This window comes from Bubalus kerabau, chromosome 3, assembly GCF_029407905.1.
Source record: "Bubalus kerabau isolate K-KA32 ecotype Philippines breed swamp buffalo chromosome 3, PCC_UOA_SB_1v2, whole genome shotgun sequence".
NCBI classification, from domain to species: Eukaryota; Metazoa; Chordata; class Mammalia; order Artiodactyla; family Bovidae; genus Bubalus; species Bubalus kerabau.
The window spans coordinates 42775291-43323318 of NC_073626.1; the positions used below are offsets into that span (position 1 = coordinate 42775291).

A 548028-nucleotide genomic window follows, 5' to 3' on the forward strand; every position below is an offset into this window, starting at 1 on the left:
TTCATTTTTATACTAAAAGTATGTGTGTGTGTATATATATATATTCACCTAAATCAGTTAGCTTCTGTTGCTTGAGTCCAAAACAGACCAATACAGCTTCCCCAGATCTTCATTTTGACTAGATTTGCGCACAGGCACAGCTCACAATGGGAAAATTTGGTTCCTGCCAAGCCTTTTCAGACCAGCCAGAGAGCTCAGCTACCAAAACTTGCTGTGATGCCCAATTACAGTGTAACGGAATGGTAACTTACGGTGTGGAATAAGGCTAGACCTGCTTTGAATTATTGGATCCGGTTGCCTCCACAGCCATTTCAAGATCCAGCCAGCAGATGGAGTCCTCCTTGGCCTCCTGAAATCGGCCTCCTCAGCCCTTCTCTGTCCTTCTCAGCTACAGCAGGGGCCAGAGAGGTATCACTGAGCTGGTGCCTCTTTGGCCCGGAGTGACACTGGGCTTGAGAAATAGGCACTTTACATATCCTGACAACAGTTTGCAAAAAGCCTGTTACATTCCAGCCCTTCCAGTCCATTGCCCGACCTCCCCAACCCTCAGAGTGGTGACCTGGGGCAGCAATGAGCACTTTGCACATGGCCCCGAGTTTATAGGTATCTTTGAAGGCATCAGAGATTGGATACACTCTCCTTTGTCCAGGATATTGGTAAGGTCAAGGGCATTCTTTTCTAACCCTGAAATCAAAAGACAGCAAAATATCTTCTCCTGCTCCTAAAAATGTCCCTCAGGACTGACAGCTTCTCATGCCAGTCCCAGTTCAGGTTGGTTTTCTTTTCCCTGCCTCGCCACAACCAGCAACACCTCCCGTGTCCCGTCATAGAATGGTCAAAAGCCGGGAATGGACTCCGTTTACAGGTGAGGAGACCAAAGTTTAGAGATTGTCCTGCCACCTCAAGTCTAAACACTACCTGGCTTCCAAGAATGTCTAATCAGTTCCCGTTCTATCTTTCTAGTCACAGTCCTTCATAGTTAGTAGTCTTCAAAATTTTTGCCCCTCTACCCCTAAAAGAATATATAAGAACTAATGCAGCTCCTTGCACATTCTTAAGGTGACATCTAATGTTTTTCATATTGGTTTCAAACAGTTGCAGAGGATGGATGTAATTTCTGCTGCTGCTGTTGCTAAGTCACTTCAGTCGTGTCCGACTCTGTGTGACCCTATGGACGGCAGCCCACCAGGCTCCCCCGTCCCTGGGATTCTCCAGGCAAGAATACTGGAGTGGGTTGCCATTTCCTTCTCCAATGCATGAAAGTGAAAAGTGAAAGTGAAGTCGCTCAGTCATGTCTGACTCTTAGCGACCCCATGGACTGCAGCCTACCAGGCATCTCCGTCCATGGGCTTTTCCAGGCAAGAGTACTGGAGTGGGGTGCCATTGCCTTCTCCGGATGTAATTTCTACTAGTTTATAAACATTAACATTTTATTATAAAACTACTATGGCGGGTGTATGTACTTAGTTGTGTCTGACTCTGTCGCCCCATGGACTGCAGTCTACCAGGTTCTTCTATCCATGGAATTTTCAAGAATATTGGAGTGGGTTTCCATTTGCTACTCCAGGGGATCTTCCCAACCCAAGGATCAAACAAGTGTCTCTTGTGTCTCCTGCATTGGCAGGCGGGTTCTTTACCACTGTGCCACCTGGTATGCCCATAAAACTACTATATTACCCTTTTAAATGTGTTGAATAAGACTCAAATCCCATAGTGAATAAACAGATAAACAACAAGGACCTACGGTACAACACAGGGAACTATATTTAATATCTTAACCTATAATGTAAAAGAATCTGAAAAAAAAATATATATATATATAATATATCTGAGCCACTTTGCTGTACACCTGAAATTAACACAACACTGTAAATTAACTGTACTTCAATTTCTTTAAATGGTCAAGACAGTAAAAAAAAAAAATACATGAACAAGCTCTTCTTTGGCAATCAAAAATTTTACATTGTCTCCTTTTCTCCTTATACTTGTATTTCCATTCCACTTCCCCATTAAAAATCTAACCTGAGGGAATTCCCTAGTGGTGCAGTGGTTAGGACTCTGCACGCTTACTGCCAAGGGCCCAGGTTCAATCCCAGGTGGAGGATACAAAGGCCTCAGCCATGGCAATAACCATGGGGTTAGAGATGGAGAGATAAATATGAAACCATGAAGGAGAGAGAATTGACTGGATTTGATGATGGATTTTTCATAAGGGGGTGTCAGGGAGGGAGCAAGTTATCCTAGATTCCCAGATCTCTGTCTTAGGTAGTAAGGTAGGTAATCAGGCAGTATGGGAAGGAAGCAAGTCTGAAAGGTTTTAGGCAAGTTACCTGACCTCTCTGAGCCTCAATTTCCCCATACGTAAAAAAGAGAATAATAATATCCATCTCTCAGGGTTGCCGTGACAAATAAGCTGAGAAATTTTCAGACACAGAATATATGTTCAATAAACACTTTGGGGCAATATCAATAGTGGTGCTTTCTCACGTGCCAAACACTTAATCCTCAGAACAACCCTATGAGGGAAGCCCTATTATTTTCCCCATTTTATCACCATGGGAACTGAAGCACAGGGAAGTGAAGAAACTTGACCAAAGTCGCCCAGTTGGTAAGTGGCAGAGTGGACTTTGCTAGCCACTGCATTATACCATATTCTTCCTGGGATCTATAACTGGACTTAAGAAGAGAGAGAATGGTAGGAGAGATAGACAACAAACCTGCTGCATAATTTATTCCAACAGCAGTTTTTATTCGGAAGTGTGCCTCCAAACTTGGTGGCAGTCTGGGGACAGGTGGTCCCTGGCTTGCTTGTTGACTCTCTTTCCCAGACCAGGGCATAAGGGCCCTTGGAGTTAAGGCACAGGGTCAAGTTCTCAAGGATCAACATCCCTGAGAGCCTCCGTGGTCCAAGGACTGGGGCTGGTACAAAAAAAAAAAAACCAGATTCCAATCCAGGCTGTTTCATGGTCCGAGGGTCTGGGCCCTGGGCACCAAGGCTGCAGCTTCTTCTTCTGCAGAGGCTGGTGTCACCCACAGGCCAGCTGTGGCCAGGTCCTGGTAGGCGTGAGATTGGGGGCAAGAGGCTGGCAGAGGTTAGTTTTCCGGTGCCAGGTCCAGTTTATCTTCCTGAGAAGCAGAAGCTGAGCTGGAAGCGTCTTCCCCACCATTGAGGGACTTCTGCTGGTCACTGCTGCTGGGTGAGGGGGTCTTGTTGTCGCGGGATCCCCAGCGAGTCAGGCGCTTTAAGGAGGAGTCGCGGCGGGCAAGTAGAGGGGCCTGAAAGCCTGTGAAGGAGCTGCTGGTGGTGGGACGTTTGTCTGGCAAAGAAAAGGCAGGTATGAGGAAGCAGCAAGGTGCGCGCAAAGCAGAGAAGTTGAGGGGCTTCACTTCAGCCCTCACGGGAGAGAGCCCTGCTGGCTCTGCAGATGTGGGGGTCTCCCCTCCTCCCTCCCTTGTCCCTCTCCATTCCATGGAAAGCTCCAGGGTCTAACCCTTCTCACCTCCAGGTTTAATTGGATGCATGAGCCGGTTCATCTGGACATTCCAGTGTTTCACATTGGTACTAGCCTGGCGCAACTTCTGCTGAGCAGCCTGTGGGGACAGGACCAGTGGAGAGTGGTCAGAGCCACCATCCAAGACAGCAAGTCTCAACCTTTTCAGGTTCACAGGCTCCTTAGGATCCAAAAAAGGCTATTGATCATCTTCCCAGAAAAACTCATGTATGTTCATAAAGAGCTATGTGTATGAACAAAGTTGGCATCCAATTTCAGGGGACTCAAAGACCTTCAAATAGTCAAAAATAATCATAAGTATAGTTTCCACTTATCAAGCAGCTGAAATGTACTAATATCTTACTTAACTTCCAGAGAAGAAGCTAAAAAACAAATTCAAAAGAGATTAAGTGACTTGCCCAGGGACAAACATGGAGCTCTGAACCACTGTGTCACACCACCTGTCCAGGACCTGATGCAGAAACCTCTGCTCCAGTGTTTAGCCATTAGCAGCGGCTGTGGGGTGGGGAATCATAGAGGAATTTTCTCTTTTTATGATACTTATTTCTGTGTTTGAATTTTTTTACAATGACCATGTATGCCAAAAAAGCAAAATAAAATAATGAATACTAATAAAACATCAAAAATTTGTCCTTTTAAAAAAATCTTCTATGGAGATTTGGGCTCCAAAGAGTGGAACCAAAGTGCAGGGTGGGAAAAGTAGGGGCTGGAAGAGTAGGAGGAAAAAATTTTTCCCAGATGAGTAACAATGATAAAAAGAGCAGTTAATGTTTCTTTAATGCTTACTGAATATTAAGTATCACGTGCTATCTTGTTTAACCTTTATAGCAATGCAATTACCAGTCCCTTTTCCCAGATGAGGGACCTGGAGCTCAGAGAGGTTAGGCCATTTGTCAGAGGCCACACAGTCAGGCGATGGTACAGCCTGAGGGACAGAGCACCAGGGAAGGTTCCAGAGCCTGTGCCATGGCTCACCCTGCCGCCTGCAATCTGTTCCATCCCAGGCCTCACCTCCACATCCTCGTCGGCCCTCTGCCGGTTCTGCCGCACCTCTTCCAGCTGCTGCTGGGCCTGCTGCAGGGAGCGGCTCTGCAGGGCCATCTCCTGCTGCAGCTCCTGCTTCTCCTGATGCGCCCGCTCGATGTAGCGCTCCTGTTCCTCCTTCAGCTCCAACAGCTGCTTCAGCTTCTCCTCCTCCTCCTCTAGCAGTCTGCGGGGTGTCCACTGTGTCACCTCCGAGGCCAAGGCACCTCACAGGTGCTTGACAGGTGGGAGGGTGGGGGCATCAGGGAGGGGAAGCAGAAGGGGCCGCCTGGTCCTACCTGGTCTGGGCGAGGCGCACGGCTTCCTCGTCCTGCCGAGCTTTCACCTCCAGCTGCAGGGCCTCCTGGAGCCTCTCCTGCATCTCCTCCAGCTCCTTGATGCGCTGCCGTTGCCGGGCAGCCTCCTCCTTCTTCAGCTCCATCTCAGCCTGCATGGAGGCCCGGGCCTGCATGGGGGACAGGGAGCCAGGTCAGCGGGGGCCCGGCGGAGGAAGGCTGCCGGTATGCTGCCCTTTCCCCAGGGCTTTGTGAGGCCAGCCCAGCTAGTTATCTCTGGATGAGGGTCTGGGGAGTTCCTTCATGTCAGGTTTTCCTGATCTGATCCCCTTCTGAAAACCTGACTAGGTCAGATAAGGATCAGTGAACCACATGGGGGAAAGGGGCTCAAGTCATCCCCTTTTTAGCACCAGCCTTAATAGTTATTATTATACATTGTAATATAATGTTTTATAATTATAATTAGGCTAGTGCTAGCAAGGGAATGACTATAATTATAATTGTTAGAGCAATTATAACTCGAAAGTATTTCCTTAGTTGATCCTCCTTTCCACACCTCTATAAACCAAGTTCTATTGGCATCAACATGTCACAGGTAACTGAGGCGCAGAAAAGCCAAGTAACTTACCTGAGATCACAGGGTTCCTAAGAGGCAGAGCTGGTATGGAACCCACAGTGTCTCGACTCCAGATCTAGATCTCTTAAATCTAATTGCCTCTACACCTCTAGTCCGTCTGCAGGTTCATCCTGTCTTCCTCCCATCCTACCTTCTCCAGACTGGCCTCATTATAAATTCAGATCAAGTCAGGTCCCACATAGTCCAGCCTCGGTCCAAATTCATCCCCAGACACAAGGTCTTTAGCAGCTCCTCTGTCAAGGTCCCGCCCCCCAGCCAGTCAAGGTCTCCCAGCCTGGCTTCACTTTACACCTATAACTCTACTCCATCCTTCCCAATTCGAAGGCTCGGGCCCCGCCCCACACCGTCTCTCCTCTCAAGCCACCTTCTGCCTGGTCCCTTACCCCATAGGCCCTGTCTCCATCCCATACCTGTCTCTGTTCCCCGCCAAAATCCCTCAAGACAAGCCCCACCTCCACGCTCATTCCTCAGTGCGTGGCTCCGCCCCCAGCCCGGCCCCCAGCGATCAGCACCTGGCGGGGCCCTCACCCCTCGGCCCACATCCTCCGCCCGGGTGCAGCCACACCTGCTCCGCCTCGCGCAGCTGGACCTCGAGCGCCTGCTGGAGCTCCCGGTGCTGGCTGCGGCGCCGCTCCTCCTCCTCCTGCATCAGGCGCTCCGCCTGCCGCTGCGCCTCCTGCAGCAGCTCCAGCTCCTGAAGCTTCCTCTCCTTCTCCTCCTGCAGCTGCTGCAGCCGCAGCATCTCCTCCTCCTTGGCAGCCCGGCGCCTCTCTCGCTGCTCCCGCTGCTCGCGCCGCTTCTGCTTCAGGTCCTTGTGCAGCGACGTCTTCCCCTCGGCCTGCAGCCGGATCGCCGTCTGGATGGCTGCGGAGGGAGCGGGAGGGGCTAGCCGGGGACAGGGGGGGCCTCCAGGGGGCCCACCGCCAGAAAGGAAGGGGCCCTTGGAGTGGCTCCTATCCAGCCTCCGGCCTCCTGCTGGGCAAAGGGCTCTCACTCCCTTTTCACCGATAAGGCGACTGGGGCCCAGCCGGGTCCAGGCCACCCCGCGAGCACTCACCAGCTGTCCACTCCTGGCGCTGGCGCGTGTCGGAGGCGCTCATCTCATAGGTGCGGGAGGCAGTCTTCACACAGAACATGCAGCGCTTCCCCTCTCGGTCGGGCAGCACCTGGGAGAAGGCCCAGACAGGCTGGCTTCACTGGGGTCAAGGGCCACACCCGCCCCAGGGGGGCTCCAGCTCCAGCCCCTACCCCTTTGGCTGACCATCATCTCCTCCTGGCACCCCTTCCACCCACTCTGCCAGGAGCCTGCGTGGCCTGGTTTGGAGGTTAGTGTCCCCACAACTCTTATAGCCTTTGCTCTTTGAAGATGGGACAGCTCTCCTATTACTATCTCTCTGTGGGGCCTACACACAGTGACCACTGAGTGTTTATCTAGATCAGGGCTCAACATCTCTCATGACAGGGTCCTCATTAATGAGACCATTCATTTCCACAGAAGCCCACCTGCTGAGAAAGTTCTCCATTCATTCATTCCACAGATATTCTGTAGTGTCTACAGGCTGCTCATTGCTCATATGGGATACTACTAAGATGTGCCTAACAGACCAAATCCCTGCCTTGCCTAAGCTTACATTCTAGTGGAAAATAATAGCTACCCACTGAGCTTCATGTGTTCTAGAGTCTGTACCAGGCATAGATTATTAGCTCCATCTTACACAGAAAGAAACTGAGGCTCTAAGAGGTCCAGGAACCTGCCTGATTCACACTGCATGTTAATGGTGGAGGTGGATTTCTGCCTAGATCTGTGCTCTTTGCACAATGATAGCTGTTTCCTTACATGACAAAGATGGACACAGCCTAGAATGGCTATAATAATGTTTTTCATGTAAAAAAAACTAGTGCTAGTGAGAAATTGGAGCTTTCATTTACTACTGGTGAGAATGTAAGATGGTGCAGCCACCATGGAAAAGAGTTTGGCTGCTCCTCAAAAATTAAACATAGAATTACTGTGTGATTCAGCAATTCTACTCCTAGGTATGTGCCTTGAGAAAAGAAAATATATATCCACCCAGAAACTTGTACATGGATATTCATAACAGCATTATGCATAATAGCAAAATGATGGAAACCACCCAATATCCACCAATGAATGAATAGATAAACAAAATATGGTCCATCCATGCAGTGAAATATTATTCAGCCATTAAAAGGAATGAAGTCCTGATTCATGCCAAAACATGCTTGAAAATGTTATACTAAGTGAAAGAAGCCAGGTACAAAAGGACAAATGGTGTATGATTCCACTTAAATGAGGCTCCTAGAATAGGCAAATTCCTAGAGATGGAAAGCAGAATAGAGGTTACCAGGGACTGGAGGGAGGGGAGAATGAGTTATTGTTTAATGGATACAGAGCTGCTATTGAGGATGATAAAAATAAAAAGCTTTGGAAATAGATAATTGGGATGGTTACATGTGAATGCACTTAATACTACTGAATTGTAACACTTAAAATGGTTAAAATAGCAAATTTCATGTTATATATATATTTTACTATAGTTTTTAAAATTGTTGCTTTAAGCCTCTAAAATAATGGACAGAGTCAAAGGAGGAAAAGGGATAGGAAAGGAGAAAGAATAGGGAAATATAGAGTGGCCAAAGTGAAAGCGTTAGTCACTCTGCCATGTCTGCCTCTTTGCAACCCATGGACTGTCGCCAACAGGGTCTTCTGTCCATGGGATTCTCTGGGAAAGAATATTGGAGTGGGTTGCCATTTCCTTCTCCAGGGGATCTTCCCAACCAGGGATCAAACTTGGGTCTCCTGCATTGCAGGCAGCTTCTTTACCATCTGAGCCACCAGGGAAGTCCTTATCTGGTCTGTTGCCAAAGGGAATGGAATTTGGGTGAAGGAAAAAGACCTTTAAAGAGAACTTTTAGAAAATTTTGCTGGATAGAGTGAGTCATAAGTTATCGCCTCTGAAATCTTTAGCAAAGTCCACATCATTCACCAATGACTTTAGTATTGGATTTGATTTGCAGTTTTGTTTTTTAAAAAAAGTGCTGACATAAGCAATCTAAAACAACAACAACAAATGAACAGACATAATGAAACCTAAACAGAGTTACAGTTTCAGAGAAAAAAAAACAGATTTGTTTGCCAGAGGGTAAGGGGTGTAGAAAGAGGGAAGAAAAAATTGAGGGAGATTAAGTGGTGTAAACTTCCAGTTGCAAAATGTGAGTCATGGGTATAAAATGAATAGTGTGGGGAATATAGTCAACAATTATGATTACATAGTTATCTTTGTATGGTGACCTACCACAAGTAGAACTATCATGGACATCAGTTTGAAATACACAGAAATATTGAATCATTATGCTGTGTAACAGGAATTAACATAGTGTTGCAGGTCAATTATACTTCAAAAACAAACAAAAATATCCATATAAGGAGAGATCAGATTTGTGGTTACCGAGAGGTGGGAAGGGGAGTTGTTGAGGGGATAGGGGAAGAGGAATTAGATGAAGGCAGTCAAAAGGTACAAACTTCCAGATATAAAATAAGAAAGTTTACTAGGGATGTAACATGCAACATGAAAAATATAATTAACACTGCATAGATTATATTAAAATATGAAGCTTCCCTGGTGGCTCAATGGTAAAGAATCTGCCTGCTAATGCAGGAGACTCAGGTTCTGTCCCTGGGTTGGGAAGATCCCCTGGAGAAGGAAGTGGCAACCCACTCCAGTATTCTTGCCTGGGAAATCCCATGGACAGAGGAGCGTGGTGGGCTACAGTCCGTGGGGCCACAAAAGAGTCAGACGAAACTTAGCAACTGCATGTATGCTAAGTCGCTTCAGTCCTGTCCCACTCTGTGCGACGCTATGGACTGTAGCCTGCCAGTCTCTTCTGTCCATGGGGATTCTCAAGGCAAGAATACTGGAGTGGGTTGCCATGCCCTCCTCCAGAGGATCTTCCCAACCCAGAGATTGAACCTGCATCTCCCGTGGCTCCTGCATTGGGGGGTGAATTCTTAATGGATAAGTCACCAGGGAAGCTTAAACAACAATAAATGTTATATATAAAAGTTGTTGAGAGAGTAAATCCTAAGATTACTCATCACAGAAAAAAAATTTGTTTTCTATTTAATTTTGTACCTATATGAGGTGACAGATGTTCACTAAACTTATTGTGCTAATCAGTTTATGATATGTATAAGTCAAATCACTATGCTGTACACCTTAAATGTACACAGTGCTCTATGTCAATAATATCTCAATGAAACTGGAAGTAAAAAATATAGTGTGTTACTTTTCTAAAAGAAAAAAAAAGTGCTGACATGGCTGAGAATGGCCCTGAGGCATTCAGGTATACAGTTGACCCTTGAACAGCTCAGGGTTTAGGGGTACCAAACCTCTGCCGGGTCGAAAATCCACTTATAACTTTAAAGTCAGCCTGGTGGCTCAGACTGTAAAGAATCTGCCTGCAATGCAAGAGACCTGGGGTTGGGAAGATTCCCTGGAGAAGGGAATGGTTACCCACTCCAGTATTCTTGCCTGGAGAATTCCAGGGACAGAGGAGCCTGATGGGCTACAGTCCACAGGGTCTCAAAGAGTCAGACAGAACTGAGTGACTTTCACTTTCAGTATCCCAGTTATATCATTTGCAGATTCAACCAACTGTGGATGGTGCAGTACTGTATGTATTTATTGAAAAAAAAATCCACGTATAAGTAGACCCACCAAGTTCCAACCCATGTTGTTCAGGGGTTAGTTGTATTTGGGTTGCACTCACCTAAGCAGGAATCTTAGGTGGGGAAGTCACTGGGCTTCCCACCTTGCCCTCCTCCTGACCCCTTGCCCTCAGGCTACACCAGAGCCCTTCTGGGCCTTGCTCCAGTAGGCGTTCCACCCCTTCACCTGCCGCCCTCACCTCCACACAGCACTGCGCATCCAGCGGGATCATACCCCTCTTCTCCTTGCAGTCTTCACTCCCGAAATAGCAGAGGCAGCTGGGCTGCAGCTGGAACCAGCGTTCTGCCCAGTTCCTCCGCAGGTGCCCTCGCTTCCACAGGTAGCCCTGCCAGAGCCAGAGCGAAGTCAGATGCATCCTCGGCCCCGCCCCCACCCTCCTCGGAGTCCGCCCCTGGTCCCCAGCCAGGCCTGACCTGCTTCAGGACGTCTTGGATGAGCTCCTGGTAGACCTCGTGGATGGCCATGCTGAGCGTGTCCCGCCCCACGCCTCGCAGACAGCGGCCTGAGTTGAAGAGCTCCAGGAACTGCCAGACGCTGAGCCCCCCACTGCTCTGGGCTGCCTGGGCCTCCTGAGCCAGCAGCTCCTCCAGCTCCCCCAAGCCCACCTCCAAGCTCATGCTGCTGAGCACCTTCTTCAGTAGGTATTCCACCTGGAGGGAAGGAGGGAAGGCTTGGTGGCCGCAGTAGGTGGTGTTTCTGGTGTCGACACCAGGGGTCGCTACCATCAGGCTCCCAGAGCTAGGGCAGAAGTGACCATGGACAGGAGATGGCAGGTTGTGGGGGTGGATGCGTGTCAGAGGACTAAATGACTAAATGCAGGTGGACTCCTGAGTAGAGATTTGGGAGGGGATCCTGGGGCCCCAGCTTCAATTCAGATATCCCCTCCCCAAGCTCCAGTCCTTCCTGCCTTGAATTAAGGGCACTGTGAGGTGGGAGCTGAGGACTGGGGGCCAGGCAGAGACAGCGAGTCATAGAAAACGTCAGCGGGGGACAAGGGCCCTCTCGTTCAATCTCCTCACTCTGCAGATGACAAAACTGACGTTCAAGGGAGGGGGAAGTGACTTGTTTTGAATCGCACAGCAAGTTGGTAGCAGCCAGAGCTCAATTCAGATCAACACCCCATGAGTCTTTATTCCACGCCCCCAGCCCCAGCCCTGGGGATCCTTCCCTTGTCAGAGGGCAAGGGGATGGGTGGGAGCGAGCAGGGCAGGGACAGGAAACCTGTTGCAGAGGAACAGGAAGTGGTGGTTGGGGTACATCCTGCTGCAGTTTGTTCACACTGCGTGTTGATCACAAAAGTGAGCAGATTTCTGGCCTCAGAGAGGCCACCTCGCCTTGCTGGCAGGGGTCTGACAAAGGTACCCGGCCAGGTGTCTGTGTCTGTGAAGACAGACACATGTCCTTCTGCTGTCCCAGCAGCTTCTTGGAAAACTCTCTGCAGGACTTTCACTCTGGGGACTACTGGGTCTTGCTGGGAGTGGGGTGGGGGCACCCCCACTCTTCCCACAGACAGAAGTGAGGGCACGAACCTGAGTGCAGTTAGACAGGCCAAGACCTCTCGTAAATACAGCAGACCGCCTCCCCCACCATTGTGCCCTACTTGAAAGATCTAGATTCGCCCTGGGATCTTTACCACCACCAGAGGGCAGAAAGGGTCAGGAGAAGGCTGAGTGGACAGGGGAGTGGGGGAGTGGAGGGAGGAGGCAGGCTGGCTGCCGAAGGGGTCACCTGCCCTGGCTTCACCCATGAACTGAGAAGGTTGAAGCTGGGTTCTAGGCTGATGTTCCCAGGATGCCCTCTCTCTGGGGTCTGAGCTGAGTCCGTCCTGGCTCCCCCCTGTATTGTAGGAGACAGGAAGAGAAAATCTGGAACCAGGGCCAGACTTGGTCGCCCGCTTGGGAGTGACTGGAGAGATGTCCCTGGAAGGTCTCTATTCCCCTAAAATAGCACCCTTCTCAGTTTGCCACAGTGCCTGAAATCCTGCCATTTGCTTTTAAATGTTTTCGTTTCAAAACGCTCAGTAATGTATCAGGCATTCACACCTCTGTGTAAACAGTTTGCAGAATCATTTTCCTACTGTGAGAGTGAGCAGAGCCTTGAAGGAAGTATAGTTTTGAACCTCCTGGGAGAAGGCATCATTGCTCTGACATGGGCAGTTCTAAGTGTCTGGAGATGAGTGGGTGTGACAGGTAGCCAGTGGAAAGATAAAAAAGACAGAGGATGTGGGGAAGTCGAGAGACAATTTGGCCTCCTTCATGGTTTTGTTGAGGCCTGTCCCTAAGTGATAAAGTTCCTGGGGCTCACCTCATCAGGAACCATGATCAGAGGGTACTTGTCCTCAGACAGGAAGTTGAAGAGGCACCAGAGTCGGAAGGCATCCTGATTGGAGAGCATGCTGTTCCCGTTGCTATCCACCTGGTAGTTCTTCTTCGCCGTCAGGGTCCAGCACAGCTCGTCAAAGTGCTCCTTAACAAAAGCCCCCTCTTCCACCTGCCCCCAGGCCTGCAAGTCAGCTGCGAAGGCTGCCTTGGCCCAGCTCCACCACCCAACTAGGCTCCAGCTGGCTTCTCAGGGTCATCTGTTTCCCTGCTCCCCACCCTGCCACGCTGGGACTCTCACCTGAGTAATCCCTGAGCTGATGATCAGGGAGCTGTCTGGCCAACCAGCCTGACCCCCAAACCCCCAGCCCTGCCACATGCATCACTTCCCCACATCCACATCCACCCAAGTTCCCGATCCATAGAGGAGCTCAGTCCTTCAGGCCAGGGAGAAAGAAGGGGAAGCCCAGGAGGAAATGAACAGTCAAGAAGAACTTGAGAAGACAGTGACAGCTAGGAGGAGTGGAGGGGACAGACTTAGCGGAGAGCTGGAAAGCGCTTGTAAAATGACAGCTGAAAGCTAGGCAGGGAGGGGTGAAGATTGTGGGGAAGGTGGAGGCGAGGATAGCGAGGAGGGAGCTGGAGTGAGTTTTAAGGGGGGCAAAGAAGGGGCAAGTGACGGGGATGTGAAGGGTGGAGATGGGGCCATGGGTGGACAGAGGGGACAGAGATGGGGTTCATGGAGGGAGGAGTTGGGGTGGCAAGGAATTAGGGTGCTGGCCAGGGTGGGAAGTGGAGAGAGGTGAAAGGGGCCCTCACCTTGTCCAGGATGTACTTGTTGAGGTAGGGCATGTAACCCTGGCTGGACACGGGACCATCGTCATCGTCTCGGAAGTGCTCCTCCAGGGCCACGGGGTCATGAGGGATGTGCAAGACGGTGTACAGGTTGTGAGACAGCACCTGAGACAGAGCGGGGCTTGCCTTCCTGAGCCCGGGCTGAGCTGGGCCACAGGGCTGCTCCCCTTCCCCTGTCATCCTCACCCCCATCCGGCTAAGCCTTCTACATGCATTATTTAGCTCAATCATAACTAAAACTTCTCTCTCCCTCTCTCTCTCTTTATATATATATATACACACACACACATACGCATATATACACATATACACATACAATAAATAAAAAGTCCGTCTAGTCAAGGCTATGGTTTTTCCAGTGGTCACATATGGATGTGAGAGTTGGACTATAAAGAAAGCTGAGCACCGGAGAATTGATGCCTTTGACCTGCAGTGCTGGAGAAGGCTCTTGAGAGTCCCTTGGACTGCAAGGAGATCCAACTAGTCCATCCTAAAGGAAATCAGTCCTGAATATTCATTGGAAGGACTGATGCTGAAGCTGAAACTCCAATACTTTGGCCACCTGATGTGAAGAACTGACTAATTGGAAAAGACCCAGATGCTGGGAAAGATTGAAGGCGGGTGGAGAAGGGGACAACAGAGGATGAGATGGTTGGATGGCATCACTGACTCAATGGACATGAGTTTGAGTAAACTCCAGGAGTTGGTGATGGACAGGGAAGCCTGGTGTGCTGCAGTCCATGGGGTCGCAAAGAGTCAGACACATAAGTGACTGAACTGAACTGAACACTTACAATGGAATGTAATTCAGTCATGAAAAACTGAATGAAATCTTGCCATTTGCAACAACATGGATGGACCTTGAGGGCATTATGCCAAGTGAAATAATCTGACAGAGAAAGACAAATACAGTATGATCTCATTTATATGTGGAATTTTATAAAAAGGGAAAAGTAGGGATCCACAGATACAGAGACCAGATTGGTGGTTGCAAGAGGTTATCAGTGGTGAGTGAAATGGGTGAAGGTGCTCAAAAGGTACAAACTTCCAGTTTTTAAATACGTCATGGGAACATAATATATGACATGGTAACCATAATGAGTAATACCGTATGCCATCTGAAAGTAGCTAAGAGAGTAGGTCTTAAAAATTTTCATTGCAAGAAAAACAATTTTTTTAAACCATGCATGGCAATGAATGTTAACTAGGCTTCTCGTGATCATTTCACAATATATGCAAATAAAGAATCATTACACTGTACACCTGAAATTAAAATGTCAATTATACCTCAATAAAAACCAAAAAAGTAAAAACACATGCACTTGCTATGCAACAACAACTGTGCTCAGTACTTTGCATATATTTCCCTTAACGCCCAGAACAACTGTTAACATCCTCATTTGACAGATGAAAAAGACCCCTAGACTCTGAGATGTTAAGTAATTCACCCAAAGGCACAGAGCTGGCAGGGCTCGGATTCAAGCCCAGGTAGCCATGCTCTTTGGCACTCATTAGGCAGGCATGTCCTCTTTCTGCAGACGGGGACACAGAGGTTCAAGGGACTCAGTTACTTGCATAAGGACTCAGTGAACAGAAGCCTAAGATTCCAGTTCAGCTCAGCAGATCCCAAGGTTCAGGGGCAGAAACCTAACATCTACCGTCAGAGACTCGGGGTCAGGCTGAATTGTGCCTGGAGTCCAGTGAGCCTGCTCCAGGAAAGGCGTGTTCAGTTCCAGCAACTGCCCTTCTAAAGATGGAAGGGAGCTGGAGAGGGTGCCAAGAAGGGGCACAAGAAATGGTCCATGGGGTGTGGATGACAAGGCTAAAAGGGAAGACGACGGGGGAAACGGGTAGGTTGACAAACCCATCACATTAGCACAAAGAGGTTGAAGCTTGAACAAGGAGATCAGGAAAAAATAAAACTGTCTTGGTGTAATTCTGTGATAGCACTTATCACAGAAAGTGTGAATGAGGGAAAACTGTCACCTATTCTGTGCCAGCCACTGTATGAGGTGCTTTCTATACCCCAGGTCTAATCTCAGCGACCGTGATATCCAGACATTAGTGTCCCTGTCTTCCAGATGAAGATACTCAGGCTTGGAGAAGTTAAGAATAAGTGGCAGAGGGACTTCCCTGGGGGTCCAGTGGCTAAGTCTAAGCCTCCACAGTTCCGGCACAGGGGGCCTGGGTTCGATCCCTGGTCAGGGAACTAGATCCCATATGCCACAACTAAGATCCAAGATCTCCCCAACCCCATGCCGCAACTGGGACTTGGCATGGCCAAATAAACAAATATTTTAAAAAAGTAAGTGGCAGAGCTGAGGTTGGAAACAGGTGTTCCTGACTCTGAAGGCAGCTTCCCTATTAAAATATTGACCTCACCTTCATCCCCCAATTATATAGTAAACTCTGGAGACAACACCATGTCTTCGTCTGCACACCCAAGGTAGTCAATAAATGCTGTATTCAAGGGCTGCTTCACCACCAGCAGTTCAGCTTGGAGGCAGCTCCTCGGAGGCAGGAGCTGGCAACGCCTCCCAGCTGGTGTGCCTACTGTCTTGATTTCCTTATTCTCTTTTGTGAGAGGAGAGGGACAAGGGTTTGAGACTTCTCCCCAATATTTTCCTGAGCCTCAGGTTCAACTCAGCAAAGTGGGAAGTTGGGGGGCCCAGTGAGGGGGTCAGTATTTCTCTTTTCCCTCACTTTCCCCGTCTGGGCAGTTATCTGTGGCCCCCACCCCAACCCTCATTCCCATCATCGTCAAATTATCTCATGTGCCGTCTATAGTTTTGCTTTTCTCTTATTCTAAAGGACATCTGGAGTTTCTTCCTGATGAACTCCACCTTCTTTTCTTATTTTGGTAACATAGCCTTGATTTTCCTTTGAGAAATACCTCTCCTCCATTTTCAGTATCTGTAGTATTAGCCGTTTGCACCCCTACCCTATTTGGCTGCAGGGATGGGCACTTTTGAGTCACGGTGTTTGGTCTGAGAACACACATGACCAATTCTAGACCACTGAGAAGCAGTCCTGGGATTTTTGCTTCCTCTAGTGGAGAAGAGGTATATTCTTTCCATGGGTAAACCTGGAAAGAGTTAAGGTGCTGGAAGACAGATGCAGCTAACATCTTTGTCCACCCTGAATATTCATTGGGAGGACTGACGCTGAAGCTGAAGCTCCAAAACTTTGGACATCTGATACGTAGAACCGACTCATTGGAAAACACCCTGATGCTGATAAAGATTGAAGGCATGAAGAGAAGGGGGCAGCAGAGGATGAGGTGGTTGGATGGCATCACTGACTCAATGGACATGAGTTTGAGCAAACTCCAGGAGATGGTGAAGGACAGGTAAGCCTGGCGTGCTGCAGTCCATGGGGTCACTAAGAATTGGACACCACTGAGCAACTGGACGACAACAACAAGGACAGAGAATACTATCAAGTTATCAGGTCAAGGAATAAAGAGAGTCGTCATCTGAGGACCTAGATCCATCCAAGCCTGAAGCCAATACTATGCTTGGAGTTTCATTTATGTGAGCCAAGATATAACATCTCCCTTAAGCTATTTTGAGTTTGGTTTCTACCACCTGTAATCAGAGAAGACATGATTAACACATCTATGGTCATAGGATACTAATCCACACTCCAAGAGGTGCCACTGCTAAATGCTTGCTCTTAAAATCCAGAGTGACCAACACAAGAGAAATACCCACTTCTGAAGACACAGGTGTTATTCTAAGTTTCACACACTTCTACCTGCTGTCTCCTGGCCTCTTTTCAAATTAACCATGTCCTTATGTTTCTTCGAGTTTCCCAGAGCACCTCTTTGAGGAAGCTTCCTGCATAGCCCAGCCAAATGCTACACTCCAGTGAAGGGGGAACATGGAAGGCCAGGGACCTTCACTTTCTAGTTGTGAGGCCTTGAAGAAACTTCTTCACTCCCTAAGCCTCAGTTTCATTGTCAGTAAAATGGGATAATACCCACCACGCAGAGGACCCGTGAGGGCAAAGTAAGATGATATATAGAGAGAGTGCCAGAGCAAATATAAGTTCCCTCCTTGTTTAGTAAGTGTGATTTTTTTTTTAACCTAGCAAATTAACAAAGATGCAAAAGACTGATCCTATCAAGTATTGAGGAGATTGTGGAGAAATGGGGATTCAAATGCCTTACTGCCAAGGTGTGAATCGGTAGTCTTTCTAGAGTGCAAGACTCTATCAGATGTAAAATTGGGCATGACCCCAGCATTTTTAATCATCCAACCTACAGATGCTCAAGGGAACAGAGCTAACTGTACAAGAATGCCCACTGAAACGCTGTTTAGAATACAAGGCATTGGGAAATGCCTGGCAGTTCAGTGACTGGGGCTCTGAGCTTCCAGTGAGTGGGGCGCAGGTTTGATTCCTCATCAAAGAACTAAGATCTTACATGCCCTGGCACAATCTGCCACCCCCCCCCAAAAAAAAAGAGAATAGATAAAGCACTGGAGACAGCCTGAGTCTCCTTCAAGAGGGGACAGGTATACCACATCATGGACCTGTGTGTGGTTGAAAAATTTTACTTCTGCTACATGTGTGCTTTCGGGCAAGTGATTTTTAACTTCCCCAAGGTTTTAGTCTCCTCTTTGAGGAAAATAAGGGGGCCTGCTCCACGGGCTGTTTTAGAACAAAGCGTAGCACCTCGCACACAGTGCAATAAAAGGTATTGCTTAATAAAGGTTGTGAGCTATTTTTATTATTATGTTTGTGTGAACAGACATGGAAAGATATGTATACTATACTGGCAGGTGGAAAAAAGTATGCTCTAGAATGAAATATCTCTAAAATAATATGTGTGCAAATATTAGGTTGAACCATTTTAAACTGCTATTTGAGTAGGCCAAAACAATCAAATGTCAGCAATTTCATATGGTTCAATCTAATGTGTTTATTTGTACATAGAAAAAATCTAGAAGACTCAGCAACTGTTAACAACTATCACCCTACCACCCTCCCCAGGGAAGGGAGGGACTTTCACCTTCTTTAACACTATTTTTGTCTTTGAATTTTTTTTTAACAAGTAAAATATATTTTACTTTTATAACAAATTTCAACTTCTTTAAAAAGCATAATTTTCTGTGCCGGGAGCATATATTGTTTTTATGACAAAAAATTTAAACTCTAGTGATAGAAAACAAAGGGTGCCATTAACCACTGTTATTAATATACCCTGCTATTAAGTTGCTTTGTAATAATGTTCTTTTGCTGTTTCTTGTTTGTGTGAGCATTTCTGGCTGTTCTACATTCCTTGAGGGCAGCAAGGACTCTCATCTTAACCTTGACTCCAGAGCTCAGCAGCGTGTCCCCTACATGCTCAAGGTTTTTTATAAAACTCCCCTTAAGTCTAACGAAAGTGCTGCAGTGGTTTTCCAAGGTTCTCAGGGTGAAATCTTGGAGTCCTTCCAGAGATTTCACTCTATACCTTCTCTGACCTCATCCCTCTTGCTCCCTTCTGTCCAGCCACTCTGACCCCTTAGGCGTTCCCCAGACATGCCAGGCATGCCCTTGTGTCAGGGCCCTGGCACTTTCTATTCCTTCAGCCTGAAACATTCTTCGTCCCGGCCACCGCACGGCTCACACCCTCTCCAACTTCTCAGGGGGTGGGGGTGGGGGGCTTCTCTGACCACCTTATTTAAATCTGTAATCCCATCCCTCTACTCCCCACACTCCCTATCCTCACTTCTGCTTTATTTTTCCTCCATGTCATGTATCATGAGTTCTGACTTATTGTGTTTATTCATCTGCGTTCTCTGACTAGAATGGTCAACCCAAGGGTGCGGGTTTTTTTGTCTGTTTTATTTTATTCACTGCTGTACCGCTGGGTCTGGCAAAATGGATACTCAATAAATATCTATTGAATGAACTTACCTGCTTCAAGAGAAGAAATGGGAGAAACACAAAAGTCAGATGGATGTGGATTGAATCTCTCTACACTAACCTCGCTGGGCTTTACTTTTCACACCTCTAAAAATGGAGTTCAAGGAGACTTTGCAGACCTCCTCTCCCCGCCAGGACAGGAGCTGCCACCCAGCAGCACACAGCTGTCTGAACCGTTCCTCTCCTGGGTTCGCTGGCCCACGCTGTCCTCTAAGACCTCTGTCACTTGTACCTTATGCCAGTGGAATTTGAGGAGCCCCGGCAGAGGCTCTGACCCCTGTGAGCTATCAGGACAAAGAGGAATCGAAGGCTCCAGACACTGAGGGTTCAGGGCCTCTCCCTGGAGAAATCAGCTGACCTCAGATTGCCAGGCTTCCTGTGCCTGGGCGCGGAGGGGCGGGGAGGGGAGGGAAGGGGCTGGGGGCGGGCAGAGGGCGTGACCAGAGGAGGGTCCTGCAGGAAAGGAACCGGCGGCGGGAGCGTGCGCAGCAGTCACCTGCCGATTTCAATCACTCCTTAGCCCCGGAGGCGGGGACGCTCCTTATCCTGCTTTTACAGAGGAGGAAACCAATGCTCAGAGACCTGAAGTGTCTTCTTTAGAGTCCAAGTCTGACCCTAAAGCCCTACACTAGATCTTCAAGCTACGTGGGCTCAGATTAAGCATCAGAATCACCTGGGGAGCTGGTTGAAACTGAAATCTGCCAGGGCCCGCCCAGACCTACTGACTCAGAGTTTCCAGGGGTGGGGTCCAGGTGTCTGCAGTTTTCACAAGTTGGCATTCGGGCTTCCCCAGGGAGGGCTCTGTCTCCCCCACCCACCCAGGCAGCTCCTGACCTCTGGGTTGGCAGCCATTGACCTTTGAGAGGCATCATTTATTCACTGTTTCCTCTGTAGGCGTGTGGGGGAGTGGTTCTCCCCTGGGGGCATGTGGTGTGTGTTTGTGTGTGTGTGGGGGGTGGTTCTCCCCTGGGGGCGTGTGTGTGTGTTGTGTGCAGCTCAGTCATGTCTGACTCTTTGTGACCCCATGGACTGTAGCCCACCAGGCTTCTCTGTCTATAGGATTTTCCAGGCAAGAATACTAGAGTGGGTTGCCATTTCCTTCAATCCCAACTCAGGGATCGAACTTGCGTCTCTTGAGTCTCCTGCATTGGCAGGCGGGTTCTTTACCACTGGCGCTACTTGGAAAGTTCCCTAAAAACTCAAGTGCAGCGATACAGTGGGTGCCAGGCCCATGATCCTGTAGTTCTTAGACTTCAGGAGTAGATGAAGATACAGAGCATTTGGGCATCCTTGAAAGTACCAATCACTAACTGCAAAGAGAATGACTAATTTCTCTCTTTTACATGGCCTGTAGTCTTTAAATGTATCCAGGTGCTAAGTGATTCTTTTAAAATTTATAGATTCTTTTTAAGAGTCACTGAATATATTTTCCTCAACCAGTGGGTACTAAAGCAAAACTACTATCATGAGGGAGGAGCACCAGGAATTTTAAAAGGGGAGAATCTCTGGATTGGCTGGTTGCCTGTTGAGAGCAAGAAAGGGCTGGAGGAATTGGGTGTAGGCATCACAGGAAAGATGGAGGCTCAGAGAAGGAAGCAGAGAGGAGAGGCTGTGTCAGGATCAGTTTCACCTACTTGATAAACTTTGTTAAAATTTACTTTCCTAGGCTAGCTGGAGAGCTTGGTGATCCCCAGTTCAGCCCTTGGGCTTTATAGCTCAGAGCTGGGCAGTGACTTGCCAAAGGTCACCCTGCTGGGGAGCAATATAGGTATTGGCCTGTATGGCTCTGAGTCAAGGGCTCTGTATCACTGAATCATCCTTCCCTCCTTCACACTCTAGACTGAGAAGATGACAGCAGGCAGATGTCAGGGCAAAGCTGAGGACCTGTCATCAGATTCCTGAACTGGAGTTGTTATTAACTTCCCTTCACCTAGAGGAGGGCTTCCCTGGTGGGCTCAGCAGTAGAGAATCTTGCCTGCGATGCAGGAGACCTGGGTTTGATCCCTGGGTCAGGAAGGTCCCCTGGAGAAGGCAATGGCAACCCACCCCAGTAATATTGCCTGGAGAATCCCGTGGACAGAGGAGCCTGGCAGGCTGCAGTTCATAGGGTTGCACCGAGTTGGACACGTCTAAAGCAGCAGCAGCACCTAGGGGAAGCCTGTTGTCCCTCTCCAGAGGAGGCAGAGCCCGAAACTCAGAGGCTCTCGGTGGGCACGACTCCCTCCCTGGGTCCCAGGACTGCCCTGAGTGCCAACTAGAGGCTCAGGATTCTGGGACCCCAGAGAGTCAAGCAGGAAAGGCCCCAGTTCACCCTCCCTGCCTTGCCTCTGCTCCTGCTGGTCAAGGGGAAGTGGTAGGCCTCCTAGGATCCTCATCGACACACACTGCTCTAACCATACACCCAGTCTCAGGCCCCTCAGAGAAGACAATCCTGACTCCTTGGGGGTACTTCTCAGAGGATTTGCTGTTCTTCCTCCTCCTTCTGGCCCCCTCTGGGCTCTGCCTAGGATGGCCGGTGGCAGCCTTTCTGCCAACATGTTGGAGAGAAGTGGGTGACTGTCCCAGCTTGCTCTGGGCTGGTGCAGGTCCCCCGGCCTCTTCCCAAGAGAGGGCGCCAAGGCCAGGGACAGTTTTGGTGAGGACAGGCTGACCCCAAGGTCTTTTCCCTTCTCACCCAGTCTTTCCGGGGAGGGAGTGTGCCCTGCTGGTCTCTATCTCTCATCTGCTTCTTCCTCTGCCTTCTGACCACTTCTCTATTGCTCTTTTGCCTTTCCGGCATCCCCACCCCCAGCACTATCACTACTTCCTCCCATCCCAGGCTCTAGTATCACAGGCTGGTGGGAGAACTGCCTTCCTCATCTTTCTCTCCTATGACATGGGCCCTGCAGTTTCTGGTCCACCTGCCGCCGGGCCTGAGACTCCCCCTGCTACTCGAGTTCCCAGAATAGACACGTTTTCTGTTGATGGATTGAAATCTACCACTAATCCTGTATGACCGCAGAAGCTGCTGGCAGTGGGCTCATTGTGAGCTGTGATGTAGTACAAAGACAGTGGATGGATGCTTCGATTATGCATCCTCCCCTTGCAATCTCCCTTGTAAATACTCAACGGGTGCGGGTTGGGGAACAGGCATCTGCCCAGTTAGAGGCCAAGACAGAAGCTCCAACTAAGAGGCTTACTGCCTGGTGGGCTCAGGAAATCTAAATGCAGTACCTTCCATTTATGAGGGAAATAGAGAGCCTGGAGGTGTCACAGGGGCCACAGCTAATGGAGTGGTGGAAAACAGAGACAACGAACTATGGAGGTTGGGATTGTTCCTGGAAGATATTAAAGGGGCGACATGGGAAGTGGATATAGGACATGGAGTTTCTGCAAGGATGGGTTTTGGATGACCTGCTTTTCCTCTGTCTGCCCTGCAGAGCTCACTAGACTACATAAGAATAAGAGGATTTAAGTAGAATGTGAGGAAGAACCTGCCTCTTGGGAGATTCTCTCAGATGATCAAAGGTGGTCATGGACTCTCCTTCCTGGGAGAGCCAAGAATCATTTACTAGATGCTCACAAGTCTGGCTAAGGGGTCGATTATGGGATAGGACCAGGTTGGGATATCCAAGTTCATCATGTCCAAGTTCAGCAAAGTAGAGGGAGGGGAAACAATGCCTATCCTGTCCCATTTGTCTCTCGGGTTTCCAGGCACCTGCTCAGTCATTTAGAATGGAGGTTTCCTTCAGACTATACTCCTCCTTTGTGGGGGGAGGGGAGGGCGACAGGAGAGAGACAGGAGTCTGTGGCCTAGCCTCATGCCAGGCGCATACCTGGTGCTCAATGTTTGTACAGTGAATGAATGAACCCCGAAGGCAGATCCCAGGGGGCTGAGGCCTCCCTCATCCTGTCCCCCTGTGCCCCCGGCTCCAGTGACCTAGGGCCTTGCTTCTTGCCCGTTAGTGAGCGTGAAGGCAGCACTAATCCAGGAGTGCAGGACAGAAACTTTTTGGTCTCCCAGGAATTATCTAGGACCAAGCAATGAACTTCAGGGCCATCACTGATGGGGCTCTTCCTGGACTCAGATTCTACCCCTTCCCTGCTAGAGGTCTCAAGGCCTAAGGTAAGTTTCCCAACCTAGTGGGCGTGAGGGGGTTTGTGAACAGCAGTATGATGGGGTCTTCAGTCCTTGCCCCTTCCCAGTTCTGTCCCACCTAGGCGGCAGGGTGCAGAGTACATGCTCTCCTGCCAAGGATGACTGAGCCTTGGGGCCGCGAGAGGCTCTTGAACCCTCTCTCTCAGCTCCGGGAGGAAGTGACTGACAAGTACTAGCTAACTGTCTCTCTTCAAAGCCAGGAGGAAGCACCAGGAAGGAGTAAGGTGCATGCCCAAGCTTGACTCTGGGGAGACGTGTGCTCATCACATGGAATCTGGGATGTAGCTTGGCTCATGGCCCTCAGAAACCTCAGAACCCAATGATGCCGCCTCTGCTCTCCTGAGAGTTTGGGTCTGGGCCCTGCACACACCTCACTGGGGCCTCTGGATGGTGGGCAGCAGCATCCACCAGGCCATGTCACCCCAGTTACCCAGCACCGGCCCCTCACCCTCCCGGGGCCCCTGGCTAGCTGGGGTGCCCCTGGAGGAGCCCAGGGTTCACGCCTAGCTCCCAGGAAGCAGGGGCTGCTGAGGCGCATCTGCCGGCCTCCCCTGTGCCCCGGGTGCCCCTCACCTTGAGCTGGGACTTGGAGACCTTGCCGCTCTTCTCCACGTCCAGTGCGGTGAACGCGTACCAGATGGACTTAAGCAGCTCCTTGCGCAGGGCCATGGCTGAGGCGCCCGCCCGGCCCAGGGGCGGCTCTGACACCAAGATCCGGTTTCAGGAAATGCAAACGGCAGCAGAGACCGCAGCAGGGCTGCGGCGCGGACCAAGAGCTCCACCTGCCTGCTCTCGCGGGCTCCCGCGCTGGCAGGACCCAGCCTGTTGCTCAGTGGCCCCACTCCCTGTTTGGGACTGGGGACCAAGCCCTGGGGAGCTATGGCCCCAGCTCTGTTCAACCTGGTTCCCTGGGCGTGAGGCCCTTTGGGAGCCTCCTGGGCCCCCAGAGGCAGCTTGCTGAAGGAATAGTGAGCCCGTCCTGACTTTGGAGTCAGACAGCAAGGGGCAGGTCCTGTACCAATCCCACACTTACCAGGTGGTGTACCAATCCCACACTTACCAGGTGGGAGGCTTTGGATGAACAAGTAACCTCTTCAAGCAGCTTCTCATTGGTAAAGCAGGAGAAATGCTCACCTCATAGATTGTAAAGAGGTCTGAGGATGGGTGTAAAGCTGGGTTAGGCTCTGGGTAAAGCATTTAAGGCCATCTAACACTACTGTGGTGGCGGGGCCCCTCCCACCACCACCAATATGAACTTGGAGGAGGAACTGGGCCAGAGCACCTCTCTAGGTCCGGAGGACTTGGCACGTGATTGGCTGCTTCCTTATCCCCTGGCCTTGGCTCTAACAAGGCACCCAGAGGACTGCCCCCTCTGGGGCCCAGTGGCTCTGACCCAGAGACTCTGAAGCTCATGGGGTGAGCCCCGTGGTGGGGCCCAGCTTCCAGGGCGCTGGGAGCAGGAGGGTGGGGACCCAACACCCTCCACTCAGTGCTTCTGTTTCTTTAGACTCAGTACGTGTGAGGGCTGGCGCATACTCCTGCCACTAACAGTCGCCTTGGATATTGAAGGTAACTGAAGCACCCCTACTTAGGGGCATGCCCCAGCACCTGTCCTTCCAAGGAGCAAGTGCAAAAGAGAGTTTGCTAGGCATCCTAGAAGAGGATGCCTGTGTTGGGGGAGAGGGGGCACATCTGTGACAGTGGACAAGAGAGGAAAAGAGACACCTCCACCTACGATGTCTGCAATGCTCCCAAGCAGGAGGGGTCAAAGCCACGAGTTCTCCCCACCACCTCCCTTTCCTGCATTCCGCCCTTCCCGCCAGGGCTGGTCTGGTCCTACCACATACTTTTCAGGAGACTCCAACTGTGTCTTCGACTTCCACAGCATAGTCCCAGACACCTAGGTGGGTACCCCCAGAGCTGGGTATCGAAGCTGGCACTTCAGCACCAGGGCAGCAGAGCCATCAGAGATTCTGGTGCCTTGGCAAGGGGACCCCCAGTCCCTGGGGCTTTGCTCACTTGGAGCAGTGGACTGTGCTGTGTGTAGAGAAGCGGTTGGGTCTGGAGGGGCTGTGATGATGTATCACAAGGCAAGGTAGAAGAAAACAGAGTTCCTCCAGTCTAGTCATCTTGAGGCTTGAGATCCAACCAGAGCCTGGAAGCAGTGGTCACACTGGCCTTGTTTGGCTGCCCGGAGCCCATCTGCTCAGCTGCGGGCAGGAAGCCACCGGCAACTCCTTGGGGCTTCTCACACTGGGGCTTCCTTACCCAGGACTCCTGGCAGGGCAGGCCCTCCAGTCCGACACTAAGGCTGAGTGAGGTCTGTGCCTGGGATACAGGACCAAGAGCCTGATTTGACCAGCCCTGGCACCAGGGCCCAAAGCTGAAAGGAGGGAGGAAAGACCCAGGTGGAAACTTGGAACTTTTATTAAATACTCATTCACCCATTTGCCACCACCATCCAGAGCAGGAAAAAAAATTATCAAAATGGAATTAAAAAAAATAAAACAAATTACACCCAATCTCCAGTATGTACAGGGTTGTTCCCCGCCTCTCTGCCACAGCTGTGGAGAGGCTGGGGAGCAGCTGGGGTGGGCGTGGGGCTGGGCACCTTTCTCCAGCCACAGGCCCCTGAGCGGCTCTGACTGTGGCGGCAGGAAGTCCCTGCTGCCAAGGGGCCAGACACCTCGACTGGCCTCTGCGGAGGTGTTTATTGCTGGGAGGGGCAGGGCTGGGCCCGCTCTGCCCCTACTGGGCGAAGAGCTGTCTGACTGCTCCCAGAGTGGGCAATGACCAGTTGGGAGTAGAGGACCAGTCCCAGAGCAGCCCCAATCGCCACCTGAGAAGGGGGATGGACCGAGGCCAGGACAGGTGTTTTCCAGAGAGAGAGGGTGCTCAGCTGATTCTGGGCGGAGGACACCCCAGTGCAGCCTGCTGATCAAGCTTGTCCTCCTTAGCTCCTGAGGATGACGCACTCCCCCGACTCCAGCTGCCTGGCCCTCCTTGGGGGCAGGGCTCCTGTGCCCTTCAGGCCCTTTTCCTGCTGCCTTCTTGCCCCAGAGACCTTTGTGGCCACCTGCACGTCAGCCACAGCCTGGGCCCTTGGAGGCAAGGATGCCTGTGCAGCCCGGCACATCCTCCAACGTGGTGTGGGACGCAGCCCTCGGGCTCAGCAGCCGCTCTCCGATTCTGCAGTCTCCAGGGTCGCCGCCCCCCGCTGCATGGCAGCAGTGGCCACGCTGATGGCCTCCTCTAAGGTCTGCTGTGCCTCCAGCTGTGGAGAAGGAAGGAGAGAGTGAGACCCTCCCTCCCAGGTCCCAGTGGTAGGGTATGTGGTCTACTTTTTTGAATGTCCTCCGCCCACCCAGTGTCACACACACCTGAGCACTCAGTGGGGACCCAGGAAACAGGAAGTTCACTGATAGAACCCTATTAGGCTAGGCATGGTGAGGAGCCATGGAATGGTTCAGGGTCAGACTGAGCAGCTTGCTCATGGAAGGGGAATGGCAGGCTGGAATAATCATCGGACCTAACAGAAGCAGAAGATATTAAGAAGAAGTGGCAAGAATACACAGAAGAACTGTACGAAAAAGATCTTCACGACCCAGATAATCACGATGGTGTGATCACTCACCTAGAGCCAGATATCCTGGAATGTGAAGTCAAATGGGCCTTAGAAAGCATCACTACGAACAAAGCTAGGGGAGGTGATGGAATTCCAGTTGAGCTATTTCAAATCCTGAAAGATGATGCTGTGAAAGTGCTGCACTCAATATGCCAGCAAATTTGGAACACTCAGCAGTGGCCACAGGACTGGAAAATGTCAGTTTTCATCCCAATTCCAAAGAAAGGCAATGCCAAAGAATGCTCAAACTACCGCACAATTGCACTCATCTCACACGCTAGTAAAATAATGCTCAAAATTCTCCAAGCCAGGCTCCAGCAATACGTGAACCATGAACTTCCAGATGTTCAAGCTGGATTTAGAAAAGGCAGAGGAACCAGAAACCAAATTGCCAACATCCGCTGGATCATTGAAAAAGCAAGAGAATTCCAGAAAAACATCTACCTCTGCTTTATTGACTATCCCAAAGCCTTTGACTGTGTGGATCACAATAAACTGTGGAAAATTCTGAAAGAGATGGGAATACCAGACCACCTGATCTGCCTCTTGAGAAATTTGTATGCAGGTCAGGAAGCAACAGTTAGAACTGGACATGGAACAACACACTGGTTCCAAATAGGAAAAGGAGTACGTCAAGGCTGTATATTGTCACTCTGCTTATTTAACTTGTATGCAGAGTACATCATGAAAAACGCTGGGCTGGAGGAAGCACAAGCTGGAATCAAGACTGCCGGGAGAAATATCAATAACCTCAGATATGCAGATGACACCACCCTTATGGCAGAAAGTGAAGAGGAACTAAAAAAGCCTCTTGATGAAAGTGAGAGAGGAGAGTGAAAAAGTTGGCTTAAAGCTCAACATTCAGAAAACAAAGATCATGGCATCCAGTCCCATCACTTCATGGGAAACAGATGGGGAAACAGTGTCAGACTTTATTTTTTTGGGCTCCAAAATCACTGCAGATGGTAATTGCAGCCATGAAATTAAAAGATGCTTACTCCTTGGAAGGAAAGTTAGGACCAACCTAGAGAGCATATTGAAAAGCAGAGACATTACTTTGCCAACAAAGGTCCGTCTAGTCAAGGCTATGGTTTTTCCAGTGGTCATGTATGGATGTGAGAGTTGGACTGTGAAGAAGGCTGAGCGCCGAAGAATTGATGCTTTTGAACTGTGGTGTTGGAGAAGACTCTTGAGAGTCCCTTGGACTGCAAGGAGATCCAATCAGTCCATTCTGAAGGAGATCAGCCCTGGGAATTCTTTGGAAGGAATGATGCTAAGGCTGAAACTCCAGTACTTTGGCCACCTCATGTGAAGAGTTGACTCATTGGAAAAGACTCTGATGCTGGGAGGGATTGGGGGCAGGAGGAGAAGGGGACGACAGAGGATGAGATGGCTGGATGGCATCACTGACTCGATGGACGTGAGTCTGAGTGAACTCTGGGAGTTGGTGATGGACAGGGAGGCCTGGCGTGCTGCGATTCATGGGGTCGCAAAGAGTCGGACACGACTGAGGGACTGAACTGAACTGACTCAGCCCTCTTATTTTCCAGATGAAGGAACAGGGACACGAAGAAATGAAGAGTTGAGACTGCAAGGCAGAATGCCATGAAAGTTACCGTGAAGGTCAGAAGGGGCTCCCCCACCCTGCCTCAGTGAAGGAAGAGCCTGGGCCTGAGACAGGTGTGTGGATGCAGGCAAAAAGGGATTTGTCCTCTGAAACGGGCACCTTCAGACCCGAATGCTGTCCTCTTCCCTCCGCCGAGTCCCCCGCCCTCCGTGCTTCTCTCCAGCCACCAGCCTCCTCACCTGCACCGCAATGTGGGTCCCGCTGGCCGTGGCCAGCAGTGCCACCTGTTGATGAGGAAGGGATGCTACATTTGAGTCCTCAGCCACCACAGTCCCAGAGGTGATGATTGTGACCTGAAATATATATTAAGAACAAGGTTTTCCAACCTACTTACGTTATTCTCCCAACCCCCAATCCAAAAAAATCCCTTCAAGCAAGGTGGCTGGGAACAACTCAGAAGGAAATGAATAAAATCATTATGAGTTAGATAAATGAGCTAGCTTGGGGCTCAGAGCTAAGTGGGGGTTGTGGCGGTGGTGGTTGAGTTGCTAAGTTGTGTCCGACTTGAGACCCCATGCACTATAACCCACCAGGCTCCTCCTTCCATGGAATTTTCCAGGCAAGAACATTGGAGTGGGTTGCTATTTCCTTCTCCAGGGGATCTTCCCAACCCAGGAATTGAACCTGGGTCTCCTGCATTGCAGGATTCTTTTACTGACTGAACTACCAGGGAAGCTCTAAGTGGGGGCTGTATGTTTCTTTAACTTACAGCCAACTTAATTTATGAATTTTGAGCCACAGAAGGATAGAGCTGTAAAAGGCCCCACAGGTAATTTAATACCCTCATTTGAAAATGGACTAAAGCTCATGGAAAAGTAACATGCAACATGCCTACGGCAGCAAGCAAACTGTCTCTTGACTCTCAGATCAATGCTTGTCAACAAAGGAGAGTTGCTGATGACCCAGAGTTGTAGGGAAGACACTTTATCTGTGGGAATCTTGGTCCTCCTAAGAAGGCTGGACTAATTTAGCCCGCACTTTTTAAGGCCTGTCGCACAGAAAGGAAGGACAAGAGAGGAAAAACCCCAAGCGGCCTGGTCGTACGGGCTGCGTCTGGGTGCCGTCGGCGCTGACCATGGCGACTGTGTGGGCACCAGAGGTGGCGAGGGCGTCGTCATGACTGGGGATGGCGAGGGTGGTGCTGCCGTGCTGGGTCACCATACTGATGGCGCTCCCCAGGGCCTGCAGGTCTTCTGGGGACAGGCTGACCTGCCAATGGGAAGGAGGAAGATGAGCCAGGAGTGGAGGGGAGGGTTGTCTGAAAGCCCCCAGGCAGATGAGCCTGCTCTCTCAGGTTTGCTTATCGGTAGACTAGAGGATCAGCTTCTTGTCACAGGGTGGAGGGATCAGGACAAGCAAGTGAAACAGGCCCTGGCTGCAAAGAGAGGCTACACTGGAAGAAATCTGCTGACCATGTCTATTCACCACCACTTTGCCTCAGGGCTCTGTTCCATGCAACTCAGGGTCTCTACCCAATTTCACCCTCGTCATCAACTCTGAAAGTTACAGGTGCGCTTGACACTGAGCGTGCAGACAGAGGCCAGGTTATGCTGCTAGCGCGAAAGCCCAGGCTTCCAAAGGCCACGCTGTGCTCTGGCCCGTACAACAACATGCCTCTCTGGAGGAGGACATCCAGGTGTTTCACTCAGGCAAGCAGGACCTGTCAGCCTTCAAGTAAAAAGGGAAACTACTAGCTATGCTCCAGAAGCCCCAGAGACTGAGCTGGACACACAAGCAGGCGGCCTGTGTTACAGGGAGTTGGGAGCCTCGGCCTCAGCTCTTGAGATCCACAAGGGTGAAAAAGAGAACCTGGGTGAAGATGGCGCTGTTAGAACCTGGCGCTCCCCAGAGAGAGCTCCCCAGAGAGAGAGGGAGGGGGTACCAGCCAGAGGGGCCCACCCCACCCCTCGCCCCTGGCCTGTACCTGCTGGGCACCATCCTGAGTGATCAGAGCCACCTGGGGGGCCCCGTCCTCCTCGGTCACCATAGCCACTTGGGTAGGGAGGTCATCGCCCTCCTCCTTCACCTCTGACACGTAAGCAATGTGGGGCCGCTTGGGTGGCGGGCTCTCCTCGGCTGCAGAGGCAGCTGGGAAAGGAGAGCCGAGGCTGACACCTGCCCCCAGGTGGTCATGGGGAGGCCTGGCTTGTCCCCACTCTCACCTCCTGCCCACGCCCCTCACCCTCGAGCTGCTGCTGCTCATAAAGGGCCTGCTCGCTCTCCTCTGTGGCCTCCAGCTCGCCGTGGGCGCTGCGCTTGTGCATGGCCAGGGTGGAGGTCTGCCGGTAGGTCTTGCCGCAGGTGCTGCAGGTGTAGGGCTTGCAGTGTGTGTGCACCACGTGGTGCTTATACAGGCTTGAGTACTCGGTGAAGCGCTTCCCGCAGCCTGGCACCGTGCAAACGTATGGCTTCTCCCCTGGGGACACTGGGCTGTGAGGGGGGTGGGACCTGGGGCTGGCAAGGGGGAAACTAAGGGAGCAGGAGTGAGGGACAGGGTTGGCGAAGAGAGAGACAGAGGGAGGAAGAGGGACTGGGATCTGGGACTCTGAAGGGACAGAGCTGGGGAAGGTGACCAGCGGCAGAGACAGGAAGTGAGTGTGGGACCACGGGGCCTGCAGACAAGGGGGAGAGAAGACAGGGGGGTGGGCAAGGCTGAGGCTAGTGAAGGGGCTGGTGAGGGGCACCAGGGCCTTGTGAACAGAAGCAGCAGGAGACAGAGAGGGATGACTGACGGGGACGTGCCAGGTATGATGGCAGAGGGAGGGGACGCATGTGTCCGAGAGATGACAGAAGCTAGACAGGGACGTAACACTGGGGGAGGGTGAGGATACACGGGAGTCACATGGACAGTGGACGACGTGAGGAGCTGAAGACATTCCACTCTGCTCTCTCCCCACTGTGCCTGACCCTGGCCTTTATCTGGGAGCTCCGCTGGAGGGGGCAGATTTCAGGTGGGTGCAGATGGGGCAGGGGGCTGACAAGGCCAGCAGTGCCCATCAGATCAGCCCCAACTGGTAATGGAGGAACTGCTCGCTCACTGCAAGTGAAAGAGCGGTTCTGGGGGCACAGCTGGAACCTCGGGACCCTGTGCCCCGCCCGTGGACCAGCCTGCAACGACCCTCTGTTGAGAAGGTGTCTCAGGTCAGAAGCCTTCGGTAGAGGGGCTGGGGCCTCAGAGGGGGAGGCCCGCGCATGCCAGCTGGCCCACCTGTGTGGATGCGCACGTGATTCTTGTAGTTGGTGGCGCTGGTGAAGCCACGGCCACAGTGGGGCTCGGGGCAGGTGTAGGGCCGCTCGCCTGTGTGGGTGCGCACATGTACCTTGCGGATGTTAGATGTAGTGAAGGAGCGGCCACAGCCCTCGAAGGGGCACCGGAAGGGGCGTTCACCTGTGGAGACCCACGTGTGAGGGCGGCTCAGCAAGGGGTCCCGCAGAACGGGGTGAGCCCCAGGCTTGGGGCCAGGCCCTAACTGGGCTGGGTGGGCAGGGCCCGGCCTACCAGTGTGGGTCCGGACGTGCTTCTGTAAGTCTCCTGAGGTCTTGAAGGCCTTGCTGCACAGCTCCTCTGGGCACTTGTATGGCTTCTCACCAGTGTGGGTGCGCATGTGGCTCTTCAGCCCATATCCTGTCCCGGGGCAGGGGGAGGGGTGAGACGAGCACTGGGAGGAGCCTCGTCTTCAGCTTCTGCCTTCCTAAGGCAGAGGCGCCGTCCCTTAAGGTGTGCCCCGTGAGGCTCCGGGCCTCCTCTGGCACAAAGCGCCCGTGTCTGCCTCCATCCCGCCGCTGTTTGGGCAGAGAAGTGGGGCTGGGGCAGCGGTCCGTGCTCCCTGCCCTGACCAGGGCCAGCTGGCGCCATTCCAGAACCCATGGAAGAGGAGACCCAGAGAACCTATGACCTCAGGGCCTCAACTGAGGGAAAATGAAGTCCAGAGGGAGGCAAGCCCTCCAACCACTGGCACCCCCGCTGGTCTGTGTCAGGGCTGCTTCTTGCCTCCATGACAGGTCTCCTGCAGTGACAGAGCCCTGCAGCTGGAGCGCTGAGACAGCAGTCTCTTCCGGAAGGCAGCCTGGTGCTTGGCTCCCTTGAAGGAACATTCAGAGCTAACCTAGGGCCCTTTACCCTCAACTGGAAGCAGTCCACCTTGGTCTCCATCCAGGTAGGTTACCTGTGGCAAAGGCCTTTCCGCAGCTGGGGAAATCACACCTGTATGGACGGTCACCGGTATGAGCTCTCTCGTGCACCTGTGAGGACAAGCAACCATGTCATTCGGAGGCGAGAGGGTATGACTAGGCTCTTCGGTTTCTTTAGGGCCCAGAATATTAGCATTGGCCACCTCCTTTATTTTGCTTCCTCTTCAGTGGTGATGCCCCCTCCAGGGAGCCTTCCCTGACTCTCTTCCCTCATGCCCTCTTCACGTGTGTCACAGACCCCCGTGCTGACATTCCTGCACACTCATCTCTTCCTTCCCGGAGGCAATGAGCAACCTGAGGTCAGGGACCAGTTCCAGTCAAAGCAGGAAGGCAGGATTGCAGCCTGCTGGGAAGACGGCAAGGCTGAGAGCTCTTTGCAGCCATCTTACCTTTAAGTGATGCGCGGTGGTATAGAGACGCCCACAGCCCTTGTAGCCGCAGCGGAATGCTCTGTCCCCAACCTGTTGTCCTTTGCCATTATGAGGAGCCTGGCTCTCATGCAGAACCTGGGGGGAAAAAATCTTGGGGTCCCTATATGTATTCTCCTCAAAGAAGGAAGGGAAGAGGTGGGACACAGGGCCCAGCTGGCAGCTTAAGACCCAATAAACAGGGTTAAACCTACCAAGGGGGAGATGCGCAACCTGGGTGATGGATCTAGACGGATGGAACAGACGCTGAGCCTGCTGCAGAAGCAACAGGGCTGGCCAGTGGAGTCACCACCAGCTCCGACGGACAGAGAGACGATTAAATGTCACTGGGGCTCTGACATCTTGGGGAGAAAGGGCGTCTCTTAGATGGGCAGGTAGGGCAGGGGCAGGAGTGGTCGCAACGGCCACACTCGAGCTGGGCTGAGGGCTAGCTGCCCCTCTTCTGACCGTGGAGGCTGTTGCTCTCTGGACACGTTTATCCTCTGACGGGAAGAGATTCCTTCCTCCCTGGGGAAACCCACATTTGGAAGGGGCACTGCCAAGGGGCTGGCTATGGGGACAAGCTCACCTCGGCTCACCAGAAGCGAGGTGGCCACAACCAACAAAGTGCACAGGTGCCCAGGGCAGGGGCCTGCGAGTCCCACCAGAAGCCCAGCTCTACCTGTAGCGCCTGGCTACTGACAAGCCCTTCCTTTCCCTCTCTCCTGCCAAAAACCATTCCACACCAGCCTCTGGCTTCAGGGAGCCTTAATGTTGTGCTTTCCTGGGCAGAGTCCTGCTGGAACTGTCCCTTAGCCTTTGTTTTTGGGACACTGTGGCCTTCCCAGGAGCTCTTGAAACTGAACTCTGGAAGGCGTGGTGAGCAGGAGTCAAAGGAGGGAGGCCAAATCCACAGCGGGTCTGTCTAGTCAGCTCCAGGTCAAGGGGTCAGGCAGCTGACAAAGTTTCCTGGACACTCGAGTAGCTGGTGGGTGGCAGGAGAGGGTCACAGGTGGCTGGGCCTGCTCGGCAGGCGAACCCAGTCAAGCGTTCAGATTTCACTCCCATGTCCCACTGGTTCTTGAGGGAATAAAAAAACTTCAGGGCTAGAAGTGACCCTCTGAGATCATCTGGCCCCAACTCATCATATGAGATGGGAACAAGTTGAGGCCTCGGAGGGGAGTGACTGAGGCAGCACACGGCAGAGGCAGAGCCTGCACAGATTTCAGGCCTTACAGTTCAAGCTTGGTTGTCTTTCCAACAGCAGTAAGCTTCTAAAATATACCTTACAGAATGGGGGTGGGAGTGGGCATAGCCCAGAGGGGCCTACTGCGAAGTTTTGTAGTGTCTTTTCAACTTCCTCTTCTCCTCTATGATACAGCCATACTAGTTTAATTATAAAAACAACTTCCCCAGTCCCCTGGGTAAAATGCGCGCTCCAGGAAGCCCTGCCACATCCACCCTGAGGTGCTGGAGTTCGGCCGGGCAGGGAGGACCCTGGTCTGGAAGGCTCTCAGATCTCTGGTTTCCCCTACAGGCAGGACCACGGCCCAGGCAGAGAGAGCCTAGACTGACTAATGTTTGGAAAGCCAAGATCCTTTTCCTTTGCAGCTGAGCTACTGTGCAAGCCCCGGGTTCCAAGAATCCCAGCTGCTCCGCTACATCTGCTCTCGTCACTGCCTACAGAGGTTATTTTCCCAAATGACTTAATGAGTCGCAGAAAAGAAATAAACACAAGAACATCTGACCTCAGAGAACTGGAAAACTAATAAAAGTCGCTGGCAAAGGTTTTCTCAGACACTGCAGCCAAAGTGAAGCTGGGCCTAAGTTCCCACCGTATGGGTATCACTGTTTCTTACAGCTGCCTTCCCTCTGAAGAGATGCATAAACAAGTGGGAGTGTACACAGCTGTTGGCGGGCCCCAGCCAGGCTGTGACTCTTGCCCAAGAAGATGACCCGTGAGAGATGAGTCAGGGGAGCCAGGCTGCGGGTCACAGGGAGTAGCCCTGGTCATGTGCAGGCACAGGACTAACCCTGTCATCGAGAGAGCTCACCTTGCTGGTGTACTGCTCCAGGGCCACTACTGTGTCCGCGCTGAAGCCCTCGTCATCCTCTGCGGCCAGGGCCTCCAGGCCCACCTCTGTCTGCACAGCCAGGATGGCGCCATCGGACGGCACGGCCACGGGGTGGTGAATGTAGGCGGTGGAGCCATCTTCCAGCTGGACGGCTTCCAGGGCACTGGGGTCATAGCCCTCTGCAGGGAACATGCGGTTAGCCCAGAAGCTGCACAAGGGCAAGAGATGCGGCTGGGACCTGGGCGTTGAGGTAAGGAGAGGTACATATACCGAGGAGGGTTTAGCCTCTGGTTTCTCCTGCTCCCTCACCTTGGTGGTCCGCTCTGGCTGGCCCTCCCTCTGGGGCCACCTGTCCTAAGGATGAGGTCTCCTATGGAGTACTGACTAGGAACACACAAGCTTGGTGAGGACCTGAAAGGACCATCATCTTGGCTGAGATGACCATGAGAACCTCCTGACTGGTGGCCCCTCACCCCGTCTAGTTCCCTCCAGGCAGCACAGCATCCAGAGGGAGCTTTGCAGGACACACGTGTGGTCTTGTTACCCGACAGCCTAAGCAGTTCAACCATGTCCATCGGCCTCAGGATAAAAACACAAACCCTTATTCTGCAGCCCCAGTGCTCTGGCCCCTGTCCTTTCTGTTTGGTTTCACCTCACCCACTCTGCCCTCCCCTCCAGGACTCAAGCTCCTGGCAGTTCCATGAATGTGCCCTTCTTTCTCCCTGCCCACCTCCACCCCCGTTTCCGGGTCACACATGCTGTGCCTTCCGTCTGGAGTACTGAACCCTTCTTGCCATTGCTCTTTCCCAGCTAGGCCCACTCCATCCTCCAGCTCCCAGCCCAAGTGTCACTTTCTCAGAAAAGCCCTCCCTGAGTCTGAACCCCATCTGTAGTGATCAGTTCATGATGGTTCATTTCAAGCCCTTTCCCCCACTAGATTCTAGGAGAGCAGGGACTATGTCTGACCCTGTTCTCTTTTGTATACTCCACACCTAGTGCCTGGTATGCCGTAATTGCTCAAAAAACTACTTGTAGAAGAAATAAACCATTATTCTTCAGTACCTTAAAAGCTTCATTCTTAAAAAGTGTGACTTAAGTGTGTGGTCCTGGTTTTGGATATCACTGGATCCCATTTAAAGCCTTAACAGTTTGTGGCTGTGCTGTAGCTAGAGCCACTAGGCCCAGGCCATGGCCTCCCATGCTCAGGCTCCTGGGGGCAGAAGCAGCTCCTGCGGTCCACGCCAGGAAAGGCAGGGGTGCCTGCTAATCCAGGTGAGCGTGGGGCCCACGGCTCCATGTCTCCACCCCAGCTCCCAGGGTGCACAATGCTATCCCCCAACCACGGCCAGTTCTGCCTCCCTTCCTTCTCACCAGTCATGAGGACTGTGACCCCACCTTTGGGTGTGCGGTGTATGTAGGCCATGCTGCCATCTTCCAGCTGCACGGGTTGTCCATCCTCAAAGGAAAGAGGCTCTGTAATGAGAGCAATGCCTGCCTTTCTCTGGAGCTTGGGGTCAGGGAGCGGGGCTCCTTCAGTGGAGGCTGCCTGGCCTTGCTCGTGTGGCAGGGGCGTCCTGGGATGCCCTCACCTTTCTGCACTGTCACTTGGTGAATGTATGCAGTGGTCCCATCCTCAAGCTGGATCACTTGCCCTTCAAGAAGCTTGTCTCCTGTGGGGGCAGAAATGGAGAGAAGTGGGCCAGGCCCAGAAGAGGGCTGAGGAACACTTGCCTGCTTTAGTACAAGCCTGTTGGAGGCATAGTCTGCATGTCTAAGCACAGCTTAGACATTCTCCATGTTACCTCACTCCCTGACTCCCAGGTCTGGGCCTCAGAGGTACCGAGGTAGAGACATTCTGTCATGAAGAATCCTAAGCTCCCAGAAGATTCCCCTTCAGTCACTCACAGGAGGAGCAACTTCATTTATTATTCTACCCATGCCATACAAAGCAGGGACTTCCAACCTGGCAGGAAGCTGCTGAGATTGAGCTACACGGCAAAGGATTCCCTGAAATCTGGAAAGGCCCCAAATGGATCCAAATTCAGATCTGACTCAAATTAACTAAATCAAAATATGTTCCCTTGTCTCCCACTGCGGCAGTATGCCAAGACCAAGACCCTCTGATAAGGCAGTATAACTTACAGGTTAAAAGCAATGGGCTCTGGGGCTTCCCTGGTGGCTCAATGGGAAAGAATCCCTCTGCCAATGCAGGAGAAACAGGTTTGATCCCTGGTCCAGGAAGATCCCACATGTCATGGAGCAACTAAGCTCATGTGTCACAACTAATGAGCCTGTGGTGTAGAGCAAGGAGCCACAAACGAGCCCACATGCAGCAACTACTGAAGCCTGAGTGCCTTAGAGCCCTGCAACAAGAGAAGCCACTGCAACTAGAGAGGAGTCCCCACTCGCTGCAACTAGAGAAAAGCCTGTGCGGCAACAAGTGCCAGGCACAGCACCCCTGCCCACACAAAAAAGCAAAGGGCTCTACAACCAGTCCAGACCTTCTGGGTTTGAATTTCAGCTCTACCTCTTACTAGCTGTGTGATCTTAGACAACTTAACTTCTCTGTGCCTCCGTTTCCTCTCCTAAGAGCAAAAGGCTCTTAGATTTAGAATTAGAATTATATAGGCCTCTCCTTATGTCCAGGGAGTTTGAGAGGGAGAAGGGATAAAAGAAGTGAGAAAGCGAAGAAGGGAGACTGAAGACTCAATGACAAGTGGTTTCTTTGTTCATTTACTTACACATTTCAAGACCAGACAGTTACTTCTGGCTCACCTCTGCTGATGTCTACCCCTGAGAAGAATTCTCAAACTTGTCCCCAAACTGAGTTTTCTTGGGTCTGTAACTAACAGTTCCACAACCCAGCCAGAGTAGGTAAGGCGGGGACAAAGGTAGGAAGTAGGAGAGAAACACAGCTGAGACGAGGGGAGAGCAACCCCTTCTTCCCTCCTGCCCAGCAAGCAGCAGGCTGCCCTGCCAAGGGCACTAGTACTTGGGGATCTGAAAGTATCAGCAGAGCTTCTGCTAGAAGAGTGGGTACTGCTGCAAGACAGGAAACAAGATGCTGAGAAGAGTTATTAAGGGAAAACTCTCAACCTAGAACTTCTTCTAACAAGCAGAGATGACAATGGGGAGAGGCGTGGGGTGCTGGTGGTGGGGAGAAGAGCTGTCAGGACCCTCATACCCCACTGCAGAGGTGACTGTAGGTTCCGTTTTGCCCAGAATGGTCCTGGTGCCTTTATTCAGAGCATGTTCTTCCACTCTCCAAAGTGTCAGCTTTGAATAACACATTTCATGCTTACCCTGTTTATAGGTAAGTCTCATAACATTTTAGGGCTTCCGGCTGGCTAAGCTGGGCCCAGACAGAGCTGCCTGCTGACAGAGATGAAAGTGCACTGGTTGAGAGCATCAAAGGAGCTCACCTGCAAGAGAGCTGCCTTTCAGGACAGTGAAGTGCTGGTTCTTCAAGGCCAGCTCTACTCTAAGCAGTATGAAATCTGCTGGGTGTGAGTGTGTGTGCATGCATGTAAGGACACACTACAGCACCATGGAGGAAGAAGAGAACAGAGCCAGGAAGAGTGACAAGAGAAAGATATAAATGGGGAGGTGGGGGACGTAAAGAGATCATCCAGACATAAGAAGGAAAGACATAAGAAAAGAGAGTGGCTTTCCAAGGCCAAGCACAGCCACTTGTTTGTTTTTTCATTCATTCAACTATTAATTCGCAACAGAAGACTGAGGCAAGGGGAACAGCCGGGTCCATAGAGTAAACGCAGCCCGACTGACAGGTCCTGAATTCTTCCATCCCGCTGAGACTGCTGTGAGAGGGCAAAGACCTCCAATGGGAAGGCTGCAGGCTTCACAAGTGTTCTAGAGAAGTCCATTCTCAAGAAAACAAAGCCAGCCAGCTCCACACGTCATCATATGGAAAAAGCCTATCGATGCTATTAAGGAGCCTCTTTGTTGTCATCAGGAAGCAGCCGATTTAAAATGAAATCAACAAACAATTTATAAGCTTGGGACTTGAAATACATTTTGACAATGTGTTGAAATGAAGGAGGGCACTGTTGCAATGACAGTGGAGAAATGAGGATGGCGGTGCTCACAGAGTGCAGAAAAGGCAAAATAAAGAGAAGGAACGAGGCAGTGTTTGGCCAGTGCAGTCCAAGAAAGACACACATGCCATCTGGCGTGCCTGTAAATGCTGGCGAAAAGAAGGAGCCTGTCAGGACACTGAGTGTCCTGGCCAGAAGGCCCTGCTCTTCAACAATGCTCTGTTCTGACTCCATGCCCCCTTGAATTTAAGTTTCTTGAGAATCTGAATTTCAGGTACATCTGAATTGCAGATAAACAGTGAAGGTTTGTTTTTTTTTTAGTACTTGGTATTACTATGTTATTGCTTTTAGTATTTAATCTTATGTTTATACATAGCTTTCTCATGCAGTATTTGGAACATACTTACACTACAAAATTATTCATTGTTTATCTGTAATTAAAATTTAACTATGTGCCCTGTATATTTTTTCTGGTCACCCTAGTGGGGCCCCCTACCCTGAACCTAAAGATATGTTGTACATGCTCAGAAAGATAGTTTGATTGCTTAAACTCGCTTAAATTAAAATGAACTGCTTCTAGAAAGAACTGAGAAAACTGGAAAGGGAATATTTGAAAAGCAGGAAGTCACAAGCAGCACTGTGTTCATCCGTGCCAGAAATATTTATGAACCTCTTACCACACATAAGGGAATCTTGGCTGCTGTAGCTAGGCTAATCTGATTTTCTAGCCTCCCTAGGTGGCATTATATTTTAGAGTTACTTTTTCATCAATCACCTTGAGATATTCTCATGCAGAGCAAGTTGTAGCAAGCAGGCAAGAGGGCAGGGTGGTCGTGAGACTCTTGGACCGGGACAGGGCAGGATTCTGCAGTCCACGGAAATACCTTTAACAGCTTGCTGGACATAGGCTGTCGTCCCATCACTGAGGGTCACCGTCTGCAGCCCCAAGCTCTCCATGGCAAACTCCTGCCCGTGCAGTCAGACATGAAGTTGGCTTCTTCCCAGCACCGGAGCCACAGCTGAGGTTAGAGATTTCCTTTTGCGTCACAGATCTGAGAAAATGGACAGTGTCATATTATGAGCTGCATGGCTTCCTCCTGCCACAAGGACACACAGGGACAGTGAATGAGGCCAGCCAAGAAGAAGAAGAAAAAGAAATGAATTCTTCAAAGTAGAGAACTATGTTGGCTTTTATTAAAAGAGTTCGAAATATACACATTTTAGAATTCTAAAGACTGAGAATTCAAGAGAAACATGCCAGTCAAACTGGTTGTAAAGTAAGATTTCATTAATCAAAACCCACTTTTAGGGACTTCCCTGCTAGGCCAGAGGCTAAGACTCTGTGCTCCCAAAGCACAGGGCAGGGGTTTGAACCCTGGTCAGGGAACTAGAAACCACATGCCACAACTGAAGATCCTGCATATCGCAACCAAGACCCAGTGCAGCCAAACAAATCAGTAAATAAACAAGTCAATTGTTTATAAAACCCACTTTTAAATTCACTCCCCTAGAAGGGAGACCCACTGAAGGCAGGAGGCCAACTCCGGGGTTGCTGGTTCTCTGTGACCATTCTGACATCTCTCCTGTGCTCAGATCCATCCATTCACCAAGAATCAGTGAGGTCATTCTTTTTTGGGGGGCCATGCAGCTTGCAGGATCTTAGTTGCTTGACCAGGGATTGATCCTAGCCCCTTTGCAGTAAAAGCACAGAGTCCTAACCACTGGACCACCAGGGGATTCCCAGTGGGGTCATTCTTGATTTGCCCTTTATCCTCAGAAGTCTAGGAATACCACCATCTTACACCATACACAAAATTAATTCAAATGGATTAAAGACTTGAATTTAAAACCTGAAACCATAAAGCCCCTAGAAGAAAACATAGGTGGTACGCTCTTTGACATCAGTCTTGCTAATGATTTCTTTTTGGAATTTGTCACCAAAAGCAGAGGAAACAAACAATTGGGACTAAAAAACCTAAAATGCTTCTGCACAGCAAACGAAACCATCAATAAAATGAAAAAGCAACCTATTAAATGGGAAAAATATTTGCAAATCCTGTATCTGATAAGGGGCTAATATGCAAAATACACAAAGAACTCAAATGACTCAGTAGCAAAAAGCCAAACACTCCAACTGAAAAAACAGGCAGATGATATGAATAGACAGCTTTCTATGGCCAGTAGGTATATGAAAAGATGCTCAACATCCCTAATCACCAGTGGAATGTAAATCAAAACCATAATGAGATATCACCTCATATCTATCAGAATGTTTTATTACCAAAAAGACAAGAAAAAATAAGTTTTGGCAAGGATGTGGAGAAAAGGGAACGCTGTGTGCTATTGGTGGGAATGTAAATTGGTGTAGCTACTATAGAAAACAGTATGGAGATTCCTCAAAAAATTTAAAGTAGAATTACCATTTGATCGAGCAATCCCACTTCTGTGCATTTATCCAAAGAAAACAAAAACCTTAACTTGAAAAGATATATGCATTTCCATATTCATTACAGCATTATCTACAATAGCCAAGACATGGAAACAATCTAAGTGTCCACTGATGGGTGAATGGATAAAGAAAGAGCTACACACACACACACACACAGAGACTGGAATATTATTCAGCCACAAAAAGAATGGAATCTTGCCATTTCAACAACATGGATGCACCTTGAGGACATTACGCTAAGTGAAATAAGTCAGGCGGAGAAAAAATAAGCACCGTATGATCTCATTTATATGTGGAATCCTTAAAAAAATTAGATTCACAGATACCGAGAGCCGATTGGTGACTGCCAAAGGCAGGGGTTGGGAGTAGGTAAAATGAGTAAAGGGAGTGAAAAGGCACAAACTTCCAGTTACAAAATAAGTCCCGGGGGATGTAAGGTACAGCATGATGACTACAGTTAATAAAACTGTATTGCATATTTGAAAGTTGCTAAGAGAATAAAATTTAAAAGTTTTATCACAAGAAAAAAATTCTGTAACTGCATATGGTGCTGGATGTTAACGGACTGACTGTGGTGATCCTTTCACAATATACAGATACTGCTGCATGTTGTACACCTGAAACAAGTATAATGTTGCATGTCAATTATACCTCAATTTAAATAATTAAAAGACAGACAAGAAAGTCAAGGTACCTAATTCCAGGTGAGTATCACCTCACCTGTTGACTAATGTAAGCACCTAATATGTGTCAATAAATTCTTGCCTGTTTCCCAAATTTTGTGTCAGAATGCCTTGTTTTTAAAGTACAAATCTCAACCTACTACTTCCTTGATTAAAACTCTTCAGTGGCTTCCTATCACTCTAAGAATTCATTCACCTTGCAGGCAAGGCTGGTCCCCTCAGAAGTCCCTGCAGCCCTGGCCACCACGTTTTCCTGGCACTCACAGTCCCAGGGTCACATGCCTATCTCTTCCTCTTTAACACACGTTGCCTACACAAGACTTCGGGCTCCAAACCCGGTTCCTGGCTCACTGCGGGCTCTCCACAAATCCTCGAGCTGTGATGTGCCGGTCCTTGTCCCAGCAGGGAAGCACTGACACATGCGTCTGCTGTGGGACAGAGTGTACTGGAGCCCTGCTCCAGGGCAAGGTTCTCTTTGCCGCCCAACCATAGGATTCTCCTGGACTCAAAGTCTGCACGGCCTACTGGACTCTTACTAGCTGCCGGCTCATCTTCTCAATCAGTGCTGCCCAACCTGTTATCACATCAGGGCACCCAGAGCAGAAATTTGTATGTCACACTTTGGGTGCTGGTGTTTGAAGTCATGAGCAACCAGCTAGAGCTTTGGCAGTTCCAAGGGCTGAGTGGGTAAGCACCCTGACATAACTACAGCCCATCTGTGACACACTGGTGGGGACGGTCTCTGCTAGACTCGGCATCTCCACCAGAATGATTCATACCTTCTGTCCATAACATTTACTGAATGGGCTAAGCTCTGCGGACAGCAATGCTACTACCACTGATAGTGAACGCGGCCAGGGAGCTAACCATGTACTAGGCATTTAAATTTGGTAACCTGTTTAATCCTCACAATGACCCTTTAATTAAATACTATTATTATCCTCCTTTTACAGTTGAGGGAGTTGAAGCTCTACTCAAGGTTGCACAGCTAGTAAATGAAAGAAAAGGATTTGAATCCAGCCCACCTGGCACCAGAGCAGTGCTCCTAAGCAGTCTACTCTGCTGCCTAATGCGGAGGTTTTTAGCTGGAGTTTACGAACCCCGAAGCCACCTGATAACACGTTTTTGGTGTGTGAGCTTGCACATTTTTCTGAAGAGGGGAGAGTCATGACTGTCACTGGAGTCTTACAGGGATTGAAGGAGGTAAGGAATCATTGGTCTAGGTGGGAATTCCGATACATGACTCATCTTTTCTGGTCTGCTCAGATCCTGGCAGTGACCTCAGTGTTGCCCAGAGTCCTGATGACCCCCAACATGGTCCCTACCTCATGAAATCCCTGGGCCTGGCCTCGACTGGACTGCTCCAGGACCTTCGACTTTCATTCTCTTAACCAGGGAGAGAAGTTCTTTTGGGGAACTGTTTTCATATTAACAGCACTGTATCAGAAATAATACACCTGAGAGACCCATGTCGGGATTACAAAACGGCCTCAGATCTTTATGGCTGGGCCCTGTGGCTGCTGAGGCAATGGTTGGTTTAACTTAGCTCATCTGTATTCTACTGAGATTTTCTGAGGAAAATCTGTGCCATGGTTAACAACACAGGCTCTGCTGTCAGTCTTGGTTCTAACTCAGACTTTGCCTCTTTCAAGCTGTGTGTCCTTGGAAAGTAACTGGACCTCTCTGAAATTTAGATGATACATCTTAAAAACAAAATGAGGATAACAGTGGCGTCTTTGTCATGTTACTGTCAGGATGAAATGAGGTCACATACGTCAGCATTTAGCGCAGTGAAGGCACACAGGGATTACCCGAGAAATGCTGGCTCTAGGGAAGCGGGTGAAAGGGGAACCTGAAGGCATATGCTTCTGAAGCGATGAGTATTCCTGTAACAGCGAGGAGTACTGACAACAGCCTGGGATCTGCAGAAAGGCTCGTAACCTCAATTTCACCTCCTGTTATTGCCTCTTCATCTGTAAAATGAACTGTTGGCCCAAATGACCCTAAAATCCTTGCCACCATTCATGTAATTACATTTATTAAATATACACCCCTTAATACATGTCAGCTGCTGTTTAAAGTACTCTATCTATACTATCTTTTTAATCTTAAGAACAATCCTATGAGGAAATAAGTACACTATCCCCATTTTACAGCTGAGGTGACTGAAGCTTAGAGGTGGAGTAATTTGCTCAAGGTCCTAGAACAAGTTAGTGCTGAAGCCAGGATCTAAGCCAGGCTGGCTGGCCCCAGAGTCCATACCTCTTAATATCTGGTTTATTTCCTCCTTTTGCTAATCCACTGTAACACAACATCAGCTCTTAGAACACTTGAATACTGGTTGTTTAACTTTCATCTCACCCACTGCAACTTAATCCTGGTTCTTCTCAACCTGACCACATAGAAGGAGGGAACAGCTAGCAGCCACATTTCCCAAAATAACGCTTTTTAGACTCAAAGAAAACAAATCCCTACTCTTTTACATGTTCTCATGTCCAGGCTCCTTAAGCCTCATAACATAAACCTTTAATAAAACAGTCCCCTCTTGCTCTCTAGCCCTTCCGGATCGCTGAATCCTCCTTCCAACAGTGCCTGACTGCAGATGGTGAGAAGTTGCTTCTTGGCTGCCAGGCACATACAAGTGTCTGATTGCCATTTTTCTCCCTTTCTTTTGTTAAATAATGGTCAACTCTGAAGCCTCCTGTGCCAGTACTACCGCAGGGACATTGGCAGAGCCAAAGAAGGCTTGTCACTGCCTGAGGATGGCTGGGTCTGAGCAGTTCCTGCCTGTACAGGACACTTCAGATTTGTAACTCCCCCGGCCCTCTGACAAAGGGCAGTGGGGAGCTGGGCGGGGGGAGCAAGAGTAGCCGCTACCTTTTCTTTTTGGAGGGTGTAATTTTTACCAGCTCCCTAATGACCTGAGCTGAATGGAGAGCTAGTCTAGGGGGAGGTGTGGTGAGGAATAAGAGCCAAGACAAAAGGTAGGGATGAAAAGGGAGACTGACACACCCAGAATTAACAGCAAGTCCAGTTCCTGTTTGTTGCATTTTTAAATGAACTTAACCTATTGTTGGTTCTGGTGCAGGAAACAGCTCCATGACTTCATAATATATAAATGTGTTTCCTCTTGTAAACATAAATTATAGTTACCAGAGAGAGAACATTTACAAAAACTTTTTAGATACATTGAATCTTTCCCTGTGAAAAAAGATGGGCTTAAATTGTCTCCTCAAAGCAGAAAAATAAGAGGTATGACAGATGGGAAATGAAAGAGTAGCCACGTGCTTCTTCTCCACTATGACATGGTTCAGATCTAATCTGACCCACACCTAAGCAGGGCTTCGCCTGGACTACAGGCACCTGTTTGCTAGTCTACAATTTTCTGCTAACCCGAATTCTGGGAACATTTGAAATAGGGTTTCTGGACTCTGTCAGCCCAGAAGGTACTGAGGAGCCAAAAAAAGAAAAAAAGAAAACGTTTGCTTGGAAACAGAGAAATGTTCAACTTTGGGGAAAAAATGACAATTTTCACTCAGATAATTACTAATGTAGAAATACAGAAAACTTCTCAGAAAGGACAAAGTGACATTAGGTTGGGAGGGACAAAGACTGAGGGAGTCAAGTGGCAAACAAATGAGAAGCAGATTTGGAAGGGCTGTAGTAAAATGATTCAGTGTTTGTTATTATAGAAAAAGACTTCAATGCACACACAAAACCCGTAGTGAAACAGGCTTGGTTCTGTGGGTTTCCAAAAACTAAAGAGAAAACAGGAAATTAATAACAGAAACACATTTAAAACACCAGCTAAACATCTCTTTCCAAAAGGCACACTGATGTTAAAAGCCCAAAGTGCTTTTTAGTATGGTTCCTATTTGGCTACTGCAATTTTACAGGTTTGAATTAGTCACAGAAAAGGGAGTAATTGGGCAAAATGGATTATTTTTAATTCCAAAAAAGTCAATGAAAATACAGTCTCCTTTACTGCAAAATGGCCTTCATTTAAACTAAAACAGATAACTTAAAAATCTAATTTTCAGACAAATGTTTAAGTGAATTTAGCACCTTAGTTTGTAAACACTCAACAGAGCAATCATGGCTTAGTTTCAAACTCACCTTTAGTCCATGAAAAGAAAAGTCCAGAAAAAAAGGCAATTTGGAAGGGTTATCCTAAGGATATCATGAACAAACAAACTAATATAGATATGAGGAGGTTACATTTGAATTATTACTGGAATTCAGCTTGGGGTCACTGCGTTCTTGAGACAGGCTATTTGACAGTTTCAGAAGGGACTGGATCATCACAGTTATTTAGAAACATCATGTTATTTAAAACATCACTCTGGGACAAAAAGGCTAAATTTATATTATCAGTTAATCAAAATGGAATAATATCCAGATCTCAAACAGGAAGACAAGGTAGTTTTGGCCCTCTGAAGCATAAGAAATCTAAGTCAGAAGAGTTGGCTTTAAAAAAACCCTCAGCATTAGGGGGAAATATTAAAGAAATAATTAAAGAAATATTCTATAATAACAAACACTGAATCATTTTACTACAGCCCTTCCAAATCTGCTTCTCATTTGTTTGCCACTTGACTCCCTCAGTCTTTGTCCCTCCCAACCTAATGTCACTTTGTCCTTTCTGAGAAGTTTTCTGTATTTCTACATTAGTAATTATCTGAGTGAAAAGAAATAAAATATAAGGCATGTTATTAAAAACACATGTAACTTATAAATAACTAATAAGGACCTACTGTATAGCACAGGGAACTAAATAATCTGTAATGACCTATGTGGGAAAACAATATAAAAAAGTGCAGATATATGCACATGTGTAACTGATTCACTTTGTTGTTCGGCAGAAACTAACACAACACTGTAAATCAACTACACTCCAAAAAAAAAAACCAAAAAACATGTAACTGAACTGTACACTTAAAAATGGTTAAGATGGTAAATTTTATGTTCTGTGTATTTTACCACAATAAAAAAAAAACCCAGGCAGAGAAAAAGCCACGTGCAGACACTTACAAACCTCCAAGAATAATACCAAATTTCCCCTGGACAATATGAATTCACACAAGCAAAAAAACACTAATATTAAGTAAACAACACACACACAAAAAGGTTCATTCTCATTAGTAATTAAAGAACAAGAAAGAATAATCATGATGATATTATACTTATTGAATTACCAAAAATCAAAGTGAAAATATTCACAGCCAATAAACAATGACATATCACCACACACCTACTACAGGAGCTGAAAATCCAGAACACTACAAACTCCAAACGCTGGTGGGAATGCAAAATGGCAGAGCAAAATGGCACTCTGGAAGACAGTTTGGCAGTTTCTTACAAAGCTAAACATATTCTTACAATAAGATCCAGAAATCCTATTCCTAGGTATTTACCCAAATGAGTTGAAAACTTATGTCTACAGAAAAACCTGCACATGGATGTTTATAGCAGCTTTATTCATAATTGCCCTAAACTGGAAGCAATCAAGACATCCTTCAATAAACAAACTGTGGTACATTCATACTATGGAACATTATTCAGCAATAAAAAGAAAAGTTATTAAGTCACGAAAAGACACAGAGGAACCTTAAAATGTACTTTGCTAAGTCAAAGAAGCCAATCTGAAAAGGTTACATACAGTATCATTCTAATGATATGATATTCTGGAAAAGAAAAAACTTAAGAGACAGTGAAGTGATCAGTGGTTGTCAAGGGTGCAGGGGAAGGAGGGGAGGGATGAATAGGCAGAGCATAACACATTTTTAGAGCAGTGAAACTATTCTGCACAAGTCTATAATGGTGGATACTTGACATTGTATACCTGTCAAAATCCAGAGTGTACAACACAAAGAGTGAGCCATAATATAAACTATAGACTTAGTTAATAATAATGCCTCCACATCAGGTCATCAATTGTAGCAGATATACCCCACCAGTGTAAGATGCTAACTGGGGGAAACTGGGAGGCTTAGGGTAGGGGGTGCGCAAAAAGGGAGTACACAGGGACTCTCTGTACTTTCTGTTTAGTTTTTCTGTAAACCTAAAACTGCTCTAAGAAATAGTCTATTAATTAAAAAAAAAAAAAAGAAATATCCAACCATCGATGTTGGCAAGGCCAGGAGAGGTGGGCGCAAGTGTGCATTGCTGATGGCACTATAGGGGCTCCAGGTTCTCCAGAGAACAATCTGTCAATGCTTAACCCCACCAGAAAAGGTTCAGGTGCTGAGGTCTAACATTCATCCCAGAAAGACAGGACAGAAAACAAGAGCTACTTGCACAAGATGCTGGTTACATACCCACTCTCATTTTGTGAGTGACCTGTTCATTGAAAGTTGAAAGTGTTAGTCGCTCAGTCGTGTCTGATTCTTTGGGACCCCATGGACTATAGCCCACCAAGCTCCTCTGTCCATGGGATTCTCCAGCAGAATACTGGAGTAAGTTGCCATTCCCTTCTCCAGGGATCCTGTTCATTAAGATGGGCTATATCTTGTATTTAAAAAAGTATTATTATTTGTTGCACCACAAGGCATACAGAATGCAGGATCTTAGTTCCCTGACCAGGAATTGAACCTGTGCCCCCTGGATTGGAAGCACAGAGTCCTAACCTGTCCTAACCACTGGACTGCCAAAGAAGTCCTTATATCTTATATTCTTGTTTAATTGGTCAGAGACTCTCCTTAAATAGAAACATAAACATCTAAATGGCACAGGATAAGATGTTTGTGCTTCCAGATGCAGTGAAGGGATTACTCTGCCAGTTATGTTATTTTTCCCTCAAACTTAACTCTTTTGGGATGAAAATAACACACTCCTACTTACTGTTAAACTGCTTATAATTCAAGTTCTTAGAGAGCAAGCATTTCGGCTTAATTAGCACCTTACAAAGAATGTGCCCACAGATACTAAATGAATAACACTACTAGGTCACTTAGCTAACTGAGCTCTTTAGCTCAAATTTGAATCCTAAATCAGCTCCACTTATTGTGAATCAGATCTGATTGAAACTTCTGAGATTGGCTTTGAAACCCTTCATTTACCGCAGAGACATAAGCTCCCTAGAAGAAGTTCCTGGCAGAAGAGGAAATGCTGAGTGAAGGAATGAAAGAGGGAAGGGACTGAATCCCACCATCCCAGCTCTTTCTCCAGCCCCAGATAGGATGCCCACTTTTTCCTCACTTGAATTACCACCTTGCCTCATCTATGACATCCACAAAGTTTTTTCCCAGAGCCAGTTCAAGAACAAGATTTCCCTGGCCAACACCACACCAGACCGTCAGACCCCAGCCATTTCTTCTGCACTCAGCAATGAAGTTACTACACCAGGCGGCTCGTCTGCAGTGTTCCATGAGGGCACGGATATATCTCCCTGTCATTGGATCCTCTGTGTCCAGAGCCCAGAACATGGCAGGCATTCACTGGGTATTGCTTTAGTGAAGGAAGGGAGAACTCAGCACCAATAACATTACCCTGTGTAGAGCTCAGCAGTTTCCGACATGCTCTCAGATATACAGATACATTATCTCACTTGCTCTAAGCTTGCTTCATCAGCTCTCACAGCGGGAGGGGCTGAGACGACAGCTCATTTCTAGTCTAAAGCAGTCATTCTGCAGATGAAGAGACAGAGGCCAGAGCTGCCAGAGGAGTCCCAAAGGATCACATGGCTACCTGGGGGCAGAGCCGAGTCCCATGCCAGAGCCGTCAGTGCTCTTCCACTCTGCTCCTTTGTCTCTGGCCCGATAACAGTGTTCTTTCAGTTCCCAGAAGGGCAGACGTTCACTAACAAGTCGGAGAGACTTGTATATGTAGCTGCCTACTCAATATTTCCATGTCCCCACACATCTCAAACTTGACATATTCAAAAGTGAATACCTTAGCTCCCTTCCTCACCGTGTGCCCTTCTTCCAGGCTCCCCCTTTTCAGTAAATGGGAACTCCATTGTTAAACTGCTCAGGCCAAAAGTGACGGAGCAATCCTCAACTTCTCTATTTCTTTTACATGCCACTTTCAATCCTTCAGCAAATCCTATTGGCTCCTTTTCCAAAACATATCCAGAATTCAAGCACTTCTCACTCTTTGGCTTTTTACTTCGGGTCCAAGCTACCCACTTTCCTTGCCTGGACCACAGTAGCAGTTCCCTAATCAGTTTCCTTCCTTCCCCTCTTGCCCACTACAACCTATTCTCAACATAGCAGCCAGGATGATCCTTTATGTCAGATCATGTCACTTATGTGCCTCGAACACTCCAATGGCTCCCATCTCACTCACAATTCACCAAAAATCCAGGGGCCTATAAGGCCTAATACGATTTACCACAAATCTACTCCCACCCACATCTCTTGCTTTCTCCTCTCTCACACTACTGCAGCCATAATGACTGGTGTCCTCACGTTTCTTGAACATATGAGGCATACTCTTGCCTCAGGGCCTTTGCACTTGCTCTCTGACAGCAGAGGGAATATACTTCCCTCAGATAAATAAATGCCTGGCTCACCCCTTAACTTCCTTTGGGTCTTTGCTTAGATGTTACCCTTTCAGTGAGAACTTCCTTGACCACCCTAATAAAATTTAATACCCTGACTTCTGGTACTCTTTATCTTCCTTCTCTGGTTAATTTTCTCCATATATATTTCAGTTGTTTATCATATGCTTCTGCTTCATCCCAACAGGTGAGCTACTTAAATCCTAGAGCTTTGTTTTATTTACTACTCTATCCCCAGGTACTAGAAAAGTACCTGGCTTCTAGCAGATATTCAGCAAACATAAGTGGAATGAATGAATGAGTAAATGAATGAATGAACGAACATCCTTACCTTTAGAATCTCCCAGTAATCTAAAGGGTTCAGGCCAGAAGGGAAAGACCCTGGTTGAGCTCTGACCTCTCCCTCACTCCCCACACAGCTTCTCCTTCTTCTTAGGCCCAGCCCAGTCCCTTACTACAAGAAACCAGGTCTGGGCTGGGAAGCAAGGCAGGACCAGGGCAACAGGTGCTTGTTGCCAGGATGGTACAATTCTGCATAGTGCTAATTTTTGGCTTTGGCATCCTGATACCTCATAAACAGAAGAGGTCAAAAACAGGTTGGGACTAGATAGTAGTACTGACTCAGTTTAACAGCAACTAATCTGCTTTGAGATATCTTTCAAGGAACAATGCTAAACTTGCACGTGTTCACCTAGCTGTCCTCTTCTTCTTTCTCAAACTCTTTATTATGGATTTCAAACATGCAGAATAGTAGACAGAATAGTATAATGAACTCCATGAACCCATTACCCAAATTCAACAATTACCAACATTATGTCAATTTGGTTTCTTCTATTCTCTGTCTCTGCAACCCCCACTGAATATTTCATGAAGCTGTTTCTGGAGAACTGATCTACATATGACACACTCTGGTCTTGTTAACACTGTATTCTAGCAACTATGTCAACCAATTTCTCTAGTTTTACTAGAAATACAGTTTAAAAAAAAGCACTTACACCCATTCTCTCACCAAAGCAATGACTAAAAAAGGAAGTATCTAAATTCCAGACTGTTTAAATCAACAAAACATGCCACTTATCATGTTTGGAGGGATTTGGGGAGAAGGGTTTTGTAGCTACAAAATAGATGTAGACATGAGCTGTTTTCACTTGTTTGTATCTGAGGCAGAATTTCTGAATGAACTTGTTCAATCCAGTAAGTATTTACTGACTACCTGCTACATATGAGGGACAGGATTAAGAAGACAGAAAATAAGAAAACCCAGCCTCTGTTCTTAAGGAAATCAGTGTGGGGTGGAGGATGGGTGTTGGGTGAGAAGAGGGTAGTGGGAATAGCTAACATCCAAGGCGGAATACATTCTAGCCTGAGAGATTAAACAAACCCAAGGCGAAAGTTCCTTTAAAAAAAATCAATCCACAGAATTTGCAGACCCCAAGATTTACCTCTTCCTTAACTCTAATTTTGCCCTCTGCTGAATTTATTGCTATACAGCCAATACGTATATTATATGGGGTCAGAGAATTCAGTGACCCACAGAATAGACTTTTGGAAGTGGATCTTTCATGTCACATGTTGCTACTTATCATCCAGTCTTCTGGTGGCAGAGAACTGGAAAGTCCTCCCAGGGTTTGGAAAACAATGGGGCTACCTCAGGGCCGACACTCAAAGTGTTCTACTCTTTGAGAGCATATACAGCAAGCAGCTTCATAAACAGACGAGACTGTGTCAAGGAGACATGGCTAGATGGATTCAGAAGGACTTCCAAGAACTCTCTCCTGGCTACCTAAAGGACTGTGACCTTAGTGGTCTATTACCAGAAGAGTGCAGCTCTTTGGACAAACCAATGAGGTTTGGTTGGCCAGGTTGTGTAGGAAGGAGAAAGTGCATGCTCATTCATATGCCCCTGGAATTAGGTGCACAGGAGAGTGGGAAGAAGGGCAGAATTAAGATGGAAGAAAGGTTTACATCATAATCAATGTTACCAAGATTGGTGAGGTGAGGATGCATGAGAGAGAAGGAGTAAGGTAGGAAAAAGGCACTGTGAGAATGGATGGGACACAGGAATAGGGATTAGTAAAGGGACGATTCTGGTTTGAAAAGGAGATCACTGATGGAAGTGAAAAAGATGCCATGTGACCCAAGACCTTGAGAGGCAGGATCTCACAAGATACTAACAGGATGTGAAAAGGAGGGACCTTTGAATGGGAGGGTGTACAGATTATGAAGGATGGGTTCCCACTGGAATGGAAGGGGGTCACTTCACTGAAGCTGGGTGAAGTGGTCACTAGATAAAGGTTTTGGGTAATAGGATGTAGCTATGGATGGCAGAAGGGAGGCAGCTGGAACACTCGTAAGAGATTGGAAATCTCTTATTTATATGAATTCCTGGGGGTAAGCAGACTTAGGATGAGAGGATTTAGGGTAAAGTGCCAGTGAGATGGGAGACACCTTAGGATAAGCGGGAGCTCCAAGGACTCATAGGGTGAGAGGATATTTGGACAAAGGATAAAGAGAGGTACTAAGGTGCAGGGGTCTCAGGACACTTGGGGTCAGAAGTTATGAATAATGGGTTGAGGAAGACACCAAGCCATGCGGGAAAAGTTAATATTAATAGAAACCTTGGAGGTCATGGCAAGTGTTGATGTTGGGCTTAGGAATTATTAGAAAATAAGGAACAAGGGGCTGAGGGTAATCTGGAAACCCAGGTAGGTTTAGGAGCAAGAGAAGCTATGGATCAAAAGAGTTTTGAAGATTGTGGGTTCAGATGCCAGCTCTGCCACTCATCTGTGTGAATCCAGGTTCGTCATTTGTTTAAAACTAAACCAAAACAAACAAAATATGGGAAACAGTGGTAGACATAGGAAGAATCATGTCTTGGGTTTGTGAAGGGAAAACTTAATTTACACATACAAAGCGTGGTACACAGTAGGTGCTTAGCTCTAAGTGCTAATCTTCATTAAGGAGATAACCAGAGTCAAGAGCCAAAGAAGTAAGGAGGCCATAGGAGACCTAAGAGGAGAGGGATTCCAAGAGCTCAGGGGTACAAAGATAATGCAAAGTGTGGGCCCTGCATTCATTATCTGCTGACTCCCTAGCACCCAGGATGGAGTTAAGACCCGTAAGAGCTTCTCAGCATATACTTAAGGGCTCCCTTAGGCTAGGCTTCGTGCCAAGTGTTTGAATACATTATTGACCCTGGGGTGAGGTTATAACAGTAAACTTCTAGCTAGGAATACAAAAACGATTGCAAACAAATATTATCTTGATTGAGAATTGTAGCACTTCACAGCTGGAAGGAAACTGAGGTCATTTAACCCAACCTTATCATAGATGAGAGACTGAGGTGCAGAGAGAAGAAAGGAGTCCTAGTGGCAGGGCTAGGACTTGAATCTGGGACCACATACTCAATCCAGATTCTCTGATGCCTCCAACTGCATCTACTTCATATTCATCTCTATAATTTCCTGGGCACCAGCTCCATGCTAGGGCACTTGTTAAGTCATGTGCTGGTTGACACTGGGGGGCTGAAGTGCAGACAGGGACGTCAGCGGAGGTGACTTCAGCATGGAGGGGGAACATGGAATGAGGTCATGAAATTACAAGGAAAAGAATGGATTATCAGACATTGAGGGTTACATAGAAGATGACTGGCTGAGAAACTATTTTAGACGGCTGAGTTTAGGAGTTACCAGAAAAGGTTTGAGGGGAGTCACCAAGTTTGTGTGTGTGGGGGAATACAGGGTAGAACTGGACGGGTTACCAGACTAGTGGAGTCAGTAAGGTTTGAAGGGATGTGGGGATGTCCGGTCGTCAGTCACTGTGTTGGTGGGCCCCTGGGCAGTGCTGGGGAAGTTCCTGGATTGGCAGAGTCAATGAGTAATAAGTGAGGATTACCTGGTGAGGTCTTAGGGTCAGTGGGTGGGGGGTCAGAGGTGGGGGCGGGCGCAGTCACACGGTGGGGTGTGGGAGTCACGGGGCAGGAGTCGCAGGGCAGAATTGGGAGGCAGGGATGGGAGCCGGGACCCGAGGTGCGGGAGGGCCAGGCCGCCGAGCAGCAGTCCGACCACCGAGCTACAGGGCCAGAGGAGGGTGGGCACGCCAGGCTCGGGACCTTCCCGGGACCCTGCGCCCGCCCGGCCTCCCACCTGGGCACGGTGGACCCACTCTTCCCGCAGCCACCAACCTGACAGCCCCCGAGGGCGACTCCGCCGACAGACCGCCATGCACCGGGCCCCGCCACCAGCGCCGGCCCCGCAACCCGCCTGCGCCATAGCCCGCCCGCCCGCGAGCCGCTTGCCTCGCGCGATATCCAGGTTCCAGGGCCGCCGCACTTTTCCTCTCCTCTCGGCGGGCCTCCACCGGACCCCGGAACCCGTATAGAAAATACAGGGCAGGCTCCACCCCGCACCCCGAGTGGCGGCGGCCGCCGTCTCACTTATCCCGGTTCCCGGGCCGCTGGAGCCCGGGCGGCCGGGGTCTCGAACGATGCCCCTCCGAGCCCCGCCCCGCCCCCCGACCCGGGTGACGCACCGCCCGCCAGGCTGGGCGCCCGGGGAGGGCGTGATGACGTCACGACGCCCCGGTCAGGGCCTGGGCGCGGCTCGCGAGCCGGGTCGTCTCTATAGCAATAAGGAGCCGCCACCTGTTCCTGAAGAGGGGACTCGGTCACCTGAGGCCTGAGGCGGGCGCGGGGAGGAGTCCGAGGCCCCGCGGGCTCTGCGCCGTCTCGTCGGCCGCCTGCGGGCGAGAAGGTGCGCTCCTGGTGCTGGGGAGGGCCGGAGGGGCTGATTGTGAGGGAAGCCGTGCCTCTCCTCAGGGCTCAGAGCCGCCAGGCGGCCTCCTGCGCCTTTAGGGTCCTGAGGCGCTTTGCTGTGCGCAGTCCGCACGCACGGCCTGCGATCTTCGACCCACCCCCTGAAGGAAGCAATGCAGGTATTACTAGCACCTTATTGAAAAGGACGACGTCGAGGAGCCGTGAGGGACTCGCCTGTTTAGGGAGTGCGCCCTGACGATCCTCTCGGGTTCTCTCAGGCTCATTCCCCCGTCAGTCCCACCCCCAGCCTCGAAACCAGCTACCACTGACCCTCGTAGGTTCGTTTCGGGTGAACAAAGCCAGGCCCTTTATGGTTTCCCCCTGTCACCAGGAGGGACTATGATTGGAGGATTTTCAAACAAAGTAAAAGAGAGTGAGCTTTTGGTAAAAATAAATAAAAGAGAGAAGTTAGATGAGGAACTGGTAAAGGTTGCCTCTTAGAAGAGGAATTGGGTGACTGGAGCAATGAGGTGAGAAGCTTTACCTTCTCTGTCCTTTTAGACTTTAACTCCTTTCTTTTGTCTCCTCTCTCCCCTCCCCCCCAAAAAAATTTAACTTAAAAAATTTTTTTTGAAGGGAGTGTTCCAATAAACTAGAAACGTTTACAAAGTACTGTGTTTGGGGTCTGTGGTAGCTAAAGATGCCATAGGAGGCATGGGTGATTGCTTTCCTCCCTTGTCTATACAAAGCTTAACCACAAAGCTTTAGACAGTCTCTGTTCCGCATCTTCCTAGTTTGGGCACCACAGTTCCAGAGGTGGAACTGGGGCTATAGTTCTCATCAAGCTCTCAGCTTAGGGAGGCAGTGAGTGACACTTGATGGCGTATTCTTGTGGTTAATAATTAATCATTTCTATGTGCTGTGTTTTAAGTTGCTTCACTCGTATCGGACTCTCTGCGACCCTTTGGGGGTCAGAGGAGCCAGCCAGGCTCCTCTGTCCATGGGATTCTCCAGGCAAGAGTACTGGATTTGGTGGCTGTACCCTCCTCCAGGGGATCTTCCCTTCCAGGGATCGAACACCCATCTCTTATCTCCTGCACTGGCATGCAGACTCTTTACCACTAGCACCACCTGGGAAGTCCAATCCTTTCTATACCTCCTGATACAGAAATAAGCAGCCTGACCTTTAAGGTGCCCCCTCCCTGTTCCTTTTTGGTGGAAGTTTAACAAATTATTTTATTAATACCTAGATAGAGAATATAGTAGCTTCTCCTGTAGCATAAACTTCTGGATAGACATAGAGCAGAGACTAATACTCAGGTGTCCTAATTTGTACCCCCACCACCTTTTTCCATAATAAAAAATACATCTATCCTTTCTCATATTCCTTGCAGATCCTAATCTGTTTGGTAATCACCTCTCCTCTTACACAACAAAAACTGTGGGAAACCAGTGTCAGAATTTGAAGTATTAGGATTCTGATGATGGGTAATTTCAGGTACTCAGGAGAACTGGGGAGGAATATAATTTGGAATGCAGGATCGAAGATCATTTCTAGCAGCTTCTGTTCTACCTTTGAACCCCATCTCCACAATATACCGTATAGGCTGGTGGTCTTCAGACATTTTTTGAAATGGACTCTATAAAAGAATTTTAAAGAACTATGTATCTCCTTGTTCATTCCTAAGTTGACACCTAAATTTTCTATCATATAAATTCTTGTAGAGGATATAATTTCTGACTTACTGCAAATTTTGATGTTTTAAACTATAACCATTATATCATTCTTAAATGTATCTGGTGCTGCTGCTAAGTCACTTCAGTCGTGTCCGACTCTGTGCAACCCCATAGACGGCAGCCCACTAGGCTCCCTGTCCCTGGGATTCTCCAGGCAAGAACACTGGAGTGGCTTGCCATTTCCTTCTCCAGTGCATGAAAGTGAAAAGTGAAAGTGAAGTCGCTCAGTCGTGTCCGACTCTTCGTGACCCTATTCGTGACCCTATGGACTGCAGCCCACCAGGCTCCTCCGTCCATGGGATTTTCCAGGCAAGAGTACTGGAGTGGGGTGCCATCGCCTTCTCCGATTTAATGTATCTGCTGCTGCTGCTAAGTCGCTTCAGTCGTGTCCGACTCTGTGCGACCCCATAGACGGCAGCCCACTAGGCTCCCCCGTCCCTGGGATTCTCCAGGCAAGAACACTGGAGTGGGTTGCCATTTCCTTCTCCAGTGCATGAAAGTGAAAAGTGAAAGTGAAGTCGCTCAGTCGTGTCTGACTCTTCACGACCCCATGGACTGCAGCCTACCTCTGTCCATGGGATTTTCTAGGCAAGAGTACTGGAGTGGGGTGCCATCGCCTTCTCCTAGTGGGCTCCAAATACCCTAAATATTTGATGCCCACCAGCATCCATTTCAGAGAAGGCAATCCATTTCAGAGAAGGCAATCCATTTCGGAGAAGCCCGCTAGGCTCCTCTGCCCATGGAATTTTCCAGGTGAGAATACTGTAGTAGATTGCCATTTTCTACTCCAGGGAATTATCCTGACCCAGAGATTGAACTCATATCTCTTGTGTCCCCTGCATTGGCAAGTGGATTCCTTAGTGCTGTGCCACCAGGGAAGCCCAACAATTCTCTACCTGTTTTTTATTTTTATAGACATAAATGTTGAGGAATGTTCACATTGGGAAAGGAAGAAACTGTTAAAATGATATCCCTAAAGCCTTTGAACTACTTCTAAATTACATGCCAACAATCACAATTCCTCATAAGTGTCACATTACCAAATAGACTCCTCCTTTAATTTTATTAAAAATTTTATTTAATTAAAAGAATTCGAAAACCACAGATCTTGCAAAAGGATTTGTTAGTCTTTTGAGTATCGATTTCAGTCTTATCAAAATAATTATGTCATCTTTTCACTCACAGGCAGCTAATCAGACTGGTTTTCATATTTCTTTGTCAATACAATTTTTTGGATAAAATTCCTTTTTTTAAAAGGTGTTCAAATAAGTCTCACGTTTTATTAAGATCCTCTATAAACATATTTATTCACTACTGAAAATTGAAATAGCACATCAAAAATTTTTATTACATTTCAACATGCTAACAATGCTCTGGCCAAGCCAACCAATGTTTTCTTTACTTTCCTTCCACAAGTTAATTTGTTTGAAATTCTTGATACTGAGTTTCATCTTACAGAACTTCAGGCTTATGAAACAGACATTACCTGAGACTTACTCAGTTCAGTTCAGTTGCTCAGCTGTGTCCGACTCTTTGCAACCCCATGAACCGCAGCACGCCAGGCCTCTCTGTCCATCACCAACTCCTGGAGTTCACCCACCCATGTCCATTGAGTCGGTGATGCCATCCAATCATCTCATCCTCTATCGTCCCCTTCTCCTCCTGCCCTCAGTATTTCCCAGCATAAGGGTCTTTTCAAAAGAGTCAGCTCTTCGCATCAGGTGGCCAAAGTATTGGAGTTTCAGCTTCAACATCAGTCCTTCCAATGAGCACCCAGGACTGATCTCCTTTAGGATGGACTGGTTGGATCTCCTTGCAGTCCAAGGGACTCTCAAGAGTCTTCTCCAACACCACAGTTCAAAAGCATAAATTCTTCGGTGCTCAGCTTTCTTTATAGTCCAACTCTCACATCCATATATGACTACTGGAAAAACCATAGCCTTGACTAGACGGACCTTTGTTGGCAAAGTAATGTCTCTGCTTTTTAATATGCTGTCTAGGTTGGTCATAACTTTTCTTCCAAGGAGTAAGCGTCTTTTAATTTCATGGCTGCAGTCACCATCTGCAGTGATTTTGGAGCCCAAAAAAATAAAGTCAGCCACTGTTTTCACGGTTTCTCTATCTATTTGCCATGAAGTGATGGGACTGTATGCCATGATCTTTGTTTTCTGAATGTTGAGCTTTAAGCCAGATTTTTCACTCTCCTCTTTCACTTTCATCAAGAGGCTCTTTATTTCTTCTTCACTTTCTGCCATAAGGGTGGTGTCATCTGCATATCTGAGGTTATTGATATTTCTCCCGGCAATCTTGATTCCAGCTTGTGCTTCCTTCAGCCCAGCATTTCTCATGATGTACTCTACATATAAGTTAAATAATCTGGGTGACAATATACAGCCTTGATGTACTCCCTTTCCTATTTGGAACCAGTCCGTTGTTCCACGTCCAGTTCTAACTGTTGCTTCCTGACCTGCATACAGGTTTCTCAAGAGGCAGGTCAGGTGGTCTGGTATTCCCATCTCTTGAAGAATTTTCCACAGTTTATTGTGATCCACACATTCAAAGGCTTTGGCAGAGTCAATAAAGCAGAAATAGATGTTTTCTGGAACTCTTGTGCTTTTTCGATGATCCATCGGATGTTGGTAATTTGATCTGTGGTTCCTTTGCCTTTTCTAAAACCAGCTTGAACATCTGGAAGTTCACGGTTCACGTATTGCTGAAGCCTGGCTTGGAGAATTTTGAGCATTACTTTACTAGCATGTGAGATGAGTGCAGTTGTGTGGTAGTTTGAGCATCCTTTGGCATTGCCTTTCAGAGGGATTGGAATGAAAACTAACCTTTTCTAGTCCTGTGGCCACTGCTCAGTTTTCCAAATTTGCTGGCATATTGAGTACAGCACTTTCACAGCATCATCTTTCAGGATTTGAAATAGCTCAACTGGAATTTCATCACCTCCACTTGCTTTGTTCATAGTGATGCTTCCTAAGGCCCACTTGACTTCACATTCCAGGATGTCTGGCTCTAGGTGAGTGATCACACCATTGTGATTATCTGGGTTGTGAAGATCATTCTTGTACAGTTCTTCTGTGTATTCTTGCCATCTCTTCTTAATATCTTCTGCTTCAGTTAGGTCCATACCATTTCTGTCCTTTATTGAGCCCATCTTTGCATGAAAAGTTCCCTTGATATCTCTAATTTTCTTGAAGAGATCTCTAGTCTTTCCCATTTTGTTATTTTCCTCTATTTCTTTGCATTGATCGCTGAGGCAAGCTTTCTTATCTCTCCTTGCTATTCTTTGAAAGTCTGCATTCAAATGGGTATATCTTTCCTTTCCTCCTTTGCTTTTCACTTCCCTTCTTTTCATAGCTATTTGTAAGGCCTCCTCAGACAGCCATTTTGCATTTTTGCATTTCTTTTTCTTAGGGATGGTCTTGATTCCTGTGTCCTGTACAATGTCACGAACCTCTGTCCATAGTTCATCAGGCATCTGTCTATCAGATCTAGTCCCTTAAATCTATCTCTCACTTCCACTGTATAATCACAAGGGATTTGATTTAAGTCATACCTGAATGGTCTAGTGGTTTTCTCCACTTTCTTCAATTTGAGTCTGAATTTGGCAGTAAGGAGTTCATGATCTGAGCCACAGTCAGCCCCTGGTCTTGTTTTTGCTGACTATGTAGAGCTTCTACATCTTTGGCTGCAAAGAATATAATCAATCTGATTTCGGTGTTGACCATCTGGTGACGTCCATGTGTAGAGTCTTCTCTTGTGTTGTTGAAAGAAGGTGTTTGCTATGACCAGTGCATTCTCTTGGCAGAAATCTATTAGCCTTTGCCCTGCTTCATTCTGTACTCCAAGGCCAAATTTGCCTGTTACTCCAGGTGTTTCTTGACTTCCTAGGTTTGCATTCCAGTCCCCTATAATGAAAAGGACATCTTTTTTGGGTGTTAGTTCTAAAAGGTCTTGTAGGTCTTCATAGAACCATTCAACTTCAGCTTCTTCAGTGTTACTGGTTGGGGCATAAACTTGGATTACTGTAATATTGAATGGTTTGCCTTGGAAACGAACAGAGATCATTCTGTCATTTTTGAGATTGCATCCAAGTACTGCATTTTGGACTCTTTTGTTGACCATGATGGCTACTGCATTTCTTCTAAGGGATTCCTGCCCGCAGTAGTAGATATGATGGTCATCTGAGTTAAATCCACCCACTCCAGTCCATCTTAGTTCGCTGATTCCGAGAATGTCAGTGTTCACTGTTGTCACCTCCTGTTTGACCACTTCCAGTTTGCCTTGATTCATGGACCTAGCATTCCAGGTTCCTGTGCAATATTGCTCTTTACAGCATCAAACCTTGCTTCTATCACCAGTCCCATTCACAACTGGGTATTGTTTTTGCTTTGGCTCCATCCCTTCATTCTTTCTGGAGTTAATGAGACTTATTAGTATTTCTTTTTGTCAAATCAAAGTGGAACTAAAGTATATTCAAATCATTTCAAGAACAAGCTACATAGATTCTTCATAACCAGATTAAGGTAGAAAAAAAAAATGCAAGAAAAAAAGACCAAGTTATAGGTTATCAAAATACTGGTACACAGTCTTTCCCAAGCTGCTTCATAATGATCCTAAAATTACCAGCAAGAAAAAATAATACAGGAATAAGGTTTATGACTCATTCAACTCCATGGCATAATTACTGTATGTTGTATTGTGATAATTCTCATAATTTTCCTCGGAAGGATCTCTGTTAAACCTGCAGTAACTACAGGTGCATTGAAATCTTCGCACTCTTGATCCAGTCTCAATGTCCTCCTCCTGCTGTAGTTCTCTTTTGGAGTCACACCGAGGAACTCCTTTGCCATATCGAAGTCTGAGAGATTCAGTCAACCTTTGGATCCTGTATCTCTGCTCACTCAAAAGTGTCCTCATGCCTCTCATTGGGTTTTTTTCTCACCAGGAAACTTCCCAATCAGCTGAGGTGGATCTTCTGATAGATCTGCCGGTTTGATACTAGGATTGAGAGTCAAGTTACTGAGGTTCTTTGTTAACATTTCAGAGTTAAGAGGCAACTGGCATTGCTTAGGAAGCTTCATCCATCAACATTTTAAGATACTCCAGGGTCCAGGTTGGGTTATCCTCAGATGAATCCATTGGGAGTCTAGTCACAGTTTGAAGATCCTCCTAGGTCTTTGGGTTCCAGAGGAAGGCGATGCTTTGGGCTCAGACTGCTACCAAGTAACCTAAAAGAGCTATCAGTTCAGTTCAGTTCAGTTGCTCAGTCGTCTCCGACTCTTTGCAACCCCATGGACCACAGCATGCCTGGCCTCCCTGTCCATCACCAACTCCCAGAGTTTACTCAAACTCATGTCCATTGAGTCGGTGATGCCATCCAGCCATCTCATCCTCTGTCGTCCCTTTCTCCTCCTGCCCTCAATCTTTCCCAGTATCAGGGTCTTTTCAAAAGAGTCAGCTCTTCGCATCAGGTGGCCAAAGTATTGGAGTTTCAGCTTCAACATCAGTCCTTCCAATGAACACCCAAGACTGATCTCCTTTAGGATGGACTGGTTGGATCTCCTTGCAGTCCAAGGGACTCTCAAGAGTCTTCTCCAACACCACAGTTCAAAAGCATAAATTCTTTGGTGCTCAGCTTTCTTTATAGTCCAACTCTCACATCCATACATGACTACTGGAAAAACCATAACCTTGACTAAACGGACCTTTGTTGGCAAAGTAATGTCTCTGCTTTTTAATATGCTGTCTAGGTTGGTCATAACTTTTCTTCCAAGGAGTAAGCGTCTTTTAATTTCATGGCTGCAGTCACCATCTGCAGTGATTTTGGAGCCCAAAAAAATAAAGTCACCCACTGTTTCTCCATCTATTTCCCGTGAAGTGATGGGATCGGATGCCATGATCTTTGTTTTCTGAATGTTGAGCTTTAAGCCAACTTTTTCACTCTCCTCTTTCACTTTCATCAAGAGGCTCTTTATTTCTTCTTCACTTTCTGCCATAAGGGTGATATCATCTGCATATCTGAGGTTATTGATATTTCTCCCAGCAATCTTGATTCCAGCTTGTGCTTCCTCCAGCCCAGCGTTTCTCATTATGTACTCTGCATATAAGTTAAATAAGCTGGGTGACAATATACAGCCTTGATGTACTCCCTTTCCTATTTGGAACCAGTCTGTTGTTCCATGTCCAGTTCTAACTGTTGCTTCCTGACCTGCATACAGGTTTCTCAAGAGGCAGGTCAGGTGGTCTGGTATTCCCATCTCTTGAAGAATTTTCCACAGTTTATTGTGATCCACACATTCAAAGGCTTTGGCAGAGTCAATAAAGCAGAAATAGATGTTTTCTGGAACTCTTGTGCTTTTTCGATGATCCATCGGATGTTGGCAATTTGATCTCTGGTTCCTCTTTCTAAAACCAGCTTGAACATCTGGAAGTTCACAGTTCACATATTGTTGAAGCCTGGCTTGGAGAATTTTGAGCATTACTTTGCTAGTGTGTGAGATGAGTGCAATTGTCCAGTAGCTTGAGCATTCTTTGGCATTGCCTTTCTTAGGGATTGGAATGACAACTGACCTTTTCCAGAAGAACTATAGAGCTGAGAAAGAGGAATAAAAATCCAGGCTGACACGCTGTGGTGAAAGAAGAATTCACCGGTAAAATTCTTGTATCGTTACATGCTTTCAGTATCATTTTATTAAAATATTGAAGTGCAGATTCATATCCATATGGAAAATACCTACCATTTGTAGAATCAGCAAAGCCAGTCTTCATTTCAAATCAGACTTACTTTCTGTTAGGGAAAGATCTGACTTTATTCTTCAATTTAAATAATTAACTAATACTCATTTTAAAGAATATTATAAAATCACTGGGAAATAAATTATTAACTGTAGCTTATAAAATAGGTTATTAAAAGTCAGTCATGATTAAAATTATATAGATCTAATATTAATATAAAAACTGTAAAACCAAGATGGTACTTTTTCTCATTGTATAATTTGTAATAATGCTATAAAATGTATAGCTAAATCTGTTAGTTAATTTATTAAATTAAAAGTAGGATAGAAGGTGTGTTATTTAGTTCCTTGGCAAATACAGGTATCTACTTGCATTGAACTCTCATGTTTGGCTTTTGGGAACAATTAAAGAATCATGTAACAGGAGAAAGAACGAACTCCAATAATTTTGTTATACTTCATGATCAAACTTAGGTATTTAATAAAAAAAAGCATTTTAGTAGGAAATAATGGTTTGAGCAGCTAACAATTTCATTTTTTTGTTAGCTGGTGGTAGAAAATAGGAAACATTTTCTAAGATGAAACAAGACTACTGATTATAATGGGAATATTTTGTTATGAAGGGAAAAAACAACTCCTTGCTTCTATTCCCCAGGTTTTTACACTCTGGGCCATGAGTCAAGATTCAGTGTAGGTGAGGGAAACACCTTTCTTTTGTAAAGTAAGACAAGGACTATGGTGAAAGAGGAGGTGGAATGGAGATAACATGAATATATATATGCTGGCTGGATCTCATACAGATTAGTTTTAGGGAAGATCTCTTACAGAAGTTGAGAAACTGGAATGTTTTTGCTTAAAACTCTCCTCAGATTGATTTCCTTGTCCAGGTATCCCTTGGAAAGTCTTCACATACTTTAGGAAGATTTCCTTGGAAAGTCTTCATGTGCTTCACTTTAAAGATTGCTTGATATAGACAGACCCATACTCCACTGATCCTGACTATACATTATTCTAGGACATAATTGCAAGTGTCCTAGCGAGGAGGAGTAGGCTTGGTGTGTTTGGAATAGAAGAGGGTTAGGAAAGAAGTCAGAGAAGATGACCCCAAGTTGGTGAAGTCATTCACTATGATCCTGGATATGGTCCTCAGCTTTGCAGTTCTAAAAATGTGATTTTGTCAGTTGACACAAAGGTGTGAATCAAACTTACAGGAAGTTAATGTATGAAATAGAATGCCATTGAATTAATTTATACTCATAATTACCAAGTAGACTGGATTCTCTCGCCTGGTGGCAGATCCATGTAGAAAGGTCAGTTGTAATCAGTCTTACATGAGGAATGCAGATCTTGAGCATGGCTATTATTATCAAGCTATGATAGCCTAATACTCAATGATGAGCTCAGTAACTGCAATAGAATGCACCCATGTGCTTTATAGATGTGTTTTTTTTTAGATGCATAGTTTTTGATCAGGTTGATTTTTCCTTGTTCCTCTTAAATGGCTATATCACAGAACTGTTAAATCCAATAAACTTTCATGTCATGGAATTATATTATTGCAACAATCATCTCTGAGCCTAGAAATTGAGACTGTTCATTTTTAAGAGATTAGAGATTACTTTCAGAGAAGGTGATGGCACCCCACTCCAGTACTCTTGCCTGGAAAATCCCATGGGCGGAGGAGCCTGGTAGGCTGTAGTCCATGGGGTCGCTCAGTCGGACAGGACTGAGCGACTTCACTTTCACTTTTCACTTTCATGCATTGGAGAAGGAAATGGCAAACCACTCCAGTGTTCTTGCCTGGAGAATCCCAGGAACAGGGGAGCCTGGTGGGCTGCCGTCTATGGGGTTGCACAGAGTCGGACATGACTGAAGCGACTTAGCAGCAGCAGAGATTACTTTCCCATGACCTATGTACTAATCATTGACCCTGAATGATCTGTACTTCAGAATATTGTTTGTAACCAAGCGTGTACTGCATAAAAAGAAAACCCTGGTGACTCTGTGTTGGTGCTTTGCTAGAAATGGGACATCTAAACTAGGAAGGTGAACCATGGTTAGATTTTTGTTGTTGTTTTTAATGTGGATCATTTTTAAAGTCTTTATTGAATTTGTTACAATATTGCTTTATTTTACATTTTGGGTTTTTGGCCCTTAGCTCCCTAACCAGGGATGGAACCTGCACCACCTGCATTGAAAGGTGAAGCCGTAAGCACTAGATAGCTAGGGAAGTCTTATGGTTAGATTTTGGGTCCTGTACTATGACGAGCAATGATACTCCAAATTTCTTGCACTCAGAATAATTCTCGATACTGCTTTTTAAAATAGACAAGCCTTTTCAGATTCTAAAATCATTATGAATAAGAAGGATAAATGAAAAATTGGGGTAAGTCCTGTCTGAAAGCCAGAAGACACATTTTTTTCTTCAAAGCTTTTTTCAGTTCTAGGGTAAACTATTGAGACAGGAAAAGATGCCAGGCTGAGGCGTTTCATTTAGTATTTTAATAATAATTATAAAAAGGACAATACAAAATCCAAACATTTCTTTTTACAAGTTCAGATACATTTTTTTTTCCCCAAGTGCAAAATACTCTATGAACTGCATCATTTATCGTTGTGTAGGAGATGCTTACTATATCGGCAGCAGTGGAAGTTAGATATAAATACAAATATTTTGAGATTTCTTCTGCATTAAAAAAAAAAGCCTCCCACATGGTAATGATTATTTTCTGAAACTTAAGTTCGGCTCACACAGAAGAATGTTTTCGGTTTGTCTAAACAGTTATAATTTGTGTTGTCTAGCTAAGCTGATAACAGAACTGGGGGTTATAGTCCCTGTTATCACACATTTTTGTAGAGGGTTCCTAGTCCAAATAATGGCCCAGGGACAGAGTATGCTACCTCTGAGACAAGTAAAATTTAAGGATATCCTTGTGTTGTTTGCTTCCACTTTTCTTTTACAATGCTTAAGAAAGAAGCCAAGCAGGTTAACATTATTTTCTGCTTATGGTCAGTTATACTTTGTCTCCCTTTCTCTAGTTTGAGCCTGTTATATTGAGGTTAAGCAGCAAATACAGAAGTTTCAGCACTCTATGTTTTCTGACATTTTTGAGATACGGCCCCGTAATCTCCAGTCACCTCAAACATGCGTATGGAGAGAACTTCTTAGATATGAAAACTTTCATTAGGGCTAAAGACCAGGGCTATACTACTGAACTTTCAACAATGAATTTGAACCTCCAGCACCTCGAACTAATCCAGTCCTGAGGGAGTCAGAGCAGTCACAGCTTGATGTCAGCCTCTGGGAATTTGCAGGCCTGGGAGGGCAGTTCAAGTCCAGGCTCTGGTCAGTTTTCCCCTGACTTTGTTCCTCTAGGTTTTGGGAATGGGCCTGGCCCAAGAATACAAAAAGATGGAGGAAGAGAAGTAAAAAGAGATTGCCATGTTGCTGAAGTCATAAGTGCCTTTCAGATATGCATCACTTGATGCTTGGAGCCCTTGCAGGAATGGCTTCCCATTCTGAGAATCAAATCAGGACAGGTTTTGTACTAAGATAAATGAGGCCTCAGTTACGTAGGGTCAATACTGTGACCCTACAAATACCTCTTGGCTTGTTCATGAAGGGTTCCCATTTACACCATCTTCCTACTTCCCTACACTGATTAAAAAAACCTCTTTTTCTGACCTGTAAAGGCCTAGAGAGTCTCTGAATGTGGACACCTACTAACTCTTAGTTTAATGCCCCTGGGCCTACAGAAGCAACTTTGCCTGGATTCTTAACTCCCAACTTGGACAACCTAAGTTAAAAATCAAATTTGGTGGACATTAGTAGGTCTTCATCTGGTCTCCAGGATCTGTCTTGACATTATTTAAGAAGCTTGGTGGTCTGCACTTTCCATACTGTGGAAATCATTTGTAAGCCCCAGAAACCATGGAATAAATGGTTAGAGGAAGTGTGTTTCTGTGTATGGGGTGACAGGAAAGGAAAGAAGAGCAAGAAGCCAGGCCCTGAAGGCATGCATTGAGAAGCACTCTGGCTTTGAGAGAGATGCAAAATGGTAGGGAGAGAGGAATCAGAAAGTTATCCTAGCTTCTAGTGGAGAATGAGGATGGTCAAAGTTGGTTAAAGCAATTTTCATGGCATTTCCTGCAAAGTGTGTATCTTTCTACTAAATGACCATTTACCTGCTTGGAAGCAACCACTTTGTATCTCTATAGCAGAGCCTTCTTTGGCCCAGAGAGACAAAGGCAGCCAGATACTCCACCCCCAGGCCATGGTGTTGGCTAATGGATGTCAGTGGATCTAGCTGTGACATTGGTTACCTACTGCCTAAGGTTGGTGAATGGTACTGACTTGGGGTGGAGTCGGGGTGGGGCAAAGGGGAGCACGTGCAGGTTCCTTTATTCACTGTTGAGCCTCTTTGAGGAACAATAGCTTGAGATAGTCATTAGAAGTGAGCCATAGGAGTCAACTGTTAGCTTTTGATTGAATAGGGGTACAGCTTTGGGGGAACTAGAAGGAGCAAATGGAAAATAATTTTACAGGCAGCACTGACTGAAGGTGGAGTGTGTGAAGGATCTGGACTTGGGCATGGACTTGATTCTTCTTCCTTTTGAAAAACAGTAGTTGAGGAAGCTAGGCTTGAAGTCAGCTCCAAGAGGAATTGGCAAACAGGGGTAGGCAGAATGGCCAAGGTCAGGCAAACAACTCCATGCCTGGATAACTGTCCTATTCTTGGCTCCCACAGCCTCCTCTCTGGCCTCAGGGCCCTGAGTCAGCCTGTCCCCAGGGGGTTTGTCCTGGTCCTCTTCTTCGTGCACATCAGGGGAAAACTGGATGAGAGCAGGGAAAAGATGGAGGCTTTCCCTACTCGGGGTGGAGGATCGCTAACCAATTCCATCGGCCTCTACAGTCTTGAGGTCCATGCTGAATCCATGGAGGCATAGGGATGGTGGGATTGGTTTAGCAAACACAGGTCCCTCTCCTTACTGCTCCACCAAGTCCCCATAGTTACTGTTCTACACATCAGGTGTCTGCTGGTGGAGCAGAGACAGATCAGATGCTCCAGCACTCAAGGCTCATGAGATTCAAAACCTTTTTTCTTCCACTCCAAACATACACTCTTCTCTCTTGGGCAGCTATAAATAGGGTTGTTCTAATAGAGGAGAAAGAAACAAAAACAAAAAACAAGACCAGAAAACAAAAACCCCTCCCTCTAGTCAACATAGAAAGACTCAAAATGATTGCACTTATTAGATGTGGACAAGGTGGGCAGAAGGCTCTCCAAGTGCACACATTCCTCTTGCTGCCCATGGCCTGGGGCCAGAGGTAGGTGGCTCTGGGCTGGCTACAGAGCGGGGTCCTCTTTGGTGGAGCCCACAAGCCATCCAGGACTGCAGGGGAAAGACAACTCTGGGGGCAAGGCCCAGACTGGCTTTTGGTCAGCAGTCATGTTTCTTTAAGGGCAACACTCAGCATGAGGAGTGGGGCTCCCCCAGGGAGCACTCAGGTGGGAGTAAGGGAATGGCTGGGCCAGGGAAGACAAGTAAGAAAAGGGATTAGTGTTTGAGGCTGGCTTCCAATTGGTCTGTAGTCTAGTCCTTTAAAGGACACATTTTCTTTTTGTTTTCTTTTTTGGGCGATGCTTGAAAACTTGGTTTCTGTCCTGCAGAGAGAGTCTTTGTCTGAGGAGCAACAGCCGCATATTCAACATGGTAATTCCTGCTGCTCTTCTTCATTCAGTTGGTGTCCACTAGCCAGTAGTGTGGGCCTTTTGTAAGCCCTCAGGGATTGGACCCCAGGCAGACACGGGCCAAGAAGGAGAGGAGCTGCACAGAGACAGGGAAGTTGGCTGTGTGGGCGGTCCAGGGCTCAAATCAGGCGTCCCAGAGGATGAGTGCTGACATTAAGCCTCTAAGTCAAAGGCTTCTTCGGCAGAGCCCTGGGCTGTTAGAATATCCCTGGGAGGGCACAGTCAGGGGACATTTTGGCTCCTGACTCGCAAGGCACAACCTCTAACAGCAGAAGCCCCTCCTCCCCTTCCCCCAGTAGACCCACTTCCTCTGTGGGCCTTGAGCACCCTTCCAAGCTGACAGGGCTGAGGATATGGGCTGGTGAACTGGGCAGTGTGGCTAGGGAGGGGAGTGGGATACCATCCCTCCACCCCTCGGGAGAACAGAGCCAGCACTGGATGGCTTTTCCAGGAGCATGTAGGAAGTGAGAAAGTACAGAGAAAGAGCGAGGCTAAAGGAGACAAGGAAAGGAAGCTAGAGGAACAGAAAGGGAGAGCGCTTAGTCTATATGGAGATTTTTTTTCCTCTCCAAAAAGAGAGATCAGAAGGAGTCCCTCATCTGAGGGAGGGGGCTGCTGGCTCTGAAGGCTAAAGAGTCTGGGGGCTTCAAAACCTGGGTCATGGGCCTAGGGGCACTATTTGTAGGGCCTCAGGAAGCTGGAAACTTTGGAGCGGAGCAGCTTGATGAAGGATTTTGGCAGCATCTCCTTGTGCTTTTCTGTGTACTTGAAGTAGTTCTGGGGGTGGGCCAACACCTCGAAGAAGGCCTTAATGAGCTTCTTGTCCTGCAGAGGATGGCAAGTGGCAATATCAGCATCAATGTCAGTGATGGGAAAGAGGACCACTGGCCTCCACCCAGCAGCAGTCCCTCTTGATGCCTAATAGGCACATCCAAAAGTGAACTATGGATCCCCTCCCACCATCTGTTGCTCCTTAGAATTCTACAACTCAAGTCAGTGGCAGCTCCATCTTTCCATTGCTTAGTCTCAGTCTTTGGAGCCATCCTTGACTCCTCTCTCTCACTCACAACCACAGCAAAACCTGTTGATTCTACCTTTAAAATATATATCCGGGGTCTGACCACTTCTCACTATCTCCACAGCTACCACCCTGTCCAGGACCATCATTTCATTTGGCAATAGCCTCCTAACTGGTCGCCATACTTCCACCTACTTTTGTCCTTCTACAGACTGTTCTCCCTCCCTATCCCCAGGAGCAGCAGAATGACTTTTGTTTTTTAATTAGATCATGCCCTTTTTCTATTCTAAAAACTTCTCTGGGTTCTTTATGACTCAGCAAAGCTGGCATGCCCCATCGATGGGATGTGATCTGTGCCCCGTTGTCTTTCCCGTATCCCCCCTTGATTCTTCCTTGCTTTGCTGAGCCACACTGGCCTCAAGGTTCTTGAACATGCTGTATGACTCCCATGCTCCTGAGTTTGGAATGATCCTCTCTTGATCTTCTAATAGGTAGCCTTTTACCTCATTCAGGTCCCTTCTCAGAGGCCTTTCCTGACCACCTGTCTGAAACAGCAGTATGATGTGTGGAGAGCCTACTGGGTGCCAAGCACTGTGCATTAGGACTCAGCTCTTCTGGCTTTTGGGCTAGTGTTCTTCACATTGCATCAGGAGATTTTTTAAAACAGGAGGTGGAGCTTCCAGCCTCTCATCTCCACTTTAATCAAAATGGTACCTCAACTTTATGCACTGGAGTTCACAGCACATTTGAAATAAGGATTCAGATGCTCTAAAAATTTTTGAGAAGCATTGCTGAGATATTCTTTGCAGTCAACCAGTTCTAGGAGATTTTTGTCATTGTGTCTTATTTTGATAATAATAAAAAATTATTTATCATAAAATAACATTTTTTGCATTGATAGTTTATGAAGGATAATACTGTGACTAGGACTATAGTTTCTTCAGTAAGACATTCTCAAACTGGGATCCATGGACCTGAGTATCCAGACCACCCTTCAATGTTGGAAACATTTCTTTTCCTTTAAAAGAGGTCTATACTGAATTAACCCTGAGAAACGCTGTACAGGAGCACTGTTTTTCTCTGGGAACTGAGGAGGGAGCTCCCTGCCAGGGAAATCCCAAAAGCATCTTTCTAAACCTTATTTTCCATATATTTCTTGGTGGAAGAGGCAGAGGACATTTCATCTCATCTTCCCGTTCTCTTCCCCCAGAGTGTAAGATAGTATGGCTGACGCTGCAGTCAGATGGGTCCGGGCTCAAATTCCAGCTTTACCCCTGGGGCGCGGTCTATAATTCTCTGTGCCTGAGCTTTCTCATTGGTAAAGATGAAAGGCTTTTTATTAGGAATGATGAAAGTACCTACTCCATAGAACTGTTGTGTATATCAAAGAGAATATTCAAGTAAGCACTTAGCATATTGCCTGCCCATTGTTACATACTCATTAAACACTGGCTGTCCTTATTGTTAATATTCACTTGCCTTTAAAATTTCCTGGTGGTTTTCAGATGCATAGAGCCGGCCATCTCGAACAATGTCTTCTACCAGCTGCTCGTAGTCCTCTGCAAAGTCCATGAAGGGGAAGGGCCCGTGCATGAGAACTCTTCCTCCTCCCTTTGAGACCCCGGAACCTCCCCTTCCTCACCCACCTCCCTGGCTCTCCTGCCTTTGCTCACCATCGTAGGTAACATAGGGGATCTGGAAGCCACGGGCACTGTTGGCTTCACTTGTCTTGAAGTTGATCCAGAGCTTCCTGGAGCGGGCTGTGAAGGCGATGGGGCGCTCGTAGGTCTGGCAGGTCTCATAGGTGGTAATGGAGGATGGGGAGGCTGGGAAGGTAAGCAGCAGGTCAGGAGAGAGCCAGGCAAGCTCCCCAAGTCCTCCTAGAGCGAGGACTCAGGCTGACAGAGGCCCTCCCTCATATGCGTAGCTCCCCCAGCCCCCTCCTTACACCCATACACATAGCCTTTCTCACTGCCTTCGGCCTGTTCTTTGACACCCAGGCACTCACACAGTGTGAAAAGTTTAACATTTAAATGAATGGAGCTGTAAAAATTCTAGAATAGGAAAGTAACACATGTAACACTATTGAAATTCTACTCCCAAAGCTGGCTTTCTTAACTCTGCCCTCCATTGGACATGTAGCATTCATTGCTATTTTCCTTTGCTCCCAAGGCCTTACTCATCATTGCCCCAATTCTTCCACCACCAATTTTCTCTCTCTCTCTCCCCCACTTCCCTGGCCCAGCTCTGCAGCCACCCACAGTTCTTTCTCATGACGAGGACGTCCCCACACTCATCCTCAGATGGCAGGAAGATCTCGGGTACCACGATAAGAATCTTGCGCTTGGGTGGGGGGTTGATGTTCCACACGCACTCCACACCAGCTGGGTAGTTGCCTGGGTAGTTGGGGGACTCGATATAGCCAGTGAACTCACCCAGCTCCCCACCACACTGGCGATCTGTAGCCAAGCCCAGTGGACAAAGCAAGAAAGAAAAGGGAAGTCAGTGGGTAAACAGGTTGGGGAAATTGAAGAGTTCTGAAGTGGAATTCAGACACATGGAGTTCATCATCTCCTCCAAGTTCTGGGTTCCCCTTTCCTTCCTGCCCTTTTAGTACCTTCTTGCCTCACTTTACCTGTCCGTACCTCCCTCCTACCTGTCTCCTTCCCCTGCAGGGAGAGGGCGCTTCAGGGCCCAGCCCAACAACAGGCCTTGAGTGTAGGTGGGCTGGGGAGAGAGGGAGGGTGGGACTTGCCTGCCTAGCCAACCCCCAGCCCTGCTCCCTGCAGTTCACTACCCTGCCCACCTCCCACCTCTTCCCATGCCCACTGCTCCCAGGCCTCTCCGCCTCATTTTCCACAGCCTGGCCTGCCACATACTCTTGCACTGGGTCACACTGGTGGAGCCATCAAAGTCAGTGCTTGTGTTTCCTGGACAGCGGGTACAGAAGTTCTGACGGAAGTCAGGCTGATAGGAGCCCATGGCACAGCGGATACAGCGGTGGATGCTGGTGTTGTAGTAGTGCCCAGGGGAGCACTGGACTGCAGGCAGGGGGGAGGAGCAGGGGTTAAGATGGCAGGCCAGCAGGAATTCTGGGGCAGGGACACGTTCATCATAAAGAATAAACAAAAGACACCCGAGTTCCTTCTGGAGTCCCAACCTTCCCTAGTCACGCCAGAATTTAGGCCCAGGAGGACACAAACTAGCCAGCGCGGTTGGTCAGTGTCAGCCTGTTCTCTCGGGCGCTGAGCACCTGCAGAGAAACTCATTTGCAGCTTTGAGGAGAGGTGGCGCCACTCCCAAAGCAGAGGACTAAGTGGAGCTGTTACTCTTTCCCCAGTTCCTAGGCTTAGGACTGCTGGAGGGCCAGGATGCGTCCTGTGAGTAGGATGGTGGGGTTGGTCATGCAGCTGGGCCTTTAGTGGTTTGGGGAAGATGGTAGGGCAGCATACTTGGGTCTACTCTGGGGACCTGGAGAGAGTGTGGGAGGTAGTTGGGGCTGGGGATCCTACCAGGGTGAGCAGCCCACTCACCTTTGGTGTCACAGTCTTGGAAGGAGATGGCTCCCTCATGCTTAGTGGTGAGGCCCCCACCGCATGGGAAGCACAGGGTCCGTCCTGCTTCAGGTTGGTAGGTGCCACGTGGGCACGGCTGGCAGGGCTTGAACCCATCTGCAGAGTGTTGGCCAGGTGAGCACTGACCTGCAATGAGCCAAGGGCCCAACTCTGATGGGGGTGGTCCTGGTTATCCCCACAGGGTCACCCAGTCTCAGGGGACAGAGGCACACACAAATAGGATGTTGACGAGGAGAGTGGCCTGGAGCCTGGGCCTGCCCTTGGGAAGTCCCATGCCCATGGGCGTCCCAGTGCCCACCCTACCCCACTCTGTATTGTTTGTTCCCCTGGCACCTGCACATGTGGTGACGTTGGTGGCTCCAAGAGGCCCGTGGGCATCACTCCCAGGGCAAAGGTCGCAGGAGAGCTGCCCTTCTCTCTCCTGGAAGGTGCCCGCTGGGCATGGCACACACTGCTCCGTCTGGCCGTGGTAATACGTTCCCTGCGGGCAGCTGACTGAGGGAGAGTCGGCCGCGCTAGCCACCCACCCCCACCTATTTCCCACCACCCGGGTCTGGGGCTCCCCTTCCCTCTCCCCCAGATTCAAGGAGAACCTCTTGGTCTGGGATCAGACAGAATCCTGCTGGGGAGGCTCAGGGGCCAAAGCCATGTGCAGGAGGGTTGGTAGCTCCATATGATGGCCCTCTAGATCTCAGTCTGGGACCAAGGAGGGGAAGATGATGGGCAGGAGGGTCTTGGCTGCCTCACACCTTGAGAGATGTAAAGTGTCCTGCTCTGAACCAGACCCAAGCTGAGCCTTCCCTACTTCCCTACTCCCCTGCTCCCCAGCAAGCTCCCTTACCACACTTGGCCCCAGAGCGGTGCTGCCCAGGCCTACAGGCCTCCACTGGTTCAACTCGCTCCCCAGCTGCTGGGCCTGGCTTGTGGGCCAACTCATAATCAAGGCCTGCCAGGCGCAGTAGGAAGCGGTCCTGGTTGATGGACTTTCTAAGCATCTTCAAGGATCCTTTTAGCCGCCGTTCCATCCGCTGTCGGAGGCAGGGCAGCCCACAGCCAGCTGGTGATGGATGGTGTTATGAGTTGGAGAAGAAAGAGAAAGAGAGTGGTTGTGAGCAGGAGGGCGAGGCAGCAAAGCGAGGAGCTAGGAGGGGCTTGGGGAGAGGGACCGGGTCCTCGACTTAGCTTTAGGCAGGCTCTGCCCTTTGACAGGCTCTGCCCTTTCCCTTTGCTGCCGAGACCTGCTGTTTGCCCACCTTTGCCCTCCCCTTTCCATTCTCCTCCCAACGGTGTCCCCAGTCCCACCTGTGGTCTCTTCGGCCCTGACTTCTGCCTCCAGTTCCAGAGTGAGCCGAGTGACTTCTTTGCCTGGAGGGGTCCGGGCGCGCCGGCCCTTGCCCTTCCGAGAGGAGTCACATTTGAGGTGGATGAAGGTGACCTGGCAGTCAGAGCAGGGGGCGCCACCTAGGGAAGAGGCCTAGTCAACCTCAGGGGTACCCCCTGGAGACAGTGTTCTCACTCCTGGCTTTCATTTTTCCATCCCAACCCAGACAGATCTGACCAGATCTTTGACTGTCCTTTTAGTCTAGGATAGTAATTAGTTTGTGGGGAACATCCTAGGACTTCCTTGGACCCTATGCGTGCAACCACTTCTTCCCCTGCTCTGTCCAGAATTCAGGGTGTCAGTGGGTTTTTGGAGCTCTCACTAAGCTGAGGAGTTGAGGGGTGGGAAGGGTTTGGTGGCCAGATAGCCCACTGGAGTAGGGTCCCCAGTCCAGACCTGGCCCCGTGATTCTGCTGGTCTCTTCCGTTTTGCCTTTGTTTCGCAGGTGCAAATGGCACTTGGCGTCTTTGATCTTGAAGGAAGCCCGCTGTTTAACCGTCAGCACTGCAGCCTCTAGAGGGATGGCAGAAGCTCAGCACAGCCTGGGGGCCCCGTGAGGGTGGGGGCGGCTATAGAGGGTATTGGGAAGCTGGGGCCGGGGTCTTGGCTGGAGGAGAGGGGTTACTAAAGCCAAGAGCATCAGATGTCAAGGGCAGAGGGAGCAAGGCAGCAGGGCTGGACAAATACAGAGTAAAGAAGGGGATCCAGGAAAAAGTAAGGCCAGGAGGATTAATAAGGAAGGGAAATTGGGGTTAATAAGCCAGAGAGTAGCTTGAGACAAGGCATCTGGGCTGGTGCTCACCATGGCAGTGGTTGGAGTTCGTGCTGTTCCCGGCATGGCTAGCTCGGGCTGGAGCAGCCCTGGGGCTGGGGATGCCACAGCTCACTGTGAAGCCATTCTCAGACTCTGAGAGAAGGGGGCTGTCACCACTCTGACCTGCCCCCTGCCCCTCACTGGCTGACGGAACCCAAGGGGAGCAGAGGAGCTGCCTAAACAGCCAGTCTTCCTCCCTGCCAGCCCTCCAGCAACCTCCTCTATGTACCTGGCAAAAACCGGGCCCGGGACGGGCAGGTCAGGGCACAGGTGTCCTTCTTCCCAGACCGGTTGCAGCTGAGCATGGCTTTTGAGGCACCAGGACTACTTTGACACTTCACTGGCTCTAAGAAGGGGAGAGAAGCCTGAGGAAGAGAGGCTCTTCCTCTCCTACCCGCTCTAGCCTGTCAGTCAGGTGTGTAATTGGAGGAAGAGAATGAGCTACATGCAGAATTGCAGTTATACATGGAAATGGACGAAGGAGTTATTTACCAGGAACTCCATGTCTCAAATGGCTACATTCTCCATCCCCTACTCCTTCATACCCTAACTCCACGATTTCCAGGACCCCAGCGACCCCCTACCCTGAAACTGCAGTGCAAGCTTCCGCCAGCAGAGGGCGCCGCCCACCTGTGCAGTCTTTCCCGTTCCAGTGCAGCCGGCCTTGGCCTGCGGGGCAGGTACACTGGTAGCTGCCAGGAGTGTTGATGCAGCCAAAGCGGCAGCCTCCCCGGTTGATGCTGCACTCATCCACATCTGGGGGAAGGAGGCGGGAGACACAGACAAACAATGGGGGAAGCAGGAGCCAGGACGTGGGCAGTGAGTGGGGGGCCTTTGGTTAGAGTTCCAGGTACCCTAAGATGATTCCCAGTCTGAGAAGAGTTCAAACCTAAGACCTTCTTCCCTGGTCTCTGTTCTCAGTCCAAAGAAGGATTAAGAAGGGGCCAAGCTACCAAAGTTTTTAAAGCTTTCCATGCCTACCTAGCAGAGGAGTTGTAATCTGGGGGCTGAGGATGGGAGTCAAGGGACAGTGATGGGGATGGGAGATAGAAATTTTGGAAACAGGATGCTGTTCCCTGATACCCCAGTGTCTCCACTGTCTTCACTTCTCCCATTTCCTCATGATGGATGTAGGCATGGCACATGCACCTGGGGACCACCCACAGACGCAAGCCACCTCGGGTGTGTTCAGCTGAAAGGCGAGGAGGTGAGGGGCTGAGGGTCAAAGGTGCCAGCTTACCCCCACAGTGGGTGACGCCATACAGGAGGTAGCCATGACGGCAGAGGCACTGGAAGCTCCCTGGCGTGTTCACACAGATGTGGTCACAGGTCCGATCAAAGGAACACTCATCTATATCTGGAAGAGCAAGGTTTCAAGCCACTGCATCTGTCTTGGGGCCACTTGACCCTGTGATTCCTATTCAGGTGAAGGGCCCCGGGGAGGGGCCTTGGCTCTCTTCCTCAAACTGAAGAGTTCCTACCTCTGGCCCAGCCCTAAGATCAGTGACTCAGCAATGCCTACCCACTCCCCTAGGCCCCTCCACTTGGAGTCAGGAACTTTGAGATCTGTGCCTGTGGATTAGGGCCACCATGTGTGGTTAGGCTGGTCAGATCCTGCCAAGGATGTGAACTGGGGTGAAATCCACTCTCCCTCCTTGTCGAGCCATGTGCCCCAGAAGGGCTGGTTTGCCAAGAGGAAGGAGCATGTTTGCTAGGTCACAGCATGACACTGCCTATGGAGACTCCCCTCAGACTCTGGCCCTCTGGCCTCTTTGAAGCTCTCCTATTCTAGAAACTCTCCAGAGGCTTCTCCCTTGGCCCAGGTCTGCTCACCCTGGCAGTTCCTCTCGTTGATGAGAAGCTTATAGCCCTTCTTGCAGCTGCATTCGAAGCTGCCCACTGTGTTGCGGCAAATGTGGTCACAGCCCCCGTTGTTCAAGCGGCACTCATCTATGTCTAGGGAAGCAGGACAAAACAGAACCAAAGGTAATACTGAAGACTAGGGACAAATGAGGAGACAAGACCCTCCCTCCCTCACAGAGATGGGAACATCAAGGAGAGCCCTGGGTCTGCCTCTGCTGACTCTCTTTTTTCTCTCCCATCTCTGTTTCTTCCCTCTTCAGGATATCTGTGGCCATTAGTTAACACCTTGTTTCTTGGGTCTGAGTCCTCTTAGAACAGGAGAGATGGGAACCAGTGTCAGACCCTCAGGGAGTGGCCTAGAAGTAGGTGGGCATCTGACCACAGGGCTAGTCTCTGCCCCTCATTCTGCCACTGATGGCCCCTCTCCAAAAACGCTGGTGGACAGGATTTATCCCTTTCCTGCCTGTCGTAAGAGACTTCGGGGGTGGGGGCGGCAAAGAAGTGGAGACCCAAAGGGGCAGCGCATCAGAGAGGAGGAGCTGGAAGAGAGGCCAGGCGGGAGGACCTCCAGGAAAGCCAGTGAGGCTGGGGAGCTGCTGGGGGAGGGTGGGGGCCAGGCAGGGGGCTGGACTGGGGAGGTCTGGAGAGACTCAGGCCCAAGGCAGCTTTCAGCACTGGGAAGGGAAGGGAAGGAGGGGGCGCGTGAGTGGCTTCCTTCCTGAGGTCAAGTTCCCCAAGCTGGTGGCAGACAGGACCCAGGCTACTCACCCTGACTTGGGGGAGGGGGCAGAGAGGGCAGTCTTGCACTTTACTCTCAGCATACCTGTCAGCAGTCCTTCCTAGCAGCAAACTTCTCAACTCTGGCTGTCTGACCTGCTGCCCCAGCCACATACACCCCCGCCCCAGCCCGGCCCCAGCCTCCTCCCTGGTCTGTTTGCCAGCTGCTGGGCCGAGAGGCACAAAGAGCACGCCCGGCCTTGCTCCAGTCCCTCCACCTTGCGACCGAGGGACACAGACCTGATGAATCGTATTTTCAGTAGGGCCATCCTCCCGTTTTCCTCCCCTGTTGTGCCTTTCCCCTAAAGCGGGCTCATCAAAAGGAAAGGGAAATAGAATGGACAGTGTGGGAAACTCTATCATAATAGTAGCTAACACACTGTTACCGTTTGCCAGGCACTCTCCTAAGACTTTACATATAGTTGATAGTTGATATGTAACTCGTTTAATCCTTGTAGCATTTCTGTGAGGCACTGAACCTTTACTGTGGTGAAACTGAGGCACAGAGATACTAAAGAGCTAGCCCAGGATCACAGAGCTAATAAGAGGCCGAGCTGGAATCTGGAGCCAGGGAGGCAGGCTCTAGTGTCAGTGCTCCTACCTGCTCCCCTAATCTCCCTCTGATCAGGAGAGCCTTTCCACGGGGAAGGTCTGGGGACTGTGGGCTAAGAAGGAACACACTTGTCACCTTGTGCATACATAATCAGGGCGCAAACACCCTTCTAGACTCAGGAACAAACGTGAACAGCATGTTCATTAACCAAGAGGGTTAGGGACCCGCAGGGAGAATAGGAACGAGAGGAAGGAAAACAAAGCGGGGCAGGGGCACTAAGGAACTGGCTGGACTTTGGTGCCCCTTGGACTGAGATGGGGAAGGCAGACAGGAGACAAGCCTTTGTCACAGCCTCAGTTCTTTAGAGTCAGGATAACTTGCGGGGGTTGAGGAGGTCCCGCAATGAGGTATCCTGTCTCTGGTCGCAGTCTTAGCTCCTTATCTTTACACTCCTGTCCTCTGAAAACCCTTACCTTTGCAGGTCTTCCTGTCTGGCTGCAGCATGAAGCCCACAGGGCAGCTGCAGTGGACGCCCGTCGCTGCATCATGGCACTTGCTGTCACAGCCCCCGTTGTTGACAGCACAGGTCTCTGTTTAGGAGGGAGGTGGGGGATGGTCACCTGGCTATCGGCATGGAGGAGTCCCAGAGGAGAGGGCAGAGGAGGGGCGCAGAGGCCCAAGAGGAGGCCCCGGCTGCCTCCCTGCGCTGCGGAAGGAGCATCAAGTGGAGGCTCCCAGCCCCCTTCCTCCCATCGCTCCCAGCCCCCAGCCCCTCACAAGTGCAGCCAAGCAGTCCACTTCCCTGCCCCCTACTTGATTGAAACAAGGTGGACAGCGGTGAGGCAGGTACAAGCCAGAGCTGTCAGGCAGGAATGTGCTGAGGGCGGAGGAGGCGGAGAGGGGAGGGTGCAGGGAGGGAAAGCTACGTAAGGGTGGTGCTCACTGCCAGGGAGCAAACAGGAAGGGGCTACAGGAGTTTCCTCCTCTTTCCCCCCACTGTCTTGTTGGCGGGTGGGGTCACGGTGGGACAGTCTTGAGGAGAGTGAGCCTGGTGATTCCTAAGACAGCTGAGAGATGACCATCAATTCATCTTCCCCTTCCTCTCTGCTCAGCTAGCTTAAGAAAGATCCCAGAGGAGACAGCTCCTACTCCATCATTCCCCAGCCCCTTCCTGGCTACCTCCAACTCCTCCCGAGTCCTCTTAGTTCCAGATAGAGATAAGCTGGCTGTTGTTATTTTACTTTCCTAATGGGGAGATACTGTCTAGGCAAGGGGAAGAGGCAAAAGGAGAAGAAGCCAGAGGGGAAGGAAGGACATAAGAAAGTAAGTGAGAGAGTTAGAGAACCTCAGAGCCTCTCTTCTGTTGCTCCCCTCTTGACTGAAGCTTTCCCTTTGCTGAGAGGTTGGAGTTGGGGGGAATATAGATGGGCCACACTTCCTATTTTCTGAATTCAGAGCAGGAGAAAAATAGGTTTAAACTGCAGCTCAGGAGAGTGAGATGAGCCCAGGAAAAAAAAAAAAAAACAAAACATCAGCTCAAAAAGTGCAAGGCCCTGACACAGGGGCTGTGAGGGAGGTGTGGGTCATCCTCGGGGGTGGGGGGGTGGTGGGGCACGGGCTTAGAATTCTCCCATTAGAGAGATAAGAGGCTTCTGCTGTGGAAGAGAGAAGAGAGGATCTCAGAATCAAGAGAACTGAGTGAGAAAAGCACTGGAGAGCGTTGTCATTTCTAATCTCTGACTCCTGAAACTCAGGCCCAACCCACGTCACTGAGGAGAAGAGCAAAGCAAGGGCTCAGAAAAAGCCCACCTCTATCTTGGGTGGTAGATGCCCTGGTCCCAATGGGATCTCCTGTGTGCCACTCCCACCTAAGTCTCCTTAGGTTTCCAAGACCATGGGAGGAACCTGAGAGGGAACCCTGACTTCAGGTTCCAAGCCCAGCCACCCCTACAAGAGTGTTCTTAGCATTAAAGCCCTCTAAGCCCTGGAGCAGGGAGAGGGGAACAGAGATCCTGCACCAAGTCTAGTCAATTCTGGGGGGTCCCCGGTGGGGAGCAGATCATCCCAGGCTGGACAGGAAGCTGGGCAAACCTGCACGCCACCCCAGGGTAGAGCTCTCCAGAGTGGCCTCTCTGGCTGCCTCAAACCTTTGCTCCTCAGGTCGTGCATTAAAATCATGGTTTAATCTGTGCTTGTTCTGTGTCAGGCACTTAGTAGACGCTCTAGTGCACTATCTCCATCATCGCAGGAACACTGAGAGAGGACTCTCATTCTCCCTCTTTTATAGATGAGTAAGCTGAGGACCAGAGAGGAAAGGAGCTTGCTTAAGGAGGCACACTTAGAAGGTGGCAGAGCCAGGACTCAAGCTCTGTCTGAACTCAAATGTCGTGTACTGAACCGTTATGGTGGGAGAGAAGGACGAGAGGTGCTGGGCCTGTGAGCTAACATGGGTAAGAACCCAAGAAAGAGACCCTAAGGAGGGGATGGGGCCTAATGCTATCCCACCCTGATCTCGGGTGGCACTGTGGGCATGCTGGCTACGTGGAGCTGGCGCAGTCTTCTTGTGTAGAAGGAGGGTGGGGGCAGAGAGTTGGGAAGTGGGGAGGTGTTAGAAGCTGGGTGAGGAAGAAGGTGGGACAAAGGAACGTGAGAGGAAGGAGAGGAGAGTGGCCGCATCACAGAAAGGAAACCAACACGAAGGCTTCTGGGCCAGCTCCTGGGGACCCAGGTTCCTGTCACTCGATGGGCCCAGCGCTCAGGCTGCCGGGGAGCCCAGTCAGGCTGGGCCCAGTGGGCATGCGGTTAGTGGGAGCCCCAGCGGGTTAGCCCTTCCCCTAGCAAGCCAGTGAGAGCAAGCGGAGAGAGCAGACATATTTACCATTAGAAACGGCCTGAGGGGGGACGTGCTGCTCTAGCCGCCTTTCCCCTGTTTGACATTGTAAAAAAGCTGTTTAGATGCTGGGCAGAGCTATTGTGGCCCTCTGCGCCCCAACCCCCTCCCACCCTCCTCCTCCGCCCTGCAGGCCCAAACCACTGGCCCCGAATGATGAGCTCTGAGATTCCTACACTTCATTCCCCAGCCTCGCCCTGCCTGGTACCCTCAAAGAAGCCAGGCTCCCACCAAGCAACTGGTGGGAAACGGAGTCTCGGGGAGGGGCAGTCATGGTCCCAGTACTACACAGCATGCCAGAGGCAGAGCTGGGATGCAACCTCAAGTCTTACAAGCTGCTGAATCCCAAATCCCAGAGGGCGCCCACCCTTACTGCTAAACTACTGCCCTCTCAGTCTCCCCACTAAATCTGAACGTCCCGATGGCCTCAAATGATGGCATTTCCTCCTACCAGGGCTGGGGAGAAAAATGAGATACAGGTCAAGGTAAAATAAGTTCTTCTGGAGAAGAGGGAGAGGAACTTGAAAAAGATATAGAACCTTAGAACAGCCTCATTTGCTCTCTTCTGCCTCACTTGGCCATGGCCCAGAGGGTGGATGGGTCTTGCATTATAGCAGAGCTCAAGCTTAATGGGAGTATGTTCAAAGCAGCCATGCCCGGGTCTCTCTAAACAGAGAGAACATCAGAGAGGGACCGGCCTCCCATCCACAGCCCCGTCGTGACACATGCAGCTTTTTTGGGGGGCTGCATGCAGTTTCTTCTGGGAGTCTCTAAGGGTATGTAAGTGCGTCCAGGGCATCGCAGGAGGTTTGAAAGCAGAAGAATTAGACTTAGGAGGGAAAAAATGAATGGAGCTGGAACAAACCAGCCTCAAGAAGGCAACATGAGGACCCGAAAATGTTCCAAGATTTAAGAGAGTTAGTTTAGAGGGAAACATGTAGTAAGAGAGAGTTTAAGGAACTTGGGAACTGTGTGTGCAAGTCTCTGGAGCAGGTACATGAGGGAGGCCTTGAAGAGCCCCACCTGCTCAGTCCTTGTGTCTGGGGGGAAAGGAGTGCTCTCTGCAGAGACAGAGGGGTTTCTAGAGTGAGCTGGAAGACAGTCTGGTTCTGAAACAGAATGTCTTGTCTCTGATAAACACACCAAATGACTGTGTTCACACCTTCCCATCCCTAGCATGTTGCAGCCCATGAGATGAATGGCCATTCATAAACACCCATGCCCACAGGACAAGCTTGCCTCTGCCCAGCCCAAGACACAGCCTTTCCCCTGCCCAGACTCTCTACTTTCATTTCCACTTTGCCAAGGGGACACCTTGTCCCATCATCTTTCTCAGCATTCTGTAAGCACATAGTAATTGGCCTTCACACACACACACACAAAAACCCCTGAAGATTTAGGGAATTAGGAATCAAAAAACTGAACTCATCTATGGACCTAAAGATATGTGAGGTAAGGCCTAGGAATTCAGGAAAAGGGGTCCAGGTATTAAGAAAACCAAGTCAGGGTGAGAGGGTGGGATTCTAGAGTTGGGGAAGAAATGGGAGGACCCCAAGCCGAGCTCCACTGGAATATGGAGGAGAGAGGAGAACATGGGGGCCTAGTGGGGAGGACTGGAAAGGAGATTTGTAGGAGGAGAGCAAGGAGAGACAGAAGAAAGAGGAAGACACTGGAGCCAGGCAACCCCACTCATCTTGTCCCAGGAAAGGGCACTCTGTCCCACCCTTGAGTGTGGACGGTGGGCTGTGACAGCTCGCATCTCACCACACAACGCAACCAGGGCCTCTGGTCAGGCTTAATTCACCGACTGCCCCACCTTTTCTCCCCCTTCTCGAGCACAGCCTGGGGTCAGCAAGCACCTCAGCTGATAGTTCCCAACCTGTCAACACTTCATCCTGCATTAAGAGGACGGCGAGGCTCCCGGGGGGTGGGGGTGGGGGGCGCAGTGCAGAACCAAGGGGTGGGGAGAGGAGGAAGGTTGGGTGAGCCCTTCACTCTCACTAGACCTGCCACTGTCTGGGGGCTTCAGCCCCCTCCCCAGTGCGCCTGTGCTCAGCAGCTGAGCCCCACCTCGGTGCTCCCCCCTCCCCTGGTTCCCCAGGGCCCTCACCCCCGCCCCCATTGCAAGTGGACTGAGTTCTCCACTGGCCTCACCCACCAATGCACGTCTTCCCGTCGGTGTGGAGCACAAACTTGACGTGGCAGCCGCACCGGGGCCCCTGCTCCGTGTCGTCGCACGTGTGCTGGCAGCCACCGTTGCCATAGTTGCAGGTCACTGCGCAGAGAGGGCAGGCCTGTCAGCTCGCCTCCCCCGGGCACTCCGGCTCTCCGTAATGCAGAAACTGGCCCTCGAAGCTAGCTGCCTCTCCTGCGCGCCGGTCCCACTGCTGCTGCCGAGGCCCCATGCCCCTCCTCCCCCACAGCCATCCCAGTCATCTCACATTTACAGTCCCGTTGGTTCTTGGTGAGCTCGAAGCCAGGGCGGCATTCACAGGCAATACCCCCTTTGGGTGTCTCCCGGCAGATGTGAGCACAGCCATGGTTCTTGTTCATGCAGTTCATTCCTTCTAAAAGGGAAGAGGAGGGCGGGGTGAATGTGCTGTGCTCCTGGGCACCTAGGGGAGGAGAGACTAGAAGGGAAGCCTTGAGCCTCAGGAACTGGGACAGCTTCACGGAGGCTGCAGCACAGAGACTGACTCTCCCCCTCACAGGTCCCCTGTCCTGGCCACAGAGCCGGTGCTAATGAGCAGAGCTCACAGCTATTCTGAATGATACATCCAGGCCCCCTAAACTCTACATGATCACCCTCTCCTTCAAGCAACTAAAAAATAGTGTCTAATAGTTGCAAAGCACTGTGCTTATACTGGGTAGATATAGGAGGGACCCAGAAATATATAAGACATGATCTCCTTTCTCAAAGAGTTTACAGTCAAACTAGGAAGAAGATAAATAACATTTATCATGTGAGTGAGGAGTAATTGGCAAGGGTCATTATTATATATTTTATTCAACAAATATTTATTAAGCTCCTACTACAAGCAGGGCAGTATATTAGGTTTTGGGGATACAAAGATGAATTAGGCTTAGTCTTTGCCCTTGGGGGTGGGCAGGGGTGTGAGGGTGAGGGTGGAGTCACAGAAACAGACAACACGTGCCCCCATGTTCCCGCCTGACGCTCCAGTCCAGCCCAAGACTTGAGGCACAGGCAAGGACAGGTGACCTCGGTTTAGGGTTCGGCCATCTGTCGGGCTTGGCAAAAAGTTCATTCGGGTCTTTCTGTACCATCTTATGGAAAAGCCCAAGTGAACTTTCTAGTCAGTGCTCTACAGTGAGGCGCAAACCCACCTTAGATCTGGACACAGAGGATGTCCCAGGGTAGCCTCTATCCCACCGTGACCCCCAGCCCCAGATGAATTCTCCCAGACTTCACTCTAACCCAGAGTATCTGTCCACAGAACCCTCAGGATATGACTGGGTTCAGGGACAAAAGGAGCAGCAGAGGGTAGACCTGGGGGGACTGAGGGAGGGCTCCTGAGCAGATGGAGAGAGAAGCACGGGCATTCGGGGCCGGGCCCCCTGCCCCGGCCAGAGGCTGACCTTCCGGCCGCTGGATGCAGGTGTGCTGGTTGTCGCTGAGGAAGAAGCCTTCCCGGCAGTGGCACTCGTAGCTGCCCATCATGTTGACACAGCTTTGCTGACAGCCGCCGTTGCCCTCGGCACACTCGTCCACATCTGCGCGGGACAGGCGGGTGGTGAGGCGGGCGCAGCCAGGCCTTCCATGAAACCCAGCACCCAGCCGGAAGCCAGGCGGTTCTCACATCCCACCGCCACCCTCAGGGGGCGGCGAGTGGGGAGGGGACATGCGAGAATGGCTCACTCAGGGGAAGACGTGCCTCTCTTTCCCTCACCTGTTGAAACTGGGTCTGAAGGCAGAGATCAGGAAAAGAGGCAGAGCGAGAGGAGCAGAGATGAAGACAAGGATGGAGGTTGGTCAGGGGCAAGACCTGTGAGCAGCGGTTGTGACAAGCAGCCAGGGACTCAGGGCTCTGTGTGCGGGGAGAGCTCTGGCAACAGTGCTGAGGTTGGAGGGGGCGGGTGGGGAAAGGTAGTGAGCCTCAACTCACTGTGGGGCAGGGGCCATTTCTGTGGAGGGACCATGGCCCTGTCCTTCCTCCCCTTCTCCCATGCCTGGGCTTGCTGCCACATTCCCTAGCCTTTCTCCTATTTTGGTTTAACAAAACAAAGTCTGGTAGCTTGGCGGAGAGGGATGGGGAAAGAGCTGCCAGGCCACACCCTAATTACCAACCCCAAATCACCATCCCCAGGCTCATCCCAGGGCTCCCGCTTCAGTGCCCTGACTCCATCTCATGCGCCTTACTACCCTCCCAAGTTCACAATCCTCCATTTTCCTTGGTGCAGGAGGCATCGGAGAGGGACCCAAATGGGCCATTCTAGCTCCAAAGAGATCCGACTCCTTAGGGCCTTCTCTTCCCCTCCTCTCTGCTGAGCCCTGAGACCCTGTCCTTCACTCTTTGGCCAAGGGCAGAGGGGCCCAGGCCTAGCAGGCTCCTGGCTGAGGAGTGCACCTGGAGGAAAAGCCAGGGAGGTGTCCTCGGTTTTGCCTTGTTCCCGTCCCATCTCCTATGCCCCTGACTTCTCCCCATCCCTGTCCTCCTACTCTTACCCTGTCCTACATTCCATCCTTCTGTTTGCTCCCTTCTAGTCCAACCTGGTCATTTTGTGACTCTAGCCAAGTTCTTTCCTACAATTTGTGGTGGAGAAACTGAGGCCCAGGGCATGGATGACTTATACAGGGTTCCCCTAAAAGATAAAGGCTAATAAGACTCGGAACCCTAACCCTAAGGTTAGGGAAGCATCATCATGGATGACATTCCTCCTGTTTTCTGAGCACTTACCAACGTCCTAAGGATGGTACAGGGCTCTTTACACACATTGTGTCATCACACTGCAGCCCTTTGGGTGGTTATTACCTTCCCTGTTGCCCAAGTCTGCACGGCGAGTAAGCAGCAGAGCCAGGATCTGCCTGGAGCCAAACCACCTTCCCACCATGCTCCACCCGCTGTGACTCAGCCACTATTGTCATCTGCTGGCCCTTCCCCTGAGAACACTTTCTAGCAGCATCTCTTTAATGTTTTTCATTCAGAAGGATTTTTTCATCCTCAGCATCTTGTCTCAAAGGGGAGGCTGACCTTGTTTTCTGTTTTGTGGGAATGCAGCTTTTCGTTTACTTTTCCTCTCCATGCCTGAGAATGGGAAATGCTGAAAACATCTCCTTCTCCACAAGACATCCCCTGCCCACATACCTTCACCCCTTGCTCACCCAGACAGTTGTGTCCGTCATGTGCCAGGTGGAATCCATCATAGCAGGTGCATCGGTAATTGCCAGGGATGTTGACACAGTCGTGCACACAACCTGCATTATCCTCCCGTTCGCACTCATCCACATCTGTGGGCAAATAGTTGAGGCAGCTGGACCCACCTGCATCCCCCTGACCGTCCATCCCTGGGCTCAGCTTTATGGTGGTTTTTTAAAAAATATAAAACCTCTGTGTATGTGTGTGTGCTTGTGTGTATCTCTGTTTCCATAGTTACTCTCATTGCCTACAAACCATTTTGCAGTTAGCTATTTTCATCTAAACTTCAGTCATAAACATTTTTACACTTCATCAGATCTTTCCAATTATCACTGTACATGGTTGCAAAATATTCCATTATGTTCCTACATCATAATTTATTAATCCCTTTTTTCTATTGTTAGATTCCTTCCATTTATTTTTCTCTCATAAATGCATCAAAAATATCTTCTCTCATGTATTGTTTCTTTGAATTTCCTTTAAATAAGTTCCTAAATATGAAATTCCTGAGTTGGAGGGTATAAATGACTTCAAGATTCCTGCTAGGTATGACAAAATCACTTTTCAATTTATAATGTCACCAGGAATTAATGAGTATACCTTGTCTATTGAAGTCTTAACCAACACAGAAGTTCATAAATTTAAAATAACATCTCAAGACTGCTTTAATTTGCATTGCTTTAATTATGAGGAGATGTGTTTGTTTATAGTATGAATTTGCCCTAGGGTAAATAGTCTGTTCTCATTCTTTTTGGGCATGGTGTAAGGGTCTAAAGACAGAAGTTCCAATAGCAGGGAACCTGAGGCCTTAGTCCCGTGATCCTGATCCCCTCACCCAGTCAGGTTGTATGGCTGTGAACTGTTCCCACCCGGGCCTGAGCGTGTATATATGGTGTCTTTGTGCAAATTAGAAAACGATACCCGAAAGAGCTGCTTTCCTCTAGCCCCGTCCCCACGCCAGCAGGGAGTGCAAGGCTTCGTGCACAGCGTGGCCAGCTGAGAGCGGGGGCACGGTCTCCCCCTCTGGCAGCTCTCCCTTCTCCAGGTGCCCTCCCAGCCTCACCTTTGCAGTGTTTACCATCCCCCGTGTAGCCAGACTTGCAGATGCACTTGTACGACCGTGGGGTGTTCTGGCAGATGGCGTCGATGTGGCAGTTGTCGGTCCCTTCCACACACTCGTCCACATCTGGCAGAGGCAGAAGGGACGTGTGAGACCCTCTCTTGGTGCCTCCCAAGGGGTGTCTTGAAGGTGGTTCCTCGGGGCGAAATCCCCTCTCCTCTACAACAGACAGCAATCCCTCCAGAAGCAGGTGGCCTCCCACACCTCTCTGATTTCAGAGTGGGCTGACCCTGTAATTTCAGGAATTCAGAAAGAACCCCCACTCCCCTCAAAAATACTTAATCCACAATGACAGCTGAAATTCCATCATTTGAAACACTCCTCTTTGATTTAAAAACAAACAAAAAACCCTTGGACTGGGTAGGTAGCACACTTAACTTGATTAGAAACTTTCAACCCAGGGTGAATTAGTTTACCTTTCTGAGGAGCAGGCTTAGAGGGAGGGGAAGAAAACGGCATGAGGACAGTGGCCTCTGGGCAAGTGGCAGTGTCCAGTGACTGCTGGTAATTAAAGGAGGAAGAAAGGGAGACGGGGCATCTGAGGAATCTTCCTCTGCCTCACAGTTCTGTTTGAGACCAGGCCTGCTCCCACTTGCCCACCATGGCGCCAAGAATCTTTAAAGGAAAGAAGCTCCATCCCGGAAGATTTGCCGAGGCCCCTGTGCTGTCAATAGCGGAGGGACTAGGAGCTGGCAGGGGCTGGCACCAGCCACCCAAAGCCTGATAAGTGCGGTCTTTGCAGCTCTCCAGCTGACTCATCCAGGCCCATCCATCCCGCCACCCTGAGTGCTTTCATCTAGCCCCAGGTGCACCTCGCTCTGACACAAGGTGCCACTCACAGAGCTACGCTGAAGAAGGGGCCACCCAAGACCTGGCAGAAAAAGATGATGTTCAGAAACGACACAGGAAAGAGAATAATTTATCACGTTTGGGCAAAAGACTGCAGCTTCTGGGGCAATGTTATGATGCCCATAAAGCTGAACTGAAATAGGGGGAAATGTTTGTTTCAGCTGAAATGCTTATAACTAAAGGCTGTGGCAGTTCAGAGATGACTCAGCCCAGCCAAGAGGAGAAACACATGAGTAACATGAAGCAGGATATGTTTGAGTGCCACGAAGGTGTTAGAATAAGGAAAGGGGGTCCTCAACCGTGGCTCATGTCAGAGTCAACCACCTAGGAGATGCCCAAGTGCCACCCCCAGAAATGCCGGTCAGCTGGTCTGGGCTGAAACGTGGTCATCAGTAGGCTTCTAAAGCTACCCAGGTGAGTCTAATATGCAGCCAGGCTTGAGAATCTCCACTACAGAGAAGATCAGAAGAGGAAGAGACCACTTCCAGCTGTGAACTGGGATAACCCAGGAAAGTGTAGCAACCTGCAAGAAAAAGAAATTGTTTTTTCTTTTACTTTCAGAAAATGATCATAACTTCCGAGTGTGATCTGTGGGCCACAGAATTGCTTAGCTTTTGTTAAAATGCAGATTCTCAGGCTTGATTGCTGACCTACTAAATCTAAATCCTTAAGGTACTTGATATATTTTTTACTGAATGAATGAATGGACCAGTAATTGCTCCAATGTATAGACACCCATGAGCCCTAGCTTGAAACAGTTATCTGTTCTTTTATTTCAAGTACTTCAGGGGCAGGACTGAGGCTTCCTAGGGCTAAGAAGAGAACTGAAATTTGAAAGAGTGCTCTCAAACACCTGCCTCAAGTCTTCTGTTCAGCTCTGCACTCTATCCTCCAACTCTCTTTGACCCCTCTGCACAGCCCACCATGCCCAGTGATTTAATTGTTGTAATTCACATTTATTTATTCTTCACCTCCCTCAGGCTCTGCAGTGATGGTGTCTGCCTGCTGGTCCACCCTAGGAAGTTACCCCAAAGTGAATGGATGGAGAGGAGGGCGGCACAGGATTCTAGTTCATGGGAGAGGGCAAGAGGGACCTCTGTAGACAGTAAGAGGCTGCATGGAGAATCAGTCTGTCCAACTGATGAAGACAAAGTGGTACTAAGAAACACCCTATCATAGAAAGAGCCTAAACTCTGGAATTAGTTCAGTCTCAAATTCAAATTCAGCTCTGCCACTTAATAGGGTTTTCCAGTTCTCTTTATTTCTTCATCTTTAATGTAGCCTTCTCATAATCTTTAATGTACATCTTTAATGTAGCCTTCTCATGAGAGGCTGTGAACAGTTGATGAGATAACTTGTATAAAGTACCTAATAAAGTATTTAGTAAATATTATGTTCCTAATGCATGGAAGCTTGAGATGATAAGTATAAAATCATTGGTTCAGACAATAGGTGCTCTAAGACTATGCTGTCTTAGATAGTAGTCACTAGGTACATGGGGGTATTTTAAATTTAAATTAATGTAAAGTTGGGCCCCAGGCCAAATGTTCAATAGCTATATGCGGCTAAAGGCTACCCTAGTGGACAGCACAGGTATGGAACGTTTCCAACAGCACAGGAGGTTCTACTGGAACCTTATTCAGCTCTAGGAGTTCTGAATGAGAAATACCCTGGGCCTAGTGAGTTTGAGTGAACTCTGGGAGTTGCTGATGGACAGGGAGGCCTGGTGTGCTGCAATTCATGGAGTCTCAAAGAGTCGGACATGACTGAGCGACTGAACTGAACTGAACTGAAGTAGGCCAAAAAAACTATTTGGAGTGGGACTCAAGTTTGAGTTTTGGAAGCTGGGTATGTGTTAGAAGGGGAAAGGAAATTTCAAGTGTAGTTAGATGCATGAAGAAAGACAAGGCACTCTGAGGTCCAAGTCCTTATTCTCTTTCCCCACATTTATTTGCACGCGCCCCCATGGTGGGGAAAATATCTTTTAACAACTAATTCCAATCTTGAAATGGAATCCAAAGTTTGAGATGTTCTTGTCAGGTCCTCTCTCTACTGTGGTAACTTGTGAGTCTCAGAGGCAGGTGCAGAGCACAGGGCAATCCCAGTGACTAATAACCATCCTGTTATCCTGCTTTGAGCCCTCTTCCCCTCGTGTGCTTCTTCACCACTTCCCCAGCAGCCAGCAGGGCACCTTGGAAACTCATTGGGAAGCTCCTCCTCTGGGGCCCTCTTAGAGGTACCCGCCTGTCTCTGAATCATCTGGGGCTTTACAACAGGTCCATATCAGCTCCTTGTTCTCTCCTCTGCTGCTGATCCAGTGCTCGCAAGTACTAGAGTGGCTCCCGATGCTGACTGCAGCAAACCTGGGCCTCCTGGAAGAGCCTTTAGACCCTTTGGGCAGTTGGGCTTTTCCTGCCGTCTCAACTACCCCCACCCATTCTCGGCTCACGATACTTGCCCTCTCCAACACCAAACCCTTCAATTCCTTTCCACACATTTGCACTTCTCATTTTTTGCATTTGTGATGCAGTCCTTTATTTTTTCTTGTAGATGCACTGTTCCCAACTTTCCAAACCTAGCTCAAAAATGGTCTTCCCAAAAGCTCTTCCTAGTAAGCCCTATTCCCAGTAAGTCCCAGGTCTGAGGAGACCTGGTTTGCCTCAGCTCACTCATCTCGTGTGGCATGTTCAGCTCTCCTCACTTGACGGGTTACTGACTGAAGAAGGGACCCTTCAACTGTTTGGATGGAATCTTTTGCAGCAGAACAATCCTAAAACAGAGTTCTGAAGTAGGGTCCCAAATCATATCCAGTGTCTTCCATTTGCCAGCCCATTCTTTCAAGGCTCCCTCCCCCGACATCTTGCCCACTCACAACCTGTCCTGCAGGGATCCCTTCAGCACCTGTGGGCACAGTCTCATCTTAGTTCATTCTCTCAGGGTGCAGGTGTTTATGAGCTGGCCTGACAAACCAGGGGATGCTGTCGGGTGGGGATTGGTTTAGACCAGTGGCTGCACCCTGGGGTTCCCCTTTTAAAAGTGTGGTCACTCTCTTGGACCAGCTGCATCGGGATCTCCAGGATGAGGCTGGACCGATGTCTGTCTTCCTTTCCCAACTCAGATAATGTGAAAGACTATTTGCCCAAGCCAGCAAGAGACCAGGGGCAACAGCACGACAGAGTATTTGAGAAAAGGGGTTCTGGAGTGAGGCTGTGTCTGTTCAGATGCCAGCTGCATGCATGTCTGTGTGGTCCTGGGCCAGCCTCTGAACTTAGCTGCTCCTTCCTCTGTAGATGGGAATAATGATATAGCATCTGGTTATGGGGCCACCAGGAACATCAAATGAGTTAATACCTGGCAAGTACTTAGTACTGCAGTGCAGGCATACAGTAAGTGCTCAGTAAAGGCTTGTTATTTTTATTCCTTCTCTCCAACCTTCCCCACAGTATCCTTTCTGAACCCCTGTCCTCTCCCCCAGTCCCCTTAAAGCCCCATTGGAGGCCTGGTGTGGGGAGATGCGGCCCCAGGAGAACATGTGATGGAACAGGGAATCTGGAGAGACATATCCTCGGGGGCATCTGCGTCACTGCCTGCTCTGCCTGTGCTGGTTCGGGAGCAGGGCGAAGCGGGTGAGAGGCCAGTTGGGAAGCACAAAGCTGCCCTCCACAGTCCTTTGTGAAGGCAATTCTTTTGTGCCCTTACCCCAACTTCAGGCACCGGGCTGGCTCACAAGCTGAATTAGGGGAGAGTGGTGGCTGCAGAGACACCATAGATGAGCCAAGACCTCCCTGTCTCACTCTTCCCGGCATGAATGCACAGGTCTGTAATGGCAGCAGCTTTTCCTAGCACCATCTGATGTCTCTTCTGGATTTGCTTCAGCACCTAGCAGAGGAGTCCATGCTGCTGCTGCTACTAAGTCGCTTCAGTCGTGTCCAACTCTGTGCGATCCCATAGATGGCAGCCCACCAGGCTCCCCCGTCCCCAGGATTCTCCAGGCAAGAACACTGGAGTGGGTTGCCATTCCCTTCTCCAATGCATGAAAGTGAAAAGTGAAAGTGAAGTCGCTCAGTCGTGTCCGACTCTTTGAGACCCCATGGACTGCAGCCTCCCAGTCTCCTCCATCCATGGGATTTTCCAGGCAAGAGTACTAGAGCACTCCATAAATTCTGATAAATGTAGGAAGGAGGGATGGGATGAGGCAGAGAATATGAGGGTTAGAGCAGACTAGAAAAGGTGAAGTAATATGACACGGGGAGCCCTAAGATTCCCTTCTGAGGATAGAGAAGTGTACCCTAAAAGACAAGCAGGAGGACCCCCAAGGAAACACTTTGTCTGCTTAAAAATTTTGCCCAGGTCCAGCTCTGGAATAACCACCACTGAAATGAGCAGGAATGCAGGCTGCAGGTAAGCAGATGCCTGTAGGTAGCGTCCACTCCACCTTTAGGTTACTACCATGGTCACCTTACTGTACTCAGAGGGGCTGGGGGTAGTTGTGGACAAACTTACTGGGCCCAGTGAGAAGGTCCAGAGCAGCTTGCTTGACGCCCTCACGTGCTCACATGGCTGTGGCATTCTTCCTGCCCAGCCAGGATAGCCCCAGATGTGTGTGGGGTCTGCCTCGTCTCTCTATTTTCCTCTCCGGAGATGCCTTCGAACCTCACCCATCACTGAGGACCCAGTGCAGGTGCCCCTGCTGGGAAGCCACCTTTGACTGTGGTAGCCTTCTCTAATTTATCCTTTCTCTTAACTCTGGAGATTTTACTGTCAGGTCCTTGCATCCTCTGACCAATTGCTGTCTTGTACAGATATGTCCTATATGCAGCTGCTGCTGCTGCTAAGTCACTTCAATCATGTCCGACTCTATGCGACCCCATAGACGGCAGCCCACCAGGCTCCCCCGTCCTTGGGATTCTCTAGGCAAGAGTACTCGAGTGCGTTGCCATTGCCTTCTCCGTCTTATGTGCTACCACTGCAAGGAGATCCAACCAGTCCATTCTGAAGGAGATCAGCCCTGGGATTTCTTTGGAAGGAATGATGCTAAAGCTGAAACTCCAGTACTTTGGCCACCTCATGCGAAGAGTTGACTCATTGGAAAAGACTCTGATGCTGGGAGGGATTGGGGGCAGGAGGAGAAGGGGACGACGGAGGATGAGATGGCTGGATGGCATCACTGACTCGATGGACGTGAGTCTGGGTGAACTCCAGGAGTTGGTGATGGACAGGGAGGCCTGACGTGCTGGGATTCATGGGGTTGCAAAGAGTCGGACACGACTGAGCGACTGAACTGAACTGATACCATTATTTAACTTTTGGTTTCTGTGTATTATCTTCCAAAGGAAGCTGTGAGCTCCCTGAGACCATGGCTTCTGAATCTCTGAAACCTGTACTGCAGCTAGAACAGAGCTGAGCATATTTATGCAACAATTCAACAAACAGCATTCGCAACATGCCAAGCACTGGTGCTAGGTGCTGGGGATTCAGCAGTGAGCAAGACAAACTAATATATTGAAAGCACTTAGTAAATATTTGCTCAACAGATGTGAAGATGGATGGATAGATGAACGGGTTGTGGGTGAGTGGATGAGGTCTATATTTTGGCATCTTTTCTATGTTTCTGTAGAGAAAAAATTCATTTCTTTTCTCCTCTGTAACCCTATAACTGTTCTGGGTAGAAGACAATCCCAAGGAATTTAGTCCTAAGTTAAGGGTAGGGAGACAGGAAACTCAGAGAAGGGAAGATACCCACTTAAAGGCATCTATTTGGTTGTGCTGAGGTAAGAAAAGATCGGGACCGACAAATTTAAGATAGGATTGCTAGGGAATCCTACAGAATTCACAGGGCCTCAGGGTTTTCAGATGTTACCTGGGGCTTCCCAAACATCTCTTCAGTGCACCCTTGTTAGATAGATGTTGCCTAGCCTCTGTGCTAACACCCGATGACAGGGCACCAGGGCCACGGTTCCACTGATACTCCTTGTCAGTTCTCTTACCCTCTCCTCCATGTTGCCTCCCACATCCAAGTAACATTCAAAGTAGAGCGAGCCCAGCTGTCGCCTGAGATACCTTGACCTGCGACATGTGCACATCTGCTCCACCTCTAGGTCAGCTAGAGGAACTGGGCGAACCTGGCTCCCCAGCTCTGGCTTATCAGGACGTATTCCCAATTTGGAACTGGGATGTGACCCCAGCCGGAGCCTGGGCCCATCCTCGGCCTGGACAAAGCCCAGGCAGGGGTGAGGAGGCCTGGAAAGAGCCCAGAAACCACACAGATGACCCCACGGGCAGAGAGGACAGAGCACTTTCTTGTTTTTAAAAAGTACACTTCCCTCTTATCCAAGCTTAGCCTGCTCAACTGAAGAGCCAGGAAAAGCAGTTGGTGCTTGGCAACTGGAGAGGTGCAGGGCTGAGCCTCATAGTGTCCTACCTGATCCCCAATCCAGATCCTTGCTTATTTTAATATGCCCCCAAATGGACAATAATTTTCTCCCTTTCAGTGTGGACTAAACCCACCACCCTGAGTCAGAGGTCTTTAGAGAATGGGTAGAGTAGAGGGAGTGGGAGTGGAGAGGAAAGGACAGAACACTGGAGAGGGAGTCAGGCAGCGTGCAGAGTCCCTGCTTCATGATGACCAGTCTTATCTCTTCACATTGATGTGGAAAATAACAAGATAAACGATGATGTCAGATGATGTTTAATTCCAGTAAAGGCCTTTCACTTAGGTCATTTCATGTGATCCTTAAACAGTCCTGTCTGCCACTGACTAGATGAGAAACAAGCCCAGAGATGATATCTTGGGGAAGAGAAAACAGCCAGTGTCAGAAAACCCAGGTTTTCTGGCCCCCAGTCTGGTGTTCTCTCACTGCACACTGCCTTTTATAAACACAGGAGGGAGAGACGCATGCCTTAGCTGTCACTGTGGCCTCCCCCACCGCGCGCTCCAGCTCAGCACTTGGTTCAGCATGAAGCAAGCATCCACTCCAGAACCATGGAATGGCCTGGAACTGTTTCTAGGATGCTCCTGGGGGGAGTCGGCAGTAGGTGTGCAGGTCCTTCCGGGCTTTGGGCACGGGGGCAGCCGGGAGGAGGGCAGGGCTGAGTGTGGGCAGGGAGGGCACTGGCTGCACCGTGGTGGGTGCAGACGGCGTTGCCGTGAGGAGGGGTGGGCGACGCGGCCGTGGGCAGGTGTCTCCTGCCCTCAGAGTCACTAGACTGGGCCAAGCAGCTGGTTAGAAACAAAAACAAACACCAGGGATACAGGTTCCTGCTGTTAACAGCTTCAGACCGCCAGAGGAAAACTCCAAATAAATATAATTAGAAACTTGTAAAAGCGTCCTCTCTGTAAACCTGCTCCCCAGGGTCTGCACTTTAAGCACCCCGCTCCTTCCCGCTCCCCCCCAAGCCCACATATCCTGACACCCCACCTTCTTCCAGGGACCCCTCAGATCTGTTTCCTTGTTTTGGATCTCCTCCCCAGCCCAGCGGCTCCTGCACAGGTCTGTCCCCAGATGCAGACAGCCCCTGGCCCGGGGCTCTGAAACCCCAACCCCACAGGTCTCCAGGGCCCTGGTTCCAGCCACAGGGAAAGCACAGGGAAGAGTGAGGGCCACAGTACCCTAGTTCAGGGGCGTCCGTCCACCTGTAGAGCCAAAGCGCAAACCCAATGGCAGCTACAGAGCAGTGCCGTGGCCTGAAGAGGGGAGACATCTAGGCTGGAGAAGCACAGAGAGGGCTAATCTTGGAACTGAGAATACAGGGTGGGGCCAAGGACTGGGGCCGTGGGGCCTTGCCCAGCTGGTCTTCAGTTCCCAGAAGAGAAACATTTCAGCTCTACTTCCCAACGCTATGGGAGACACACACATTTACACACATAGAAGCGCACACTTGTGCTGCAGGGACTGTTTCCAAGGGGAAATACCCCACTTAAGGACACAGTAAGAACTACCAGGCACATGGGGCCCCAGGAAACTGGGGTGGAGGACTTAGACTTGGCAGGGAACCGTGAAGCGGGAATCAGGGAGAAAACGGTATGAGATTCAGGAAAGGAGCCTGGGGAGGCCCGGCTGCAGGACAGAGGCTTGCTACAGTGTCTTCTACCATCAGCAGGAAGGATTTCTCCCCCCACACCCAGCAGGAAGCATTTTGAAGAGATGCATAATCTCAGAGATGAAAAGGACCCTACTGATACTCTCATCCACTTTATATGTGAGGAGGAGAATTTCAGTTATCTCCTCAAAGGGCCCAACTCCTGGGCTCTGCATTTACCTAAACTCACTGGTACCTGCCATAGTCCCCACCCCATGCCTTGTGGGGTTGGCAGTACATGGGCATGAAATGAATAGAATGGGCATTCTGGTGACAGAGGGGGCAAAGGGGGCAAGGGGAGGGTCCACGTTCCCTCCCGGCACAAGCACCCAGTTCCCCCACCCCTCAAACAGCTCTGGGTTGGCAGCTGTATCACTTCCCCTGACAAGGATCGGCAGTCCCTCTGTTTCCAGACTCCTGTCTAATAGCCAAGCCCGAAGAAGCTGTCCCCAGGTCTGGGCCTCTTGCGGGCACTGCCAGCCTCAGAGCAGCTCCGCAGTTTCCAGCCCTGACAGGGACTCTTTCTTATTAGCGGTCATGTGCTAGGGGTATGGGCCGTCAACGGAGGCCCACACCCGGACACGAGGGGACCGGCGCCGGGGGCAGGGCCTGGGGTGAGTTCAGGCAGCAGCTCTTCACCTCCATCTTCACAGGAGGGTCTGAAGCCATCTGCTCCCTTCCCCCACACCCAGTTCAAGGCACAGGACCAAGCCATTCCACTTCTTCACTTCTCCAATGAAAACAAAATGCACACTGCCTGCTTCCTTTTTCCTCTCACCGGAGCACTGCATGCGCGCGCGCACACACACACACACACCCTGAGTCATGCACACGCACACTCACATGCCCTAGTGAGTGCACACCACGCATTCTCAAACTCACACCCAGGGCTGGCTCCTTTTACAACAGGTCCCAGCCATTCACATCTCAAACCGGTTCTCATGCTCTCAGATTCCTGAAGGTTTCAGGAAACAATCTCACTGAGGGGTTGCTGATAACTTTCTTTATCCGCCTGTAGTGATTCTGGCTTCTGTGTCTTCTTGTCCCCTCTCTCTCCCTCCACCCAGCAGAGACTTGGGAGATGAGAGGTAGGAAGGGGAAAAGTTCTCCCTTGGCTGTGGGCTTTCCCCATCCCCCTAGGGGACATGTCACTGAGAGAAGAGAGGTCAAAGGGATTCCTGAGGAATTTCTAAGCAGTCCACCCCCCTTCTCCACCCTCTGGAAAAATGAGGGGTGGGGGTCAGGCTTAAAGGGACGATCAGGCTCCAAGGGTCGGGGCTGACTCTCCCTTTTTCTCTCCCGTGTGGCCTGGATGGGGCGCGGGCAACAGCCAGCGGCCCACGGGGCCACCCTCACCCGCTGACACGGTTATAGTTTTCATTTTGTATTTTGGAGGGAGGGGCTAGGAGGAACAGTCCCCTCACTGTGAGAGCCAGCCACAGGAGCCCAGGGAAGCAGGGAGGAGAGGAAACAGCCACATTAAAGAGGAAGAGAGGGGTGGGGGGAAGAAAGAGAGAGACACACTTACACCCAGACAGAGACTTGGAGAGACGCACCGAGACAGAGAGACACTGTTTGCTGCCAGATGAACGCTCCCAGTCCCAGGGACGGTGTTACTTGGAAACTCTAAATATATGACTTTATCAAAATTCTGTCCCTAATGAGGAGAGAAAACAACCAGGTAAACTAAATGTCCAGGCTGGCGCGCCCTGCCGCCCTGGGGACAAGTCTTCCCCAGGAGACCTTTTCATTCAGCTGTAACCTGAGCCCCATGCAAGGATTAGGTCTTTTTTAACTACTGCTGCACACCACCCCCCTTAAAAAAAAAAAAAAAAAGGCAAAGCAAATTAATGCTTTTAAGTTAACAATTATCCTGGTTATCCAGTCTGTCTACTTTAAAATACACAGACAGGCACTTGAAAAACACTCAAAACCATGTACCCTCATGCTCACTCATTCCTAGTCACAGAAGCTTACCCACCCACTCATCCATACCAGCTCTCAAAGACACTAAAACATCTGTATACATGCTTAACAACAAAGTCACAACAGACACATACACCCAACTATGTCACCTGTGGGTAATCGTGGTAAACCTCACACGCACGCACGCACGCACGCACACACGTTCACCTGTACACTCAGGGCTCCCTTCTGTGTCTCTCCCCTCCTTTCCAGTCCACACCACTTTGGCTCTCCCCCTGGTGAATCTCTCAAGAATAGGGACAGAGGCCCAGATATCCCCAGTGCTATACTAACTCTTGACAAGATACCCGCCAAGGTTATTTGTATTTTAAAGACCCACTAGAGCTTCGTTTGAAAGCATGTGGCATTCAAGGCACACCTTCTGGCACTGGTGAGATCCTGGAGGTAGGTTTGAGAGCCAGGGATGGCCACAGCTCTGCCTATGAGTAAGGCTGCCCTGCCCGCTCAGTAACTGTCCTTCCTGCAACACTGGTGTGCAGATCTGGGACCAAAGATGTCCCACTAAGCCAGCAAACCTGTCATTAGGCAACTCTAGCAGACCAGGTTGACAAATGTCCTGAATAGTAGGGTTAAAGGTGACTGGCTTGGAATCTATGCCCAGCTAGACTCTGGGGTCAGAAGGAAGGAAGATGCCAAGCTAACTGCAGTGCAGACAGAGCAAGCATGGCTGAACGTGAGCTCAGCACTGGGCAACACTAGAAGTCTGTAAGTCCCTTGAGGGCAGGGGTCTCCACTCTGGCTGCGTTTCTCACAGCAGCAGCAGCAGCAGGATAAAATGAAAGAGCCCTAAAGTACCTCGGAAAGATTCTGAGTCCCTCTGTCCCTGAAGGATAGTTGATCTCCCAGGCTTGAAAGCCTTGGCTTGAGGGCACCTGTCCCTTCTCAGACTCTCCATCTGCCCCAGGAACCCCCTTGAGGATACTGCCTGCTCCCTGTTTTGGTTCCAGTCTCACGAGGCCACTACAGACACTGGCTCCAACTTGAAAGAGGCCCTTATCTTGTCTCTAGATTACTGCATGAAATCTGTTCCTTCCTTCAGACTAAACTCCCTAGCTAATTCCATGTTATGAGTAAGTCAGCATGCACTACAAAAGCCAGCTTTGTTTATGAAAACACAAGCAAATCCACAGTGGAAGAAGGGCTGCTCCCAGGCTGGGGGTGGCAGTGGTGGTGGGCTGTCTGGAACCAGGACTAGGGAAGAGAGGTAGTTTGGGCTTGGAAGGGGTAGGGATGGGGTCTAGTATTTGACAGCAGAGGGTCTCTCGTGTTTTGTTTCTGTTAAAGAACAGGTTGGAGGAGGAAGAGGGTAGTTGAAGAGGCAGTGCCGGGGGGAAGAGGGTGCACTGATACAGCACCTTCCTTTTAACGGAGCAGGAGTCCATCCAGGACACAGAGCAGCCTAACAGCCAAGTGCTCAGGCCTCAGGATGCAGCAACCTGACTGCCAGAGACTCAGGCTTCCCCAACTCCCAAGTTCAACTTTCCCTTCTGGCCCAGCCACCTCCACACCCCAGCCCGGCTTCAAGGAGCCCCTAGGACAATAGGCAGAATCATATCCTCCTGGGTGAAGCTCTGCTAGGAGGAATTTTCTTTTTGTCCATATAAATCTCTTCCTGGGTGAGGACTCGAGGGGGGAAGGGTATAGCAGGAGGTCAAGGGGGAGGGGAGGCTGTCCCCAAGAGAACTGGAGCCCACCAGCCTGGTTTCTCCCAGCACAGCCTTGGGACTGACCAGGCAAGGAGCCTGGGGTCAGAGATGGGGGCGGGAGGGCCTCCCTCTCTCTCTCTCCCTAATTCCTAGAGTGATCTGTCAGAGCTTCCCAGCCTGGAATTTTACTTTGTTATTTTAATGCAATTCTGACCTGGATTTAAATGGAATTGGAAACCCGAGGCCCTAATAAATAAATATTATGATAAGAAATGAAAGCCATGCAAGACGAAAAAGATTTCCCCCAAAGAGGCAGAAATGTGACATTCTTGCTGGGAACCAGAATCACAGAAATTTTCACTTCTTCAGCCCTCTTCCATCCAGAGGGAGACAAGTTGATTTTTTTTTTTTTAAGTTTTCCATAAAAGATCCTATTTTTCCTTAATATTTTTTTTTTCTGATAAGACAACTATGAAATTTCTAACTTTGAGGAGAATTGGGGGCAAGCGGAAGAAATGTATGGCATGGCTAAAAAAGTTTTCATTCTTTCAGTCTCTCCAGGCCAAAACTTAAGTTTCTGGCAATGTTTGGGAGAAGAGAAGATTCTCTCATACTTTTGGAGGGCAGGAAGTCTTTGGAAGATGCTGGGGTGGCAGTGAAGTCGGGCAGCATTCGGAGGCGCGTGGTCACTTCTGCCCGGGGCTCCCCAAACTTCTCACTCATCCGTGCTGCCCCTGTCTCCTGTAGCCTTTCGCCCGGGGCGTAGTGCCCAGAGGTCAGGTCCCCCGCCGAGGAGGGTGGGTGTACGGTGCCCGGTCCTGACAGGAGCACGCTTCCCAGCACCTGCCCTGCCCCTCGGAAATCGCGCCCCCGCCCTAGGACCCTGAAGCCCCGGCGGCCGCGCGCCCCTCCTTCCTTACCTTGCACGGCTTTGCTGTGCTGGGCGGCGCGGGCGTGGACCAGCAGGACAAGCAGGCAGAGCCCGGGCACGCGCCCCGAGCCCATGGCTGGAGCTACGGGCGGCCGGGGCCGGTCTCGGAGCCTAGGGAGGGCGGAAGCGGGCCGGGCCCCCGCGAGCCGAAGGGGAGAGGGGCGACGGCGCCCGGCCGGAGCCGGGCCGGGGTCTGTGGGCGCGGGGCGCGGACAGCGGCGCCCTCGGCGGGAGGCTCCCAATGCTGCCGGCTTCTCCCGGCGCGACGCCCGGGAGAGCGAGGCGGAGGAGGGCGCGACGGGGCTGAGGGCGCCCGGCGCCGCTGACGGAGGGGAGCCCCCGCTCTCTCCAAGGCCGGCTCCGCTAGCGGCGGCGGCGGGGCTGCTCCGTACAATCCCACCCAATTCCCAGCTCCGCCGGGAGAGAGCTGCCGCGGAGAGCGCGCTGAGCCCGGGCGAGGGACCTGGGAAAGGGGAGGAGAAACGCAGCGCCAGAAACACGCCCTTTCTGCCTCTCTTTCTTCCTCTCTCGCTCTTTCTCCGTCTCTCGGGCTCCGTCTCTTTTTCTTCGCCTCTCTCCTCCTCCTCCTCCTCTTTCTCCTCCTCTCCTCGCTCCTTTTCGTTTTCTTCCTCCTCCCCCCACCCGCCTCCTCCTCCACCTCCTTTTCCGTGCCCTTTTTTCTTTCAAATGGGGCCTCGGCGCGGCGGCCGCTCCCCCTGCGCGCCCGGGCGCGGCGGCCCCCTCCCCAGGCTGCCGGGCCGCTGCCTGCAGGAATTTACAATCCGGCGCTGGGGGAGCGGGCCCGGTCTCCATGGAGACGGCTTCCCCGGGAGCAGGGAGGTCAGGCGCAGACCGCGCACAATCAATGGATCAATGCAAGCCCCGCTCGGCTCCAGACCAAACAGCACCGGGCTCCGGCTAGTCCTGTCTACCGGCGGAAAGCGCGGGGAAGCCAGGGTGCGCCCCCGCGTTCGCACGCGACAAGGGCTGTGCGACGCAGGTTTGCACGCACACCTACAGAGCAGACAAAGAGAGGGAAGGGTGTCGGGGAGGCCGGGGCAGACCGAATCGCACCGGCACTCCGGGACGCCCGCCGACACAACCCGATACACGGGGCACAGCCACATAGAACCTCGGAAAGCTGAGAGCGGCTCCGACAGCGGCCGAGTTAATGCCCTCCTAACTCACCTCCATCACACCCCCCACGCCCTTGGGACTCAGTTCCCATTCCTAGTGCCTAGTCCTCTTTAATCGAGGACCAAAAAGAAATTAGCCTTTCCCCAGCTGAAAGTGCTAGCTCTAGGGCAGACTGTCCTGCAGTTACTGTCTCGGAGGTAGCCCGCTCAGCCTTCTCCCCGTAGAGACCTGGGCTCATGTGTAAAAAACACTCGCGCTCAGCACAGAGCAAAAGCTAACCCGCAGAAACCTGACTATGTGTATAAACACAGAGACCCCCCAAAATATGCGCAACTCTCTCCTCCAAACCTGCCCTCCCACCTTCAAGATGTGGTCCTCACCAGAACATTCTTAAGCCCTCATCCTTCCAACTTGCAGGGGCAGAAAAGGGAAGATAAACGATATCTTAAAAAATAGGGGCAAAGTGTGTCAACGGAGCAGTGTCCCTGAAGCATGGACAACGCCACCTGATGCATGTCCCAGCTCTGCCTCTTCTCTCCTTCCATCCCAGGGGAAAGATGAAGGACTTCTTGATAGTGGTGAGAGCTTTTCTGGAGTATGGAGCTTTGTTCGGTCGGAATAAGACTGCCAGGCCCTAGGCAGTCACTTATGCATCAGAGCCAAACTTCTGGAGGAAAGAGACCTTTGGGACCCAGACTAACCTCAAAGGGTCTGTCTTCAGAGTACCCTGGATGAAGGGATAATGATCAGCATCCCCCTGAAAGTAACTCAGTTCTTAGACCCTTCACACTGGCAGCCCGTATCAGCTTGGGTGACAGTTATGCTTTGTCAGAGGTTTCCTTAACCCCCAGGGAGAAGAGTGAAGGGGTTCCTCCCCTAGGGACTGAGTGGAAAAGTGGGAGGATGCGGACTCAGGCATCTGGGTTTCCTGTCCTGGATCTATCCTGGGATGAAGATTACCTTTGGGCAAATCATACCTCAGTGTCGTCACTGAAAAGAAGAGGCTGGGTTAGCGCAGTGGTTGGAAGGAGACAGTGCCCTTAGGAAGCCTAGGGGAGGAGGCCTTGAGAACTCCCTGCATGGCATGAGAGATGGCAGTTGGGATGGGAGCGCACAGAACATGGGAATGGAGTGAAGGCCACAAACGTTTGGGTCAGATGACCTCCGAGGTCCCTTTCAGACCCGTCACTCTAGGGCTCTCTCCCTCCTTCATTCTGCTGGCAAACCCCTCCCCTTGAAACAGCTTTGCCTGCTGCCACCAATTATGTGTAGGACTAGAGGACAAGTGCAAACCTGCCATCCTCTCTGCCCTAAACAGGAGAGTGGTTTAAAAAAAAAAAGAATCAGAGGTTGCCAGAGGGTGCCTATCCATACTGGGGCACAGAGGGTTCATTAGCGCCCCCCAGGCAGGGAAGGGAGATTGCACTGTGCTCGCTTTGTCTCTGCCTTGATTTGGACACTGGTGTGTTCTTGCCTGGAGAATCCCAGGGACAGCGGAGCCTGGTGGGCTGCCGTCTGTGGGGTCGCACAGAGTCGGACACGACTGAAGTGACTTAGCAGCAGCAGCAGTAAGCTCCTCTGGGTCCCTAGGGAGGAGGGCTCCCACCTACCCTCTAAAGCACAGGTGAGATGGGCATGGAGGGTTCTGTATGAGCAGATTAATAGGTTAACTCAGACCTTCTCTCCAGGGCAGCATGATTTCCTGATCCTCTGAGTGTGGACATTGCCCTGGCTTCGCAGGGAAGGAACGGTGGGTGGCCCCACCTTAGCTGCTATATCTCTGCGAGGCTCAGTGTCTTTTACTCATTTCCTTTCCCCCCTCCTTACTTTCCTCTATTTGTTCCTCTGTTCCTCTAGGAAGGTGAGCTTTCTCCACCTCTGGGCAGAAGAGGCAGTTCCCTGCCCTGCTCCCCACCTTCCATTCTAGTCCGCGCCTACCCTCCGCCCTTCAGAGGAGTCTGTAGGAGCGGGGTGTGGCTCACATTGCCCTCTGTCCTGTCCACTTCCTCAGGGACTCATGACGGGAGAGTTATTCAGGACGGTGACAAGGAAGGAATAAGGCAAGTGCTTCTACACAGCAGCAGTGCATGCCACGCCCTCAAGGGGCAGCGGGCGGGGGGTGCGGGGTGCGGGTGGCATGGGGTGGGTAAAATGTCCCTGCATTCTCTGGGGCCTCCCACACTCACCTCAGGTGGCAGTTTGCTTTTGGGTGCCTCTCTCCTTCAGGGATACCTCTGACATTCACTTCATTCTAATTTCTCTTGCAGATGTCAAGGGAAAAGGGTGGGGCTGGGGGACCCACAGCTAATACCTCTCAGTTCTCATCCTGCTTCCAGGAATACTTCTGCCAGGTCTCTGCTGCCTCCAGGGGCTTCACCCCCGCTGCCAAGTCTCTTTCCACGAGCTTTTGCTTTTTCTCTCTCTGCTCCTGAGCTACCCCATCTGTTGTATGAATCCGGTGCCTCTATCTTAAAAGAAGATATAGTCTTAATGGAGAACATGCATGTACTGAAATAACGGTACCCCAAGGTCAATGTCAGGCCCTACCATTTCCCAGCCATCTACTTTGGGTAATTTATTTCATTTCACTGAGCCTCAGCTTCCTCATCTATAAAATGGATATGCACCTACAACCGCATAGCTGAGGCATATATTACACCGGCCCTAGAGTGAAATAAAACTGCAGTTCAGATCTCAGCTGTGTGACTCAGATAAGTTAATTTCAGCAAGCTTCAGTTTTATGACAAAGGGAATAGAAACCTCATCGGGTTTTATGATATGGTGTTAACTGAATGAGCTAATGAATGGGAAAACCCTGGCACACAGTAGGCATTCAATAGGTGGTGGCTATTGCTGTTATTTCGACTACTTCTCAGAAGGAACAAGGACCGCAAGTGTTTGATGGTAAAGGTATAGTAGTGCCTAGGAAGGAGCAGTCTTGGTGCAGCCAGACTCTGATGCAGCTGAGCATGAGTGCAGCCAACCGGGCTCAACCTCACCACCCTCCATAGATTCCTGTCTGTCACACATTCCTTCCGAGAAGGTTCCAAAAATGCCATGCATTCCAGCACACTGCCCTTGTCAGCAGCACTTCCAAATTGGAAGGTTGGAAGGAAACTTACCTACCAGGTAGAGTAGCTCTTTCCCCACCATCTTGTACCTTCTACCCAGTCTTCAGAAGGCACAGACACCTTAATGAGAGCTCATGGTTACATCAATTCAGAGCTTTCCTGTGTGCCAGGCGTTCCACCACAAACTCATCAGGCAAGAACTGCTAGCCTCATTCTGCTGGTGGGAAAACTGAAGCGAAGAAACGTCAGCCTGCCCAGATGACTGACTAAGAACGGAGGAAGCCAGGATCTGGGATGCAGGCTTGACTCTGAAATGGGTATGGCCTCCCCATTCTCTTTTCTGCCTCCTCTGAAAACACAGCGACTCAACATCTTCTTGCCACTGTTGCAATTTAATTATTCAGGGTAGATCAGCCCCTTTACACACAAGAGGTAGCAGGGCAGTACCCTTGTCCCGGAGGATCACACAGAGGTAGGATTTCAGAAGACTGAGAGGTCATATGACTGCCCTAGGTCACACGGCACATTAAAGAGGCAAAGCTAGAAGCATAAGCCATGTCTCCCCTGACGTCTTTTTTTTTTTTTTTAATTTATTTTTATTGTTTATTTGGCTGTGCCAGGTCTTAACTGTGGCATGGGGGATCTTTAGCTGGGGCACGTGAACTCTTAGTGGCACTTGGGATCTGGTTCCCTGACCAGGGATTGGACCAGGGCCCCCTGCTTTGGGAGCATGGAGTCTTAGTCACTGAGCCACCAAGGAAGTCCCTCCTCTGACTTCTGACTCCTGGATCAGTGCTCCTTAGTCTGTACCCTGAGAGCTGCCAATCTCCCCTCTTCCAGTTCTCAGTTTTCTTTTTCCTCATGATCTGATCGGTCACAAATCCTTCTGTCAAGTGGCATATGGTACTTATCGCAATAAGTACTGAGGGGCTTCCCAGTACACACTGTCCGAGGCCCTCTAGAATGTACCAAAGAAATAGAAAATGTGATCCCCAATCAAAGAGGTGTATCAGGGGAATCCCTGGTGATCTAGTGGATGAGATTCCACCTGCCAATGCAGGGGACACAGTTTCGATCCCTGGTCTGGGAAGATCCCATGTGCCACGGAGAAACTGAGCCCGAGCCCCAACTCCTGAAGCCCACATGCCCTAGAGCCTGCACACCCTGGGGAAGAGTAGACCCCCACTCGCTGCAACTAGAGAAAGCCCACACTGCAGCAGTGAAGACCCAGCACCACCGAAAATCAATTCATCACCAGGGTATGCTTTCAGACCCCTTTGCACCATAAAGCAAATCCCCCAAATGCCCTGAATCTCACCAGGAAGGCAAGGTTTGTATATGCAAAATAATATCTGAATGCAACGTCAAGCAGTCCAGACAGAGAGTGCCAGAGAAAGTCAGAGGAAACAGGAGTCGATCATCCAAGTAGGTTCCGTGGACATTAGGAGGGACTTGAGGTAAATCTTAATGACACTTAGAAAGAGAGGGACAAGAGAGGAATATAAACAAAAATCAGGGACAGAGATAAAGAACAGTCAGAACAACAATAACAGTAAAAGAAATAGACGAAAGGAGTGGGGCGCACGCTAGGTCAGTGACAGGTCGACCCTGGCCAGTCCTTGTTTCCCACCTGTCCAGGATGGCTGAGCAGCCGTTTGGGCAGATAAGTGAAAGACTGGAGGTAATGGTCTCTCAAAATGTGTCCTGGCCCTGGGATTCTAGGAGTAACTTGTTCCCCAAGGCCCCTGGTCTTGTCTCTGTGCAGAGGTCTGCTGGCAGTCCTGCCAGGACCTGCTAGGGGCGGGGAGCGCCTGGTCTGAGCTGCCCACACCTCCCCACTTGGGCAGCCTCCTTAGCCTCTCATGCCAGGGTGCCTCCCCCAGCCCTTCCTCCCTGCCCACCCCCACACCTGAGTCACTTTGCCACCTGCTTCCTCCCCACCTGCTCCCTGGCTGCTTTCATGAAGGAAGCAAAAATCTCCAACCTGCCAATTGGCATGAGCACTGATGTGTGGTTCCAGACTTCTCCACATCGCAAGGCAAGTCTCCAAACTGCCCCGAGCCTTCGCCCTGTCACCTCCGACACAGCTGCTCTTCCACACTTCGGATGCCCCTCCACCAGGCTCAGCCACCTTACTTCCCCAATCAGTGCTCTCAACTCCTGTTTCCTTGAGAAGCCATCTGGCATGTAGTTCCTATCTCCCTCTCCCACCACTGCTAGGAGAGGGGTTCCTCCTTTTGACCAAGGCCAGCCCCCATATGCATGCACAAGGATCCCACCCCCTCTTGCCTCGACAGGGAGCTGGTGCTGTCAGTTACCCCTTCCCTTTCCCGAATCCTTCTCCTGTGAACACAGTGTAACCTGCAGCATCCCACAGGAGCAACCGCAAGCTCCCCTCGACCTTGATGCCCCCGTCCTTCCAGTCTCCTGAACTTCTAGGAGGAGGACTCCTGCTCTCCATCTGCCCTGCTTCCTTCACCCCTTGCCCTTGTGCAATCTGGCCCAGGCCCTCTCTAACCCCTCTGCCAGGCCTCCACCGACCTCCCCACTTCCATATCTGAGGCTGCCTGCTGGTCCTTACCTATCCTGACCTCTCTGCATCATCGGAAGCCTCTGAATGGTTTCCTTTCCCTTCCTGGGTCCTTTCTTTCCCCCAATATCCTGCCAGTCACTCCCCCTTCACTGGCCTCTTAAGTGATTCTAACTTGGCTCTTTTCACTTCTCACCCTAAGTGACCTCCCTCAGGGACAGCAAGGGTGGAGGGAAGAATACCGGCTTTGAAGTCCGATGGTTCTAGGTTTCAATCCCAGTCCCAACAAAGGATGAGTTTGAGCAAGTTTCTTTACCTCTCGGAGCGTATACTTTCTCATCTAGAAAATGGGAGGATGAAATTCTGACCTTGCTGGTTGTTGGAGGGAACAGATAGATCGCATGGAAGGTCCAGCACAAAGGGGGGCACTGTGCCCCGCTGTGGGACATTATGGCGCCAACTATCACCAATGTGATGACTCCCAAATCTATATCTCTAGCCCCCACTTTTCTTGTAACTCTAATTCTGTGTGTCCAGTTTTCAGGCCTGTATGTCTAGCTCTCTTCTCTCTTTTCTAACTTGCCCTATATTTTTGCCTACTCAGAGATATTTCCATTGGTATTTTTCAAGATCTCAAGCTGAACCAACCCCAGCAGAACGTTGTCCCTCTCCCCACTCACCCCTGACCTGTCCTCTTCTTGACCTCCATGTAATGGCCCCATGACCACTCAGCGGCCCCAGCTGGCTTTCTCAGAGTCTGAAAAGACTCTCTCTTCCTCTCCCATCTGAGAGGTCACTGCATCCTGAGGGCGAAACGTCTGAAACCTCCCTCAATTCTACGCCTCCTCTCCACCTCCATTGCTGCTGCCTCAGCCTCCAGGCACTCAGCATGTCTCCCGTGGACACACACGGGCCTCTGTGCCAGTCCTGAGCCCTCTTCCCCAAAAACACTTCGTGTCTCTCCTCTGATCTCACCGTCGGTACACCCAGGCCACACCATGCCTGCCACATACCATGGCCTTGACAGCTGGGAAACCGCTATTGCCCTTCAAGATCCGGTTAGATGTACCTTGTTTATGAGGTCTTCTTACCGCCCCCACAGGCCTGGTGCTCAGTGGCCCTTGAAGCCTACCCTGATGGCCCTGGGTGTGCTGCGCTGTAGTGGTTTCTCTTCAGCAGTCTGTCAGACATTTGAGGGCAGGACCATCATATCCCCAGCCCCGAGCATATGCCTGGCACATAGTCGTGCTCAGTGAGTGTTTGCCGAGTGAATGAAGGAATGGCGAGCTCTTGGGAATCCCAAGGAGGTGGGCAGCGCACCCCTGACCTGTCTCCCTGCCTCCCAGCAGCCCCGAGTTGTGTTACCTAAAGGACTGGTGGCAGCAGAGGGTGTTAAAGGGAGGCACAGCTTGGAAGCCAGGGGTGGCGTGGAGAGGCCAGGCTGAGGACAGATCACAGAGGAGCAGGGGACCCTGGGAGGGGCTCTTCTGGCCAGAGACTCTGAGCTTCTGGAGGCACAGAATCTGAGCTGGAACCTTCCAAGCCAGAACTCAAGGTCTTCCCAGAGGTTTGGAGAACTGGATGATGGCAATCTGGGTAAAGCAGCTGGAGGCAAGAAACTGGGGCGAAAAGCAGTGATCCGAGGCCTAGGACCAAGATGGATGAGGTGGGTGTTGTCTACAGGCAGGTTCCCCAGCTGAACCCCAGGGAAGCAGACTCAGGAGGGAGAACCCTCATCGTCTCTACCCCTTCATCAGAGATCTTTCATACTGATGCCTCAAATGTCATCATTAGAAGATAACTCCTTTGAGCTAAAATTGTATTTATTGGGTCCCAAATACAAATAAAATGGCAACCCACTCCAGTGTTCTTGCCTGGAGAATCCCAGGGACGGGAGAGCCTGGTGGGCTGCCGTCTATGGGATCGCACAGAGTCGGACACGACTGAAGCGACTTAGCAGCAGCAGCAAATACAAATATCCCTGTGAGAGATTACTCCTTGTGAGTTAAAATGTTAGTTATTAGCTGAAGCTCTAACAATACCATGGCAAAGGATGGGCTACAGGGACACTGGCTGGACCTCTGGACTTGGCTGAGCACTGGCTCGGCTTTTGCTCTGCCTGCCCTGTTTCCTCACAGCGCTGCTCCCCCAGGTCTCCCCAGAGGAGAAGCTGGAGAGATGGAGGAGGACTTTCCACGGGCATCCTAGGTTAAAGCAGGGATGAGCGCAGGTGCAGGTATCGGGGCAAAGTTCATGGTAATCGCCAACCAACGTATAAAGTGAATTGCTGTAAAGCAAAACTCGGTTCCCCCAGTAACTTCTATTCTATTTTCCAAGAAGGGCCCTTATCAGACTGAGAATCCATTTAGAAGAAGCCGAAAACCCGGAGCGAGGAAGGGGTTAGCATCTCTGCCGCCTGTGTGCTCAAGCTGAATGTTGAGGCCCTCACAAAAGGCGCCTCCCTTGTCTGGTGACAGGTTCTCCTTTCTTCATGCCGCCACTTCTCCTCTGTCCTGGGGCATTTGGTGAGCTTGCTCGGCAAAGCTAATGGGCATCACAGCCAGGCTGGGATTCCTTGGTGTCTCACCCTGGTCCTGCAACAATCAGTGTGCAGGAGCCTGAAGAAGAAGTTGACCTTGACCTGGGCCTCAGGGCTCTTGAGGAGAGAGGGGAACTCCTTCTAGTAGTCTTCTGCCCTTATCCGCCCATCCCGGCCTGGGTGGGGTCCTGCTGGGATTGACCAAGGAACTCCCTTGCATCTCTTTGCAAGAACCAAGCTGCAATGTTACCCTTCACCAGTAGGTGCCGCCGTCTAACATACCATCCTCCAGTCTTGGGCGAAGCCAAACCTTGGGGAGCCCACCCAAGGCATCCAGCGCTTCAAACAATCTGCAAATGAAATTATTATAAATGAGATACTCCCACATCGATGAAGTTAAAATGTGGAATTAATTGTGTGTTTCTGAATAACCACAGATTTCAATTTTTAATCAGTTTGACATTGATTGTGCACTTGCTGTGTGCCAGGAACTTAAAGGATATGGGTGTTCAAAGATGGCATGGTTTCTCTTTTAAAGTTCATAATTAGGTAGGAGAGAGAAATTTGCATCTAAATAATTCGAATATAAGGTAGAACATGGGACTTCCCTGGTGGTCCATTGGTTAAGAATCTCCGTCAATGGAGGGGACGTGGGTTCCATCCCTGCTCTGGGAAGATTCCACTTGCTGGCAGCTGAGCCCACGAGCTGCAACTGCCAAGCTCATGTGCTCCAACCACTGAGCCTGCACCCTGGAGCCTGAGCTCTGCAACAGGAGAAGCCACCCCAGTGAGAAGCCCCGCACTGCAGCCGCAAAGTAGCCCCCACTCCCGGCAACTAGAGAAAGCCCTCACACAGCAACGAAGACAGGGCAGCCAACACGAAATAAATTTTTTTTAAAAAAGGCAGAACATGGTAAATACCCAAATATGGAGGTGCCAACATAAAATTCTAATGAAAGCATTAAAAGAGACAGATTAATTCCAGCTGGAAGCTTGGGGAGCGACTCAGAGGAGGAGAGGGTTTAAAGACGACCTCAAAGAATAGGTAGACTTCCTATACACGGAGTTGGGCGAAGACGGTGAGGGCTTTCCAGATGGCGGAAACAAGGTAAGTAAGGATTTGAGGGGGAATGTCTACCAGGAATTAATAATGTGGTTTGACAAGGGTTTAAGGGGCTGGAGAGGAAGATCTGAAAGGTGGGGTGGGGAAGAGCCTGTTCCCAGCAGGTGCTAAGGGGTCGATCCTGTTGCCGAAGGACTTTAAGCAAGGCGGTAGCAGGGCTGGCTCCTGTCATGAACTGCCTTTCTATACCCTGGATGTGATGTGCTCTGCGGGACTTCTTCAACATTTAGTGACTTTATTTCATCAAGGATGCGGGAAGAGAACAGAGAGCAGAAAGGCAGAAAGGCACAGAAAAAAGTGACAGGGAGGGAAATGATGGAGAAGGAAGAAAAGATGGAGAAGGACGGGAGGCCGCAGAGGAGGAGGAAGGCAGCGCCTGCGCTGGGAGTAGGCTCAGCCCGGTGCTGTGCTCAGGGAGCTGTCTGGGCGTTTCCAGGCCAGCGGCCTCTGGCTCCCAGCCCCCGCAACCACAGAGGACAATGTGAGGCGGGCTTGTTTGGTGATGTGTTTGCTGCTGGCCCTGTTTGTTTGTTTTCCATTATTATTATTATTATTATTTTTTCCTGGCAGTGGACACATCTGGGGTAGAGAAGGAGGAGATCAGCGCCATGGCTCACAGTGACAGCGGTCCCCAAGTCAGGCTCTGGGCCGCTGGGACTCTTCAAGTGGGGGCTTGTGGGCATTGGAGCTGGACTTTGGATGTGGCCTCTATGTGGGCACCCAGAGCCAGGTGGTGGCTGGCCCAGGCACAGAGATGGTTTGCATCCAGCTCTTTGTCCTTGTCTTTCTCTACCCCAACAGGAAAGAATTAAAAGTCCTTGAGGCCTGGGCTCCTTGCCTGTGTGGCCAGGATGTCGTGCTGGGCTGGGGAGCCTGTAGGGGTACAAACAGCAGCCACTTTCAGCTCAGCACTGGGGGCTGAAGGGGGAGTCCACGCGAGCCTGCCTGCTCTCAAGCCCTGATGATGAGTCTGGCCTTCTCCCTCCTGTCCCACAGCCCTTGGAAGCCAACCTAACGAGCACTATTAAAGTTAATGAAACACAAGGAGTCCTCCGTTTGCTCGGTTATGACTCTTTACGAGATTGCTCCCTCTTGCAGAGGAGATTCATTTGAGCTGCCAGGGCTTAGCCTTTGTCCCCCTAATTTTTATTGGCCCATTAACAAGATCAGATGCCCTGGGCTGACCAGGAATATCTGGTGTGGGTTCCCAACAAGCCCCATTGGGTCCAGTCTCAGGTGGCCTTTTGATTCCAAATTAGCCTAAGAATGGCCCCTGTTTCCCTTCTTCCCTCTGTTCCTTCTCCTCCTCCAAACCCAGTTTCCTATGTCGGTACAGCAGGGATTTGGGAAGAACTCAGAAGCTAGGAAATGCCTCCCATCTGCTTTAGAATGTGTCTCAACCCACCAATGGAGCAGCTCCCCTCGTAAGAAATCCAGTGTGGCTTAAGGGCTTTACTCCCCATTAAAATGGAAATATACTGAACCTTATTAGTCATTTGCATTTTGGTGTGAATCAGTTCGTAAGGTCATGGATTGGCTGCAAAGGGATCTGGGAATCTCCTGTACTGTACACGGGTTTTTATCCCCAGTGGTCATTTTTCCAGAGAGGGATTTTCTATAGCTTTCTTCAAAGTTTTCATAACACTCCCGCCCCCTCGCACAAGACAGAAAACCTCTCTGGAAGTGGGAGGAGTGGTTCATAACTGGGGCCCAGAAGACAAACTCTCCTACTGCTTGGCCAGTCCCACCCCTGAGGAGGAACTGCCCCCCCACCCGCCGCCCCGCTCTCTGGAGAGACTTCTTCCACAGACCTCCCACGGTCACCACTGCTCAGTCATGCCTCCCCGAAATCTTAAAATCAACCTCAAGCTGGGGGCAGGGGCAAGAGCAGAGCCCTTTAACTCTACTGATTTACATGGCAAGGCTGTAAATGATAGGTTCTCATGCCTGGTGTAAATACTCATAAACTTCACTGTAAGTGCCGGGCATCACATGTCTTGGGCGCCCAGATCCTCTGCAAACCCCATATAGGCCTGCCTGGCATTCAGGAGGTCAGGGAGGAGGGGAACACTGAGCTGGCTGCAGCTGTCATGATAAGGTCAAAGCTGTGATGACCGGGGAAGAGGGCATGGAAGCTAGTCTCTGAGACCCCGCGTCCTCCCAGACAGAGCAGATGGCCCCTGCACAGTGATGCCTCAGAGCGGCTCCTCTCCTGCTCAGCTAAGGCTGACTGTTCTCACAGGTTACGGCATTGCCCTCAGAAAGCCCCTGTTGAAATGCAAAGGGACTTCTTGGGAAGATGAGTAGGGCTGGTTGGCTGGCCGTCACCCAACAGAAAGCAGAGTCCCCAGACCCCAGAGGATAAGGTTTGGCATACATGGAGAGAAGTTTCCAGCAGATCAGTGCAACGGCTGTATGAAGTTAAGTGGCCTTTCAAGTAGTCTCTCTAATTCCACTCTTGGGGTCTGAGAGCCCGTTCTTCACATGGCAGCCAGAGTCATCTTAAAACCAGAGTTTCACAACCTCAGCACTCTTGAGATGTGGTGGGGGGGCCGTCCTGTGCATTGTTGGACGTTCAGCAGTATCCTGGCCTCAACCCGCTGGAGCACCCCCGCCCAAGCTGTGATGACCAAAAGCGTCTCCAGATACTGTCAAGTGTCCCTCAGGAAAGGGGGGCGAGATTGCCCCTCCCCACTTCCATCCCACTGAGGATTTCTGTCATTAAGTATAAATCAGATCATGTCACTCCCTGCATAATCCTGCAGTGCCTTCCCACTGCTCTGAGGATGAAATCCAGCTACTCAGCGTGGCCCTCAAGGCCTCCGTGAGCTTGTCTTGCCTCAGGCTTGCCTCTCTGTTCTTGTCCACCATCAGTCACCCTCCAGTCAAGGGAAGCTTTTTTAAAAGATTTACTTTTATTTATAACTTTTATTTAAATATATATACACACATATGTGTGTGTGTATAGTAGAGTGAAAGAAAAACCAATTATTCTTAATTTATAAGTTAAGTTGTAAAAAGAAACTCCAATTCAAATCGCATGAACCAATCTTAAGAATCATATCGTATTTATCATATATTTTAATTTTGTACTTTTTTGGTTTCCACTAAAATGCTATTATTGTGCAAAACTGAGACTGCTTTTATATTGTCTTTGACACATGGAATTTTCTGATGTACCTAGATAAACTGAGCTTTTTCTTGGACAAAACAGAAGATGGAGAGACACTGGCAAGTATTGGCTATGTTTTGCAAGCCTTTTCATACACCCTTACGACAATTCATAAATATCTGACATACAGAGTTCCTTACTTCTGTTTGTCCTGTCTCCCTCATGAGAGCAGGGACAGTGTGTGGCTTGTTCACCGTTGTATCTGCATTACCGCCCCTGGTGCCCACCACATAGCAGGCTCTGAATAATTATCTGTAGAGTGAATAAATGAGGATGGCAGGAGCTCAGAGAGGGAGACGGACCCCTATGGAAAATCAAAGGACGTCTTCGTGGGTAGGAAGACTAGAGTGCAGGAAGAGGGAAATGTCTTCTAGGACAGGGCTTAGAGGATGGCAGAAGCAAAAGCCCAAAGAAAGCATAGTGGGCAACAGGCGCTGCAACTGACCCAAAGAACACGCAGGCCGCAGACATTCCATGAGGGGCAGAAGAACAAATGCAGTGTGAATACAACGTCCGGTCTGAATGGATCCAGGGGTGAAGTGTTTGTGTCCCTTGATGGAGAAGTCAGGAGAAAAGTCGCAGAGTAGAAGCCTAGTGAAACTGGAGACGAACCAGGGAGGATTTTGATTGCTGAGCCTGGATTCTAGACTTGGCTGAGCCTATAAAAAGTAATGATTATTCCTCTTGTGGTATCTGATGTCCATGACTCCAATGGCTTTGATCCCCTTCGACTCTGGAACCAGATCTGTGGCCCCAAAGGAAGTCGTGGGAACTGACCAGACAAGGGAGCCTAGACCAGTACAGAGAACCCTGGGATCCCAATGCAAGCGGCCTGGGGCCTGCTTCCTTTTCCCTCCCTCTCTTGATGTGTGGCCTTACTCAAGGCGTTGGACTGCAATGGACCTCAGCGTCCTCCTTTAGGAAAACAGAGTTAACAATACCTGCCCCGTTCAGAGGAGAAATGAGGTCATGTTTGTGCAGCGTTATGAGCTCACTGGAGACAATGAGTGGATTCTTCTTAACAGTAACAATAATAATCATTACTGTAAATCTAACCAGTAAATATATCTCCTCAAAGCTGGAGTGGGGCTCTCAGTAGGATAGCAATTAAAGCTTTAAAAAAAAATCTCTAGATGGGGGAATTTTCTGGCCCATTTTGATTTTTGGGGTTTGCAGAGTTGATATCGTTGTGGGAGGGAGAGGGGCCTGCAGCCGTCCTTCATTTCAATTCCATTCAGTTGCACGCATTGGATCTCTCTTGTCCTTGAGTTATCCTCAGAGGGTTTTGTAACTTCTCACCCTCCTTCAGTTCAAGGAGGAAGAGGTTCCTTATGTTCCCCATCTCTGCACACACTCAGTGCCCCATTCACTTCCAGAAATAGTCATTTGACTATGAGAGATCCTGGCCATTTGGGCATTGGACACAAACTAGCCTGCAAAGTAGGTGACCTGTCTCCAGGATTTAAGCCTCATTTCCACCCATCCCACTAAGTAGGCTGAAGCTTCCTACAGTGAGCTATGCATTCAAACCCCCAAAGAGTGGGGCCCATTGATTCTCAGGCGATTCTAATGCAACCAGCACCTGTCTGAATTTGGGAACCCCAGATTTAGGGAAGTATTAGTTATGAAATGGGTCTACAAAGAGCAAAATCATGCTGATACAAAGGCATTGTTAAAGTTTGGGTCAACCTGGCAGAAGACCTTTTCTCCTGCCCCAATCCACAGAACAACAGGAAGCTACAAAAAAAACAAACAAATTATATTATAGTGTGAGAAAACGAAAAGAGAACCCTCAGCCTATCAGACGTGTTGGGTACCAGAAAGATAAAGAACAAATAGCATCAAAGCTATGAAAGAATAAAACTGGATAATACATATGAAGGAGAAGGCCCGGAGGAGGGAAAAGTGGTTTGGGAGACAGGGGTCAGAGGGGAGCTCTAAGCCTGAGACAACAGACTCAAAACAACCAGAGGAGGTCCCAGAAGTGTCCCTTGCTGCTTCCTGACGTGTGTTTAGTAGTTCGCAGTAGAGGATTTGCCCCAGGTTGCTGGGGTTAAAGAGGCAGAGCGACGTTCCAAGCAGCTACTGACACTCTGCAAGGGAAGTAGGGAGTCCTCATTCAGAAGAAAAGCTGCTGGCAGGCCACACCTCTCTCTCCCACCCTCAATAACCGATGACAAGGCTATAGTGAACACAAACCCGGTAAACAGATATTCTCAAACACAAAAATGAGCAAAACACCAGGAATCTCTAAGGGGAAAGGAAAAATAAAACCGTGGTACAGAGAAACTGCATTGCACAGCCAGTACTGTCCAACAGAACCTGCTGTGACCATGGAAGTGTCCTGCATGTGAGTGTTGTCCAACATGAAGCTGCACACCACCTGTGGCTCGTGACCACCTGAAATGTGGCTGCTTCCACTGAGGAACCGAATTCTTTATTAAATTGTATCCTAATTTAAATTTAAATAGAAAGCAGATACTGTATTGGATAGCAAAGCCCTGAACTTAACACGTAGAAGAATTAACACCCAAAGAAATAGAGATAACAGAACAAAAAACTGTTGGTTTTGTTTCTTTAACTGTCTTTGTTAAGATCACTTGAATTGAAGAATAATTATTTTCAAGAGATGAAAAATAATAATAAAGTCCATTTAAAAAAACCAACCAGGTATTTTTGGAAATTTTAAAACTGATCGGCAGAATTTGAATCTCAGTAGATGGTCTGAGATAAATTTAATGATCTGATTATTACAAAGGCTGAGCTGAAGAAGTCTCCTTAAACACAATGAAAACCGTAAAGAGATGGAAAGTCCGAGAGAAAAGTTAAGAGCCATTTGTCTAATAGGCGTTACAAAAGGATATAACTTAAGAGAATAGAAGAGAGAAAGTAATTGAAGAACTAATAAAAGAAAATTTTCCAGTTGTTGAAGAAAGGAATTAATTACTAGATTGAATGTTCCCAAGGGGGCAGGGTGGGTGGGGAAGACTCATACCTAGACACATTTTGGTGAAATTTCAGATCACCAAAGATAAAGGAAAAAAAACTGGAAGCTTCCAGAGAGGAAAAAGCAGGTCATTAACACAATAATATTATATTGGCATGAAACTGGATGTTAAAAGACAATGGAGCACTATCTCCACGTTTCAAAGGGAAATGAAGTATTCAAGTGGGAGGGAAGTTTAAGGCATTTTTTGTTTTTTAAGGAGAAGGTTTGCCACTCTCATTTTCTTTAAAGAATTCCTAGGGGAGATGCTTCAATTACGATAAGTGGACGTAAGAAAGAGGAAGACGTGGGATGCTGAAACTGTGATGAGCAAAGAAATTAGTAAAACTTTTAGTGAAGTCTGAATTATTGAGGCATACTGTAAACATTTCAAAAATAACAATTTGGATCCATAATATACCCAGAAGATCTAAACACGGTGGAGGAAAAAGAATGTTGACGTGTGTTAATGGAGAAAGAAGCTCCTAATTATCTCTAGACACTGATAGAAAATTGTGAGTTAAAGAACACAGGATTTGGGACTTCCCTGGTGGTCCAGTGGTTAAGAATCTACCTTCCAATGCAGAGGACCCAGGTTCAATCTCTGGCTGGGGAGCCCTCACGCGGCGATTACTGAGCCTGCACGCCTCAACTAAAAGGCCCCCGGGCCACAGCAAAGATGCCGTGCACCACAACTAACACCAAAAATAATTTTTTTTTTTTAAGAATATAGAATTCAAATTCAAGAACAGAAAATGGGATATTGGAAAATCAACTTCCAAATCACCAGAGTGAATGAAAGGGCAAAAAACTTAATCTAAGAAAAAGCATGAAGAAAAGATCTTTTAAAAAATAAAAAGAAAGCATGGTAAAGGGGAAGCATAGAAGGACAGGGTAAGTCTGCATTAATTTTACCTGAATTAATTTACCTGAATTAATTAATTAATTTACCTGAATATCATTAATATTACCTGAAAAAAGAGACAGTTCTTCTGCTGCTGCTGCTGCTAAGTCACTTCAGTCGGGTCCGACTCTGTGTGACCCCATAGACGGCAGCCCACCAGGCTCCCCCGTCCCTGGGATTCTCCAGGCAAGAACACTGGAGTGGGTTGCCATTTCCTTCTCCAATGCATGAAAGTGAAAAGTGAAAGTGAAGTCGCTCAGTCGTGTCTGACTCTTCGTGACCCCATGGACTGCAGCCTACCAGGTTCCTCCGTCCATGGGGTTCTTCTATTAAAGGGCAAAATCCGGCTATATATTGTTTACACAGATGTGTTTGAAACCAAGTGGCAGAACATTTTGAATATGAACAGATGGGGGAAATATACCAAGCAAAGGATAACAAAAGTAGAAAAAATAATATATTAACATTAGATAATTTGAAATTCAAGGCAAAAGTCTCCAAAAGAAACAAGATTCACTGAAAAAAAAGTCTTAACAAAAATTTTTAACATCTATGATTTTTAACAGTCAAGTTTAAAAATATATAAAGCAAATGTTAGTGGAAATCAAGGATAAATGAACAAATCTATTGCCATGGATGAAGTCCCCAAAAGCTGCAAGTGAAGTAGAAAAAAGTCATAATGAAAACAATAGAGGATTTGAGTGACAAAGTTAACAAGCTTTAACTAATATATGTTGTACCCTACAAACTGAGAACACTTTTTTTTCAAATACATGTTTAGAATTCACATACAATAAACTCCCCCCAAATTCTAAACCACCCTCCATTATACCAGCCATTTCCTCTGCACATCAGTTCAGTTCAGTTCAGTTCAGTCACTCAGTCGTGTCCAACTCTTTGCAACCCCATGAATCACAGCATGCCAGGCCCCCTGTCCATCACCAACTCCCGGAGTTTACCCAAACTCATGTCCATCGAGTCGGTGATGCCATCCAGCCATCTCATCCTCTGTTGTCCCCTTCTCCTCCTGCCCCCAATCCCTCCCAGCATCAGAGTCTTTTCCAATGAGTCAACTCTTCACATGAGGTGGCCAGAGTCTTGGAGTTTCAGCTTTAGCATCAGTCCTTCCAAAGAACACCCAGGGCTGATTTCCTTTAGGATGGACTGGTTGGATCTCCTTGCAGTCCAAGGGACTCTCAAGAGTCTTCTCCAACACCACAGTTCAAAAGCATCAATTCTTCGATGCTCAGCTTTCTTCACAGTCCAACTCTCACATCCATACATGACCACTGGAAAAACCATAGCCTTGACTAGACGGACCTTTGTTGGCAAAGTAATGTCTCTGCTTTTGAATATGCTCTCTAGATTGGTCATAACTTTCCTTCTAAGGAGTAAGCATCTTTTAATTTCATGGCTGCAATCACCATCTGCAGTGATTTTGGAGCCCAAAAAAGTAAAGTCTGACACTGTTTCCACTGTTTTCCCATCTATTTCCCATAAAGTGATGGGACCAGATGCTAAGATCTTAGTTTTCTGAATGTTGAGTGTTAAACCAACATTTTCACTCTCCTCTTTCACTTTCATCAAGAGGCTCTTTATTTCTTCTTCACTTTCTGCCATAAGGGTGGTGTCATCTGTATATCTGAGGTTATTGATATTTCTCCCGGCAATCTTGATTTCAGCTTGTGCTTCTTCCAGCCCAGTGTTTCTCATGATGTACTCTGCATAGAAGTTAAATAAGCAGGGTGACAATATGCAGCCTTGATGTACTCCTTTTCCTATTTGGAACCAGTCTGTTGTTCCATGTCCAGTTCTAACTGTTGCTTCCTGACCTGCATACAGATTTCTCAAGAGGCAGGTCAGGTGGTCTGGTATTCCCATCTCTTTCAGAATTTTCCACAGTTTATTGTGATCCACAGAGTCAAAGGCTTTGGCTAGTCAATAAATCAGAAATAGATGTTTTTCTGGAATTCTCTTGCTTTTTTGATGATCCAGCGGATGTTGGCAATTTGATCTCTGGTTCCTCTGCCTTTTTCTAAAACCAGCTTGAACATCTGGAAGTTCACGGTTCATGTATTGCTGAAGCCTGGCTTGGAGAATTTTGAGCATTACTTTACTAGCGAGTGAGATGAGTGCAATTGTGCGGTAGTTTGAGCATTCTTTGGCATTGCCTTTCTTTGGGATTGGAATGAAAACTGACCTTTTCCAGTCCTGTGGCCACTACTGAGTTTTCCAAATTTGCTGGCATATTGAGTGCAGCACTTTCACAGCATCATCTTTCAGGATTTGAAATAGCTCAACTGGAATTCCATCACCTCCACTAGCTTTGTTCGTAGTGATGCTTTCTTTCTAAGGCCCACTTGACTTCACATTCCAGGATGTCTTTAATACATGAAAATAAGCAATTAACATTAAAATGGTAGGGTGGGATGAGGTGGGACTTTATATCTACTTGGAAATATATACTCATTCACAGGGAATTCTTTGGAACTCAAAGTCTCCTTTATCTCTGTTACAGCCCATTCTGGTGAATACTTATAGATGTAAGTCTCACATATGAAAGTCACCTGTCATGCGATCCCAAAGCGGGGAATACTATTGTGAACCTCTGGTCCTGAGAGTAAAGTTTAAATAAAGTCAGATCAGGCTGGTATTCAAAGACTTCCAGAATCTAAACTTAGTCCACCTTTCCTCTCTCATCCTGCACTCTTCCCCAACATGCAAATGCCACAAACTCAGAATATTCACCACCTAATGAAAGCTCCCTAGTCCTCTACACTCATCCTGTTGCTCAAGTCCTGTGACTTAATTGTTCCACCTGTTTAAATCTTACTTCTTCAACCTGATTGTGCACTTTAGCGCACTGTAGCTCAGGCCATCATTTAGTAAATAGAGTTTTTTTGTTTTTTGGGGATCAGCAAGTAATTCGGACTCACTCTACCCAAGTGAAGGAAAGTGAAAGTGAAGTCGCTCAGTTGTGTCCCACTCTTTTCGACCCCATGGACTGTAGCCTACCAGGCTCCTCCGTCCATGGGATTTTCCAGGCAAGAGTACCGGAGAGGGCTACCATTTCCTTCTCCAGGGGATCTTCCGGACCCAGGGATCAAACCTGGGTCTCCCACGTTGCAGGCAGATGCTTTACCCTCTGAGCCACCAGAGAAGCCCCTAAGTGAAGGAGGGAGTGAAAATTATATTTGTCTTGTTTTTAAAAAATATTGTGATTATTTGGGTATGATGCGTCTTAGCGGTGGGATGCAGGATCTTTTAGTTACAGCTTGTGGGATCTAGTTCCCCAAGCAGGGATCAAACCCGGGCCCCCTACATTGGGAGTGTGGGGTCGTAGCCATAGGACCACCAGGGAAGTTCCTACATTTGTCTTTAAAATGCGGAAATAGGAGCAAAGGAAGATTAAAATGTTTGTCCAGTGTAGTACACTGGCAAAATCGGAATTAGTCAGCACTATCTCATGATGTATCTCCTAATTGTTGCTGTTTTTTCTTTCTCTTGGATGTCTCCTTTATTTAACAGAAGTTTATAATGTGCTTCCCACGAGTCAGGCAATCTTTCATAAACTTTTCACTCAGCTGAGTCTCAGCCCAGTCTTAGGAGTTAGATTCTGCTGTTGTTATCCAATTGTATAGGTGAGGGAACTGAGATACAGAGAGGTGAAGTAACTTGTCTGAGGACACATTCTTAGTATGTGGCTCTGGAGTCTCTACTTAACCACTGTCTTATACTGCCTTTCATCTTCAGATGTGACTTGCCTTTTTCCTCTAAGTCAAAAACCCATCAAATAATGCCTAATATGTGCACTCTGTGATCTACAGAGATTCTACTCTATTTAACATCAGATCAGTCACCAAGCAGGCTACAAATAGAGAATGTGAAGCATTCCCATTGAAACCATTTACCTCAGATCGGGACTCAAACCCAGCTAAAACCCAGTTTAGCACTCGAACCCACGTGGCAGGGACTCAAACCCAGCCCAAACGCTCCTTGGGACTTGAACCCACATGGCTGGGACTCAAACACATGTGGCTGGGACTTGAACCTGGCCAAAACCTATAGTACCTGGTTTCAGGACCTAATGAAGCTCAGGTTCTTGATGTCTCATCATAGAAAGAACTCAGTGAGAGACAAACTGATAGGTAAGAAGTGGATTTATTCAGATTCAGTGAGAAGCACACTCCACAGACAGTGTGTGGGCCATCGCAGAGGGCGAGTGGAGCCACAAAATGTGGCACAGTTAGTTTTTATAGGCTGGGTAATTTCATATGCTAATGAGTGGGAGGATTATTCCAACTATTTTGGGGAAGGGGTGGAAATTTCCAGGATTTGGGCCACTGCCCACTCCTTGGTCTTTTGACACTGCCTTGGAACTGTCATGGCACCTCTGGGTGAGTCATTCACTTGCTAACTGAGGATCAAGGTCTAGTCTTCTCTGCCATCTTGGTCCCATTTGATTCTAATCGGCTTGTGTCGTGTCCTTGGGCTATGTCATTCTTTCAAAAGTTGTGGCCTATCCCTTTCCCTCGTGTTACACCATCACCTGGAATAGTGTCTGATTCAAGAAAGTGCTCAACAAAAAAGAACAAATAAATGGTCAGATGAATAGACTGAATAGATGAATGGATGGATAAATGTATGGATTAGATATGTTTGTAAATGAAGTTTTATTGAAACACAGCAACACACATTTATTTACATGTTTGTGGCTCCCCAGAGGTCGAGTGATCTGCAAAACCTGAGGCATTCTCTATATGGCACTTCACAGAACAAATTTGCTGGACCCCCAAAGGTCCATCTAGTCAAGGCTATGGTTTTTCCAGTGGTCATGTATGGATGTGAGAGTTGGACTGTGAAGAAAGCTGAGTGCCAAAGAACTGATGCTTTTGAACTGTGGTGTTGGAGAAGACTCTTGAGAGTCCCTTGGACTGCAAGGAGATCCAACCACTCCATTCTGAAGGAGATCAGTCCTGGGATTTCTTTGGAAGGAATGATGCTAAAGCTGAAACTCCAATACTTTGGCCACCTCATGTGAAGAGTTGACTCATTGGAAAAGACTCTGATGCTGGGAGGGATTGGGGGCAGGAGGAGAAGGGGACGACAGAGGATGAGATGGCTGGATGGCATCACTGACTCGATGGACGTGAGTCTGAGTGAACTCCGGGAGTTGGTGATGGACAGGGAGGCCTGGTGTGCTGTGATTCATGGGGTCGCAAAGAGTCAGACACAACTGAGCAACTGAACTGAACTTAACTCAGAGTGTAAGGACGCTTTCTTCCTGGAAGTTGTCATCATCGAGGCAACTTCAAGTGCTGGAGAGGAAGCCCTATCACTACTTGTTGCATGGAAAATGGTCAAGAATGGTCTGTGCAGGAAATTGCCAGGATGCTCTTTGAGCCAAAAAAATGCCCTTATGGGGAAGAGGAAGCGGTGTTAGCAGATGACTGTTACCCTTGCAGAAGTGGTTGAAAGGCAGGCTTTGGAGCCTGGGTTGACGGGTTTGATTCCTAGCTCTGCCGCTTAATAGCTGTGTGACTTTAGACAGGTTCCATGTTCTCTCTAAACTTCAATTGGCTTCTCTGTAAACTGGATGATAAGATCTGCCTCTAGGGTAGGTCAAGGCTCAAACAAGATATTGCATAGAAACTATCTAGGATCTAGGAGCCCTGGCAAATGGTCATTCTGTTTCAATGTGGATACCAAATGTGATTCAGGGTTCAGTTCAGTTCAGTTGCTCAGTTGTGTCCGACTCTTTGCAACCCCATGGACTTTAGCACACCAGGCCTAACTGTCCATCACCAACTCCCGGAGCTTATTCAAACTCATGTCCATTGAGTCAGTGATGCCATCCAACCACCTCATCCTCTGTCTTCCCCTTCTCCTGCCGCCTTCAATCTTTCCCAGCATCAGGGTCTTTTCAAATGAGTCAGTTCTTTGCATCAGGTGGGCAAATTATTGGAGTTTCAGCTTCAGCATTAGACCTTCCAAATCAGGGTTGATTTCCTTAGGATGGACTGGTTGGATCCCCTTGCAGGCCAAGAGACTCTCAAGAGTCTTCTCCATCACGACAGTTCAAAAGCATCAATTCTTCAGCACTCAGCTTTCTTTATAGTCCAGCTCTCACATCCATACATGACTACTGGAAAAACCATAGCTTTGACTAGACAGACCTTTGTTGGCAAAGTAATGTCTCTGCTTTTTAATATGCTGTCTAGGCTGGTCATAACTTTTCTTCCAAGGAGCAAGCGTCTTTTAGTTTCATGGTTGCAGTCACTATCTGCAGTGATTTTGGAGCCCAAAAAAATAAAGTTTGTCACTGTTTCTATTGTTTCCCCGACTATTTGCCATGAAGTGATGGGACCAGATGCCATGATCTTAGTTTTCTGAATGTTGAGCTTTAAGCCAACTTTTTCACTCTCCTCTTTCACTCTCATCAAGAGGCTCTTTAGTTCCTCTTCACTTTCTGCCATAAGGGTGGTGTCATCTGCATATCTGAGGTTATTGATATTTCTCCCAGCAATCTTGATTTCAGCTTGTGCTTCTTCCAGCCCAGTGTTTCACATGATGTACTTTGCATATAAGTTAAATAAGCACGGTGACAATATACAGCCTTAACGTACTCCTTCTCCAATTTGGAACCAATCTGTTGCTCCATGTCCAGTTCTATCTGTTGCTTCCTGACCTGCTTACAGATTTCTTAGGAGGCAAGTCAGGTGGTCTGGTATTCCCATCTCTCGAAGAATTTTCCACAGTTTGTTGTGATCCACACAGTCATAAGGCATTGGCATAGTCAACAAAGCAGAAGTAGATGTTTCTCTGGAACTCTTTTGCTTTTTCGATGAGCCAGTGGATGTTGGCAATTTGATTCAGGGTTGGTCTCCAATTATTAATGGCCAATTTCAAATGAGGTTTTGTGCTCAGGTAGCCCTTTGTGGAGAAGACCACCACTGCCCCCACCCGCTTCTTCCTGCAGTTACCTTCTGTGGCCTTCCAAGTTCCACGCTGGCTCTCATCCTGTCCCAACCCTTGCCCCATCCCATCCCACCCTCTGCACTTACACTCTCCCTTCCTCTGTTTTTCAAGTCATTATTGTTCTCTGGGTGTTTCTTGTGAACCCAGACACCTGCCCAAATAGATCTGCCCCCACAAGGGGTCCAGTGAACCGCTGAGGGCCCGTTGGGTGATTTGACGACAGCTCTGGGTTTTGAGTGGGCACACACTGACCCGTGGGTGGCCCCTTCATTCCCAGCCATACTAGACAGCATCACATGCCTGGCATCACAGGGTTTGACATCCTGCCACCAGAGAGGCATTCCTTTGTGATTATTCTTACCCTCAGGACGTTCCTCTGTTAAAATGCAGGTAATTCCTGGGAGGAGATCACCTGTGTCCAGGTTCTTATCTTGAGTCACCGCCTCTAAGGTCTTAACTTACCAATGGTCAACTAATTCCTGAACTGTTACAGTCCCAAGTGGGATCCTGTATCTGAAAATGATTTCAACATTGTGAAGAGAAATATATAAGCAAAGGATCACTTTTAATGTTAAAAAGGGTTAGCAGCTAGCTATCCTCTCTATTTTACTGAAATGGGTGTTGCAATAAGCCCAGAGGAGTGAATCTCTAAGGGTGGAATTACAAACTACAAAATAAGTTTCAAAATATTTAAGGTGGGGACTTCCCTGGGGGTCCAGTGGCTAAGACTCCCAATGCAGAGGCCTGGGTTCGATTCCTAGTTGGGGAACTAGATCCTGGTTGCCACAGTTAAGAGTTCACCTGCCTCACACACCCTGCGACTAAAGATTTTGCATGCGCAACTAAAGATCCCGCCTGCCGCAGCTCAAATCAGAGATTCCGAGGGCTGCAACCAAGAGCTGGCGTGGCCAAATGAATAAATATTTTAAAAAACATAGTGAAGATGCCAGGGGAACGTCCTTTCCCTCCCTAAGCCCATTGCCCAGGTGAACATCAACTCAGCCAAGGGGCCAGCTCCCACCCTTGGAGTCTTGGAGTAGAGAAAGTACTGTTGGTGTGACTGAGCTGTTGATGCTGAAGCTGAGAACCAGGAAGAATCTTCGAAGCCACTTAACATTGCAGGTAAGGAAGTCGAGGCCCGGAGAGAGAGAAAGCTGCTCTCTCATCTAAATTGGGGAAGCCTAAGTAGAAGAGTTATGACCAACCTAGATAGCATGTTGAAAAGCAGAGACATTACTTTGCCAACAAAGGTCCATCTTGTCAAGGCTATGGTTTTTCCAGTGGTCATGTATGGATGTGAGAGTTGGACTGTGAAGAAAGCTGAGTGCCGAAGAATTGATGCTTTTGAACTGTGGTGTTGGAGAAGACTCTTGAGAGTTCCTTGGACTGCAAAGAGATCCAACCAGTCCATTCTGAAGGAGATCAGTCCTGGGATTTCTTTGGAAGGAATGATGCTAAAGCTGAAACTCCAGTACTTTGGCCACCTCATGTGAAGAGTTGACTCATTGGAAAAGACCCTGATGCTGGGAGGGATTGGGGGCAGGAGGAGAAGGGGACGAGAGAGGATGAGATGGCTGGATGGCATCACTGACTTGATGGACGTGAGTCTGAGTGAACTCCGAGAGTTGGTGATGGACAAGGAGGCCTGGTGTGCTGCGATTCATGGGGTCACAAAGAGTTGGACACAACTGAGCGACTGAACTGAACTGAACTGAAGTAGAAAAGTAAGCAAGGGCTAGTTTCTTGGGCGAGGAGAGGGGTGGCCAGGATGGGTCAAGAGGCGTAGGAAGCAAAGCTGTTTTGGGGACTCTGCCCTCCCGGCGGTGCTGACCCCTCCTGGCCTTCCCTGTGCCCACACAGCACAGAGAAACCAGTCCACTCAGCCCTGACTCCGGCCACCCCTCCTTGCCCGGGGCCAATCTGCGAAGGGGAGGCCTCCCATCCTTGCCTTGCCGGCAGAGAGAAAGTCCGAAACAATGCCACTAAACTGAAAACATCTCTGTCTTTCTCACAGAACAATAGCCATTAATAACCATGGAACTGGAGCAGAAATGGAACGTGAACCCCAGGGGCCTGGGAGCCTGGAGGGTTGCAGGGGTGCGGATGAGGGGACCGAAGGCTGGACCCAGCCTCTCCCCACCCCCTCCTCCTGCCACCCACCCGCACTCCAGTCCTTCTGAGGCACTCCTGGTGGCACCTGACTTTCCCACTTGGAACATTGATCGAACCCCCCACCCACCCCCCACGCTCTGGTGGGGCCAAGGGGTTGCCCAGACAATCCTCCTGCCTACTCCGGCAGTGCCCTGGGTGCTCACCACACACCAGGAAACTGGGAACCACACCCAGGGGATGGCTTAAATGCCCCCTCAAACACCCCAGACTGGGCATCCCCCTGTTCCCTGCGAAGCCCTGCAAGCCGGCTGGGGAGTGGGCAGGGCTGCATGGGTGACCTGGAGGCCAGTGACCACCCTGACCCCGGCTCCTCACTGTGGGCACCCCCAGCGTGGGCTCTTTTGGGGGTGGCTGAGGCAATGAGCCCCGCTGAGAGCAGGAGATGACGCATTTTTCTGAGGCCACAAGCCTCTTCTGACGGATCCACCCCATCGGGGAGCAACCGAAACCTCATCCCACCCAGCACGGCTTTTGTCTGCACCACATATTTGTCTTGTTTGGAAGATTTTTGTGGGTTTTCCTGTCTTTCTCCAGCACTCACTGCCCTGAAGGGGATGGAGGCCGTGGTGGGGCTGAGGGAAGGCGACCTGGGGGCTCTGTCTGGTGGTCTGCGGCACAGTTGGAGGTGGGGGAGCAGTGTGGTGCCCCCCCACAACATTCCCTGTGCCCCAAGTGGGCACTCTGGGCCCAGGCCACACGCCTCTTCCCTGTGGACATGTGCCTCTCCCGGTCTGTCCCCGGATGCGTCCTCTCTATCTTTTTTAGCCTCCTCAGTTCCAGCCCCAGCATCCCTTTTTATCCCATCACGCCCCCTTCCGCCAGCCAGCCTGACCCTCGCGATTTCCTGCCTTCTGGCAGCTGTACGTACCTTTCCTCCCCGTTTTTTCCTGCCTGTCTGAATTCTGAAGTTGCCATCTCTCCTTCTCCTTGGTGCCCACCTGGACTACCTTCCCCTTCAGCAGGTTCCCCTCCTTCTGAACTCCAGCAGGGTGTTTTCCATCCCTCTGGTGATGCAAACACCACCTCCCCACCCCGACCTCGATCCCATCTGCTCAGCCACAGGGAAGGCTGAGGCCATGTCTCTCATGCTTTGGTTTGTCCCCATCATGCCTTGTATCAAGTGATTGCTCAGTTAATATGTGTTTGTGGCTTCTCAAAGGTTGGCCATGGACTAAATTAGAGAATCTCAGTGATGGAAGAGACCGAATCCAATGACCCACTCAGAACTCGAATTCCTGCCAAAAGGTGTCTGGCTTTAGCTTACACGCCTGTAGTGACTATTTCCTGGGGTCACTCATTTCCTCTCCCGATAGCTCTGACCATAAGAAAGTTCTTTCTCATATTGAATTGATACCTGCCACCTCTGGCTTTCCCCACCCTATTCCGAGCTAGACTACAAAAACCATTCCACTCCCCTTGCCTCACAGTCACCCTTCAGACATTTGAAGCAGGAATCCCTCTGCAGTCTTTCCCATGGGGAAACACCTTTCGTCCTAACCCCTGGGGCCCCTACGCTTCGATGACCATGGACTTCAGCCTCAGGCTGAGCCTCTCCCCAAACCCTTGCTGAATTGTCATTCTCCTGACAGAATTTCCCCTCTTCCTAGATCAAAATGGATGTCCTAACCTTTCGGATGGGGCTTGACTCTATGTGGTAATTTGAGACGTCTGAAAGGAAGGAGTCCACTTTCTTACCAAGTTAGAACGGCGATTAGAGGACGCTGACCAGTCGCTTTGTCCATTTCCCCATTTGTCTTGGCACGGCCCTACCCACTCCTGAGGAGGTAACTGGAAAGCCTGACAACTGTTTCTTAGTGAAGGACTGGTTTTCCACACACCTCAAAGGCTGTCTCTTAGGTCATTTATATGCATTTTAATATAGGCATTTCAGAGGGAATACCAAATGTTCTAAACCAGACAGGTGACTCACTGTGGCATTTCAGGCCGTTGAGATATTTTGGGACAAGCGAGCCCTGTGGTGCCTGGCCTGCCTCTCCCTGATCCTCTGCGGGTGATGGAGAATCTCCAGGGCCCAAAGACATTTGCATCAGGACCAGGCACTTCCCAAGGGGTTGCCTGCTCCACCCTCCAGCTCCCTTACCTTGCATCAATTATTAGAACTTATGCTTTGCTGCCTGTATGGTTCACATCTTTCTTAAGTATCTGTGTCTGGTAGCAAATGAAGGACTCCTTGAGGAAAACAACAGGGATCTTAACATATTTTTATCAGTGTTCCGTATCTTGATTGTAGCGATGCACACACAAATGTATGCATTTATTGAAACTCACCAAACTGTATACTTAAAATGGTTGCATCTTGTTGTTTGTGAGTTATACTTGGACAAAGGTGGTTTTTATGTTTCTATTTTGGCAGCACTGGATCTCCATGGTGGGGCGTGGGCTTTCTCTAGTGGCGGTGTGTGGGCTTCTCTTGTGCACATGGACTCTCTAGTTGCGGCACTCAGGCTTAGTTGCCCCAAGGCATGGGGAATCTTAGTTCCCTGGCCAGGGATCGAACCCATGTCCTATTGGAATGTGGATTCTTAACAACTGCGCCACCAGGGAAGCCCCCAAAAGTGTTCATGTCCCTTACAGAGTCTAGAGTCACATCCTGTTCATACCTCTATTCATGTGCATTTGTGTAGTGATTCGCTAAGTTAAGCTGTACCTAGAGCCATAGCCGAGGGCCGTCTTAGCTTGCCTACCCAGCCACGAGCTTTATGTGTCTCCTCAAACATCGTGGCTGAAATAACACTCTGCATTCTCCGGCCTTGCTTCCAGCTGGTCCTTCTACCCAGTGACTCAGGCCCAAATTAAGGAGACACACCTGATTCCTCACCCAGCCTATCTTGCAGGATTGCTTCAATATGACTGTTACCATCACTGGTATGGCTATATTACAGGTCCCTTGTATGCCAGGTCCCTCACCAGTCTTGTCACTCACTCACTTTGAGAGTTTAAGGTTCCTCCCAGAACCCTTGAATGTGGGATCACAGTCACTCAAGGTCGATTCACCAGACCATGGCTGTTGCTCAGAGCCTCCCAGCCACCCTGTTCTGGAAGTCAGGTGGCAGTGGTCCTGCCTAATGGGTTATTGCACCTGGGCCAGGGTTCTAGTTATCTTGCCCGAGTCAGGGCTTAAGGTGTCCAGGCACCTTGGATGCTGGGCCCTGTTTCAACCAAGTGCCTGGTTTCTTTGTGTTGTCCGGAGCTCATGAGTGTTTCCTTAGAAAGGAAGATAGCAGTCACCTGTGGGGAGCAAGATGAGGTGATTTTTATTTGCCTCTTCATGTTTTCCAGTCTGTTCTAATGATTCCCAAGTGTGTCTGTCTTGCCTACCAGACTGCAAGCTCCATGAGGGCAGGGTCTGCGTCCCTCTTCGTTATCCTTCACTCTTAGCTGTGTGCCTGGAATATATCTGGTGTTCAAGAAATATTTATGGGCTGACTAATGACTTCAGTTTCATGAAAACTGTGGGGGAAGTGTTCTTCACTCATCAAACAGTATCCGGTGTTGGTTGATGAGGCTGCGGAGAGGCCAGGAGGCTTCTGTGGAGCGTGACCTGATCCAGCCTTTTTGGAAGGCTATTTGGCAATATCCCACCAAGTGGAAAAAGCCCTCCAAAGTCTTCACTCTGGAGATACTGTCTGTTGCTTGTGCCTAAGAATGTTCATGGCAGTGCTGTACAGAATCACAAAAAGCTAGAGGTGACCTATATGTTCATCCACAGTGGACAGTGTGGTAGTCACACAATGGACTATATACAGCATGGAATCAAACGCAGCTTCACACAACGTCGTGGGTTACTCTCAGAAACATCAAGTAGGTCAGAAAAGAAAATTGCAAATAGATGTGTACAGTATGATACCATTTATATGGCCTTTAAATAAATGTAAAACAACACTATATGTTGTTAATTATATACAGAAGGTCTCAGGAAAGGCTGAGTGCAGACTCAGGGCCCAGTTCACCCCTCTGCAATGGGTATATATAATATAAATATAGTAAGATACAGAGATATTTGATAAACATTGAATTCAGGAGACTGGTTACTGTGGTGGCAGGCAGCAGAGAGATGTACTTGTGTCCAGTACACAGAGGGTTTCACCAGTACCGGCAAAGTGATATTTTCCAGGTTGGCTGGTGGTGGGCATATGGTGTTTGTGATGTAATTCTGTCTTTTGTGGTCATATTGTTGTTGGCTCCTTCTCTTCTGAGCACACAGTAGCTCGCACTTTCTGGTGGTCTGTGGTTGAGAGTGACCCTGTGACCCGTTCTGGCCAAGGAGTGGTGAGCTAGACCATTAAATTGCCTTTTCAAGATCCTCCAGCTCTCTCTTTTGCTCCTGACAATGTCTGAGATGTTGGCTGTTCTATCCGCCTGAATTCCCGAGTGATTTCAGTGAGCAGAGCCCTCTGCTCACCCTTGAAGGATGTGGAGCAGAAGCAGGAAGCAGCAAGTAGCAGAAGCAGAAGTGTGTTAAGCCCGTGAGATATGGGGGTTGTTTGTTACTGTAACATACTCTGTACTATTCTGACTGATACATACCTTTTACGGTGCTTGCGTATTTCAATTAAAAAATGAAAGGAGGGCAAACATCCATGCCTTTTGGGCAAGCCCCAAAATTTGACAAGGAAAGGGAGCAGAGGAGAGAAGAAGGCCTGCAAGATTTCATTTCCATTTCTGTTTCCTTAAAAAAAAAAAGTCATTTCCTCATATCCTTTTGCCCCTTGAGTGGTAGCAATGGACAAGCTCAGCAATGCAGCAAGGAGGCTTCAGGCTGGAGTGCCCCTGGCATCTCATTACACCTTCCTTAGAAACCCATTTAGCTGCCACTGTGCTTTCCCTTGGCCAGGCCTCAGCGTCAGGAAACAAGCCCAGCCGTCGCTGGGCATCAGACACCTGCAGGGCAGACTTGGCTTGGCACGTTCTCCAGGCTTCTGAGCGCCCTCCCCTCCCCAAAGCTGCAGGAACATCAGCCAGAGCAGATACCTGAGATCAGAGCAGACAGGATGTGAGGAAGTTCTCACCTTAGGAGCCTGGCAAGAGTGGGAGCCTGGGTTCCCAGGCGCGTGGGGCCGACGGCTCCGTCACACAGTCTGGAGCCCACTGACACTTCAAACGGAGCCTCCCGTCTTCTGGCCTCCGCCTCCGGAGGAAGTGTTCCTGGATTACCTTCACTAGAGGGAGAGGAGGAGCTGCAGGTAATACCCGGATTTCTATGGTGCTTTTCTTCCCAAAGCTTCAAAAGACTTCCCCTTCTCTGATCTCCCGTGACCTCCCCCAGCAACAGGGCAAGAAGAGGAAGATTTCCCAGTTCAGGTGGGGAAATGGGGGCGTGGGGGGCATAGAGAGGAAGTAAACGGCCTGCAGTCACGCAGCAGGACAAGGATGTGATTCTGGTGGGCGAGGGTGTCGTCTTCAGACCTCAAAACCCCAACGCTGGTCCCAGGCCCGTCCTGCTGGGCGGCTGATCTCTCTGTGTGGGCGGTGGCCTCCATGCTCGCCAGCTGCCCTTGCAGAGGGGTGAGCTGGGCCCGGGGTCCCCACTCAGCCTGTCCTGTGGTCTGAGCACAGAGGAGGAGGATCCTGGACAGGCTCAGGTCAGCCCCCCGCCCACAGAGCAGTGACGACAGGTTGGCCCTGAGCCCTGTGGTCCCGCCGCTGGGAGGTCAGGCCAGGGAGGCTGCCAGAACACCAGGGCTGAAGAAAGTCCAGATAACGCAACTGGGGCAGCCTCTGTGGGTGGAAATGACATTTCTTGGCTTTAAATAGCTCCATCTCCGGAGCCCCGGAGCCTCAGCGGGGCTATTAATTCCTGGACTCCCAGGGCTGCCCGGCCCCGTCATTCTGTTTGCACAAGTTGTGTAAGATCTCAGGCATTTTTCCTGCCACCCGTCTCCCCCACCTCCCTTCAGTTCTCCTGCGCGAATTCAACAAGGGGTTAGTTTATTTCTAGTAGCAGGCCTGGGTTTCAAGCTGACCACATACATATTTTGTCCTTCTTACAAGTGATGCGGCTCAAGTCAACAGCAAACTCTTGAGGGTTTTCTTTGTAACCTGCTGTCTCCATCATGAAAGGTAATGTGTATATACGTGAAAGGTGAAAGCAGAATCTCTATCAACGCAGGTACGCATGTGTATGTCAAGTTAATTAATCAATCATTTAATCCTTCAACCAACATATTAATCCCCCAGCTATTTGTTTGAGTGCCTACTATGTGTCAGGCACTGGGCTAGTTCTGCATACACAGGGTAAACCCGAGTCCTCCCTGATAGAACGGCTGTTACCACCTCCACGCATGTTGCCAGGGGTGACTCCTGCCTGGTTAGGCATCCCAGTCATGAGTTCTACGTGTCCCTGAATTCTCTGAATCCTGCTCACATCAGCAAACTTCTAGCCTAGAATGCATGCTGAGAAAGCTGAAAAGGAAAAGACAGATAGAGACAGCAGGTACTTGGTGTAGAAAACTGACGGGTCATGGTGGCTGACTGGCTGCAGGTGTAGGAATTGATGGCAATTCCAAAGTATTCAGCCTAAGGACAGTGGAGACTTGGTAAAAGGCACGGACAGATGCTTGGCCTTGGGAAGGGCCATTGGCCTCAGTTAGGAATTGTATTTGCTGATTAAAGTCTGTTCACAGTGGCCTAAGCACATGGAGCTTCTTCTCTCAAGTAAAAGTCCACAGCTCTGGGGCTGGTGCGGCAGCTCCAGTCACTGGGATCCTTCTATCTTTCTGCTCTGTCATCCTCATGTTCTCCTCATGGCCCAAAACAAGCTACTGGAGTTCCACTCATTACCCCTGAATTCCAGAGAGAGAAGGAAGGAGGAAAGAAAGACAAACAAGGTGTAAGCCCTTCACCTTTTTAAGGAACCTACCTAGAAATCCTCTGTCACCCTCTGCTTGCCTCTCATTAGCCAAAACGCAGTCACTTGGCTACACCAAGCATCAAGGGAGATGGAGAAATGTAATGTTTTAGCAGGCCGTGTTGCTCAGGGCTCTGTTACCAGTGAAGGAGGGAAGGACTGACATTGGGAAGCACCCAGCAGTTTAAGCAATGGCACTCAACAAATATGTGTTGACTTGAAATTGAGTTGGGAGGAAAGATAAGGAATTGTATTTAGGGGCATGAAGAGTCTACAGTGAGGATGAAACATCCTATTCCAAACAGAGGACTGGAACATATATGAAGGGAGGACTGAATACATAGGTTCTCCAGTCAGCCACAGAGAGAAAAGAAAACTGCGGCTCAGGTGAAAGCCCGCAGCTGATCCTGGGTCAGGAATATAGCATGAGGGAAAGAGAAGAAAGAGCAGCTTGCAAAAGAAAAAAAATTACAGACCATCATTTGTCCATTCTCACCGCATGACGTCATCTAGGCTCCCCCAGCGTCCCAGTCAGTCTGGAGGGTCTTTGAGGGCACAGACTGCAGTTCTGACCTTGGGGCAGCTTCAGGTACCTGTTAAAACAAATACAGCCTGGTTCTGTCCTGCGCCCAGGTTGAGCATTTCATGGACACCCACAGGGAAGACAGCTCCATCTGCTCCTCTTTTCCCAGATGCACCCTGCTCAGACCTGGCTGACATTTAGACCCCATTTGGGGAATTCTGCAACTAAAGAGTTGGGGGCTGCCCTGTGGCGAGGGAGCAGGGGAACGGGAGGGGCCTCTCCTCATGCTATGTAAACCCTCAAGAAGTTTCTCCCAGAGGATTTAGATCCGTGGTTCTCAACCACATGGGCAATTTTCGCCCTGCAGGAGACATGTGACCAGGCCTGAGAACATTTTTGATTGTTATGACTAGGGGGGTAGGATGTGCTATTGACATTTAGTGGGTAGAGGCCACAGATACTGCGAAACATTCTGCAAAGCACAGGACAGCCCCCCACAACAAAGAATTATCCTATTCTTTGTGAATAGTGATGAGGCTGCAAAACCTTCGTTTATATGTGTCTGATTACTGGGCCCACAGGAAATTTAAATAATCCCAGTTTCACCCAGGCCCACGCAATGTTGATTGACATTGAAGCTAAACCCAGGCCTCTGAAAGTCCTACTTAACCACTGGAGGAAAAATTAAAGTTATGCTTATCATAATTGACTACCATTTACTGACCATCTACTATGCCCCAGGTTCTTTACATAAATTACTGTCAAGCTTTTCAACAATTATAAAAGAATCATCATTATCTCTGTTTCACAGATGAGCTAACTGAGGCTCAGGGGGGTTAGTTGTTCAATAGCACACAGCTAGCAAGTGACCCCAAAGCCCACTCACTTTCCTTTCCCCACATGCCTCTTATATTTGTTACAGTCCTATTACTACATATATCTGCTTATGGTCACATCTTATGAAAGCTCATAATTGGATGTGACAAACAAGGGAACTATCTACTAACTAGTGCATGCATGCTCAATCGCTCAGCTGTGTCTGACTCTTTGCTCGGTGGACTGTAGCCAACCAAGCTCCTCTGTCCATGGAATTTCTCAGGCAAGAACACCGGAGCAGGTTGCCACTGGGGATCATCCCCATCCAGCAATGGAACCCACATCTCTTGCATTGGCAGGCAGATTCTTTACCCCTGTGCCACCTGGGAAGCCCCTCTACTAACTAGACCATTCCATTAATCCTAGCACATCCTTCTCCAGCCTTTCCAGGCAAACGGGATTTTCTGTGCTTAAAGCATATCAAGATGTACCAAGCGGATGCAGTTCTTGGAAAAACAAAGCAAGTGGCCGCCAAGCAGCTGAAAATATGCTCATTTTCAGCTCACTAAGGAGCTCATTAAGGAGTCAGGCAAGTAGAAATGAAAGTAACAGGCAGATACTTCAGGATGGTCCCAGGCAACTGATGGAAAGCACCAAGAGCCATCCACCTATTAGTGCTGGGTGTGGGGAAAAGGGCATCCTCATTCACTGTTGATGGGGATGCTAGGTGTTAGGCATTTTGCAAAAGCAGCCTTCTGTATCTTCTAAAATTAAAACCAGGGGCACATCATCATAGCAATCCCACTTCTGGGCACATGCAGATATATAACATTAGTTTTAACACATCACCGCTCACAGCAGCAGAAAGCAGAAAACACAGGGGATGACTGTCAGAAGGGGGTGGTTTGATACATTAATAAAGTTGAGTTTTACTGTAGGTAAATAACAATAATAATTTTTTAAAAACTGCTACAACCACTACAGTTCCTGTGATATAGAAAAATATATTCAACAAGATGCTATTTACATGCATTTGTGTATACCTAAATATATATATATATATATAGAGAGAGATCTGCATAGGCTCTCTCGCTGAGGTCCAGTTGTGTCTACCACTTTGCAACCCCATGAATTGTAGCCTGCCAGGCTCCTCTGTCCATGGAATTTTCCAGGTAAGAATACTGGAGTGGGTTGCCCTCTCCTACTCCAGGGGATCTTCCCCAACCAAGGATGGAACCCAAGTCTGCTGCACTGGCAGGCAGATTCTTTACCACTGAGCCACCTGGAAAGCCCCATGCTTATATGAACAGGGAGAAGAATATAGAAAGGTCCGTTTTAGGTTCTTAATATGGGTTTCCTGGGGATGAAGATGCTTCTAGGGTGGGGACCAATGAAGAGTCAAGAAAAAAAGGAAAAGAAAAAAAGAGCAGACTTGAACATAATGTGTGATAAGACCAAACAGTATATGCAGTTAATTGCAACATTCATAAATGTAGAGGTACGCATATGTTTCAGTTCAGTTCAGTCGCTCAGTCGTGTCCGACTCTTTGCGACCCCATGAATCGCAGCACGCCAGGCCTCCTTGTCCATCACCAACTCCCGGAGTTCACTCAAACTCACATTCATCGAGTCGGTGATGCCATCCAGCCATCTCATCCTCTGTCATCCCCTTCTCCTCCTGCCCCCAATCCCTCCCAGCATCAGAGTCTTTTCCAATGAGTCAACTCTTGGCATGAGGTGGCCAAAGTATTGGAGTTTCAGCTTTAGCATCAGTCCTTCCAATGAACACCTAGGACTGATCTCCTTTAGAATGGACTGGTTGGATCTCCTTGCAGTCCAAGGGACTCTCAAAACTTAAAAATGTTCAATTCTCCAGCGGGCTGAGCCGCGGAGGAGGCAGTGGACTTCCCGCCGCGGAGCTCTTGGCTGGGCTCCCCGCGGGCTGGCAGCGGAGGCTGCGCGCGCCCGGGCGGCGAGCGGCTGGCGGCCCGGCGGGTCCCGGCGCCTGTGGGCGCGCTGCCCCGGCACCGCGTCGGGGACGCGGAATCCCTCACCTGGAGGGCGGCAGACACCGCCAGCCCCGGAGACCGCGCGGGGATTTTCCAGTGGGGGCGGAGGCTCCTGAAAGGCGCCTTGTCGGCCCACGAGGGGCAGAGACGGTGCGGACAGCGAGGCCCGGGGGAGGAGGACCCCGGCTGCTCCCCTCCAGGGCCGCACCTCGGACCTCTTGGCCGCTCATCAGCCCTGAAGTTGGCAGGAGGCCGGAAGCTGAGCGCAGGGGCTAGCGGTACCTGCAAGGGGGCTGGGAGCTCACGCCCAGCTCTCCGCAGAATTTGTGCACAGAATTGTGCGTTATTGTAGAGACCAAGAGTGGCTTGGACCCGCCCTGGGAGTTGTCCGTGTTCGTGGCGCCCCCTCCCTGGGGCCTAACACTGTGCCTGGCACTTTACATGGCGTATAAAAAAGCACCATTTGTATGGTGAACTACAGTGCCTTCAGCAGGCACTGTTAGGAAGCCCCCCCACCCCTCGCCTCCCGACTCCAACAGCCACGTACTTCCTCCAGAACCCTGGGGGCTTTCCTGTTCTGGCGGCATCCTATGTAATGGGCTTGATCCTTCTGCTTCTCTGAGCCTGTGTCCTGCTCGGCTCCCCCACCCAACCCCGGGGCTGCCCTGAGCACAGGGGTGTAAGGGACAAGTTTGACTACTTGCTGTCCAACGCATAGTAGGTTATCTATCACCGAAATTTACTACAGCAGGGCAGAGGAAGAGGACATTTGAGTGACATTTGGTTCTCTCCACATCCTTTGAATGGAAAATCCGATTAGGTCTTAGATATTCTGCTGTCCTTACCAAGAGAGGAGGAGAAATATAGCCTGAGCTCTGGGCCTGGGGGCAGGATGTGATGTGACAAAACTTATAGCTTAAAAAACAAAACTAGAGCACAAAGTTTAAAGGTAGAGTCAAGGGGGCCAAGAAGCCTCTCCCATTTCCTTGCCCTGGGCTGTTTGCCAGGAGAAAGGAAAATGCTTCCAGAAAGACCAACTTGGGGTTTAGCAGCTCCAAGAGAAAAATTTTCTACCTGGAACTACAGCAAGAACTAGGCTGCAACCCAAAGTCTTCTAACTTCCACTTTGACTAGAGAATTGCAAGAGAGAAGCAACAGGGAGGTGTGTGGGAGGGTGGGGTGGGGTGGGGGTAGGGATGGGAATAACACTGGACTTGGGGTCACGGTCTGGACTGAGCCCTGGTCTCAGCTACTTGGTGGCGCAGTGGTAAAGAATCCACCTGGCAATGCAGGGGATGCAAGAGACAGGTTGAATCCTTGGGTCTGGAAGATCTCCTGGAGGAGGAAATGGCAACCCACTCCAGTATTCTTGCCTGGAGAATTCTATGGACAGAGGAGCCTGGCAGACTGCAGTCCATGGGGTCACAAAGAGTTGGACACTACTGAGCAACTGAGCACACATGTACACACACACATTCAGCCACTTAGATTAGCCCCTTAGCCTTGGGAAAGGTCCTTGACTTCTCTGAACCTCAGTTTCCTCGTCTCTGGCCTAAAAATAATAGCCCATTTGAGTCATGTGACAATCTACTATGGGATGGATGAGTACGCATCTCAGTTCTCTGTATGCAGCAGATCCTCAGCTAAAGGCTTCAGGTCAAACAGATATTTGCATCGCAATGTTCATTGCAGCATTATTTACAGCAGTCAAAGGTGGAAACAACCCAAATGTCTATCAACAGATGAATATTCAAACAAAACGTGATATAGCCATACAATGGAATATTATTCCGTCATCAAAAGGAACAGAATTCTGATCCGTGCTACAACACGGATGAACCTTGAAAAGATTATGCCAAGTAAAAGAAGTCAGGCACAAAAGGATAAATTCCGTATGATTCCACTTGTACGAGGCACCAAGCAAATTCATAGAGACAAGAAGTATTACTAGAACAAAAGTTACCAGGGGCTGAGGGTAGGAGAAATGGAGAGTTCTGCTCATGTTCGGTTGTGTCTGACTCGCTATGGACTGTAGCCCTCCAGGCTCCTCTGTCCATGGAATTTTTGAGACAAGAATACTGGAGAGAGTTGCCATTTCCTCCTCCAGGGGATCTTCCCGACTCAGAGATCAAACCCATGTCTCTTGCGTCTCCTACATTGGCAGGTGGATTCTTTACCACTATCGCCACTTGGGAAAAGTGAAAGTGAAGGACACTCAATCGTGTCCAACTCTTTATGACCCCATGGACTATACAGTCCATGGAATTCTCCAGGCCAGAATACAAGAGTGGGTAGCTTTTCCCTTCCCCAGGGAATCTTCCTAACCCAGGGATCAAACCCAGGTCTCCTGCATTGTAGGCAGATTCTTTACCAGCTGAGCCACAAGGGAAGCCCAGTTATTGCTCTGGGTACAGATTTTCTGTTTGACATGATGAAAACCTTTGGGAAACAGTGGTGATGGTTGCACAGCAGTGTGATGATACTTCGTGCCAATGAGTTATGCACTTAAAAATAGTTTAAATGGCAAATATTATATGTCTTTTACCACAGTAAAGATCTTTTTTAAAAAGGTGGGGATGAGGGGAAGCTGTTGGTGAAAATTCTGTTTTTAGCAGCACTTTTGTGATAGTTCCCAACTGGACACAGCTCAGATGTCTGTCTACAGTAGAATGGGTGAAGTATTGTCTGTTCGCGTACGGGGATGCTAGGCCGTCTTGAGAGTAAATGACAAGTACACACAACAATCTGGGTGGATCTGACAGACGTGATGTTGAGTGAAAGAAGCCAGACATGAAAGAGAACGTCCTGTATGATTCCATTTATGCAAAGTTCAAAAACAGGCAAAACGGATCTGTGGTGCTAGCGGTCCGGATAGGGTTCCCCTTGGGGAGTGATGATTGGAGAGAGCACAAGAGGGTTTCTGGGGGCTGGCAGTGTACTTGGTAACTGATCTAGATGCTGTTACCTGGTTGTGGTCACTTTGGGAAAATTCTCCAGGCTATTTTACACTTATCATGTGTGTTCTTTTCTATATGTATGTTTACTTCAACAAAACATTAAAAAAAAAAAAAAATCCTTGTTCATGTCCTGAATGGTGAATGGGAATGGTGAACCAGAAAGTCAAGCCTGATTTATACGCTTAATCTGTGCCAAGCCAGGGAGACTATGAAGCCAGATTTGTAATTCTCTACACTGCTTGCAATTTGTACTGCTCCCACCTCCCCCTCCCCACCCCCAGGCCCCATGAGCTGTAACCAATTAGTTTTGAAATCTAAATAGCCGGCTTTCCACAGCTCACACTGCCGGGGACCTGGAGGGGAAGGAGGTACACCCCAGCAACAAGGAGAGGCCCTGATCCTCAAGCTCACAGCCTGTGGAGCTGAACCCACCAGCCCCGCCCCCTCCCGGACTTGCAGGTATACAGTAGGCACCCAGCAAACACCTGTGGATGGGCTGTGTGTCTTCAGAATTCTTCACGTGCACCCCTGAGATCTGACTGCCCCCAATATCAGGGAAGGGCTGTTGGCAGCCCCTTGACTTGGGGCCTGGGGGGTCTAGAGAAAATGTTGCCCCTTCCTCCGGCATCGGGAGCCCACAGCCCAGCTATCCTCCCGGACGCTGTGAGGAGAGCAGATACAAACGCCTGACTTGGCCCTGGCTGACCCGAGGTGACTCCCGACGCCAAACAACCTGGCAGTTGGGGTCTGGGGGAGGGGATAATTTATATTTATGCCTGGTGACAAATTGCTAAATAATAGATCTGGCTGGGGTTTCGGTTTCTCTCCCCAGCAGCTTAACCAATGTGTTGGCCTGTTGACTCAATCAGCAAGCTATTTTGGCCCTGTGGGGACCCAGAGCTTGGTTTCTGCTCCGGGAGGCCTTCCCCATTCTCCCGTGTATTTGGGCTTCCCCCAGGTTTGTGTTTGTTTGTGTTTGTTTGTCTGCCTGTCTGGGGCCCTGAGGGTTGAAGGCAGCCTGGGCTTCTGCCAGACTCCAGGTTTTTACATGGCCTGGGGCACGTGGCCCTGGGGAAGCAGACTCCTGCTTGCACATGTATATCTCATGTGTATATGGTGAACAAAGCAGCTGCATCTCTCTTTGTCCCAGTAAATGCTGTCCTCCCGGCCCTTCTGGCCCCATCTGCCTTTCTCCCCACAGAAAACAGTCAGCTGCTCTTGGTATTAACGACAGGGACGGGGGAGCCCGGTGGGCTGCTGTCTATGGGGTTGTGCAGAGTCGGACACGACTGAAGCGACTCAGCAGCAGCAGCAGCAGCAACATAAGTCCTCATGTGGGAATAGTGTTTATGGTTTATGAAACCCTTTCACAGCATCATATCATTTGACCCTCCCATAGTCCTCGGTTTGGGGCTGAGGCTCAGGGAGGTTTGGGGGTCTACCTAAGGTCATGTACTCATAAGAGTCCATGTGGCGCAACCGGTTAGCTTGTTCGGCTGTTAACCGAAAGATTGGTGGTTTGAGCCCACTGAGGGATGACTGCCCCTGTGATCTTTTGGGCTATCCTGATAGCTCAGTTGGTAAAGAATCTGCCTGCAATGCAGGAGACCCTGTTCGATTTCTGGGTCAGGAAGATCTGCTGGAAAAGGGATAGGTATCCACTCTAGTATTCTTGGGCTTCCCTTGTGGCTCAGCTGGTTAAGAATCCACTTGCAATGTGGGAGACCTGGGTTTGAGTTTGAGTCCTGGGTTGGGAATATCCCCTGGAGAAGGGAAAGGCTACGCACTCCAGTATCTTGGCCTGGAGAATTCCATGGACTGCCTAGCCCATGGGGTCGCAAACAGTCAGACACAACTGAGCAACTTTCATTCATATACTCATAAAGGTCAGAGCATATCTTTTGATTTCTGGTCCCATCTTCTCTTCCTTGATCCAAGTGGCCCCCTTGCCTTTGGAGACTGGGGCAGAGGCTGCTAGCTGCCACCATAAATCCATTTCCCCTTCTTCCTTAGCAACAGAACCTCCATTTTATTCAAGGTAACATCGTGCTCAGGCAAAAGAAACATTCCTAGCCTCACTTGCAGCTGTGGTTTGTAGGCAGGAACTTCAGGAAAGCTCCTTAAAAAGGGGGATAAGCCCTTTTTACCGTATCTCACTGCCTGGAATTCAGTGATAATGGCTGGAGCTCAGTGGCCATTCTGGACAGTGAGGTGACCTTGAGGGTAAAAGCTATGTACTATGACAGTAAAGCAGAAATAGATGGTCCTGGGTCTTAGATCACCAAAGAACTACTATGCCAACCCAGACTTCCTACCTTCAGATTTCTCTTACACGAGAGAAATTAGCTTCTCTTTTGTTTAAGCCACTGCTGTAGGTTTTCTGTTTGCAGCCAAGTTGAATCCCTCCAGATCCAGGGACCCCATTTCTGGTGATACACGGTCTCTCCTGACCCTTTCCTGCTTACTCACTTGGAATCTAGAGGCCTCTCTCCTCACGGTTCTCAGCTCTCATAGTTTGCATATGCTGGGCCTGGGTGATGAGAGCTACCCCAGGCAGGCACCTCTCTGGGTCCCTTGAACCCCCTGAGAATTCTAGAGAACAAACGCATTGCAGAGTTTCTTCTGTTAGTTCCTATGGCCAAGTGAAACCACTGAAGGAGGAGAACACATGAATATTTCAAGTGCCTGCAAATTGCCTGGACTGATTTCTTCTGAGGGCTGGTTGACAAACATGCTTCCAGCTCCCCTTCATCCCTTCAGGCTTCCAAAGGGTAGAACAGAGAGTTCATCATTTGGCTCCTACGCCTCATCTGCACCCCTGCTCCCCGAGAACTAGAGAGTGCATGCATTCATGGTCACGTGACTCTCTACCAGTAAAACCTTTTGAGCATCCACTCCTAGGAGATGCGTGTTTGTTGACTCGAGAATTACAGACTCACGCCTATTAGTCTGCACGTGCAGAGCTGCGTGTAACTGAAAGCCCAGGCAGTGATGGCTGACTCGAGCACCTTGTCTGACTGGGGAGGGTGGGCTCAGCGTGATGCATCAGATCACAGATGTCATTAAGGGCTGGGCTCTCTCTGGCTTCCTGAAGTTCCTCCATCCTTATCTTATCCTCCATCCTCCATCCTGCCTCTTCAATGTCATGTGTTAACATGGTGTCTGCCTTCTCAGTAGGACAAGAGGGGCAGGGGCAGTGCCAGCCTGCGACGCTCTGGCACCTTCCCCTCTCTAAGAAACAAAGTATCTTTTCCAGAAACCTCTGGTGAGGGTGTCCTTATGCCTCCTTGTCCAGCACTGGGTCGCATGGCTTCGTGGGTCACAGAGGAATCCGGGAAGTTATAAGGTAACAAGGGAAAAGAGAGGTGGGAATGGAATGGCTGTTGGGCGGTCACCCCATAGAGACTGCAATACATATATACTACTGGGCTAATGTATTAGGTATATAATAAGATCTACATTAAAAATAGGGATTTTAAAAGCATGAGATAGGGGCTTCCCTGGTTTTCCAGTGGTTAGGACTCTGCCTTCCACTGCAGGGTAAATGGGTTCAATCCCTGTTTGGGGAACTAAGATCCCACAAGCTATGAAGCTCAGCCAAAAACATTTAAAAAAAAAGAAGCATGAGATTTAAAAAATAGAAATTCTAACATTAATTCCCACACAATTCCTGGGGCACAAGCACCCATTTTGGAAACCATCTCTGCAACCAGAAAGACCTGAGTTAAATCCTGGCTCTGCTACTTATTAACTGCAACCTTGGCAAATTCCTTAATCTTGTCAAGCCTCACTTTACTCATTTGTAAAGTGGGGATAGTAATGGAACCCATCTGATAGGGTTTTGTAACAGTGCCGGGTACCTTTTAAGAAAACAATATTAGAATAATAAGATGTCTTCCTTCAACATCAGCTTCCCATTTATGGGCAAGGGATGGTGGTGGGGAGAGTTAAAAATTTGGAACTATTGAAAGCAACAGTGAGTCCTCAAAGAACATTTTGATTATGCCCATCATTTAAGTATCCAGGTGTTTTTCATTTCTAAAGCTTTTGAGCCACATTCTGAGGATTCCTACCTACCAGGACACAGAACCAGAGTCCTGCCAATATTTTCCTAGCACTGCCACTCCCTGCTGCAAGCCCCTGGTTTCATGATTCTGCTATCTTGGCCTCAGCTGCAGCCTGGGAAGATTGGGCTAGAAGGTGTCACGCCTGTCCCTTCTCCTTCAGTTTAGGGCATCCCCTTTGTCAGTTCTGGCTCCTGTGACGTCTCTCTGCCTGGTCTCTCCCCACTCCCACTCCAGTCCCGAAGCCCCGAGTCCTGCCTCTTGTGGCTTGCCCTCCCTTTCCCTGGCCTCTGGTAATTCTGCCCTTTTGAAAGTGCTCTCTATCCCAGCGTCCTGTAAGATTCCAAGTCCCTCTAGGGAGAAGGCAGCATGAAGGTCTGGTCTCTGCTAGAGATGAGACCCGGTTTCGAGTTATTTTCTGCCCTAGATTCAGAGCACTTTCGGTGTGCAAGGTCATGTCCTAAGGTCTTTTTATGTTTTAACATACATAATGCTCGGAGGTGGCTACTCTTATCACCATCATCATCATCAATCCCACTTTTAAAACGAGAAGAATGTGGCACAGAGAGGTTAAGCACCTTGCCCAAGCTCACACAGCTGGCAACAGGCACAGCTGCACGTTTTCCCAGGCACTCTGGGTCTAGAGCCAATGCTCTTAATCACTATGTTAGACAGTATCTGATTTCTTTGTCTCCTGTGATTTGGGGTTAGTTATTTAACCTTGTCATTTTTGTAAATATGGAGCCATTTGAGAGTATATTACAGACGTCATGTCACTTCACCCTAAATATTCAGTGTGTCTCTACCTGGCATTTTTCAGTATAACCTCAGCACCTCATCAATTTTGGAAATTTAATGCTGATACAAAGCTATCATCTAATGTAATGTTTATCTTCAAATGTCCCTGTCCCCAATAATGTCCTTTGTAGCTTTTCACTTTTTCAATATAGAGTCCAATCAAGACCACACACTGGGGGAATTCCCTGGCTGTCCAGGGGTTAGGACACTGTACTTTTACCGCCGAGAGCATGGGTTCAATCCCTGGCCGGGGAACTAAGATCTCACAAGTCACATGGCGCAGCCAAAACAAAACAAATCCAAAGACTACGTTGTATTTAGTTATAATTTTTTAAAAACTTTTTTTTAATTGAGATATAATTCATATGCCATACAACTCACCCTTTTTAAAAGTAATTTTATTTGTTTGGCTGTGCTGGGTCTTTGTTGCTGCACGGACCTTCTCTAGTTGTGGTGAGCAGGGGCTGTACTCTAGTTACAGGGGGCGGGTTTCTCACCGCAGTGGTTTCTCTTGCTCCAGAGCAGGGGCTCTGGGTGCACACGCTTCCATGGTTACAGTGTGTGGGCCCAGTAGGTGCAGCTCCTGGGCTCTAGGGCACAGGCTCAGTAGTCGTGGCTCACGGCTTAGTTGCTCCTTGGCATGTGGAATCTTCCTGGACCAGGGATTGAACCTGTGTCTCCTGCATTGGCAGGCGGATTCTTTACCACTGAGCCACCGGGTAAGCCCCAAAATTCACCCTTGTACAATTCAGAGGTTGTTTTTTTTTTAAAGTATATTCACAAAGTTGTGAAACTGCTACTATTTTCTAATTCCAAAAAAATTCATCATTCCCCAAAGAAACTCTGTACCCACTGGCAGTCACTCCGCATTCCCCCGTAGCAACCACTAATCTATTTTCTGTCTCTATGAATTTATCTCTTTTGGACATTTCATATGCATGGAATCATATAATCCGTAGCCTTTTGTGTCTTGTTTCTCAGCATGTTTTCAAGGTTCATTCATGTGATAGCGTGGATCAGAACTTCCTTTTAAAGGCTGAATAATATTCCCTTGTATGGATATACCATATTTTGTTTATCCATGTATTTGTTGATGGACACTTGTGTTGTTTCTTCTCATTGGCTGTTATGAATTTTTTTGGGGTCCAGGCTGTTATTGTTCAGAATGTTCCTCCATTTGGATTCTCTGATTAGTTTCAGATTCACTCTATCTGTTTTCATAACCTAACAAATGACTTTCTCTCTCTGCTGAGCTCAGCCGGGGCCTTCATCTCTGCCCAGCCATGTTGCTGGCAGGTGGAACAGCCTGTTAGAGGCAGAGTTCCTCGCTTCCCCAACAAAGCGGCGCTGTGCTCATGCCCACTGCCCACAGTCCCTGCCACTGCCCTCCCTGCCCTGTGGGCACAGAACCTCAGAGTTATTTCAGGCCCTTTCGTGGTAGACCTGGCCTGGGAAAATCTGAGGTCCTGGCGGCTGGACACAACTGCCTTCCTCAGAAGCGTGAAGGTCATTCCCTGGGCTTGGCTTCTTTGGTCTGGTGGTCCAGCCCCTTGCTTCTGGTTCCCACTGACCCCCAGCAGTCACCCCCTGGCAACCAGTGCGAGGGAGCAGAATACACATCACTGGGATGGGCTTCCTGTTGACAAATGCCGGCTTGTGGTGTCGGGTGTGGTTAAGGCTCAAAAGAGCATCTATCTAAAAATGGGCCCTTTCTGCTCAATGGACTCAGAGCACGTGTGTCTTTGAGTCATTGCTGTTTCCTTCACTTGGGCAAAAATGACCTTTCTTCCCCCACTGGTTTCCTCTGTGCAGCACCAGCAGTCCCACAGCTATGAAAATCTGGAGTCTCTTCCCTCCTGGACCTCTTCCCCAGATTAACAGCTCAGCGTTCCTGGCAAAATCCACAGGCTAGCTAGGACTGGTGCTCCATAGCTGTTTGTTTTTCTCTTTAAGAGCAGAATGAGGCAGGACTTCTGAATCACCTCCTGACTCGCTGTGTGGCTTTGAACAAGCTGCTTGGCCACTCTGTGCTCCAGTTTTCCCAGTTGGAAATGAGAGAATGGATGATGCCATTCTTTGCAGCATGTGAGCACAGACAGGTTTATTTATGGGTGAGACCATGGAGCAAGTGACCCGGATCGGGTGAACCTCCTTCCTTGGAGATGCAGATGTTTAACAACAGGTCAGATCCCCATTTGGCCATCCTGGTAGATAAAGAGGTGGTTGTAGAAAGACCATGAGCTTTAGGGACAGATATTCCCAAGGCCAAAACTCATCTCTCAGTATCCTACTAGCTGTGTGGCCTTGAGCGAGTTAATATCTGTGACCCTTTGTATCATAGGGATAATAGTAGCTTTTCCTGGAGTTGATGGAGATATTAAGGGTGGTGACATCTGAAAAGTGCTAAGGACAGTTTCTAGTATGTTGCAGAAGCCCAATAAACCATTGATATTGAGAAAGTACAGTCAAATCGGTAGCAGTGGGGTAGTTCCTTAGGATACATCCAAATCCTTAATCCTCTCTGTTGGCCAGTTTCTTATGCTGAGTTTTAAGGCAGCTAAGTTAGTGTTGTTGGACAAATACTGGGGTATCTTCCCTGGAAATTAAGGCCCCTTATCTCTCATCCTTTTTGTTTAGCCCAGTTTTTACCTGCTTGGAAAACAGAAGCAAACAGAAATGGGTGGCAGAAGGTCCCAAGTTATCACAAGGAAAACCTTCCGGAGGGGGAGATACTGCAGGGCGAGGCTGTGAACTGAATTCCACCTGTGGGGTCCTGGCTCCCTGGGAGGCTCATGGGTTCCAGCCTCCCTGGTGGCCTAGCTCTGGGTGGACCACCCAGGGGGTGAGATTTCAGGGCTGTCCAGACGCAAATCCTCCCTGTCTTGTGGGCTAATTCTTGATAGTCCTCTAAGCCCCATGGACTTAAAGCTTTGATCCCTGCTGGAGAGAGATCCACCTGGGAAAAGATATCATTTAATCCTCTTCAGTCATGTGATCCTCAATGTATGTGACTCCAGCAGAAATTGCAGGTTGTCCTCCTGTCTCATTGCCCTCCATCTTCATTTTGTAACAGAACCCCCATGTTCTGGCCGTCCGGTCACAGCAGGGCTTCTCAGCTGCGGTGATTTTCAATATTTTGGGCTGGATGATTCTTTCTTGTTGGGTGGGGGCGGGGTATTCTGTGCTTTGTAAGACATTTAACAGCATCCATGGCCTCTACCAATGACCCCCCCTCTAGACACTGACAAGTGTCCCCCTGGGAATGGGGACAAAATCTCCCCTGTTGAGAATGCCTGAGTCATAGACTACATTTCCCAGCCTCCCTTGCAGCTAGGTGTGGCTATGTGGCACCATTCTGGCCAATGACGCGTGACTTGACGTAAGCGCTGTAGCCATGTGAGCAACTGCCAGTTTTCCTTAAAGGGCAGCATGCTAGAGTGAGAACACAGTGTTAGAAGCTGGGAGATAAAAGCTGAAGGTCAAGGGGTGCAGAGCAGCTACAGAGAAGGAATCGGGATGCCCAGCCTGGGAGCTGCCATATCCACCCAGCTGCCAATGCTTAAACAGCCGTGTGTGAGACAGAAAAATAACCTTCTGTCTTATTGGCCATTGGAGCCACTGTGATTTTGACCTTTGTAACAGCTCCTGAAACTACATCCCAATTGACATAAGGGATTTGTCGCCTCCTTTCCTGACTGCAGAGGGTGAGAGAGGAAGTGAGAACATGAACACAGGAATAAAGGAGTGAATGACTAAACCTGCCTCTATGGAACCCGCTCTAAGTTCCAGGCGCTGTACTAGGGGTTTTTGTGAACGCTTCTCTTATTTAGTTAGTTCTCCACAGATTCTACAGGATAGGCACTGTTATCCCTGTATTTCTCACAGAGGAGGCCAAGGCTCAGAGAAGTTGAATGACTCGACCACATTACACAATCAGCCAGGGACAACAGGATTCAGCTCTGTGCCTGAAAGGCCCCCCCACGCCCACCCCAGCCACATGCTGCTCCTTTGATTGAGAAACTCTGCAGACAGGAGGCTCCAGTAAGGGTGCCTCTGCCTTCAGAATAACCTTGTCACACAAAGCCTTGTTCCTGTCTCCACCCCAATACTCTGTCTACTTGTCTCACACCCATGTTCAACGTTGTTCATCTCCAAGAAGTCTTCAGGCTTGCCTGCCCTTTTCTGCTTCTCTACCTGTACTCAGGCCAAGCTTACTTAGCCCCCTTGGTCTAGGATGCTGTTAACACCCTTTCAAATCCCTACCCCCAAAATCTGCTGACTCAGAGCCCTTTGGCAGGACTCGGCTCAGACATTGCCTCCTACAAGAAGCCTTCCTTGACTACACCCTTCTCAGTCAGACGAAGTCCCTCTCTTGTAAGCTCCCTTCACACTGTACCCCTATGATGGCACATACCACTGTGAGAGGTATAGACTTCTCCGGGGCCGAACTCTGTTTCCTCTGTCTCTTCACAGATTGACGTGATATTTGTGAAACTTAGTACTTGTTCAAGAATGGGGAGGAAGGGAGGCATGCTGGAACGGTGCAAAATGAGGAATCCAGCTCTCAATTTCATCCCTGTGTGTTCCACAGTAAAAACCAGTTGCTAGTTACTGTGAGGAGTTTCAGAGAGAGGACGTGTGTACTGAGAGCTCAGACTCTGAGAAGAAGCTGTGTGTATGTGTGCGCTCAGTCATGTCTGACTCTTCGTGGCCCCCTGGATGGTAGCCCACCAGCCTCTTCAGTTCATGGAATTTTCCAGGCATGAATACTGGAGCAGGTTGCCATTTCCTATTCTAGGGGAATCTTCCCAACACAGGGATTGAACCTGCGTTTCTTGCATCTCCTTCATTGGGAGGTAGATTCTCTACCACCGCGTTGAAGAAATCGGACAGAAAACATACAAAAAGGTAAACTATGGACACTGCACTTGTGTGTCATCGATGGGGCGGGTCCCTCGAGGTCCCCAGAAGGATCTTGGGCTCTCTCCACCCCATTGGTCTCTAGGAACGCCAGCTCCTTCTAACAGCAGTTAGACATCATGAGGAGGAACCATCTGCCGCCCGAGAGCTGCACACCGAGAGTCTGAGGCTGAGAAGAAAGACCGCGTCTCCCTGCCTCCTGTCCTGACTCACCCAGCTCGTGGGAATCATACCCTGTTGTCCTGTTCTGGGAGCGTGGCTGGCAGTGAGGGCTGGGGGAGCCCTTCTCCAGCCCTCGGCTCCTGAGAAGCCTCCCCAGAGACCAGGAAGTGGGGATGTGTAGGACCGGATCCCATCCTCAGATGTTCTGAAAGCTGGGGGATTGGAGGCAGCTGGAGAGCCGGAGGACAGGCCGGACCTCTCAGAGCATGTGGCCAGGCTTCTGCCATCGCGGGGGCCACTCACCCGCTCAGGGCTCCCATGGGACGCTCTAGTGGCCTCCAGTCAGTGGGTTTGGAAGCGTGGGCCAGAAGCCCAGCTACAAGTCCAGCCTTCGCCACAGAAGCCCTCCTTTTCTCTCAGGGTGAGGGAAGAGGGACCCGACCCCACTGGGAGAATCAGCCCTGAGGGTGGATGGGAGTGACAGACGTCCTGATGGTGGTGGTGAGCTCGGTGAGCGCGTACAGGCCGGGCGCTCTTCTAAGCACCCATTTCATCCTCATAACTGCCTCATGAGATCTGAGTCTCCTAGCTCTGCCCCTGTTCATCATCCAAGTGACCTTTAAAGCCCTTTTCCAGGGCAATATGTCCCCTCAGCAGTGCCTGCCCTGTGCGGCCTTGAGCAGGTCCCTTCCACCCGTCAGCAAGACGCCAACCCTGATGAGATGAGCGTATGAGACCAACAATGCAGCCGTGCTTTGAAGAGGCTGTGGGTGTTAACCAGGCTTAGCTGTGATTCCTTCCAATCTCGGCCCACCTGGCTGGCGTGCAGATGCCAGGGTCTGCCAGCCTTCTCCAGGGAGGGAGCCTGAGTGTTGTGTCCCTATTGTGTCGTCCTCTGCATTCTCTTTTTTGTCACTGACCACCCACCATTTTGTACAGCCCGAGGAAGGCCTGGCTGGTGTGGACAAGGGTCCCAGCACTGACCCTGCCCCTCACCAGCTGTATGACCTCAGGCAAGTCGCTTCTCCTCTCTAGGCCTCAGTTTCCCCATCTGGAAAACAAGGAGGTCAGAACTGAACTACTGCTTTGTCCGCAAGTATCTTAATGTCCTGTGATCAAAGGCCAGGGGACGGGCTGGCGGACCCAGACGAAAAGCTCAGCCGCAGCTCAGCTTCCCATGTTAATGGCTTTGCCAAAAGGAGGCCCCTGGCCATGGAAGCTGCTTTATCAAAACGTGTTCCAGCTCACTTAGATTACACTTCACTCCACTGAACTTCAAAAGGGGCACAAGGGCTGCTCTGCAGACAATTGCCGGCAGAACGTCAACACGGTCGGTCAGGCTTGAAGGGGTCACCTCGCTGGGCAGCTGGGCAGGCTTTTATGGACCCTTGATGGGAGAAAGAAAAACGGGGTGGGCTGGAGCCTCACGTGGTTGAGGCTTTGTGGTTTTCACATGGTTATCGTCTTCCCCAGTCTCCAAATCTCAGATCCAGAGAGTCCTGATGGCCAGAAAGATAGGCGGCCTCTAATAGGATGAAATATAATCTGAGGAGCCGCAAGCCTCATGCTTGGAGGCAGGGAACAAAGCAAATTTGTGAGTGACAGTTCATGGGCAAAACGTGTTAGCAGTTTTGTGTGTGAAAAGGACACACGTGTGTTAATTGATGATGAAGGTCGTGCGATGTAGCTTCCAAAGGAACTAAAGCCTTGCTGCTTGCGTTTAGAGAAATACAGTATGGAGTTGGAGAAAAACAAGAATATTGTTATCGTTTATAAGTGCTGGCTATGCTGGACACTGGCCCTCGTCAGTTACATGGATTATCTCATCTGATCCTCACAGCTCCCAAGGAAGTAAATACTACCATGATCTCTCTGTGTTTCCAGTGAGCAAACTGAAGTTCAGAGTGGTTAAGTGACTTGCCCGTGGTCAACAGCAGGTGAAAGGCAAGAGGTGGACTTCAGTGGTAGGTCTCTCCACCTATTTTGCCACCAAAACAACATCGTGAGAGTAAACATCCAAAGAGCAGCGGTTGTTGAGTCTTCAACTATTTTGAGAATGTGTGGGAGAAGGGGGCGTCAAACGTGGCCTGCAGTGGGTCGTTGGGAGGAACTAAGACTGAAGGGTGAAGAGAAACCATCTCCCACTCGGTGCAAAGAAGATGTTTTCAGCAGCCAGCTGTCTGGAGACAGCAGGCAATGTCAGGAGTGGTGATTTCTTTGATATTGGGGATGTTTATAACCACCGGGCAGGAAGGCAAGCAAGTGGATTCAGTAGGCGGTTGAATGAAGACCCTGCTACTAACCTTGAGTTTTGGCAGGTTCAGGGGTGGAGGGGCCCGTCAAGAGACACCTTGGTCTCTGGAGTCCAACAAGTCTCATCATGTGAAGGATTTATCCAGGTGTTACTGGAAGTACCTTGCAGCAGGCAGCCTCAGGCTAAACTGAGAAAGAATCTGGCTTGAAAGAACCCTGACCTCGGGGTGAGGAGACCTGGTCTTCTGACTTCAGTTTTTAGCTCTGTGCCTTCGGGCAAGTCACTTGACTTCTCTGGCCCTTGGTTTCCCCACTGGTACAAAGGAGCTTGGATTGGATCAGTTCTGAGGTCCTGAAACATAAACAGATATTACCTGTGAACCTGGGATGACACAAACCCTCTGTGTCTGAGAGGTAAGGGCTGGAGAAACAGCAGTGCGAGGCAGGCCAAGGACGGCCCCGTGGGCTGGGCTGGGCTAGGCAGTCCTCCCGTGGAGGTCAGGACGTGGGAGCTGGGCTGGTGGCCCAAACTTGAAGTCAGCCCTTGCATTTTTATCATGGAGGAGGCGGGAGAAACGCACTCAGCAGACAAAACAAACACAGCGAGGGGGGTTGTTGGTGAAAGTGTATGTTTTGTCTGCTGGGCACTTTCCTGCCCAGAGGCCCATCAGACAGGCTCGGGGAGGCCCTGAGTGAGCGAGAGGAGCGGGTGCAGGCAGGCAGCCCCAAAAGGCTGTCTGTACTCTGCAGTCGACGCCCCGACAGTCTTTGTTATTGTGAATTGCGGGGAGGGGGGGGGACTCACCCCCAGTGTCTGCTTTTTGAACTTAGAAAAACCTAGGTTCAAATCCCAACTCTGCCACTCACTAGCTGGGTGATTTGGAAGCAATTCATTTAACCTAGGGTGTCCATGTATGACTTGTTATCCAAATGGAGGCATCTTTGAGAATGGAGGGGAAAGCTATTATTAATTATGCTGGTTCAACTGCATAAACCGAGACTGTTTGGAGCAAAACCAGGACACCCTGCCTGATTTGCCCAGGTCCATTTCCACACTGAGAACACGGCCACTGTGCTACTCACGCACATGTGCTTCACGTGGCTGGACTGAAGCGGCAGTGGACAGGCACAGCATTTAGTGGGCACTCAGGAAGAGAAGGCTCCACGCTGCCCTTTCCCTCTTCTCGCATTCTGTGTGTCTAAAGAGGGCTCTGAAACGGGGCTCACTGGGGTCCCGGAGAAGCTGTGCCAGGGCCTCCTTCGAATCTGTGTGTGCTTTCCTGGAGGGCCTGTGCCCAACGCCAGCTAGAACGTGGGCCTCCCTTTGGGATCTGTTTGCCTTTTCATAAACACAGACACAGGGTTTTTCTTGGCCAGGCCCCTCTGCTCACAGCTCAGGGATTGTACCTTGAAGCGTTCGCTCCCAAGTGATTTGAATCAGGATCTACCAGGAAGTTTGTTTTCCAAGGCCTTAGTCAACATGTGGGTGTGGAAACACCAACCAATTGCAAAGTAGAGTCAACTCCTTTTTAAATAGGGACTTTCACATTAGTCAGACTTTTCAAAACAACATAATGTTTAAATAAAATTCCATTTCCATCTTTCCATCACCAGGAGCAGTTGCTGAAGATATTTCTTTTCCACCCAGAGGCTTCCCCAGCCCATGTCTTAGCTGCTTCTCTTACTATGTCAGGGCCCAAGCTATGATGTCACGTGCTGGGAGTGCGAAATCATTTCTTACTTGGGCCTCGGTTTTCTCTTCTGACTCTTCACGTGGACTCGGACTGCTTGGGCCAGAATCTTATTTTGCTTCCTTCTGATTCTTTGCTTTATTATTGCCTGGACTAGCTGCAATCCAGCCCACACCTTCCAAGGTACCTCCTCCTTAAGCACCGGCACAATCCCAGGGGTTCCCAACATTTTAGCATTCGAAGCTCATAGCTCAGGCTGCCTTTGACGTACCAGGATTTGGCATGAAATACTTTTGACAGAGTCTCATGGGTCCCAGATGTGATCACCTTGAGCAGGCTCAGACACACACCTTACCAAACCTGCAGGTTGACTGGGTGCACACATACCTAGCGTCTTCCCATAGCCCTCGGCCCCCATTAGGGTCATCTACTCTGATCCCCTCCTTCCCGGCTCCTACATTCCCAGGACCTGGCTGAGTCACAACCCCATGGAGCTCTCTGCTGGTTTGGCAAATTAGGCAGAGTCTGAGAGCTCCTCAACCTGTTGGTTGTGGACTTACCATGTGTCCAGCGCTCCGCTAAGGGTAACATGCAGTATTTCACTTCGTGATCAGTGCTTTAGCCCGTGTTTGGAACTTGTGCCCCAGTTTTGTCACCTTTAGAATGGGGATGATAACAGTAGCTCCTCCCTCATGGGTTGGTGTGCAAATTCAGTAAGCTCAAGAGTATAAAGTGCTCAGAGCCTGGCTGACATGTAGCCAGTGATCCATTGCTGCTGGCTATGTTTATGATAAATCTTCACCACCATCCTGTGAGAAGGGGGACTCTCATTATCCCCATGGGCAAACGAGGAACTGAGATTTGGAAAGGTTAAGTAACTGCCCAAGCCATGTGCTAGAAAGACAGGCAGTAAGCATGCTTTGCGAAGTCTGGGGCCCTGCTCTCTGTGACATGAGAATCTGGGTTAAATCCCAGTTCAGTTGCTTTTGCATATATTTATAGACACCAACGTGCCAGGCCCCGTGCCAGGAGCCAGGAAGCCAGCAGGGAGCTCCACCCTGTTTTCAGCCCAGCCTGAGCAGGCCAGCTCTGGACTAGGCACAGTTAATCTCCAGCCATCCCCTCTGGCTTCACCTGGCTCATTAAAACCAGACACGTTACGAGTTTACTTAGCATCTGCAGAGAGCGTCTTTCATCTTCAAAGGTTTCCTGAAGCACCAACCAATTAATCCTTACAACACCCTCATCTCATGGACAAATATTTATCCTCACTTCATACCCAGGAAAACGAAGGCCCGGAGAGGAGTACAGACTGGGCGGGAGGAGGAAGAATGAGTGGCAGAGCTAAGCAGAGAATTCCGGAGCCCCAGACCCTGCTGGCTGCCCCATCCTTCCGAAGGCTGCAGGGAATTCTTCCCGTAATGCCTTTTTTTTTTTTTTTTAAATGGAAGCAGAACCTTTTGCAAGTTCAGAAGAATTAGATTTCTTTAATAGTAACCTGCAGGAAATACATTAAAAACACATTCTATCAGTTACAAATCTTAATGTCACCAGCCAAGGATGAGGGAATTAATGCTGGGCCCAAAAATACATATAGTCAGCAACTCCAGGGCAAGGGCAGAGACGATTTATAGAGTGCGAGGTCTGGACGTCTGGAGCAGGCAGGCTGAACTCAGTGGTGAAATTGAAACAGGGCTGTTCTCAGATGGGGTGGAGTGGGGGGAGGCTGCTGAGGGCGGCTTTGATTCAATCATTGTTCACCGTTTCTTCTCAATGTAAAAAAAATTTTTTTTTAATGCTATAAAGGCCAGGTTCTGATCTGTCATGAGAAAACTGCTTTCATTAACATAGGCTCCTGTTAAGGGCACTTTAAAAGAATCGGCTGACCCCTGCAAGGTGCCCCCAACCAGAAAAATCCCAGCTCTGATCCTCTCGCCTGTCTACCTGGGTCAGACAAAGGGGGAATCCAAGCAGTGGTTTGGCTGGAGAATCTATGCAACAAAGATAAAACCTATGTATAATTAATGTGGTTTTACTCTGTTAGCAGAGAGTATTTTTCTTTACCTTTATATTGTAAAATAAAATACCATTATAGAAACCACAGCAAGAAAAGGTGTCGCTCAGTAAACCGGGGTAAGGGAAACAGCCCTGGTCTTTTAGATTGTTTTCGTTTTTGGACTCGGTGCTCCATTTCGCCAAACTTGAATCTTAACGCGACCTTGGAGAAAGTTTGAATCTCAGGGGTATAATGTGCTAAAGTGACCTAAAGAGCTATGTAGAGCTCTCAGCTGTTAGTTTAGGGCCACCACATTCCCAGCCACGTGCTTGCTGCTCAGAGAAAGGGTATTAAAGGTCTCCTAGTGAACATCAGGAGCTGAAAGCCACAGCAGAAGTGGACATGGGCCCCTGGCACATCCCCACCGCCTGCCTCTCTTGTTGAAAACCACACAGCATCCCCTGTGGGGCTGGGCTAGTTCATGGGCAGGTGTCTGTGTCCTTCTCTCCTGGAGGAAAAGGTGAGAAGGAGTTGCATCATGTCCCTTCCCTTTACAGGTGAGGAAACTGAGGCCATAGTTCTGATCTGAGGTCGATGGTAGCAGAGCCGGGTGGTAAGATCCCAGGGCGCTTCTGCCCCGCGTGGCTGTGCCTCATTTTCCATGATACGCCACGGTGGTGTTGTTGTTCAGTCGCCCAGTCGTGTCCAACTCTTTGCGACCCCATGGACTGCAGCATGGCAGGCCTCCCTGATGAGTCTATAGCCTGGTTAGCACGCCTTAGTGAATCAATTGTCAGGAACTGGTAACCAGCACTTTCTAACCAGCCTGAGTTCCCAGTCAGATGACTGACCATCCTGGTTTGCCCAGGGTTGGGCCCAAGAGTTCCAGTGCTGAACCCGGGACAGTCCCAGGCACACCGGGCCAGCTGGACACCCAGGCTGTGTCCATGTCACCGACGCCCAATCACCTTGACTAGCTAGTGGGCACTCAACCGTAAGGGCAAATCAAAACTTAGAGAGAAGGATGGGGTTTCTTACACTGAATGAGTTGACTTGGGGTACAATTATCCAAATTACTGAGATTTTTTTAAAGTTACTGAAGGAAATGTAGAGGTTTGTCCTGAATTATAGTAGCTAACACTTTGAGTATGCTTTATAACTTTAATGCACTTTCACATTCCAAATCTTAATTATTTGGGCCCTTCAGGCAAGGTTGTCTGATTAAAATCATTTTTATGAAGTAGGAGACTAAGCTGGCCCAGGAACCTAGGCCAGCGCACCTAGCTGTGAGTGATGGAACTCAAAAAGCCCCCGTTCTCTGACCCTTGGCCGATGTTCCTCACCGCCCCCTCTCTGGTCTGGAACCCTGGCTGGAGGCCAGATCTTGAGTTCTCTCTTTATTTAATTGTTGGGAAGCAGGAAGCCAGAAACTAGGGGTTTCTAAATTCAATTCCAAGGACCTTGGATTATCACCAAAGTAATTCCCTTACTGGAGACTTGCTATTAGAAAAGAACCTTAGTGGGGGCCAAAGAATGGTCTTGGTTTGATCAAGCAAGGCTATTTGTTTACCTTTATCTCCACTGAAAGCCGAGTGCCTTCTGAGACAGTATTAAGGCTCTCCCTTCCCAAATGCCAGTCACACGCCCCCAGCCCAGGACACTGCTTCCCACTCACGCTGGAGCGGTGGACTCTGGGCTTCTGAAATTAGAGCTGAAGGTGAAATGCTTTGCTGAGCTTTGCCTTTCAATGCTTTTCTTCTCTCTTGGGTTTTAACTGCTTTTTCTGACTTCAGGGAATCCCTTGGAAGTTAATAAAACTTACTACATCAAAGGGCTCTACAACCATTACCCTATTAAAACCTCACAGCCCTCCTGCAGCAGGTAAGCATTATTAACCCCATTTTACAGATGGGGAAACTGAGGTTAATTGGTTTGCCTCGGGCTACTGAGGAAATGAGGGTCTCAGCTGGCTTTAGAACTGGGTGGTTTGTTTGGATTACTCAGGGGGCGTTGCTTCTGCCAAAATCTGTTTTTCAAAGCACCTTGATTCTTAAAGATTTCTTTCTCTTTCATGAAACTGATTCCTCACTGGCTGGACTGATGATGAAGAATTTCTCCAAAGCTGGCTTGTCAGAAAGCAGCAGCCCCTGCCTTCCACCAGGAGAGGTGCCATAAAAATAGATGAAAGCTAGGAGTTCAGTGCAGCAATTTAGGAAACAATTTGGGCCTTTCAGAAATTAATGTTATTTAAAGATGCAGATTCATCCACCCCAGGGGCCTCCTGGGAGTGCTTGCTGAACCATCTGTTCAATCAGCTCATTTTCTTTCCCCCTAATCCTCCTGGCTCTCCTATGTGTATGTACAGCAAAGGTTCCTGGGGAACTCGCAGCATGAATAAAAAGCAAAGACCTTTCTCTTTCACCAGCCACCTCTCCTCTTTTCCAAACAGCATTAAATTCCTAATCCTGTTTATTCTTAGTGGGGGTATAAAATTCATGTTCCAACAGACAATGAGGAGATCTGTGGAGGCCTCCACCCCAGGGCTCATGTCCTCTCAGCTTGGGTCCAGCCAAGATGGTTGAGGTGTCTTTACCCCATTCTCTGAGAGGAACTACAAAACCTGTTAATATTTGGGAATACATTTGCCCAGGCCTGCTGAAGGAAGAAGCCAAAAAAAAAAAAAAATCTTGGGGAGGGAGTGGTGGTGGTGGTGACTGGCTAAAGCTATCCATGAACCACAGGGAAGATTTCAAAGGCTCAGGTAAGTGTTTTCAAAAGGAGGGTTTCAGCACCATCCCAACTGTGTAAGTCCCCGCTTCTTGCCGTTCAAGTCCAATTATAATCCACAAAGGCAGGATGCTGTGTTTACATAAATAATTACCAGATTTCGGATAGCCAGACGTGTTGCAGCACACAGAAGACAAGCCCATGAATTACATTTGGGGAATTAAGGGTCAGATTGATCTTCTCTCTCTAAATCCGGCCAAATTCCGGCAAGATACAGGCACATCCGGTTGACTGAACCTTGGGAGGCATAGGCCCCAGAATTCAGTGATCCTGAGGATGTCACTCCCCCCAACCTCGTCCCCCAAACCTCCCTTTTCTGCTTCTCCCTGCTCAACTTTGCTGACTGGCTCCGAGAGCTAGGGGGTGGCAGAAAGAACTGTCCCAACTTGCTCTTTTGCCCAACCTGCAAGGGAGGAAGGCAGGAGAGGGGTGTAGGCATCTCACTTCTCTCCTCTCTGTTTCCTCCTGGACCACACAGGATCTCATTCCTGAAGCAACAGCAGTGATGTAGGAGTAGCGATGGGAAATATTAAAGCGATAAGAGTAATGCAACAGGGCTCCTGCTGGAGATTTCCCTCCTGCGCAGGCAGACCTCTGTGTTCATTCATTCAGCACCTACTGCACCCCTAGGCCCACGCACTGTGCAGCGGTGAGGGGCTCTGGCTCGGAGTCACAATGCTAGATTTGAATCCTGGCTTTGCCAGCCACCCTGGGCAAGTGACCTAACCCTCCTGGCCTCAGCTTCTTTATCTAGAAAATGACATAATGATAGCACCACACCCTAAGAATCAGGTGAGGATTAACTAAGTCATTCATAAAGACGTCTTAGAACAAGGTCTGGCACATAGTCTGTTGGTTATTGCTAGTATTATTATTATTATGACTCTGCTAAGCACATATGGGCCTCTGTTCTGAAAGTGGTTACAAGCTGGTTGAGACAGAATTCCCACATAAACACAAAGGGTATGACAAGGCAGTATGGTTGATTAGGTACCAAGTGGATGGAAAAGACAATTAAGTTCTAGGGAGCAGGCTGAAGGATGAGATCGCTGTGACAGGAGAAGGCTTCATGGAAGAAGGAAGCCTAAAACTGGGCAAGATTTGGCCGAGCCACAGAAGTGCATGACAGATGTGGGGAGAGCTCAAAGCACAGTGGGGTGATGGAGCCCCAGGAATCCACAAGAATTAAACTAGTAGTCAGAGTGTTATGCAAGTTTGATGCTTCTAGGAGTTTAAGCCAAACCTATTCAATTAAGATTTCCAAATCCAAATTTGGAATCCAGATCCAAAGCCTCTCCTGTAGAGAAAGATATATTGATTTGTGTTAACTTCATCGGACAAAACAATGTTATGAAGTTGGGCAACAGAGTGTGTTGTGAAGAGACCAGAAGAGGCATGGGTAAATACAGCCTAAATTTTTTAAATGAGGGGATAGACGTATTGATAGAGTTGTTATTGAAGTAAAATAATATTGTTCGGTGAAGTAGAAAGTATTCTACACAAAACAATGTTCTATTCACTCAATCATTCTTTCAATATTGAGTGTTTACTATGTGCCACACATTCAGGGAAACTTTGGTAGTGAAAATAAATATGATTTCTGGGATCCATATGTATTGATCTCATATTTGTCATTTTCTATAAGTTATAGAATACTTTCAAATAAATAAGTAAAAGCAGGTACACAGAAAACAAGCATCTAAAAAACATTTCTATATAGTGTGTTTCTAAAAAATTTCTGATCTGCCTCCATGCAGTTACTTAAATGAATTTGGTCTTCATTTGAGTAAGAATTATAATAATTTATTATTGAAAATTTAAAAAATTAACCCAATCATTGACAGTTGAATTTCTGAAAAACTTTTGCTTGGATGTCACTACTTACAAAGATGAATTAATTTAAGAAGAATTTAGTGAATGAACCAACCATGTGCCTAACATCGTTCTACCTGCAACAAAGGATAAGAAAGGATTTGAAGGGAAAGAAGGATTTTCACTTCGAGCTAAGGAGCAATAGGAACTGGGTATACTTTCTTCCATGAAACAACCAAAATGACAGACAGACAGACAGACAAAATATATGAAACAGTGGTTTTCAAACCATTTCAGGCAATGAAAGACAGTTACTGAGAGAAAGGAAAACACGAACTCTTCCATTTCCCAAGCTTTCTGCCACACAAGGGTTTCCAGGCTGTAACACAGAAGAGAAAACCCAGGCAGAGCTCAGCCAATTCTCTGAGTGGAGAATTCTCTGCCTGAGGACAGAGTTAGAAATTTGGGGAGACCAAGGTGGCCAGAATTTGCAGGAGAGAGTACCAAAGAGGAGAGAGGCTACACACTGGATTTGGAGCTCTGCAGAAGGTCTCCCTCAAGTATGCAGCATAACTGACCCACGAGTGTGAGGAAACTAACCACGACCAGGGAAATAAACATCTGGAAAGATTAGAGGAGATAATAGGTGTTCACTCAGAGCTGGGAACAATGTCTACCACCACCAACCAGACTGGAAAACTTTGTAAGTCTTGGGGCTTTGGGTAGAATGCTCAAAAGGGTATTGTCTCAGTAATGGGGAATAATTAACCCTATATTAAACATGGTTCTGTTCCTACCTAACAATTCTTAACAGCAAGACCAAAAGGATTGAACTGTGTCCAAGTAATCTAGCTCCCATACAAATCTCAAGAATATTTGTAGAAATACCAATATATCCAGCACCCAGTGAGGTAAAATTCACAATGTCTGGCATGCAAACAAAGATTATCAGACATGTAAAATGTGACCCATAATGAGAAGGAAAATAAATCTATCAAAATTGACCCAGAACTAAAAGATACTGTAACTAGCAGCCAAGGATGTTAAACCAGCTATTATAACTGTATTTCATTTGTTCAAAAACATGTATGTTATAAAAAAGATTTAAACCAAACTCTTAGAGGTGAAAACCAAGTGAGTGAGATGAAAACCACCCTGGCTAAGATTAATAGCAAATTAGACATTACAGAAGAAAATTTTAGGAACAGGAAGACATAACAATAGAAACTATTCAAAGTTAAGCATAGAGAAAAAAAGTTTATAAACTGCAAAGAGTGTCCATGCCCTATTAGATAACATCAAGCAGCCTAGTATACACGATTGGGGTCCTTGAGAAAGAGGTAGGAGGACAGAAAATTTACTTGAAAAAGTGATGGCCAAAATTTTTCTAAATTTGATGAAAACTGTAAACTCACAGATCCAAGAAGCTCAATGAGCCCCACGTACAAGAAACCTGAAAGAGAACTACACCAATGCATGTACGACCCAAATGCTCAAAACCTGTGATAAAGAGGGCATCTTTGAAGCAGCTGGAGGGGAAAAAAAACACACATTATATAGAGAAAAAAAAAAATATAAGGATAGCTGCAGATTTCTCACTGGAAACACTACAAGTGAGAAGACAGTGGAGCAAAATAGTTTAAGTCCTGAAAGAAAACAAAACTGTCAATTTAAATCCTACACCCAGGGAAAATATCTTCAGAAATGAAGATACTATACAGATCTTTTCAGACATACAAAAACTGAAAGAAATTATCACCAACAGAAAAGAACTCAGAAATGTTAAAGGAAGTCCTTCAGGCCGAAGGAAATGATACCAGGTGGAAATACAGATCTACCCAAAGGAATGAAGAGCCCTGGAAAAGGTAAACACAGGGGTAAATACCAGTTTTTTTGGGGGGGTGAGAGGGTGGGGAGGTCACACAGCACTTGAAGCCCTTGGAGATGCCCAGCCTTTAAAAACAGTTTTTTAATTCAGTCACTATTTTTGGCTGCACTGGGTCTTGGTCGCTACCCGCGGGGTTTCTCCACTTGTGGCGAGTGGGGGTACTCTCTAGTTGCTGCGTGCAGGCTTCTCACTGCAGTGGCTCCTTTGGCTGAAGAACTCGGGCTCTAGGATGTGTGGGTTTTGGTACTTGTGGCACATGGTCTCAGTACTTGTGCTGCATGGGCTTAGTTGCCTCGGAGCACGGAGAATCTTCCTGGAAAAAGAGTTGAACCCGTGTCCCCAGTATTGACAAGGGGACTCTTTACCACTGGACCTCTAGGGAAGTCCTAAATACATGTTTGTTTGTTTTTTTAACCAAGTACATATCTTTCAAAGATAACTGCTTAAACAACAACAACAACCATTATGTATTGTGTGGTTTATTTCACATGTATAAGTAAAAAGTGAGACAGTAAAAGCCCAAAGGCCAAGAAGGGAGAAATGGACATATTCCATAGTAGGTTTCTTGTACTACATGTGAAGTGGTATAATATTAATTAAAGGCAGACTGTGTTAAGATATATAAACCATAAACCTCAAAGCAACCACTAAAATAAAACAAAAATGTACAGCTACTAAGCCAATAAAGGAAATAAAATGGAATCATAAAGAATACTTAATCCATTGGATTTCCCTGGTGGTCCAGTGGTTATGACTTCGCTTTCCAATATAAGGGGTGCTGGTTTGATCCCTGATCAGGGAGCTGAGATCCCGCATGTCTCAGAACCAACAGAAGCAATTTATTGTAACAAATTCAGTAAAAACTTTAAAAAATTTTTTCAAAAAAACAAAAAGAGAGAAAAGGAACAAAAAAGAAATGGAACAACTGTAAAATACATTAGCAAAATGGTGGACGCACACTTAACCCTATCAACAATCCCATTAAAAGTAAATGGCCTGTGCTGCATAATTTCATTTACATGAGGTAACTAGAATAGCCAAACTCATCGAAACAGAAAGTATAATGATTGTTACCAGGGACTGGGGAGGGGGACAAGGAGTTACTGTTTATAGGAATAGGGTTTCAGTTTTGCAAGATGAAAAAAATCCCAAAGACTGTTTGTACAACAATGTGAATATGCTTAGCACTACTAAACTGTATACTTAAAATGGTTAAGATGGTGATTTTTATGCTGTGTATATTTTATCACAATTAAAACCAAACCAAACAAAAATATTCACATATTTCTTTGAGGTTAAAAATGAAAAAAAGTAAACGGTCTAAATGCTCTAGTTAGAGGGCAGAGATTGTTAGGCTGGATAAAAAAGCAAGACCAAATTATATGGTGCTTATAAGAAATACACCAGTTATTTTTTTAGTTATACATATATACATTTTTTATTTTTTATATTCTTTTCTATTATGGTTTATCATAGGATATTGAATATAGTTCTCTGTGCTGTACAGTAGCACCTTGTTATCCACTCTATATATAAAAGCTTACATCTGCTAACCCCAGACTCCCACTCCCACTCAATACCCTACCACCAGTCTGTTCTCTGTATCCATGACTCTGTTTCTGTTGCATAGATAGGTTCATTTGCATCATATTTTGGATTCCACATATAAGTGAAAGCATATGGTATTTGTCTTTCTCTTTCTGACTTACTTCACTTAGTATTATCATCTCTAGTTGCATTCATGTTGCTGCAAATGGCACTGTTTCATTCTTTTTATGGCTGAATAGTATTCCATTGCATATATGTACTACATCTTCTTTATCCACTCATCTGTCAGTGGACATTTAGGTTGCTTTCATGTCTTGGCTATTATGAATAAATGCTGCTATGAACATAGAGGTACATGTATCTTTTTGAATAATAGTTTTGTCTGGATATACACCCAGGAGTGGGATTGCTTGATTGGATGGTAATTCAATTTTTAGTTTTTTGAGGAACCTCCATACTGTTTCCCACAGTGGCTGTACCAACTTACATTCTTACCAACAGTGTAGAAGTGTTCCCTATCCTCCACATCATAAGAAATGCACTTCAAATATAAAAACACAGATATGTCAAAATAAAAAAGTTCAAAAAGATATAGCATGTTAACACTAGTCAAAATAAAGATGAACCTAGGGATGTGATGTGCATAATCAATATTACTGCATTGTTTATTTGAAAGTTGATAAGAGAGTAGATCTTAAAAGTTATCATCACAAGAAAGAAAATTTATAACTATGTGTGGTAATGGATGTTAACTAGACTTATTGTGGTGATAATTTTGCCATAAATGCATGTGCATGCTAAGTCACTTCAGTCATGTCCAACTATTTGTGATGCTATAGACCATAGCCCACCAGGTTCCTCTGTCCATGGGATTTTCCAGGCAAGAATACTGAAGTGGATTGCCGTGCCCTCCTCCAGGGAATCTTCCCTACTCAGGGGTTGAACTGTCATCTCTTACATCTCCTACACTGGCAGGTACATTCTTTGCTACTACTGCCATATATTAAATTAAAATGTTGTATGCCTGAAACTAATATAATGTTATATGTCAATTACATCTTTAAAATGTCTATGTTTTGGAAAGATGTATATATTATTAGATTAAAAATAGTTATGAAACAAACAAACATGTAGTAGCTGTATTAATGTCAAAGTAAATTTCAGGGCAAAGAACGTTGTCAGGAATAAAGAAAATCATTTTATGATCATAAAGTGGCCAATTCATCAAGATGACTTAATTCTAAAAGGCTATTCACCTAGGGACTTCCCTGGTGGTCCAGTGACTCCACACTCCCAGTGCAGGGGGCCCATGTTCAATTCTTGGTCAGGGAACTAGATTCTGCATGCCACAACTAAGACCTGGAGCAGCCAAATACATAAATAAATGGAAGAATAAATAAATGAAGTCAAGTTTATGTACCTAATAACAGAGCTTCAAAATATATGACTCAAAAAACAATAGGACTGCAAGGAGAAATAGACAAGTCACAATTACAAAAGGAGACTTCAATGTTCTCTCATTAATTGATATACAAGTAAGTAGAAAATAATCAAGGGTACAGAAGACTAACACCATCAATCAACTTGATCTAATTGACATTTATAGAATATTTCATCCAACAACAGCAGACTGTTTACATTCTTTCCAAATGTACATGGAACATTTACCAAAATAGGCCATATTCTGGACTATGTAAGTCTCAATATATCTGAAAAGATTCAAGTCATAATAAAATATGTCCTCTCATCACAATGCAATTAGAAGTCAATAACAGAAAGACTCTTGGAAAATCTCCAGATATTTGGAAACTAGATAACACACTACTAAATCACCATGGGTCAAATAAAAAATACAAAAGAGAAACTAGAATGTATTTTGAATGGAATGAAAGAAACTCAACATATCAAAATTTGTTGGCTGCTACTAATCTAGTACTTGAAAAGTCTCAAATCAAAAGTCTCAGCTTCCACCTTGAGGACCTAGAAAAAGAAGAGCAATTGAAACTCATCATAAGCAGAAGAAAGGAAGTAATAAAGATCAGAGCAGAAATAAATGAAACAATATGGCAAAACAATGAAGAAAATCAATGAAGGCAAAAGGAAGATCAATAATCTTGATAGACCTTTAACCATGTCGATCTGGAAAAAAGAGAGGGGATACAAATTATTGATATCAGTAATGACGGTGGTGATCTCACTACAGATTTTTACTACAGGTAAAAAAAGATAATAAGAGAATATTATGAACAATTTTGCCAATGGCAACAATAAATAATAAATTAGACAACTTATATGTAACAGAAAGAAATCGTCAGACGAACTATCAAAACTCAGTAAGAATAGGTAACCTGAAAAACCCAGTATCTGTTAAATAAATTGGGTTTGTAGCTTAAAACCTCCCCCAAAAGAAATATCCAAGCCTAACTAGCTTCACTGGACAATTCTGCAAATATTTAAAGGAGAAAATAAATACCAATTATATACAAACTCAGAAAACTGAAGAGGAAAAAAATTTTACAACTCATTCTGAGGCCAGTATTATCCTGATACTAAAACCAGACAAAAATTTATAAGAAAATAAAACTACAGACTAATATTCGTTATGAATGTAGATGCAAAACTTCCAAACAAAATTTTAGTAAATAAAATCAACATGTAGAGAAAATGCATCATGACCAAGTGAGATTTACTCCAGAAATACAAGATTGACTTAACATTAGAAAATCAATATAATTCATATTAGTAAAGAAAGAAAGAAAAGCCATAGGATCATCTTAATGGATGCAGCGAACAATTTTGACAAAAATACAACATCCATTCCTCGTTAAAAACTCTAAGCAAACTAGTAGTAGAAAGGAGATTCCTCAACCAGGTAAAGAACATCTGTGAAAAACCTACAGCTAACATCATACTTAATGGTGAAACTGAATGCTTTCCCTCTCAGTTCAGTTGCTCAGTAGTGTCCGACTCTTTGCAACCCCATGGACCCCATGGACGGCCAGGCTTCCTTGTCCATCTCCCGGAGCTTGCTCAAACTCATGTCCATGGAGTCAGTGATGCCATCTAACCATCTTATCCTCTGTCGTCCCCTTCTCCTCCTGCTTTCAATCTTTCCCAGCATCAGAGTCTTTTCCAAAGAGTCAGTTCTTCCCATCAGGTGGCCAAAGTATTGGAACTTCAGCTTCAGCATCAGTCCTTCCAATGAATATGCAGGACCAATTTCCTTTAGGATTGACTGATTTGATCTCCTTGCAGTCCAAAGGACTCTCGAGAGTCTTCTCCAACACCACAGTTCAAAAGCATCAGTTCTTCAGCGCTCAGCTTTCTTTATAGTCCAACTCTCACATCCATACATAACTACTGGAAAAACCATAGCTCTGACAAGACAGACCTTTGTTGGCAAAGTAATGTCTCTGCTTTTGAATATGTTGTCTAAGTTGGTCCAAGCTTTTCTTCCAAGGAGCAAGTGTCTTTTAATTTCATGGCTGCAGTCACCATCTGCAGTGATTTGGGAGTCCAAGAAAATAAAGTCTGTCACTGTTTCCACTGTTTTCCATCTCTTTGCCATGAAGAGATGGACCAGATGCTGTGAAGAGATGGGACTGGATGCCATGATCTTCTTTTTCTGAATGTTGAATTTTAAGCCAACTTTTTCACTCTCCTCTTTTACTTGCATCAAGAGGCTCTTTAGTTCTTCTTTGCTTTCTGCCATAAGGATGGTGTCATCCGCATATCTGAGGTTATCGATATTTCTCCCAGCAATCTTGATTCCAGCTTGTGCTTCATCTAGCCTGGCATTTTGCATGATGTACTCTGCATATAAGTTAAATAAGCAGGGTGACAACATACAGCCTTGACGTACTTCTTTCCTAATTTGGAACCAGTCTGTTGTTCCATGTCGGGTTCTAACTGTTGCTTCTTGACCTGCATACAGATTTCTCAGGAGGCAGGTAAGGTGTTCTGGTATTTCCATCTCTTTAAGGATTTTCCACAGTTTGTTGTGATCCACACAGTCAAAGGCTTTGGTATAGTCAATAAAGCAGAAGTATTTCTGCATTCCCTCTTAGATGAGAAAAACCAGGGATACTTCTGCTCACCACTTCTAGTCAACACTGTACTAAAGGTTTTAGCCAATGCAATAAGGCAAGAAAAAAAAAAAGGCATCCATGTTGGAAAGGAAGAAGTAGGACTCTTTATTCAAGACAACATGAGAGGGACTTCTTTGGTGGTACAGTGGTTAAGAATCCTCCTGCCAATGCAGGGGATACAGGTTTGATCCTTGGTCTGGGAAGAGTCCACATTCTGTGGAGCAACTAAGCTTACGTGTCACAACCCCTGAGCCTGTCTGCCCAGAGCCTGTGCTCTGCAACAAGAGAAGCCCCTGCAATGAGAAGCTGGTGCACATCAGTGAAGAGCAGCCCCTGCTTGCTGCAACTAGAGAAAGCCTGTGTGCAACAACAAAGACCCAGTGCAACCAAAAAGAAAGAACGTATTGAAAAATGTAACATGATAGCAAAAGCATGACCCAGGAAGAAATAATCTGAGACTAGACTTGAGGAAAAGGAAAAATTTCCACTGTATGAAAGACACTATTAGGAGAATGAAAGTCACAGAGTGGGAGAAAAATATTTGCAAAGCATATAACTGATAAAGGGGTTGTATTCGGAGTATGTAAAGAACTCTTACAACTCAGCAGTAAGAAAACAACCCTGTTTTTAAAATTAGCAAGAGATTTGAATTGACACTTCACCAGAGGAGGCATCTGAATGACAAATAGCGCAAGAAAAGATGCTTAGTGTTATTAGTCATCAAGGAGATGCAAATTAAAACCACAGTGAGAAACCACTACACCGTTACTGGAATGGCTTAATAGAAAGAGGAAAAAGACTGACAATACCAAGTGTTGGTGAGTATGTGGAACAACTGAAACTTCATAAACTGTTGGTGAAAATGTAAAATCATTCAACCAACTTTAGAGAAATATTTGACAGCTTTTTATAAAATTAAACATACCATATTGTCCAGCAATTCACTCCTAGGTATTTACCCAAGAGAAATTAAAACATATGTCCACAAAAAGACATACTAGAATATGTACAGGAGTTTTGTTCATAAAGTCAAAAGCTAGAAATAACCCAAACATCCACCAACAGATACATGGATAAACAAACTGTAGTATATTCATAGAATGGACTAATACTCTGCAATAAAAAGGAAAAAAAACTACTGATAAATGCCACAGAAGTGGATGACTCACACTGGCATTGTGCTGAGTCATAGAAGTTAAATACAAAAGACCACTATTATAGACTGAATTGTGTCCCCAAATTCATGTGTTGAAGCCCTAACCAATGTGACTTTATTTGGAGACTGGGCCTTTAAAGAGGCAAGTCAGGTTAAATGAGGTCATAATGGTGGTGGGGCCCTAATCCAATAGGACTGGTGTCCTTGGAAAAAGAAGAGGAGACACAAGAGATGCATCCACAGAGAGAAAGGCCACGTCCAGACACAGAGAGAAGGAGGTTATCTGAATGTCAGAGAGGGTTTAGGAGAAACCAAGCCTGTCAACACCTTGATCTTGGTCTTCCAGCCTCTAGAACTATGAGAAAATAAATTTCTGTTGTTTTAATAGCCTCCCAGTATGCAGTATTTTATGGCAGCCTTGGACAACTAATACAACTGTATATTGTATAACTCCATTTATTTGAAGTGTTAGAACAAATAAAATTGAGCTATAGTGACAGAAAGCAGATCCATGGTTGCCTGGGGCCTGTCCTGGAATAAGGAGATGGGCATTGACTACAGAGTTGCACAAGTAAACTCTTGGATGTGAGGGAAATATTCTATTTAACTGTGGTGGTGGTTCCCTGGCATATATATCAAAGCTTATCAAAATGTATGCTTAAAATTGGTGAATTTCATTCACGGAGATAATACCTCAGTAAAGTTGATTTTAAAAGAAACAAAATATTATGTAAAAAGTATAGACAAGAATTCTGGAATGCAATGGAAGGGAGTTATGAAGTCCACTAATGCTTCATGGCTTTCATTTTGTTATTTTGGATTTTTAGAGTTGTCCCCCCAGCAAAGGAAGCTGTGGGTAGATTCAGCCCTACATACAAACAGGGATGCAGACAGAGTGCTCCATGTTGAAGTCCTGTAGAGTTACAACCAGACGTTTCCTTTAATTTATTCATGAAAAACAGCCAGCATTAAACATCAACCAACTATTACACTCAAAGGTATTTGTACTTGAAAAATTCTTAATATAAAAATTTGTGAGCTTTTGTTTTCATTTGTTTGGGGCTTTTTTGTTTTTATTTTTTCCCTACCAAGTCCCCATTTCTATCCTCAATGATGATGAAGTTTTGCTTAGCCTGGGGGGCTATCTCTTCCTGGTCTAGTTCTCCAAATTGGACTAAGCGAAACATCAAAGCCCCTCCAGTGTGCTTGCCTCACAGAGACTGAAGATCCTCGCTATGGGTGCTAGAGTGTGCCTGTTCTAACTAGAGGGACAACTGTTAACCTTTCTAACACAGCAACTCTTGCCTTCCTCACCATAGAGAAGAAAAAAGAGAAGACTTGGATTAGATGATTTTAGAAGTGCTTGCCAACTATATTATCCTCTGAGTCTTTATTAGGTCCATGTTTCTCTCACTCAACTATAATGAGTTCTCTCTCCGTGCTTAATTCTATATAGTCAGGGCTCGGGACACAGCAGAGCAGCAGACAGACATGAGTTGTGCCTTTATGCTGCTTGTATTCCAGTGGGAGTTCAGGGCTGCAAGCACTCCAAGTTGAACGGGCGTAAAGGGTAAGGAATGTATTGACCTGATGCTTGGGAATCAGGCAGCAGACTAGGTTACAGGGGTACCTCGAGACTGACTGTGCAGTGAGGCTGTCATTAAGATGGCCATCAGGGACAGTTCCCGCTCTCCTACCCTGGGAAGACAAAGTCAAAATCCAGGAGAGACATGCTCTCTTCCCAAAGGGAGTGTGATGAAACAGACTGATGGGAAACTCGGCAAGAAACCTCTAGCCAATGTCTCCTTGCGCCTTAATCTGATTCGTGTCACGTGCTCCCTCTGAACCAATCACTTTAATGGAGGTGGGATTTCCCATTAGACCAATCAGGCTTCTCCATGGAATTGGATGCGATAGGAATGAAAATGAAAGTGTTAGTCACACAGTCCTGTTTGACTCTTCGCGACCCCATCCACTGTAGCATACCAGGCTCCTCTGTCCATGAAATTCTCCAGGCAAGAATACTGGAGTGGATTGCCATTCCTGTCTCCAGGAGATCTTCCTTACCCAGGGATCTAACTGGGGCTTCCTGCATTGCAGGCAGATTCTTTACTGTCAGAGCCACCACGGAAGCCTAGGAATGAGCTGGGTGTGTTTCAGAGACCAGAAATGAGGCAATGCTTCATTCTAGTTGGGTTGTATTAACTAGAATATTCACTTAGTAAATCTCAACATTGGTTCAAGGCAGCTGATAGCCCTTTGGTGACTTCTGGAAGCACTGACTTCAAATACTGGTTTCAACTATAAACTGTTTCAAGGAAGTCACCTTATACAAAACATGTCAGAACTATTCAGAGGTTTCACTGCCTGACTGTTGAAGGGCAGTTGGGAAAGACTGCTTTGGGGAGGCAACTCTAGAGCCAGCTGCCTGCGCACACAGCTTGGCTTTGAGTTTCTGTCTCTGGTATTTACTAGCTGGGTAAGTCCCTTAAGCTCTTGGAGCCTCAGTTTCCATTCCTGTAGAATGGGCACCTTCTTTGTAGGATTTGTGTGAGGACTAAATGAGAATGTATGTGATGCCCGTTAGAAAAGTGCCTGGCACATAGTTTTTATTTATTATTAGTGTTATTATTTACATGTGCAGAGCCAGTCTAATCCACCAGGTCTTTGTTGCTGCATGTGGGATCTAGTTGCAGCCCGAGAACTCTTAGTCAAGGCATGCGGGTCTAGTTCCTTGACCAGGCATTGAACTGGGGCTCCCTGCATTGGGAGCAGAGTCTTAACCACTGGACCACTAGGGAAGTCCCACTTGGGTTGTTTTTGACCTACATCTTCTTGGGCTTCCCTGGTGGCTCAGAGGTTAACGCGTCTGCCTGGAATGTGGGTAGACCAGGGTTCGATCCCTGGGTTGGGAAGATCCCCTGGAGAAGGAAATGGCAACACACTCCAGTACTCTTGCCTGGAGAATCCCATGGAGGGAGGAGCCTGGTAGGCTACAATCCATGGGGTCGCAAAGAGTCGGACGCGACTGAGCGACTTCACTTTCTTTCTTTCATCTTCTCAGAATCTGATTTTAGGTCCCAGCTGAAGAATAGGAGTACCAGTTACAGGCATTTGTCCAGGTTCTATCCTCCATCTGCACTGCTTTTCTTTTGTGCTCCAATACCTCCACGTTTCTGGAGGTGTACAAAAAAGACTGATCAAAGGTTCTGAGGTCCGACTCCCTGGTTTCAAGTCCCTGCCTTACTATTCACTGTGTGACCCTGTGCAAGATACTTAAATTCTCATCTATTAAATGGGTGTAAAAGCAACATCTTTGTCCTGAGGCTGTTGTGAGAATGATGGTTGTGCATCTGTGTGACGGGCTCCCTGAGGGCCTGACGCATCGTAAGAACGTGATATGTGTTGCCTCATTGTTATTACTGTTTCATCTAGCAACTAGGAGTCCTGACACCATTATTTTTTAAAAAATAATTTTTTTACGGCTGTGCAGGATATTTGTTGCTGCATGAGCTTTTTTCTAGTTGCAGTGAGTGATGGCTACTCTCTCGTGGTGTATGGGCTCTTGTTGCAGAGCACAGGGTCTAGAGCCTGGGCTCAATAGTAGAGCCCCGAGGGCTTAGGTGTTCCTCGGCAGGTGGAATCTTCCCAGATCAGGGATTGAACCCTTGCCTCCTGCATTGGCAGGTGGATTCTCCACCACTGAGCCACCAGGGGAAGCCCTCTGACACCATTCTTGTTATCAGTTAGTCTCAATCTCTCTCCTTAGTTCTGCCTGCTTATTTCCACCTGCCTGCTGAATAGTTTCTCACCAAGATCCAACCAAAACTTCATTCTCAATCTGTCCCTAAATCTAAAATATACCATCAGCTTCCTCCTTTCCCCAGATTTCCTCCTCTGCCTCTCTGCAGCCCTTCTTTTCATTAATATCAGCACCTATGGGAAACAAAGTGTCTTATTTCCTGTTTCAAGAATCCAAGCTATCAGAAAGCCTTGCTTCTCCTCCACTTGCCGCAGATTCTCATAACTGTGGGGCACTTCCACCCAGCTTCCAAGAAATGAGGCCAGAGCTGTGAAGTGACCTGCCAGGGTCACAGGCATGTGGGCAGCAGAAGGCTGCCTGCTTTTGCGGGGATTCCCCTTCCACCTCCCGGCGGCTGACTGTTCTCTGTGGCCATGGAACCACTTCTCCCCAGTTGTCCCAAGGACCTCTGGCAGGCTCACAGTCCCAGGCTTGGTGAGGCAAGGCTCTGTGTAGTTCTTGAAACAATTAAAATCAGATTTCATAAACCAAGTCTCCTGTTATCCTGAGCTGTGCGCTGGGGAAGGGCGGGAGGTGGGGGGCCGAGCGCAGAAGTAAGGAGGCTCACTCCTTTGAGAGTTTCCAAGCCTCGTGAGCAAGGGAGCACCCAAATTGACGGATGTGAGTCATTCTGAGTGTGCCTCTGTCAGTCACAGATGGGTACAAGAGATGTAGGGTCTGCAAGGGTTATGAGTGGTTTAGCCAGTGTTTTTCAATTTGAGAAATTTCATGGCATAGAATTTGAGGGTGTCCGAGGAGCCCTCCGGGGTCCTCCTTGCACTTCCATCGCTCTGAGCCTGAGCTCTGAGGGGTCTCAGGTACTCACTCTGTAGCTGACAGGCACTGAACGTGGTCGCATGCAGGCTCCAAGCAGGCTTCAGACACCACAACAGCCGTCTACTTCCTCACACTATTGAAGTCAGAAAATTCTTGCCATTCCTGAGCTTGTAACAGAGACTCAGACCCAGTGACCTCTTTTTGTTCCCACAGGGGGCTGCAGCCCCTTTGCAAGTTTAAACCGTTCAGATGCGCTCCGGCTTCATCTAGTAGACACCGTCGGTGGAGGACCAGGGCGGGGGGAGGCGGTGCTGGGAAGAGTCCCCAGGGTGAGAAAGAGGATGGCCATGGTCGCCCCATCCTCCCCGCCGGCCATGCGAAGAACACACGTCCTGAAGTAAACTGAAGTTTAAAACTGTTCCCTGTTCCTAGAGACAAAAAGTAGGATACAGACTACCATGACCTGAGAGGAGAAGTGACTGTTTAGTGCGTAGTTTTTGTTGGGGATGATGAAAGTTTGGGGAGGTAATGGTGAAGGTTACACAACATTGTGGATCTAATTTATTTGATGCCACTGAATTGTACACATAACAAATGTTTAAAATAATAAATATTATGCTATGAATTCTACCACACACACACACACACACAAACCCCCACGACAATAACTTAAAAAAAAAAAAAAAAAGCAAAACCTTGTTTTCTACATTTCTTTTGAAACTGACTTCAAATAGACTGGCCTTCAAATCTGCAGCTGGATTCTTTGTCAGGAGATCATTATACTTTGCTTTAGGCTGGCGGTTCTAAAGAATTATGGATGACGGGAATGATTGAAACTGATTTATTTCTCAAGTGTTTGAGATTCCTTCATCCTGGTCCAATAACGTCTATTCAGGAAGAGCTTGTCTTTAGCAAAGTCAGAAAAATAAAAGAAAATGCACAGGCCACCATTTAAAGATGGCCTGGTTTAAGAAAATCTCTTATGTGAAATCGCAGATTTGGAGAACAAATTGGTGGCTGATGATTTGCTTTACAAAAGACTGATTCACTTAACAAAAGAGTTTTCCTCAAAGGTTCCTTTAAGGAGAGAGCCCCCTGGTGCATTTAATGATATTATTAGATTAAAAAAAAATCATCCCGACTGTTCAAGGCCATTGCACTGCAAACATGCGAATGCATTGTGTTGTGTTGTAAGAGTGGGAATAAAGAAGTCAGGACTCTTTGACAAATGGACCGTTTTTTGGCCCAAAGTAACACAAGGAGGAAGCAAGATGAGTGTTCTTGGCCTAAAATCCTGGCAGCTTTCTGGGAAGGCTTTGAGAGTTTGTGATTTATTTCAGACCAGCTAAGCCCGAGGCCCACGATGTGTCCATTTTGAGAACTTAGGGTCCACGTTCTAACTCTGCTCACGCTGACCCCCATCACCTGCCCTAATCACAAAGGCCCTCAGACGTGAGCTCAACTCTGTCCTGCGATGGCAGAAAAATATATCTGTTGCCAGAAAGTGGATTCTCTCCGGTGACGAAGAATGATCCTTATTTATGTCTGCATAGGTACATTCTGGGGCCCATAAAGGTTTAATTGTCCCTCTAACTAGTTTTTAAAAAAAACCCACAAAGAGGCTGCCAGCTTTCCCCAGAGTTTAAAACCCACTGAATGCGGTTCAGTGGAAACTGCTCTAAGTGTGTGACTCGCGCCGTGTCCCGGGCACAAGGCGCGATTGTTGGGGGAGTCGAGAGATGCAGCTCTTAGGAGGGCTTTCAAAGTCAGTGTTTGTGGCTTTGGGCTGCTGCTGACCCTGGCTTACTCTAGAGAGAGAGAGAAGCAGCCTGCCCCTGGAAGTTACTCCCAAGGTGCCACTGCCCCCTGCTGCCACCTCCCAGTTCGGGGGACACCCCCCTGCCGTCACAGGACCCTAAATGTCCTCCCTCTTCGCTCTGATGTTGCTTTTGCTGGTTTAAAAGATTCACAGGGCCCTAAAGACAGAGACACAGAAAAAGAGGAAACATGTCTGTGAGACAAAAAGAGAAAGATGGGCCCCGTTAACGAACCCACTGGGCCCAGAGAGACACTCTGCCTGATCCCCCAGCACCACTGCCTCCCCTGCTTGTGCCTGTGTGTTCATTTGACAATTATTGGCGGGATGCCGACTATGTGAGTGAAGTGCACACAGTTCCTGCTCTCAGAGAACTCAAAGTCTCCCGGTGGAGTTAGACAGTCCATCGGGGTTCATCATGCACAACTGGGTAAGGACAAACTGCAGTGACTGCTGTGCAGAAAAAGGAATAGGTGTTGACAGAAGCTAACAGAGTTTGACATATATACACGTCTGTCTGGAGACATGCTGCTGCTGCTGCTAAGTCGCTTCAGTCGTGTCCGATTCTGTGCAACGCCATAGACGGCAGCCCACCAGGCTCCCCCGTCCCTGGGATTCTCCAGGCAAGAACACTGGAGTGGGTTGCAATTGCCTTCTCCAATGTGTGAAAGTGAAGTCGCTCAGTCATGTCCGACTCTTCCTGACCCCATGGACTGCAGCCTACCAGCCTCCTCCGCCCATGGGATTCTCCAGGCAAGAGTACTGGAGTGGGATGCCATTGCCTTCTCCGGTTTGGAGACATATATACACATATATATTGACATATATACAAATGTCTCTTTGCAAGAGAATTATTAAGTTAACCTTAAAAATGCATTCCAGTATACAGTAGATGCAGACAAATGCTGTTTGATTCCACTTATACGAGATACTTAGAATAGTCAAATTCACAGAGGCAGAAGGTCCATACATAGAGGCCAGGGGTTAGGGGGTGGGGAGGCGGAATGGGGACTTAGTATTTAATGGTGACAGAGTTAGGAAGGTGAAAAATACGGGAGATGGATGATGGTGAGGACTGCACGACAGTGCGAATGTGCTTAGTACCTCTGTACTATACACATAAATATGGTTACATGTGTTTTCTATTATGTGACTTTAACCACATTAAAAAAAAAGAAGAAACTAATGGAGGGCCATGGGAGGTTCTCTGAGGGAGTTATGCCTCGTGAGCTAGACCTGAAGAATGAGAGGGAGTGGGCAGGGTGAACAGGGGTCAGAGGAAGGGGCGGTGTGTGCAAAGACCCTCGTGCAGGGAGGAGCAGGACTGGAGAAGGAGGTCCCCAGCATGGCTGCTTTGTTTTCTCTTGGAACCCCTTCCCTGAAAAGATCTGTGATGAGTTCCCATCCATCACACCTCCAGGTGAGCTTCGAAGGGCCTCATCCAGACTCGCCCCAGATCATCTCGACCCTTCTCACACTCCTCCTGGGTTCTGCGAAGAAAACACATTTGTCAAGAGACTAAAGCAAATAGTTTTGACGTGTGGTTCTGTACCATAAGGGAGGATATAATGAAGTCGATCCCAGTTTACATGACTCCAAATGGTTCCATTTAAACGTCCCACCCTGTATTTACGTGTCCTTACCACTTTAGTTGGCTGTTTATCTTCCACTGTACTTCACGCTACTTGCAGTCTGGGCCTCTAGTTAACATCATCCCTTACTATTTCCATTCCATGGCCTATCATTTACATTTTTCTTTAGGAAATGTAAATATTTATTTACCATATTAGCTTTTACTCTTACTTAGCTCTATATATTATGGAATAAACAGACTGTGATATGGGTTCTAGTCCTAAATTTTCTGTAAACTGGTGGTGACCTTAGACGAGTCATTTAACCTCACTGAACATTAGATGCTTCTTTGTAAAATGAGGTGTGTTTTGTTTTTGTTATTTTGTTTTAGCTAGCAGATCCAATACTCAGGATTCCTCTTAAATTCTGTGGTTCTCTTAAGGACATCCTTCTCTATATCACCCCTCTTTCAGAATGTCTTTGTGGTAGGATCAACTTTCTGTATAGTTTGCTCTTGTGGGAAAGTGTACCCAGGATCGTATATAATGAATGAGGATGGGTCATACTCTTGGGCTTGTGTTAAAGCACACATATGTGGGGAAGTGGTTGAGAAGTAGGAAGATTCTAGCTGCTGGCCTGAAATTCCCTTAGGCTACTTTTCAAACTGGGGTATCTGCACCCATAGGGGTACAAAGATGTGCCAGTAAGTATAGGAAGCCCTTCCTCTTTGAACAAGAATGCTACTCAAAGATGTGCCAAAAGCAAATAGAGCAAATAGTGTTAAAACAAACATATGACGTCTTAGTTTAAAACGGCCCCCCTGGGGTGGACAGCTCTGGGCACACTGCAGTGTGAGAGGAAACAGGGCTTCTGCTCTGTCCTTGGGCTGTGTGAGAAAAACTTGCCTTATGGGTCTTTTGAAATATGTGCACTTTAATAGGGTAAAGGTGCTGAGTTACTCGGGATGGGCACTCCCACCAAAGGACGGACATATATGGAAAATCCATTTTCACCCATTATGAGAGTTTAAAGAGGGGTCCTGAGGTTGAGGGGGAGCCAGGCTGAACAAGAAACCCATTTCTAAAGACTAAATTGGTTACACAATCTTGCTTAGGATTCTGCCTCACGGCTGGGTTTGAACTGATCCCAACATCTGGAAGGTCTCTCACCCTTTTTCTGACCTCCAGTAACAAATCTTCCATGTACTCCATTCTGGGACTTACCATACATACATGTTAGTTGTATTTTCTTGTTTATACAGCTCTTCAGTCAGGTGGCGTGAATTATTAAAAAATATATGATCAAGAGTCAAGACTTTGCGTGCCATGTGACTTTGGGAAACGCCCTGAAATCTCTCTGACCCGCAGTTTGCTCATCTATTAAATGGTCCAATATAACACCTGCCTTGCCTACTGAAAAGATAGAATTGTGTGCAGAGCGTATGGATTTGCAATGTAAAAGCATTTTGTAGATCATTAAACAAAAATCAGTTATTATTAACTAAGACCCCAAAGGGAAGGAGAGTTTATCTCTCACATCATCTTTCTGTTCTCCTCAACTTCTAACTTTTGCCAGTTGGTTCTGATAACTATTCAAGATAAGATCATGAAATGCTGTCCCCACGCTGACCCTGAGGAACTCCAATTCTGGCATTCTCTTCTGCCTCCCTCCTTCCCTTCTCTTCTGGCCGGTCTCCCCCTCCCCTCCCATCCATGTGCTATTTCCTCCTGCTGCCCCTTCCCCATAGCCTGGGTAAGAGGAGGATACCTAAAGGGGCTGTGTGATATATATAGATGAACTGCTCAAGTACAGTAATTTCAGGCATCACTAGGGAGAGTCACAGCAATACCATTGTTGTGGGAAAACGAACTGGTGTCATTCTGAAAACTTTCTCCCAGAAATAAAAATGCACAAACAGAATTCTGGGAAAAACATTTTTTTAAAGAGAAATCAACAACCTAACCTACATATCTCCCTGTAATAATGAAAAATATTTTCATTGAACTTGGCTGAAATCATGCAACTTCCTCCCACTTCTCCAGGCTTTGGGGAGTAGGCCAGCCTGCTTCACAGTTGACATCCCTGAGGGAAATACCAGGAAAAGGTGATGAGGAGGAAAGGGCAGGTTTAGTATGTACTGGTTTGAGATACTCTGGCTAAACAGTAACTTTGCCAGGCCATTCCCCTCCTTTCTACCTGGGCCTCAGAGCGAAGTGGATTTTCTTAAGCAGAAATGTTCTTGGATCTCTTCATAATTTTCCCCTTCAAAATGTAGGAGTTGTGCAAGAAAAATCCACATTCCACACTAACAAGGCAAGAGTTATAATGAGAACTTGGTTTCTTACGAGGCAATAGTTTCATCTTTTGTTTTATTTATTTTCAAAGTAAGCTTTTGTGGTAAGAAATCAAGTCAGAGTAATAAAGAACGATGGGAGCATGTGGAGTGGAAAATTTCCTTTTCGCCACCCCCCTCCCTCCCCACCAAAGTACACGGAACTGGAGAAGAAGGGGAGGGGTCACCTCAGGTCCTCACATCACTTTAGGGGCAGCAGGAACCCAGAAAGGCCGGCGATGTGCTCCCTGGAGCTCAGGGATCCGACCTCAACACCCACATGAGCCCCAGGACACCGCTCTCCCAGTCCCCACGCCTGCTCCGACCAGCACCCGGCAGGTTTCTCGGCTTCCACACCTGGAGAATGGGAGAAGGGCGCTCCTCCTGCAATGCGCCCAGGGCTAAGGAAACCACCTGCCTGGCTGTGGACCTGTGTTTCTCAAGCTTTCTGAACAAGCTGAAGAAACACAACAGTGCGCCTTCCCTTCCTCGCTCATTCCAGGTGATCTTTTTCGCGGAGGGCGGGAAATGCCCGGCAGGTTCGGGCCAGGTCACCGGAGGCCTCGAGCCCTCAGGTCACCGGAGGCCTCGAGCCCTCAGGTCACCGGAGGCCTCGAGCCCTCGAGGACAGAGGCCCTCGGCCCCGACTTCCACCCGCCGGCGGCGGCACGTGCCCCGCCCCGTTGCCCCAGAGACGGGCGGGGGGGTTTGTGCTCCAAGCCCGGCCTGTGCCACCCTGACGCGGGCGCGGGGGGTGAGCCCGGGCTTGGCCCTCCTGCCTGCACGCTGCCTCTCGGGCCCTGCAGGCCGCCGCCCCCCGCCGCCCCTCCGCGGTGGTACGGCCCGCGCTTAGCGGAGTGCCTCCGCCCCGCCGACGCACGAGTGGCTGTGGGCCTCGAGGGAGAGGTGAGGGCCGGGGAGCTGCAGGGGGCCCTGGGCCGGCGCTTCGGGCGGGGAAGGCCGCCCTGCTCTGGCTGCAGTGTCCCGCTTGTGGAGGCAGCGCTCACTTCTCGGGTTCCCCTTCCTCCGGGCCCTTCTGCCCGCTTCCCTCCCTGAAGCTGCCCGCCCAGCTCCCTTAGTGGGGTCCAGTCGGGCGCGATGGGCCGGGCCCCAGACCGTCCCCCGACCCCCGCGGTAGTTGAAGCGCCCTCTTCCCCGCCGCCCACAGCGCCCCCGTTTACTTCCCCCACCCAGATTCCATCAGCAGGATGACGGACGTGGAGGAAAACGTGCCCGGGAAGGACCCTGGCGACGCAGAGAGCAGACCCTGTAAGCCCGAAAGCTCAGGACCGACCCGGGAAGACAAGAGCAGCCTCAGGGACCACCCTTCCCGTAGGTCCAGCCCCCCGGCCTCGGCCCTCGGGGTGTGCTCAGTGAGGGTCGGGTGGGAAGCGCCACACTCCTCTCGCCTCCTCCTTCCTTACCTCCTCCAACCCCAGCCTCTTCCTTTCAGGCCAGAGGCACCCTATTCAACCGAAGATCAGCAGAGAGTTTGGGGTCCTGGAGAAAAGACGAGACCCAGGAGCGATTTCTTGAATGTGACAAGATTGAGGCTCAGTTCAGAGCCCTGTTTGTGTTCTGTTATTTTTAATTCGTAGGTGGAACATGGCAGACACCTGGGGTAGAGTTTAAAGACCTGAAATGATCCCAGAGGGGCCCTGTGTTCTCTCTGCTTGGTGGACTGCATTAGCAATGCTGCTTAGGCCTCACTCTTATAGAGGGCACGAGGAGATGAGGATGAGACGGTTGGATAGCATCACCGACTCAATGAACATGAGTCAGCAAACTCCAGGAGATAGTGAAGGACGGGGAAGCCTGGTGTCCTTGGGGTCGCAAAGAGTCTGACTCCACACTGAACAGCAACAATAGTACAGTGTTCTTTTTTGTTCCTGTTGGGACACAAAGTCTCTTCCACTCTTTAGGTCTGATCTTACTGGGATTCATCCAGCATTTCTTTTATAATAATCACCAGATAATTGAAGTAGTCCTCAATCGGAAGGCCTGCCCAACGAGCCTTAACCACCTGAGTTAAATTCTTCAAATTCAGTCCCATTTCTTTCTCTTGTAGCCACACGGGGTCGCTGCTGGTTAAGGAAAAGTAGCAAATTGGGTGCTTTGGAATCCTCCCTTGGCATAGGTACTTTTCAGTAGATGTCGAACATGATGTGGGGTGGCAAATCACTTTTTTGGTAGAAACAGTTTAAGTTCTTGAGGATGTTATTTAAATGAATCCATAGACAAGACAGCTCTAACCTGAATAACCAAATTCCTCTTTTTAAAAAATTTCAAAATTTTGTATAACAGGGTGACTTGGTTAAGTTATTTACAAGTTATTTTGAAAATGTCTTTGTCCTTGGATCTGGATTTTAAAAAATCTGTTTAGTTACTTTTTATGTCTGATTTCTCTTTGAGCCCTCCCCGTTCCTGAATTTTGCAGCTGTGGCAGTTGCATAGCGCTGTGGTACTTTGGACAACAGACCAGCGTTGCTGAAGCAGGTTCTGAGCTCTGATCTGTTGAAGTTCGGAAGTGCTTCTGTGTATGAATTCCTCAGTCCTTCAATAAACTGCTAGAAGCAGCTCAATCTCCCTCTGAAGATTTTCTTAGTTCTGATTTTGTGTTTGGTGAATTAGCGGCAAGTCTGTTTGCATATTTGACTGTATTTTGCCATCTTGCCTGAAACTAAAGACTTTAAAGAGGCTGATGAAATAGAGAGCTTCCTGTCACCCAAGGTTAAGTTCAACCTTTGTGTTTGCCTAAACAGAAATGCCATCTGTGGCTTTTTGATAAATTTTACAGTCACCTTTTATCCTTAACTTTTTATTTTGAAATATTTCAGTTCTGTTGAAAAAACAATGAATGCCCACATTGTTAATATTCTGCCTCATTGTTTTTTTTCTCTCATTATACATAGGCATTTTTTTCTTGAAGTTATAGGGTCATGACTTTAAATACTTCGTGTATCTTCTAAGAACAAAAGCATTCTCCTATGAAACCTTTTTTCTGAAGATTTTATTTTTCCTTTTTATATTTTTAAACCTTTTTAAGTATAGAAAACAAACATACACAGAAATACAGAGACTGGAATGATGAACCCCCATTTAGTCACCACCCAATTTCAACAATTATCAACTAATGTTAATCTTAGTGCTTTTATATCCCCTCCACATCTTGGAGCCAAATACTTTTTTGTGAACAAATTATGAAGCTTTATTGAAAGATCGTGAGAAGATGATTTACTGTATATGACTCTTAATACCAAGTAATCATAACTACCATGTATGCCTGTTATATGAGAATGCTATCAACTAGGTCTATACTAAGAACAGTGGTTCCCAAATGCTAGTGCTCAGTTCAGTTGAGTCGCTCAGTCGTGTCCGACTCTTTATGACCCCATGGACTTCAGCACACCAGGCCTCCCTGTCCATCACCAACTCCCAGAGTCTACCCAAACTCATGTCCATTGAGTCGGTGACGCCATCCAACCATCTCATCCTCTGTCATCCCCTTCTCCTCCTGCTTTCAATCTTTCCCAGCATCAGAATCTTGTCAAATGAGTCAGCCCTTTGCATCAGGTGGCCAAAGTATTGGAGTTTCAGCTTCAACATCAGTCCTTCCAATGAACACCCAGGACTGATTTCCTTTAGGATGGACTGGTTGGATCTCCTTGCAGTCCAAGGGACTCTTCAAGAGTCTTCTCCAACACCACAGTTCAAAAGCATCAATTCTTTAGCGCTCAGCTTTCTTTATAGTCCAACTCACATTCATACATGACTACTGGAAAAACCATAGCCTTGACTAGATGGACCTTTGTTGGCAAAATAATGTGCTGCCTTTTAATGTGCTGTCTAGCATTGGAGAAGGAAATGGCAACCCACTCCAGTGTTCTTGCCTGGAGAATCCCAGGGACAGCGGAGCCTGGTGGGCTGCCGTCTATGGGGTCGCAGAGTCAGACACGACTGAAGCGACTTAGCAGCAGCAGGTTGGTCATGACTTTTCTTCCAAGGAGTAAGCGTCTTTTAATTTCATGGCTACAGTCATCATCTGCAGTGATTTCAGAGCCCGCAAAAATAAAGTCAGTCACTGTTTCCGCTGTTTCCCCATCTATTTGCCATGAAGTGATGGGGCTGGATGCCATGATCTTAGTTTTCTGAATGTTGAGCTTTAAGCCAACTTTTTCACTCTCCTCTTACACTTTCATCAAGAGGCTCTTTATTTCTTGTTCACTTTCTACCATAAGGGTGGTGTCATCTGCATATCTGAGGCTATTGATATTTCTCCCAGCAGTCTTGATTCCAGCTTGTGCTTCCTCCAGCCCAGCGTTTCTCATCGTGTACTCTGCATATAAGTTAAATAAGCAGGGTGACAATATACAGCCTTGACATACTCCTTTTCCTATTTGGAACCAGTCTGTTGTTCCATGTCCAGTTCTAACTGTTGCTTCCTGACCTGCATACAGATTTCTCAAGAGGCAGGTCAGGTGATCTGGAATTTCCATCTCTTGAAGAATTTTCCACAGTTTATTGTGATCCACACGGTCAAAGGCTTTGGCATAGTCAATAAAGCAGAAATAGATGTTTTTCTGGAACTCTCTCGGTTTTTCGATGATCCAGCGGATGTTGGCAATTTGATCTCTGGTTCCTCTGCCTTTTCTAAAACCAGCTGGAACATCTGGAAGTTCACAGTTCACATATTGCTAAAGCCTGGCTTAGAGAATTTTGAGCATTACTTTGCTAGTGTGTGAGATGAGTGCAATTGTGTGGTAGTTTGAGCATTCTTTGGCATTGCCTTTCTTTGGGATTGGAATGAAAACTGACCTTTTCCAGTCCTCTGGCCACTGCTGAGTTTTCCAAATTTGCTGGCATATTGAGTGCAGCACTTTCACAGCATCATCTTTTAGGATTTGAAATAGCACAACTGGAATTCCATCACCTCCACTGGCTTTGTTTGTAGTAATGCTTCCTTTTGTGACAAAATTCCTAGCAAGATTTAGTGGAATGAATTAAAGATACTGCAATGAGTTTTTCCTAAACCTAAAGTTGATTCATTTTAAGGACTTATCTTTATTCTGAACCTTCCTGCTTTTTTGGAGGTTAAACTATTTTTCTTTTATGAAATGATGGTTTTGGTGGTGGTAGAGTGGTTTCTTTATTTGCTGTTTTCATACTGTCCATACTTGACAAAACAAAAAGTTGGCAAGTTATTGTCCCTTGCTCAAAATCATTTTGGAAATTTACTAGTTTGTGAAATCCTAAATTCTAGAAACTACTTTAGAAGACCAAGTGAAATTGACACCATTCAGTACCTTTGTTTGGAGAATTTAATGTCCATCAAAGACAGGAAGAGGAGAGTGTAGTCATAACACCCTTAGATAAATGTTTATTTTTGCAAATTACTTTTTTGCTGCTTTATTATTTTACTTTGTAAGAGTTTCTTTTTAATTTAATTTTTAAATTTTTTTAGCTATGCTGTGCAGAAGGCATCTTCATTGCCATGTGTGAGCTCTTAGTTGCAGCGTGTGGGATCTGTCCCTGACCAGGGATGGAACCTGGGCTGCCTACTTTGGCAGCATGAAGTCTTAGCCACTTGGACCACCAGGGAAATCCCAGGAGAAAGGTTTTTAATCAGTTTCATTTTCTGTTTTTTATTTTTATAATAAAATAGTTTCTTTGTCCTCCCTTATCCCCACACTGGGCTACTAAGAGGCTCTGTCATGCGGCCTTGAGTTCAGAAAACACAATTGGTTGGAATGGTTGGAGGAGTGTGTGTGAGGTCACTAGGACGAGCCTCAGTTTGGAGCCACTCACAGTGAGTCCCTGAAGAAAATCACAGTTCAGACTTGTGTGAGTTCACTGGTGTCCACCTTCTTTTTTTTCAGTTGAGATATAATTAACATAGAACATTAGTTTCGGGTGTACATCATACCTTCTTTCTGTCACAGGCCTGAGAAATACAGTTAATGACGTTTCCAAGCTGAGCAGCGAGATTGGGATGAATCGTGATTTCCGCATGGAAGAGAAGGTCTTGCCTCCTGGCAGGTACAGGTTTTTCTGATTTTCTCATTTTATTCATCCTGCTATGGGTATTTAGCGCAAATGCCTTCTGACTAGACTTGAAGTATTTTTGTTTAAGAATACAATCAGTGTTTGAATCTAAGCCATAAGAGGTCTCAACAACTTGAACAGAAGAGTAATAAATTATAATTATTAGTACCAGAGGGTCATGAAGCAAATGTTATTTAACCAGGAACTAAACCCAAGCAGTTATTGGGATGTTCACTTTGCGTGCATGCTAAGTCGAGCTTCAGTCATATCTGACTCCTTGTGACCCTGTGGACTGTACTCCACCAGCCTCCTCTGTCCATGGGATTCTCCAGGCAAGAATACTGGAGGGGACTTTTGAAGTTGCTTAGTTGTGTGTGACTCTTTGTAATCCTATGGACTGTAGCCTACCAGGCTCCTGCATCCGTGGAATTTTCCAACAAGAGTACTGGAAAATTCCTAGAGTGGGTTGTCATTTCCTTCTCCAGGGGATCTTCCCGACCCAGAGATCGAACTCAGATCTCCCACATTGCAGGCAGACACTTACCCTCTGTGCCACCAGGGGACTTTCAGTTCAGTTCAGTTCAGTCACTCAGTCATGTCCGACTCTTTGCGACCCCATGAATCAAAGCACGCCGGGCCTCCCTGTCCATCACCAACTCCCAGAGTTCACTCAAACTCAAGTCCATCGAGTCAGTGATGCTATCCAGCCATCTCATCCTCTGTCGTCCCCTTTTCCTCCTGCCCCCAATCCCTCCCAGCATCAGAGTCTTTTCCAATGAGTCAACTCTTCGCATGAGGTGGCCAAAGTACTGGAGTTTCAGCTTTAGCATTATTCCTTCCAAAGAACACTCAGGACTGATCTCCTTTTAGGACCTCAGTTAATACTAAGAGTTGAGGTGCATTTCAGATCTTTGACAGATGTGGAGGAATTAGCCTATAGTGCACAGAGTCAGACACGACTGAAGCGACTTAGCAGCAGCAGCAGCAGCTGTCTATTGCTGCATGATAAATTACCCCAAAACTTAGCAGCTAAAACAGTGTTCTCTCCCAGTTTCTGTGGGTGGGGATCTGGGCCTGGCTTCACTGACACAGCCTCTGTCAGGCTGTTGAGGTTGGCCTGAACCGCCCTCAGCTCCTTGCCTCCTGGGCTCCTCCATGGAGCAGCTCCCAACATGGCAGCTGCCTTCCCTCACCCAGCACAAGAAAGTGGGTAGGTAGGTGAGAGACGGCGCCCACGACAGAAACCAGTCTTTCTGCTACCTAATCTCAGCAGAGATGTCCATGGCCCCTGCTACATTTTGTTTGCTAAAAAGGAACCCTCAAATCCAGGCGACACTTGAGGGTACAGGGTCACACCAGAGTGTGAACACTGGGGATCTAGATCTTTGGAGTCTTTTTTGGATATTGGTTGCCACCACATGACTCCTACTACTCTTATGTGGTTGTAGATTTAAACAGGCAAAGATGAAAAGATTAATTTTTATAATGGTGGTGTTTTCAACTGTCCCCTCACCCCCACCCTGCTTTGTAAATCAGCTTAATTTGTGAATCAGGATCAGAATGCTGTTGATAAACAATGCTCCCGCATCCCCATCAAGCCTTATTTTTCATTCTCCTTAGTTATATTGACATTGCAATAAATAAATAAGAACCATTGTAAGTATTAATATGACTTGCTGGTTTATTGGCAGTTCAGTGGGTAAATTCAGTGTCAGATCTTTACATTTTAGAACAGTTCTGATTTCCCACCAGTGGACAGATACACAGTGGCAGCTTGTGATTCTGCAGTTTCCTTAAATGCGTTTGTTATTTGTCAGCTTCGGGAGATGTTCTGCACCCCAAGTTGCTGCCCTGGTTTTCATGCTCTGATCTGCTCTCACCAACAGATGGCCTCGCCAAGCACAGCTTCTCTGGGAAGAGGTTTTCACCAAAGCCCAGATCTTCTCGCATCTCTCTCACTGCTTAGATGTGTTTGTTGCTGTCAGGAGAGGAGGAAAAAATGAGTAGAGGAGATAAAAGAGGGAGAAACGAAGCAGGGAGATAGTACTGTTCAGAGCTGGGTTCTCAAGTAAGGCAGTACAGATTTACATCAGGAAAAAGGTTGAAATCAAGGGTTTTTTTTTTTTTTTTTTTTTTTTTTTTTTTCTACCATTTATTCTTGGTATCAAAACTAGTTCAACTCTTCTTACAAAACAAAAGCAAAATACTGGAGACATATATCACATTTTTCTTCCTGTGGCTTTAGCCCATCCCTACCCCACCAAAAGAGAGCAGAAAAAAAACCCCAGAGCTCAACAGCAAAACCAACTCTACCTGACCAGATTCACAAAAAATGACACGGGGATACACTGCAGAACAGAAAGAGGTCATCTGCTCTGTGTCCGAAGGTTTCTCCATTGTGCTAGGTGAGCACCCATCATTGAACATGCTGTGTGTCAAATGCAAACATACCGTCAGCATATGTCAGATCTCAGGAGAGACGGTGAACATAGCAGAAACTGAAACTCTCCCTGCGGTACTTATCTTTAAGCACTGTCAAAGCAGCAACTCTTAAATCACAAGTTCATTTCTTTTCAACCTAGTCAGTCCTTATTTTATTTGGGCTGTGTTCTTTCAAGCAACTGACTAGATTTCCCTTCAACAGAATGTGTTTGGCTCACTTTATCTCTCCAATAAAAATTTCAGGGAAGAAGTGTGCTTTACATGCCAAAGAGTATTCTAAACAAAATCTTCCTAGCTTCAAACCTACCCAAGTGCACAGGCTTCATACAAATGCATTTTTATTAGGCCTCTAGAAAGAGGTCTCCACAACGAAAGCACCCCAAAAAAACAAAAAGCATATTCAAAATAAAGGCTCTGGCAAACTATTAGAGGAAACACAAAATCACTTTGAAGTGGCCAGTGGCAAGAGATATAATGCATAAACCTGAATAAGTGAAGTTTGAAGTCACTCCTTATTGGCAGTTGACTTTACTTTGGTCTAATAGGATGATGTTGCCTCAGTTCAGTTCAGCCGCTCAGTCGTGTCGTACTCTTTAAGACCCCATGTACTGCAGCACGCCAGGTTTCCCTGTCTATCACCAACTCCTGGAGTATACTCAAACTCATGTCCATTGAGTCGGTGATGCCATCCAACCATCTCATCTCTGTCATCCCCTTCTCCTCCCATCTTCAATCTTTCCCAGCATCAGGGTTTTTTCTAATGAGTCAGTTCTTTGTATCAGGTGGCCATAGTATTGGAGTTTCAGCTTCAGCATCAGTCCTTCCAATGAATATTCAGGACTGATTTCCTTTAGGATGGAGATGGACTTGTTGGATCTTCTTCCGGTCCAAGGGACTCTCAAGAATCACCTCCAACACCACAGTTCAAAAGCATCAATTCTTTGGCACTCAGCTTTCTTTATAGTCCAATTCTCACATTCATACATGACTACTGGAAAAACCACAGCTTTGACTAGATGGACCTTTGTTGGCCAAGTAATGTCTCTGCTTTTTAATATTCTGTCTAGGTTGGTCATAACTTTTCTTCCAAGGAGCAAGCGTCTTTTAATTTCATGGCTACAGTCACCATCTGCAGTGATTTTGGAGCCCCCCAAAATAAAATCTGTCACTGTTTCCACTGTTTCCCCATCTATTTGCCATTAAGTGATGGGACCAGATGCCATGATCTTAGTTTTCTGAATATTGAGTTTTAAGCCAACTTTTTCACTCTCCTCTTTCACTCTCAAGAGGCTCTTTAGTTCCTCTTCACTTTCTGCCATAAGGGTGGTGTCATCTGCATATCTGAGGTTATTGATATTTCTTCCGGCAATCTTGATTCCAGCTTGTGCTTCATCCAGTGTAGCATTTCTCATGATGTACTCTGCATATAAGTTAAATGAGCAGGGTGACAATATACAGCCTCGATGTACTCATTTTCCTATTTGGAACCAGTCTGTTGTTCCATGTCCAGTTCTGAATGTTGCTTCTTGACCTGCACACAGATTTCTCAGGAAGCAGGTCAGGTGGTCTGGTATTCCCATCTCTAAGAATTTTCCACAGTTTGTTGTGATCCACACAGTCAAAGGCTTTGGCGTAGTCAATAAAGCAAAAGTAGAATGTTACCTACAGTTGTATTAATTGGGAAATCCCTTATTTGGGCCATTCATTCATCAGGCATTTGTTGAGTCCTTATTATGTGACAGGAAAAATTGCTGACTTCTGGAGATAGAGGTAACTATAGCTATGACAAATAAGGCACTGTCTTTGCTGTCAAGACACTTGTAGGAGAGACAGTTGAATTAGAAAGTGACTGCCAAGTTCACTAAGAGCTGTGTATAGAGTGTAATTAAAGTTCTCAGCCGCCTAAGAAACAGAAGGTTTGCCTGATAACTTGAGTCTTAGAGGTGGTCTGGGTGGGAAGGAATGCTCCTGGCAGAGGACATGGGTTGGAGGCACAGTGGTGTGAACTGAATAAGTGTCTTGGTGTGGTTGAGCATGAAGTGTTATGAAGTAGGAGGAGAGACGTTAGACAGGGAGGCAGAGCAGTATCAGGAGGGTCATATGAGCTGTTTATGCTGCTGATGCCAAGAAGCCCCTAATGGACTCTGAGCATGACCTCATAATCAGGATTGCATCTTAGAAAAGTCATTGAATTTAGAATGAATTTGTGGGGAACAGATTAAAAGGGGCAAGAGTGAGGGAGAGGGACCAGTTAATGGCCCTTTGTAGTAGTCTAGGTAAGAGATGATGGTAGGAGCAGATGATTTCAGAGACATTTCAAAAACAATTTGTGGAACTTGGAAGATGGATTGGATGAATGGGATGAGGAGAAAAGCTTTAAGACCAATTCTAGTGCACAATCAACTGTTATTTTATAGTTGGTTACTGTTGCTGATTGAGATTGCAGTGTTGGGAGAGGAATTTTGATTTTTGTTTTATTCATCTTTGTATTGTTTCTTTTTTGTTTTACAAGGAGCATGCGTAACTAAGAGGGGATGTTTGATTCCAGAAAACCAATCACTATTGGCAATGACTACGTGCAGCCTCAGAATTTTCAAATGGTTCTTTTTCTTCTTTTATTTATTTATTTAAATTTTATTTTATTTTTAAACTTTACATAACTGTATTAGTTTTGCCAAATATCAAAATGAATCCGCCACAGGTATACATGTGTTCCCCATCCTGAACCCTCCTCCCTCCATTGGTCAGAGAAGTCATTTAAATAAGCATTCAGAGGAAAGTGAATTCCTTTAAAAAAGTAATAGACAATTTTTTCAGTTCAGTTCAGTTCAGTCACTCAGTCGTATCCGACTCTTTGAGACCCTATGAATCGCAGCACACCAGGCCTCCCTGTCCATCACCAACTCCTGGAGTTCACTCAGACTCATGTCCATCGAGTCAGTGATGCCATCCAGCCATCTCATCCTCTGTCGTCCCATTCTCCTCCTGCCCCCAATCCCTCCCAGCATCAGAGTCTTTTCCAGTAAGTCAGCTCTTCGCATGAGGTGGCCAACGTACTGGAGTTTCAGCATCAGCATCATTCCTTCCAAAGAAATCCCAGGGCTGATCTCCTTCAGAATGGACTGGTTGGATCTCCTTGTAGTCCAAGGGACTTTCAAGAGTCTTTCTCCAACACCACAGTTCAAAAGCATCAATTCTTCGGTGCTCAGCCTTCACAGTCCAACTCTCACATCCATACATGACCACTGAAAAACCATAGCCTTGACTAGACGGACCTTTGTTGGCAAAGTAATGCCTCTGCTTTTCAATATGCTATCTAGGTTGGTCATAACTTTTCTTCCAAGGAGCAAGCGTCTTTTAATTTCATGGCTGCAGTCACCATCTGCAGTGATTTTGGAGCCCCCCAAAATAAAGTCTGACACTGTTTCCAGTGTTTCCCCATCTATTTCCCATGAAGTGATGGGACCAGATGCCATGATCTTCATTTTCTGAATGTTGAGTTTTAAGCCAACTTTTTCACTCTCCTCTTTCACCTTCACCAAGAAGCTTTTTAGTTCCTCTTCACTTTCTGCCATAAGGGTGGTGTCATCTGCATATCTGAGGCTATTGATATTTCTTCCGGCAATCTTGATTCCAGCTTGTGCTTCTTTCAGCCCAGTGTTTCTCATGATGTACTCTGCATAGAAGTTAAATAAGCAGGGTGACAATATACAGCCTTGATGTACTCCTTTTCCTATTTGGAACCAGTCTGTTGTTCCATGTCCAGTTCTAACTGTTGCTTCCTGACCTGCATATAGGTTTCTCAAGAGGCAGGTCAGGTGGTCTAGTATTCCTATCTCTTTCAGAATTTTAGCATAGTTTAATTTTATGGAAAATAGTTCTCACATTCCCTCCTTTCTCCTACATACAGTTTCCTCTACATCTTGTATTAGTGTGGTTTGTTACAATTTATGATCCAGTATTAATACATTATTATTAACTCAAGTTTACAGAGGTATTCACTTTTTGTGACATATATTCTATGGGTTTTGGAAAATGTATAATGACATTTATTCACCATTTCTGTATTCATCATTTCCATATCATACAGAGTAATTTCACTGCCCTAAAATTCCCTATGTTCTATCTATTCATCCTTCCCTCCCTCCCCCTGAAACTTTTGGCAACCACTGATCTTTGTACAATCTCTGTAGGTTTTCTGAATTTCTTACAGTTGGAATCATACAGTATGTAGCCTTTTCAGATTGTATTCTTTCAACTAACAATATACATTTAAGGGACTTCCCTGGTGGTCCAGTTGTTAAGGCTCTGTGCTTCCAGTGCAGGGGGCATGGGTTTGATCCTTGATTGGGGAACTAAGATCCTACACGGTATGGCAAAAAAAAAAAAAAAAAAAAAAAAAAATTTTAAGTTTCCTCCATGTCTTTTGAGGGCTTGATAGTGCATTTCTTTTTAGTGTTGAATAATATTCTATTGGCTTCCCTGGTGGCTCAGTGGAAAGAATCCTCCTGCCTATGCAGGAGATGCGGGTTTGATCCCTAGTTCGGGAAAATCCCTTGGAGAAGGAAATGGCAACCCACTCCAGTATTCTTGCCTGGGAAATCCCATAGACAGAGGAGCATGGCAGGCTACAGTCCATGGGTCCACAAGAGAGTCAGACTCTACTTAGCAATTAAATAAAAACAAATACTCCATTGTCTGGATATTACCATAGTTTATTTATCCATCAGGTACAGAATGACATCTTGGTTGCTTCCAAGCTTTGGCAAAAAAATAAAGCTACTATAAATGTCCATGTTTAGGTTTTTGTGTGGATATAAGCTTTCAACTCCTTTGAGTAGGTCCCAGGGAGCACAGTTGTTAGACTGTATGAAAGAGTATGTTTCGTTTTGTAAGAAACTGTGGAACCATCCTCCTGAGTGACGGTCTTCCACTCTGTACTCCTACGAGCAGTGAGTGAGGGTTCCTGTTGCTCCCTGCCCTGGTCAGCATTGGGTGTTGTCGGTGTTTTGGATTTTGGCCATTCTAATAGGTGTGCAGTGATATCTCATTGTTACTTTAATATACAATTCCCTAATGGTGCCTTCAGCCATGAAATTAGAAGATGATTACTTCTTGGCAGGAAAGCTATGACAAACCTAGACAGTGTATTAAAAAGCAAAGACATCATTTGCCTACAAAGGTTTGTATAGTCAAGGTTTTGGTCCTTCCAGTAGTCATGTATGGATGTGAGAGTTGGACCATAAAGAAGGCAGAGCATTGAAGAACTGACGCATTTGAAGTGAGGGACTGGAGAAGACTCTTGAGAGCCCCTTGGACAGTAAGGAGATCAAACCAGTCAATCCTAAAGGAAATCAGCCCTGAATACTCATTGGAAGGACTTGATGCTGAAGCTTCAATACTTTGGCCACATGATGTGAAGAGCCGACTCACTAGAAGAGACCCTGATGCTGGGAAAAACTGAAGGCAGAATGAGAAGAAGGTGACAGAAGATGAGATGATCGAATGGTATCACTGATTCAATGGACATGAACTTGGGCAAACTCTGAGAGATGGTGAGGGACAGGGAGGCCTGGCGTGCTGCAGTCCATGGGGTCTCAATCAGACACAACTTGGGGACTGAACAACAGCAGTGAGACATGAGGTTGAGCATGTGCTTGTTTGCCATCTCTATATATACTTTGGCGAGGTGTCTGTTCAGACCTTTTCCCGTTTTAAAATTGGGTTGTTCTGTAATGACCTACATGGGAAAAGAATTTTTAAAAAGAGTGGATATATGTAAATGTATAACAGACTCACTCTGCTGTATAAAAGAAACTAACACAATGTTATAAACCGACTATACTCCAGTGGGTTAATTTGAAAAAAATAAAATAGGGTTATTTTCTTATTCTTGAATTTTAAGAGTTCTTTGTATGTTTTGGATACTAGTTCTTTATCAGATATGTGCTTTGCAAAGATTGGAGCTTGTCTTTTCCTTCTCTTAACAGTGACTTTCACAGAGCAGTTTTTAATTTTAAAGAAGTCCAATTTACCAGTTTTTTTCTTCCATGGATCTTGTTTTTGGTGGTATATCTAAAAGGTCATTGCCAAACCCAAGGTCACATAGATTTCTTCTGTTCTAGAAGTTTTAGAGTTTGTTTTTTGCATTGAGGTCTATGCTCTTATTTGTGGAAGGTAGTGATTAAAAGTCTGTGTCTAGGTTCATTTTCTCCCATGTGGATGTCCAGTTGTTCTAGCACCGTTTGTTGAAAAGATTATCCTTTTTAACTGAATTGCCTTTGCTGCTGCTCTTTTCTGGAAGGGGGAAAAAGACCAATATTCTGGCTTCCATGACTGATTACATGGTAGTGCCATTGAGATTAGGAATACAGGAGGAACAGGTTTGTATGGGAAAGATAGTGAATTCAGTTTTAGATGTGCTGATTTGGAAGTATCTGTAGATAGTTCAGTTCAGTTCAGTTGCTCAGTCGTGTCCAACTCTTTGCGACCCCATGAACCGCAGCATGCCAGGCCTCCCTGTCCATCACCAACTCCCGGAGTTTACCCAAACTCATGTCTATCGAGTTGGTGATGCCATCCAGCCATCTCATCCTCTGTCGTTCCCTTCTCCTCCTGCCCCCAATCCCTCCCAGCATCAGAGTCTTTTCCAATGAGTCAACTCTTCGCATCAGGTGGCCAAAGTACTGGAGTTTCAGCTTTAGCATCATTCCTTGCAAAGAAATCCCAGGGCTGATCTCCTTCAGAACGGACTGGTTGGATCTCCCTGAAGTCCAAGGGACTCTCGAGTCTTCTCCAACACCACAGTTCAAAAGCATCAATTCTTCGGTGCTCAGCTTTCTTCACAGTCCAACTCTCACATCCATACATGACCACTGGAAAAACCATAGCCTTGACTAGACGGACCTTTGTTGGCAAAGTAATGTCTCTGCTTTTTAAAATGCTGTCTAGGTTGGTCATAACTTTCCTTCCAAAGAGTAAGCGTCTTTTAATTTCATGGCTGCAATCACAATCTGCAGTGATTTTGGAGCCCCCCAGAATAAAGTCTGACACTGTTTCCACTGTTTCCCCATCTATTTCCCATGAAGTGATGGGACCAGATGCCATGATCTTAGTTTTCTGAATGTTGAGCTTTAAGCCAACTTTTTCACTCTCCTCTTTTACTTTCATCAAGAGGCTTTTTAGTTCCTCTTCACTTTCTGCCATAAGGGTGGTGTCATCTGTATATCTGAGGTTATTGATATTTTTCCTGGCAATAGATAGATGTTGTCAAAGAAGGAAAATCCTTTTCTAGATTTAAGTCTATAAGAAAATGAAAGATCACTTAGTTCTTTGCTGTATGTGTACGTGAAGGGAAACTAAGTCACATCTTTTCTGCACTAAATGCAGAATCAGTGTTAACGTTCAGCCTGACCTCTGTTCAGGGTTCTTCCTACTGCAGGGAGTGGCTGCTCCAGACCATGAGGCGCCCTTCTGAGAGGCTGTGCCGGTGCCCTTGATATCCAAGTCTAAAACCCCAGATGGTTCAGCTCTGCTGCCCTCCATACTTACCTTCCTTGTCTGTATACTTTTTTTTAAATCAAATATCATTTGGGGCTTAGTAGATAATGACCTTATGGCAGTTTTTGAGTGGAGAAAATAATTTTCTTCATTTAACCCTCTTACAGTCTGGAAGGCAGGATCAGAGAGACCATGCACGATGCCTTTTGGGATCATCTGAAAGAGCAACTATCAGCTACTCCACCAGACTTCAGCTGTGCTCTTGAACTTCTAAAGGAAATTAAAGAGGTGAGTGACAAACCTTACCTTTGCAGATATAAAGTTTCTGGACAGCTCCCACTCACTGGAATGTCAGTGGCTAGCAAATCCCAACTGAACATGGTCCATGAATCAGTCAGAGTCTATGATCAATAGACAGAAATCACTCAGTAATTTCAACAAAGAAATTTTAATATAAAAATTATTATAACAGGGAATTGGAGAAATGAAGGCTTTGGGCTAGTAAGAAGCAGAGAAAACTCTGCTGGAATATAAGATAAAGGAGAGTCCTGTTTCAGCCCTAGGGTAGGGGGAACACCCAAGGACTCAGTTACTCATTTGAGGGCACGGCTGTGCCAGGGGAGCTCTCTGGCCTGTGTGTGCTGTTGACCACCATGCATGGCAGGAGCTGTTTGCCAGAGTGGTCGCCTGTGCCCCAGGAGCCTAGCCCTGGAGAAGCAGCCACTTGCTCTGCAGGAGTCCAGTACTCGAGAAACCTCTCAGCTGCGGGAGCCAGCTGCCTTTAGAGCCACATGGACTACAGGAGCCTGCTGTGAGAGCTTCCAGAACCAGGAAAACTAATTAATAGTACCTTCTGACACTTACCCCAGTGTTCACAGCAGCACTGTTTACAGGAGCCAAAACATGCAAACAACCTACATGTCCATCAGCAGAGGAATGGGTAAAGATGGGGAGTACATATACATAGTGGAATATTATTCAGCCATAAAAAGAATGAAATAATGCTATTTGTACAACATAAGGGGACCTAGAGGTTATCATACTAAGCGAAGTAAGTCAGAAAGACAAATACGATATCACGTATATGTGGAATCTAAAATACGCTACCAATGAATTTATTCAACAGACAAACTTACGATTACTAAAGGGGAAAGGGGAAGGGGATAAATTAGGAGTTTGGGATTAGCAGATACAAACCGCTCTGTATAAAACAGATAACAAGGTCCTACTGTATTGCACATGAACTATATTCAATATCCTGTTATAAATCATGTGTATGCTTGTGTGCTAAGTCACTTCAGTCGTGTCCAACTCTTTGCAACCCCATGGACTGTAGCCTGCCAGGCTCCTCTGTCCATGGGATTTCCCAGGCAAGAATCCTGGAGTGGGATGCCGTGCCTTCCTCCAGGGGATGTTCCTGACCCAGGGATCGAACCCATGTGTCTTACATCTCTTGCATTGGCAGGCAGGTTCTTTACCACTAGCACCATCTGGGAAGCCCAAATAATGGAGAAGAATATGAAAAAGAATTTTATTATATGTGTATCTGTAGTCTGAATCACTTTGCTGTACAATGAGAATTAACACAACATTGTAACACAACATTGTAAATCCAGAAAAAAAAAGTGCAATCTACAGATGAAACACAATTGTTCCATCTGGTAAAGGAAAAATATTTAAAGGACTTCATTTTCTCAGAGCAGAGAAGGGAAGGGTGGATTTGGAGAGGATTTGAGTGGCAATAAATTGATAAATGTCACATTCCATTCCTTTGGTTACTCAGCTTCCATATATACCCTTCTGCTAAGTCGCTTCAGTCATGTCCGACTCTGTGCGACCCCAGAGATGGCAGCCCACCAGGCTCCCCCGTCCCTGGGATTCTCCAGGCAAGAACACTGGAGTGGGTTGCCATTTCCTTCTCCAATGCATGAAAGTGAAAAGTGAAAATGAAGTCGCTCAGTCGTGTCTGACTCTCAGCGACCCCATGGACTGCAGCCTACCAGGCTCCTCCATCCATGGGATTTTCCAGGCAAGAGTGCTGGAGTGGGGTGCCATTGCCTTCTCCATACCCTTCTACTCACATTCAAATTCCTGAAAACAATTCTGTTTTTACCTAATAAGACATAGCTATCCAGGGAATTCCCTGGTGGTCCAGTGGTTAGGGCTTCTCATTTTCACTGCCAAGGGCCCAGGTTCAATTTCTGATTGGGTAACTTAAGATTCCACAAGTTGCAAGGCATGGCCAAAAAAAGAGACAAAAGACATAGCTGTGTCTCTTACAAGTTCTTATCTTTTTCCCCAAATGAAGAAACTCACAGGCCCAATGGTTGTTATATCTATTGCTGTAGATATCTTCAGTCACTGTCCCACTGAATATTCTGTTCAGTTCAGTCGCTCAGTCATGTCCAACTATTTGTGATCCCATGGACTGCAGTACGCCAGGCCTCCCTGTCCAACACCAACTCCTGGAGCTTGCTCAAACTCATGTCTTTCGAGTAGGTGATGCCATCCAACCATCTCATCCTCTGTTGTCCCCTTCTCCTCCTGCTTTCAATCTTTCCCAGCATCAGGGTCTTTTCAAATGAGTCAGTTCTTCACATCAGGTGGCCACAGTATTGGAGCTTCAGCATCAGTTCTTCCAATGAATGTTCAGGACTGATTTCCTTCAGAATGGACTGGTTGGATCACCTTGCTGTCCAAGGGACTCTCAAGAGTCTTCTCCAACTCCACAGTTCAAAAGCATCAATTCTTTAGCACTCAGCTTTCTTTATGGTCCAGCTCTCACATCCATACATGACTACTGGAAAAACCATAGCTTTGACTAGATGGACCTTTGTTGGCAGAGTAATGTCCCTGCTTATTTTTAATATGTCTAGGTTGGTCATAGTTTATCTTCCAAGGAGCAAGCACCTTTTAATTTCATGGCTGCAGTCACCATCTGCAGTGATTTTGGAGCTCAAGAACATAAAGTCTGTCACTGTTTCCATTGTTTCCCCATCTCTTTGCCATGAAGTGATGGGATAAAGTGACGGGACCGGATGCTGTGATCTTTGTTTTTTAAATGTTGAGTTTTAAGCCAGCTTTTCACTCTCCTCTTTCACTTGCATCAAGAGGCTCTTTAGTTCCTCTTTGCTTTCTGCCATAAGGGTGGTGTCATCTGCATATCTGAGGTTGATATTTCTCCCAGAAATCTTGATTCCAGCTTGTGCTTCATCCAGCCTGGCATTTCTCATAACGTACTCTGCATATACAGTGAAATAAGCAGGATGATGATATACAGCCTTGACGTATTCCTTTCCCAATTTGGAACCAGTCTGTTGTTCCATGTCTGGTTCTAACTGTTGCTTCTTGACCTGCATACAGATTTCTCAGGAGGCAGGTCAGGTGTCTGGTATTCCCATCTGTAAGAATTTTGTGCAGTTTATTGTGATCCACACAGTCAAAGGCTTTGGTATAGTCAATAAAGCAGAAGTAGATGTTTTTCTGGAACTCTCTTGCTTTTTTGATGATCCAGTGGATGTTGGCAGTTTGATCTCTGGTTCCTCTGCCTTTTCTAAATCCAGCTTAAACATCTGGAAGTTCTTGGTTCATGTTCTATTGAAGCCTCGCTTGGAGAATTTTGAGCATTAATTTGCTAGCGAGTGAGATGAGTGCAATTGTGCAGTAGTTTGCACATTCTTTGGCATTGCCTTTCTTTGGGATTGTAATGAAGGCTGACCTTTTCCAGTCCTGTGGCCACTGCTGAGTTTTCCAAATCTGCTGACATATTGAGTTATTTTGGCATATTGTTATGCTGGCATATTGAGAATATTCTGTTACCTATAGGCTAAACTGTAAAATTTAACTTCCAGCAACCTATGTATAAAATAATAATGAGGTCCCTTAAAAAACTAAAAACAGAGCTGCCGTATAATCCAGCAATCCCACTCCTGGGCATATGTCCAGAGAAAACTATAATTCAAAAGATACATGTGCCCCAGTATTCATTGCAGCACTACTTACTGAAGCTAAGACATGGAAGCACCCTAAATGTCCTTAGATGAATGGACAGAGAAGATATGGTACATATGCACAATGGGATATTACTCAGCCATAAAAAGAATGAAGTGATGCCATTTGCAGCAATATATACACACTACGGTGTGTATAATCTGGGCGTTCCCTGGTGGTCCAGAGGCTGACACCATGCTCCCAGTGCAGGAGACCTGGGTTCGATTCCTGATCAGGGAACTAGGTCCCACATACTGCATGCGGGTGGAGCGCCTCTGAGGAAGGAGGCTTGGCATACGCAAAGGCGGGATCGAGCCTCAGCATGCAACTAAGACCTGGCACAGAAAAATAAATAAATTAATAAATATGAAAAAGTAGATAATCAGTAAGGACTTACTGTAAAGCACAACAAGCTACTCGATATTCTGTAATAACCTGCATGGGAAAAGAATCTGAAAAAGATAACTGAAATCACTTTGCTGTACCCCTGAAACTAACATGACATTGTAAACCAATTATACTCCAATATGAAATAAAAATTAAAAATAGTAATGGGAGAGAGAAGAAAATGGTTAGCATACAAATAAACCCATGCTTATAAGAAGCAGAAAATGTATGGTCTTTGTTTCTGTAATGGTTACAGGGCTGTAGTTGGTATCTGTGGTTTCATTTTATGATTCATTCCACATTTCCCTTGTCTTCTGGTGTTGGGGTTCTTTTATCTGACAGAGTGACCCAAACCTTCATTGCCAAAGAGTCTGAGTGCTCAGGCATTTTTCTTTTGCTGTTTGTATGCTGTGGTTTCCCCTTGACCTTTATTATTAGGTATGGAAATACCAAGAAGTACCTCAGAAGCTTCTCGATTCCAGACACAGCCCTTCTTGTCCCCAGTGTGCAGCAGCAGCCCAGCTTCCTCTTGGTGCTCAGGGCCAGTTATTCTAGTCAAGAGAGGAAGTCCTTTTTTACCTTGTTGCTCAGTGATGTTCAGTTGCTAAGTTGTGTCCAACTCTTTGCGACCCCATGGACTGTAGCACACCAGACTCCTCTGTCCTTCACTATCTCCTGGAATTTGCTCAAATTTATGTCCACTGAGTTGGTGATGCTATCTAGCCATCTCATCCTCTGCCGACCTTTGTCCTTTTGTCTTCAGTCTTTGCCAGCATCAGAGTCTTTTCCAATGAGTCAGCTCTTTGCATCAGGTGGCCAAAGTATTGGAGCTTCCGCATCAGTCCTTCCAATGAATATTCAGGGTTGATTTCCTTTAGGATGGACTGGTTGGATCTCCTTGCAGTCCAAGGGACTCTCAAGAGTCTTCTCCAGCACCACAGTTGGAAAGCATCAGTTCTTCAGCGCTCAGCCTTCTTTATAGTCCAACTCTCAAATCCATACACAGCTACTGGAAAAACCATAGCTTTGACTGGATGGACCTTTGTCAGCAAAGTGATGTCTCCGCTTTCTAATACACTGTCTAGGGGGCTGTCTTACCTTCTAATTCTGTGGAACCAGTGCAAGCATTCCTCCCAAATCAGCAGGGCCCAAAGTTGGCAGGATGGGAAACAAAAGTTCTGCAAGTGGGTTTTTAGATACAATAGAGAGAGCAGCCAGCCCTACTTCCACCCCTGATTCTGGGACCAAGTCTTCTCATTTTAGGGAACAGCACTGCATAATAGTTTTGATTAAAAGCATATATTGCATCTTGCAAGACAGAACTTGTTCAGTTTAGGATATTATCTCTCAGCTAATGCTAAACTGAGTCTTCAATAAGCCATTCCACTTTTCAGTTAAGATCAGTCAACTTTCCGTGAGGGGCATGTGGGTATGAACCCATTGCTGTACTTTCTTGGCTGTAAAAGGAGTTCCTTGATCAGATGCAATGCTGTGGGGCATGCCAGAACCCCCTTATCCAGACAGTGGATAAGGCCTTCTGTGAGATTCTGTGAGTACATGGGTGTTGGTGCTTAACAGAGGTAGAGAAGACAGCTTTATATTCAGAATGTGTTTGTTCCATTGAAGGTGAGTCTTTGCCCCCTCAGTGAAGGAAGAGGTCCAGAAAGGTCCTAAACAAATCGTCTGCTACCAGGTGGTTGGCTCATCCTCCCTGGGGGAGCAGTGCCACATTACAGACTTAGTTGTTTGTGTTTTGGGAGATTTTCTTTTTATTATGGTAAACATAAACTTTTTGCCATTTAATAATGTTAAGGGTTACAATTCAGTGGCGTTTACAATGTTATGCACCCATCACCATTATCCATTTCCAAAATGTTTTCATCTTCGCAAACAAAATTAAACAGTAACTCCTCGTATACCTCTCCCCTCAGTGCCTGGTAGCTTCTGGTTTATCTTCGGTCTCTGTGAATTTGACTGCTGTAAGTGCCTCACGTAAGTGGAATCATACAACATTTGTCCTTATGCATATGGCAAATTTTACTTAGCATAATGTTTTCAAGGTTGGTCCTCATTGTAGCATGGATCAGAGCTTCATCTCTTTCTGTGGCTGAGAATACTCCATTGTATGGATAATACTACATTTTGTTTATCCATGCATCTGTTGTTGGGTGTTTGTGTTGTTTTCACATTTTTGCTGTTGTGAATAGTGCTGCTGGGGGAACATTTGTGTCCAAGTCTTTGTTTGAGCATCTCTTTTCCAGTCTTTGGAATATATACCCAGGAGTGGAATTGCAGCATCATGTGATAATGTTTAATTTACTGAGAAACCACTAGAGTGTTTTCCACGGTGTCTTACCATTTTACATTCCCACCAGAAATGTTCCTATTTCTCAACATTTTCATTTACTTTTCAGCATGTATTTTTCCTTTTTTAAAAACATTAGCCATCTTCCCCTGGTGCAGCCACGTCTGACGCGGAGTCTTGTTGTGGTTTTGACTTGCATTTCCCTTGTGGCCAGTGGTGATGAGCATCTCCCTGTGCTTGGCGCTGTCTTCTGCATTGTCTTTGGAGAAATGTTTACTCAAGTCCTTTGCCCATTTTAAAATTGAGTTGTCTTTTTGTTGTTGAGTTGTAAAAGTTCCTTAAACATTCTGCATCCTTGACCCTTGTCAGATAAATGATTTGCAGATATTTTCTTCCATTCTGTGGGTAGCTCCCCCCCTACTTTGCTTGATGTGTCCCTTGATGCACAAATGTTTTAAAGAAGCCCAATTCATCTAGTCTGTGGTAACTTCTGCTTTTGGTGTCATATCTTGTGAAATCCAAAATTGTGAAGATTTGCTCGTTTTCTTCTGAGAATTTCAGAACTTAAGCTCTTATGTTTAGGTCTTCTACCCAATTTGAGTTATATTTTATTTGGTGTAGGTACGGTTCAACTTAACTTTTCTGTATGTGGATATCCAGTTTTCCCCAATACCATTTGTTGAAAAGACTGTCCTTTCCCCATTGAATGGCCTCGGCATTGTTTTCAAAAACCATGTGACCATACGTCCAGGTTTTATTTCTGGGCTCTGTATTCCATCGTGCTTTGTGTGTCTCCTTACGCCAGTATATGCTTGCTCTCTTATGGGCCACTTTCATCTGACGATAGCTGGCTGTGTGCATGTCCAGTCTGGTGCCTAGGTCGGTCAGACAACGCCTGACGGGACGCTCAGGCCACATCTTACCCATTGTCCTGTGTTAAGGTGTTTGCTTTCTCCCAAGGGTCAAGAGCAAGCCAGAATGATTTCTCCAAAGGCAAATAGTTATCCCCAGAAGAGGGCATGGGTTTGCTCCCAAATCCTAGAAGTCTGTGCTGTGCTGCTCCTGTCGGTACTTGCCCAGAGGGTGTGTACAGCATCCACAACTCGCCAGGGACACTTCAGGTATCATCGAGTCTCCTGGCTCGGGCTGGGCTTGCTGCAGAGCCTAAGTTTTGCTTGGTTCCACTAGAAACTGCAGCCTTGTGAGTGACGCTAAGTGAATGACAGTAGCGGTCTCAAATGTGGTGTGTGTTACCTTGAAAATCCACAAAGATGGACAAGTGTTTTGCCTTTTTTCATGATGGGTTGTTTGATGTGCAGCAGCTTATCTGTCATCTTGGAGTGGATGGCTTGACAGGCTCAGATCACTGAAACTCTTAAGTCACTTCCCTGAGGTCATGGGCTGCCCATTCTTACAGGGATTATCTGCCAGGCTCTAGTTTGCATGTTTTTTTGAGACATTTTAAGTACTTGCTACTTTCTGCTCATCAGGTCCACTGGACGTGTGGCCATTTGACTTCAAACCTCACTCACTGTGCAGATTTTGTATCAGTCAGGGTCCAGTCAGGCAGAAGAAACCACAGGGTGATTTGAACAAGGAAACGCTGCTGTGCTGCGGGAACTTGCTGGGAAGAGCACCCCGGAGCCTGGAAAGAGAGCCTCTTCCTCTTGCCATGTCTCTCTAGCACCCTCTGCCGGCAGAACATAACACTGTGCCAGCCCGCAGAGGAAAACGAAAGGGCCCAGCGTGTTTTCCCAGAGTAGGCACTGATGGGCCGATTTGGAACTGAGGCTCCGGATGCATAACTGGCATAGTTTGTCATTTAAATGGACAGCGCGGAGCAGGTTTTACTTGTTCAAGATGAAGCTAAATAGTTGGGACCTTGCTGTGACGATACAGTATTCCATTCAATTATTAACTAACACTATTCCTCACCATCACCAATATCTGTATGTTATCGAGGCACAGATGTGAATAAGACAGTCTCTGTCCACAGGGAACTTATATATTTTTCTGTTAATAAGTTATTTTCAAGGGACTTTTAACAGTTCCTTTGCCTGTTTCATTCTTTGAACTAAAATTTAAACCTCAAAAATGCTTGCTTTGGTAAATTAAGCGTACCTCCTCAGATTTCCCTGGTGGCGCAGTGGCTAGGAGTCCGCCTGCCAGTGCAGGGGACACAGGTTCAATCCCTGGTCCAGAAAGATCCCACATGGTGCAGGGCAGCTAAGCCCGTGTGCAGCAACAGAGCCCATGCTCTGCAGCCCGTGTGCTGCAACTACTGGAGCCTGTGCGCCTGAGCCTGTGCTCTGCAGCAGAAGCCACCGCAGCGGGGAGTGGCTGCCGCTTCATGCAACCAGAGAAAGCCTATGCAAAAGCAACAAAGACTCGGTGCAGCCAAAAATAAGTAAATAAAATAAAAATTTAAAAAGATTTTTAAAGAGTACTTTAGCACCATGTGATGCTGTATGTTTTATATCTGTGTACCTTGCATTTCTTTTTTACCATACCCCTTGATTTTACTTATCTCTTTATCTCAATCTGTGTAGAAAATGATATACTTACTGCTGCTATCATTGATCCCCTAAACCCTTGAACTATCACTGGTCCCTAAACAAAGATAAATAATATTCTTTAGGAAATTGACAGGCCTCACTTCTTTTTTTAAAAAAAATTTTTTTGGATTATAGTTGATTTACAATATTGTGTTAATTTCTGCTGTACAACAAAATATTCAGTTATATATAACCATTCTTTTTTAGATTATTTTTCCATATAGGTCATAGAGTATTGAGAAGAGTTCCCTGTGCTATAAAGTAGGTCCTTATTAGTTACTATTTTATATATAATAGTGCATATTGTCTTTTCCAGCCTCCTAATTTATACCTTTCCTCTCCCCCACTGCTTTCCACCCTGGTAACCATGAGTTTGTTTTCTATGTCTGTGACTCTATTTCTGTTTTGTAAATAAATTCATTTGTACCATTGTTTTAGATTCCATATGTCAGTTCAGTTCAGTCACTCAGTCATGTCCGACTCTTTGTGACCCCATAGACTGCAGCATGCCAGGCCTCCCTGTCCATCACCAACTCCCAGAGTTTACTCAAACTTGTGTCCATGGAGTCAGTGATGCCATCCAACCATCTCATCCTCTGTCGTCCCCTTCTCCTGCCACCTTCAGTCTTTCCCAGCATCAGGATCTTTTTTAATGAGTCAGTTCTTTGCAACAGGTGGCCAAAATATTGGAGTTTAAGCTTCAGCATCAGTCCTTCCAGTGAATATTCAGGACTGATTTCCTTTAGGATGGACTGGTTGGATCTCCTTGCAGTCCAAGGGACCCTCAAGAGTCACCTCCAACACCACAGTTCAAAAGCATCATTCTTCGGCGCTCAGCTTTCTTTATAATCCAACTCTCACATCCATACATGACTACTGGAAAAACCATAGCCTTGACTAGATGGACCTTTGTTGGCAAAGTAATGTCTCTGCTTTTAAATATGCTGTCTAGGTTGGTCATAACTTTTCTTTCAAGGGGCAAGAGTCTTAATTCATGGCTTCAGTCACCATCTGCAGTGATTTTGGAGCCCAAAAAAATAAAGTCTGTCACTGTTTCCACTGTTTCCTCATCTATTTGCCATGAAGTGATGGGACCAGATGCCATGATCTTAGTTTTCTGAATGTTGAATTTTAAGCCAACTTTTTCACTCTTCTCTTTCACTTTCATCAAGAGGCTCTTTAGTTCCTCTTTGCTTCTGCCATAAGGGTGGTGTCATCTGCATATCTGAGGTTATTGATATTTCTCCTGGCAATCTTGATTCCAGCTTGTACTTCATCCAGCCCAGCATTTCTTATTAAGTACTCTGCATATAAGTTAAATAAGCAGGGTGACAATCTACAGCCTTGATGTACTTCTTTCCCAATTTGGAACCAGTCTGTTGTTCCACATCCAGTTCTAACTATTGCTTCTTGACCTGCATACAGATTTCTCAGGAGGCAGGTAAGGTGTCTGATATTCCCATCTCTTGAAGAATTTTCCACAGTTTGTTGTGATCCATATAGTCAAAGGCTTTAGCAGAAGTCAATAAAGCAGAAGTAGATTTTTTTTGGAACTCTCTTGCTTTTTCGATGATCCAGGGGATGTTGGCAATTTGATCTCTGGTTCCTCTGCCTTTTTCTAAATCCAGCTTGAACATCTGGAAGTTCATGGTTCACGTATTGCTGAAGCCTGGCTTGGAGAATTTTGAGCATTACTTTACTAGCTTGTGAGATGAATGCAAATGTGCAGTAGCTTGAACCTTCTTTGGCACTGCTTTTCTTTGGGATCAGAATGAAAACTGACCTTTTCCAGTCCTGTGGCCACTGGTGATTTTTCCAAATTTGCAGGCATATTGAGTGCAGCACTTTCACAGCATCATCTTTTAGGATTTGAAATAGTTCAACTGGAATTCCATCATCTCCACTAGCTTTGTTCGTAGTGATGCTTCCTAAGGCCCGCTTGACTTTGCATTCCAGGATGTCTGCCTCTAGGTGAGTGATCACACCATCATGGTTATCTGGGTCGTGAAGATCTTTTCTGTACAGTTCTTCTGTGTATTCTTGACACCTCTTCTTAATATCTTCTGCTTCTGTTAGGTCCATACCATTTCTGTCCTTTATTGTGCCCATCTTTGCATGAAAAGTTCCCTTGGTATCTCTAATTTTCTTGAAGAGATCTCTAGTCTTTCCCATTCTATTGTTTTCCTCTATTTATTTGCATTGATCGCTGAGGCAGGCTTTCTTATCTCTCCTTGCTATTCTTTGGAACTCTGCATTCCAAATGGGTATATCTTTCCTTTTCTCCTTTGCCTTTCACGTCTCTTCTTTTCATAGCTATTTGTAAGCCCTCCTCAGACAACCACTTTGCCTTTTTGCATTTCTTTTTCTTGAGGGTGGTTTTGATCACTGTACAATGTCACAGACCTCCGTCCATAGTTCTTCAGGCACTCTGATCAGATCTAATCCCTTGAATCTATACGTCACTTCCACTGTATAATTGTAAGGGATTTGCTTTAGGTCATACTTGAATGGTCTAGTAGTTTTCCCCACTTCCTTCAATTTAAGTCTGAACTTTGCAATAAGGAGTTCATGATCTGAGCCATAGTCAGCTCCCGGTCTGGTTTTTGCTGACTGTATAGAGCTTGTCCATCTTTGGCTGCAAAGAATATAATCAGTCTGATTTTGGTATTGACCATCTGGTGATGTCCATGTGTAGAGTCTTCTCTTGTGTTGTTGGAAGAAGGTGTTTGCTATGACCAGTGCATTCTCTTGGCAAAACTCTATTAGCCTTTGCCCTGCTTCATTCTGTACTCCAAGGCCAAATTTGCCTGTTACTCCAGGTGTTTCTTGACTTCCTAGTTTTGCATTCCAGTCCCCTATAATGAAAAGGACATCTTTTTTGGGTGTTAGTTCTAGAAGGCCTCGTAGGTCTTCATAAAACTGTTCAACTTCAGCTTCTTCAGCATTACTGGTCAGGGCATAGACTTAGATTACTGTGATGTTGAATGTTTTGCCTTGGAAATGAACAGAGATCATTCTATCATTTTTGAGATTGCATCCAAGTACTGCATTTCAAACTCTTGTTGACTATGATGGCTACTCCATTTCTTCTAAGGGATTCCTGCCCACAGTAGTGGATGTGATGGTCATCTGAGTTAAATTCACCCATTCCAGTCCATTTTAGTTGGCTGATTCCTAGAATGTCGACATTCACTCTTGCCATCTCCTGTTTGACCACTTCCAATTTGCCTTGATTCATGGACCTAACATTCCAGGTTCCTATGCAATATTTTCTTTACAGCATTGGACTTTACTTCCATCACCAGTCACATCCACAACTGGGTACTGGTTTTGCTTTGGCTCCATCCCTTCATTATTTCTGGAGTTTCCATATGTAAGTGATATCATATATTTGTCTTTCTCTGTCTGATTTCACTTAGTATGACAGTCTCTAGGTCCGTCTATGCAAATGGCATTCTGTCTTTCTTTTTTATGACTAATGTTCCATTGTATATATGTATGACGTCATCTTTATCCATCCCTGATGATGAACTTTAGGCTGTTTCCAATAGTCCTGGCTATTGTAAGTAGTGTTGCCATGAACATTGGAGTGCATGTATTATTTCAAATTATGGTATTCTCTAGATATATGCCCAGGAATGGGAGTGCAGGGACGTATTGTAGCCCTATTTTTAGTTTTTTAAGGAACTTCCACACTGTTCTCCACATTGAATGTACCAGTTTATATGCCCACCAACCATATATAGAGGGTTTCCTTTTCTCCACACCTTCTCCAGCTTTTATTGTTTATAGATGTTTGATGGCCATTCTGACCAGTGTGAGGTGATACCTCACTATAGTTCTGATTTGCATTTCTCTAATAATGAGTGATGTTGAGCATCTTTTCATGTGCTTTTTGTAAGGGACCTAACTTCTTGATCCTTAAAAGACATAGGTTGGGATGTCTCTGGCTGAAGGGGGATTGTCCATTAGAGAGAGTTGGGGGCTCTGAACAGAAAGCATCTCATCCTCTGACTTTCTTTCCTGGGCAGATCCTGCTGTCGCTGCTATTACCACGCCAGAACCGCCTAAGAAGTGAGATTGAAGAAGCCCTGGACATGGACCTCCTTACGCAGGAAGCAGAACACGGGGCCCTGAATGTGCCTCATCTCTCCAAGTACATTCTCAACACGACGGCTCTGCTGTGTGCGCCGGTTCGTGATGAGGCAGTGCAGAAACTGGAGAGCATCTCAGACCCTGCTTGGTTACTGAGGTGTGAGGCTTGGCCACTGGGCGGCGCAGCTGGGCGGGACGCTGGCTCACAGCCGCGGCCTCTTCCCCACTGAAGGCCTGACTGGGCTCCTCTTTTCCGTGGTCCATTCGCTTTTCTTTTCTGAAGATGGCCTTAGATTGATTTGGCTCCCTGTGTACCATCCTACCGTAGGTCACTGGAGTATGTAATCCTTTCTTCCAAGGAACTCAGACACCCCTATGCCGGGCTTTCTTATTGCAGTTCACACAGTGTGAAGATAGAGATTGGAGACTATCCCTTTTTCAGAGTTATAGAAACCAAGACCCAGAAAGTTAAAAAAAAGTAAATTGTCCAAAAATAGCATCAGAAATAACATCAGATGTAATCTTACTGTTCAGAGAGATTTGTTGTCATGCTGATGTATTTCCTTCTACTGACTCCTTTTTTTTTTTTTAAAGAGACATAGAATGGCTGGTGTGAAAAAGTCCAAAGGCTGCAACATCCAGAGGCTTACTTGCTCCTATGCTGCCAGTCATTCACTCTGGGCCTTGGGTCCTGGGCCACAGGGCCATCTTTTGTAAATTTCAGAGGCGAGACCTAAAGCCCCTCCCACCTCTAGAATACAGTAATTTAATGATACCTTGTGTAGGTTCCCCGCCCCGCCCCCACTGGAGAAAGTAAGGAAACATCCTTTCATAGTATAAATACTCCATTTTCTCCTGTGTCAGAGGGATCTTCCAGGTTCTGGGCCTGATGAAAATGGACATGGTGAACTACACTATCCAGAGCCTTCAGCCCCAGCTGCAGGAACATTCCATCCGGTACGAACGAGCGAAATTTCAGGACCTTCTCAACAAGCAGCCCAGTATGTATATAAACTTGAGGGAGAGCGGGGGTGGGGGTGGGGAGTATGACCTTGGGTTCTGGCTTTATGATGTGGGAGGGAACTCTGCCTCTGTTTAGGAACAGAGTTTCTCGCTCAGACTAGGGGCGGCAGAAGGCTGCTGCCCCGACCAAAGCGCTTCCCTGCTGAGGGGAGGAGACCTCACCCAGGGTCCCCAGGCCGCAGGGCGGTGCTGAGGGGGCCTCCGCTCTGCGCAGGCCTCCTGGATCACACCGCCCGCTGGCTGACCCGCGCGGCCGCACAGCTGTCCGCGCCACCGCCCAGCGGCCCCGACGCCGCCAACGCCGCCAGCTCGCCCTGCTCCTTCCCCGGCGAGGCGGCCAGCAGCCCGGAGCCCCTCAGCCCCACCATGGTGCTGTCCCAGGGCTTCCTGAACCTCCTCCTCTGGGACCCTGAAGACGACGAGTTCCCTGAGGTAGGAGGGGGCGCCTGGCCCTGTGGTGCGGGCGGCAGGGCCTGCCCGGGGCCGCCCCCTGACGACCCGCCCCGCCTGCCCCCCAGACCCTGCTGACGGACCGAGCGCGGCTGCAGGAGCTGGAGGCACAGCTGCGCCAGCTAACCATCCTGGCCTCCGTCTTGCTGGTTTCCAGCAGCTTCTCTGGCAGCGTCCTGTTTGGCTCACCTCAGTTTGTGGATAAGCTGAAACGCGTAACCAGAGCCCTGTTGGAGGAGTTCAAGTCCAGGTGAGCTGCAGAGGTCTGTTTTAGACCAAAGTGGGGTGAGGACACGGCGCTGAGGCAGGATGCCTCGCGTTCCCGCAAACCGCAGAAAGGCCCTGTGGACTCAGCCACAGAGATGCGGGGTGTCTTTCCTTAAGTGCTCTTGAGGCTGCTTTTTTAAAATTTTTATCGAGGTGTAATTGATTTACAGTGTCGTGTTAGTTTCATGTGCACAGCAACGTAAATCGGTCACACATTTATCTGCTCTTTTTAAGAATCTTTTCCCGCACGGGCGTTACAGAGTATTGAGTAGAGCTCCCTGTGTTACATAGCAGGTCCTTATTAGTGATCTGTTTTATATGTAGTAGTGAATATATGCAACAATCTCAATCTTCCAATTTATCTCCCTTCTCGAGACTTCTGACAAAGAAAAATAAAGCTTTCTTCCAACAGGGCAGTAAGGAGGATTGTTTACTATAAAATGATTCCATGTTGTTGCTGCAGAGGAGCCTTTCTCTAGTTGTGTGGGCTGGTCTTACCTAACTCCAGGAGCCAGTCGGCAGTGTTGGCTGAGCGCCTACTGCGTGCAGGGTGACACACCCTGGGAGAGGAAACAGTGGAATCCGAAGGCCAGGTTTGTTATTGTAATTGTGAGAGCAGGACAGATGACCGTGGAAAATGTCCAAGAAAGTCTTAAAAGTGCACATATATAAATTACATGGAGTTGGAACGTTCTGAGTGGATATGCAACCCCTGTCCAGAGTTGATTTTATAGTTTATCTCGTTTTCTAAGAAGAATGTGGTATCACACAGAGAATACTGTCTGGAGGGTAACGGTGGAAACACTGCCCTGCCCACCCGGCTCAAGCTCCCAGGGTCTGGGGTGAGGGCGGCAGGGTGGCCGGGCGTCTCCCTGGTGCGGGCCTGACTTACGGTGTGGAGCGTCGGGGCTCGTGGCCACCCCCGGGTCCCAGCTCGCTCTCCTCCATGGTCTAGGCCTGAGGAGGAGGCTATGCTGACTGTGAGCGAACAGGTGGCTCAGGAGATCCACCAGAGCCTCAAGAACATGGGCCTGGCTGCTCTGAGCAGCGACAACACGGCCTCTCTGATAGGGCAGCTCCAGGACGTCGCCAGGAAGGAGAACTGTGTGCGCAGCGTCATCGGTGAGTATGCCCATCGGGGCGAGAACGGTGACGGGGGAGGCCGGTCCCGACCCCGGGACATTGCTCACCGAGCCATTTAACAATAAAAAGTGTGATAACTGGACAGGTCGCTGGGTAGGCTTTAGTTTTTGCAAAATGCTGGGTTGAAAATACATGACTTTTAGTTTAAAGACTGCCTCTATGAGGTTTCCCTGGTGGTCCAGTGGTTAAGACCCCACGCTTCCACTGCAGGGGGCTCGGGTTTGATCCTTGATCGGGGAAGTTCTGCATGCTGTGAGGTGCAACCAAAAATTTTTTAAAAAGATAAAAAATAAAGACTGACTCTGTTGGTTCTAAGGGAGATTTGCACTAGCAATTCATGGCTTCTCAGTGTGGCATACTGTCCAACTTGGTTAAGTCATCCTTGGCTTTCTGGGTCATTTCTGATGGCTTCCCAGGTAGCTCAGTGGTAAAGAATCTGCCCACCAAAGCAAGAGCCACAGGAGCTGTGGGTTCGATCCCTGGGTCAGGAAAATCCCCTGGAGGAGGAATGGCAATCCACTCTAGTATTCTTGCCAGGATAATCCCATGGACAGAGGAGCCTGCCAGGCTACAATTCATGGGGTCACAAAGATTCGGCATACTGTCCAACTTGGCTAAGTCATCCTTGATTTTCTGGGTCATTTCTGGCTACAGTCCAAGACATGTGACACCCCCCCCCCTCCCCGCCAACAAGAAATTGATGCTGAAGTAGGTTGGGGGACATGTCCCCAAAGCAGGGATTTCCCCTCTCCCACGTTGAATTGGCAGCTGTGAACTTGACTTAGCTCTTAACCTCAGCCATCTGAAGGGTCAGTCGAAGATCCTCCTGTTGCATCAGACACTAGGATCTATCTGATGGATACTTCAAGAATCTTTTGAATAGAAATGTTTTGGATCTTTGCTCTGTCCTTAGGAGCTGGGTCCCTTTCCAAACAAAACAGATGTCCTTCTCTCTAGGTGAGTGGGTGGGTCAGTGCGTATCTCATTTAACTTTGAAGTTAGGAGTGTGGTGGGCAGTGTTTCCCCCTGAAGATTATTTGCCCTCTCACTATCTTTCCCTACTCACAGATCAGCGAATCCACTTGTTCCTCAAATGCTGTTTGGTTCTTGGTGTGCAGCGGTCTCTGCTGGACCTCCCTGGAGGCCTCACCCTCATCGAGGCAGAGCTGGCAGAACTGGGCCAGAAGTTCATCAGCCTCACACACCACAATCAGCAGGTGTTCGGCCCCTACTACACGGAGATCTTAAAGAGCCTCCTCCCCCCAGCTCAGGTGCTGGAGACAGAAGTGGCGTCTCTCTGATGGCGCTGGCTCCAGGCCGTGGCTCCTTGGACCCAGCAGCGAAGCCCACCATCCTCCTGGGGTGACGTCACCAAGCAGCACGCCCTCTCCCCGCCTGCAGCCAGCGCACCATGCGTAGTGACCTCGTGTGTGAGCTCCAGCTGGCCCAAATGCGTCCACCAATAAACTTCTGAACTGCAAGCAAGCCCCCGCTTCGTGTGCCGCAGCCGTGGCCAGGCCCTGCATGCTCAGCCGCCCACTAGCCGAGCAGCCAGCAGGCCCCGGTTTTTCCTCCAGGTGCCGCCTTCAGCACACGGAGCAGAGAAGCTAAGACACCCGGTACTAACACTGTTCTCTGAGGGTAAAGGTATTTCTCAAAGGGCTCTGAAAACTCTGGAATTACCTAAAGTGTGAGTGTATTTCTGGAATTTAGGAGTTTGTTTTGTCTAATTCAGTTCAGATTTGGGCATGATTGAAAAAAATTATTGGAAACCTCATTTCCAGGACCAAATTCCCCTAAAGGTTTCATTCTTTTTTCAAAAAAAAAGTTTTATTTGGCTACACTGGGTCTTAGCTCTGGGATCTTTAGTTGTGGCAGACTGACTCCCAGCTGTGGCATGTGGGATCTAGTTCCCTGACCAGAGATCAAACCTAGGCCCCCTGCTTTGGGAGCTGGGAGTCTTAGCCGCCAGACCACCAGGAACGTTCCCCTGCTGAAGGTTTCAAATGATGCAATAAGGGGTCCGGAGGAGTAAGCAGCTCAGCTCCCTCTGCTGGGGCAGGTCCTGAAGCAGAGTGCCAGCTCCTGAAGCAGGGTGCCAGCTGGGGCCAGGCGAGAGTGGGTGTTGACTGCTCGCGGCTTCCTGCTGAGCACACGTCTGATCATGGGATCTCCCTGCCCAGTGTCCAGAGTCCAGCTTGGCTAATTGGGGTGATGACTGGTTTGGTCAGGTTTATTCTTGGTCCTGTTCTCTAGCTGAGGGGCAGAGTGAGTCTCCTGTCCCCTCCTCTCTAAGCTTAGAAGCCCCCTGATCTTCCCTGCAGAGGCCACATGGGCATCCTGGGTGGATGAACCTCCTCCCTTCTCCCCACTTCCAGGCTGGGACTCTCCCTGGCAGCTCTGCTGTTGGCATCACAAGCGAGGGCTGTTCTAGGAAGGACTTGGGCTTGCTGAGATCCAGCCCCTCATTCCCGGGCTGACTGTGGCTGGTCAGCTCTGACCTAGGATGCTGAAATAGGAAGTGTTCCCTTCAGATCTGGCCCTTTTTTTGGCAGAGGACAAGAGAGAAACTGGGGATTCACCTATGTGCTCTCAAGGTACTGTGACGACAGCCAACATTCTCAGCGTTTCAGGAGACAGAGGGCGCTCAGTATAGCACACGTGGTCTTAGAAGAACATCCAAAGGGGGATTTGAGTTCCGTTAGCCCAGGGTTTCTCCTGATTGACTTCTTGAAAAAATTTACTTATTTGACTGAGCCGGGTCTTAGTTGTGGCACTCAGGATCTTTAGTTGTAGTGTGCGATCTCTTAGTTTGGGCATGGAGGATCTAATTTCCTGATCACGGCTCGAACTGGGACCCCTGTGTTGGGAAGGTTGGCCCCTGGCCCACCCAGAAGTCCCTGATTGCCGTTTTAGAGTAGAGCCTAGTTAGTGACAGAGCCAGGCCACCAGCGGACCTTTGCTGTGACCAGAAAAGCTGGAGGTCCTGGGTCGTTCAGTTTCCATCTTGTAGCTAGACAGCCTCAGGATGGGGACGCCCAGGCTCGGGGGTGTGTTTAAATAAACAGCCAGGCTTGCCTAGACAGCTTCTCTGATTTGCAACTGTCTGAATTTGTTAAAAATCCGTATTTTGGAAGCCTTATCATCTTAGAGGCTGCAGTGCTCCGAAGGCGCTTCTGAGAGGAGGACTGCCCGGTTGGTGGGTGCGGAGGCTGGGCTGACATGGAACTGCTTTGTGCTTCATCATTAAGGTCTAGAGTGAGCGATTTCTTAGAAATGTTGAGTTTATTTCCCTGTGTTTCCATGTGGAGGAGACAGGGATCCTGACCTCAAGGAAAGATAGCTCCATTCAGTCCTGCCCACAGTTTGAAGGACACAGACTTCAATTTCTCATTTCCCCTTCCCCAGTCCCTGGTGGCCACTAATCTGCTTTCTATTTCAGTGGCTTTTCTGACTCCAGATAAATGGAATCATAATATGAGGTCTTTTGTGACTGACTTCTTTCACTTGGTGTGTTTTTAAGATTCATCATATTGTGGTGCATTTCAGAACTTAATTCTTTTAATGGCTAAATAATATCCCATTATACAGATACAATGGGGGCTTCCCTGGTGGCTCAGATGGTATAGAATCTGCCTGCAATGCAGGAGAGCTGGGTTCAACCCCTGGGTTGGGTAGGTCCCCTGGAGAAGGAAATGAAACCCACTCCAGTACTCTTGCCTGGAGAATTCCATGGACAGAGGAGCCTGGTGGGCTACAGTCTGTGGGGTCGCAAAGAGTTGGACATGACTGAGCGACTAACACTGTATAGATATATCAAATGTTTACCTGTTTGATGGACATTTGGATTGTTTCACCTTCTGACTTTTGTGAGCAGTGCTGCCGTGAATGCTTGTATGCAAGTTTTTGTTTAGACACTTGTTTTCAGTGCTTCTGAGGATATACCCATATATCCAAGAGCAGCGTTGGTGGGTCACATGGTAATTTATAGGTAATTATTTAGAAACTACTAAACTGTCTCCCACAGTGGCTGTGCCACTTTATATTCCCATGAGCAATGTGTGAGGGTTCTGCTTTCTCCACATTTTCACCAACACTTGTTTTCTTTTTTCTTTCTTTTTTTAACTTACAGGTGTCTTAGTGGATGTGAAGTAGGACCTCACTGTGGCTTTGACTTGCATTTCCCTAACAGCAAGTGATGTCGAGCATTTTTTCATATGATAATTGGGGTTTGTATATCCTTGGAGAAATATCCATTTTAGTCATTTGCCCATGTTTGAATTGGGTTGTTTTGTTATTGTTGAGTTGTAAGAATTCTTTATATATTTTGGATACTAGACCCTTGTCAGATATGTAATTTGAAAATATTTTCTATGATTCTGCACATAGTCTTTTCTCTTCCTTCATCATGTCCTTTGCAGGTTTTAGGTGCAGCATGTGGGACCTCTGTCCCTGCCCAGGGATTGAACCTGGGCCCCCCGCATTGGGAGTGTAGAGTCTTAGCCACTGGACCACCAGTTTCAATTTGGATGAAGTCTGGTTTGCCAGGTTTTCTTTTTATGAATTGTGCTTTGGGTGTCAAGTCTAAGAACTGTTTATTCAGGCCTAGGTCCCAAAGATTTTCTCCTGTGTTTTTCTGCTAAAAGTGTTATAGTTTTATGTTTGAAGTTAATTTTTATGTTAGATGTGAGACTTAGGTTAAGATACTATTATTTTCTTTTAACTATGGATATCCAATTGCTCCAGCATCATTTGTTGACAAGGCAATCTTTTCCTACATTGAATTTCTTTTGTACCTTTGTTAAAAAAGAATTAGGCATTTTTGCATGGGTCTCTCTCCTCTTCCACTGATCTTTTTTATTTTTCTTTCTGCTATACCACACAATGTTGATTGCTATAGCTGTATAGTGAGTCTTGAAAATTGGGTAGCCTGATTCCTCAGACTTTATTCTTTTTCAAAGTTATTTTGGCTCTTCTAATTCCTTTGCCTTCTATAGACTAATCTTGCCTATGTCTATAAAAAAACCATGCTGGGATTTTGATAGGTATTATGTTAACCTATGTATCAGTTTCCAAAGAATTGACATCTTTACTCTGTTGAATATTCCAATCCATGAATAGTATCTCTCTCTCCAGTTACTTAAATCTTGAGTTCTTTCATTAGCATTGTGTAGTTTTCATCATACAAGTCCTGAACATGTGTTACTAGATTTATGCCTAATCATTTTATTTTGTTGAGTGATTATAAGTGGTATCTTATTTTTAACCGTGGTATCCCCATGTTCATTTCTAGTATACAGACATACAGCTGATTTTTTTGTTCGTTTTGGCTGCACCATCTATGGCTTGTGGGATCTTAGTTCCCTGACCAAGGACTGAATTTTGACCCCAGGCCCTCAGTGTGGAGTCCTGATCACTGGACTGCCAGGGTGTTCCCTTAACTCACTTATTCCCACGTTTTTTTGGGTAGGTTCCTTGGAATTTTCTTCATAGACAATCATGTGATCTGGAAATAGGCAGTTTTATTTCTTCCTTTCTGTTATGAATGCTTTTTATTTTCTTATTACCTTATTGCACTGGTTCAAACTCTTATTTTAAGGCTGGTAATAGTGGAGTCCTTTCCTTGTTCCCAGCCTTAGGGGGAAAACATTGTATTTCACTGTTAAACACAATGTTGTAGGTTTAAAAAACATTTATTTATTTGGCTCTGCTGGGTCTTGGTTGAGGCATGCAGGCTCTTTAGTTGTGGCATGTGGGATCTGGTTCCATGACCAGGGGTTGAACCCAGGTCCCCTGCATTGGACATATTGAGTCTTAGCCTCTGGAGCACGAGGGAAATCCCCAGTGTTGTAGATTTTTGTGGATGCTCTTTATCAGGTTGAAAAAGTTCTCCTCTGTATTAGTTTTCTGTTGCTACTGTAACAAAGTACTACAAGTTTAGTGTCTTGAGACAATGCACATCTATTATCCTACAGTTCTGACTGTGAGAGGTTCATAGTGGGTGTTATGGACTAAAATGAAGGTGTGGGCAGAGCTGCAGGAGGCTTAGGGATGTATTGATTTCCTATGGCTGCCACAGCAGATGACTACAAACGGAGTGGCTTAACAAAAGCAGAAAGAAAGACTCTTTCACAGTTCTAGAGGCCAGAAACCAGAGATCGGTCTGTCTTGCTGAAAGCAGCATGCTGGCTGGGCTACGTTCCCTTGGAGGCTCTGGGGGGGGTGTGCGTGCCTTGTCCCTTTCAGCCCCTAGTGGCTGCTAGATTCCTTAGCCTGTGGCTCCATGGTCACCTCAGGGTCACGTGGTCATCTTCTGTGTGTATCTAATCTCCCTCTGCCTCTCTCTTATAAGGGTATTTGTCACTAGATTTAGGGCCCACTAACATAATCCAGGATAATCTCCCATTTTAAGATCATTAACTTAATCACATAGGTAATTGTTATGGATTGTGTCTCCCCCACGCCACCCCCAAGTCCCTACGTTGAGTCCTAATCGCCCCCATACCTCATTTGTAAACAGGATCACTGTGGGTGTACTTATTTAATATGAGGTTAGACTGGAGTTGCGTGGACCTCTGATCCAATCTGTCTGGTGTCCTTATGAAAAGACATGTGTCACATGAAGAGACACATACAGAAGTATAGCAGTGTAAAGAATCAGGGAGAATGTCATCTGCTTCAGGCTACCAGAAGCTGGAAAAGAGGCCTGGGACAGATTCTCCTTCACAGCCCTTCAGTCAGTTCAGTTCAGTTCAGTCGCTCAGTCGTGTCCGACTCTTTGCGACCCCATGAATCGCAGCACGCCAGGCCTCCCTGTCCATCACCAACTCCCGGAGTTCACTGAGACTCACATCCATCGAGTCAGTGATGCCATCCAGCTATCTCATCCTCTGTCGTCCCCTTCTCCTCCTGCCCCCAGTCCCTCCCAGCATCAGAGTCTTTTCCAGTGAGTCAACTCTTTGCATGAGGTGGCCAAAGTACTGGAGTTTCAGCTTTCGCATCATTCCCTCCAAAGAAATCCCAGGGCTGATCTCCTTCAGAATGGACTGGTTGGATCTCCTTGCAGTCCAAGGGACTCTCAAGAGTCTTCTCCAACACCACAGTTCAAAAGCATCAATTCTTTGGCACTCAGCCTTCTTCACAGCCCAACTCTCACATCCATACATGACCACTGGAAAAACCACAGCCTTGACTAGACGGACCTTTGTTGGCAAAGTAATGTCTCTGCTTTTGAATATGCTATCTAGGTTGGTCATAACTTTCCTTCCAAGGAGTAAGTGTCTTTTAATTTCATGGCTGCAGTCACCATCTGCAGTGATTTTGGAGCCCCCCAAAATAAAGTCTGACACTGTTTCCACTGTTTCCCCATCTATTTCCCATGAAGTGATGGGACCGGTTGCCATGATCTTCATTTTCTGAATGTTGAGCTTTAAGCCAACTTTTTCATTCTCCACTTTCACTTTCATCAAGAGGCTTTTTAGTTCCTCTTCACTTTCTGCCATAAGGGTGGTGTCATCTGCATATCTAAGGTTATTGATATTTCTCCCAGCCCTTAGAGGAAACCAACTCGCCTGCCCCTTGATTCCAGACTTCGATCGGGTAAAACAAATGTCCTGTCTGTTTAGGCCCCAGTGTGTGCGGCTCTGTTCTGGCAGCCCTGGGAAACTGATACAGGAACAATGATAGGTTCCAGTATTAATAATCAGGACCTGCTATCTTTGGGTGGCCGTTATTTGGTCTCCCGCCAAGGAAGAACTTATTTCCTTTGGCTTTTTCCGGTTCTAGAGACAGTGCACATTCCTTGGCTGGTAGCCGCTTCCTCCAGCTTCTAAGCAGTTGCTAAACTGTCACTTCCATCATAATTCCTCTCTCACTTTGACCCTCCTCCCCTCTTTTTTAATAGTCCTGGTGATTACACTGGGCTGTTCTAGATAATCCAGGATAACCTCCCCATCTCAAGACCCTTGATCTTGATCACATTAGCGAAGTGTCTTCTGCCACATAAGGTAACATATTCACAAGTTCTGTTGATCAGTTAGGATGTGGGCATCTTTGTTGTTGTTGCTGAGCCACTCAGTATTATCCAACTCTCTTGTGACTCCATAGACTGTAGTCTACCAGGCTTCTCTGTCCATGGAATTTCCTAGATAAGAATACTGGAGTGAGTTGCCACTTCCTTCTCCAGGAGATATTCCTGACTGAGGGATTGAACCAGAGTCTCCTGCACTGGCAGGAGGATTCTTCCACTGAACAACCAGAGAAGCCTGGGGACATCTTTAGGGATCTCTTGTTCACCCTCTATTTCCATTTTTATAACCTTTTAAAATTCATGAATGGGTATTGAATTTTGTTAAGTATTTTTCTGCAACAATTGATGTGATTTTTCTTCTTTAGCTCATTAATATGCCTTATTACATTGCTTGATCTTCAAATATTGATCAGCCTTGCACCCCCGGAATGAACATCATTTGGTTATGATGTAAAATTCTTTTTATATGTATCTGAATTCTCTTGGCTAATAATTTGTTACCGATTTTTTATGCCTCTATTCGTGAGAGTGGTATTAGTGTATAGTTCTCTTTTTTTGTATCTCTCTTGTTGGTTTTGGCATTAGGATAATATTAGCTCATAGCATGAATGAATTAGAAGCCATTCCTCCTCTTCTGTTTTCTGAAACAAATTGTGTAGAATTGGTATTAATTCTTCTTTAAACATTTGGTAGAATTCTTCAGTGAAATCATCTGGGCTTAGGTTTTTTTTTAAATTATGGATTCAGTTTTTAATGATGGATTAAAATGATTTGTTTCACATGGTGAGTTGTGAATTTTTTGAGAAATTGGTCTGTAGTTCTGGGTGGTTAAATATATGTGTTTAGAGTTGTGATAGTATTCGGTTATTATTTCTTCTGATGTCTGCAGGGTCTGTAGCAACAGCCATTGTTTCATCCCTGATGTTGGTAGTCTTTTTTTTTTTTTTCCTTTTTCTCCTCTGTTAGTTTCTGCTACAAAACTACAGATTTGTCCATTTTATTGATCATTTCATAAAACAAATTCTTTGTTTCATTGATACTTCCCTATTTTCTGTTTTCATTTATTATTTCCTTCTTGGGTTTATATTGCTCTTTTTGTTTTTGTTTTTTTTGAGGTTCTTGAGGGTAGTAGCGTAGATTATCAATTTAAGCCTTTTCCTTTTTCCCAGTGTATGCATTTACTACTGTGAATGTCCTTTTCAGCACTTCATTACCCTTCCCCACAAATTTGGATGTGTTGTATGTTCATATTCATTCAATTTAATGTTTATTTTGATTTCCCTGGAGATTTCTCTTTGACTCTTAGATTACTTAAATAGTGTTATTTCCAAGTGTTTTAGAGAATTTTCTGTTATCTTTCTGTTACTGATTTTCTATTTTGATTCTGTTGTGTTTCAGGAACACACTCTATTATTTTAGTTTTTTTAAATATGTTGAGCTTTATTTTATGGCCCAGGATATGGTCTGTCTTGGAATATGTTTCAAGAGCACTTGAAAAAAGTCCATCCTGCTGTTACTGGTCCGGTAACAGCGTTGTCACTGAGACCCTGCTGGCTGATGGCGTTGTGCTCTGTGTCGTTGCTGGTTTTCTCTCTAGTTGTTCTACCAGTTGTTGACAGTTTCCAACTGAGCTGAATCTTCAGCTCTATATTTGTTGTATCAGTCTGCTCAAGCTGCTATAACAATGAACCATAGAAATTTATTTCTCACAGTTCTGAAGGCTACAAAGTCCCAGATCAAGGTCGGGCAGGGTCATTTTCTGGTGAGGACTCTTTTCCTGATTTGTAGACAGTCACCTTCTTGCTATGTTTTCACATGGCCTTTCTTTGGTGCCTGTGTGTATCGTCATGCTACGTTAGGGCTTACGTCTGCCAAATAATTTTTTATTTTCTAGTTATTCTCTTTTCATTTTTCTGTTTTTTCCTATCTCCCTGTGAGTTTCTTGAAAACATTTTAAAATTCCATCTCTGTTTCTCTTTCTTTCTCTTGTCTTCCTTTTCTTGTAAGGCCAGTAACCCTACTGAATTAAGATCCCACCTTTATGACCTAACTTAACTTTACCTCCTAAAAGCCCTATCTCCAAATACAGTAAACTGGGAGTTAAGGCTTCAACATACAAAGTTTGGAGGGACACAGTTCAGCCCAGAGCATTCATGAATTTGTTTCCCTTTTCAACTCAGTTTTTGCTTCACATGCTTTACTGCTGTGTTGTTTGGTACACATACATTTAGGATTGATATGTCTTCTTGGTGCACTGACCTTTTATGATTATATAGTACCCTCTTCTCTCTTATGATTGTCTTTGCTCTTGAAAGTTTGTTGCTGAGCTGTGAAAAATGCTGGGATCCTTGGCCTCCGGGGGAGAGGAATTCAATCCAGGGGACTTCCCTGGTGGCTCAGATGGTAAAGTGTCTGCCTACAATGTGGGAGACCCGGGTTCGATCCCTGCGTCAGGAAGATCCCCTGCAGAAGGAAATGGCACGCCACTCCAGTACTCTTGCTTGGAAAATCCCATGGACAGAGGAGCATGATAGGCTACAGTCCATGGGGTCACAAAGAGTCGGACAAAACTGAGCGACTTCACTTTTGCATAGTTCATTAACATAGCGTAAGAACAACATTTCCATAAGAAAAACCACATTGGTCAGCTCAAGGTTTGAGAAAAGTTAAGTTCAGGTGGAACCAGGTGTCGTCATGGCAACACAAGATTTTAAGAGAAACCTGCTTTTAACTTGGTATAGAGAAGGGAAAGGAGAATCTGACACCTGCAGCCTGTTTCCTCAGTTTGGAGACCCCTAGCTTTCCTGCCCGTTACCCTTTCAGTCTGAAGTCTACTTTATAAGATATCAATATAGCCACTGTTTTCTTTTGATTAATGTTTGTATTATATATCTTTTTCTATCCTTTTTTGTTAACCTGCCTATATTATTGTTATTTGAAGTGGGTTTCTTATGTAGTTGGTTCATTTTAAAAAATCTCCTCCAGTCTTTTAATTGATGTTTTTTAGACCATTTAAATTTAGTGTAATTATGATATGTTAGGGCTTAAGTCTGCCAATTAATTTTTAATTTTCTAGTTATTCTGTTTTCATTTTTGTTCTTTTTCCTATTTCCCTGTGAGTTTCTTGAAAACATTAAAAAAAAACTCCATTTCTGTTTCTCTTTGTGATTTTATCTCCTTGAATAACTTTTTTTAGTGTTTGCTCCAGCTATTATATATATATACACACATACATAACGTGAGTCTGAGTGAACTCTGGGAGTTGGTGATGGACAGGGAGGCCTGGTGTGCTGCGATTCATGGGGTCGCAAAGAGTCGGACACGACTGAGCGACTGATCTGATCTGATCTGATCTGAACTGTCCATAGTCTATTGGTGTCATTGTTTACCAGTTCAACTCAAGTGTAGAAATCTTCTTGTTTTATATCTCCTCACCCTCCTCATTTATAAAATTGTTTTAAACACTTCCTCTACTTGCATTTAGAACATTAAACAGTGCTAGGATTTTGCTTCAACCATCAAACATAATTCAGAAAACTCAGTGGGAGAGGGAAAGTCCATTGTATTTACCCATATTTTTGCTTAATGTTTATCCTTCCTGATGTTTCAAGGTTCATTTTTTTTCCTTTTTCATTTCCTTTCTATTTAGACGAGTGTCACCATTCTTTTAGGGAAGGTCTGCTGGTGAATAAGTTCCTCAGTTTTCCTTCATCTGACAATGTCTTGATTTTTTCTTCACTCCTGAAGGATATTTTTGCAGGGTATAGAAGTCTGGGTTCACAGTTTCTTTCAGCACTGGAAAAATATACCACTTCCTCCTGGGCTCCACGGTCCTGCTGACAAGTCAACTGTCTGTCATTCAAATTATTTTTCCCTGATAGGTAAGATGTCATTTTTCTCTTGCTGCTTTCAAGAATTTTTCTTTTGTCTTTTATATTCAGAAAATTGTGATGCATGGATTTCTTTTTATCTGGTTTGGGGTGTGCTCAGCTTCTTGATTCTGTAGGTTAATGAGAAGTCTTGAGCCATTATTGCATGGAGGTCTCTTTCAGCCCCACCTACTTTCTCTCCTGGGATTCTGCTGACATATGTGTTTGATCTTTTGTTAGGTCCCTGAGACTCCTTGTTTTTTTAAGTCTATTTTCTCTGTTCTTCTAACTGGGTAATTTCTATTGTTCTATTCTCTAGTTTGTGGATTCTTTTGTTTATTCTGCTCTTGAGCCCATCCACTGAGATCTTTATTTTGGTTCCTGTTGTTAAGAGCAGCCACCTAATTGCTGGGTGATTGCAAGTTCCCAGTTAGGCCTCCTCTAATGCCACCCCAGAGGGTGTTAGGGCACCTTGATATGTGGTGAGGAGGGACGTCTAGGCTTACCACTTGGCCTTTGCTGGCCTGTGGAAGGAGGGGCCAGTTTTTCTTCTGTGATGCTTGGATGAATTAGAGCAGTTCGTGTCTAAAAGCTGTCTTGCCAGGCTGCCTTCTTCCTTGTCCTCTGAGAACAGGCTTTTGTTTGGGCTTTGTACCCACTGGTGTGTCTGCCAGGGTTTTAATTATACTTGCAAGAAGAAAATAGGGGAAAGTCTGTCTGCTCGATCTTCCTGGAAGTGGAAGTTGATTTACTTTTGATAGCTGTTGTCAAGTTGTCCTTCATTACCTACATGTGGTGCAAAGACTGTTCTCAGTTGTTTTTATAATGATGCATTTTGCTTTGCAGAAATGTTTGGTTTTTATATAGTTGAATATATAAATCCTTAAGAAAGTGAACTCAGTTATGTAACATGTTTGGAAAGACCTTTCTCATATGAAAAACTCTCTTTCTTCTAGCTTTGTTGGGTTTTTTCTGGTTTTGTTTTTAACATTTAAACATGTGAACCATCTGGAATTAATTTTGGTATAAGTAGCAATACAAATCTCCCTGCACCGTTCCCACCACCCCCACGGCTACCCGCTTTTCCCAGCTCTATTTACTAAATAATAAATATTTTATGGTGTTGAGGAAATTCTTTAATTTGGTACATGCTTGTTTGTAACTGTTTGTAATAGCCAGTCCTGAGAAGAGCAGTCACAGAGCTTCTGGGGCTGTGCTGGGCAGTGGAGTTGAGACCCCGCGGCTGCTGGTTGTGATGGCCAATGCTGTGAGCTGAGAAGGCCCGCTGGCCCGCCCACTGGGTTTTGGGGGACCTGGACCCTCGCGAGGTTGGAGGCCAGAGGCACCGAGGCCAACAAGAGGGTGTCTAGACCAGCCCCCTGGTCACTGCGCCTTCCGTCCTGACAGCCCTGCAGCCTGGGTGACTGGTCCACGCCACATCTGTGAGGGGGACCAGTGAGAATGGGGAGCGGGGCATGTGGAGGCCTGGTCTTGGGTCCACAGTGCAAGCATGGGCATTGGAGGCAGTGTCCAATTCCTGGCCCCTGCTTCTGCTTCCAGGTCTTGAGGAGCCAGGGGGTAGAGATGGGAGCATGGACCGATGCATTGTGGGATGTGTCCCTCCACCCCCGCTATGAGGCCGCCCCACCACCCTCGTGCCTCTCCCTGCAGTCCAGCTCTGGCTCCTCCTCGGTCAAGTGCAGTGTGGTCTATGGCCTGGCAGGCCGGGGTGCCCAACACGAACTAGGACAGCTGGACATCACTGGACTAGAGGGTTTCTAGGTGGCTCTCTGGAGAAGACAATGGCACCCCACTCCAGTACTCTTGCCTGGAAAATCCCATGGACGGAGGAGCCTGGTAGGTTGCAGTCCATGGGGTCACTAAGTCTGGCAGGAATGAGCGACTTCACTTTCACTTTTCACTTTCAGGCATTGGAGAAGGAAATGGCAACCCACTCCAGTGTTCTTGCCTGGAGAATCACAGGGACGGGGGGAGCCTGGTGGGCTGTTGTCTATGGGGTCGCGCAGAGTTGGACACGACTGAAGTGATTTAGCAGCAGGAGCAGGCGCCTCTCTGGCTAGCCCTGGGTGGGCATTTTAACCTCTCTGAGCCTCAGTTTCTCCTCTGCAGAGAAGGCAATACCCAGGCAGGGGTGAGGGCTGAGAGGCGGTTGCTGGAGTCGTCAGTGTTGCCTCTTTCCAACGCTCTCTTGACCAGCAGCCCAGGTGCCAGCCGGCTTGGCGAGCACCGCGTCCCTCCCATCCCCACAGCTCAGGATGTCTGGAGAGCCTCGCTGTGTGGCCTTGGGCTGGTAGCTAGTTGTCTGTGTAAAACTTTGCCTCCACAATCGAATGCATTCCTGAAGGAGACTCTCCTTCCAGAGCTCTCGACTCCCATCGGCCTGATAACCCCAGCGTTCAGTCACATCTGTGGGTGACCAGCCCAGGCCCTGCTTGGTGTTCAGACCAGCCGAACCTGGGGAGGGGAAGGTGACTGCAGGGCCCTCACACCAGAGCAGGGTCAACGCTGACCAGCAGCCCTTCCTGTTGGAGAGTGCTGGGTGGAGCCAGTTCCCCAGACTGGTGCCAGCCAAGCAGAGTGGATCCTCATTAGCACCCAGAGCCAGCAGCTGGCCTGTGCCCGCGCTTCTGCTGGAAAACCGTCAGGAAATGTTCCAACTCAGACTCCACAACGTAAGGCTGGTTTCATGTCACTTCTCATTTATTAATTCAGCCTGTTCTAAGTTGTACAGTTACGAAAATAACAAAACCAAAGCCAAAAGCCCAGGAATATTTACACTCTCTCATGTAGTGAGGTCAGTCTATGCTGTCGCACAGGTCGGTTACGCTTGGTACCACAAGATGTTCGTAATTTAGACAAAATCGGACAGATTAACAATTATATGTACAGTAAAATAGAAGGGGAAGTCATTCAAGTATCAAAATACAGACAAAGATTAAATAACATTTTATTACAATTCAGTCCCATTGCCACACCGTTAGCAACAACACTTTGTGAACTGTGTCTGACAGTCGTCCTGCAGGCCTGGGCCCCCCCTACACAGGCTGAGGGCAGACCAGCCTGCTCAGCCCCAGGCTTCTCAAGGGACTCCCAGAGCTGCACTGGAGGCCCTGGAGGGGTGTGAGCATCGCAGAGGCAGAGCCTGTCTGGAAGGAAGCCCCGCTCACTAGGAGCAGCTGTGAGGAGGAGGGCGGACCAGAGAGCGCCCCCATCTCGAGTCCTGCCTGAAGGGCCTGCACACTTCAGAACGGGGCTGCGCTCGCGTGCAGAAGCGAGGCTTCTCCATGTGAAGCCTGTCCTCAATGTTATAATATTTCTTTCCAGGGAAGGGAGAGTACCTGTCCCAGAGGAGGAGTAAAAAAGATCTAGCCCCTCCCTTTTTGACTACTGAGAAATAAACCAATCTCAAAATCCAGAGCAGATTAGCCAAGGCTTTCAAATATGAAAACACCCTGAATAAATAAAAAAGATATAGCAGCTTCAAGAGGAGGAGACACCTACCTAGGACATAAAAACAAAAAACAGCTTGAGGAACTCATCGTAGTGTCTACAGTTTTCTTTATGGATCCACCACCCACCACGAGGGGCCTACTTAGAGGAGACTGGCCTTCCTCAGGAGGAAGAGGGCACAGCAGGTGTGCTGTGGCCAGACCAGCAGTCTCCCCAACCTAGCTTGGGCTCCTTGTCCATCCCTGGACGAAGGATGGGCTGAATACTGCACAGTAGAACCGTCAGGCCCTGGGAGCAGCAGGACATGAAGTCAGACTTGGGTGTTGAGGTCCTTGTTTAGTACCGAAAGGGCAGGACCACCTGTCTCCATCCCAGAGTAAGGGCGACCCCCTGGGCCTGTGGTGTGGACGGTGCAGGGGGCCGCCCCCGGAGCTCCCGGCCGGTGGGTGGGGTGCTGCCAAGGCCTTGGACCTACTGACCCCAGGACCGACTGCACCGCGCCAGCAAAGGGCCTGCTTGGGGAGGAAAGGCTCTGCTCTGGGAGCTGCTAGACACACAGCTGACCTGGTCCAGCCCTAGTGAACAAGATCCTCCCATTCTACCGCCTCCAGGAGGGGCGACGCAACCAAAGGCGCAAAGCAAAGCCAGCCAGCAGGCTGGCTGGGGCGGCGGCACTGCAGGCCCTGGAGGCCACGCTGGGGGAGCAAACTGCCTCCTCGCCCTGCCTTCTCCACCCTCAGAGCCTGGGGTGAGCCCAGAGCTGAAAGGACAACAGTCAGAAAAGTGAGTCCTAATCATACACACCTGATTAGATAAATCACACACCTGCAGGCAGCTGCCTCAACTGACCTACCAGTTAATGCCCAAGACCAACACAGCTGCTTCCTCTCCTTTCTGATCCGACTCGGCCGGCCTGAGGTCACTGGAGGGCCCGTGGCCTGCAGGCCAGGGCGGTGTTCGGACCACGGCGGCCCGAGACCTGCTCGTCCTGTGCCTGGCTCGACCTCCACGCTCGGCCCGCCGGGGATGGAGTGGAACCCGCCACAGCCGCGCTCGGCTCCGGGCGGGGACGAGAAACTGTGTGCGGCTCAGAAAGGAGCAGCGGCTGAAGGGGGCAGCTGTCGGGCCACTCGGTTCACCCAGCGCCTCCTCTTGGAGCTGCCCAAGCGCGTCCATGCCCCGGCCTGAGGACAGACCCTCGGACCGTATGGCCACTGGTCTAAAGATTGGCAGTTTAACCTAGAGGTTTGAGCCAAGTGTTAAAAGTTAATTTTATAAAAAAATTTTTTTCTATTAAAAAACGTTTTCTGGACAAGTCACTTCTAGGGCCTCTGGAGTCCCAGTCTCATCTGCTAGAGGCTGGAGGGCTGCTCGGCACCGGGGCAGGGCTCCCTCCATGAGGCCTGGCGGCGGGCCCGGGCCCACAGCCGGGAGGAGTCCTGCGGGCAGAGGTGGGCCTGGGTCTCCAATGCAGGTGAGGCGGCGGTGGCAGCGGCGGTGGCGGGAGCCTGCGCTCCGCACGGCTGTTTCTGCAGCACAGTCGGTTCCTCGGTGGCTCAGCTTGGCAGAAGCAAACACAACGGGGGGAGGAAAAGGTTAACCAAAGGGGCTGCACACAGTGGAGAAGACGGAGAGGAAACAGGGAGGCAGAGCAGAAGGTCCCTCGCGGCCTCCCCGAGCACCCTCTGTGGCTCAGGCATCTGCTCGGAAGGCACGAGGGCAGGAGGCAGGAGACCCACCTCGGCTTGTCCACTGGGTTTCGGCTCTAAAGGAACCGCCGCCGCTGAGCGGCGGTGCCCCCGAGTCGCGCTCCGTGCTGTGTTCCCCCCCACGGAACCACGGCTCCCCGCCCAAGGGCGCGCCGCCTTCCCCGCTGCTGAGCCCTGACCCCCACACCACGGAGTAGCGCCAGCAAGCACTGCCCGGCCCAGGTCCCCGCCCTCGGGCGGCGGCATCCCGAAGGGAGGAGGTCCAGGGCACTGACCCCCTCCTGCGGGTCCCACAGGGCGGCCTTCCTCTTCCGCCCGCCTGTCACTCCCTGGCCAGGGCGTGAGGAGCCATCCCATTCCTTGCAGCTCAAGACCCCCGAGACAAAGACTCCAGGCGCGTGGAGCCAGCCTGTGGGTGTCTAGGTGTTCAGAGCCGCAGGCTTTGGAGCCAGGCATGTGCCCCAGGGGCCTCACAGCGGGCTGACCGCGGCCCAGCTGAGGTCTCACGGCAGGAAGACAAGCCGCGGGCCAGCGTGAGCTGGGTGCAGGGGATCTGGCCCCAGGCGGTCACAGTGGTTGGTTGTGTCGGGAGAGGCGTGGCGAGCTCTCGGCAGCTCGGGACTCAAGCTGCGGGAGGAGCCGCAGGGAGCCCCGCCCCGTTGGGGGGGGCCGCTGCTTGGAGCCGGCCTCTCTCGGGGTCCAGCGAGCCTGCCCGCCGACGCCCTCCCGCTGCCCCACCTCAAAGGCAACTCGCCCCCCCCCCCCCCCCCCCCCCCCCCCCGCCAAGCCGTCCTCGACCAAGGTGGGATTCACAGTGTCCGGTGGCGGGGAGAGCTGGCGCGGGAGGAGAGGCCCGGGGCGAGGGTGGGCCTTGGCCTCAGCGGGCGGAAGGAGCGCTGAGAAGAGCAGAGAGGCGCTGGAAGGCACGAGAGACTAGCGGAGGCGGGGCTTAGAAGATAGTGGTCTCGTACTTGGTGCTGAGGCTCCGCTTAGAGTCTGGCTTGGGGTCCACGACCCAGGAGACGCTGGCGTGGGACTGGGCGTCGGGGTCCGTGTCAGGTGGTTCCAGCTGCCAAGGAGGAGGGGGCAGGGTCAGAGGGGCCGCACTGGCATCCGTGTCCCCGGGGGTGCCCTAGTGTCCGCCAGAGAGCCGGCTCCCGGGGTGAGGAGCAGGAGGGGCACCTCGCGGGAGCGTCCCGGGAGGCTGTCTCCCGGGCGCGTGGAACGGCTGGGGTCCCTGGGCGGTTCCATGGCGCAGGAAGCGGGGAAGGGGTTTGGAAAACCCAAACCGTGGGGCCAGGGAGCTCCCCCGGGGCAAGACCACGGCGGGCACCCTGACCTCTGGAGAGAGGAGGACACACAGCAGAGAGACAGGCCACAGCACGGGGGGACGGTGCGGGGGCAGCTCAGGGAAGACGGGCACGCGGGGTCGGGGGTGCCAGCGTCTCCAGGAGCTCACGGGCACGCGGGGAGACTGACACACAGCGGGTGCAGAGACCTTGGCTCCAGGACTAACAGACGGCAGCGGGAGGTAGGAAGGGCGGTGGGCGGGGCGGGTGTGACAGTGACAACAGCGACTATCGGGGGGCGGCGGCACCTGGGGCGCGGAGCAAAGCAGACAGACAGGCGGGGTCACGGCCGCACAAGACCCTCCACGCCGCTCCTCCCAGCCCTGGGCCCCGGGGCCCACCTACCGCTGACTTCCGCACGCCCACCCGGGGCTTCGGCACCGGCTTGGAAGATCTGGTCTCGATCACCTCAGCGGCAGAGGCCCCCACCGGCCTGGACTTCTGGGCCTGCAGGGCCAGCTGGTACGCCACCTCGAACGCCTGGCCCAGCGTCAGGATGATCTCATAGGTCAGGTTCTGGGAGGAGGCAGGGCACAGGGTGAGAGGAGGGAGCAGGGAGCACCGCCCTGGCACCCCCCACCCCTCAGGACCCCACACAGGCTGGGCAGCAGCAATGCAGGCAACGGCTGCCCTGAAAGCGAAGTGTGTCCCGAGGAACAGTCTGAACAAAGCGCACATTTTGTTTCCTTGTGGGTGATTCTACTGGAGAGACGAGCCCTGGGGGTCCCTGTGGCTTCAGGTCATAGTGCCCAGAAATGACAGAGAAGGTGAGCTGTAGGAACTGGGACGGGTACCTTCTGGGGGACTTCCTCTTTAGAACAAGCCTGAAATAGTTACACTCTGTCCCGCTGTGCAGGTGAGGAGCAGGGAGGGGAGTTCCTAGCTCACAAGCCAGCGCACGTCAAAGCCCAGAGGCATGGCTGGGCCCAGAGCACCGACGGAGGTCCCCGGTGGGGCCCTGAAGACCCGGGGGCAGCAGGCCTGGCACAGGCCCTGTCTCGGGGCCGCCACACGAACACCTCCCGTCAGCCCAGTGGCAGCAGGGTGCAGCCCAAGCTGGGCTCTGGGGGAAGGAGACTCCTTGTCCCCAACAGGGAGGTGGAGGGTTTTTCAGGAAGACGGCCCCACGGGAGGGTCAGCCACAGTCCGGGGAGGTGCAGCGCTGGCCCGGGAACACACACGTGGCCAGAAGCAGGGCAACTGCTGTCGCCAGAACCCTGGTCGAGCCACTGCTGCTCTGTGCGCCGGGGGTTCGCTCCTGACAGGCGCGGCTCGGCGCCTGCCAGGTGCCACACCCAGTGTGCGGGCCGCGTGGCCTCCACCTACCACATCCACCGTGCTGAAGACGTGGCAGTAATGGTGGCCCGTCTGCAGGTCCTTGGTGACGTAGGCAAAGGCGCACAGGTCCTCTGGGTCCTGGGCCGCGCAGGAAATATTCCGGATCTCATGCTCTGCGATGACGTTCTGCGGGAAAAGCGGCTCTGCAGTGCCCGTCACCAGCCCAGGGCGTCGGCCAAACGCCACTTCCTCATCTGCTCTCTGGCAGGGTGGGGGTCGAGGGTGGCGCCTAATCTCCTCTGATTTAGGTTTGGGGTCTCCACCCCTGACCACAGCAGCCAAGGGAGTAAATGTTCACATCCAGCCCCCTCTGCCCTCCAGGGCCCGAGCGTGGGGCCTGGGGGTGTCCTGGGCTCAGTAAGCGCATCACAGCGTTAAAGGCCTGTGAGCAGTGAAGTGGCCAGCGGAGCCCGCGCTGAGGAAGACAAGCTGTCCCCTGGGACTCAGGTAAGGGGGTGCACGAGAGACCGACACCGGGCCGGGGCGGAGGTGGGACCAGGCGGGGACTCTGAGGAAGGCGCCCCGCTGGCGGGGGTGAGGGCGGGGAGGGGACACACCTTGTTGGAGGCATCGATGAACTTGACCCCTTTGTACGTGATGGACAGGATGATGGTGGGGATCTTCCTCATGTGCTCTGTGGATTTCTACAGCAAACGGGAGGCCCGTCAACGCCGCTCCTCAGGGCAGGACCCCGCAGCTGCAGCTGGTGCCACCGTTTGCTGCCTGCCATCCTAGCCACGCCCAATACACCACCGCCCGTGACAGCCTACCCGCATCTTGGCACAGGCGTCTTGTGTGGATTCTGTCCCTCGCAGATCTTTGATCAACATGGAGCCCAGATACTGTGGGAGCGAGCAGTGGGCGCGTTCAGGTGTCCTGTGTCACCACGCGGGGACTGCCCAGCCGATCTGGACCCTCTCCCGTAACTCCCCTCCCCGCAATGCTGGGATGGCTGAAGAGCTGAGAATAGCATGGGGGCCCTGGGCTGGGGGCAGGGGTTACTCACGTTGGCTTCGTAACCGCAGGACTCGAAGATGAGTTTCTCTGGCTGGTGCTGCCAGCTCTGCACAGGGGCGTAGGGGGCGGCCAGGCTGGGGGGCCGGAGGGTCAGCTTGGTCTCTCGGTGCTCCTCCTGCAGAACATATGGGGCCCCAGGTCAGCCTGCTGCTCAAGGGGCTCCTGAGCGCCCCGCCTGGCTCTGGCCTGCCAGCCACCTCCAGGAGCTCCAGGGCAGAGGCAGATCAGCCCTTCAGATGGGCTGGGGCAGAGGTGAGGCCTGTCCAGGCTGAGAACAGGTAGGGAAGCCGGGACCTCAGCCGCCCATCTGTGAGCAGCTCCACGTGGAAGGCTCCGTGGTGTCGGAGATGATCTGATCCTGGGGTAGTGGAGGGGCGAGGACGTCTCCGTGGTCACGGATGTGCTTTATAGGGGTCCTCGTGACAGGAGTCGGGGTGTGGGGGCTGTGGGAGGCCACCGCGGGCCAGGTGACAGGGTCCTCAACTAGGGCATGGGTGGAAGTCATGGGGACGAAGGGAAATTCAGGACTCCCAGCAAGATGGAAAGTCTTGATACAGAGTCACTAAGACTGCCAAACATGCTTTTTGAATCTTGTAAAATTCACAGTTGTGCTGGTGCAAAAGTGCGGGGACTCCTCAGAGGCCAGAACTGAGATGAGTGAGTCATAAGAGAAGAAGCAGGTCAAAGACGTGGAGCGAAGGCTCGCCCTGTGGGGGACGCAGGCCAGGCCACAGCTGGGGGGCGGGATGAAGTCTGCGGCCTGTGCCAGGCAGGGGGAGCCCTGTCCTGCCGGGAGGGGTGCAGGGACCCCGTCTGGGCCCCCCGCCCACCTGGGTTCTGAAGCGCTCTGCCCGAGAGGGCGCCGCAGGCTCATGCAGGCTGTCGTGCGGCCGCCTGCCCGCGTCCCCAGGAGGCAGCAGCAGGTCAGCTGACCGCCCGGCACAGGAGTCGTTCTGGCTCAGCGGCGACGACGTCTGCGAGAACAGGTCCTGGCACTGTGGCGGGGAGAGCCATGAGTCTGGGGGCCGCCTGGTTGGGCCTCAGGCTGCCGGTATCAGGGCCCAGCCCCGGGTGGGGGGGATCGGTGAGAAACCGGTATCGAGACCCAGCTCCAGGGGAGAGTTGGTGAGAAAGGGCAGGAGCTGGGCATCAGGGGCCAGACTCCTCCAGCCAGAAAGCCCTGACAACTGGGCCCTGCAGGTGGGCAGCCCGGAGCATGCTGGGAGGAGGGGTGGTTGTAGGGCGGGGAAGCGCGCTCCACCTTCTCAAAGAGAAAACTGTCTGCCACAGCTGATCGCGGGCCCTGGGGATGCGTGACTCAATCTCAGGGTCCCTCCTGAGGAGACATTCTGCTCCCGATGGGCACCCTGTCTCCTCAGCTTCCATGTCTGAATGTCAGCAGAGTGTATGGTCTCAGAACCAGCCTGGGCCCTGGCTTCCTCACGTGTGAAAGGGTGAAACCGTGCCCACTTTGAGGCTGAGACTCTAGCCCAGGCCCACCCACTGCCCACCAGCAGCCTTGCAGGTCTGGGGAGAGTCATCCTGAACCACAGGCTCACAGTCTAACCTACTTTTCAGTCAGAAATGAGGAGCATTGAGCAACAAAACATCTGTGAGATTTTAAAAATCACAGGGATTTCCTTCAGAAGCTCAGGAAGGCCCAGCCCTGCCGTGTTCTAGGCTTTGTCTCCAGCTCATGTCAGACCGCCCGAGGGGACTCCAATCCCCAGACAGCTGAACGTGACATTCAGACACGGCCCTAGCCGTTTGGGATTCGGATATTTGTTTTCCTGACTTCCCCAACACTTGACCCCAACACTGGGAGGAGAGGGATTGGCTCAGCTGCTCCTTTCCTATAGAGGTGACACAGTCTCTGAGAAGCTCCTAAAGGATTCTTTTCAGTTCCTGACAGCACAAAGCACACGCGCCTCCCTCTCCGCCCGCCCCACTCACTCTCAGCTGGGAGAACCGTGGGGGCTTCTGGGGCGGCTCCTCGTAGGGTCTGTCCGCCAGGGAGGCGATGATGCGCTTGCGATGGCCGAGCAGGTGCACCTTCAGGACCTGGGGTGGGGTGGGGAGCAGTCAGGGGACAACTGGGCCCCCAGCCCCTCCACAGGGCAGCCAGGGACACTCATGGCTCAGGACTGACCAGCCGGGCCTGAGGAGAACTGTACTCACGTTGACAAGTTCCAGCTCCCAGAGGTTCTTCACAGCGTCAATGGAGCTGTAGCCACTCGACAGGAAGGAATGGACGTAGTCCTGAAGCCCCAGCGAGTCCAGCCAGGAGGGCACTGACGGGGGGCTGTTCCCGTCGTAGCCCAGCGCCTTCACCTGTGCAGCGAGGACAGGAGGCAGGGCTAACAAGGACCCCGGGGACGCGGGAGACCACACTGGAGGCTGGGGTAGGAGTGGGATGGTGCCTGAGGACCCACAGGGGCCTATGAGCTCAGCAGCCCAGTCCCTCGGCTCACACAGCCGTCTCTACCTCAGCTCTGGTCTCTGGCCTCACCTGGGACCACCCGGGCACCCCAGGTCTGCTGAATCAGGGCCCAGCTGAGGCGGGAAATCAGAGAGAAAGGCAGGTGCCCTGTCAGGTGAGGCTAGATGGGGAGGAGGGTCTGTGAGGCCCCTTCTATGCCCGAGATGGTCATGGACCTGGTGGGACAAGGAGATGGTGTGCGTCTGTGGGGCGGGCGCTGGCCTCCCTGCTGGGACTCGTCTGTGAGCTCTCAGACCTTGGCAGTAGAAGGGACCAGGGGACTCTGCGCCAGCAGAGCTGAAGAGAGGCTCAGGCCTACCGCCCACAGCCCCCCAAGCAAAGACCGCTTCCTGTGCTGCCCCACACCCCGGGCCTCGGGCCTCGGGCCTCAGGGAAGGCCTGGCCTCCAGGTGATGGGCCACGCCTGCGGGCACCAGGCTCCACGCCAGACAACGTGTTCCTGAGGCTGGACTACATGTGCACTGTGCCTGGGGCTCTGCTGCCCTTGGAACGTGGCAAAGAGGTGAACAGGACACTGTGCTCCCTGTGGGGCTCCCAGGGTGGGGCAGACCCCTCTTGGTGGCCCCCAAACCCCAAAGCCCGCCCTGCCCCTTGCTGAGGCTGAGGCGCTGCGGGTGGTACCTTGGGCAGGGACCGTGCGGCCTGGAGCAGCTTCCGCCTGTGCTGCGCATCGCTGATGCCGATTTCCCGCAGGTCCTGATCTTCCATCACGTTAGGCCCCTGAGAGCAGAAAGGAGAACGTGAGGGCCTCCTGCGTGAGGCCGTGAGGCCAGCCTGTTATGGCCCCTTGCCAAGTTCTTCGCCCACCAGCACCATGAGGGTGTGAGCCCCGGGGCGCCCTGCGAGGCCAGGATGGGCTACACAGGGCCTCGTATAGCAGGAAGACAAAGCTGCCCGGCTGCCCACCTGTCCTGAGCGGCTCCAGGGCACGGACCTGGGCCACAGCAGGCAGCACACAGGCCCTCGCCCACCTGAGCCCATGTGCATTTACCTGGGGGGCAGATCTGACAACTCCCCAAGGTGATCGTATCCGACTCTTTGCAACCCCATGGACCCAGGTCTCCCACACTGCAGGCAGATTCTTTACCAGCTGAGCCCCAAGGGAGGCCCTTCCCCCAAGGTGAAGAACAGGATTAATTTCCAGGTTCCTTACAGATACAATTTTGTGATTTTAGGTTAAAACAGCCACCCTGGGTGGGTGGCAGGGGCAGGCACCCAAGGAGGAGAGGAGTCTCAAGGAGGAGAGGAGTCTCAAAGCGGAGACCGGCCTAGGAGAGGAGGGAGGGGCAGTGGAGGGCGACACGGAGGGTGGCTGGCGTGGGCCGCGTCCCTGCTGCGTGACAGGGATGAGGAGCTTTCACGTGCACTCGCCCACTTCAGGCTCACAACCTTGTGTTAGGTTCTGTTTGCATCCTCATTTTACAGAGAAGGAAACTGGGCACACAGAGGTCAGAAACACATCCGAAGTCACACATCTCGTGGTGGAGCTAGGATCTGAGAGGGTCTGACTGCACTCACCCTCCTAACCCCTATTGTGCTGTCTTTAGTTACTCACAGTGGTGTCACAAGATAGGGTTTTTTTCAGATTATGATACACGAAAAGTCATGCGTTCTGCCTGTCTCTCAGCTACAGAGCCCCAGCCCCCAGGAGCAACGGTTCCCACTTTCCTGGATATCCCTCCAGACCCCAGCTGGGCACCTACACACATGCACACTTTATTCCTGCATAAACACGATTCTTGACACACTGTTCGTAACTACTTAGTATATATAGGAGATCACTTTGCATCAGTGTATGGAGACCTGTCCTTTCTTTTAAAGCTGCATAATCATCCAGGGTCATGGATGATTATAAATTTATGAAACTGTGAATATTATACATTTTTACACCAGTTCTGTGTTGAAGGATGACTGCTTCCAATTTCTGCTTTTACAGGTGGTGCTGCACAAACCCCCTCTATGTGCATCGTTCTGTGGTGGTTATCAAGAAGAGAGATTGCTGCCAAACCATTCTCGAGAAAGAAGAACAAAGCTGGAGGTATCACTCCGTCTTCAGACCATACGACAAAATTGCAGTAATCAAAACAATATGGCAATGGCACAAAAACAGACGCATAGATCAACGGGACAGAATACAGCACCCAGAAATAAAGCCACACGTACATGGTCACGTAATCTACGGCAAAGGAGGCAAGAATATACAGTGGGAAAAGACAGCCTCTTCAATAAATGGTCCAGAAAACTGGACAGCTACCTGCAAAATAATCAAAACTGTCGTTCCACTTTCTCACACCATATACAAAAATGAAACCTGAGTGGATTAAAGACTCAAATATAAGACCTGAAACCATAAAACTCCCAGAAGAAAACATAGGGAGTACACTCTGACATCAGACTTAGCTATATTTTTTAGATCTGTCTTCTCAAAGGAAACAAGCAAAAATAAACAAATTGGACTATATCAAACTGAAAAACTTTCAGACAGAAAGAAACTATCAACAAAATGAAAGGGCAATCTACTGAATGGGAGAAGATATTTGCAAACAATGTATCATATAAAGGTTGTTAATATCCAAAATATACAAAGAACTCATATAATCAATATTTAAAAAACCAAATAACCTGACTGGAAAATTTTCTATTCAGATCCTCTACTCATTTTTTAATGACATACAGATGACCGAGAGACACATGAAAAGATGCTCAACATCACTAATTGTTAGGAAAATGCAAATTAAAACCACAAGGAGATATATCACTTTACCCCCATCAGAATGGCTATTATCAAAAAGACAACAAAGAAGTACTGGCAAGGATGTGGAAAAAAGGGGACTCGCATGCACAGCTGGTGAGACTGTAAACAGGTGCACTGACAGATGAACAGTGTGGTCACACACACAGAGGAATACTACTCAGCCAAAAAAAAAGGAATGGGACTTCCCTGGTGGTTCAGCGGTTAAAAGAATTCGCCTGCAAATGCACACAGGGTTGATTCCTGGTCTGGGAAGACGCCACATGCCGCAGGGCAAGCAAGCCTGTGCGCCACAACTGGGGGCCTTGAACCGTGACTACTGCAGCCGGGTGCCCCACAGGCCGTACCCCACACGGAGAGAGTAGCCCCCTTTCCACAGCTGGAGAAGCCTGTGCACCACAACCACCAACCAGCACAGCCAAATACATGAAACCATGCTTTAAAAAAAGAATGACATCTTGGCATTTGTGACAGCGTGGACGGGTCCAGAGTGCATTATGCTGAAACAGACAAATACGGGTATGATCTCACTTATACATGGAATCTAAAAAATGAACAAGCAAACCAAAATGGAGAGAGACTCATAAAGCGGACGAACAGGTGGTTGCCAGAGGGGAATCAGGTGAGGTGGAGGGGAACGGGTAAAGGGGATTAAGAGGTACAGACTTCCAGTTACAGAATAAATAAGCCATGGGATATAACATACAGCCTAAGGAATATGGTCAGTAATACTGTAATAACTTCACGTGGTGATCATTTCAGAATGTACCAGGTGTCAAATCATTATGTAGTACACCTGAAACTAATATAATATCACATGTCAACTATGTTTCAGTTTTAAATTTTCAAAAAAGGGTATAAAAGAAGCTGCTTGGGCAAGGGTATGTGTGTTTAGAAGGCTGACAGACATCTGTACTCTCGTCAGTGCAGCTGTTTAGAAGTGGCTTCTCACTGCACGTCTTAACACAAGATCAGCCCGCTCGTAGGTGAGCTCAAGCATCCTTTCACGTTTTATCTGTCAAGTACATACACAGCACTTACTGCCCCCCTCCATGTGCGACATGCTTTGCACTTGCTGAACTACTGAGTAATGGGGACTACTGTTACCCCATTTTACAGCTCAGGGAGCTGAGGCCCAAAGAGCACCAGTGACCTGTGGGGCCGAGTTCAGCCCAACATTCGTGTCCGTGCAGCTCTGGGCTGGGTGCTGGGAGCAGCCACAGCTGCTGCTTCAGGAATCACTTTATCCTGCACTTGATCTGCAGGAACTCTTTACACAGTGAGGAAATTAACCCTTTACTATGAAGAGCTGGGCATGTGTCTTTCCTGTTTGTCACTGTCTCTGAACTGTTACGCTGGCTTTGTTCAGGCAGAACCTGTCTGCTTGCACTGGAACTTCCACTTTTCTCATGGAGCTTCTCTAAAGTTTTATCAGGCTTAGAAAATCCTTTCCAGGATTTTTAAAACAATTCTTCCACAGTTTTTCCCCTGTAACTTCACAGTTTCATTTTTTACAATCCAATCTTTAATCTACCTCAAATTTATTTTGACATAAGGTTTAAGGGTCCACTTAATATTTTTTTTCCAGGCAGCAGATGGTCTATTTCTTGAATGAGCTCTCTTTTCTCCACCAATCTGAAATGACTTCTGATGTGTCCTAAATTCCTGTTTCCAGGATTTTTTCTGGACTTTTTATTCTGTTGAGGTGGATATTATTTATGCCCGCTTTACAGAGAGAAGGTTAGTAAGTCGGGCCAGCTCATGCAGACCATTACCTGGTGGCTTCATCTGTGTGCCCAAGCTGCAGTGACTGCTGGTGAGGGAGCCTCCCGAGAGCCTGTGCCTGGTGACAGAAATCTGGCCTCACAGAGGACAGGCCGTAAGCAAGACAGCTCTGAAACCGGACTACTCTGCTCAGGCTGCAGGGTATACCCCTCTGCTGGGACCCTAGTGATCCCTGGGCCTGCAGAGTGTCCTCTGGGCCCTGGCACCACTCCAAGTCTGACCAGCTTCCAAGTCACCCCTGAATCCAAGAGTCGCCACGCCGAGTTCCTGTCGTTACTCTGGGCCCAAGTCTAGGGTATGCTGGTGGGGAAAAGCGGTGGGGGGAGAGGGGGCAGGCTTTCTGCGTGACGATGAGGACCCCTCAGCGAGGACCGGAGAGTGAGCCTCTGAGAGGGCAGCACCGCAGCGATGCTCTGAAAACCCACTGCAGCCCTGACGCTCCCTCAGAAGCCTTCACAAACATTTAGGGTGCCGCTAATACTGAACTGAGGCCTGACCACCAGGAAACTAGATCCAACTGGAGACAAGGCCGTCATGAACCAGACCTCCAGGCAAGAGAATGGGGGCGTATACAGCTTTGAGGAGAAAGAGGCAGATGTCCCAAACAAAGGACGTGATGGAAAATCGGAGCAAACAGCTGCCGGAGCACGCCCTGGGCACAGCGCAGGGTCCTGAGCTCCTAAACCTGCCATGTCTACATTCTGTGGGATTAGTTTGTGTGGTGGCTATCAGGCCCCCAAATCCTCAAAGACAGGAAACATTCTGGAAGTTACTCCACTCTCCTGGCTAAGGAAGAAACCTTTTCACAAGGAGGTTTATGGGGAATGGGGACCTCCTACTTTGTTCACCTCCTGCCACACTAATGCTGACCAAGAGCTGACTATATGCCAGTCCGCGTTCCAAGTTCCCAGTGAGTGAATAGTTAGGGAGCTAACCGAGCAGAACGGCTCACTGGCCTAGTAAGCATTTCAGTGAACAGAGATTTCCTGAGATTTTATTAGTTTCCAAGTCTAAGTGAAATCTGAAGCAGAACTGCAGACGCTTGGCTTGGTTAGGTTCCATCTCTAAGGGAGAGGGGACAGGCGGGAGCAGCATCCTGGCGCATCCTCCTGGAGAGGCATGTGCGTGCAGCGTGCCAGCCTGTGGAAAGGCAGGCTGGGAGATGGCACACCTGGGCTCTGTCCCCCTGCCCCACCAAGGCCAGTGTCAGCCCTGGCAGGACTTGACCTCTGCTCCAACAAAGGCCCGTGAGCTCTGAGGGAAGAGGGCCCGCTGGGCAGAGCTGCACGAGACTGGATTCCTCGGGAGGGGTTTTGTCCCTCAGCAGTGGTTCGAGACCCGCCACTTGGCCCGCCCCCTCCAGCCTAATTTCCATATTCTGTATGGCCTCTCTCTCTTCTCAATCATTCAGCCATTTCTCCTGCCAGGAGTCATTAAAAAAAAAAAAAAAAAAAGGCTGAAACCTCCTCTCTTGGGGGAGAAAGAATGAGACCAAGCTACTGTCCCCAGCCTGACTGGGCCTCCGGGGAAAAGCCTGGCAATGATGCTCCTCCCCCTCCCCGCCCCACCCCAGTCTTTCTTGGGCCTCGAGGAACAGGGACGGTGGGAAGAGCTGTTCCAGAAGGATAAGTGTGCTGGGGTGAGGGGTCGGGGGCTTGCTTTGATGCACACAGAATGCAGATGAAGACCTCAGGAGCAGATTTCTCAAATTAGGGGAGGGGAAGATGGGAGGATGAGGGAAGAGCCGGCTGAGTGTGCTGAGCGGCTGACAGTCACCACACCCCTGGCTGTACTGATCTGTGGGGCCTGCCTGAGCCGCTAAGAAGGCTCCTTAACACCTGAGCAGCTAGGTCAGTGACCACATCATCGGGGCCCCTGGCCTCCTCCAGAGCCACTGGGCATCAAGGGGGTAGCTAAGCGCTTCCTTGGGCCCTGGCTGGTTCAATGTGATACTTATGCTTTCTCTGCCTTCCAGGACTTTGCAGATTTCCACTGGGCCCTGCTTCAATCTCTCCCTCATATTAAAGGAGAAAAAATTTTTTTCTAAGTAGAAAAGTTGTAAGTTTATTTTTGAAAATTCTGAAAATAAAAAAGTATAAAGAAAAATGTAAAAGCCACTTATAAATCCATTGCCTCTGGTGGGGGTGGGGGACTAAGCTTACCATTCAGGAGAAGTCTTTTCAGTGACAATATTTTGGCAAAATTGGGACTGTGGTCTATATATTATTTACTTAACCTGCCTTTTCACATGTTGACACGCTTGCACACTGAACCGTCTGCCATGGACCCCCAACGACTGCGCGCTCTCCAGGGCGCATTCGTCCCGAAACGTCACCCACCACGTTACTGGCCACAGCAGCAGGGCTGTTGGGGGCACAGTCATCTGGGCGCAGGTCGCTGAGCACAGAACAGGACAGGTCCCTGGTCTGAGCCAGGACCACCTTCCTAGGCTGAGTGGCCACAGGCACGTGGTGGTGGGTGGGCTACGAGGGAGAGCGAGGAGAGCACACGTCTTCCCCAAACCACAGCCCCAGACCCAGGGAGCTCGGGGAGCAGGGGGCTGGCCCAGGGAGAGTGGGGAGGACCACTGGGAGAAGAGGAGGAAGCAAAGATGGACAGGGCTCTGCTGCTCACGTCTGTGGCCTACGAGTCTGAATAATGATGGAAAATAGAAGCCATGCTCCCTGAAGCATCATGTGTCCACTCATCCAGGGGTTGAGGGCTTCCTGTGCTCTACCCACTGGGCAAGGCAGCTGTGGTGTAAAAGAGTAAGACCTGGGTTCTGGGCTTCCCTGGTGGTCCAAGTAGTTGGGAATCCACCGTGCAGCGCGATCCCTGGTCCAGGAATGAAGATCTCACGTGCCGCAGACAAACTAAACCTGTGCGCCGCAACTCCTGAAGCCCACGCCCTAGAGGCCAAGCTCCACACGCGAAGCCACTGCAACGAGAGGCCCACACACCGAAACTCGAGAGGAGCCCCCTCTCACTGCTACTAGAAAAGCCCACACAGAGCAACAAGACCCAGTGCAGCCAAAGAAGAACGGGGTTCAAGTCCCTTACAAAGTCAGAACTCTATAAACAGGAACAAAGCCACCAGCCTGTGCAGGTTAAGTAATGAATTCCTGGCACTGAGCGCTGACCTGCTGGCAGGAACCAGCACTCCGCAGCTCTTCCTGTGTGCACCTGTTCGCCGCTGCCTGGCCTCACCGGCCCCTGCCTTCCTGGGGTGTGGTCACAAGACTTCCCAGACTGACACCGTCCCCAGCTCATGGGTGCCCTACAAAAAGCTCGCCATCCTCGGCAGCAGGAGCAGCTCAGCCTTGACCCCCATTCCACCCTGCCCAGCCCTGTCCTCAGCTGGAGACACAGAACACCAAGGGTGACCAGGAGCAACCAGTTCTAAGATGAGGACGAAGCGCAAAAGCTACCAGCTCCTAGATCCGGAGGCCAGAGGCCGTCTCCCCCGGTCAGTCTCGGGGGAGGGCTGTCAGGGATGGCTCTCCTCCCTGGTGGAGGGAAGCCACACCCCTGATGGCCCTGTTCTCCCAGGAAGGCCCCCGGGGCCCCCCTTCTCTCTGATCCAGGCGCAGTCTCCTCCTGCCCATCTGCTGCCCATCGCCCCTGAATGTCTGCCTTGCCAAGGCCTTATCTGATGTCAAGATGCCATAAGCACTTCAAGTCACCACTGCAGACCCAGGTCAGTGAGAGTCAAGGGGCCTGGATCCAAGACCACCCAAAGCAGGCTTCACCTCGTGTGTCTGAAGACAAAGCTGATCTCTGCTTCCGCCACCTTCCCACCTCATGTTCTCACACTCGGCCATTGAAAGTCTCAGTGGCTGCTCTGGGTGACCACAGCTAATGCTGTGCTGTCTTCAGAGCTTACGTGCAGAAAGAAGGAGGAAGCAGTCAAATGAGATTCTGTGGGACAGGGATGGGGCGGGGGTACAGAGTAACCTGCCTGAAATCATGCAAGGGACCTGGAGGAAACCCAGATCTCCTGACTCCCAGCTGCTTCTCAGGGCAGGTGATTAGGCCCCATGTTTTCTCCTAAGCTTTTCCCTGTCCAGTTTCCTCAACTATGGCCTCAGCCAGCTGCCCGAGGCCCTGGAGCTTCCCTGAGGGTGGAGGTCCCCAGGGCCTGAGCCCCACCAGCTCCTACCCCAGCCTCTTGTAGACTGGCTCTGACAGAGTGCGGACAGAATGGTCTGCGGCCCAGACGGCGCCTCACGCTGGCTGAGCCTGCTGGCTCCACCTGTGGTCCAGCCATGGCATCTGCCTGGGAGAGGGGGCTGCCGGGCACCAGAGTGCGAGGCGAGGGTATTGCTCTGGGCCCAGGAGACCTGGCTTCTGCTTGAGGAGCAGCCTTGAGCAAGCGACACTCCCGGGGTCCTGGGTGTGCTGTCCACGGAGCCTGGGAGTCGAGACGGGCCTCAGGGACACCTGAGTCATAGCTGATGTCTGCCAGGGACACACGGGCCCTACTGCTCTGCCCGCTGCACTCCTGCACATGCACCCTGGGGGTCGACTAGCCGAACACAGAGACGTGCTGAGATGCCAGACACAGCCCCCAGCAGCTGCTCACCCCGAGATCCCGGACCTGGAAGCTACAGGACAGGATGTGTTCACCACTCCAACTCCATCCTCAGGGCACTTGGTTAAATTAACAGACATGAAGACAGCTCTCAAATTCCACTATGAAGGGGACGGGAGAGGCCAGTGCCACACGGGGGCATGCAGAGCTGGATACTAAGTGACTCCAACTGCTGGCCCTCTGGGTAATTCTGGGGGAGCAAGAGAGCACAAGCGCTGGGAAGGGGCCCAAAGGGAACCTGGCTCTGGTCTCAAGGCTCAAGGGCTCCGCCAAGACAAGGAAGCAGCAGCCCCTGGGATACCGAGGAGCTAAGTTCTTAAGTGACCACAGAACTGAGTTAGCACAGGAGGCAGGATCCACACTTGTCTAAGAATATTCCTTCCAAAGGAGTAAGCTCCGGGAGTTGGTGATGGACAGGGAGGCCTGCCTGCTGCAGTCCATGGTGTCGCAGAGTCGGACAGGACTGAGCAACTGAACTGAACTGAACGGATTCCTTCCAAAGCCTTAGCTCCATACCCCTCCAATGACCCAGGTGAGGAAACTCTCCCTCTTGGGCCCTGCTACACACGGGGGCACAGAAACGTCCCCGCCCCAGAGCCATCAGCTCCCCAAGCGCTGGCTGGAGAGATGGCGAGGCGGGGAGGCAGCCTGACAGCAGGGCAGGGAGAGGCAAAGGCAGGGACGTCAGAGGGGATGAAGAGCCGTGGGGGGAGCCTGGGCGGGAACCCAAGGGCACAGCCTGGCTTCTGGGGTGAACAGTGAGGCTGATCCGGGGGTACAGCAAGAAGAGGGGCTCAAGGGTCTGGGAACCTGGCTGGGAAGCTTCACAGAAGCCAGTACAGAAGGAGCCCCTGGCCAAGTTCGTGCCTTGAGCACTCACAGGGGCTGGTCCTGCTCACCTGCCATCTCTCCCCTACATGTGGCACCATCTAGCACATCAGGAAAACACGGGCAGAGGGGAGAAATAAACCAACAGGAGGCGCACGAGGCCGCCCCAGCACTGCCCCAGAGAGGCACAGGCCTGCCTCTCAGCCTCCGTTTCCAGCCCAGCCTGAGCTGCTGCTGACTCCTTCCCGTTTTCTGCTTGTCCAAACTCCCAGCCTCGATCAGTTGCCACGTGCCCACTCCCCACTCCACCATGCTGTCCAGTGGGCATCTTGACTCCCCGGTGCCCTGCCTGGCAAAGGCATAACCACAGGATCCCGCCCCCTATACCCAGAACTCAGAGATCGTGGGGGCCCCCCAGAGAGTGGCTTTTGAGGCCCCTCAACATCAGGCCCAGCCCCCCTCACTGCCCTCTGGGTCCTGCCCGTTTCTGCCCTCAAGCTGGCCTCGAGCCCACCACAGACAGTGGGGGCCTCTCCCTAGAGCCTTTCCAGCTCTTGCAGCCTCTACAAAACCCCAGGACGGCATGGGGAATGTAGGGGTTCAAAGTCAGACAGCTCTGGGTGAGCATCCCGGCTCTGCCACTTCCTGGCAGTGCCTCCACCCTCTGGGCCCAGGGCCCTGTTTGTAACTTGATGGGCACCCGCCTCAGGGCTGGGCGCCAGCTTGGTGCCCGGCAGGCAGTGAACCCTGGGTGAGCGAGGCGTCTCCTCCGTGCCCAGCACTTAGTACTCGCCGCTGTTACCAGTGCTGTGTGTGCGTGTTCTCCCAGCTAGAATCAAATTCGTTAGGATGCCTACAGCAACAGCTTAGCTGATTTCAGAGCCGTTCCTTGTAGGAAACGCAGAAAATCTATTTCACTCTCAAAAAGGAAACAAAGCCATAATCCCCCTGAGATAACGAACAGTAGAATACATTTTTGGCTTACTCCCTGCACTTCGATATGCTTCCTATTTTGAAAATTAAGAACATGTTGCACACGGATTTTTGTGTCTCAGTTTCTTCACTCAGCACTCCAAGGTGAATGTTCCTGCACGTCAGACAGTCCTGAGAACCTTTCTAAACGTCCACCCGACCCCGCAGAAGGAGCGCCGCCACTGACTCCACGACACTCCAGTGAGGGGACGTCAGGCCGAGTTCCAGATATCGGACCTGCAGCAGCCCGCTTGAGTGCACACTCGCCAACCACCGATTACCTTCTTTCTGTGCTGATTAAATGCATTTCCTCCCTTCTCTGAAAAAGCCCATTTCCTGTGGACAAGATTTGTGGTTGAGACAAATGGAACTGGCTACGATGCACGAGCCAGCGTGGTGGGCGGGCCGGCAGACGTGTCAGCAGGACTTCCCGCCCTGGCTCCTGGGTCAGAGTCAGCCCTGTCACCCTGGGGGCGCCTGGCAGCGCTTGCCCCTGCCCCGTGCGGGCGAGGGAGTGTGAATCAAGTTCAAACTGCAGCACTCACTCATCCGGCTCAGGTCTCACATCACAGGAGGAAGAGCCAAGAGAAGCTTGGACAAGACAGGACCCAGGAGGCCGTGACGGAGGTCTTCCATTTGCTCACGGCCTAAGTGCGCTCTGCATGGCCCCCAAAAGTAAGCCTGGGCCCAGGGACAGAAGCCACAAGGAGACAGGTTTGGCTCAATATGAAGAAGGGTCTAAACCAGCCTGAGCGATGTAGAGCATGAAGGGGCTGTGCCTTTGCAAGGGGGAGGGCCCATCACTGGGAACAGGGCAGAGCTCATCTGGAAGGACCTCGGGCACAGAGGGGACGATGAGACCACGTGGTGTTAAGGTCCCCTCTACCCTGAGAGGGAGCTGGGTGACTCTCGCAAATGCCCTAGACTCCTCCCACAACTCAGAGGACCCCGTCACAGGGAGATTCCATAGCAGCCCTCGGTCTCAGACGTTTCTACTACATCTAGAGCCTGGCTGGCTTCCTGGAAGCCACTTGTGAATCTTGCAGAAGAGTCTCCAGGGCATTTCACAACGAAGGGAAACATTTACAACCTACTGAAAACCAAACCACACAGGGATAACGTCACCAGCTAACGCGGTGTAAGTTATACCATATGCAACAAGGGAATGTTTCTAAACAAAACACTCCCTTCTTACGTGTTCTCTTCCTCTCTTTTCTGTTATGAAAGCTTAATTAGCCTTGCAGCCCATCTGGCAACTTACATGCAATTACCCAGGATGCTGTGCACGGCCACTCAGGCCACTGGAGGCCTGAGAAGCGATGTGCTAGACTGAGGCGCAATCAGCCTTCCTGCCTTCCAGCCACCCCTCCGGAACTGAGAGGACAGAGGGGAATGGCTCGCACCCAGGGCAGCAGGAGGGGCCTGGAAGGCCCTGGAAGAACTGAGCTGTGGGCCTCCCTCAATGAACCCCTTCCCAAAGAGAACAGGTGCATTCTGACAGAGGCCCCGCATCGTGCGTGGATGCCTGGCCCAGGGCCAGACTTCTTCCCCAGGTGCCCACCCAGCTATTTTCTGGTCGGAGTACAAGAAGGGGCAGAGAAGCAGTTTTAAAGGAGTTTTTATACTCAAGGAATGGGAACCTTAGCCTTTCCAGACCAGTAGGAGGAGGGGTGAGAAGTCAGGAGCTCAGCCTCTCAGATCCCCCAGCGCAGGCAGGGGACACCCACGGCAACCCTTCCTCGCCCACCTGATAGCCAGTCTGAGGAAGGGCTGTGCTCAGAGGCGGAAGGCCCCTCACCGGCCGGCACCGAGGGCCCGGTGCCCTCACTCACTGGCTGAACACTCACCTCTGTTTTGGGTTTGCTGGCCTTCCCCAAGGAACCTGGTAAGTCAGGGATTAGGTTATAAGAACCACAAATATACTCAGTTCAAGTTTTAAAAAAAAAAAAAAGCTATTTAAAACCTAGTATTTTTAAAAGCTGAAAAATAACTGGCCTCAAGTTGGCTTGGGAAGGGTGGCTTGCAGCAGCCTTCGCTGTCTGCCCTGGGACGCAGACAACCTGGTGGGGTGAGCTGTCCCAGTCAGGGTGCCCCGCGGTGCCTTGGGCCAGCTCCCTGGGTGGCCCACTACTTGGGAGGTGCCCAATGCCACCCCGTCAGTGAGAGCCCCACAGAGACCCACTCTGGACAGTAAAGGGCAGGGGGAGCCCTGGGTCCACTGACCACCACCCTCAATCACAGCGACTGAGGGGGCTGCGTGGTCAGGGATCTGCTTCAGGGAGCGGAGGCACCTCAGTGTCCACTCGGGACTGCACCCTGGAAATCGTGAGAGGCAGAACAGGCCCACCAGGAAGGAAGGAACCTCAAACCAGCTCCCTACACAGCTCGGGCCAGAAGGCGACTTCAAGCATCTAAAAGGCACCACTCCCACTCCCCTCAGCCACCAGTGAGAAACAGGCCGTGTGCGTGGCAGCAAAGCAGGACCCTCGGACCCAGAGTGCCAGGCTTGTGTCCTACCCTCCCCAGTTCCCAGAGACGTGAGTGTGAGCAAGACACTCCACTGCTCTGGATCTGGAAAACGAAGACGGAGATGTGAGTGCACATCTCAGGGCTGCTGGGAGAGTCAGTGAGCACCTCCCCGCACCTAGAGTGCTAACAGGATGCGTCAGCTCTGTCCCCACCACTGCGCTCGACGCGGGGGAGGGCTTCCCGAGGAGATTCAGGCATGGGCACCCTGCCCACAGCTGCTTCTTGGACCTATACAGGGAGCCCTGGGTCTGGACCCAGGGTCTGGGTGGGTCCCTGCTCCACAGAGAGGACACTTGGGTTTTTCTTTCTTTCTGAACTGTTGTGCTTTGCAAGAAGAAGAGTGTGAAGTTACGCCTCAGTAAAGCAGCCGATCCTTCCCACCCCCACTCAGCCTCCCATCTGGACCACCCATGAGGCCACCAGCCCACTACCAGCCTTCCTGCCAGAGACCTTCTGACTTCAGTGACCACAGGCTTGACAGTAAAGTTTTGGGGAACAAAGGGAGCTTCTGGCATCTGGCTGGGATCTGAGACCCAGGATCTAAGAGGGAGACAGGAGCGGACCAAGGGATGTGTCAGGGACACTACTTCTCCGATGTGAACTTGCAAAGAGTTCTCCCGACAGGGTGTGCCCAGAGCAGTGCTGACAGTGCAGCGCCACAGCCGGCTCTCAGCCGCATGGCTCCTCTTCCTGGGACACAGGTCTACGTACAGTTTCCACCTCCAGCGGGGCCTGGGGTGCGGGAGCCGCCTCCCCCAGGGCTGGGCACTCACCAGGAAGCGGACATCGTCGAAGCCGTTGAGAAGCAGCCTGCTCTCATACTGCTGCAGCCCCACGGCCTCCAGCCACTCCCCGACGCTCTGTTCCAGCGGCCGCGCACCTGACGAGAGAGGAATCGGCAGACGCTTGAAAAGGGAGAAACCATTGAGGCGGTAGCAGCGGCACTCGGAGGAAGACAGATGGCACTGCCACACCATCGTCATTACCACGGAGCAGCCACACTTGGGACCGGAGGCAGGCGAGCGCCGGGCCCACGGCCCCTCCTCCGCGGGTGGCGCAAGGGCACCGGACGGCCGCCGCCCACTCCCACGCCCCCCCAGGGTCTGGCGGCCCGGGGGCCGGGGGAGCTGAGCCCCTAGGCTCTCCGGGTCGGCGCTCGTCCGCCTGCACGCAGGAATTTCACAAAGTCCGTCCCCACGGGCCCCAGAAGGGGCGGGGGACGAGGGACCAGTCCCACGACCTTGCAGCCCAGGCCAGTCAGGGGCGAGCGCGCCTCTTCATGCAGCGGAGGGACACAGGCACAGCGAGGGCTCCGCGCCCGGCCCCGGGCAGCCAGCGCATGCAGCCCAAGCAGCAGGACCCCGGCCCGCGGAGAAAGGAGACTTTTACTTGTCTTCCCCCAGCAGTCCCGGAACAAGCAAACCATGGCCACTAGGCTTTCGTGCGCAGAGGCTCAGGGCGGCACGGGCCGGGCGGGCGCATGGGCGAGGGCTGGGGGCCGGGACCCCACTACACTCCGGCCGCCGGGGAGCGGGGCGTCTCCCGGGGCAGGTCGCTGTCCGCGGGGCTGCCTTCCCGGGCGGGGCTGGGCGGCGGGGGTTGGGCGTTCATCTTCCTCTTCCGACGGTGGCTGTTCCCGTGACTAGCCTGCTCGGGTGGAAAGCAGGCGGGCAGATCCAGTTCTCAGCTAAAGAAGACAAAACCCAGCCCAACAGAACAGAGAAAGGCAGCGGTCCTCTATCATCTGAGTGGCGCGAGCCTATTTCCCGTTCGGCACTGCTCTGTCTCTGGCCGAGTGATAAAGGCGGCAGCTGTCTTCCCAGCGTCTCCGGGGCTTGCCCCTCTCCTCTGAGGATGAATATGAAAGGGAGGACCTCATTTGCTCTGATCCTCGGTAGGACCGGGAGCCTGCCAGTGCAGGGGGGAAAAAAGTTCAGCCCTTCCTGGAAGACCTTGGATGCTCTGAGCTGATCACCTTAACCCCATCTACTTCTCCGGTTCTCATGGGCAAGAAGAGATGAAAGAAGGAAAAAGGAGAACCAACTACAAAAACATCACCTCCGGAGAAGTCTTGACGCGGTGAAAGTCATTCTGGTGTTCCCAGCACTTTCTGCCCTGTGGGCAGGCCAAGTGGCTTGGTTTAGGTAGGAGACCCTGGTGACCCACTGTCCCAGGCTCCCCCTCCTCTGTCCTCTGCAGAACAGATGGCGGTCAGGGCCCTGGCGGCCGGCCTCCCGATGCACGGTAGCAGCTCTGCGAGATGCTGAGTCTGGGGGCGGCCTGGGCCCCCCTGCCCCGGAGCGGGGCCGTCTGCTCCAGGAACCTCGGCAGCAGGCTTCTGAGTGCCTGTGAAATCAAGTGTCCCCCGGCCGCTGATTCATTCCTGCTCGTAATCCCCTGGCCAGGCAGCCGTAGTCCCGCCTGCTGCTGGTGGCTGTGCGCGCGTCCAGAACCGCAGCAGAATGCTTTGTCTAAAGGCTCCAGGGCTCCACGCTGCCTGCTGTCAGCTCTACAGTCCTTGCTCACTCTCGTTACGTCTGGCCCTTCCCCTCCTCCCCTCCCCTCCCCCGCCCTTCCACGCTCAGGAAAATACATCAGGGATCGGACATCGCAGCAGAAGCTGCTGCTGCTGCCACCAAGGGAGGAGACAGCAGCAACCAGCACGGGAGCAAAAGGACGGATTCTCCAACAGATCCTCCAGTATCGGCTGTTGGCCAATGTGCACATGTACGAAAGCCAGAGACGGCCGAACTCTACCTCCAGCTCCAGGGGCTGCAGACAGCTGATCAGGGAGAACAGAGAAGGAACGTCCTACAGTTTTGGCCGATAGTTTCTAGGACAGCCAGACAGGGGACAGAGGAGTGACACTCTCCTGAGGGCACAGCCCTCGAGGTGAAGTCACCCCCCGACCCCATCATTTCAGGACTGACTGTGCCTCTCTGCCAAGAAGATAAGCCACGAGGTATCACAAAAACAGGTGACACAATAAGGACAGGACAACATTGTTCTCAGGTGAGTGCACCAATCAACGTAGGAAGTGACTTCTCTCCAGGCTGTGAGAACCCAGCAGGGAAGCGCCAGGCCCCCAGCAGGCTGGTCAAAATCAGGGGAGGAGGACAAGGCCGGGGACACCAAGGACAAGTGGAAACTGGGACCAAACCTCCAGTCCAGCCGCGGAGACCCAAACCCGGGGACCACACGCCACCCTCTAAAACGTGCTGGGAGACACCTGCCCCCCAGCAGGCTGGCCCGCTGCTCTCCCGGGACACAGGGCCCCTGGAGCAGCCCGCGTTCAACACCTACTCAACCACTGAAACAGCTGATGGCAGCAAAAGAAAGTCAAGCGTTTTCTTTCACTGGCTGGACAGCACAGGCCCTTGGTGAAAGCAGCCAGAGTGGGCTGGACCGGGGAAGGCCCGCCCTCCCTGGATTCCTGACAGCGGGACAAGCTGGCAAACAGGCCCGTCGGGATACAGGTCACCAGCTCCAGTGCCAGCCACTCAGGCCCACGGCCCAAAATAAGAGTGAGATTCAAGCACCATCTTGGGGTCTTGGCTTTCAGGACACGATCCCCTGCAAAACCAGTCACAGCGGGCAACGCCCTGCTTAGCTAAGGGCTGCCTGCCTGTGAGTCTGCTCTTCCTCCTGGGATGGCGACCCCTGAGCCCAGGTCTCCTCTCCTAGATCCAGAAACCAAGGATGGTTTGGAATCTGACAGTGATCATTCAAAATGAACAAGAAATCTACTTGGGGCTTAGCTGAAGGCTGGTGCTCCCTGAGGTCCTGGGGAAAGTCCCCTCTGACACATCAGACAGAGGTTACGGGCAGGCCAGAGCCCCACTCCACCCTTCACAGTCTGGCCACCCCACAGACACTGCAGGCTGGGACTCTGCAGTGCGGGTGGACGCACCCTCTGCTCAGGTGGCCACCTTTGTGTACTCACCCTCACCTTTCCTAAGCTGGGGTCTGGAGGATGCTACTCAGTGCTACTAAAAACACTGTGTGTTGGCAGCCAGAAACCTAGGTGGGTAGCTGGACCATCTCTCACCATTCACGTGGGTTCATGGGGCGTGAGATTTGGAGGGTGGGGCACACAGGGCAAGGAAAGGGCTCACTGTCACCAAGTCTAAGAAGAAGGACTCTTCCAAAAGAGTGTTTTCCAGAAGGGCTGTCACGTCTCCCAGTTAACCAAAGCCAAGAGGTAATGGCCTGCTTCTGCGCCAACGTCTCGAGCACACACAACTGATGTAAGCTCCTCAGACGCAGAGGGGCACAGGGAAGCGGAGACCGGCCTCAACTGAACTGACTGCAGCCAACCCATCCCCGCTGCCCCTAGAGAACAGCTTTGAAAATGGCCACAGTGTCTGTCTCGGTCCTAAACATTATCCCCAATAAACACTTGCTCCTGGCAAAGCCTGCAAACCACAATTAAGCTCCCCAGACTGTATCTATTAAAGTGCCATGAAACAGAGCCACAAACTCTTAGCCAGAAGAGCCACATGTGCAGACCTCTCGCATAATCCATGACTGGTAAAGATGGATCCAACCCAATCGGGCCTTCTCTGCTAGAGCCCAGGGAAACAGGGCTGCTGAACAGAGGGTGGCTCGAGGAACCCAGTGGATTTCCCAGTATGAGGAAGTAATTGTTTCATGGACAGAAACAAGCACCGTTTTACCTCAAGTATTTGTATGTATTACTTAACTTTAACAAATGAAAAGAGGTTAAGTATGATTATCCAAATGTCGTCGATAGGAAACTGTGGGCTCACAGGGAGTGAGCACCTCGCCCTGGACACACGTGCATGTAGAATCAGGCTTTGAGACAGGGCCGAGGCTGCCCACAAGGCCCGTGGCCTCAGCAGCAGCTTCCTCGCTGAGGTTCACGCTTGCCCCGTCGTCCACCGGACTTCCTGCCAGGGCCAGGGGCTCATGCGGGAACAGCCCATTCCACTCTGGGCTCACAGGGCAGTCTTGGAAACAGCCTCCCGACTGAACAAGGAAGCCGCCCCTTAAGTGCAGAGGGAGCCTTCCCTGATGACGGGAAGAGGCCAGCTCCTCAGCTGCTGTCCACCCAGGTGCCCTGGTGGCAAGAGGGCCTTCAGAGGCTTAAGGGGAGGGTGTGAGAGGTGCTCTGAGAGGCACCGTAAGAATGTCACCTCACCTGAGCAAGCTGCGTAACCATAATTCTATCACCAAGGAAAACAGCTCAGGTAGGGCCTCCACAGTGCCTTTGTTTCAAACAAAGGCAGGTAGAGCTCACCTGCAGGGCTTTGAAATGAAAAGAATACCCCAAGTAACAGTGCTCTGAAGTGAACATGATGCATAAATGGAAAAATGGAGAAACAGACACGAGGAGGGAACAGCAAATCCAGCCCTTCCAGGCGATCAGGTGAAGAGCCCACGCCAGGGCACTGCCACCGTCATGGGTCAGGAGGGCCCGAGCCACGTTCCCGGGGAGACGCAGAGCCGCCCGGGAGGCTGGGGCCAACTCAAGGAGCAGCCCCCGTGAGCCAACCAGAGAAAGCCCACGTTCAGGAAAATAACAGTGACAGTTGTTCCCTTTTTAAAACGGAGCTTCCTCACAGACAGCCTAAGATGCCTCTGTCCACCTTCCCCTCCTCTATGCAAAAGGAGTCATGGCTCCTAAAATCACAGCTGGGTGGGCGGTGTAGATGTGAGCGTGACGTGGTCTGGGCTGACCTCTCTCACCCCTAAATGTCTGTCCTCTGGGTCAGAGAAATGTCTGAGCCAGAAGGGAGCGAGAGGGCTGCGTCCCGCGGGGGAAATGGCTGCGTGGTACGGTACCTGAGATCCTCTGCTGTTCCTGAGAAAAGTCGATCCCTTCTCCAATAGAGCTCATGATCTTCTCAATCTGAGACGGAAGAGAAAGGAACAAGACAGGCTGTGAGGCTCAAGTCAGACACTGCCAGCTCACCAGCAGCGCGTGCAGGGGCAGGCCTCCAGGACTCTTCCAGATGATCACGGTCCAGCACTGACCTGCGAGGTTTCAGAGCTCACACTCAGGTCAAAAAAAAGCTCTTCTCTGGCCCCTGCCCCCGAGGGTCTAAAGACGTGCTCTGAAGGGAGTGAATGGGTAACAATCGGGGCTCAGCTGCTGGAAATGCCCAAAAGCCTCCCTTCCGAGGCAATTTATACATCACTTCCCCCACCCTCCAGCCTTTCCAGACCCAGTGGAGACTGCGTGGAGGGTGCGAGATCAGGCCAGGGCAGGCGCCCTCCACTGCTGCTGCTAGAATCTAAATTTCATGAGGACAGAGGCTGCGCCAGCTCTGTTCTGGGCTGTACCCACCGCACCTGGAGCAGGGCCTGGCAATTCGTAAGCACCTCATAGATAATTGCTACTGTGTGACCACCAGCTCTGAGGTGTGGGGACATTTTCTAGAGCTCAGACCAGCAGAGCCCTGGAATGGGCATGTAACCCTGAACGGAGGAGCTTTTGCTCCCTGGAGGTGGGCAGTCCTGCACACAGCTCCACACTGGGGGTAGAAGAGGGCAGACGTTTGTCCTTCCCCTGGACCACAGCACACAGAGCTGGTCTCTGAGTAGCCAGGTGTCTCCAGCATCGCCCCTCCCCGCCACGTGGACCACCTGTCCCAGCCATCTGGCTTTGGTCACCCGGAGCTAGATCCAAGCCCCCTGCTCCGGGAAACCTGGCCGGGGCAGGACCAGGCGGGGGCAGGAGGAGGAGCCCCCCCACCCCCACCCCCCGCCACTGCCGCCCCCAGCATAGTGTGATAATGAGCTCATTCACTGCTCTTTTTCTAAAGAAAGGAAAAAAAAGAACTTCTGTACCAGGACGTGGATGCTTTTTCCTCTAAGTGCAAGTAAGGAGCCTTAGGTCTGACAGTCAGAAAAATAACAACTTTCCAGCCAGCCTCCAGCTGGCACACAAAGGCAGTACATTTGAGCCTGGCTGAACAACACAGGATAAACACCTCCTCTACCCGGCAGCCACGGCACAGGAAGGTCTTCTCCTCCACCACAGAAACGCCTGCTGGCTCAGGCAGGCACGCCCTGACTGTTTGTTAATGCACACGTGAACTCCAGGCCCCAGCTCTGCAAAAGCAGAGGAAACACTTCTCACCGGGGCGGCAAACCTCATCGACTGGGCAGCCCAGAGGCTGGCATGGGAAGCAGGTCTGCTGCGCCCCTCCAAGAGAAGGCCCCTCCCACTCAGCCCTCCCCAGAGCACCCCTTTCTCTGGCCCTGCCCATTTCAAGTGCATTTGGCTTAAGACCCGGCTCTCGGTAGATGCTCAATAAAAAGTTAGCTTGCTCCCCACTCCCCTTCTGTTGTCCACAGCACTCTGATCTAGTAAAGTTTTAAAACATATTTTTACTTATTTTTGTACAAGTAATACTTTGCATGATTCAAAATTCAAAAGATGCAAAAGGTTATTCAGAGAAAGGCCTCTTTCTGACCGATGTCTCCGAGCTGCCTATAGTTCTTTTCCCTAGAGGCAACCAGCATAACCTGCTTCTCAAGCATCTCTTAGGTCTATTTGCAAGTAAGCAATTATGTGGATGTACTCCACACCACCCCCCAACTCTGACAGAGATGTTCCAAGTGTGCTGCTCTGGATCTCGGTTTTTCCACTTAATAATTCCACATTTTGGAATTCTTGCCACAGTTCACAAAGAACAATTTTTTTGTCTTTTAAACGGAGGCGATATAGTCAGCCAGTGTTCACCTGTCTTCGAAGAGGGGGCACGCGTGTGGCATTCCCGATCGTCTCTCTTTCTAAACAGTGCTACAATGAATACTGCTCCACATACACCTTTGAACCCAAGCACGTCTGTAAAGTAGTTCCTAGTTATTTCCTGAGACTTCTTCCAGACACAGAATCTGGAGTTAGCAGCAGGGAGCTCACAGGTCATACAGTCCCGGCTCCCACACCACTTTAGTCTAACGGGACTAAAGACCTCCCAGGGAGGGGGCCCTGGCTAACTCTCCCAGTCAGTTTGCCCCATTTGCAGAAAGCACCAAGTTATAGAACATTTGTCTTTCTACAGATTTAAACTTTTTTCCCTGATGTCACCTGCTCTTCCATAGAAAACACTTCGGGATATGTGGAGACAGCTCTTGCCTTCCAGATAAACCGCTCTCCAATTCCCAGGCCACAAGGCCCGACCTGGCGTTGAATGACACACTGGTCATTACAGTGCAGAACCTCACACCTGAGCAAAGAGCAGGCACTGAACAGAGATCTGCTGAGGTGCCTTCTGTTTCCTTTTCTGCATTTATAGGAGAAAAGTAGGCTGCTAAGGTGAGGAAACTTCCTTACAAGTAAGTGCATTTACTTGTTGGGTGTTGGGTCCTTATCTCTGGAATGGGCCTACCAGCCGGGATCCCTGAGGGGGTGAATGTGGGAGGACCACCACAGCAAACACCAGGAGGGATGGAATCCAGAGTGTTCTATCTGCCCTTCTACCCACCAGGCCCAGCTCATGGTGAGAGGGGCAACTGACTGATGAAAAAAGCCCAGTGTCCACTTAGTTAATGCCAACAATGAAAAGCCATTTTCCCAAGGCCACATGGTCAGGGTGGGAAAAGCTCAAGTGGAAGGTGACTCCAACGTGTCTTTTGAAATAAAGTCAAGTCACCTGCATTATATATTTCATGATTGTCATATAATCAATCACCTAACACCAAAGCCCCGACTGGCCTGTAGAGTCAGTGTCTCCTGGTTGCCCAGTTCATGACATTCTGCCAAAGTCCCTTTTGAAGTCAGGAAGAGCAGAGCTGGACACCTCTCTGCTCGGCTTCCTCCTGCAGGCCCCAGGGGTTGCCCTCAGGACAACTGTAAGTGGCCAGGAAGAATCTGGCCTTCCCAGCTGCTGGGCGCTTCGGTCCGCAGCAGGTGCACAGGGCGCTCTCAGGGCCGTGCCATCCAACCTAGAAAGTGCATTTTGTTTTCTGTGAACTGTGGCAGCTGAGGCCAGCTGCGAAGATTCTAGTTTACAGAGGATCTGAGAGTTCTCCCAACAACTTGCAGCCCAGGAACCCTTCCAGCCTTGGTGAGCGCGCAGGGCAAGGAGGGAAGTGGCCATGACGTCCATGCGGGCAGAGACTGGCACAGCCCTGCCCAGGCCCTCAGCCCGGGCTGTGGAGGCTGGAGGAGCCGGACTTCATCACCTCCCCCTGCCACAGCCCCGGGGCCCCGGGACCAGCAAAGGGGTAATGTGGTCATTTCTGGACAAAGAGGAGCAGCCACAGAAGACAGATACTGCTCTGATCCTCACACTTGGGGGTAGTTTAACTATTTAGGCTTGAGTTAAGAAACAATCTGATTAGGCTGTTTTCCCAGAAACATTCTGCACCTCGGGGGAATGTTGGGGGAAGAGGCTGGCAGAATAGAACGGAACAGTCCAACATTCTCTGGTTTTTTATTGCTTAGGATCCGTGACGTTTTTGGAGAGAGGTGGGAAATGGCCATGCTTTAATAGTGCACTTCATGTCAACTCTATAAAGAGCTTGTATTTGTGTTTAGTAAAGCCTGAAAGTTATCACCATAATGGACTCATCTATTCTATAAAATGCTTGCAAATATTCCATTTTCAGCAAGTATTCAGGCTTTCTTTTTTTCCTCCTACCTGGGCTGTATAAAAATATGTTCCCTGTATGGCTGAAAACAACCAAAACCACACAATAGGGACCCTGCTGCCAAGGCCCTCTCTCATCTGCTGGTTCAGAACACAGGACCCTGGTGCCCACAGGCTGGCAACAGGAAGAGACACTCTATATACAGACAGGTTCACTCTCCCGTCACCATCACCTGGCTGCCGGGAGCAACTCAGATCATGCCAGGCTTTTCCATGGACACTGGGAGTGAGGGGAGGGAGAAGACAGAGCCTCAGGGAAAAGTACTTCCTGGGTTTTGCTGGGTCTTCTATGCCTCAGAGGTGAGTTGGGTACAGGCAGTCCAAGGAGGACCACAGCCTCGGGATAGCGAGGCTCCCTCCTAGGAGGTGGCACAGGTGAGAAGCAAGGGCCATGTGCCTGGGCTCCAAGTGCAAAAACGTCGGGGGACCAGGAATCAGTCCGGTCATAAGATGAGCCTCGCCGAGAGCAGGAAGGCAAAGGGATCGCCTTTCTTCTACCTTTTGGGGCAAACAGGAATATAAAGGGAGGTGTTTGTGGAACCGAATTTGGCTCCTAATGTAGACACATCCCCCAACCCCCACCCCCATCTGTTGCCCACTGAGCTGTCAGCTCCCAAGGACCCTCTCACGAGTGACAGCTCCTCAGGGCCCTCCCCTGAGACGGAAAACACAGTCCCGCTGGGCCTGTACCACCAAGACTGGGGATGCCGTCTCTCTCTTTTGCTGCCCCGGAGACTGACTCCTTTATTGGCCTGGAGACACCCCACGCTTGCACTGTAACTTCCCCACTAGCTGTTTTATGGTGTGTCCCAGGGACACGAGAGGCCCAATAAAGGTGAGGACCCTGGCTCAAGCTGTTTCTTCTAGAGGCCACACGGCGCCTTGCCCAGAGCTGGTACATCAAGGTGACAAACGAGTTACCACTTGTTAAATGCCCAGGCCTGCCTCGTCGCCTCACTAACACAGTAAGAGGGGAAAGGCACGTGACATCTCTGGACCTCAGTCTGGATTCTCTAACTCCCCTCCGCATTTTTATCTTTTCCCCACCTCTCTGGGTTGCTGGCACAGGGACCTCACACCCCACGACTACCAGCTGGCCCCTTCCCTCAACAGTCCTGCCCAGCCTAGCTCACTGCCAAGAGGACTTGCCACCCCATTTCTCAGGTGAGAACACTGCAGCTCTGCCCGGTGCCCACCCCATCCCCCACTGATGGCACCACTCTGAGGGGCCGAGGCTGCTCTCTGTGTGAGGAACCAGGGCCAGACGCCCTCCTCAGGCCAGACGGTCCTGCTCAGACAGCGCCCCCCATTCCCAGGCGCACAGGCGGAGTCCTCGCCTCCCTGGAGGCCCAAGCCCCTGCCTGGTACCAAGTGACCAACAATGCCAGACTGGCTGCTCAGCGGTGCGAGGTTCCCTGATGCCACCGCCACCGCCTCCCAGCCCAGAGAGCACATAAGAATTCATCGCCATCTCTTTGTCTTCCGCCCTCAGCAGCAGACAGGGCTCCTCTGCCCGGAGCAGGCTTTGATTCCATACATTTGATAAAGGGTCACCGGCCAGGGTCTGAGTTATTTTTTCCCCTCTCCCCCCAGACTGAATCACACCAGGCCTTGGAAAGACAAAGATGGATTGAAGTAAATTATTCGTCCTGATTTTCTAACCTTGTCAACTGTGTTTAGCGGAGGGAGACAGGACTGGAGGGGGAGGGGAGCAGTGGCCAGCAGGGGATGAATGCGTATCTGCAGTGGTGGGTGGGTGGAGGGCTGTCCCTCCCTAGGCAGCTCCACGAACAATGAGTCACTTCTTCTCCACGGAGCACAGCTAGTCTCTGGCTCATGGTGGGGGGCTTTAGACCTTTGCCATATTTATAGTATTCCCATCTGAATCCCTTTTACATTGTCACCTTCCTTCTCAATCTCACTTTTCCTATGAGGCTGAGAGACCACAGAGCTGTTACATTTCTGAAGTCCCTGTCCTTTGGTCTGGGACGCAGGCTCAGATGAAAGCCTGTGTGCGTCTGCCCCAGGCTACACTTCCTGACCCCCATCTAAGTCTCCAACTTCCTTTCCCCTCCTCATTTTTATCCTTTACACACCTCTTGGGAGGCTGATACCCACCGTGCTCCCCAAAGTATCGTGCACCCCACAACTACCAGCTGGCCCTTTCCTTGACCAACGCCCATGCCTCAGACTGGCCACTTGGCGGAAAGTAAAGGAGACTTGCCAAGTGACCTTCTCGTGCTAGGACAGCCTCCTCTACAAGGACTCTTTTACCTAAAAGCCCCAAGAAACTGCTGAAAGAAGAAAAAAGGTGGGAGACCTAGATTCCAATTAACTTTATTATTGCTGCCACAGAACTCTGGGTTATGCGCCAAGTACGGGCTTTAATAAGTGGGACAAGACTCTAAAAGATTAATGAGGATTATGTATTTGGGTTCCTGTCCAATTTATGCAATCTACTTTCTATCCAGGAGTAGGCTGGTTTGGGGGAGGAGTGAGGAGGAGGAAGCCACTCAGAGAGGTGCAGTTCTCTCAAACACTGGGAAATCTGTCTCTTGGTCCTTCTTTGGTTTTTCTTTTACCACCAGCAACCTTCCCTTGTTGGTCCTGCTCTTCCATAGCTTGAATTCCACTGCAGTGAGCTGCACTGTGTGTCTGGCTACGGATTAAAGTGGCCCAAAGCAAACACCCTAGGCGCCCACTCAGGATTGATTTCCTCAGCACTGTGGCCAGGGAGAGAAAGGGGTTCTTCTATATCCATCGGCTCCTCAGACTCTGCAGGGGAACACTTGCCATGTAATATCAAAGGAGACGAATGTGGAATTTTGAGCACCAAATTATATACACTGAAGTAAAAAAAAGAAAAAATTACATATACTTAATACAAATACACTACCAACATCCATCTGATGCCCTGAGGCTTCCTACAGTCTGCCACTCCTAGTCATCTCTGTGAAATAGAAGTTGGATGAAGTTGATAGAGTCCCCCAAATTCATTTTAAATCACTAGGTAAAATCTTTCAGATAAGCCTTATACAAAAGAACACACATTGCACTGATTCCATTTATATAATGTTCCAGAAAAGGCAGACGAACATCCAACATTAGGAAGAATAGTTGCTGGTGGGGTAGAAAAGGGTAAAGATTGACTGGGCAGGGACATGAGGGAACTTCCTGGTGTGATGGTAATATCCCATATCTTGATAGAATTTGGGTCATACAAATATATGTATTTATCAAAACTCAGGGAAAGGTGGACTCATGGTTTAAGTCTTTCATTTGCATTAACCTCCCCTCAAATTGATAAACAAATACCAAACTCTAGATAATGACATACCTGTTAAAATGTTTAGCGATGACATGTGCTGATGTCTGCAAGTTATTTTGAAACGCATCACAATATAACATCTATTTTTCAGTGGTCTGAGGGCTTGACGGATATGAGATAAAGCAAGAACAGCAAATTCTAATTGCAATCTAGGCTGTAGGTGGTGAATATACAGGCATTCACTCACTGTTCAAAAGTCTCTTTCAAGTTTTTTGTATGTTAGAAGTTTTTCAGAATAAAATACTGGGATAAAGATCTCTTTCAGGATCAAATCTTTTAGAGAATAATAAATGGTAAGACCAACGCTGGTCTGAGTTTCCTCATTTGTAATGAGCTCTGCTCAACATGCTAATGAGCAGAAACATGCCCAACAGGCAAAGGAAACAAAGAGAAAGGAATGTGGGAACTCCGACTGACTTCACCATTATTCCGAGTCACAAAGCTTCAGGGTTAAGGGCTGTCAGCCCTGCTCCTCCGCAGTGTGGCGTTCTCTCTTCTGGAACTCAGGCTAACCCCAGACTTGCCGGACTGAAAACTCAATTATCAGTGTTCCCAGGGATGAACAGGCCCTGGGAAACTGGTTCTTATTAATCAGACTCAAAAGACACTGATCCCTCCTTTGGTGGGCTGCTTTAGCACGATAAGCAGCACGTTAGGATACTTGGCTAGTATCCTCTACTGCCTGAAATCAATCAAATGGGATCAAAGCCATCCTCAGAACACTGCACAGGCAAGAAGTGTGGACCATGCCAAGAGCTTGTTCAGTGACCCCCTTCCTACTTCAGGAGGTCATCCTGAAAATCAGGACAGGTGCTCACAGCAAGCAAGGTACCCTTCTTGGAAAGCACTTAGATCAATGCTGTTAACACTCCAGCTTTCCAGGGTGGACAGGTTCCAGGCTTAGGTTCCTGCAGGGGGGTGCTGTGCCCTCCGCGTTACCAGCTGGGGCGGGGGTATGGGCAGGGGGACTACAAGCCATCCCATTTAATGCTTTTAAATTATTTTAATATATGTGTGTTTTTGGCTGCACTTAGTCTTTGTCGCTGTCGACGGGCATCCTCTAGTTGCAGCACGTGGGGGCTACTCTCTAGCTGCAGCGCATGGGCTGTTCACTGCGGTGGCTTCTCTCGTTTCGGAGCACCAGCTTTAGGCATGTGGGCCTCAGTAGTTACAGCGCACAGGCTTAGTTGCCCTGTGGCATGCAGAATCTTCCTGGAGCAGGACAGGGATTGAACCAGCCTCCCCTGTCTTGTAAGGCACAGTCTTCACCACTGGCCCACCAGGGAAGTCCCCTCCCATTTTAATGATGAGGAAACCAAACATCAGAAAAGTTAAATAACTTTTAGCTTAAAGAACATGATCACAGAGCTAGAAATATGTGGCCAGTGCCTGATTATCTTTCTAATTCAACTTATTTAGGGCCTAACTTTTACTCTAAGAAAACTCAAGAGTACAATTTTAAATACATGGGACTGAGGACACTGGAACAAGAAACCTGAGTTCAAAATCCACTTAAGGGACTTCCCTGGTCCAGTGGTTAAGATTCTGTGCCCCCGCTGCAAACGGCATGGGTTCAATCCCTGGTCAGGGATCTAGGATCCCCTATGCTGCCCAGTGAAGCCCCCCAAAAATCCACTTATTTAGTTGTGGAATCTTGGATAAGTCATTTAACATTTCTTTCAATTTCTCTCTCTATAAAATGTGAACAAAAAAATTCGTCATTCAGGCAATCACCGTTACAGGCAAATTACTTGACTTCTCATCCTTACCCTTGTGGCTCAGCTGGCAAAGAATCCGCCTGTAAGGCGGGAGACCTGGGTTCAATCTCTGTGTTGGAAAGATCCCCTGGAGAAGGGAACGGCTACCCACTCCAGTATTCTGGCCTGGAGAATTCTGTGGACTGTTCAGTCCATGGGGCTGCAAAGAGTAAGACACGACTGAGAGACTTTCACTTTCACTTTCTTTCACTTTCTCATTCTTAAGCCTCAGTTTTCACAAAGGCAAAATGGAGACCTCAACATGAGGCTGCTATCAAGATCTGAGACAGCACATGAGGAGTCTTAGAGAAGTGTTTGGTTCCCAAACAGAGCTGCAATGCGGAGTTAACTTACTGAGACACGAGTCTGAGCAAGCTCTGCACCGCCTGAAAGACGTGGGCTTCCCTGGGTGACATCACCCTGGGAGGAAAGACAAGGTCCTCTCGGCTGCAAGCACAGAGGGAGAGACCTGCTCCTTCTCCAGAGGCAGTGTCTGTCTACCCTGGTTCCGGGGAGACTCGGGGCCTGCCATGTTCTGGGGCCCCGGCAGGAGGTACTAAAGTGCCTTCTTAAATTAAGTCCTTGGAAAAATAGGGTTGAGCCTAAGAGCCATTTAGTTTTCGCTCTGTAACCCACTTGAGCAGATGTCGGCCTCCCTCATGCAGAGAAACATCTGCAGTCCTTGTGAAACCACAGAGGCTGGTGGAGCGTCCACGCGGGCCCTTCCTCACCCGCTTCAGCTTACAGAGCTTAGATGGTGTGTGCACATGTGAGTCACAGTCATCTGGCTCCAGAGGAAAGAGAATTCCACCCAAAAACAAGTTAATCAAAACCCAGATTCCTTTGTTTAAAAAAAAACGACTGACCAGCGGGAAAGGGGTTCTTCCTTCTGGCAGAAACTGTTGGAACATGCTGCGTGAACAATAGCTCACATCCTGGACGCTCAGCTGGAGGCTGCTTCTCCATTCAGGACAAAATGTTTCATGTGAGGGAGGTGACGCCTTTCTACCAGGCAAGAGACGGAGGACCAGGGACAATACTCAGCAGAGGAGCGCGAGGAGAGGGAGAAGAGGGAGGAGGCCTAGAGGCACCAACCCCTCACCTCAGAGAAATCTGGGGAAACAGGTGGACGCGGGAAAATCACATGGTCACCTGTGATGAGGTGACACCTACCCTGCAAGTCTGTTAATGATTTTGCTTAACTATGGTTTTTCCAGTAGTCATGTATGGATATGAGAGCTGGATCATAAAGAAGACTGAGCGCTGAAGAATTCATACTTTCAAACTGTGGTGCTAGACAAGACTCTTGAGAGTCCCCTGGACTGCAAGGAGATCAAACCAGTCAATTCTAAAGGAAATCAACATTGAATACGAACTGGAAGGACTGATACTGAAGCTGAAGCTCCAATACTCTGGCCACCTGACACGAAGAGCCGACTCACTGGATAAGACCCTGATCCTGGGAAAGATTGAGAGCAGGAGGAGAAGGGGGCAACTGAGGATGAGAAGGTTGGATAACATCACCGACAAAACGGACATGAATTTGAGCAAACTCTGGGAGACAGTGGAGGACAGAGGAGCCTGGTTTGCTGCAGTCCATGGGGTCACCAAGACTCAGACACGACTTAGTGACTGAACACACACACAACTGAGCAACAAATCAGCCACTCGTTAATCGACCAATGCTGCCCACACCCACAGGGGCAGGAGCCTCTCGGGCACATCCGGAGTCTTCTGCTTCCACTGGCTGAGGGTTCTGCTCACTAAGAACCAGCTGGGATCATTTCCAAAAATGTTTAAAATGGTTATATGTGTGGACAGAAATAGGCAATTAAATTAAATGCTACAGAAATGAAACAAGTGCAAAAAGCTGTTTCAGTGATGACCAGGTAGATGTTTCCAAGAGACTAATTTTTTAAAATGTGTTCTTAAATTGTGTTGTTGGAGAAATAAACTGTAAAAATTTCTAAAAGGATTCTGTGTACTCAGAGGGCTTCCCAAGTGGCTAAACGCTTGCCTCACTTTTGAGAAACTCAGTCTAAAAGTCTGAATCAATCCTCTATTGTAGATGTGATCCATGTAATAAAGAGGACAGAGAATTCCAAATTAGCAGGTCCACACAGAAAGAAAAAGCCCCAGCTTCACAAAGACTAGCCTACATATCTATGCGTTGGGGTTAAATTACAACGTTTGTACTCTTTTTAAGATGACTTCCTCCTTTAACAGAGTTCTGTGATTAACCAAACAGGTGGAGCTGGCGGCACTGTCTGATAGACTCCAGCCTCTGCCATCAATACCCTGAGCTCTGCACGCAGGAGTTCTAAGACCGCTGTCATCAAGTAAGCCTGGACTCCCACACAGAACCTTCTCTGGCTGCTTCCTCCAAAAAGCGTCTCTGCAGAAGGCTAGGAAACAGTTCCAGGTGACTGGAGCATACTTCCAGCCCTTCCTTTTTCCGCACTGAGGTTCCTGTTTGAGCAGCGCCTTACCCACCGCCGTGGTCCAGGGCCAAGCAGCCTGGGCTGTATGACTGCTTCTGGTTACAGAGCAAAGTCCTGGCTTCTTACATACTACCAACTCAGAGGCCACCTCACACAAGTCAAACTTCCAGCTTCTACTCATGGCATCAGGCACGTGATGAATGGGAACAGCCCTAGGCCCACCCAGGTCTCCAGCTAGGAGCACAGGGACAGCAGGGCACTTTACCTGAGATGGGTCCCCCTATGTCCACCTGCTCCCCTTCCCTTCCCCTGGCAGACCACAGGACATGGGGGCAAAGCAACTAGAGTCCTCTAAGTCTCAGAGACGTGTTCTAAACTTCAAGGGCATCCAAGGTCATCCTAAGCCAAAAACCTGAGCTAGGAACTAGTCTGTACTCTGCCCCAACCCCAATCCCAAAAGGCAGTGCAAAAAAAATCAGGAAAATATCATCCTTATATCTCCTAAATATAATCAGGGACGATAAGACACATGGAAATCCTCCGTGGGAGTGACAGGTACATGGAGGATAACTCTCATGCGGGTGGGAAGCAGCGCTCAGCGGTGCAGACAACAGTGAGCCTGAGGTACCTGACCCTGGCTGGGGCTGACTTGGGGCCCACCTCTCAGCCCACTGTTCTCACCAACCTGCGTCCTGCTCAAGATCCCCATTGCGGGGCCTGGCCTCTGCCCCCGCTGCCGCCCCTGAATCTTCACCCTACTACTCCCTCCAGGTCCAGCTCGAGTCGCCTGGGCTCTTCCCGCTGTGCGGGCTAATAGAGCAAAGCATTCCGAATCAGAACAAGGCTTTATCCTTGGTCTGTGACTTTGGCAAAACACACGAACCTACCTGAGTCTTGTCTGTAAATGGAGAAACACCTGCTCTGAGGCTCGAGATGGGGACCGGATGCGATAACAGAGGGAGGGTGCCTGGCACACAGTGGGCATCTGAGAGCTTTGGTGCTCTGCCAGCACCCTTTGGGGACTGAACGCATCCGAGGTTTCTGTCTTCAGATCCTCGCGGCAGAGGTAGCCTGGCCATCCTAACGCAAATGTGTCCATGTAAATATGGTCCAAGGAGGTTCCTGGTCCTTTGACATAAGCCTACCACACCTCTTCCGCTTCTCTTATATTTCCCATGGGTGCGCCTAGCAAGTACTGAGCGCTGGCCGGGCTGAGTCAATACCCCGTGGAACTCACACAAGGAGTTTTAAAGTGGTTGTACCTTAACAGGTTCTTAGGAATTTGTTCAGGACATACATCTTTCTTCCATCTGAGACTTTTCCTGAAGAGGAAATGAGAGGGGGAAAGTGACGACTTTCCCCACAGCTATGCGGCATCTTGCCTCCTGATCCCTCCACTGCATCCTCACTGCATCACTGCAGGTTCCTGCCGACTTCCTCTTGCATCTCAGCCCCGTGCTGACCTCAACCACAAGGAAATGTGACTGATCCTCTTAAAAAAAACCCAAAAACTGAAATACTTCTTAAATTTCAGACAGTATATTTTTTAACACTGTAATTTCAACACTAATAATAAATGACCCATCCACAACCTCCCCACCTGGTTCAGGAAACAGAATACAGCCAATACAACACCGTCCTTCCCGGGTCCCGGCCGCCCTTCCCTGCCCCTGAGGCCACTAGCCTCCTGCAGTGAGTGCGGTCATCCTCCTGCTTTTCCTTTCTGTTGGCCGTCCATGTCTGTGCTCCTAAGGAACATGGGTTCCTGTTGCTCTTTCCTGACCACGTGGACAGGAGCACAACTTGATGTCCCCAAACGAACACTTCAGGTTCTGGGACCAGAGCTCAGGCACAGGGCTTCCTCTGGCTGGTGAGGAAATGGGGGGCCATGGAAAGGCCCAGCATGTGAAGACACACCAACACGCCCCTGCGTCTCATCAGGCTGGCAGGGTGAGGTCACGTACCTTCTGGGACTCCTGGGAAAACCCACTCCCTACATGGGCAGCAGCATGAAACGACTGTGGATTAAATGCCATGTTCAAGTACACAATCACACGGGCCAACCAGAAAGAACACAGCCTTTCCCAAGCAGTCTCAGTGGGGACCGCCCGCCCTGGGAAAGCCCTGGGGACCTGTACTCTTGGGCCTGTTGGCAAGGGAGTCTGGTGCTTTGCGATGACAGAGTACTGGACTTTCTCAGGAAGAACATGAAAGGCTGCACTTGGGAGAGGAAAGGCAGAAGAGACAGTCACGCTGCCTTCTCCACCCTGTGAGGCGCTGCAAGACCCTGGGCCCCCACCCTGCAGAGACCATCTCTCACCTTGGCTCGCACCAAGATTCCAGAGCGAACACAACCCACCAGTCCCAACTGTTTCGCAAGTATTTATCAAGGCCAAGACTGTTCCCCAGGGGCTGGGGTGTGCGTTTAGGAGGGAGGGCCTTTGGAAAAGCAGTGGGAGCTACAGCCTCAAGACAACACCACGAGGGAGAGGTTGTCAGAGGAGCCAAAGAAAGACCAAGTGTATTCCTGCTAGTGTGAGACCCAGGGCAGCCATTACTTAAAAATATTTCTCTACCATCTCTAGTGTTGGTTCTTTCTGCCAGTCTGTTTCCCATTCTCGTCTTGTTCGATAAGCAATAACAATTTAAAAGGGGGCTGTGTGCTTATTTCAGAGGCAGCAAAACTGGGGAGACAACTTCCAGCTTCGTCCCTTTGCAGAGTCTGGAATAAGAGGAAAGAGGGAGAAGACAGTGGGGAAGCATTCTGAGCAGGTGTGCTGGCCCCAGGGGTCCTCGGAGAGGAGAAAGGACGGAGGGAAGGCTCGCCGATGCCCCCAAGCGTCCCGGATCCAAGCTCAGGGGTCCCAAGATGGGCTTCCCGGCTCCACTGTTAATGAGTTACAGAACCTTGTCTAAGATTCTGCCTCTGACAGAATCCAGTGCTTGAGTGACAGAGGGACTCAGAAAGAGAGACAGTGCAGTTCAGACTGCAGGAGTTTAGTACTCACGGCAACCGAGATCAACAAGATTTGTTTTTCTCAAGTATCTTTGAGCTCAGGCCGTGTGTGTGTGTGTGGTTGTACACACACACACCAGAATCTCAAACATGCTCTTACTCTGCTGAAAATAAACAGGACAGCTTTAGTCAAAACTGTGAAGTACAAAACCTTTAACTTCCCTTTTTTCTTTTTATACTTTGCTTCCAGAAGTGAGAGTAAGTAAGTACAGCTGGGTTTACGGATTAACAAACTCAGCCCTCAGGCCCTCACCACTGTATGGAGGAAGGCTGGACCAAGTGAGGCGGGAAGCCACAGATTTGGCCAGCAGGGGCCTCAGAGAGGATCCAGATGAACCCACTTTGCAGGTAAGGAAACTGAGGCTCAGAGTCATCCACTGACTTCACCAAGGCCATGAGAGAGGCCACACAAGGCTGACCCTTGCTTTCTGCCTCTGTTGAGATGCCCCACTGACCTGGCAATTGAGCAGGTGACAGAATATGGAGTAACCCTTGGTGAATACACTTTAGCCTCCAGAAGGCTAAGTCCTGAAAGAAAAAGACCCGATGCAAAAATAAGCTTCTCTACACCCTGGGGCACTTGCCTCTTTGTAGAAAATGGCTTCTGTGCAGAGCACTGTGTTGTCTTGCTTCAACAGAGAGACACGGGGCAGTGGTCCTTCAACTCAGCAAATGTGTGGGCCATTTTCCCCTAAACTGGGATAATGGGACTATTACAAGGTTGCCTTTTCATCATGACACATAAGGACTTTAGAAATGAGCAGGATGGAAGTATGAAGGAGATCTTAGTGATGGCAGAACAATTCTGCATCTTGACTGTGGTGATGGCTATACAAACCCACCCATAAAAAACTGCATAGAATCACAACCCCCCATCCCAAACCGGTGAAATGAGAACGGGGTCTGTGGATTCTATCAAAGTCAATTTCCTGACTCTGACATTGTGCAAGAGTTATGTAATGCATTATACTATTGGCAGAAACTGGGTGACGAGTACCAAATAAAGGACCTCTCGGTACTATTTCTGCAACTCTCTGTGAATCTATAATTATTTCAAAACAAAAAATATGAATAAAGGAAAAAATCTTAACATGAAAATTTCCTTGTCTTATAAAAGGACACGTGAAGTACAAAGGATGAACATATTTAAAATAAAGGCAGTTGGCAAAAAAACTGCCATCAGCACCACCACGACACTCCTCACTGTCCCCAGTTTTCTCCTTTTATCATGGACCAGTCAAAATTGTGCTGAGGACTATCTTAGTAAGAATGCAAGATTCCAGTCCTCCATCCTCGCCAGTCCAGCAAGCAAACTCACTGTGCCAACAGACCCACTTGAAGGGAGGCCTGGCATTCCCAGCCCGTTCGGCTCCAGACTGTTCTCTGCAGCCGCGAGAGACAGGAACACAGAAGCGGGACAGGACGGGGCGCGGGCTGAGGCTGAGGGCAAAGGACACCAGGGGGCAGGGGGGGTTCTGGCAACAAACTGAAGCTTCTCTTCTGCCTTCTACTCTTCTGACCAACACCCAGAACCTTCTGCCTTCCCTCTTCTCCTCCACCAGAGCAGACTCACTGTCTGCCATTTACAATCCCGGTATTTCATCATTTGCGCCATCTGCCCCTCACTGGCTCAGACTCTGAGATCCAGGGTCCGTTCTCACAGCACACGCTCCTGTCCTCCTGCCGCCACCCTTGGCAGCTGCTCTCAGAGCCCTGAGGACTTGCCTGCCACATTCCCCAGACCCCAGGATCGGGTCTGTCCGAGCACCACGGTGGGGGTCCCCACAGACTTCCAGGCTGGGGGAGGGGTATAGCCAAGAGAGCTTGGGAAACCTTAGCCCTAGGCTACTGACAGGGTGGCATCAGCATTTATCACGTCTGTGCCCGACAAGCCTACAATTTCCAACTACAGACACCTGCAGCTCTCTGCGGGTTCTTTCCGGCTGCCAGGGCCCTTGGCCTGGACCCTGGCTGGACTGGAAGTGGGCTGGAAGTCAATGTCCTGCCCCTGCTCCCCCTCAGAGAGCAGCACGCACTCAGACTGTGGGGCTCCTTCCACCCAGCTTCCCTGGCGGGTCTGAGCCCAGGCCCAGGCAACAAGCCCCTTAGTAGTTCCCTATCTTTCTCACACTCTTGTTCCCCAAGGAGGGCTTCCTAGGATCCCCTCCCAGATAAATTATTTGCATCTAGATACTGCTTTGGGGGAAATACACCTAAGACAGATGATCACGGGAAGACCAACAGTGGAGAGAGGAGTGCCGAATTCCCGCCATGAATGAGCGTATCTCTGTGGGTGTCTGAAGGATGTAATTGGCGTAAGGAGGGAAACTGCCAACAGCGTGGCCACTATCAGATATGAGAAAGCTAATAAGGGGGGAAAAAACGATAAAAACTTTATTTGCCTCGGTATTACTCATTACAGCCATTTACATAAACTGCTTTTCATTTGCCTAATTACCACTAGCACGATAATTATCACGGATATATTAAATGTGCCCGATAAAACTGGCATTAAGTTTTACTTGCTTTCTGGTGTTATGCATCCCTACATTTAGTTCCTGTATGTTCATAACTGTGTGCTCCGTTCACTGTCTGTTCACCGGAGGAAGCACGCCCGAGACTTACCTCCTAAAACAGAGGCTGTCAGACTTCGGCCTGCATGGATCGCCTGGAGAGCAGGGCCTGTGACAACCTTGGTTGCTGGGCTTCCCGCAGAGCGGCTAATTCACCAGGTCTGGGGAGGAGCTAAGAATTTGCATTCTAGCAAGTTCCCAGGTGAAGCTGCTGCTGCTGCTCTGTAATCATACTTTGAGACTCACTGCCTTAAAGTGCAATAAGGGAACAGCGAACTGTAAGGTCAAACTTTTCAGTTGGCATCTGCAACACGGAAGACTGGTAGCCTCTTTCAAGAAAACAAATGGAATCAGTCACTCAATCAAAATCAGATTTGGTATGCTGGTACCGTTACCAAAAAGGGTAAAATTAACTCTGTTGCTCAAACAAGTCCCAGGAGATCTGGGTTTGCTCCTTTGTTCAACCAGTGGGAGTGCCCCCTCTGTGCCAAAGATGTTGCTAAGCAACAGAGGCTTGGGTACTGTCAAAGATCTCGTGAGACACTGGGTAGGTCACATTCTCTACGGGCCGAAGTCTACTAACCTGTAAAGAAGATAACTCATATTTACGGAACCTTCCAGCTCTGACATTTTACAATGAATCTAAGTAGTATTGTGGCTCAGAGCAAAAATATCCTGCCTGGCTGTGTGGGCAGCGTGATGAGAAACGTGGGTAAGATTCTAGCTGTTCCAACAGGGCGACTGTGAAAGAGCAGGTGATGCCCTGGCAGCAGTCCTGGCCCTGCTCAGTCCAATCTGAGTAAACGAAGGCCCCCAGTTAAAGGTGCTGCCAAGGTAGGTCAGTGCTACGCCCAATACCAATCAAAGAATGTAAACGCACCCAGCATGAAATGCATGTTCATAACTGGCACTCCCCTGGTATATTATGACATTTAATCACTCCAACTGCTCAAGAGAAAGCTGGAGCCACTCGCTAGAATTAAGGATGCTATGCTAACCTCCTCAACTGGGATTTTAAATGAGCCTCGTGCTAACAGCCTTCCTGCTCTGAATGCAAAGCAGGACACCGCACAGAGAGGCGGGGCGGCCACCTGTGAAGGGCAGCCGCTGGCGACACCGCTCTGTGCTTCTGAGAGGCCTGGCTTCCAGATCATCTCCTGCTGTGTCCCAGGCGAGGGACTGACCTTCCAGATTCCACAGGGAATCTGTAGGAAACATTCTTGTTTTATGCTCCTTTACAGATAGAGAAACTCATACCCAGAGATGACCACAATTTGCTAGAAATCACCAAGGAACCAACCGTGGAACTGAGGAGAGGAGTGAGGCTGTCCGATTTCTGCCCAACACAGGCTGGCAACATCCAATCAGCACGAGGCGAGGCACAAGGGTGAAAGGAACTCAGTTAAACACCAGCCCTAAGACCCATATGACAAAGTGGCGTTAAGGTGAAAGAAGTGGAAAAAGAATCTGGCCACGGCAGGATCAAGGAAGGGCACCACGGGCTGGGGCACACTTACTCCCGCCAAGCCAACCCAGGAAACACACAGTTCGTTTACAGACAAACAATTAATGTTTTCTTAGTCTCACGTAAGGTATAAACCAGAGCATATTTAGGAAGCTGTTTTTGTTGAACACATAAAACTTAAGTAAAAATACTAAAGTGCATCATTAAGACCAACCCCTAGCCCCTACTTTCAGCGAGACCACTGCCCTGAAACTCTCCTCACACAAAATCCAGGAGCCAGACTCCCTTCAGAAAAGCTCCCTAAGACAAGGAGCGAGGTCCTTTAGCTGTGTGCGCCCTGCACTCAGAGCTGGCACCGAGTAAGTACCTGCTGGTCCGGTGGATGGTGTCAGCTGCCCGGACAGCCACTGACAGTGGGCTGAGAGCAGGCTCCAGGGAGGCCAGCCAGCGCCTCTGCACCTGCTATTCATGCGAGATGGTTCCTGAGCCAATGTCTGCCACGGACTCACAGGACAAAGAGCCCCACGGGCGTACAATCACCGTGCGAACTGAGCTGCTTCCTTGATCTGTTCTAGTATACCACCTTTAAGTGTCTGTATCTTCGTTTCATCTCGTTACGCTGGGATTTCGGGGCAAGGCTGTGCTCAGCCTATTTAATCCTGCAGATTTCCCAGGTGTCAATCATATTCTTGGCTCCAGCTTCGTTTCTTTGGACACGGAACCCTCACCCTTGGAGAGCTGACTGCCTCTAACCAAGTTGGCTTTGGATTTATGATGCTGTATTTCCTTTTGTAGCTCAAAACTGAGAAAATATAGACATAATGACCACATTACATAGAATTGAGCAAACAATGCAATGATACAGGCCTGAATAATGCTAAGCATACGAAGGCTTGGAAATGCATTTTAATACCAATAGGAAGCATTTGTCTAAACTAAATCAAGGAAAGGGCACAGTGGCAAACTTGGTAGAGGTACACAAATGCTCCCCAAAGCAGCTCTTGAGTGGTACAACTACAGAAGATATTCAGGGACTCTCAAATGAAATTCCCTCTTCCCGTTGTTGGAAACGTTACGGGGCAGATGCACCTCATTTTCCACAAGCTAGGCTGAAACCCAGCAAATGCTGCTCTGTGGAATGACTTGGGTGTGACCACCAGTGATGATGTCACACAAAGTTCTCAGTGACACAGGATGGAGCTCTTGTCCAGGAACGGGGCCTGAAGAGGCTGCATCATCCAGCCTGCTCGGGTCCATCTGGGCAGCTGAAACCCTTCTGAGGCATGCCTGCATCTCTACGTGAGGACCAACAGACGAGCTCTTCACTGAGATCACTCTGGTGCCCTCCTCAAGGGTCCAGGAGATGCGGCACTGCAGTCCCTGCCAGCAGTGAAACAGATGCACCCATCACTGGGCTCTGGCCTTAGAAGCTGGCAGTTCTCAAGTGGCTGCCCAGGGTGAAAACAGGCCAAACCTAATTGAACCTTCAGAAGAAGTTCAGACTAGAGAAATAGCATTATCTGAGCTGCAGCGTGGCCAGACCTCTGTGTTAACTCAACAGGGGAAACTCATCAAGGACCTTCATTCTGGATCAGTGGCAATATTGTTGATTTTTTTAAAATGGGCTTTGGAAAATTCCCTTTTCTGACAAATCAATTCTACCTGCACCACAGATGTCAGAGATGCTAACGCTTCCACTCTATCAAGTAAGTACCTGTGAAGCCTTTAAACACATGGATGCAGCTGAGGATTTCTTTGGTTCTGCGTTCACTCCACTGCAAGTCCTTCTGGACACCTACAGGGATGGATGGAGCTACCTGGGCAGGAGCTGATATTTTAACTGAAATGGACCTGAAACATACCATATCTGGTTTGGTTCTTTTCTCCTCTCCATCTAATTGAAAAGATTAGGGGCCAAGAACTGGCCAAAGCTATTTCTAGTCTTTACTTCAATATATGATGTGCTCATTTGATTCAATCATGTCCGACTCTGTAACCCTATGGACGATAACCTGCCAGGCTCCTCTGTCCGTGGGATTCTCCAGGCAAGAATGCTGGAGTGGGCTCTACACCGCCTACTGTGACATCTGCAAGGGGGGACTTTTATTTTCAAATCCTTTATAACTGGTAACTCTTTTATGTATGGGGGGAGGGCAAGCAGTAAATGGAGTTAGCTTAAAACTGATATTGGCATTTAAATGTAAAATTTAATGCTCCCTCTCCAAATTAGAATGTTTTCATAAAGCATTTTTGGCTTTAAAAGAAAATGGAGGGAGGGGAGCTAATCTATCAAATTAAGTGAGAAATCCATAAAACACTGGCAATAAACCTCTTCTGAAATCCATAAATTTCTATGCTCCCATCTATGAAGCAAATTATTCTGCATATTCTCTAGAATCCTTTGTTGTGATATAAAAGAGCTATTGCTTATTACTAGAGAATGAGTAAGAAAATAAAATTCAAGATTGAAGGGTGAGCTGGAGAACGACTTAATTATTCTATCTCCCTCAGGAACAAAAAGAAAGCTCTTTCCACTCAAGCCCGGCAAGGTCCTCAGCCATCCAAACCTTGAGTCCTTAGACTCAGGACCTCTGACCTCCTTCCAAGGTCCTTAACCACTGACACATTTCGAAGTGTCCCTTTTGTAAAATGAACTGTGATTACTATCCTTGAAATGTCTCTCATCTGGTTAGGGAAACAGGCCATGCACAAAAAAGACAAGATCAGCAATGACCAGGGAGCCAAATTAGTGCCTGAGGAGAGAGTGTCCAGTGAGAGGCCTCTGCACTCCCAGGCTGCGAGGGGGCAGGTTCTGGAACCGACAGAGGCTTGCCCTCCTCTCCTTGACTGGGCTCCTTTCCTCACTGATCTAAACTGAGCCCCACTCCCCACCTTCCACCTCTCACAGTACTTTCTTCAAGAGCACTTATCTTTGTTTGTGACGATTTTTTGTTTGTACTTGTTTAATATAATCTCTTCCTTTTGACTGTAATCTCTCAAAAGCTGGGTGTATCTATTTTGTTTACTATTTCACTTCTCTACTATGCCCAGCGCCTAGAACAATGAGCACACAGCAGGTTCTCAATAACTGTGAATGAATGAGCAAGCTTTTGGCATTTCAACAGGAAGAAACGGAGAAAGGCATTCCAACAGGGACAAAGGTATAAACCAAAGTGTTGAGGAAAACAGTGGATAAAGGAATTGACGGGAACCAGAAAAATGGAGTGCAAGATGATACAGAAAGCCATGTGCAGAAGCTGGAATTGGGTTATCTTCTGCAGAACCATGAATCCAGGCCGAGAAATTTCAACTTTGTGCTATAGCAATAGGGCACCAGGGAGGTTCTCAGTCAGGGGAGATGATACAAAATATTTAGGACTATGTCAAGACAGTGACAAGTAACATGAACTAGAGGAGAAGCCCAGGGCAAAGCAGAACACCGAGGTGGCGGCTGTCGAGCCGACACCAGGAAGGCAGGTGGGGATGGAGAGGAAGGGGGAGATTCTGAGAGAAAACCCTGGTGACTGACACAGGGTGGGGAGGAGAGGAAGCACTCAGAGTCAACGGCACATGAGGGCTTGAGACATCCTTTACAGAGCCAGGCATGGGGTCATTTATACCACACAGGCTTCCCCAAATCTCATCCATCCTATTGCTTAAAAAAAAAAAAAAAACACTGCTACAAAATCATCTCTACCTCTAAATAAGGCCACAGTGAGACTCCTACAGATGCTACACACTGCCTGAGAAGGACTCAGGGGCCAGGCAGCCCCTTGGCCTGTCAGGAGGAGAGCAGGTACAGTCACACCTCCGTGCCAGAGGAAAGACCTACACTGATTTTGTCAAAAAGCACAACAGGAGAGAGGCTGAACCCTGCCTCAGGCGGGGAGCGCAGGCAGAAGCTTCATAAGGCAACCCGGAGCCGTCAGTCACTTCACAGAGCAGCAATATGTATGGCCTCCTAAGGCGGAAAAAGGGGCTCTCATACACGGCCCTGGATTTGGGTTCACTGACAATGGGTTCCTGTGATTTTTCAGGAGAGTAGGAGGTTCATCAAACTCCTTGATGAGGTGTTACCGGGTGGTGTGTGACAAGTAAAACTCCATCAGAATATATAATGCAATCTGTGGTGACGTCCTATGACTCTGAGAGGACCTGAAGACCTGAACGCAGCCAGAGAAGAGCTGGGGCAGAAGCAGTGAGAGAACCACCACCCGAGCTGAGGGAGGAGCTGGATTTCCTGGTAAGGAAATGAGAAGGTCTGAGGGTGGGAGGACAGAATCGAGGTGTCAAATGTCTGCAGAACTGCTAGGCAGGACAGTGTGCAGGGTCCAGGACTGATGGGGTGGAAGTCACAGACCCTAACCAGAAACGAAGGAGCATTCGCAATCTCACACAGGTAACAGCGGATGGTAGAGGGGGGCCACTTCAGGTTTCCAAGCAAAAGCTTGATCACCACCTCAGGAAACGTGGAAGTGACTTTGTTCAGATTCCTCTGATCTCTTGATTTAAAAATTTGCTTAAAAATCATCTTATCAGTCTGTGAGTCACAAAAGAAAACACCTAACAGTCTTCTGTTTGCGACATCAGTAGAGGGAGGAGACGCTTTGAACTTTAATAGTGAAAAGAAAAACTCATGCATTTTCCCAGGATTCCCTCTTTCAAATTACTCTCCTATATACCTAGAACAAAAAAAAAAAATTCTTTTTCTGGAGTTGGGGAGAAAAGTAAAATAGGGCTGCAATAAACTGGGGTTAAATAAGAACTGAAAAACTGCTAATTAATACCAAAATGAAAATTCAACTCACCTATATGCTATTAATAACTACAATCTCATTAAGACTTAGAAGCTCCAACTGGTCTCCCTCATTTAACAGCACCAACATCTTAGGCAAGTCATTTCAGCTTGCAAACTTTAGTTTCCTCATTTGGAAAACTGAATCAAATAGTGGACAAGATCAAATAGTTGCTCTAAAAATCACCAGGATGCTTGGTCTTGGCAGCCATTTTTTGGATTTGACACTAAAAGCAAAAGGCAACAGAAGCAAAAATAAACAAGTAGGACTGCATCAAACTAAAAAGCATCTGCACAAGCAGAGGGAATCAGTGACAAACGAAAAGGCGACCAACGGAATGGGGGAAAACACTGGTGAACCACGTATCCAAACAAGGAGTTAATATCCGAAACATACAAGGAATTCAACTCAGTAGTAAAAAAAAAAAATATATATATATATATATATATATATATAATAATTTTAAAATGGGCAAAGGACCTAAATAAACATTTTTCTAAATTAGACAATCAGGGCTTCCCTGGTGGTCCAGTGGTTTAGAATCCACCTCGCAATGCAGGGAACAACCAGTTCCATCCCTGGTCCAAGATTCCACATGCCATGGGGCAACTAAGCCCGAGCGCCACAACCACTGAACTAAGTGCCGCAACTACCGCAGCCTGCATGCCTAGAGGCTGGGCTGCACGACAAGAGAAGCTACTGCCCTGAGAAACCACACACTGCAACGAGAGAGTAGCCCCTGCTCACTGCAGCTAGAAAAAGCCCGTGTGCAGCAACAAAGACCCAGCAAGGGCAAAAATAAATAAAGATAAACAAGTGGCCAACAGGTACATGAAAAGATGCTCAACATCATTAAGCAACTTGGAAATGCAAATCAAAACCATAATGCGCTGTCACCTCACACCTGTCAGAATGGCTGGTCTGCTCCAGTCCTACAAGCCAGCACAGAGCTATTCGCCCAGCAGCAGACCCCAGGACGGCATGCCCAAATACACAGCAGATACAAGGCACCACCCTGGTTTTCTCTGGAGGGTCTGCTGAAAATAGCTCCAAAGCGGAAAGGAACTGGAACATTTATACAAACCACACCACTTCCACTGAGTTTACAATGGCTTCCTGGTTGTTTAAATCAGGGCAGGCAAGAACAGACTGTCAGACAAATTGTCATTTGTAGGCTCCTAGTGAGCTCCGGCAGTTTTCCACCTGTCCAGAGAGAGAAACAGGCCGCTCTGAGTTATGGACAGGGGGGCCCCATGGCGCGAAGACTGGCTCATTCGAGCTCCTGAGCAGGACAGAGCAGAATGCTGGGGTAGAGTCGTGGCCCTGCCCAGGATCTTCAGGCCACAAGCACTCCTGTTCCCCACTGGCTACTTCCCTGGGGGCATCCTGGGGAAGAAAGCAGGACAAAGGAAAGTAAAGGAGCCCCAGGCGGGTCGGGCAGTGTTCCATGAAAACACAGAGCAGAGACAGGATCACATCTCTGAGGGCGAGAGCACAACACTGGCATCCAGAAAAGAGCTCTGTGTCATTGCTGAGGGTCACAGATTTCAAAGGAGGTCCACGTGCAGTCCACACTGTTTTCCCAGCGTCTATATAAATAAAAAGCCTATACCACAAGTCATAAGATGTTCTGTAGAATATAAAAATATTTAACAAAAAATAGAAAACCACTGGCGGAGAAGGCTGAGAATGAAAGGCTATTAGCAAAGCCTCTCCTTGATTCTACCAGTAAAAATAAGAATGAAGAGGAAAAAAAAAAAGAGGAAGAAAGTAAAAAGACAGGAAAGAGCATAGATGAAAATGAGAGAAAGAGCAAAGGGGTGAAAAAAAAAAAAAGAGAGAGAGAGAGAAATAAAGAAGCGGAACTTCCCCGGTGGTCCAGTGGCTAAGAATCTACCTGCCAACGCAGGAGACACGGGTTTGATCCCTCGCTGGGAAACTAAGATCCCACGTGTTGCGGGGTAACTAAGCCCTTGAGCCACAACTCCTGAGCCCTCACACCAGAGTCCGTGCTCGGCAATGAGAAAGAGGAGCCACAAGAGTAAGAAGCCCATGCACTGCAGGTAGGGAGCAGCCTCTGCTCACCGTAACTTAAGAACGCCCTCTCACAGCAACGAAGACCCAGGGAAGCCAAAGTAAGTATGTAAATAAATAAAAGAAAATAAAGGGGCAGAATAAGTAAAAAGACAGGAAAAATAGCAATGAGGAAATCCGGAGATGCAGGCAGGGGTGGCCACACTGATCTTCTCATCACTGGCCTACTGCAGAGCCAGGACCAGCTCTGGCTTATTTACAATGCACCAGGCCATGGAGATGCCCATATTTACATATATATTTAATCTAGACTAAGAAAATCATGTGGATTTGTCAGATAAAAAGGCCAAAACTGTTCACATAGGACTCTATACCCTGTAGCTCAGATGGTAAAGAATCTGCCCGCAATGCAGGAGACCCAGGTTCGATCCCTGGGTCGGAAAGATCCTCTGGATGAGGGAATGGCAATCCACTCCAGTATTCTTGCCTGGAGAATCCCCACGGAAAAAGGAGCCTGGCGGGCCACAGTCCATGGGATCACAAAGAGTCAGACTGAGCGACTAACGCTAATACTACTACTCAATAAATGAGCTTATTTTAAAATAGGAAAACAAAAACATTCTCCATCCTACCAGACCACTTAAAACCAAAAGGGGATGTAGAGGTTCTAGGATAAAAGTTGTGACTCCTGAATAAACCTAGAAGCAACGTAAATAGTCACTCCAGGCTCCAATCTGTCCCAAGAGGTAGGAGGGCCACATTCTTCTTTTGAGTGGGAGGGCTGTGCTCAGCAGAAAGGACTTGTTTACATAATAAAGAACAATACACACTGCAGAACAGTGGTATGGGAAGTTCAGCCATAGTCAGTGGAAACTCAAGCCCAAATCTCTGGGTTTAAGATCTAAGGTATTTTCTTGCACACCTGACCCTCAAGGGTTAAAAGCAAGCACAGCCTCTGTGGAGTTGAACCAATCAGCATTTCTCTCGATGACATCATGCCTCCAACCGGACAGCCTGGACAGCCTGCTGGAAAAGCGTCTGGGACCTGGCCTGGGAGGGTGCTTTTGTTTTCCTGGCTGCTGCCCCTTCACTCCACGTGGAGGGACTCAAGGTCCCTGCAGCTACCATTTCAGTCAAAACCAGGACACTCCCCAAACCCCTGGCCAGAGATAACTGTTTGCACAAAATGTATGCAAAGCATGTCCCTGTTCTTCACCCATCTCTCACTAGTTTAATATTGATGAAAGCTGATTATAAAACACAGATTCATCACTTAAGCCTTTAGCTAAGTTCTAAATGACTCAAATGTTTATGCTAAGTATCGAAGTGGCCTTCTGTGGCTTTTCCTTTCCAGAGCTTCAATCCCATTCAAAGGCAGGTGTGAATGAGACCTATCTGATCCCTTAGGACTTGTTATATATTCAAACTATTACCTGACCAGACACCAACTGCTACTGCCGTGTGTGTATGTGCGTGTGTGTGCGCGCGTGCCCATGGGTGCAGTGTGCAGCGCAATGACACAGGATGCTGTCGGCACTGCCAACCGCGCGGAAGGAGAACAGGTTTCTTCCCTAGAGTTGGAAGCGGGACAGGCTTCCAGTTAAATGATGAATTTTTCCTGCTTTCCAGCACCCTGAATATCCACACCTTCTGGATCATCTGCAGATGAAGACTAATGTACAGTTCACATGCAAGAGCCATGCTGACTGCTCCGGCACACAGCCATCTACGGTTGCTTAGACTTGACAGGAACCGTGCTAGCAACGTTCGTATCACTGATGGTCCCTGCAGGAAAAAGAAGGCGCATTCGAACTGGGGAACTGAAGGAGCTAAATAAAGGGATTATTGGCACAGGTTTGTGTTGGGGACAGAGAGATGAACAAGGGTGGAGCCCCAGACCTAGAGGGTCTGGGGGAGGAATGTTACCAAAATGCACAGAGAACAGCTACTGAGCCAGGGTCTCTCATAGGGCTGGGGGCTTCAGTAGAGCAACCCAGCCAATCCAAGATTTCCTTGGCCGAGTGATGCAGTTCATGAGGGTGGGCCTCTGGGGGCACACAGGCAGGTAGGGAGGGTGGGGAACACACTGAAGGGCAGATGGAAGGTGCCATGCACCGCGTCTAACAACCAGAGAACAGCTAGAAGAACAAGCTAACTAACCCGATGATATAAGCAGAGACAGGATACTGTGCTTTTCAGAATGAGGACCTGAATCCAGATCTTACTGGCACGGCCACAGCAAGCCATCCCCAATATGCAGCAATTAGGTAAGAAAAGCAAATTATAAACTAGCAAATGTACTAAGATCTCAAATTGGGATATATATCAAACATTAACAGAGACTAACTATGTAGAGAGCTGAAGGTGATTTTCCCACTCCTTATCTATATATTTTACAGTTTTATTTATCTTCAGGCTCTCAGTTTACCTTCTATGATGCCGCAAGGGATCATTAAGACAAAGAAGGTGCTGATTTGACTGGAGAACACAGAAAGTGTCTATTGAAGCTGGGATTTAGAGCGCCTCTTAGCCTGAGCACTCTTCAAAGCCAACTCTCATTAGTTCTTTGTTACCAGAAACACAACAGAAAACAGGGAGAATACAAGCATCGCTACTGTCCACTGTCTCAGAGGTTGCCCTTAACCAGGCTAACTTCCAGAATCCTCGGTCCAGGGCGATCAGTAGGGCCCACAGAAACACTTGTGAGGAACAGGCTGCGTGTGAGAACAGGGACGGTCCACTGCACATGTGCCCAACATGCATCACCCCACACCCGGCCAATCAGGCGGGCCTACATCGGAACAATAAAGGGGAGAGGCTGCGGACTGCTCTCTAACCTCTTCCCTCCCAGGGAATCAGGCAGAAAAGCTCATTAATTTCTCGAAGAACAATGTGGGGCACCTGCCCTCCTCTCCCAGGCGGGGTGGGCTCTTCTGTCTTGGGTAGGGTAGAGTCAGGCAGGAGGCTGAAGCACTTGAACTTCCTAGTCTCCACCAAACCTTCCCCCAGAGCTCTGCCTTTCTCAAGTTCTGAAGATGCTCCAGGGCCCAGTTCTCTCCCTCCAAAGCTGCAGACACAATAATAGTATTTATATCTACCGTTCGCGCAACACTTTATGCCTACTGGAACTGTACTGAGTGCTGAAACGTATCTAATTGGTAAAAACACCTCTGAAACACAGATTTGACTGCGTGTTTCACAAATGAGGGTAACCACTCCGAGGCTTCCTGGAGCCTCCCACACGGAGGTGAAGTTGATGGAGCCAGGTCTACTGACTCCGGAGCGGGGCCCCTGGGCTGCCCTGCGCTGCCTTCCGGGATCAGCCCAGCCAACCCACGGGCAACCCCGTCTGCACTGGGGTCGCAGCCGCCCTGCCCCAGAGCCTCCCTCTTCCTCCTGGTCGCCCTGGTGAAGAGCTGAGCTGGGCCCAAGCTCCTTTAGGGCAGCCTTACCGACCCCTTAGAGCTAATGACGACAAAGAAAATCAAATTGTCAAGCACAGGATACAGGCAAAGTAGCCTTCAGGCAGGGGTCAGGGTGGGTGGCGAGCAGCCATTACTTAATGCCCTGCTCTAGGGAAGTCTGCCAAGTCCTGCGTTTAGGGCCAAACAGGGTGGGAAACACTCAAGTTTCTCTTTAGATAGAGCTATCCCCCCAAACCAAGTATAATACGGCTCAAAACAATACTGAAGGGTTAAACATAAAGCACTCTGTTAATGTTTATTATGCAAGCACAGCTTCATCTTCTGAATGCTTTCCAACAAGACCTCAATTGCCTTTAGTTTTTTCAAACTTAAAATGTAACAGTCTTTCTGGTGGTTAGCCTCACCACAGCCTGGCCCAGGAGTCCCTGGGTTCCCTGTATCCACCAGCAATCTCTACCCACCAAGACAGTATCAGCGTATGCACCTCCTTTCATTAGGATATAAGGAAACCCAACAGGCAACTTCAATTAAGCCTGGTGTGCCTCGGTGATTTTATGTTTCTTTTCCAAGAGGAAATGATGGAACCCATAACTCTGCCTGGCAGTGCTGCAACAGGGCCCGGACAGTCTGTGAAGAATCGTGCAGCACTGCTGACCGCCTGGGGTGGAGGATGTACTCAGGGTGAGACATAAAGAAGGGGTGATTCATCAGGCTGGTCCAGCAGCCCGTGTGAAGAGCTCTGAGCCACTGCCGTGATAGCAAAGCACCCCCTCACTTCTCACCTCACGGCCAAGTCCTCGCACTCTCTGCTCCCAGTCTCACCTTCCGCCCTTACTTCTTCCTCTCCCTGTACACTCTCTGCACTTGACAGGAGCCACGTGACCGAAGCTCCCCCAGACCCTCGCACTCGCTCACCTGCTATCTCCGCCTCGATGTCCTTTCGCCATCCCATGGCTCCAATCTGGTTCTAACCAGAACACCTGGCTCTTGAATTCCATGTCCAACTCCACTTCTCTGTGATCTTTCCTGAAGCCCCCTTTCTGCCCTCTCATATGCCTCATCTCTGCCCACCCCACTCCCACTGATGTTTTTCTCTGTTGATTTCTCCTGCCACTTCAGAGAATATTGCCTCTTACTCTTAAACTGCCTCATCCTATACTGGACTGTAAGTTAGAAAAACTCTGTTTTGAAAACAAAGGTAGAGCACACGTCCCTACAGACCCGTGCTCTCCCGTGTGCCATCTCTCGGGCACAGGCGCTCTCGAACACTAGCTACCTTTCCTTAAGTGGCCTGGCATCAGCCACAGGCTCACCACCAAATCCTGGTTTGCCAAACAGCGAAGATTTCCTCTGGCACAGGATCTTCCTGTCCCTGACTAAACAGAGTCCTAAACCTCATCTTATCTGGAGATGAGTGCTGGAGGAATTGGCCCCGCCCTGTTCCCATACTGGGAATGGGATTAGCTTTGGTTTACATAACTTTTACAGCTGCAACCCGGATGGGCTGGGTAGGGCATTTAGTCTACAGAATGTTCAAATGGACATGCCAGCTGCAGTGGTCCCCTCCTCTTTGAGAGCTAAATTCATCTTGTGAAAATGTTCCGGGGAGACAGATCCAGTCCGCTTCAAAGTCAGCTTCCTTTCAGCTAGAAGCCTGCGAGGTAGTACTTGAACATTCCCTGCATGTTTACCAAGCTTTGAGAAACACATTCTTCTGCCCAGGAAGACATGTCACAGGTCACTGCAAAATACTTGGGCACATATTTCTATTCTATAACAATGGCTCTGAAAGGAACCTGGGCCTCCGAGTCCAAATGTGTTCTCCTCACTAATCACTCTGTTTCCTGAACCACCTAGCCCTCTGCCCCACCAACCCAGGAATGTGGGATGGGCAGAAGCTTCTGCCGGGAGAGCATGTGGTCTTCCTGGGAAAGGAGAATCACACGCAGCGGGAAACAGAAAATCCCCCTCTGGTTCCCTTTCAGCAGCTTCTCCCAAAGCCCCATCCCCCAGCCCTGCATCTCCCCTCTTCCTCCTGAAGGCTCGCAGGAAGTCCTCTACTTCTTCCGCAGCATCTTCAGGGCGAGTCTGGCTCCCTCAGTTAGGCCGATGGGATCCAAATATTTCCAAACAGCATGTCACTTCTAGGAACTGCTTCTCCCTCAGTCCTGCTCTGCTGGGCCTCCGCCCTGCAGATTAACCGTAAGTGGACCTGTCCTCTGCCACGCAGGCACGAAGACCCCTGTCCTGGCTCCAGGGCACCTGCCCCCTCCCAGCTGTCGGAAACACTCTGGTGGAAGTGTGAAGGAAGCCGGCAGCCGAGGCCCCTATGCTGGTCCTGGGCATCGGCACCCGGGTGAGCGCGGGGGGCTCAGCCAGCCTGGCTCTCTTCCTCGAGACAACACGCAGCCTTACCTCATCCCACTCAGAGGCGAAGGAGGGCGACTTCTCCAGCCTCTTCTTCCCAATGCTGCAGTTGGAGAGGGACTCACTCCGGCTCCCCATCGTGGCGTCCTCCGTTGGGGAGCAGGTCAGGAGATCAGAGTCAGACTTGGACAAGCTGCGGCTGAGTTTGAGCTCAGCCTTGGGTCTGCTGGTGGGAGGGGCTCGGCTCCTGGCCCCGCTCGGGTCACCTTCCTCCTCGGCGCCCCCAGGGCGTGGAAAGGCCGTGCGCATTGAAGTTTTGGGGTGCGTCTGGCTGTGGGCGGGGGGCAGGCTTGCCGGGTGGCCCGCTCTCCTACTCTGGTCCAGCACGCGAGGCAGGGAGGCTCCGGACACACGCCTGCCTGTCTGCTCCAGCTGCATCTCCTCGGGGCAGGCACCCTGCGCAGGAGACCCTTCTCGATGGTTCTGGCCAGGGGCAGGGAGCAGCTGGAGAGGGTCCTGCCCCGCCTCACACACCGGGGAGGAGCCGTGGAGGAGACCTGAGAACTGCTCCGGGACCTGCCCGTCCTGCCCCTCCGCAGAGTCCTGGCTCCGGCCACCGCTGCTCTGCCTGTGGTCTTGGAGTGGACGGAGAGACAGAGAAATAACAAAATTAAACACGGCAAAAACCAACAAAGTTCCAATGCAGCGAGCGCACGTCCGAGCAGAGGAATTCAGAAGCAGGGGAAAAGGAAGAGAAGCTGGATGGCTGGGGAGCAGGCAGAGGGAGAGAAGAGGAGAGAGAAGTCAGCAAACACAGTTTCGTATTGTTCTTAATGTCCAATTTGTACCCAAAGTCAGAGCATTTATGAAATTCCAAACACTGGCCTGATTAATGCTATCTGGCAGCCTTCCTTGTTGTTAGATTTCTGTTAACATTAACGACCAGACCTTGCTATATAAGGCGACAGGAGGTGCTAACTATATCCTACAGAAAGGACACAAGTGAGGAGAGTGAATGTGGAGTAAAAGTGAGAGGGAGGGAGAGAGAGAGCGCGCCAACAAGCAAGCAGGAGCAAGCGAGACTCACTCCTGGAACATCTGATACATTTCCATAAAGGCCAAAGTGTTATTTAGAGCCACCCGCCCTCCCTTCCTCTGGCAAGCAGCAACAGTGGGGGGGTGGGGGGGAGGTGATGGAAGTCATGATCCACAACCTGCGACTTCTGGAATTCCTTAACTGAAAGTGCAAAACAAACCAGCAGAGAAATAAACCGCTTCCTTCCTCGGGTTTGGAGGGGGGGCGGGCAGCGATTCAGAGTTCCACCCCTCTTCCTTCCTTCCTCAGGGAACACAGGTTTTTTTTTTTTTTGAGAATGTGCACATCTCACTCTTTGCAAAGCTTCCCAGCTGCTCCTATTTGTTTAAGTTTAACCTTAGCTGGTCCGCTGAAATTAAAAGGGTCTGATCTGTCAGTGCTGAGACGCGTGCCGTGCTCCTGAGACGGCCCCAACACCCGGAAACCCGACACTGCCAGCTCGTGAGGCCAGCCACTACTGCATGCTTTCCCGAGGGACCAAATACCTCTGCCCTGAGGTAGCATAAATAATCGACCAAATCAGAGTCCAACATCAGTATCGTGCCGGGACACCGAACAGGCTCTCCCTGCACGAACTCAGACCTATAAGCGATTTTAACCCACATCGGCAGGGCAGATGACAACCCTGTGCTGAGCACTAGTTCACACTCCATGGCTAATGTCCAACCCGACTTTCTCTGTAAGTGGAAATGTACGGTACCGGCACCAAACGATTCTCTAGTCTGCACAAAGCTCTCCAAACTGTTCATGAGATCAGAGGATCTTGGAACCCAAAGGGTCAAGCTCAACTATTTTTACAGATGAGAAATCTAAGGCCCTCAGGCCTCCGGTGGTTGGTCTGGAGAGGTGGGGGAGACCCAGGCGTCGGCACACCTGGCTCTAGTCCTGCTATCTGCTCTCTCGCTGGGTGGCCTTGGCAGTGATCTCATCTTGCTGGGCTTCAAGATCTAAAATAAGCAGGTTGCCTGCGTGGTCCTTAAAAATCCCTTTTATGTTCTGATAGTGATGAGAAGGCACGTCTTCACCACACTGCGACAGCACACTTCCCCTCGGGGTTGGCAGAGCCCCACTGGGAGGCCTCTCCTGGGCCTGCCTGCACAGCACGCCACCCCCGTCAGCAGGCCCGCAGTCCCAAGGCTGTCAGGTGAGCAGGGCCGCACTTCACACACACAACCCTGCACCACCCAAGCCCGACGCCAGGGTCCCACAGTGCTAGGTCTGCGTTTCAGGAAGGACCCCGGTAACCAGCTCTCCAAACGTTGAGCCTGTCACCCTGAGGCCTGAGCAGGGATATGGCTCCATGCACCCCACCCCACCCGAAGGACAGTTTGGTCTCTACAGCTGGCTCGGCTTTTGGCAGGTCTGCAGAGGCTGTGGGGGGGTGGCCAAGGAGCTCCACTTCGCGGATCTGATGACTCACCCACAGGAGCCCAGAAGCATGAACTCTGGCCTCTCCTTCCTCTATTCTTGACTGCTTTGGGACTTTCACACCCCAAACCCCAAAGGTCAAGTCCAGAGCACTGAATAAGCCCTGAACAGCCTGGATCGTATCTCCAGGGAAAAAGTGCTGCGTACATGGAGTTCTGCATGGCTTCATTCAGGCCTCAGGAAGCCCTGACTTTTGGGGTATGAACACCACGTGAGTCAACTGCCAGTGTGCATGAAGCTGCCCATGAGGCTGACGTTGGGGCCACAGAAGCATCTAATGGTGATTCGGGCCAATGGGACTTCCTAGGGAAGTGGGAGTCAACCAGAGTGGAAAACTGGCCATCTCCAGGACCATACCCTAATGGCCAGCTTCCTCTAGGTTCTGGCCCAGGGGGCAGTGTCCCCCTGACCGCATCTGAATGTGAAAGAGGGTGCTGGTGCTGGTAACAGGCTTCTCTTCCTTGGCACCAGCTTCTACCTCCTTACTTAACAACTTTTTTGAGGAGATGGGAATCCAACAACAAAAGAAAAACACCAGTCCAGAACTGGGAGCCAGCCAGGCTCACACTGCCTGGGTGGACCTTGGAACCCAGGCCACAGAGCACGTTCTGACTGCTGCTGGCATCGCCAACAATGAAGGCCCTGTCCAACAGCCATGCACTCATGTCGGCTATCAATGCAGAAAGAGAGACACATGCCAAGAGCTCCCTAACAGACAGATGCTGGAGGAGGGAAGTGGGTGGAAAAAGGAATGGAACCTTATGGCAGGAGGAAATATGCAAAGAGTAAGAATTTCTGAGGGTTATAATCCCAGTAGAGAAACCACAGTCCACCAGAGTAGAGGAAATCATGGGAAGGGATTCTTATTTGACATGACTCACCCAGCAATTTCCAAGAAAAGACACCTTGGCATTTGAAAAGCTGGTCAAGATCTAAGAACCTGAGGATCTCAACAAGCTGGCACTCTTTCTCATAAAATACTATATCCAAGACTAAGCTAGATTTCCTGGCAAATCAATAAGTGGGAAAAGACCTACTCAATGGTCCTTTCCTTCAGTAAAGTCAGGATAATATTAGGTCTCTTAGGGACAAGGTGTTAACAATATAATACACCGATCAAAAGCCAGATCTCCCCCAAGCCCCAACACCAAAGCCAGCTCTTAAGCAAATTACTGAACTTCTTTGTGCCTGGCAATCTCATCTATAATTCTGGGATCTTAACAGTATTTATTTTATAGGATTGTTATGGGAATTTTATATGCGAAGCATTTAGACCATGCCTGGCACATGCCAGCTCCAAACAGATGTTAACACCTGTTCTTATTCATATTTTGTTCACAGATCTTCTACTACTTCTCTGTTCCTCACAGGTTGTCACAAGGATTGTCAACAACACTGCACATGCCAAGAACGAACATCATCCTTATAAGTCTCGACACAGGAGGAGGTGACCAAAGGTAAGACAGTGAGAAGGCTGAAGTGAGAAACTGAGCCCAGTGAGAAATAGGGCCCAGCACCATCACTGTGAGCCCTCCTTCCATCAATACTCGTGTGCGAAATATCCATCTTCAGGGAGCACCCGAAGATACAAAGACGAAGACACGGCCTCTGCTCCAGCAGCCTACCAGCTATTGGAAGAGACCAGCATATAAAGAAATAACTAGAATTCAAAGCAAAGATTAAAGAAAAGTATAAACCAAATGCACAGTACAGTGAGTAGCAATGAGCATGTGATAACTTTGAAACAAGAGGCTTCTCAGAGGAGGTAGATTTTGAGTTGGACACTGAAGGAGAAGAAAGGCCTTGACAGGCCTCAGAAAAAGTGGAAATACATTAGAAAAAGCAGAGACAGGACCCTTGTGCCCAGGGCTCATGGACTCCAGAAGAGAACCCTCGGCCCAAAGCCTTCCTTCGACTGATAATCACTGTGCTCCCGCCCTGGGAGCTCCATAGCTCCTCAAACGCTCGTCCTCCACTGCCCATGGCACTCCTCCCACCTGCCCTTCCAGGAGAGGAACGGGGGGGAACAGGACGCGGGGAGGGCTGTGTCCTCACTCTCCCCATACACCGAGGCCCGCTGCTCCACTGACCAGCAGGACACACCAGCATGCTAATTCCAAGTCCCTTCAACTTTCCATTTTTATTCATTCTGGGTGTGCACTTTCCTTTTGCCCTGTGAGCTGTTGAAGCAAGGGGTCTTCTCTGCTGCATTTTAATTACTATGATGATCCATGGGGATTCTCAAGGGTTTTTGAACAATAACATTTTAACATTTACACCTTTCCAGTCACCCCTGCCAGTTTCAATGAGGGCTGAAAAATGCAGAGTGTGAGAGGACTTGCTACGTTAAAACAATCCTCAGGCTCAGAGGAGAAGGCTGGGGTACTCCAGTTTCCTGGGCTGTTCTACTTTCTTTGTGCCCTTAGGATTAGAACCTTCCAAACGCTTAGTCACAGTGGTGAGTGCCAGAAACTGTGTGTGTCCAGGGAACTCCCAAGTACGGCGATGCTTTTGGAGGGTCACTGTGCTTCCCTCAGAAAGAAGGTACTGAGTAGGTTATCCAGACACTTGCTGGAGACCATGATCTGACAAGACAAATAGACAGAGTCCACACTGTTCCATGACAACCCGAGAAACAGAACAAGAGCTGGACTGGGATTCAGGAGGCCCAAGCTGGAGCTGCAGCCCCGTGACTTTCCCTCTCTGGGTCTCTCTCAAAAATTAATGGCTGGGATGCATTCTCCAAGGCTTTGAGATTTAGTATGGTTTGAATCTGTGATTAGATGACCTAAGTTCCCTTCCAGCTCTGTGACATTAAAACATGAATAGTAGCAGGGCTTCAGGGGAAATGATTTAACCTCATAGTTAAACAGGCTTTGGATATGGCCACGTTAGGGCTTAAGGGCCAGCTCTAACACCTAACTTTTTCTTCCTCATCTATTAAACAGGGATAAAAATAGCCTCTATTCGGAAGATTTGTCTGGAGATATGCAATGACCTAATCAGTGTAAATGAACCCAGCGCACGGCTGGCCCGTAAGAAGCCTTCAGTTAATGCAAGCTGCCATCATTAGCATTTTTCATTTACAACGGTTTCCAAACTGTTCTTCATGCTAACACGGCGCCGAGTCTGGTTTCCTTTCCCCTGGCTCAACAGAGAAGACTGGTTTCTTCTAAGTGGCCCTGTGAACCAGGCAGAATAAAATTCAAATGCCAGGGCAGGTCTAGCCGTCTTGCAAGTTTAGTGCAGAGCTGTATGTGACAGCACGGTGGAGAGCACTGAGGTCAGGAGCCACGTCCTCCCAAGACAGCGCCCACGGGCACAGCTCGGCTATGAGACTCAGGACCGTTCTACTAGGCTTGGTCCTGATTACCTGACACCTCCCTGTTTCCCTAAACTCTTCCCTAAGTGTTCACGGGCTGTTGTGGGACCTCTGGCCCCTCACACTTCCCTGTTCAGCATCACCAGCTCTGCCTGGATCAGCTTCCACTCGGCCATGATATTTAACCAGGCCTGATTTAATAGAACACTTGCCATCTCTGTTTCCCTTGATCTTCTGCCAGTTCCAATCCTGGTTATTCACAACCATTTGCTTTCTCTTCTCCAGTTGCTGGAATGTTGAGCCCTGCTGAATACTCAAGAAACAACTGACTGAGTCCTCTACCAATTTAACTCAGCTGTCTTCCAACAGCTACCAAGCGTTAGGTACTGGCTCCTCTGTGCCAGACATTGTGCTAAGCATGTTCTCTTTTAATATTCACAACAACCATGAGGGAAGAATCTGTATCCCTACTTTACCCGTAGAAACTGAGGCTTAAAGAGGTTACACGGCTTCCTCAAAGCTGCCGACCAAGAAGTGGGAGAGAAGGAATCCAAATGCAAGCCTCACTACCAGGCTCAGTCACGCTTTTATTCACCTCGTGAAAACTATGATTTCACCGTAAGATCAATTCCTCACCTCTTCCCTTGGTGTACTTTTGGGAAGATAATTGCACCAATTGACTTAGATGATTTAGATCAAACCTCCTTAACTATTTTCAACATCATGTCAAACTCTGGGGATAATTTCATCTCTTCCCACTTGAGAAGTATATCTTCTCACCTAGGATTTACCAAAGGCCGTCTCATTGCCCAGTGCTTTTTCTCGTCTTCATCCTTCTAGCTCTTACTGTATTGACACTGTTTGCTAGTCGTCCCCGTTCTCTCCTCCTTCCCTGGTCATGGGGCTTCGTTAGACTGGCTCACAGCCACCTAGAATAAAGCCTACATTTCTCGTCTTGGTGGCTAGGTGTAGCCACGTGGCCAAGCTCTGGCCCGTGGGCTATCAGTGAGAGTGGTTTGTACAACTTCTGAGAACTGTCTTCAAAGTGCTCTTCTTCTCTTCCTTCTGGCCTGTGCTGATAGCTTAAACTTCAACAGTTGTCTTGAACTGTAAGATGGCAGAAGGAAACCGGATCCTTGGACACCGTGAACTGCCATCCTCGCTCTAGACTTCTTACTTCTGGACTATCTGATTTAAGACAGACAGTTATTTGGGGGGTTTTGGAAGTTCAGCCTGGCTTCTAAGACACTGCATGATCCTGGCTATCTTTCCATGTTTTTCCTCTCTGCTGCTAAATTTAAGTTCTATTCTTGACATCTTCAATCTCTCTAATCTTTCCCTCAGCAATTGATTTTCTCTTACGTTATCCATCACTTCAAGGTGGATGATTCATGAATCTGTATTTTAATCATTACATCTTTATTGAACATCAGACCCACATTTCCAAGAGTTTATGGAATACTTCTAGCTGGATATTTTGGTAACTGAAACCCCTCAAACTTAACATAATCCAGAATTGGATTTATTTCCTCAAAAGTGCCCCTCCTTCAATCCCCTGTTTCTGTTAGTTGCACAATACTTCCCCAATTAACCAGGATCAAAACCTCAGACTCATCCTTAATGCCTTCTCCTCCTCATTCACCCATATTTGGATGAATGTAAGATCCTGTTAATGCTACCTATTTAAAACCTCTGCTATCCATGTTCTCCTTCCAGTCATTTCCTATCATCCCTCTAGTCTGAGCTCTAATTTCCTTTAAGAGATTCCTTGAGATCTCTCAACTTCAAGGTATTCCTAACTCCAGTCTCTCTCAACCGCAATCTAAGATTCTACAATTACACATACACTCAGCCCTCCATATCCATGGGTTCTGCATTGGTGGATTCAACCAGTCACAGATCTAAAATACTCAGAAAGAAAAAAAAAAAAATCCAAGAAAGTTCCAACAAGCAAAATTTCAATGTACTATGGGCCAGCAACTACTTATCAGTATTTACATTGTATCAGGAATCAGAAGTAATTCAGATGATTTAAAGTATCTGGGAAGCTACATGGAGCTTATATACCAAAACTATGCCATTTTATATAAGGGACTTGAGCGTCCAGGGATTTTGCTATGAGTCGGGGGAGGAGGGGGAGGGTGTCCAGGAACAAATCCTCTGAGGACACCGAGTGCTGACTGTTCTTAAAGTGTGGCTTCTATCCTGTCACCTCATTCAAAAAGCTTCAACAACACTCCACTGTCTGAGGAATACAGACCGCCATCTGAGATCCAATATTCTACGACCAGTCCTTTGTTCCAACCACACAGGATTATTTACCGGTCTCCAAATATGCTATCGTCTCCCACCATCTTACTGTTGCTAATGCCACATCCTCTGCTTGGAAAGGCCCTCTTCTTCCTCACTTCTTCTGCTCATCAAGTAGAATTCTCTATTTTGGGTTTCAGCTCAAATGCACTTCCTTCATAAAGCCATCTCTGATCTCTTACACTGACATAATTTATCCCTTTTTGAACTCTAAAACTACTTTTATACCACTTTAACATATTTTGACCTTTTATGATTATTTTAAATATGTCTCATGTATACATATGTATATAAATGGCTGTTGATACATTCGGTGGAAGAAAATAGCTTAGCTCTTGGATACATAGCTTACAAAGCTCGAACTTATTCCATAATGGAAAGAAAAGTAAACTGCTCCAACTCAGAAATACAAATTGAAAAGATACAATAGGGCTCCTCTGATATAAGGGGTGAGAGAAGAGGAAGCTTCTGAAGATGAGGCTGAACTATTACACTCTCTCATTTACAGTTTTTGCCTTTGGGAAAAGCACCCAAATTTACTCCTTGAAATCTACCAAGAAAAGCTGGCCTGGACTTCCATGTTAAGATGGCTGACTGAATACAGGTGCTTACTTAAATCTTCTCCCCACAGTCTCACTAAACTACAAGTGGGCCTTCTGCTAAAAGGTGTGCAATGAAAGCAGACCTGACAAAACTCGATCCCAAGCTGCCGAAAGGAAAAGCCAGACTTCACACTATGGAATTCCCCAAAGGCTCAGAAACTGGCAGCACTTTGGATGTGGGAGTAGAGAGAGAAGCTAAAATAACATTTTTCCTCCCCTTCAAAAAGATTAAGGTCTTCACGAACTTCACACAGACCAAAATGCACAGCTCTCAGGAGTGATGACTTAATTGCTTCTTAAGACCTCAGAGGTGTAGCATGTGCCAAGGACTCCCCATGTAGCGCTGTCTTCTGATAATCGTGCATCACTCTCCTAAGCTAAGCAACCCCTTGACCTGGCCCAAAACACTATTAGTGGATGCTGCAGAAAAGCGCCACAGAGAACAGTGACTTTCAGAGGTCCTGGCTACCTTCCCATTTGCTAACAAACTTGTCCACCGTTTCTCTGAGCAGGAGCATACCCCCAATGTTCAGGGGGCAAAGAGCTAAACCCTTGAGAGAAATAAGTGACTGTGCTACACGAAACAGCAAGCATTGTTCTGCTATTCCAGTCCAGTATAAAGATTTCAGAAGGCTTTTTCTACATTTGAAACAACTGAAATAACAGAGGAATATCTAGTTGGATAACACTGTCATAAAACCATCTGAGTCTAGTGCCTTTACTGGGGAAGGGAGGGTGGGCTTTCCACTTCATGGATCTATTAAAGTTTTCTCCAGTCGGTTTTTGTCTTTTCCACAGACACTACTGGCATTTCTGGATGTCTTCACTGTGAAGGTCTGTCCTGCATGCTTAGCATTCCTGGTCACTGGGCACCAAATGCCAGTATGATCCCCTCCTCAACTAGTCATCGTGATTAATTCAGTAACTCACCCAGACAACTCTTTCCAAGAGGACGGGAGCAACTCTAGCCAAATAAAATTTATTCTTATTAATTCTCTTTTTATTAATTTTTAAAATCTCTGAATTTGTGGTTACATATATTTCTTTTATTATTCCTAAATGCTGTGTTCCCCTTTTCTTGATCAGAAATGTTGAGATATTTTAAAAAACAGACAAGTTTTCATTCTAGTTATCAAACCTATTGCTTTTTGCTTTGTTTTTAAATTTTCATTTCTGCTTTCTTTTTTTCTTTCTGTGTTTAATTGAAGTGTAAATGCATACCATAAAGTAGGTGACCTGTTGTATCTGTCTTTATCTTTATTAATTGCTCTCTGAAACTTTCTCCTGCTTAAGTTTTAGTCTTTCTTGTTTTTAAAAAATGAATTTAAGAAGAAAAACTTTATGCTGAGCACCACTTTGGCCAAATATTATCAGTGCTTAAACAAAATATTTCTACTACCATTAATTTCTAAGTTGGAAAATGATAGAAAAGAAAAAAGACAGGCAACTCATAGACTAAATATATAATACTAATCAATAAGATAAGATGCTCAGTTTCACTGGATCAGGGAAATGCCAAATTCAAAAGTCACTTTCTTTGCTTACTATGGGGAAAAACATTAAAAAGTGATAATATTCTGTGTTGGTAAAGGTATAGGGCAAAGAACACACTCATTCCCCGTTAAGTGGGGCCCAGTGGCTCCACCAACAGATCTAGACATGCATCTACATTCTGACCTGCTAATTCTACCTTCTGTCAATGTCTTTTAGAGAAACACTCTTATAAGTGTAAGAATGTCTGTATGGAATGTTCACAGCAGCATAATTTATAACAGAGAAGTCATACTGAAGACAACTTAAACATCCATCAGTTAGTGAATAGAAAAATGAGTTATGGAAGGACTTCTCTGGTGGTCCAGTGTCTGGGCCTCTGTGCTCCTAACATGGGGGGCCCAGGCTGAGTTCCTGGTTGGCGAACTGGATCCCACACACTGCAATTAGTCCCATGTTGCAACTAAGACTCGGTACAGCCAAATATATACATATGATGAAGTTCTAAATAAAACAAAACATTTTTTAAAATGAGTTATGGGCTGTTTAACAACAATTTTAAAATAATAAGGTAGACTTCTAGAACTGTGACAAAATTTATTTATGATCTATGAACAACTTAAAAAAAGTTTACAAAATAGTTTGTAAAATATGATCCTATTTTAAGTTAAAAACAAACAAAACAATTTCATATGATCACTTTTATATAAAGATAGCACATGGCCCAAAGTAAAAAATAACATACTTTCAAACTATGGTCATCTCTGGTAACTGAGTAGCAGAGAGGTGAGAAAAATCTGAGCATTTTATTTGTATTCACTTTTGTATTGTTTGAAATTTTTCCTTTCAGTGAGCTAAAATGAATGTAATTTTAAAATGTAATTAAAAATAACTCCTACCCCACCCCTCACATTGTAGTTTCTAGTATTATAGAGGAGGAGCTGAAAGCTCTGGTAGTCTCATTAACACGGCCTTTTTGAAAACTGATGAATTAATTCATAAAAGCTGCCTAAGATAATGACATAAATGGAAAAGCAGGCAAAATTTAATATGTACTAACGCACGACATCATCTGCTGACTTGCCTCACTCTGACCAATCCTAGCAGGCGTTTCTTCCAGGCTACTGAGAAACTGGCAGAGCCTATTTTCATACTTAATGTCGCCACTCCTTTGTCTGAAAGCCCTTTGAGTGATCTAAGCAGCTTGCCTAGAGGCAGGCACACTTCTCATGCTGTGGTTCAATTAAATCTGCGTCCAGCACCACCCACTCTCAACAGTTAGCCCAATACTGCAGAGCTGGAAGAAACCAAAGCAAAGGATCATGAGACGTGAGGTCAGAAGTCCTCCTGGGCAGCTCTCCCCTGGACCTAGAGATTTCTTAACCTGAGGGCAGAAATTTCCTATCAAGGTCACTTGGCCCCATTTACGAAGTTCATCTGACTTTCCCCTTTCCTTCCTTTCAAAGGCTGAGTCAGCTGACCTTATAGTGGTTCCAGAGCAGATCTTTGAAAGAAAAAATTAGAATCTCATTCCTCCATGATGCTAAAGATTCTTTCCTCACTAAGAACTCCTTTCAAGGGACTTTTCTGATGGTCCCCAGTGGTTAAGATTTTCTGTTTCCAATGCAGAGGGTTCCGGTTTAATCCCTGATCAGGGAACTAAGATTCTACATGCCTTGCAGCCAAAAACTTAAAAAATAAATTTGAAAAATTAAAAAAAAAAAACACCCTTTTCAAACAGAGCATTAAACTCTTTAAGGGTTAAATTTCAGTATGATTTATTACTAAACGCCTAGAGCAGGTATTAGAGCTCCACCCACTCTGCAGCACTATTCACAATAGCCAAGACATGGAAATAACCTAAATGTCCATTGTCAGATGAATGGATAAAGAAGATGTGGTACGTATATACAATGGAATACTAGTCAGCCATAAAAAAGAAGAAAATAATATCTGCAGCAACATGGGTACAACTAAAGATGCTCATACTAAGTGAAATAAGTCAGAAAGAGAAAGACAAATACTATACATCACTTAGGTGGTTGTTGTTTAGTCACTAAGTCATGTCCAACTCTTTTGTGACCCCACGGGCTATAGCCTGCCAATCTCCCCTGTCCATGGGACTTTCTAGACAAGAATCCTGGAGTGGGTTGCCATTTCCTTCTCTAGGGAATCTTCCTGACCCGGGATTGAACCTGAGTCTCTGCACTGGCAGGAGGATTCTATCACTGAGCCATCAAGGGAAGCCCACATTACTTACACATGGAATCTAAAATATGGCACAAACGAACCTATGAAACAGAAAGAGACTCATGGACATACAGAACAGACTTGTAGTTGCCAAGAGGGAGCAGGGGAGGCAAGGGATCAACTGGGAGTTTGGGGTTCAGTTCGGTTCAGTCGCTCAGTTGTGTCTGACTCTTTGTGACCCCATGAATCGCAGCACGCCAGGCCTCCCTGTCCATCACCAACTCCCGGAGTTCACTCAGACTCACGTCCATCGAGTCGGTGATGTCATCCAGCCATCTCCTCCTCTGTCGTCCCCTTCTCCTCCTGCCCCCAATCCCTCCCAGCATCAGAGTTTTTTCCAATGTGTCAACTCTTTGTATGAGGTGGCCAAAGTACTGGAGTTTCAGCTTTAGCATCAGTCCTTCCAATGAACACCCAGGACTGATCTCCTTTAGAATGGACTGGTTGGATCTCCTTGCAGTCCAAGGGACTCTCAAGAGTCTTCTCCAACACCACAGTTCAAAAGCATCGATTCTTCGGCGCTCAGCTTTCTTCACAGTCCAACTCTCACATCCATACATGACCACTGGAAAAACCATAGCCTTGACTAGACGGACCTTTGTTGGCAAAGTAATGTCTCTGCTTAGATGCATGCAAACTATTACAAACTATTACATTTAGAATGGATAAGCAACAAGGTCCTAATGCACACCTCAGGGAACTATACTCAACATCCTGTGATAAATCATAGTAGTCTTACATTAAAAAAGAATGCATATATATGTATAACTGAGTCACACTGCTTACAGCAAAGATTGACACAACATTGTAAATCAACTATACTTCAGTCAAAAAATGTGAAGAAAAAAAATAAATCCTAGGTCTAAATGTATACAAAAGCTGTAACATTTCTAGAAGAAAATACAGGGAAAAAACATTACTGACCTTATCCATTAAAAAAAAAAAGGGTAAACTGAATTTTATCAAAATCAAGAAACTTTTGTTCTTCAAAAGACACTGTTAAGGGGATAAAAAGACAAATTACAGACTGGGAGAAAATAAGATATCTGATAAAGACCTTAAATCCAAAATATATTAAAAAATCCTTACAACTCAATAATAAGAAACAATCTAACTTTTTTTTAATGAGCAGAAGATCCAAACAGACCATTCATTAGATACAAGGATGCCAAAGAATCTGATTAATAGATGTTCAATACCATTAGTCATTAGGGAAATGTAAATTAAAACCAGAGTGAAATATCACTACATATGTATTTGAATGGCTAAAATTTAAAAAAACTGACAATATTAAATGCCAGAGAACATACATAGCAATTGTAACTGTGATGGGACGTAAAATGGTAGAACCATTCTGGAAAATGGTTTGGCATTTCCTTATAAACCTAAGCATATATTTATAAAGCACCCAGCAGTTTCATTCCTAGTGTTTACCTCAGAGAAATGAAAAGTATGTTCACAGAAGTGCCTGTATGCAAATGTTTACAGTAACTTTATTTGCAACTGCCAAAAACTGAAAATGGCCCAAATGGCCCTCAACTAGAGAATGGATAAATTGTGGTACATCCATTCAATGGAATACTATTCAGAAATGAAAAGGAACAGATTACTAATACATGGAACAAGGTTGAGTCCCAATGAATTATGGTAAGTGAAAGGGCCAGACTCAAAAAGGTACTGGAATATTGTGATTTATAGGAAATATATACTTGGTCATTCAGATGACAAAAATATATTTCTCAGCTATATTTGGCCTTTATTCATAGTTCCTGGCTCATAACTCCCAAAACAAAAGAAATTTTCTGATTAAGATATTAATGAAGGTGACTTCTGGATCCTACCCCAGGGTGGGGGATGGTTGCCAGGGGAACCAGTCATGTGATTAGAGTGTTGAATGTTTGGTCCCATCCCCTGATTTCCTGAGGAAGGGAGAAGGGGTCTGAGGTTCAATCAATGCCATTGGAGGATGATTCAGTTAATCATGACTGGGCAATGAAGCCTCCATTAAAACCAAAAAAGACAGCTTTTCAGTCGTTCCCACTTTTTCCAACAGCTTCCATGCTAGGGAAACCAGAACACTTCTGCATGCCAGTAGGCCAGGCCCCAAGCTCGAGGACAGAAGCTCTGTTCACCGGGACCTTGCCCTATGTATCCCTTCATGTTGCTGTTGCTTTGTATCCTTTAATATCCTTTTATGATAAATTGGTAATCTGGTGAGTATGTGGGTTTCCCTCAGTTCTGTGAGGCATGCAGCATTTAATCTTTGATTTATAGCCAGTCAGTCAGAAGTCCAGGTAACAACCTGGACTTGGAACTGGCATCCTGAGCTGGAGTGGGTCACTGGAGCCTCCAACGTGTAGCCGGTTGGTCAGATGCACAGACCTGGGCTTATGAGCGGCATCTGAAGTGGAGGGTGGTCTCATGGGACTGAGCCTCTTAGGTTGGAGTCTCAGAGACCCCAATGACATCAGAGAATTGCTTCTTGGTGTGGGGAAGCCTACACACCTACACACGCACACCTACACACACACAGGAACTGGGTCTGGGAACCTTTTGTAGGTATGTACTACAAGACTCCATTTATACAATGTTCTGGAAAAGGCAAAAATCATAGGAACAGACATTGGAGCCGAGACTGTAAGGGAGGGGCAGGACTGACAACAAAGGAATGCAGAAGAACCTTCTGGTGAGGAAACCATGCTTTATCTTAATTGTGGTGGCAGCAGGCAAACAACTGTATTTGCCAAAACTCACAAAACTCTCTACAAAAAGGCTGAATTTTACTGTTTCTGAATAACTTTTTTTTAAAAAAAAAAGCTCCAAATGGAAACCATAAAAACAAATCAAAACTACTATGAAAATAACTACAAACTTACGCACTTAAGGAGAAACCTTTTACACAGGACTGTTAAAAATAAGGTCTGCAGTATCAGACACATCCACACACGTTCTCTTAGCCACCGCTACCCTGACAGCCCTCATAGAGGGTACTGTCAAAGACGCACTGCATCCCCCGCTCTTACCTGCGCCCCGGGCTGTCAGAATGTGGAAGGAGGCGCTAACCGCCTGCGAAGGGCCCCAGGCCGGCGGGCTACAGGGAGCTGCGAGAGGCTGTGGGGGCTCCTTCACAGCAGTGGGAATCGCACCACCCTTCTTGTCCTTCCTTAGGAGACAGAGGCCGTCACAAACGCTCCAGTGGGGCCCACTCACCCTGGTGGGGACCGCAAGTGCACCGCCTGGCCGCTTCTCAGTCCTGCAGCCCTCACCCCTCACAGAGGAAGCTGGATTTCGCAGAGGCGATGAAAGTAGGCCAAGGCAACTGAGCACTCCAGTTACCGGGTGGCAGCCAATCACGGGCCCCTCCCCAGGAGTGGCTCGCTCCGAGGTCAGGCCTCAAAGCGGAGTCTGTGCCGGCAGCCTGAACCCAAGGGGAATGACTTGTTGGGCTTGTTTTTCCACCTCAGGAACTTGAGGATTTGTGATTTGAGACCCCAAATCAACCTCGGCCACAAGACTGCCAGCCTCCCCTCCCTCGGCACTCACCTAGTCTGACCTGACCTTTTCCTTGTTTCACATGCTCACAGGTGACAGGTCCACTCCAGCCCGGGGTATTGAAAACGAAAGGCCATAACACACCCACCACCCAGAATGCCCTGAAACCCAACTCGCCCAGCCCAAGGAACACCATCGTCTCCTTCAGCCCTTCTGGAGCTGTTTCTGCCAGGAGGGGGTGGGGGCTCTACCTTTTGTCTTCCCGTCCACAGACACCAGCTTCTTCGTCTCTGCTGTCAGCAGCAGCTCATAAGGGTGTTCATCCTCCTCCTTGGCTGGGCTCCCCTGAACCCAGGGTCTCATGGCCAAGACCTGAGAGAGAAAGCACGTACTTCTCAGGCAGGAGGCTAACACCCAGACAGGTTATGTCAAACAAATTTGAGATTATCAGCTCCTTTTTCTTCAGAGAGGAAGAGAGGAGGGGAAGAGAAGGTAAATAAGTGTCACAGGGAATTACAACCACTCTCCTGGCTACACATCTGGGCCTCAAATCTCAATGGCCTTTGATTAAAACACTTCCCTTTCCTTCCCTCATTTCAGCCTTCAAAATGCCATAAATAAAATCCAAGATCCTCCCCTCCCCTGCCTCGCCCCTCTCTGTGTGATCTCTTTTCTGTGGGTAACACCTCCCGAGTGGTTTTTAGTCACCAGGCATCATAAGACCTTCTCTCTCCATGTTTCTTTTCTAATATTTCATACATTCACAAAGTACCCCAAAGGCTGGAATCCCTCCCCTCTTCTCAAGAGGGGATCAGAATGATGTCTAACTAACCCTGACTGACATACACTTACTAGGAACAAAGCTTTCTGCAAATCCTCTATTTCTGTGAGCCCTTCTTCATAGGCCCCAGGGTTACAGATGCGGATTTTCCCAAAGCTGGCTTCCTACCACACTTAGGAGAACACAATCTTAAATCAATTCTACCAATCTCTGTTCTGAAGAGAGGCAAGGACGAATTTCAGTGGAGAAAAAGCAGCTCTGTCTCCTGAGAAACCCCTAATCCAGGCAGCCAAGTGTCTCTGATGAAATGACTGGCCGGAGCTGGCCCCGACATCTGCCAACCGGCTTGAGTCAGCTGGAGGCCTGTAGCCACAGTCAGTCACGGTACCGGAGGAGCCAAGTGTCTCAACACAAGCCAGAAACACAACGGTTCATGCTACAGTCACACTGAGAGAGGATGGAGATACTTGCTATAGAGGATAATTCTGGCTCATCGGTGCTAAGAATCCAATGTGTTTCACAGGCAAATTAAATATAATACTGGCTATTACGAAAGCAAACCAAAGCACAAAATCTCTGATTGAGGAGTTTGGCTGGAACAAGGGATATATTACGAAAGACAGGGTGAGAGGGATTCACGAGTCCATCTCACAAACAAGGGGACCCTACACGTCAGGCGTTCTGGTGCACCTAGAAACCTGCTCTTTTATTGACATGTCCCACGGCTCACTGGAAACAAATCAGGTTTGTGATTCATCAGGATTTGGCTTCTTGGAGGCATAGCTCACAGCGTTACAACCTAATGAGATAACAGATTCTAGCAGCCTCAGCTCCAACGAGAGACTGTAGCTCCTGTCTGCTAACAAGTCTGCCACTCCAAAGACAGTGACAGTCTCTCCAAAATTCTGCTGAGCGCAGCAGGCACCTCCACTTACTGAGGGCCACCTGACAGCTAAAAACTATTTCATCACAAGGAGCCATTTGCCTGTATTACTTTATTCCTTTTGCCTCGTCATAGGAACACAATTAAGGGAACAAAGAGGGGCCATGAAGCAGTTCAGACAGCATCAACTTAACACCACAGGCTTCACAGACAGGAATGTGTGTTCTGCAACTTTACACACCCAGGGCCATCACTTAGGCAGAGCCCTGGAAATCTGATTCTGTGAGTGTTCTACACGCAGTCAGAGCTCTCACATAGCCCCAGGCAGTCTTCTCTGCGAGGTATTTGACAGCCTGGGTGCCCAGCCTATAATATCCTTTCTTCCCAAGCAGGACAGGGCTGATGACTTCCATCTGGAAAATCAGGCCACTGGACCTGCATTCACTCCCTGCCTGGCTCCTGTGCACGACAACCGGAAGCAGAGAACCAGCGATGACAGCGCTGGAGGGGCCCGACCCATTACAGCCACAGCTAGGAGCACCTGGTCCCAGCTCATTCCTTCAGTGAATGACAAAACCCAGTTCCTAGAGACGTCCCAGGACTTGCTCAAGGTTACACAGAAAGCTTCCAGCAGAACCAGGGCCAAAAAATTCACCCCTCCTCCAGACTCTAGACTGAGTTGGCCTCTATTTTTTTCTGGGAAGTATGGTTTCTCCACTCAACTCGGAACCCTCTCCCCACTTCAGATGTCTAATGAGGGTCCCCTGCTCAGACCCACACAATTATAGGGTGATCTTTTCCTCTTGGTCCTGGCCTCTGCCAGCTATGGATTAAAACTTCATGAAAAAGCAATAAACTGCTTTTCTGCAAGTCTTCCCAGTTCCCACTCAAGAAGCCTTGTGTCACAGAGAATAAGGCAGTAACTGATTTTCAACAGAAAGGATTCTGCTTTTTACTAAATTACTCCTTATCTTTTTTTCCCCTTTCTTCCAGGGTTTGCAATAAATCAAAAACAACAACCAAAAAAACCCCACAAAAAACAAAAATGTATTCTCTGCTCTATGGAGAGTGACATTTTAGCTGCAGAGAAAAGCAACTACCAGTTGCCACCTAACTGTGACCATGGGATGGCCCACCCGGGTGTGGACAGCTTTCTGGGAAGAGATATCACAACAGCTGCAGCTTCCCATGAACATTCAGCACATCTAAGCAGAGAGAAAACACTCGTGAGTCCGATGCAGTTGGCAGCCCATTTGGTATGGTGAAAACATCTGAATAGCTGAATATATGTGTGTGTATGTTTGATTTTTTTTAAGGCAGTTTCATGATCTGGCCGTTGCGCTGATCAGCTTTCCTGGACCCGGGCACACTCAGTTTCTCTTAAAGGCTTCTGTGGATGATCTGATGCCTCAGGAATGGGAAACAAACACCAGGGCAGAGTGTGCGCCTCCTACGATATGAGGTTTGGGGTATTAAAGCTTTGAGTGTATAAGAAATGAAGATGGTGAAGGCTAGAGTCCAAACTTTTTTTTTTTTAAGTCCACTTTTGGAGAAGATCTATCCACTCAAACTACAGTGAACAGAATCTGTCTGGATCATTAAAAGGATAATGACCCAGACCACATCATCTCTGTATTCATGTACGTATAATCATTGCTTCGGAAGCAAAGCCAGGGTTCTCAGGGTCTTCCAAATGTTAACTATGGTGGTCCAACTGATCCAGAATTCCAGGCTATTGGAATATGTATCTCAGACAGTCTCCAATCCAGAAGAGTTGTAGGGAGATTTCTCCTCCTACTACTTCTTGATACAGTATTACTGCCAAACTGTATGCCCTAGAGAGTCCTGGGAGAAGAGAAAGTGCTGGTCATCCAGTATTTCTGTACGAGTCTTCCCCTTACCCCTGGACTTCAGCAATTTTACTCCAAGTCCTTGTTAAAGAGGCGGCATGAGGCATTTACAGAGACCCAGCCCTGACTGAAGATGCTCTGTTATTGCTAGGCTTCTCCTTGTAAAAAGGGAGTAATAAAATGAATCTCTACATAAAAACATGTAGGGATTTACTACATGCACGTGTATCTGCTGGCAATGTATTATTATCCTAGAGCCTGTAATTCTAGAGACACCTTAATCAAGACATAATAATAAGTATTTTGTAATTAAGGGATAGAAAAAAATAAGGACAGAATTTGTACCTAGCATGTAAATCAGCCCCTACCTTCAACACTGACTTCTACATTCTTAAAAGGATTTCCTTGTATTTATACACATTGTTAAACTGAAGTCATCCTTATGGCTGCAGCTGTTTATATTAAATAAAAGAACCTGTCTCACTGGATGGTCCACAGCAGTAAAAAAAAAAAAAGTTAACTCTGACTTCTGGCGACTAAGTAATGAGATTTAATTGATTAATGTGTGTTAGCTGATTTTTAAGTTAAAGAATAATAGGGCACTGAATGAGCTACAAAAGACTATTGAAATTATAAAATATTTTGAATAAACAATAAATGTATTCTCTGAATGGTGGGAAGTGTTAAAGGAGCATTAGGAAGATGCAAGATTAAGGAAAATATGATTTTCTTCATATACCTAAGTTAGAAGATTGAACTATTTGCCCATGACAACATTTCTTGGTTTAAAAAGTGAACTATTCTTTTCAAATAGCCTCCTTTGATGTCCCCTACCTGTTCCCTGACTCCTATTTCTCCTCTAGTTGAATTTTCATGACATTTTCCATGTTTGCCCTGGTGCAAGATTCTTCATGGGAAATGAAAAGGGAAAATGCAGAAATGGAAACAAGATCTTTGGGTCAGAAGCAAAGCTTGCTAATCTGGGCCTTCCTTGGTGGCTCAGTGGTAAAGAATCTGCCTGCCAATGCATGGGACATGGGTTCAATCCCTGGTCTGGGACGATCCCACATGCCACAGGGCAACTACGCCTGTGCTCTAGAGCCATGAGCCACTACTACTGAAGCCCAGGCACCTAGAGCCCATGCTCTGAAACAAGAGAATCGCTACAAAGAGAAGCATGCCCACTGCAACTAGAGAGCAGTCCCTGCTGCAACTGCAGAAGGCCCGGGCACAGCAATGAACACCCAGTGCAGTCATAAATAAATAATTTTTTTTTTTAAAAAGGTTGCTAATCTGATCCAGTGTAGAGAACAGTGATTGGGCGGGGGTGGGGGAGGGGGGGTATGCTACACTTTGTATGAAAAGACAACACAGTTACAAAAGCCAAAATGGAGCCAGGAGAAAATGTGGATGTTTGGCTTTCCATGTGGCAGGGTAGATCAATAAATGGCCTGCCTGCTAGACAGCCCTGGTAAAATTCCTTGCTTAGTACTTTTGGGTGAGTTTCAAAGGTCTTGTTCTGGATTACTGATACACACAACAGAAATTTACTAATCCAAAGAGGTGAAAAGAAAATGAGATAGCAAAGTCTTCTTTAAGCACACACAGGATGCACTTAGCAAAAAATCATATTTCAGTGATGGGAATAAATCCTCAACTCTCTACCTCAGAAGCTGTCAAGGGAAAATACTTCTTATCTATGTGGTCTTCTTCCTCTTCGTCAGGTGGTGGTTTTGCTGGAGGCGGAGGACGTTCCCTCTGTAGAAAAGAAAAATAAGTATTTTACTATCTCTTCTTTCGAGAACCTAACTTTTTTGGTTTACTCTTATCTTTGCCTTTGGGAATAAAAAAGAATAATGTACAGAATTCCCCTGACAGACTAAACTCAAGGTTTAGTATCTGAATAGATGGAGAACTCTATACACACACCCAATTCAAATACCGTTGCTTTGTTTTTTGATCTTTATAGCAGAGATTACAAACACGTCTGTCATATCCTTGGCCACGCTGAGAAATATCAGCACTAAAAACACAACTGCCTCATCAGAAAATGTCCTTCATGATAGCAATACACAAAGTCCAGTGTAGGAAAACCGGTGGCTCCACTTTCAATCTACCGGAGAAGAGGAAACAGTAAATCAAAAAAACCAACTTGTAAGAGCTCTAACAAACCAGAGTTATTAAGGAAATAATGAGGAGAGCAATCTAGGACAAAAACATCAATTCCTGCTCAAAGTGAAAGTGCTAGTCGTTCGGTTGTGTCTGACTCTCTGCAGCCACATGGACGGCAGCCCACCAGGCTCCTCTGTCCATGGAATTCTCCAGGCAAGAACACTGGAGAGGGTCGCCATTCCTTTCTCCAGCAGATCTTCCTACTCCAGGTTCAAACCCAGGTCTCCTGCATTATAGGCAGATTCTTCACCATCTGAGCCACCAAACTTGATGCTATTCTTAGTTATTAGCAGAGCTCAGAACTGGCCTCTTATCCTTGGTCACTGTCTTCAGTGAGCACTATTATGTACCATTAGCATATGAAAGTCCTATTTCATCAGCCCATTTCAAAAAAGGAAGAGTTGTCAGTTATCTGCCCTCACAGGGGTTGGCCAGCTTTTTCTTAAAGGGCTACACAGTAAATATTTTAGGCTTTTCGGTCAGCTCTGCCAGGGGGGACATCTAAGCAGCCATAGAGGATATGTAAATGAGTGGGTGTGGTTATGTTCCAAATACAACTTTATTCACAAAACAGGCAGCTGTTTGTGGGCCTCAGTTCACCACTCTCTACCCTTAAGCAAGAAACTCACTGAAGAAAGGATTATCAAGATCACAGTAGACAGTTTCAGGAACACACAGAACGATCTTTGCTGAAACAAAGTCGAAGAGAGTTCTGCCATTGTCCCTGCTGGACTCTCAGCGTCTTCATATCCCAAAGTCCTATTCATGCTTGAGAGCTCATGTTCCTACAGGGAAGGGAGTTGGCCTGCAGGCCCCTTCCTTGGCTTGTAGGTTAGCTCACTGTGTTGCTAGAACAAGAGTATTTCTAAATATCTGGGTGGAGGTGAATGTTGAATTAAGTGACAGCCTCCAAGAAACCTGTAAGGAAAGACACTTCTCCCATTTTAGGAGCCGCCGCGTTAGTTAGCACTCGACATCTGTGATCCCTCTGTTAAACACACTTTACTGGCTGGTATTGCCGCCGCGTTAGTTAGCACTCGACATCTGTGATCCCTCTGTTAAACACACTTTACTGGCTGGTATTATATCTTGATAATCTGGTCATTCCCATAGTCACTGCCACCAGATGGGTGCAACAACTCCAATGTGGTCAAGCCAAGTAAAGCTATTTAGGATGAATTTTCCACTAAGTCCACTTTCCCCACCCTCCTTGCTCCAGAAGCACAGGGACAAACATGGTCCCAGTGACACCTTATAAGGAGGCGAACGGCAAATGGAGCAGGCCCATAATCTCACTAGTTATCCAACCAAAGGACACAATAACTGAGGAAAACCAGAATGAAGCATAATAAAAATGACTCAGCCTAGATGCCCTTTCAAGATGAGAGACGCCTAGAAAGAACAGTATGAAAGGTTTCTATGGAAGTGGTGATCACCAGGGACCCTGGAAGGAAAGAAAAGCATGAGTCTCTCTTTTCTACCATGAAAACTTTGGCCGAGGGGCTACAAAGCTGACTCGTACATAACTATTCGCTGTGTTTACAAGATAGGGAACAGTCCCTTGGTCACAGTTAATTATCAAGGGCCAGGAAGGCGGCACAGCCACAACATCCTCAAGTAAAACTGGCAAAGAGGCATCCCAAGATGCATCAGTTTCTACTTAGCAGGACCACAGGAGGCTAGATTCCTAGAGTGGGATGAACAAAGAGCCCATGTAAGTCAGTGGCTAAGCCCACAGGAACTTGGTCATTCAAAGCTGACTTCAGCAACCCTGTGTTCTTCTTGCAAAGCCTCCAGCTCCCTCTAATGGGCATCACTGGTAAGCGCCGCAGACGGCAGTGTCTTCCTCCACAGGTTGGATTGGCCTATTTGTACCTAACAGTGAAAGAAGTGAGAAAACAGACAAAAACAAACTAGCTCTGTCTGCAGAAGCGCTTTGTAAGTGGTGCCTGGCACACAAGCTTGCTTTCACCACCGACAAGGAGTTCATCACACTCCCTGATAACACCCACTCTGGGGGTGCTGCCACAAGGTCAGCAGGCCTTTCCAAAATCCATGTGGAAATGCTGGGACAGGGCAGGGCCAGAAGTCTAACAAAAGAGAACACCAAAACCATCTGGCCATGCCCAGAGCACTAATGAAAAGTCCGAGGATCACCAGGCAGCCAAAGGATCATCAAAATGGTCATAAGCCAGATTCCCACCAAAGGGAAGGGCCAGCCTCTCCAACAGGAAGATGTAATATACACCTGAAAATATGCCCCAAGGTGGGACTATCACTGGAATCCCGTTAGAGCAGCACCTGTTTATGAGGAGCACAGTGCTCAAAGCCTCAAACTGCAGTGCTGCCAGAGCAGGGAGGAAGGGCCACGGGACCACTGACTCGGGGCTAGACTCACAGCAAAGCCCCAGAGGAGACAGTGGGGGTAAGGAGTCTGGAGAACAGTGTTCAAGGCTAGAAGAAGCAAGTACTATAGAAAGAACCAGTCAGATGGGAAGGTTGACCTTTTGAGGGAAAAATTCAGAGTTATCCTCCTTCCACCATTTCAAAGCCTGAACGGTTATGACTATGGGAAAAATGGGAAGGTATATGCTAACATATCCGCATCTGCTTAAGCCTTGCTACAACCCTGCTGAACACAGACTCTGTCCAAATCCAGGGAGTAACTTTTCAAGGGCAAATGGAAGATCAACACGTACTCAGGGCAGACAGGAAGTTATTTAGTGAGCTCTTCCATCAATGGACCTGCTCTCTGGAAAGAAACCAACAATACATAGCAAAGACACCAAACACAGAAGCAGTGCTGAGCCTAACCCAAATAAAATGCTTCAATTTGCTCTAAAGACAACCGAGTAACAGAAAGATGCCAACAGGTTATACTGAAACTGAGAAACTAAAATTATACCTCAACATGACCTGCATAGTTAGACCACACTAAGGAAGAGGGAGAAAGGCAGAGGGGGAGCCCCCAGGAGAGCAGGTGGAGGCAGCCTAGGCCTCCGAGACGCAGCTGGCACTGGGGGCCACACTTCCCCTCCCCCGTTCCCCAGCAGAGCAGAGGTGACAACGGAACCCCAGCCACATACAGGCCTCACTCCAGCAGCTTTCCCTCCGGCCGCCTCAGCCTCCCTGCTCACAGAGTCCCGGTCGGACGAGCGTCCACTAGCCGTGCTGTCCAGGGACTGGCAGGAGACAGCATTGTACAGCGCCTCATAGGGACCCTCCTCTTCTGTGCTGGTGTTAAAATCGATGATCAGTTCAGTCACTGCTTTCTCCAGGTCACCTAAAGAGGGATGGGAAGGCAAGAATCGGTGAGAGGAGGACACAGTCTCGGACTTCCCACCACGGCAACAAGCCAAAGCCCCTCCGGTCACCTGAACTTGACCAGCGTTAACCCAGAGCAGGAAAATAAATCACAGCTCTCTCCGTGGACAAGACTAAATACAGAGTTTCATCTGCACTATATACTCTGAGAACTGAACAAAATTTTCTCTAGTTCAAGATGGAACATTTGACATCAATGAAGGACATCTCCCAAGATTGTTATAAATTCCGAAATACCTCAATATCATGACAGCATGAACGTAAACCAGAAAATATAGCAAAGTACAACTGAAAACACTTCAGTAATTCTTTTAAGTTCTTAACAAGAACCTCCATATGCTCAAGCAAAACAGAGGATGGTGAAGCCTCTCTGAGATGGGGATGCTGTGTGGCTGTTGAGACTCACTTGCTAGGTAACTACAAACCTCAGGGTGCCTGGGATCCAAATGTGTGACTCTGTCTGCAAAGTAACCAGGGATCTGGTTATAGACTGGGGATCTCTGGGTCACTTGCAGAGTCAAAACTGTAACTGTAAAATCCTTGAAAGCTAAGAGCTTAGTGAACTACTAATCCCATTACCAGCAGATTATGAGGTCAAGAAAAGAAATGTGACTGGGGAGGGGAACAGGGACTCCACAGTAAAGACAGGCTGGGAAGCCCTGAACCCTTGTATCTCTGCAGTCCTCTGAAAAATCTCTTTCCTTTTTTAGTATGTGGCTGTGATCTGCATCTGGGGGAGGTGTCAGCCCGTATTCTGTCTTTCTCATCCATCGGACCTAGGATCCAAAAGGGCTGCTCAATCAACCTGAAGAGGTGGATCCTAGCTAATGACTGAGACGCTGGACTGCCCACGCTAGCACCCAGACGGCATTTGTTGGACAAATGATACATTACTAAAACCTGCCATATATATAGCTACCAACCAGATGACACTCATTAAATATTTACTGTGGGCCAGCTATATTCAAGGCACTACAGTGTATGTTGGGGGAAAAAAAATGTTTCACTGAGATTTGAGTTCATCCTGAGATCATCCTATCCGTCACACATCCCAGGACAGCTCTCACGGAGCCAACTCTAAAAGTAGAGAATAAAGTATAAAAGAAGACATCCACAGTTATGGCCTAAGCTTTGCCCAAGAAAGCTTCATACAGTAGCTGGGAAAAAATGAATTTGAATATGAACTTATTAAGTACTCCCAATCCTCCAAATTATAATTTAAATCAAAGATCAAAGTTTTTCCATTCTGCTAAAGAACATTCAATATTCAACCTTTTTCAAGCTGAGACCCCCCTGTAGGCAGAGAAGGGCTGACTCACCCTGAGACTTCTGGGATATAGAGTCCAGGTTGGAGATGAGAGGTGGCTGGGGTGTAAGGGTTTTGTCTACCTCTTTTGCACTTCTTTTTCCAGTCATGTGATCTACATGGAAAAACAAAAAGAAAAAAAAAAGCTGTTCCAAATACCAATGTCTTGCTTCACCCAGCTGGTCCTCTGGCCGGCCAGGCAGGGAGATGGATCCATACCTTCGATGAGTGCCGCTATCTGCTGGCTCTTCTGAGATGGCAGCTCCCGGACGGTGTCCAGTGCGGTCAGTCCCCGGTTGTCCTTTATGTTGACATCAATTCCTAGAAAGGCACACCAGGTGGACCCGGGGAGTGAGGATTTTCAAGCGAGGGTCAAACTCCAGGACACCTAATGCTCCCAAGAGGCACAACCAACATTTTCATCCAAAGCCATTTTATCCAGCTATTCAAGAACAATTCATACATTTGCAATCAACCAGTGGAGATATACATATTGGGTTCAAAGGCAGCCGGCAAAAATCCCCCTCTGGAGATCCTAGAGGGGAGCGATCCCCACCCTGGCATGCTGTGCAGACAAGAGCGCTGCCGACCTCTCACCTGCAGCCAGCAGGATTTGCACCACATCGGTCTTGCCAAACAAAGCAGCCTCATGCAAAGCACTGCCCTTCTCCGTCTGGAAAGCAAACGAGAGCGCAGAGCAGGATGTCATCAGACAGTGACTCAGGTTTGGCGTGGCTTCACATGACAAACGGGACACAGACGAGAAGGGACGGAAAACAAAATAAACCACACGAAGTTCTCTGTCATTATCTTTCCCACTTTTCGGGTCTGGATTCCAAAACCACAATCGTGGCCCACACTTGGTAGAGGGTGTTTGATGCGCCACCAGGAGGCCACACACCAATAACTGCACAGTCACCCTCGGAGCCACCCACAGGTGACACTCCCCAAAACCCCACCTTCCTGGGAGGAACGAATGATGAGAAGAAAAGGACAAGGGGGTGGAAGCGCCGTAACTTCCACTGTGTTCTGGTGGCTGCCAAGCCTAAGGAATGGCCGTCCTGAGGGAGAAAGCTACCAGCAAAGGGGAAGGCTGTGTCCTGCCGGCAACACCAAGATGCTGGGACTGTGGAGGTGCGAATGGTGGCAGCGGGAGCACAGGTAGAGGAAGATAATGAAAGCTTTCTAATTTCAAGAGGGCGTCCGTAAGCACATCTTTTCAGGGTATAACGCCATGTATTAGGGACGGGGGAGCCTGGTGGGCTGCCGTCTATGGGGTCGCACAGAGTCGGACACGACTGAAGTGACTTAGCAGTAGCATTACCCCTGAAAAGAAACGAAAAATAATAGACTCACTGGAGGAGTTTGTCTCTAAAGTTTCGTGTTACAATGAGTCAGCAGCTGGAAGCATCTGACAAGGTGATGTGAACCGTGCTAAACAGGAACACAGCCCAGCAGCACGGAGCTCGTGCCTTCTCCAACAGGACTAGGTCCCCGGGCCTGGGAGGGCCACCCGCCCTGCTACCTGGTAGCTGCTATCCATGCCGGCGTCCAGGAGGACCTGTACCACGGCTTTGTGGCCATTCCTCGCTGCCAGGTGCAGAGGGGTGTGCTTCTTAGTGTTGCAGCTCAGGAGGTTAGGGTGGGCGTTGAGGAGCATCTTCACCACCTCCAGCCTCCCGTAGAGTGCGGCCAGGTCCAGAGGCGTCTCGAACTTGTTGTTGCGCATGGTGGGGTCAGTCAGCTCCTCTAAGAGGACCTTCACCACCTCAGTGTGGCCGTACTGCGCTGCGCAGTGCAGGGCCGTCTCGTTGTCATTGTTCTAAAGAGTTAACAGGCGGATGACCATCAGAAAGGTGACCGGCAGGCAGGTGGGCACACACTGGGATAATCACATGTAAAACCATTGAAATTTAAATGAGAAAAATAGCAGCAATACTCGGGGACTAGTAGAACTATGTCAGAATCCAGACAGACTCTGCTGCCAGCAAGGCCAACTGCTCTGATCAGCCTCAGTTACCGCCAGAGGGGAGCAGCGGCTCCTTAGCCTTGGCAGTCTCCTCTATGCCATGTGAACATGTTTCCAGACAGCACAGAGAGCCACCTTGGGAACACGGCATGCCGTGGGGAGCAGCCCTGGCACAGATGAACGCCCGTGATATCACTGCCATTGACTCATTTTAAATTTCGACTGGTTTTACAATTTCTATTGCGCCAACCCCGTGGTTCTGATTTTGGATCTACTGACCATCCATTGCCTCGCACACAAGCTTTTTGGAATGAGCTTGTCATCTGCGTAGCTTCTTACATGCAAATCAATCGGCCAACAATGAAAGTAGCAGAGCAGAGCACCCAAATCACTTTCAACATATCAGCCAACAGCCACTGCCAAGGGTTGGAGGTGCCTGAGCGCAGTCTCAGAGAAATGTAGGACCCAAAGGCTGCCCTGAGCCTGCTCTGGAATTCTGCCCCAACCACTGCATGCAGGATCTGCAGCTGTGCAGGGAAGGATTTCTTAGGTAAGAAAGATACAATCAGACACTCGAATATTTTGTGTGAGAGGTGCAAAATATTCAAGATTGGAACACTGCCATTAATTCAAATTCACAGCCACATGCCAATTTTGTTTCAGACTAAAGGCAGAACCTGAGATAAAACAGGACAAGTTTGTGCTTTATCAATCACCAGAAGCAAAATGTTTATCATTGCTCTTTCTTTTACTACTATTGACAATGTATAACTAGAGTAGACAAAGAGAAATTTCCATGACCTCTCCTTTTTTAGAGGCATGAACGAAAATGATAATTCTCTCACAGGATTTTGCGATTCCTGAATTTATCCAGGAGACTTCTGCCATTTGGGGGAAACAAAGCTTCCAGGGGTGTGTGTCCTTCAGATCAATATTATGCACCTTTCAGTGGTCAAAAGGTAAAAATTAAATGTTTCCACAGAAGCTTTAAATCTATTAATATATTCAAAGTAATAAACTAGGAGTTACCCAAACATGCATGCAAATCCATCTGCTTTTGATCTGGCATTTGACTGCATCATTTTTTCCAGCTACTCCAAGTGTATCAGAAAGATCCAGAGCTACTAGGAGCAGGGCCCCCAAAGGCCAGAATGACAGCAAAGAATTTTTTAAAAATGAAACAAGGACAGAAAGGGTGGTAGCAGGAGCCACATGCAAAGATAAATGCACACAGATAAACACAGGGAGCAGCGCTGAGCTCCAACACAGCTCTAGGAGAGCGGCTGCTGAGAAGGTACAGACAAGACTTCTCTGGCCACAGAATACAGCCAGTTAGCAATGGTCTCCTGTGATACAATTGAGTCCAAGGGGCCAATTCCATGTCAACCCGGAAGTCTAGAGAGCAGGAGAAATGCTGGGCCAGAGGTAAATCCTTGGGGCTCCTGTGTCAAACACACCATTCAGGCCACCCAGGCGCCTATTTCCTATTAGGCTATGGCATGAATAAAACTTAGAGCTGTCACTTCACTTGCTAAGGAGAAGCAAGGACCACTACAGCAATGAAAACTCACCGGAGCTTCCTGTACAGGGACCCTGGGGCAGAGCTGCAACCCGAGGAAGTTTAAGACGACTCTCTGCGTTTTATATCTCAAGATTAGCATGACAGCAAGGGCCAAGAAACTCAGCTTATTCTTATTAAAACTCCAGTCCAGAAAAACTCGTTTACTCTAAAGTAGACACTGCTGTCTCTTTTATATCCAAGTTGTCTCTCAACAACCAGAATAATCTGTAAAAAGCATGTCATTAGGGCCTGAAGAACCATAAAACTCTGAACTATCTAGCAGAGGGGGAAAAAAGCCTTCTCTGGGTTTCTGCAGAACTAAAGCAGCTACCACAAAGCTGTCTCACTAAAGGCACAGTCTTGATCCCCACCAGGCAAACTGTCTTGCCTGTCTATGTTAAAAATGGCCTAACCACCACTCTGCAGTTTATTTTGAGTGTAGGAAGCATCTTGTTTATGTTTCAGTCTTGCCAGAAATGGTCTGGTAACAACAGTACTCTTGAGTTTATGTCTGTGGTGACCACATATCTTGACTATTGAACACAGGCCATACCGCTTCCCCTTGGAGCCTGACAATTTTCAGGGCAAGAAGTCACTAAGTTTTGGATTCATGGACCACAAAAAGGGGCGGGGGGGACTCCAAGGAGGGTACAGACTCCCAACCACCTGGAATCTTTCTTTTTCACACCTTTCAAGCCACACCTTGGGTGGACACCCCAGGAAATCTGGACTAAGCAAGGGGACTGAAATGAAATATCCAAATTCTCCTCAAAGACTTTGCACAAACTCTCCATTCCCGTTTATCTTGAGGTCCACTTTCATTTTTCCCTTGCTAGGTCATTACTTTAAAAAATCCCAGTACCCTTTACCCCTGGAGACCCCACTCAATGCATAAATCCATTACTTATGTGTTTCACACACACATACACACACACACACACAATACAACCAGCAGAAAACCATCTAGAAACATTTCCATGGCCTTTTCTCTCTGGGAACTATTCAAAACCATCACCTCTCAGCGCTTGGATCACAGTCCAACTGCACCCTTGTCCACTGACGACAGATCTAAGTTAGACACTGGGGCTACAGCTCCCAGGTCTCACGATGGTACAGGCCCTGGAAACACAGCCACGTGGTAACAAAAGGATGAAGTGAGTCTACAGAGGTTTAGAAGACAAGGTGAAAGTATGAGGACAAAGTCCACCATGTGGACCACATGGAAGAGGAGTCAGACTTATTCTGCAAAGCTCTTAAGGCACTACTCTGTCCAACAGATGGAAGGTTTAGGAAAACAGACATCAACAAGCACAAAAACCCCAAATCAATGGAATCCAAAAGGGGGATGCCAAGAGTGATTCTGTTTACTATGAAGAGAAACAAATAAGGCCCACTTTTTAGATGAGAAAAGAGAAATCCTGCTCTGGTGGAAAGTCAGCCTAGATTAGTGGTTCTTAAATAAGCTTTGTTTTAGAATTACATGAAAGCTTAAAGGGAACTAATACTGAGCCCCACCCCAGGACTGACAAGGTAGCACCTTGAGGGTGAAGCCCAGGAAAACTATTATTAAACAGGTTACCAACCTAGCAGACACCATATTAACCAGGCAATCATTGATCACGATCAAGAACAAAACAAACTGCCATTATGTGCCCTGTGATGCGATGCACTGAAATGGAAGGACAGAACGCCAGTCTTGTGGTGTTACTGCCAAGAATGTACACCCTGAACCCAAGCACAAGGAACTACAGCCAAACGCCAAGTGAGGGACAGTCTACTAAACTACTGGCCTATGCTCTTCAAAAAGGTCAATGTCATGAAGGACTAGAAAGGCTGAGGATAACCGTTCCAGATTATGTATGATCCTGGACTGTATCTTGGACCAGAAAAAGAAATCGCTCTAAAGGACATTATTGAGACACCTGGTGAAATCCAAGCATTGATTTCATATTAGATAATGGTATTGTATCAATGCTGAATTTTCTGAATTTGATATTTGTATTCTGGTTATACCAAGTGCTGCTGCTGCTACTGCTGCTAAATCGCTTCAGTCGTGTCCAACTCTGTGCGACCCCATAGACGGCAGCCCACCAGGCTACCCCGTCCCTGGGATTCTCCAGGCAAGAACACTTGTCCTTATTCTTAGAGGAGATATATGCTGAAGAATTTGGGATTAAAGGGTCATGAAATCTATGACTTAATCTCAAATGGAAGCTGGAAGTGAAGTCTCTCAGTCGTGTCCGACTCTTTGTGACCCCACAGATTGTAGCCTACCAGGCTCCTCCATCCATGGGATTTTCCAGGCAAGAATACTGGAGTGGGTTGCCATTTCCTTCTCCAGGAGATCTTCCCACTCCAGGGAATCTCAAATAATTCATCATCAACTACAACAGTCACATATATTACATACATACATATATATATATATATATATGTACACACACATACACATGAGAGCACAAGAGTGTGCACACGAGATGAAAGATGGTATAAGCACGCACAATGCCACAAAGTGTCAACAACTGGTGAATCTAGCAGAAGAGTGTAATGCAGTTCACTGCATTACGCTTGTGACTTTTTGTACACTAGAAATTTTTTCAAAATAAAAAAATGTTATAAAAGCTTGCTGGTGATTCTGATGCAGCCAGACAAGCTGATGAACTGCTGGAGACAATTGGTCTAGAGAACATCCAGATCTCTTCCAGCTCTAAAACTGTGGATTACTTTTAAGTGTCTGGAAAAAACCAGATCTTCCATAAAATTAATTTGACTACTGCTCATCTTATGCTATTTAGACTAAGTCAAAATTGTCTTAAAAGGGAGTAAGTAAACAATTTTAATAGTTTCACCTTCGCTAAGGATGACATACATTTGGACTGGTTTATGTTGACTTGCCAAAACAGGAAAGGCTCTGTAGAGTGAAGAGGAAGATAAAAGCTCATGAAAACTCCCTCTGCTCCCAGGAAGGGCATCTGCAACTTCTTGTGTCTGCAGGTGCCTGACAGGACTCAGCATACAAATGTACTTTAGCAAAAACAATTCTTAGACACACCAGGTCAATAAAAACCCACTGAGTCAGGAATAAAACCTAGGGAGGTTAGAATCTTATCAGCCCGAGAAGAGTCTGCATTCTAGCACAACCCAAACAGCTTTATCCTTTAATGGAGTTTACATCGTTTGGCCTTTGAGGGGTTGGTGGGTGGGGCAGAGGCAAAGGGTAACACAGTTGGCCCTCCCATCCATGAGTTCTTCATCGGAGGAGTCAACCAACCATGGGTCAAAAATATTCAGGGCAGGGAGGGAGTCCAGAAAGTTCCAAAAAGCAAAACTTTAATTTTCCACATAGCAACTAGTCTTTTTTCAGCCACACCCCACAGCACATGGGATCTTTGCTCCCCAACTAGGGATTGTCCCACACCCCTTACATTGGAAAGGCAGAGTCTTAGCCACTGGATTGCTAGCAAAGTCCCCCTGTGGCAACTATTTATACAGCATTATTATTGTATTACGTTGTACTGTTAGGTATTATAAGTAATCTAGAGAGGATTTAAGGTGTACAGGACAGAAGTAGGTTACATGCAAACACTACACCATTTTATTATAAGAACTTGAGTACAGTATCCTCACGGGTCCTAGAAGCAATATTCTCATGAATACTGAGGGAAGACTATTTCCAAAGAGAGAAGTTCTTATTCCATTTAGACTAAGTTTCTTTTATGTGTGTAAAATCAAGGGATAGGAAAATCTGCTTTTAAGAACCAAAGTCTTACCCTTTAATCAGAGCTTTATAAGCTAACTAACCAACCACCAAGTGGGAAACAATCACTTTAAGGTGCCTCCCCGCAAAACAAAACCTTGACCGGACCAATGGAGCAATGTTGCATTAAGTGCCCCCCACTAGTAACAAAGAACAAATTCCAAAATGGCCTTTCAGAAATGCCACACGATGTCTACCTCTTAAAATCAGAATCTCAAATACTACTACTGATCAGATATTTTTACTTTATGTACATGATCTTATTTGAACTCCAATAATACAGCCAATTAGATGGTAAACCCCATTTTACAGAAGAAGAAACTAAAGCTCAGAGAAATAAAGTAACTTGTTCAAGTCAACATCAGTAAGTGGCACCACAGAATTCAAACTTGGATCTGACTTGAAAGACCTTGATCAATGAGGGTTTTCCACTATGCCACACTACCTCCAATAAAAAGAAGACAGAGTACCCTCCCCTCTGGAAGATTAGAAACAGAATTGAAAGAGCGGGCAAGAACAAAAGCTACCATGTTTCACCACCCCAGATCAAACTGCTTCTCCACCATTAGGGCCCAAGAGCTGAGGGCAATCTCCCATAGAGCCCGCTGAGGTCCAGCCCATAGGAAGCTCATTTGCTAAATCAGTGTCTGTTAGTGAAAACCATGAAATATCTGCCTTGCATTTGGAAACACACAGAAGGACCTCACGCATCCCTTCCCAGCAGCTGCTGAACTCAGAGCAAGTGAAAGGGAGCTGATGTGAACAATGCAGTGACTCAACCAGACTCCAGATTGTTGCCAAAATGAAAAACCTCATCTGAACAAAAACTTGAGTCAAAAACAGCAGGTGAGAGCGCAGAGAAGAGGGGCTAACATCATCACCCAACCCACCAGCTCTGCCTCCAGAGGCAGTAGAGGCCGGCGGCTGGATGTTCATCACTACATCAGCCCGTTATCTGTCCCAGCCCAGGGAGGGAGACTCAAGGCCAGTGCCCTGCTTGGCCTTGCAACTTCATTTCCTACTTCTGAGCTGTTCTAAGAGCCAAGAGTGTCCAAGCAGAGAGAGAAGCTATGGCTAGGGAGAAGAGACTTAGGCTTTAAATAAAGATTCAGGCGCAAACTCAAAGAAAGAGAGGGAAACCACACCAGCAGCTTTTACGGGTAAAACAGAGTCACCCATGCCCCTCGGCCACACCTTCACCACGAGCTACGGAAAATCAGGTTCCATCTCAAAAGAAATATAAAAAGCAAACTTAAAAAAATTAATCTAGGAAGTACAATTAAATCATTTTCTGACATCTTTTAATTGCATTTTTCTTTTTTGAATTTAAATGATTTTAGAAATCATGGTAGTAAATTATGGCTATACATGGTCCCTTCTATTTCCCCATTTCTGCCACTTCGAAGCTTTTCAGACATTCCAGAAACAACACCCAACCTTTCCAGAACTGGTATGGGTTTTCAAAACAAAACCAAAATCCCTTGAAGCTGTGTTTTCCCATTCCCAGGCAAGCCAGAAGAAGCAGATGGGCAGAAGCAGACAAACGTCAGGATGATGAAGAAGAGTCTGAGCGGACAAGAGTGGAAGCTAGAGAGGACAGAACAGAAAGTGCAGCTTGGAGAAATGATGCAGAGAAATCCTGGCAGCAAAGTACACACCTTGGCATTGATATAAGGGTCAAAGGGGCCGTACTTTTTGAGTTCTTTGATCTCAAGAGCATTCTATAAAAAGGAGAGGAAAAGAAAATGTGATGATAAAATGGATGAAATATATCAATGCAATGCACAGCCCTGAGGGGTCCCAACACTACACCAACTCGGATCTGTCCTCTGGGCGCCTCAAAAGGAAGTTAACGAAAGAAGACAACCTCCAGGTCATCTGTCATCACCCCTCTTGACCAAGCTTCCAACTGGAGCAACATTAATGGTTTTTAATAAATCAGTGAAGTACTTGTAACCACTGCCTAGGTACATTAGTTTCTTCCAGCTCTTGCAGAGGTTGTGCCCAGCCCCTGCCCCACCCACCTGCCTGCCAGATATGCAAAGCACGGGGCCGGGGTGCCACCTATCAACAGACACTCCAGGCGGGAGGTGGCTGTGAGCAGGACAAGCTAGCACACTCCAGTGGCTCAAAAACCCAAGCAGCTGTGCTCCAAGGCAAAAGTGAGCAGAGACAGGATTAGGAATGGTGGCTGAAAATGTCTTCAATGAAGAGGACTTTAGTGTGTGATTTTTCAGCTTTGAGGGATATTGGTTAATAGCAAACCTCTTTAAAATATTTCCCCCACGTAAGAGCAATCACCATCATGTTAACTAGGAGTAAAACTGCATTAAGGTAAGAGGCAGACTTAAAGAGATGATTTTCCTTCCTAATGTTATAAAGCAAACATCCTCATCAACAATCTGGAATGTCTGTTGCTCACCTATCCAGAAAATACAGCCTGCAGGGGGAAGGGAAGCTGATGAACAGCACACACACTCTCTTTCTCCAAATGGAGAGGGCTGGGAGCACCGCAGCAGTCTTCTCGAACCTCTCCGTGACTCCAGAGCCCGCTCTGCTCTGAGCAGCTCACTGAGAATGCGCATGGTCCTGCTGCCGGAGGGACTTCAAGAACGGTTTCCTGGTTTTTTTGAGGACTAAGCCTGATCTAATCCCAGAGGCCACTGAACAACCTCCTCTCATCAATGTCATTAGGAAAAGAATCCTAAGTTTACTGGGAATGGGCAGCATCTCTCTCATTCAAGCACCTACTTCAGCTCAGAGCAGAGAGAGAAAGAGGAGAATGGCTCGTCATAGAGAGAGGGCCCATCTCCTTGCAAATTGACACCATCTCAGACCCAAACTGTAGGGAGTTACTTCATGAAAGGCTGGTCTAGAACTTCATAATTCAAATATAACTTTCCCAAAGGACTACATATAAAGAAGAGGAGGTACAGTCTAAGGGCACCTGAATCCATGGCCAGTGTATGGGGTTTCTGCTCAAAAGCTGCCTTTTTTATTTTTTAAGAATACTCTGCTTTATCAAAGAATGTGTTTTTTGTTGTTGTTGTTGTTGTTTTTTACTTAAAAACCCCCATGTATTTGGAAATTAAATGTCCACTTTTAAATGATGGGTGTATCTAAGATGCCGTAACAAGGAAAATTAGAAAAAATTTTTAACAGAATAAGAATGAAAAGAAAATCTACCAGCATTTGTTGCCGGCAGCTGAAGCTACTCCATGTAACGAAATACACTATGGATTCTTGAATAAGGTATGAAGACAAATAATGGACACTAGCATAAAACTTTGTGAAAATGAACAAAATCTGTACTTTGGTTAATAATACTGCATCACGTGTTAATTTAAGAATGGTCAGTCGTAAGTGAACATTAGAGGACACCACTGAAATGATCTTCACTCCGCTGTGTCACCTCTGGCCTCCACTTAAGTGTCTTCGTTTTTCAGCTAACAGCATGCATCCCTCCACTTCTGAGAGTTCTGATACACACAAAACAATATGGTCTCCACAGTCCTGACACGCGCTGGAGTGTTTTGTTTAGCAGCTCAAGCTGCACTGCCACGTTGATGGCAACGAGCCCTGGGCGAGTGTGCAGGATGTGCATTATTTCCAGCCCTGTGCTGTTACAGTACTATTCCAAATCTGCGTACGAAACACACCCTTCATGGTACAAGGTCTCTCTGATTCACTAAAAAGAGTGGCACTGGGAAGAGGGGAATTACTCTTAGGCCAGGGAAGAGCTGGTTCCCTTAGATCTGAGCTGTGGGCCTGAGGTGGCTGCCAAGGTCTGGCTGGAGCTGTGTGGAGAGAGCGTCCCTTCCTTCCAACCTGTTCATTGACTTTGGTGTGTGAGGGCCCTTGATGGATGAGCAATCGCACTATCTGGGCGTCTCCTTTCCAGGCTGCCAAGTGCAGTGGATAACAGCCTTTAGAGTCAGCCACGTTGGTCAGCGCGTCGTTCCTCAGAAGAACCTCGACCACATCCCTAAAAGGCAAAAATCGACTGTGAGTTGCAGAACCCACAAGTCTTTCCTACCAGCAGCTCTGCACGTCTGTGTAGCAGGAAGCCCGTTCACAGAGAGGAGCTCACCTGGCTCCCATCTCTACCTGAGCTTATCACCTGATTCTTCCTTTTAATTCCCTGACTACTTGAACAGCTGTTGACAAGCGGCTGAGTCATCTTGAACCACACCCCAACTGTCTCTTCACCTCCTGGTTTAGCTATATTCTAGATAATCCATTTATTTTCCATTATCTTGAACAAGTCTGGTTTCCTTGTTTGTGATGTTGAAATAGCATTCAGGGACAGAACTTACATAAAAGTAGTACACAAAACAAATATCATTATTCACCACATTATTCAAAGCATTTGGTGAAGTGGGAGCTGGAAATAAGACGGGCAGAGCGACTCAGAGTGGTTGCAAACGTAAACAGAAACTTCTGCAAGCAGAAGACACATATGGCATCACTTGATACATCCAGGAAGGAGGACTTGGCTTCCTTCTTGGTGACATCACTAATTAAGCAGATAAAAATGTATAATTATCCCCATGCACATGAGGTCCAAGAAAATCCCCACTGTAAACAAAAACAGAATATGGAGGTGAACTTGGCTACAGTCATTTAAGTCCAAGATCCACTTTAACTCTGGCTACCCCACTATTTGGCTTCCCTGGTGGCTCAGACAGTAAAGCATCTGTCTACAATGCAGGAGACCCGGGTTCGATTCCTGGGTTGGGAAGATCCCCTGGAGAAGGAAATGGCAATCCACTCCAGCACTCTTGCCCGGAAAATCCCATGGATGGAGGAGCCTGATAGGCTACAGTCCATGGGGTCGCAAAGACACCATGGACACGAGTGAGTGACTTCACTTTCACTTTCACCCCACTATTTAAGGGGGAGGAAGTCTCTACAGATTATTTGTTGGCTTTGTTTAAGATGGTTACAGAAAAGACCGCACTACAGAAAATGATCACATTCAACATATCTTACGGCCTTCCCTGATAGCTCAGCTGATAAAGAATCCACCTGCAATGCAGGAGACCCCGGTTTGATTCCTGGGTTGGGAAGATCCCCTGGAGAAGGGCATGGCTACCCACTCCAGTATTCTGACCTGAAGAATTTCATAGGCTGTATAGTCCATGGGGTCGCAAAGAGTTGGTTAGAACTGAGCGACTTTCACTTCACTTTAGAAAAGCATCCTGGAGTCATTTTGTTGTTGTCATTGTTTAGTCACTAAGTAATGTCTGACTCTTTTGTTACTCTATGGACTGTAGCCACTGAGGCTTCTCTGTCCAGGGGATTTTCCAGGCAAGAATAGTGGAGTGGGTTGCCATTTCCTCCTCTAGGGGATGTTTCCGATTCAGGGATCGAATCCAAGTCTCCTGCATTGGCAGGAGGAATCTTTACCACTGAGCCACCAGGGAAGCCCAGTGGAGTCACTTAGGCTGGGCCAAATACTGCGAAAGTGGTAGAGAGTACCACAAGGTGGCAGGGCCCGGCTCCCTGCTCAGAAAAGTCTAAACGGTCCCAATAAACTGTTTTTTCTAAAAACTAAACTACTACAGCTTATCTTCTCTTGTATTAGGCCTCAAACTCTCGCCGGCGCCCTCTCTTTTGCTACACTCTGGTTTTCGGTTTTCATCTTCCAGCAAATCTACCCACTGCGCCTGCACTCCCCCACGGGGCCTGCCCCTGCCCTGGGCCTGTCCCTTCCCCTTCACTGAAGGGCAGGGCCTGCCTCAGGCCGCCAGAGCACACCTCCAGAAAAGCTTCCACACAAATCCCACATAACAAATCCGAAGAACTTCTCTGTACTTAAGAGAATTAAATAGGCCATATTATTGGTGTATTTTCCCCTCAAGAATGGTTCTTGTTGTGTACAAGGCTACTTTTATGAGGAAAGAGTGGCAAGCAGAAAGATAAAGTAAACAGAAAGATTCTCCCGACCACTCGATCTCTTTTCAGCTTATTAAGAGGCTGGTTACCTGGTAGATTATCCAGCCCCATTACGATCTAGCGTCCCCGAATGTGAGTGTCATATTCAGATCACTGTATGGTGCTGATCCATTTCAGAGGGGAAAAGAAGCTTTTAACGTTATTTTGGAGCAAGGCTTAGGGAATGAGGTTTAAAGTATACACTAAATACAGACTCAAGAATTCTGGACAGACTAAATTTAGTTTTTCTCTGTTTTTCAGCATCCCTTCTTAGTACATCTTTAAAGGAAGGAAAAAAAGAAAAAAAGACAACCTGAGGCCTGAGTTCTGAAGAGTGGGGCAGGAACATAGCACATTAATACTTACTTATGGCCATTCAAAGCAGCATGGTGCAGAGGTGTGTACCCAGTGCTGTCAACACAGTTCACATTTGGCCCTCTCCAAATGCTACAAGGAAAAAGAAAGACTGAAGTCACAAACCAAATCTTTGGGAAAAATCCTGTGTGGTGTTTAACCCAACAGGTCACTTCCATATGACTCCTGATACAGGACGGCAGCCATGCCCATAGAAACACACAGCGTATGTCCCACTGCAGAAACACGCGGCGTGTGCCCCGCTGCGGGAGCGCGCGGCGCTGAGGGCACAGCAGCGGCTTCCTGTAAGGGGTCAAGTGCCAGGACAGCACTGTCATCATTTCAGAGCTTGTTTTCCTGTGTCCTTCTCCTCACTGGTAACTTCTTTATTCACTGAGTCTGGGACTTGTGCCTCTGAAAACTGTCAGGCTTGTAAGAAATGCTCTTTGAAAGGTCATCAAAAATATCACTGAATGAAACCACTTGTCAGTTATAGGTACAGGCACTCACCTCTAAGGCTGGTGACTGAAGGCTGGAGAGACCTCAGCATAGACCAGACAAATTATCAGGATCATTCAACCACAAGGACCAAAATCAAAGAACCCATGTTCATAAAAGCACCCAGATACATGTGTTAAGATGCAAGGGACAATTTTGCCTTTCCTTTGTGAATATGTCTTATTGGTAATAAAAAGAATAACAACAGAATCTACAATGAGCACCTTACTGCTACTGCTAAGTCGCTTCAGTCGTGTCCGACTCTGTGCGACCCCATAGACGGCAGCCCACCAGGCTCCCCCGTCCCTGGGATTCTCCAGGCAAGAACACTGGAGTGGGTTGCCATTGCCTTCTCCAATGCATGAAAGGGAAAACTGAAAGTGAAGTCGCTCAGTCGTGTCTGACTCTTTGCGACCCCATGGACTGCAGCCTACCAGGCTCCTCCATCCATGGGATTTTCCAGGCAAGAGTACTGGAATGAGCACCCTATTTGAATCAAAAATACCACACTAAGAAGGCTGAAATGTCACCTCATTTAATCCCTGAAGTCTTAATTATGACCCCTGTTTCATACCTTGCTACACTGGCCAGAACTTCTAACGTTAAGTAGCAGAGGGCAGCCTTGTTTTGTCCTTGCTTTTGATGAGAACGCCTCTAATGTTGTTGACAGCTGACCTGAGGTAGACACTCCATAACATGTAAAGGAAGTATCTTATTTTTTTTCGTCCTTTTAAAAATGTTTTAGAAATACTGTTTAAATGTTTTTACCTCTATGGATAAAATCATAGTTTTTCACAATGAACCAACTAAAATGTTATCAATAGCTTCCTTAATACTGAGTCATTCTTTCATTCCTGAAATAAACCTTATTTACCACTTATCCATTAAGGTCATGTCAATGAATTCTACTTGAAAGCATTTTACTCAGGATTAGGATTTTCACATCTGCATTCCTAAGTGAGGCTGGTCTAAAGTTTTTTATTTTTGTGCTCTCATTATTGGGTATATCAGTGTTAGATTTAAGTCACAGATCACCTGGGCAGCTATCTACCTATTTCTATATCCAGGAATCACTGACATAGAGCACTAAAATGATAAAGAATCACCAGTAAAACCATCTGGGCGCAGAGACTTGACATGCAGATGTTGGAAGCAGAATCATTTATAACAATAAAATATTAGAAACAGTCCAAAGGTCCATCAATAGAGAAATAATAATTAAGGTGTAGACATATAGAATTAAGTACCATTTATACTGCCATCTAGTAAGAACAGAGAATACAATATAATGCTAAGAAGAAAAGAAGAAACAACACTGTAAATACTATAGAGGAAAAATATATATGAGAGATTTATCAGGACAGTGGATTGGGTACACAAGCCCACTCCATCTCCTATCTAAAGTTGTGTGAAGTGAAACAATTTCTACCCTATACCACAGATAACCGATAGACATAAAATAGATAGATTCAACCCAAGAATATTAAAAAAAAAAAATGTTATCAAGTAACTGGCAACACTGAGGGATTCCTAAAAGGCAGAAATCAGAAAGCCTAGATATACAGAAACGCAATGTAGAAGAATGCAAACTAAAATAATCACATACTTCTTTTTGCCTATCAGCCTGACAAAAATAATGACATTATAAAACGCTTGTGAAGATCAGGGAAACAAACTCTTAAATTCAACTGGTATGAGTTTAAACTGGTGAATTCCTCTGGGAATACAATTTGGCAGCATCCACCAAAACCAAAAATAGGCATTCACTCTGGGCCCGCATCTCCACTTCCAGGCAGCTATCCAACAGAAACACTCGTACACGTGCACAGAGACACATCCTTGTACAGGATGCTTCACTGCAGAGTAAGAACTACACACTTAATGACCACCTATGGATGGGCAGTTAAACACCAAGTACACCCACAAAATAAATTATTACTTAACAGTTAACACAACAAAGGAAAGACAAGAAAGCAAGTTGGACTATGTGTCCTGACAAGGAAAGATTTTGTAAGATGCAGTGTGTTACTACTGTGAAGTGAAAATAAAAAAAGTCATTGTATAATATATAAAAGAGGAGGCCTCATTTTACACAGACACACACACCCCCCCACGGATGGCAATGCAGAGAGTGCTCACCAAGTCATTGTATAATATATAAAAGACGAGGCCTCATTTTACACAGACAGAGAGACACACACACACACACACACACACACACGGATGGCAATGCAGAGAGCGCTCGCCAAGCGCGGCCGTCCACCTCTGGGGGAGGAGGCAGGGTGGGGAGGCACTGTAGCGTGTGAGGAGGACTTCCAGGTTCTTCCCTACATTCTGCCACACTATTCAGAACACAGTGATGAGAAGGCATTCACGTAGTGGTCTTTTTATAATATTTTTAAATGATGGGAAGGAAGCCACGTACAGGGAAAAGAAGAGCAAAAAATCAAAATAGTAACAATAAATGGTTGTATATGTAAACGAGTCACTTTTATTTATAAGTATATAGGTATTTGGCTTAAAAGCTCAAGATAAATTTTAAGTGAGAAGAGAGGACATGTGTACTCTGATAGCTAAGTTATTTGTTCATTGTCAGTTAAGGAAACTCGTGATAAGGTCAGGAACTTGAGGGACTTCCTGGGGTCCTCATCCTCCATTAAGCTTGGATTCCTGTAGCATCTTCCAAACAAAGAGCTAAAAGCAATTATCTCTGTCACATTTACAACTCATTTCCTAAACCAAAAATTATAAACCGATGCCTGACAATGAATAGAACGTTGGAAAGTGAAACAGATCTAGAAAATTTAGGAGGTAGACTTTTCATATTTAGAGTCAATTTGCCCCACAAAACAAAACATCATCATTTTTCTATTACAAAATAGGTGACACTGAAATCCAGAAACAAATTATTTGCCCCAAATTATAAGCCAAATCAGTGGCTGATCCAAAACTCTCCTTTAAGGCACTCTTGGTCTTTGGCCAACAGGGACTTTTGTCGTGATCTAAGCGGACGGCAAGATGAAGTGAAGATGTAGTCACACAACGCTGCACACAACAGCAAGGTGACTGGAATAAATAAGACGAGTTGGGCAAGAGGGAATCCTCACACAGGTTAGAGCAGCTGGGACATCAGATCTGTTGGCGCCTAGTATCAGATTAGGAAGCTGCTACCTTTTCAACTTTCTCAATTCAGGTCCCAAAGTAACCTTAACACTAATGTTTAGGGACCTCCCTGGCGGTCCAATGGTTAAGAATCCGCGTTCCAACGCAGGGGATGTGGGTTCAATCCCTGGTCAGGGAACTAAGATTCCACATGCCACGGGGGCAACTAAGCCCATGCACCGTCCACACCCTGAAACAAAGACCCAGTGCAGCCAAAAAAACCCAAAAAAAACAAAACAAAAACCCCTGACATTTAAATGGCCCTTGCTTTTAATGACAAGGCAGAACTGAGCAATTCCTCTGTCATTTTCTAACTTTTCCCTCCACGTCTCTGGTTTAGAGGTCGTTAAGTCTGGATAGCCCATTCCAGCACTAAAACTATCTCAAAACAATGAGAAAAGACAAGGCAGAGAGATAAGGAATTTCCTGCAAGAAGCTGCAGCTTTCCCAACTTGGTAAGACCTTTCCCCCTCCTTTTTCTCTAAGCATTTCCTCTAAATGCCTATCGAGAAATTTGAAGGAGTGGGGAATATATTAAATAAAACCTAAATGAAAATGGAGAACTGTCAGCTCTCTGTTTGGAATCTTAGCTTCAGACAGGATGGTAGTAACATCCCCCTCCACCCAAGTTTCTTCCTTTTTGGAAGCCCAAGAAAAGAGCTATTTACAATCTAGGTCTTCCTCTCTACCGCAGCTGTTCTATGAGGTTTTTCTAAAGCAGTACCAAAGGGCCACTCACTACCAGACGAGAGCAGGACACAGTGCACTATGAGAACCAAGGGAAAAACAAGAACAAAAACCTAAAAACGGCGCAGGAGAGTCCTAAACATCCAGTGCACTCGCACCACAGCATTCATCAGACTTGACCTTAAACCACAGGGAAAACCCTTTATGCTGTGCTTCCATGCTACATATTTTAAGCCCTTTAAGGGAATCCTTCATGTTTCTAAGAGCACAGCAGTGTACAAGAACTGCCCAAGGGCCACCAGTCTGCAACTTCTAACATTTGGTTTTTCCTAACCTGCGACCCTTACGGCAGAAAGTGAAGAGGAACTAAAAAGCCTCTTGATGAAAGTGAAAGTGGAGAGTGAAAAAGTTGGCTTAAAGCTCAACATTCAGAAAACGAAGATCATGGCATCTGGTCCCATCACTTCATGGGAAACAGATGGGGAAACAGTGGAAACAGTGTCAGACTTTATTTTTTGGGGCTCCAAAATCACTGCAGATGGTGACTGCAGCCGTGAAATTAAGACGCTTACTCCTTGGAAGCAAAGTTATGACCAACCTAGATAGCATATTGAAGAGCAGAGACATTACTTCGCCAACAAAGGTCCGTCTAGTCAAGGCTATGAGTTTTCAGTGGTCATGTATGGATGTGAGAGTTGGACTGTGAAGAAGGCTGAGCACTGAAGAATTGATGCTTTTGAACTGTGGTGTTGGAGAAGACTCTTGAGAGTCCCTTAGACTGCAAGGAGATCCAACCAGTCCATTCTGAAGGAGATCAGCCCTGGGATTTCTTTGGAAGGAATGATGCTAAAGCTGCAACTCCAGTACTTTGGCCACCTCATGCGAAAAGTTGACTCATTGGAAAAGACTCTGATGCTGGGAGGGATTGGGGGCAGGAGGAGAAGGGGACGACAGAGGATGAGATGGCTGGATGGCATCACTGACTCGATGGACGTGAGTCTCAGTGAACTCCGGGAGTTTGTGATGGACAGGGAGGCCTGACGTGCTGCGATTCATGGGGTCAAAAAGAGTCAGACACGACTGAGCGACTGAACTGAACTGAACCTGCGACCCCAGTGTGACATGATCTCCATGCAACATGACAAACCTGCTGCCTCATATCCATTAAAAATGGCCACAATCTCTTGATGGGACATGTAAAATTACTGCATTTGAGATGTTTTTACATAAAACAGAGATAGAAAAACTATAAGTTGAAACCAAAGTGGCCAGACCACCTTCACCTGTGACTACTCTGTGGGATCAGGATCAAATGGTGCCCCGTTCAATGGCTCTTAAGCTGGCAGCAAGCCTGCTTCATGTGGTCCAGTCACCTAACTGCTTACTTTACAGAGACAAGTAATGGTATCTCAATGGGCTGGCAGTGTCCAATCCAGTTCAACTGCATATATGTTCAGGCCCCATCTGGCACAGGCCAGAGTGCTACATAGTCTCCACCCTAGAGGAGAGTGAGGAAGTCACATAAGTAAACAAATGACAACACAGTGCCTGACATTCTGGAAAGTATTCAAAGTGTAGCTGATGGGGAAATGGGAATAAGGGAGGCCCTGCAGAAAAGGAAGACATTTGAGCTGAGCCTTTAAAGCTTAGACAATCAGCCAGGCAGAAGAAGCAAAGAGGAAACAGCCATCAGGTACTCTACTCAATGCTCTGTGGTGATCTAAATGGAAAGGAAGTCCAAAAGAGGGGACACACACACACACACACACACACACACACATAACTGATTCACTTTGCTGTACAATAGAAACTAACACAGCATTTTAAAGCAACTATACTCAAAAAAAAAAAAAAAAAAGAGGAAACTCAAATTCAAGGTCTCCTTAGTAGTCCCAGCAAACTGGGGCAAATGCAATTACCAATTATTTTGAGTGGCTGGAGCATGATAGTGAATGCGTGGATGGACAGGTAGGCAGAGCCAAGCCATGAAGGCTCCTATGTGCCACTGCAAAGTTTCAAGCAGGGAATGATCAGATGTGTATTTCAGAAAAATCTTTCTATTGACAGCTGGGAAGTAACCTAGATGGGAACCTAATAAATCTGTTATTTACCATACTGTTGTGACGGTCTGAAATACGTCTCAATTGGGGGAAAATCATTATGCTAAGCATTTACAGAAATGATGGAGACCAGACTAACTTCCAAGTTAGTGATTTGGGCATGAAGTGAGGACCTGAACAAAGGGCGTGGCAGGGCAGATGGAGAAAAAAGAACAGATTCAATAGAAAAGACAGGATCTGGTGACTAAATGGGGAGAGGGCAGTAAACAATTCAGTGGCTAACGAGACAGTAAATTAAGGAGGAAAAGTAGCGTTGGTTTGTCTTGTGACTGTGACAGTGTGTGCTGGGGGCAGGCACAGGGAGTTTTGTTGTGGGTTTAGTTGAGGCTGAAATGAATTTGACTCCCACGTGTAGATGTCTAGTCAGTCAGTAGGTAGACATGATGGTCTAGGCCACCCACTCCAGTATTCTTGGGCTTACCTAGTGGCTCAGATGAAAAGAATCTGTGTGCAGTGTGGGAGACCTGGGTTCGATCCCTGGGTCGGGAAGATCCTCTGCAGGAGGGCATGGCAACCTACTCCAGTGTTCTTGCCTGGAGAACCCCCATGGACAGAGCAGCCTGGTGGGCTACAGTTCATGGGATCGCAAAGAGCCAGACACGACTGAAAGACCAGGTACAGCACAGCACATGATGGTGTGAAATGCTGTGGTTACATGACTAGCTTAAATGACAACACTCAAATGCTGACATGCCCTTGTTCAACCCTTACAACCACATTATGGTATAGCAAAGTATCAGCACATTATTTCCATCTTATAGGTAAGAAAACTGAAATCCAAATGCCTTACTGATTGTCATACAGCTAATTAATGTGGAATGGAAAGAAAATCCCATGTCTGACTTCTAATGCGTGTTCCTTCCAGTTTATTCAGGCTCTCGACCTTGACTGTTGAGACAAAACAACTTGGACCATGATGTGTCTCCTCCTGCATTAGTTCTCAGGAAGTCAGACTGAGCACAAAGGCAGGACAGGGCCTGCTCCATCACCAGTTCTTTGAAGAGGAAGCAATGGCAATGAACTTGAGGGGGGGAAGAGAGGCTCTCGGCAGCTCTCCATCAGGTCCTCATTAAATCATTATGGTCTAAACAGGAGTTTGTGTCATCAGCCTTTTTCTGCCAAAGGCGTTCGCTGTTTCCCTCTTTTGGTCATCCTTACAGAGGCAAACTTATCTCTAAGCTTCCGAAAGGACTGGTAGTTTTCCAACACAAGGAAACACTGTCCAAAGTCCGTCTAATTTTACAAAAACTTCATCTCACTCAAATGAATTTGACACATCCTTACTAAAATGCTTTCCACATACTTAACTGTTGAAAGGAGAAAGAAAAGGGAAGCCACTTTCATTCTAAGAGAAGCTGGTGATCTCTGGAGAAAGACAAAACTCACAGACATGAAACAATCATACCAAAAAACCCAAAACAATTTTAGTTAACTGGGAAACACTGAATGTGTATTTTTATTTCTGCTCAATCCTCATTAAAGTGAGGGTAAAAACAAAAAGAATAGGAGAAAAATAACAGTGAACATAAAATGGCGGTGTTTTTAGAAGATGAAAAGTAGAGAAATTAGCAAAGCTGAAAGAATGAATCCCTGCAGCCAGAGAAGGAGAGGCCAACTGATCAGGGAAGGCTCAGGGATTAGAGGCCCCTGGTGGCACAGGAGCCCAGGCATGAGGAGGAGCTGGAAACGAGGACCCAATACGAATTCTATACAAGGCAGCGACAGGCCACCAGGTCCCCAGTCACATCCAGGGCAGCCAGGAGACTCTCATTCCTGCACCCAGGCAGGAGTGCTCGGATGCTCAGTCATGGCCAACTCCTTGTGACACATGGCCTGAGCCCGCCAGGCTCCTCTGTCCATGGGACTCTCCAGGCAGGAGCACTGGCGTGGGCTGCCGTGCCCTTCTCCAGGGGGCCTTCCCAACCCAGGGATCAAACCCAAGTCTCCTTCATCGCAGGCAGATTCTTTACCATCTGAGCCACGAGGAAGCTTAAACAAAAATGACAACCAAGGATCCTGATACAGCTGAGGAAGGCAAACACGAAAATAGAGAACACAAAACAAAATAAAGTGACTCAAAGGAGCACAAATAAGAAACCAAATAAAACCTCAACCGAAAAAACCTATTATCACACAAGAACAGGATTAGAAAAAACTACATCAGTGTAAAGCTTTTGGAAATTAAACACATGATGGTAGAAATATAAATATAAACAAAGAGCTTGATGATAAAGCTGTGTAAACCTTGCAGAAAGTGGAACCAAAAGAAGAGATGGGGAAATTCCAGAGAAAAGATAAGAAAATTAGAGAACCAAAAGTTCCAGAGAAAAGAAAGAGGAGAAAATTATCAAAGAAATAACTTAAGAAATTTTCCTAGAACTGAAGAATGTGAACTTCCAGTTTAAATAGTCCATCCTAAATTCAGTACAAAGAATAATTTTTAGAAAGACCCATTCCCATCATGGCACAATGAAATTTCTAAACACATGGGATAAAGACAATATACTTTCCAGAGAGAAAAAATAGTTTGCATACAAAGGATTGAGTGCATCAAATTTTCAATTATTTCAAGATTTTCACAAAGTCTTATGGCTTTCATTTCTGGAAGCTATAAGACAAAAAAGCAGTACTTTCAAAATTCAAAAGTGAAATGATTTCCAACCTAGAATTCTATAGCAGACCAAAAATCAGTCAAGTATAAAAAGAGAATAAAGATATTTTTAGACATGCAGAGCCTTAAATTTTACCTCCCACACACCCTTTTATCAGGAAGTGACTGGAGGATGTGCTCTACCAAATAAATGAGCAAGTCAAAAAAGAGGAAGACAGGCATCCAGGAAACCGAACAACAAAAAAAAGGCAAAGGGAATAAAGCACGGGGTGGAGTGAGCCGCAAGAACACCCAGCCGCCCTGGAGGACGCGGGGCTTTGGGGATGCAGGAGAACACGAAACTGACTGATGAGATCAACTGACATGTCTGCCTGGGACTTGGAAAAGAGTATTCAGGGATTCAAAATTTACGGCTGTAGTTTAGGAATTAAGAGTGAGTTGGGGAGGGAGGAGGGAGGAGGGTTCAGGATGGGGAACACACGTATACCTGTGGCAGATTCATTTTGATATATGGCAAAACCAATACAATATTGTAAAGTTAAATAAAATTAAATTAAAAAAAAGATAAATAAATAAATAAAGTTGTTGATATTTCTCCCCGCAAAAAAAAAAAAAAAAGAGTGAGCTGGATAAGTATGGCTGAATGCCTTCACTGTTCACCAGAAATCATCAAAACAGAGTTAAGCGGCTATACCCCAATATAAAAATAAGAAGTTTTAAAAAAAATTCCCTCTCAGCCCTGCCTTGGCTGCATCCCACACAGTTTGATAGCATTTTCATTTAGTTCAGTTATTTTTTTAATTTCCCTGAGACTTCTTAACTCATGGATTATTTAGAAGTGTGTTGTTTAGATTCTAAGCATTTGGAGATTTTCCTGTTGTCTAATGTTACTGATTTCTAGTTTGATTCCACTGTGATCAGAAAACAGATACCAAATTTTGTCTTATGTAGCTTAGCATATGGTCTATCTTGGTATATGTTCTACAGGCAATTGAAAAAAATAATAGGTATTCTGCCAGAGTTATATGGAATGTTTTATAAATGCCTACTAGATCTTACTAAAAAAAAAAAAAACTGAGCTAAATATAGGAAACTCAGAAAACCACCAAGACAGGTAATACAAGAAAAAGGAGAGAGAGAGACGATTGTAGTATACTAATTGGTTTGGCAGGTGAAAAATACTAATAGCCTTAATAATATAAACATTAGATACTGATTAACTAAAAATTGTCATATATCTGAAGGATGAAGGGGGAGGCAGTGGACCTAGCGAGTCAAAGAAAGCTAAACCCTGCTCTTCCTTAACAGAGACAGATAAAAATTCTAAAATTTTAAAATCAAGAAAGCAGCAAAAGCATAGTAATCAAAAATACAGAGGAAACGCCTGAAATTCAGAGCCAAGAGCTGGAAGTGGCTGCTTTCCCAAAAAAGAACTCAAGTGGGCAGAAATGGCCCCGTTGAGGATGGTGCAGAAACGATTCTGACACCACACACCAGGGTGAACAAGTCCTTGTCAGCTGTGAAATATGTATTTCTGGTCACCTTGGCTTTTGTGGCCATGGGTTTGGTGTTCCAAATGTGTGATGAAAGGCAGTGACTTTGAAGGGTTTATTCCCTTGCGAGAGACAAACAGTGGAAAGGCAATGCCCCATTTTAAACTTACAGGTGATATAACTCACAAACATCACAAGAAGGATGTTCTTCTTGTTCCACAACGCCAGCAAGGAGCTCTCCCCTCTCCTGCCAAGGACAACAATCTCCTGTTTCCAGTGAGTTAACTGTGCACAAGCCACACCACACCACACACACACACACAGGCAAGTTTCCGGAGAGCAAGGGCTGTGAGAAACCTTATACATTCACTCCAGTAACTGCGAGGTTCAGTCACTGTACCCAGAAGGGGGAATGGGAATGGAGGCAGGAGGAAGCACAGAGTCTCTGCATGGCTGTGGACATGAGCACCACTGTGGGAGCGTTCCGCTCTGACCACGAGGAAGTCATGAGGAATAATGCAAGTATAATCACTTTTTTATAAGCCATATTTCCCTTACCATTTATGCAATTACTTTGGGGGCCCTTAATTTTTATTTGATTCAGTTTACTTTAGCCTGGCTTCTTAACACTTAAGCATTCCATTTCTGTTTCACAATTGTAAGAAAGGCACAGAAGTGCTGAACTGCATGAGAATGGTCTCCAGAGTTCAAAATCCTGATTCCTGCCACATTGCATCCTCTATGACACTAGAGACTGTGCCCCATTCCCAAGCAACAAGCACACAGGAAATATGCAAATATTTGTGGGGAGGGGGAAAGAAGGGGAAAGCTGCTGTGCTATTCTAGGTTCCTTATAATAAACAAGACCAAGCCACTGCCCTAAAGAGCCTCAAAGGCACGGAAACAAAAAATTATAATGCAATGTTAAAGCGAAAGTGAAAGTCACTCAGTCGTCTCCAACTCTTTGCAACTCCATGGACTATACAGTCCATGGAATTCTCCAGGCCAGAATACTGAAGTGGGTAAGCCTTTCCCTTCTCCAGGGGATCTTCACAACCCAGGGATCAAATCCAGGTCTCCCGCATTGCAGGAAGATTCTTTACCAGCTGAGCCACGAGGGAAGCCTAAGAATACTGGAGTGGGTAGCCTAGCCCTTCTCCGGCAGATCTTCCTGACCCAGGAATTGAACCAGGGTCTCCTGCATTGCAGGCGGATTCTTTACCAACTGAGCTATGACGGAAGCCCATAATGCAATGTAGTTCATGCTATAAAAGAACTGTGCAGATGCTAAGGGAACACAGGGACCACCAGGATGAATGGCATCAGTTCTCAAGAAAAAAGGATGAAAAGGCTTTGCAACCAGGGAGACAGGTACGTGATCACACTGCAGCCAAGGTGACCCCTTAAGGGCAAACGCTTCCCAGAAGGCCATGCCCCCACCTCCTTCCTCCCCAAGCCCCCAGTCCATCCTGCCTCTTCAGCGCCTCTGCAGCACCGAGCAAAGCTCTCAGGAACTCCTCCTTTTTTCCCTCAGCCAGGCAGGATTCTTCATGAGTTACTTAGAGAGCTCCTTGTACTCTGCCTTGATGACAGTGAGCTCAGTTCAGAGCTCTATGCTTGTCCCTATCTGACTGCCTTTCTTACTAGACCCCAAGCAACTTCTGGGCAGATCAGAGTATGTTATGTTTACCACCGTATCCTCACTGCCAAGAAAGCCCCGCACCAGGCACATGGGGAGCTCCAGGCGTAAGAGAAATCTACACATAAAGGCAGGAGGGGCCCACCTCTTCCAAGACAGCGATGGTAAATTACTTTAGATCATGGAAACTATTTCCAAGAACTCATATCCTCTACCTAGTTATTTCTTGAATAAAAAATACTACACAAATACCTCTAAATATGTGCAGTTCGTATTACTGTAAGGCAACATGTTACTCAGGAAGAAAAAGCACTGTTCCTTCTATTGTTTAGTGTGAGTATGAGGGGTGAGGGGAGGAGAATGTGTGCGTGTGTACACAGAAAAACTTTTAAGAACGGTTTGCTCCTTGGCTTGTCAAAGTCCACAGGCTGAACTGAGCTGGGCAGGAAGGAAGGCAAGATGCCTTTGTCCGTCACTTTTGGGAGCAAAGATTTCTCCAACTCAGGGAAGTCATAAATCCTGGCTTATATCTGTTGTCCCAGCATAATAATTAACAGCATCCTGGCCTGGACAATAAATTATATGGTCATTATATACTCCATTCAGATTTTGAGACCCTTCTCTTGAAATTTTGAATCTAAAAGGCCTGAAAGTAACAGGCAGTATTAAATGTTCACTATGAGCCAAGTATACTTTCAGTCAATTAAATAACTCACTATTTACTCCCTATCGGAACCATATAAACGAACCCAAGGAAACTGGCAGTATGGGGTGAGTCATTTACCCACTGCCCCAGACCTGGAAGGGGTGACATTGGGTTTACCCCTAAAATCGTAATGCTGTGCTATATACAACCTCTTGAAAACCACTCTCTTGGCTGTTTTTCTCATTCCTGAGTAAGACAAACTCCCCACAGTTCATACACTTTCATTTCCGCCCAGCTTTACGTTGCCCGATCCTCATTCATTCTGCTTTACTCGTTTTTTTCTCTGTAGGGGTACAGGAAACCAATAAAGAGTCTTGAGAGAGGCACTATATCCTAGATAGGAACCAGATCCCAGAGGGAAATGATTAGAGGTAGTTAACCAAAAGACTCCCATTAACATTTCCAGAAATCCAATTAGCTGACAAACCTTGTTACTTAGAGGTAACTACTGAAAGCATCGTTATAATGAGAGCTACAAGCTGACTGAATTCATTTAATATTAAAATATTCAAGATAATTATTTTGTTGTTCTGAGGAAATTAAAATGACCAAAAAATTTCAATATAGAAATAATGCAAAAGTGTACATCTAATGTATACCTCAAATGAAGTTTATTATCAGATTCTAGGTCCTACACACACCACAAATATTTCCTAAATGTACCAAGCACCACAACAGAAACAGTGTTCTGAATGTTCCTAATTTGTAGGCTGAATGTCAAAGGTCTAAATCCTTTTTCACACAAGCAACTTACCCATATGAGTGAATCCTGGACTTGACATGTTGGATCAGCTAAAGATCATCTAAACTTTATGTAAAACAGAGATGTCACTTGTCCCACCCCTACCCTGAGAGAGCTATTTTATGGAATAAACAGGATAATGCATGTGAAAAAAAAATGGTAAACCGGAATCTAAAATATAGTTTGGCATCAATATCTAAAGTGAAGCAAAACATTCTAAAGAATGAGACCAGTGTATATGTGCTGACATGAAAAAACCTGTAAGATACATGAAGTGGGAAACGCACCTGCATAACAGTGTGCAGAGTATGACGTCACTGCAGTAAGAACACTGCATTTTTCTACGCCTGCACTAACATATGGAAGGCTATCTACCAAACTGTTAAGACTGATTGGTTCTAGGGGTGAGGCCTGAACTACTTTTGTAATCACACACACACACACACACACACACACACACACAGACTCTCTCCTTGACCAAACTTTATTATGGCTCCTCTGAACATTCTTTTCAACTAGGCCTTGATTTTGGTTCCCATCCTATCTTTGACTTGCCCAGTCCAGTTTTAGCAAGAATTCTGTTAAGTAAGTTTATCAAGAGTTCTCCCACCTTTGATATCTGATGAAGTTCCCCATCCCTCCTCTTTGATGTCTAAGAAGTCCTTCACCTGCCTTTAGCAAGAATCCTGTTGGGTCAGTTTAGCAAGAATCCCCCTACCCTTGATGTCTCCTCTGAATAATTTTCCATCCACTGACTCATTCATCCTTTTTGCCAAAAATGCTCCTTGCTGTATCTGAAGATGAGCCTCTCTCCCCTAAGGCGATACTCCTACTACAGTAGTCTCAAAGTTTTCCTTACTGTTTTACAAGTGTAAGAACAACTTTTTCTTTAACAACACACATACAAAAAAAAAACCACACACACACATACACCACTTTTTCTTTTTTAAGTGAAGCCAGATCTATTCCGGAGAAATGGGCTTCCAGGTATAAGATTCTTACTTAACAGAGTTCTTTTAAGATAGGGTTCTGGAGTAAATTTATTTCTGGGTTTGGCCTCCTTTTTAAAAAACCTCCTGTGGTCTTTGATTTTTCCAGTCTCTGGAGGATGAAAATCAATTATTCCCATTTGCTTCTGAATGGAGCTCTTCAATCACAGCGGCTATGAATAAGCTTGCCAAACAACTGCAGTAGCAGTCCCCAGGCTGCTGCTGCTGCTGCTAAGTCGCTTCAGTCGTGTCCGACTCTGTGCGACCCCATAGACGGCAGCCCACCAGGCTCCCCATCCCTGGGATTCTCCAGGCAAGAACACTGGAGTGGGCTGCCATTTCCTTCTCCAGTGCAGGAAAGTGAAAAGTGAAAGTGAAGTCACTCAGTCGTGTCCGACTCTTGGCGACCCCATGGACTGCAGCCCACCAGGCTCCTCCATCCATGGGATTTTCCAGGCAAGAGTACTGGAGTGGGGTGCCACTGCCTTCTCCGCCAGTCCCCAGGGGAGGATACCAACTAGGTCAGTGATTTCAAAGGCTGGGGGATTTTAGAAGACATTATTGGAAATGTACAAAACGGTAACGTGCTGCTGGTTTAGGTGATGCTGAGATTAGGGAGATGAAAGAGCCAACAGAGGGTTACCAAATCCCAGAGAGCCTAGCTTCTAAACCAGCTTACAAATTCATCCCCATCTCCCCATTTCCAGGGAATTCCCTGACGGCTCAGATGGTAAAGAATCCACCTACAATGCAGGAGACCCAGATTTGATCCTGGACCAGGAAGATGCCCTGGAAAAGGGAATGGTTCCCTGGAGAATTGCACGGACAGAGGAGCCTGGAGGAGGGCTAGCGGGTCGCAAAGGGTAGGACACAACTGAGACTATCACTTTCTTCATTTCCATAGTCCCTGCCTTATGCCCGAAATAACCTCCCAAAAGATTTTCACTGCCTTAAGTCTCTCTATTGACAAAATCCCAACCTGTTCAGGAGTGAGTCTATGGCAACAGACTTCTGAGTCAAATATCATCATTTACTCTGAACCAAGAGAGCTATGATATAAGCTACCACCCCCTTCTCAGAATCACTGTATTAAGAATCTCTTCTTTGCTTTAGTTCTGTGTAGCCAAGGTGACTTCTGTAAGCTGATTATTTCCCTTATAACAATTACATCCTGTTTTTGAAAGAGATATGGCATTTATTTCTGAAAATAATACAGTTTGCTGCCTTAAGCTTTTTTGCTTAAACTAAATTTTAAAGTTATTTTTCCATAATTTAGTAGCACTATAACCACTTCCGTTAGTGAAAATAGATGAACAAGGCATATTACTTTGGAAAATTAAAAACACACACAACAACAGGAAGTTGGTTTACTAAGTCCAGGTTTTCTCCCTTTCTTTGTCCCTATTTGTAATGTTTAATTCCAGAGCCTGTCCCAGGGACTCTACTGAGGTCTGTATTTTAATCAGCCTCCCAAATCTGCTCTACTTGCCAAATTCCTTTTCTAGCGTTCCCAAAAGGCACTCAGTATCCTGTCCTTGGAGTCAATCCAAAAATAAGCACTCATTTTGGATGACTAAGAATGTTGGCAAACACCTGGCTAAAAAACCAAAGCCATGCTACGTGTAGCATTTACCAACTGAGGAATACGAGACTTGAGCATGAAGGTTACAAAGAAAACATTTTCCGAGACTGGAAGGCTTTCCCTCGAATAGCTTTTTGCTTCTCGAATTTTAAATGTACCTAAGTCAAGAGGCAGCCAATTACAACAACCAAACCTCCATATGGGAAGAAATGCAGCTTCATATATCAAAGAACAAGAGGAAAGTCATATCATCTGCTGATGGCCAAGAAAGTGAAGTCCAAGAAGTCTTCACTGAGTCTAACAGGTGTTGTCTTTTAGTACAGCAGCTACACAGAGAGTCTGCTATGAACTAAGTATTATGCTAGACACCTAACATGCATCCGCTCTACTTTTCATACTAAATAGTAAAATAAGAACTTTCACATGCTCAGAGAGATGAAGCTAAAGAGAGAGGTGAAGTCACTTGCCCAAGGACACTCAGGGAGCACAAGCAGCCAGCATGTGGCCTCGTTCTGCCTGACCCTTAAATCCATGTCACTCTATTTTGCTGCTGTTGCTGTTGTTGAGCTGTTGTGTCCAACTCCTTGTGACCCCATGGACTGCAGCACACCAGGCTTCCCTGTCCTTCACCATCTCCCGGAGCTTGCTCAAACTCATGCCCATTGAGTCAGTGATGCCATCCAGCCGTCTCATCCTCTGCCACCCTCTTGTCCTTTTGCCTTCAATCATTCCCTGCATCTGGGTCTTTTCCACCCCGCTCTTTGCATCAGGTGGCCAAAGTATTGGAGCTTCAGCTTCAACATCAGTCCTTTCAATGAATATTCAGGATTGATTTCCTTTAGTATTGACTGGTTTGATCTCCTTGCTGTCCAAGGGACTCTCAACAGTCTTCTCCAAAACCACAGTTCAAAAGCATTAATTCTTGGGTGCTTGGCCTTCCTTATGCTCCAACTGTCACATCCATACATGACTACTGGAAAAACCATGGCTTTGACTACACAGACCTTTGTCAGCAAAGTGATGTCTCTACTTTTTAATATGCTGTCTAGGTTTTATATGTCTAGGTTTAACATGCTGTCATAGCTTTTCTTCCAAGGAGTGTCTTTTAATTTTATGGCTGCAGTCACCATTGATGGTGATTTTGGAGCCCAAGAAATAAAGTGTCACTGCTCCCACTTTTTCCCCATCTATTTGTCATGATGTGATGGGACTGGATACCGTGATCTTCATTTTTTGAATGCTGAGTTTTAAGCCAGTTTTTTCAGTCTCCTCTTTCACCTTCATCAAGAAGCTCTTTAGTTCCTCTTCACTTTCTGCCATTAGAGTGGTATCATCTGTATAAGTGAGGTTGCTGATATTTCTCCCAGCAAAATGGATTCCAGTTTGTGATTCATCCAGCCTGGCTTTTCACATGATGTACTCTGCATATAAGTTAAACAAGCAGGGTGACAATATACAGCCTTGATGTACCCCATTTCCAATTTTGAACCAGTCTGTTGTTTCATGTCCAGTTCTGTTGCTTCTTGACTTATACACAGATTTTTCAGGAGATATGTAAGGTGGTCTGATATTTCCATTTCTTTAAGAATTTTCCATAATTTGCTGTGATCCACACAAAGACTTTAGTGTAGTCAATGAAGCAGAAAGATGTTTTTCTGGACTTCTCTTGCTTTCTCTATGATCTAGCAGATGTTGGCAATTTGATCTCTGGTTCCTCTGCTTTGTCTAAACCCAGCTTTTACATCTGGAAGTTCTCTGTTCATGTACTGCTAAAGCCTAGCTTAGAGGATGAACATAACCTAACTAGTATGTGAGATGAGGGCAACTATATGGTAGTTTGAACATTCTTTGGCATTGCCCTTCTTTGAAACTGGAATGAAAACAGACCTTTTTCAGTCCTGTTGAAAGCACTGCTGAGCTTTCCAAATTTGCTAATACACTGAGTGTAGCACCTTCACAGCATCATCTTTTAGGATTTTAAATGGTTCAGCTGGAACTCCATCACCTTCAGTAGCTTTGTTCATAGCAATGCCTCTTCCTAAGGCCCACCTGACTTCATACTCCAGGATGTCTGGCTCTAGATGAGTGGCCACACTATCGTGGTTATTCGGGTCATTAAGACCTTTTTCGTATAGTTCTTCTGTGTGTTCTTGTTACCTCTTAACCTCTTCTGCCTCTGTTAGGTCCTTACCATTTCTGTCCTTTATTGTGCCCATTCTTGCATGAAATGTTCCATTTATCTCTCAAATTTCCTTGAAGCTGAAGTTGACCAATTCTATGAAGATCTACAAGACCTTTCTAGAACTGACACCAAAAAAGATGTCCTTTTCATCATAGGGGACTGGAATGCAAAAGTAAAAAGTCAAGAGATACCTGGAGTATAGTAGTCAAGTTTGACCTTGGTGCACAAAATGAAGCAAAGGCTAACAGAGTTTTGTCAAGAGAACACACTGGTCATGGCAAACACCCTCTTCCAACAACACAAGAGATGACTCTACACATGGACATCACCAGATGGTCAATAATGAAATCAGACTGATTATATTCTTTGCAGCTGAAGATGGAGAAGTTCAACACAGTCAGCAACAACAAGACCAGAGAAGACTGTGGCTCTGGTCATTAGCTTTGTATTGCAAACTTCAGGCTTAAATAGAAGAAAGTAGGGAAAACCACTAGGTTATTCAAATCCCTTATGATTATATAGTGGAGGTAACAAATAGACTCAAGGGCTAAATCTGGTAGACAGAGTACCTGAAGAACTATAGACGGAGGCTCATAACAGTGTACCAGAGGTGGTGACCAAAACCATACCAAAGAAAGTGAAATGAAAGAAGGCTACTTACCACTTACCAAAATCAACAGTTTGATAGATTTCAACATTTCATATAACCATTGTTAATAATGAAAGCCTTAGAAAGTCTATGGACTCCAAAAATTTCTGACACTATCTCTGTGTTGACAGTCCTAATACGTATGCCTTTGTGCACACACATGCTTAGCAATTACTGACTCAAAGCCAAGACTAATACGGCTCTAAACTGTAATATGAACTAAAAATACCACACTCTAAGCTGGTTCTTTGGAAACATCAACACAATTAATAAATGTCTAGCTGAGCTAACCAAGAAAAAGAGAAAGAGAAGATACAAATTACTACTACTAAAAATGAAAGAGGGGCCATCACTACAAATCCCATGGACTTTAAAAGGATAAAACAATATTATGAACAACTTTACACCCACAAATTTGGAAAATTACATGAACTAATTTCTACCAAAATTCACACAAGAAGAAATAGTGCATCTGAATGAGCCCATATTTATTAAAGAAACTGAATCAATAATTAATAACCTTACAAAACACAAAGCACTCAGCCCAAATGGTCGCACTGGTGAACTCTAGCACACACTGAAGAAAAGAAACCAATTCTCTGCAATCTACTTCAGAAAACAGAACCAGCAGGAACACTTCCTAATTCATCCCATGAGGCCAAAATTAATACTATACACTAATAACAAACTATCAGAAAGAGAAATTAAGAAAACAATCCCATTTATAATTCCATCAAAAAGAAAAAAATATCTAGGAATAAATTTAACCAAGGAAGTGAAAGATCCATACACTGAAAGCTATTTTAAAACTCAATAGCAAAAAACCCCCAACAATCCAATTTAAAAATAAACAGACTTTTCCTGGTGGTCCAGGGGCTAAGATGATGCACTTTCACTGGGGGGCTGGGGGGGGGGGATGTAGGGGGTGCCGAGGGGTGCCGTAGACCAAAAAAAAGACAGAAGCTCTGAACAGACATTTTTTCCAAAGAAGACATACAGGCCAACAGACAAATGGAAAGATGCTCAAATTACGAATCATGAGGGAAATGCAAATCAAAACCACAATGAGATACCACCTCATATCTGTCAGAATGGTTATTAACAACAAGACAAAAAATCAAATGCTGGCAAGGATGCAGTGAAAAGGGAACCCTTGTGTACTGCTGGTGAGAATGGATACTGATGCAGCCACATGGAAACCAGCACAGAGGTTCCTCAAAACTCACTGTGGCGATCATTTCACAATGTACACAAATACTGAATTATCGTGTGTACATATAAAACTAATACAGTATTGAATATCAATTATATCTCAATTTAAAAACAAAGAAAGATGGACTTTTCTGCTGGAATATTGGCTAAGATTCCACACTCCCAATGCAGGGGGCTGGAGTTCAATCCCTAGTCAGGGAACTGGATCCCACATGTTGCAACTAAAGACCACGGAAGAGCCTGAGTGCTGCAACTAAGACCTGTGTGGCCAAATAAGTAACATTAAAAATGAAACAAAACAAAAAATCAACAATTTACAAACGGGCAAAAGATTTGAACAGACACCTTACCAAAGATTTACAGACAACAAAGAAGCATATGAAAAGTTGCTTGACATCGTATGTCATGAGGGAAGTGCAAATTAAAACTACAACGAGGAGTTCATGTCTTTCATGCACGATCAGCCCATTCTCCTTGAGGGGCCCCTGGAATAAACCTTTTTCTGTTTCAAGTAAATAAAATAAAATAAAATAATAAGATAAACAACAATGAAACACAAGTATGGACCTATTAGAATGGCTAAAATCCAAAACACAACACCAAGTGCTGGCAAGCACATGGAGCAATGAGACTCACTGTTGGTAGAAACACAAAGTGAAAACAGCCAGTGTGAAATCTCACTTGGCAGCTTCCTTCAAAGCCAACTATAGGTAATTTACCACGTGATCCAGTAAACAGTCCTAGGAATTTACTCATGAGCTGAAAACCGATGTCCACACAAACATCTGCATGTGAATGTCTACAGCAGCTTTACTCATAACTGCCAAAACTTGGAACCAATCAACATAACCTTTAGTAGGTGAATGAATAAACTGTGGTATATCCAGATAACAAAATATTATTCCGCAACAAGAGGAAATGAGCTAACAAGACAAAAAAAGACATGGAGGAACCTTAAACATGTATTACCAAATGAAAGAAAACTATTTGAAAAGGCTACATACTGTATGACTCCAACTATATGATGTTCCATTAAACTAGAGATAGTAGAAAGATCAGTTGCCAGGGGTTTAGGAGGTTTCCAGAAAGGATGAACGGATGAAATATAGACCATTTTTAGGTCAGTGAAACTATGATACTGTAATGGTGGATGCATAACACTATGTATTTGTCAAAACTCACAGAACTGTACAATACAAAGAGTGAACCCTAACAGATTTTCAGTTCAGTTCAGTCACTCAGTTGTGTCCGACTTTTTGCGACCCCATGAACCGCAGCACCCCAGGCCTCCCTGTCCATCACCAACTCCCAGAGCTTACTCAAACTCAGATCCATTGAGTCAGTGATGCCACCCAACCATCTCATCCTCTGTTGTCCCCTTTTCCTCTTGCCTTCGATCGTTCCCAGCATCAGTGTCTTTACAAATGAGTCAGTTCTTCGCATCAGGTGGACACAGTACTGGAGTTTCAGCTTCAGCATCAGTCCTTCCAGTGAATATTCAAGACTGATTTCCTTTAGGATGGACTGGTTAGATCTCCTTGTTGCCCAAGGTACTCTCAAGAGCCTTTTCCAACACCACAGTTCAAAAGCATCAATTCATCGGCACTCAGCTTTCTTTATAGTCCAACTCTCACATCCCTACAAGACTACTGAAAAGAACAAAGCTTTGACTAGATGGACCTTTGCTGGCAAAGTAATATCTCTGTTTTTAAATATGCTGTCTAGGTTGGTCATAACTTTTGTTCCAAGGAGCAAGTGTCTTTTAATTTCATGGCTGCAGTCACCATCTGCAGTGATTTTGGAGCCCAGGAAAATAAAGTCTGTCACTGTTTCCCCATCTATTAGCCATGAAGTGATGGGACCAGATGCCACGATCTTAGTTTTAACAGATTTTAGTTAACAATAACATATCAATATTGGTTCCACTGGGGCTTCCCAGGTGGCACTAATGGTAAAGACCCCACCTGCCAGTGCAGGTAGATGTAAGGGACATGGGTTTGATCCCTGGGTTGGGAAGATCTCCTGGAGGAGGGCACAACAACCCATTCCAATAACCTTGCCTAGAGAATCCCATGGACAGAGGAGCCTAGTGGGCTACGGTCCGCAGGTTCACAAAGAGTCAGACACGACTGAAGCGACTTAGCACACACACACGCATTGGTTCCATTACAACAAATGTACCACACAGTAAAGATGTTAATACCACATGCACACACACAGTAACTGGGGAAACTGGGGGGGGGGGGGGGGGGGGGGCGGTGAGAGAGAGAAGGAGCATAGAACTGTCTGTATTTTCTGAGCATTTTTTTTCCTATAAACCTAAACCTGCTCTAAAAAATGAAGTTTATTAAAATATCCCCCACTCTCTAAAAATGAACACTCATGTCAGAAGTAATGATGTACAATGTATAATCCAAAACACAGGAAGAAAAGAATCAGTATCGGGCTGAATCAACAAGGGTGGCACAATTTAAAAGCAAATCAGGGTCCTAACTTTCCTTCAGCTGCCTGCAGGTTTCAGTTAACTGAGGGATCAGTCTAAAAAACATAGATGCAATTACACAAAATCAAAATATTACAGAGAAACCGTAGAGCTCACCTACCCCACTCACTCACTTTTTAGATTTGACAGCATGAAACCTAAATGTTTAAGTTCCTGTCTTAGCCCCCAGAAGCCATCAGATCTCATCTCTGTTAAGTGACTAACCTCAAATCTAGACCATAAACCCAGGAAGAGTATGTGAGCTCTGGCCACTTCTAACGACTGTTCACAGCAAATCTCCAATTATTGTGTCACATGCTGCTAAGTCACAAGTGGTTCTAGACAAAGCTGGTAGAGAAAAAAAAAAAAATCTCCTTTGGAATTTAGTTCCTCAAAGTAATGAAAGATGGCCAAGTGTGGCCTAGTGCTCAGAAGACACCAAAATATTTTCACTGGAGGATGAGGTGAAGAATTCCACCTGACTACTAAGCTACTGCCAAAGGACTATGAAGGGAAATGAAACATAACAAGTTCCAAAAACTGAAGGCAACCAAAGTGCTTAAAAGCCCTCTGAATGCAAATTCCTCAAGGTTACAACTAGGACAATGTTACTTAGAATCTAATCTAATACTTTGTAGGCTAAGGACATTACGAAGCTCTGAGGTGCTGTATCTTTTAACAGCCACAGCAGCTGCACCCAGCACAGCTCCTGGCAGAGCCAGCTCTCAGGGCCGACTCTGGACAGAGCGCTGTCGTCCACTCCCAGCACAAGCTGGCCTCGGCCCCCTGAGCTGTCCTAGCGCGGGCGACACACTCTGCAGCTCCATGACATCTCGGAAATGTCTTTAAAGAATGAGCAGCTGCCAATTTTAAAGACTGACTAAAGTTGTACTAGGAATGTCAGGAGTATTGAACATCAGAGAATCTGATGTGGCCTTAACAGGTTAAAGAAGAAAAATCATACATTCGTTCCTCTCACTAGATTAAAAATATTTTACAATTCAACCCTCATTAATGATAAGAAAAAAACTTCAAATTAACTAATGTCAGTAATATATTAAATGGAAAAAAACAAGTGGCAGATTATGTATCACCATTAAAACAAAATGGAGTCAATTTATCTAAGCGTGTTAAAAAAATCTGAAAAAATATACATAAAACTGCTGGAAGGATTGAAGGAAGAGAAACAATGGATTGTTATATTGTTTGACTTCTTCTGTCATAAGGATGTATTAGTCTAACAAATTTAAAATGGTATTTTTATTTTAGAAAAGTTAGAATCAACAGCACTCCTAATCGTGGCCCATTTAACTTTATATCACACACACAAAAAAGGTCATCTACTAAGACTCATCAGGAAAAAAAGTATTCTCCATTATACGGATCAGTGTAAATTAAATTCTCTCTCATTTCCATTTTTCCTCCAAACCCTCGTCATGTGTGTCACATGCAGACCCCCTCAGTCAACCATACCAAGTACACTGCCCTGAACACTGTGCAGACTGATTCATACGTGTTTCAAATGAAACAGCACATTCCAGACTTCTTGGATCTGTGTTCAGATCTGTGAACTACACTGGACAACTCAGAGCGCTCAGCGAGGTTAGGAATATGTAACTAATCTTTCCATTATCTTCCAAATTTATGGGCATTGTTTTCCAGAACTCGCTATGTAGGATCTCAACTTGAGAGAGACAACGTACTCATCAGACGGTGTAAAACACACTCTGTCCTTAAAAACCACATAGCTGCTTATCTTACGACTATTCCTGGCTCAAAAGACCGGTGGAAAGTGCCTGAGAAGTCAAATCTGGAAATGAGAGCATCAGTGGCCATCTAACCAGGACCTAGATGACTAAAACTCATGAAGCTGCACCACTGAATTTCCTCCACAGCCCGTTCAAGTGGCCTCAGCCACTGCCCACAAGGCCTGGGAGTAGCAGTCATGTATCTTAGACGAGCAAGATGTGACAAGACCACAGAAACAGAAAACGCTCCTGACTCTTCAAGCTTGCTGCACTATCATCTACTTTGCAGAGACTTCTAAGCAGACCAGGGAAACCAGTAACAAGCACACGAAATGAAAAGCATTCAGTATTCTTAGCATACTCCCCAATCTTTTATTTCTGATTACTTGAAAGCAAATAGAAGCAGGCAACTAAATATTTTACCATAGTGTTTAATACTGTTGAGACAAAATGGACTAATTCTTTTTTTAAATTGTCTTTACCTTTATTAGTGAAACAAAAGTCAGAGGAGAAATTTAAGTTTAAATTAAAACTTTAGATTTCCCCCCAAATTTAGTAAGAAAACTACTCTGCCTTCTAAAAAGTATGTAGTGGAAACAAGGGTATCTTAAGTTTAGCTCAAATGATTACTAAATGGCTCTGGGAAATTCAGTGATTTTTTTCCTCTGCAAACTGGACTAATTCTTTTTTTTTTAATTTATCATTTAATTTTAATTAGAGGATAATTGCTTTACAATATTGTTCTTCCATATATCAACATGAATAAGCCATATGTATATACATGTCCCCTCCCTCTTGAACCTCCCTCCCACTCCATCCCACCCCTCTAGGTTGCTGGACTAATCCTTGATGAAAATATTTACCAAATGCAACCTATAGGTCCATTGAACCAACAAGACTGGTAAGCAAATTCCACAAACATAATGAAATAGATACTAGGATTAAATTAAGTTTGTGGAGCAGATGTGTGAAATCACTCCACAAAGCTGCTGAAGAGACATGCGTTCCCTTGCTTGCAGGAGGTATCACGCATTCTGCTCTGATCCACCCCAAGAAGCAAAGGGCCTGCCCTGCAGGAAAAGGCTCCTGCAACCGCTCCTACTGAGCAGCCTCTGAACCTGTCTGCTCCAGATGCCAAAGTCTGGGAGCTAACTTGGCTGCAGATCAAGGCCACAATCCTCAAGCACCAATAAAAGTGATATTCCTATCCACCTATCTGACTGCGAATGTCACTCTTTTTTCAGTTGTTTCAGAAACAACTACATTGTACTTTGCTGTATTATGCTTCACAGACATTAGAATTTTTTCAAATTTTATTGAAGTATAGTTGTTTACAGTGTTGTGGAGAGGTATTTTTTAATTGGCTCCATTATACCTCATTGGGCTTCCCCGATGGCTCAGTGGTAAAGAATTCGCCTGCAGTGCAGGAGACATAGGTTCAATCCCTGGGTTAGGAAGATCCCCTGAAGGAAGAAATGGCAACCGTCTCCAGTACTCTTGCCTGGAGAATCCCATGAAGAGAGGACCCTGGCTACCTACAGTCCATAGGGTCTCACAGAGTCAGACACGACTGAGCACACACGCATACTTCATAAGACCTACCTCCAAAAAGAACCTAAAATCAGTGCTCCTAGCCCTTATGTAGTCCACGATCAAATGTTTACAGAATAATAATTCTTAGGAGAACCAGTTATGAGATGAGTTTCAAAGACACACCGGTTTGCCAGGCTCTTAAAAATTCAGAGGGGAAAAAAAAAACAACACAGCAATGCAGGAATAAGTCAGAAAACAAATAAAACTGAGTAAAAATTAAAATTCAAATATGATAAACATCTGTCCACTGAAGGACAGGTGTCTGTGCACAGGTGGAACAAGACAACTGGTGTCAGAGCAGGCCTTCACCACAGAGCTGTATCACACCGTCCCTCAAGGGAGAGGACAGCTCTCTTTGGGGAAGAGCCTAGAGACCTCCCCTGCCCCCAACTCTAAAAAAGCCTAACACCACTGATTTTTTTTTTCCCAAGGCTCAGTTGAACAGGCCTAAAAGCATTGTTTCCAAACTGCTTGATGCCTGAAATCCTTCCAAGAAAAAGAAAAGCTTTTTAAACTGCAATTAGAAATAAATGGCTTAAAATGTGCTTTAAAATGGTTGACAAGTAATGCATTTGCTATGACTATATTTTGTCTAATTATGAATAAATGACATCAGAGCCTTCCTGACTTAGATGGAGGGAAGGAGAAGAGAACACAAGGTCAACAGGCACCTTTAATGATAGAGAGGTCACTGCAGAGGGAGGTGCAGGTTGGTGGGAAAGAAGGACATAGAACCATTATTTAAAACAATAATGTGCTAGAAAATTCAACAAGAGAGGCAAGTGTCCATGACATATACTGGACCAAGTCATAGAACAGGAAAGGCTCTAAGGTAACTGATTTAGTCTAAGCCCGAGGACTTTGTCCTGTATCCCCACAATGGACATCATAAAGACTGTCACCAGATTAATTTCCCTAAAGCTGGAGTCTGATCATGCCTAGTCCACTCCAGAACCTTCAGTAGGAACCCTCATCCTTCACACTGAAGTCAAAATGATTGAGTGAAGGATTGATGGCTTGTGTGATCCGGCCACTACTTATTAATACTTTTCCAATCTTATTTTCTTCTTCACTATATTATATCCCATTACTTCAGCAAAACTTAGCTTTTCTCCAAATACGCAGTCTCTTCCACTTCAATGCTTCCCTCTCCACCTCTCTCCCAGCCTGCCCTGTGCCTCAGTTCTCCTCCTACGAAGCCTATAGCCCCAACTCTAGCTTCTCTCATCCTTTACCCACAAACTATACTGTTCGATCTTCACAAATACCCTGTGAAGAACTGTAGGTACTTACTACCCCTAAATAGCAAAAGAAACTGAGTCTTAGTGAAACGAAGCATTGCAGTCTCCCCTTAGTTATGAGGGATTCTTTCGAAGACCCCAGTGAACGCTTCCTGAAACCTCAGATCGTACCGAACCTCACGTGTACTGTGTTAGTTCCTATACGCACATACCTATGGTAGAGATTCATTTACAAATCAGGCATGGTAAGAGAATAGCCGAATTGATAGCATCACTACTCCTGCACTTTGGGGCCATCATTAAGTAAATAAGGGTTTACTGCACAAGCAGTGTGATGCTGCAACACTCGATCTGATAAACCAGACGGCTTCTAAGTGACTAACAGGCAGGAAGCATACACAGCGTGGATACGCTGACAAAGAGGCGGTTCACATTCCAGGCAGGACGGAGCAGGACGGGGCAAGATCTCCTCACACTACCCAGAATAGTTTGCTACTTAAAACTTGGGAATTATTTACTTCTAGAATTTTCTATTTAACATTTTTGGACAGCAGATAACTGTGGGTAACTAAAATCATAGACAGCTCACCCGCAGATTAAGGGGGACCACATAACTTGTCCAGGGCTCCTATGATAATAAGCACTAAACCAGGATCTGAAATCAGGCACTCTGACCCCAGAGCCCAAAGCCATAACCACTGTGCCTTTCAGCACTACATATCCGGAGGGACTCTCTTTTCTCCTCTCAACTTCCATTGTACTTTATCTGTTTATATGAGTTAATGACAACAGAGTAAAAAAGTGATGTGATATTATATCATATGCACTTTGCACACGTATGTGCATAACATGTAGTATATACATATCTTTTGAGACTTTAAGGCACATGAGATCAAGGTCCATCCGTGTGAGATCCATTTTCGTATCTGCCTGGCATCCAGAAGAGTGCCCCGTTCATACTGGTAGGTACTGGGTACAATGATGAATAAATGAAGCTACATCATCAGTCCTATGCTTTGTTTTCCAAATGAGTCGTTTCTTACAAAAGTTTGGCTTCCAAGGAATTTATTCATCTAGCTGTTGGGAGGGATATGTGTGCTGTGCTGTGTTCAGTCATGTCTGACTGTGCGACCCAATGGACTGTAGCCCACCCGGCTCCTCTGTCTGTGGGATTCTCCAAGCAAGAATACTGGAGTGGGTTGGCATTCCCTTCTCCAGGATCCCGTAGAGGAGGGAGGGATATATTTCACATCAATTGATAGCAACGAGCCCATTAGTCCTATACAAGTTGGGGATGGGGTGAATGAATAGGGAAGAAACTAAATCTCCTTAAGAGCTGTCGCCTCTATTAAAATATATTAGAGACCTCTCCTAAGAATTAGAAAACCTAAGTTGGTTTGAAATTACGGTAGTGCTTTGATCAGGAAGGAAACATATTCTTGGCACTGGGACAGTCTGACAATGGGAGCAAATGAAGAGTTTAAGGCGGATTTGAATTTTTGTTCTCCTTGGCCTGGAAAGACTATAGAGAACTGGGTGTCAAGGTTAATGACCTCAATTACTATATCCCAAACCATCAACAGCTGGAGGCCCTTCACCAGCCTCCACCGACAACCACAGACCTGTGTGCTCCCATCTGCTGCAGAAGCAACAGGGGCTCTTCAGAGGAAAGGCACAGCCAGTGTCTTATACTCTTCAGGATCTCTGCCTTGATGGCAGCCTGCAGACGCCCTGGCCTGAATTCTCCCCTTGGAGATAAGGGCTCACCAGCATGACGTGTGCTCTTTCAATGCACCCTACAGGTCACGGGTGCTGAGCACTCTAAAGTAAGCTCCCGAAGCCCCCTCACCAGTTGCTAGGAACACGCTAATCCCATCACCACTTCACCAGTGCATTTTAAATAATTAAATAAACACCTTGCACCTTCTTTCTTTCAACTTTCCCCATATGCCGCTGGTGGCCAGAGACATTTAAGAAGTATCAATGATGCTGTTAATATTGAAATGCTGGTGTGTATTTAACCCAGCAGGGCTTTTAACAACATACATTAATTTAAATGTTTTCAGGATTTACTTTAAAGAGAGCTGACAACTAAAGCCACAGGAAAGAGGAGCCCAAATAATAAAGAGTTCTCTTTCTCACATTCTGGTATAAACGACAAGGCCCAACAATGTCAGCAGGTGCTGGTTCTACCGCTAATATTCATAGTTTTTAATACAAAGTAACACAAAGGTAGTCTTGCTTCTGATTCAGAAGATGGGGCATTAAAAAATGTAAACCAGCCCATCCCTTTGCAGAGAAGCATGAAAATGGAGTCATGACCAAAGGACAGAACCCCAAAGCTTTTCTTACATTAGAACAAATGGGAACAGCCTCACATGGCCAATCTTCTAAGAAGAAAAATAGATAAAAGAAGAAATATGAGCAGCCTGATGTTTGAAATATCTAGAAAAATACTGATTCACAGCAGTCTTGTCAAATAAGATGGGGAGGAAGAAGAGGTGATGAGGCTGGGAGAAGAGAGAGGAAGACGACTGTTGTAGCCGAGAAGTGAACAGTATTTTCTTTAAATGACTTAGCCAAGAGAAACAGGTTTCACATGTGTAACAGCAAGGGAAGCTTGGTTCAGAGCCAACTTGTCATGAAGCCCAGTTTTCAACACTTATTAAGAGGCCAGATCACAAGGATGCTTTTTCGTGCATGAGGTTCCGGGGAAGGGATGTAGGGAAGCCCCTTAAGCTACATGTAAATGCAAATGAGAAAACGAACAATAACTAGACAGAGCCCTTGAGTATGGCCAAATAACGTACAGCTAGCCAAGCTCTAGGCAAGCTCCAAAGACTTCAGTGAACTTAAAAAAAAAAAAAAAGGCAATTTCACCCAGTGTTATAAGTTATCCTGGGAGCTAAAATGATGGCTTCTTTCCTCATCAACTCTGAAAAATGCTTCAATTTGTAAGGAGAGTAAAAGAAAAACCAAAGTTTTCAACTCTCTAACATAATTAGTTAGGGAGGTTCTTCCATTCTTTTCCCTTTCTTCAAGTCAGTTCCCTGAACACCAAGGTATACTAGTCTAAGACCACAATTTCTGGAATAACAGTCATAAAACATCAGCTATTGGGTGCCTTAAAAAAACAATCTCAAGTGAAACTAACGTTTAATTGCATTAATTTCCATCTATTAATAATGTGTTAGTGTTTTTAAAAAGCATTAGCCATGAAAGCTCTTTTGGAAGATGTCAGTCAAAGCCACAAATGAGAAGGAAGAAACAAGACATTGGTATGACACCAAAGGAAGTCAAGTGTGTGAAGGAGGGGCAGCTGTTTCCAGAACACTTACCCTGCTTCCCGTGTATGAATGCAAAACAGCTTTCTTCCCATCACTCTATGCATGACCCCTCTGCCAACTTTTGCATCTAAAATCTTTTTAAGCCTTCATTTCCAATAGCTGACTTCAAAAAAATCCATTTAACCAATGACCTTTAGTCTGCAAAAGCAGTGATGGAATGATCAGTGACATAAATTTAAATTCCAGACAGTCAAACAAAATTTTCAAACAGGAGCCACTCTTTTAACTCAATAATAAAAAAGATAAACAATGCAACTCAAATATGGCCAAAGGACCTGGAAAGATAGCTCTCCAAAAAGATATACAAATGGCTAATAAGTAACATGAAAATTTAGTCAATAACATTAGTCATGCTGCCGCTGCTGCTGCTAAGTTGCTTCATTCATGTCCGACTCTGTGCGACCCCATAGACGGCAGCCCACCAGGCTCCCCCGTCCCTGGAATTCTCCAAGCAAGAACACTGGAGTGGGTTGCCATTTCCTTCTCCAATGCATGAAAGTGAAAAGTGAAAGTGAAGTCACTCAGTCGTGTTCGACCCTCAGCGACCCCATGGACTGCAGCCTACCAGGCTCCTCCGTCTATGGGATTTTCCAGGCAAGAGTACTGGAGTGGGGTGCCACTGCCTTCTCCAAACATTAGTCATGAGGAAAACGCAAAATCACTTTATACTCAGTACGATGGCTAAAATAAAACAGATAAGAACGAGTGTTAGCAAGCACGTGGAAAAATTGGCACCCTCATCCATTGCTGGTGGGATTGCACAATGGTTCACCCATGGAAAATAATTAGGCAGGTCCTCAAAAAGTTAAATTGAGTTAGCACATAACTCAGCAATTCACTCCAAGAGAAATGAAGGTATATCTCCACACAAAAAACTCGTATGTAAATGTTCAATGTATCACTATTCAAAGTAGCCAAAACATGATAACAATCTAACTTTTCACCAACTGAGGAATGAATGAATAAAATGTGTCATACCATGCAGTGGAATATTATTTAGCAATAAAAAAGAAGGAAGTACTGACGGTTGCTACAATAGGTGAACCTTGAAAACATAACACTAAGTAAAAGAACCCAGTCACAAACGGCCACATAATGCATGATTCCACTTAGGTGAAATGTCCGTAATAGGCAAATTCATAGAGACAGAAAGGAGATTAGTTTAGCTTACCTGGGGAGAGCAAAGGAAAGTGAGAAATGAATTCTCATGTATATGGGGTTTCTTTTTGCAGTGATGAAAATGTTCTGAAATTAGACTGCAGTGATGTTTGTACAAACTACTAAACTATACACTCTAAATAGGTGAATTTTATAGCATTTGAAATATATCTCAAAAAAACTTTAAAAAGAAAAAAAAGAACCTATTATTTAACTGGTAATTTTGATCAGGTTAAAGACAAGAAGAAAACACACACACATCACAGCTTATGAATCTCTGTCTTGTCTGATAAATCAGCAGAATGCCAGGAATCAGGAATCAGAATCTCTGGAGCTAGAAGAGATCTGAGAGAGCCTCATCTTATCTGTGGGAAAAAAACTAAGGTCAAAAGGGTGGAAATGACTCTCTTTAAGGCAGACTTGAGGTTAGAACTGAAGGCAAGGCCTTATAGGTGCCAGACCCTCCAGTCTCTCTCTGTATTGTAAAGTTTGTTAGAACAACCCCCAAGGTCACCCAGCTGGCTTCTAGAGGCCCCGCCTCTACAGTAGCCCAGCCTTTTTGCAGAGTCTAATAACTGCTTTGTTTTAAGGTAACCCTCCTTTGTATCTGCAAAATATTTTCATTAAACTTTGTATATGGAAAAGGCCAGATACACACTTATCAGTCTTTTACTATTTTGTGCTTCTTACTTATTTTCCTGTTCTGTATCTCTCTGGAAGTGTTCATAACAGAAAGAGATGTTATTTATTAAGCCACCTGAGTGTGGACTTTTCCCAGGCTTCAGCACAGATTACAGGGGTTGGTCTTGGAAGAAAGAAAGGGGATTCAGCAAGCTGGCTTCATCCTTTGCCCTACAAGGAAAGAAAAGGCACAGCCAGGACTCTTGGTGGCTCAGTGTTAGGGCTCCACGCTTCCACTGTAGGGGGCACAGTTTTGCTCCCTGATGGGGGAACTAAGATCCCACATGCCCTGTGGCAAAAATAGAAAGAAAGAAAGAAAAGGTACAGCACTTTCCTCCTCTAACCATTCTGAGTCACTCAGGTTTTTATAAGATTTAAATGTCCTTTAAGACTTGGTGGCTCCTTGAAATGATGCCATTTGTAGGGAGCTTAAAAAGTAGAAGGGGAGCCCTTCTATACCAAGATAAAACTTCCTTCTGAGAGCCCTCAAAACTAAGGCGTGATGGTCTGAGACTGAAAATAGTCTTTGAGATTATCATAAAACCCTTCCCTCAATCAAAGTAATAAGGAAAAAGGGTCACTGCTGATCGGCAACTGATGAACTAGGAAGGGGACTCAGCTACATCTGGGACCATGATCAGGGGAATGAGGCAAAATGATACTCTGCAGGAGATACAACAGTTCTTAATTTGTAAATTTGTGGCTAATTTCCAAAAGAGGAAACTGCACAAAGGTAGAGAAACTGCCTTCCTCAGAGACTAGCAGAGCAGGGAAGAAAACCAAAGGAAGTGGGAGAAACAAGTTACAGCCCTCACCCAACCCCCATCATCTCTAACAATCCCGAGGCAATTAGGTACGTAAAAGTCAGCATCCCTATTTTACAAAAGGAGTCTGGGATTTAGAAGAATGCAGCAGTCTGTGCAAAGATCAATATTATGAATATTCCAACAGACTGGGAGAGTTCAAGATCCTTGGGAAACGATCCTTTCAGATGTGGAAACCAACTTCCTGTGCTGGAAACTACCCACTGATAGGCATGATAAGAAGACCAAAACATTTCATTTAGTTAAAATTAGTAGTCTGAAATCCAAAGTGGGGAAGGCAGGTTGGGGAGACAGCTATCGATGAAAGATAACTAAAAAGAAACATCTCATTCATGAACTTCAAGAAGTCATACAGCAGGAACATGGAGTTTAAGCCAGAACTACAGGGGAAATAACAGAATAAAAGAGACAAAGCGGATTTAGGGTTTGGGTCTTATAACTAAAAGGAATGGCTAACCACCATGATCTTTACAATAAAAAGAGAGATTAAATATTCCAAAAAGATAAAGAAATAAGACAAAAAATTTAAATCAAAGCGTGCATGCTCAGTCACTCAATCGTGGCCGACTCTTTGTGACCCCATGGACTGTAGCCTGCCAGGCTCCTCTGTCCAAGGGATTCTCCAGGCAAGAACACTGGAGTGGGTTGCCATGTCCTCCTCCAGGGAATGTTTCCCACCCAGGGATCGAATCCTCCATTACAGGCAGATTCTTTACCGCTGAGCCACTAGGGATGCCCTAAAGCAAAGCAGATTGCAAACACAACGATGAAAGACTGCCTAATGACCAGGCTGAAAGCAGAACTGCCCACCAGGACAGATCATCTGCATGGTAAGGCGATCCACAACCACTGTGGACAGTGACTGCAGCCATGAAATTAAAAGACGCTTGCTCCTTGGAAGAAAAGCTATGACAAACCCAGACAGAGTATTAAAAAGCAAAGACATTACTTCGCCGACAAAGGTCCATATAATCAGAGCTATGGTTGTTTCAGCAGTCTTCTATGGATGTGTACGCAGAAGGCTGAGTGCTGAAGAATTGACGCTTTCCAACTGTGGGGTTGGAGAAGACTCTTGAGAGCCCCTTGGACTGTAAGGAGATCAAACCAATCAGTCCTAAAGGAAATCAACCTTGAATATTCATTGGAAGGACTGATGCTGAAGCTGAAGCTCCAATACTTTGGCGACCTGATGTGAAGAGCCAACTCATTTTAAAAGATCCTAGTGCTAGGAAAGATTGAAGGCAGGAGGAGAAGGGGACCGCAGAGGATGAGATGGTTGGATAGCATCACCACCTCAATGGACATGAGTTTGAGGAAACTCCAAGAGATGGTGAAGGACAGGGAAGCCTGGCGTGCTGCAGTCCATGGGGCTGCAAAGAGTCAGACACGACTGAGCGACTGAACAACATGGCAAGGCAAGTCACTCACAAACATATACATGTATGAACAAAAACTGGAGAAAAACGGGACCTTTTCCCAGACAGCTGTTACACAAGAAAATCAAACACGTGCAGAATACATTTATTCATCTATTATAATACGATCAAATCCCTACCACACAAGGTCCTTTTGCTTGGGAGTCAGAAGTACACGAAACCAGGCCAGAGAGGCCCAGTGAGAGCAGCACCACTGGAGCAACAGAGATGCCGGCTATACTGGGGTGAAGCTGGATAGTGCTGATGGTCCTGAGTGCTACACTCCCGGTATCATTTTAAGTGATCTGTAGAATCTTTACAGAGAAAGGAATTCTTATCTTCGTTTTACAGAGGAGGCTTAATAACTAGTCCCAGACCCAACAGCTACTAAATTCTGGGCCCTTTACAAAATCTGTCTCACTTCTTCACGATGAGTCTAATCTTCATTACACACATTCAGAAACTGAGGCTCAAAGAGGTTAAGTGACTTGCCCCAGGTTACACAGCTAATAAGTGGGTATAGCCAGTGTTCAGACCAGGTCTGTAAGATTCAAAAAAGCATTTGTTCACTCTGATGTTACCATGTGACATTCCTAAAACAAATTCTTGAACTAAAAAAAGAGAACAGAAAATGCCGTCTTCAAAATGGTGGCTCCAGCCAAACAAAGGGAGACAGTGAAACAAGGTGATTAGGAGCAGGGGCCTAGAGCTAGCCTGCCGGGACTCAAGCTCCAGCTGCAAAGCTTGGTGCGCAACTCTGGGCAAGCGGCCTCTCCCTGCTGTCCCTCAGCTTCCTCACCTACAATATAAGGTTAACAACTGCATCTCCTCAGAGGGGTTGTTGTGAAGAGTAAATGAGCCAGTATTTGGAAACCTGTAAAATATTGAAGTGTCTGACACAAAGCAGTGGGGGGAGGTCGGGAAGGGTGGCAGGGGAGAAGGAAAGAAGGAGGAAAAAAAAAACCTGCTCAGAACAACTGAAACAAAGCAGACGTGGGTAAGAGCCCCAGCCCAACCCACCTGCTGTGATAATGCTTCCACTTGAGCTTCTGGATTAACACGTGGCCAAGGGGAAGCCAGGGCTCCTCCTTACCGTAACACTGCAGCTGCCTGCGACGCAGCGCTCCTGACAGTGATTCCAAGCATGAAAACCTGAGACCTTTCAGATGATCCCGGGACACCTGGGGCCCTAAAATGCTACTGTCTTCTTCCATGGTGCCGCTTCCTTTGCAATCTCGAAAGCAACCACATCACCGGCAGTGCCTAACCGTGGCAGCTGAAAACTTTACAGGGATTCGAAATATCAGAAATACGTGGTTTGTGAATGGGAAGACAATATCCCCAACCTCCTTCCAAGTTCAGAGGGTTGTTAAAGGAAAACACCACCTGATGCTCTGAGAAGCCTGTGACTCAAGAGGGTCCGGGGAAACCGGCAGTACAGTTGAGCAGGAGCCTCTAAGAAGCGTGCAGTCCGGGCCCTGCCTGCACACTGCCAGAGTGGAGCTGGATGCTCAGAGAGTGAATAGGGAACACAGCAGCCTCCCCTCTGGCTCCTGCATTCAAACTGCAGCCCAAGGGAAGCCATCTCAGCCTGGGGACCAGGCTGCTCTTGAAGCTCCTCTTGGGTGGAAAGGGTCATTACTTTCTTGCTTGTCACCAAACCGCCCTCTAACCTGCTCCTCCTCCCCACTCTCCCCTCTCCCACCACTTTTTGCAGAGCCCTTCAGACAGGACTGAATGGACAGGCCACCTTGCGCCGCCTCTGCTGTGTCTCCAGCAGCCGTCGAATCCTGAGTGTCGCAGTGAGCGCTCACTCACTACCTGCGCCACCCCCTCCTCCATTCCCACGGCCAGCACTCAGCCCCCACCTAAAGCGGGCGATCAGAGCAGCTTCCCAGCAGGCCCTCCGCCTCCTGTCACTCTCCTCACCGCAACCCACACTGTCCAGCCCCCGCTGACTCACTGGCCTGAGTTCCCAGTCGGGTCATCCCACAGCTCTGTGGGATGGTGGCCTAAATGACCCTGGTGCCCCTCTACAAAAACCAGCCCTTAGATCTATGCCAAATTTAGTGATCACTCCCACATCCCATGCCCCAAATCACATAGCTCAGCTGACTTCCCCTCACCCTAACTAGTTTCCTTACAGCTTCCAGAACACATCAAGTCCCTTCCTACTTCTGTACTGTCACACACATCTTTTTTCCCTGACTCAAGCTGTCATCCCGTTTCAAGCCCCACCAAGGACACCTCTCCCGACCACACCTCCCCTGACTCGCCCCCTCCTTCCCTGAATGTCTCCAGCCCAGACGTTCTGCACCACATCATCACATGCACACCAACGCTGGACACTTAGTGTGTGCCAGGCACCCTTCCAAATGTTCTACGTTCACTTCATCTTCACAACTCCTTGATGGAGTCAATCTCATTTTACAAATGGACAAACTGAGGCACAGAATGTAGGCCCAGGGCAGACAGCACAAGTCCTACAGTGAGGATTCAACCTGGCGCTAAATCCCACCCCCCTCACCACATATAATCATCAGAGACTGCCTCGCAGAGCGCCGTGGCGATGGTCACTCAGCAGCGCGGAGCCACGCCTCTGCCCCCAGCGCGCCCTCAGAGCTGCACGTGAGCTCACGTCACGTGACTGAGGACAGGCAACAAGGCCGAGCCCTGAGCAGGGACCAGTTCTGGTGCCTCGTGGGACCTTAAGAGGGATGTATTGTCCTGCGAGGCTTGGGGCACCTGGGTAAGGAGGTGGCGAGGGAGCCTCAGTGTCTTTAAACCACCACCCGATATTCACCAGGGCGGCGCTTCAGTAAAGAGTTCACCCTGAGTGCCGAGACCGGACGCACTCTGCCTGCCTCTGCACACTGCACCTCAACGCCTCCATATCTGGGGTCCAGGACTCCACAGTGAGCAACACCTACTTTAAGAAATTCAAGTAAGTGACATGACACAAATTAGAAGGGGTCACAGAACAATTCAAAAGGTTCTGTTTTGGAAACTATGAACAAAAATGATGATGTTTCCTTAGCGAAAGGGTCTTTGAATTCATCAACACCCCTCCATCCCCCTACTCAGCACATCCAGAGACAAAGATCATTTCTCTCAAGTATTATTGGCTCCAAGAGAAATGACTCCAAGAGGCTGCAAATATCATGTTTTCAGAGGTCTCTAGAAGGTTCTCATTGTCTTTCTCCCTAATTGTTAGTTGCTCAGTTGTGTCCAATTCTTTGCGACCCCATGCACTGCAGCCCACCAAGCTCATCTGTCTGTGGAACTCTCCAAGCAAGAATACTGGAGTGGGTAGCTATCCCCTTCTCCAGGGGATCTTCCCAACCCAGGCATCAAACCTAGGTCTCCTGCATTGTAGGCAGACTCTTTTTACTGAAAGGCATGGCTGGTCAAGGGAGGCCATGGGTAGTGTTCAAAGAAATTTCCCAAGTACCACAGGTAAGTTTCCGATGCTGCCAGCACCTAAGGAAGAAGGATTTGTCCCAGAAAGCCAGAGACTCCCTCACCTGTGTCCCCTGCAGGGTAGCACAACAGTGACTGGGAATGTCAAAGCTTCTTTACTGACGTGTGTGATCATCAGTATATATACACACACACACATACATATACACTATATAAACTACATAAACACAACCTTAGCTTACTTCTTCACGTTAGTCTAGGGCTGCTGCTGCTACTAAGTCACTTCAGTCATGTCCGACTCTATGCAACCCCACAGACGGCAGCCCACCAGGCTCCCCCATTCCTGGGATTCTTCAGGCAAGAACACTGGAGTGGGTTGCCATTTCCTTCTCCAATGCATGAAAGTGAAAAGTGAAAGTGAAGTCGTGTCCAACTTTTCGTGACCCCATGGACTGCAGCCTACCAGGCTCCTCCGTCTATGGGATTTTCCAGGCAAGAGTACTGGGGTGGGAGGGCATGTTAATATAATTATCTGCCAGTATCCACAAGGGACTGGCTCCAGGACCCCTGAATAGCAAAATCCATGGATGCTCAAGTCCTTTATAAAATGGTGATGTGCTTACACAGCCTAAGGAAATCCTCCTGTAGACTTAAATCATCTCTAGATTACTTATAATAGCTGCTGCTGCTAAGTCGCTTCAGTCGTGTCCGACTCTGTGTGACCCTACAGACGGCAGCCCACCAGGCTTCCCTGTCCCTGGGATTCTCCAGGCAAGAACACTGGAGTGGGTTGCCATTTTCTTCTCCAACGCATGAAAGTGAAAAGTGAAAGTGAGTGACCCCATGGACTGCAGCCTACCAGGCTCCTCCGTCCATGGGATTTTCCAGGCAAAAGTACTGGAGTGGGGTGTCATTGCCTTCTCCAAATATAATACCTAATACAATGTAAATGCTATGTAAATAATTGTAAATACAATGTAAATACTATGTGAATAGTTGCTGGAGTGTAGCAAATCCCTGTTTTGCTTTTTAAGACCATTCTGGAATTTCTTCTCCCAAATATTTCCAGTTCAAATATTTCAATATTGCGGTTGGTTGAATCAACAGATGCAGAACCTGCAGATCTGTACCTTCTCACAGCCTCCTCTAGTTTCACTTTCTAATTCTAATCCACTCCTGGTGAAAATCCCACAAGGTTCTCCCTAAAGCAGGGCCTCTCACAGCACTACTGACATCTGGGGCCATACGATCCCGGGCTTGGGGCGGCCGTCTCATGCCCTGGATGAGGTTTACAGCCTCTCTGGGCTGAGGCTGCAGCACGACCCCCATCAAGCTGTGACAACAGACTTGCTGACACGAGGGAGCCAGAAGGATGGCCCTTGGCTGGTAATCACTGCTCTAAAGAAACCCAATTTGGTCTGAATCTCAGACAGCACTCCCACTCACCCAGTTTCAAGTTGAAATTACTTTTCCCCCAGTTGCCCAAACCCCAGATACTGCTCCCCAGAATTCTACTGATGAAAGTAACCCTGAATAAGATTCTTCAACTCTTTGCAAGAAGGATCTTTCTCCCTGTCTGTCACTTAAGCCTCCTTCCTGGTTTCTCAGCTGTTAGTGTTTCTCTTGAAAGGCTATAAGGTTCCCACTCAGTCACCCCTGGGCCCACCAGCTTACCCTTCTGTCACGGAGCGTGTGAAGGCTTTTGCCCCAAGGCCCAATTACACGCTCATTATCCGGTCGCAGCCAGGGGCAAACAAGCCTCTTTCTTGGCACCCTCAAAGTCATTTGTCATACAGGACTTCAGGGAAGCCATTCTGTGAGCAGAAACTAGACGGAGAAAAATGTACTAAAAGAGGGTTTGTGAAAGGCCTCAAACAAATGGGTTCTATTAAAAAATAATCATTTACAGAAGACAGGAAAGAAATCAAGAGTCTGCTAAGATAGTCAAGGCTTCTGAGAAAAAGAAAAGGATACTGTGAAACTATTACTAATACAGATTCCACCCTCCCAAAAAAAAAGAGAGACAAATATATAGACCAGAAAGAGCCAAAGAGTTAAGTCTCCCTGCAAATACATCTAAGAGAAAAACATGAGGACACCTGAAAGTCCAAAAGAAATAAACGTAATATAAACGTAATATACTGAGTTGCCAATTTAAAAAATGTCTTCAGCAACAAAAAGGCAAAATATATAATTGGGTAGAAAAAATAAAAATGATAATAGAGGCAATTAAGACTTCTAAGATCAAATAATATTAATAAATGTACTAACAGATTCATATGCTTTTGTCTCTCTAAACATTTTGCCTCCTCCACCTCCTTCATCATTTTAGACAGATTTTCTTGAAATGGCAGGAATCACCCATTTGGAAATTCAAAAGTCACAGACAGTGCCAATGGCTGCCAAACCACATATAGAAACAGCAGTGCTGCAGAGAAACATGAAACTTAACAAATTATCCCCAAAGAATATCTCCTTTTAGAAAGGGTTAAAGGCTGAGAAAAATAGGAAACTGCATTTGAAGTTTTTTTGGAAGGTAACTCTGCTCACCACTGTAGAAGCTTTTTGGAGTACAAAATGTGTACAAACCTTAAAACGCTTCTTTGAGGACTGCACAGAGGACTGAGGGCACAGGTCTCCGGGACCATAAACAAGAACAGGAACCTGAAGCTTGAGGAAAGGAAAGCGGGAGAAAAGCGTATCTAAAAACTAAACCCCGACCAGCTTCTATCAGACTTTATAGACCTGGCTGAATGGTTCATATTAACAACCATAAATACAGGAGAAAAGAAAAATATACACACCAAAACCCCCTCCATTCAATGCCAAGTACAAACATCCTTGGAGGCTGTGGGGCTGGACCAACATTCCCAGTGCATTCACTGTCCACTGAGCTGCCTGTTTAAAAAATTTCCTCCAGAAGAAGCCCCTGCCTCTGCAAAAGAACTTAGGAGTAAAAAAAAAAAAAAAAAAAAAAAAAGTTTAAACACACACAAATTCAAAGACAAACAAACAGCATCCTTCAAAGAGCTTGACGGAGTTGTAAGGAGCAGTATGGAGTCCGAGACTGGGCACAACACAGGCACTTAAATAGGGTCAAAGAGCTGATCCATCTTCCTCCCCCTGTGAATTCAAGAATCCTTTCCTAAGGTCTCAGAGGAAGAAAGGCACCTCTCCTCAGACTTTGTCTCCCCTATAATCTGTTCACTCCACTGTACCCACGATGTAGCTTGACAGTTTTAAAGTATGTAACTTAGCAGCTGTCTGAGCTTGGCCAAGTGGCTTAAACTCTTATTTCCTCATCTATAGAAGAGGAACTGACTCTATCTCTCAGGGTTGCTGTGTGAATAAGACGTAACAAGAACTGTGCTTCCCCCAGTACCTGGACACAGGCAGCATTCAACCTGTGCTGTTAACATCACGCCAGTATCTTTGGTTGCTTCCTTTCTATCAGGTTCTTCCATGGCCTTCAGATACAGTCAGAACACAAGAAAAAGGCTTCAGTGGGCCCCATTTCTCCCAAAGCCATCCGATTTCAGCTCTTCCTGGCCTTGCCAAACTCTGAAAAGTCAGTGATCTACACCCACCAGCCTCACTACAGATTCCCGACTCATTCACTGCACAGCTCCTCAAGGCAGCCATCAGCTTTTCACCTCCTTAATGGAGCAGCAATGCCCACAGTCCCCAAATCCAATTTCTGTTTTCATTTTCTGTGATCTCTGAAACACTGACAGTTGATCAAACTCTCCCTTACATTTTCTGTTCCCTTGATCATCATATCAGGCTTTCCAGACTTTCCTTCAGGTCTTGCTGGCTCCTCTGGCTCCTCCCCTTGGTCCTGGGTGTGGAAACCCTGGGGGCTCAGGGCTCTGAGCTCTCTATCTCTGCACGTGCTTGGCCTCATCACCTTCTATCAGGACGAACCCCAGGGTTCCCAGGGAGCCTAGGCAGAGTCTTACAAGGATGTGAAGGAAATCTTGCCAGGACAGATTTGATCCCCGCGATATGCTGAAACACAAAGCTAGGAGTGCTGATCAAGGTGGGAAGGCAATGTTTGTGGCCAAAATAATGTGTGAAAAAAACAGCTTGAATTCACAGGCTGACCAAATGTCTACATGTCTCATAACACCTTCAGCCCTGACAGGTATAGTGTGGTGGTTAGGAATGCGGGCTCCGGAAGCACACCAAATCCTGACTCGTCCACTAACCAGCTCTCTAACCTTGGTCATGTTATAGTCTCTCTGTATGTCAGTTTTCTCATCTGTAAAATGGGGATAACAATATCTATTCACATGGCTTTGTGAGGATTCAATGTAAAGCATTAGCACAGCATTTAGTAAGTTCATGGGAAATTTTAGCTGATATTGCCCTCCACTTTCTCTGTTCCATCTCAGTCTAAAAAAATGTCAGTCAGGATGTCCTGGGACTTTCCTGGCAGCCCAGTGGTTAGGAATCCACACTTTCAGTGCAGGGGGGCACAGGTTCAATCCAAGGACAGGGAACAACGTTCCCACTTGCCAAAAAAAGATGGCTGTTCCATCACTGACAAGGGGTGACAATCCACACAGGAAACAGAGTGCGGAACATGCTTTGGATTATTTGCATATAATAGCCCCAAGGGGGTATCAATTTATTTAGAGTCTCCCCCAAAAGCTCTAATGTTCTTAACATTTGTTTAACAAAATAAAGTCTCTGCTAGCCACCAGCTGTTAACAACACTGAGTCCGCAAGTTTGACCGGACAGACCCACTGCCAAAAAGAACTTCAATTCTTTGTGGCCCAGGTTACTGTGAACTCCAAACATCCTCTGTTTCAATAAAGAAGTCATTACCTACACCATCTTCTGATCAGAAAGCTTCAAGTTATACTTTCTTTGAATATAAGTCATCAAACTGCTGCCTACATTAGAAAAAAAAATTTTTAATAACATTTTTTTTTTAATGTTAGCATTTCTGAAAGAGTCTCTCTCCCTTCTTCTGTTTCTTCACAGTTTTTATAGACTTTCAGAGCTGGAAGGAGCCTGTGATATTTCTGAAGCCAGGGCTTTCATCGGCAGCTAGGTTTGGAAACTCGTCTGCAGCCTCAGCTTGGCGAGGCGCTGCTGACACACCAGGAGGGGAGGCCCCTCTGGGCCACGCGCACGCCAGGCCAGGTGCACCGGGAGCGGCTCAGCGGGTGGTGATAACTAACCATACGCGAACATGCAGTCCTTGGCTGCCTGTTTTTTTAAAATGCACAAAAAGAACATTTAAATGTGATGACGTTACAAAAGGTTGTACACTCTAATGATTCTGAGTGAAAAGCAGATGTTTTATTATTCTGATTCACTAGCTTTTCTTACTACTTTCAAGGCTAGTTCTAGTCCCAATAAAACTTAGTTTCCAAGCCCACCTGTGTCTTCTTGTTTAAAAAGCCATATTCACAAGAGAGGTGGAACCTATTCTTTGACAAACAGTTTTGATAGTCTCTACATAGAGTATCCTTTAAATATGCTGTGTTAAGTTTTTTGTATCAATCACAGATCCAGGTGGCCTAGAGGTCATGACTAGTTCTATTTTTAACTTTAGGACAAACTCAGAAATAAAACTATAAAAATAGATGTTTCCCTGCTCTCTCCTCCCCAGTGTTTCCAAGCTTGTTTTTGTCCATAATCCTTATCTGCCTGCATGACAGTCTTATTGTTTTGTGTCATTAAAATATTACATACAGTTGCACAATATGAGATCACATCCAATGCAGCATCTTCCCAACAGAAAGAATCAACCCCTTTAATGACCACTTTTGAGGCCTAATTGTACTACTCCCCAGAAAACAATGCAGTATGGCCCTGGGATGGTAGACGTGGGCAGGAAACCAGCCAACAAGTCCCCAGCAAGGCCGTGAACACAGGACAAAAACAGTAGATGCCACGAAGCCAGGCAGGCCAGGCTTAGAGCCCCGCGCTGACATCTACTAAGTTGAATGACTCTGAACACCTTACACAACTCTTAAACGGGTCTGTCTGCCACCCAACTCGGAGCTGAGGGTGAATTCAGCCAGAACATATCTGAAGAGCCAACTGCAGTGCCTGGCACAAGGAGACTTAAAGAATGTCTTTTTTCATCTCTAAATAATAGTGCATTTATAAAAACTGTCCTAGTGAGGGGAAAGGGAAACATTTGAAACTCTTGGCTCATGACAAAACAGGCAAGCACACCCATTTATCAAAAAAATTAACAGCAGGGACTTTGCTCGTGGTCCAGTGGTTATGAATTCACCCGCCAATGCAGGGGGCATGGGTTTGATCGCCTGGTCCAGGAACTAAGAGCCCGCATGTCTCAGGCCAGTTAAGCCATGCGCCACAACTACTGAAGCCCGTGCGCCCTGGAGCCCCTGAGCAGCAACGAGAGGCCCATGAGAACATGCTAAGTGCACTAGTGGATTATCTCCCGTAATTCTCAGAACAAAACTGCAAGACAGCTACTATTATTATTGTCATTTTAAAGGTGAAACAGAGAGGCTGAGAAACTTCCCCAAAGACATACCACTGGCAAGTGGAAAAGCTGGGATCTGAACCCCCTGAGCCTGCACCCAGAGCCCAGGCGCTTTCCCACCACAGACTGCCTCTTCTAAGATGAGGCCAGGGGCTGTCCAACGTCAGAGCCTGGCAAGTTCTGTAGGTGCGGAGGTGTGTGGTGTAGCTCCAGATGCAAGTTACAGCAGGGCCCAGGCTCCAGGGAGTTGCAAATGGGCACTTCATACTTGTTAAATTAAGTAATTCTGAAGCTTCCCGTGCAAAGCGAATGGTGGTGAGCAATGAGGAAAGAGGAATAAGCCAGCCTGCAAAGCTTCAAACACACATCAGTGAGTTTGGGCCCAAGGACAAACCATGATCCTACCAAGGTGCTCCAAGCCAATATTCAGTTTTCTCTTAGAAACAGCAGTTTCCTGGGGGAACCCTCCCAAGAGGATTCCAACTTTTCCCATCAAGAACCAGGAACATTTTAGTTCACTAATCATAACTGATACTCATTCATGATTAAGGTTTTTAAGGAGCATATAAAGTTCAAAATGTAACAGTAACTTGTCCAATTCACATTTAATGTTATACTCTGTTCTATTAAAAAAAAAAAAGGTGCTTTTTCATGCTTGCAGTCAACTTTTTCCTTCAACAAATCAGAAGGCAACAGAATACTTTTAATGACACTAAAATTCAGTCAACAGATTTAGTGGCGCACTTTAAGGAGACCTTGAGACGATGAGCTAATAATGTGATGGCTTTTTGTAAAACTGACCCAGAGCTACCTTTGTTGCTCTTCTCCTCACTGTGGTTCCCACACAGAAGCACAGAGGTACACTAAGGAGGAAGTTATCAGCCCCGCAGCTCCATCTGGTACGACGGACACAAAGCTCTTGTTTCATAAGCAGTGCCATGTGCCGGGTGCTGTGCGAAACAAGTTATGCTCATAAAGGTCCCTGAGCTACGAGGTACTACTGTTATTATTCCCATTTTGGAATTAAGAACATGGAGGCACAGAGAGTTTAAATAAATTATGGCCCAGCAAGTAAAGAATCCGCCTGCAGTGCAGGAGACACAGGAGATGTGAGTTCGATCCCTGGGTCGGGAAGGTCCCCTGGAGGAGGGCATGGCAACCCACTCCAGTATTCTGCCTGGAGAATCCCATGGACAGAGGAGCCTGGTGGGCTACAGTCCAAAGAGTCGCAAAGAGTCAGACATGATTGAGCGACTAAGCACACACTGCTAAGGTGAAAGCTGGCATTTGGACTTGGGCCAACTGGCTCCAAAATCTATGTTCCTAAGCACCGTGCACCCTGCTTCCCCCAAGTCCCTTCTGCCTTCAAATGGCATCACCAAACCTGGCCCACACTGGCACAGAATTCAATACCCTTTGACTCTCAACCAGAAGGTGTTCCCACACCCACAAACTCAAGGCTCTGATTTCAAGGATGGCTAAGCTCAGCCTCTGGAAGGAACAAGTGGGGCAGGTTCTAGGGACAGGGCAGAGGGTGGAATGAAAAACAGGAAAAACCTTTCTGGTGTGAGCCCAAGACAGCAAAACCAAGGCAGGGGGTGGAGGGGGGGGGGCGCGGTGGGGGGAGTGTTGGGGGGGCGGGAACTATGCTGGGGGAGGGAGTTGACAGCAAGAAGACAGCCTCTTCCTCTCCCCCGGGACTGTCCCATCTGAGAGTTCTGGAAGCTGCTTATCAGCGCCCACCCACAGCTGCCCCCTCATGAGCTGTTGTTAGCCTGGCCAGAGCAGTAACACCTGGAATTCCCTAAGCAGGGCGGCCATGGAGTGGGGAGGTGGGGCCCATCTGGGCCTGGGGCCTCCTGAGGTGTGGAGAAGGGGGAGGATAGAGCAGTCAGCGGTGGCTTCTGCAGGGACACAAGGGCCCGGGCTCTAGCAAGCCAGGAGGAGACAGACCCTCGACTCAGAAAAAGATCTTTACCTACAAGAAGATACCATCGTATTTGGTGGTTGAAGAGATAGGAGTGAGCCAAGACAGAAGGCCACTTCATTTGCATTTCTTACAAAAACTGACTTTCTAACATCAGGCTGAAACTAGCTACACAGTGGTCACAGGATTTCTGGTAGACACTATGGAAAACGGTTGGGGGGTGGTGCGGGAGTGGGAGGGGAAGACAGGGAGCTTGGTTGGATGTGAAGAGAAGTCACGGAAACGAAAAGGTGCAAAAAAAAAAACAGACCATCACTGACATCTCAGTGTGCCTCAAAGGAAACCCTCCTCTCCACAAACCAGACAGGAAGCGCCTTTCAGCCCTGCCGGCTCCCAGTCCTCCATCCCCAGCGGCTCTGGCCAGCAGCCGGGCAGCGGGAAGGCGGCTGGCAGGGCAGCAGGTGCCCATGGCCCCGTACGTGCCGTCCCCGCCACATCTCCCCCTGCTCCCCCTCTGCCAGGGCACACAGGACCCTGGAGGGCCCACTGGGGCCAAATAAAGGAGGGCTTTATGCTGCCCTGCCCCACCAAAAGACACCCACGAGAGGGACCTGCGTGTCTGACTGTAATTATCAGCCATCTGACCTGTTACTAAGATGGTGAAGGAGGGCAGGGGGCACACCTCTAATGAGGGACGGGCATGCTGCAGGCACCAGGGAGGGTACCCCTGCCTGAGCTGACAGGGAGCAGCGCTTGTTTACAGCAGGTGCTTAATAAATGCTGAGTCAAAGACCAAGATGGAGTATACTCGATAACTTACAAACGTTTTCCCAAATGCTGCAGTCCAATAATATCAGGGGGTTACTGCCTTTATTTTTGTGCAGTGAATTCCCAGCTGAACCACGCAGAATTACAAGCCCTACACGGAGGAAATGTGTGGAACGCACTGAAACTTTTTTATTTTTAAGTTACTTGAGGGCAGACCATATTTTCAGAGTCAGAAGGAAGACTTTTACAAGAGACCAAATGAGGAAAATTTTCTTTAAAATGAGACATCTGGCAAACCTGGCATTTCAGTTTTTATTTGTTGATGAAAATTTCTTGGACCTGTGTTCCTCTCTGAATCATTCTTCTTAAAATAGAGGCTTTAATAGAGAGCATTTTGTCTGATTTTTCTTCCATAGCAGGCTCCACTGAGCACACAGAGGAAGCAGCAGCCTCAATCCACAGTAACTGCATTTTCATATTAATTAACATTTTACTCCATTCGGTAATATCTGTTGAAAAGTGAACTGTGGCGGAGATGCTGGTCTCATCCTTTTGTGAAGCTCCACATGCAGATTTTCCTCAATGTGTTAACCGGTAAGAAGCAGACACAATGCTCTCAAAGGCTGTATACTGGCTGCAAGGAAAACAGCGTTGGCCTGGAACCCAATACCTTCTCTGAGAAGATGGGAATAAAGAAAACGAGCTCTGCCATAAGCAAGGAGCAGACCCCAGAAGAGAACAGTGGCTTGGAGCCCCAGGGCTTCAGGAACGTGTCAGCCCACCACAGAGCAAAAACCAGCCAGCCTTTCCTTTCACTTCATTATTACATTCTCATCAATCAAGCTGAAGTAAAAAGGAAACCCTCTGGAAGGAAATCTTGGGAATATAAAAACCCAAACTGCACTTTATTAACAACAACCAAAAAAACATGCCCAGGCCTGAAGTTCCAAGATGCTAACCAATACCAGACCTATGCTTACAGGAAGGGTGTCTGCATTTTCCCGCTGCCTACAGCACTGACTATGGAGACCCTGCCAGTCCTCAGCTGTCTGAGGATCTAGTAAGCTCCAGCACACGGGACTCATGTGAGCAGAAAGACAGACATGGCCTTGGCCTCACGGTAGGTGAGACAGACCTTGATGATCCCAGAAGTCATTTTTACACAAATGTACCTAAAGACGGCACACCGATGCAATGGACATGAACTTGGGCAAACCTCGGGAGATGCTGAGGGACAGAGGCCTGGCGTGCTGCAGCCCATGGGGTCGCAAAGAGTCGGACACGACTGGGCAACTGAACAACCACCACCACCTAAAGAGCTCGTGAATGTTTCCCACTACACAACACGACAGCCCCAAATTCCCTTCTAGAGTAAAACATCACTCCATTTAACAGCTGATAAAAATGAGGTACATGAAACCATGTGCCCAAGATCATACAACCTACAACCTCAGTTTGGTGAGGCCTCATGTCCACAGCCTATCACACCAGGTCACCTCTGCCCTCTTCCTGCCGCTTCCAGAAGCCCCCAGTAAGACCCCCAGGGAGAAACAACTCTACAAGCCGTCCTGCTCCCACACTCAGAGCCCTCGGAAAGTCCTGTGTTCAACAAACACTGTTTGGGGCCCGTGGTGCAGTACTTCAGTGCTCTCCTCACTTCACTCATGGGGAAACCTTCTTTCTTCAGAAATGGAAGAGTCAATAACACAGGGAGCCCAAAGGCCTTTTTCACAGAATAAACCTAAAATGACTACGGGGCCCCGGAAGATTTCTGGCTGCCCAAGAAAATGGGCCAGCACATAACCTGAACTCTGCTTCCCGTCCTGGCCAACTCAATATTCTGTCACAGAATTGTCATAACCATTTCCTCCCCAATCTTAGAAAAATCTTACTACCTCCCATACCAACTTAAATACATATTGAACAGTATTTTCCTGAAAACACTGTATAAATCAAATGGTGATGACTAAATCATTCTGGACCCACTGCAGCGATTTACTAAGTGACAGAATACTTTTGGTGAGCAAACTAGGAGTCCTTAATTAATCCTGTTTAAACTCTGATGTTTTTAATTACCAGATTTTCATAAAGTAGCAGAGTCTCAGAGACAGTTGTACGAATTTTCTAAGTGTCCATTTAAATTTCTTTGAGAAGATGCCATCCTTCCTGATTGATGAGTTTTAGATTCAAAGACTATTTTATGTAGCCTTTCCTAACTAGTGAATAGCTAGAGGCTCAGAGACCAAGGCTCAGTTCAGCCTCTATTTTGACAGTTCCTCTCTCTATGGCTACTTACTGTACTGTTGGTATATGAACAGTCCTTCTCATTTTACAGGGGTGTTGAGGCCAAATGAAATGAAACAGGTAAATGCAAAAGGCACTATTTAAAGTTGAGATACCTGATCGTTTTTCTGTACCTGGCTCCTAGTGCCGGGCCTACCCAGAGCAGAAACTCAGGAAATTGAGGAAAGAACAAAGTTCGCTTCTGCAGAAGCTGACAGCATTCATCGAGTACAGGAAAGGAAACCTAACCTTAGGGAACAAACAGTGGGCCAGGTTAACCACAACAAAAATAGGCAATACAGTCCCAGCCAGCAGGACCACAATAAGGTTCTGCATCTCATCGTCAAAAACGGAACCAGCTACCCCTACGTGACAAAAGCAGGTCAAACAAGTTTCTCAGAGCGAATCTCTTTCTCAATCTATCCAAAAATGTATTGTTTTCAATGATCCTCTAACCAAAATATCAAAGTATTCTTACTAGTATACCTCTTTCTAACCTAATCAACTTTGTAGTAGAATTAGGTATTAATCGTTCAAATGTCTATTAAATCCTTACCATGTGTCAAGTCAGAGATTCTCAGTTATTTCAATTCCTACTCTTTAATAAAATGTGTTGCCAACTTCTCTCAGAGGTGAAGGGGGCTCCCCTAGCCCTGGGCAAATAACCAGTTTCAGGGTCTGGAGCCCCACCTCCCTGAAGACCCCAGACTCCCAGAACACCTGCGACCAGGGAGAACCCGCAGGAGCCGCTCTGAGGTTGAGATCGGCCGGCGAGAGAAAATAAGGCTGAGGCCCACCCTCTCCCTCCAAGGGGCTCTGTGTTTACACACAGGGAACCAGAGCACGCCAGACTACACGAGCACCACCGGAAAATACTGACACTGATGCTGATTACGGATGCTAGGGAACCACAAATTAATAAGCAAGAAACTGAAAATCTGATTTGGCCATGTAAAAATTAATGCTAATTATAGTCACTTAACATGAATAGCTTACCTAATTACCATGCAGCACAATACTGATCGTGCACATCAACAAAGGTGTCAGATCAGCCCGAATGTGTGACTTCATCAGGACACTGAAGTGAAGTCACATCTGGCTGACTTTCAGAAACTGTTCCTCAGGTGGCATGCTTTTTTACTCACAAATCAAAGCTGAATTGAACATCCTTGGGTGAACAAGAATTTGCATTGCTATAAAAGCATTACCAGTCCCTGGGCACAACCTGGAAACTGGAAGAGCAGAGACTCTGTGGTGACTCAGAGCACTACACAAAGATTCCAGGGGCGAGAAACAGATCCCGCATTTTATTATATATGAGTCTGCAGCCAAACTGCCACTTCTCTTCTACTCACTTGAATGAAGATACATACCACCATCCTTCATTCCAAACTGTCAAGGGTTATTATAGCAGTAACAGGAAATGTGGAGCTGGGGCCTGACAGCTGACTGAATTTTGGCTGACTGGGGAGAAAAGCTTCCTCTGCGTGTAAAGGGTGTGGGTTTCTTAGTGACCATCCAGGGTTAGGACTCCAGACACTGCCAATCACAAAGCCCAAGGAGTGTGTTTGGCCACTTCTGGAAGTTTCCAGGTCTGTGCATAGGTCCTAGAACTTCACAAGATGCACTCTCACAGCTAAGGACCAGGACTGTGAGTGAGGAAGGGCTGGGCCCTAGATAACAGCCCTGAGGGCTAAGCATCCTCGTTGGTATCCTGTGCACACTGAAGGAGCTTATTTCAGAGCCTCGCAGGTCAAAGCAAAGATAGTGGTTAACTTGCACCTTTAAAAAAACCTCAGAGTCAAATCTACACAGCATTCCGCAAGATACATGGGTGGGGCTTTCTGTACACATCTCAGTAAATAAACACCGTGAAAGGAGTAAGAAGTCTTTTTCTGCTTTTCTTATCACTAGTTTTCCCTCAGTTCAAGGTTCTTGGGCCTTCTCTGTGGAGCTTTAGCTTCTACCGCAACAAAGGACGATTAAAACAAACCAAAAGGCTGATTTATCTGCGGAGTTTTAAAAACTTTTAATACAAAGCCTTCATAACAAATGCCTGTGCACACAGAAACAAGTAACGGGGCCATTCTAAAGCTAACATTCCCCTTCTGCTGAAAGGAAAAAAGTATTCCACTTCGGTTATGACTCAGGACATCCAGTTCTTCTAAAAAATCTTACTCTCACTTTCCATTGTGAAAATCCTATTCAGTCACAAGAAATTTCAACCTCTTGCTAATAAATCAACCAAGCCATAGCACCTCCTGAATGTCTTTCCAATCTGGCCCCTTTCCATACAAGTTCTAATAAGCTTTATAGTGAGTAGTATTAGTCTTTCAGTCATGTCGTTCTCTTTGTGACCCCATGGGCTGTAGCCCGCCAGGCTCCTCTGTCCATGGAATTCTCCAGGCCAGAATACTGGGGTGGGTTGCCATGCCCTCCTCCAGGGGGGAGATCTTCCCAACCTAGGGATCCAACCCGGGTCTCCTACATTACAAGTGGATTCTTTACCGTCTGAGCCATCAGGGCATAGCTTTAAACGCCTAGTAAATTTCTAACCCTCTGAGCCACTTTCCCAAAATCTGAAGTGATCTTTCAAAAATGTAAACCCATCTTTACTTTCTGTGTGAAATCCAAGTCCTGACCGTGGGCCTGACGGCCTGGCCTCTGCCTGCCACTCCAGCCCCTCCCTCCCACTACCAGCACCTCCTTCCCACCGGGCGACCGTCGGCAGTTTTCTCCAGCCTTTGCACACACGGTGCTCTCTCCCTCTCCAGCTTAGATGAGCCCTCACTTTTCCATTCTTCACCTGCACAACTCCTACCCTCTAATACACCACTCAGACTTCACATCAAGGAGGAGAACCCCTCTCCCTACCCGTCCCTTGGTTCTTCGTGACCCTCCAGCACCCCTGCTTCAGAGCACTCGTCACACCCTGTCTCACTCTTTAGAAGATTAGGAGGCTGGGATGGAGACTGCCTTTCTCTCTAACTCCACTGGCTTACACGAGGCCTAGTACTCCTTAAATGAAGAAACTCCCTCGTCCTTTGATTTCAAATCAATACAACTTCCTCTACTAGAGAGTTATGCATGTAATCTACTGGGAAAAATCTACTAAGGTGACTTTTCATTAATGATGGAGATAATGATTATGGTGGGCTTCCCTGGGGGTAAAAAATCTGCCTGCCAATGCAGGAGACGAGGGTTTGATCCCTGGGTCAGGAAGATCCCCTGGAGAAAGTAATGGCAACCCACCCCAATATTCTTGTCTGGAAAATTCCAATGACAGAGGGGCCTGGCAGGCTACAGTCCATGGGGTCGCAAAGAGTCGGGCACAAGCTGGTGACTAAACAACAACAGCAGTTATTACGGTAAATGCCAGCTGAAGGCACAGAGTGTGGTGCAATGGGAAAAACACTGGGCAGCCAGTGAGGCACGAGGCTGAACTTAGACCAGAGGCACCAGAAGCCCAGGTCTGCTGTTTCACAGGAGAACTTAGGGAAGTCTGGGAATGCATCGAGTGCAGTGTTTGGCACATGTAGACGCATCCCTGCTCCCAACCCACCGTACTTCATGGGCCCGGGTGTGTATGGTGGAGAAAAAGAAACACATTCCCAGCAAAAACCTATGGTGATAAAGGTCAAAACAGTGGTTATCTCAAGGAGGGGCATTTTTGGCTGGGCGGGAACACGAGAGCCTTCTGGAGTGCTGGAAATGGTCTATGTCTTGATCTTGGTGATGACTACATAGATGTGTACATGAGGAAAACACTTTGCTCTTTACACTTAATATTCGTGTATTCACTGGATGTAAATCATACTTCAAAAGATTTTGGAAGCTAATAAAGGAAGAATACTCTCCCCTATGAAGGAACACAGCCCTAGCGGTGAGGTTTGACGTCAAAGCATTTTGTACACTGAAAGCTCCTGGTCAACCACAGCTTATTCTTAGCCCCAGGCTGCAATATTATCATAAAGGGTCAGCAAATGCATTTGTACACCAGGCATGGGCAGCAGGCAGGATACATGTCTCACGCGCACGCATTATGATGTCCCAAAGGTACAGAAAAGCTATACTACTTTATAAAAACATTCAGAGTCACTCTGTTATAACAGTTTCTCAATCAACAAATACTCAAAGTACAGCCACAGTCCAGCTGGAGCTAAAACAATTTTTTGAAGCATTCTCTCTCACTCTCACAACTTCCTCGGTCTCTTGTCCTTTCTCTCAGGTCTCAAGTCTAAAGTTCATCAAGCCAGCATCCAGGCTGCTGCCCACCCACCTGATGAGCCTCCTCTTCACTGACTTCACATGCAGCCCCCTCTCCACCTGGACAGCTCAGCAAGCAGGTCTTCCCACTGCAGCTTCTCCACCTTTGCCCCTGGCTGATCCCTCTCTTCCCTACACCAGTCTCCTAGCAGCTTTCTTCAAGGGCAGAGCTCATGCCCCACTTCCTAGAGGTATACACGGTTGGGAGAAGGGTCTTCCGAACACCCTAGTCCATTACCATCTTCTCTCAACCTCCTTTAGCTCAGACTGTCCACATCCATGGCTAAAGGTCCAAGCACCTAAAAGGTGGCTGGACTTCCTTTGTACAAATATTACTATTGGCAGCTGCCATTACTATGTTCCAGCCACTGTTCTAAGTACTTTACATGCATGACTTCATTTAATCTTCAGTCTTATTATATGGAAGATACTATTATTACAGATGAGGAAACTGAGGCAAAGAAGTTAAAGTTGTCTATTATCTCTCAATAGGTAGGTGGCAAAGGCAAGACTTGAACCCAGAGAACTTGACTCCAGAGCCACTATCTAATATAGTGCTTGTGTGTTTCCTTTTATTTTGAAATAATTTCAGGCTCACAGAAGAGCTTCAAAGATAGTACAGAGCTCCTGTGTATCTTTCACCCAGCTTCCCTTTACGTTATCATCTTATATAACCCTCGTACATTGATCCAAACTTAAGTAACACTGGTATAATACTATTAACTAAACTACAAGACTTCCCTGGTGGCACAGTGGATAAGAATCCACCTGCCAATCCAGGGGACACAGGTTCGATCCCTGGTCCAGGAAGTCCATAAGCCACAACTACTGAAGCCTGGGCACCTAGACGCAGTGCTCCACAACAAGAGAGCTGCTGCAGTGAGAAGCCCACACACCACAACTACAGAGAAGCCCCCGTTCTCCAAAACCAAAGCCCAACAGCAAAGACCCAGCACAGCCAATAAATAAATGAAACTAAACTACAGACTTTACTCAGATGTCCCCAGGTTTTTTTCTTTTTAGTTGAAATATAGTTGATTTACAATGTTTTTACACTTGTGGCCATTTCCTGGCCCACTTTACATTTAGTGGACATAATTCCTTAGTCTCTGGTCTATGACGCTTCCTCGGTCTTTCCTTATCTTTCACAACCCTGTCATTCTTAAAAAATACTAGTCAGGTATCTTCTGACTGTTCTTCGGTTTAAATTTGTCTTGTTTTCCCATGATTACACGGAGTGATGGATTTGGGGGCAAGAACGCAAGAGGTGAAGTGCCCTTCTCATCCCATCCTATCAGGGGGTAAGTGATATCAACGTGACTGATAATGTTAACACTGGCCTCTTGGTTAAGGTGGTATATCCCAAGTTCTTCCACTGTGAAATCACTGTTTCCCCTCTCCACACTCTATTATTTGGAAACCAGTCTCTAAGTCCAGCACGAATCCAAGAGGAGTGGAATTAAACTCCCTCCTCAGGAAACAAAACTTTCAAAGAATACGTGGACGTGGGTTGAAATCATCACAGTAATTAATAAATATTTTGGAAGACGCTTTAGTTTCTCCCTAAACTGTCACCCCTTCATGTTAACTTCGCTGGTGGCTGCTGCCTACAGCAGTCACTACTGTGCTGTGCTGATGCTGGTCTTCTACTCCTTCACTGCTCCTGCATTTATTAACTGCAATTCTTCTGAAAAGAAGAACTCTCTGTCCCCTTTATTTATTTAGTCAATCATTTGTATCATAACTCATGGATGTCTATTTTATTCTTCGGCTCATAATCTATTACTACGGCTTTTGACTTTGCTGTTCAAATTGTTCCAGCTTTGGTCATTGAGAGCTCTTTCAGGTTGGCCTCTGTGTTCTCTTGACATACCAATCTTTTTTATTTTCCCTGCCCTAGTCCTGGAATCAACCATTTCTCCAAGGAGATCACAGGACCATTTTGTCATCACTCTAATCAAGTCAATTTCTTAGGAGAATTTGACAAATTTTGTATTTCTAAATACCTCCTACAGCAGCATGCCTGACATACAGGAATGAATCTGTTTATGAAAGCTTCAAGGACAGAAAGAGCAGTGGCCCACTGGCACGTTCACACAGATGAGGCGACGGGCTTCCTCCTCTCCTGACTCCCCCGTGGGGCGTGGTACAGAAAAGGCTGCCAAATCTAAAAAAGAAATTATACAAACGAACTTTATCTACACAACAGAAACAGACTCACAGCCTGAGAGAACAAGCTTATGGCTGCCAAGGGGGAAGGATGGGGGAAGGGGTAGCTGGGGAGTTTGCTAAGGACATGCGCACATTGCCATATTTGCAATGGACAACCAACAAGAACCTGCCATATAGCACACGGAACTCTGGACGGGAGGGGAGTTTGGAGGACAACGGACACATGTATGTATGTATGGCTAAGTCCCTTTGCTGTTCACCTGAAACTATCAAAACATTGTTTATTAATCAGCTATACTTCAATGCAAAATAAAAAGTTTAAAAATTGAAAACAAAAAAAAGGCTGCCCAGTTCCTGGCGCACAGTCTGTCTCTGCAGCTGCTTTAAGATGTGCTGATGCACCTTCCTTGGGACCTCTGCCAGGAAGCACCACAAACAATGCCTTCTCCCCCCACCCCATGGATAGGAAACTGAGGTGTAAGAGAAGTAAAAAACGTTCCCAAGAGCACACAGCAAGAGAACAGCTGAGGCGACTCCAGGCAGAAGGCCCCGAGAGGCCTGCTCTCCCGTGCCCCTCCCAGAGGCAGAGTGCACTCTGAAGGAGGAGGGCTCCCGGCGACGACATTCCCTGAAGACTGATTTCTCTGTCTAAACTGTGTCGTCCCCTTCCCTTCAGAGTTCAAGCACGGAGAGACTGACTAAAGGATAAAACTAAGAGAGTTATGTGCTTTCGAGACCCCAGGATTCTAGAAAGACCTAGACAAGAACATAAGGCTTAATGTAAAGATTTTGTCTGGGTATCTACAGATCAAATACAAGGCTAACATCAAAATCAGTGCAGGAGGGAAAGACAAGGCTTAGATTTTGTTCCACTCAAAGCCAGATGGCCACACTGAACCCAAAGACCAATCCTAGCTTATTAGTATAAATACAAAGTGAGCAATGAAAAACAAATTAAACACATTAAAACTAATATAAAAAAAAAAACTAATATGAATTGCAATCAAAATAATGTTAAAAAGCAGTAGGTTAAGCCCATGGGTGTCAAAATCTTACAAGTTCCAGTACCTGATAATAAGGAAACCTGATGCCAGCCAGATGCATGTGAAGTCAAGACACTGAGTTCATTATTTTATCACCAGAAAGAAATGAGATAATACCCTGGGCATAGGAAGTGTTTAAAAAAAAATACACACACACATATATATGTCAATAATGGTGGTCATTACATTATTATACAATATTCACATTTTTTCAGGTATATAGTTGACTAAAGAATAAATATTAAAGAGAGGTAAACAGAAATCATGGTCACTAAAGACAATGAGTCTAACAGATCATGATGGTTAAAGAAAAGACATCTGAAAAAAGCGCTGTCTGAAAAAACTTAAGTAAAAGTACTGGGTCCTGATTTTGTATACACTGTTTCTTCAAGAAAGAAAAAAACTGTTAAATTTGAAAAGGAAACACTAAACCCTTGATCATTCACTTTAAAACCTTTCTGAAAGTCTGCTATGGGTCTGCTAAAGATGATGTAAGGGCTGCTGATAACAGTGACTAGCAAGACCAAAAAAAAAAAAAAAAGTGACTAGCAAGAAAACTATTCTCCAGCCGAGATCTTAAACATATAATTATGGAGAGAGCAAGAGATTAAAAGGTAACAAATCTGGAATCTCTGCCAATTTCAACACCTGAGGCATTTTCATTTGTAACAGATAAAAAGCAATAGAGTATTTCATTTACTGCTAAGCCACAGGGACCATAGGCGCTTTCAGAACCACTTAGCTAGAAACACTATCTTTTCCTTCTACCTCTACAACCTGGAGACTCAGACCTGCACTTGGCAGCCATGATCTCCACGTAAAATAGACTCTACAGGCCTTGAAAATGGAAAATTTTGGCCTTAGGCAAGTCACTTAAAACTTTCTTATCAGAAAAATCACCACTGATACCAATATCACAGGATTGTGAAGATTAAAGCACCAAGGATTATGGAAGTAATATTACCTATCCCATAACCCCAGGCTTCAAGCTACTATCAAAAATCATTTGACCCAGTCAGATAACAGTCTCTGAAAATCATTTTATGGACAAACTAATTATTGTTTGGGAATGTAAAATCTGGTCATCAACCACTAATAAGGGAGGGGAAAGGGAAAGAATTGTTTAAAAAAATAAAAAAGCAGAACAGGTAAGCATAGTTAAAAATAATTTCAAACACACAGGCCTCTAGTTTCTTGCCAATTGTTTAGATTTACTTCTCTTGCATACACCGTGGACTCAGTGGTACATCAGACACTCATTGGTACTGATGTGTCCAAAACAATTCTTTATCACTTTAAAATTTGGTGGGGAAAGGGAGAGGCGTGAATTTTCTCAGAGGTGAAATTCAGGAATGCATTAACCTGCTTGAGAGGAAGATGAGAATTTTCTAGAAGGAAAGTTTGAGGAAAGCAATATAGGAGGTTTTTTCTTCTTCATGAGTTGCAGGGCTTCCCCTCTATCTTCTATACTAATATATTATTTGGTGTAAGTCTGAAGACATTCCCTTCATCTAACTTTCTTACATCCAAGGAAACTGCCAATGACTTTATAATAACCATCTCACTTTATGTAGTCAAAGTGTTCAAAGGATTTTGTGTTACATGCTTACTAAAAGGAAGAAATTGCCCTAGTTGCATGAAGGCTAAAACTAAGGACTCCACAGCCAGTCTGCCCGGGCTGGGAACCAAGCCCCAGCACCTCCCAGTCACCATCGTGGGCAAGGTACTTGACGGCTCCGTACTTCGTACTTCGGTTTCCTCATCAGTAAGATGGCAATACTTCTAGTGCCTTCCCCAAAGTGTTGTTATGAGGACAAAATGAGCTAATATTTGTAAAGTGCTTAAGAACTGTGGATGATAAAAAGGGTTATCAAAGCAACTACTAAATTAAAATAAATAAATCCTTAATTAATCTTCTTTAGTAAAACTTTACCTAAAGAGAGTAAGGGGTGGTGTGAATCATATCCAAAGACACTCAAATTCTCCAAGGGGTCAAACTCAGTGCTATATCAGCAACAGTCTGGGGAGTCAGACTCCTGGCTCTGCCCTCCTCCGTGTGGCCCTGAGCGTGTCACTTTAACTTCTCCCTGAATCTCCGCTATTTCATCTGTAACAGGTGGGTGATGACAATTATCCAGCAGATACGCTGTGAAGATAGACTGAGAAAATAGGGTGTGAAGTTCCAGGCACAGGCCAAGCAAAGTATTAAGGGCTCAAAAAACGAAACTCTCTCCTCACATCATGTACAACCGCCCAGCCCAGAGTCTACAGCTACAGTTCTGAGCTACAGCTCTGAATTAACCTGTGAGTGAACTACCTCAAATTCTACATCTGGACTGGGCTTCACTGGAGTTTTATCAGGGCTGTGGGGCAACCTGAAGAAGCAAGAATCAGACCACCGGATGGAACCAGGGTCCAAAATCAAGCTGGATCAGAAGACAAGTAGGGAACATGACACTAAGAGGAATCAACAAAGCCAGGGCGGGGCTCCAGCAAAGAGCTAACGACAAACCCACAAAGTCTAGGAACCTTCCAGGCCAACAGTCCTAAAATGATCTGTTTTGAAACCTCTTCTGGCCATTGGACTCCTCAGAAGCAGGTCTATAACTCAAAAGGAAAAATAACTTGAGAAATGGACTGTTTAAAGGAGACTGAAAAGAAATCAGAATGAAGGCTTATTTCAGGTGAAAGGAAAACAAAGTCAACAAGTTGGCTCACTCAGACCAGAAGAGCTGGGATACAGACAGAAACTCCCTTTAAGGTGGGGCTTTCTGGAAACTCCCTGATGGTCAATGGTTAGGACTTGGCAGTCTCACTGCTGGGGCCTGGGTTCAATCCCTGGGCAAGGAATTAAGAGTCTATGTAAGCTGTGAGGAGTGGCCAAAAAAGAAGCATCCTCCCAAGGTTACATAAAGCACCATCTCCAAATAAACTCACTTCTGTTTTCTAAATATCTGATATCTTAAGTAAAAGCACCACTGTTTCTATTTTTTCACAGCTGAGAATAGCGAGTTTCCAATTTTTTTTAATTAATAAAATTTAAACTTCTGAGATTTTTAAGCTTTTGCTGTGGCTGAAAAGAATCGCAATTAGAAGATTTGACTTCACACATGCAAAGCTCAAAGGTACAAGATGAACAAAAGGAGGGACAATAATAAAAAATTTTACTTTCTTAATCTTAGTAAGGACAAGCACTTACTAATGTCCTCCAAATTCATGTTACTAATTCAGTATCAGTGAATGTTCTATCAGTGCTGATACTGGTATTATTATTCACGGGACATACCCTTGGAGCTGCTTTTCCAGGCATAGTAAAGGAAAAGACTGTTCTGCAGACACCACATCAAGTCCTCACTCAGCCCCAACAGAGGACGGACCCCATCCATGGAGGCAGAGCCACAGCTCAGTCCTGGGAGATTTACACACTGCCCGACTCAAGTGTTAAACTCCTTGGCGCTATGAAGCTCAGGTGTCTCAGGATAGATTTTCCTTTCTCAGTAAATGAAGTCCAATATATTTCTTCTCTTACTTCTGTTTTCATTTTTCATCTTAACTCATGACAATGCTCTTTAAAGAATCGGAGAGCCCAACATGAAAGTGCTGTGAAGCCAGTACGAAGGAGCTGGATGCTGTCACTGCCTAATAGAGGCCAAGACCTCTTTGAAGTAGAACCCTGATTGTCCCAACAACTGTCAAAAAGAGAAACAAATAAGTCGTTCTATGTGCTGCTTTTATCACTTTTAAATTGAGGCTACACATGTAACATTTGCATGGCTGGTCAAAGGGGGAATCTGCGCCAAAGCAGAAGGATCCTGACCCAGACCTCCCACCCCAACTCCAAACACATAAAACCAAGGGATAAAATAAAACAAAGAAAGGCTTGCATATACAGCTGAGCTCCAAACCAAAAAGAAAAAGAATATATACAGATGGCAGTACAGGAACTCGAAATCAGACCTGAGCGGGAGCTCTAAATGCAATAATTAAGAAATAAATGACAAGACCTGATTATTCAATGCTTATACTAAAAAAGTGTGACACCATGAAATATATTCAGAGTAACATGAGACTGAATAAGTAACAACTCACCTTGACACAGATTCTTATCTTAAAGAGTCACACCATAAAGCTGGTGGGAAAACACCACTCTTAGTGGGTCTTCCATAATTACAATGTAAAGAAATTTGGTTATTCAAGTCCCTAGAGTATCTTTTTAAGGCTTTCTAACTTATAGGGCCAAGTATGGCCAGTGGAAAACTTGAAAAAAAATTAAAAGTCAGATGAACTAATCCAGACTCGAAGATCTTAATGCTTGATTTGCAAGTGACCAGAAGAACCAGCACAACGGGGGGACTCTGAGTAGACACAGCACTCAACTAAAATACACAAACACACACAACAAACACACCATTTCATTACAAACCAATTCAAGGGCTTTATTGGTAAAATTGTCAAAATCTAAATGTCTCAGAGCACATTTTAGAAAGGTTATTACTGAAGCACGAATATGCTTAAGTCCGTGCATTCATAATGATTATTCACAAGAAACTCATTGGACACCTCTGAAGACCACTTGGAATGCAACCTGATTTGAAAACAGGTAAATAAGGGGAAAGAATCAAGCATTTAATCCCTTTTTCCTGCACAAACTGTACCTCAGGGTAACGAAGCAGTTAATAACACGAGGTTTCTCTATAAAGTTTCTCTCCAGAAAGTATTTCAGTCAATAAATGAAGATGGTAACATAAAAATGAAAACACCACCACTTTGCAAATTCTAAATCAGGGCTACAGATCATGAGTGCCAATGGCTGCCAACGTCGCAAAAAAAGAAGCCTAAACAGAGGGACATACATGAAACCCACTAGGAAGAAATCCCGCCAGAAAATCTGAACCTGAATCAGACTAAACCAGGATCTGATTTCCAGCTCATAGCAAACACAGGGAACAGATGAACACGCTGAATGATACCTCAGAGATGCAATCAGCAAAACCCAGGCTCTGATAAACAGACAAATGAATTTTTTGTCAAAAACTGACAAAAACAATTTTTTCTTCAACAAGTAAACTGGAATGAAAAAAGTGACAGAGATGAAATCCAAAGGTTTAAAGACAGTAATGAGACATTCCAACCAAATGCAATGCACAGACCTTGTTTGAACGCAGATTTGAACAAACCAACAATATAAAATAAAATATTTTCAGGAATTCCCTGGCAGTCCACTAGTTAGCACTTTGCACTCACTGCCAAAGGCCTAGGTTCAGTCCCTGGTTGGGGAACTAAGATGCCATAAGCTTCAAGTCAAAATAAATAAATAAGTCTCTGGACTTCTGTATGTCTGAAATGTCCAACAATAAAGGCTAGAACAACAAATGGCAGAAACAAAATGGATTTTGTCTCATTCTGCTTGGAGCGTACTAATGGCCCTCTTCTAAACATTTTGCCTCTGAGAAAGGACCCAAGAGGCCCCAACCTGACTATTAAAAATTCTATGTCTGCACAAAGGTAACTTTCTAAACATAACTAGCATTTAGGAGCCATAGATCAATACATTACTTTCCAATCAGAAGGACCCAGGAGATGTAAGGAGCCTAAGAATTATTATGAGTCCTCAAATTCAACTGCACATATGTGATTTTTGCAGTGGTTAAATACTCAAATTACATCTACTAGCCTACTGAGAATATAAAATGTCATAATCACGAGCATGCACAAAAACTTATCTGCAAGGATGTACATCACAGTATTATTCCAACAGCAGAAAACTAATAGCAAACTCATACCTAATGGCAGGGAAGGGATTAAATAAATTACAGTTCATACACACTATGGAATACCACTTACCCATTTCAAATGAGGTTGAGGGGACTAGAAAATGATGGTAAAATGTTCACAATATATTAAGGAGAAATCTGAGACAAAGTACATACAGCACAATGGTCTGTTGGGGGGGTGGGGGGGAAGGGTGCATAGAAAAAAGACCAAAGTATGTTCATCAAAATTACAAGAGCTAATTTCTCTAGGTAGTAGAACTATAGAGGATTTTCTTCTTTGTGCTTTTACTGTGGCTAGCGATTTTTCTGCAATAAAGGCAGAGATCCATACTTCCTCATCTACAATTCAGAAAACCAAAAAGTTCTGAAAACACACTTTCAAAAGTTAGTGGCAAATTTGTTTAGATACAAAACTGACATTGAGCAGCTTCACAGTTATCCCATTTAGTGTGAATATTAACAGGTTTCACTGCAAAAATATAATGTTTCAGAGTGCTGCCCCAGATTCCAGTGGGGGGTCAGTATCCTCCACAACCCCCAAATTCTGGATTCTAAGCCCCAAGATTTCAGACAAGTGATTTTGAGTCTATATCAGTTTGTAACTTTGCCACCATTACCTCATATTTGAAAATGCTAGGAGCCTCTGCTATCAATTACTGCTAAGTCGCTTCAGTCGTGTCCATAGACAGCGGCCCACCAGGCTCCCCCATCCCTGGGATTCTCAAGGCAAGAACACTGGAGTGGGTTGCCATTTCCTTCTCCAATGCATGAAAGGGAAAAGGGAAAGTGAAGTCGCTCAGTCGTGTCCGACTCTTCGTGACCCCATGGTCTGCAGCCTACCAGGCTCCTCCGTCCATGGGATTTTCCAGGCAAGAGTACTGGAGTGGGATGCCATTGCCTTCTCCAGCTATCAATTACTATAAATCTTTAAATGGAAACAAAAAAAAAAAAGACAGGATTATCATTCCAGATCTCTCAAAGGTGGCAAGCATTGGGCTCCCATCAAATGACTGTAGCAGCCCAGGTTTACCAGGCCCTTGGCAAGAGCCAAGCATTATGTGTCTTAATATCTTAGCTCATGAGATGCTGCTTCAGAAAGTAGGTACTATCCTGGGCACATTGTATTAGGCTGGCCAAAAGGTTCATTTAGTGTTTCAGTAACATCTTACAGAAAAACCCAAAGGAATCTTTTGGCCAACTCAATAAACATGGAGACACAGATGCTCAGAGAGGTTAAGTAATTTGCCTACCTCACAAGGCAGAACTGGGTCTGAGCCTGACCCCATAGCTACCATGCTGAAACTCTCACCAGTTAAGTAAGTCAGAAGGCAGCTCTACTTCTTAGAACATCTTCACTGTTTTTAATAGTGGTAATAACATCACAAGTAAAGCAGAGACAACTGTTTTAAAAATTTTTTTGATTTGTAAACTAAACAAACCTGATCTACAAATTACTGAGAAAGGATAAATATGAAGCCATACCATATAATTTCTAGTATTACTACCACTAACTCTAACCTCACCAAAGTTATGTGAAGATGTTCTATGAATACAACAATATAATTTTCTATACCACAAAAAATCTCCCAGTAATCCTTTAGAAATCAGTGTGGGGAACATTTTCTGAGGGCTCTCCAACACAGGCCCAGTTTCTGCCCACAGGAGAGCCTGACATTTCCAAGAACAAACTCTCCATCATCTACATTTGGGGTTTCCTTGGTGTCTCTGGGCTATAAAACCTAGTAATTTACTCTCCCTACTGAAGACTAGGGTAGAAATAGCTTAACTTCCTTTTGAAAACCAAAAGTCACAGCTGTTTGAGTGGACAAACCAAGGAGGGTGGGTCCACGGAAGAATCTTCTGAAGGGATTTTTCTGGCCAGACACAACTTTCACCAGGACCATAACCTCCCAGGACAAGTGAATATGCTGAAGCTGACTGAATACAAACCAAGTTCTTCACAAGACTGTTTGACCTGTTTCCAGTCTCTAATTTTTATAACTAAGACACTCAAAACTGAATTTCAACCAGAGAAGTAAGAAAAGGGAGATCTCTGACTTCTTAAATTGTTAAACCCTTTTTTACTACCAGGAGACGCCTTACTCGGTTTAAGAATTAGGCACGCTCAGATGTTTGCAACCACACTACAGTCACTCCCAGGCATGCCACCTTTTCTGTTTTGTTTTTTAACAGGGGAACCACGTTCTGCTTTAGAGAAAGCAAAAATGTACAGTAATTTCAAAGGAAAGGAAAAAGGGCTGCCATGTGAATAAAATTATACTTAAATAAGTATTTTAAGAAGTTCCTTAAAAACCATTTTTTTTCCATTTATGTTTAATCGGAGGATAACTGCTTTACACTGTTGTATTGGTTTCTGCCGCATGACAATGTGAATCCGCGTAAGTATACACATGTCCCCTCCCTCTTGACCTTGCTCTACCTACTCCCATCCTGCCCCTCAAGGTGGTCACAGAGCACTGGGTTGAGCTCCCTGTGTAAAAAGTACATGCTCAGTTGCTAAGTCATGCCCGACTCTTTGCAACCCCATGAACTGTAGCCCACCAGGCTCCTCTGTCCACAGGATTTCCCAGGCAAGAATACTGGAGCAGGTTGCCATTTCCTTCTCCAGGGGATCTTCCTGACCCAGGGATGGAACCTATGTTTCCTGTGTCTCCTCCATTGACAGGTGGATTCTTTACTGGCTGAGGCACCTGAAAAGTCCCCACTGTGTAAAAACCATTTTTTAATTAATTAAGAGGTTTAGTAGAATATCCAGAAAACTGCTATAGCAGTAAACAGTTGTGGGGTTTCTGTTATTTTGTTTTTGCATTCTCTTAGAAGAGCAGGAACTTATTCACACACATCCATGAGTTCCTGCTTCTAAGCCCGCCCTTTCGACATCCTTACATGGTCAGCACTGCTCTCCTCCTCAGGATGTTAAAATCATCTAGCTCAAAATAGGCATATTCAAAAGCAATCTGGCACAGAGGAGAGCAAAAGTAAAAGGGTCAACATGAAAAAAAATTGTCATGTCACTGCAATTTCCAAGCTACAGATCCATTTTCCGGTTGAAAGGGCCATTTCAATAGAACAGTTAGGGTAGCCACTCTTTTTTTTCAGTCTGAATTCCTTAAATAAATATCAAGAATCCTTTCTTAAAAGCAATAACTCTGTCATATCTTCTGACATTTGGGGACAACCAAATCCCAGGCAAGAATACTGGAGTGGGTTGCCATTTCCTTCTCCGGGGCATCTTCCTGACCCAGGGATGGAACCTGCATCTCCTGCTTGGCAGGCAGATTCTTAACTGCTGAGCCACCAGGGAAGCCCGAGGGTTACAATACAGAAAACAATAAACTGTGAAATCCAGACAAGCAAAGTATGAGTGCATGCACTACGAGTCACTGCAGATAAGGGGTTCCAAAGTGGAAGCCTGAGAGATCTGTGTGTCTTAGGGTCATTAGGGGGGGTTTTGAGAAGTTAAGACCTAAGCCCAAGCAGTGTAACAGAATAGGGATGGGGTGAGAGAAGAGGCATTCTGTAGCTTAAGAACAAGCACAGAGCCTTTGTGGAAGGGGCTGGGGATGGGACTGCATCACAAACAGATGAGACACACTTACATGGGATCTGGAACCTTTCTATCCACTGCAGCTGTACGCTCCTGCTCCTGCCAGCTTCCCTTGGTCACTCAAAACAGCTGGACAATTGCAGGCTGCAACTGACAGCACTGGTGGGCCAGGATACGGCAGCTAATGAAAGGGCCAGATCTGCAGCTACGGCGCCACGGCTCTCGTGAAATAACCCAGGGTCCTTGAGGTGGGTGTGTAGGCCCAGGAGATCTGCCCTCTACTATTTCAAAACCTAAAAAGGGAGGACATGCTGACCTAGGGATTATCTAAACGCACGGTTTCATTTTCTCAGAAATCCTTCACTAGGCTGAACCAGAGTCCCATCTAATTAATGACACACCTAGTGTAACCAGTGCCTGCAGGTCCTCCCTGCCCGTGGGAGTCACAGGGACGAGATGCCAGGGCAGCTCTGAGGCTATCTACCACCTGGATAACAGATACAGGAGCAGGTCAGAAGGAGCAAGCTCTCTTACACAAGCCATCCACCCTTTACTATAGAAACTGGACATATTAGCATGAAGCCCAAAGTAAAAAAAAAAAAATCAACAAAGATTTTCTAGTCTTGCTTAACTACAGGGCGCTAAATTCTCAGCAAAATGTCAACAGTCCCTGAGTGAGAGAACTAAGAGTAACCCGACCTGTACTTGAAGGCAGGAGATATGTAAAAGTTTCTCACTTCAGCAGGATATTCAGCAGGATACTAGGGAATAAGGTATCTCTGGCACACAAATGCTGTAGCCTTCAATGCATAAGAGACAGGCACCTCCAAACCGGTATGGCCTTTCTCTCATCTCACAGACATCAGAAGTGCAGAAATATCTAAGTAATCCAGGTAAAATTCCAAACCCAAATTATGCATTCAAAGTACATTTAATGAACACCTGTGTCAGGCACTGATACAAGAATCAGAAAAATAAAGCAAGACTAAATCACTCCGAAAGATGGAAGTACAGCTGTCCATTATTTCCTTTTATCATACCCAACCACTTAAAGCTCTGGGCAGAAAGCTCTTCTAGTGGCCCACTAGCACAAAGGAGACCTCTGTGCCCCTGACAGTGCTGGCCCACCTGGAATGCTCTCATAGTGCTTCCTACCCAAAGCCTCACATCCTTCACGTCAGCTGACGTCCCCCTCCTCATCTCCACCTCATCCCATCCCAACGTAACCTCTCATTTTTTTGAACTACTAACAGTGAGTACCACCATCAGTTTATGTAGAAATGTGTCATTCCCTAATTAATACTTGTGTTTATTCAACAAATCTTGAGTACTAATTATGTGACAGCATTGTCCTAGGGAGCTGTAGAAATTGCCGCAAATGGTACTGATTTTTGCCTCCCCTAAAGAACTCCCTGGGAGCATTCTTCTCTTAGACTGCTTTTTAGTATCTTCCTGTATAGGCCTGGCTTTGTACTCAGTGCTTAATACCTAATAATTTAATAGAGCCTTAGGCTTCTTTGGTCCAAGCTCACTCAAACTGAAGTTACATAAACTAATGGGGAACAAAAGCAAACAAAGCCATTTCTAAGTGAACTTCCACTTCTTAAAAACCTCAAAAGAACAAGGAAGGAAAAGAAAACCGGCTATGAAAGTGCTGCTGAAACATCACATTTTACTCACACTGACAAAGCACCTCCAATCGCCCCTCCAAGCCACACAAAACACGACCTTTTTCCTCTCAATCCTTACAGCTCCAGATTCAAGTGTTTGTTTTAACAACAGACCTTGGAAAAGTTTAAAGCACTCCTCAGTGTCCTAGACAAGTCTTTCTAACGCTTTATTTTTTGATGAATAAAGCCCCTGATTGACGAACCCTGCATCTGCCACTTAACAAACTAATCCAGTGAGGTTCACTACAATAAACTGGAATTTAAGCTTCAAGCACAAGAGGGGCTCAAAGAAGAACACTTTGAACGTAATAAACCTAGAGACGATTTTAATATAAACAATAAAAGCCATGTCCTGCAGAGCCTGGTGGAAGGTTCCAAGTTCCCCAAAGAATGGAATCGAGAAAATTTCTTCAGGGGAACCGCGAGATTCTGCAAGGCGTGGGAGTTTCTGCAGGAGATGAGGGAGATTCAAAATACACATATTTTCCCCCCTAAAGTGGCTTGTGAGATACAACAGCTGGCACCCGACGGTGAAGCCCGGGCTATGCCATGCGGCGGAGGCTGCCACCTGGGCACTCCCACCATTCTTCGCAGCCCGGTCAGGACAGGAGACGAGGACAGCCCGACGCCGCGCGGACCCGCACCGGCGCCCCTCGCCCCTCGGGCCGCCTGCCCTTGCCCCAGGAAACCTAGCAAACCCAGCCCGCCAGGGTCTCCGGAGCCCCCATCTCTCCGGGGACCCAGGCGACGGGCGGGGGAAGGGGGGTCTCCAAGAGCTACCCGGACCCGGAGCGTTACCTACCTGAGCAGACTGGACAGGGCATGGCTCGAGGAGCCAAGACCGCCGCCGCCACCTCCAGAGCCGCCGCCGCCGCCGCTACCGCCTCCAGAGCCGCCGCCGCCGCCGCTGCCCCCGAAGCCTGAGGAGAGCCGCTTCCCGGACAGCAGCTTCTCCACGGCCGGGAGGTGTCCGGTGCGGGCCGCCTCCAGCAGCTCCTGCTCCTTCCCCATCCCCAGGGCCGCCGCCCCCTGGACCCCGTTCCCTGGGCCGCCGCCGAACCCGTTCTGGCTCCCAAACTTTCTGTCTCCGGGCAACGCAACCCCCGAGCCGGCCGGGGACACCACCCCCCCCTCCCCACGCCTTGTCCCTCAGGGGCGCGTCACTTCCGGGATCCGGCGTCACGCGTCACCGCGCCCCCGCGCCCCGCCCCCATGCCCACCTAGCTGGGCGGGGCCGCGCGGGCTGGCGCAGGTGGCTGCGGTCTGAGCCGAGTGGACCCGGCCGCGCCCTGATAAGCCTTCCCTGCCAAGAGGGCTGCGTTGTGGGGTCACCCGCTGTACAAGTGGAAGGTGACGAGCGCGGTCCACCTGTCCGCGCCCCCCTGAAGTGCCCTCCTTCTCCAGAGGTTTTGGGAACTCGCAAGACAGGAAATACGGTAATTCATCCAGGCAGTATAGAAACAAAGAGAGAAGTGTGGTAACGCGCACCCACATTTGCAAGCCCATTCCCTCTGCACCATAAATATGTCATGGGTTTGGGAACCTAGTGATAAAAGATGTGAATAATGTGACCTCCTCCGCACCTCATGAGGAAAGAGAGGAGATTCTTAAAACGGAAATAACCCCACTTTATGCTCCCAATGCTTGAAATGCCTCGTTAAAGCGAAACATTCAAAGGAAAGACTTCCCTCCCTTTAGGATTTGTTTCCTCTTAGTTTCTTTTCTTTTTTTTTTTTTCCTTTTTTTACCGCCCTCCCTCTCGCCCCACCATGGAGGACCTTAGCTCCCCAATCGAACCATCGCCCCTTGCAATGGAAACGCCGAGTTCTAACAATTGAACTGCCAGGGAGCCCCGTTTCCTTTTACTTTTGACGGATATTAACCAAACTGACATTAAAGGTCAGATTTGTAAAACCGACTCTGATCTTGAGTACTGGTGAATTGGGAAATATGCAATTCGGTAGAAACTGCGTTTTGCTTCTGGTACTAGGGCTATTTCTGGCTCGAAGAAGGCGCTCAGTAGTAGTGGAGTTACTAATCAATTTGGATAAATTCAGTTCAAGCGGTACGACTATTTTTTTAGGTGCTTGAGGAACAAAAGAGAGATGCTGACAATTCAATGTTAACACAGGCCTCTGAGGTCCAACTGAACGCGTAAAAGGTTGAGTTCCTGTCTGCGTTTGCCCGGGAGCTGCTTTCCACAAGGGCAAACAACGGATGGAGTTTTCTCCTGTCCGCAAACTTTCCTCTGAGGAAAGCAGATCAGGAAGGCGTTAACAGGTTGTGCTTTGAGAAGGACGGAAAGGAAAAAGGAGCCCTTCAGTAAACAACAAAGCCCTCCTTTACAAATGCTGGCTTCTCAAGGTGGAAAATCCACAAACTGATTTCCGTACCCTCAACTTTCCCTCTCCGCACCGCCACCAAATGAGTAAACCGAAGCCCTGCAACCCTCTGGGCGCGTCTCTAAATGACCCCTTGGAGCAGCGGTTTTGGTGATGTCATCGGAGCGCGACGACCGGAAGTAAGCTGCGGGGCCGCGGGGCTGCGCGGCGTCCTGAGCTCGGGAGTCTGACAGCGGCGCGTTCTCCTCTCCCGGGTTCTAGCCGCAATGGCTAATGCCTGCGAATCGCCCAAGGAAAAAGGTGGAGAGACCGGGGAATCAGACGAGACGACGGCGGCTCCTGGGGGCCCCAGGGTTACAGATACGGACGGAATCCCGGAGGAAACAGACGGTGACGGAGACGGAGAATTGAAAGGGGCCGCCGCTGAAGAAGGCGAGGTAGGGAGAGATGTGTCGATGAGGCCGGCGTAGCTTGTGTCACTTCTCGCCCGACAGGCCTCCTGTTTGGTCCCTCCCAAGCTAAGACAGTCGAGCTCACCATAACCCTTTAGATCTGCAGTCGCAGAGTTGGGGTAAGAAAGGGGAGGAAACCTTGGAGCTGTCTGAGTTCCAGTAACTCAACCATTAGGTCAGTATTTTTCATCACTGCCCTTGGGCGTTAAAGGTGCTTCAAAGAGGAAACTTCCCTAGCGGTCCAGTGGTCAAGACTTCACCTTCCAATGCAGCCTGTGCGGGTTTCATCCCTGTTTGGGGAGCGAAGATCCCATATGCCTCGCAGCCAAAAAACCAAAACATTAAACAGAAGCAATAATGTAACAAATTCAATGAAGACTTTAAAAAGCCACTGCCAAGGGAATTTCAAATAGCTTCTTGGTTTTCCTGGTGAGGAAATTGGGGTAGATGCCAATCGACATTGAAACGGAGGGCAAAAGCTAGAACCCAGGATTCCTGGTACCCCTTTCACCTCAGTATGATTTCTGAGATATTGCTTAAGCATAACTTCGTCATTATAGGCTGAGTCGTTAAAGGGAGACTTTGAGGTAGTAATTTAGTCATGTTCTCCTCCTCTTGGGACATTTAACTGCTATCAGCGACCTGGGTGCTAATGTCCAAGAGTTTCTATAGCACCAAACTGCTATCCCAAGTGTTCAGCAGTGTTGCTTCTCTGAGTATCGGTCAGAAGACCAGAATCTTAGAGCCTTAGGTAGGTTCCATTTCTAAAAATAGAGTCTTGAGGTCTTGGAACTGTAATTCCTGTTTGAATTTAAGTGTGAACTCATGGGAGAAGACATTGGATTAAATGGAAACTGCCTTTCAGAACATAAAGTTGCATCAAAATATATAAAATTAAGAACTTTAAGAAAAATGTGACAAAACTACTTTATGAAGGAACTTAAAAAACAGATCTCAAGGACAGAAAGGATTTGAGTAATAATTAACTTAGTTCAGTAAAGAGCTGTGCACCTAGAAGATAAAAAACTTTTGATGCTTCTGAAACACTTTTTTAAATGGATCATATACCAGACCACAAAGAAAAACATAAATTCTTAAAAGTAAAAATCATAACATCATATTCTGTCAGTACAGTGCAACAGAACCTGAAATTAACAACACAGAGTTTCTCCCACTCCCTCAAAAAAACTAACACCTGGACATTTTAAACCAATTTCTAAATAGCTTTGGATTAAAGAAATTAACATTAAATCCCATTGGATTTGACCAAATTTTTATTTAAAGAAAAAGTCATTGTCTTACATATTTTTACAGAGATACTGAAAATAAGCACCCACCTCAAGAAACCAGAAAAAGAACAAGATAAACTAGAAGAATGTAAAAGCAAGGAGTTAATAGGGATTAAAAATAGACATTAATGAGTTAGTGCTTTAAAAACTGTAAGAAACAATAAAATTAAGACCTGCTTATTTGCAGTGTTTATAGGCACTGATTTGGAGATCTTTAAGCTTTAAGAAAATCTAATGTTCAAGTTTAGACTAATTTTGAAAATTCAAGATAAATGGCTCATTTTTAAGGATAATGTAAATCATCAAAATTGAAGCACAAAAAGGTTAGAAAATTCATATATATCAGTAACCAGAGAAGAAGTTGAAAAAGTTGTTAAAAGATTTACTGCCTTCACTCTCACCTACTTCTCATATTCCCATATGAATTTAAATGTGAGTTCCTCTTTAAGGAAAACAGAAGTTAAATCTCATTAATGAGGTTTGTCATAGCCTTAGATTCTATGTTAAGTTGGAGGGGATGAAGTTTGGATTTTGAGGGTTTTTTGCTGTCTTTATTAAACATATTGTGAATAAAACAATGTTAAATGTTTATGCAAAGAGGGATAAATAATAAGAGACAAACCTTCAAAAAATTTTCAGTCTAGGGAATTCCAATGGTTAAGACTCTACACTCACTGCAAGGGGCCCAGGTTCAATCCCAGGTCAGGGAACTAAGATCCCACAAGCCACACAGCAAGGCCAAAAAAAAAAGTTCTCAGTCTAGTAATGGGAAATAAATATTTGCTTGATACAGTAGAATTGGAAAGAAGAAAAGAGCACTACATGTGTGAGAAGCTCACTTAAAAGTTCCAAATTCAAAGAAACACTGCTTTGATAAGAAGGTACCCTTTTTAAAATATTCTTTCCACATGGACTCATCATTGGTAAAGAAATCCATAGGTTTAGACGAAGAAGAGCTGGCTGTATGGAGAGGTTTTCTTATATCCCCTCTAAAGATTGAAGTCACTGACTTCTCTGGTGGTCCAGTGGTTGAAAATCTGCCTTGCTAACCCAGGGGATGTGGGTTCCATCCCTTGTTGGGGAATTAAGATCCCACATGTGTGGGAGCAACCAAGCCCACAGTGCCACAACTCCTGAAGCCTGCGTGCCCTGGAGCCCTTGCGCCACAACTAGGGAGTCCGCAGCACGTGAAAGATTCCACAAGCCGCAACTACGACCCAAGGCAGCCAAATAAAGAATGAGGTCAGAAGAGTGGGCTCAAGGGGAGTGTGGCTTTCATGATCCTTGGCATTACCGTGCCTATGTAAACAGATACTGAAACTAGGATCATAGGTAACCTGGAAAACTGGATAATGTAGCAGCTTTTCTTTCCTGGGCTGTAAACTCCTTTAGTAGAGATAGGATATCTTACCTTTGATGTACAGCCAATGCCTGGAACCAAAAAACTACAGAAATAAGAGAATTCGTTGTGTTGTATGAGAACAATGTCTTTTTGCCTTACTCAAGTCTGTAAAGTAGGCCATATATATAAAGGGTTTCTTTTGTCTTCTTAGCTCAAGAGTCAGGATATTGCAGATTTAACAGCAGTTGAAAGGGAAGACTCATTACTTACTCCTGCAGCCAAAAAACTGAAAATAGATACCAAAGAGAAGAAAGAGAAGAAGCAGAAAGTGGATGAAGATGAGATTCAAAAGATGCAGTAAGTCAGTTTTCTGATCGCTCCCTTTTCAAGGCTCTAAATTGACCACATAGTTAATACATTTTTCTTGGCCTTAAAATTTACTTTTTTAAACTCAAACTAAGATAATTAATATATCAATATCATGCTATGGTTAAGTTAAAAGAAAAATATCACTTTCAGTTCAGTTCAGTTGCTCGGTCATGTCCGATTCTTTGCGACCCCAAGGACTGCAGCATGCCAGGCCTCCCTGTCCATCACCAACTCCTGGAGTTTATTCAAACTCATGTCCGTTGAGTCAGTGATGCCATCCAACCATCTCAGCCTCTGTCATCCCCTTCTCCTCCCGCCTTCAATCTTTCCCAGAATCAGGGTCTTTTCAAATGAGACAGTTCTTCACATCAGGTGGCCAAAGTATTGGAGTTTCAGCTTCAGCATCAGTCCTTCCAGTGAATATTCAGGACTGATCTCCTTTAGGATGGACTGGTTGGATCTCCTTGCAGTCCAAGGGACTCTCAAGAGTCTTCTCCAACACCATAGTTCAAAAGCATCAGTTCTTCGGCACTCAGCTTTCCCTATAGTCCAACTCTCACATCCATACATGACTACTGGAAAAACCGTAGCCTTGATTAGACAGACTTTTGTTGGCAAAGTAATGTCTCTGCTTTTTAATATGCTGTCTAGGTTGGTCATAACTTTTCTTCTAAGGAGTAAGCGTCTTTTAATTTCATGTCTGCAATCACCATCTGCAGTGATTTTGGAGCCCCAAAAAATAAGTCTGTCACTATTTCCACTGTTTCCCCATCTATTTGCCATGAAGTGATGGGACCAGATGCCATGATGTTCGTTTTCTGAATGTTGAGCTTTAAGCCAACTTTTTCACTCTCTTCCACTTTCATCAAGAGGCTCTTTAGTTCTTCTTTGCTTTTTGCCATAAGGGTGGTGTCATCTGCATATCTGAGGTTATTGATGTTTCTCCCGTCAATCTTGATTTCAGCTTGTGCTTCATCCAGCCCAGCATTTCTCATGATGTACTCTGCATATAAGTTAAATAAGCAGGGTGACAATAAACAGCCTTGACGTACTCCTTTCCCTATTTGGAACCAGTCTGTTGTTCTATGTCAAATTCTAACTGTTGCTTCCTGACCTGCATAGAGATATCTCAACAGGCAGGTCAGGTGGTCTGGTATTCCCATCTCATTAAGAATTTTGCAGTTTGTGGTGATCCACACTGTCAAAGGCTTTGGCATAGTGAATAAAGCAGAAATAGATGTTTTCCTGGAACTCGCTTGCTTTTTCAATAATCCAGTGGATGTTGGCAATTTCATCTCTGGTTTTTCTGCCTTTTCTAAAACTAGCTTGAACATCTGGAAGTTCACAGTACTGTTGAAGCCTGGCTTGGAGAATTTTGAGCATTACTTTACTAGCATGTGAGATGAGTGCAAATGTGCAGTAGTTTGAGCATTCTTTGGGATTGCCTTTCTTTGGGATTCAAATGAAAACTGACCTTTTCCAGTCCTGTGGCCACTGCTGAGTTTTCCAAATTTGCTGGCATATTGAGTGCAGCACTTTCACAGCATCATCTTTTAGGATTTGAAAGTATCACAGTTAACATTTTGACATATTCACCAAGATATTTTCTTTACATATATTTATCTGTAAATAAAATTAATTTCAAAGATGTTAAATACTGTTTATTACCTGTTTTCATTATGTTTTCTGATTGTAAAAATAGTATGAATTTGTTGCAAATAATTCAGAAAATACAGAAAAATAGAAAAAACAATTACTTATAACCCCACCACCCAGAGTTTACCCAGGGTATATATTTGTGTATATACCTTTTCAGATATAGTTTAATGTTTGATATATATACATATTTTCATGTCAGTAAATATGCCCGTAAATTGTCATTTTTAACAGCCGCATTGTATTCTATTATGTGGATGAACTATAATATAATGTAATCTACCTCTGCAGTTGTTTTGTTTTTCTTTTGACATTATGATCAACATCTTTGAGCATGTCTTTGCATACTTGTCCATATACTTCCTAAAATAAACCCCTGGAAGTGTAATTGGTAGTTTAAACAATATGAACATTCTCAAAGGATTTTCATTTGTATTTTCAGAATCCCCAAAAAGGTGTTCCACCCACACTCTACCAGCATGTATGAATTTGTGTCTTCCCACCCTCACTAACACCATGCTTTTTAATACTTATTTATCTGTTTTTTGAAAAATGTTTATCATGTGAAATGTAGTGAGGTAGCATTATGGGAAGAGAGAGCCTACTGCTGAAAACATAATCTATCTACTGTGATTCAGTAACCCAACATTGTTTTTGTTCTTAGTGAAGTAAGAAAGGAACTTATGTTTCACCTGTTGTCGAGTAATAGAAATACTTTCTCTTCATTCCTCATAAATACTAAGCCTAATACTATTGGTCCCTTGAAAAATTAATTTTTTTAATGTCTGAGACTTGGTTTTATTGACATAATAATATGTATATCTTAAGTATTTGTTGTTATAAGTGAACTTAATTACCTGAATCTTTGTCTAGAATCCTGGTTTCTTCTTTTTCTGAGGAGCAGCTGAACCGTTATGAAATGTACCGCCGGTCAGCTTTCCCTAAGGCAGCCATTAAAAGGGTAAGGATGGACTATCACACTCATTTCCATGAGCCATGAAAACTGAACAGGGCTGAAGGGCTGTATCCATTGACATTTTGCAGTGAAGTGTTAGGCAAGTTGGTGGAACATTTAGGCAGGAAAATAAAAATACATGCCCCTCAATAGTCTGACAAGTTGTAGTTTTATATTCTCAACAAATAGGCCATTATACACCTGAAACCTTGTATTACTGGTGTCAATTTCAGCATCAAGCCTTTAGTGAACTCTTAGTTCAGAGCTCTTGTGGGTGTTATGTTCCAAAGCCAGTCCTTGACTACCTTAATCACAGTCTTTTGTCCTTCTTTCAAGCTGATCCAGTCCATCACAGGCACCTCTGTCTCTCAGAATGTTGTTATTGCTATGTCTGGTATTTCCAAAGTTTTCGTCGGGGAGGTGGTAGAAGAAGGTAAGTGGTATTGGTCTAAATACTGGATTGAGCCTGTGGTGGTCTTATTTCCAAGGATATATATACTGAGGGACTTATGAGGTCCCAGTGGTAGTTTCCATTTACACTAGAAGTTGACCAAGGCAAGAGCCTTATATTCAGGACAGCATGTATTGAATACATTATTCCTTGAAAGTTTCAATACTAGGAGGTCTGGGAACACCTTGGAAGTCTCCCTTCCTGATTCTTGTCCTCAGCCCAGGGTGACAGAAGTAGACGGTATTTTTCTCCAATGGACTTTGTTCATTTCTGCTCCCCAAAGTAGAGATACAAAGAAAGTCGTCACTGGGGCTGACCAGTGTGGTATGGTGAGTAGTTGTCCCTGATGTTATGATCCCCCGGGAGCTGCTCTCTGTCCATCAAGTAAAGAACCTGGCTGCTACTCTCTGCTAATTTCTAGATGGTGAAATATTTATTCTTTCAAGGAGAAGCTGTGTTTTAGACTGTTGCCTGTGATAAAGCCTGATGTGGGATATCATGCTAAAGCTAAATGATACATTTTATAGCATTCTCTGAAGAAGGGAAAATATCTTGGTTTATTTCTTTAGCACCTTTAAGAGGAATTAATGAGAATTACAGGACTCGAAAGGATTGTGATAAGCTCTTGTGTGATAATGAAACTCTTCTCCTTGTCCTCTGCTTAGCACTGGATGTGTGTGAGAAGTGGGGAGAAATGCCACCGCTGCAACCCAAACACATGAGGGAGGCTGTTCGGAGGTTAAAGTCGAAGGGGCAAATTCCCAACTCAAAGCACAAAAAAATCATCTTCTTCTAGACCAAAGTCTAGAAGAACGAAGCCCTGCTTCCGGACTTCCTATTGCATGAGATTCTCTGCACTGGTGCTTTGGTATCTCAGTCCTCCAAGGATTCCATGATGATTTTAATGTCTTTCTCAAAACTGATAATTCATTACACCTAAAAGAAGGCATGCACCCTGTTTCATACTTGCCTTGACTAAATATTGACTAAATATCAGGACCTCTGAGGGCATCTGAGGCATTTAACTATTACTGGCTAATTGGAAGAAGAAAGGTTGGTATGCCTTAAGCATCTTCTGGACAGGAATGCTGCTTTCAGAAAGAAAACCTGTTCAAGACGGTTTGATGGTTTCACATTGAAGCCTGAAGTTGCTGTGACTTAGGTTGTTTCTTTACATCTGGTTTTAAGTAAATGAAACAATCAGAAACCTGACGTGTGATACTCCACCATGAAGGACACGGTGACAGCAGAAGCAGTGGAACAATTTGTCCCTGTAAACGTTTGAGATTCTTCTATGGATTCTGGTGAATGATTAATAAAGCTGTTTTCCAACTTGCCGTGTGTGTATTTTTTCTGTCTAGCTGGTTGGGATGGGGAGAAGTTTGCTGGTGTCCAAATAAAACTTGTCTGGGATTTTTTGTGAAAGTTGGAGCCCTCCCCATCCCTACTAGAACCATTAAGATTGTATCTCATAAAAGAATACTTAAAGCACTTAAAAACAATGTAAATGCCTATGTGTTTCAATTCCTATAAACAGATATACCAGAACCAATACTGTTTGATAAGTTTAATTTGCTTTTTTCAGGTGGTTCACAGAACCAGTACACTCAAGGTTTGATTAGATATTGCAACATTAAAATTTCTCAATACTGACCAATATTCCAGTTCATTGGATACATTCTCATTGTTTTCCTCAAGAAGAGGGGAATGGAGTGACTTTTTATTGACAGTGATTAGCAGTAATAAGGCTACTGTAATATAATTGGCAATGGGCAATCTCCAAGAGTTCTTTCTTCTCTATCATTCAGTACCATAAGGAGAGGGGTTCTGAAGCTTTTTGCTTTTGAAGCTTTCCTGAGCATGTCAGTAAAGATTCCAATTCTGGTTAGCACCCTGAGTAGGGGAAACAGCTTAGACACAAAGTTGGGCAAATCTGGATTTTAGTGTCTAGCATTAAAACTTGTGGCTTTAAACATGTACTTAGCTAGTGGAGAAGACACTTCAGTGGTGCATTCCACAAAGAAACGCTGTAAGACTCAGGCTAAATCTTGACCAAAAACTGCAGGGAAAACCAAATAAACAAAAATACATATCTCAGCTCCAGAGGAAGCTTTTTAAGTGGTCATAGGAGCTATACCTATTGCAATATGAGATACTGGATAAGGCTGAAATTTACAGATAATAAGGAAGAAAGTTCACATCCCAAGTGTAGCCACTTAGCAAAGCCTCACAGTTTAAGGTTATCTAAGAGTATTCCCCCTTGTATCTGTTGTAAGAGATGGAAAAAATAATCCCCATTCAACAACAGCAACTATATGTACCTACCCAGAGGTGAATGGGAATATTCCTCCTCCAGCAGGAGGTAGGGGAAGATTCCAGGGAAGGTTATAGTCCCTGAAAGGAGAGGCCCTCAATCACAGCAGAATCTCTTGAAGCACAATAATGACTACGGTCAATCACAGAGCAATGACAGCTCTTGCAGTTCTCAAATAGCCAGATGTCATCCCACCAGCTTGTGCAGCAATGCTGTTTCCATCATTTTGTGATATTACTATTAACTGTTTTTGAAGTTAAGGTAAATATATAAGGGAGGGAAAAAACAAACCAACCTTAGTTTAAAGGTTTGGAATGCCAAGTTCCTGTATCGGTATGTTCAAACTACACCTTCTTTCCACCACCCCCTAAACTAGCCTATGGGAAAACTGACGTAAGTGGATGAAATGGAAGAATTTCAGTTATGCGGTATGTGAGGGCTGCCTTAAGCCTTGTATATTCCAAACACAGGAACCATTCCTTTCAGAACCATGAAAAAGTGTACATAAAGGTTGAGGCCCATGGCAAAATGAGGGTCAGATTAAATACACAGCAAAAAGCAGCCATGGTTAGACTAGAACCCATTCCTTCTGTCTTAGGTCTAATAAACTAGCTTAATGATTCCAGTGAGTTAAAAACAGGATTTGAGATTGCTAAGCACCCCTGCAGCTTAGCTAAGAGAGATTTAAACCAGTCCATTTGCACTAAAGCATATCTCCAGTACCTCCATGTAAACAGGAAATCTACAGTCACAGGTAATACCAGGCGTAAACGCTTCACAGCTGACATGGTGACTGTGGTGGGGGAAGTCTTTGGATAGGGGTGTTTCACTCCAGACATTTTCTTGAGGTATTATTATTTCGTGTTCACAGTCTTAAAGCTCCAAGGCAGAAATCGTCAGCAGTCCGAAGGAGCTGATACTACTATTTTTTTCCTTCCATCCTTTTCATTTATTCTGAGGACTACCAACAAGGTCACATTTCTTCACTATGAAAGTTTTTCTCCCCCCAGTGAATAGGAGTATGAAGTTATACAAGATGACTTTTACTAAAATTCCATGGGATGCTGAGCCTCTACCGTATTTCCTGAGTGAGGAACTTCAAGACAATGGCCAAAGCTGTCACATAAGGAAATTCAAATTCTAGGGCTACATTTGTCACATGGACAAGAGCGCCACAGAGCCCAGAAACCTGAGTGAGCTCTGGTCATTAAAGGGGTGAGCCTCGGCGCTAGCCAGATTTGTTTCTATTGCCTCCTACCAAGCGGACACTTAAAGAGAAAGTGTACCAGGCAACTCTTCGCATGGAGGGACAGGGAGGGCAGCAAAGCAGGGGAAGGGAAGAGAACCAGAATGTGATTTGAGACCAATGCAGGTGAACCCAAGGTTGGATAATTCTGTCTTCTGGCTACTGGCTCTTCCTCTGTCCCCTCTAAGAACATTAGACATGCCACGCTGGAGAGGACCAGTGATCCTTTTTGTTCATCATTCTGCCTTTGACAGAAGCACTTAAAGGGGAGTCTGTGGAGGGATGCAGTGGGTAACTCCACTGTATATCACCAAATAACCCGTTTCCTATAATTCCTTTTGGAAAGTCATCATGCAAGGATTTCTCATAAACCTTCTGCACCAATAGTTTCTTACAGCACCACTTCTTAAACAGAGAGCCCTAGGAGTTTCTGATTTGCTACAAGAAGTGCTTGTAGGTGCTAAGGCTACAAGGGCCAGCCCTAGTATTGTGGGACCCGAAGCACATGTCCTGGATCTTGACTGAATATCTGACCTAACACTACCCTCAGCTTTCATCCTTTTCAGAACTGGAGCTCACATTTTAAAGATGTGTACCTCCACCCCTGACGATTTTTGCTGTTCTCTAGACCTTTTCACCTTTCACCACATACTTTGTAAGTAAGGCCCCTAGAAGTGCACAGATCATTTAAGGCGTTACCATGGTCTTGGATGAGATGCTGTTTCCTGTGTTGGCTCCACACGCCCTACAGCAGCACTCTGACCCCTCTTCCCTTATGGCAATGCTTAGGTTTCTCTCCTGAGCTCTTTCCAGGGCTCACTGTCTCAGTGGTTGCTTATTCTCCCCTAGGGGCACTGCTTCACACTAACCTATAGAGAATCTCACCTGACACTTTCCTGAGTATTCACAGCCCAGTCTGTGAATCTTCTGCAAATTTTTTTTTAATCGCTTCTGGTTTATCTTCACTGCCTGGAAGTACTGACATTCGATTGCATTATAATATCCTACTTTCAGGTTATTTATAAAATTCTTAAATAAGGTCAAACCAAGCATCAACCGATAGGGAACTTCCACTGTTGACATTCTCTCAGAAAGACGTTTATTCTTAAGTCTGTCAGTTGTTTCCTAAGTTGTATCCTATGAGAGGATATCCCCATAAACTCATAGCAATTGCTGTTTTTAAAACTGTCTTAGTGGAAAATCACAACAAAAAGTCTTTAAAAGTCTGAGCAAATTAGATCTTGTTCCTTCTTGAATGCATATTTCTTTTTATAGTCAAAAAACTAGAATATACAAGACAGGCAGGATTGCCCATAAAGGAAACCATTTTATCTTTCCCCTAGTAGGTCATGTGTGATTAAGACTTTAGTGACACTACTAAATCATTATTTTACCATCTCGCCAATTCAAGGTGAGTTTGCTGATGAACAGTTCTGTCCAATCAACAGAGCTTGAAGTATAGCACAGAGCAGTATGGATCAAGATAGAATGTTGGGGAGGAATTAGGGAAGAAAGAGGGGGAAATAGCTCTTTCAGCAGTCAGGGCAAAACCTAGCTATGCTGAAGGTTTTTTTTAACTTAAGTCAAAATAACATGATTTTAAAAAGCCACAGTGATAGAGGCAGGTGAGAGGCAACTGCTGAGATGTTTATGTTACCGTATAAAACACAATTTCAGTTCCGACACCACCAAGGACTAAGGAGATTGCTGGTAGGAAGTCACAGCGCTGGGAAAGCTGATGTGCCAGGGACCCCCGGGAGACAGGAAAAAACCTGTGAGGGGCAGCTGTGGAAGACAGACAGGACACGGCTGGCAGTAGTGGGTTCAGTAGGAACCAAGCTCTCCTACGATCCCCACCAAGCCTTGACCTCAACCTAGCCCAGAGTGAATCGTTTCTTGATTTAAATTTCAAACACACTGTGTTACAGAAGGGAGAGATGATACAAGTGAGCCGCTACTGTTGTTTACGTCCTACCACAGCATCACAACGCTGACAGGCATCACAGAGAGGAAGCTTAACCCTGAACAATCTGATTGTAACATCAGCCAAGATGACAGGAGCTTAGCTTCCTTTCCAAACAAGCCAGAATCTATGTCTCACTCACTCCTGTGCCTCCCCTGGCTCCCGCCTTGCTGGCTACTTCCTGTTCCATTCTACCGCCGCAGCACTTCCCAGGTCCAATACAGAAAACAAGCTCTGAGACACAGAACCTTTGGTGACTCTGTGGGTGACCGAACGAGGAGATGGGAACTCTGCGCTGTTCACACAGGTTGTGGAGCAAGCAAAGGTCTCTGCCATGAAACCAGGTGGTGAAATGACCCTACAGTGTCGAGAAGATTCCACCTAGTGTGCTGAGGGCCAAAAGGACAGGCGAGACGTGATGCCTGAGCCACACACAAAGTGGGCCCCAACTTCCTGGAACGTGGTCATGCTTTGCCCTGTCTTCCATCCAAGTCAGAACCGCTAGTACAAAGGACACCACCAGCAGTGAGCTGCGCGTCCTCCGCCGGCTTGGCCGGCACTGGACGGAGTCTGCCACAGGCGGCGTGACTGCTGGTGAGCTCCTCCTCTCTCCTTGGCAAAGACCGCTGAGCCACTGCTCTCAGAGCTCAAAGAGGGGGTTATACTTCCTAACCTCTTCAAGAAGTCTTTCTTTATCCTGGTTGGCTTGAGCCAATGCTTGTTTAGTTTCTATAAGTTCCTTTCGTAGGGTAGGCAGTTCATTCACCTGAGGAACAACAAAGAAGTCACGATCAATCAATAAGGTAACACACCTTGCAAAGACATCCAGTAAGGGAACATGGAGGGAGAATTCAAGCAGCACAATCCGCAAGTTTGGTCAAAGATCAAGAGAACCAGCAAGGTCTTTTCTCAGAGGCTAATCCCCTCTTCAGAGCTCATCAGCTGCAGGGACAACAGCAGGTGGAAGTTGTCATCAGCAGGCATTCATCTCTAGATCCTGACCTCCAGCCTCTGTTCAGCACTTCCAGAAGCTACTGCTAGGTGACAAAAGCCCAGACTGCCCAGCTGTACCAGCACAAGCAACCTTGTCAGCCCTCTGGATTTTACCCACTTTTGTGATTACAACCCCAAAGGGTTTACAGGAAAGGTACTGTTCAGTTAGGGCCTCACCTGTGGACCAAAAGCCTCCTCGGTGGGCACCAAAAACACCTGTTCTTTGGGCGGCTGCCTCTTCTCACTCTTAGGTGCTTTGGCTGATGGTCTGTCTTGAGCAGCAGCTGGAAAAAAGTAAAGGCTCTGAATGACAAACTGCCAGCAACAAGCAGACTGTTCCTAGTTGTCATCTATTTCCTTACAGGAGCAGAAAGGTAGAGAAGCCGGGAGGCTGACAAGCCCTACTCACCGCCTATGTGGAACACACCGTCGTCACTCCGACTCAGCACAGTGTGCTCCACGGACAGAGTGATGGGTATGGGGCCTGGTGAGGTGGGGTAGATGGGGGGGACATCATCCTGCAGGAAAGAGAGAAGCCACATGAGGCCCCCAACCAACTCAGCGCAGCTTAGGTAACAAGCCGTGCTTCCAACTGTGGAACTGGAAGTACTGTGTATCCATACACTCTAGCGAGGCACGAGAGGCATGAGTCTCTCCCATTCTAGACAGTGAGCCTGAGGATCTGCTAACCGTGGGCTTGCACAGTCATGCTGCATGCCAAAGGGCAGGGCTAGAGACAAGGACCCCCTCACTTGAACCTAGAACTTTTTGCTGCTACTACATACTTAGGTACTACTGCAGTAGTGAATACTAACATGCCTTTCCTCACCTGGTCCTCCCCACATTTCACAGGGACATGAGAAGAAGTTGACAGCTGTCACTGTTAACAGGCTCAAGGGTCAAGAATCTGTTGCTTGACCAAGTCTAGGGTAAACCCCAAAGTTCCTCTCACCTTTAGAGTGACCCTGGAGTTCAGGAGCTCAATCTGCATGGGAACCACCACTGGTATCTCCTCATCCTCCAAGAAGGGCCCCAGGCCACTGAGCACCGAAGTGAGCAGCTCAAGGTCACAGCCCTGAAGCAACAAATGCAGGAAGCCGTTCTGTGTAGCCAGAGGGGAATGAACAGCTGCACCAGGCCCCACCTCAAAGCGAAGGCCCACAGCTGGCCTGATGTGGCCAGTCTTCGAAGTGGAGGAGTCCTGAAAGCTTGCGCCTTTGTGAAGCAAGACAGAAGGAAAATACATTAATTAATTACCAGCCAGTGATTGCTCAAAGCACTTTAATATATAGTTAATATTCATAACCATCGTGATTATCTCAGTCATGAAGATCTTTTTTGTACAGTTCTTCTGTGTATTCTTGCCACCTCTTCTTAGTATCTTCTGCTACTGTTAGGTCCATACCATTTCTGTCCTTTATTGAGCTCATCTTTGCATGAAAAGTTCCCTTGGTATCTCTAATTTTCTTGAAGAAAATTAGAGATAGTCTTTCCCATTCTATTGTTTTCCTCTATTTCTTTGCACTGTTCACTGAGGAAGACTTTCTTATCTCTCCTTGCTATTCTTTGGAACTCTGCAAAGGGGTATATATCTTTCCTTTTCACCTTTGCTTTTTGCTTCTCTTCTTTTCACAGCTATTTGTAAGGCCGCCTCAGACAGCCATTTTGCCTTTTTGCATTCCTTTTTCTTGGGCATGGTCTTGATTTCTGTCTCCTGTACAAGTAACTAACCTCCGTCCATAGTTCTGCAGGCACTCTGTCTATCAGATCTAGTCCCTTAAATCTATTTCTCACTTCCACTGTATAATCGTTCAGGATGTGATTTAGGTCATACTTGAATGGTCTAGTGGTTTTCCCTATTTTCTTCAATTTAAGTCTGAATTTGGCAATAAGGAGGTCATGATCTGAGCCACAGTCAGCTCCCGGTCTTGTTTTTGCTGACTGTATAGAGCTTCTCCATCTTCGGCTGCAAATAACGTAATCAATTTTGGTGTTGGCCATCTGGTGATGTCCATGTGTAGAGTCTTCTCTTGTGTTGTTGGAAGATGGTGTTTGCTATGACCAGTGCATTCTCTTGGCGAAACTCTATTAGCCTTTGGCCTGCTTCATTCTGTACTCCAAGGCCAAATCTGCCTGTTACTCCAGGTGTTTCCTGACTTCCTACTTTTGCATTCCAGTCCCCTATAATGAAAAGGACATCTTTTTTCATGATGGTGTGATCACTGACCTAAAGCCAGGCATCCTGGAATGTGAAGTCAGGTGGGCCTTAGGAACCATCACTATGAACAAAGCTAGTGGAGGTGATGGAATTCCAGTTGAGCTATTTCAAATCCTGAAAGATGATGCTGTGAAAGTGCTGCACTTGATATGCCAGCAAATTTGGAAAACTCAGCAGTGGCCACAGGACTGGAAAAGGTCAGTTTTCATTCCAATCCCAAAGAAAGGCAATGCCAAAGAAGGCTCAAACTACCACACAATTGCACTCATCTCACATGCTAGTAAAGTAATGCTCAAAATTCTCCAAGCCAGGCTTCAGTAATACGTGAACCATGAACTTCCTGATGTTCAAGCTGGTTTTAGAAAACCAGAGATCAAATTGCCAACATCCACTGGATCACTGAAAAAGCAAAGGAGTCCCAGAAAAACATCTATTTCTGCTCTATTGACTACGCCAAAGCCTTTGACTGTGTGGATCACAATAAACTGTGGAAAATTTTGAAAGAGATGGGAATACCAGACCACCGAACCTGCCTCTTGAGAAACCTATATGCAAGTCAGGAAGCAACAGTTAGAACTGGACATGGAACAACAGACTGGTTCCAAATAGTGAAAGGAGTATGTCAAGGCTGTATATTGTCACCCTGCTTATTTAACTTATATGCAGAGTACATCATGAGAAACACTGGGCTGGAGGAAGCACAAGCTGGAATCAAGATTGCTGGGAGAAATATCAATAACCTCAGATATGCAGATGACACCACCCTTATGGCAGAAAGTGAAGAAGAACTAAAGAGCCTCTTGATGAAAGTGAAAGAGGAGAGTGAAAAAGTTGGCTTAAAGCTCAACATTCAGAAAACTAAGATCATGGCATCCAGTCCCATCACTTCATGACAAATAGATGGGGAAACAGTGGAAACAGTGGCTGACTTTATTTTGGGGGCCTTCAAAATCACCGCAGATGGTGACTACCGCCATAAAATTAAAAGACACTTACTCCTTGGAAGAAAAGTTATTACCAACCTAGACAGCATATTAAAAAGCAGAAACATTACTTTGCCGACAAAGGTCCGTCTAGTCAAGGCTATGGTTTTTCCAGTAGTCATGTATAGATGTGAGAGTTGGATTATAAAGAAAGCTGAGCGTCGAAGAATTGATGCTTTTGAACTGTGGTGTTGAAGAAGACTCTTTTTTTTTTTTTACTTTTATTTGCATTTATTTTTTGCGGCATTTATTCCCAGGCCATAAGTTTTTGTTTCTTCAGTTTCTTCTGGGATATCTTTTTCTTCTGTGCAACCTCCTCTTCTGGTTTAGGAACAATCTGTTCTTTTTCAGTAAGGATCATCTCAATGTGGCAGGGAGAGCTCATGTAGGGGTTGATCCGACCGTGAGCTCTCTAAGTCCTGCGCCGCATCTTGGGGGCTTTGTTCACTTGGATGTGCTCAATGACCAGAGAATCTACATCTAAGCCCTTAAGTTCAGCATTACTCTCTGCATTTTTGAGCATGTGTAGTAAAAATTCAGCACTCTTTTTGGGCCACCGACCCTGCATCCAGCCCCACTGTTTGGCCTGTGCACACCTACCAACTCCACCGTTGTAAGGACGGAATGGTACACATTGTTTCTTTAAAGTGACATCCTTCAGATACTTGGTGGCTTTTCGGATATGCATACCCTTTATGGCCTGGGCAGTTTCACGAGTGTTCTTAAAGTGAACACGAAGATTTGAACCTCTTGATTTGCATGATTTTGTGGGGTTTTCTGGGTCAAGTGAATAGCGCACCATTTTTAGGGGTCACCTCAGGCCGCTTACCGGAAAAGGCTGAAGAAGACTCTTGAGAGTCCCTTGGACTGCAAGGAGATCCAACCAGTCCATTCTGAAGGAGATCAGTCCTGGGATTTCTTTGGAAGGAATGATGCTAAAGCTGAAACTCCAATTCTTTGGCCACCTGATGCAAAGAGTGGACTCATTTGAAAAGACCCTGATTCTGGGAAAGATTGAAGGCAAGAGGAGAAGGGGACGACAGAGGAAGCGATGGTTGGATGGTATCACTGACTCAATGGACATGAGTTTGAGTAAACTCCGATAATTGGTGATGGATAGGGAGGCCTGGCGTGCTGCAGTCCATGGGTTGCAAAGAGTCGGACACGACTGAGTGACTGAACTGAACTGAATATTCATAACAGCCCTGTACCAGAAGTTATTATCTTCCCATTTTACAGATGAAAGAACTAAGGCACAGAGAGTAACCTGCCAAAGTAGCAAAGGTTGTAGACTTCCCTGGTGGTCCAGTGGTTCAGAGTCTGCCTGCCAAGGAAGGGGACAGGGTTCGATCCCTGTTCTGGGAAGATCCCACACGCCACAGGGCAGCAACGCCCTTGCACCACAACTACTGGAGCCCATGTTCTAGAGCCTGTGCTCTGCAACAACAGAAGTGGCCCACATGCTGCAACTCGAGAGTACTCCCCACTCACTGCAACTAGAGAAAGCCCACACACAGCAACAAAGACTCAGTGTAGCCAAAAATAAATAAACACTTTTTTTAAAACCAACAAAGTAACACAGTTTGCAAGTAGCAAGGTAGGAGCTGCATGCAAGCTGCCTGACTGCAAAGACCATGGGCTTCGCTAGTTTGCTTTAATGCCTCTCATGGTAGGAGGGACATTAAGGACCAATTAAAAAGCCAGTCTTGCTTAGAATCAGAGGCAGTGGGCTAATGGCCAAGGTGAAGCTAAAACAGAGGACCCTCGGGAGTTCCCTGATGGTCTAGTAGTTAGATCTCAACTCTTTCACTGCTAGGACCCAGGTTCATCCCCTGGTTGAGGAATTGAGATCTTACAAGCCATACAGCACAGCCAAAAATGAATAAACCAACAGTGGACCCTCAACTCTGCTAAATTTGATCATCTCTTCCTTTCTCCAAGTCTTGATCTTCTCATCTTTCTCTCAGGAAGCCAAGCAGGATCTATGTTAATTTACTCGAAACTGCATGAAGAATAACCTCAGGTGCAGCCAAGGCTATGAAGCAACTTACATACCTATATACCTGTAAATTGGTACAACCGTTCTGGGGAAAAAATGGGCATTATCCAGCAAAATGAAAGCTATACCTACCCTAATGACCTAGCAACTATTTCCCCAGGAATATAAACCTGGAGAAACTCTCCAACATACATAACAGGAGACATACACAAGGATGGGCATGTCAAAACAACCCTATCTGAAACAGCAAAAAAAGTGTAAACAAACCACATGTCTGTTCAGAACAGAATGAAGAAGTAAACAGAGTAATGAGTACAAGAGAGATTTTGGGGGTGATGGTGATGGTTGCAGAACTCTGGAAGCTTGCTAATATTTATCAAAGTACACACTTACAAAGAGTGAATTTCATAGTATGCATATTATATCTCATTAAAGCAGTTGTTTAAAAAGTCATACATTTCTCCAATAGAATATTATAAAGTAGTGAAAATGAATGAATTACAGCTAACTCAACCACCTAGAAGAATTTGAAATCATAGTACTTGAAAGGAGAAAATCACAAAAGAATATAAACAATAATTCCACTTAGAAAAATTCAAAAGCCTACACAGCTAAGTAATACACTGATTAAAAAAAAAAAAAACATGTGGAAGAATTGTAAAGCAAGAAAATGAAAAATACAAATTCAGGATAGTGATCCCCTATGATAGGTGAGAGGCAAGAGGAAGGTTCTGGAGAGGGGCTCCCGGGGCTCAAACTTAATGGTACTGTTCTATTTATTAAACTAGGTAGTAGGTACATGCATTCATTGTTTTGTGATTATTTTATACCTTATGTATATATTTTATCAGCATTCTACTTTACAAGCATATCTACTCAACATTTAAAAATAAAATTTTTAAAAAACGAAGCATGTAGTTTAAGTCCAGATTTTTCCTGCCATCTTTTAAAGTATAAATGATAATTTACATCAAAGGACTGAATCAGAAGCTCCCTGATCAGATACAGCTTGATGTTAGCAGCCCCACAAACAAACAAGTGGACACTGTGTTCACAAATGAGGGTAAGGGGCACCGGGGAGGTGAGGATGGAGACCAGCCTGCCGGGCACAAAGCCTCAGCGAGAGCTCTGGGCGGCTCCTTGTGAGGAGGAGGCTTCGTTAGACTTCTTCCTCCCCTAACGGCTGCTGGAGAGAAGCGCCAAGGACTTGGCACTCGGCTGGCTGCCCCTGGAGCACAGGACAGGAGCAGCTTAAGCTCTGACTGTCCTCCTCCCTACCCCAGCTCAAATCCCACCAGCTCTCCTGGAATCCCACCATCCTTACCTGGGCACTGTCCGTGCAGGAACTGCCAGAGTCCCACGGTGCCCGGCTGCTGGAGGGTCAGCTTCTCTGCTTGCAGGGCCACAGTCAGGTCCTCACCACGTACCTCAATCCCCAGAGACACCTCATGCACCTTCAGGACCAGAACTGAGACCTGTAACGGGAGACTCGCTTAGCTGAGTCCCAAGCTGCCAGCTGAGAGCCCACCCTCTGCAGAGAAGAAAGTAGAAAAGCTGACCAGGTGAAGACTGAGGTCTTCCCCACTGGGTGAGACCAAACTGTTGGCCTCTGGTGACCCCTGGCCATAACTATCCACAACAGGGTTCTCTGGAACACCAGCACTGTCCACAGCATTGGGAAGAGATCCCGGTGGAAGAGATTCTGGACCAGACTCTGCAAAAGAAAGATAACAAGAGTTGGAGAGTCAAAAAATTGTACTCAAATCCAATCTCTAGTGACAATTGTAAAAACAAAAAATTTATGACATTCATGAGAAAACTGGAAATTTCAAGACTAACTGGATATTTAATGAATTTAGGGAATTATTGTTAATTTTTTAAAGTGTGACAATGGTATTTGTTCATGTTGAAAAAATCAGCCTGTAAATGGAAGCAACCCAAGTGTCTATGGACCGAAAAACGGTTAAACAAAATGTGGTACAAATGGAAAATAAATACTAGTTTTAAAAAGGAAGGAAATTCTGACACATGCTACATGTAACATAAATGAACCACAGAGACATCATGTTAAATGAAATAAGCCAGTCATGTACAATTCCGTTTACATGAGGTACCTAAAGTGGTCAAATTCATGGAGACAGAAAGTAGAATGGTGGGGCTGGTGGAAGAGGGAATGAGCAGTTATTGTTTAATGGGTATAGACTTTCAGTTTTGCAAGATGAAAAGGTTCTAGAGATAGATAGTGGGTGATGGTTGTACAATGATCTGAAGGTACTTGATGCTACTAAATTATAGTTAAAAATAGTTACGATGGTAAATTTTATGTTATGTACATTTTACCATAATTTTAAAAACTTTTAATTTGGTTAAAAATCTGTATTTTCTAGAGATGTGTAATGAACATATTTATATATTTATGGATAAAATGATATGGTTGGGATTTGCTTCAAAGTAATATGGGAAGAAGGGAAGAGGGCAGAAGAATAAATGAAATAAGAATTGCCATGACATCTGGTCCCATCGCTTTATGGCAAATAGATGGGGAAACAGTGGAAACTGTGAGAGACTTTACTTTTTTGGGCTCCAAAATCACTGCAGATGGTGATTGCAGACATGAAATTAAAAGACGCTTACTCCTTGGAATAAAAGTTATGACCAACCTGGACAGCATATTAAAAAGCAGAGACATTACTCTGCCAACAAAGGTCCGTCTAGTCAAAGCCATGGTTTTTCCAGTAGTCATGTATAGATGTGAGAGTTGGACTATAAAGAAAGCTGAATGCCGAAGAATTGATGCTTTTCAACTGTGGTGTTGGAGAAGACTCTTGAGAGTCCCTTGGACTGCAAGAAGATCCAACCAGTCCATCCTAAAGGAGATCAGTCCTAAATATTCACTGGAAGGACTGATGCTGAAGCTGAAACTCCAATACTGTGGCCACCCAATGCAAAGAACTGACTCACTGGAAAAGACCCTGATACTGGGAAAGACTGAAGGCAGGAGGAGAAGGGGACGACAAAGGATGAGCTGGTTGGATGGCATCACTGACTCAACGGACATGGGTTTGAGTAAACTCTGGGAATTGGTGATGGACAGGGAGGCCTGGTGTGCTGCAGTCCATGGGGTTGCAAAGAGTCAGACATGACTGAGCGACCGAACTGAAATGAACTTGGACAGTAATAATAAAGATTTTGTCGAAAATCTGTCATATGGCAGTTGTGATCATATTTGGAAATGGAAACCTTTCCAAATAAAAATAAAATTAATTAAAAAAAAAAAGAATTGCCATGAGTTCTTAATATCCCAAGCTAGGTAATGGGTATATGAGGTTCATTATTTGATTCTATTTTTAAATATTTGGATTTTTCCACAAGAAATTAATAATAAAACAAATATGGATATGCCACCCAGTTTAAGAAACAGTATATTCTCTTTTTATTTTCATTTAAATGCTCTTAAGTGACGATTTTACGCTTCCCTGGTTGCTCAGCGGTAAAGAATCCATCTGCAATGCAGGAGCCACAAGAGACGCGAGTTCAATCCTTGAGTAGGGAAGATCCCCTGGAGGAGGGCATGGCAACCCACTCCAGTATTCTTGCCTAGAGAATCCCATGGACAGAGAGCCTGGTGGGCTACAGTCCATAGGGTTGCAAAGAGCTGGGCACAACTAAAGCGACTTAGCATGCACACAAGGGCCGATTTCAAAAGTTTTCAGTTCAATAAGCTGAAAGAACTAGTCTAACTCCTAGTGGGGTTTAATCTAACTCCTGAAAGTTACTCATTGTACTATAGACAAAAAGCTCCTAGTTATTTTCCAACAATGAAACACATAGTTAAGCAAAAGATAGGAAACACACACACAGCGTTGACACAGCCGCAAAGTTAACCTACTGCCATCAATCACTCCACGGCTGTAAGACTAGCGCTCTCTTCTTTGAGTGTTGTTCTGTGATAAGGGTCAAATACCTATCAATAACCTAGAAGATGTGAGGATAAATTCAGACTCACAAATCCACGAAAACTTCGCTCTTCTTTGGTTTTGATTAAGAAAATGTCTGCTTCCTCAGAGCTCAGCCCCTTCTGCGTCCTGCCGGTCTGAATACAGGCACCAGAAGAGCCCTCCTGAGGCTCTGCGACTCTACCTGGCTCTGAGTCCACTTACCAGACTCCAAGAGCATCACGAAGCTCTCACTGCCATCACTGTCCACTGAAATCCGGTCTTCAGGGCCACTGTTATCCAACGAGACGCCATCAAATGACTGCTGGGATACTGTCCTCTTCATGGAGAAAAATCGAAGTCGGGCAGCACCTCCACTTACAGGGGCTGCTGCCCCTTCATCTCCCTTGGCCACAGGCTCCCTGTTTGAAAAACAAAAACAGAAACCACGAATGTGGCTTAGGAGGCGCGTTGTTTCATTCCCTTGCAAAACCCACCCTTTTCAGCCCAGACAACTATTGTAAGCATAAACTTTGAGGTCAGCTATTACCTTCTGTAGAAGGGGGTCACACCATTTTTCAACTGCTGGGCCTTTCTGAACCCTCCTATTCCAGCATTTCAAACTACATAGGCAGTTCTCCCATGTCAAATGTCAAGGTTATTCAGGATTATCCTATCTATAGCAGAGATCTACTACCTACAGCCCTGGTGCTTATGAGTTGTACCCAAAGCCATTCCTCAAGCATTTACTGAGTAACTTCTGCATACAAAGCACCACACAAGACACAGGGCAGTAGTGGCCAGTGACTAATAAGACACCCCCTGTCCTCAAAAATGTGTATTCTATCAGGAGACAGGGGACTATACACAAATAACATTACACGGCAGTAAGTCACACACTGTAAGAGGGACAGGGGTACAAGCCAAAGGCTAGCCAATGCCAAAAAAGGGAAAGGATGAAAAGAAGGGGATCAGGAATGGCTCTGAGGAAAGAGATGATGTGTGAGGTGGTCCTTGAAAGACTGTGAAGGAGACAGCACAGAGGGCCTTCCATGGGGAAGAATCAGCCTGAACAAAGTTGTGGCACCAGACAACAAAAGGTACCTTGCAGACTAGCAAGCAGCGCAGCTCAGCTGGAGCACAGGCTTTGCTGGGGAAGAGCAACAGAAGACAAAGTTAGAAGGTTTCTTTAAAGAAACTTGTAAAGACCTTTTGAGTCCACCCTCCTACGATACAGGTGAAGAAACTGACTCAGTTTCAGCTAAAGGTAGAATTAAGAAGAACCCAAGTCTCCTAACTTCTTGCTAAGTGCTCTTTTCACTTAACCACATGAGTTGCAGCCAGATCATAGGAAACCCTGGATAAAAGACAATGCATGAAAGTGCTCTGAAAACTATGACGTGTAGGAGACAGATGAGAAATCTCTGTACTGTCCACTCAATATTGTTATGTCACTAAAACTGCTCTAGAAAATAGTCTATTTAAAAAAAAAAAAATAATGTGCCATATGGATATATCACAATAATTGATAATACCACACTAAGAAGTTCAAACTCAACTCAGAAAAAAGAAAAGGCCAGAAGGGTTTAGAATAGGGAAATAATAGGATTACACCTGTGTTTTAGGAAGTTTGACCTGCCTTTTTCAAATAATCTAGAGATGGAAAGACATCCAACAAGGAAATCAACCAATAGTTTACTAAAATACTCCACCTGTGGGAGCAGACAGGAAAAACTGATGTGAGACTCCCTAGAGCCCTATACTCAGAGTCACCCTCCTAGGAGCATTAGTATCTAAAGGAGAATTCATTAAAAAGTAACTTCTCAGGCTTCATCTCAGACCTCCTGGAAGAGGAACTCTGAGGGTAGGGCTCAGCACTCTGTGTTTTAACAAGCCTCCAGATGATTCTGAAGTATGCCTAAATTTAAAAGTATGGTCAGAACCTGACAAATGCCTGGAAAAGGCAAAGCTTGAATGAGCAGGAGAATGAGGCCACCCAAAAAAGAAAGAAAAAAAGAGCTGGTCTGGGATAAGGAATTTAGTTTTACACATGTGAGGTTCAAGGCACCCCTGGAGATCCATGTGGAACTACGTGCAGTAGATAGTTTTAAAGGAACAGCAGGGGAGGGAAGGAAATCAGGACTGAAAATAAGGACTCTTGCAGAAGTGAGTCAATGGACAAAATAACCAAGAGAAAAAGTACAGCTGACCCTTGAACATCACAGGTTTGAACTGCATAGGTCCACTTATATGTATTCCTTTCTCAACAGTACAGATTTTAGTACTTCAGGGCTTCCCAGGTGGCTCAGTGGTAAAGAATCCACTTGCAATGCAAGAGATGCAGGTTCAGTCCCTGAGTCAGGAAGATCCCCTGGAGAAGGAAATCGCAACCCACTCCAGTATTCTTGCCTGGGAAATCCCATGGACAGAGGAGCCTGGCGGGCTACAGTCCATGGGGTCACAAAGAGCTGGGCATGCCTTAGTGACTGAGCACGCGCACACAGGACTACGTGGTCTACAGTTACTTGAATCTATGGATGCGTTGAAACCACAGATATGCGGGAACCATTCTATAGGTAAGGCCAACTATAAGTTACATGCAGATTTTCAACTGCACAGAGATTCAGTGCCCCTAACTCCCATATTGTTCAAGAGTTAACAAAATGTATTCAAAAATGCAAAGTGGTCTGAATCTGAACGTTTGGCAAATTCATCTTAAATGAATGAAGAATCTTAAATTGTTTAAGGTTTAAAAGAACCTTTAAACAATTTAAAAGAACCTTAAAATGTTTGTAGTGTGTGACCCAATAATTCCACTTCCTAGGTTTTATTCTAATAAAATCTTTATTCTAAAAATTTTATTTTATTCTAAAATAAAATAAAAGATTGAGATATGAATAAAGAGTCATGTTCACAAAAATAAGAACATTTAACACAGCATTGGTTTCACCAGAGAAAAAAGTAGAACCAGACTAAATGACCCCCCAAGCCTAGATTGTGAACTGGATGAATAAATTATGATGTATCTATTTGCAAGAATATAATAAACCAATTCGCCAAAGAATTGATGCTTTTGAACTGTGGTGTTGGAGAAGACTCTTGAGAGTCCCTTGGACTGCAAGGAGATCAAACCAGTCAATCCTAAAGGAGATCAGTCCTGAAAATACATTGGAAGTACTAATGTTGAAGCTGAAGCTCCAATACTTTGATCACCTGATGAGAAGAACTGACTCATTGGAAAAGACCCTGATGCCGGGAAAGACTGAAGGCAGGAGGAGAAGGGGACAACAGAGGATGAGATGGTTGGATGGCATCACCGACTTGATGGACATGAGTTTGAGCAAGCTCCAGGAGTTGGTGAAGGACAGGAAAGCCTGGCGTGCTACAGTCCATGGGGTCACAAGGAGTCAGACACAACTGAGCAACAACAAAAATAGAGCAATTAAAAATTATATATTCAAATACTTCATGAATGGGAATCTTAAACAAAGTGAATAAAAGTGGAAATTTTCTATATTCTATAGAAATAACATAATCCTATTAAAAAATTTGTGCAAACACGTACAAGCATTCACATGGACACATAAATATATGTATAAAATCTGGAAGATCCGAAAGTCAATAAGGGCTATCTCTGGATAGTGTTGGGCTTTCCAGGTGCAGCTAGTGGTAAAGAACCTGCCTGCCAGTGCAGAAGACATAAGAGACACGGGTTCAATCCCTGGGTTGGGAAGATCTCCTGAAGGAGGGCATGGCAACCCACTCCAGTATTGTTGCCTGGAGAAGCCCACGGACAGAGGAGCCTTTGCAGGTCGCAGAGAGTCGACACGACTGCAGCAACTGAGCACGCCACGCATGCACTGGATAGTGTCATTACAGTGACTTTTATGTTTCCTTCTTTATTCTTTTATTTTCTACACTATCGACAAAATGAACACAAATTATTTTGATAATTTTTCAGTGGGGTGGGCGCCATGCCATGTGGCATGCAGGATCTTAGTTCCCCAACCACAGACTGAACCCAGGCTCTTTATGGTAGAAACATGGAGTCTTAATCACTGGACCGCCAAAGAAGACCCCATTTTTATAATTTAAAAAATAAAACGATGATAAAAGTGATCAGAATATGGATAGCCTAATGCCTTGGAACAGTTACATTTACAGGATAAAAGGAAGAAGAGAACAGCCAAGGAAAAAGATGACTGCTTCAGAGAAGTGTGAGTAACTGCGCAGGGTTACAAATACTCAGGATGGACTGACTGGAAGGGCTGGAGTCCTGGAGAAAGAGGACTGAGAAAAGGCCACCATCCTGGGCAGTGGGGAAGTCGGTGCCGGTGTTTGAACGAGTCCGTGTCACACACACCTTTCTTTTCTCCTTTCACCTCTCCTCTGTCCCCAGCCCTCGCCCGTCTCCATTTGGAAAAGGCAGCACCTTTGGTGACTGGGAGTTCAGGCTCGCAATTCTCACCCCAACACTCACAAGCTGTGTGATCTTGAGTAAGTTTGTTACCTCTCTGAGCCTGTTTCCTCATCTGTAAAATGGGGAGTGATATTAGTTCCTTGCTTATAGGGTTCTAATAATTCATTGGGTTAATAGTGTAATATTTAGGACAGTTTCTGACACATAGAAAGCAATCAATAAATGTTGCCTAGTATTACTATATAATTTATCTTTTAAGCTTTCCTTCTCTTTCCTCCTAGGCTATCTTGGCCAAGCAGGAAGAAGCCCACTTGCAGGCTTTGCTTTGAGACCAATTTAAGAAAATCCTCTTAAACAAAAGCTCTAAAGCCACTGATCTTCTCAGCAAAGATTTTCCATAGTTCTCATCATCCTTTCTGAAAGCACAGACACTCGTGGAAAAAATCTATGCCTTCCCTCTCTTCCGACTGCACATTTCTGTGTTTTCTGCTCACTCCCTACCGTAGCCCCAATGCCTAACGCAGGGCCTCATGCACAGTAAGGGCTCAGAAAATATTTGTGACATGAATGGATGAAATTCTCCCTTCTTTATTACCCTGGCAGATATTGATAGGTGTACCAGAAAGAGCAAATCCAAAGATCCAGCTTTTCAATGTATAAAAGACAGGGCTCTGGTCTCTGAAGCCTCCATTTCCTCAGCTATAAACTGGGCTACGAACATCTGCAGCGAACTCCACAGACTATTGTGGGATTACATCAAACAAAATATTACCCAAGGGCCCACAGAAAAGAATAAAATATCATACTGGCATTATTATTTGATACAGTATATCTGTATCAACAATAGGGAATCAGTGAAAGAGATAACTTGATGCTACGAAACAATAAATGTTGACTTGAAAATTGCCCAAGACCAGACTAAGATACATGGAGGCATGTGAAAATTCATGAGATTATGTTATTTTATTATAATTCTGGGTTCTCCCCCATCACAGGATTAGATGTAGTCCTGAAAATAAAATCTCTCTGACTGAAATACCTATTATCCTCTAAATACCTGAAAGTTCCTCTGCTGTTCTCCAGGCAACTCTGAAAACTAAAGCCTTTGCCACATTAACTAGCCCATTTTACACACACTCCTGGACTACAGGCGCTTCCCAGTCTACAAGTGTGCGTGGCAGGAGGCCTGAGCCCCGTGGCCAAAGCTAGAAGGAAAAGATGAAGTGACTGAGGGAGGCAGAGAACCACTCACTTGGCCGGGGGCAGAGACAGCATCTTGTGCATGGTGGAGGTCATTCGGTCTCTGCCCAGACTGAAGGCATCTTTGGTCAGTGACATAGCTTCCTTGGTAAAGTCCATGGTGGCATGCAGTGCCTCCTTGGTGGCATCCTTGGTCATGTGAATAGCACTTGATAATTCTCCTTCTTTGTTCTTCAAGGGGATGAGCTCACCCTGTCCATTCAGACCAGAATCCCTGCTCCCTGGGGGCTTCAACGCAGCTGGTGAGTCAGATGCTTGGGCTCTGCTCGGTCTCTTGGCCTGTAAGGAATCAACTGCCTCGTAGCCCTTCCCTGCCTCCTGTTGGGCAAGAGAACCTGCACCCTGTACTTCTCTGTTGCTGTGGAGAGGCAATGGCCTGTCCTGGGATGCATCCAGATGTTCAATGCCACTGTCTTCCGGAACCTTCTCGGGGCTTGCTGGGCCCTGTTCTGAGGAGGCGTCAGACTTCAGCTCCCGGTCCTCTGAAGGAGACAGCTCTGAATCTATCAGGCTGGTAGTATCTGAACCCTCAGAGTCCGCCTCATCAGCCCCAGGGGGAGGATGCATGAGCAGAACCACCTCCGCGCTGGGAAAGAGGACGCCAATGCAGGCTGTCTGGTCCTGCAGGGGAGCCCCAGTCATGGCCTCTGTATCCTTAGTCAGCTGCTCCTGAAGACCCTGAAGCACCTCCTTCAGGCGAAGGAGGGCCAGGTACTGGTAGTGGTCGAGCCGCAGGCGGATGTGCGCAGGGGAGTGCACAAGCATGTGCACGCCCGCCGTGTCCTCCAGCTCCATCAGGGGCCCGTTGCTGTCCACACCGCCGCTGCCTTCTTTTGGGATCTCCATGACTTCCAGAAGGCCTGACAGGCTTTTCAAATCATGCTCAGTCTTTGACCTCTGATGGGACAGAGTGTCAGGGGCCAGGGCCTCAGAATGGACAGGACTGCCAAAGCTGGCGGACGGTTTCAGCCTCCCTTCTGTGGCCATACGCAGCTTTCGTGCCTGTGCTTGTTGCCAGCGGAGGGGCAGGCAGGCCCAAATGGACAAGGGGAAGGCGGCCACAAAATTCAAGGTGTGGCCTTTGAAGTTCTCTGTTCCCTCAAAGTCCAAGGAGATCTGGGTGAAGTGGATGGACCAGAGGTCCTGGGAAGCTTTAAGCCTCTGAGGGGGGAGAACACTAGACTGAGGGAGGCAGGAATCCATCTGGAAGGCGTGATCCATAAAAAACATGTGTAGAAAGCTGAAGCCGCCTGGTACCTTGGGAAACTGAACATAACTGGAATGAAAGAACTCAGTAGCAGCAAAACCCCGGAAGAGACTCTGGAGGTCTGGACGGCTACAGTATGGAGCGTGACGTGTATTGGTGGCAGTCATGCCTGATGCACAGAGGACAAGGGACTGGGGACGATGCAACACAGCCCGCTCTCTCTTCTCCAGCGGGAAGCTCACCTTCAGAGAGAAAATGAAACCAAGTTCAGAATGGCCAGCTGAGCATCTCTGCAACCCACCATTAACACACGCGTGATGGACCATTTGGGTTGTAAAACTGCTTTCCTTCTTTCTAGCCAATGGGCAGAGCAGAACCTTGAATTACAGTCATGGTAGAAATGCAACTGTGGCTGCCAATAGGGAACAGAAATCCCACTCTCTACCTCACCTTCAACCAGAAGGCATCCAGGCGGATGTCCAGGTGTTCATCTTTCTGGCTGGAACCTTCCAGCTTGTAGATAGCTTTGAACTGCTCCAAGCTGCGGTACAAATCCAGGCAGAAGAGGTTTCCCCAGAGTAAGCTGGCAGGATCCATAGTAAATGTCAGACCATTTACCTGAATGTAAAGATTGGGACAGGGAACTGGAAAGCAGAGAAAAAGAATTGCCACGAATGAAGTAACTGCTTGACTCTTACTTACCAGCTAATATTCATTTTATTATCAAGAGAGCAAAGGTATGGGACTTCGCGGGTGGTCCAGTGGTTAAGAGTCCACCTGCCAATGTAGGGGACACAGGTTTGATCCTTGGTGCCAGAAGGTCCCACATGCCAGAGGGCAACTAAGCCCATGTGCCACAACTACTGGGCCGTGCACCTAGAGCCTGTGCTCCGCAACGAGAGAACCCAGCGATGGGAAGTCCCTGCACTGCAAGCAGACAGCAGCCTCTGCTCGCCACTACAGGAAGCCCACACACAGCCACAGAGCCCCAGCACAGCCAAAAATAAATAAATTTCAAAAGAGAGAGAGCCAAGGAATCTTCTGGGCAGAGTTTTCAACAAAAGTGTGCTACACTAACTCAAACACCTAAAACTCCTAACAAACAGAATAGGAACGGAGACTCCAAGGCTGACTAACGTGAACAGGATGAGTTAGACAGGAGGAAATGACCAGGGCAGATGCTTACCTGGCAGCTCCTGATTATCAGGGAAGTAATACTCTGTGAACTCAATATGAATGGCAGAGACCTGAGTAGGGAGGTTGTGAAGATTCCGACTGCAGGACAGGAGCGTCGAAGGCTTCTTACTTGGCTGTCCAGCTGTCGAGACCTAGGCAACCACCAGCGGCTGTTAGCATCTGTACCACACCCCAACAGAATTTCCAGCTTTCTCTGAGGTAGGATAAAGCCTCTATAATTAATTCTTCCAGTGTCTGTCATGGGGAGTAGAGTGATTTTCACATGGATGCCAGGCATTCTCACACCTGACAAACACGATCTGTGAGTTCATCTTTCTCATGAAAGGTTTGTAGTGGGGTATTCAAAGGAATTATATCAGACCATTGTATCTACTGTGGGCAAGAATCCCTTAAAAGAAATGGAGTAGCCCTCATAGTTAACAAGAGTCCGAAATGCAGTAAGTAGGTACAATCTCAAAAACAACAGAATGATCTCTGTTCATTTCCAAGGCAAACCATTCAATATCACAGTAATTTAAGTCTATGCCGAAGAAGCTGAAGTTGAATGGTTCTATGAAGACCTACAAGACATTCTAGAACTAACACCAAAAATAGATGTCCTTTTCATCATAAGAGGACTAGAATACAAAAGTAGGAAGTCAAGAGATACTTGGAATAACAGGCAAGTTTGAGCCTGGAGTACAGAATGAAGCAGGGCAAAGGCTAAGAGAGTTTTTCCAAGAGCATGCACTGGTCATAGCAAACACTCTCTTCCAACAACACAAGAGAAGACTCTACACATGGACATCACCAGATGGTCAATACCAAAATCAGATTGATTATAGTCTTTGCAGCCGAAGATGGAGAAGCTCTATACACAGTCAGCAGAAACAAGACCAGGAGCTGACTGTGGCTCAGATCATGAACTCCTTATTGCCAAATCCAGACTTAAATTGAAGAAAGTAGGGAAAACCACTAGACCATTCAGGTATGACTTAAATCAAATCCTTTACAATTATACAGAGGAAGTGACAAATAGATTCAAGGGATTAGATCTGATAGATAGAATGCCTGAAGAACTATGGATGGAGGTTCATAAAACTGTACAGGAGGCAGTGATAAAAAACCATCCCCAAGAAGAAGAAATTCAAAAAGGCAAAACAGTTGTCTGAGGAGGCCTTACAAATAGCTGAGAAAAGAAGAGAAGTGAAAGGCAAAGGAGAAAAGGAAAGATACATCCATCTGAATGCAGAGTTCCAAAGAATAGCAAGGAGAGATAAGAAAGCCTTCCTCAGTGATCAATGCAAAGAAATAGAGGAAAACAATAGAATGGGAAAGACTACAGATCTCTTCAAGAAAATTAGAGATATCAAGGGAAAATTTCCTGCAAAGACGGGCTCAATAAAGGACAGAAATGGTATGGACCTAACAGAAGCAGAAGATATTAAGAAAAGGTGGCAAGAATACACAGGAAAACTATACAAAAAAATATCTCAATGACCCAGATAACCATGATGGTGTGATTACTCACCTAGAACCAGACATCCTGGAATGTGAAGTCAAGTGGGCCTTAGGAAGCATCACAATGAACAAAGCTAGTGGAGGTGATAGAATTCCAACTGATCTATTTCAAATCCTAAAAGATGATACTGTGAAAGTGCTGCACTCAATATGCCAGCAAATTTGGATAACTCAGCAGTGGCTACAGGACTGGAAAGTCAGTTTTCATTCCAATCCCAATGAAAGACAATGCCAAAGAGTGTTCAAACTACCACACAATTGTACTCATCTCACATGCTAGCAAAGTAATGCTCAAAATTCTCCAAGCTGGGCTTCAACAGTATGTGAACCGAGAACTTCCAGATGTTCAAGCTGGATTTAGATAATGCAGAGGAACCAGAGATCAAATTGCTAACATCCGTTGGATCATAGAAAAAGCAAGAGAATTCCAGAAAAACATCTACCTCTGCTTTATTGACTGTGCTAAAGCTTTTGACTGTGTGGATCACAACAAACTGTGGAAAATTCTGAAAGAGATGGGAATACCAGACCACCTTACCTGCCTCCTGAGAAATCTGTATGCGGGTCAAGAAGCAATAGTTAAAAGCAGATATGGAACAATGGACTGGTTCCTAAGTGGGAAAGGAGTACGTCAAGGCTGTATATTGTCACCTGGCTTATTTAACTTATATGTAGAGTACATCATGCAAAATACTGGACTAGATGAAGCACAACCTGGAATCAAGATTGCCATGAGAAATATCAATACCTCAGATACACAGATGATACCAGCCTTAAGGCAGAAAGCAAAGAGAAACTAAAGAGCCTCTTGATGAAAGTGAAAGAAGAGAGTGAAAAAGCTGGCTTAAAACTCAACATTTGAAAAACTAAGATCAAAACAAAAAGAAAAAAAATGAAAAAAAAAAAAACAAAAAGAAATAAAAAATGAAAAAACAAAAAGAAAAAAAAAAAGATAATGGCATCTGGTCCCATCACTTCTCACTTCATAACAAAGAGATGGGGAAAAAATGGAAACAGTGACAGACTGTTTTCTTGGGCTCCAAAGTCATTGCAGATGGTGACTGCAGCCATGAAATTAAAAGATGCTTGCTCCTTGGAAGAAAAGCTATGACAAACCTACACAGCATATTAAAAAGCAGAGACATGAATGAATGAACTGCTTCCCCACCTTTGCAGCCCTGTTTCCCCATATCACGGGCTCCTTACCTGGTGGATGTCCAAGTCATCCACCCTTATGACCAAACAGCTAGAGCGCAGGCGGTTCCATGCTGGAGGCCGAAAGACTGTCTGCCGGCCCTGAGAAGGGCTTCTTTCTAGGGGGCTCTTTCGAGGACTGGAGAAAGAATCTAATTAAAAATAAGAAGGTGGGAAAGAAATTCAGATACACTCAATTCTCATTATTAACAGAACTCAGAAAGTAAAAACTCTTAAGATCATTAATGGTACGTGTAGAAAAGAGCTTGTCAACACTGGCAAGCTTCTGGAGGGAACTCAAAAATCATCTTCTCCTTCAGACCAAGGCAACAGAGATGAACACAGAATAGATATGCTAACAGCTGCTCTTCCACACTGCAGCTCTGCCTGGAGACAAACAGGACCCATAAAGAAAAAAAGTCATGAATGTCTCTTGGTGCAATAAAGTTAGCATAATTAGCCAGGCCAGTGCTTTATTGGCACTGGATACTCAAAAGGCAAATGTCAACAGACAAAGTTACGGGATTCCTCCAGCTCCTCATAACCCACCTGCTTTCCTCCGGAAGGAAGAGTCTGCCCCCAGGTGCCAGGGTGGTTTCAGATCTGTCTCCTGGTGCCACTTCTCCATCTTACTCTGAAATTCTGTCACCAGCCTCTGGGCCCACTGGCCTCGGGTCTCCATGGCCTCACAGTGACGCACCCAGTGTTTGCAGCTATCACCTGTGCAACAAGGCAAAAAGATTTCAGTCTAAGATCATAAGCCAATGTCTTAATTATTCTTTTCCATTGGTATAGCTTTCCATAGTTCAGAATCTGATCCCTTAACCACCAATCCAAAATTCTCTAAGATAAGAAAAAATTATCCAGTGAGAGCACTCAAGTTCTTCTGGACTCTGTATGTGATTTTTCCTAAGGCTCCCTAAAGCCAGCTGCTGACTGCTGCATCTTTGACCGTGGACCACTGGAGAGGCTCTAAAATTAGTGGAAGTGAGGGGCAGAGCACAGAATCAAGTGCCACATCTCAGGCACTGCCTCCCCTCCTACTTCTCATCAATGATAAAGAGTCATCAACAGCAGACCCCGCAAGTTTCCAGAGATGTCCTCTTGAAAAAAGACTACAGCCAACGCCTCTCTGAGCCTGTGCTGCAATCCCAGGCAACCTTCTGCTGGACAATCAGGGGTGAACGCAGGCATCAGTCTTCAACACCTCAGCCACACTAAAACTGCACGCATTCAGCCTTCTCCTACCTGCCCAGTGGAAGGGGTAATAGTCGAATGCCATCTTGCGAAAGGTTAGCTGCATTGCACCACCCATGAGTCTGTTTGCAGAGATACCTACAAAGACAAATAATGGTGAAAAGTAACATAAGAAACAAAGAGGCCTAAACACCACTTGAAGCACTGAAAAGTCCTCCTGAGGGTCAGCTCCCAGGCCTGGCTGATTCATAAGTGCAGCCAACAGGCTATGATGGCAGGTGATTTGCAAGGCTTAGCTATCCTCTTTTGAACTGCAAAGTATATACTCTAAAATTTGTTTGTTTTAGAAAAGCATATTCCATTGTCTCTGTAAATGGCTGCCCGATATCCAGAGAGGCAAAGCAGCAGCAAAGCTCAGGATTCCAGAATTCCAATCTTAGGTCTCCCACAGGCACACCTGACAACATTGACTGGTTCCCCCAAACCCGGCAATACCAGTACCGCTGCCTCTCAATACAACTCCTGGAGAGGCATAAGCCAAACTCTCCAACAAACAGGGACCAATGTTATTTCCTTCCATATCTTAGCTAAAACTGTGATATCGGACAGTCATTACACACTGCACATACGAAGAATGATGGAACACAAAACCACTGCACTAACAAGGACATTATAAACAGACAGAAGAGTGTACACAAATTGAAGTTTGTCTGCAATCGGTCAAATATTCTATTGTAGATCCTGAATTCAATTCTGACTAAATGAATGAACTTTCCGTGTTTCTATCTTCTCTCTCCAACTGGACTCTAAGCACAGTAAGAACAGGGACTATTTCTTCTCCATATGCGTGATGAAGAACACTTGTCCTGTTCTGCACTTCCATCCTATCCCTTCCTCCCTATTTCCAGGAAAGGGAAATACTGTGGGACCATCTAGCTGAAAGCTGGTGCACCTACAATCAGGGAGTCATTTCCATCCAATCTAGGTACCACCACCCCAAGTTCTGGACTATTCACCATCCTACCAAGAGGTAAACCTACACCAATGTTACTGCTGCTCAACCTTTTTGTCATAATTAGTACCTCTTAGGAGCCTGTTGAGGAGGAGCCTGGTAGGCTGTAGTCCGTGGGGTCGCTAAGAGTCAGACACGACTGAGCAACTTCATTTTCACTTTTCACTTTCATGCTTTGGAGAAGGAAATGGCAAGCCACTCCAGTGTTCTTGCCTGGAGAATCCCAGGGATGGAGGAGCCTGGTGGGCTGCCGTCTCTGGGGTCACACAGAGTCGGACACAACTGAAGCGACTTAGCAGCAGCAGGAGCCTGTTCAGATGTTTTTTACCTAACTGCCCCTTCCCTATGAAATTTAATACTACAGATACACTGTATATCATACGTACTAAAGCTTATTCCTTTTATTCAATGCAAGGTTAAGAAAGACTGAATAATTTTTTTAAGTTAAAAGATTTGGGACTTCCCTGGTGGTCCAGTGGTTAAGGCTCTGCACTACCAGTGCAGGGGGCATGGGCTCAGTCCCTGGCTGGGGAAGATTCCGCATGCCGTGTGGACAAATAAATAAATAAATAATTTTTTAAAGTAAAATTAAAGATTTAAAGCTATTAATATTGAATTTAATTTTGTCTTTACTGAGTAACTTTTAATGTAATTTATTTCTGATATAAATTATAATGTATAGAACCATGTATGCATTTTAGCAATTTATATAAATATATAAGTGATATAATCAGATTAGTTATTCAAAATTATTTTTGAAATAAAAATTTTTAATTAATTTCTTAAAATTATTTTTCATTAACCTTTAACTTTCACTTAATATGAGAAAATAACTTTTGGCTTAACTTTGTTGTTATTGAGTCACTAAGTTGTGTCCGACTCTTCGCTTAACTAGGTGCTAGATATTCATTCAGATGGTGTCAATATTTTCTCAACACAATTAAATTACTGACTTGTTGAACAATTTGTGGAATTAAATAATAAAATATAAACTATTTTTATTTAATTTTCAAAGTTCAAATTACAAAAGTACTAAGCATTAATGGGAATTCCCTGGCAGTCCAATGGTTAAGACTCTGCATTTCCATTGCAGGGGGTACATGTTCAATTCCTGGATAGGGAACTAAGATCTTGCATACCACATGGCATGGCCAAAAAAAAAAAAAAAAAATACCCTAAGGATTAAATATAAACAACACTGATGAGGCAGCCAGTAGCAGCCAAGAAGTATACACAAGCCACCTCTCACCATCTGACTTTGAGATCAAGGACTTTCAAGACTCAAAGTCCGCTAATCACAATCACCTTTTTGCCATAGTTTATAGCCCTAATCTTCCATGAACTCAATATCAACGTTGCTCATATGATACCCAAGAAAACTCAATAAGAGAAATTAAATACTAAGGAATAAAATTTTGTGAAATAAGAGTTAAGCACTGTTAATAGCTAAGATTTTTTTCATCCCTGATCCTCACCAAAAAAACAATTTTCAATGTCCAGAACAGGCATGCATCAAGACAGAAAGCTCAGTGGTTGTTCAGAGCTGCAAAATGGGGACTGGCAGCTAGTGGGTACAGAGTTTCTCTTAGGGATGACAAAAATGTTCTCAAATTAGATTGCAGTGATGATCACACAACCCTATGACTACACTTTAAAACACTGAGTTGTATATTCTAAATGGGTGAATGGTATGCTATGTGAATTCTACATCCATAAATATTATGTGCGTGCTCAGTCATTTTTGACTCTTTGCAACCGTATGGACTACAGTACTGCAGGCCCTTCTGTTCATTGAATGTTCCCAGCAAGAATATTGCAGTGAGTTGCCATTTCCTTCTCCAAGGTATCTTCCCAACAGAGGGATCGAATGTGTGTCTCCTGCATCTCCTGCACTGCAGGCAGATTTTTTGCCATTGAGCCACTGGGGAAGCCCATCAATAAATATATATCTGTTTAAAAGAAAAGAGTGAATTTTTACTACTGAGGGTGATAGCATCCCAGTTGAAAATGCATGACCTAGGCTGCTGGAGGGAGAGTATTTCACAGCCATGCTCCTATTGGATTTATTTGGAACTAAAAGAACAATCGACTACACAGACTGAACATATTAAAATATGATCTAGAGTCAAAGAATCGAAATCAAATTACCAACTATCAACATATATAATTATAAACACATAATCATAGGTGACAAATAATAAATAGTGTATATAAATGACTAAAATTCTCCAGTGAGATGGTGGGAAGAGGATAGCCTACCCTGAAGAGAGATAAAGAAAGCTTTGGCTCACAGCCCTTAACCTGAGGGAAATAATTAAAGAGGCAAATGACACTCTTTTCCCCATCAACAACTCACCTCCTCCTGGAAGCTGCTCCAGTTTGATTTTAAGAGACAGTGCTGCCCCACCCCAAGCCACCCTGTCCTCAACGACCTACAAAGTTTCCAACAACATCACCTCCAGTACCAAGGGATAGGTAAGTGTGTTAGTCAGAGGCCCCAACATCCAGGCTATAGTGTCCTTAAAGAAAAAGCTGATAGATATAGCCGATCCCTAGAGCAGCACTGTCCAAAAGAACTTTCTGTGATGATGGACATCTTCTAGGGTTCATCAGTCAGTTCAGTCGCTCAGTCGTGTCCGACTCTTTGTCACGCCACCTAGGGTCCATAGATTACTTGTAATGTGACTGGCACAAATGAGGAACTGAATTTTTAACTTTATTTAATTTTGATTTTAAATTAAATAGCCACATGTCTCTCTCTATTTGCTACCATATTGGACAGAGAGTTCTCAATTCAGTTTAGTTCAGTCGCTCAGTCATGTCTGACTCTTGGCAACCCCACGAATCACGGCACGCCAGGCCTCCCTGTCCATCACCAACTCCTGGAGCTCTTAGAGCAATGTTATCCAATAGAAATGTAACATAAGCCACATAATTAAAAATTTTCTAGTAGCTACATTAAAAAGGTTTTCTTTCAAAAAGTAAAAATAATTTTATTATTACACTTTAAACCAACATACTCCAAATATTATTACTTAACATGCAATCAATATGAAAATAATTATCAAGGTATTCTGCGTCTTTTTTTGTACTATATCTTTGAAATCCCACATGTATGTTACACTTGTGGGGTTTGGATCAGCAGGACTTCCCTGGTGGTCCAGTGGTTAAGACTCCATGTTTCCAACGCAGGGGGCATGGGTTTGATCCCTGGTTGGAGAACTAAGATGCCACATGCTGTATGGCACAGCAAAACAAAATTTCACTCAATTTGGATCAGCCCATATTTCAAGTGCCCATTAGTGGCTAGTGGCTGCCATACTGACCAGGACAACTCCAGACAATCTTAGAGCCCTTCCTATAACCCGGTTCTTCCTTCTCCTTTCTTCCCAAATCCAAGGGGAAGAATCAAAGTCACAAGAACTCCTCGTGTTCCTTGGCCTTTCACACAGTCATATGCCACGCCTGGGTATGGTTGGCTGGGCGTTCTCCCTCCGTCTCATCGAAAATGTCCCTAAAATCCACCGAGTAGATTAATTCAGCTTCATAAATAAATGGGGGATTCAGGGAGGGCTAGCCATTCACATCTTAGTGTGGATTACAGAACCCTGCTACAGGAAGAAGACAGGGCTCTACACCCTCATCTAGCAAGAGGATGAAACTCTCCAAATGTATTTTTAATAAAGATTTCTGAAAGGAATCATAACAAAACAAAACTCCAAAGTCTTCATAGTAACACTTGGAAGAAATAACCGAACAAAATAATAATTGGTTTAGCAAAGAACCTTCAAAATGAGTGGGTAGCAAACCAGTGAGTGGCAGAAGCCATCTTTACCCTGTCAGTGCTCCTTCAGCTCTTTCATCGTGGGAGTGCAGAGAGGCTAAGTCCTTTCAACACCAAGGCAGAGCAGAGCAAGCGGCAATGCAGCTTGGTGACCCAGGAATAAAAGGTAGATTCCTCCAAGGAAGGTGAGCCTAAGTCTCATGAAGAGGTAAACACAACCTCCAAAGATGATAAGGCAGCCAGAGAACAAGCTACCACACGACGGCATCTAAACCCAGAGCTGGCAGCAAAGGGGAGCCGAGGGGGAGCAAGGAGAACTGACGGAACCAGCAGCAGAGAACTAATAATCCAAACACTGGCCTATGATTAAGGCCCTCCAAGTTCAGTATATTAACTCATTTGAGCCTGATAACAACCTGTGATTAAGAAATGATTTAATTCAAGTTCACAAATGAAGAAACTCAGAAAGGTGAAGGGATTTTCCTAAGACTTATAAAGGAAAGCAATGAGTCAATTACTTTTCATTCTGAATAAATGTGTATGTGTGTTTAATAACAATTGCTCTAATGAATGAAAAAGTATGACAAGAACACACTGTAACCTCTCTGCTTGGGAAGAACACATTTATATATAAACTGACTCAAAGATCTGAAAATTCTGAGGTTTCCAATAGTTGAATTTACCCTCTGGAAAGCTTATAACAGTGGTCAGCAATGCCCACTAGGGAGGGAAAAAAAAGGATACACTGCTTGGGCTCTATCTCTGAGGATTCTGATTCGGTGAGGTCTGGGAAGAGGCCCAGCCCCTGTATTTTACTGTCTCACAGGTGGTTCTGTTGGACCCTAAAGGCTGACAAGCAGTAACAGAGAGCTGCCCAAGGAGCGCTGAGACCTGAGGAGGGCTGTGATATGGGAAGCCAACAAAATACCCCAACAGAGTCTTGAAAGAGCCTTCCATCCCCCAGAGCTGCAGGCAGTGATGGACCGCCCACCCAGGTCAGCCTTGCAGGATACCTGGCTCTCGGGACTGGCTGTCATCACACACGACGTGCAGGTCCAGGCGCGAGATGAGCAGATGGTAGGAGGACTCTTTCACGTCAAATTTCTCAAAGTACTGGCCGAGGCGGCTGCTGCTGCTGCTGCCCTGGCTGCCACCAAACGCCTGGGCCCAGGACTGTTGGGCGCTGGGGGCAGGTGGGGTGATCTATGTGTGACAGAGAAAAGCAAGAAGTCCAGACCCGGACAGCTTCCTTGCTGGCCTTCTTTAAGCTTTAGTTCAGCCTGAAGAAAATCACAATTTGATAAGATGTCCCTTCCCTCTCATAATCATTCTTTTTAACCATATATACTTTATTATACACTGAATAGTAATATCTCCTAAGTTTTCACTTTTATAGCCTTGAAGAATTTTACACTTGTTTCTTTATATGGTGGAACTTCATTTGCTTTTCTATGTGATAATGATAACAATTATATGTGGTATTACATTCATATAAATAAACACACATCTTTTTACTTCTAGCCCATTAAGTCTTTCCTAAGGTACAGTGATGCCCCTCATAACGGTACACCTGGTAGCTCACACAGGTCTGTCCTGTCTACACAACCCAAAGAATCCAAAGAAGCCAAATTATAATTAATCTAGTAACTGTCAGAGTCCTGTTCTGACATTTGAACTGCTTTCTAAGCTTCCCTCCCACCCAGAACTTACCTGACTGATGCTAAAACACCTCCTCCAGGAAGTCTTCCCTAAGCGCCCTCTCTCAGCCCAGGATCCCTCTGCTTTGTGTCTGGCACACTGTTTACCTCTATTACAGCACTTGTCACATCATATTGTAATAACTTGTTTATGGTCCATATTTTAAGACAGCAAGAGCTCCAGGGTCAGGAACAAGAGGCTTTCCAGTGGCCAGCACTGTACACCTAACACACTAGAGGCACCAAATGAACAGAATACTGGATAAAGGCACAGGCAGAGCCTATGCACACACAGAAGTGAATGACACATTCTCCCAAATAAGCGGAACAAAATCCAGGCTCCACCTATGCTGGTGTGAATTAGGTCTGGCCTGCCATCTCCCCACCACCACCAAGCGTCTCTATTTCACCTCTAACCTGTACAGGTTCAGGGGCCAGGGTCTTTCTCTGCTGGGCGGCCTTCTCCATGGCCTCACTCAGTGACTCTGCATATTTCATCATAGCCTTGAGCTGCGAGTCCGTTAGCACCCAGAGCAGGTCATCCAACAGGAACATCAGCTTGGAGGCTATCACATTGCAATCTTTGGTCTGGAGGGGTCACAGAGAACACAGGCTTCCACATCTGGTACCATCCCAACTCCTTAAAGTGAGTACTGCCCAACCAATTTCAGAGATGGTTTTTCAATCCTCAATACAAGAAAATATCAAGTACTTTGGAGAGTTAATTTCTTACCAAACTACAAAAGTTTTCTGTGATTAACAAAAAGCAGTGATAATCAACTGCCTATGTCCCCATATACAGGTACAAATTGCTATTTCCAAAATTAAAATGATGGAAATAGACATGTTCCCTCAATAGTAGATTCTGTGCAACACTGAACTGAAGGTCCTCCCCTTTCAAATGTCATTTCAGGGGCCAATAACACACAAAAAGGAGGAAACACCAACTCCAGCACTGTCTGGGAGAACAAAAGATGGACGTTTTTGTGAGGACAGAGAACACACTCACTCTTCTCTTGAGGGCTATCTGGATCCTGCCTTGGTTGGTAATCAGCCTCAACGGAGTGCTGACTGGGTCCTGATCACCATTGTCTGTAGCATCTGCCTCAATTCGAAGTGTTTGCCAAGTTATTTCCTTAAATGTTAAAACCTAGAAGGAAAAAAAGTAAAATCCCTTAACATTGTAGATGAAATTAATCAAGAGGCAGGAAGTCCAAGGGGAAAAGACTAGCGAGGCAGAGACCCCCACCATTCTTAGCTGGGATCCTACTCACAGAAGGCAGTGGATCACAAATTCTTAACTGAGGAAAAGTAACATGAGACAGAAGGGATTCTTGGGTTCCCAAGAATGGGGAAGCCTTTGACCCGAGACAGGAATACAGTCATTGGGAATTTGCTATATGACACAGGGAGCTAGAAGGGTGGGATGGAGTGGAAGGTGGGAGGGAGGTAAAAGGAGGGGACATGTGTATACCTAAGGCTGATTCACGTTGATGCATGGCAGAAACCAACACAATATTGTAGAACAATTATTCCCCAATTAAAATAATTTTTTTTTAAAGAATCCTTTGAACCCTCCCATTCTCCCCCCTTGCAATGGCAGGGCTGTCACCTCTCCTCGGTGTGGGTCAGTGATGCGGGTGAAGCGGAGGTCACTCTGCTGCCAATTGGGGTTGACACTATAGCCCTGGAGCTGCCACAATTCAAAAGAAGCGTGGAAGGCCTTGGAGTGAATCTTGATGGTGATGGAGTTGACGATGATGAACATCCCCTCTACCACCTTCTCGGCAAAGCCATACTCACTAGGACAAACAAGGCAGATCAATATTCAGGATCATGTGAGATTTTGGCATTAGCATACCTTTTTCCTTTTCTGGTTGTCCCATGCCTTGCAGGATCCTAGTTTCCTAACAGGGGGTTTTAACCCAGGCCCAGGCAGTTAAAATGCTGAGTCCTAACCACTGGACAACAGGGAATTCCCTCTACATACTCTTTATAATGGAAGACTTAAGATAAGACTTTTAATAATGCCTGTCTTTAGATGCTAGAACTGTGGATGCTTTTTTCAAAGTTCTCTCCTCCCACTTCTGCTTTATATTTTTTAAATTTCTAAAATGTTTATGATGATGCAGTACTCTTTCTGATGAGCTTTTTCTTTTTTAAGAATGGAATAAAAGAAAGAGTTGACCTGGAAACAATCTCCTTCTGGTTAGAACGAATAAGTTGAAAAAAATATTTTCCAAGTCCACAAACTACCTGAATAAATATTTGACTATTGTCTTTGAGGAGAGATATTATCACTACAGAAAGGAAACAGTCGGTTTCAATAATGTCTTCAAAGACAGAACATGCTCTGAGAAAGCGGTGAAAGAGGAAAGACGTACAGCTAGGTGAGCGTGAGGTTTAACCCTGTGAAATCGAGTCAAGAACAGACCCACCTCTGCCTGTCAAACCCACCCCAAGGAGCACCGCTGTACATCACAGAGGCCAAAACAGCAGGTGGAGAAATGAAGGCCATCCTTAAAGTCCTTCTAGACATGGAAAACACAGACATTCTTGACATGCCGGGGACACAGTTTTCATTATAACAGATAAAAATGTCTGGGAATTATAAACTGAATACACACACACACACACACATATCTCTCTGCAATTTGTATCACAAAGGGCTAACATCTCTAATGTAGAAAGAGTTTCACAAAACTGAAAAGAAAAAGACCAATAGCCCAATAAAAATGGGACAAAGTAGGGACAGTTCACAGAAAAATAAATGCAAATAGATATTAAAGATAAAAAGGTGTTCCACCTCACTCATATATCAAAACTCCACTGAGAGTCATTTGATTCAGGACAAAAATGACAGTGAAGTAGGGAAAATTCAATAACAGTGCGTGGTCAGTTTGAGGCTACCCGTAAAAAGAAAAAATAATGTTGAACTTCATCTTGCATCAAATGAACAAAAAACCAGTTTCAAGATTGACTGTAGATCTAAATGTGAAAGGTCAAATAATAAAGCTAGAAGAAAACATAGGAGGATATCTTCATGCCTTGAGATAGGAAAAGATTCCTTAAATAAAACACAAAAAGCACTAACCATAAAGGGAAATAAAGATATATAGGACCACAGTGGAATTAATAATGTCTGATCAATAAAAAAATAACATTAGGAGTGATAAGAAACCTACACAGTAGGAGAAGATATGTGTAATACATGTATGTAACCAAGGACTTGTTTCCAGAATATAAAAAGAACTTCTACAAATTAAAGAGAAAAATATAAATAACCCCCAAAATAAATGGGAGAAAACATCAATGCTTTATGAAAGAGGATATTTGAAAGTCTAATAACTCATCAAAAATGCAAACTAAAAATAAAATTTGACACAACTATTAGGTGGTTAGAATAAAAAGAGAGACAATACTAAGTGCTAACAGATGGAACGCTTATGTACTGCTGGGGTGAAACTGGTGTAAGTGCTTTGGAAAACTTCAGCAGTATGAACTAAAACTGAACATATGCACAGCCTACGACCCTGCAACTCTACTGTCAGTTCAGTTCAGTTCAGTCGCTCAGTCGTGTCCGACTCTTTGCGACCCCATGAATCGCAGCACGTCAGGCCTCCCTGTCCATCACCAACTCCCAGAGTTCACTCAGACTCACGTCCATCGAATCAGTGATGCCATCCAGCCATCTCATCCTCTGTCGTCCCCTTCTCCTCCTGCCCCCAATCCCTCCCAGCATCAGAGTCTTTTCCAATGAGTCAACTTACTGTAGATACATACAAATTAGAAATGTGTACATATGTTCACCAAGAAGCATGCATAAGAATGTTGATAGCATTACTATTCTTTTTTCTTTAGCTAAAAATTAAAATTTTAACTTACATATAGAAAAGATAATTCTTTGCAGGATACACACACAAGGTTTTGACAAATGCATAAAGTCATGTATTAACTACCACACTCATGAAAAAGGACAGTCCTATGTAGCAACAGTATGCTAAATAGCCAGAAAGTAGAAACAAATGAAATGTCCATCTACAACAGAATAGATAATTGTGGCATGTAATGGAATATCATATAGTAATGAGGATTAATGAAAAATAACTACATGTAACCACATGGATGACTTTTAAAAACATCATGCTGAGCTAAAAGTATGTAGATACAAATGACAATGTATTATATTATTACATTTATATAAATTTAAAAATAGAGAAACTAATGAGTGAACTTCCAGATTTCGAGCTGGTTTTAGAAAAGGCAGAGGAACCAGAGATCAAATTGTTAACATCCACTGGATCACTGAAAAAGCAAGAGAGTTCCAGAAAAACATCTATTTCTGCTTTATTGACTATGCCAAAGCCTTTGACTGTGTGGATCACCACAAACTGTCCAAAATTCTGAAAGAGATGGGAATACCAGACCACCTGACCTGCCTCTTGAGAAACCTGTACGCAGGTCAGGAAGCAACAGTTAGAACTGGACACGGAACAACAGACTGGTTCCAAATAGGAAAAGGACAACGTCAAGGCTGTATATTGTCATCTTGCTTATTTAATTTATATGCAGTTCACATCATGAGAAACGCCGGGCTGGAAGATGCACAAGCTGGAATCAAGATTTCCGGGAGAAATATTAATAACCTCAGATATGCAGATGACACCACCCTCATGGCAGAAAGTGAAGAGGAACTAAAAAGCCTCTTGAAGAAAGTGAAAGAGGATGGCAAAAAAGTTGGCTTAAAGCTCAACATTCAGAAAACTAAGATCATGGCATCTGGTCCCATCACTTCATGGGAAACAGATGGGGAAACAGTGGAAACAGTGTCAGACTTTATTTTTCTGGGCTCCAAAAATCACTGCAGATAGTGATTGCAGCCATGAAATTAAAAGATGCTTACTCTTGGAAGGAAAGTTATGACCAACCTAGATAGCATATTCAAAAGCAGAGACATTAATTTGCCAACAAAGGTCCATCTAGTCAAGGCTATGTCTTTTCCAGTGGTCATGTATAGATGTGAGAGTTGGACTGTGAAGAAAGCTGAGTGCCGAAGAATTGATCCTTTTGAACTGTGGTGTTGGAGAAGACTCTTGAGAGTCCCTTGGACTGCAAGGAGATCTAACCAGTCCATTCTAAAGGAGACCAGTCCTGGGTGTTCATTGGAAGGACTGATGCTAAAGCTGAAACTCCAATACTCTGGCCACCTCATGTGAAGAGTTGACTCATTGGAAAAGACCCTGATGCTGAGAAGGATTGGGGGCAGGAGGAGAAGGGGACGAGAGAGGATGAGATGGCTGGATGGCATCACCGACTCGATGCACATGAGTTTGGGTGAACTCCGGGAGTTGGTGATAGACAGGGAGGCCTGGCGTGCTGCAATTCATGGGGTCGCAAGGAGTCGGACACGACTGAGCAACTGAACTGAACTTAACGTATGGTATTAAAAATGGGGATAAAGTTATCCTTGAGGTGGGTATGACTAGGAAGGACACAGGAGGCTTTTGGGATTCTGGAAGTGGTCTACTTTTGATGTGTTAACTGTAAAGAATCACTAAGCTGAACATTTATGATTTATGTACCTCAATCAGTTCAGTTCAGTCGCTCAGTCGTGTCCAATTCTTGGTCTGCAGCACACCAGGCTTCCCTGTCCATGTACCTCAATATACTTGACCAAGAAACCACACAGAAATACCATGTGTCATCTTTAGATTAGGCAAAAATCCTCAAGTTTGACAATACTGTCCATTGGCAAGGTTCCTGGACCTTTCAAGGAGATCAAACCAATCAATCCTAAAGGAAATCAACCTTGAATATTCATTGAAAGGAATGATGCTGAAGCTGAAGCTCCAAAACTTTGGCCACATGATGGGAAGAGCCAACTCACTGGAAAAGACCCTGATGCTGGGAAAGATTGAGGACAGGAGGAGAAGGGGATGACAGAGGATGAGATGGTTGGATGGCATCACCAACTCAATGGACATGAGTTTGAGCAAACTCCAGGAGATAGTGAAGGACAGGAAAGCCTGGCGTGCTGCGGTCCATGGGGTCAAAAAGAGTCAGACATGACTAAGTGACTGAACAATAACAACAAAGTTTTCCAGAAAACAAGAACTCAAAACATTGCTGGCAGTAACACAAAACTATAAAATCCTTACAAAGGGAAACTTAGCAATGTCTATCAAATGCATTTTCCCTTTGACCTAGCAGTCCCTCTCCCAGGAGTATATTCTAAAATATGCTAGCAAAAAGAGTGGAAACAAATCAAATGTCTACCAACTGATGAATGGATAAGTAAAATGTGGTATATCCATACAATAGAATGTTGTTCAGCCATAAAAGGAATAAAGTACTCATATATGCTACAACATAGCTGAACCTTGAAAACATCATGTTAAGAGAAAGACACCAATCTCAAATGACCACATAATGTACTATTCCATCTATACAAAATGATCAGAATAAATACAGAAAGTACATTTATGGTTGCCTAAGGCTTAAAACAGTATGAAAAGGCAAAAACATAGAACACTGAAAGATGAACTCCCCAGGTCAGTGGGTGTCCAATATGCTACTGGAGATCAGTGGAGAAATAACTCCAGAAAGAATGAAGAGACGGAGCCAAAGCAAAAACAACACTCAGCTGTGGACATGACTGGTGATAGAAGGAAGGTCTGATGCTGTAAAGAGCAATACTGCATAGGAACCTGGAATGTTAGGTCTATGAATCAAGGCAAATTGGAAGTGGTCAAACAGGAGATGGCAAGAGTAAACATTGACATTTTAGGAATCAGTGAACTAAAATGGACTGGAATGGGTGAATTTAACTCAGATGACCATTATATCTACTACTGTGGGCAAGAACCCCTTAGACGAAATGGAGTAGTCATCATAGTCAACAAAAGAGTTTGAAATGCAGTACTTGGATGCAATCTCAAAAACAACAGAATGATCTCTGTTCATTTTCAAGGCAAACCATTCAATATCACGGTAATCCAAGTCTATGCCCCAACCAGGAACACTGAAGAAGCTGAAGTTAAATGGTTCTATGAAGACCCACAAGACCTTCTAGAACTAACACCCAAAAAAGATGTCCTTTTCATTATAGGGGACTGGAATGCAAAAGTAGGCAGTCAAGAAACACCTGGAGTAACACGCAAATTTGGCCTTGGAGTACAGAATGAAGCAGGGCAAAGGCTAACAGAGTTTTGCCAAGAGAATGCACTGGTCATAGCAAACTCCCTCTTCCAACAACACGAGAGAAGAATCTATACATGGACATCACCAGATGGCCAACACTGAAATCAGACTGATTATATTCTTTGCAGCCAAAGATGGAGAAGCTCTATACAGTTAGCAAAAACAAGACCGGAAGCTGACTGTGGCTCAGATCACAAACTCCTTATTGCCAAATTCAGACTGAAATTGAAGAAAGTAGGGAAAACCACTAGACCATTCAGGTATGACCTAAATCAAATCCCTTGTGATTATACAGTGGAAGTGAGAAATAGATTTAAGGAGCTAGATCTGATAGACAGAGTGCCTGATGAACTATGGATGGAGGTTCATGACACTGTACAGGAGACAGGGATCAAGACAATCACCAAAAAAAAAGAAATGCAAAAAAGCAAAATGGCTGTCTCAGGAGGCCTTTCAAATAGCTGTGAAAAGGAGAGAAGCAAAAAGCAAAGGAGAAAAGGAAAGATATATCCACTTGAATGCAGAATTCCAAAGAATAGCAAGGAGAGATAAGAAAGCCTTCTTCAGTGATCAATGCAAAGAAATAGAGGAAAACAAGAGAATTGGAAATACCAGAGATCTCTTCAAGAAAATTAGAGATACCAAGGAACATTTCATGCAAAGATGGGCTCAATAAAAGACAGAAACAGTATGGACCTAACAGAAGCAGAAGATATCAAGGAGAGGTGGCAAGAATACACAGAAGAACTGTATAAAAAAGATCTTAATGGCACAGATAATCATGATGGTGTGATCATTCCCCTAGAGCCAGACATCCTGGATTGTGAAGTCAAGTGGTCCTTAGGAAGCATCACTACAAACAAAGCTAGTGGAGGTGATGGAATTCCAGTTGAGCTACTCCAAATCCTGAAAGATGATGCTGTGAAAGTGCTGCACTCGATATGCCAGCAAATTTGGAAAACTCAGCAGTGACCACAGGACTGGAAAAGGTCAGATTTCATTCCAATCCCAAAGAAAGGCAATGCCAAAGAAGGCTCAAACTACCGCACAATTGCACTCATCTCACATGCTAGTAAAGTAATGCTCAAAATTCTCCAAGCCAGGCTTCAGCAATACGTGAACCGTGAACTTCCAGATGTTCAAGCTGGTTATAGAAAAGGCAGAGGAACCAGAGATCAAATTGCCAACATGCGCTGGATCATGGAAAAAGGAAGAGAGTTCCAGAAAAACATCTATTTCTGCTTTATTGACTATGCCAAAGCCTTTGACTGTGTGGATCACCACAAACTGTCCAAAATTCTGAAAGAGATGGGAATACCAGACCACCTGACCTGCCTCTTGAGAAACCTGTATGCAGGTCAGGAAGCAACAGTTAGAACTGGACATGGAACAACAGACTGGTTCCAAATAGGAAAAGGAGAACGTCAAGGCTGTATATTGTCACCCTGCTTATCTAACTTATATGCATAGTACATCATGAGAAACGCTCGACTGGATGAAGCACAAGCTGGAATCAAGATTGCTGGGAGAAGTATCAATAACCTCAGATATGCAGATGACACCACCCTTATGGCAGAAAGTGAAGAAGAACTAAAGAGCCTCTTGATGAAAGTGAAAGAGGAGAGTGAAAAAGTTGGCTTAAAGCTCAACATTCAGAAAACATAGATCATGGCATCCGGTCCCATCACCACATGGCAAATATAGGGAAACAGTGGAAACAGTGGCTGATTTTAGTTTTGGGGACTCCAAAATCACTGCAGATGGTGACTGCAGCCATAAAATTAAAAGATGCTTACTCCTTGGAAGGAAAGTTATGACCAACCTAGACAGCATATTAAAAAGCAGAGACATTACTTTGCCAACAAAGGTCTGTCTAGTCAAGGCTATGGTTTTTCCAATAGTCATGTATGAATGTGAGAGTTGGACTATAAAGAAAGCTGAACGCCAAAGAATTGATGCTTTTGAACTGTGGTGTTGGAGAAGATTCTTGAGAGTTCCTTGGACTGCAAGGAGATCCAACCAGTCCATCCTAAAGGAGATCAGTTCTGAGTGTTCATTGGAAGGACTGATGTTGAAGCTAAAACTCCAATACTTTGGCCACCTGGTACAAAGAACTGACTCACTGAGAAAGACCCGATTTGGGGAAAGACTGAAGACAGGAGAAGAGGATGATAGAGAATGAGATTGTTGGATGGCATTACAAACTCAATGGACATGAATTTGAGTAAACTCCAGGAGTTGGTGATGGACAGGGAGGCCTGGCGTGCTTCAGTCCATGGGATCGCAAAGAGTCAGACACGACTGAGTGACTGAACTGAACTAATTAATAGAGAACTTGCTACATAAACTATGACACCTCTATAAAATATACTGAGTATTTTGCGGGTACAAAAAGGAATAAGAAGCATCTCCTTATATACATCTATGAAGTGATCTCCAGGATGTACTTTTAAAAGAAAAAGGCAATGTGGAAAGTGTTTATGGTATGTTACATTTTGTGTAAAAAATGGAGTAGGGACAACATACGTACATATAACATACCTTGTTTTATAGTTTTAACTTTGAAACTGTGTAATTTTACATAGTTTAAAAACTAAATTAAAAACATTTTACCAATTTAAAACAAACTGATATAAAACTCTTAGAAGTTAGCATAAGAGAAAACCTAGATGATACTGGGTATAGCAATTACATTTTAGATACAACACCAAAGGCACAATTCATGAAAGAAATTAACAGCTACACTGGACTTCATTAAAGTTTCAAAATCTGCTCTGTGAAAGACAATGTCAAGAGAATAAGACCACTCATAGACTAGAATATATCTACAAAAAGAAACATCTGATAAAAGACTGTTATCTGAAATATACAAAGAACTGTTAAAAGTCAACAATAAAAAGACAACCCAATTAAAACATGGGCCAAAGACCTTCATAGATACCTTATGAAAGACATACAGATGGCAAACAAGCATATGTCTTATAAGCTCTCCATCATATGTTATTAGGGAAATGGAAATGAGAACAACAGTGAGATTCCACTACACACCTATTAGAATGACCAAAATCCAAATTGCTGACAACACTAAATGCGGAGAATTCCATGGACAGAGAAGCCTAGCAAGCTACTGTCGATGGGGTCGCAAAGAGTCAGACACAACTGAGCGACTTTCATTAATTACTAATCCAAATGCTGACAAGGACACGGAACAGCAGGAACTCTCATTCGCTGCTAGTAATAATGTAAAATGGTAAGTCACTTTGGGAAGACAGTTCTGCGGTTTCTTCCAAAACTGAACATACTCTTACCATATGATCCAGCAATCATGCTCCTTTATATACACTCAAAGGAATTTAAAAGTTAAAGTCCACACATGGACATTTATAGCAGCTTTATTCATAATTGCCAAAATTTGGAAACAAACAACCAAGATGCTGTAACTATTAAATGGATAAACTGGTACATCCAGACAATGAAATATTTTTCAGCACTAAGAAGAAATGAGCCACAGAGTCATAAAAAGACATGGAGGAAACTTAAATACATATTATTAAGTGAAAGAAGGCAATCTAAAGAGATGGAAACATCATGGAAAAGGAAAAACTATGGAATAGTCAAAAGACCAGTGGTTGCCAGGGGTTGGAGCAGGGAGAAGGATGACTAAGCGGAGCACAGAGGATTTTTAGGGCAGTGAAAATACACTGTATGATACTGTAACAGTGCATGCATGTCACTATACATGTGTCCAAACCTACAGAATGTCCCACCAAGGGTGAACCTCAAGGTGAAGTATGAACTTTGTGTGATTATGATGTGTCAGTGTAAGTTCATCTATCATAATAAATATGCCACTCTGGGTGGTGGAGGTCCATAATGGGGGAGGCTCCGCCTGTGTTGAGAGTAGGGGGTATTCGGGAAATCTCTGCTCCTTCCTCTTAGTACTACTATTTACATCTAAAACTGCTCTAAAAAATCTGTCCTAAAAAAATGAATTCCTCTGTATGTCAAGTTGGTACCCAACCATACAAAGAATGATCTCAAGTAATTTTATTTATTTTTTTAAGACTTTTTTTAATGTGGATCATTTTTTAAGTCTTTATTGAATTTGTTACAATATTGCTCCTGTTTTATGTTTTGGTTTTTTGGCTGTGAGGCATGAGGGATCTTAGCTCCCCCACCAGGGCTCACACCCACACCCCCTGCACTGGAAGCACCACCAGGGAAGTCCCTCAAGTAATTTTAAAACACAATATTTTGACTATATGTCTCTAATGGAATATATCATAAGGTTAAAGCAAATACATGGGAATTCCCTGGTGATCCAGTGGTTAGGATTCTGCATTCTTAATGCCGAAGGCCTGAGTTCAATCCCTGGTTGGGGAACTGAGATCCCATAAGCCGTGCAGTGTGGCCAAAAACAAAAAACACATATACACACACACAAAAAGCTACTGCATTCAGTAGTCTTACTGGTAGTTATATTAGTCTTTGTTATTTTTTAAACTATTAAAAAGTGAATTATTTATTATAAAATGTTGTTAGGAACCAAAATTTAGCATATGAACAAAAATGCAAATATTTCTGGTTCAAGATGGGAGAGTAGAAGGATATGTGCTCATCTCCTCTTGTGAGGGCACCCAAATCACAACCAGCTGTTGAGTAACTATCAACAGGACACTGGAAATTATCAAAAAAGATACCCCACATTCAAAGACAAGAAGCCACAGCGAGATGGTAGGAGGGGCACAATCATGATGAAACCAAATCCCATACCCTCTGGGTGGATGACCCACAAACTGGAGAACAATAACACCAAAGAAGCTCTCCCACTGCTGTGAACCCCAGGTTGGGCTTCCCAGCCAATTCCCAGCCAAAGGGACTGCCAATTCCCAGATTCCCCAGGGAATCTGACCTTGAAGGCCAGCAGGATTGGATTACAAGACTTCCACAAGACTGGGGGAAACATGAGACTCCAGTCTTGGAGGGCACAAACAAAATTTTCCGCATACCAAGACTCAGAGGAAAGGAGCTAGTGTTGGAGGGTCTCCTGTGGAGGAGGTGTGGGTCAGGAATGGCTCACCACAGGGATGGGCGCACCTAGCCTGGAAGGTCCTTCTTGGGGTATACCCTCTTGGAGGTTGCCAGCACCCAACCATAGACCTAGAGGGTTGGGTCGCCTTAGGCCAAAAAAATACTAGGGAGGGAGCATAATCCCACCCACCAGCAGATAATTGGATTAAAGCTTTACTGAGCAAGGCCCTGCTCACCAGAGCAAGACCCAGTTTCTCCACCACCAATCCCTCCCCCGAGGAAGCTTACACAAGCCTCTTAGCCTCCTCCATCAGAAGCCAGATAGAAGCAAGAAGAACCACAGTCCCACAGAGACTAAAACAAAAACCACATTACAGAAACTTAACCACCATGAAAAAGCAGAAAGTTATGTCCCAAATGAAGGGACAAGATAAAACCCTAGAAAAACAACTGCAAGAAGTGAAGATAGGCAACCTTCCAGAAAAAGAATTCAGAAAAATGATAGTGAAGATCATTCAAGATCTCAGAAAAAGAATGGAGGCAAAGATTGAGAAGATGCAAAAAATGTTTACCAAAGACTCAGAACTAAAGAACAAACAAACAGAGATGAATAATATACTAGAAGGAATCCATAGCAGAATAACTGGGACAGAAGAATGGATAGGGCTTCCCTGATAGCTCAGCTGGTAAAGAATCCACCTTCAATGCAGGAGATCCCGGTTCGATTCCTGGGTCGGGAAGATCTGCTGGAGAAGGGATAGGCTACCCACTCGAGTGTTCTTGAGCTTCCCTTATGGCTCAGCTGGTAAAGAATCTGCCTGCAATGCGGGAGACCTGGGTTCAATCCCTGAGTTAGGAAGATGCCCTGGAGACGGGAGAGGCTACCCACTCTAGTATTCTGGCCTGGAGAATTCTATTGACTGTAAAGTCCATGGGGTCGCAAAGAGTTGGACACAGACTGGGTGATTTTAACTTTCACTTTCAAGAACGGATAAATGACCTGGGGGACAGAATGGTGAAAATCACTGCTACAGAACAGAATATAGAAAAAAGAATTAAAAGAAATGAAGACAGCCTAAGAGACCTCTGCGACAACAATAAACACACTAACATTTGCATTGTAGGGGTCCCAGAAGGAGAAAAGAGAAAGGACCTGAGAAAATATTTGAAGAGATAATACCTGAAAACTTCCCTAACATGAGAAAGGAAACAGTCAACCAAGTCCAGGAAGCACAGACAGACTCAGGCAGGGTAAACCCAAGAAGGAACACACTGAGACACATAATAATCAAACTTACAAAAATTAAAGACAGAGCTGTGCTTAGTTGCTCAGTCGTGTGCAACTCTTTGCTACCCCATGGACTGTAGCCCGTGAGGCTCCTCTGACCAAGGGGATTCTCCAGGCAAGAATACTGGAGTGGGTTGCCATGTCGTCCTCCAAGGGAATCTTCCCAACCCAGGGATCGAACCCTGGTCTCCCACATTGCAGGCGGATTCTTTACATCTGAGCCACCAGGGAAGCCCTAAAAAATATTAAAAGCAACAAGGGAAAAGGAAGGGAACTCCCATCAGGCTATATTCTGAACAGAAACTCTACAAGCAAAAGAATGGCATGATATATTAAAAGTGATGAAAGGGAAGAACTTAAACCAAGAATACTTTATGAAGCAAGAATCTCCTTTAGCTTTGATGGAGAAATCAAAAGCCTTCCAGACAAGCAAAAGTTAAGAGAATTTAGCACCACCAAACCAGCTTTACAACAAATGCTAAAGGAACTTCTCTAGGCAGGAAACAAGAGAAAATAAACCCAAAACAATTAAGGAAATGGTAAAAGGATCATATATACGGATAATTACCTTAAATGTAAATGGATTAAATGCCCTAATCAAAAGACATAGACGAGCTGAGCAGATGAAAACAGGTGGGTGTATGCATTTTCACTTACCACATCACTCTGCTTGACCCCCCAAATTGTATGTAGTTATTTTATATTGTTAGGTTAATAATGTTGCCATTATGGCTTGCAATTGTAATTGTCTTTTATTTTTTGTCTGGCTATTGATTATGAATATTGATAAACATCTTTCACTACTGTGATTACTCACAATACCATTGTATCGTGATCGGTCAACAGAAAATAATAGAATTCTATATCACCAAAACTATCATTTAATAGAAGATCCTGGAATACTTTTTAAAATTCATACGCATACCAGAATTATCTTGGAATTTTTTGAAAAATACAATGTCCAGGTATTGCTTTTTTTTTCACCAGAGTTCCAGATATGTTTCTAATGAGCAGCCACGTTTAAAAACAACTGGACTATATGAGGAACTTTTACTTTTACCTAGTTTGTTTCACTTTTCTATTTCATATTCAGTGGTCCCATTTCATTTAGCTTGTTTTCCAATTTCTTCATCTCTCCTTTTATTTTTTTTATATTCTTTCTCAAGCCTTTATCAAGCATAGTAGAAAAGTTCTTATATACCTTTATATATATAATATGTATAACATATATATTTTAGAAAACTTGTAAATGTTTGCCTAACTAAAAAATTTAAGACATTTTGATTCCACTTGTTTGACTTAGTATGAATAGAATGTTATTTTTCTCATCTAAAAAAATAGATATGCAACAAGGAACAAAGGTAGCACAGGGAACTATAGTCAATATCTTGTGATAATCTATAATGGAAAATAATTTCCAAAATAATATACGTGTATATGTGTAACCGAATCACACACCAAAAAAGGAATTCTACTTTTTGAAATTTAGCAACGTTTATCTTTTTGCCAGCTTTTCTAAATGTCCTATGGACATCTAATAATGAAATATGAGATATAAAATTTTAAATATATTTGTATGTGATATAAAAATAATATAAATTAATATAAATAGAAATCTATTATATTTAAATTATTAATGACATCATTCAAGATGCTCCTATTCTTATTTTTTATGCACTTGATAAAATATTCTCAGAAAAAGGTTAACATGTCTCACTATGATTATGTATTTTTTCTTTCCCTTATATTTCTTCTGATTTTTGCTTTGTTTCTTTGTTGTTAGGTGTCTAATGGTTTATGATGTCTATCTTCTTTGTCATTAAAAATATTCATCTTTGTTTCACTTAAAAATAAATTAATTTTAAAAATGCAAATTGTAAATCTAAAAAGTTACTCAAAATCCTTTTTTTCAATTTGAGAAATTCAAGATATTATCATGAATTATTTTTATCTTTCTTAAAAAATACTTCTTCCCTAGAACTGAAAAGGCTTTAAAGCAGTGACGACCCAATGAATACAATTCTTCCCAGACTATTGTCTCTAACTAAATATTCATAACATTTCTCACTAAAAAGAATCAGGTTTCTTGGAGAAATGTCTGATTCCAGGTATGAGGTAAGGATAAAAAAGAAGAGAGTAAGAGAAGCCTGATTTGTTCTGTATAAAAACAGAAAGATTACTGGGATCTTGTCTAAAGGACACAGGTGATATTGAAAGGCTCTCACTGGCCAAAGATGGGGACAACTGAACATCAGAAAGAATAATGACTGCAATGGAATCGTGTACTCCACACTACACAACAAATACATCTTATAAGAACACATCAACGTCGGACATAAAGAATGTAAAAGCATAAAAAATGAACAATGAATGTAAAATAGTAAATCAACCAGGAAATGTTCAACAGTTTGTTAAAAAGTTAAATCCTCACCTACCATTCCATCCAACTATTCCATTCCTAGCCAAGAGAGATAAAAGCACATGACCTCACAGTAACTTGTATATGAATTTTTACAGTAGCATTACTTGCAATAGCCAAAAACTGGAAATAAAATGAACATTAACAAGTGAGTAGATAACAAGTTGTGATCTACTTACACATGGAATATTACTCAATAATCAAAAGAATGAACTGGGCTTCCCTGGTGGCTCAGTGGTAAGGAATCTGCCTGCCAGTGCAGGAGACAAGAGTTTGATCCCTGATCCGGGAAGATCCCACATGCCACAGAGCACAGCAATAAAGACCCAGCACGGCCATAAATACTAAATAAATAAACTAAATAGAATAAATAAAAGGAATGAACTATCGACAAACTCAACAGCATGGATGAATCTCAAAATAATTATGCTGAACAAAAGAAGCCATTAAAAACTAGTACATACTTCACGATTTCACTTAGAAAACATAGAAAATGCAAACCGATCCATCCTGACAGAAAGTCACTGCCTGGGGATGGAAGGGGAAAGGGCAGGGAGATCAACAATAGGCTTGAGGGGATGGATAGGTTATTATCTTGACTGTGCTGATGGCTGCATGGACATATACACACACCCAACTTACCAAATTGCAGATTTTATATATGTACAGTCTATTCTCCCTCAATTACATCTTAATAATGATGTAAAAAATACGTGGATTTGAAATGATAAACTGCCTTCACTTTTCCCCACCCAAAAGAAATCTCTTCAGAGATTATTAGGGTGTCAATTTATAAATCTTAAATTTGTTAAATAAAGGTAAAGAATTCGGTATTTATCCTGACATTCCTGTACACACTGTTTTTCAAAGTAATCAAATATTAATAGTTAGTGAAAGAAAGTTCTCTGTAAAGCTTTCTCTACAGAAAATCACAACTAATAAATGCAAAAGGAAAAAAGAGCTATAAAATCTCTATTTTCCATCTTACACTGAAATAATAGATCTACAGACAACTATCATCAGTGGTTCCTAAACCACGAGGTGAGAGATGAGGAACTTATCACAACTGACAAGTCAGGCCAACATCATCTGAATCCACTGGATAATCTTAACCAAAGGGATATTATGTGCCTCCTATTATTACTATTCATGAAGTATTCTTACCAAGAAAACGAACAAATGAATCAAATCTAGTCTTTAACTATCAAATTAAACAAAACACCTTAAATAATACCTTGAGGATCCAGTCAGCCAAAATACAAAATATGGGAAATTCTTTAGAAGAAATAATCCAGTTTCTACAAAGAATAAATTACCTATAAAAAAGTGTGGGATTGGGGACTGTTTAAAATTAGAGAGCCTTATTTTTTAAAGTTTTTCTTTTTTAAAAAAAAACAACGCTATTTATTTGGTTTTTTTGGCTGTGCTGGGCCTCTGCTGCTGCGCGTGGACTTGCCCTGGCTGCAGTGAGCAGGAGCTGCCCTCCAGTTGCCGTGCACAGGCTTCTCATGCTGTAGCTTCTATTACTGCACAGCAAGCTCCAGGCTCATGGGCTTCAGCAGTGATGGTGCACAGGCTAAGCTGCCCCGTGTCGTGTGCGATCTTCCTGGACCAGGGGTCAAACCTGTGTCCACTGCATCGGCAGGTAGATTCTTAACCACCAGACCACCAGGGAACCCTTAAAGAGTTTTAAAAGGCAATATCCCCAAATATAAAGTGTGGAGTTCTTTGCAGCCAAACTGAACTGTCAAAAAAAATATTTTAGAGACAAATCAGGAAAATTAAATATGAAATAAGTGTTAGATGATATTAAGGAATCCCTATGAATTCTATTAATTGTGATAATAGTATTGTGGAGTCTTTTTCTTTCTTCTCAATCTTCGTTAATGACACATAATACAGAAGTATTTACAAATGGAATCATATGGTATCTGGGATTTGCTTTCAAGTATTACAGCGTGTACATACACACGCACACAACTCACAAAGTGGCAGAAGAAAGGTAGAAAAAGAACAGTAAATTGTTGATAATTGTGAAAGTTAGATCTTGGGTAGATGGGGGCTCATTACATTATTCTCTCATTACACTATTTAGTGTATGTCTGAAAATTTGCATCATGAAAAGTTTCTAATTTTTAATTAAAAAGTGATCTGGACCCATTGATACATTGGAAATAATAGGACCCAAAGCACTAACCTCTGTCCTGAAGCGAGGGCAATGGGAGACTGTCCATTGGGCGGCCGAGGCTCCTCACAGGTCTTCATCTCCACCTCTACCTTATCCAGACACTGAAATAAAAGCCATGGAGACCTAAGCATCTGCACGAAGCCCCACACAGCACAGACTGTCTTATCTGTCTCTGGGCTTCAGCACCCAGTTGAGTGCTGTGTCCACGGTGGACCAACAATAAATGTTAGTCAAATGAATGAACAAACAAACCAAGATACAAAGAGAGGCCTCATCTTCCCGCTTCCATTTCTATTAACAGCAGAACTCCATGACAAGCATGGGATTAGCTCACAGCAGAAAATGAAAACGTAAGTCCAAGTTACAGAGATATTACTATTCCTGGGGATTCCAGTCCTTGAGATATATATATATATCAGTTCCTGAAGGGCTTTTAGCTGAGAATCACCCAACAGTCAATGTGAATAAATTTCTAATAATTCCTCCAACAGGAATCCAAAGGAAATGTAAAGATAGAAGCTGGACAGCAAAACTTGTTATAAAAAAACAAAATTCAAAGCAAAACCAACTCAAGACTTGTGTCTCAGAGCTACTTGCTCTACTGCACAGCAGTTCTAGAAAAAACCCAGACAACAGCCACCCCATCTCACGGAGGAGCTCACAAGCCAGATGCAAGCACCCACACTCCCAGAAGGGGCAGCCTATCAAACTCCTCCCCATCTTCTCTCAGCTCCTTTAAAACCTTACCCCCACCTCCCCCATTTGATTACTTGCAATCAAGAAAGGCCATTACCAAGCAAATTGGGTGTGTCTTCAACTTTGTCCACTGGATCTGAAAGAGGAAAGCAAAGACTCAGGGCTATGGGAGGCAGCCCTCACAAGGGCAGGCCTCCTGGCCAAAGAGAGCAGCAGCCCTCTGACCACATTCTCACCCGGATCGAGGCCCTGTTGCAGTAGACCCGAGTGATGGCTAGCCAGGTGGGGAGCTCCAGCACATTCTGTAGAACCTCTTCATCCAGCTCCAGGTTGGTCAGCTGACCCTCCCCTTTCAGGGTGCTCAAATTGATTTTGTCCGGGGAAAGATTTTTAGTGAACCTGAAAAGAGTGATGGTAAGCAGATATTATTTCCATGGAAATCTGCAAATGAGCATTATAACCAAATAACACGTCTCAATATGGAGAAATGAGAAAGTTAAAGAACAAATGTGGACTAACAACCACACTATCTCCAAACAGCGTAAGATGTTAGGTGAGACATATTCTGTCACAATCGCATCGTCTTTCTACTCAAGAACCTACGATAACAATTCTGGAGCAACTGTTATAGCATCAGCAATATAGCCTTTGATATAATTCCCATATAAAACCAGAACAACCAGATAGCAACTTAACAGCTCATGGTTTAGTTGATAAGTTGTGTCTGACTCTTCTTGCAACCCCATGGACTGCAGCCTGCCAGGCTCCTCTGTTCATAGAACTTCCCAGGCTAGAATACTGGAGGGGGTTGCCATTTCCTTCTCCAGGGGATCTTCCTAACCCAGGGATCAAACTTGGGCCTCCAGGATTGCAGGCATTCTTTACCAACTGAGCCACCAAGGAAGCCCAAACAAAACTATAAGGTAAAGCATCCTCATAAACCCCCATATACAAGCAGGAGGGGAAAAAACATTAACAGCCACAAGACATGAGTGCTATAAGCAGTTGTGCAGATCATCAAAGAGGAAAACAACAGGACATCAGAGAAATCAGAGAACAGAAGGACCCCAAGATGACCAAGTAATCCATGAAGAGCAATGTGGGCCAATTTGAGAAAAGCAACGGAAGCTGGAGGGGTTTTGGGCAAAAGGTCCAAATAAGCCAAAGCAATCTAACCCTATAAACTCATGGAATTCACCAAGGCTCCTTTCTAAGATGGGCCCACACTGAGAAAAACTTTTGGGAGAGGAATCCAAACTGAGCAAGACAGAAATGAAAAAAACAGATAGTCCAAATAAAAGTTGGACAGGGGGGTGGTGAGTTGGGAGGGTAACAGACCAGGAGGTATCAGAAAGCAAGCCATTATATTTTTAAACACTATTTAAAACAACAAAAGAGGGAATTCTGTGAGGTCAGGATAGAAAACAGTAACAGATTAATTACTGGCTTGTTAAGTAGGGTAAAGCAAAACCCCAGATCCTTACATATACCTTTACTGATGTGGAAAAAGAACACAACCACTTAGGGCCTTGCCAAAGGGACTGAACCTGAATGTCATCACACTACTGGGTCCTGTTGCTCATTTGCAGGAAATACAAAGGAAAACTGCTGAACTGTACCCTAAGTGTGCAATCAGCAGAATCCAGGCCATGGGAAACTACACATCAAGGGGCTGGACATAAACAATTCACACAGGCCTGTCCTCTCACTGTCTCACACTGAATCCCTTCACATCCTGCCAACGACACCAACTGTATTGCCAATCCTGTTCCTGATGCCAATTGTCTTGCTGTTCACACTGTTCGCTGAACCCAGGGCAAGCCAGGCACAAGCTAAGAGGCTGGAAGAAGACTCAAGGAGCTGTAGGAACTGCAGACACGTTTATCCTCTCCTGACTGGCATGGCAGCCATGACGCAGCCTCTCTCCTGGCTGACGCAGCAGCAGTAGCAGCAGCCATAACATAACCATAACGTAGCCATAACATAACTTCATATAACGTAACTATGATGTCGCTCCAATGTAGAACCAATGCAGCTGCAGCCAGGGCTTTCACGGCGAGGCTCATACAGGCTACTGCATCAAGTAGCCCGTGACCAAGCGAGTACCTCGTGACATGCATGCAGCACCGTAAGTGACCTCAGCTGTTACACAGCCCTGTGGAGTCACTGTTGACAGCACATGGGGTGAGAGGGGTGAGAGCATGTAGTGAGGGGGCGAGAGCCTGGGGTGAGAGGGGTGAGAGGGGGTGAGAGCCTGGGGTGAGAGGGGTGAGAGGGGGTGAGAGCCTGGGGTGAGAGGGGTGAGAGGGGGTGAGAGCCTGGGGTGAGAGGGGTGAGAGGGGGTGAGAGCCTGGGGTGAGAGGGGTGAGAGGGGGTGAGAGCCTGGGGTGAGAGGGGTGAGAGGGGGTGAGAGCCTGGGGTGAGAGGGGTGAGAGGGGGTGAGAGCCTGGGGTGAGAGGGGGTGAGAGCCTGGGGTGAGAGGGGTGAGAGGGGGTGAGAGCCTGGGGTGAGAGGGGTGAGAGGGGGTGAGAGCCTGGGGTGAGAGGGGGTGAGGGGGGTGTAAGCCTAGGGTGAGAGGGGTGAGAGCGTGCGGTGAGGGGGCAAGAGCCCGTGGTGAGAGGGGTGAGAGGGGGTGAGAGCCTGGGGTGAGAGAGGTGAGAGTGTGGGGTGAGAGGGGGTGAGAGGGGAGAGAGCCTGGGCCAGAGAGCCTGACCAGTGCCGTCCTGTTAATTTCCCCACACATGCTGTCTCCAGCCCTTGCGCCTTTGCTCTTGCCACTCACCCCTCTTCCTGGAGCACCTTCATCATGATTTGTCATTGAAGACTCAACTCTGACTTCTCACTGAGACCTTCTTTCCTTAACTGCTTCAATGTTAAACTTCATGTTAAAGACTCAACTCTGACTTCTCACTGAGACTTTCTTTCCTTAACTGCTTCAATGTTTAAACTTCACGTTAAACTCCTACCTTCTACATCCCTGGAATCTGTAACACACATTTAGGTCACCATCAGAGAGGGTCTTGGGCGTTCTCTAATTTTCCCGTATGTAACCACTGCTGTGCAATTACTAAGTGTTAAGCCCGGTGAGGTCACGTGGTCACCTGACAGAATGCCGGCGTTCCTACACACCTTGCAGCCAACTGCCCTGCTGACTGACTACTCCCAGCTCCCTTCTCTCATCTGTTGGCTGGATCGGCTTCAGGCCAGGTCCTCACAGCACAACCCCAGCTCCTGTATGACAACCTGTCTGATGAACCTCACCGGTGTAAGTTCTCACTGCTGTTGCCTCTCACAGTCGCTCTTTTCTCGCCAATAATGAATTCCACTTCTCCCTCCATCTGTAACTATACTTAGCCCTTGCACATATCAGATGCTAATACTTGAATTTATAGAGTTATATGCTGTTTACCAACTCTTTTTCCCACACATATCCTTTCCGTTTTACTAAGCTGTGTTTCAGTGTTTTTGGTTTCCTTTGAACCCTAAAATCATGACTGGCAAGAGTTTTATCTCTACACTTTTCTTCTACGGTGACTAACATAGGTAAAAGGGCTCTGTAACAGTTTTTTAAATGATAGTTAAAAAAAAAAAATTAGAAGTTTAAGAACATACAGTACGGTATAATATTAAGAGACACATAGAAATGCACTGGCATGACAACAACAAATTCTGGAAAGTGCTTGCCTGTGGGACATGGGGAGGGTCCACAGAAGTGCCACCTGTATGGTCAACGCTTATTTCTCAAGTTGGGAGGTAACTGCATGGCTCTTCATTATATTACTCTTTATACCTTTCTGTATGACAAATATTTTACAATAAATCTACCTAAGATTTCTATCGGTGACCTACTGTATATATGTTCTGTTGGGAGAGCTACTCCTCCATGGGTCTCTCACATTCCTATATGTCTTGTTGGGTAAGAAAAACACAAAACACATCACCCTGACCACTCCTTACCCAAGCCACTTCTCAGGGCTGTGTTAGAAAGAGCAGCTTTGAGGGATGATGCAGTGTTCCTCTCCAGTACGAAGAACGGGCTTGCTTACTATGTACTACGAAAGCAATGGATTCCCCAAACTCAGGGTCCCACTGCCGTAGCACATGCACAGGCATCCATCTGGGCCCGCTCATACCACTCCCTGGGACCTGCGGGGCACAAGGGGAACCAGCGCAAACCCATCTTTATACTGCTTGCAGGGCCATGACTAATAAAGTCCTTTCTCTCTGACCCAGGAGTCTTGTGCTCTGCCAGCAACCACGAACCGCAGTGGGCTATTAGCATCTAAACAGGGTGAAATAAAATCCTAGACCTTTACACATACTTTTACTGATTTTAATTCATAAAAAAAAAAATTAATCAACAGTTACTGAGTATGAATCTATATTATTCTCTGAACTAAAAAAATAAGTTTTCTATAATGACTCCTGTTCTCTGAAAACTAACTTGCCACAGAGGGAAAGAAAATTCCTCTTTTCCTATAAAGCATGGCCACCTACGAGGAAACAGGACTGGGTGTGAAAGAGAAAAAGAGAACAACTCAAAGTACTTTCACTACGTAAAACAACTAAAAGTAAAGAAAGACACAGCACAAACCCCCGAGGAACCAAGAGGAAACACAATCTAGAAAGATGGAAAGAAAAGCAGAAAACAGATCTCAACATTATTTACATAGAATCACTAGGTACCAGGTGGCCTTCTTTGCAAGCCCCTTTTGTATTTAAATAAGGTATTACAATTATTTCCTTCCAGCTCCCTTCCTTTACTCTTAGGTATTCAGGGAAGCCACCTCAGCTTAAAATGGGGGTGGGGCACCCTTCAGAAGAACTAATCTTAAAGATAATTTTTGAAGATATAAAATTAATTTTGAGGGCTGTATGTCTCCTCTCTCCTCTGCACAGACTCTGATAAGACCCCCACCTCCCCAACTCAGCTAAGAATCATGGTAGGAGCAAGACAGGGTAAGGATCCCTTTAATACACAGGAGCAGGGAGGAAAGGCTGAGAATCACTAAGATAAGCTAATTTTGCATCTGATAAAAAGCTATTTTCAAGAAAAGTGACAGAAACTTTTTCAAGTATGTTTCTCTCTGAAAAGAGGAACATACTTCAAATAAAACGAAACAAACACAGACAAGAATAAGTTACACTGCTTGTTAGCACTGACATTCTCAGGGTGCCTATACTAAACAGGTACCATATATCTGTGCAAAACCTAATCTTATTTGTGTGCTCAGCTGCTCAGTCATGTTTGACTCTTTGTAACTCCCTGACTGTAGCCTGCCAGGCTCCTGTGTCCACGGAATTTCCCAGGCAAGAATACTGGACTGGGTTGCCATTTCCCACTGCCGAGGCTCTCCCCGACCCAGGGATAGAACCCATGTCTCTAGTGGTTCTGCACTGGTAAGCAGATTCTTTACCACCAAAGCACCTGGGAAGCTCAACCTTATCTACAGCTCTATAAAAAATAAATGTCATTTTTCATTTTTTTCAAGCCTTAAAACATTTCCTTAAGTACAGTTTACTTTGTACCAAGCACTCTGAAAAGGAACATTATCTCAATTAGTCTTCCCAATACCCCATATGAAATATGCATCATTATCCCCATTTTAAAGAAAAAGAACATGAGGTTCAGATATAAAGTCATTTGCCCAAGGTAAACAGGGCAGGAAGAGGCAGAGCATGAACCCAGCTCTGTTCACTGGACTTTCTTCTACTAACATCTTCGCTTAGTAATATATTCCTTCAAAACACATCTGGCACAAAATAAATTTATAAGGTATCTCAGAAATGGTAAGACGACATCCTTTCCCTTTTTACAAACTACCACGGCTGTTTAGCTGCTTAACCTGTATAAGAAGAAAAAGAAATTTTTTGTGCGGGGAGAACGGGATAAAGTTACAGTGTACCTCCATCAGAGACCTTTCTGCACTTCACCAACTCAATCAGATTAATAAAATCTTTCTTAGGTATTCCCAGAGCTAAGTCACCAGCATTCTAGCAGTAACGTCCAGCCTCTACCAAGACGCTGACAAGGGACCACAGAGGTTACTGTGCTATCAGCTCTGTGATCAAATATGCAAGTCAGTCAGTAATCATCAAAAACTGAGCAAACAAAATGACCAAGAGTTCTTTAATTATGCTCTAAGGACTGCTGACAGTACAGGCAGGTTTCTGGACCACCATGGGCTGTTCTCCCGTAATAGTAATAATGATATACATTTGTTTTGTTTTTTATCAATTAACTTTTAGGAGACAACAAAAAAATAGATATTACCTAACTGCTTCTCAAAGATGTAGTAAGAATTTCTCAACTGATTTTGCCTGTATTTTATCATAATAACAAAGAATAGGTTAAAAGATGATCCATGGGTCCAGTCATTGTCAGGGAGGTTTGTGGAGGTCTGCTCAACCAAGGAAACCACTGACCTGAGATCTAATCTCAAACTATCCAACAATCCCTGGCACACATTTCATTCAGTATTGTGCTCCTTATCCACAATGATATCACTGAGTCCAGGGGTGGCTGAAAAGGCTAATGGAAGCCTGCTATTTATTGTACTTCAAGAATGTGGGAAAACATTTTCTGGCCATCTGTTACTGTTACAAAGCATAGAGGCTAAGAAGAAATCAAGATGGAAAAACAGACTTGGATCAAGTTTCATTTCTCCCAGAGCACTGCAATTTGCTGAAGAGACAGCAGACAAAGGCTCCCAGACATCTTTATGAAAATGGACCACAATGTTGGGAAGTGACAATTCTTAGATTGGAGAGTCGCCAAATTTCAGAACTAGAAAGGCATCTTAAATACTCTCTTAGTCCAAGCCTATAATTTGCAAGTGGAAAAAAAAACAAAACAACCTGCAGTATCTATTTAAAATGTACTGTTTTTAAGTATATTCACATAGATGCAAAACCATAAGCTTAATCAATTTTAGAACATTTTCACTACCCCCCAAGGAAAAACGAAAACAAAAACATACACTGCAGCTATCATTCCTAATCTCCCCTTGCCTTCCAAAGCTAGACAACTGTGATTCTACTTTCTGTCTCTATAAATTTGCTTATTCTGGACACTTAATATAAATGGAATCGTAAAATATGTGGTCTCTTGTGACTAGCTTCTTTCACTTAGTGTATTGTTATCAAAGTTCATCCATGTTGTAACATGAATCAGCACTTTGTCCTTTTTTTTTAATATAGCCAAGAATATTCCATTGTATGAATATATCACATTTTGTTTCTCCATTATCAGTTGACAGACATGTGGGTTATTTCCACTTATGGAGTACTATGAATAATGCTACTATGAAAATGCAAGTACAAGTTTTTGTGTGGACTTAACAACTTTATTTCTTTTATATATACACTTAGGAGAAATGCTGGTTCAAATGGTAACTGCTTTACTTTTTAAGCAACTGCTACATTGTTTTTCAAAGTGGCTTCACAATTTTGCAATCCTATCAGCAGTTTTTGAGAGTTCTAACTTCCCCATATCCTCATCATCACTTGTTATTATCTTTTTTTTTATTATAGCCATCCTAGTAGCCATTGCGGTTCTGATTTCCATTTCCTTGATGGTCTCATGATGTTGAATATCTTTTCGTGTGTTTGTGGCCATTTGCGTATCTTAAAGAAATATCTATTCAGACACTTTGCCCATTTTTAACTTGGTTACTTGTTCTTTTATTTAGTTGTCAGCCATTATTTCTTCAAAGAAAACTTGTCTTGTTTTAGTTATCTACTGCAGCATAATAAATCACTCAGTGTTGTAAAACAGAAAGCATTTTATTAAGTTCACATATTCTGCACACTAGAAATCTATTTTCATGAAATAACTGGGATTGCTTTTCTCTGATTCACGTATCAGAACAACTGGGGAGCCCCTGGACTCCAAGTACATATATTTTAATATTGTTCCATAGTCACCGAGGCTGTTTTTGTTTTTCAATCTTTTCTGTTCTTCAGAGTAGATGATTTCTATTCCTCTGTTTTCAAGTTCACTGACCATTTCTTTAGCCACCTCCAACCTGCTGCTGAGAATAAGCTTTTCATTTCAGATATTGTACTTTTAAGTCCTAGATTTTATATTTGTGTGTGTGTGTGTGTATATATATATATATATATATATGTGTGTGTATATATATATATATATATATATATATATAAAAATCCATTTCTCTGGGGAGAGTCTCCATTTGCTCATTTATCACTACCAAGTTTGCTTTAAAGTCCTTACGTGGTAATTTCAACATCTGCGTCATCTTGGGTTAATTTCTATTGACTGCCATTCTCTGGACAATGAGTCACAGAGCCATTCAGTTATTATTGTATACTAGACATTATGGAGATTCTGGATTCTGCCAATTTCCCTCTGAAGAATTTTGTTTTGTTGGTCAATCAACTTGGGCTAGATTCATACTCCAAACTCTGTCCTTTCTGTAGTGGATGAAGCTGAATTTCAGCTCAATTCTTTCAGCTTTCAACCATCGCCTTTTCCAAGCTCCATGGAGTCTCTTCCCCCATGCATGTCAAGGATTAAAGCAGATTTTAGGGCTTCTCCTTCTTTGTTCGCTTCTTTCTAAGATGTATCCTTTCATTTTCCAGTCTCTCTTATAGCCCTGAATTTCATCCTCTGACTCCCCAAGTAAGACTGTATGACTGCAGACTTTTGCTTGAGTGGGTGCTAACCATCACCCACCAGAGTGTCCTCAGGCAAAAAAAGCTATAGAAATGAGAATCTTACCTAGTATGATCCATATCTTTCAAGTTTCCTGTCAGTTTCTGCCTCATTTTGTCAGTCTCCAAGGTCTTCGAGTAGTTGCTTTTTTTTTTTTTATTCGATTAATTAATTAATTAATTAATTAATTGTTTTTGGCTACACTTGGTCTTCATTGCTGTGCACAGGCTTTCTCTAGTTATGGCTCACAGGCTCTAGAGTGCCAGCTCAGTATTTATAGCACACCAGCTTAGTTGCTCCATGGCATGTGGGATCTTCCCGGACCAGGGATTGAACCAGAGTCCCCTGCATTGGCAGGCAGATTCTTAACCACTGGACTACCAGGGAAGTCCGTAGTTGCTTTTTATATACCACCTTGAGTTCATAATTGTTACAAGAGGGAGGCTTTGGTCGATATAAGACACTCCTATATTGTTAGAAGTAGCTCTTCTGCTAGCTCTCACTGTGTTCTCCCCAAGAGGCAACCATGATGTGAGTCACCAAAAACACATATGACTGGATGTGCACAAACACACCCTCTCAGAGCAGGGCAGCAAAGAGTAATAGATAAGTTATCTTCTTGGTCTGCTGGTGAACTGCTTGTCATAAAATTGTAAAGCAATATAAAAAAACTATAAGAAAAAATAACAGTTTCCACTATAGAATGGCAGCTGGGCTTTCTTAGAGACTAAACAATAGATAGTAGTTATATATGCAGATAGACAATTACTATATATATATATTCTACTAAAATTGCTTCTTTCTTCAGTGAATGCCTTGGGCATTTTATAATGTCAGATTTTTAAAATTTTTTTTAATAATTAGAGTTAATCTATAAACGATACCTCTGTATAGATACACTATAATTTATTTAATAAAATTCCTACTGATTTATATTTTCATTAAATAGCCTTTTTCACTTGTTTGATTCCTTCTGTAGGATGAATTCATAGACGTGAAACTGCAGAGTCTACATTTTGACAGATATTGCCAAATTTCCTATCACAGACATGATACTGATTCATACTCTCGACAATTATAACCAATAGTCCAAATCTCCCCATACCAAGGGTAGCTTGGTCATCTGAAGCACTCCTATTTACCCTAATCCCCATCCCAGAATTCTGGACATTCTAGAGAGGCTCTCCTTCCTTAATTCCTAACAACAGTCCTGATTAACATTCTAATTCCCTACTCTAAGCCTGAAGCCTTGCTAGTCTTGTTTAGCTGAAACACTAATAACTGGATCTGGTTTGATCCACTTTTCTTCTAGAATTGAATATTTGTAAATTGGCCTACTGGGGCTTCCCTAGTGTCTCAGCCGATAAAGAATCCGCCAGCAATGCAGAAAACCTGGGTTCGGCTTCTGGGTTGGGAAGATCCCCTGCAGAAGGGAATGGTAACCCCCTTCAGTATTCTTGCCTGGAGAATCCCATGGAGAGACGCGTCTAGTGGGCTTCAGTCCATGGGGCCGCAAGAGTCAGATACGACTGAGTGACTAACACAACAGCAAACGGGCCCACTAGCAAAGTAAGACACGCTACCTGTCGACTCCTCATCTAACTGCCTGTTAACACATTGACCACCACCTAGAATACAGCTGCAATTTCTTATTCATCATCTTTTCTACATACCTTTTTTTAAAAAATGCTTTTTTTTAGGCCATGTTATGTGCATGCAGGATCACAGTTCCCTGATGAGGGATCAAACTCACACCCCCTGCATTGAAAGCATGCAGTCTTAACCACTGGACCATCATGGAAGTCCCAACATACTCTAACTGATCATTCTAGAATTAGGACTGAGATGGGGGGATCTTTACCAACTGTAACTCAGAGATAGTGCCCTCTGCCCTCTCAATTAGTTCTTCAACCACTTAGTCCCCATAGAGACTGGGTCCCAGGTTCTTTCCCCTACACTGGTCTTGAAGATAATACACCTCATGACTTAAGTCTTGACGTGTCTCACTTTGTTAGAAACCTTTGTCATCCTAATATATTCCCCTTAATTTCCTTTACTTCCATGTCATGACAATTTTCAAACTTAAATCAAGAGTAGGAATTAATGAATATTGTATTTCTAATTTCAAAACCTACACAGGCTCTTGGTTTAACCAAAGTGAAAGTGTACTTGCTAACAATCAGAAAAGGAAGGCCTATTCCACTAACGGGCATTGTTGATTATTCACTATTGAATGAGAACAGTTATTTCTTTGTGGTAAAGCCTTAAACAGCTATTTAGAGAAGTATAGCAGGCAGATTATCTAAGTTTTTAAAACTGCCCAAGGAGAAACTAAGGAAAAAGGAAAACCACACCATACACTGAGGGTGTCCTTACTTTTTAAGCACAACTGGCCCTAATTTTGACCAAAATATATGCTTATTTTAACAGGCATAGACTGCTCAAAGTGATTTCTTTCACATCTGATGGTAGAAGAAAAGCCCTGTCAAAACCTTTGAGTAGTTTCCCCTACAGAGATCATTTAATAAACACCCTAAGATAGCTTTCCCAGGCGGCGCGAGTGGTAAAGAATCCGCCTGCCAATGCAGAAGATGCAAGAGATGTGGGTTCGATCCCTGGGTCAGGAAGATCCCCTGGAGTAGGAAATGGAAGCTCACTGTAGTATTCTTGCTTGGAAAATCCCATGGATGGAGGAGCCTGTTGGGCTACAATCCAGGAGTCACAAAGAGTCGGACACGACTGAGTGCACGCGTGCACACACACACACATCACCACACCTAAGATAAGCAGCACATTCAACTAAGGGTTAGTAGGTTCAAACCAAATAAAGGAACTGTGGAAGACACAATGAAGAGCTTAAAATACAAACAAAGGTCTCTAGGGAGGACTATGAGCTCCTCAAGAGCCTGAACTGTATCATTTAGATCTCTGTCTAACTCAAAACCCAGGATAAGAATGTTCAATTAATGTCTACTGATATTAACAAGAAGCAACTAAATGACAATTGCCAAATAAGTGACATGAACTAAGGGGTATATCCAACAATCTATCCATATTCTTTCACACATTGCAAATCAATTATGTGTCTGATTATCCAAACATGTTAAACCAGGTTTAAGAGTGTCATCTGTAAACACAAAAATAAATGTAAGCTGTGAAGCTGAGGTTATAAGGTACACACTTCCCATCTGCAATAAGTAGTAAGTGCCAGGTTTTTTAAAAGGAGAGAGGGAACGAAAGAGATTAAGTATATTCTGAAAGCTCTATCTAAAAGCTGTTATAATAAAATACGGTATCAGAAAATAAAAAAGATATTTCTCTGAGAACAAAAATTATTTTTAAAGTAATAGCTAACATTTAATTTCTTACTCTATTCCAGGCACTGTCCTAAGCACTATCTTATACATTCTTAATTAATTTCTCTCAATGACTTCATGACATAAAAGACAGCCACTGTCTCCAATTTATACATGAGGAAACCTAAGTGTGGAAAGGTTAAATAATTTGTCCACGGTCACAGAGCTAGTGAGCTAGGATTCAAGATCAGGCAGTCTGGCTCAAAAACTTGCAGTCTTGCCTACACTAAACCATCTCTGTGACTTTAAACGAAGTCAAGAGTTAGGGAAGTTTGGAGAAAAGAAACTCTAGGTCCCTCAGACCCAGGTCAACGGCAACAGAGAAGACGGTGAGCCCCGTCCAGATGCTTTGGCGTAGTATTCAGGCCTCTATGACCTAGCCAATATCCTTCTAGCTGTATTCCTTTAACCCACACTGCATGATGCAGAGCCACATGCAGTCTCCTAAAACCACCTGTTGCTTCTCAGCCTCTGTCTGGCATCACCCTTCTGCCCCTGACTGTGCCCTGCTGGCTGCACGGATACTTCTGAAGGCTTTACTGGGCCCAGTGTTTACAGGCCTATTTGTCTCTATAGGCAGGTAAGTCTCTGAGCAGGAATCTTGTCTTATTTGTCTCTGAGTGCTTCTGGAAAGAATTAATGAATAAATGGTTTCAGAATCAGAGTCCTCAAAGACAGCCCAGGGTCTGGGGCTAGCGGAAGGGGAGACCAGGCTCCATATCTGAGAGTGGCTGAGGCTCCACCTGCAGCTGAATAGCCAACTCTCCTGCAACAAACCTTCCTCACAGAGGCAGAGGAACCTCTCTTGAGGGTTCCGAGGACCTAGGAGCCACAGCCAGCTCCACCTGCAAGCAAGGGATATCCTTCAATACACTGCCAGGCCTCTCCTTTCATATCAACCTCTGTCGAGACATTTCCTCAAATGAAATGAGCTCCTGAACACTGCAGCCCCTTCTTTCACACAGGTTTGAAGGAAAAAAAAAAAAAAAAGATTTCAAAAAAAAAAAAGAGAGAGTGAGAAGAAAGAAAGAGAAAGAAAGAAAAACAGATTTCTCTTAGAAGAGGGAAATGTATATTTTCAGCTCTGTCTGGGAAAGCACTCCACCAGAGGGCAGGAGGAAGTTCAGCTAGAATGAACTGAGCCATCCCTAGCTGGAATGTCCACATTTCAGAACACCTTGACTTTCAAATGACTCATAAACTGCTGCCCGGACCCCTGCCCCATCCTCACTGCCATGGCAACAGAAACGGGTTTCAGAGAATAAAAAACACACTCAGAGCTTCCAGAGTGTCTGCGGACTGAGGAGCTATGAAAGTAAGAGTGGCTTAGGGGAGCTGACCCTGTAGGACGTACTGTGAATGGCACTGAGCTAACTAGAATAGCATTCCTGCTCCCAAATATATTCTCTATTCCTCCCCCTGACTTAGCTGAAATCATATAGAAATCAAAACCCTAAAGAACAGGGAATTTTGGTGGGAGAGTAAGGGGAGCTGAGAATACAGGCCTGCAGGTAGCAGGGTGAGGCAGCAGAGGCCTGAGGGAAGAATCGGGGCAGTGGGTGCATGACAGAGGGGCCTCGGGAGGTGGGGAAGAGACGTAAAGGAGAGAAGAGAGGGTGGGTCAAGAGCAAACCGGCTGTTTAAGATTTTGGCCTAAGCTGGTGGTTCTCAGCCCTGAGAGACTCAACTCCATGAGTGGTCTTGCCAAGAGTGACAACCTTCTCTAAAATAATGTTCAAAACAATCTTTCCCAAGCGTAGTTGCAGTCCTGGAACTTTCACTGTAGTTTAAAGCTGTGCAGGGAATTCCCTGGTGGTCCCTTCCTTCCACTGGTTAAGTCAGGACTCCATGCTTCCTTCTACCGCAGAGGTCATGGATTTGACTTTTGATGATGGAGGAACTAAGTTCCCACAAACTGCATGGAGCAGCCAAAAAAAAAAAAAAAAAATTATGCCGTACTTGGTGTTTACGTGTAAGTAGGCTCCTATAATCTAAACAAGCAATTCACCTCTGTAAGCATCTAACAAACATTCAGAAGCCAAAAAGGACAAAGGACAAGGAGTTCCCTGGTTGCCTAGCGGTTAGAATTCTGGGCTTTCACTGCTGTGGCCGGGGTTCAATCCCTGGTCAGGGAACTGAGATCGAGTAAACCATTTGTTGGGGCCAAAAATATATAAATAAATAAAAAGACAAAGGATAATCCTTCTTTGTGTGAAATGATTCTGCATACTGCATGACATCAGCATCTCCAGCCCACTCATCGAATGCTGGTCATATCCCTCAATCAGAACTGGAAAAAATGGCCTTAGGCCTTGCTGAGAAACAATGATCTCAATGATCTAAAAGATCTTACTCCAAACTTTTTCTTCTCCTTCTTCTCTCCTCCCCCTTCACATGGTTCCCAAATAACCAAGACCCAGATCTCCATCTAGTGAGCTTATATTATATATAATTAACATACTGTGGCTTTTGTGGGATGAGGACCTATTCAACAGTTATAACACTATTTCTACTACTGAACCACAAACTCCAAATTTCAAACTTAGAAATAAATTTTGAGAATATAACACTTCCATAAGTCAGAGACTTAAATACACTGACCTCTCACCATCAAAGTTCTCATTCTTTAAATGATGGGTTGACATCTAAGCTATATATCTCTAAGGCACTAAGACTCAGTATCCATGTAAAATGATCATTGCTGTTGGCAAATAAAACAACATCAATCCAACACATCATTTATGATACATCTAGTCTTTATTTTGTGGCAAGAAGGTACAAATTACCTATCCTTTACCTAGACTGCTAACGTGTATTATTTTTACACTCTAGGTTTTCCCTTTACTATAGATATTGATTGATTGATTCCACTGCTTATACATATCGGGAAATGTTCCTTAGCATCCATAATCAGCACCAGTAGCACTTTCTGCATCACACAAAGATAAAGGTCCCTTAGTGATACTGGGTGAATTGGATTCCCTTGTCTCCTGCTCCCCTACCCTCACCCTGCCCCAGTCTGAGGTTCCCTGAGTTACAGCCATGCGTTCTCACTCCACATACCTTCTCCTGCACCCACTTCACACACTCAAAACATCCTCAGACCCTCTGGTTTTCAAAGCAGTCAATGGTCATAAGCCCTGCCACATGAATGTCACACCCAAATAATCATAGAGAATTAAGCTGCCAAAAAAAACAAAAGAACTTTTTTTTTCCCCTCAATGATTCATGTCATACTTACAGATTATTTTCCAACCAGGTTTTATATTAGGTGCAGATAGCTAAATGGCCTCTATTTTTTTTTTCACTCTGAAAATATAGTATATAATTGTGCTATATTCTTAAACTCCAGATAAGTAAATCCTCTAAGGACCCAACCCAGTATATACATATCAGGTACTTCACCTATTCTGAGGCCCAAGTTTACCTTGCAGTATGCCTCGGCGAGAAAAAAATGTCAAACAGGACCAGCCCTAGTTTTCTTCTCTCCTTAAGCAATGATACAGAGCATTCATCTCTACTTCTCTGCATTAAAATGTTAAGAAACATCATTCTTACATGTCAAAAGAATTATTCATTTGGATGATCTCTCTCGAACAACTTTAATAAGTAGTAATCGTCACTGTTCACTGAATACTTTTTCAGTACCAGGCACATTTATACATGATTTCTAATCCTCAAGACAAGTGTGGATTATTATCCCCTATTTAACAGATAAGGAAACCGAAGCTTCAAGAAACTAAAAGACTTGCTGAACACCAGCTTACAAGTAGCAGAGTCAGAATGCACAGCCACTTTTTAGAATTAAGTCCTGGTTCTTTCTACTACAATAACATGCTGCTCGGTCAGCTTTTCAAAGCAGCTGATTTCAATATTTGTGAACCATACGTTAAGCTTTTTATGTCAGATACATATGACCACATTGCTTTGAAATTTGTATTGCTTATAAACGCTGCTTTTTTTTAAGACACAAGACAACCACTTTAGGGTAAAAGAGAATCACCCTTGGTTCTTTTTCTTTTTCTTTTTAATTTTTATTTATTTATTTACTTTTAGTTTCTTTTTTAAAAAATTTTATTAATTTATTTACTTTTAGTTTCTTTAGTAAAGACAAAAATCTATGCCAGGGCTTTCACTGCTGGGGCCTGAGTTTAACAGCTGGTCAGGGACCCAAGATCCCACAAGCCACGTGGCACATCTTTAAAAAAACAAAAGCCATGCCAAAAGGGTACTAAACTTATAGAACAGAAAGAAATTATTTAATATCCGGGGTAGTCTGAATGCCAAATATTTAACAAAAACTCAAACACCTAAAGAACAATCCCTCCTTTCTCTTAAGGTAAATGACTATTACTCTGACAGAGAGCAAAGCATCACATCCTTTCCAAGTAAGAAATGTTATGGGTTAATGGTTACAAATTATCCTAATTATTCCCACTGAACCTGCCCAATTGGAACATTTCTTCAAAAATTTCTCATGTTTCCAAGGTTCTGACATTTGCTTGTGACTAAAATCCACAAACAAATCAGAATTTGAAAATTAAACAAAGGCAAAAATAAAGGGGCCATCTGGTTTATCACAGATGAAGTAAAAATATTTCAAAACATACCCACCAGAATGGCTAAAATGAAAAAGATGAAAAATACCAAGTGTTAGCAAGGATGGAAAACAACCAGAATTCTTATAAACTTTCAGGGGAAGTGCAAACTGCTACAGCCAGTTAGGAAAACTGTTTAGCAATATCTACTAAAATTTAACATACACATATCCTGTCACCCAGAAATTCCACTCTTAGGTATATCCACAACAGACACACTTATTCACCAAAGGATATGTACTAGACCCTTCCTAATAGCACTATTCAACACAGCTCTGAACTGAGAAACTACACAAATGTCCATCAACAGAAAAATGTACAAATAAATTTAAGTATATTAATATAATAGAATAATAGCAATGAAAACAGAAAATCTACAAATTGATACAACAGAGATTAACCTCACATAAACAATGTTGAGCTAAAGAAGCCAGTCATGAAAGTATACATTCTGTGATTCCATTTATATAAAGTACAAATAAAGAGAAAACTAATCTTTGCTGTTAGAAGGCAGGACAATGGCTAGCCCTTGGTAGAGGCAATGATGGGGGAGACTCAGGGAGCTCCCCGGTGCTGGTTAATATTCTCCTTCACGTGGCGCTGGTTGTTCAATGTGAAATACTCAGTAGATGAGATGCATTAGAGCAGCAGAGAGATGAAGGAGTCTGGCTCTGGAATGGGAGTGACTGTGTTAGGATCTCAGTCCCACCACTTACTGATATAGGGCAAGTTATTTAACTTCTGTGTCTCATTTATTTCTTCATCTATAAAATGGGCCTGATGTCTCCTTCACAAGGTTAGACTGAGGATTAAATAATCATAAGACATATAAAGTGCTTATTCTTACAACTGGCTATTACTATTAAATATTTGCTAAGTTAATAAAAGTGCTTCTTCAAAAGCAAGACAAGATGAGGAAGAAAACAAAAGATGTTTATGATTGCACTATTACCAGAAAATGTACAAAATAATTATTCAGGAAATGAAGATGATAATAAGTAAGGCCTAATCCAAAGGAGTGTGACTTGGAAGCCGAGTCAAGCCCTACCCACACAAACCTTTACCTAAACAGACCCTGGGCAGGCAGGCAGCCTCTGAGTGGGCAACTCCAGCAGTCCACTGGGGATGGGCCATGGGGTCTCTCCAGGATGAGGGGACACTGATCAGGATCTAAGAAAGCTGAGCCCACAGTCAGGTTCTCTTCTTCTCCAAAAGGACTCTGAACTCTTCTAAGTCTCTGATTCCACCTAACGCTTATGTTTTTTAAACTACCTATCATGTTATCAGCCATGTCTCTGTCACTTGGAGTCACATTTCCTGCAGCCATTTAGAGTAAATAATTAAGATTTCTGCTGACTTTCTAAAAGAGCCAGTTGAGTGAGTTGCAGTCACCTATACCATGGACGTGTCCCTGACTTCTCTGGCCATGTTACGACAGCTACTCTTCATTAAACTCTACCTTCATGCCAGGCACTATAATGAATACTTTATCCCCAATTTCTCAAAAAATTCCGCTAAGCATGTAGTTATTCTCTCTTATTCTCATCTTTTACAGATAAGAAAACTAAGGCTCAGAAAGGCTGCCCTGTATTATTAAGTGGCAGAGTAGGAAGGTGAATCAAGCTTGTCTGGCCCCAGAGAAAACTCCCTTTCCATGAGCAATAGTCCAACTTACTTTACTATCCATCATATTTCTTCCTATTTGTACAACAAAAGGTCATTAGCTAAGGGGATCTAAAATAAGAATAATCTAATTCAGTGAAAAATCAATTTGGGGTATTTTTTAAATTAATGTTTTTGTTCCAAGTAAAAATCTCCTCCTGGGTTTATTTAAATAAACAATGAACATAAAAGCTATTTGTATTATACAGCGGTCATCCAAATCATAGGTTAAAGCCCTTAAAAGAGAATTGTACTTCTTCCCTGCTGAATCCCCAGCACCCAGCTCAGTGCCTGGCCTAGAGTAGGATCTGGAAAATCACCTCCTTCAAATCTTGTTTACCAAAATAGTCTACTGATAAGTAGGATGCATTCCAACAAGACACTTTAATATGCAAAACTTCCTGAGCAAAATGAAACATAATATAGGAGTCACTGGGATATCCTTCCTGCTGTAGGGTACTCCTCCAGGCCAAGCGGCACTATCATCATCAGCAACAAGGAATTGTTAAACACCTACAAACATTTATTTAATATAGTAACCCAGTATCCCAACTCTCCTCTCTCTCTCCTCCTCAGGTTTGGCAAGCCCCAGAAACTATAGTTCCCCTCCAAGCATGCCAGCCTCTGGATGTGTAGTAGAGACCACACAGAGACACAAATATCACATGTGATTAAGGAAGCCTTTCCAAGTTAAATCAACAGGAAGGCCTCAGGAGTTTGACCTTTCCCCAAGTCAGACCCACATCCTAGCAAAAAAGGCAGCCCTGAATAACCTTCCACCCTACTCCTCGGTCAACCACACAACCCTGTGGGAACAAGAAATTTCTACCAATGTCTAACACCTATTCCTACTTCACCTAAAAGAGAACTTTGTTCACTAAGGAGTCACTGAATATGTCAGCATATACTATTAAATTTTTTCTTTAAAAAGCCTATCTTCTTAGAGCACAGAATATGAGTGTATCACATTATAGCAGAAGTGTACCAGAATCAGGAAGCAGAATTGTACCAGAAGTGTACCAGAATTAAGAAGCCAGGTTCTATTTCTCTACCCATTTTTGGCCACTCCATGGGGCTTGCTGGGTCCTAGTTCCCTGACTGAGGGTTGAACCCATGCCCTTGGCAGTGAAAGCACAGAGTCCTAACCACTGGATCGCCAGGGAACTCCCTCTATTTCTCTACTGTACCTTCCACCGTAACTTAAGCAAGTCACTTATCCTTCTAGGCTTTAGCTTCCTCGGTCATAAAATGAGAGGCTGAACTAGTCAGGGGTTATTCAGGGCATTCGTTTAAGATGCCTTAAGAGGTTAAGGCATGTGTTTTAAGGGATTGTTAACTTTCCCCACCATGGGAACTTACATAAAAAATTATCTGTTTGCATATATGGATTTTTCTGGAAAAGTCTATGGCTTATATCAAACCATCACACAAGTTGTGGCCTCCCAAATAACCACATCGCATGCTTTACTGAACACTTACTATGCATTAGGCACTGCACTAAGCCCTTGTGTATTAACTCATGTAACCCTCACACTAACCCTCTGAGTTAGATACTACTATTATCCTCATTTTATAGTTAAAGAAAGTAAACCAAAATCAGCCTGACCTCTTAAACACAATGCTATGTTAGGTAAGATCATCTCTAAACCCAAAAATTGTCTGTTTCTGTGTTCATTCAAATTAATGGTTTCCCTTCAGTTAAATTTTCCGCCTCATTCACAATCATTAGTCATACACATGTCTTTACACAGAGCAAGCAAATTCACGGCACACCCAAATGAATGTTACCTGAGAAAGAATATACTAGGGAATTAACCCAAGGAGAGGATCCAAAGGCACTTTCCAACTCCAGCCTCTAATCCGCTTTTACTTTAAAACATGGTGTGGTGATTAGCCAAGAGATGAATCTGAATCTAATTACTAATTAAAGTCTAAAATCAAAGTAACAGTAAATTGGCCAAAGTGTCTGCCAGAAGAGAGGATGCAGTGCCAGCGACAGTGTCTCACACAGCACTCACCAAGGCAATGAGAAGTCCAGAAAAGAAAGGAGAGCAAGGCCTGGGGTCCGTGGAGACTGGCTCCTCCCCCTGCTCCCTCCTCCTCAAAACCACTGACCTCTGTGGAGCCAAGGACTGGATCACCCTCCACGTGAGAGACAACGGCTGTCTAAAGGTATCGCTAAGCCCTGCCCGGAATAAGGAGTGAAAACGAAGTGAAAGGCCAGCTTCTGATCTGTCTGGACACCAGTTCTGACAAGCTGCAATCCTAATTCAGGGGTCAGCAGTCACCCAATTACAAGCGAACAGTTTTGTGTGCCACCCAGCTCGGGTCCAAATGACTTGGCGGACATAACACTGCTTTGATGGCTGCAAAGCAGAAGTGGGAGTCGTTAGTTCTTTTCACAGGCTGTCCAAATATCCTCCATATCTTAAAGAGAAGGCTGTTGAAACTTTATGCCCAACTCTCATGCCCTTTCTCCATTTAGTCTGTGTTAAATGAGAAGAGAAGCCTCGAGAGGGGAAAAGGAGATTCGAGGAAAGGCCTGGGTGCAAGGATTAGATATTTTTCGAGAGTGATGCAACAGGGTCAGCCTGACGACGAAGACAAGGAGCTGAGAGCTTCTGGGAGGGAGAAAAACCAGTATTGCGGGTGGGAATCTGAACGGAGGATGGGTTTTGAAGGACTGGGGAACGGGGTCATTTTTAAGTGAGTGGCCCGGGTTGAGGGATCTAGCCCGGAGCAGAAGAAGGAAGACGAAGACCAAGGAGCGGGCAAGTGGGCGGGTAAAAAGGCGGGCAGACGGCCCCGAGGGAGGGGCAGCAGCGCGGAGAAGACGCCGCGGGCCGGGCAGGAAAGAGTGGGAACCGCGGGGGCCACCGGGGGCCGGGCAGAGGGCCCGGGGCGGGGGGCATGCAAGGGGGAGTGGGGTGACCTGCCCGGCGGTGTGGCAACTGAGGTGCGCGCGGCCGCTCAGGAGATCCTTGCCGTCGGGAGGGCCGTGGGCTCTTCCGATGGGAAGGAGGGCCTGGGCACCCGCGCCGGGGCAGGGGCGCCGGCCCCCCAGGGCCCAGGGCCAGGGCAGAGCAGCGCGGTGACAACGGTCGCGGCCCCCGGAGCGGGCTGTCCGGCTCGAGCTGAGGCGGGGATCGCCGCCGAGTCCCGGCCCCGGGGCTGAAGAGAGGGAGGCCGGCCCGGAATACGGCTTTTAGGGAGGAGGGTCGAAGGGGACGAGGAAGGGCCCGGGACGGCCGGGGCCGGCGCTCTCACCGGGACAGGTGCTTCAGGATCTGCTTCTTAATGAGCCCGGCCATGCCGGAGCCGCGGCCCGCGCGGAAGGTGGGCGGGCGGCTGTGGCCTCCTCAGCCGCGAGGGAGACGCGCGGCCCCTCACCTCGCCGCGGCGCGGAGACCGGATGCCGCCGCCGCTGCCGCCGCCATGGCGCTCTCCAGCCCCTGCCCCGGCGCCCGGAGCTCCGCCGCGATCCCACCCACCCGCGCGGCGACGCGGAGATCGCGCGCCGCCAGCCCGGCTGCGCGGCGGTCCGGGGCGCGCTCGGCGGCGGGGGCGCGCGCGGCGGGAGGAGGGACGCGCGCGGCTGCGGAGGCGCGCGCGGCGGGAGGCGGGGCGGGCGGGCTCCAGGCTCGCTCTCTCACTCAGCCCCGCCTGCCGCCTCTCAGCCAAGCGAGATCTGAAAGCCTTCGCCTGTCAGCTGCCGGAGTTTCACACCTCGGCTGTCGCCTTGAAGAATCGGGGAAAGGCGGCGTTCTCTAATTTTTCTTTTTTTTTTTTGCAGGAATTCACTAGATAATTGCACATTTCGCGGTCCACCTCATTCATTTCGCTCACACGTTCACGCATTAGTTGAGCACCAGCTAACTGTACTCCAGGAATCGAGCCGGGGAGTGAAGAGTAGGTTCAAGGACCTCGCAGGCCTATAGTACCACAGCACTTTGCAGCTTTGTGCTGAAGAGTGACAGGGGGACGCCTCGTCATCGTCTTTGTGCCCCTCTTAGCCTCCATCCAGTTAACCAGCGGATAAATGTTGACTCAGCCCGTACGAGGTGCACTGCAGAGGCCCCCATTCCCAAATGCTGGGGGCAGCAGAAAAGGAGGCGGTAACTAAATGACCAAGGACTTCAGAGGTCGCCTTTTTTACAAAGAAGGAAACTGAAGCCCAGGAAAATAGCTAAAAGAGCTTATTTAAGGTCACAGCTACCTAGTGAGAGACAAGAGGCTGGAGCCCAAGTGTTCTCAGTCCAGTGCCACTTCCACCCTGGTCCACCCATACACCTAGATTCCGGCAAAGGTGAGAAGGTGGCAGTCTTCAGGACTTACACCTTCAAGCAAAACTGAACAAACTACTCTCTGAAACAGGCTTATAGGAAATCTGGCCACCAGTTAAGTTTATTCGTTCTTGTAAACACGTAGTACATGAACATAATGCAAAAGTCAAGATGTCTCCTCCCTCCCTTGTTCCTCAGCCGTTCAATTCTCTTCCCCTAACAACTGTTATCTGATTCCAGAGTAGTCTGAGTATATGGTGAAGCATATAAATGTTAGGGTTTTAATATAGACAAATGGATTCCTATGCCTCTTAGTCATAGTAAGTTCATATTTCCCAGAAGCTCCTCCCCCTACCCCCATTACCTTTTTTAAAGGGAACATATCCTCCTCAGCCTGGGTTCTCTACTATCCATTTCTTTCCATCAGAACTGCATAGTCTATCATTTCTCCATCTGCCCTCCTCTCACCAGAATACATCCTAGGGAACAATAGATCCCACAGAAGAAGAGATTTCTTGCCAGGGATATTGATCATAATCCCTCCTTCTAATTTGGCTGTCAGATGCAAGGGCCTCTGGGCAATTTTTTGCATTTCATGTTCCTTTTCCTAGAGAATCCTAGCAGCTGACTGGATATCTGACATCAGCGATATAAAATAAAACTCTCCTCAAGGTCAAAGACTCATCATCCTTGCTGGATGATTCACCATGCCTGATGAATGAGTTATTTTTTCACTGAAAGCAAAAACTTATGCTCTAAAAGAAACACATGGAAAAGAAGCGTTCCTACTCTCACCAATAGCACACTTTCCCTGCAATGCTAAGAATGCAAGGCATATAAAAGCAAAAGAGATTTGGGGCCAATTTATATTTTTTCTTTAAGGTTAATCCTTTCAAGATGATTGTAGATTAACATTCAGTTGTAAGAAATAATAGCGATCCCGATATACTTTACACAGTTCCCCTAATGGCTTTTTGTCGTTCAGTCGCTCAGCCATGTCCCACTCTTTGCAACCCCATACACTGCAGCACTCCAGGCTTCCTCGTCCTTCACCATCTTCTGGAGCTTGCTAAAATTCATGTCCATCGAGTCGGTGATGCCATCCAACCAGCTCATCCTCTCTTGTCCCCTTGCCTTCAATCTTTCCCAACATCAGGGTCTTTTCCAATGAGTCAGCTCTTCGCATCAGGTGGCCAAATCACTGGAGCTTCAGCATCAGTCCTTCCAATGAATATTCAGGACTGATTTCCTTTAGGATTGACTGGTTTGATCTCCTTCCAGTCCATGGGACTCTCAAGAGTCTTCTCCAACACCACAGTTCAAAAGCATCAGTTCTTTGGTGCTCAGCCTTCTTTATGCTCCAACTCTCATAACCATACATGACTACTGGAAAAACCATAGCTTTGACTAGATGGACATTTGCTGGCAAAGTAATGTCTCTGCTTTTTAATACTCTGTATAGTTTGGTCATAGCTTTCCTTCCAAGGAGCAAGTGTCTTTTAATTTCATGGCTGCAGTCACCATCTACAGTGATTTTGGAAGCCAAGCAAAGTCTGCCACTGCTTCCATTATTTCCCTGTCTATTTGCCATGAAGTGATGGGACTGGATACCACGATCTTAGTTTTTTCAATGCTGAGTTTTAAACCAGCTTTTCATTCTCTTTTAACTTCATCAAGAGGCTCTTTAGTTCTTCTTCACTTTCTGCCATAAGGGTGGTATCATCTGCTTATCTGAGGTTATTGATATTTCTCCTGGCAATCTTGATTCCAGCTTGTGCTTCATCCAGCCCAGCATTTCTCATGGTGTACTCTGCATATAAGTTAAATAAGCAGGGTGACAGCATACAGCCTTGACGTACTTCTTTCCCAATTTTGAACCAGTCTTGTTGTTCCTTGCCCCAGTGGCAACATCTTGTAAAACTTGAGTACTATATCACAACCATGATGTTGACATTGATATGTTCAATGAACAAAACATTTCTTCCTGATATGAATGCCTTTTACTTCCTTTTCTTGCCTTATAGTGTGGGCTACCAATCCTGGCATTTTGTTTAATAAGACTGGTGAGGGCAGGCATCCTTTCTTTGTTCCTAAAGCATTAAGTCTTTTGGCTAAGTGGCTAAATCACATCAGTCGTGTCCCACTCTGTGCGACCCCATAGATGGCAGCCCACCAGGCTCCCCCGTCCCTGGGATTCTCAGGCAAGAACACTGGAGTGGGTTGCCATTTCCTTCTCCAATGCATGAAAGTGAAAAGTGAAAGGGAAGTCATTCAGTCGTGTCCGACTCTTCGCGACCCCATGGACTGCAGCCTGCCAGGCTCCTCCGTCCATGGGATTTGCCAGGCAAGAGTACTGGAGTGGGGTGCCATCGCCTTCTCCGATTAAGTCTTTTACCAGTAAGTATAATATTAACTGTAGATTTTTTGTAGGTGGTCTTCCCAATTTAATGAAGTTCTCCTCTATTTCTATTTTTCCTGAGAGTCTTTACCAAGAATAAATGCTTTTTTCAAAGGCTTTTTCTGCTTAAATGCTATGTGATTTTTTTTTTTTAGGCTGTTAACATAATGCGTTACCCTGACTGATTTTTCAAATACTGAACCAGCCTGCATCCCTAGAGTAAACCTCATTTGGACATGGTGTGTAAGTACTTTTATATATTGCTGCACTCTCTTTGCTAATATTTGCTTAAGAATCTGTGTATATTTGCTTAAGAATTTGTGTATATTTTCTTGATGGCTAATGATTGAGCATCTTCTTATGTGCTTACAGGTCATTTGTGTAACTTTTTGGAGAAATGTCTATCCAGATACCTTGTCCATTTTTTAATTGGGTTATTTGTGTTTTTATTATCAAATGCAATCATTTTTATATTCTAGATTACAAGTCATTATCAGATATATTATTTGCAAAACTTTTTCCTATTGTCTTTTCATTTTCCTGATTACAATCTTTGAAACAAAATTTTTAATTTTGGTATCATTTTTTTACTCACTTATTGCTGTGTTTTTGGTGTTGTATCTAAGAAATCACTGCATAATACAAGGTCATGAAGATTTACATGTTTGTTTTCATATAAAATTTGTATAGTTTTAGCTCTTACATTTACTTGAAATGACCCATTTCAAGATAATTTTTGTATATGGGGACCAACTGCATTATTTTGCATGTGAACATCTAGTTGTCTTAGCATCATTTATTGAAAAGAAATTTTTCAATAAATTTCATTATTGAAATGAATATTCTTTCCCCATTGAGTTATCTTGGTGAAAATAAACTGCCATGCACCAGGAACTAATATCGGTTGTATGTCAGTTATACTTCAAAAACAAACTAAAAGAAAAAGAAATCTGATTTGTGGTTACCAGAGGTAGGGAGGAGAGGGTGTGGGGAATTGCATGAAGGCAGTCAAAGGTACAAACTTCCAGTTACAAGATAAGTACTGGGGTGAAATGTACAATATGATTAAAATCATTAACATTACTGTAAGTTTTATATAAAAGGTAACAGTAAATCCTGTGTTCTCATCACAAGGAAAAAATTTTTTTTCTTTTTTTTTGGGCTGGGGTGGCAGCGCTTGGGCTTTCTCTAGTTGCGGAACACAGGCTTAGTTGCCCTGCGGCATGTAGGATCTTAGTTCCCCAACCAGGGATCGAATCTATGCCCCCTGCATTGGAAGGTGGATTTTTAACCAGGGAATTCCCCGCCAAATTTTTTCTGTTTCTTCAATTTGGTATCTGTATGAGATGATGGATGTTCACTAAACTTACTACGGTCATGATTTCAAAATGTAAGTCAAATCATTATACTTTATACTGTAAACTTACATAGTGCTGTATGTCAATTATATCACAAAACTGGAAGTAAAATAATAATAAAAGAAAATTAGTTGCCAATGAAAGTATAGATCTAGTTTTGAAATCTTAATTCTATTTCATTCATCTATATATCTAATCTTATGCCAGTAACAGTGTCTTGATTAGTGTAGTTCTGTAGTAGGTTTTGAAGTAAGACATCTATAGTGGTTTTGAGTATATAGCTTTTATAAATTTTAGTTATATGTTTTTTAATTGTTTCTCTAGTTATTATACTATTTATGCATACCTTATCACAATCTACTGGTATTGCCATTTACCAGTCTAGTGAAGTATAAAAAGCTTACCTTTTATATTCCTTTTTTCTCTGGGAGATCTAGTTGTCTTAAATATTTCCTCTATGTACATTTATAGCTGCATTAATCAGTATTATGATTTTTGCATCAACCATCAAACATAATTTAGAAAATTCAGGAAAAGGAAAATCTCTTGTACTTACTTACCTGTATTTTTGCTTACCATATTTTTCCATCCTGATGAGATTCATTCATTTATTGTTTTTCTGTTTGGAGAACTTCTAGTCATTCTTTTACAGTATATCTGCTGGCAACAAATTCTCTTAGTTTTCTCTCACTGGAGAACATCTTTATTTCCCATTTGCCCCTGAAACATTATTTTCACAGGGTATAGAATTCTGGACTGATCATTCTTTTCTTTCAGCACTTGAAATCTGTTTGCCACTTCCTTCTGGCGTCCATGGTTTTTGATGATAAATCTGCTGTCCTTCAAATTGTTTCCCCTCAAAAGTAGGGTGTCATTTTCTCTGGCTGTTTTCAAACTTTTTGTTTTCAGTTTTCATAACTATGTAGATTTCTTTGAGTTATCCTGATTGTTATTCAGCTTCTTGAAAATGTGTGTGTATGTCTCTTGCAAGCCCTTGGGAAGTTTTCAACCATTATTTGTTGCAGTACCTTTTTTGGCTCTCTCCTTTTTTCCCCTCCTGGAAGTCTGATAACATGAATATTAGATTTTCAGGGACCCACAGGTCCTTAAAATTCAGTTCATTTTTTTAAGTCTATTTCCTGTTGTTCAGATTGGGTATTTTTTATTGTTCTATCTTCAAGTTCTGATTATTTCTGATTACTGTTTCTTGTTGAGACTATTCATGAATTTTTTGTACTTATTTGGCAGTTCCAAAATTTCCATTTGGTTCTTTATATCTTTTTGCTCACTAGAGCACTTTCATGATGCCTGCTCTAAAATCTTTTGTCTAATAATTCCAGGAGTGCTATCAGTTTACTGTTGACAGGTATTAATTTCATTTGAAATGTAGTTTGAGATCTTCCTTGATCTTGGTCCAATGAGTGATCTTAGATAGAAATCTGGATAGTTTCATATTATGTTCTGAGATTCTGGATCTTATTTAAATGCTCTGTTCTGCTAACTTATCCTTGCAATGCAGAAGTGGGGAGGTACTCTCTTGTTACCATCAGGTAGAAACAGAAGTCCAGGTTGCCCAGTTAGCCTCCTTGGACACCCAAGCAAAGAGCTCCTCATTACTGCTGGGCTAAAGTGAAAGTTCTGGCTCTTCAGCAAGCTTCACTAATACTTCTCTAGCTGGGAAGTGGCAGAGTGCCTTGTTACTGCTCCCCACAGCCTCATCACCACTGGACATTGATAAAAGTCCTTAAAAGTTCTGACTCAGCATCTTCTGACATCTCAAGAGGGGGCAATGCCCTGTTACTGCCAGATGGGAATGATAATCCAAGCTCTTTTCTCACCACCCTGGCAGGAGTTTGGGGCACTTCATTGTAACCTCACAAGGGTAGAAATCTAACTCTCCACTTGGTCTTTGTGGCATGGATTGGGGTAGGGTGAGTTTCTGTGGTGTTTGGCTGGAATAGAGTGGTTATTGTCTAAAAGTTTTCTGACTTACTAAGCTACCTCTTTTCTGTTTGTTTGGCTACAGGAAGCAGACTTTTCGTGGAGTGTATTTTTGTCTGTTGCCCATTGGAGATTCCTGGTTCCAACTTCTTCAGCTCCAAGTCTGGCACCTCTGAGGCAAACAGAAAATCCAGAGAGCTCATTATGTTGTTCTTTGGGTCACAATGCCCTAGCAGGTCAGCCTTCTTCTCTCCACCTTTCAGAGTTTCCTATGCTTGTCTGTTGTTGTTGTTGTTAATTTTTTGGCTGCCCTGGGTCTTTGTTGTAGCACACGGGCTCTTCACTGCAGCAAACAGGCTTTTCCTAGCTATGGTGTGTGGGGGCTCCTCTAGTTCTGAGTACAGGCTCGAGAGTATGCAGGCTCAGTAGCTGTAGCACAAGGGCTCACTAGTTAGGGTGCGTGGGCTAGATGTTCTGCAGCATGTGGGATTTTAGTTCGCTAAACAGCCATCGAACCCACATCCCCTACATTGGAAGGCAGATTCTTAACCACTGGACCACCAGGGAAGTCCCTCTTATGTTTGCTTTTTATGTATATAATGTGCAGGGTTTTAGTTGTACTCACTAGGAATAGAAAAATATACACCTGTTCTATATTTCTGGAAGCAGAAGTCCATATATTTTTTTTAACTTTTTATTTTGAAATAATTATAGATTTACAGGAAGTCATTAAGATAATACAGAGAAGCCCCATGTACCCTTCACCCACTTTCCTACAATGGTTATATCCTAGACAACTACAGTTCAATATAAACCCCAGGAACCTGATCCTGGGGATGCATGTGTATAACTCTGTCACTCATGATGTGTAGCCTGTGTAACCACTACCACAATAAAGATACAGGATTATTTCACCACCACAAAGCTCTCCCTCGTGATACCCTTACAGTCATTCCAGGCTGCCCCATCTCCACTCCCAACACCATCCCTAACCCTTTGCAACTACCAATTTGTTCTTCATCTCAATAACTTTTGTTATTTATACAGATGGAATCATGCAGTAGATGCCCCTTTGGGACTGGCTTTTTTCACTCAGCATACTGTCCTTGAGATACATCCAAACTGTTCTATCAAAGTTCCTTCATTTTTATTGCTGAGCCATATTCTACAACCCATACATTTTAAAAACACCTAGGTAATCACTGTATTTCAGAGACAGCAGCTTTCCTCACCTGCCTGGCAGGATAGCCACCTCTCTAAATTCATGATTGGGGATCTTCCCTGGTGGTGGTCCAGTGGCTAAGAATCTGTCTTGCAATGGAAAGAACACGGGGTCGATCCCTGGTCAGGGAACTAACATCCCACATGCCTAAGCCTATGTAGTCTGGAGCCTGTGCAGCACAACTACCGAGCCTGTGCACCGGAGTATGTGCACCACATGAAAGATCCCACATGCTGCAACTAAGACCTCATGCAGCCAAACAAACACATCAATTAAAATATTTTTTAAAAATTAATTCATGATTAGCCAGTTCCCTGGTGGTCTAGTAGTAGGATTAGCTCTTTCACTGCTGTGGCCTGGGTTCATTCCTTGTTTGGGAAACTGAGATCTCATAAGCCATGCAGCGCAGATAAAAAAAAAAAAAAATCATCCATTTGTACATAGTGTGCTTTGTATGGGACAAAAAAGGACATACACAATGGCCAAAGAAAAATAACACTATACAAACAAGGGAAAGTAGTTTTATAGAAAACTCAAGAACAAAAGGGTTGAATAGCAAAGAGCAGGTATCACTGTCTATAAAGATTCTTGAGAGTAGTTTCTAGTTTGTGGTAGTTATAACTTTTAAAAACAAGTTGAGGTGTGACTGACATAGAACACATATTATTCAAAGTATATAATTTTTAAAGTTTTGACATGCATATACACCTGTAACTGGAGAAGGAAATGGCAACCCACTCCAGTAGGCTTGCCTGGGAAATCCCATGGACGGAGGAGCCTGGCGGACTACAGTCCAAGGATTCACAAGAGTCAGACATGACTTAGTGACTAAACAACATGAAAACCCCAGAGTTCCCAAATATTAACTTTTATGCTCAGCATCTACATAGACTTACTTAAAATACTTGGTTGCCTTATGACCATCAGAATTCTTTCATGCCCACCTGTCTTTAGTTTGCTTCCTGATATTTGTGGCTTGCCTCAGCAATTCCCAACTTACTGTGACACTAGAACATGATTTCAGTGGGTTAATTCTACTTTATTAAAATTTAATGGGGGTAAATAGCATACTTACTTAATACATTATTGGGCTTCCCTTGTGACTCAGCTGGTAAAGAATTCGCCTGCAATGCAGGAGTCCTGGGTTCGATCCCTGGGTTGGGAAGATCCCCTGGAGAAGGAAAAGGCTACCCACTCCAGTATTCTGGACTGGAGAATTCCATGGACTGTATAGTCCATGGGGTCACAAAGAGTCAGACACGACTGAGTGACCTGCACTATACACCTGTGAAGTCATCACCACAGTGTCCATCACTGTCAACAGTTTCAGCTCTTTGCTGCTGTTCCTCCAAAAGAATAAGCAGACTCTGCTTCAGGGTCTCGGTACTTATCGGAAAGCCTGTGCCCTCAACATCTGCACAGCCTTCTACCAACCACTACTCCCTTCATGTCTTTCCCACAAACCTATCCCTTGCCTGCCATTCCCTATGCCCCTTACCGACGCTCCTTTTTCTTCATGGCACATACCACCTAACATTGGTATTTTTGTTTATTGTCTGACTCCCCCCTTTAGAACATAAGCTCCAAAAGAGGAAGAACTTTCTTTTACCATTGTGTTCCCACCACTGAGAACAGTATCCAAACTCAGAGCAATAGAGTGGCACACCCTAGGCAGGCTTCTCTAGCAGGAGTGCAATTTTTGTAGGGGCGGGGAGGGAGACCGTGCGGCAAAGTGTGATGTGTGGAGTCTTAGCTTCCTGACCAGGGATCAAACCTGCACCCCTTGTACTCAAAGCACAGAGTCTTAACCACTGGACTGCTGGGGAAGTCGCCTAAGCCCATCAATACTACTTTCCTCTGAGAGTCTCTTTTTACCAGTCAGGTGGGTTCACCTGCATGTGACAGAAAACTCAAGATAATGCGTGACTTCAATATTTACTTCTCTTTGACATAAAAGAAGTCAAAGGTAGGCACAACATGGCAGCTCTTCAAGCATTTAAGGACCTATGCTCCTCTTACCCAGAGAAGGCAGTGGCACCCCACTCCAGTACTCCTGCCTGGAAAATCCCATGGACGGAGGAGCCTGGTAGGCTGCAGTCCATGGGGTCACTGAGGGTCAGACCAAGCTGAGCGACTTCACTTTCACTTTTCACTTTCATGCACTGGAGAAGGAAATGGCAACCCACTCCAGTGTTCTTGCCTGGAGAATCCCAGGGATGGGAGAGATGGGTGGGCTGCCATCTCTGGGGTCGCACAGAGTCGGACACGACGGAAGTGACCTAGCAGCAGCAGCAGCAGCTCCTTTTACCTTGCTAATACCATCTTTAGTAGCCAATTCATGGTCCAAGACATTGCCTGCATTTCAAGCAAACATCATATCCGCATTCTGTCAGCAGAAAAGGACAGAAAAAAAGGCATGTTCTCTCTTGCCACATGGCCTCACCTAGTTACAAGCTATGGGGAATGTGCTACTCATTGCAGATGGCCATGCATCCAGGTAAAAACTCGAAGTTCTCTTGTTAAGGACAGTAGAAGGTACCAGGGTGAGCAATCAGTAATGTCTAACTGCCACCCTAGGCTCTACTGTTTTTCTTCTTTTTGACCTCTTTATACGCTTCTCTCTCCAGCAGAGGCCTGAGACTTAAATTCTTTGTCCCACCTTTTACTTCTATATTCGTTCAACAACCATCCCCCAAAAGTGGATGTGTATGGGCAAAGAGGAGGAGGGTAGGATTAAGAGACTTGTTTCTAAGGGTCGCTGTGAAAGCTAAGTACTTATAAAGGGCTTTGAGATCTTGGCCTTCTGTGCTGAATTCAAAGTCTCATCATTAGCGAAGGACGTAAGTCATCTTATGGGCTTTTCTTAATTGACAGCCAGGGAAAGATACTTACTCAAAAGGAACAAGTATGGAGAAGCTGGACAATCACCTGCTAGGTGATCAAAATTACTATCATCAACAAGGGGGGACGCCTGTGTGCCTGCCTACAGATATGATATCCCAGGGATGCAACTGAGGACGTGTACCCAAATGCAATCGTAAGGAAACATTAGGCAAACCCAAAGTGAGGCGTGAGGAATATTCAACAAAAGATGGTCATAAAAGACAAAGAGAGGCTGAGGAACTGTTCTACATTAAAAGGAGACTAAAGAGATGTGGCCCCAAAAAAGTACATGATTCCAGAAAGGGTTCTGTACAGGAAAGGGGAAAAAAATACAAGGACAAATATGAAACATGGTTGGTAGATTAAATTATTGAATCAAGGTCGATAATTAAAACCACAGTGTGTAAGAGAATATATTTATTCTTAGGAAATACACACTTAAGTATTTATGGTAAAGGGCATGAGATAAACAATTTACTGTCCAATGGTTACAAATAAAAGAGAGAGCGAGGGAGCAGAGGGCAAATAATAAAGTGAATGAGGTGAAATGCTAACAGCTAACAAAAGGTGATGGGTGATGCTGTCAAAGGGTATATTAATGTTGCTTGTGTAGTTCAACTTTTCTGTAAGTGTGAAATCTACCACCCTGACCCTTAAGGATTTCCCAAGTGAATCAGCGGTAAAGAATCTGCAGGAGACAAGGATTCGATCCCTGGGTCTGGAGGATCCCCTGGAGGAAGAAATGGCAACCCACTCCACTGCTCTTGCCTGGAGAATCCCATGCACAGAGGAGCCTAGTGGGTTACAGTCTATGGGGTCGCAAAGAGTGGGACATGACTGATAACTGAGCACACACCCTGACCCTTAAAGGGCAAGAACAATAAACAACATACAATTTATTTTATTCCTGCACTTGTCTGATGAACTATTCTAGATGCTGTATTTGATCCTGGCCCAGAAAGACTAACCTTTATGCTTTTAATTAGGAGAGAAAGAAACGTCTTCAATTAGTTAATGTTTATTAAGGTTTTCATGTAAACAATACACTGGGCAAGTCTTCGGGACACTTCTGTCATGGAAACCTAAGGTCAGCCAGGCTTTTTCCTTCTGTTCACCTAATGAAAGAAACCATCTGACTGAAGTTATGTAAATGGGACACACACTTAATCACCACTGGACTTTTTCCATACAGGATGACCAAGTTAGCCTGCAGCTCTATGCAAGGATCCCATTTCTCATGCAGCCTGAAATTAAGGGGCCTGGCATTCTGACAAACCATTAACGCCAGACAGCAGACATGATGACAGCCTGGACTTTAACTGCCCTCCTCATAGCTTTGGATCTGCCCATAGAGAACGAAGCAAGTATGTTATCCCACATTGACCCTAATTTCTTCAGTTCTTGATATCTAGTAGATTCTGGTTTGCACTTATACAGATGCTCACATTACAGCTGACTCATATTTTAGAATTAAAACCAGATGTCTAAAGGCATAAAGCAATAGCACTAAGTTGAAGCCTCTTACAAAGGAAACATCTGATAATCATTCATTATAACAACAGTTTGCCCTAGAAGGAGTTAATAAAATTAAAAAAAAACCTTCTTTAGAATTATTTATTCCCACTTTTGTTCACTGTTAAAACTTCTAAGTCATCATATTATTTTCCTGAAACTTTGTAAAACACTTTTTTCAAAGACTCTATAGAAATGTTTCTAGAGTAGATATTCAAGCCTAAAAACATACTGTGGAAAAATCTTCCTTTTAGGAAAACCTAGGTTGTTCCTAGTATCTGAGGCTATTTTTAAAAACCTAAATAGATACCTGTGGGCTTCCTGTGTATCCACAGGCTCTTTACCCTGCACCTGACAGAGCCATCCAAACCAGAAACTTGCTGAGTCACATTTAAGCTCAACTGGCATGGTTTTCCCTAACAAATCCTTAGTCTGCAGAAGATTTTAAAAACAAATGTAAGCTATAAAAGACACACAAACTATCAATTTCTGAGACTTAAGTCCTCCTTTAAAAGATGTGACAATAAAAAAACTAAAAAGCAACAAGTAGTCCTGGCAAAGCCTCAACTAAGAAGCTGGTTTAGCTTCTACGGAGGCTGAGTATAAAGATCATCTCGCTCTAAGAATCTAATCTCTTTCTAATCTATTGTTTACCTAGATTGGTGGTTTATTTGCCTAAATTAATTTTCTTCAAAATATTCACAAGTTTCTAGGAAAAAAGGCAATCAACCTATCGTCATTTAAATTTCTAGCTACAAATCTTTTAAAAATTATAAACACACACGCATATATACAGTTGTATTCTTGAATATAATAGATCCTAAGACAGACCTTGCCAAACCCACTGAATAATCAAAATTTCTTAGGGAGCTTTCTCAAAACACAAATTTCCAAAGCCCAAACCAGATATGTAGAATCAAAATCTGGGATCTTTATTTTAATCGTTATTGAATTTGTTACAATATTTCTTGTCTTATGTTTTGGTTTTTTGGCCACAAAGCATGTGGATCTTAGCTCCCTGACCAGGGATTCAACCTGCGCCCCTGCATTGGAAGGGGAAGTCCACAGGGCCACCAGGGAAGTCCCCGTATCTGGACTCCTTACTTTGGGAAAGGACTTCCATAATTCTGATCACCAGCCAGCTTGTAAACTGTTGGTTTAGGGCACCCTCTGCCATAGCAACACATTTAACAATAACCTCAGATGGCAAAGGTGGATTGTTTTGTTTTTTCAACAGAGAATGATTCAAAATCCAACAGATACAAAAAAGCAGCAAACCTTTCCCATTCATCCCTGTCCCCTAGCCATTCTTTTACTTTTTACAGTCAACCAATATTTCCAGTTGCTTAACTGTCCTTTGAGGGATCCTTTAAGCACACACAGGAATATACAGGTATTTCCTTTACAAAAGGACAGCAGCAAACAAGACATTGTTATGTGAACAAACCAAGATTCGGGACAATGTGTATCTTGGAAATCTCCCCATCAGTTCAGAACTTCCTTATTCTGTTTCAACATGCATGGTATGTGCCACGATGTGGAAGTAATGTCTTTGATCAGCCCCCTTTCATCAGACACCTATGTGATTTCGTTTTTTGCTATAATCTTGTACACATGTCATTTCATACAAGTCTATCTATAGGCTAAATCTGTTCCCTGGACTTGGAAATGCTAAGTCAAAGGACACAAGCACTGTAATTCTGAGTGATACTGCCAAACTGCCCTCCCCAGAGGTTATAACAATGTTTACTCCCACTTGTAATATGAAACAGGAGTTTAGATTTTACACTAAGCTGAACAGTGGCAATGGCTTGCTTTCTAGATGCCTCCCTGAAAACATTCTCCTTTTATAGCCTGGTGACATAACAAATGACATTCTCAAGATACCTTCTTCACCATGAAAAGCTGCCTAATTTTTCTATTACTAGTAGAGAATTTTCTATATGAAGCCCAAGAAAAAGAGGAGCTGAATGAAAGGAGAAGTTGAGGTTAAGGCAATTCTTGCCAAGCTGACACACACTCTCTGTGAAGCTTTTTTCCCTACTTTAGCATAAAAGAAGTTTATGCTTCTTTTAAATTAAAATTGTCCACTTACTACACAAAGTTTTATTAATGTGAAAAATTAACCAGGTGCTCTTTATTATTTTAATCGGCAAAAGCTCTACAAGTGTTGGATTTACCAGTTTTTGCAAAAGTGAACTTTACTAAATAAAGACAAGGCACCCACAGGGACCCACTCTGCAGCTAAGGGAAAACAATGTCAGGCAGAGGGCATGCTGAATGGAGAATGAGCTAGAGAAAGACAACAGGAATCTCTGTTATAATACAAAAAGAACTCAGAAGGGAGGAAAAAAGGGAACACATTTTTAACTAAAAGAATTGACAATTTTATTTTCACATTTCACAATACAAATGAAAACTGTTTTTTCTGTCCCACTACTTCCCTCCAAAACTACTCTCTCTGATAGGAAGGGGGAACAAGTTTTCCTTATCATGCTGTTAGAAAACACCCCGAGTCACAGCACCACGATCCCCTGGTGAAGTACAAGTAATACAAAACTGATATAAAGAGGCTCCCCAATCTCCTTATCTGTCTGGTCGGGTCATTCCTGGCCGGGTGGGCACCATCATGGGACGGGCAGGAGGTCTCATCATTGGGGGCCCAGGCATCATTGGCATGTGGCCTCCCATAGGCGGCCTCATTCCAGGAGCTGCAGGCAAAACAAAAAAGAAAAAAAGAGAGTCAAAAATACTACTTAGGAGAGCTTGATGGGACTTCATTTAAAGACAAAAAAGGAGCCCCCCCTGCAAAATGCTGGAAAAAAGACATACTTGACAGAAGAAATGCAACAAATCCATCACATCTGTAAATTACTTAGACATTCTCAAACAAAAAACAAAAAGGTCAACACAAGAACCATATGGGAATCATGATCTAATGATAGTAAGGGGGAAACTATTAATAGATTGTTTTCCAGAAATCACCAGGGACCAGTTCCCTAAATTGACCTTTTTTCTCACTCAGGGAAATTCACAGCTAAGTCACATGTTACTCAGTCAGCTCTTTTAATCACTTCTATGCACCATATAACCAGGAGCTAGTTCATGAATGTACACAGGCACAGAGGACAATCTTACCACTAAGCGTTTGTTCGGAGTTGTAGGAAAGGTGAGCAGGAGGCCCATGCTGAGAACCTGTTAGTAACCATACTTAGCTCAAGTCAAGAAAAATAATAGGCAATAATGTGATTTATAACAATTAGCACACACACACAAATCTGATTTTTCTAATGCATTTCAAAAACTAAAAATGAATTTTTTTTTTTAATGTGTCCCATCAATATAATACCAGCCAAATAAATGAGCCAGGGAAGGGAGGGCAAGCAGACAGGTGAGAGTTGGGGAGGAATACAGGCAGCTTCATGGGACTGGTAATGTTCCACTTTCTCAGCTGGGTGTTGGGTTCACGATATTAATTATATTACTATGCCTCATAATTGTCATGTTATGTAGCTTCTTTTTAAATATCAGATTTTACCTAATCATTTATTTTCAATAAATCATTTTGATTATAATGATTCAAGAGAAAACTATATTTAAAGTTGAATATAGCCTTATCACAAAAAGCAAAACACAAATATATGCAAAAACACAAAATCCAACAGTACAAAATTTAAGATAAATTTCAGCAGAAACAGAAAATATTAAAATTCTAAATATTTTATTAAAACTCCCTCCATAACATAACCTGTATTCAGCATTTTCTTACAAGAAACTGATCTAGACCAAAGACTAAAAATAAGGCCCCTGAAAACTTGTTTTCTTTGGTCTCCATAGTGCATTAAACTTTAATTAGTTGTCAGCACTGACAACTAATATGTCTTGTAACTAATAAGTATTCCTTTTTACATCTTTTTATTATGGAAATGTGCAACCATACACAAGCAGAGTAAAAAGAATATAATGAACATCCATGTACCCATCAACCAGCTTCAACAATTATCCACCCGTGGTCAACTTTGTTTTATCTTATCCCCACCCATTCTTACCCCTGCCCACTCCCCAACTACTCAATTATTTTTAATGAAATCCTATAACTTTATTATTTTAACCTAGCTAAAAATAACAACAAAATACTCAGGCAAACTGGCATCACCAAGCCTGTATTCTCAAATGTCAAGCACACACTGACACTGAGTTCTAGAAGCTTTCTTTACATGAGTCAAAGCACTTCCCAATTCACATCCCTAACCCCTCTAGGCATCTGAATTTGTGACCCCGATTTAAGAATGTAAAAGACATCTGAATCACTGAGACTGTGTTCTGGATTTACAAGCCAGTAAGGCAGGAATTTTCCTTATCTAAACTTTCCCCCGCTAAATGACACCCACATCAAGCATACTGATTGCTTCTGACCAGGAGGCTACTATATTGTCTTATCAGTTGGGGTGTAGGCTTCTTATGTCACTTGTATGTACTCGAATTATTTATTCTGCAAACCAATGAAATATGAATACAGAAAAAGAACTGCTTCTATAAAAACTACGCTGATTACTAAGAAAGACTCAACCAAATCATCCCCCCAATGTACTCACAAATTTGGTAGGCGAGAAGATCATAAAAAATAGGAACTAAACTGCCTCACAAGGTCTCTAACCACTTCAAAGAAAAATGAAACTAAAGTTGGTAAAGGATGCATTATGAGTGTGGCTTACTGGTTTATGCAAGAAACATATGGTGTTCCAGTCAGTAGATTCATTCTCAAAGCAAAGGCCCTGACTGCATATCAGAAAACTACAAACCAATGTATACTTAGGTTTATGTTAAAATCAAATGTTTGAGGTACAAGTTTTTTCCCCTTCTGAATAAAAAACTACCAGGCCTAAGATCTTTTTCATAAATACTAATTAACCTAGTTAACCTGAAAGATTAAATTAGCAATAGGGGGGCAATTCTGCTCCAAACCAAAACTGAGGAAAGCAGCAGCCTAAGATGTATCTACCCTTCTCATTATAAACAGCCAAAGTCAGGAGGGGCAAGGAAACAGGAGGGTCAGAGGAGAAGAAAAAAAGAGGTAGTCTTATCTTCCTTTCAGTTGCACATGGTCTTTGGATACCATCCAATTAAACTGATAAACCAAGTACTTCTTTTTACTATTATAGATTCACCAAATGGAATTTGTTGCAGTACATTTAGAGAGCTAATTAAGAATTCTATTTAAATCGAAAGCTAGAACACAATAGAGCATCCAAGAAGGAAAGAGACCCAAACTTACCAGGTCCCACTGGCATCATCCCAGGAGGAGGGGGACCCATCATTGGCATCATGGGAGGGCCCCCCATGTGAGGTGCAGGCATCATCCCAGGGCGAGGAGGACCCGCTGAAATAAGAAATGGGCCTCAGACTGAGATATTCTTGTACATTAACAATTTCTTTTTAATGAAACAGGGCTTCATTACCTGGCCCAAATTCTGCAATAATTCTGTAACTTTTTATGATTTGTTTTATAATAGCAGATCAACAAAAATCAGCTGGCTACAGAACTTTAATTACTTTATGACTAAAAACAAGCCTGCCCAGATAGAAGTGTTAAGTGAAGATAAGTTCCCCAAGTTAAATTCCAACAGTTTTAAATTTTAAACTCTATCCTCTGTTTAAAAAAAAAAAATCTGATTATCTTAAGCTACAATTATCTAATTTCAATTTCAGGTCTTTTTTTTTTTTTAAATCAAAACCTAGGTTTAAGAGAGAATTTGGAAATATGGTAATATATATGCAGAGATATTCCTGACAGTATCTTTTACAATAGCAACAATCTGAAATAACTTACATATCCAATAAGAAAATGGTGAGGTTAATCATGTACATTCATACCACTGCCTAATGGAGTTGAGTGCCAGCCAGTCGGGACAGACTAGGGGAGAGAGATGATCTTAAGCTGCTGTGAGCCTGATCAGATCCCAGGATGGCAAGATTCCAAGAAGGGACTGGTGGGTCACTAGTGGTCTAGCCTACTTCTCTGTGTTTATATCCATGATTACTTACAGGACTGAATTTAGGTCTCTGAGTTCAATTTCAATCTGAACCCTTAACAGGAGGGACAAAGAACTTAGGCCTAGTTATTCTATCTCCACCTGTCTGTTCTGTAGAAACAACAAACCTCCCCAAACAGAAGAGTTCTTTGACCCACTCCTAACTATGCAATTTTTGTCTTTCTCAAGGCATATATATTGGTGTTAGATGGGTTACAAATTTGGGAGAGAGACTGAGGAGTTTATCAGCTGTTTCAGTCCTCCAGTGTTGCACTCATAGCAGTAAACAATTTAATACCTTAGCAATACCTCTTTATACATCAGCTCATTACCACAGGTACATTCGGAGCTAACGACTGTATCTGCTGCAGACCCACTTGAGACCTAGTAATAGTGCAATAAGAATGTAACTCTAAAGATATTTCACAAATTATACCACTGAAGCTGTCATCTATTACTGTCTATATATTCACCGATGCAACGGACATGAACTTGGGCAAACTCTGGGAGATGGTGAGGGACAGGGAAGCCTGGCTTGCTGCAGTCCACAGGGTCACAAAGGGTCGGACATGACTGGGTGACTGAACAACAACATTCATCTAATGAGCAACTGAAAGCCTACTGTGAGATAATCTAACAAAATCAAGGATAATCTTCCCAGTTACACCTACTAAGGTAAAAACTTTATAAACTTACGGAGACTGGGGGGAGGTGGGATCATTGCCCCTGCAGGAGGAGGAGCAGAGAATGGAGTAGGAGGTATCTTTCCTTGTTGAAATGCAGCAGCTTTGGAGAGAGTAAGCAAAAACAACAGTGAACAAGAATTCAACAACCCATTTAATTACTAAAATAACCACTTTCTTTTCAATCTTTAATGGTCCCATTATTTCACTCTAAAAATCTTTCATCCAACATTACAACACCATGGTCAAAATCAACTTTTAAGTACTCACCAGCTAAAACTGCAATTAACTGGTTTACTGATCTGGGTTTTTTAACCAAGTTTTATTTCATCACCATTCCTATGGCTAAATAACTATGAGAGACTAGTTAACTATGAGTGACCTCCCACCTATAAATGTTTTACCAAAGCGAAGCAGTCATTTTTAATCTGCAGATGTAGTTTATACTCAATTTAAGCTGCTCAGTTTTATTTGAAAAATGTGTGATAAGTGCCCAGAGGCCAGGCTTTGTAAAATTTCAGTCCTTCCTATATATGCTTTCCTGCATCAAAACAATACACCATTTTGGTTTACCAGTTTTGAAATTAATGCACTGCGCTAAGAGATGTTAAAGAAAGACAGATTTCAAATTCAAAGCCAAGAGCCTGCTCTGAAGGAGATTATGATTTTTAAAAAATGTCCAGTACAATTATAGTTTAATTTTTCTTTCAGATAACATGAGGCACAAATGAAAACAAAAGAAACTGAAGACTGTTTATATTTGTCTTGGGAAAACAGTCATAAATAAACACTAAAATAAACATGCATAAAGTCAATTCCTGAATATGCCTTTCTCAAGTCAGTGAATCTGCACCCCAGACACTCCCCCATTCCACTCTACCCTCACAGTGCAAAGGAAGTCAAATCACTCAAGGAGATCACTGATAATTCATGAACATCAGATGCAAAAAATGACCCAGAGTAGAGATTTATGAATAGCTATTCACAAGCCCCCTAAGAGCCTATTCTCTCGAAGGGTTCATATCCCCCACTAAAGGCTTTTCCAGTCAGGACACCTCCTACATCCTGTGCAGGACAGCTTGCAAAGACTGAAGAGGGAGTGGCAATGCCACTGGCTCAGTAGCGGACTCAACACAACCGTGAACATCATCAAGTCCGTCCCCAAGGGCTCACTTCTTCTCCTCTCAAAGTTTTTCATCAAAAACATTTACTCATCCTTACATTTTTTTCCCAGATGAGATAAATTCTGAGATTTGCCTCTTAATAATCTAGGAAGGGGAAGGAAGTAGATGAAGGTATCTGGTGGCTCTCAACAAGAGGCAATTTTGCCCCTGTAAGGACATCAGGCAGTAGTGCATGGAGATACTAGGAGCTACAGGCATCTAGTGGGTATAGGTCAGAGTTGCTGCTCAACAGCCTGTAGCGCGTGAACAGCCCCCAACAAAGAATTATCAGGCCCCAAATATCAACAGTGCTAAGTCAGAGAACTTTGGTATAAACAAGACAATGCTACAGCTGAAAGATACACGCATGGCAGCCACAGGAGGTTCTTTCTTTAAAGTTCTCCTTCTTCTGAGCTTAAAATTTTTCATGACCGTCTTGCTTAAAAAACAAACAAACACACACCATGATCAAAGTCCACATTTGGCTGCCAGCAGTGGGTACAATGAACAATTAGAAAACGCCATGTTTCAGATACATTAAGATGATCAAACATAAAAATACAGTATCTCTTTCTGGCAGTACTTTGTACCTTACCACCCCAAACAACAAAAATATTCCTAATTAAATGATTATAACATGTACGGCAAGAGTCCAAAACATATCCAGACTATTCTGTCATATCAGTTACTTCCTTTGTGACCAGTTATCTTTGTCAGGACAGGAAGAATAAGTCTCTCAAACTCTTCAAAGAGATCTACAAACTCACCTCTACCTTTTCCTTCTGTAACAGGAAAACCAATCTAAAAATTACGAATCACAATAAAGACGGTTATAAATTTGCTACAAAATCTGGTCCACGTTAACAGAAACATTAGACAACTCATTCTTCTCTACCCAACTTCCTAGTCTAACCAATATCTGATTGCTCTAACCTCAAAAATTAGTGTTTTCCTATATCCCCAAGAAACCAATGACTTTCCACTTCTTTCATTCAGCACATCAGAATGATCCTATTTATCATTCAGAATGAGCTGCTTCTCTGAAAAATGAGAGAGACACAGGGACGAGAAAGAATGGGGCCATATACCCCACCAGAGCAAGAGGCTGCAACGCACTTGTTTTGTCAATCAGGCTCTGAGCCTGCTCTTCCATCCACTTCTGATAGTAGTCTTTCACATTCTCCTTGTGCTTCCTACCACTGCAGTGTGTCTTCCTCACAGATGGCTGGAAAACAAAAAGGTAGTGATCAGTCAAAGAAACAAACAATCCCAAACCAGAAATTTTCTGAAGCCTTACCTTTTTGTAGGTAGCCTCGCTACCTTTAGCAGCTTTAGCTGGGTGCCAAAGCATCACTAAAAACATTTTCCAGCAATGTACTGTGGTAATTTACCTTCCGTATTTATTATCTAAACCAGGGGTCAGAAAACTATGGCCCATGGGCCAGTCACCTGATTTTGTGGAAAAGAAGTACTGAAACTCAGCAGTATTCATTTCTTTATGGATAGTCTACATCTTCTCTCTACAACAGCAGAGTTGAGTAACTGCAACAAAGACTGTATGGCCCACAAACCTAAAATAATTACAATCTGGCATGTGAAGAAAAAGTTTGCAATCCACTGATCTAAAACACGATATCATGTTAGTGCCCTTTCTTAGGTTATTCTATGGAAAAACAATATAGCTTACATACATTTAAATAACAGTTTATGGAAATATGGTCTTTTAAAGGACCATATGTCTAGAATATAGACTCTATGTGAACCCCTCAGACCTTTAGCTCATCTAACAGTTACTGAGATAAAACTGACATAAGGTAAACTTCACACACTTAACCTTTTGTCTTAAGTTAACATTTAACTTTTACTACATGCCAGACACCATGCTACGTACTTTACAAGTAGTGCCTCAATCTCCATAAGCCACATCTGCACAATACAGCGAAATACTAATCAGAAAGAATGAATTGCTGATATATGCAATACAGACAAATCTCAAATCCATGCTGAGCAAAAGAAATCAAACATACAGAGTATATAAGCCTCCATTCATATAAAGTTTAAAATCAGTAATAATGATCTTTAGTCATAAAAGCCAGATCAGTCAGGGTCGGGGTACACAAGGACTCACTACAAAAAAGCACAGGAGAACCTTCTGGAGTGACAGAAATGTTCTATGTCTGGACTCATACAGCAAGCTGTAATCATCTGACAAATCATCAAACTGTACACTTAAAATATAAGCATTTAACTGAATATATGTAATTCAATAAAATTGATTTTAAAAATCACAAGATTATCATCTTTTATTTATGCCTAAAGATGTGTCTCAAAACACATGTTAAGTAGCAAACCAAGGCCTGGAATCCAGATCGCATTCAGATGCACCTCATGACTGCCTTCCTCCCTCTTACCTCTCTCCACATGACTGCTTCAGCCGTAGCAGATATGACTACTATCACAGGAGCAGAAGCTGTGTATCTCAGAAACTGGTGTACATCTCAAAATATTAATTCCATTCCCTGTCTCCCAGTCACTGCTTACACTAATACCACAATGATGCCTTAAGCCTAATAACAAAATCATGCCTAAGAACCAGCAAAAAGTCAGAGCACTGAATCTTAAAGTACTTCTAGATCCTACATAGATGTAAGGTTGGATTCTTCATATATTTCAACCAAAACAAGGTGTGACAGATTTAAAGTAAAAGTCAGATGTTACAGAAGAGTCCAAAAAGTTCATGCCATTTTTCACACTAAATTTTTTGTTTTGGAAAATAGCTATTTTTCACTTTTAAAGTGTTATTTCTGTTATCTTTACCTTAAATGAATTAATATTTTTAAGTAACTTCAAATACAGAAAATTTTAATGGAGAAAAATCATTTAACCTACCATCCAGTAATTTCTAAGAGTGTAAAGGGACCGTGAAAACAAAAAATTTGAGAGCTGCTGGCATAGAAGCTTTGGAGTTTGACTGCTTGGGTCATCTTCCACCTCTACACAACTTAATGGTTTTGTAACATCCAGTTATTTATCCATGCTACCTCAGTTTCCCTCTCTGTAAAATGGGAGATAATACTAACTTCATAGGATTATCATGAGCATTAAACAAAATGACACTGTAAAGCATTTGGAACACTGCCTGACACACAATATTCAATCTTAGTTGCTGTTGTTATCTGTTAATTATTTTTTAATCAAAAAACTCTCCTCAAAATGTAGGCATTTCTTTCTAATTTAGTCAGTCAAACACTTGAGACCCTTGACACAAACAAATATTAGAACCTCAGGACATTTTCCTAGAGTTTTTACTTGTCACAGACTTTTTTCTTCATCTTTAAACTTGCTAAAGCTTTTATTATTTTGGGTCTCCACTGAAAACACTGACCGATGGAAGATTAACTTTGAATTATAAATACAGTTACAGGAAGGGTGGAAAAACAAACACCCCAAGTAGTTTCTTCAAGCAGTAGCCCTCAAACCAAAGCGAGATGAAAAGCAGAAATTACAAAATTTTTTAAAAATCTTATTTATTACATACAAGGCTTTGCTTAAGTTTCCTTTTATTAAAAAAAAAAAAAAGTAACAGTTTTATTGAGCTATAATTCACAGGCCATACAATTTACAAATAAACTTAAAGTTACAAAATAATGGCTTTGATATTTCCCTTGAGTTGTACAATGATCTATTTTATACATAGTAGTTTAAAACTCTTAATCCCTTATCCTTATCTTGCCTCTCCCCACTTCTCTCTCCTTACTGGTAACCACTAGTTTTTCTCTGTATCAGTGAGTCTGTTTGTTTTGTTATACACATCCGTTTTGCTTTATTTTTTTGGTTCCACGTATAAGTGATAACAGAGAATATGTTTCTTTGACAACCTTATTTCACTAAGCGTAATACTAAGGCCATCCACGCTGTTGCAAATGGCAGACGTACGGGTTTTGAAGCTGAAAAGAAGCACTACTTACAGAATCATGGGTGAGGTACGTGTCGCAGTAGTCACAATAAAACCTGGGAAAAGGAGGGGGTAGAGAAAGAAAGAGAAGATGACAACCAGTTAACAGATGCCCATCCGAGCTGCTAGTCACTGAAGCTGAAATACAAAATAAAGTAAAAGACGTCTTCACTACATGAAGATATCAAACAAAACGTCCTTACACAAGTCAAGCTTTTTGGCTACCTCTGCGGATTCCACCTCCGCACTAGAAAAGGAGTAAGGAGACATCCGGGTCGTCCTTCCTTCCCTGACCCGCTCGCTCCCCCAGAGGCTACCGGAGCCAGAACCCGCTCTGCGTTCTCCCGCAGGGAGACAATTAGTGACCGTGGCCGCGAACACCCAAGTACGGGCCCCCACTCACTTAGGCATGTTGCTCCACAGGCGGTTGCAACTCCGTTCCGCGCCGCCTGGAAGTGACGCGCTCAGTCAGCGCCGACGCAGCGGAAGTGACGAGCCCAACGCGACTTTAGAAATCCAATCCCAGTCATCCAATCCTCCAGCTGCGTTGCGCAGGAGGTAACCGCGTCGTGGGCGGGGTGAGGGGTGGGGCTTGTCCTGCTCTTCTCTTCTCCTAGATGAGGGCGGGAAGAGGGAGTACCGAGAGTCGCGGCGAGGTTCAGCAGTCGGTCTCGAACCCGACATTCTCTATCCTCCCGGAAGTATGTTCACCCTGGTATAAATGCTGAGAAGACAACAGTGAACAAAACAGGCAAAGATCCTTGCCCTCGTGGAGTTGATATTCGAGTTGGGGAAGACCATAAAGTTAGTAGGTAGTGGGTTAGATGGGGCCAAGTTGCAATACAGTAAGGGAGGGAGGGAATGAAGCATGAAAGAGTCCAATTTGCATTCCCACCAACAGTGTAAGAGGGTTCCCTTTTCTCCACACCCTCTCCAGCATTTATTACTTGTAGACTTTTGGATCGCAGCCATTCTGACTGGTGTGAAATGGTACCTCATAGTGGTTTTGATTTGCATTTCTCTGATAACGAGTGGTGTTGAGCATCTTTTCATGTGTTTGTTAGCCATCTGTATGTCTTCTTTGGAGAAATGTCTATTTAGTTCGTTGGCCCATTTTTTGATTGGGTCATTTATTTTTCTGGAGTTGAGCTGTAGGAGTTGCTTGTATATTCTCAAGAGTAGTTGTTTGTCAGTTGCTTCATTTGCTATTATCTTCTCCCATTCTGAAGGCTGTCTTTTCACGTTGCTAATAGTTTCCTTTGATGTGCAGAAGCTTTTAAGGTTAATTAGGTCCCATTTGTTTATTTTTGCTTTTATTTCCAATATTCTGGGAGGTGGGTCATAGAGGATCCTGCTGTGATGTATGTCAGAGTGTTTTGCCTATGTTCTCCTCTAGGAGTTTTATAGTTTCTGGTCTTACGTTGAGATCTTTAATCCATTTTGAGTTTATTTTTGTGTATGGTGTTAGAAAGTGCTCTAGTTTCATTCTTTTACAAGTGGTTGACCAGTTTTCCCAGCACCACTTGTTAAAGAGATTGTCTTTAATCCATTGTATATTCTTGCCTCCTTTGTTAAAGATAAGGTGTCCATATGTGCGTGGATTAATCTCTGGGCTTTCTATTTTGTTCCATTGATCTATATTTCTGTCTTTGTGCCAGTACCATACTGTCTTGATAACTGTGGCTTTGTAGTAGAGCCTGAAGTCAGGTAGGTTGATTCCTCCAGTTCCATTCTTCTTTCTCAAGATTGCTTTGGCTATTCGAGGTTTTTTGTATTTCCATACAAATTGTGAAATTATTTGTTCTAGCTCTGTGAAGAATACTGTTGGTAGCTTGATAGGGATTGCATTGAATCTATAGATTGCTTTGGGTAGTATACTCATTTTCACTATATTGATTCTTCCAATCCATGAACATGGTATATTTCTCCATCTGTTAGTGTCCTCTTTGATTTCTTTCACCACTGTTTTATAGTTTAAACTAGTACAGCCACTATGGAGAACAGTGTGGAGATTCCTTAAAAAACTGGAAATAGAACTGCCTTATGATCCAGCAATCCCACTGCTGGGCATACACACTGAGGAAACCAGAAGGGAAAGAGACACGTGTACCCCAATGTTCATCGCAGCACTGTTTATAATAGCCAGGACATGGAAGCAACCTAGATGTCCATCAGCAGATGAATGGATAAGAAAGCTGTGGTACATATACACAATGGAGTATTACTCAGCCATTAAAAAGAATACATTTGAATCAGTTCTAATGAGGTGGATGAAACTGGAGCCTATTATACAGAGTGAAGTAAGCCAGAAAGAAAAACACCAATACAGTATACTAACGCATATATATGGACTTTAGAAAGATGGTAACAATAACCCTGTGTACGAGACAGCAAAAGAGACACTGATGTATAGAACAGTCTTATGGACTCTGAGAGAGAAGGAGAGGGTGGGAAGATTTGGGAGAATGGCATTGAAACATGTAAAATATCATGTATGAAACGAGTTGCCAGTCCAGGTTCGATGCACGATACTGGATGCTTGGGGCTGGTGCACTGGGACGACCCAGAGGGATGGAATGGGGAGGGAGGAGGGAGGGGGGTTCAGGATGGGGAACACATGTATACCTGTGGCGGATTCATTTTGATATTTGGCAAAACTAATACAATTATGTAAAGTTTAAAAAATAAAATTTAAAAAAAAAAAAAAAAGCCCAATTTGGAGTAAGACAGAGAAAGCTTCCTGACAAAATGACAACTGAGAAAAGATAGGTTTCTTAAAACAAGAAACCCAGGCGGAAGCCGGTTTACGTACCGTCTCTTTGTGAGCTCATTAACCCCTGGAGGAGGCAGAATCCCCAGTTTCAAATCCGGTCGCTGCTTCTTAGCTATGCTGCATGTGCTACTTGTAATGCAGTAGCATATAAGTATACTTATTATACTTTCTGAACCTAAATTTCCTCATCTGCAAAATATGGATAATAATTCTTACTTGTGGAGTCAGGATGAATTAGATGTGGAAATGTTTGTACAGAATTCACTACAATGTGCATACTAAGCTCTCCACAAATGAAAGTTATCTTTACATAGGAGGAAACTATTAGACGTCATTTGTCCAGTGTTGCAACACTTTTAGAAATTGTCTTGAAGGTTTTTCTGGTACGCACTGGAAAACAAAACAAAAAAAAGTGCCTTGTCCAGGGAATTCCCTGGTGGCCTATGGTTAGGATTCTGGGCTTTCATTGCCATGGCCCAGGTACAATTCCTGGTAGGAGAACTGAGCCAAGTATCTGGCAAGAAAAAAAAAAGAAAAGCTTGTCCAGAGGTATAACCTGTTCTAGTAACAAGGCAAAACTTTCTGCCTGGTGTATCAGACTCCGAAATGGCCTGACCCTTCTTTCAGAAAAAGGAAATAGTGTTAGGAACTGGAAGGAGCTCTTGCTTCTTTTGTTCCATATTTATCAATGGTGCAGTTGCAACAAAATAATAATAATTGGTGCTTTATTTGACAGTTGACTATGTCCTAGGTGCTTGTGTTGACTGAAAAAAAAAAAGCACAGCCTTAAAGTTGAGAGTTATGTTATTGGATAGAACTGAGAACTTAAACCCAGAAGACAACCTCTGAGGGACTGCTTGGAAGAGGTAAGAGAGAAGCCAGAATATATAGGAGTTTTGCAAAGAAAAAAAAAAAATCAAAAGTAATTAAATAAAACCAGACATCTCAAGTTAATGAATTCATCACTTTTCTATGTATGGGAAGAGGCAAGAGTCTGGACATATTGAAATCATTCCTCTGATAAGCATCTTCACTATCTAGGGCCAGTAGCCTGCCTTTCTCCACCCTGAATCCACTCAGTGTACACACTGAGAATGCCTACAGTGGCTGCTGGCTTGATGGCACATCTTTTGTTTGTTGATATGGCAAGCAACATTTTCCATTCACAGTTTAAATGCACTACTTATTTAATCTATTCAACAACACTGTTATTCATACTTCAGACGAGGAAACTGAGCTTTAACAAGGTTAAATATACCACAAAATTTATTTTCTGGTCTTAGAAGTTAACTGCTCAATGAAGTTGTCAGGCTTTCACCGCCCCTAGTACAGTGCTTCATTTTACCGTCATTGGTGTGGAACAATCAACTATTATGTGTTTCCTGATCGGAGGCTAACATTAATAGACACCATCAGCTATGATATATTTTTACCAAAAATACTTAACCTGCATCTAACAAAGCATGTAGTAGGATAGGCAAGAGGATCTAAAGGAAAGCAAAAGGCAGTGAACAGATTCAGAAGGTGGTACATTGTATAAAACAACTGGCCTTTTTAAATTTAAAAAAATGTGCCTTTCTACATTAAAATATTTTTGAGAGACATAAAAACCAGATGTAGTGTGTGGTCCAGGGTTAGATCTTAGTTTGGACAAACCAGCTATAAAGAACATTTTGGGGAAACTGGATGTTAATGTTACAGTGCTGCTAACCCACCTTTGTCCAGACAGCCGGAGTTGACTATTCTTGAAGGGAAAGGTTCATGAGTTATGTTTGGATTTTTTTCCTCTTTCCTCTCTGTCCTGATCGTGAGCCAGTTTTAACCTCAAAGCCATTCCTCATCTTCCTCAGCTCTTTTCAGTATGGCAGCGGGGAGCCGACCACATAAGGAAAGGCTACATGTCCTGGACTCCTGGGCTGACTGGGCACCACTCTGAGTTGCTGGGCCCCATTAATGGTAGACACTTGGAGATTGGACGGATCAAGGAAGAAGCCAGAGTATCCCCACCCTCATCCTGTCCCCAAACAAAGGATCCATCCCCACCCCCAAACCTCAAGCTCTCTCCTCCTATCTCTCTGGCTCCAACTTTAAGCAGATGATCCCAGCCCCATGGTGACACCATGACCTTCTTCTGCCTCTCAGTTTAAGGGAGGCAGTAACTTCTTGCTATTGCTCATCTTTGAGTTACTTCACTGTTCTCTGTTTCACTTTTTATCCCTGCCAACATCTACATAAACTAATTCTCAGTTTTAACCCCTGGTGTTCCAGTGGTTAATAATCCACCTTCCAATGCAGAAGGCATGGGTTCTATCCCTGGATGGAGAACTAAGATTCCACTTGCAGTGAAGTCTGCATGCCACAACTAGAGAGCTCGAGTGCCACAGCTACTGAGCCTCTGTGCTCTAGAACTCACACACCGAAACTAAGACCCGACACAGCAAACAAATCAATATCCAAAAGGTAAATACTTAAGAGTGATCTCTTCCAGAACTCAGAGAATGACCTTACTGTGGAGTCCTATCCCAAGATCACAGGTCGAGGCTTTGTACCAAGGCCACAGATCTGGACCCCATCTCCAAGGTCATTTACGGAACTGACTGAACCCCACTGTAACCATTGCCAAAAGTGCCCCTGATCCTTAATGGCCAGCTCCTTGACCCCATATTAGGCAGAAATGCCTATCCCTGTTCTCACCTTATGGCACCCTAACCTAATGCCACCCTTCCAGTGGAATTTTCTTTGTCTTGAGACTAGAAAAATGGGCCACCAACCCAAGAAAAGCGTCGACTCTCCCTTGAGCCGGCCCACCGTTCTAACAGTGTCCCTTCGACTCTCCCTGGTCTGTCAGGAGGTCGGCCCGCTGTGCTCAAAGTACCCATGTTATCTCCACTCTTTGCTCTCAATAAGCTCGCTCCTTTCTGAAATACTCTGTGTCTGGAAATTCTTTTCCAACTAGCAACTCTTAGTTCCAAGGGGTTATCTCCTCACAGCTTGCCTATGGCCCTGTCATCTTGTAAAGGATTGCTTTTCACACTTTTCCTCTGTCTGTCACAGGCAACTCAGAGAGCTTATTTGTTACCCTCTTTCCCCTAGATCTTTGGTGAAAATCCCAAGTGAGCTTGAAATGCCTTACAACACTTTGTGGGATATTCTAAAAACTCACAATGTTTGCAATCTACTTTATAATGCATCCATGTTTTTCAATTTTTCTTAAGGTTATTTCACACTTAAAATGAATTTTATTTATTTAATTTTGAATAGGTAATAATATGAAAGTTAAAGTTAGTCGCTCAGTTGTGTTTGACTCTTTGCAATGCCATGGACTGTAGCCTGCCACGCTCCTCTGTCCATGGAATTCTCCAAGCAAGAGTCCTGGAGTGGGTTCCCATTTCCTTCTCCAAGGGATCTTCCCGACCCAGGGATTGAACCTGGGTCTCCTGCATGGCAGGCAAATTCTTTACTGTTTGAGCCACCATATGGTGCAAAATTAGAAAAACACAGAAGAGTATCCGCCCCAGGCACTCCCCTCTTACCAGGTTCTTGCGTGTCCTTCCAGAGATAGACTATGCATGTGCAAACATAAAGTATGTTTCCTGTTTCTATTTTTTAAATGCACAATATTTCATTGTGAAGAGGACATGGCATCCACTCCGGTGTTCTTACCTGGAGAATCACATGCACAGAGGAGCCTGGTGGGCTATACAGCCCATGGCGCTGCAAAGAGTTCATTGAACACTAATGAACTGACTGAGCACAGACGTAGTATTTCATTGCATGAATGTACCTCAATTTATTAAATCCTCTATTGATGAACATTTTATTTTCTTGGGCTCCAAAATCACTGCAGACAGTGACTGCAGCCATGAAATTAAAAGACGCTTCCTCCTTGGAAGGAAAGGTGTGACAAACCTAGACAGCATATTAAAAAGCAGACATCACTTTGCCAACAAAATCCATATCGTCAAAGCTATGGTTTCTCCAGTGGTTATGTACGGATGTGAGAGCTGGACCATAAAGAAGGCTGAGCCCCGAAGAATGGATGCTTTCGAATTGCAGTGCAGGAGAAGACTCTTGAGAGTCCCTTGGACTGCAGGGAGATCAAACCAGTCAGTCACCCTGAATATGCATTGGAAAGACTGATGCTGAAGCTGAAGCTCCAATACTTTGGCCACCTGATGCAAAGAGCTGTCTCACTGGAAACAACCCTGATGCTGGGAGAGATAGTAGGCAATGGGTGAAGGGGGATGGCAGAGGATGAGATGGTTAAATAGCATCACTGACTCAATGGACATGAATTTGAGCAAACTCCGGGAGATAGTGAAGGACAGAGGAACCTGGCATACTGCAGTCCATGAGGTCACAAAGAGCCAGATATAACTTCGTGACTGAACAACGACAACAAATTGATGAACATAAATTGTTTGCTGTCTGGCTATTACCGGATGCTGCCGTACATGGTTAAATGCCACATATCCAAATATATTTGTAGGGTAAATTTCTCAAATTACTGGGTTAAGGAGCTTTGCTTTTATAAGCCCACATGTTCTAGAGTCTGTGCTCTACAACAAGAGTAGCCACCATGATGAGAAGCCTACAGACCATAACGAAGGGTAGTCCCCACTCGCCACGACTAGAGAAAGCCCTTATGCGGCATCCAAGACCCAGCACAGCCATGAATAAGTGAATAACAGTGCCACTCAAACTTCAGGGAGTGAGAAAGATTCAAGAGTTGGGGAAATACTGTTTTCAAAGAAGTACAAGGAAGCATTCTGGGCCAAGAATGGTTATGTACAGCTGCCACTGTTAGTCATATCTAGGCCAGTTTGCAAAGCCCACATCAAAGAAAATGCCAGTTTAAGGTGGTAATTTCCACTTTCACTACCAGAGGACTAGAGTCATGTACCTTAGCAACCTATTCCTCCCTCCCCACTCTCCCACTCCCCATGCTAAGGCACAGAAGGTAATATTCAGTTATTCAGTATTATTCAAGAAACATTTAGTGAGCATTCACTTGGTGTTCAGGTCTGTATTGTCCACTATCAATGAGAAAATAAATAACACACTGTGCCACCATCAAGTTTAAAGTAGGAGATAAGACTTCAACAGATAATTATAGCATTATATGGTATATGAATATTCATGAAGAAGTAGTGTGGTGTAGTGGTAATGAACACAACTTCTAAATCCAAATTGCTTATTGCTTTGACTTTAGGGAAGTTGCTTGACCTTTCTTTGTCTCCACTTCCTATCTGTAAAATGGGGACAGTAATAGCACCTACTTCATAGGGTTGTGGCTGTGAGGAGTGAATGAGATCATTTTTGTAAAGCACTGAATACATGGTAAGCCTACAGCAATTGATGGATAGTGTTGGCGCTGTCAGTAATAAGAAAGGTACAAAAACTTCAGAGCTCGTGAATTCCACATCCAGAAATCCTTCCAGGCCACTTCTGAGCCACATAAGAGATGACCTGTGGAACTCAGAGGCATTTTCCCTCTCCCTCCAGTAAGAGACCTCAACCTTATCTTGCAACCTTCACTGGCTGCTGAGTCTCCTACTAGGTGCTCTTTACAACCTGCAATTCTTTGTTCCACTGCCAGACCTCAGGGCCCCGAAGTGCAGGGAAAAGACTGAACCCGGGAGGTGGACTTGCCTGTGCACTTTGGGCTGTGCGTTCATAGATGCCTTGCTGGGGAAAGTCTACCCTTGTGGCCTTGCCCCTTAACTTCTCTTTGAACTGAGACCTTTTAGATGACAAGTAACCATCTAAACTAAAAAAGTAGCGGCTTCTTATCCAGGATTGGCAGCTACTTTGATATTAAAGAAAAAAAGCAGAACATTAAATTATTTGGTAAAGAGACATCAGAAATTCTAATTCCATATAATAAGAAACAACTTGATGCTCTTCTAATGTTTGAAAATTGGCAGATTGCTATAGGAAACTATTTTGGTCAAAATTTTTGCATCATTTACCTTCACATGTTTTGCTGAATTTTATATCCAGACATCCAGTTATTTTTCCTGTCAGATGTAAACAATCTCCTATTCCAAATGCTCAGATAATTTTTACTGATGGGTCAGCAAATGGTTAAGCCTCCATAGTTACTAAAAATCACCAAAAGGTTTTAGAAACATGGGAAACTTCAGCTCAAAGAGCTGAACTAACAGCAGTCATAGAGGCTTTTGCTATGTTTGCAGATGAGGAATTTAATCTTTACTCTGATTCTCAGTATGTGGTCAGGTTGTTTCCACACATTGAAACTGCGGTTTTGCCTGAAAATAAAACTACCATATTTCATTTGTTAACTAAATTACAGCAACAATTTGGAAAAGAAATAAAATATTTTTCATTGGACACATTTGGGCTCATTCCGGATTGCCCGGTCCTTTAAATGCCTTTAATGATTTGGCTGACTTGTTAACCAGAAATACAGTGGCTACTGTGATTGAGGAGGCCAGAGCCTCTCACTCACTCCATCATCAATATGCTACTGCCTTAAGGTATCAATTCCAAATTCCCAGGGAGACTGCTCGAGAGATTGTGCGTTCTTGCTTACACTGCCCTACTGTTTATAATAGTCTACCTATGGGAGTTAATCCTCATGGTCTCAAACCTAACGTACTCTGGCAAATGGATGTAACTCATGTTTCTTCATTTGGAAAACTGTCCTTTGTTCATGTAACTGTAGATACCTTTTCTCACGTTATTATTGCAACTGCTCGTACCAGAGAGGCAGTTAAAGATGTGATACAACATCTCTTTACTTGTTTTTCATATTTGGGCCTTGTTCACCGAAACTTGGTCTCCCCATGTCGCTCGCTCTTTCAAATTCTGGCTGAGTCTCCATCTGGAGCGCAGAACCCACTATGCTTGCTAATTATGCCTGGGCTTCTAAGATCCGACCGGGGAGGCCTCAGTGTCTCCTCTCCTTCGGGAGAACGGAAGGACGCCTGCGGCCTACGTAAGTGGTGCAAACTTCTTGTCTTGAAGTTTCATTGGTCCCCCGCATAAACCAAGCTACTCAGCCTCTTTTCTCCACTGAATTTTCCTACTGAGCTATCCTCATTCTATTACTCTTTATATCTTTGATGAATAAATAATTAAATAGGTCGCCGACGCCGTCCCCGCTTCGAATTCCCTGGATCCACCGGGGCTGGACCCCGGCAAGACCTCATTACGGTTAAGTGGACTCAGAAAGCTACAACTTGATTTCTTTTTTTGGACAGGAAAGTAGGATTTATTGGTGGGCACGAGTAAAGAGGGGACAGCACCAAGGTTATCAGGAGTGCAGGGCCCCCATCCTTCCAGGGGGCCATGATTGGGGGTGTATTTGGCCCCACAGCCTCTGGGATGAGCCACTTTTCTGCCATGTCTTCAAATTCATGCCCATTGAATTTACTAAGTCCTCACTTAGAGATTCAGGCCTTCTGGCAGTCAGGGAATTTGAACGTGGCTTGTGGAGATCAAACCAGTCAATCCTAAAGGAAATCAGTCCTGAATATTCATTGGAAGGACTGATGCTGAAGCTGAAACTCCAATACCTGATGCAAAGAACTGACTCTGGAAAAGACCCTGATGCTGGGAAAGATTGAAGGCAGGAGGAGAAGGGGACGACAGGACGAGATGGTTGGATGGCATCACTGACTCGATGGACATGAGTCTGAGCAAGCTCTGGGAGTTGGTGACGGACAGGGAAGCCTGGCATGCTGCAGTCCATGGGGTAGCAAAGAGACATGACTGAGCAACTAAACTGACTGTGGAGGGCGTCAGTCACACGCTGTTTGTTCTGCAGCTTGGTGGGGATGGACATTATGATTTGGCCAATGTGGACCCTGGCCACTGTGCCCTAAGCTTTCCAAAGGCACCACACTTACCTGCCTGGAGCCTGATTTCAGACAGTAGCTAATCATGAATGGCAACCCATACAGGCAACAGACCACATACACTACCAAAGAGGCTGCTGTTTGCAGCCATTGCACACCCGGACCCCATGGAGAAAGGAGCACAGTCAGCTTCATTGGCTGCAATAAAACTTGATCTTTTATTTGGAAACAACAGCAGAACATAGGGCCCCAGTTACGGGAGTTCACAGCAGGCTCCCTAGACAGGTGTAAATACAAGTGTTGGGAGGGGCAGTTTCTGAGGCTCTCACCCTATCTTTAGCCCACTCTGCTCTGAAAATGAAATTGTTGCAGGAAGGGAGACCCTTTCCAGGGCCCAAAAGGGAGCTCTTGTCTAACACTCAGAAATGAATTGTCCAAGGGGACATACATGCTGACAAAGCGAGAGACTTTATTGGAAAGGGGCGCCCAAGCAGAGAGCAGGAGGGTATGGGAACCCAGAGGACTGCCCTGCCACATGGCTCGCAGTCCTGGGTTTTATGGTGATTGGATTAGTTTCCAGGTCTTCTCTGGCCAGTCACTCCGATTCAGGGTCCTTCCTGGTGGTGCATACATTGCTTAGCCAGGGTGGATGCCAACAAGAAGGATTCTGGGAGGTGGTAGGACACGTGGCATCTCCTTTTGACCTTTCCCAAATTATTTTGGTTGGTGGTGGCTTGTTAGTTCCATATTCCTTACCAGGACCTTCTGTCATAAAATAACACAAATGGTTACTATGGCACCTGGGCACGGTGGGCAGTTTTAGTCCGTGTGTTCCCCCTAACAAAATCAACTGGAGGTGAGCAAGGCCTTGGAAAGCAATCCTGCTTTCCAAGGCTGATTAGTGGAGACAAGGTCTTTGCCACCTCTCCTGGGCAAGTGAGACCAACACTAGGACAGTGAGGGTGCCCACCCGCCAGCCACGGGATGGCAGCAGACCCCACCCACCCATTGTCATCTGGGAGTGAGATAGAAATAATTACTAATTCTTCCGTGATTGTCTTGTTTCCCTCGCGGTAAACAAGGCAGTCATTTCTGGGACTAGAAAAGCCCAAAGTCCTAGGGCCCAAGAGACATATTATTTTTTTTAACCTCTTCATTAATTGAAGGCTGTCGGATCAACGAGCCGTGATATCAGGAGGGAGCTGGGTCAGGCTCTAACCACGAAGGCAGAAGAACGGGTTTGGCTGGGTCGTTCTGAGTAGCTCCTCATTAAAATGGGATTATTACTCACTCATGGAATGTCCTCCCTCAGACAAATACGATATTTCCCCTGTGAGTCCATTTTATTAGCACAGGAAGCCTTCACTCTGATGGTCCCAAACTGGAAAACTGGAAACAGAAACATAAGTGGCCTCTTTGTGGCTCAATACCCCAGCAGAACCTAAGGTCATGGTTCAGAGTCTCACACATAGACACACACACACACTCCATTCTGCCAGCCCGGGCATGTTGTTTTTAGAGACTTGGCTTTTACTGGAGAAAGTGGAAGCTAATATTTACTAAGCACTTAGACTGTGCCACCACTAAGCAGTGTGCTTCCATTATATTATCAGATGGGATCTGATTTTGAAGATATGGGGTATTAAGGAAACTGATACCCAAAGAGGTGATGTTTTCCAAACAAAACACCTACTTAATACATGGCAAAGACAGGGTTTGTACCCTGATAGTCAGAGTCCACTGCTTCTGCTCTTTCCATTGAGCACACTGCTTGTGTGTGCTGATTTATTCAAATAAGTACTTCAAAGCACCAAGTATGTCAAAGCCCCAGCTAGAAGGCCTTCCACATAAAAGGGACAGCTCCACTAAAAGGTGAACCTTATTGTGTGTAATTTATACTTCAGTACACCTGATTTTTAAAAAGGTGTTGAGTATAATATATAAAAAGCTCCTATAGAACAATAATTAAATGACCATCAACTCAATAGAAAAGTACAAATAAAAAAAAAAAAAAGAAAAAGAAAAGTACAAATAGAAACTACATATAAATATCCTTTAAACATAAGAAAAAATACTCATCCTCATTCATAATAAAATTAATTCAGAGCGTCCCTGGTGGTGGCTCAGTGGTAAAGTATTCGCCTGCCAGTGCAGGAGCCATGGGTTCAATATCTGGGAAGATCCCACATGCTGCGGAGCAACTGAGCCCATGCGCCGTAACTTCTGAGCCAGTGTTGCAGAGCCTGGCAGCCACAGCTGCTGAAGCCTGGGCGCCCTAGAGCCTGTGCTCCGCAACAAGAGAAGCCACTGCAATGAGAAGCCGCTGCACCGCAACTAGAGAGTAGCCCCTGCCGCTGCAGGTAGAGAAAAGCCCATGCAGCAATGAAGACTGAGCACAACCCAAAATAAAGAAAGACAGACAAAGTTATAGAAACGTAATCCACTGGAGGAAGGAATGGCAAACCGCCCCAGTATACTTGCCGTGAGAACCTCATGAACTGAATAAAAGGACAAAAAGATACGACACCAAAAGATGAGTCCCACGGGTCTGAAGGTGTCCAATAAATAGCTACTGGGGAAGAGCAGAGAACCACCAATAGTCCCAGAAAGAATGAAGTGGCTGGTCAAAGAGGAAATGACTCTCAGTTGTGGATGTGTCGAGTGATGAAAGTAAAATCCGATTCTGCAAAGAACAGTATTGCATAGGAACCTGGAATGCTAGGTCCGTGAATCAAGGTAAACTGGACATGGTCAAACAGGAGATGGTAAGAATAAACATTGACATCTTAGGAATCAGTGAATTAAAATGGATGGGAATGGGCGAATTTAATTCTGCTATTAAATATATTTAATATCTATGACTGTGGGCAAGAATCCCATAGAAGAAATGGAGTAACCCTGATAATCAACAGGAGTCTGAAATGCAATACTTGGGTGCAGCCTCAGAAATGACACAATGATTTTGGTTTGTTTCCAAGGCAAGCCATTCAACATCACAGTAATCCAAGTCTATGCCCCTACCACTGATGCTGAAGAAACTGAAGTTGATCAGTTCTATGAACACCTAGAAGACCTCCTAGAAGACCTCCTAACACCAAAAAAGGATGTTCTATTCATCACTGGGGATTGAAATGCAAAAGTAGGAAGTCAAGAGATACCTGGAGGAACAGGCTAAGTTTGGCCTTGGCAAACAAAATGAAGCAGGGCAAAGGCTAACTGAATTCTGCCAAGAGAATGCACTGGTCATAGCAAATACACTTTTTCAACAACACAAGATGACTTTACACATGGACATTACTAAATGGCGAATACTGAAACCAAATTGATTACATTCTTTGTAGCCGAAGATGGAGAAGCCCTATACCGTCAGGAAAAACAAGACCTGGAGCTAACTGTGGCTCAGATCATCAGTTTCTCATAACAAAATTCAGAATTAAACTAAAGAAAGCAGGGGAAACCACTAGGCCAGTCAGGTATGACTTAAATCAAATCCTCTATGAATATTCAGTGCAGGTAATGAATACATTCAAGGGATTAGAATTTGTAAACAGTGTGCCTGAAGAACTATGGATGGAGGTCCATAATATTGTAGAGGAAGCAGCAAACAAAACCATCCCAAAGAAAAAGAAAAGCAAGAAGGCAAAGTGGTTATCTGAGGAGACCTTACAAATAGCTAAAGAAAGAAGAGAAGCGAAAAACAAAGAAGAAAGGGAAAGGTTTATCTAACTAAAAGCAGATTTCCAAAAAACAGCATGGAGAGACAAAAAGGTCTTCTTCAATTCACAGTATATGATACTAGAAGAAAACAACAGAAGGGGAAAGACTAGAGATCTCTTCAGGAAAATTGGAGATATCAAGGGAACATTTTGCCTAAAGATGGGCACAATAAAGGACATAAATGGTAGAGACTTAGTAGATACTGGAGCGATCAGGAAGAGATGGAAAGAATACATGGAAGAACTGTACAAAAAATATCCAGATGAATTGTATGACTCCAGTGGTGTGGTCAGCCACCCAGAGCCAGATTTTGGGGAGAACGAAGTCAAATGGGCCTTAGGAAGCACTGCTGTTAATAAAGTTAGTGGATGTGATGGAATTCCAGTAGAGCTATTCAAAACCCTAAAGGATGATGCCATCAAGGTGTTACATTCAATATGTCAGCAAATCTGCAAGACCCAGCAGTGGCCACAGGACTGGAAAAGGTCAATCCTCATCCTAATTTCCCAGAAGGGTAGTACTAAAGAATGTGCTAACCGTCAGACAATTGGACTCATGTCCCGTGCTAGTAAGGTCATGCTTAAAAACTTGCATGCTAGGCTTCAGCATTATGTGAACCAAGAACTTCCAAATGTCCAAGCTGGAATTAGAAAAGGAAGAGGAATTGGAGATCAAATTGCCAACATTCACTGGATCATAGAGAAACCTAGGGAAAAGCGTCTACCTCTGTTTCATTGACTACACCAAAGCCTTTGACGTTCAGTTCAGTTCAGTTCAGTCGCTCAGTTGTGTCCGACTCTTTGCAACCCCTTGAATTGCAGCAGGCCAGGCCTACCTGTCCATCACCAACACCCAGAGTTCACTCAGACTCACATCCATCAAGTCAGTGATGCCATCCAGCCATCTCATCCTCTGTCGTCCCCTTCTCCTCCTGCCCCCAGTCCCTCCCAGCATCAGAGTCTTTTCCAGTGAGTCAACTCTTCGCATGAGGTGGCCAAAGTACTGGAGTTTCAGCTTTAGCATCATTCCTTCCAAAGAAATCCCAGGGCTGATCTCCTTCAGAATGGACTGGTTGGATCTCCTTGCAGTCCAAGGGACTCTCAAGAGTCTTCTCCAACACCACAGTTCAAAAGCATCATGGCAAATAGAGGGGGAAAAGGTGGAAGTAGTGACAGATTTCTTGTTCTTGGGCTTTGAAATCACCGTGGATGGTGACTGCAGCCATGAAATCATAAGACGTTTGCTTCTGGGCAGGAAAGCTTTAACAAACATAGACAGTGTGATGAAAAGCCGAGATATTACTCTGCGGACAAGTGCCCATATAATAAAGGCTATGATTTTCCCAGTGGTCACATAAACGGTTGTGAGAGCTGGTCCATAAAGAAGGCGGTCTTGAAAAATTGATGCCTTTGAACTATGGTGCTGGAGAAGACTCCTGAGAGTCCCTTGGACAGCAAGGAGATCAAACCAGTCAATTTTAAGGGAAATCAACCCTGAATACTCATTGGAAGGACTGATGCTGAAGTTGAAATTCCAGTATTTTGGTAATCTGATGCGAATAGCTGACTCACTGGAAAAGTCCCTGATGCTGGGAAAGATCGAGGGCAGGAGAAGAGGGCGTCAGAAGATGAGAAGGCATCACCAAAGCAATGGACATGAACTTGGGCAAACTTCGGGAGATGGTGAAGGACAGTGAAACCTGGAGTCCTGCAATCCATAGGGTTGCAGAGTCGGACATGACTGGGCAACTGAACACCAACAACAAAATTATATAAAAATCTTTTTAATTAATTCAAATCAAGTGTCACTCTGGTACCTTTTATTACTTGTTGATTTGTAAAAACCCAAGTGATGGAAAACTCTTAGCTTAGGCATAAATATGGATAAATAGGAACTATCATACCTTATGCTGTGCTTAGTCACACAGTTGTATCTGACTGTTTGCGACCCCATGGACTGTAGCCCTCCAGGCTCCTCTGTCCCTTGGGATCAGACAAGAATACTGGACTGGGTTCCCATGCCCTCCTGAATGGGATCTTCCCAACCAATATATATATATAAATTGGAACAATAGCTACTGAGGGCAATTTGGCAGTGTCTACCATAATCCCATATGTATATACTGTTACATACAGCATAGGAATTTATCCAACAGTTATAGTTGGATATATATAGTTGGATATAGTTTCAGGTGTGAAAAAGATGTATATTCAAGGTTTTTCACTGAAGCAGTATTTGAAAGAAAGAGCAAAAATCTGAAAAGTTAAATGTCCATCAATGAGGCCCTGGTTAGATAAATCATAGTGGAATACTATGCAGCTATAGAAAAGAATGGGAGAAGGCAATGGCACCCCACTCCAGTACTCTTGCTTGGAAAATCCCATGGACGGAGGAGCCTGTTAGGCTGCAATCCATGGGGTCGCTAAAAGTCGGACACAACTGAGCAACTTCACTTTCACTTTTCACTTTCATGCATCGGAGAAGGAAATGGCAACCCACTCCAGTGTTCTTGCCTGGAGAATCCCAGGGACGGGGGAGCCTGGTGGGCTGCCGTCTATGGGGTCGCACAGAGTCGGACACGACTGAAGTGACTTAGCATAGCATAGCATAGAAAAGAATGCGAAGTATCTGTGTGTGATATGAAAAGAAGTGATATGGAAAACTCTCCAAGACATATTAGTTGAAAAAAAAAGCAAGATACTGAACTGTGTTTATAGTAGGTAGCATTTCTATAAAAAAGGAGAGAGATCCTATGTATTTATATTGTCTTGTAAATGCGTTTAAAAAATCTCTTAAGGGAGACGCAAGAGTGGTTATCTGTTGTGAAAGGTAAAGATGGGAAAGATAATTTCACTATACTTTTTCAAAATTTTGAAGTTTGAAACTTAATGAATTTTTAAAATTAAATACGATTTTTAAAAAGAAAAGAAACCAATGTAGTGGGAGAACTGCACCACATGTACGGGCTGCCTGTGGGACCGCCTCCAGAACCACGCCCTCGGAACTGCTCCCTTCAGCAGACTCTTCACCTGAAGAAGTGACTCATAACACACAGCCTCCAGAACTGGCTCACCAATGAACTCACTCCCCTAAATCCTCGCAATTGTGAAAAGGGGTGGATCTGCTGAGATCGCAAAGTGATTCAGTCTGGTTGACTCTAACCTAGGCTCCATCCTCTAACCTAAACTCCGTAACCTACACGTGAAGCTCATTCAACTTGAGAAAAGAACTTTCAGTCCTGAGATTTTAATCCTAAGAAATCCTCTTCTTCCTTACCCCTTGGAAGTCCTTTAAAATCCTTCATTTGCTCACCAAAGAAATTTGTTTGGCCACTGACCTTGTGAGTTTAAAGAAGGAAAAAAAAATGTATTCATTTGATTCCAGCACTAATTTAAAGTACCCGAGATTCACAACCTGGAAATAGGCAGAGATTTCTCCAGACACAAAAATCAAATAGCCCGGGACTTCCTTGGTGGTGCAGTGGATAAGAATCAGCCTACCAATGCAGGGGACATGGATTTGACCCGTGGTCTAGGAAGATTCCACATCCCATGGGGCAACCAACCCCCTGTGCCACAACTTCTGAGCCCACGTTCTACAGCCTGCACACCCAGCTACTGAGCCTGAGCGCTCCAATGACTGAAGCCCTTTCACCAAGAGCCAGCACTCCGCATCAAGAGAAGCCACTGCAATGAGAGACCTGGGCACCTCAGTAAAGAGTAGCCCCTGCTTGCCGCAGCTAGAGAAAGCCCTCGCACAGCAGTGAAGATCCAGTGCAACTAAAAACAAATTAAATAATTAATTAAAGAGAAGAAAACAAATATCCATTTAAAAACTGGATAGGAAATTCCCTAGAGGTCCAGTGGAGACTTTGCTCTCACTGCCAAGGGCCTGGGTTCAATCCCCGACTGGAGAACTAAACTCCCACACGCCTTGGGGTGTGGCCACAAAATGAATAAACTTCATCAGAATCTGAAACTTCTGCTCTTGATAAGACATAGTTAAGAAAATGAATAGGAAATCCGTAGACTAGGAGGATATATTCATAAAATGTTTATTTCACAAATGGCTAGTATCAAGAATGTATTTTAAAACTCTTACATGAATGGAGAGAGTAACATGGAAACCTTACATTACCATTTGTAGAATAGATAGCCAATGGGAATTTGCTGTATGTCTCAGGGAACTCAAACAGGGACTCTGTATCAACCTAGAGGGCTGGGATGAGGAGGGAGATGGGAGTGAAGTTCAAGAAGGAGGGAATATATGTATACCTATGGCTGATTCATGTTGAGGTTTGACAGAAAACAAAATTCTGTAAAGCGATTATCCTTTACTTAAGAAATAAAAAAAACTCTTACAAATCAATAAGAAAAAGACCAAAAAATTTTTAATGAGCGAAAAACTTGGACACTCACAAAAGAAAATATACAAAATGCTGATAATCTCATTAAAAAGTGCTCAAAATTTTACTCATTAGAGAAATGCAATTTAAAACTATGAGATACCATCAAAACCCCACTATAATGGTTAAAATTTAAAAAACTGAGAATACCAAGTGTTGGCTAGGATGGAGTGACTAGAACTCTTATATACTGTTGGCAGGAGTGAGAAATGGTACAACCACTCTGGAAAAATATTCAGTGGTTTCTTATAAACATACATCTACTCTATAACCCAAGAATTCCAATCCTAAGCAATCACTCAAGAGAAATGAAACCTATGTCCATACAAAGACTTGACCAAGAGTATTCAAAGACATTTTAATTCATAATAACCTCAAGTTGAAAACAACCCAAATATCCGTCCCAGCAGAGTAGTTAAATTCACACAATGGAAAGTTAGTCAATAATAAAAAGGAACTAACTACTGAAATGCACAACAATGTAAACGAACTTCACGGATACAAACTTTATGTTGAACAAAAGAAACCAGACCCAACAGAGTGTGTGCAGTTTGTTTCAATTATAGGAAGATCTAGAACAGGCAAAACTAATTAACGGTGGTTAAAATGAGAAGTGTGGTTGTGTCTGGAGATGTCAGATTGCTAAGGCAACGGAAATGTTCTATATTTTGATAGGAGTGAAAGTTACATAAATGTACGTATTTGTCAAAATTCACCAAATTTTGCACTTCAGATTTGTGTGTCTCATTGTCCCACCCTCCCGCCCCCAAAAAAACCTTATAGATAAATATTGACCTATACTTGGTAGATTAGGCTCCAGTAACATATATGGGCTTCCCTGGTGGCTCAGATGGTAAAGAATCTGCCTGCAATGCAGGAAACCTGGGTTCGATCCCTGGGTTGGGAAAATCCCCTGGAGAAGGGAATGGCTACCCACTCCAGTATTCTTGCCTGAAAAAAACACACAATGGGGGAGCCTGACAGGCTACAGTCCATGGGGTCACAAAGAGTCAGACATGACTGAGTGACTAAGCACAACACAGCACTATATATACGTATAATCTGCTATATATACTATACGAAGCTAGTGGGAGCCATTTATATCACAGTTGGCCAAAGGGAGTTACAAAAATGGAGAGGGAGAACATTTTGTGTGAAGGTCGATTCAATTTGGAGATATCAGCATGAACTCACAGTTTCAAATAAACGTCCTGACTTTGTCCACTAAGAAAGCCTAGAGAAGAAATGACATACCAGTTGTTACAAGCACACAGAGCAACCAGACCTTTGGTTCCAAATACCATTCTCCAACAAGGGGCACCAGGATTTCTTGGTTAACAGACTTCTGCAAAGAATGTATAAGATAAACCTAAAATATCTTCTTGTACCAGAAAGTGAGAAAGCATTCAAAGAACATTGGGAATTTATCAAAAGATTGTATCTATCAAATTTACCAAAAATTTATCAAATCTATCTGATTTTATCAAATTTATCGAAAGAACACAGAAGCCAACCCTCAATACCTCCCACTGGCCAAATTGAGAACAATCTGAGCATCAGAACTCTCTCGTTTATTATTATTACTTTAAGGGACTTCCCTGATGTGGTTCGGTCCCTGGGTCAGGAAGATCCTCTGGAGAAGAGAATGGGAACCCATTCCAGTATTCTTGCCAGGAAAATCCCATGGATAGAGGAGCCTGGCAAGCTACAGTCCATGGGGTCACAAGAGTCGGACATGACTTAGCGACTAAACCACCACCAGCGGTTAAGAATCCACCTCCCAATGCAGGGGATGGTGGTTTGATCCCTGATCAGGGAGCAAAGATCTCACACGCTAAGTGGCAACTAAACCCTCGAGCCACAACTGCACCCAGCTCTGGCTCTGCCATACTGACTATGTAAACTTGAGCAGTTTATTTAAAATCCTAGGTTTCCTCATTTATCAAAAAGAGACAGCCATACCACCCAGGGCTGTTGTAGTAAATGAAGCCCACAATGTACGTGACATGTGCAGTATAGTGCCCAGCTCATAGTAAACCATAAATGCTTCTTCTTCATAGCAATTAACTTCCTATGTCTCTTATCGTGCTAGTTATACTAATTCCCTGGCTAGCAGTGGGGATTATTCATGCCAAACCTTTCCACGTGCTGCCCATTTGCCCTTTGCTCTCTGCCCTAAGTGTAATGCAGATTTGTTTCGTCAGAAAGATCAAGGCCCTGGAGCAGGGCCCAGCAGGCAGGATGTAACATGAAGAGCAATGGGTTACAAAGTGTTTTGCAAAATATACCTCAAGGCAGCGGCCCGGGGCAGTGCTGGCACCCTGAGCCCCCTGGGGTTGCCCTGAGTCCCCCAGAGATGGCCCTCTCCTCACAACAGGTGCCGGTACACTTCCAACGAAGCTGGCTAAGAAGTCTATTCTCTACTCAGGAATTTAGAGGGAGAAGAAGTGGTGTCCCGGGGAGGTCAGATATAACAGCTGTCCAGAGCTCACAACTGTTGCCACACTCAAGGCCACGGTACTTTAAGGTGGTCCAACTAAGGCCTGTCCCAAAAGGCCAGCTAGGGGACGCTCCGGGCCTCCTGGTGACCTGGAAAACAAAACACTGGGACTATGAACAGGTGTAGGATGGACTCCTCCACAGAATCACACATGACCATTTCTTTTCTGCTCAAAAGAAACAGTCTGGAAGTGGACATCTGGCCCCCAAATTAGGGACCTGCCACTTGCATAGACCTTACTCCATTTCCTACACGCAACCAAATCATCCTTTGTCCCAACAGCACAGAGGGTAACGGTTTCATCTTTCAGTCTGTGACCAGAGTCAGGAAATTTAGCAAGTTTAGTTAACAATGTAATTCATGATGGTGTAGGGAAATTGATCTTCTTTTGGGTTAGTAGATGTCTAAATTCTCTTGGTTTTTACAAACTAGTAGATTTGAAACACAGTAAAAACTCAAGACTCCAGATCAAAATTTGAATCCACTTGAAACAGATGGCAACTTTTACTGAAGCCTTCATCAACCTTGCAACTTTTGTTCCTTCTTGTGAGAAGTCATCCCAACATTTCTGGTGGTGATGCAAAAGCCTTGGACTTCTCTGTGGCTCAACTCGTGGTTAGGGGATTCAGAGCTCCTCTCTTCTCCATGACAGACCAAAGTCCAATCAGCCTGCTCCTAGGATCAGTGTTAGGCCCTGCATAATTGTGCTGTTTGCTGACTAACTCCTGAACTCTGAACTTTACCTGTCTCAATCTACAGTCCGGGTCCATTTCCCCATTACGTTAGTCATCTCTATGACTTGGCGCCTTTCTGCTGATAACTGTCAGATCTTGGGATGTCCTATTTTCTTACCACTTATCATCCTTCAGTGGTCCCAGAATTTCTGTAACAGGAGTTCTTAGAAGTAGCAGTCTCTTTCAAAGGTGGTTAGACAAGTCTCCGTTCTTGTACAATTCTAGGGGCATCCCTTACTCTATATTTCACGTAAATGATACTTCTTCAGAGAGATGAAACTCGAGGACTATGATATTAGGAAATTGCTGTGAAGTTGCATTTCCCTAGAACTCTTTCTTACGTGTGTGTGCTAAGTTGCTTCAATTGCACCCAACTCTACCACCTTATGGACTGTAGCCCACCAGGCTCCTCTGTCCATGGGATTCTCCAGGCAAGAATACTGAGGTGGGTTGCCCCCTTCCAAGGGATCTGCCTGACCCAGGGATTGAACCCCACGTCTCCTGCAGCTCCTGCATTGCAGGCGGATTCTCTACCGCTGAGCCACTGGGGTAGCCTAAACTGTGTGTTGATTTGGAGAGGTTGATGGGTGGGGAGGCTAAAATTCTCCCCAAGTCACTTCTTGGTGCTGCCACTACCACCCATGACCAGATAGGAAAAGAAATGTGGGAAGAAAATTTGAAACAAAGGTTGTGGTAGAAGTTTGCATTACCACCTACACTTTCAGAAGGGTCATAAAGTGACCCTTGCAGAAGTGAGACTTAAGTGAAAACAGAAATGGTAAGAAGGGAATACCCTGGTGGTGGTCCAGCACTTAGAACTTGTTTCACGCCGAGGGCCAGGGGTTCAGTCCCTGGTTGGGGAACTAAGATCCCATGAGTTGTGCAGCTTGGGGAAAAAAAAAAAGAAGAAGAAGAAGACAAAAGAGGGAAAGAATTTGCCAGAAGCAAACCTACCTGTAAAGACTCTTGATCCTCGCTGCTGATTAGGAGGATGGCTCCTGAATGTCTGTCAGTTAAAAGGCTTTTCTGGAAGAAGAAGGCGTCATGGGACCATGAGTCAGGTGACTCGAACGTCTAAATCCTCCAACTTCCAGTTACTGAACCCTGTGGGAGCTGCTTCCATTTCCCTGGGGTGTCCTGGTCTGGAGAAGAGGATCAGTGACCAGCCCACCTCACAGGTTGTTGTGAAGCTTAAGGCTCAGGTAAGATAGCGGTGTGAGAATGTAGTGAAGGGTTTGGTTTGCTTCATATTGTAAGTTTCAGTTTACCTAAAAACTTCTAGGCTTCTCAGAATTTCCTTTAGAAAGTTTAGGGAACCTGGCAATCATTTCAAATACAAATTGTTTTTGTAAACTCCCCTTCTTCCCAGATATAGCTGTGTCCAGAATGACCTTTAAGTCCCCCTTTATAATGCAAATAACCCTTGGGGGTATTTCCAGGTAGCACTTTGAAGAGAAAACAAAGTATTGGTCGCTCAGTCATGTCTGACTCTTTGCAACCCCACAGGCAGTAGCCCGCCAGGCTCCTCTGTCATGGGATTCTCCAGGCAAGAATACTGGAGTGGGTAGCCATTCCATTCTCCCAGGGATCTTCCCAATCCAGGGATCAAACTTGGGTCTCCTGCATGGCAGGCAGATTCTTTACCGTCTGAGCCATCAGGGAAGCCCAATTGTCCATAAATGCTTCAGCTCAGCGCAGGATTGAGATGTGGTATGTTTCCCTAGAAGGAAGGCAGGACCACTTAGAGGTTCAGAGATCTGATAGCAGATGAGGTGCAGGGCTGGCAATCCTTCAACAATTTTTTAAATGTGCTGATTCCTATCGAAAGGGTTGAAATCATTTATTTTTCTCTCTGTAATATGTCTCTATTTGTAAATGTACATGTATAAATTATATTTAGTCCAGTCCCTTAACGGACAAACCACAGATGGCTAGATTGGAGTTGGAATCTGAGGTTTGCCAAGGGGGGGAGTGGCGGTTAGTGCTATGTCAGCCCCTAGTTCAGTTATGAGAAATAAAATATGAAAGGACAAGGAAAATACTGAATGTTTTCAATAGAAAAGTTCAGAATTCTCCTTCATTGTCCCTCTCTGCTGGAGAGTAAGTCTGGCTTTTTTTTTGGCCACGCCTTTTGCAACACACCTCTTGCAACATGGAGAAGGAAATGGCAACCCACTCCAGTATTCTTGCCTGGAGAATCCCATGGACAGAGGAGCTTGGTAGGCTACAGTCCATGGGGTCTCAAAGAGTCGGATACAACTGAGCAAGTTCACTTTCACTTTCACTTGCAACATGCAGGATCTTAGTTCTCTGACAAGAGATGGAATCTGTGCCCCCATGCAGTGGAAGGATAGAGTCTTAACTGCTGGACCACCAGGGAAGTCCCTGGTCATCTTTTATGGACTGATTTTTCCAGTTCTTAATATTTGCCATCTAAACACTGGATGGATCGCTTTCTTCTTGTTGCTCTGACAATTTGGCGGGGTTTTTTGGCTGTTCGAGTTGTTGTTCAGTCGCTCAGTCGTGTCTGACTCTTTGTGACCCCCCCATGGACTGCAGCACACCAGGCTTCCCTGTCCTTCACCATCTCCCAGAATTTGCTCAAGCTCATGTCCATTGAGTCAGTGATGCCATCCAACCATCTTGTCTTCTGTCATCCGTCCCCTTCTCCTCCTGCCTTCAATCTTTCCCAGCATCAGGATCTTTTCCAGTGCGTCGGTTCTTTGCGTTAGGTGACCAAAATATTAGAGCTTCGGCTTCAGCATCAGTCCTTCCACTGAATATTCAGGGCTGATTTCCTTTAGGATTGATTGGTTTGATCTCCTTGCTGTCCAAGGGAGTCTCAAGAGTGTTCTCCAGCACCACAGTTTGAAGGCATTTATTCATGGCTCCATCATGCCACTCACCAAATCTCAGTTCCCTGACCAGAGATCGAACCCATGCCCCTGCAGTGAAAGCACGGAGTCCTAACCACTGCATCGCCAGGGAAGTCCCATGACACTTTATACATATATATATGCATGTATATATGTATAAAGTGTCATATATATATATATATATGTTGTTGTTGTCGTTTAGTTGTTAAGTCATGTTTGACTCTTTTGCGACCCCAGGGACTGTAGCCCACCAGGGTCCTCTGTCCATGGGATTTCCCAGGCAAGAATACTGGACTACCATTTCTTCTCTAGGGGATCTTCCCAACCCAGAAATCAAACCTGTGTCTCCTGCATTGCAGGAGCTGGCTCAGTGGTAAAGAATCCTCCTGCAACTCAGGAGTCACAGGGGATGTGGGTTTGATCCCTGGGTTGGGAAGATCTTCTAGAGGAGGGCATGGCAACTCACTCTGGTATTCTTGCCTGAAGAATCCCATGAACAGAGGAGCTTGGCGGACTCTTCTTGCAGAGCACAGGCTCTAGGGCAAGTGGGCTTCCGCACTTGTGGCACCGGGGCTTAGCTGCTGGGTGGCGTGTGGGATCTTCCTGGATCAGGGATGAAACCTGTGTCCTGCATTAGCAGACAGATTCTTTATCACTGAGCCACCAGGGAAGCCTTAAATTTATATTTTATATAAATATCAGTTTCTTTTGATTGAGACTCTTTTGAGAAATCTGCCATAGTTTTAGGATTTTAGGCTCCAGTCTGCTCTGAGCTCCATGGCCATAGGAAAGTCACTTCAACTCTCTCTGCCCTTGAATTCTGAATGTCTGAGGATAACAGAGACTGTTGCTATGTGTCTTTTCCTTCTCAAAAGGAAGGAAAGTCAGTTGGTCAGTTTTGACTGACTCACTTGTCATCCAACTGACCTCTTAGGTCAGAGTAAAGAAAAACCCTTGGGGAGCTGTCCCGTGGAAGGGTAAGCATGTCCTTGAAGCAGAATGAATGTAGAGGGGAGAGACATCACAGCTTTGCTTAAAATCGACTGTGGTTGTGTGACCCTAAGGGACTTCCCTGGAGAGGAGCTAAGAAATGAAACTGCTTCTTATCAGAAGGAAGGTGGTTTAGAGAGTTAAGGACTTTCAGGGGGAAATCAATGCTGTGTTTAATTCTCAAAAACTTGGGAGAACGAACCACAAATTTTAAAAAAGCACCATAAGAGGTAAATGCAAAAAGCACTGCAAAGCTGTGTCACTGAGAGAGTGGCACAGAGGAAATACTATCAGTTGAGTTACATTCAGAGATATCCTCATGAATTTCTGAGTGACAGTTAAAGGTCTGATTTGGAAAGTGAGGGTCAGAAATCTGAATTTTGGTCAGTTTTTATGTGTTTGCCACATTATTGTAAACTAATGTTCTCTCCAAGCCTCTGCCCTCATCTATAAAATGAGGATCTTGTAAGCCTGTGGAGATGATTAGGAGAGATGATTAGGCAAAGCTCTTGGCCTGACTTAGCTGTGGTAAGCACTTTTGTGATTTAGAAAAATCAAGAGAAAAATCAGATTCCATAAAGTTTACCATTTTAAAGTGTACAATTCAGTGGCTTTTTCATGTATTCACCAGACTGTGCAACTAGAACTTTTCCATCACCCCAAAAGGTACCCTGTACACATTAGCACTCACTGTCCATTACATCTTCCTCCCAACCTCTGGCAACCTCTAATCTACTTTATTTTCATTTTATTTATTCATATTTTTTGGCCAAACCATGGGATCTTAGTTCCCTGACCAGGAATCAAACTGGTACGCCCTGCAGTGGCAGTGTGGAGTCCTAACCACTGGACCACCAGGGACTCCCTAACCTATTTTATATTCCTATGGATTTTCACAGCACAGTCCCCCTGCCACAGATTTGCCTATGCTGGATATTTCATATAATTGAAATCTACACTATGTGGTCTTTTGTGACTGGGTTCTTTCATTCAACAATATCTAATATGTTATTGTTATTACCATTGTTCCTATCTCCGATGACTCAAATAGCAGGAGAATGAATGACATATTGGACATGGAACCTCTTTGTGAAGAAGAAATTGCTCTGGAAATGCAAAAATGGTTTTATGCCTTGAGGTGTCCGCTCTTTCATGGGAACGGTGAGCCGCCCACAAGAACCTGCTAGAAGGAAATGAAATTGTAGAATTCAGAAACGTGATAGGACTGAAAACATCCTCTATTATTCAAAAATACATTACCCACTTGAAAAATGTTCAGCGGGCTTTTCTCCTAAAGCTTTTCGCTTTCTCAGTTAAGCAAAGCTTGCTACCACTCATTCAGCTTGTCAGTTTCCCCAACCCTTCGAGCCATGCTCTGCCTGAATGCAGAACATGGAGGCAGGGCTGCAGAGGACCTCAGGAGGCGGCATCAGCGATCACTCACAAACCCAGCTCTGCACCATGGCCTTTGACCAACCCCAGAGAGGTGGTGGAGGCTGTCAACAGGTCTGGAGGCAAACAATATGCCTGATTTCTATCTACTCTTAACATTGATCTTGTGTAACACAAGAGAATTGGGAGTAATTTTTTATTTCAATTATGTGAGATGATGACTCATTTGGGAATTTCCCCATTCAAATGGGCCTGCTCAAATGCAAATAATAATTTATCAACAATCAGAATTCATGGGATTATTAGCTAGACTCTAATGAAAAGCCCTCTTCACTCATAGAACTAATTATTCTGTTTTGTGTTGCCTTCTGGAGAATTTCTTGGAGACTTGAGGCCTCAGAAGAATCTTCTCAGGGACTTCCCTGGTGGTCCACTGATTAAGAATCTGCCTCCCAACGCAGGGAACACAGGTTCAGTCCCTGATCCATGAGCTAAGATCCCACATGCCGCAGGGACAGCTAAGCCTGGGCAACTGCAACTACTGAGCTACAACTTCTGAATCCCATGCGCCCTAGAGCCTGTGCTCCTCAACAAGAGAAGCCACCGCAATGAGAAGCCCACATGCACCTAGAGAGTAGGCCTGCTTGTTGCAACTAGAGAAAAGTGTGTGCACAGCATGTGCAGAGCCTGTGCAAAGGCACAGCAAAAGACGCACACACATAGCACACCCCCCAAAAAAATAAATAATGTTTTAAATGTCGATGACCTTAAAAAAAAGGAATCCTCTAAGAATTTGCTGTTTGATTTATCTTCTTCATTCCAGGTCCCAGATAACGTGGCCTTTACTCTCGTGTTACCACTGTGTAGTGATGGTGTATGGCTTCTAGGTCTGGGCAGGACTCTCTGGCTTTTGCCATGTGCTGATACTGCTGCTAAGTCGCTTCAGTCGTGTCTGACTCTGTGCGACCCCATAGACGGCAGCCCACCAGGCTCCCCCGTCCCTGGCATTCTCCAGGCAAGAACACTGGAGTGGGTTGCCATTTCCTTCTCCAATGCATGAAAGTGAAAAGTGAAAGTGAAGTCGCTCAGTCGTGTCTGACTCTTAGTGACCCCGTGGACTGCGGCCCACCAGGCTCCTCTGTGACCTGGTGGGAAATCTAAGCATTTCCTCTTAGTAGCAAAAGAAGGTCAGGAAAGAGTGTTGAACTGCTTTTTCACTGACCTGTGTGACATGGATTTACCTCTCTGCTTGGTCCCACCTGCCTTTTATTAAAAAAAAAAAAAATGAAGTGTTTCAAGAGGCAGTAGGGTTTGGTTGCTAAGAGATGAGACTCTGAAACCAGACTCCCTTCAAATCCCAGGATCACCATATTGTCACCAAATATGTAGCATCTGGCAAGTTTCTGATCTCTGTGCCTTAGTTTTATCCCCTATAAAATGGGGGTAATCATACTATAGATTGGCCCAAAAAGTTCGTTTGGGTTTTTCTTTTTGGTCAACCCAATAATTACCTCGTAGGGTTGTTGAAATGCTTAAGTCAGCTACTACAGTTAAAGAACCTAACAGGATCACTGCCTGTGACATAGTAAAGCATTATACCAATGTTTTCTGCTTGTATACATATGTACATACAAGTACAAAGAAAAATATAATGAACATCCAAGTCCTTACCCCAAAATCCTAACACTATACCATACTTGCTTTAGATATTTTTAAAGAAGGAAAATGTTATTACAGAAACAATTACACACACAGACACCTGGGTATCCCTCCCCTATTTATATTTCTTTCTTGAGATAACTATTATCCTAAATTTACTACTTGTTACTTTTTAAAGTTGATATATATGAATCCGAAAAAAGTATACACTATTGTTTCACATGTTTGTAAACCTTATAAAAATGATATTATATTGTATGAATCATTCTACCACTACTTTTTCCATTCGGCTTCATGGTTTTGAGACTTACCTGTGTTGCTACATATGGCTAGTTCAGTTAACTTAATTGCTGTAGGTGTTTGATTTTATGACTGTATCACGACTGATCAATCCATTTTCCTGAGATTGCATCCAGATTTTTGCTGTCACAAGCGCTGTTGCAAAGAGTATTATTGTGTCTTTGTACCACACATGCAAGAATTTTCTAGGGCACATACCTAGAAATGGACCTGCTGGAACATAGGGGAAATCACCTCTTCAACTTTCCTAGACACAGCTCTTGGTGGTGCCAAGTGGTTGTCCCAGTTTCACTTTTCCAGGACAGAATGAGCAGTCCTCTGGTTCCACGCCCTCAGCAGTACTCATTAAGCCTGTCAGTTTCTTTATCCATCAGAGGGAAAACCATGCCTATGGTAATGCATCCAAAAGGTCTTCTGTAAGTCCAGAGACCACCTTGTGAGATGTTACTGATAGCCCACTATGTGCTGGACATCATGCCAAGCGCCTCATTTACCTTGCTTGTTTAGGTCTGTTACTGACTATGGGGGAGGTGCTTAGAGGACAAGGTTCATTTATTTAGGAACAGCATGAAATCAACTCTTGGTTGTGGTGTTGAATTTCTGGTAGAATGCCTTCTGCTGCTGTTGCTGCTGCTGCTAAGTCGCGTCAGTCATGTCCGACTCTGTGCGACCCCATAGACGGCAGCCCACCAGGCTCCCCCGTCCCTGGCATTCTCCAGGCAAGAACACTGGAGTGGGTTGCCATTTCCTTCTCCAATGCATGAAAGCGAAAAGTGAAAGTGAAGTCGCTCAGTCGTGTCCGACCCTTGGCGACCCCATGGACTGCATTCTAGGCGTGAACAATCTGGAGAAATAATGTGTCTGGACACTGTTGTTTTTTTTTCTAAAATTAGTGGTATATATTATGAATCATAGAAGATTTTCATGTGAATTTTTAATGTAAAGAATGATGTAAGGTTTTCATGTAAATTGAGGGGGAAAATGTCACCCACATTCCAATGACTGTACACACTACTGTCACTGTTAACCCTCCAGTTTTTTTCCTAGTGAGTGCTTTCTATTGTTTTAAGGAGAGTTTGTAGCCACTTTAGAGCTTGAAGTCATGGCAACAACATGGATGAGAACTTACCTGTAGTGCAATTTCTAAATGCCATTTATGCTAAGTGTCATGTATAAGTTAATTCCTGTCTTTTTAAAAAATTGAAATGCATTTCAAACACCATAAAATTCAATGTCTTTTAAAGTCTCCAGTTCTTTCTTTTCAGATGAGGGCTTAAGAACTGAAATATTCTTTTATGTCTATGAAAATTATAGAGGCCCAATGCCAGTTCAATGTCCAGTACTATGTTAATAGTAAGAGTGGGTAGGCAGGTATAGCTAAAACAAATTGCCTCTTAAGTTGATAATACTGAAGCTGGGTGATGTATACATGGTAGGTCATTATATTATTCTGCCTTCTTTTGTTATATGTTTCATAACTTCCATAATAAAAAGTAAAAAGCAGTTAAAAAAAGCCTACCTTTCTGCTTCAATAACCAATCTTTGCATACCTGAATTTGTGTCTCTTATGTGAAAATCAAGACTTAGTAATAAACTACTTTATAAAACATTGTATAGTTTACAAAACATCTCCACATTTTATCTCACAACTACCCTCTGAGGTAGACAGAGAGGGTATTGCCATCTCCATTTTACTTTATTTATTTATTTTTTGACCTCGAGGATTTTGAAGAATGTTAATTCTTTGACCAGGGACCAGACCCAGGCCCTCAGCATGGAGTCCTAACCACTGGACTTCCAGGAAATTCCCCTAACCATCCCTATTTTAGAGAAAACAGTAGATCTGGGACTTCACCCCATTCCTCAGACATGGAATTCAGTGGCCTCCCCACTTTTATTCAAAATGAATACAGCCTTAGGGGTAGGGGACTAAGGGATACAAAACATTATGTATAAAATAAATAAGCAACAAAGATACATTGTATAGCACATGGAAATATAACCATTATTTTATATAACTTTAAATGTAGCATAATCTATAAAATTATTGAATCACTATATTATACTAATACAATATTATAAATAAATAACAAAAGAAATACATACTTATTGCTTTTTTCTGATTATAAAAATAATGTGTATTATTTTAAAACAATGTAGAAACATTACAAAGAAGAAAAATGTGACCTGTAACCATTACCAACCAAAGAAAATTTCTCTTAACATTTAAAAAATTTTATCCTTCCAAATTTTTTGTTTGCAAAAATGATAAAATGTTTCATAATCTTTCTCAAACAATGATACGCTATAAACATGTTTCTATGTCAGTAAGTATTGATCTGCATTTATCACATGGCACTATGGTAACTTATTTAACAATCTCCTGTTGCGGGACATTTAATTAAATGGTTTCAATTTTCTATTGTTATGAACAATGGCAAAATAAACATTCTTATACATAGTTCTCGGCTTACTCTTTAAACTATTTCCTTTAGATACATGACTAGAATTGGAAAATAGGCATCAAAGCATTTAGAAAGAGTTTTACCTACGTGCCTGACAATTTCAGAAAGGTTGTATGGATTTACATTCTCAGTCATCCAGCGTATTTGTTTGCTTCTTCATTAATTTATAACTGTTTTTCTTGAGATAGATGTAATTCAGATATACCAGTGAAAATATAGAGGCTAATTTGTTAACCTATAATCAAGTTAAACTATTGAGCAAACCATTAATAAACAACTCACTGTGTTTGTTTAAATAATCGTCAAGCTTTAGTACATAAGAATCACCTGGTGATGCCTGGGCTCCATCCCACAGAATGACTTAAATTCCAGAGGTCTGGAAAGATTGAAGGCAAAAGAAGAAGAGGGCAGGAGAGGATGAGATGGTTAGATAGCATCACTGACTCAATGGGCATGAATATGAGCAAACTCTGGGAGATTGTGAAGGAGAGGGAAGCCTGGTGTGCTGCAGTCCATAGGGTTGCAAAGAGTCGGACACAACTTAGCAACTGAGCAACAGAACCTAGCAAGTGACATTTTAACCATGAACTCCCTTCCCTCAGGTGCCCCTCATGTAGGTAGTCTAGGGAATTAGAGAAACACTGGTTTAAGAATATACACAGGTGTAGACTGAGAGTTTGCTGCTTATGGGCCCTACTAGCTTTCGGGGATGTCAAGTCTGGTAAGAAATGGAATATTCACTTGCTCTTTCTTCTCTTGGCCTCATCCATATCATTCACTCAGCCTCTATCTCTCCCTCTGTCACACGCAGGAACATTTCTGTAGAAAAAAGAACAAGTATTTTGGATTTTTGGAGATGCTTTTATTATAGGCTGCCATAAGTGGTTACAGACAAGTATTTGATGTGTTCAGGCTCCTCTACAGGGCTTTCAGTTTTGTTTCACGCTGTCCTGTTTTGCAAGCAGCCACCTCTGACGTTCCTAATAAGCTGAGCATCTGAGTCACTTTTCTGAAGAAGCTGAGATGATTTTTAAAGTGGTCTCAGAGGCTCTGTGGTAGGAAGACAGACTGAAGGTGAAGAGGCAGTCAAATTCTATTGCACCTCTGAGGCAGGGAACCCTGGAGTCCTTCTCGGCCTTTTTAAATCCAAACTAGGTTTTCCAGAATCTACCGTTCCAAGAATGGCTCCCCACTGCCTCATTCAGGAAACAGCCTTTATTTTTCTCCTTGAAAGTCTAACTTTGCCACAAAGTCTCCTTTCTCATGGAACTGTTCAGCTTTCACACATGTGGTGGCGGGGCGAGGCCTTCAGACACGTGGCCTGCACAGACTGGTCTGCTTGTGAGAAACTTGTGAGGAGAGCAGAGCCTCACTGGTCTCTTTCCAACAGTACCTTTAGTGTGCCTGTCAAACTGCATATGAGTGTCATCGTGCAGTACATATTCCTTTGCATGAGGCTGGTTTTGCTCAATATAATATTTTAAAGACTCATCCGTGTCATTGTGTGTATCAATACTATTGCTGCTGCTAAGTCACTTCAGTCGTGTCTGACTCTGCGATCCCATAGATGGCAGCCCACCACGCTCCCCTGTCCCTGGGATTCTCCAGGCAAGAACACTGGAGTGGGTTGCCATTTCCTCCTCCAATGCATGAAAGTGAAAAGTGAACGTGAAGATGCTCAGTCATGTCCGACTCTCAGCGATCCCATAGACAGCAGCCCACCAGGCTCCCCCCGTCCATGGGATTTTCCAGGCAAGAGTACTGGAGTGGGTTGCCATTGCCTTCTCAGTGTATGTATCAGTGGTTCATTCCTTTTGGTCGCTGAGTAGTATTCCACTGAATGGCTATATCACATTTTATCCTTCTTCCTGTTGATGAACATCTAGCTTGTTTCCATTATTTGAATACTACAAATAAAGCTACAATGAGGGCTTCCCTGGTGGTCCAGAGGCTAAGAATCCTCCTTGCAATGCAAGGGATACGGGTTTGATCCCTGGTCTGGGAAGATCCCACATGCTGTGGAGCAACTAAGCCCGTGCAGCACAGCTGAGCCAGGGCTCTAGCAGCTGCAGACCACAACTACTGGGCCCACGTGCCACAACTACGGAAGCCTGCTCACCTAGAGCCTGTACTTCACAACATGAGAGGCCCCTGCAATCAGAAGCCTGAACACCGCAATGAAGAGCAGCCCTCGCTCACTGCAACTAGAGAAAGCCTGCTTACAGCAATTAAGACACACCACAGCCAATAAAATAAAATAAATAAATCTTAAAAAAAAAAAACAAAAAACAACCTGCTATGAACATTCATGTACAAGTATTTATATGGAAGTAAACTTTCATTTCTTTGGGGTAAGTACATCGGAGCGGGATGGCTGGGTTTTGTGGCAAGTATATGCTTAATTTCTCTTTTTTTTCCCCTTTGGCCACACTTCATGGCTTGCGGGATCTTAGTTCCCTGACCAGGGATCGAACCCATGTCCCCTGCAGTGGAAGCATGGAGTCTTAACCACTAGATAGCCAGGGAAGCCCTCATGGTTAACTTTTTAAGAAATGGGGCAGTTAAAAAAGAAATTCTCACTTTCAGTTGTCAAGTGCATATCCTATGTTAGTAATTCCAGCTTCTTGTCCCTGTGGTCTAGTTGGAAAGAATATTGTTTTAAGAGTCAGAAGTCTGGGGTTTGGCCTGAGCAGCTTAGCTCTAGACTTGGATTTTGAAAAAAGGGGTCTTTTAGCTTCTTGGAGCTTCAGTTCCCTAATATTTAAATTGGAGTTAATTTTTCCCTTTTTTTTTTTTTTTTTTTTTTTACTGCATTGTGAGGCTTATGGGATTTTAGTTCCCCGACTAGGGATTAAACCCTGGGCCTTCCACAATGAGACCACAGAGTCGTAATCACTGGACCACCAGGGAATTCCCAGTAATTTCTATAACAATAAAAAAATTTGAAGTAGTTTCAGAATCCATCAACAGGAAACTGGTCAAGTAAAATAAATTCCTAAATTAGACAAACCGTGCTACAGCTCTTAGGCAAATCAGTGTTACAGCTCTATTTTATTTAGAAGATAGCGGGGGAGGGGGAGGGGGAGGGAGTCCCTGAGAAAGCGCTTTGGCTCCTCCTTTTATATGTTTTTTCCTCCACCTCAGCCTGCCCTATGCAAATTGGGCTTAGCCAGGAGTGCTGTTTGTTCTGCCTGAAGTCTATTCTACCTACCTAACAGAATATTATATAGCCTGCGGGGTAGGGGAGTTTGGGATGAGCAGATGCAAACTGGTGTGTGTGTATATATATATATATATATATATATATATATATATATTCATGGTTGTGCTGGGTCTTCACTGCTGTGTACAGGTCTTCTCTGGTTGCGGCAAGCAGGGACTAGTCTTTGTTGCAGTGTGTGGAATTCTCACTGTGGTGGTTTCTCTCATTTCGGAGCACAGGCTCTAGGCACATGGGCTTCAGTAGTTGCAGCACATGGGCTCAGTATTTGTGGCACACAGGCTTAGTTGCCCTGTGGCGTGCGGAATCTTCCTGGATCAGGGGTTTAACCTGTGTTCAAGACTCTGAGCTCCCAGTGCACGGAACCCGGGATTGACTCCTGGACAGGGGACTAGAGTCCACATGCTGCAACTGGGAACTGGTACAGCTAAATACATCAATATTAACAATATAACCTAATGCCTGTGCTATTTCTGAGAATGAGATGAAGGAATGTGTTGAAAAACTATAAGGTTTTATTATATAAATGTAAGATATTGTATTAATATTGATCAGTTTAGTTCAGTCGCTCAGTCATGTCCAACTCTTTGCGACCCCATGGACTGCAGCATGCCAGGCTTCCCTGTCCATCACCAACTCCTGGAGCTTACTCAAACTCATGTCCATTGCGTCGGTGATGCCATGCAACCATCTCATCCTCTGTTATCTGCTTCTCCCACCTTCAATCTTTCCCAGCATCAGGGTCTTTTCCAATGAGTTGGTTTTTCACATCAGGTGGCCAAAGTATTAGAGTTTCAGCATCAGTCCTTCCAATGAATATTCAGGCCTGATTTCCTTTAGGATGGACTGGTTGGATCTCCTTGCAGTCCAAGGGACTCTCAAGAGTCTTCTCCAACACCACAGTTCAAAAGCATCAATTCTTGGGAGCTCAGCTTTCTTTCTTAATCAAATTATCAAAGTAAGAGAAATAAGAGAAAGGAATGACAGCTCCATAGAAACTGTCAAATTTGAACATGAGGAAGAGGTTAAACTCCATAGAAATGAAAGAAATCTGGAATGACTAAAAAGCCACAGTTTTCTTCTGAGCTTTGGGCTTAAATTCTGGCTTTCTCAATATCCATGTCTCCTTGAACAAGTTATTTAAACCTTCTCTCTCCATTTCCTTATCTGCAAAATGGTAAGAACAATAGTACAGATCTCATTTTGTCCTGAGAACTAAATAGTCAAAGCATTTAAAGTGATGGACATTTGGCACCTTGTAGGGGTTTATTATGTATTTGTTCCCCTTCTCCTCCTTTTCTGTCTTACCTCTGCCTAGGGGCAGATAGCAAGATCCTTTACATATTGTGACCCAGTTGGAGGAAGAGTGAAAAGAATGATAATAATGAACAAGAGGAGTTGTGAGGGTTTTTTTTTAACAAGGGGGAGGGGTAAGAAATTGGTGTGTTCTTAGAAGATGCTTTGGCTCTGATAAACTAGAGGGGCCAAGAAAAGAAGAAGAAGAAAGAAGAAAAGAATGTACTATTTCTGGATGTATCTAGGTCAAAGGACCAAGGGACATGAAATAAAGACAGGTTTTCTTTTCCATTGTCCCATTCACTACATTAGGGGAAAAAAAAAAAGACCCAGGGCATCAGATGCTTTGTCCAGGAAAAAAAATAGCATAACGGGTTGGTTCCTTCTGTTTTTGTAGCTCTTGAGTAGGAGCATAATAGGGTAGAGGAACTGGAAAACCTCCAAATGTGGGGGATCTGGTCCTTTCCCATCATGCTCTGGATGGATGTTGAAAGCAGAGTTACTGCTCACCACAGTAGACTGCTCTTCAACCTCACCTCTTCACTTCCCAGAAAGAATGCTCCCTCCAGGACACACAGAAGTGCAAATCAAAACAGAAATCAGGTATCACCTCACACCCGTAAGATGGCTACTATCAAAAAACAGAAAATAACCAGTGTTAGCAAGGATATGGAGAAACTGGAACACCTGTGCACCGTTGGTGAAATTATTTTTTTTTAATTTTTTGTTGCAAACTATCTTTTATTCATTTATCTTGTTGCTGCTGCTAAGTCACTTCAGTCGTGTCCAACACTGTGCGACCCAATAGACGGCAGCCCACCAGGCTCCTCCGTCTGTGGGATTTTCCAGGCAAGAGGACTGGAGTGGGGTGCCATCACCTTCTCCGTCATTTATCTTAGTTAAATTTATTTTTGGCTGCGCTGGGTCTTCGTTGCAGCGCACAGGTTTTCTCTAGCAGCAGGAAGTGGAGGCTACTCTCTAGTTGCAGTGCTGCGGCTCTTCACTGCAGCAGCTTCTCTTGCCAAGCAGGAGATTTAGGCCTGGTGCCCAGTGGTTGTGGCCCACAGGCTTAGTTGAAATATAGTCGTGAAAAAACAGAGTAAGGACTCTGTCCATCCCTGCCCACATGTTTCTTTTGGAACAGTTTTCTTACTGATGGACACTGGAGCTATTTTCAGCCTTTTAACTTTTCATTATTATATGTATTATAATGCCTCTATGAAAAGTTCATTTATAAACCTAGGATTTGGGGGGTCAGAGTGTATGAATATTTCAAAGGTTCTTCATACCAATTTATCTAAATTCACATCTACTCACCTTTAGGGGAAAATATATCAATGTCCATTCCCAGAAGCAGTGATATTTGAAAGTACCCATTTCCCTACAATCTTGCCAACAAAAGCTATTACATATTTTTCAAAGCTTTGCCACTCTGATTAGGCAAATGTGATGCCTTATTGTTGTTTTAGTCCATTTCCTTATCTATGAGTGGTATACATCTTTCAGTGTTTGTTGGCTAACTCAATATTCCTTCTTTTGTGAACTATCCGTTTGTGTCCTCATTTTTCTTTTTTTTTCCCCTGTGGAGTTTCCATTATATTTAAGAGTAGGATGTCCATTTCTATCTATAAATCATATATTCACTTTATCCTACTTTTTCTCCTCCTTCTTTTTGAAATGACTTGATCGTTTCTTTGACTTCATCCAGGAGATAATATATTTTTGTTTTTTAAAGGGGAGCATATATTTTTTAAAGTCTTTATTGAATTTGTCGCACAATCGCTTCTGTTTTATGTTTTGGGTTTCCTGGCCTTGAGGCATGTGGAATCTTAGCTCCCTGACCAGGGGTCAAACCAGCATGCCCTGCACTGGAAGGTGAAGTCTCAACCACTCAACCTCCAGGGAAGTCCTGAGATAATGTATTTTGAATGGAGCTTGGAGAATTCCAGGAATCTAAGGAAAGCTGAACAACTGGGATGACTCAGGAGGACAGAAACCACTTTCTCCCATGCCTTCAGGCCTCTTCTCTTTGCCTCTCTCTGCTTTATGGTCCACTTATTACAGATGGGCATCATCTCTTTTTCATGAGTGCCCCACAAAGGTCGTCTCTTTTTGTGTATTTCTATTATTCACTTTCAAGCACACAGCTTAGGTATTGTCAAGTGAAAAAAAAAAGCACAATGTGAGAGTTGTGAGTTAAGTTTTATTTGGCCCAGGAGACAGCATTTCAGATAGCTCTGAGAAACTGCTCCAAAGAGGTAGAGGGAAGGCGAGTGTTACATATGATTTTAGTGAAGGGGGGGGGGGGGTGTGCATGAAGTTAAGCACACATTTTTGGCAGAGGCTTGCTGCTAGTCACAAGGAGCAGATGTCACCGTAATGATTTTAGTGCTTTCCTAGACATGAGGGAATGCAAGACTTGGGCTCATAAATCTTCTCTTGAGAAGGTCTAACAATCTAAAGATCAGTTCCGCCAGTTTTCCCCAGAGGACAGGGTGCCTCATTCCTAATCTCCCCACTGAACTCCTTTCAGCAGGTGTTGACGCTCAGCAGCTGCTGATCTAACCCTTATAGAGGTAGATGGCAAGTGCCAATTTGCAATTGGCAGCCTATTCCACCAGCTCATGCATCAGTTGTGCCTGCTCAACTGTGTCAGCTCAGTTGTGTCCTATTCTTTGTGACCCTATGAACTGTAGTCCGCCAGACTCCTCTGTTCATGGGATTTCCCAGGCAAGAATACTGGAGTGGGTTGCCACTGCCTCCTCCCGGGGAATCTTCCCGACCTAGGAATCAAACCCAAGTCTCCTGCATTCCCTGCAATGGCGGGTGGATTTTTTTTTTTTTACCACTGAGCCTCCTGGTGAGCCCTTTTCACCAACTCACCAAGTTCCAATTTCAAATTCATGATAGAGAGAATCTGATTGGCTGATCCTGGCCCAGTGTCTCCCTCTCGTCCCATCAATGAGATGTGAGGGCTAAGGGACATGGTTATCTGGGGAAGAAACGGCTGCTGGGGGCCAGCTAGAATGTTGCTAAAGGTTTGCAGAGAAAGGAGGTCATCACAGTTTGCATGCACACCCAACAGCTTTCTACTACAAGTTGCTACTGTCATATAAAATGTATTCTAATATCAATTTAGAATCTAATATCAATTTAGAAAACTCAGCAGTGGCCACAGGACTGGAAAAGGTCAGTTTTCATTCCAATCCCAAAGAAAGGCAATGCCAAAGAAGGCTCAAACTACTGCACAATTGCACTCATTTCACACGCTAGTAAAGTAACGCTCAAAATTCTCCAAGCCAGGCTTCAGCAATACGTGAACCGTGAACGTCCAGATGTTCAAGCTGGTTTTAGAAAAGGCAGAGGAACCAGAGATCAAATTGCCAACATCCGCTGGATCATCAAAAAAGCAAGAGTTCCAGAAAAACATCTATTTCTGCTTTATTGACTACACCAAAGCCTTTGACTGTGTGGATCACAATAAACTGTGGAAAACTCTGAAAGAGATGGGAATATCAGAACTCCTGACCTGCCTCTTGAGAAATCTGTATGCAGGTCAGGAAGCAACAGTTAGAACTGGACATGGAACAACAGACTGGTTCCAAATAGGAAAAGGAGTATGTCAAGGCGGTATTTTGTCACCCTGCTTATTTAACTTATATGCAGAGTACATCATGAGAAACACTGGGCTGGAAGAAACACAAGCTGGACTCAAGATTGCCTGGAGAAATATCAGTCACCTCAGATATGCAGATGACACCACCCTTATGGCAGAAAGTGAAAAGGAACTAAAGGGCCCCTTGATGAAAGTGAAAGTGGAGAGTGAAAATGTTGGCTTAAAGCTCAACATTCAGAAAACGAAGATCATGGCATCTGGTCCCATCACTTCGTGGGAAATAGATGGGGAAACAGTGAAAACAGTGTCAGACTTTATTTTGGGGGGCTCCAAAATCACTGCAGATGATGACTGCAGCCATGAAATTAAAAGACGCTTACTCCTTGGAAGGAAAGTTATGACCAACCTAGATAGCATATTCGGAGAAGGCAATGGCACCCCACTCCAGTACTCTTGCCTGGAAAATCCCATGGGTGGAGGAGCCTGGCAGGGGGGTCCAGGAGCCATGGAGTCCATGGGGTCGAAAAGAGTCAGACAGGACTGAGTCACTTCTCTTCACTAATCTTGTCTCAGGGGGGCCTCCTAATCTTGATGAGCCTCTCTAATCACCTTAATCTTGCCTTAGGTGGTTTCTTGGCTGCCCCTCCCTTGACCAGCTCCTCCCTTGAATCTACTGTTTGGAATTCAGGGAAGGTCATGGAGGCTAAAGTCTTGACTACAAGGAGTGGAGGACAGAGTGGAGGGTCCTGGGGGGGCTCCTTACCTGGGAGCCCCCCAGGACCCTGCTTGGTTTCTTATGTTGTGGCATAATCTTGCCACTTGCTGGCCCTGGCAATTCTGAATCTCAAGAACTTGGATACCTGGAGGCAATCTAAGATGCTCTGGTGAAATTGTTAGGGGAATCACTGACTGATACAATAGGAGGTCCTGGTAAGGAATGCAGAACTTACAAGCTACCACCAACTGAATGAATTCAGGAAAAGTCAAAAGGTGAAAAATATACAAGTCCATATTTCTACCAACATCCAAGAATTCTTGTTGGAATCCATCTTGGCTGAAAGATGCTCAAGTCACCAGGTAGGATCCTGAGTCGGAATGATTGGCTAGAGACAACTCAAAAACAAACACCATTACCAAAAGCCTGAGACTGCTACAGAGCAGTTCTCCTGAGTTTTCTAACTCTCCTGTTGTCCACCCAATAGCCCCTTCCCAATAAAGTCTTTTGCTTTGTCAGTATCTATGTCTCCTTCCCTGGTGGCTCAGTTGGTAAAGAATCCACCTGCAATGTGGGAAACCTGGGTTTGATCCTTGGGTTGGGAAGATCCCCTGGAGGAGGGCATGGCAATTCACTCCAGTATTCTTGCCTGGGGATTCTCCATGGACTGAGGAGCCTGGCCAGTTACAGTCCACGGAGTCACAAAGAGTCAGACATGACTGAGCGACTAAGCACAGCACAGCACATGTCTCTTTGGACAATTTATTTTCAAGTATTAGACAAGAAACCCTGAAACTAGGAGTTCCCTGGTGGTCCAGTGGTTAAGAGTCTGCCTGCCAACACAGGGGACACGGGTTCGATCCCTAGTCCCATATGTCGAAGGGCAACTAAGCCCATGTGCCACAATTACTGAGCCTGCAAGCCTAGAACCTATGCTCTGCAACAAGAGAAACCATCACAATGAAAAGCCTGCGCACCACAACGAAGAGTAGCTCCCACTCGCCGCAGCTAGAGAAAGCGCATGGACAGCAACAAAGACCCAACGCAGCCAAAAATAAATAAATATTGGAAAAAAAAAAAAGAAACTCTGAAATTGATCTGGTGTGGGGATCTGGGATTAGTCTAAATTTTTTACATAAGATCACGAAGAGATTTAGAAAGTGGCAGGTCTTGGGCATATTCCAGGCAGTGACATATTTAAGCATAGCCCCTGACATGGTCCTGAGACGGTACCTAGAAGCCCCTTTGGAATATTGCTTCTCAGTTTTCCTTTCTTAGAGCGGCTCAGCAATTTATCCTTTTGCCTCTCAACCAGCCCTTCTTCAGGCTCTTTTCCTAACAGAACAAAAGGGGCACAGCCATCAGGGCAGGACCAGAGATGTTTTTATATGACTACTCAGACTCAAGTGGAGAGTCACATGTCTGAGAATCTCCTGATTGGGTAACACCTCATTTCCTTCATCTCATATCCCACCCTACAAAAGAATCTTTCCATGGGGGGATGGGGTGGGCTGGTTCTTCATATCTAATATGCCAGCCACCTTGGTCAGTGCACACAGTGGTTAGGGATAGGACAATATTTATTGGGCATCACTGTCCCAGGAATTGTAGATGATTAGCATCCTTGGTCTTCAGGGAATTCATGTTCAGGGTACAACCTCCAATCTCGTGAGAACCAGAAATGTCCCCATAAAGTTTCAGAACTCACTTAAGGAGTAATTATACTGCTTTGAGATAGCTCCCATCATGAACTGAAGTTCTGAGCCATTTGGGTCTCTTTATTTGCAAGGATTTTTTTTGTATTATGTGGGCTGTTTAGGTGTGAGCTGAGACCCTAGTACTGACTGAGTTGGCAAAGAACTTTTAATTTCCTTTGGGTCAGCACTCTAATAGGATCATCAGATTTCAATAACATTTTCTTCTTTAGATCCTTGGTCAACACAACTTTAATCCATGAATGTGCAAGTTAAAACAGTTACTGGAAAAGTGTATACATTTAGAATTATTTTGTAATTTAAGGCCACATTGAAGTCAAAAGGGAACTGAAGCAGAATATCGTGGATAGAGTGCTAGACTGAGAATTTGTGTAATTACTAGCCGTGTCATTTCAGATTAATCAATTCTCTTCTCTCAGTTTCAATTCCTTTGTTTGTAGACAGTCTCACTTCCTTTCAGCTCTAAAGTTGGGATTTTTATAATCTTTCTGTGTTCTCATGCCATCATCCATAAGATTCAGACAGTAGGAGAAAAAAAATCATTGGAGAAAGGGTGGTCCCTTATTAAGAAAAGAGAAAGGACACATACTTCATACTGTAACAGAGGACAAGTAAGAGAAGTGAAGTAGAAGAGGTACCAGGTGAAGAAGTAATCCCTGTCTCTTGTATTACTACGTAACCCCACTCCAGTACTCTTGCCTGGCAAATCCCATGGATGGAGGAGTCTGGTAGGCTGCAGTCCATGGGGTCACTAGGAGTCGGACACGACTGAGCAACTTCACTTTCACTTTTCATGCATTGGAGAAGGAAATGGCAACCCACTCCAGTGTTCTTGCCTGGAGAATCCCAGGGACGGGGGAGCCTGGTGGGCTGCTGTCTATGGGGTCGCACAGAGTCGGACACAACTGAGGCGACTTTGCAGCAGCAGCAGCAACCCCACAGTCATCTCCTCAAGATTATGGTCACAATATTAGTTACCATTTCTTGAGTGCTTCTTAGGGAGCAGGCAGGGTACTAAGTTTATATATTGTTAACTCTTTAATCCTTACAACAAACCAATCTGGACAAGCACCATGATTACCGATTACTGGCAGAATGAGAATTTTTCCCAAAGGTGTGGGACCTCAGAAACTTTTAAAACCTTTTAGTCTCATTTGGTAGTAGGACAGAAGGAAGTAGAAACTTTCTGCCGTTCCAAAATCTCATGGCACCCTAGATGCTCAGTTCAGTTCAGTTGCTTAGTTGTGTCCGATTCTTTGTGACCCCATGAATCGCAGCACACCAGGCCTCGCTGTCCATCACCAACTCCCGGAGTTCACTCAGACTCACGTCCATCGAGTCGGTGATGCCATCCAGCCATCTCATCCTCTGTCGTCCCCTTCTCCTCCTGCCCCTAATCCCTCCCAGCATCAAAGTCTTTTCCAATGAGTCAACTCTTCGCATGAGGTGGCCAAAGTACTGGAGTTTCAGCTTTAGCATCATTCCTTCCAAAGAACACCCAGGGCTGATCTCCTTCAGAATGGACTGGTTGGATCTCCTTGCAGTCCAAGGGACTCTCAAGAGTCTTCTCCAACACCACAGTTCAAAAGCATCACCCCAGATGCTACTGGTCTCTTATTCTAGCTGTCTACTTGTTGAAATTGTTATGGAAAACATAGGAATGAAAGATAGTTTCTAGTTTTGCGGCTCTGTATTTTTGGACAAGGCATACAAACTTTCTGGTTCTTACTTTCCTTAAGACAGAGAGCCACTTAAAGGCAGGAGATCATTTCTTATTCATCCTTCCCCCATGGGGATGTAGGAGTGTCGGGCAAACGTGGTGAAAGAAGGAATGAAGACGGTGAAGAAGGTGAAAGAAGGTAGTCCCTATGCTTCCTTTCTTATTCTTTAGTTTTGAAATGGGGCCTTGATCAGGTACTATATGTACTATATGCACAGTAACACTTTGCCTTCTAAAAACGAAACAAGGCAGGTCACATTCTCATGATTTAAACTTTATTTTGAGAGGCTTGGTGTTGACGGAGTGGGTGGAAGATTATATGCGGTGTTGGCACGGACCCGTGATTGCCGTTTGCACCGAGGCCTCCTTTGCTTTCCGGAGACTGGAGACTACCGTTGCATAACAAAACACCACCGGTGCCACCAAGTGTGTGGCTGGCAACCAACTATTCAGGGCATTATCCCTCTGCGAAAGCAGCTCTAGAAACTTAAGCAAACAAGCCCTTCCAGCGGGAGGGGCAAAGCCCTGGCTGCGAAGAAGAATGGGTCCTGCGTGCAATCTGGTACTTGGATCTCGTCCTGGTCTCTAGTTTCTTTCCCGACTTCAGTTTCCTCACCTCCAAAATACTCGCACAGTCGTAGACCAAGACCCCCCAGCTTTCCCACTGGGCCAGCCAG

The 548028-nt window shown here is 46.0% G+C and overlaps 8 protein-coding genes, 4 long non-coding RNA genes, 1 other non-coding gene and 2 pseudogenes across 39 annotated transcripts; 4 read left to right on the plus strand and 11 right to left on the minus strand.

The window, feature by feature from the left end:
• Positions 1-2728: 2728 nt before the first annotated feature.
• On the minus strand, positions 2729-25774 carry DEF6 (DEF6 guanine nucleotide exchange factor). Of its 2 annotated transcripts, XM_055571633.1 has the most exons (12): positions 25288-25774; positions 24014-24594; positions 13354-13494; positions 12521-12706; positions 10630-10866; positions 10395-10541; positions 6526-6634; positions 6034-6332; positions 4835-5001; positions 4524-4722; positions 3501-3591; positions 2729-3317 (listed from the first exon to the last, which is right to left on the minus strand). In XM_055571633.1, exons 2-12 carry the CDS (start codon positions 24107-24109, stop codon positions 3094-3096), a joined length of 1896 nt encoding a protein of 631 aa, XP_055427608.1. In that variant the 5' UTR covers positions 24110-24594; positions 25288-25774; the 3' UTR covers positions 2729-3093. The 2 variants fall into 2 exon arrangements, with proteins under 2 accessions (XP_055427608.1, XP_055427609.1); XM_055571634.1 differs by lacking the exons at positions 24014-24594; positions 25288-25774 and adding an exon at positions 19294-19641.
• A 79-nt stretch (positions 25775-25853) lies between these two features.
• Positions 25854-55605, minus strand: ZNF76 (zinc finger protein 76). Of its 7 annotated transcripts, none has more exons than XM_055571638.1 (14): positions 55583-55605; positions 40305-40472; positions 36955-37035; positions 36761-36838; positions 35345-35544; positions 33273-33389; positions 32859-32934; positions 32192-32317; positions 31901-32080; positions 30875-31108; positions 30617-30780; positions 29737-29901; positions 28872-28985; positions 25854-26714 (listed from the first exon to the last, which is right to left on the minus strand). In XM_055571638.1, exons 2-14 carry the CDS (start codon positions 40375-40377, stop codon positions 26610-26612), a joined length of 1713 nt encoding a protein of 570 aa, XP_055427613.1. In that variant the 5' UTR covers positions 40378-40472; positions 55583-55605; the 3' UTR covers positions 25854-26609. The 7 variants fall into 7 exon arrangements, with proteins under 7 accessions (XP_055427613.1, XP_055427612.1, XP_055427611.1 ...); XM_055571637.1 differs by lacking the exon at positions 55583-55605 and adding an exon at positions 55236-55531; XM_055571636.1 differs by lacking the exon at positions 55583-55605 and adding an exon at positions 55350-55530.
• LOC129646008 (uncharacterized) lies at positions 55565-91742 on the plus strand. Of its 3 annotated transcripts, XR_008711634.1 has the most exons (4): positions 55565-55803; positions 64102-64201; positions 82307-82469; positions 91234-91742. It is a non-coding gene; the product is annotated as an uncharacterized LOC129646008 (long non-coding RNA). The 3 variants fall into 3 exon arrangements; XR_008711633.1 differs by lacking the exon at positions 64102-64201 and having other exon boundaries at positions 55565-55984; positions 91234-91741; XR_008711632.1 differs by lacking the exon at positions 64102-64201 and having other exon boundaries at positions 91234-91739.
• On the minus strand, positions 62205-62690 carry LOC129646007 (developmental pluripotency-associated protein 3-like; annotated as a pseudogene).
• SCUBE3 (signal peptide, CUB domain and EGF like domain containing 3) lies at positions 70556-103300 on the minus strand. The gene is made up of 22 exons (XM_055571632.1): positions 102885-103300; positions 89348-89470; positions 88251-88376; positions 86507-86641; positions 85351-85476; positions 85068-85184; positions 80493-80609; positions 78660-78782; positions 78067-78183; positions 77457-77582; positions 77056-77172; positions 76815-76919; positions 76409-76525; positions 75934-76092; positions 75473-75688; positions 74965-75126; positions 74590-74757; positions 73936-74097; positions 73318-73515; positions 72730-72882; positions 72536-72615; positions 70556-70863 (listed from the first exon to the last, which is right to left on the minus strand). The coding sequence occupies exons 1-22, from the start codon at positions 102967-102969 to the stop codon at positions 70714-70716; spliced, it is 2982 nt and encodes a 993-aa protein (XP_055427607.1). The 5' UTR covers positions 102970-103300; the 3' UTR covers positions 70556-70713.
• TCP11 (t-complex 11) lies at positions 91751-227371 on the plus strand. Of its 10 annotated transcripts, none has more exons than XR_008711627.1 (12): positions 91751-91754; positions 183023-183048; positions 183337-183474; positions 188082-188178; positions 198294-198414; positions 211395-211615; positions 212323-212459; positions 212696-212913; positions 213000-213181; positions 214154-214320; positions 215410-216031; positions 218474-227371. XR_008711627.1 is itself a non-coding variant. In XM_055571647.1 (12 exons), the coding sequence occupies exons 3-11, from the start codon at positions 183351-183353 to the stop codon at positions 215296-215298; spliced, it is 1311 nt and encodes a 436-aa protein (XP_055427622.1). In that variant the 5' UTR covers positions 91751-91754; positions 183023-183048; positions 183337-183350; the 3' UTR covers positions 215410-215504. The 10 variants fall into 10 exon arrangements, 5 of the variants coding, with proteins under 5 accessions (XP_055427622.1, XP_055427618.1, XP_055427623.1 ...); XR_008711628.1 differs by having other exon boundaries at positions 215410-215960; XM_055571647.1 differs by lacking the exon at positions 218474-227371 and adding an exon at positions 215255-215298 and having other exon boundaries at positions 215410-215504.
• LOC129646011 (uncharacterized) lies at positions 153821-156300 on the minus strand. The gene is made up of 3 exons (XR_008711636.1): positions 155965-156300; positions 154928-155229; positions 153821-154011 (listed from the first exon to the last, which is right to left on the minus strand). It is a non-coding gene; the product is annotated as an uncharacterized LOC129646011 (long non-coding RNA).
• LOC129646009 (uncharacterized) lies at positions 181766-182818 on the minus strand. Its single transcript, XR_008711635.1, has 3 exons — positions 182500-182818; positions 182007-182115; positions 181766-181892 (listed from the first exon to the last, which is right to left on the minus strand). It is a non-coding gene; the product is annotated as an uncharacterized LOC129646009 (long non-coding RNA).
• A 1566-nt stretch (positions 227372-228937) lies between the features above and the next one.
• ANKS1A (ankyrin repeat and sterile alpha motif domain containing 1A) lies at positions 228938-397044 on the minus strand. 6 transcript variants are annotated; one of them, XM_055571653.1, is made up of 26 exons: positions 396718-397043; positions 327803-327883; positions 325328-325484; positions 323158-323220; positions 315738-316034; positions 314810-314885; positions 314432-314533; positions 314226-314327; positions 312669-312865; positions 309076-309168; positions 304148-304268; positions 287954-288540; positions 256886-256952; positions 251854-251960; positions 238245-238343; positions 237302-237454; positions 237077-237184; positions 235954-236118; positions 235113-235238; positions 234877-234948; positions 234664-234750; positions 234095-234232; positions 233114-233284; positions 232918-233016; positions 232391-232488; positions 228938-231270 (listed from the first exon to the last, which is right to left on the minus strand). In XM_055571653.1, the coding sequence occupies exons 1-26, from the start codon at positions 396924-396926 to the stop codon at positions 231267-231269; spliced, it is 3579 nt and encodes a 1192-aa protein (XP_055427628.1). In that variant the 5' UTR covers positions 396927-397043; the 3' UTR covers positions 228938-231266. The 6 variants fall into 6 exon arrangements, with proteins under 6 accessions (XP_055427628.1, XP_055427631.1, XP_055427626.1 ...); XM_055571656.1 differs by lacking the exon at positions 232918-233016 and having other exon boundaries at positions 396718-397042; XM_055571651.1 differs by lacking the exon at positions 228938-231270 and having other exon boundaries at positions 232204-232488; positions 396718-397044.
• LOC129646016 (uncharacterized) lies at positions 279449-291922 on the plus strand. The gene is made up of 3 exons (XR_008711637.1): positions 279449-279526; positions 283743-283967; positions 291800-291922. It is a non-coding gene; the product is annotated as an uncharacterized LOC129646016 (long non-coding RNA).
• A 1334-nt stretch (positions 397045-398378) lies between the features above and the next one.
• TAF11 (TATA-box binding protein associated factor 11) lies at positions 398379-406108 on the plus strand. Its single transcript, XM_055571658.1, has 5 exons — positions 398379-398694; positions 401552-401697; positions 404239-404326; positions 404657-404753; positions 405437-406108. The coding sequence occupies exons 1-5, from the start codon at positions 398524-398526 to the stop codon at positions 405565-405567; spliced, it is 633 nt and encodes a 210-aa protein (XP_055427633.1). The 5' UTR covers positions 398379-398523; the 3' UTR covers positions 405568-406108.
• Positions 406109-406323: 215 nt separating this feature from the next.
• On the minus strand, positions 406324-479543 carry BLTP3A (bridge-like lipid transfer protein family member 3A). 2 transcript variants are annotated; one of them, XM_055571649.1, is made up of 21 exons: positions 479396-479543; positions 457949-458111; positions 457810-457848; positions 457026-457117; positions 440503-440692; positions 439900-440040; positions 439308-439478; positions 438207-438396; positions 432449-432535; positions 431750-431920; positions 431213-431352; positions 428496-428637; positions 427755-427953; positions 426095-427546; positions 420648-420844; positions 418047-418201; positions 417812-417962; positions 412240-412502; positions 411697-411805; positions 411465-411571; positions 406324-411060 (listed from the first exon to the last, which is right to left on the minus strand). In XM_055571649.1, exons 1-21 carry the CDS (start codon positions 479440-479442, stop codon positions 410935-410937), a joined length of 4332 nt encoding a protein of 1443 aa, XP_055427624.1. In that variant the 5' UTR covers positions 479443-479543; the 3' UTR covers positions 406324-410934. The 2 variants fall into 2 exon arrangements, with proteins under 2 accessions (XP_055427624.1, XP_055427625.1); XM_055571650.1 differs by having other exon boundaries at positions 479273-479529.
• Positions 414688-415358, minus strand: LOC129646015 (60S ribosomal protein L17-like; annotated as a pseudogene).
• A 14422-nt stretch (positions 479544-493965) lies between the features above and the next one.
• On the minus strand, positions 493966-503952 carry SNRPC (small nuclear ribonucleoprotein polypeptide C). 3 transcript variants are annotated; one of them, XM_055571663.1, is made up of 7 exons: positions 503839-503952; positions 503449-503491; positions 500597-500705; positions 498331-498420; positions 496878-496982; positions 494741-494797; positions 493966-494313 (listed from the first exon to the last, which is right to left on the minus strand). In XM_055571663.1, the coding sequence occupies exons 1-7, from the start codon at positions 503844-503846 to the stop codon at positions 494189-494191; spliced, it is 537 nt and encodes a 178-aa protein (XP_055427638.1). In that variant the 5' UTR covers positions 503847-503952; the 3' UTR covers positions 493966-494188. The 3 variants fall into 3 exon arrangements, with proteins under 3 accessions (XP_055427638.1, XP_055427641.1, XP_055427640.1); XM_055571666.1 differs by lacking the exon at positions 503839-503952 and adding an exon at positions 503639-503775; XM_055571665.1 differs by lacking the exon at positions 494741-494797 and having other exon boundaries at positions 503839-503948.
• A 10150-nt stretch (positions 503953-514102) lies between these two features.
• LOC129648080 (small nucleolar RNA SNORA70) lies at positions 514103-514235 on the minus strand. The gene has a single exon (XR_008712674.1). It is a non-coding gene; the product is annotated as a small nucleolar RNA SNORA70 (small nucleolar RNA).
• Between the last annotated feature and the right edge of the window lie 33793 nt (positions 514236-548028).

What these genes read in the sequence shown, in the direction of transcription:
- DEF6 (XM_055571633.1), bottom strand. Translation starts at nt 24,109, where the DNA reads ATGGCCCTGCGCAAGGAGCTGCTTAAGTCCATCTGGTACGCGTTCACC. An exon ending in ACAAGTACATCCTGGACAAG is followed by an intron (nt 12,707 to 13,353) that starts GTGAGGGCCCCT and finishes GCCTGGGGGCAG; the next exon opens with GTGGAAGAGGGGGCTTTTGT. An exon ending in TCCAAGACGTCCTGAAGCAG is followed by an intron (nt 10,542 to 10,629) that starts GTCAGGCCTGGC and finishes TGGCTCTGGCAG; the next exon opens with GGCTACCTGTGGAAGCGAGG.
- ZNF76 (XM_055571638.1), bottom strand. Translation starts at nt 40,377, where the DNA reads ATGGAGAGCTTGGGGCTGCAGACGGTGACCCTCAGTGATGGGACGACA. An exon ending in TGTCCAGCAAGCTGTTAAAG is followed by an intron (nt 37,036 to 40,304) that starts GTATTTCCGTGG and finishes CTGCCCCCACAG; the next exon opens with GAGACAAGCTTCTTGAAGGG. An exon ending in CCAAGTGACAGTGCAGAAAG is followed by an intron (nt 36,839 to 36,954) that starts GTGAGGGCATCC and finishes CTCTCATTACAG; the next exon opens with AGCCTCTTTCCTTTGAGGAT.
- SCUBE3 (XM_055571632.1), bottom strand. Translation starts at nt 102,969, where the DNA reads ATGGGCTCGGGGCGCGTGCCCGGGCTCTGCCTGCTTGTCCTGCTGGTC. An exon ending in TGGCGTCACCCACTGTGGGG is followed by an intron (nt 77,583 to 78,066) that starts GTAAGCTGGCAC and finishes TCCTTCCCCCAG; the next exon opens with ATGTGGATGAGTGCAGCATC. An exon ending in CAGTGTGACCCAGTGCAAGA is followed by an intron (nt 73,516 to 73,935) that starts GTATGTGGCAGG and finishes GCTTGGCTACAG; the next exon opens with ATCGCCAGTGTGGTGGGGAG.
- TCP11 (XM_055571643.1), top strand. Translation starts at nt 183,351, where the DNA reads ATGACGGACGTGGAGGAAAACGTGCCCGGGAAGGACCCTGGCGACGCA. An exon ending in AAGGTCTTGCCTCCTGGCAG is followed by an intron (nt 188,179 to 198,293) that starts GTACAGGTTTTT and finishes ACCCTCTTACAG; the next exon opens with TCTGGAAGGCAGGATCAGAG. An exon ending in TTGGAGGAGTTCAAGTCCAG is followed by an intron (nt 213,182 to 214,153) that starts GTGAGCTGCAGA and finishes TCCATGGTCTAG; the next exon opens with GCCTGAGGAGGAGGCTATGC.
- ANKS1A (XM_055571651.1), bottom strand. Translation starts at nt 396,926, where the DNA reads ATGGGGAAGGAGCAGGAGCTGCTGGAGGCGGCCCGCACCGGACACCTC. An exon ending in GATAGCGGCACTCATCGAAG is followed by an intron (nt 314,328 to 314,431) that starts GTATGGATCCAT and finishes TTTTCCATGTAG; the next exon opens with ATCACATGACTGGAAAAAGA. An exon ending in CTGTTAGTCCTGGAGCCAAG is followed by an intron (nt 232,489 to 232,917) that starts GTCTCTGCACCC and finishes CCTCCTTGGCAG; the next exon opens with CTGGAACCACCTGACACGGA.
- TAF11 (XM_055571658.1), top strand. Translation starts at nt 398,524, where the DNA reads ATGGCTAATGCCTGCGAATCGCCCAAGGAAAAAGGTGGAGAGACCGGG. An exon ending in CCGCCGCTGAAGAAGGCGAG is followed by an intron (nt 398,695 to 401,551) that starts GTAGGGAGAGAT and finishes TTGTCTTCTTAG; the next exon opens with CTCAAGAGTCAGGATATTGC. An exon ending in CTAAGGCAGCCATTAAAAGG is followed by an intron (nt 404,327 to 404,656) that starts GTAAGGATGGAC and finishes CCTTCTTTCAAG; the next exon opens with CTGATCCAGTCCATCACAGG.
- BLTP3A (XM_055571649.1), bottom strand. Translation starts at nt 479,442, where the DNA reads ATGGCGGCGGCAGCGGCGGCGGCATCCGGTCTCCGCGCCGCGGCGAG. An exon ending in GCAACAGGGCCTCGATCCGG is followed by an intron (nt 457,849 to 457,948) that starts GTGAGAATGTGG and finishes TTCCTCTTTCAG; the next exon opens with ATCCAGTGGACAAAGTTGAA. An exon ending in AGGAGGCTTTTGGTCCACAG is followed by an intron (nt 411,061 to 411,464) that starts GTGAGGCCCTAA and finishes GTTGTTCCTCAG; the next exon opens with GTGAATGAACTGCCTACCCT.
- SNRPC (XM_055571663.1), bottom strand. An exon ending in CCCACCTCCCCCCAGTCTCC is followed by an intron (nt 496,983 to 498,330) that starts GTAAGTTTATAA and finishes TTCTTATTTCAG; the next exon opens with CGGGTCCTCCTCGCCCTGGG. An exon ending in CTCCGAACAAACGCTTAGTG is followed by an intron (nt 494,314 to 494,740) that starts GTAAGATTGTCC and finishes TTTTGCCTGCAG; the next exon opens with CTCCTGGAATGAGGCCGCCT.